General features: G+C 37.3%; 2 protein-coding genes across 5 annotated transcripts; one reads left to right on the forward strand and one right to left on the reverse strand.

Annotated features, from left to right (window-relative positions):
- The first annotated feature begins 4,037 nt into the window (after nt 1-4,037).
- Hpd (4-hydroxyphenylpyruvate dioxygenase) lies at nt 4,038-230,868 on the forward strand. Of its 3 annotated transcripts, XM_090373561.1 has the most exons (13): nt 4,038-4,079; nt 43,084-43,110; nt 87,828-87,890; nt 110,369-110,516; nt 136,653-136,735; nt 143,629-143,718; nt 143,830-143,933; nt 157,224-157,301; nt 161,779-161,941; nt 186,880-186,951; nt 197,470-197,586; nt 203,838-203,960; nt 230,794-230,868. In XM_090373561.1, the coding sequence occupies exons 1-13, from the start codon at nt 4,077-4,079 to the stop codon at nt 230,866-230,868; spliced, it is 1,146 nt and encodes a 381-aa protein (XP_090229687.1). In that variant the 5' UTR covers nt 4,038-4,076. The 3 variants fall into 3 exon arrangements, with proteins under 3 accessions (XP_090229687.1, XP_090229688.1, XP_090229689.1); XM_090373562.1 differs by lacking the exon at nt 87,828-87,890 and having other exon boundaries at nt 4,047-4,079; XM_090373563.1 differs by lacking the exons at nt 4,038-4,079; nt 43,084-43,110; nt 87,828-87,890 and adding an exon at nt 107,095-107,106.
- A 16,011-nt stretch (nt 230,869-246,879) lies between these two features.
- LOC150085900 (putative E3 ubiquitin-protein ligase UBR7) lies at nt 246,880-481,154 on the reverse strand. Of its 2 annotated transcripts, XM_090373564.1 has the most exons (11): nt 480,790-481,154; nt 467,177-467,310; nt 404,964-405,024; nt 361,546-361,641; nt 355,049-355,102; nt 348,057-348,162; nt 322,404-322,567; nt 310,376-310,507; nt 280,467-280,635; nt 258,653-258,714; nt 246,880-246,975 (listed from the first exon to the last, which is right to left on the reverse strand). In XM_090373564.1, exons 1-11 carry the CDS (start codon nt 480,946-480,948, stop codon nt 246,880-246,882), a joined length of 1,233 nt encoding a protein of 410 aa, XP_090229690.1. In that variant the 5' UTR covers nt 480,949-481,154. The 2 variants fall into 2 exon arrangements, with proteins under 2 accessions (XP_090229690.1, XP_090229691.1); XM_090373565.1 differs by lacking the exon at nt 355,049-355,102.
- Nucleotides 481,155-495,495: the final 14,341 nt, after the last annotated feature.

Here is a 495,495-nt window from a genome sequence, read left to right on the forward strand (position 1 = left end):
TGGCTCAACCCACCACCCACTTACAGCTCCCACCCTCTGAACCAGGATGGGCATCCTGTACCAGGAATCCCCTTACTGTCTCCCCTTTTAAATCAGACGGGTGCCTCAACTACTGCTCCCTCTGTTCTCTACCACTTTTATTCTATAATTGGATGGGAGGGATTTGTTACCCTTTTTAGAAACTGGCTGAATATGAACAAATTTCCAAGCAGAAGGAAAACCACCTTTGGAATAAGACGATGAAAAAAAGAGGTAAAGAACAGGAGTAAATTCAGGAACACAGGTTTTGAGAATAAGTGGAGAAATACCATCAGGACCTGCAGCTTTCTTAGCATCAAGATTCATCAAAATCCTTCTGACATCCTTTTGACGGAAGTGTTTTACCAAGATCATTAATACATGAGTTGGAAGAAAAACGGGATGCTAGCAGGTCAGCTTTATCCTTGGCTGAAGTGACAACAGAACCATATGGTTTTGACAGAGGTGGGAGCAGAGATGGGCAAAAATTGCGGCTAATAGCTTTGGCAAAAGACCAGAATGCTTGGCTACCATTAGGGCAATAAGCAAGTTTTCTAGTCTTACCCTATTCAAAATCTTGTTTGGGCTAATTAATAACTGCTTTACAATTGTTGCGAGCTCTGGAGTAGGCAGAAAATGAAACTGAATAATTGGAAACAAGTCAATTACAATATGCAACATTCTTCTCTTGAACAAACAGCCTTAGCATATTTATTGGAAAACCAAGATTTAGATAAAGGACGAGATTTTAAGGTGGAATGTGGAATAAAGGATTCCGTTCTTACAAGAATAATTTCACTGACACAATCTGAGCAAACGTTGACATCAGAAGGTCTGCAACAGTAATCTGACCAAGAAAAGAAAAAAAGACATCTCGCAGGTCATCCCATTTTGCATTCTTGTATGCCAAACAACACGAGGCTACGAACAGCAATGAGATAAATGTTCCATTGCAGAAGAGACTATCACCAAATTGTGATCTGAGGTGCCTAAAGGACCACTCACTTCGATCGTGTACTTAGAATGGCTGTTTGTGAGAAAAACGTCAAGCGTTTTGGCTGAATGGTTAGGATTGCCTGGTATTCTGCTAGGTAAATGAACAATCTATGTGAAGTCATTAGTAATTGCAAAAGCCTCAGCATCTCGAGTAGTTGGGTCCGTGCGACTAGAAAACGGAAGCCAGCTGCAGTTGTGAACATTAAAATCACCAAGGAAAATTACCTCAAGGGTAGGAAAGTTGAAGTGAAGGAAGTCAAGTTTCAAAGAGAGGAAGTCAAAGAGTTCTAAGTGATCATTGGAGTTGGGAGAAAGATACAGGCAACATGTGAATAGACAGAATGTGGTAGAGAGATTTTAAGCCAGAGAAGATCTAAAAGAGCAGATTTCAAATTACTAACTCTCTGACAGGGAATATCAGAACGGACATAAGCACAAGTCCCACCTTTGAAGTGAAAGGAATCGTACAGGGAATAATTCGGATATCTGAGATGAGCAGAGGTTGAATCAACCGATAACTGAGATTCTGTCAGAAAAAGTATATAGGATTTGGCAGACTGTAAGGTGAAATGGACATCATTGAGATTAGAATTGCGACGGCGTATATTTGTGTAATGAACTTGAAGTGTTTGGGAAGTTTAGATCTTTTCGCAGATAAGTTTGCTCTATTAGTTTGACAATTCATGGTATATTCAATAATAAGTGGGGTAGCATGCTGTATGAAGTAATGAAATTTTTTGATATGGCGTACACATGGTAAGAATATACCCAGATCCTTGGCATAACGTGGCCTCGACACTGCCTCCCAAATACACACTATTCCGACTCCTTCCAGTCACTATCTGGCAGATTAGAGGCAGCAAGATTATACACTTGCTGACCCGGAAGCCTCCTAAAGAGTTACCAATATTATTATTATTATGTCTAAGGTGGCACCTAGACTTCCGTCTATCTCCACCTGATAAACTGAATTTGTGCAGAACCTCTGTGAAACAGATCTGTATGGCAGGCCTCTTTGCCACCAGGGAGCAGCTGGCACCTGGAGAGCTGCTCCCTAATGGCCGCCCATAATCACTTGGTACTGGGCCTGGTCTACTATTTTAACAGTGCCTCATGCACAAAAATCTCGCACCCACCGGAAGTAGAGGTATACCGGTGGGTGCCAGAAATCCCGCTCCCAGGCTGCCCACACCTGAGAACCAGCAAAAAAATACACACACACACACACACACACACACACACATACAAGGGAGTTACCAATAGGTTCGGTCCGGTGTACTAACTAGCGTCCGGCCTGCAAATACCGTTTTAGATCTGTACCGTCGAAATGTAAGGAAGTTTGGCCTCGCCATGATGTTCATCATAACCTCAAAATACATCAATGATACTGCAAGATGGAGGAGATGGTGGAGGGTTGAATGGAACTTAGCTCTGGAGACTAAAGATGGGTTCCACCACTTCAAGCCTCCAATTTTTTTTTTTTTTTTTTTTTTGGTAGTTGTTGGCGCATTGGCTTCTGTGGCCATAGTGCACCTCCCAAGGTTTTTGCAGTACTTTGATCCAAGCCCGAGGCGGGATTCGAACCTGCGACCTTTGGGTTGCCAGGCAGGCACTTTACCCACCTGGCTAGCCCTGTCGGCTCAAGCCTCCAATAAGCAAAGTTGTGGTATTGCACCTTTTGATGAGAGTCATCTACCACCTAGTATTTCATGGTAAAACAGAGAGGCGGCATTCCTCCGTGTGATGTGGGCGCCACACCTCGACCCTTGCTTAAATTGGTTCACACCTTGGTGTTCACCCACAGTGCGCTTGCGCATGGGGATTTTACCCAGGATTACTAACAGTCCCGCCATCGTGAAGGTGCAAGCAGATAATTTAGCTGCAAAAGACCGTCCGGACTTCGCCGAAATTGGGTCCACTTGACTTGAGTGACACCCGAATATCAGTTCCATCAGCGTTTTAGACTCCCGGGTTTCAAGCACAACTTGTCTGGCATATCTGAGAGAATGTCTGCGACAGCCTCAAGGACCAAAGAAGCATGTGTGTTGTGTGTTGCACGTGTAGTTTACTTTTCTTCTATTGTTTGTGCTGGCTTCTTGGCCACAGGGCCCCCTAGTTGCTCGCCGCCGCCACCACCACATGGAGTTGAGCCAGGCTGTCCACAGTACTCTGGCTGCTCTCCATCAGGGGTCGCTGAGCTTCCTGACGGAGAACAAAAGGATGGGAGTAAAAAGAGGAGGAAGAACATAAGTGCGTTTCGACTGGTGTCTTTTACATAGAAAAGATTTGACTTACTCCGTCATACCTCTACATTTTACGTAGAAAAGCGTGGGGTTTGGCGAGCAAAGTCCCCTAATTATTATTATTTACCTTTCAAAGCTCATTTGCCGTTTTTTAAAACTCGAACAGTACAGCTCCTTCACCGTTCAAAATCGGCATATGTGTATTAAGTAAATTTTTTTTACCTATTTTCGCACGCAAAATTACCCTTATAATTTTGTGAGCGTAATTCAGAAACGTGTGTGTGTGTGTGTGAAGAGTTGATCTTAAAAAGCACCATGAAACTAAAAGCCTGGGTGTAAATAATTCTTCGTAATCGGGCACAGAATTACTGCGACTTTCTCTTCCGTCTATTTATCCACCACCAAGTACGATTTGCTGATTACTATCTTATCAAATAAACTGGAGTGGGTCAATGAAATATATATTTATGAAAAAATATTCAGCAGCGAAACTTTAGCTCTTACGGTAGCCAATATAAGAGAGCTTCATTTTGACCTACTCTTGTTGTGTATTAGTGTTAATCTGGTGTAATCTCACCACAAGGTCATAAGCCAGATTCTAAATCAATGCATTAATGTACGCCAAAAATCTGACGTATTTCGCTGAATAGTGGTCTTCTACGAAAATACGAAAATTGTTTCTGCAATAACATCATAGGGGATCAGCCAATAGGAACGTAATAAACAACACTCAGCTCTACAAAACCTTCTACAGTGAGCCTTTGATGTTCAGTGTTCGTCCAAGTGATTCTGCTGTGATATCGGAATACAGGCCCAACAATGGTAAGTAAAAGTTTATTTAATTTTTTTTTTTACTTTTTTTTGTGCGCTAAAAGAAGAGAAAACTAAAGTATAATGATAAAGCATTTCCCAAGAGCTTCATCAATCAAGAAATAAAGTACACAAATTAATTTTGGACACTGTACTGTAATGACATTGTAATGAAAATAATTACCTATTAACTTAAATTCTAACTTTTAATTTTTTATTTGAAAAATAAAACCGCGAGTTAACTGATAATGAGTGCAGGAGGAGAATTCCACAAGCGTGTTTGAACTTATAGTATTCACAAATATGCGATCCGTTGCAACAGCCGTAAATTAATCATTGTAGCTGCCGCAAGAAGTACATATTCTTCCAGGATTATAAACTCTAAATTGAGTAATTTGATTTTTTTTTTTTTTTTTTTTTTTTGCTCCTGTTGATGTTGCATATACAATGCAATGGTATCAGGTGAAAATTTAAACGTATCCGCCAATATCCTGTAAATTTCAACACTACTATACTAAGTACAACAGCGTTTTCTTGCAGCATTCTTTCTATCCTGCGAATTTCTCCGACCTTGCGATACCCACAAACTACAAACAAACGGAATATTTATTTACTTTCGCACCTGGTACACATACTCTATACTCTAGTTATGCTCTACTGTCTTTATTATAGAATAAATTCCAGGTTTCCCTCCCACTTGAATACCCCAGTAAGACTAGTGTACTTCCTGTGGAACCAAAGATATAACCCGTGTTCTCAGAGACTCAAATCTCGCCCAACAGCACACCAAGTTGTAATAGGTCGTCGCATTCCCTATATCTAGTATACAGAAACGAATCGCCATCAAGCCAGAGAAATTTCTGCTTTTTTTTTTTTTTTTTTTTTGTTGGCGCATCGGCTTCTGTGGCCATAATGCACCTCCCAAAGTTTTTGCATTTTACTGTGATCCAAGCCCGAGGCGGGATTCGAACCCGCGACCTTTGGATTACAAAAACATTACACACCACAATATCCATAACACTTCAAACCTCTGGCCTCTACAGTGTTCTGTATCACACCACAATGTATACTACGCGGGGATGGGAGGAACCCCTGGTGCCGTTAGACCCTAAACACACTATACACTACATACCTTTGGGTTGGCAGGCAGGCACTTGACCCAACTGGCTAGCCCGGTCGGCGAGAAATTTCTGCATGCATGGGACAGCGAGTACAACAAAAATGGCTGTAACTCACAGGTGAGCTGTCAGTCATGACATCCTATGACATGCTAAGTATACTTGTTTCTGCTGAAATCATAATTTAAGTAAAATTAAGATTTAAATAGTAAAAATATCAAAATAATCAAGTGGTGGGTTGCCCTTAAAGATTTCTCTCTCAAAAATTATCACAATAAGGCTTAAATTTAGTTTTGGTGTATAAGCACTTGATTCCTGTAGTGAAAGTTGCTTCCTTGCATCATTTGCCACTACTAATATAAGCTTTCCACTACTGAATATAAACTTTCTTATAAAAGTTAAATGATCTCACATAGTTTATACCGTATGAGCTCATATTGACATCTATTTTCAAAAAAAATTGTATGAAATGATTAAATGAAACTCGTAGCAAAACAGCAAACAACTTGTCTCTTCAATTTTCCGTATCACTTTATATTTTTCTTTCACACTTAATACTCTGATTTCCACTCATTGCAGCATGCTAACAAAGAATATTTGGCCATTTTTATCCTTTCTTGTGGCGAAGATTCCGTCTCAGAGGCAAAAAATTACTTACACACTACAACCATTTTAAAGTGAGTACACACTAAAGTGCAGTATATTGTCGAAATAACGGCACCCCAATAACGGAACATTCGAGCTAACGGCACATCAAGATCTGATGTTTACATGCAGCGCATCTGGCAGTGCCGAAAAAAGAAAACAGCAAGTCACGTGATTACTTTATTTCTTTACGTTCGCCATTTTGAAAGTGAATTATTATTATTATTATTATTATTAGCTATATGGTGCAAGGAAGCCTGAGGCTTATGCTGCACCAGCCAAAAGAGAGAGAGAGAGAGAGGGAGAGTCAAAAGTAGAAGGGAATTACCAAGAAAGAGAAGAATGATGATATCCAGCTCAGGACCCAGCAGAGATCACGGGGTTATACTGCTGTTTTACATTTATTTTAAATTAAAAACCCCTCACTACGCTCCAAAAGTTAATAAACCTGATACAGAGAAGAAAAGAAGAACAACATTAAAGTTTATTGCAAACTTGATATAATCCATACTATTATACTATGGTCACACAGAAGTTAAATCATATACTCATGCGTATTGTGCCTGTAAATTGCGTGTGTTCTTTGGTCGATTTGCCTGTTTTTCTAGACGAAAACTACCAGTTTCTGGGGGGGGGGGGGTTTAACCTTGCTATCTACGCCTGGGACCGACTAACTCAACCACGGAGTGAAAAAAGCCCATAAAAGTTCCTCGCGTCATCGACGGGATTCAAACCATTAAAACCCGGCGTGGATAAAACGGTGATGACACCACTGTAATGATGATACGGATGTAATAAATAAAATAGAACGGGGCGTAAGCAGAAATGTACTAATGGCAAAATATAACGGTGGATCGTCAATATGTTCATGTTTTTTATGTGCAGTTAATAAAATTGCAATCTTAATCTCTCTATTTTTTATTTAGCTTCATTATTTCTGCATAAAATATATTAAAAATAAAACTTTCTAGATAACGGAAAAATCGAAATAACGGCAACTTGAATCCCCGAAGGTGCCGTTATTCTGAAAGTCTAATATAAAACACAGTTGTCTATAATTTAGAGAAATTCTATTAATTCTACAAATTTAATTTATCAAATGGAAATCTGTGATTTATTGGGGGAATTTTTCTAAAGGCCATGGAATTGTCAATTGCTGCTGTAGGTGAGCAAGACTGGCGAAACAGTAATGAAAAGTTTCTCAGCCTTGCAGTTTTTCACATAACATTAAAATAAGGCAATTATTTCGCATGAAGCAATGGGGACTACGCTTAAGATTCACTACTGAACGGTCAGTGCTTTTGCAGCATGTTTTGCTCGTAGTGAACTGTTCAAGTCGATAATTGGCATCGTTGTATCTCATATGGTGAATCAACCTTCACAACGAGTTGCCAAGTAGTGGTGGTAGTAGTAGTAGTGGCATTTGATGCAAGAAAGCAGGTTTATGAGCTTATGCAGCATCAGCCAAAAAAAAAAAAAAAAAAAAAAAAAAAAAAACACACCATTCCCTCCAAATGCCTGTCCAGTTCCTCCTTAAATTTATTCAACCTATCAACTTTTTTTTTTTTTTTTTTTTATGAAAACCCCAAACACGAAAGGTATCAAAACCTATAGTACTTAGTACCGTGCATGGGTTGAAGGAGAAGTATGGGGGAGGGGGGTGCCGGAAACTTTGCTCTAGAGACTAAACATGGGTTTCACCACTTCAAGCCTCCAATAAGCAAAGTGGTGGTCGACAGATGGAAGTTTGATCCAGCAATTAACCACCCGCTGGCTAAAGGCAAATTTCCGCACATCTAATCTACATCTGTCTTTTCTTAATTTGAATTTATGCCCACTTAGGTTCGTAATCTGAACAAGTGGAAGGATCCCATCAAAATTCAGCGTGCTCAACCCATTCAAGGCCTTAGGTATTGCAGTGCTTTGAATAAGTAACGCTTCACCAGTGTAGAAGACTAATTAAATATTCAAAGCAGTGCAATACCTCGGTAACTCGTTGTGAAGGTTGATTCACAATATGAGATACAATTAAAACGATGCCAATTATCGACTTGAACAGTTCACTACGAGCAAAACATGGCGCAAAAGCACTGATCGTTCAATAACAATAGCATTTAAATGCACATCCTTCAGATTGTCCTATTTGCAAACAACATCAATACAGTTTATATCCACTTAAACTTGACAAGAAAAAAAAAAAATCAAAAACAAGAAGAAAAAAAAATCAAAGGCGCACTGTAATAAAATCATATCTTACTCAGACTTGTGGTTGGAAGTGGCTGTATTTCAACAACATTACTGAGATAAATTGGAGGGTACTACTGTGGATAAAAGGTTCGTTAAATGACAGGAGATAGAGGATGGTTATAAATTTATTAAATAGCTATTGCTCTGACTTGATCAGGGTGTTAAATGGAGTTACAGGGCTCAGCAGTTGTAGGGTTTTATGAGCATCGCGACTAAAGCCATATTGCTCGGTGTATACTGTCTGTGAACTGCATGTGTTCTGAGGTCGATTTTCTGTTTTACTAGACGAAAAACCGGAGTTCCCGAGAGAAAAAACCATGCTACCCTCGCCTGAGACCGACTAACTCAGCTACATTGCTAAAAAGACTCATAAAAATTCCTCTCGTCATTGACAGGAATCGAACTCGGGTCTTTTTTTTTTTTTTTTTTTTTTGCACCCAGTATGGGGAGGGCGGCGATCCTACCACTTGTGCTATCCACGAGGGCAGAAGGTTCAGTGCTGGGTTCCTTGCTGTTGTTGTAGGGTTTTAACCACATCATGGACTCAGATCACACCACACTGCGCCTTACATATATATATATTATGTCTGCAAATTGCGCGAGTTCTGTGTTTGATTTGCCTGTTTGCCAGACGAAAATACCGAATTTCCAGGAGGGGGAAACCATGCGACCATCGCTTGATACCGACTACTTCAGTTACACTGTGAAAAAATGCCCATAAAAATTCATGTCTTTCATCAGATTAGAACCCGGGCCTTTTCCACCTGGTGTGGAGAGAAAAAGGCCCGGTGCTTAATATGCACTATGATACCCACGAGAGCGTTCCTTGCTGTTTCTAATAACATTGGTCAAACATAACTGAAGCAGCTGACAACGAGAGAGAGAGAGAGAGAGAGAGAGAGAGAGAGAGAGAGAGAGAGAGAGAGAGAGAGAGAGAGAGAGAGAGAGAGAAATTGGACAGTGTTCGGAGTAACACTGTGCAATCCGACATGGGCAGACAAGTCGGATTGACATGCTGCTAAAAGAACTGCAGATGGTGTTTTATCTATGATGTACAGAAGTTGCTGATAGCGACAGAATAATTACTGCATTGTATAAACTTGCTTCGTTAAGCAACGTCTTCAGTACTATAACACAAGTTTGAACCTTTCAGGAAGGATCTGAAGTGGTTGGAAAATTGCAACAAAGAGCAGTAAGGTAGTAAGGCCTTACTGGGGCCAGATGTATCAAGACCTCAGACCAAATGTCTTCGTAAACTCGACAAGTGTTTAAGGCTTTTGAAAGGCATTTGTAAAGTATAAATGCCTTTCAAAAAAGGCATTTGTAAATGGTCGGGCCCTCGTGGGTAGTACAATTGGTAGGATCACCGTCCTCCCCGCACCGGGTGGAAAAGACCCGAGTTCGAATCCCGTCGATGACGGGAGAAATTTTTATGAGTCTTTTTCACAACGTGACTGAGTTAGTTGGTCTCAAGAGAAGGTAGCATGGTTTTTCTCCTGGAAACTCGGACTTGGGGCCTCCGTAGCCAGGTGGGAAGGAGCAGCAGTGCGTAGCACACGCTTCTGGATTAGACCGGGGTTCGAGCCCGTCACCACCAAATAAGGAGGATGCGGAAAGGTCAGGGAATGACCACCGCATATCCCGGAGCAATATGGCCTTAGCTGCTAATGCTCCTAAAAACCAAAACAACAACAACAACAAACTCGGACTTTTCGACCAGCAAACAGAAAATCGACCTCAGAACACATGCAATTTACAGACAATATACATGGAGCAACATGGCTTTTGTCGCCGATGTTCCTAAAACCCAACAACAAGAACAAGGGTCGGTTCGTAAGTAATGCCTCTTTGGCCATAAACATATAAAGACAACAAATACGACGTTGAAATATATTAAAAAAACACTGGAAAGCAAGTATGCATTATTCTATGTATCCATTTTGTTTATCAATACATTTTTGCCATCGTTCTTTACAACTCATAAATGCTCTGTGGTAGAAGAATGGACCCTTCTATTGATGTCAGCCTGTTTCAGCTTCTGATCACTCAAAAAGTGTTTTCCAAAAAGATATTTCTTCATATATCCAGTCCATATACAAGATGAAGTAAAACTCTTCACATGGGCAACGTGTTGCCTGGTATTACCATGATGTAATATGATTTGGTGTCTTGTTAAAGCCTTCCGTTTTGTTTTATATCCCTATTAAGCTTATCAAATGCCTGGAAAAATCTTTCCTTAGTCTGATCTTTCTCCAAAAAAAAAAAAAAAAAAAAAACCAACCAAAATGCGACTTCTGTCCCAAAACACTGGCGATAATCTATATACAGTGTATATACAAATATATATAAAACGCTTAGGTATCTGCCCAAATTTTCCAACTGCTAATTGTTGCCTTCACGCGGTTCACCTCGCATGACCACCATACACCAGGCATTCTTTATTAATTTTTGTGCTAACGTTTTTCGACTGAAGAAAGGCAATCTAATCCTGGAAGCTATCAATGTATATTTATTTTAACTGTTTATTTTATCTATCTTCAATTTTAATAAACCGTTCTAAGTTTTAAGAAGTGTAAAAATGGCTGAACAGTGTGCAAGAACTTTGAGAAAATGTAGAAGAAATGCTAATGAAACATTAGAGGAGAGATCCAATAGACTAAGAGACCGAAACGAGACTCTACAACTACGATAACGGACAAAAAAAATTGAAGAAAAAGAAGCAAAAAATAAGCAAAAGCAAGATTGGAAATGACAAGACGGGAGAAACGCCGTAGGAATAATCAAATAGAAGTACCGGTTGCGAATAATCAACAAGCTGTAATTAATGTGGAAGAGCATGACATAGGAAATGTGTTACAACTGTGAGTATTGCAATGCAAAATATTGGGGGGACATGAGTTAAACACATCGAATAAATACACTATATGCTGTCATGAAGAAAGGTTTCACTCGACTCACTGTCTGAGACACCTACTCTATTACGAGAGCTGCTTACAGGGGATACACGTGAAGCAAATAACTACAGAGAACATATGCGAGAGTACAACTCAGCAAATGGCGCTCGCATCAATGGGCGCAGAGATTAAATCACCGCCTAGAGATGATCCATACTGTTTTAGAATACACGGCTAGGTTTACCATTTGGCCTATATCCAAACGAGGCAAATTAGCCAGGATACGGACAACTTTATATTTTCGATTCTACTGAAACAACAACAAAACGGCTTGAAAAACAATCAAACCAAGGGTGTACGGCCGAAGTAATGCAACAATTGGACGAGATGCTGCGACAAGTGAACCCATTTGCTGAGTCATATAAACAAATGCATCAAATAACCCAGGCCAAGCCAACAATGAATGTGCGCATGGCATTTATAGAAGACCTGGACTTAGATAAGAGACAATATAATGCACCTACATCTAAAACGGAGGTTGCTACAATATTTGTTGGAGAAGACGGGGAACCACCTGCAAATAGAGCATGTGACTGCTATAGAATTATATCATCGTTAAACAAGAATGGGGAAGACTGAAGAATCTAGATAAAACTACTTACACCATAACCAAAAAGTTGGCTTATATTACGCCGGGTACAACTAGTTTTTTATGATTATCTGGTAATCCAGCATTTTTTCTTTTTTTTTTTACCTTTACGGATGCGCCCATTCCATAGACTGACATTTAGAATAAAGATCATAATGGAAGATCCAAGTCTCGATACCTGTTATCAGACCTTTAAAAATAAAAAAATCCTTAATTGCACTCTTGAAACATGTCTTGGCATATCTCTCTGCAGAATTTCATTTCTCTTGTTAACAGCTTGGGTACCCATTTACACCACATTTTACTATAATGTAATCATTATAAAATTGTAAATACACTTCTCTTTGAATATTCTAGTGCTTGCACCATTGCATGTGTGGATATTGCCCTGTCTTTTTTTTTTTTTTTTTTTTTAATCATTTCATCCAAAATCTTAGTGTTTCCTTCAGTGTACAGAGACTTTCGTTTTCTGCTGTTTGGCTGGCCACAAATGTCAATGATTCGGACATTGCTAACTTATATCAATTTTTCATGAATTTGGACAGCTGAGTTTTCTCCTGACCTGAAAAGAAATTCTATCATCAACCGTTGGGCAACGGACATTAATTTGACTGTTAATTCAGAACTGTAATAGATAGAAACCTTTATTTCAGCATGTTTAAGTCTTAACATGTATACTAACAATATAAGAAATTGCTAAATTTAAAAATATATGACGTTAACACAATTATAAAAAAATTTGCGCCCAAGAGGTATTACTTATCCTTGTATATAAGGAGGGCATCTTTTTCTTTCGCCGGTGGCACAACTACAGGACACTGCATTCAAATTATGTAAAGATATGTGTAAATTGGATATAAGAAAATTCGTTATCAGCTGCTGGAAATAAAATAACATGGGATTTTAAAGAACCAGAGAAGCGTATGTAAATTAAGAAAACGTTTGGGCAAATAGTTAATAAAACCATTTTTTTTATTATTTATTTATTTTTTAAGGCTGATGCTGAATAAGCCTGGCTTGCTTGCATCGATTTGCCTTTATTAATACAGTAGACTGTCGAAATAACAGCACCCCAATAACGGAACGTTCAAGCTAACGGCATACAGATCGGATGTTTACATACCGCGCAGATGTCTTGCGTGCCGAAAAAAAGAAAACAGTAAGTCACATGATTACTGTACAGTATTTCTTTACGTTCTCCAAAAGAGAATTCACTTTCTCTTTGAAAGTGAATTCTGGACAGATATTATTATTATTATTATTAGCTACATGGTGCAAGGAAGCCTGAAGCTGCACCAGCCAAAAAAAAATTCCCGAGTTACCCTGAGAGAGAGAGAGAGAGAGAGAGAGAGAGAGAGAGAGAGAGAGAGAGAGAGAGAGAGAGAGAGAGTGTCAAAGGAAATCACCAAGAAATAGAAGAACGATAATATCCAGCTCAGGACCTTGGGTGTGCCAAGCTCATACTCATCACGGATTATAGCGCTGTTTTACATTTATTTTAAATTAAAAATCCCTCACTATATCTCCTGAAGTTAATAAACCTCATACAGTGAAGAAACGAAGAACAACATTAAAGCTTAGTGACAAACTTGATATAATACAAACTATTACATTAGGGTTAGGAAAGTTAATTCATATACCCATTGTGTCTGTTCTCTGGTCAATTTGTCTGTTTTGCTGAACGAAAAACTCCAGTTTCTAGGGTTGCTATCTAACCTTTCTATCTACGCCTGAGACCAACGAAATCAGCCACGGAGTGAAAAAAGTCCACAGACGTTTCTCGTGTCATCGACGGAATTCGAACTAGGGGTCTTTTACACAAGGTGTGGGCAGGACAGTGACGATACCACTGTGCAACCCGCGCAGACTAAACTTAATACAATAAAGAAAATAGAACGGGGAGTATTTCCCGTTCTATTTCCACTGAAAGGACAGAATTCATGGATTACCTGGTTCCTAGGCAATGCGACGCTATCATTCCTCTCGCTGGTGGACGAACCGACTTCTCGGCAGGTCTTTGGTTACACTGCATTCACGTAGACGGTAATTCGATGTCAGTATGGATAAATGTCGTGAGTTAACTGACTTTCAAAGAGGGATGATAGCGGGTGCCGGTTGCATGGGTCACTATCGCGGAAGTGGTACAGAAATTGCACTGTCCCCGTTCGACAGTAGCAAGAGTGTATCGGGAATACGCCATTTCCGGAATAACATCTCATCGTGGACAGCGTTGTGGGCGGAGATAGCTAGTGGATGAACGTGGCCATCGATTTCTGTCTCACATTGTTTCAGCCAACCGGCGAGCAACATTGGCACAAACCACTGCCGACTTCAACGAGGGAGGTGCCAGAAACGTCTCCACCAAAACTATCAGACGATCATTAGCCGCAATAATAGGTTATGCGAGCCGCCCGCCCACCAGAGTTGTTAACACCACGACCCAGAACTCTACGCCTCAACTGCAGGACGAAAGAACGTCGGCACTGAACTTATGAGTCCTGTTTCAAGTTATTTCGAGCGGACGGGAGGGTGCGTATCTGGCAAAAACTGCATGAAGCTGTGCACCGGTCATGTCAACAACGAACTGTTCAGGCAGGTGTACGGTTGGTAATGGTCTGGGGCGTGTTCAACTGGCACATGTTAGGACCTCTGGTGTGTCTAGACGGATCTCTGAACTGTCCAGATTACGTGTCCATCCGCATCCCTTCATGGTCATCGTGCACCCACAGGGCAATGGACTCTTCCAGCAGGACAATGTGCCTCCCCACAGAGCCGTGGTGACTAAAACATGGTTCGAAGAGCATTCCGTAGATTTTACCACCATGGAATGGCCTCCCCATTCACTGGATATGAACCCTATGGAGCATCTTTGGGATGCTGTGGAAAGGTCCGTTCGAGCTTTTGATCCTCCAGGAATGCGAGGGAATTATGGACAGCGGTGCAGCAAGCATGGATGGAAATACCCGTGGAACGCTTTCATGAATTAGTGGACTCAATACCTTGCGTGTGGATGCCCTTATACTGGCGAAACTGGGTAGGTATACCATGTTCGTTCTGTCCACTCGTATTAATGGCAGAATATAACACTGGATTGTTAGCATGTTTATGTTTTTTAAGTGCAGTTAATAAAATTGCATTCTTAATCTCTGTTTCTTATTTAGCTTCATTATTTCTGCATTAAATATATTAAAAATAAAATTTTCTAGGTAACGTAAAAATCGAAATAACGGAACCTTGAATCCCCGAAGGTGCGTTATTCTGAAAGTCTACTGTACTAACACTGCTACTTCTATACCTTAGAAAATGGCCCTCTTTGGTAGCAGTTGGTATAATTGTTGTCCTCCCCAACGGGTGGAAGAGATCCCTGTCGATGAAAAAGAATTTTTAAGGGCCTTTTCACAAAGGGCGAGAGTCGCATGGTTTTTTCTCCCGGAAACTGTTTTTCGTCCACTAAACGGGAAAACCCACCAGTGTTCTGTGGTCGATTATAGTCACGCAATATGATTTAAGTCGCTGATGCGCTTTAAAAAAAATAAATGAGTTTATGAAAAAAAAAAAACTGAAAAACTATTTAAAGAAGAGAATAAGGTGGCAACCACGTTGCTAAATCGATAGCAGAAAAATGAGAGATCACTCACTGAGTAATATTTTAGGAAATGACTTCTGAAAATGTCTGGCGAGTTACTTTCTGAAAAACTATAAAAAAAGAAGAGAATAAGCTGGCAACCACGTTGCTAAATCGATAGTAGAAAAATTAGAGATCACTCATTGAATAATATTTTAGGAAATGACTGGCGAGTTACTTTCTGAAAAGACCAATTGCGTCAATAAATAAATAAATTTTCTGTTTATATTCCGGGACGACCAAACGGTCAGAGTAGTTCACGAGATAGACAAGAACCAGCACCATATTCAGCAGTCACGGGCTTGAACCCCGGTCACTCAAGGTACGTGTACTTGTGCACCGGCGCGCCTGACCACTAGGCTATGGAAGTCTATTATAAGGCACGTCATTCTGCCCAAACGTTACTAGCATAATCGATGACGGTTGAAACTTTCATCGGAACTTTAAAAAGAAAGGCTTAAGTAATTTTCATTAACACTTGAGAGCTCTATCGTGTGATACGACACAACTGCTTATATTAGGTTATCCATTTATCACGCAAATATTATCAATTGGGTTCCCCAGGAGTAATTATAGCAATACCGTATAGCACATGTCATTAAGTAAGTAGCGATATATTTATTCAGGTTGCAGACGGCTGTTTGTTTCGTTATGAAAGCAGTGGCACTTGAGAAAAAGTGTAACATTTATTAGAGAGGTGAGTAAAATCTCCCGCCTCCTCTCCCTAGAAAAACGTGTTTGGAACACACATGATTTTGTAACATTCTCTGTATGGGAACACTCAAGAATAAAGCTTCTGCAAACAACCCACATACTCTGAGCAATTTAAGCAAAACAGTGGAACTGCAATCGCACGACTGATGAACATATTCTTTATAAATGTGAATCAAACACTGAAAAGTGTGAATACTGTAAATATCTACACGAGTACTATTAGACAAGTCCAACACAAAACTTAAACTTATATATAACAGTTCTATATTATTTTATTTTTTTAAAATTTATATTATTCTAAATTCTATATTATTTTTAACAGAATTTTGTAATTCAATCTGGGTTGCATTTTAATTTAATAGCCTCATTTATACGAGAAATAGTCAACAGCGTCAAGTCACTGACGACAGAGTCAGAAATGGGGCCTATGTTCCGGGTGCCAGCTGAAGAAGGCGCCAAAGTCATAATTTGTTAAATGAATTTTTTTTTGTTGTTGTAATTTGTTAAGTGGAATTATTGGTACTAATACATAATATGTAATATTCATTCGAAGAGTGGGAAGGTGACAAAGGAGTCAATCGCAGATTTAGCTGAGGTAACAGCAAATACAATACAGTATAATGTGAACTGTAGTTTGCTGACAATGCAAGAGCACTTTTTCATTGGAGTGCAGTCACTCGTTCTGGTACTCACATAGGTAAACTAAATTAACGTAAGAATATGTTTACGTTATTTACCCCGATGGGTAAAAAAAAAAAAAAAAAGTTATAGCTAGGGTTGCCAGATGTCCTTTATTTCAAAGGACAATCCATTGAAACGAGAAAGGATGCAATTTGTCCCTTATTTTAATTTTTCAATGCTTGTGCCTCGTAATGGCAGTGGCGGATTTCCGCACAGGGGTACGCACGTGCTCCCAAATAAACAAAGAAAAAAAAGAAAAAAATACAATTTTCATTTCAAAGCTTTAACAGGGGATATGTTAAAAATCCCCTCAAATGCAAAATCTGAAAAATGAATCATAAAGAGATAATCAACCTATTCTAGCCTCACCCGTTCATATATGTAGTTTCACGAACACCATGCACTTACTTCATACTTCTCGATGAAATTATATTTTTTTGACAAAGCATAAAAACTTGCACCTGTGTGGCCATGATCTAATTTTCACGAAAATCGTGCGACTGGTAGATAGTTAATAAAATCATACGTATCGGAAAAATCACTTTTTAAAATATGGAGTTCAATGGATTTGTTTAAACTATTTTTCCTATAACCTTACAAAAAATTTGTCTATTTCATTTATACGGTTACAGGCACGTACCTATTTCATATTATATACAAACATATTTTGAAAACATTTTAATTTTTAGTCATCAAAAATGAAATTTCCCCCCAAAAAGAAGAGGCTTTGTTCTTATAACAAAAATTGGGAGCAAGAATACGAATGGCTAGCTTCAACGAGGCGAGATGTCTCCTATGCAGAAATGTATTTAAAGTTGGTTATATGGGAATCTTAGCAGTTTATTATTATTATTATTAGCCATATGGTGCAAGGAAGCCTGAGGCTTATGCTGCACCAGCCAAAAAAAAATTTCCAAGTTACCATGAGAGAGAGAAGAATGATGTTATCCAGCTGAGGACCGACCCTGGGTGTGCCAAGCCCATACTCACCAGATGTGAGTTACTCAGCATAACGACTCAAGATCATAAATCGGCAAATTCTTCAAATTTTCTCGATAGGTTTCTTATGAAAAACAATACGAAAAAAGAGGATTTAGTTACTGCAGCTGAAATAACTCATATTTATCATTCAATTAAGCATCATCATTCTTATAACGCATCAGATTGTAGAAAGAAATTAAACTCTAAACTTTACAATGATTCAAAAATTGCACAAAAAATATCACGTGGTAGAACTAAATCATGCTGCCATTGTTTGTAATGATTTAGGTAAAAAAGCATTGCAAATTTTGGATGATTTAAAACATTATGATCCACTATTATTTTTTTGTTTACAGATTGATGCTTCCAATAGAAAGAATATGAAAATTGTCAATTCAGTACGTCAACAAAGAATACGGTCCTACAAACTATTTAGTTGATTTTGTTGAAAATGGTGATGAAAGTGCAGATGGAATGTTTGAGTGCCTAAAAAATTCAATGAGTAATTTAGGATTGGATTGGCAAAGGGTATCTAGTTTCAGTGCAGACAATACAAATTGTAATTTTAGGAGTAATAAATTCTTATTCCAAAATATTAAGAAATTAAATGAAGACGTAATTAAAGCAAACTGCCATGCTCACATTATTCATAATTCGGTAATTTAGATACTGATATAGAAAATATTGTCTTGAAAATATATGGTCATTTTTCTGTTTCAGCTAAAAGAAGAGATAACCTTAAAGAATTTCATGAGTTTGCCGAAACTTTAAGGAAATTTTAAGGCACGTACCAACTAGATGGCTCCTCTTTACAACCATGTATAGAACGAATTTTGCTTCATGGAAGGCTTTGAGCCTTTATTTCGTAAGCAAATCAAAAGACTGCTCCAAACAGCTTTTTAAAATCCTTCAAATTAATGAAAATTCAACACAGGTCCCTATAATTATAGAATTATATTTTCTTTTCTCAATGTATGCAATCGAAATAATTTGCAAAGCAATAAAAGAGCTTGAAAAGAATCAAACGTGTGCCACTGATATTTTTTATATAATCTAAAAAATTCACCGAAGAATCTTCTTGATCGACAATTTTTTGAGTATCAAGTTCATTAGCATTTTCAGAAATCAGACTCTGTAGTTAAAAGCACAGTAATAAATGATTTCAAAGCATTTTATAATGCTGCATTGAAATATTTAGGAAAGAAATTTAATTTTATTGAAAATACCCCTTTTTTTGAAACTTAGCAAATTAAGCTTTAAAAATGGTTGTTTTAACTATGACTCATTTGTTGAAGTAGCAGAATATTTTAAATTAACAGAAAAACTAAAGTTGGATATGAATGATTTATTTGATGAGGCTTCAGTACTGAAGACAAATTATGAACTCTGTCAACCTCTGAAATTTTAAAACTTGTTCGAGTACTTCGAGTCAATGGCATTTAATTTTGAAAAGCGTTGATTTTAAGATTTCAAATATTTTCAAGGTCATTTCGTATGTCTTTTCAGTGCCGGGCACTTCGGCAAATTCAGAAAGGATTTTTAGTGTAATGAACTCGAAGTGGAGGGTTGGGCAAAATAGACGTTTGGTTTCACTCATAAAAATCGAACTAATTATCTACTTTAATTTTAAAGATAACTGTTTAGATTTTTCTGAGAAAATTAAAAATGATGCCAAAGTTCTTAAGGCTGCTCGAGTAGTAGTACAAAATATGTTCAATGTAGTAGTAGTAGCAGTGGCATGTGATGCAAGAAAGCAAGCGTATGAGCTTATGCAGCATCAGCCCTCTCCCCTCTAAATATTTGTCCAGTTCCTCCTTAAATTTATTTAACCTATCAACTTCCACAACGACAGATGGAAGTTTGTTCCAGCAATTAACCACCCGCGGGCTAAAGGCAAATTTCCCCACATCTATTCTACATCTGTCTTTCCTCAATTTAAATTTATGCCCACTTAGGTTCGTATTCTGAACAAGTGGAAGAATCCCATCAAAATTCAGCGTTCTCAACCCATTCAAGGCCTTATACACCTCAATCAGATCACCTCGCAGGTGCCTAGTCTCCAGCTGCTGGAATTTACAGAACTTAAGCCTCTCTTGATAAGAGGATCCCTTCATTCCCCTCACCAATCTTGTTGCACTTCTCTGTACACGCTCAAGCAAATCTATATCCTTCCTAAAATGAGGTCTCCAGACCTGCACGCAGTACTCAAGGCGTGGCCTGACCGTTGCCTTATACAGAGGGACAATCACCTCCTTTTCCCTGCTAACAAAATTCCTGTTTATCATTGACAAAACCCCATGACCTGCCCTGGCAGCCTGTCTGTACTGCTCAGAAAACTTCATATCTGACTGCACAATTACTCCCAGGTCTTTCTCATTTTCTACCTCCTTAAGTGCAGTACCACACAGTTGGTACGTTTCTCTGGGGTTACTTCTACCCATATGCCGTACTTTGCATTTTTCAATGTTAAACTTCAGTTGCCACTTCTCAGCCCATCTGCTCAAATTTTCTGGATCCTGTTGCAGTAACACACTGCCATTAATGTCATTAACAACCCTGCCAACCTTTGTATCATCTGCAAACTTCGATACTAAGCCTGATACACTGATTTATCAATGATATTATCAATAGCATTGATAAATATACAAAACAACAGTGGACCCAACACCGAACCCTGTGGGCCTCCACTAATAACATTAGTCCAAAAAGAGATTAATTACCACCCTCTGTCTTCTCCCACTCAACCATCCTTTAATCCATTGTAGCAACTAAACCTTAATACCTTTCTGCTCCAATTTGTACAGTAGTCTTCCATGCGCAAAAGTGTCAAAAGCTTTCCTGAAATCCAAGTATATAATATCAAAATTATTTTTTGCATCCAGTTCCTTTGTAACCACATCATAATAACCAATCAAATTTGTCAGACAAGACTTTCCCTTAACAAACCCATGCTGTGTCTGAATTATTGCTGCAGTCTTGTCTAGATGATCCTGCAATGCATCTTTAATCAATGACTCCATTATTTTACCCAGAACTGAAGTTAAACTAACTGGTCTGTAATTACTCGTGTCACCCTTCAATCCCCCTTTGTGAACTGGGAACACATTTGCGCATCTCCAGTCCGTGGGGACCTCTCCTGAGTCCAATAAATATGCTCTCATATTTATGGCTAATTGTTTGCTTAGTTCCTTTGCTGCCTCCTTTAATATAAGTGGATAGATCCCATCCACCCCAGGTGCATTTCTTATGTTTAACTTCAACGATTTCTCCTCCACTTTTCTCTCAGTTATTACAAAATCATTAAGCACCCTGCTGCAATTTGATAACCTTCTGGCATTTTGAAACCTTAATAACTCCTCATGTGTGAATGTAGATGCAAAATACTCATTCAGTTTGTTTGCTATCTGAGCAGGATCATCAACAGTCGAACCATCGATATCAAGTGGAGCAATCAGATTCATCCCCTTCCTTTTAGAGTTTATATAAGTAAAGAAATCCTTGCTGTTTTTCTAAGCATTCTTTGCCAAAGATTTCTCGTAATCTGCCTTCGCCTGCCTAACCTCCTCTGTGACTTGATTACAGACTAGCATATATATATATATATATCATAGGATTTTGTGTCGCCTGATAATTTATATGCATCCCATGCATTTTTCTTCTCTGCCACGAGTCTCATTAGTTCATTTGACAACCATTTAGGCCTAAACCTTCAACAATATTTCTTAATAGATATGAAACGTTAGTAGCTTCCACTATTAATTCCTTGAATGCTTTTCCACTTAGAATTTGCTGTTCGTAACATCATCAGTTGGTCCCATTGTACAGAATTTAAAAACTGTCTGAGACCACTATAGTCACCTTTACGGAAGCAAAAACCCCTTCCTTTACACTTGATGGTAATTATATCTTTAAGTAAATCCCACATCAGTACACTGTGATCACTGCCACCTAATGGTTCCTTTATGTGCAAATTCTTAATACACGAATGATCACTACTGATAACCAGATCGAGTATTACCCTCTCTGGTTGCTTCTCGAACATGCTGCTGCAGAAAACAATCATCCAATAAATCTATAAAAGTCTTACTAGTGTGCGAGTAACCAACCCATAAGTTCCAGTCTATATCTGGGAAGTTAAAATCCCCCATTATAAGACATTCTGATTTACTAGCCCACTATTTCTCTGTACAATTCACTGTACTCATTCGAGTCATGAGGCCTATAACACTCCTACTCTTATTTTTGCTTTCGCAGTGCTTATGTCACAACAAACTGACTCAACAATGCACTGTTCATCTATATCAACTGGATGCACTTCTTTTGATTTTATGTTTTTCTTAATTAACAGCATAACACCTCCTCCCTGTCTATCCTTTCTGTACACATTGAACTCCCCAAATTCCAGTTCTGCATTCCTTATATCTGTGTGACATCACGTCTCTGCTGTCCCAACAATATCCGCCTTTGATGTCTTGACCAACACTTCAAATTCATTTACTATACTTATAGCATTGGTATACATGTACCTGTTCTTATTATTAGTTACCCTAACACATCCCATATACCCACCTGTTTCACGATGACTGCCATCAGTCCCTAAAACACCCCCTCGCTCCTTATTCTAATAGAAGTAGTGCAAGAATCACCTTCACCTCTGGCTGCAGCTACATTTAACCTTTTAGTCTATGAATCCCCCCAAGCTAGTAGTTTTCCGATCCACCTAACACTGCCTCGATAGCATCAGCAAATATTCTTGAAGCCTTTCTATTTAAGTGTATCCCATATCAAGTGAAAATCTGCTGTACACCAATGGAAACAGTGAAAGGAATGAAGGTGGAGTTGGGTTTCTGGTCCATAAAGATTTTAAAAACAACATTTTGGAATTCAAAAGTACATCACCAAGAGTGTCAGGACTAATACTCAAGATTTCTAAGAGGTACAAGCTAAAGATTATAATGATTTATGTACCAACATCGAGCCATGATGATGAAGAGGTTGAAGACATGTACACCGAAATTGAGTCTTCTAGATGAGCAGAAAACCCACTACACTATTATTATGGAAGACTTCAATGCTAAGGTTGGAAAAAGACAAAACAGCGCGGAAAGGGGAACTATCGGTAATTTTGGAATTGGTGAAAGAAATGAAAGAGGTGAAAGACTTGTGGAATTTGCCGAATCTCAAGGACTGTCAGTAATGAACACTTTTTTTCAAGAAAAGGATGAACAGATAGTGGACATGGAAGAGTCCAAATGGATAAACTACTAATGAAATCGACTTCATCCTCACTAACAGAAGATATATTGTGAATGATGTTACCGTCCTGTAAGTTAAATGTTGGAAGTGATCACAGAATGGTAAGATGTACACTTGATATAGATGTAGGAAAGGAAAGGAAAAAACTGACTCGAGTAAATAATACAAAGGTCTTTCAGATAACAGAAGAGGAGAAAAAGCAGTATGTACTGGAACTTAAGAACAAGTTTGAGCTTCTTAGACTGCTGAGGACCAAGATATCGACGAGGAATATTACAACTTTTTGAAAGTGATAAAGCCTAAGAAACCTATAGGGAAAAAGAAATCCAAAGAAGAAAAAATTAGTCAAGAAACACTTGTCATGATGAACCGAAGACGACAAATGAAGAGCAAGAAAAACACTGACAGGGAGAAAATTGAGTATACTGAGTTATGCAAAGCCATTAGAAAGAGACTCAGAGAGGACATAAGAAGATTTAACACAAGAAAAGTAGAACAAGCATTAAGGGAAAACAAAGGATTTAAATCAGGAGCCATGAGCAGTAATACAGAAAGACAAATGATACTGAAACTGAAGAATAGCGATGATGCACTTATAAACAGCAGAGAAGGCATAATTCAAATAGCAGAAGACTATTATAGAGAATTATACAAGGTGCAGGGGAATGGTGCCAGCAGTGGGGAAGATGGATTGCAAAGTAGCAACACATACGACATACCCAATATTCTTCCTGATGAGGTAGAACATGCATTGAAGAAAATGAAGAATCAGAAAGCCCCGGGGGAAGATGAAGTTACTGTAGAGTTGTTAAAATTGGGAGGAAGAGACATAACACAAAAGCTGGCAAGGCTCTTCACAAAGTGCATTAGAAAAGGTGTGACGCCTAAGCAGTGGAATAATGCAATCATAGTTTTGCTGCATAAGAAAGGAGATAAATCAGAAATTGGAAATTATAGACCAATTAGCTTGTTACCCCACATCTACAAGTTGTTCACAAGGGTCATTACTAACAGATTAGAAAGAATACTTGATGAGAATCAACCGAAAGAGCAAGCTGGCTTTAGGACAGGATTCTCAACTATCGATCACCTTCACGTAATATCACAGGTAATGGAGAAAGCAAATGAATATAAAACACCATTATGCCTGGCATTTGTGGATTATGAAAAGGCATTTGACTCCATACACCATAAGGCAATGTTTCGGGTACTGGAAAGACAAGGCATTGATACCCCATATATTATGATTTTGAAGAAAATATATGAGAGTGCTACCTCCTTTATTAGACTAGACAAAGACAGTAGCAAATTTAAAATTGAGAAAGGAGTTCGACAAGGAGACACAATATCTCCGAAGCTGTTTACTGCTGCCCTTGAGGAAGCTTTCAGAAGATTAGACTGGTCGCAGAAAGGAGTCAATGTGAACGGAGAGTACCTAAACCATTTAAGATTTGCAGATGACATTGTGGTCATAAGCCACGATCCCAAAGAATTAGAGGAAAATCTTAATCAGTTATGCACAGCTAGTAAGGATTTTGGACTAAAGATGAATATGGCTAAAACAAAAGTAATGATGAACAAGTATGCCACAGAAAGGAAAATAATGATTGAAGGAGCAGTAATTGAAAATGTGGAGTCATATACTTATCTGGGACAAGTTATTAGCTGTAATAATGATAAATGGCTGGAAGTCAAGAGAAGAATAAATTTTGGATGGATAGCATTCAGGAAATATAGTCATATACTGAAGAGCAATATCCCAGTTTGTCTGAAACGTAAAATAATGAACCAATGTATACTCCCCACCATGACTTATGGAAGTGAAACTTGGGCACTCACCAAAAGAATGGAAGAGAAGCTGAGAACTACACAGCGAAGAATGGAACGAATCATATTGGGAATCAGACTGTTAGATAAGAAGAGAAACACATGGATTAGGCAACAAACTCAAGTAAAGGGCATTCTTATCAAAACTAATGAACTAAAATGGTCTTGGGCAGGACACATAGCTCGAAGACATGATGACAGATGGACTAAGAAAATAACAGAATGGTATCCACGAGGAGCTAGAAGAAAATCTGGAAGACAAAGGCGGAGATGGATAGATGAAATTCATGAGTGTGTAGGTAGTAAATGGATGGCCAGTGCTCAAAACAGAAGGAACTGGAAAGTTGCTGGAGAAGCCTTCATCCTGCAGTGGATTGAAAATGGCTAATGATGATGACACCACGAAGAAAGAGCGCTATTGTTGCTTTAAGTGAGGAAGGATGTTCTTCCCGTCATATTGCTTATAGAGTGTCTTGTAATCAGTCGATAGTGAGGAGATTTATTTCCAAACTCAATACTGGTTCTGCTGATAGGAAAAAAGGAACCGGACGCAAAAGAGTCTATGCCAAAACAGGACTGCGTTTTGAAGCGCTTATGCCTTAAAACCGTAAACCTTCTTCGTCTGAACTGAAAAGAGAATGGGAAGAACATACAGGAGTGGTAGCAAGTGCAGTAGCAGTCAGAAGACGCTTCTTCAAAGATGGACTTGTAGCCCGTCGTCCTAAGAAGCCCCTCCTCACACAAAAAATGAAAAAGGCCCGATTCATTTAGTGTAAGGAGCAAATCAAATGCCCCCCCCCCCCGACAATGGAAGTCAGTTATTTTCTGGGATGAGAAGAAATTCAACCTTCATGGCTCTGATAGGAGACAAACGATTCGCCATAGACGAGGTGAAGAATACCATCCAGACTGTATGCTGTCTACAGTCAAATTCCCTACCAGCCAAATGATATGGGGATGCATTACGTATCGCGGAGTAGGTCACCTGCAGTTTATAAAAGGTTCGTAAATGCTAATGGATACCTGGCTATATTGGAAGGCAAATGCTGCCAACCACTAGAGACCATTTCAACCTGCCAAGTAACTGCATCTTTGAGGACGACTCTGCTCCTTATCATCGGGCGAAAAGTGTAAGTAGGCACTTCTGTAGTTACTTTAGTTTCATTTCTGTATTAGAGGTTCGACAGTAATGTGTTTACATTTGTTACCGATGAAAAAATGGTTGGAGTAACGGTCCATTACAACTCTTAGCTGGTCAGGAAACAGCCCGGACTTGAATCCTGTAGAGAACTGTTGGCATCGTGTGGAATCTGCAGTTGCCAGAAAGAAACCAAAGACCCTTTGCGAATTCCAGGAAGCCATAATTCATGTTTAGAACCACGAACTATCAGTTGATTATCTTCAGAAATTGATCTTGTCAATGATCCACTTTCTGAAGATAATCTAATCTTGTCAGAGACGTTTCAACTAAATATTAGTTTGCACCTGGTGAACTTTTCATTTTGTTTTCCATTTAAAATGATAAACTAAAGCAAATTGAGGGCTTCGGATAAAATTTCAGCATAATTGTCGTGTTTACCAAAACTGTTGTATAAAGGTCGCAAATGCTCATTTTGGAATATTTTGAGAGCACATGTCAAATATTACTTAGCTTTGTCTTAACTATTAATAAATATCTTTTGTTTATATTTCTATTTGTGATGCTAGTCATTAATGTAACATACCATCGCGAAAAAGGTTAGAAATGTGAAATTCCTAGGTGATGCACTTTCTTTGAATACTAGTGTATGTACGTTTGGCTTTTAAGTAAGCAGCACAATTTGGATCCCTGACTGAGTGCTGATGAGTAGTCTTGCACTTCTGCAGTTGGAGCAAACAGCTGTCTGTTCCTTGTGTGGGCATGCACTGAATTCTTCGCCACTCTGAGCGCAATGACTAAATGTTGAATCCTGCTGATTACAAGTGTGTGGCGTATGGCCAAATTTAAGGCATCGGTATCATTCATGGACTGGTATATGTTCTCTAAACCTTTGGTAGGCCCCAACCAACAAAGACGCTTTCCGGCTGACTGAGAATCTGCCAGGCAGCAAGGGAAAGCTCAATGACCCCATTGACTGCAGTCAGGACTTCATTTTTGGTGGCGTATTTCGGGATCACGTGTGTCCCGAAATACACCACCAAAGGAGGTGGTCCCGAAATACGCCACCACAGGAGGACTTCCGTGACGTATGTCACGGAAGTCCTCCTTCCAAGAGGTGGTCACTGAGGTTTTTGAAACGGATCTCTTCCTTCAATTTTGTGAAAGTGGTAGCCTTTCTGATATCAAATAGTACAATAGATGGACCCTTGTTCTTGGGGGTCTCTGATTTTAAACCGACGGTAGCTATATGTGGATTTTGTAATATGGAGAGAACCTCCCCCTGGTGGAAGCATCAATAATGAGACCTAGCATCCTTGTTTTCCGCATGGTCTTAATTTTCAGTTGCTGTTAGGACATCCTTCACAGTGTCACTATTTTCGAACTTTGCTTTCTCTGTTGGTATCAGCATTACAACATGAGATTCAGGTATCTTTTTATCAGCCTTTTTTATTTCCTTCTTTTGCTCTGTGGTAGTAGTTTGTAAGTCAGATGGTTCGCTACTCAACTCTGCATAAGAATGGGGGCGTTGTGGCATTTCTTTTTCCTGTTCTTGAAACGTTTCTAGTTTGGCACTAAGCCTTTCATTTTCAGTGGGCAGGTGCAATACTATTCCCTCCATTTTAGACTAGATATCAATAATATCTAGTCCTAATAGCTGCTGAGATACAATTTTTTTTTTTTTTTTTTTTTTTTGCCACTTATTTTCCAGGGTTCTTCTGAGCTTTAAGAATCTGTCTATAGGCATTTCTTGTAACATTTCTTCTTGGTTGAGAGTGTCCTTTCTGAGTCGCTTTAATCATCTGTTTCTGGTCTGCTAGAATCTCTCTATGAGGGGGAGGGGACTCTGTTTCTGACCTAAGTACTGGTCTTCGTTTCTTTTTTCTATTTGTCTGTCTGTGTAACATTTCTTCTTGGTTGAGGGTGTCCTTTCTAAGTCGCTTGAATCATCTGTTTCTGGTTGTGCTAGAATCTCACTATGAGGGGGAGGGGGACTCTGTTTCTGACCCAAGTACTGGTCTTCGTTTCTTTTTTCTATTTGTCTGTCTCACATGAGTTTTCAAGGTGTCTGAGTACTTCACAGTGACTAGACGCATCAGAACTGTCTCGATCCATATATTCGATGTCAGAATCAAACATTTTCTACTGCCTGAAAGTAGCAGAATAATAGGTCACAAGTGACTGTCTCTAAGCTAAATATTATTATTATTATTATTATTATTATTATTATTATTATTATTAATAATAGGTCAGTTTATTGACCCAATATATATGGTCTGAACCCCTTACACGGCCATTCAGCCAGGAGGGCGAACCGTAATACAATTAATTATTTACATTCCATATAAACAAACAAGTTTACATTATATATGAAAAATATAAATCAGTTTTTACAATCAGTGGATCTATAAAGATCAAACTTACATACATAAATCACAGCCATAAATATGAAATATTTATAAATTTCAGTAGCCGATTTAACAATATACAAATTTAGGTACAGCTTTTCCGGTGGGAGTAAATGTTATAGTTCCATCCACGTGAGAGTTTCCTGTAGTTTTTCTTATCTGTATACTTTTGAGTGACGAAACTTGTCTAGATCAATCGCTAGTCTGTTGATAATTAGTATTAGTATTAGTAACAGCCGCATGGTGCAAGAAAGCCTATGGCTTATGCTGCACCAGCCAAAAAAAAAAAAAAAAAAATCCGAACAAAACAATGATAAAAACAAAAAAAAATAAATAAATAACTAAATAATAATAATTAATAAATAAAAAAAATAAAAAATAAATAAATAAAAAGGAAATTAAACCTATCATCCTATGCGCTTCCCTTACCCGAAAGTACTATCCAGATAACCTTTGAATTTCCCGAAACTGTCGGCCTCTACCACCCATGAAGGCAACTTATTCCAGTAATTTATAACGCGCTGGCTAAAATAAAACTTCCTGCAGTCCAATCTAAACATTGGCCCCCCCCCGTAACTTGAATTTATGTCCCCTAGTTCTAGCATCATTTATAATCTTGAAAATTTTGTCTTCATTCATTTTACTGATGCTCTTCAAAACTACTGGGAATAATACTTGACCCTAAGCTCACTTTCTCTCCGCATCTTGCACACCTCCACGCGAAAGTGAGAAACTACACTGCTCTCATCGCACGGGTGAGTCGTCGCGATTGGGGATTGAACCGACGCACCCTTAAGATTCTGTACAAATCAATCTTCCTTCCCTTCATAACGTATGGATCAGGGGTCTGGTTTCGCAGGGCAACTCTTTACAACAACAAACGTAAACTGGGAACCATCCAGCGCACCATCCTTCTTACTATTACAAGGGCATGCTGCACAGTTAGCAACCCAGCCCTTCAGGTTCTTGCGGGCGTCCTTCCGCTTGATCTGGAGGTTATTCGAAGGGGCCTCCACTACTGTCTATCCAGGGGTATACCAGCAACTATCCTTGGACACTCCATCAATAACCTGAATGAAATCAGGCAGGAAAAGAAAAAAATTGCCATCCTACTACTTCAGACCTGGCAGGACAGATGGACTGCTACCGACAAGGGCCCAATCACCAAGAAATTTATACCTTATGTGAATGCCGTATTTCCTAAATCTCCAACTTGGTTTTCTCCTGGTCTTCATACCACCTACCTCATCACTGGACACGGATCAATAAACCATAAATTAACATCCATGGGAATCATTGACAACCCCTACTGTGCATGTGGTGAAATAGAAGACTGGAACCATCTAGTATATACCTGCCAACACTATGAGGACCTCCGCAGCATCCTGTTTACTCGTATACAAGATAACCCTCAAGGAAATGAACACTTATTCATCACAGAAGAAAACTACTACTATGAGTTTACCAAGTTTGCACAAGCCCTCTTCACAAGACGGAGCACCTTATTGCCAACACAAAATAGGAACAACCCAAACATCTGATCCTAACCTAACTGGCCAACTGATCTTAACCTGGATAGGATCAACTGGCGTATGGACCACCTCATTCCTCAGTGGCAACTTGCACACGGCTCTCTTGCTGTCTTATTTATCGTCCTTCCCGGGTTCCCCTTTCAACTGATGGCGCTTATTGCTCCATTGATAACCTGGAGGATACCTTCGCCTACATCCTCCATATTTCTAGCTATACCCTCCTTTCTTGCGTACACTCTGTACTTCCCCGACTCTACCTTTTTTTTTTTTTTTTTTTTTTTTTTTGTCTCCGTCCAGGAAGCTCTGGCGACCCTGGCGGAGACAAGCCAGAGAATAATGGGCAGACTGGCTACCTCCTAGTGGTGTGTGCGGGCAACGTGGAGTCCCACTAGGGGCCCTGCGGCCAAATGCCAGGACACACAACAGAACCTAACGCAATATGTCATATACAACACACAACACTTTTCTGGCATTTACAGTAGTACTGTATTCCTTCACAGCGAACATATGGCGCAGATGTGGGAAACCACAGGTGGCGCCTGACCCTAATACTATGCACACTATGCACACTATGCCTCTCAGAGCCTTAAACACCTCAATCAAATCTCCTCTAAGGTGTCTAGTTTCCAAACTCTGCAACCCACATATTCGAAGTCTTTCTTCATAAGGACGCCCTTTTGCCGATCTCACCAGGCGAGTTACCCTTCTTTGCACCCTTTCAAGAAGCTCGATGTCTTTCTTTAGGTGCGGTCTCCATACTTGAACACAGTATTCCAAGTGTGGTCTAACATAAGCCTTATATAATGGGATTATCACGTCCCTATCTCTACTTGCAAAAGTTCGATAGATCATCGATAGGACACCATGGGCCTTCCTTGCAACCTGTTTACAATTCTCAGAGAATTTCATGTCTGACCGTATCGTAACACACAAGTCCCTTTCCTCCAGTACTGAGTTTAGTTGAACTCCACCAAGTGAATAAGTTTTTTTGGGATTACTGTTTCCCAAGTGTAATACCTTACACTTTGTTGGATTAAAGCCCAGCTGCCATTTTTCTGACCATTCCTGAAGTCTATCTAGGTCTCTCTGAAGAAGCTCAGCTTGACAGTGATCATTAACTACTCTACCAATTTTAACATCATCTGCAAATTTAGACATCACGCCCTCTATCCCTTCATCGATGTCGTTTATGAAAATTAAAAACAACAGTGGTCCTAATACTGATCCTTGGGGAACCCCACTTCTTACATCAACCCAATCTGAGGAATAGCCATTTATCACAACCCTCTGCCTCCTGCCCTGAAGCCATCCTTCTATCCATCTAAGGATTTTCCCAGTGATTCCAACCTGTTCCAGCTTATAAAGCAACCGCTCATGTGGGACTGAGTCAAAAGCTTTGCTGAAATCTAAATAAACAATGTCGAAATTATTCCCTAAATCCAGCTCGTGAGTAACCCTTTCGAAATAGCGAACCAGATTTGTTAAACATGATTTTCCCTTTACAAAACCATGCTGAGTATCCTTGAGAATTTCAGTTCGATCCAAATGATCCTGAATTCCACCCTTGATCATTGCCTCCATGATTTTCCCTACTACTGAAGTCAGACTGACAGGTCGATAATTTCGAACTTCACTTTTAGAGCCACCCTTATGTATGGGAGATACATTTGCACTTTTCCAATCCAAGGGAATCTCCCCAGAGTCTAGTGATGCTCGCATAATTAGCCTCAATGGTTCAATGCACTCGCTTGCCGCCTCTCTTAAGATTATAGGGTATATTCCATCAACTCCAGGAGCCTTACTGCTCTGTAGGCTCGAAAGTTTTTTCATTAAATAATCTTGCGAAATTTCAATATCATTAATTACATATTTTTTAACTTCGCTCCCACAATCTCCCATTGCCACAAAAGGCTTTTCATTTGTAAATATCGATGCAAAATAACTGTGAGTTCATCTGCAACGGCAGCTGGTGTATTTAATACTATCCCCTTTCCCTTACGTAAAGGTCCGATCTAGTTTGTCCTGCTCTTCTTGGCATTTATATATGTGAAGAATTCTTTATACCCCCCCCCCCTTTGCTCTGTTTGCTAGTGATTTCTCATAAACTGCCTTTGCCTGTCGAACCTTTTCTGTGGCTCTATTACACATCACCTTGTAGCTGTTATAGGCTTCAGTACTTTTTATTGCTCTGTAACCTTTCCATGACACCTTTTTCTGCTCAAGTAATGCGGCAACTTCACTATTCATCCAACTTGGAACACCCTTCTCGTGGAGTATTTTTTTAATGGTATATACGCATTCAAGGCATCTGTGATTAATGTTTTAAAAGCATACCACAGTTGAAATGTATTCATTCTCTGCGCGATATCTACCCAGTTAATAGAGGCCATGTAGTACCTTAAGGCATCGTAATTTCCTTTTCTGAAATTAAAACCAATTCCTTTGCCTTTTACTTCTGCTACCTCTCTCGTCATCATCCACCGTAGAACTCCGTGATCACTTCCTGCTACTGGTTCCTCTACTGTCAGCCCTGTTATGTCATCTGATTCATGGGTGATGATGAGGTCTAGGATATTCTTTTCTCTAGTACTTTCCCTGACATGTTGATATAAATAATAGTCATCTAGTTGATTTAAAAATTTTGTTCCCCATGTCGAGTTTCCTTCCCATCTACTCCAATCAATTAGAGGCAAATTGAAATCACCCATAATAAGACATTGATGCTTACTTGCCCATTCCATTTGCATGTAGAGGCTTTTGTTATAATCTGCACAATCACCTGGTCTGTAGATTACTCCTACTCGCATTATACCTTTGTTTCCAACTTTCTCACACCATACAGACTCTATACTAGCATGTGAAATGTCTGAATCCGGGAAAGCTATCGTCGCACTCAGGCTGCTTCTGATAAGAAGCATAACCCCACCACCCCTTCTATCTACCCTATCCTTCCTAAATACATTATACAAGCCGTACTGAAACTCATCATCCCCAATTTCTGGGTGGCACCACGTCTCTGTAAGCCCTATTATGTCCGCGTTACTTGTTTTAACCAGCAGTTCGAATTCGCTCATTTTATTGACGACACTTCTAACGTTACTGTATAAACAATTAAGATTTACTGTTCTTGTATATTTAACAACCCTTGAAGTTTTTTAGGCTCTCTTCCCTGATATTAGCTACCCGCTCACGTGAAATGTCTTTGCCCCCAGAACATTTAGATAATACGTCCAGTTGGGGTAACATATAAGAACTCTTAAGGTATGTGCAAGAGTTACATTGACCAATATTATCAGATAAACGCGTGTCAGTATTACCCACATCCCCCCTAACTAGCAGTTTCCCTGAACCTTTAAGGTATCCTCAATAATACTGGCAAAAACGTTTGCACCACCTTTGTTTAAGTGTATCCCGTCTCTACAAAATAAGCTGGATACTGTTTCCGTGGATAATACTTAGGCGACCCAGATTGTTTAGCCCTGCTTGAAGAGGAGGCCGAGAGTCCGCCTGGCGTTTCTGGGAGTCCTAACGATGTCGTCCATTGTGGGGGCATCTATGCGTCCGGTTATGAGTTTAGTGAATGTTAGAATATTTTGGACAATAATCTGATGTTTCCAAGGCATGACGTCTAAATTCGAGAAGAGCACTGATCTAGAGATGGTTTACTGTTTTCCTGCTATTTTATTAAACCATTTAAGGATCCAATACTCTAGTCCAAAAAATTCGATGAAGTGGATTTCAGAGACGGTGAGGACCAGATGATGGAGGAATATAATGGAATGGAATAAAGATAGCGTTGGACATATCAGATAATAAGCTGAGGACCATGTGTTCCTGTGAGCTCTTGGCGTAGCAGCTACATTGCTGCATATGTCTTCGTTTGGTAACGCTAAGGGCAGAAACACACTATCACCATCACGGGACTCTAATCATGTCCCTGTCACAGAGTAGTACTCTGTGGTCCCTGTTTAGTGTAAACAGCGAAGTTGGTCGGAGAAGAAGCGTCATCACTGTAACGTAGGGTGACCAGATTAAAAATTTGATCTCGGGGGGGGGGGGGGGTATTCATTCCTCGTTTAGGAGTACTCGCATTATCTCGCAAGAAAACCGAACAATTTTAAATAACAACCATTTTATTTCTATATTTTGTTGATTTTTACAAGTTCGTAGAATGCAAAATTAGTCAAATTTTAATAAAACTAACCGAAATAGCCTGTGCTTTAATTCGGAAAATTTTATTGCAAGAGTTATAAACACTAAAGCAAACTTTATAAATATTAACATCAAATGTTTTACATAATTGTTTATATAATACATATTCAATACATAAAATATGATTTATACTTTTCCGCTAATTATACTTTTGAGCGAATTTTCTTTAACAGTTTTTCATTTTTTAGTGCATTTCTGTAAAATTCTTTGCAAGACATATTGTGACTGGTTTGCGGCAACAGTTCTCCTTCAACATTCTTATTTCTATCCTTTTTCCTCGCGTTAAACATTGAGCTGAATACTCGCTCACTCATTGCATTTGAGGCAAAGCAAAAACAAAATTAATATTTTTTTCTGTATTACGTACTTCGTACGCATTTAAAATTTTTATCCGACGATCTGTGGTATTTTTGAGGTCTTTTGTCGCAATATTTCTACGGAATGATTTCAACAGAACATATTCTTCATACAGCAAACTGACATTGATACTGGGAATTTTAAATAAAAAATTTAAAAAAAAAGTTTGTTGCCTGAGCCTTAAAACATTACAATGAAATAAAAAAGAAGTCAAGTAGAATGTAAAAGGTTACAAAGTTAGCATAATATAAATATTCTGTAACCCCCTTTGTAAATAGGATAGAATGTTGTTTTTTTTTTGAGTCTTTAAGGGTCATTTCAACAACAACTTTATCGTCAGTTAATTCTTTCTTCCTAAATAATCACCTCAACAGGTTTTATGATTTCTGCTTTTTTAAAATTCTCCATTTCAAATGTTAAAAAGGTGTATCTTGGAAATTTTATTATAATTCCAAAAAGGGTACGTCTGGCACCTGTAACGTTTATATGTGTCATTCTCTTTGAGGAAAGCTGAAGCGAAATGAATTGCCACAGTTCATCCTCCTCTTCAGATTTTGAAAATGCATGCGCTTTTCCTATAGCCGAGAAAAGAGAGTACGCAATGGATACACGATACAAAAGAGAGTACGCAATGGATACACGATATAAACTGGAAGAGAACAGAAAAAGGCGAATTCCATCATTTACTGCAGGACTTAGAAGAAGATGAAAATCGTTTCAAGATGTACTTACGGATGAATAAAGAAGAATTTAATTTCCTATATAATCCAATTAAGGATGACATTCAAGGGCAAAATACGCAATTTCGAAATTCAATCAGCGCTAAGGAAAAAAACTAGTTGAAATACTGCAAGTTTAATTTTGAATAAGGAATTATTCTGTCAAAATACGAAACAAAAATTTTTTAATGAAATTTAACAACAACAAAAAACTACTTCTCAAACGTAAAAACTGAACTTGTAAGAAATTGTTTTGAGTTGTGCAAACTGAAGTGATCGACTTAATCCTCTAAATTTGTTAATTGTAATACTCTTGGTCTATTTTCCTCCTTTGACCAGTTTTGAGCATCTCTGTGATTGGACATTTGCAGTGAGTATGCCGAGTAGCTGGTCGAAGTGGAGGGTGCTTCGGAATAGGCACAGGTGCAACGTCTTTGATGTTGTTGTTATTTGTTTTCGGATATTCTTACTTGTGCGCTCAAAACAGATTTACTTCTAATTTAATTTTCTATTAGCATTTGCTCCATTTTCCTCTTGTCACGCCTAAAGAAATTTCTGTTCGAACAGAAAAATCTGAGTTCCTGACAATGTCATTCGGCCTTGAAACCCGACGTGTTATCTTGTGAACACAGCCAATCACAACAGTGTTCTCCGAGCAATACACTAATCGTTAAATATAGCTGCCCCCACATTTGACGTTAGACATGTATACACGTGAAGTCTCATGAAGTGATAACAGTGTGTTTCTGCCCTTAGATGCTGCTGAAATGTGAGGCCCTCATCCCACGTTAAGCCTAGGTCCTCATGTGAGATGACTTTTGCTACAGGTTCCTCTGCGATACACATTTATGTTGTTCCTTCACCTTTTGTATGTAAAGGCCATTTGAGCTGTTCTAGCAGGATTAATTTCTAGACTGATTGAACCTAGATACATTTCTAGTTGTATTTTTTAATTGGCCAGTCGATTGATGGTAGCTGCTTGATTAGGGTTAGATGATATTATGTAGAATTTAATGTCGTACGCATAAGACAGAAATTCCTGTTGTGATGTAAGGAAGGGTTCAGGGGCTGCAGCGAACAGTAAGATGGAAATGACCAATCCCTGTGGTACTCCTCTAGTGACCAGGCACCTATACTGATAGTTTTGATGAGTCGCTAGAAGCTGTCTAAGTTTCAGAATTGCTTGTAAAATTCGTAGAGCATTTTCAGTCACGTTGAAATAGCTCTCCAAGATATGTATTAATGCATCAATACTAATACTGACACGGTCATATGCTGCTTTTACATCGAAGACGACATCAAGTTGAGCTCGACCGCTGAAGGTTCTTTGTATTCTTGTGTGTCGAGCAGGTTGATACTAGTAGACCTAGCTTTGATTACTGTGTGGAGTTAGGAAGGCCTGTGTTTGCAGCAATGTGCTGTAAGTGCAGGGTTAATGGCCTTTTCGAAGGTTTCAAGAATCCACACCTGATGGCGATCAGACTGTGGTCCTTTCGGATAATTGGGTTGAATTATTGGGGGGGGGGGTGCAGTAGGGAAAAGCTAGCCAATTGTATAAGCATCCTATCAAGCGTGGATAAATTTTTGCAGGGTCTTTTCGATGTAGCTGAACTCAGTGGTGGTGTTAGTTTTGGGCTGAGAACAGTTTAAAAGCTGCAGCTCTTTCATGCGAAACTTATGGACATGAGAGGAGGGGGGAAGCAGAGCGTGTTGAAAACTGGAGAGATATATGTACACTCGTTAGCTGGAGCACGCTCAAGTATTCAAGGTCACATGGAAGGACGCCCAACCCCAGTCAAGGTCAGTCAGCAAGATTTGAGATGCGGTGACCGATAAATATAGCTGGTCGTCACTAAGGGGAGCTAGTGTTCTGTCTAGGCGGCCAGCATGGCCTGACCCGTAGAAAAAAACGCTAATTACATACAAAAATCACGCAGGAATCCCTTCACACAAAACATACACAGATGATTCCTTCTCTTACGCTGAATCTGTTGAGTCCAAAAGTAACACATCAATCGAAGATAATTCAAAAAAAAAGAACATTAATTTGCAGAGATAAAAAACGTGGACAGTCAGTTAAACAGCCCTAGACGGCACTCCTCCGTGGCCTCGCAGTGGGATACTACTTAGACTGCCAAATAACTGCTCAACACCATAATTTTGCTAGGTAGTACAGCAGGCCCCCGTTATAACGCGGTTCGCTATAACGCTGTTCTAATATTATTATTATTAATAGCCATATGGTGCAAGGAAGCCTGAGGCTTATGCTGCACTGGCCAAAAAAAAAAAAAATTCCCTATTACCCTGAGAGAGAGAAGTAGAAAGGAATCACCAAGAAAGAGAAAAATTATGATATCCAGCTCAAGACCCTGGGTGTGCCAAGCCCATACTCACCAGATGTGAGCCCCGTATCTGACTATAACTCTGTCACAGATCACTATAACGCTCTTTTACAGATTGCATTTTTGGCATATTTAACGAAATCGTTTCATTTGATGGAGTCGATAGCTTGAAAATGAATAGCAAAACAGAATTAAAACGTTTCCCACACCGACTTGAGAAATTTTCCCACGTCCGGTAAAATTTTCTCGCACGCTAATTAAATTGCAGTACAGTGACTTGTTACGTAGTTCCGAGATCAACATTTAAAAAAAAAATGATCAAGTATATTGCTTGTAATATTTGCGTTATATACATTTATCCGAAGTCTAGTCATCACTCAGTACAGTATCAAATATCGTGCGCAACGGACAGTTTACTTAAACATTGTATCATAATGCAACCAACGCAGTTACATTTTCGAAGAGCTAATTATAATGACAGATAGGAATGAAAAAGCAACAACGTCTGAGCGCAGTACGAAGACTATAAATGTAAGAAAAAGACTGAATTTGAAAATGAAATTAGACGTTTTGAAGCGAATCGATTCCGGTCAAAGACAAGCGGATGTGTGCCATAATTTAGGACTTAAATAGTAAGTTTAACTGTAAGAACAATTATAAAAAAAAATAAAGAATTAATTTTAGCAGCGGAAAAGACAGCTGTTCCACTGCAAGCAACTAGGGCTAGGCCGGCTATTAGGATTGAAATGGAAAGACTTTTAACTAATTTTATTGAAGATAATATCCAATGCAGAATTCAGTTAAGTTAAATATTATAAAAGAGAGAGAGAGAGAGAGAGAGAGAGAGAGAGAGATTAGCCAATATGATGATCTGAAGAAAACTTAACTGGAAAAAAAAAAAAAAAAATGTGGAACCATTTAAAACTAGTAAGGACTGGTTGAATAGATTTAAAATCCAGGGAAAAGCCGCAAGTGCAGAAGGAGCCGAAACTTTCAAAAAAAAGCTTGTTAAAATTATTGAAGAGGGATATTATGTATTATACTTCTCAACAAGTTTTTAACATAGATGAAGCAGGACTTTTGTGGAAACGAATGCTTAAAAGAAGTTTCATATTGAAAGAAGAAAAAACATGCCAGGTTTCAAAGCGGCGAAGGATCGGTTGATTTTATTGTTGGGCGCTAACGCTGCGGGGGATTTAAAATTAATATCCTTTTTAGTTTATTTGGAAGAGGGCCAAAGTTCAACCCAGAATCGACACATTTTTCATGATTAAATTCATTAATTAAATTAAATCAATTTAGATCAATTAAATTCATGATTTTAATTGGAATTAAGTTTAATTTCGATACGTAATAGTTACCACATAATTATATACGTATGTAATGCAGAATATTTTATATGTACAAATATTTGAATATTAAATATTTTGACCAACATTTGTGCATCTTTTCACTACCGTTTATTACTGATTAGGAAATACCCTATGGCACCGACCGCAACTCACAAATACATATGTTACCTTATGGGATTATGGCGCTCGCTTACCGCGGATTCACTTAGCGCTCTGTTTTTACGGAACGAATTATCAGCGTTAAGCGGGGGGTCACCTGTAGTTGGTCATGCGGGAACTATTTTCTTTTGTGGGCAGTTGAGAGTTGGGGGTCATCCTCTGACCTACAGAAAATTACTTAGATTTACTTTCTAGTTCTTGTGCAGTCTTTCTGGGAGGTGGAGAAGCTCGGCAGCCATCCCTTCTCTTAAGTGCACTTGTGTTAGGGGGGTTCAACTTCAGTGGTGGAGATGAATGAATCATGTTGACACCATCACAATACCAAAAGAAAGAGCTCCACGTCAAAGAAGAATCTGTAGTAATGTCCAGAAATTCTTCCTTGACGCGTCAGTTCTTATTTGTGTTTCGTCGATAACAAAAAAAAAAAAAAACTATTATTCAGACCTTCTGTCACGGGCTCGAACGATCCTAGTGTTAAATTTTGGTGGTCTGTTGAGACCATTGTTAAGAATATTACTTCGGTACACAGTGGTGGATTAAGGATAGTTGGGGGCCCTAGGCAAAATATATTTGGGGGTCCCCCAAAAAATAATAATAAAAAAAAAGAATAAAAAAAAAAATAAATAAAAGTTAGGTGGTAAATAAATGAAATTTTGTACTTTTGAATTTTTTGCTTAAATTTTCGCTTAAATTAATCAAGATTTTTATGATGTTTACTGAAAACAATCTACTTTAGAACACTATAGGAAAATGTCTTGGGGCCCCAAAAGCCTGGGGCCCCTAGGCACGTGCCTCATTGCCTTAATGGGTAATCCGCCACTGTCGGTACATACCCCTAAGGACATCAAAAAGTCTGCACAGGCGCGTGCACACAAAAAAAAAAGCAGCCTAACCAGACCAACCTTACTCCTCTTTTCTATAACTTATGGCAGTTGTTGCCCGCCCCCACTACAACATGCATGGACCAGGGAAGCTGAAAATAATATTAATTAAAAATTAAATTCAATAAAATATAATGAAAAACAAATTGTGCATTTCTGATATTTGACTACCAAAAAATCCTTGTTACGATACTGATTGAACTATTATAATGGTTATTTATAATGGATAATCTTAACGGATAGTTATTTATAACGGATTATCCAAAGGTCTCAGGTGTTTTCAAGAGATAGAAATGAAGCTCTTGTAAACTTTCTCAGGAAGTTTACAAGAGCGTTACGCAAAGTGATTACAAGTTTTGCGGAGCTCAGATGAACTTAGGTCTCACCCTGAGGAAGCAGTTCAAAATTACACCAGCTAAACGCTAATGTAGTTCGGACGCATTATGGCCATGTTGCCCTTGGACCATAAACCCCACAAACAAACAATCCAGTAGTAGTAGTAGTAGTAGTGGCACATGATGCAAGAAAGCAAGTGTAGGAGCTTATGCAGCATCAGCCAAAAAAAAAAATATATATCACACCATTCCCTCCAAATGCCTGTCCAGTTCCTCCTTAAATTTATTTAACCTATCAACTTCCACAACGACAGATGGAAGTTTGTTCCAGCAATTAACCACCCGCTGGCTAAAGGCAAATTTCCGCACATCTATTCTACATCTGTCCTTTCTTAATTTGAACTTATGTCCCCGTAGGTTCGTAATCTGAACAAGTGGAAGGATCCCATCAGAATTCAGCGTGCTCAACCCATTCGAGGCCTTATAGACCTCAATCAGATCACCGCGCAGGTGCCTAGTCTCCAGCCACTGCAATTTGCAGAACTTAAGCCTCTCTTGGTAAGAGTATCCCTTCATTCCCCTCACCAATCGTGTTGCTCTTCTCTGTACACGCTCAAGCAAATCTACATCCTTCCTAAAATGAGGCCTCCAGACCTGTACGCAGTACTCAAGGCGTGGCCTGACCATTGCCTTATACAGAGGGACAATCACCTCCTTTTCCCTGCTAGCAAAATTCCTATATATCATTGACAAAACCCCATGACCTGCCCTAGCAGCCTGTCTGCATTGCTCAGAAAACTTCATATCTGACTGCACAATTACTCCCAGGTCTTTTTCATTTTCTACCACCTTAAGTGTAGTACCACACAGTTGGTACGTTTCTCTGGGGTTACTTCTACCCATATGCAGTACTTTGCATTTGTCAAGGTTAAACTTCAGTTGCCACTTCTTAGCCCATCTGCCCAAATTATCTAGATCCTGTTGCAGTAGCTCACTGCCATTACTGTCATTAACAACCCTGACAACCTTTGTGTCATCTGCAAACTTCGACATTAAGCCTGATATACCTTCATCAATATCATTGATAAATACACAAAACAACAGTGGACCCAACACCGAACCCTGTGGGACTCCACTAATAACATTAGTCCACGAAGAGCAGCACCCATTGATTACCACCCTCTGTCTCCTCCCACTTAACCATCCTTTATTCCATTGTAGCAACTTCCCTTAATACCATTCTGCTCCAATTTGTACAGTAGTCTTCCATGCGCAACAGTGTCAAAAGCTTTCCTGAAATCCAAGTATATGATATCAAAATTATTTTTTGCATCCAGTTCCTTTGTGACCACATCATAATAACCAATCAAATTTGTCAGACAAGACTTTCCCTTAACAAACCCATGCTGTGTTTGAATTATTGCTGCAGTCTTGTCTAGATGATCCTGCAATGCATCTTTAACCAGTGACTCCATTATTTTACCCGGAACAGAAGTTAAACTAACTGGTCTGTAATTACTCGTGTCACCCTTCGATCCACCTTTGTGAATTGGGGACACATTTGCACATCTCCAGTCCGTGGGAACCTCCCCTGAGTCCAAGGATGCTCTCATAATTATGGCTAAGGGTTTGCTTAGTTGCTTTGCCGCCTCCTTTAAAATAACTGGATAGATCCCATCCACCCCAGGTGCCTTTCTTATGTTTAACTTCAACAATTTCTCCTCCACTTTGCTCTCAGTTATTACAAAATCATTAAGCACACTGCTACAATTTGATAACCCTCTTCCATTTTCAAATTGTAATAATTCCTCACGTGTGAATGTAGATGCAAAATACTCATTCAGTTTGTTTGCTATCTGAGCAGGATCATCAACAGTCGAACCATCGATGTCAAGTGGACCAATCAGATTCATCCCCTTCCTTTTAGAGTTTATATAAGTAAAAAAAATCCTTGCTGTTTTTCTTAGCATCTTTTGCCAAAGATTTCTCGTAATCCGCCTTCGCCTGCCGAACCTCCTTTGTGACCTGATTACAGACTAGCTTATATCTGCCACAGGCTTCTGCGTCACCTGATAATTTATATGCATCCCATGCATTTTTCTTCTCTTTCACGAGTCTCATTAGTTCATTTGATAACCATTTAGGCCTAAACCTTGAACGATATTTCTTAATCGGTATATAAAGTCTAGTAGCTTCCACGATTAATTCCTTGAATGCTTCCCACTTAGAATTTACTGTTGGTAACATCGTCAGTTGATCCCACCGTACAGAATTTAAAAACTGTCTGAGATCACTGTACTCCCCTTTACGGAAGCAAAAACCCTTTCCTTTACCCCTGACGGTAGTTACCTCTTTGAGTAAATTCCACTTCAGCACACTGTGATCACTGCCACCTAGTGGTTCCTTTATCTGCAAATTCTTAATACACGAATGATCACTGCTGATAACCAGATCAAGAGTGTTACTTTCTCTGGTTGCCTCTCGAACATGCTGCTGCAGAAAACAATCATCCAATAAATCCACAAAAGTCTGACTAGCGTGTGAGTGACCAACCCATGGTTTGATCGGTTTCTTCTTTCTTTCTGTATTCAAGAAAAAATAAATACTAATTTCATACCTGAAGTATTTGTTCATTTGATTACAGTTATGGATTTATAATGGTCTCATTAATAAAAAGAAACTGTGTACCTTATGTCTTCTAGATTACGAAACAGTAACAATAAAATACTAGTTAACATTAAATTTTAGTAGATGATGAAAAAATAAATGACTAATAAGACTTACATGATAAAGTTATACTAATCAATACCCAGGTAAATAATGCACCTTCCCTTTAAATTTATGGTTATGAATAAACAAACAGGATACTGAGACTGAAATAAAAAAAGTTTTAATACTGTAATACAAATGCAAGAAAACTAATTTTTTTCTTATTTCCTCCTAGACTACCTACACTGATAAAGGCCCCAAGGTAAGTAGGTGCTAATATTATATTTATATCGTAATGAAGTAATCGTATTTTTTAAGGTTGATTATCACATAAAAGTCAAAATAATGCAGTGAACACACAACTGAACTAGATAAAACTTTTAAGATAATATACACCGATGAGCCAAAACATTATGACCACCTACCTAATATGACGTTGGTCCTCCATGTGCAGCCAAAACAGTTCTTAACCGGCGAAGCATGAATGCTACAAGATTTCCAAATGTGTCTTGTGGTATCTGGTACCTACACGTAACCAGCAGATCCTTCAACTCCTGTAAAGTTCGTGGTTGAGGCGCCGCAGATCGGAGTTGCTGTTCCAACACAAACCACAGATGCTCAATGGGATTGATGTCTGGGGAATTTGAAGGCCAGGGCAATACTTGGAAGTCTTCCTCATGTTCCGCTAACCAGTCACGAACAATCCGGGCGGTGTGGCATGGCGCATTATCCTGCTGAAAGACGGCACCGCCAGAGGGAAAGACCGTTGCCATAAAAGGGTGTACCTGGTAGAAATCCCCGGAGACAGCTCCGGGGATTTCTCCCATCTCCGCTGATGTTTAGGTAAAAAAAAAAAAAAAAACTATTATTTTTAGGCCACTCGAATAATTAAATTCATCTGCCGTGCTGTGTGTTTTATGTCTGTTAATTGCGTGTGTTCTATGGTTGATTTGTCTGTTTTTCTGGACGAAAAACCCCAGTTTCTGGAGGGAAAATCTTGCTATCTACGCCTGAGATCGACTAACTCAGCCACGGAATCAAAAAAGCCCGTTAAAGTTCCTCGCGTCATCGACGGGATTCGAACCCGGGCATTTTCCACCCTGTGTGGGGAGGACGGTGACGCTACCACTCAGACACTGATGTTTAGGTAGGTGGCAGAAGTCACAGAGCCTGGCACATGGATGACTGGACCGTTATCCCAACAGAACATCGTCAAAAGAAAACCGCCGCCACTGGCTTGTGTTCGTCCCACGGTACATCCAGCCCCCACCTCAGGTAAACGACGCACACGCACCACCCGGCCATCCACATGGTGCAACAGAAAACGTGATTTATCGGACTAGACGACCTTCTTCCAATCACTCAAGGTCCAGTTTCGATGCTCGCGTGCTCATTATAGGCGCTGTCGTCGGTGAACTTTGGTTAGATGGGCACTCGGAGCGGCCTGCGGCTACGCAGCCCCATTTTAAGCAGGGTTCGATGTATTGTGTTGTGACACATTACTCCCGTCACCAGCATTCCAATTACCGGCGAGTTGTGCCACAGTCGCCCTTCTGTTTCCACGTATTGTCCGGGAGAGAGCCTTTGTTCCCCTCGAGTATCGAAGAGCCGTGGTCGTCTAACACCCCGCCGGCGGTTCGTGGGTGTTCCTTCCTCGGACCACTTCCGGTAGGTACTAACCACGGCTGACCGTGAGCATTCCACCAGCGGTGCCGTTTCGGATATGCTCTGACCGTCTGCGCGGTAGCACAGTGGTATCGTCACTGTCCTCCGCACACCGGGTGGAAAAGGCCCGGGTTCGAATCCTGTCGATGACGCGAGGAACTTTAATGGACTTTTTTCATTCCGTGGCTCAGTTAGTCGGTCTCAGGCGTAGATAGCAAGGTTTTCCCCCCAGAAACTGGTGTTTTTCGTCCAGCAAAACAGACAAATCCATCATGGAACGCACGCAATTAACAGACATAAGACACAGTAACGGCAGATGTATTGAATTATTCGGGTGGCCTAAAAATAAGTGTGTATTTTTTTTTTTTTTTTTTTTTTGATATGCTCTGACCCTGTCGTCTAGCCATTACAATTTGGCCTTTGTCAAACTCCCTTAAGTCCGCTGCCTTTACCATCTGAATAACAAGAGTAACACTGAATAACGGAGCTCAGTATCAGGTGTTTTTTATACCGAGTCCCGACCCGCGCACGCTCGTAGTTTACCTGCAGTTGCTTCGATTTGCGTAACGAATCGCTGGTCAATGTTTTGGCTCATCGGTGTATATGAGATATATAAAAGCAATACAGAGTATAGCTTGCTTTTATATTTGTCGAGTGCATTAAATCTGTGAATTAGATCAACACTATTTAAAGAGGAAACAATCGTTGGAAGCCCAGGTACAGCATGTAGAATTGGCGGAGAAGGAACTTCCGCAATCTCTAAGAGCAAAACTGCTTTATGGGACTTGTATATAAGAATATTGTCATGTAGAAGCAAGACAGCTCGTGCCAACTTTCCTCTTTCTATTCCATTATGACCCTCTTAAATTTCTGAGAACAGCGGCATAGGCACCCCAGTGATTGTTTCTTTATGGGGAGTGTAGTTTATCGAGGGTTATTCATGGAAGGAATAAAAAAAAAATCCTTCCATATCTCAAAAACACTGCCGACGAATTCCCTGAATTGATTTCGTCTAAAGGAAGACAAACAAATCCTTAGATTTTAAAAGGTGAGTAACAATGTATATTTGTGTACAAATATGTATGAAATAAATTATAAACATATTTTGATAATATACTGGTATTTATTCATGTCTTTCTAGCCCTAACTACGTGTTTGATTCAAGTTTCCGATTTTACATTCGGCGTAGAAGCCGAGCTTAAATTTTTAGACTATTGTTTAGTGCATCAAATGTCGACTTATACAATGGAATGTACGGTAATTTTCGTTACAAAATGACTTTTGTAGTTCATAATAATATGAATGCATACAACATTGTTATATCTGTTCGGAAATACAGATACATAAATTTAGTACGGCACTGCTAAATCTATGGGGAAATGTATCGAATGAGACTAGAACTGATAAACATAATCAGTAGTCCGTAACCTTGACTGTAATAAGAGATGTCCTCCGAATTTGCCAATATCAGTCTAAACAACATTACTTGCTTTCTCAACTTACTGTATTTTGTAATCAGTTTTGTCCAGAAATTGTACACTTCGATGAATCTGACCCATTATACAGCAGCAACACTGAATTTTTTTTTTTTTTTTTTTTTCGTTTAATCGCAGAAGGTACAGAATATCGAGATGGTCGCTATGCAAAGTTTTATCTAAAAATTGCAATCAAGTAAAATCTACACCAATTATGAGATTATGAAAAGAGTGAACCAGTTAGATGGCAATCTGCCTACAAAAATATAGCAAATTGTGTTGGAGGTGTACTGACAAGTTAAATGCCGTTACTGCATAGAAATTCGTTGCATCGATGATTCTTCACCAAAAAAAAAAACCAAAATGCTCCTAATATGACGTCCCTCTGTATAGCATCTCGAGCGTGAATAAATTTTATTTCAATGCTGCAATTAACAAGGCCAACCTGTTAGCCATTGACCCTATCAGTTGATCAGAAGGCATGGATTATCATTGCAGATTTATTAATTTTTTTGGTTTGAATTTACTCAAAATTCTGTGTTTATGAGCAGTTTTGTGCATGATGTGTGGGCTCATCCGTGGGCTCCCCCCCCACCCCAATCCCAGATATTTTGTTTCTGGGAATTGTCTTTTCGTGTGTTCTTTTAGTGACATTAATTATAGCCCGATTACTGCTACTTACTGTTTCTTACTAATCTAATATTAAAAATATCAAGAGATTCCTTTTATAATATTAGCATATGTTCTTTTAGGTAGTAAGGAATATGTGAAGTAAAATGATTGTTGTTTACGTAAGACGAAGTATGATAAAGATGGCATAATCAATAGGCAAGCATCAGTAATGGAATGACCATATTGCAAGATAGTGTTACAGCAACCATGAATAATACAATAATTAATACATAAGTTCAAGTGAAATTAAGGTATTTTTCATAGTAACTAAACACAAAATATAAATAAATAAATAATCTTTATTATTAGAGATGTACATAGTATTGATTACAATACATGACTAGTTTTGCTCATCATAGTTACAGACCAAGAGAATTACACTATCAATAAAGAACTTACGATTACTTGGATGGCTAAAGGTTATTCATAACCAAACATTATAAGTTACTTCAACCTATACTACAGGCTCCAATACGGTATTATGTACAGTATAGTACCTTGTATGGATTAAATAGTATGAACCAGAGCTGTTATGCTCAATAAAAAATTAAGAATAAAGATATTTGAACTTTAATAGCTGCACTGTAATTTTCACAAAATACAGAAGAAAGGTTATTTTAAACAGCAACAGTATAAGTAAATGAATAAAAATATTACTTCACTGAAATAGGAATTAAGTATGAACGGCAGTTGACTACGAGTAATTGATGCAGGTGTTTGGAGTGGTTTGGAAGAAAGAGTGGCAATACAGATGTGATACAGTCAGAAAACTAGAACCCACAGAAACGAACATAGAGCAGAAGCTGAACGATGAGCAATACAGTGAATTTGTAATAGAGTGGGAGATAGGTTAATAACACTATACATATAATGTGTGTGTGTGTGTGTGTGTGTGTGTGTGTGTGTGTGTGTGTGTGTGTGTGTGTGTGTGTGTGTGTGTGTTCAATAAACACACTACAGTGTTTATTGAACAGTATTCAAACTGTTCGATAAACACTAGTATATACTGTATTTTAAAGAACCGATGTAATGTTTAATCCAGAGGTTCCCAAACTTTCTTGGTTCACGGCGCCTTAGTGTCTCAGTAATTTTTTCACGGCGCTCCTAGGCCAAAAGAAATACCAAACAGTTCCGGTTATTAAGTAGTTAGATCCAAAAACTTAATAAGTAATGTTGAAACTGTCAACTACCTCAAGCCTAGTAATTCGCGCGGTGTCCGACAGATGTCGATTATCACTGTGTTTTCCTCGAAAATGTAAAATATCTGTAAAAATGTAAAAGTTTGGGAACCGTTGGTATAATCAATAATTTGATGGCATTAATCTGATCTGACTCTTTTCTATCTATTACTTATTTCATATATATATATATATATATATATATATATATATATATATATATATATATATACACACATATATCTCGAACGTTCTTTTGATTTTTTTATATATGGTCCTGTCCCAGAGACAGCGAAAGCAAGGGAACTTAAACCATATACCTAAAAGGAACCCTAGCATCTTGAAGCCCCCCCCCCCCACCACAGACATTCATTTATACTGGTCGTACTTGAACTTCTGAAACATATTTACCCTAGGGGCTCACATCTGGTGAGTATGGGCTTGGAATACCCAGGGTTCCTGAGCTGGAAATCATCATTCTTCTCTTTTCTTGGGGATTCTCTCTCTCTCTCTCTCTCTCTCTGAGTAACTAGGGAATTTTTTTTAGCTGGTGCAGCATAACCCTCAGGCTTCCTTGCACCATACACCTAATAATAATAAGCTTCACATTCCGTAATCTTCTTTACTATGGAAAGGGTGAGCAAAAGGAACCAATGGGTGTATATTCTCATTATGAGCAGCATAGCTTTCAATCATTTCTTCAACTTGTATATGAAAAGACGCCGCTCTTTTGTATGGTGATTAATACCAGTTTCTCTATAAAGACCAATCAAAAGAACAACAATGATAAGACCGTGGAGAGCTAACTCAGACGTTCACGACGAGCTCCCCCTCATTTGTATATGCGTTTCATGTGTCCACATGGAGATGTGAAGGTTAAAAAAGGAACAAGTCAATTCTAACGTATAATAAATCAAAGAAATAAAAATTTAATAAAACAAAAGAATTTTTACTAATTTAATTTGCAGAAGTTTTTACAACTATTAAAAATCAATTTAATTGCTTCAAAAATGTAAAATTAAGGACTTGGCTGGATCCCCCCCCCCGCCTTAAGAACTGGGTAGAGGTGCTGTATTCCTCCATTCCCCTCTCTTATCAGCCTGAACATAGGGGCCCTTCAACAGTTAAAAACAAGCATAAGTGATATACCCACTGGTGTGCAAAACTTAAAGACCAACACTATTTCTAAAGGTTACAACCACAAAATCTTAACTTAAGGTACTCTACTGGCGAGAGTAGATTCAGTCTCAGCAGCGATTCTGGACGTCAGCTAATCTAGCGGGAGTTTGGCACACGGTATTACCCCGCAAACATCACTGAAAGGGATCCATATGGCGGTCGACGTGTTCTCGTCTGGGGAGGCGTTATCTTGAATGGACGTACACAACTCCAAATACTGGAAGACGCTACTCTACTGAGGTAATCCTTCCCCGTGTGCGTCTGTTCCGAGGTGCCATTGGCCCGAGTTCGTGTTTATGGATGATAATGCCACACCACATCGAACTGCAGCTGTTGATATGCTTTTGGAAAGTGAGGACATTGTTCTTATTGATTGGCCTGCCCGTTACACCGATCTAAATCCCATCGAACACATATGGGACGCAAGAGAGACGCCTAGCGGCACGTTCACACCCACCAGAAAATGTTCACCAGCTGAAGATGGCACTGGCAAAGGAATGGACGATGTTACCGCAAGAACGTATCAACAATATTGTTCTAGGTATGGACAGGCGGTGCAAAGCCTGCATCGACATTAGGGGTGGCCATATCTCCTACTAAAGACTACCTCTTCCCTTTGTTCCATCTTTGGCAGTGATGTATCTGTATCATGGCATCCAGTGCTATGTTGCCATTTTTGAATAAAGTCCCTCTGTACAGTTTTGTTTCCGTTGTGTCGGTGTTGTTTCCTCTATCATTTCTGTACCTCACGAGGTTCCTTTGGTATGCTTTTCTCATATCCAGGCCACTCTTATGAGAAGCTACAAGTGAAAACCTGACTGATTCTTAAATTTTGCACACCAGTGTCTTTTTCAGTACGTGAAAGTCTTGCAGCTAGGATCCAGTAGATTCCACTCCAACACTAAGTCATCAAACTCTTGATGATTATGAAAATGTAGCGCGTTACTCGAACAGGCTTATGAGGTGTAATCCCAATTATCCTGTTCACCACATTCATCCAATTCTGAAGAAGGAACTCTGAGAAGTGGATTTGGGTCTTCACTGAGTGGCACCGAAGCAAAAGAGAATAATACACTACAGCTTTTCAATCAGCAGACTCTTTACACTTTGATATATCCACCATACAAAAGTCGTCATGATTGTTTGTAGGCTCTCTCCATATTCGAGGCAAAAGGCATACATTTACAACTACCTCGAAACTATCCCTCCAATTTTGACCTGAAACTGTCGTTGCGAAACTGAGATGCCTCACTTCTCTTGATAACCCGTACGCACAAATTAGGCTCATATGCACTGCAAAACTTGGTGCCACCAACAATGTTATGCTTCACTGGGTTCAGATCAATATTATGCTGTTCACATCAATATTATGCTTGGTGCCACCAACAATGTTATGCTTCACTGGGTTCAGATAAACATCAATGTTATGCTTCACTGGGCTCAGATTAAGAACCTGAGGGGGCACAGATTCAAATTGAGGAAAGACAGTTGTAGAACTGACGTGCGGAAATTTGCCTTTAGCCAGCGGGTAGTTGATTGGCGGAAAAGACTTCCAGCTTTTGTTGTCGAAGTTGATAGCCTAAATAAATTTAAGGCTAAGCTGGACAGGCATTTGGAACGAATGAAGGGTGAAATGGGAGGGGTTTTTTTTTTTTTTGGCTGATGCTGCATAAGCTTGCTTTCTTGTCGTATGCCTCTACTAATGCTAATAACATCCACAAACATAGTAAAACGAGTCTGGAGAAACTTACACCTTTTTTTGTAGCAAACTACAAATTAAAAAAAAATTATTATTTTTTAGGTAGGTATTCTATTTGGTATTCCTATTCTTAGGAATACCTACCTAATAGCGAGTAAGTCCCACTTTATCCCTCAGAACAGCCTAAATTTTTTGAGGCATGGACTCAGCGACGCTGGTCTATGCTGACTAAATTACTTCCGACATTTCTTGAAAATTGGATGGTTGCGGACTTCTATTCTGAAGAGCTCGTTCCACCACATTCAACGGGTACTCAATTGCAATGAGATTCTAGTGACTGAAAGAGCCCACCACAATAAGCTGAACTCATTTTTTCTGGAAACAGTTCTGTATATTTCCGTACTTGTGACATAGTGCATTGTGACATTGGAAGGACCCATTCACAGATTGATACATTTCAGCTATGGAGGAATGCGCCTGGTTAGAAACAATTTCCAGATAAATTGTGGTATCTAAATGTGTGTCGAGAGAAGAAATGTGCATCAAAAAAACACCTCCCACACCATTAAATTCCACTTGCATCGTGCACTGTTGATACCTGGCAGGAGTGACCCATGGACTCATACTGCTTTCGCCATATTTCGTCCTTCATCACCATCAGCGTGAAAGAGCAGGAAACACAATGGTCAGACTAAGCAACGTTTTTCTTTTTCCAATCATTCACTGTTCGGTGTTGTTGTTCCTGAGCACACACAGTAACCGTATCTTCTTGCTTTTTGTTGACAGGAGGAACCCGGTCCTGTCGTCGGCTTTGATACCCCATCGGTGATAAGGTACGAGTTGTGCATTCCTAAATGTCCCTTTGGTTACTATTGTTGTATTGGTTGTTCTTTGACTGATTTTTTGTAGCTTTTTTCCTTGCACACGTGTTATCAGCCTCCGTTAGTATCTCGCATTAACGAGCTATTTCCGACCACAGGATTGCTGTTACTTGGATGTTATTTCGCTATTGGCCCATCTCGATACACCAGAAACAATAGTACCTGAAAGCTCCAGCTTCCGAGACAATACTGTAATACCAGCGCAACTGACGCAGACTGCTATGCCAGGTTCAAAGTCACTTTAAATGTTTCTTCTTGCCGATTCTCGCACGATTTGTACACATGCAGCATCTACTCACCTGCTTTGTATCGCTTGGTACGAACACGTGATGCTGTTATTGAAGGAGTTATTTTTAGATTTCATGAAACGGATGGATGTATCTAATAAAGTCGCCAGTGAGTGCATCACAGTACCAATATTTAATACATAATGATAATTAATACATACAGTAGAACCCGGATAAGAAGTTTTCCAAGGGACTGGAGGTTTAGAACTTCTTACGAGGAAAAAAATTTCCTATAAATATTAACTACAAATAAAAATGAAAAAAAAAAAAAAAAAAATACACATACATAAGTTAGAGATGATTTTAAGTACTATTTACATTTTGCTCTGCCTATGAGAAACATTTTTAAACTGCGGATTTCTGATTGCTTAACATTCTGTTCATTGAACTCATTACTCAGTTGGAAGGACGAGCTCCTTTGGAGTTTCAACAGTAGCGTACCTACCATGTAGGCAGGCAAGGCAATTGCCTCTGGGCCCGGCGTATTTGGCTGTCTCCTGTTTTTGCAATTTTCATTAATTAAGTAGGGGCCCGAACATGTTCTTTGCCTCCGGGCCCGAAAAAGGGTAGCTACGGTACTGAGTTTCCAGGGAAAGCCAATATGGCCGTCTTACCGTGCAGACGTGTTTTAGTCAGCTCCGTAATTTTTGATTTTAAATGTGTTTTAAGTGTTATTTAACCCAAGAAAAGTATGCACACATGATTATAAAGAACAGAGGATCACGCTGGTGAATATTTTTGTCATTTACTTGGGAACATCGTCTGGTTGAAGCGTTATTTATTTGTATCCTTTGTTGTCAGACCGCATGGTCACCATGTGGCTGACGGCAGGGCTATAGAGAGGCTGCCAATATAACGCGGCGGCTACGTCTCAACCTGACACCTTGACTAGGGAGGTGCTATAGCGACTGTAACCTTGAACAGTGACTGGGTCCCAACCTTTCAACAAACTGAGTGATTTTATGAAGAAAGCTAATATGGGATATCGTGTATCCCCCCCCCTGCCATAAACTCTCCATGGTAAGGCGCGAACTATCTTCTCGACCACACTACTGTATTTTGAATACCGCCATTGTGTCGCCGCCCCCTAGAAATCCCCTAGAGAAGTAGTTCCACTCTTCTAGGGGTATTTTTGCATTCGGTTGTTGTCCCTCCTCCAAAGTGAAGTGGGGGATAGACAATATCTTTGAAAACTGTTTGTGCAGCAACAGATAAACCTACGAACTTGTGGTGGGTAACAACTTCCATCTTTTTAAAAGAGCTACCAGAATATACTGAAGCATTCCCGATTATCCGAACATACTCGGAAGCGCTGAGGGCTCCATTAACGAATGAAGCTCAATCGACCGCAGAGGGGCACCAGAGGAAGAGAGTCCTATTACCCACACCAAACCTAATGATCCTTAAACCTAAGGATGCAAGTAAAATCTCCACAAGCGAGGAGCTCAAAACAAAAGATAATCAACAACATGCGGGAGGACCTCAGGCACACGAGAATTAAAGGAATGCGAAAAATGAGAGACGTAGGGCAGGTGATAGAAACAGAAATCAGACAAGAAGCACAGAGTATAATAGAAAACCCTAAAATAGACTCCCTTGGTCTTATGGCCAAGCCACCCAAAAGGAAAGGACCATCGATATTAATCTTCAATGTAAACCCGGAAGTTACGGCCGCATAGCTCGTGGAAGAACTATACTAGAAAAACATACAAAAGGAAATACCAGATAAGAAACCGCATGATGTAATAACTCCAAAATTCCACGTAAAGGCAAGAGGCGGAATCAATAATAGTTGGAGCGTTGAATTCAGCCCAGAGGCATGGCAAATCTTAAAAGATAGGACAAGAGTATACATAGAATGGGGCAGGTATCGCTTTCGGGAACGAGCGGCAGTTCCCAAATGTTTTAGATGCTGCAAGTTCGGCCACTCCTCCCACGTATGCTCCCAAACGGTCCCAACGTGCAAACATTGCACCGAGAAGGGACATGGATTTAAGGATTGTCCGCACAAAGACAAAGAAGCTTCCTGCGCAAACTGCAAGTCCATGAAGCTGGATCATACCCACTCAATCAGGGACCCCAATTGCCCGACCTATCTCAAAGCCAAGAGCAACTACCAAAATAGAATCAACTATGGGGACAAGAACTAAAGAATATAATAAAACAATGATCAAAATAATGCAAATAAATGCACAGCGAGCCAAAGCAGTGGCAGGCCAAATCAGGGTCAAGGCTGACGAGGAAAATATAGACGTAATTATTCTGCAAGAGCCGTACGTCCACGCAGGGCGGGTAGCGAGGTACCCACTCCGATATAAGGTAATTCATAGTGAAGAGGACACCCCCCCTGGACAGCGGTTCTAATCAGAAACGCAAACATAACTGCAACCAAAATACCCCAACTCTGTATGGCCTGGGCTGCTTGTGCCCAGATTATCACAGCACTGGGCTCCCTTTATGTCGTGGCCCTCTACAGCAGGCCGGGACAGGAAATGGAGCCCACAATTAGCTACTTACGTCACCTCCAGAACGCCCTACCAAACGAAAAAATAATTATAGGAGTGGACGTCAACTGTCGCTCCCCGCTATGGCATAGCCCCACTGCTGACCGAAGGGGAACTGCAAACGGGCAACAGCTCGAGGATTTCATACTGGGTTCGCAGTTCACAGTATTGAACCAGCCACACCAGTTACCAACATACTGCGACACCCTCTGGGAGGCCACTATAGATATCTCCCTGGCAACTAGAAACCTGGCAAACCATGTGGCCGACTGGAGGGTGGAGGAAGCGTGGACCACCTCGGACCACCGAGTCATCACTGCAAAATAACTAGAACACTGACAAGGGAAAAAATAGTAAAGCAAATACGCCACAGATACGCTGTCGCCAAGGCAGACTGGCGGAAATACAAGGAGCTTTTAACTACAGCGATTCGTAACAAACCGTCGTCCCTGGATCCACGAAACAACCCACATGACCTACAGAAGGCAACCACGGAACTGATAATTGGCATAAGCAATCAAACCATAAGGAAAAAACACCCTCAAATGGGAGCGGTCCCTTGGTGGACTCGGAAGATTGCAGCCCTCCGGCGGAGAATGATGAAAGAAAGAAAAGACTTTCAGCGCCCGAAGAACATGGTCAGCAAATGAAGTCGAAGCATTAAGACAGAGATATAAACAAGCCAGAAACCAATATACCGAAGCCATCAAGAAAAGCAAAAGACAAGCTTGGGAGCTCCTAGTCTCCGGAAACACTGACCCCTGGGGAGTAGTCTATAAGGTAACTACCAATAAGCTGCCCAGGGGGGTGGTGACTGCTACCACCAGGACCCAGCATGGAAATCTTACCACCACTTGGGAGCAGTCGATAAATAACATCCTAGATGCAATATTCCTAAAACTAGAAATGCCAATCTTACCAGCAGAGCAACACATATGTGAAAACAACAACTACAACAGTCAAGAGATAGAACCTCCCCTTTACCTTGGATGAACTCGGGGAGGCTGCACATCGAATCAGAAACAAGAAATGCCCAGGCCTTGATCTCATTGAGCCCGAAATATTGAAGAAAACAGTGGAATTTCAGCCACAATTCCTCCTCACATTATACAATAGATGCTTAGAAACCGGCCTATTCCCAACTACATGGAAAATAGCTAACCCAAAATTAATACTAAAAAATCCTACAAAAAATCCAGAAAACCCCGAGGCCTATCGACCGATCGCACTGCTCCCAGTGGCCAGCAAGCTGTTTGAAAGATTGCTCCATAAAAGAATAACAAATCACTATGAAACAGCAGGCCTCCAATTCGCAAACCAGTATGGCTTCAGACCGGGGACCTCAACTGTGAATGCACTGGGGAACCTGCTCAAGATAGTGCAGGACTGCAGACAAGACTGCAGACAAAAGTACTTGCTGCTCATCTCCGTTGATTTTGCCGGGGCGTTTGACTCACTTTGGTGGCCAAGCATCCTGGCGAGGCTGAGGAAGGCCCGAGTGCTGATAAACTTGTATAAAGTCATCGAAAGTTATCTAACCCAAAGAAGAGTGGAGATAAACGTGCAGTACCAGAAACATACGAGAGAGGTGCACAGAGGATGTCCACAGGGGTCGGTTCTGAGGCCACTCCTGTGGAACATGGTCCTCGATGAGTTCCTAGAAATGGACCTAGAACCCGTGGGAGCGCATGCATTCGCAGATGACCTTACCTTGACAGTGGAGGCAGACTCCAGGGCCCAACTGGAGGTGTTAGCAAACCGGGCACTACAGCGGCTACAACAATGGGCGTCCAAAAACCAATTAAGAATTTCACCAGAAAAAACCTCATAAATCCTCCTCAGATGGAAACTACAATTGCGGCGGCCCCCGCAAATAAAAATTGAAAATGTCACCATAAAATTCGCGAGTGAGCTAAAGTACTTAGGCGTAATCCTGGGTGGTAATAACTTGTCATTCCAGCAGCACCTGAAATACATCCGGAGAAAAATCAGGGGCTACTCTGGGATGGTAGCAAGGATCACAAAGAAAGACTGGGGTCTCAAAAAGAGAACCCTGTCAATATACTACAAAACAACTTTCCTACCAGCAATCACCTATGCAGCAGCGGTGTAGTTTCCCAAAGCGGCACTGGTTGTGAACAGAAGAACACTTGAAACGATCCAAAGGACCATATTACTCACAACAACGCGAGCTTGCAGCACAGTAAGCACCCCAGCACTGCAGGTGCTTGCCGGAGTGCTCCCCATGGATCTGGAGGTTATCCAGGCAGGATTGCCGTTCCTACTGTCCAGGGGAGTGGCCGCCACACACCAGGGCTACACGACTGATCTGGCGAACAGCCTAAAGAATGAAAAAGTCAGGTTACAGACCCACTTCCTAAACCTTTGGCAGAGAAGGTGGACTGAGACCACCAAGGGAGAAGTGACAAAAAAATTCCTACCGGACATCCGCAAGATATATCCAAAACAACCGGTGTGGTACTTCCCAGGGTACCACATGATAACACTGTTAACAGGACATGGCCCCTACAATGAAAAGCTTTTCGGGCTGGGCCTCACCGACGATCCCAGCTGTTATTGTTATTTGGTTTTTAGGAGCATTAGCAACTAAGGCCATATTGCTCCGGGAATATGCGGTGATCATTCCCTGATCTTTCCGCATCCCCGTATTTGGTGGTGACGGGATCGAACCCCGGTCTAATCAAGAAGCGTGCGTTACGCACTGCTGCTCCTTCCCACCTGGCTACGGAGGCGCCATCCCAGCTGTACATGCGGGGAGAGCGAAAGCTGGAGCCACATAGCTTATGAATGTCCACAATATGAGGACCTCAGAGGGATTCTCATAACAAGAATCAGATACCTTCCGAAGGGATTGGAGTCCCACTTCCTGGACTCAGGAAGAATACAGGGCGCTCTCCCTCTTCGCGCAGGATCTATTCCCCAGGAGGAAAATGCTAATTGCAATCTACAGCAATCAACACAGAGACTGACAAGAAACGCTACCAGATGAAACAGAAAATCGAAATTCGCGGGATACCAGACTCGACCAAATGGAACGCTGACAACTGTAAGAGACGTTAGGACAGGAATTACCCCATGAGTGACATTGAAAACAGAGAAGAGACAAAAAGCAGCATAACTGCCAACAGACTGACGGCGACCTGAAGAGGGCACTCTAGCCCCCTTCACCTTTTATTCCCACATCCTTGGGGAGAGGGGAGGGGACGACCTTCGCTTCCTCCCCTTCACGCCACCCTACATCTTCTACTCTGGTGGGACATGGGTATGCCTCACTGAAAACTGGGGCTACCTACTCTATTGGTCCCATATTTCTGTCTCTCACCCCCAGTCTTCTGTCTCCCCCCCACTTCTATCTTTACACTAACGAAAGCCCCACACAACAAAAATTAACGTGCCAAAAATCCTTTGAGCCCAAATTCGGTATAACAACCTTAGCGATCATACCCCCACGCCAACGCATATGTGTATGTATACATGTGTATATATATGTGTGTGTGTGCATCGTCACTAAACCTAATGGATTTTTTTTTTAAAGGTCCTAGCCGCTGAAATTTCAGGAAAGTAAGCGGCAGGACCTGCCAGAGTAAAACTGGGTCTACTGGGTTCCTGGTCTGCCTCCACAGGGCGTAAGTGAGACAACGTTTGGCCTCAGCAGGGGTCTAGCGGCTAAATGACCAGATGAACAACGGTACACGACACTACACATGAACAAGTCCCTAATACTTTTAAATCTCTGGCATTTCCCAGCGAACTGGAACTGGTTCACCCACAATGAAAGCAACGCGGTAAAGTAAAGTATGTTATTGTCATACGGCACCAGGGTAAACCCCTGGTGCCGTATGACAATAACACACTTTACTTTACACTTTACTGAGTTTCAACGTATCTTAAAAGGTCACAATTACAACAAGCCTGAGCAACACTCAACTAATTCGGAACTGTTCACAATAATCAGAACTTAGTGGCAAATGTTTCACTGTGCTTCTACGTGGTCGAACGCTATCCAATTACGGATATCGATGAAAACAATTTCTATATGTCACCTCCGATGGTTACACTAAACAGGTTTTAGCGCTGAAGGCCTCCCTCAGATTACGTAAAATTCGCTAATCGAACAAGTTAGTGCTAAGCATCATTTTAGTTCGTAGTAAGTCACCGACAGAAGTAGGTGAAATGGCATCGTTTCTGTTATGTCTCACATTGTGAATGCCTTCACAACGAGTTGTCGTGATATATCAATATTTCTTCGAAACTGGATTCCCGGTTTTTTTTTTTTTTTTTTTTTGATTCCCGGTTAAGTTAATTATATATACGCCGAGAACAAGTAACATTAGTCTTCTCCACTGGCGAAGCGTTGCTTATTCGAAGTAGTTTTATTTCGAATGCATTTCTAGTCAGGATCCTTGGAGTTGACTTGCTAATAGCACCCGGCCTTGAGACTGACTAACTCAAGATACTGAGGAGGAAATCCACGACTACCGACAGCTGGTCTCTAACCCTGCACACTCCACTCAGTACAGCCTAGCGCTCTTGCTAACTAGGCCACCGGGGCTATTCGAGGTAGTGCAATATCAGGGCAACTCGTTGTTAAGGAATTCCATTCATAATACGAGATGTAACAAAAACGATGCGATTTTACCTACTTTGGTGATTTAGTACGAATTAAATGATACGTGGCACTAACTTGTTTGATTACCAAAACGTTTATATTGTTTTATATTTTTTTTAAATAAAAAACAATATAAAGAATTTCTATATTTAAAAAATGTATTAAGGGGGAAAAGGTCATTATAAATATACACTGTGTATTCTTGATCACGAACTTTTTATGCGGGAAAATTTTTTACCCGGGAAACTTCTTACGCAGGAAAATAATTCATTACAATATATAGAGTTGAAATTTGGAATTAAGAAACCAAACCTAGTACAGGAGGAAATTTCTTATGCGGGAATTTCTTATCCGAGTTCTACTGTATATATATTTCATAAAAACAAAATCTTCAATTGCAACAGAAATATTGACACTATAGAAAAACCAACGATAACGTTGAATTCCGAACATAAAATAAATATAAAATACAAACCTTTCCCCCCACAATCAGAAAAGGCCATAGACGAAGTAACATTTGTGACAGGTTTATGCTTATTAGTATTACCATACGGTGCGAAAAAACAAACCACTACGTGTGTGTGTGTGTGTGTGTGAGTGTGTGTGTTTCACCGATCTTTGAATTTTCTCTGGGTGTCAGCAAAGACTATCAAACAATCTCCCTTCTCATACTTTAATATACTGTACAGTACTTGTAAAATATAAATCTCACAATGATATGATGAACAGTTGATATCAACCTAAATTTAAATGAATTATGGGAAGTTATTTTATGCTCACTATCTTATGCCCTGTAATTTAAGGGTGTCTGCATAAAGGTAACCTTAATGTTTGCCCATCTGTGTATTTATAGGCCTATAAATACACTTTTTTTGGGAACTGTCGAACATTATCTGAAGACAAAGTCAGATATCAAATTTTGCAAGATTGTTTAGCGCTTTAAAGTACGAACAAGGTACTTGAAAATATATTCCTATTGTATCAAAACATTTAATCAGTAAAATTGCAAGCATCGGGTGTTAAAAAAAAATCCTAGTGATCTAAAAGACCTCACTGCTAACAAAAGAGAACAAAAAAAAATCGCATAATATTAAAGGATTTACCCTAATACTGTATTATGAAGGGCTCAACAATGGGCGCCGGAAAACTGTTCAGGTTGGCCATACGCATCTGCTCCCTGGAGAATAATCTAACTTAATAACATTATGTTGTGTGTATATATTTTCATATGTAAATTTGTAATCTTTTTCTCCAAATCCTACACTTGTATAATTAGTAATACTGTATATTGAGTTTTTATTTTTCCTCTCTCATATCAGCCTTTACCGTAAACCCCTGGCTTGAAGGGTATTAATAAATAAATAAATAAATTTTCTGTTTATACTCCGGGACGACCAAACGGTCAGAGGAGTTCACAAGATAGATAGAATACAAGAAACCGCACCGTATTCAGTAGTCACGGGCTTGAACCCCGGTCACTCAAGGCGCGTGTACTTATGCACCCGCGCGCCTGACCACTAGGCTACGGTATTGTGTGCCTTTTTGTATGGAATAAAGCAGCGTTTCCCAATTAAATTTAGCCACGGAACCCTTTTATATTTTGTAACATAATGGAACCTCTTAAATATTTTTAACGTGACACATAAAAAAATGTGCCGCAGACGAAAAATTTTCTTGATTCAAGGTCAAATACCTTTAAATTGAAAGTTACATTTTTCCGGGGTGTTCTACTACACGTTTTGTTCTTTATGTCCCATAAATAAATGCAGCCGCCCTGTATACATGCCTGTCGGGGAAAAAAATAAGGTTTTACTCTTACTTTTACTTGGTAGTATACAGTCGATCAATGTGCAGGATCTGAATTACGATTACAAAGGCAGTTTAGTACACACAGGCTGTGCAGTAAAAGCGACCTGACCCAAATATTGTCTCGTCCGCCAGATATAAACGTACCTACAATATTTTTAACTTTTAATATGTAAAATAAAATTTTTTTTTTTTTTTTTTTTTTTTCGCGGAACCCTTAATCTTACCTCACGAAACCCCATTTGGGAAACGCTGCAATAAAGAGTTCTTCTAATATTACCACGTATACTGTACATGTCTCCCTTCTGGCAAGCAGGAACTGTCCTTGAAGGAGTGGGGAGGGGAAGTTGAAGTGCGCGCAATGCATCCGAAACCCGAAGAAAAAAGGGTTTCTCATTCCAGGTAAGAATTTTTATTTTTCTTTTCCTTGCTGTATTAATCCTGGGATAGGTCCTGTCTGCACGTATTATCTTCATGAGCAATGAATTTCGTAAAATTTTCCATTTTCTATTTCCTTCTATATATGACTTTGGGAATTATTAATTTTATTGTTGTGTATAGTGAAACAATCGATAAATTCATTCAAGGATACCTTCAAAAGCTTCTTAAATCTAATCGCTAAAAAGGAAATTGGATACTTGAGACAACTTCACTGATAATAAATTATCTTATCACTGTGGATCAGTAAGGACATAAGGGTGAAGAAGGGGATGAGGACGACGTTATCGTGTTATTTATGACGGGATACGTTGCGAGCTTAGACAGTTTATGAAATTTCACCATATGCGAATGCACTATTAGTAATCCAAATCTTTCTAGACACACCAAAACTCTTTTCACTTAACGGTGATAAACGAGTCAGACGTTCGAAGCTCATCGGAAAGCTGTTTAATCCAGAGTTCAATTTTCTGATTAAAGCAACAATTAAAAATCAAAGAAACAAGTATGTACAGGCAACTCTCGGGTTACGAACATTCGCTATAACGAACGTCACAATCATTCAAAATTTCTTAAAGTCGCCAACAGATAGGGTTCCTTATAAAATGCTATTTGTTATTGTTATGTTGTTATTTAGGAGCATTAGTAACTAAGGCCATATTGCTCTGGGGATATGCGGTGGTCATTCCCTGACCTTTCCGCATCCTCCATATTTGGTGGTCAGGCTCGAACCTCGGTTTAATCAAGAAGCGTGTGCTACGCACTGCCGCTCCTGCCCACCTGGCTAAGGAGACGCCCTTATAAAAAGAAATGCCAAACGTATAGTGAACATGATTGTAAGATTTAAATAAATAAACTTTTAAAAAATGTATTTATTACAATAATTATCAGGAAACTGTTGAACTGGGCAATAAAATGGACCTCGACTTTGATGTGACTGACGTGAGAGAGCTTTTGAACTCGCATTTTGAGGAATTAACAACCGATGACATAACTGAAATAAAGATATAAATTCTGAAGTAACAGAAGAACCTGGTATTCCACAGCCTCCCAGAACATTTACAAGGCAGAAAATGGCTGCAGCTTTTAAATCAATTTCTGAGCGGTTGGCAATCATTGAAGAGTGTCTGTCTAGCATTATACAGTGAGATTTTTGAAGGGAAAAAAAAAAAAAAAAAAAATCTAACTGTGCAATCTTCTATAAAAACATATTTTAAAAAAGTGGAAACCCAGCTGTTTCTTCATTATCAGAAGCCTTTCCATCTACCTCATCTGCACCTAGTGTCACTTATGTGGAAAATATTGAACTCTGATGAAGATATTGGCGAATACAAGTTGAATACATAAGTATGTACAGTACATATATTATGTTATGTACTAATTTTCTTTATTTCTATTTTGTAACTCTACGTTTTTAATTAAAATTAAAAAGTACGATATCTTGTTTTTTTATTCTTTTCTTATTTTACGTTACATATCGTATATGTGCCTGATCTACATAGAGGAAATGAACAGGTACTATTATCTAATCCTGAGTATTTTCAGTTATTACAAGACTTTGCAAAAAGAGTTTTTCGGAAAAGGAGGCAATTAGCTACTTTGCTAATTCTGATTAGTTTATCCTTATATCAGTTGCTCCTGTACATTTTTATTTATTTATTTATTTTTATTTTATATGCAGTATATATATATATATATATATATTTTTTTTTTTTAACGTTCCCCCACATACTTTTTTTTTTTTTTTTGGTTGGCATCAGAGAATTTACTGATGCAGAATTATGTCTAGGGTTTGGGGGGGTCGGGGATTAGGTTTTTGTGTGTGTGTGTGTGTGTGTGTTCCCGCTTCAGGGTTTTTTTTTTTTTTTTGCATCAGAGTTGGCCGATGCGGGATTAGTCCCTCTTTGCGAGGAATAAGGGAATTTATTTTATTTTATTTATTATTTTTTCATTTTTATTTTTTTCTTATTTTTATTAATTAATTAATTTTTTAATTATTTTTATTTTATTACACATTTATTTATTTATTATTATTATTTATTTTATTACACATTTATTTATTTATTATTATTATTTATTTTATTACACATTTATTTATTTATTATTATTTTTTTCTTATTTTTATTAATTAATTATTTTTTTAATTATTTTTATTTTATTACACATTTATTTATTTATTATTATTATTTTATTTAAATACGCATTTATTTATTATTATTTTTATTTTTTATTCATTTATTTTTTTTTTTCACTTCCGGTGTGGGCAGGCAGGCAGGGGCTGGTGGCGACGGCCCCCAACTCTGCTCCATCCATTGGGAGCAGAGTTGGTGCTTGATGCACAGTTAGTAAAGCAGTAATGTTTGCCGCCTAGTTCCACGTCCCTGGGCTCTAATGAGCCTGTGGATGGCGTGCCAGGTGGCAAACATCCCCCTGTGGGTGTTTCCCCCCTGGTGGCAGAGTGATTTATTTTTTTTTTTAGATTTCATTTAATACAGGATATATGGTGGAGATGGTCTAGGTGCCACCATATGCAGTTATATACAATGTTCTTGGGTCAATGCAGCATGCTTGTTTCGATAAATATAGTCAAGAACGTTGATTTGCAGCAGCAGCTCTTGTCGCTTGAAATCATATCACAATTTTTCTGCTGATTTTTGGTTGATTTCGACTTGCGCCATTTCTTAAAAATTCTTATTACTGTTCTTTTTTTTTTTTTTTTTTTTTTTTTTTTTTTTTTTTGAATCGCCAGCAAATTGAACTACTTCTTTAACAAGATATCCTTTAGACTTGTCAAATGATATCACCCCTTTTTAAGATAACTGACATATTTTCTGCACCCCATTTTCGTGGAGAAAACCTTTGGTTCTTCAAGTCACAACTGATATACCTCAAATAGAGAAAACTAATACTCAAATGTTAGTGCTGTAATCAAACAAGAGTAGAAGATACACGTGTTTAACTGTTACATGCCTATTTATTTATTATTATTATTTTTTTTTTATCTGGTATCCTTATATCAATACCTGTAACGATATCCGAAAAACAAATTCAGAAAGCTGGTGAAAAACGTACACAAGTTGTTTTCACCTTAAACATAAACTGGATTTTTGTAGAAGCCTAGAAAAAGGTTAAAATCTTAACATATTAGAAGTTAATGAAAATAAGAAACCATTACACCACGTGAGAACTTGTTTTATGATGTTTATTGAAGTGCTATCATATCAAACTACATTTAATACAGTTTTCAAGGTTCTTCTGAACCCAGTCTTCAGGCCTCTAAATGGATATGGTCTGTTGGCACTGAACTGACAACCTCTATTTAACTTCTAAAAAAAAAAGCAAACCACGTATCTTCCCTAATTCGAACAATTAATCGTAATGTACTTCATCATCATCAGCCATTTTCAATCCACTGCAGGATGAAGGCTTCTCCAGCAACTTTCCAGTTCCTTCTGTTTTGAGCACTGGCCATCCATTTACTACCCACAAACTCATGAATTTCATCTATCCATCACCGCCTTTGTCTTCCAGGTTTTCTTCTAGCTCCTCTTGGGTACCATTCTGTTATTTTCTTAATCCATCTGTCATCATGTCTTCGAGCTATGTGTCCTGCCCAAGACCATTTTAGTTCTTTAGTTTTGACAAGAATGTCCTTTACTTGAGTTTTCTGCCCTAATCCATGTGTTTCTCTTCTTATCTAACAGTCTGACTCCCAATATGATTCGTTCCATTCTTCGCTGTGTCGTTCTCAGGCTTCTCTTCCATTCTTTTGGTGAGTGCCCAAGTTTCACTTCCATAAGTCATGGTGGGGAGTATGCATTGGTTCATTATTTTACGTTTCAGACAAACTGGGATATTGCTCTTCAGTATGTGACTATATTTCCTGAATGCTATCCATCCAAAATTTATTCTTCTCTTGACTTCCAGCCATTTATCATTATTACAGCTAATAACGTGTCCCAGATAAGTATATGACTCCACCTTTTCAATTACTGCTCCTTCAATCATTATTTCCCTTTCCGTGGCATACTTATTCATCATTACTTTTGTTTTAGCCATATTCATCTTTAGTCCAAAATCCTTACTAACTGTGCATAACTGATTAAGATTTTCCTCTAATTCTTTGGGATCGTGGCTTATGACCACAATGTCATCTGCAAATCGTAAATGGTTTAGGTACTCTCCGTTCACATTGACTCCTTTCTGCGACAAGTCTAATCTTCTGAAAGCTTCCTCAAGGGCAGCAGTAAACAGCTTCGGAAATATTGTCTCCTTGTCGAACTCCTTTCTCGATTTTAAATTTGCTACTCTCTTTGTCTAGTCTAATAAAGGAGGTAGCACTCTCATATATTTTCTTCAAAATCATAATATATGGGGTATCTATGCCTTGTCTTTCCAGTGCCCGTGCCTTATGCTGTATGGAGTCAAATGCCTTTTCATAATCCACAAAGTCCAGGCATAATGGTGTTTTGTATTCATTTGCTTTCTCCATTAGCTGTGATATTACGTGAAGGTGATCCATAGTTGAGAAACATGTCCTAAAGCCAGCTTGCTCTTTCGGTTGATTCTCATCAAGTATTCTTTCTAATCTGTTAGTAATGACCCTTGTGAACAACTTGTAGATGTGGGATAACAAGCTAATTGGTCTATAATTTTCAATTTCTGATTTATCTCCTTTCTTATGCAGCAAAACTATGATTGCATTATTCAACTGCTTAGGCGTCACACCCACATACAAGTAATGTACTTACTTGTATGTAAGGCAATTTTTGCCTTACATACAAGTTATACCCTTAATACCCTTACAATTTATGTAAGGGTATTTTTGTGATAAGTGTACATGATAAGTGTAAAAAGAAGTGTTATTATAAAACTAAGTCAGAGGAAATAAAATATATAAGTGCATATATACAGGCAACCCCCGTATAACAATGTTTCGCTCTAACACTATTTAGAAATTGCGGCGATTCTCGCACAACACGGTACTTATATAACACTATTTCGCTCTAACACGTTGTCTAAACTGCGGGAAACCGCGCATAACATGGGATTTTTGAACTTTTGTGTAGGAAAAACATGCTATTATGTTAGATATCATTTTTCAACATTTGCATTCTTTTTTGTGGATCACCGCTGTTAACTCGCTAGTCCTTGTGCTAAAATAAAATAATATCAAATAAATAAATATTGGAAAATCCCGTATTTTTATTTTGTTGGGAAATCCTTATGTTAGGTTCTGCGCTATTGAACTTGTGCTTGTTTGAGACCATAATTTGCGACTTCGAAGCGTGCAGTTCACGACTTTTAATTTAAGGTTTTTGTAAGGTTGTTTTGGTTTTCATTTGATCGTTTATAATTTTTTCGGGTATGTATTACTAAACTTTGTTCTTAAGAAATGTATTGGAATAATTTCTTTGTTGTGAATTAAATTCCAGCCCTAAATTATGCCTAAGGAAATTAGGCATAATTTGGGTAACTGCCAATTTATTTAAAGAATGGATTCTAAATTGTTTTGTGCCAGCTGTGGAAAACTATTTAAAGCGGAAAAATCTTTATTTCAGTTTTATTACTAACGTTATAATAAAACAAATTTTATTATAACGTGCCAGGTCATCCAGAAGATTTTAAGTCATCCAAAATGTTGAGGTAATGTTCCTACCACCTAATACTTCTTTAATACAGCCATTACATCAAGGCATTATCTACCTTTAAAACTCATTATATCAGAAAATCGTTACAGTAGATTTTGGAAAAAAATGATTCCGAATCTATTGAAGTGATGGAGGCATAGAAACATTTTTCAATTGTGGACTGTATCGGAATCATAGTTTTACCGCTCAAAGAAGTAAAACCATCAACACGTGCGTGTTGGAAAAATGTATGGCCAGAAACAGTTCATTCAGGAAATATGGTACAACCGGCAGAAAACAGAATCGGTGCGATAGTAGAACTTGCTAAGTCGGTAGGAGGCGAAGGTTTTGATGATATGACTACTAAACACGTTTACCAATTACTGGTAGAAAAAGAGGCTGGCAAAACGGATTTGATAGAAATGGCATCGGAGGTAAACCAAATCAATTCAGAGGATGATAACGCAGATGAAAATCTGAAGTTCCAAATTTTATACAGGAAGGCATAAACTTAGTGAAGCAATTAGAATCTTATTTTTTTAATGCAGATCTTTCGACTGAAAGGAGCACAAAGTTCAAAAGGGAGCTTCAAAAATGCTTTCCATACCATCAAACAAAAGGAAACAATCCCACAATACGGATATTTTAAAGAGAGCAGAAGATGCACGAAATCTAGATGCTGCAGAAGAAAGTTCAGAAGGCGAAGATATTCTGCAGCAGAGAAAACGTTCTCGTTTGATTGTGCTTAGCAGCAATGAAGAAGAAAATTAAATGAACGTACATTAACTGACATATCATATATATTATATATATATCTGATAATTAAAATAAATTAATTATCAGATATATTGGATGGAGTACCAGCAATGCTTGGAAATTCGCTCATTTTATTTAAAATAAAAAACATCAGCCAGTAGTACGGCAAAAATGCAGAGCGAAACGAAACGCAAAATAATATAAAATAAACAAACAGGGAGGGAAAGTAGAGATAATAAGACAAAAAGGTAGTCGATAATCCCCTGTATAATTTAGTCATTAAACCCAATTAATAAAAACGATGTAAATTTAAAATAATGCCAATTATATATAATTTAGCGGTACCCCCCTTGAAGGTACCAGTTCCAAACGACGTGAAATATCACCAAAAAGGGGTTAAAGAAACTACAAAAACTAAAATATCAAAATAATAGACTGACCATTATGCCCCATATCGACAGAGGACCACGAGGCCAATAATGGTCATGGAATCGCTGCATTTCAATCGTCATACAAATCATCGCAAAGGCGGAATCGAAGAACCAAACCACCCTTCCATTCTCCGATAGATCAACCAATGCAGAGGATTTGCATGGCGGTGGTCCTTATGCAGCGAGAAATAATCTATAGAACAGACATATATATATATATATATATATATATATATATATATATATATATCACAGTTTGTTTAGTTACTAATATTTTTAATAAAAATTAAGTTTCCGATAGTTATAAAAAAATGATGTATTTTTGTTAGCTTTTGGAACGTAATCCCTGTTTTTGCATTGGTTCTCAGTCCCGTATAACACGCTTTCTATAGGAACCTGAATACCGTGTTATACGAAGGTTACCTGTATTTTATATATGCAGTTTGTTTGTTATTTGGTTTTTAGGAGCATTAGCAACTAAGGCCATATTGCTCCGGGGATATGCGGTGGTCATTTCCTGACCTTTCCGCATCCTCCGTATTTGGTGGTCACGGTTCGAGCTAATCGAACTAATCAAGAAGTGTGTGCTACGCACTGATGCTCCTGCCCACGGAAGCACCTATATATGCAGTATACTGTATATAAAACAAGCAACACCAAGTTCGCGAGTCTTACATAACAATACACGTAAAGCATGCAAGGACTGTCTAAAGCAGTGGTTCTTAACTTGGAGTACGTTAAAGTCTTGCAGGGGATACGCAGGTCTCGATAAGTAAACATATGTAAAATACAATATTTCTTGAAATAAAAAAAAAAAAAACAATTCATCCCTTAAGAATAGAGAAGTTTAAAATTGAATATTTTAATTTCCGCCTATCCTCGCCATCGTAAGCCGGTGCGTGATTTTCCAAGAAACAATAACTCCGTTTATCAGAGGAGCCGGTAACTAATTTACTTTTGTCAGTAGGCGCCTCCGTAGCCAGGTGGGAAGGAGTAGCAGTGCATAGCACACGCTTCTTGATTAAACCGGGGTTCGAGCCCGTCACCACCAAATACGGAGGATGCGGAAAGGTCAGGGAATGACCACCGCATATCCCGGAGCAATATGGCCTGAGTTGCTAATGCTCCTAAAAATCAAATAACAAACTTTTGTCAGTTCCAACAATAATGCTGTCCTCCTTCCCCTAGTACAATAGCTTGGCAACACGAAAAAACAATAGTCTGCCATACCCCTGTTTCAGTTATTCATTTGCAGTTGTTTAACTTGTTTTGAGCTGCATAACGGGGTTAAAGATTTTGACGAAAATAAAAAGTAAGTAATAAAATGTTCTTAATTTGAATTTTTATTATCTTATTATTATTTTTTTTTTTTTTTTTTTTTTGACATTTGCCAAACCCAGGGTACTGAGCTGGATATGATCGTTCTTCTCTTTCTTGGCGATTCCTTTCTGCCTCTCTCTCTCTCTCTCTCTCTCTCTCTCTCTCTCTCTCTCTCTCTCTCTCTCTCTCTCAGGGCAATTTGGGAATTTTTTTGACTGGTGCAGCATAAGCCTCAGGCTTCCTTGCACCATATGACTAACAATAATATGTAATACTGAAAATACTATTTCTTGTTTAAATATTTCTTGTTTATTTTTGTATATTTCTTGTTTATTTTTAAATAAATTTTTTTCTTTTTTTTGGTTTTATGTACGTCTACTCCAGTTAGCAGCTAACTGGAGCAGACGTACATAAAACCGAACTATTAGCGAAGTTTACTGTTAGCTGGTTTTTTTGATAAAATTATAAGTCAATTTATTTCTCATTACTTCCAGAACCGACCCTCCAATGTCAAAGAAAAGAAAATATAACAAGTCATACTTTTATGCTTTGGTTTTACTTTTACTACTGAGTGTGATGGAACACAAAAATCACAGCTTCTTGTGCAGTAAAATTTTGGGGAACGGATCTATGAAACCTTCCAAATTAAAAGAACATCTCACTTCAGTACATCTCGAATATGTATCAGACAGTCCAGAGGCTTGTTTGTTTGTTTGTTTGTTTGTTTGTTATTTGGAGCATTAGCAACTAAGGCCATATTGCTCCGGGGATATGCGGTGGTCATTCCCTGACCTCTCCGTATTTGGTGATCAAAGGCTCAAACCCCGGTCTAATCAAGAAGCGTGTGCTACGCACTGCTGCTCCTGCCCACACTGGCTACGGAGGCGCCAGTCCAGAGGCAGAGGCTGATTTAACGGCGGACGCACCGGGCGCGCGCCTTGGGCCCCGACTTCTGAAGGGCCCCTCAAAACCCCAACTTTACACTTTTTTCTAATGACACCAAGTTTGGTTTCATATGTGCAATTTTAATTACGTTACAAGTTTACAATCGGCGGTAAAACCTGATAGTATGTTTCTATTCGGTTATTTTCATTATTTCATTACTACGCTGCATACTATACACATACTACGCTGCATAGGCCCCGCGCCGCTGCGCTACCGCTCATCAGAGGAATAGAATCGTATTTGCTCCTTTGTACTTACAAAGGTTCTCCTGCAGTGCGGACTTATGATATAAATCAACAATATACGTAAATACGCGTATATCGTAAATTGTTGAAATTATATTAAGATAAAATTAATTCCTGTTGTTACATCAGGGCCTGGATTTTCGTAGTTTATGAATAATTTTTGAATTTTAATTCATCATTAATTTATTGCACTATAACGAAAAATCATCTCTTCTCTAGTATTCTAATCATTCAGACTATTAAATTTTATATTTTTCTTTTCATTGAATGGTAGCTAGAAAAATGAAACGACATCTATCAGGGGCTGAAAAAAGACGCAAATATAATACATATATTATATTCAAATTTTATTGGAAATAAAACATGAACAGTACATAATATTTTTTATTTATTTTAAAAAATGGTTAACATGTATTTTTATTTTCCCTATGTCTCTTTTTTTTAAGGGGCCCAATATTTTCTTCTGCGCCCGGGGCCTCAACCGACCTTAATCCGCTTCTGGTCCAGAGCAATTTCGCACCAAGAAAGCTTGGTGTGAAAAATCAGGTACATTACAAAAATTTGGATTCACTCCTTCTGAGAAATCATGTCGTGAAGCATCTTATAAAGTTGCATATTGCATTTGTAAACAAAAAAAACCACACACAATCGGCGAAACCTTAGTAAAACCCTGTGCTTTGGAAATGGCTGAACTCGTATGTGGTTTAAATGAAAGAAACTTGAAGCATTATCTCTTTCGAATGATGTCATATCGTCCAAGATTAAAGACATGTCTGATAACGTTTTAAACCAGATAATGGAGGAATTAAGAGCGACAGCATAACCTCTCAGTATTCAATTTCATGAAACAACAGACATTTCTCAATGTAGTCAGCTTCTAGCTTTCGTTCGTTACCAACATATGAATATCATCAAAGAAGAATTTTTATTTTGCGAACCTCTCCAAGAAACTACGAAAGGCATTGACGTATTTAATATATTGAAAATTTTTTTTGGAAAACAACATTTTGACTGGAAATTAAAACTTGGCAGTATTTATACGGATGGAGTACCAGCAATGCTTGGAAATTCGCTCATTTTATTGTCGTCTATAAAATGAGCGAATTCGAACTGCTGGTTAAAACAAGTAAGGCGGACATAATTGGGCTTACGGAGTCGTGGTGCCACCCGGAAATTGGGGATGACGAGTTTCAGTACGGCTTGTATAATGTATTTAGGAAGAAGAGGGTAGATAGAAGGGGTGGTGGGGTAATGCTTCTTATCCAAAGCAGCCTGAGTGCGACGATAGCTTTCCCGGATTCAGACATTTCACATGCTAGTATAGAGTCTGTATGGTGTGAGATAGTTGGAAACAAAGGTATAATGCGAGTAGGAGTAATCTACAGACCAGGTGATTGTGCAGATTATAACAAAAGCCTCTACATGCAAATGGAATGGGCAAGTAAGCATCAATGTCTTATTATGGGTGATTTCAATTTGCCTCTAATTGATTGGAGTAGATGGGAAGGAAACTCGACATGGGGAACAAAATTTTTAAATCAACTAGATGACTGTTATTTGTATCAACATGTCAGGGAGAGTACTAGAGAAAAGAATATCCTAGACCTCATCATCACCCATGAATCAGATGACGTAACAGGGCTGACAGTAGAGGAACCAGTAGCAGGAAGTGATCACGGAGGATGATGACGAGAGAGGTAGCAGCAGTAAAAGGCAAAGGAACAGGTTTTAATTTCAGAAAAGGAAATTACGATGCCTTAAGGCACTACATGGCCTCTATTAACTGGGTAGATATCGCGCAGAGAATGAATACATTTGAACTGTGGTACGCTTTTAAAACATTAATCACAGATGCCTTGAATGCGTATATACCATTAAAGAAATACTCCACGAGGAGGGTTCCAAGTTGGATGAATAGTGAAGTTGCCACATTACTTGAGCAGAAAAAGGTGGCATGGAAAGGTTACAGAGCAATAAAAAGTACTGAAGCCTATAACAGCTACAAGGTGATGTGTAATAGAGCCACAGAAAAGGTTCGACAGGCAAAGGCAGTTTATGAGAAATTGCTAGCAAACAGAGCAAAGAGGGGAGGATAAAGAATTCTTCACATATAAATGCCAAGAAGAGCAGGACAAACCAGATCGGACCTTTACGTAAGGGAAAGGGGATAGTATTAAATACACCAGCTGCCGTTGCAGATGAACTCAACAGTTATTTTGCATCGATATTTACAAATGAAAAGCCTTTTGTGGCAATGGGAAATTGTGGGAGCGAAGTTAAAAAATATCTAATTAATGATATTGAAATTTCGCAAGATTATTTAATGAAAAAACTTTCGAGCCAACAGACCAGTAAGGCTCCTGGAGTTGATGGAATATACCCTATAATCTTAAGGGAGGCGGAAAATGAGTGAATTGAACCATTGAGGCTAATTATGCGAGCATCACTAGACTCTGGGGAGATTCCCTTGGATTGGAAAAGTGCAAATGTATCTCCCATACATAAGGGTGGCTCGAAAAGTGAAGCTGGAAATTATCGACCTGTCAGTCTGACTTCAGTGGTAGGGAAAATCATGGAGGCTCAAGGATACTCAGCATGGTTTTGTAAAGGGAAAATCATGTTTAACAAATCTGGTTCGCTATTTCGAAAGGGTCACTCACGAGCTGGATTTAGGGAATAATTTCGACATTGTTTATTTAGATTTCAGCAAAGCTTTTGACTCAGTCCCACATGAGCGGTTGCTTTATAAGCTGGAACAGGTTGGAATCACTGGGAAAATCCTTAGATGGATAGAAGGATGGCTTCAGGGTAGGAGGCAGAGTTTTGTGATAAATGGCAATTCCGCAGATTGGGTTGATGTAAGAAGTGGGGTTCCCCAAGGATCAGTATTAGGACCACTGTTGTTTTTAATTTTCATAAACGATATCGATGAAGGGATAGAGGGCGTGATGTCTAAATTTGCAGATGATGTTAAAATTGGTAGAGTAGTTAATGATCACTGTCAAGTTGAGCTTCTTCAGAGAGACCTAGATAGACTTCAGGAATGGTCAGAAAAATGGCAGCTATGCTTTAATCCAACAAAGTGTAAGGTATTACACCTGGGAAACAGTAATCCCAAAATAACTTATTCACTTTGTAGACAGGTTGCAAGGAAGGCCCATGGTGTCCTATCGATGATCGAACTTTTGCAAGTTGAGATAGGGACGTGATAATCCCATTATATAAGGCTTATGTTAGACCACACTTGGAATACTGTGTTCAAGTATGGAGACCGCACCTAAAGAAAGACATCGAGCTTCTTGAAAGGGTGCAAAGAAGGGTAACTCTCCTGGTGAGATCGGCAAAAGGGTGTCCATATGAAGAAAGACTTCGAATATGTGGGTTGCAGAGTTTGGAAACTAGACACCTTAGAGGAGATTTGATTGAGGTGTTTAAGGCTCTGAGAGGCATCAGTAAAATGAATGAGGACGAAATTTTCAAGATTATAAATGATGCTAGAACTAGGGGAAATAAATTAAAGTTACGGGGGGAAATGTTTAGATTGGACTGCAGGAAGTTTTATTTCAGCCAGCGAGTTATAAATTACTGGAATAAGTTGCCTTCATGGGTGGTAGAGGCCGACAGTTTGGGGAAATGCAAAGGTCATCTGGATAGTACCATCGGGTCAGGGAAGTGCATAGGATGATAGGTTTAATTTCCTTTTTTTTTTATTAATTATTATTATTTTTTTTATTTTTTGTTTTTATCATTGTTTTGTTCGGATTTTTTTTTTTTTTTTTTTTTGTTCTTGGCTAGTGCAGCATAAGCCATAGGCTTTCTTGCACCATTGGGCCATTACTAATACTTCTGGATTTGCTGGTTTAGTAAAAAAAGAAATTCCACAAACTGTCGTAACTCACTGTATGTTACATCGACATGCTTTAGCATCCAAGACTTTCTCTCTCTCTCTCGGGGTAATTCAGACATTTTTTTTTTTTAGCTGGTGCAGCATAAGCCTCAGGCTTCCTTGCACCATATGGCTAATGATGATAATAATAATAATAATAATAATAATAATAACTAAAATCAAGTCTTAAAGTAGTCTGTAGTAAAAGTCGTCAACTTTATCAGATCCTATGCTTAAATCACCGAATTTTCAAAAAATTATGTCAAGAAACTACGAAAGGCACTGACGTATTTAATATGTTGAAAATTTTTTTGGAAAACAACATTTTGACTAGAAATTAAAACTTGGCAGTATTTGTACGGATGGAGCACCAGCAATGCTTGGAAATACTTCTGGATTGGACAATTGGCGCCTCCGTAGCCAGGTGGGCAGGAGCAGCAGTGCGTAGCACATGCTTCTTGATTAGACCGGGGTTCGAGCCCGTGAGCCACCAAATACGGAGGATGCGGAAAGGTCAGGGAATGACCACCGCATATCCCCGGAGCAATATGGCCTTAGTTGCTAATGCTCCTAAAAACCAAACAACAACAACAACTTCTGGATTTGCTGGTTTAGTAAAAAAAAAGAAATTCCACAAACTGTCGTAACTCACTGTATGTCACATCGACATGCTTTAGCATCCAAAACTTAGCCACCTAAACTCAAATCAAGTCTTAAAAACTGTAGTAAAAGTCGTCAACTTTATCAGATCCTATGCTTTAAATCACCGAATTTTCAAAATATATTATGTCAAAAAATGGGAGCATAACATGAAATTCTTCGTTATCATACTGAAATACGCTGGCTTTCCAAAAGACAAGTATTAAAACGCTTATTCGAACTTCGTGCAGAAGTTTTATACTTTTTTAAAACAAAAAGAGAGTTTTCTTGCCCAGCAATTTGAAAAACAAGAATTTGAAATTAATTTGGCTTATTTAGCAGATATTTTTGGCCACATGAATGAAAAAAAAAAAAAAAAAAGATATAATTAAAGATATTTACTGGATTTACACTTATCTTATTTCATTATTTCACATGAATGAAATTAATCTTTCAATTCAAGAAACTGCGATTACTATCATTTGATGCCTCTGAAATATTAAAAGCGTTTTTATCATAGTTACCACTTTGGAAAAGAAGACTGGAGTCATCCAACTATGCAAATTTCAAATTTAGAATCAGCTTTAAAAAAAGGATCAAACAGTGACATGATCTTGCCCGTTTCTGTGCAGACAGATATTATTGTACATATGAACAAGCTACAAAGTTCTTTTGATAATTATAAATTAACAATGGCAACGTGGATCCGTAATCCTTTTATTATTATTAACATTGATGATATCAACGATGAGGAATCAATTAAGATGACCTTATCGATTTAAGATCAAAAGAATTACTAAAACAAAAATTTACTTCGACACGTTTAGAAGAATTTTGGTTTTCCTTAAAAGAAGCCTATCCTGCATTAGTAAGAAAAGCCATGAATCTTTTAATTCCATTTGTGCCAACTTATATGTAAAGCAGGATTTTCGACACTCGTTTCATTAAAAACAATGAAACGAAATAGGCTTCTTGTGGAACATGATATGCGTGTTTCTTTATCGAAGATGGTTCCCCAATTCACCGTTTTAACAATGAACAAACAGCAACAATGCTCACATTAAACTTTTGGTTTTATTTTTTCTATTTTCTTTATTTTATTTGTATACCTTATTTATGCTTGTTAAATATTTAAGATTATTAAAATATTGTACAAATAAGTAAATAAAGATATTTTATAATGGGGTACGCAATTGATATTAAATTTGAACAAGGGGTACTTAGGTAGAAAAAGGTTAAGAACCACTGGTCTAAAGCTAACGATACTACATTAAAACCTCGTTTAATCTATGATTCTATATGTATTTCTTTTTTTCCTTTTTTTTTTCATACAAATTATATGGAAAAGGAAATAATAATTAACGGATTTCTATTTGTCCGATTTATCCCAAATTAATAAAATTTGGGATGGTTAGGCAAATTTGTATAAAAGAACTAAATATAAAATTTCACGAAAATCCATGCACTGGAAATCGAATTGTTACATATAGACGGGCAGACAGGCGCACGTGTATGCGAATGAAAATAAATTTTCTATTTCACTACGGGATAACGAATGATCAAAGGAGTTCCCAAGGAGATAGAATAAAAAGGGAAAGAAACAGAACCATACTTAACAGCCTTTCAAAGCGTGTGTACTTATGCACCCTCGCGCGTGACCACTCGACTACAGCAAATCACTCCGGTCCTCCACCGCTACCAAATAACAATTCCTTTTCTAATTATTGTAAAGGAACAGTTTTATTTCAAAGAAGCCATTGAAAGAATATGCTAATAAATGCTTCTGAAGTGTTACATTTTGCTATTTTCATATCCACGAGTTCGACCTAAAAATACTAATACCGTTTTTATCATCAAAACGTGTTAAAAATTTAAACAGTTAAAATCAGTCATTTTAGGTCGACCCGTTTCTTGTGGTTTCTGAAGCGAGCATAAACCAGTGCAGTGCCCGTCACTGGAGGGGACAAATAATGCCGCCAAGGCAAGAGTAAAAAATATAACGCACAGAGGCGTTTATTATCAAATTCTTTTCCTTTCTACTCTCTTTACTCAAATTTAATTTATCTTTTCTTCGTATAAGATTCATAGAAGATTTCACAATGAATGCCCGCATAAACAAGCTGACCACTGGCGGACATTTTCCTGCTGGTAAAAACAGAAGGCAAAATAACAAAAAAATAAATATTTTTTTACAAAAATTACAAAATAAATAATTTCCAGCTAAAGTTGCAAAAATTCAAATAAACTCAAATATTTGAATTATTCGCCATTTCAATGCCGATGTGTTTTCTAAAGCAAGTTTACATATGTTCGTACGTTTTCTCCCTCTCTTTCCTTTTCTTATTTTTTTTCTAGTTGGTATGCCTTTTGAAATCATACGTAAACATGACGTCTTTCGTAATCTTGCTTATACACTTAAAACACGCGACATCGTCTGAGTGAGGCGATTACTTTCACCTTCGACCTGTTTGAACTAAGAAACTCAAAGGCACGTGGCAATGGCTATATTTTTTTTTTTTTTTTTTTTTTTTTGGTTTTTCCTGTTTCTTGATAATTGACTAATGCAGCATGATTAATAAATCACGCATAAGACACTGATGTCGCATATTAACAATATTTAATTGAAGCTTATATAATTTTGTATAGCATCAAGTCCCGTCGATGCTAATAAAATTAATATGAGAATAGTTTTATGTAAGAAGATTCTGACTAACACGAGTTAATAGCTTCCGTGTATATACGCCGAAAAAGAATTAATTAGATTTTGCCACAAACAACTTTTTTTTTTTTTTTTTTGCTTCTCTTTGATTATATCGGTGTTGTGTTACTAATGATTATTTGGTTAACGTTTGATAAACCGACAAGAAGTTGCAGTTGCTTTAGCAAAATCTTTTTATAATAAAGATTTTTTTTTTTTTTAAAAATGCCCCCAAATAGAGTGCTCAATTATTCGCAACGAGCAAATTTCTTTTCCATTTAAGATAACAGAAGATGGACTAAACTGAAAATAGAAAGCGTACCGACCTCCAGCTAGGCAGCAACAAATCATAACCTATGTATCGGTCAGTACTATCGTAATCCTCATGGGTCATAAAGCATAATTAAGCTTGAGGACATTATGTGGGTATACTAAGAATATTTAATGAATCACTTTTCCATGTGAAATATTCAATCAGTTTATTGGTACGTCAGGATAAATTGATAAAGTTACACTACCTTCTACTGTCTCCTTTCGTTGAAGGTAGTGTAACTTTATCACTTGTCAAAGTCCAATTAGACTATAGGATTAACGGTAAAAAGTGAAGATAATGGTTCAATTTGAATAAAGGATTAAATGTACCTCAATATGACAAGGGAACTGGCTCAATGTCAGTCTTCAGCATACGTGATTATTCTCTTGAGTGTTCATATACTTTTGTTTACACGCACTGACCCAAACTATCCAATAATTAGATAAAATTGGCTACGTTTCAGATTTCGATATTAACATCCGTCTTCAGGTTAGGGTAGTGGGTTTAGAAGAAGACAATTACTTGATCACAGTACTATCACTTTATCCTAGGAGAGAACCTTTCGGTACTAACAATCGGACGCAACGATTAATTACAAATGAGCTCGAACTTGCAATGGACAATAATCATCTTCGTTTTAGAAAACTTTTTTGAAGTTTAACAGCTAAAATAATTTGAGTTATTTTAAAAAGTATCAAACTTTCTTGTAAGGAATTCCAGCTCAATTCGAGCATTGATCGTGGGCTCCTCTTTCCAGCAGCAAATCCAGCCTGTATTATAACAGCTTCATCAGTGCATATACCTTAAAGCCCAAAATCTGATAAATACTTGGATTTACCAGTTTGCATAGGTAAAAGTCCGAAATATCAACTTTTTACTTTATTTTTATCTTTTACCACCTGATACTGCAGGTTCATTTTGGTAAAAGGATGATGAAGATGATTTTAAAAACCAGCAGCTTAAAATAAGTAAAGTAACTTTTTTTTTTTTTTTTTTTGAAAAATAGTTTTCACAAATTTTAGTTTATTACAGAAATATAAACAGTTATGATTTAATACATTATATGTAATATATTATTTTGTTATGTATAAGTATGCTTCCTGTTAAGTGACCTGCACAAACATTTCTTGCTAAAACATTTTCTCGTGCAGTTGCATATTTGGAATCTTTGTCCTTCAGACACGGGTATGCCTCAAGCTCCCCTTAAGTTGATTTCTTTGGATACTACATACTAATAAAAAAAAATAATAATAAATTCTCAGAAGACTGTTAGGAACAGTGCAAAAAGGGAAACAATAATTCCTGGTTCATTCGCTTTGGCAATTTTTAATCGAGGGCATAGGGGCGATATATCTGCTGTCCGCATTGCAGTCTATGTTACTTATTCTCTATATTCGGAATATAAAAAAAAAAAAAAAAAAAAAAAAAGGTAAACTGCAGCCATTATCAACCCACTGCAGGATGGAAGCCTCCTCAACAATTCATGTTGAGGGAAATGGCATAATCTGCCACGTTGGTCCAGTGCGGGTTGGCAGTTCGACCGTATTTAGCAGTCAGAAGCTTGAACCCCGGTCTACTCAAGGAGCGTGTGCTACTGCACTCCCGCTCCTAACCACTCGGCTACGGATTCTGAATATACTGAATATGTTACTCAACCAACCTTGCAAGGATAACGGATATATCCGCTCTATGTTCTTGTTCAAACATCGAAAAAATTATTGAAGTAGAAAATTATAATACACTGCTTCCCTTTTCCCAGTCCAATAATTTCTTTTTCGATTTTTAAACAACGGCATAGGGAGAGGATATTTCCACCATGCCTTTGTTTAAAAATCGGAAAAGAAATAATCGGACAATGCGTTCATGGAAGTAACACTAATTTCCTGCTTCATTTTCACTTTATGGATTATTTAACTAAAACATGGGGGTATATCTCCTATCCCCGAAACGTTGTTTGGAACATATCTTCACTCTAATCGGAGTGCCTAATATATACAGTACTAATATATTTAGTGCATAAAAGCGGCGACAGCGTGAAATCTATTTCGCTTTTATTTATTTTCCAAACTGGTAAATCCTATAATTTACCAGATTTTGGGCTTTTACAGTAACATATATAAATATGTTTGTTATTTATTCTACCATAATCTTTAAAAATAATTAAAATTAATAAAAGTAATTAATTAAATTATAGATAAGTAAATTAAAAAATAAGAAATTAAATTAAATTATAGCTGTTTTCGTTTTCAGATACGCGCACATTTTGTATAAGAACTAAGAAGAATATATATAACGTGAAAATAATTAAAATAAACTATAATTAAGCGCCAGCGAATGGCTCACAACTGAGTTATTAGGACCACTTCATAACAGTTAGGTAAAATATGTTTGTTTTTTAAAAACGTATAAAAATCTATTATAACTGTAAACAAATGTTTTAAAGTTTCCACACTGGCGCACTTGTGAGCCATGCGCAGGTCCTCAAAGAGTGAAGACCTTCGCTCTTTGATTAGTGTGTATACACTGAGTGATCACTGAATTATGACAACCGCTATGAAAACTGAATGCGACCCGTTGACCACGTGAGGTAGGAGAGTGCGGAGTTAGTCGACCTAAGTAGCATAGATAAGGTGTTAGTGGTTCAGTAAGTAGTAAAATTCCGAGCGTGACGGGTAAAAGGAAGCATTTATCGAACTTTGATAAAGGCCAGATTGTGGGTGTTCGACGAGCTGGTGCCTCGATTTCCTAAACGGCTGAACTGGTGGGGTGTCATCGGCGTAAAAGACTCATCTGGTGAAAAGAGCATGCAAGTTTGACGTTAGAAGACTGGAAGGTGTGCGCTGGTCACGTTATTTACTCCAACACCGTGGATGGTCGTGTACGGATTTGGCGTCAACAACATGAGGCTCTTCATCACTCATGCATGGTATCAAAAGTGCAGGCCGGTGGAGGCGGTTGTATGGTGTGGAGCATGTTTCACTGGCAGGAACTTAGACCCCTGGTGCATGTGGAACAACGTATCAGTGGTCTCCACTATTGTCAACTGCTTGCTGACTGTGTACACCCCGCTATGTTACGCTTTTTCGCGAATGACGATGGTGTCTTCCAAGATGACATGTGCCAAGCCATCGGTCACTTGTTGTGCAAGAATGGTTTGAGGAACACAGTGCCAACTTCCAACATATCGACTGGCCTCCGAACTTCACCGATATCAATCCCACAGAGCACTTGTGGGACACTATGGAAAGGCATATCAGGCGTCTGGATACACGAATCACCTCCATACCTGCATTGCTGACCGCATTACACACAGCTTGGTTGGCCATACCTCCGGAAAGGTTCTGGCATCTTGTTGAATCAATGCCACGTCGGATAGTTGTTGTACTGAGGGCAAAAGGAGCACCTACGAAGTATTAGGTAGGTGGTCATAATTCAGTGATCACTCAGTGTATATTACTACAGGCCCAAGCCCGGAAACGAATAAGAACTTCGAATGCACAACGAATGGCTACTGTGAAAGGAAATTTAACTAAGCAAATTGAAGTCAGTGAGCAACTGACAAGAAAGACGTAGAACTTGAATCCGCTGAACAATCCAGCGTTAGAAGAGAAGCGAATGCAGCTGGAAATTCTAATCAAATAGAATTAAATGAAGAGAAAAGAAATACAAATTTGAAGAACGAAATATTAAAAAAAAAAAAAAAAAAAAAAACGACTGTAGTCCAATAAAAACTATTTGAGAGTTTTGAAATTCAAGAATTGATTTCAAGAAAGACCTAGAAACAAAAAATTCAGTAGTTGTTGATGCAAAAGAAAATTAAAATCGGAATTCAAACGAGTATTTGTAGATTTTCTTTGTGAAGTAATGTTAAATCCAAGTTCTCCACATTATCAAAATTTCCCAGAAAACATTAGAACAATGAAACACCATTGTTCTAATGGTGTTCAAACACAGACCTTATACCATGTGCCATTTTCTCCAAACTAAAATGATGATGTGTCATTACAAGAGAAATATGCATTTAGTCAAAGCTTAATAAAGAGATGGCACTCATCTCAATAATCCGTTGTGGTTATATGAATCATAAAACAGTAATGTGAGAAATCATTGGTTAAACTAAAAACGGTGTTTAAAAATCGAGATAAGGAAGCGTGGTTTAAAAAGAGTAACTGAAAAACTTAGAATAGAGGAGGAGGGGTGCACCATACCGTCCTCTACTTGTCGGAAATTATCTGAAATTAAAATTAAAAAAGGATTAAGGCCAATAGTCGAGAACGACGGACTTTCGATGGTTCAACTTCAGTTGGCGATTTTAAACACAGTTTTTAGTTTAACCAATTATTTCTCACACTACTGTTTTATGATTCACATAACCACAACGGATTATTGAGGTGAGTGCCGTCTCTTTATTAAGCTTTGACTAAATGCATATTTCTTGTCATGAACTTCGGCATCTTAAGCCTTTGCTAACTCTTTTATGATGTCATTAAGTGATCACAGCGCTATAAGAACTAAGTAGTATAACAAGTAGATAAATTTCAAAAACTTGACCGAAAAATTTGTAATTTATATATTTATTTAAAGAAAATATAAAATAGTTTATTACAGGACTTTTTTTTTTTTTTTTTGTCTTTTATTGTTGCGCCATCCCAGATAATTTGTCAACGTCAGTTTGTAATTTTGTTCTTGTTGTTCTTGCAAGAATCACTTAGTTTTCAAGATTACCACCCAGGTTTTGACTCGTTTCGTTGAAGAAAGACTCGTTCCCAGGTATGAGCACAATGGACACCACTTATTGTGATCACTTCGGGATTCATTTAAAGTGATAACGACAACCGAAGAAATAAGAAGGCAACTGTTCGGCGATGTTTATTGATGCAGAGCGGAAATATGTACATAAAAAGATGGAAGCGGACAGAAAGAAAACATTAAAATCAAGCAATATAAAACAATTTACTTTCATCGTCCACTATTTCGGGAATGCGTTGGTTCAAGGGAGAACTTCTTAATGCAGTTTTACTAGGAATCAGGTTACCTATTATTACGAGAAATCTCTGGCAAAGACTTATGTAAACAGTAAAAGGAAGGAGTTGAATTACACTGGTCTACTAGATATGAACGTATTAACTGCTGATGATCCTGCTCAGGTTGCTGAAAATCTGAATGGGTATTCTAGATCAACATTCACACGAGGGATTTTTTTTTTTTTTTTTTTTTTTACAGAGGGGCATGCCAGAAGTAAGTTAAGTTGTGATGGGGAGCTGAGAGTAGAATGATTTTGTGATAATTAAGAGAAAAGTGGAGCAGAAATTACTGAAGCGAAAGTTAAAAAGGGCACCTGGGAGGGATAGTGTCCATCCAGTTATATTAAAGGAGGCAAAGATATAACCTAAAACGATGCCACCTTAAAAATTTTCTGTTTATTCAGAAATGGCTGTGTATTATGATGCTAAGCACTTTATATACATAGTCTAAATTTGTTCGCAGCTTGAGGCTCTAGCCCTAAATGCGCCTTAGTCTAAATACATCATACACCATCAGGCATCTCTCATATTGTGGAGTTATACTTCATAACTGTTTTTGCCATCATTGCATCACTTGGGTACCTACCCACTCACTGACGAAGGGCCAAATAGCCCTGAAACAGTGCTGCTAGGGGGAGCTTGATGATGTCCGGAGTTTCCGAGAATAGGTAACAACAGCCTTCTCCACTGGGGAAGCGTTGCCTATTCGAGGAGTTTATGAGTTTTTGAGTGGTGTGAGTTGAAGGAGTTACTGTCCCTTTCATTCTTCTACACTGTTTCTTTTCCTCTTCCACTCCTACTATAACTTTCCCTCTACCTTTTTTGCTTTTCTAAGTCTAATAGGGACAAGTGGATATTCGAGTAGATATTCACATTACATACACAAATAGCCCTGAAACAGTGCTGTCTGGGTGGTGGTACCTATCTGAGAATAAGTAACACTAGTCTTCTCCTTAGGTGAAGCGTTACTTATTCGAAGTAGTGCAATATCATGGCAACTCGTTGTGAAGGCATTCACAATATGAGATATAACCTAAAACGATGCCACCTTAAAAAAATTTTCTGTTTATTCAGAAATGGCTGTGTATTATGATGCTAAGCACTTTATATACATAGATTAATGGAGGCAGTAAAAGAGATAAGCAAACTTTTAGCCATGATTGTAAGAGCATCCTGGATTCAGAGGAAGTCCATATGGACTGGAGAGTGAAAATGTATCTCCAATTCACAGAAGGACGGGGGAGATTTAAGGGTGACATGAGTAATTACAGACCTGTTAGCGTGACTGCTGTTCCAGGGAAAATATTGGCGTCACTAGTTAAAGAAGTAATGCAGGACCATCACAGCGCATGAATGGAATTAAATGGAAATTGCAGCATGGAGATTAAAGCATTTGTCATGGAGCTATCTTGTCTTTGTTACTGTGTCAGTGTTCAATCGGAATAGCTGAGAGCGAAAAGAGAGTGGTTATCAATGGTAGAGTCCTGTACGTTTTAGTGCTGAGCCCATTGTTTTCTATATTTATTACTGATAAAGGCATAATGTCTAAGTTACAGATGATACGAAGGTTGGCGGGGTAGTTAATGACAGTAATCATGGCATGCTGTCGCAACAAGATCTAGACAAATTAGGCAAAAGGTAGTACTCAATAACAAATTGAGTACAGTACTACATTTTTGTAGTACTCAATTTGTTACAGTGCCAAAGACCCTACATAACCGCCTAGCAGCAATAAATCTCCCTGCAAACACCTACGAGGAACTCCAGAAAGTCGCAATCCTGTACACCTGCAGGGTAGTAGAGTTCTTCGACAAAGAGTAACACTAGACATAACAACAACCACCCTGTGTACTTGATAGCAATACCCGTCACGAAGTGCAATCCGGTCAGGGAGAAATAATATAAGAACAACAATAATAATTTCTTCGAGAAAGTCATCAATAAAAGTGAAACTGTCAATGTCTCTGTAAATCCATACAAATCATCAAAAACATAAATTAAAATAAATAAAATGTTAAATACATGTGTAAATAATTAGAGAAGAGTTAATATTGTACTGTAAAACAGATCAGTACGGGTACAGATACATTACTTTCTTTCACGCAGTAACGATAACCATACGAACTGTTCGAAACAAAATCAGTAGCTAGCCACACATTGGCGGAGTTCAAGAACAGGGATGTTACGTAATCACTTCCACAAAGAAGGTAAAAATGCGCTAAGGTAACCCGAAGCGCTGATTACAATAAACTGCGTTTTTGCTATGTATTAGTTAGTGTAAGCCTGGTTGGGATTTCATAAAAGTGACATCACAAAACGATATATCGCCTGCACAAATTTTCTGAAATTCGCAAAATTTGTTCAGCGATATCTCGTTTTGCAGGCATAGTTCAGTGTAGATTTTCCACTTCTAAAACTGGATAAAGTCATTTTCTGTAGAAATTGATAATTTGACAAACCTTAGAATTACATTTCAATTAAATCAATTCCATTTGTATACTTACATCCAATATATTCTTACATTCAGACCGCACCTAAAGAAAGACATCGAGCTTCTTGAAAGGGTGCAAAGAAGGGTAACTCGCCTGGTGAGATCGGCAAAAGGGCGTCCTTATGAAGAAAGACTTCGAATATGTGGGTTGCAGAGTTTGGAAACTAGACACCTTAGAGGAGATTTGATTGAGGTGTTTAAGGCTCTGAGAGGCATCAGTAAAATGAATGAGGACGAAATTTTCAAGATTATAAATGATGCTAGAACTAGGGGACATAAATTCAAGTTACGCGGGGAAATGTTTAGATTGGACTGCAGGAAGTTTTATTTTAGCCAGCGAGTTATAAATTACTGGAATAAGTTGCCTTCATGGGTGGTAGAGGCCGACAGTTTGGGGAAATTCAAAGGTCATCTGGATAGTACTTTCGGGTAAGGGAAGCGCATAGGATGATAGGGTTAATTTCCTTTTTATTTAATTTCATTTTATTATTTTTATTTATTTATTAATTATTATTATTTATTTATTTAATTTTTGTTTTTATCATTGTTTTGTTCGGATTTTTTTTTTTTTTTTTTTTTTTTTGGCTGGTGCAGCATAAGCCATAGGCTTTCTTGCACCATGCGGCCGTTACTAATACTAATATCAGTTATCTCTTTAGATATAAAAAAATAATTGGTAAATAATGAGAGACTTTACTTTCTTCTGCTAAAAATGAGAATTAAATGCTTCTAGAAAAATGTCTATTTTGCTAATGTATTTAGAAAAGTTAATACTGTGTGATTTTCTTTATTTGAGTATACAAAACAATCTTAATTGCCTGTGGCATGATGATCACTTATTAAGTTGGTATATATAATTTATTGCCTTGTAATTCAACATAAAATGAACTTAGATGAGTAATTATACAGAATAAAAAGGCAAAGTCAGAAAGCCACTCCTGACCATGAAGAAGAATCTGTTCTCTGGTAATTCATTTTTCGCTTCCAAAAACACTCTTTCAGTTTCCGAAAATATTGCAGAATTCCTCTTTCGAAATCCGTCACATATCACAATGCCGTATCAATTCACGGTATTCTTCTCTCCAGTATTTTTTAATATTCTTCGAATTCTCCACGTGCTGTAATTTTATTCACACATTTTACTGCTGTATCTATAACATGACTGAGATTTAAAGATTTTCCGCAATGATTCCTGGTGAATACTGTAGTGATATTTGAGAAGCGGGAGATTTAAATATTTCTGTAATAATGCAGACATGCCAACTTTTTTTGCCAACAATAGCAGGAGCAGGAGCACCGTCGGTACTGAAACGGTCCAGTTTTTTCAAGTCTAAATTGTAATTCTCTAAGTGCTATTTTTAACTTTTCAAAATATCAGTACTTTTTTTTTTTTTTTTTTTTTTTTTGTGCTGTGTAATTTCTCGAGACCTAAAAGTTCGGTAATATTGAAATTTCCGTTAACTGCTCTAATAAAAATGCTTAACTAAACTCTTACGTCACATCAGTTGCCAGTTTTTGAATTCATCCGTCTCCCTTGCTCCATAAAAACCAAAATCAAATCAAAAATTCAATTAATCTCATTATAGCTGATCTTCATCAGTTGCCAGTTCTTCAATTCATCTTATTACAGCTGATCTAGAAAACGGAATTCCAAGAATTGTTTCAATTGTTTGGTTATTAAGAAGTTAGTTTATTTATTTATTATTATTTTTTTTTACTACCATTTCTAAACTCGGCTTCATTAACTCTTCATCATTATAAAATGCCCCTTTTTTTTTTGCAATTAATAACGAAATATCGTATGACCAGGCAGTCATAGCTAACAATTTTTCGGAATTCTACTGAAACCAGATTTTATATCTATTGCCGATGGTTTTTTTAATTATTATTATTATTTTAGATATATTTTTTCCGTAATTCTATTCGTCGCACCTTTCTTTTCTATTTTCTGGTTATGCTACTGTGTAAAATGACGATTGAAAGGTTCCGGACGCAGATATATCACAAATTTTCCACGCAATTTTTGAAAGTTGGAATTAGGACAACAGAGTACTTTTTCATTTCGACCACCACCACCACCACCACCACCTATAAAGCCATATAAATATTAATCAACATTTGTGAAAATAAACTTGTTTTATTTCTAATATATAAATTATTAATCCATTTAATCCATTCCCATTTCAGCCAGACTCTGGACGCTTTCTCCATTTTGACCACATAACAATATGGGTAGGAAATGCTAAACAGGTAATATCATTATTATTATTTTTAATTTATTGATTATTAAACTGTAGTAATTTATTGCTTTTTCTCTCTAATTAACAATTAAAACTTTCTTTTAATGAATTAAGAGTTTATATTTAAATTTTCGGTTTATACTCCGGCACGACAACCAAGTCAGTAGAGTTTACAATAAATCGTCAATACAAATATTTATCGTATTTAGTAGTCACGGGCTTGAACCCGGGTCCACTCAAGGAACGCGTGCTATGTACTCTCGCTCCTGACCACTGGGCTACGTCACAGGAAGACCTGGATTTACTAGGTAGTCGTGTTGCTGACCGCTATTTATACAGAAATCGAATGCTATTTTTCTGTGGCCAGAAGAGCATGTGTTCTTCAGACTTATTTTTTTGGAAAAATTAAAAGTATAAAAATTTCTTATAACTGCTTTCCATTCGTTATATTATTACAATTCGCCATTATAGTTCTCCGAGCAGTACAGACAGACAAAGGGCAAGGATGGCCCATACATCCTATCGATACTGCGAGCTTTCCATGCTGCCCATTTATCAAACGTTTGTTCATAGAGATAGAGAAGTCCATTTGTAAGAACGCAAACGGAATACTGCGTCCCAGTATTGAGACTGCACCAAAAAAAAAAAAAAAAAGACATTGATCTTCTTAAAAGGGTTCAGATACGGTCAACCTTCTCGGTGAGATTTAAAACGGGCCACTCGCATCAGGAAAAACCTGAGAGGAAATAGTAACATGAATGAAAGCGAAATTTCGCTGTTATGATTCCAGATTTAGGGACGATAAATTCAAATAAAAGGAAAGAAATTTAGATTGGATTATATGGATGAAATAGGCTTTATGTGAAACATCCTTCACGTTTCTTTTAGGTATTTTGATTTGTATATATTAATTACAAAATAAAAGAGCTTTTGGATTGTAAATATTTTATTGAACATTCGCAAATTTCCATTAATTTCAGCTGGAAGACAAATTACAATGGACTTATAACTAAAGTAAGAGACGTATATTTGCGAAATCAACGCATCTAAATGTCTCTAGAAAACAACGTCGATTGAGGTACCCGGTCTTGTAGTTGCAACTGAGGGAAAAGAAAATGCAAGACGAAAAAAGAAATTGCTGACAAATACTTGTATTGTTGCAATCATAGTATTCAACAAATGGCTACAATCAAATGGGTAATTAGGCTTGGATTTCGATAACCTCCTCCAAGCCAAGGATGTTTTCACATAAAACATCTTTCGAGCTTAAAAACCGCGTGTGTACACGCGGTTTTTCTTTCGTACGGAAGACTACAGTGGGGCCGACCGGGCTAGCCGGGTGGTAAAATGCCTGTCTGGCAACCCAAAAGGTCGCGGGTTCGAATCCCGCCTCGGGCTTGGATCAAAGGTGCATTATGGCCACAGAAGCCGATGCGCCAACAACTACCAAAAAAAAAAAAAAAAAAACCACACTACAGTGGTCTCAGACAGTTTTAAATTCTATGCAGTGGGACCAGCCGATGATATTATCAACAGCAAATTCTAAATGGAGAGCATTGAGGAAAGTAATCGTAGAAGCTTCAAGGCTCTTTATACCAAATAAGAGACTGTTCAAGGTTCACCAAGTGGCCGAGCAGTTGGCTGTCGGCTTGCACTGCGACGCCCAAGGCGTCGATTTGTGTGCGCGCCCCACACATGTTCAATCGGATATGTCTGCCGATCGTGCTGACCACGGCAGTCGTTGAATATCTTCAGTTTCAAGATATTCCTCTACCACTTAAGCTCTATGTGCAGTGGCATTGTCGTGCATGAAAATAAAATCTACTATACACACGGCCAAAAAAAAAAAAAATAATAATAAATAAATAAAATAAGAAACTTTGTTCAGTATAGAATCGGGCCGTGTTTATTTCGAATAACGGCAAGTGCGCAGCGTGACATGGATTCTATAAGGTGTTTTAGTAACCATTCTTCCAGCAAAATAGTGTTGCTGGGACAAAGTTCAAGGAAGACGCCTTCGTTGCCGAATAGCTCTTCTCACACATTCTCAATAGGATTGAGATCAGGTGAATGTGAGGGGGGGAGGAAGGAAGATGGTGGAAATCCGTGTCAAATTCTCCGAACTATTCTAGCACGATGCACTGTCATCCATAAAGTGGCCATCACCTTCGGGATAAAAGTGTAACACTGCAGGGCACATCAGATATAATACAAAATTCATGTACTCTCTGGATGATATTCGACTTTCCATTGGTATCAACGGACCCAGTCCGTGCCAACAAAGCATTCCCCCCCCCCATACCATAATACCACCTCCAGATGCTTGGGTTGTCTTAAGAGGGAAAACAGGGTCTTTCGTTTCGTGATGTTCTCGCCACACTCTACCTACCATCAGTGCAAAGTAAAGCGTATTGTAGTCAGTAGCGCTGCATTCCTATGTGCCGCCAGTAAGCAAAATAAGATTTGCCGCCATAAATGTTGAATACTGATATGGGTTAACCAGAAAACAATATCGAAAAAAATTTACGAGCCATCTTGAACTGCTGCCCGTAAGCGACGCTTACCCACTTGCGGCGGCCCTGGTTGTGGTTAAAAGAATGTGGCGAGAACATCACGAAGAGAAGGACCTTTACCACATGACTTTGCTCTCTCACACACACACAACGCACTGGTGCAATCACAATGTTCTCAGTACCAGTGCAAGAGGATTTTTCTGTTTTTCTCTGAAAAATAGCAACTGTCAGTACCTAATTTCTTCAATTCCCTGCACATGGTGCAGTTGAAATAGAGCGGTTCTGGGTTTGGTTGAATTCAGATTTTATTTGCTACACATTGGATGGCCTATTTTTCTGTACAGTAAGTCCTGCTTAGAGTATGATAGCTTCGCTCTTGAAGTACTGTTTTTGTGCCAAATGTACACTTTGAGATGGGAAAGAATCACTTGCATCCAGTCATTAAAAACCTCTAAGATGGATGTTTTTGAGAAATCAGTTGTCTTTCGTTTCTTGAATCGTGGCTTCTGCTGTTCTACATTAACACATGAGGAATTCTTTAGGGTAGGGGATGCCAGACGTTTATCAAACTCTAACGAGGAGCTATATGACTTTGTGATAACTGAAAGGAAAGCTGGGGTGAAATTATTGAAGTGAAATTGTTGAGGATAAAACAGGCACCTGCAGTGGAGAGGAAATCGCTGAGTATGAACATAAAAAAGGAACCTGGGGGGGGGGGGACTCTATCCAATTACAGTAGACTGGTTGGTTTGGACAAAACCATGAATCCTGAGGTTCAATCTTGACTCCAGGACAATAATGCGTTAACACGTTGTGGCAGCACATGGGGAAAGGCTCATTATTATTATTATTACTAGCCATGTAGTGCAAGGAAGCCTGAGGCTTATGCTGCACCAGCTTAAAAAAAATTTCCAGAGAAAGAGAGAGAAGTAGAAAGGAATCACCAAGAAGGGAAGAGAATGATGATATCCAGCTCAGGACCCTGGGTGTGCCAAGCCCATACTCACCAGATGTGAGCCCCTGGCTCAAATCAGTCCATTACACTGCTCGTGTAATGGACTGATTTGAGGGCTTGAGAGTCGAAAAGTTGGGCTGGGTAGCCCAGAGCTCTGACCTCAATCCTCTAGAAAACGTCTGGGATGAAATGGAATCGGATGCATGTGAGGAGAAACTGCCCAAAAAAAACCATCTAAGCTCGTCGCCGCTTTGAAGGAGACTGGCAAAAAAATACTGAAAGGCATTTACAAAAAAAAAAAAAAACCTGGTGAGGACTATTATAAAAGGTTAAAGGTTTCACATGGTATTAGTTTTCCTGTACATAAAGGTTATCTGTAGATATGTGGGTGTCCGTATAACAAAGGTGGAGCAATATTTATACACTGTTATAAAGTGGAAACTATCAAATCCGGGACTGGTCCTTGCATAATCTTGGATATATTTTTTTTTTTTTTTTTTTTCCCAGTATTTCGGGTGATCATGGAAAAACTACAAAAAAAAAAAAAAATAAATAAAAAAAACCATTTCTACACTACACTCATTTTCATAAAAAATCAGAGTGCTAGACAAATATAGCTACAGTACTTTTCTTTTTTTTTTTTTTCGCAAGAATAATGTAAAGTATTTATAAAAGTACAGAAAATATATAGTATATGAGGTGTGGCAATAAAGTTTCCCTACTTGGGATGTTGCGGCCACATTCAATGAGTTCGAAAATAAACGGAAATGGTATGTTGTAGTTTAAACTTCCTCCAACAGATGGTGGTATAGAGATTGTTCAGTAGGCTGACAGGTTGTAAGTAACCAGTTTTGTTAGTAGCGTTAACGTTCAATTTTGCAATGCAGCAACGAATGAATATAAAATTTTGTTTTAAACTGGGAAAATCTACAACAAAAACGCCATTTCACGTTTTTAAAAACTGTTTATGGTGATGAAAGGTTAAGTCGTACCAGTGCGTTTGAATGGTATAAGTGGTTCAACGACCGATGTGGATGTTCGCGAAAACCCAAGAAGTGCGCATCAGTCAACCTCTCGACATGAGATCAGAGTTGCAAAAGTTCGGGAAACTGTGGCAAGAGATCGTCGTTTGACCCTAAGAATGACAATTGACGAGTTGGATATGAAAAATATGGTTCGTCAAATTATGCATGAAGATTTAGGGAAAAGGAAGGTCTGTGCAAAATTTGTGCTAAGCAGCCTCACGGATGAGCAGAAGCAACGAAGAGTGTCATCATGTGAAGACTTCATCTAGACTTGTCAAGACAATGATAATTTCCTCGACTTGCCACTGGAGATGAGTGTTGGATGCTTCAGTACGACCCTGAGAAGAAACGAAACAGTTTACCTGCAGGATGGAACAGGATACACGACACAAACTCAGGATGACACGGGAACCAGGTGGCAAGCTAACGCCAATATTAATTTTTGGGCACTTATGGAAATTTAAAAGGATGTTAAAGGAAAAATAAGAACAATTTATGAATATTTCCAAGTTTCACTTTTCTTTAACTCGGGAGGACACGAGGTACCAAGTAGCAAGCGAACATAACGTGGACTAAGAAGCGATACGAATTTCCGTTTACCGTTGCAATGACGTTGGGTCACGTGACGCCCGCCTGAAACGAAGCGGAGGACACAATGAGTGGGCGGGGTCATAACCTGTCATTCACTACTTTCCCCCGCTTCTCGTCGCCATTTCGAAAGGGGTATCGCTAAGTGGAATATAGCCACTGGCCCTTTCCTCGCACCCTTGGGACCAGCTTCACCAGCGCACCCCCGATAAATTCGCCTTATTCTAAATATGTCAACCGTCAGAATGAAAAGTCTACAGAAACCAAAACGTGCATGCACGCCCTCATAACACTTCAGGAACTTAAACGAAATTGAGGTGTGTATTCCAAATATGTGACCTAACTTGTTTGTTTGTTTGTTTGTTATTTGGTTTTTAGGAGCATTAGCAACTAAGGCCATATTGCTCCGGGATATGCGGTGGTCATTCCCTGACCTTTCCGCATCCTCCGTATTTGGTGGTGACGGGCTCGAACCCCGGTTTAATCAAGAAGCGTGTGCTACGCACTGCTGCTCCTTCCCACCTGGCTACGGAGGCGCCTACCTAACTTGTTTGCTTCAAAAAGAAATGGGCGAAAAGAGTAGCGTTCTAATATAAACTCTTCGGTTTTAACAAACCGACAATTTCCGAGAGACTCGGCGCCTCCGTAGCCAGATGGGAAGGAGCAGCAATGCGTAGCACACGCTTCTTGATTAGACCGGGGTTGGAGCCCATCACCACCGAATACGGGGGATGCGGAAAGGTCATTCAGGGAATGACCACCGCATATCCCGGAGCAATATGGCCTTAGTTGCTAATGCTCCTAAAAACCAAATAACAAACAAACAATCAGAGAGACTCTTACTCTTGCCTATAGGTAAAAGAAGTTTAACCGACCCTAGTATTAAACAGTTTTGTAAGTTACATTTTAAGAAAAAATGTAATAATATCACAATCGCCTCAAAATGGAATAGAAATTATCTGTTTATTATTATTATTATTTTATTTATTTATTATTATTATTTTTTTTTTTTTTGGCATTTCTCCAGGTCATATCGCTCACTGGCTGAAATAGTTGCACAACTGAAAATTCTTAATTTTTGAGTAAATATAACGAATGAGATTGGGACAGTAGACTCTACATTTACGCAACAGCACTAAAGAGCTAGTTCAATATTTCTTCGCTCGCTAGCACAAGTGTCGTTTATGCCATTTGAGTTTTAACTGCATCGAGAAGCATCAACAGTGGCACTTCTTCACTGTGCCCACAAACTTGGGAGTGAATGGAGCGCGGTCAGTATGCAACAGTGGCCCTTTGAGTTGTGCCAGTATCGGAGTGTAATGAAATTCGTTCTTGTTTATAACATCAGCTGGAATTATTTTAGTTGAGCCGCTATTGTACTCAAAATTTATTATGACAACTGATTTGTATGCTGTGGCAAACTTTTGAATCAAAACCATTACACACAAATTTCTTGTTGTAGATCATACGCAAAACGAGGGCGACTGTGCACACTCATTAATATAGAAAAATATTAAAAGATCGCTAAAGTCTGGTTCTGTATTCGTCACTTCACAATACGTTACATTAGCTAGAACTGCCAGAAGGACAAGAAACCCTTTCAAGTGAGAGAGATAAGACATTACAATTTTTACGACCTGAAAGATTCGGCCCGAAGAACTTCTATGAAATTTAATGAAGCTGAGTTCAACTTCAATGACATGGCTATCTTTAAAGTAGAAAAGCAACAATTAGACTATTTCTTTTAAAAACATCATACAAACGATTATAAATCAGTTAATGTTAAAACTAGTAAAACAAGAAACCTTTGGAGTCACTTGTAGATTTCGAATTGAAAAAGCCTACAAGAGTTCGAATCCAATTTCGAAAAAGAACAGTGACCTCCAATGTTTGTTGAACAATAACACAATTCCCAAATGCCATGCCGGTTTTTTATAAGTCTAAAAGCTAATTTGTGGAAGGATTAAATTTTTCTAAGAATGACAATTCTTCTAAAATTTTTGCTTGTTTGTACACCAATAATTTCGTACTAACTTTTTCTTATTTATGCTTTACAATTATGTTCTCAAAGATTAAAATGTAGTTCTTACTAAACATTCCCGAGTTTATGAATATAAATAAAGTTCTTGTTTAATGTTTTTTTTTTTTTTTTTTTTTGTTCTTCATCCTAATTACCTTCGATCTTTAGGAGAATCAAGTCACAAATTGAGTGTTTGTTGGTGCAATAGTGGCACAATCAAAAGAGGGGTTCAATTTTCGAAATTCTGGTTACCCATAAGGGAACGTTGATCAAGCCAGCCTAATTTTGAGTACCACTGGAAACGATGGGATGAATCACAATATATTTCAACAATCACATAATTTCTTCAATTCTAAAGAAACAAATTTCTAAAGCTAAATTTTTCTCATCGATTATCTCAGAAGTACGATTTCTGAGTTATGGCACTATTGCAGCCAGTGAGCGATATAATAGTAGAAAAAAATAAATAAAATTTCCATTCCATTTTGAGGAGATTGGGATATTATTACGTTCTTTCTTAAAATAACTTACAAAACTGTTTAATACTTGGGTCGGTTAAACTTATTTTACCCATGAATTTTTGCGACAGAAATTGATGGCTATATTTAGCGTCCCCTGCTCTGCACTGGTTGGACGATCTATTCCTTCGCGTAATTTTGTTTCCCGATTTAAAACTAGTGGTAAGGGGAACCCTAAATCGTTTATTGGGAAACGAGTCCCCCCCCCTTGGAGCTAAGCTTATACATTGCTTCCTGTCGCGAAGATCCATGGGTAAAATTTTTCTAAAATTTAACCATTGGATCATATACCTGGAAATTAGAAATCTGTATCTATCTGGAATTAGAAATCTGTATAAGTAAATAATTACACAAGAAACTGTTGTTGTAATTTTTCCCTAGTTAATATATTTTTGGTTACAAAGTCATCTTAAAAATCTATTTTAGTCAAAAAAAAAAAATCAGTTGCTTTCACCCTCTCCCACCAAAAATCACATTCGAGTCGGAGATTTTGAAAATGTGGCAAATCTATTTGTGCTACACAGAAGGAAGAGGCCACTTTGAATCAGGGTAGTATAATAACACTTTAAAAGCTTGGAAACAAAAACATTGCTGTAACACTGCATCATTTTTCCCGTATCCCTCCACAGTATGAAAAAGATCGCCGGTAATACTGCATTAATTTTTCTGCCATTATAGTTAGAGCCTGAATTGCGAACGCATCCAGTCTTTCAGACTGACACAGCCCTGCTCTGAATATATTTTGAATGTATGTTGCAATTTTTGGAAAAATTAAAATAAACATTAACATGGACTATGAGATTGGTGAATTTTCGATCATCATATTTAAGATATGCCGAGGCCTACCTTGAGAACAGTCAAATCCAAATTCTTGGATGTCACCATAATTCCTTTCCTTGGTTATATGCCTGGGGCTCACCGACTACACAATCTGCAGTTCTTTTGACAAAAAATGTATATATATTTTAAAGTTTAAAATGGATGCAAATTTTAGTGCGCCACTAACAACTATTTTAGCATCATATTAAAACACGGCTGCAAGAAGCAACAAAAAAGTTTGTCGACTGAAAATAAAACTACCACTAGGGGAGCATTGAATAAATGGGTACGTATTAGTAAAAAAAAAAAAAAAAAAGGTTATAGGTAGCAAAAAAAAATACAACACTTAATTAGAAAAATGCTCCGAACAACTGCATAATATTGATTTAATATTGATTCATATTAAATATTTGAAAGGAATTTAGTTTAAATTCAATTGATCCACACCGCCTGACAATTTTATACACCTGCAACAACAACAAAAAATTAATAAACAGACTATTTGACATCCTCCTCACGGTATCTAACCAGTTGGGCTTTTAATTTACACAATCTGTCAGCCTCACCACCCATGGAGAAAATATTTCTTCCTATAATTAACAACTCTCTGGCTAAAAGTAAACTTCTTGTACTCCAGTCTAAACATCATCCCTGTAACTTGAATTTTTGGTCTTTAGTTCTGAACTATTTATAACAGGGGAAATTTCATCCTTGTTCAATTTACTTTCGCCACTCGGACCCACCTCAATCATATCTCTTCAACGGTGTCTAGTTTCCAAGCCCTGCAGCACACATATTCGAAGTCTTTCCTCATAGGGACACCTTTTTGCCGATCTCACCAGGCACTTTATCCGACTTTAAACCCCTCAAGAAGCTCCACACACACAGAATTAGAAGAAGAAGAGATCTTTATTATACAGTAAAGATATAATAATGTGCCCGCCACAGCCAGAAGGCCAGGGGTTTGACAAGGTTATGGGGTTATATAAAAACATGTACAGTATAAAAAAAAGATAACATAACATGAAATTAACTTAAAAACGTGGCATTAAACCATGTTATAGATATATCCAGATATATTGCTATAAGTATACAGGGTGATTCACTACCAGTGCGACAAACTTGGAGGAGGTGTAGGGGGCACAAAGAAGAATCGGAATCACATAGCATTGCAGGGTCCGAAATGCCTTCGCCATGCGGTAGAGGACGTTGAACGGGAGGTCGCGTGAACAGCGATCCCGCTGGAAGTCAGCATTTGCGAACCGGTTCCCGAGGCAGTAGGATGGACGAGTATTCAAACGTTGAACTGGCCGACATGCACCTCGCGTATGGAGCTGCGGACTGTAACGGTCACGCCGCTCGGCACTTGTACCAGGAACGTTTCCCGCACAGGCGTGCTCCTCATCATACGATTTTCGCACGTGTGCACAGAAGGTTACGTAAGACTGGTTGTTTCACGAGAAGTACCATGAATCGAGAGCGAACGATGAGGACGCCAGACAATGAGGAGAATGTCCTACGTCTTGCAGAAGGCAATCCGAGTACGAGTACTCGAGCGATAGGCCAACGATTCGGTATTTCCCAATCCACTGTATGGAGGATACTGTCAACAAACCAAATGAGTTCATACCATCTGCAACGCGTCCAATCATTGGAGCCTGCGGATTATCCACTCCGGAGGACTTTTGCTACTTGGTTTCTTCAACAGAAACGGTTCGCAAATGCTGACTTCCAGCGGGATCGCTGTTCACGCGACCTCCCTTTCAACGTCCTCTACCGCGTGACGAAGACATTTCGAACCCTGCAATGCTATGTGATTCCGATTCGTCTTTGTACCCCCACACCTCCTGCAAGTTTGTCGCACTGGTAGTGAATCACCCAAAGTATATGCACGTACAAAGCACAAATATGCTTATAAGACAGAATATTTCACAGGCGTGCATTAAGTTGTTTGGTATACGGTTTCGCATTTTCTTGTGAAACAGTTCGTCGGTGTACCTGCCACGTGCCGTCCTGTGCCGCATAGCAGATTGCAGGTAGGGATATTAGTATGAGTCGACATCAGGGGCCAAACAAAAGCGGAACAAGTTTGGCCAACGAGCGCCTGTAATTGCGATCCAAAGCGAATATCTGGAGGTCTTCTCCGATCATTAGCAGGGCTTGTACTGTAAAACGTACTTGGCCAAGTAGAAATCTGTCACTGATCTTCAGCCTATTCCACTGTAGCTGAAGAAGAGGGGTGGCTCTTAGGGAAGGAAGTGGAACATGGCACTGACATATATCTCAGAAGTCAGGGGAGTTGATCTTGCCAACCAGCATTTTGAAAGTGGTCACAGTTTTCCTCATGCGGATTATTTGAGGCAGCCGTGGGATTGGAAGGTGGTCGGCCATGCTGGTGGTTCTCTGTTGGGGGGGGGAAAGTCGATGTTTGCGGGTTGCCCACTTCAGTATCCAGTATTCGCTGGCGAGGATGGGCTTCATGAGAGAAGGTACCGCGGAGCCCCATATTTCAGAGGCATACAGAAAGGTAGGATACACAACGGTTTGCAGATAACTGATTGTAGTTCTTGCATCTGTGTTATGAAGAAGATGTTGACGGGCAATCCAAATGTTGACGGGCTGATCTTGCGTAGAACACATTCGATGTGACAGTTGAACAGAAGATTTGGGTCGAAGGTTACACTAAGATCTTTGTGTTTAGTTACACTTGGAATAAGTGCGCCCTCCAGTGAGGATTGTATGAATGTGGGACACTTCTTCAGAAAGAAAACCATAATAACGGATTTTTGGGGGTTCAGTTTAAGACCGAAATGGTTGAGATGGTTAGACAGAGCTGTGATCTTATTACAGATTTCCGATGTGATCACTCCCTTGTCGGTGGTATTTCCGATAGGAACTGTATATCGTCGGCGTAGGTAATAACGTCATCTCTGTTACACACAAACGGAATAAGGAGGGGGGTAAAAAGTAGTCCTGATAAAACGCCACCTTGCGGCAGACCTGCATTGATGGATCGGGTATAGGAGAGGTTGCGATGGGTGAGGTACACTGTTCTATTCCAGAGGAGTGATTGCAGAAAAGCGAAAACGTCTAAGTGTGGGCTCACAATTGATTTATATAGTGAATCAATTATGATTCACTATATAATCAAATATAATTGTGATTACCATTTCCCTATCTCTACAAGAAAATTCAATAAATCATCAAAAGGATACCATGGGAACCTCCTTGTCGCTTGTTTAAGAGGGGCGGTTGAAACGTTCTTGGCGTGACTATGAAGAGTTTACTTGAGGAGCCTGGTAACATGTTACTTTTCAACGTGTCTCCTTTGGAATCAAAGGAGTTTTGATTCCAATAATTTGATTCCAAATAATTGGAATCAAATTTGATTCCAATTATTTGGAATCAAAGCATCTCTGAGATGGCAGTTCTCCTGAAATTTTCATGCACCACAGTTTGAAGGGTGTATCGAGAATGGTGAAACGAACAGAAAACATCCTCTCAACGGCACTCTTGTGGAAGAAAATCACTTATTGATGAGAGAGGCAAGAAGAGGATGGCTAGAATTGTGCAAGCAAACAGACGGGCCACAATGTGGCACATCACGTCAGAATACAACCTTGGTGAACAGAAAAAAATATCGCAACGGACCACTAGTCGCACTTTGTCGCGAATGGGCTACAAAAGCCGACCGCCACATCGCGTACCTTTGTTATCAATGAAGAACAAGAGAGCACACATCCTCTGGGCACAGCAACACCAGCACTGGACTATCGAGGATTGGAAAACAGTTGCTTGGTCTGACGAGTCGAAGTTCCTCATGTTGATGGAAGGCTCAGAATTTGGCGAAAACAACATGAATCCACGGACCCGTCATGGCTGACGATTACTGTGCAAGGTGGTTGGGACAATGTTATGGTGTGGGGAATGTTTTCGTGGCACACGTTGGATCCAATTATACCCATAGATTCACATCCGAATGCCAATCGTACCTAAACATCGTTGCTGACCAAGTGCATCCGTTCATGTTGACAGTTTATCCTCAGTCAGATGGTTACTTCCAGCAGGATAATGCGCCAGTGCACAAAGCCCGAATCACCATGGAATGGTTCCAGGAACATGACAACGACTTTTCTTTGCTGCAGTGACCTGCTCAATCCTGTTGAACATCTTTGGGATGAGCTGGAAAGGACTGTTTGCTGCAGGCCTACACTCCGTCGAATCTCAAGGAACTGCGTGACACACTGATGTCATGGTACTCCATTCCTGCACAACGTTTTTCGCATCTTGTTCAATCCATGCCCAGATGAATTCAGGCTGTTTTAAAGGCTAAAGGAGGCTCAACACGCTACTAGGTAGGTGTACCTAATAAAGTGGCAGCACAGTTTATATATATATATATATATATATATATATATATATATATTTTTTTTTTTTTTTTTTTGCCTAGGAAATAGGCTAAAGTCCAAAGGTGCTAGATCTGCTAATATGAGGATAGTATAAGATTTCAAAGTCTCACTCATGCAGTTCAGCCAAAGACAATGAGACGTGAGCATGCGCGTTGTCGTCGTGGAAGAAGACTACTTTTCTCAGTTTTTCACGGCGTTTTTCTTTAATATTTTTATGAAAGAGCCTCGCAAGGTCTCCGTAATGGGCCCCTGTGACCATCTGGCCTTTGTGAAGATGATCCACTACCTCTATTAGCATCCCAAAAAGTCGAAACCATTGCTTTGCCAGCAGAAAGAATCGACTTGGCTTTCTTTGCAGGGGATGAGCAGTTGTGTTTCTCCTGTTTGGACTGCTCCTCTGTCTCTGACTGAAATTAATGGACCCACGTCCTATCCATAATTACAAATCATGCAAGGAAATTGCTGGATCTGCTTGAAAACAACACAAATGTTCAACTGATTTCACAAATCCTCTGCGTTTTTGATCTGCCGTCAACAGCTTTGGGAACGATCGTGCTGACACGTTTTTCATAGCGAGCAGTTCTGTTATTATGTGTGCACATGTTCAGATGAAATGACTAAGACTCTGGCAATGTACCAAAATGTCACTCGTCGATCATTCATCAGCAGATCAGGCATACTATCAATAACTTCTGGGTGATAGGCGTTGCAGACCTTCCACATTGTTAGTCATCTCCAGGCTTTTCCTCCCTTGTTTAAATTCTGCTACACACTCCTAAACCGTGGAGTAGCAAGGTACATCTTTCCCCAGTGCTGTAACCATATCCTCATGAATTTTTATTGGCGTTAGTCCCTTTTTCCCAAATATTGGATCACTGCAAGGTGACTGATTTTGTCACTTTGCAGTCACATTCACACAACTTTGTTGACTTCAGAAACTATAATTAAAAAAAAAACAGACCTTACTGAAACTGCGTGAAACTTGCTGGGTTAATATGTGAAGGTAGACACTGTGCTGCCACTTTATTAGATACACCTACTTAGTAGCGTGTTGAGCCTCCTTCAAAACAGCCTGAATTCGTCTAGGCATGTATTGAACAAGATGCTAAAAACGTTGTGCAGGAAAGGAGTACCATGCAAACATGAGTGTGTCACGCAGTTCCTTGAGATTCGACAGAGGTGTAGGCCTGCATCGAACCACCCTTTCCAGCTCATCTCAAAGATGTTCAAAGAGGATTAAGATCCGGGGGCCTGAGCGGGCCACTGCAGCAAAGAAAAGTCGTTGTCATGTTCCTGGAACCATTCCATAGTGATTCGGGCTATGTGCACTGGCGCATTATCCTGCTGGAAGTAACCATCTGACTGAGGATAAACTGTCAACATGAACGGATGCACTTGGTCAGCAACGATGTTTAGGTACGATTGGTATTCGGATGTGTATCTATGGATATCAATGGACCCAACGTGTGCCAAGAAAACATTCCCCACACCATAACACTGCCCCCACCACCTTGCACAGTAATCGTCAGACATGACGGGTCCATGGATTCATGTTGTTTTCGCCAAATTCTGAGCTTTCCACCAATATGATGCACCAGGAACTTCGACTCGTCAGACCAAGCAACTGTTTTCCAATCCTCGATAGTCCAGTGCTGGTGTTGTTGTGCCCACAGGAGGCGTGCTCTCTTGTTCTTCATTGATAACAAAGGTACGCGTGTGGCCATTGGCTGTTGTAGCCCATTCGTGACAAAGTGCGACTAGTGGTCCGTTGAGATAATTTGTTCTGCGCTCCAAGGTTGTATTCTGACGTGATATGCGACATTGTGGCACGTCTGTTTGCTTGCATAATTCTAGCCATCCTCTTCTGACCTCTCTCATCAGCAAGCATTACGCGGAGATGGGGAAACCCCTAGTGCCGTTAGACACTAAACACTTCTCATCAAGAAGCGATTTTTTTCCACAGGAGTGCAGTTGAGATGATGTTTTCTCTTAGTTGCACCATTCTCGATACACCCTTGAAACTGTGGTGCGTGAAAATTTCAGGAGATTGATCCTGTAAAACACTCAACAATCTATAATTATCCCACATCCATTATTGAAGGTTTCGACCTGATTAGCATATACATAAGAGAACAACTCCCTTGTTTCGTTCTTTGCACTCTCAGTCAGCGAATTCTAGTACCTTCATGAAGGGGAGGATGATGTAGGATTTCGCGGTTTTCAAATTGACTGCAGGTGCAAATTTAACAGATGTTAGAGCAGGGAGGACAACTATAGGTCGTCGAGCGTTCAGAGAATAGTTGCCAGTGGAAGAAATTTAAAAATGGAAAATCTTTAAATCTAAGTGAAGCGACGCGAATGCTGACGAAAATGTAAGGTGATGGTGTGAGGTACTTGATGTCTGGGGTACATTATCAAGGATAATCGTCACCAAAAAAAGGAGCAATTAACCTGTGCATTTAATATCGAAAAATTACGAAGCATCAGTATTTGTATTGCGTAAAGAACTATAAGAACTGTATTAAGAGATTTAGGGGATCTTCACAGAACCACTGATCTCGGACACCAACCAGAAAATAGTGATGCATTGGTACTGGGAATGGACGAACTCAGGACAGTTGAAGATAATCATATTATTTGAAGGATGAGTGTGCACATATGGGAGAAATAACACAAATCAGTGTAAACATGTATCTCCGACAGTACAGGCTGCTGGAGTAGGTATAATGGTATTGAGCATGTTTTCGTGGCATACTCTTATCTCGCTGGTGGGCACCGTGAGCAAAAGATCATATTTAATAGAATATCGTTGAGAATCAGATTCCCCTAGAAATATCGCATGTTTGCCTCTTATGGACAGGGACGCCTTTAACATTAAAATACCCTGTAAAGTATCAATGACAATGCAACTGCTCCAAATGAGTGAAAGGACTGGAAACTAGCATAAGCATTAACGTTAGTAGAGGCTGTTGTTGTTGTTGTTGTTGTTGTTGTTCAAGTAGGGTTTTAGAAGCATCAGTGACTAAGGCCATATTACTCCTTGTATATTGTCTATAAATTGCGTGTGTTCTTAGGTTGAATTTTTGTTTTCTGAACAAAAAAACCAGAGTTTCCAGGGGAAAAAAAAAACCACGCTACCCTTGCCTGAGACCGATTAACTCACTCACGTTGTGAAAAAGACCCATAAAAATTTCTCCCGTCATCGACGGGATATGAACTCGTATATTTTCCAGCCGGTGTGGGGAGGACCGCGATTCTACCAACTATGCTACCCACGAAGGCATTATAATGTACAAATTAGAGGTATATGACGCAAAAAGGCAAGCTTATACAGCATCCGCCAAAAAAAAAAAACCTTCCCATTTCACTCACACATTCGCTCCAAAAGTTTGTCGACTTCATCCTTGAATTTATTTAAGCTATCAACTTCCACAACGACAGATGGAAGTTTGTTGCCATAATCAACTACCCACTGGCGAAAGACAAATTTCTGCACATCTATTCGACAACAGTATTTCCTCAATTTCAGTTTATGCTCTCTCAGGTTTGTAATCTAAGAAAGAGGAAGCATCCCATTACCATTGAACCTGCTCAATCCATTCAAGGCCTTATACACCGAAATCAGATCACCTCGCAGCTACCTAGTCTCCAGAAGCTGCAATTTGTGGAACTTAAGCCTTTCTTGGTTTCCCTTCGTTCCCCTCACCAATCTTGTTGCCCTTCTCTCTACTCCCTGAAGCAACTCTACATCATTCCTAAAATGAAGCCTCCAGATCTGTACGCAGTACTCAAGGTGTGTCCTGACCATTGCCTTATACAGAGGGATAATAACCTCCTTTTCTCTACTAGCAAAATTCCTGTATATCATCGACCTGCTCTGGCAGCCTGTCTGCACTGCTCAGAAAACTTTATATCTGACTGCACAATTACTCCCAGGTCTTTTTCATTTTCTACCACCCTAAGTGTAGTACTGTACAACACAGTAGGTACGTTACTCTGGCGTTACTTCTACACATATGCAGTACTTAGCATTTGTCAATGTTAAACTTCAGTTGCACTTCTCAGCCTATCTGCCCAACTTCTCTTGACAGTTCACTTCAAAACTCGTATGGATAAGTGAAGGTTTCAACACCTCCCCAAGTTTAAATTTTGGGATTTTTCTAAGCAGTGCAAGTCAGTGTTTCGTGTTCCAGCTTCTCGTTCAACTTCCGATCTGTGATCGGCCGCAATTTAAAATCATTTTAACGAAATCAGACTATTACACTAGTTAAATGCTCAACGGGCAAAATCGGTTACCGACGAGGTTCGCCGTTTAGTAGATGAATCGTCTTTTGACCTGAATTGCCTACAGCAACCATTTCATTATAGGACCCGTGGTAAAATTATAGGATACCCCAAGACCTCAAGAATAATTCAACCCGATCATGAGGATCCAAAGTCTGAAATAATTATCTTCAATAAAAACCTTGATATAGTCAGTTTCCAGTCTTTGTACACAATTTGCAACGTGCATTAATGTTACTACAGCAACACTTTCATTTTATATTATTTCCCTGTATTGCCAGCCAGCTACAATATTTCTCCTCACCTTCATTACTTAGACTCGGCGCTTCACGCTATTAACCCAGAGCCTCAGCTAATTTTAATGGATGCAAATTCTAAATCTTCTCTGTGGTACAGCAAATCCACAAATACATAAGAGGACGTCTTTTAGAGGACCTCATTTTATCTCATCTACTGGATGTCATTAACCATCTGGGCCAGCCTTATACCTTTTCCAACTCTTCAGGACAATCAAATATAGGCATTACATTGGTAACTAACAACTTACTCTAATTTATTCCTAACTGCAGGTAAACACTCATCTCACTACATCTGATCATAAGGTCATCCCTTTCCTATTAGAAAAAACAGATAAAGTTTTAAGGCAACTTCCAAGAGACCTTGTGAGATATTCGCTTCTTAATATTCATTGGAGCAACTTTGAAAAATCAAAAATCCAGAAATTTCCTTCAGATGATATTAAAGCTATTTCTGACTATAATCCTGAAGAATTAATACTTCTCATTCAAAAGACGGTTCAGAAAGCCATTTCCAGATCAACAAGGAAGAAGTTATTGACCACCAAAACTACACCTTTGTGGTCACAGAAACCCACGATACTAAGACTTTACGTTCATCGAGCTAGAAAAATCTTTCAAAAAGCCATAAGAAACAAGAATATCTTACCATCAAAACTCTCAAGACTACACCAAGAATTTAAAAATTCTAAGAATTTATATATCAAAACCATCAAAAAATATATAAGCTGGAATCCTGGCAAAATTTGATAAAAACTGCTGGTAAAGAAAATCCATGGGGTTTGATTTACAAAATCTGCAGAAACAAAATAAATCCAGGAGATATCCTTAAAACAGTTATAATAAATACTGAAGACTCTTTAAACTGGAACAATACTGTCAATAAAATACTAGACAAACTCTTCCCGCAGAACGATCCAACTCTTGACTGCCCTGTGCAGGCTGAAATCAGAAATCTAAATGAATCATATTTCACCCCACTTCAACGTTGCCATTCTCACTGGACGAATTAAAATCTGCAGTTAATTCAATTAAAAAGGACAAATGTCCTGGACTAGATCTACTGGAATGTATTTTTCTTAAACGCTTCTAGGGGCTACGACCAAATCACATGATTTTCCTCTTTAATAAATGCTTAGATTTTAGTACCTTTCCTGTTATCTGGAAGTCAACTTTACTGAAAATTTTACCAAAACCAGGAAAACCTCAGCACGACCCAAAATCTTACAGGCCAATTGCATTGCTTTCCCACTTAGGTAAACTACTTGAACGTTTAATCAGTCCCAGAATTAATTCACTGCTTGCGGAGGCCAATTTAAATTCATCCCTTCGATATAGCTTTACACCAGGCCGGGACTGGCTGTGAAGATGCACTGTTTCAAATAAAAAAGCTCATAGATGAATCTACATTTAAATATACACTAATTTTATTTATAGATTTCGGTGCTTTCGATACACTATGGTGGGGGAGTGTCCTTCGTTGTCTTATAGATGCCAATTTCCTCAGTTATTATATCTTCTCATAAAGAACTATTTTAGTAATCGCTCTATCTTGATACAAACTAAATACCAGTCTGTATCCAGACATACTACACGAGGCTGCCCCCAAGGGTCTATTCTTGGACTCCTAGTGTGAAATTTTGTCCTAAAAGGTTTCTCCTCAATGATGATCTGACAAATATAAATACAAATAGCTTACGCCGATGACTTATCCATTCTTGTCCATGGAAATTCCAGAAGACATCTAGAAACTTCTACAAATAATATTCTCTCCAGACTGACTGGGCCACTCAAAACAAGCTCACCGTTTTAGTGACAAAAACAAAAATGATGATCTTCAAGGGAAGGGTAAATTATGGTAGGCCTCCAGTAATAAAATATCAAGGGGATTCGCTTCCTCTAGTGCCTACACACAAACACCTTGGTGTTCTCCTAAATGACCGTCTATCCTTCTCTTTGTACTTACAGCATCTCTCTAAAAAGATTAAGAATACGTCATGGTCTTCAGAATTTCTAGGAAAGAATGGGGATTAAAAAACAATACTCCGTACCTTGTATCGCACCGTCTTTATCCCAATTCTATCATATGCCTCCTGTATTTGGTTTCAAAGGGCCAGCCTTCTTACTGTAAAATCTCAACTGGAAACTATACAAAGGTCTTTTCTCTTGGCACTGCTTCGAATATGCCATACAATCTCCACACCGGCGCTACAATCTATCGCAGGAACTTTACCCGCTGACCTTCATGTTATTTATAAAGGTCTCTGCTATTATATTAGGAAAAGAATACCTATTACCTGCCTAAACGTCTGCGCGGGTAGCACAGTGGTATCGTCACCGTCCTCCCCACACCGGGTGGAAAAGGCCTGGGTTCGAATCCCGTCGATGACGCGAGGAACTTTAATGGACTTTTTTCACTCCGTGGCTGAGTTAGTTGGTCTCAGGCGTAGATAGCAAGGTTTTTCTCCCCAGTAACTGGGGTTACTGGTTACTGGGAAGAAAAACCTTGCAGCAAAACAGGCAAATCAACCATAGAACATACGCAATTTACAGACACAAATACGGGTTAATGTATTTAATTACGGGCAACCCTAAAATAATAATAATAATAATAATAAATTACCTGCCTAAATATTACTGTCGATCCAACTGCTGACCCAAAGAAAGAAAAAGAGAAATGCTGGAATCTTCTCACCAACTGTTAGCAATCCGGGTGGTCCTTGTCTACTAAAGGTATTGTAACCAAGTCGTTTATACCTGATATTTCATTTACCTCTTCCAACATTGTATAGAAATGTTCTTCCCCAGTTTCTGCGCATCATACTTAATAAGGTTATGGATCAATGAATGCGAAGCTCTTACAGATTCTTGCTTATGCGGTGGCATCGAGGACTGGCAACATGTAATCGAGTCCTGCCCAATTTACCAAGCCCTTCGGCAACAGATCTTAACTACATCTCATCAATTTGTTCCTGGAAATGAACACGATTTAATTGCAAATAAGAAAATTTTTGAAATCTTCCAAGAATTTGCAAAAGAAATTTTTAACAGACGGTGCCAACTAACCGGTTTTCCTTTATATTTCCTCTATTTTCCCTCTCTTCGTGTTATTCAGGCATCAATTCCATTGAGTTTTCTGTTCTGTCATGTGTCGTCCTGGCCAAGTCTACCTGAAATTTAATTATGCAACAATGGGGGGGGGGGCTACCAGACTTTACCTACTGATTTCTCCAACGACTCGACTACTGCTTATTGCCACCGGATCACTAAGCTACATGACGACTGCTGAATTCATTATTCTTGGCGGCTTTTTTTTAATGTATTTATTGGTTTAATTTATTACTTTTATTTAATTATTTATTTTTATTTTATTTTATTTATTTAATTTTTTTCTGACAATTTGATTTTTTTGTTTACAATCACTGCTTTTTTATTTTTATTTATTTATTTATTTATTTTATTTATTTTTTTATTTTATTATTTATTTTATTTTATTTATTTTTTCATTTTATTATTTTGTTTTATTTTATTTTAGTATTATTATTTATTATTTTGTTTTATTTTATTATTATTATTTATTATTTTGTTTTATTTTATTTTATTATTATTATTTTTTTTTATTTGCTGGCACCACCGGTTTGGGCTCCCAGTGGTAAAATGTAATCGATGTCTAATAGCCCCAGGGGGAGTACCAAGAGGGTTCCCCCATCTCCGCGTTGTGCACTCTGTGTATCCCAGAACTCTGTGAAGGCCAGAGGATTAAAAAGTGTTACGTGTGTTGGCGTTGTGTAATGTTGTTCTTCTGACCATTTAGCCGTTGGGACCACCCCGTTGCCCACACTTAGCCCAGAGGAGGCAGTAGAGGGTTCGCTTAAGTACTTGGCAAGCCCTGCCACCTAATTTCCGAAGATTTCAGTGGCAAGGGCCTAAAAAAATAAAATAATAATAAAATAATAATAATAATAATAATAAATAATAAAATAATAATAATAATAATAATAAAATAATAATAATAATAAAATAATAATAAATAAACAAAAATAATAATAAATAAAAATAATAATAAAAAAATAAAAATAAATAAATAAAGTAAAAAAATGTGACAAGTTAGAGTCTGAAGGAGGGGGGGGATGACAGGTAAAAACATGGGGATGATAGGGAAGACACAGAAGATTAGCAAATACTGATCTAAAGCATTACCAATAGGTTCGGTCTCACTAGTAGTCATCCTCAGAAACCGTTTTTGTTGATGCTCTTGTAGTAGTAGGCTTCTAGGAGCATCGGTGACGAAGGCCATATTGCTCCATGTGTATTGCCTGTAAATTGCGTGTGTTCTGAGGTCGATTTTCTGTATTGCTGGACCAAAAATCCGAGTTTCCGGGTGAAAAAATCATGCTAACCTCTCCTGATGAGACCGACTAACCCAGCCACGTAGTGAAAAATGCCCATAAAAATTCCTGCCGTCATCGAACTGTGGTCTTTTCCACCTGATGTTGGGAGAACTGTGATCCTACTAACTGTGCTATCCACGAGGGCGTTTTAAAGATGTACCGTAAAATTGAAAGGAATATTAGACCACACCATGAGGGCTCATCACAACCTCAAAAGACATGACTTAATATCGGATGACAGAAGAGATAAGGTACGGGCTCAAAGCCTGTCTCTGGATGCCAAACATTTTTCGTCACTTTAACCCACCATTAAACAAACTGATTTGTTTAATGGTTGGGTGAAGTGACGATATTCCAATAACACCGTTTAATGGAGATGATAATTAGCGGATGATATTAGTAGCACCAGGCCACAACCAGGTTTAGTGTCACGACAGCTCGGTATAACAGAATATCTTTTTCTTCTTCCCTAGATGTTTTATATGTAGGGAAGAAGATGGTACACCTTGAATAACATCAAAAACTCTTAAACGACTGAGGTGGCGGGAATATGATCATTGATTCGTTTAAATGATAACCACTTACCATTTTGATGTCAATAAATAGGTCATTTATAGTTTATCTATTTGTTTTGTTTGGCTGCTTTATAACACTGCTTTATTTTTACTAGGCCGCTTCATATTACTGCACTAGGATGGGATTTGAACCATTGGCTTACAAAGGGCTAGAGACTGGTTCTCGTGAAGTGGTAGCGCATGTCGTCAAACAGAACAGAATTATCTTTGTTTTTATGTCAGCATTGAATCCGGGGAATACAGGTACAACGTTTCTATGTATTATTTCTCACTAATTATTATTAAAACACTTTAAACAAACTGTTGGGATTACATTACAGAGATAATACATATAGTAATATTGGATGAACTTCTCCGAAACACTTAAGTGTGTTCAGAAAGCTTTTGTTACCATAGTGATGTTTTCATTTTAATTATTTTGAATTTGATTCTTTTTCCTAAATTTTTTCCCCCTTCCGAGGCGACGGCATAATTCGCCTAAATCGATGGAACCACTCGAACATGGCACTCTAGGCGATGGCCTGGGTCGCTCATATATGCACATGCCGCCCCTGGTTTTACTGTATGAGTAGCTGTGTATCAGTTATAGCAAAACATTTAACAGTTAACAATTTTTTTTTTGAGGCAACGTATGGGTTCGATCTCGCAATTACTATGATTACTATGGATTATAGTGTAATTGGAAATTTAGATATATAGTACATAAAGTCGTTATTAGTGTTGTTTTCGTTTAGTTATTACTAGAGTTGTATGTCTCCAACTTTATTTAATATATATGTAGAAAAAAGGGTTAATCAGGAGTTGGCAGAGGAAGTATGTTTGAGAGAGAATATGGAATATGGGTTGAAGGTGGGATGGGGTAAGATTATTGAGGGTGTTAGATTTGCAGATGATATATGGCATTTGGTGGCAAATTCTGAGGGACTGCAGAAATTGGTTGAGGAACTAAAGGAAAGGCGGGAAGTTTACAATAAATATTAAGAACACAAAGGATTATGAGGGTGGGAAGAAAAAGGTGTGGATTGATTCTTGAAATTGTAGGAGAGAAAATAGAACAAAAGAGCAAGTATAGGAATTTATTGAAATTAAGAGAAGTTATCCAAAACAGTTTTTTCAAAACGACACCATGATAACGAATTACTTGCCTCCAGTATGTATAGCAAACTTTCGATTTATGTGGTCAGCATTTTGTGTACAGTACAGTATTGGTAATCCATTACTTGAGCATTTCACCTTCACAGAGCTTCAGTTCCAACCTGAGACAAAAAAAAAAAAAAAAAAAAAAAACCCTCAAACTATTATATTAAGGGCACCCATTATTTCTAAACATACCCATACAGTGGCGGACAAAAAAACTGCATCACTTGTGAATTTTGAAAATAATGTGTTTTGCTCTGTATTGTGGATTGAGACAACGTATGGGTTCGATCTCGCAATTACTATGATTACTATGGGATATATATCTCTGTGAATGAAATCCAATAAAAAGATTACGCCTGATACACCTAACTGCCATAAATATCTTCCCCAAAGGGTAAAATGCGTAATTAATGGAAATATGAGAAATCGTGCAAATGTAAATCACGACAACCAAACATACATTTTATTGCATTTACGTGTACAAACTGAAATGACAAGTTAACGTAATAGTATTATATATTGTAAATCAGCAAAATAAGTCCTCAATATTTTGTTGCTCCTCCTCGAGCAGCAATTACAGCCTTGCAACGATCTGGCATAGAGTTAATCACCCCAGGGGCTCACGTCTGGTGAGTATGAGCTTGGCACACCCAGGGTCCTGAGCTGGATATCACCGTTCTTCTATTTCTTGGTGATTCCCTTCTACTTCTCTCTCTCTCTCTCTCTCAGGGTAACTAGGGAATTTTTTTTTTTTTTTTTTTGGGCTGTTGCAGCATAAGCCTCAGGCTTCCTTGCACCATATAGCTAATAATAATAATAATAACTTTCAATAGGGTTCAAAAATCTGCACTGTTGCCAGGCCAGTCCAACACTGTAATGCCAGCATTTCTGAGGTATGACTTAAGGGGTTATGTTATGTTATTTGGTTTTTAGGAGCATTAGCAACTAAGGCCATATTGCTCCGGGATATGCGGTGGTCATTTCGTGACCTTTCCGCATCCTCCGTATTTGGTGGTGACGGGCTCGAACCCCGGTCTAATCAAGAAGCGTGTGCTACGCACTGCTGCTCCTTCCCACCTGGCTACGGAGGCGCTATATGACTTAAGGGGAAAAAAAAGAGGGAAAACATTGGTGTAAGTATGTTTTAAGCCTTGTGAGACAAGAAGACAAAACTCATTAAATCTAAATAGCATAAAATTTACCAATTTTTGCTGTGTCGCAAAGTGCTAAGTCCTGCTGAAAAATGCAATTTTGGACGTCTGTGTGGTGATCCCTAATAACGGATTTCACGCACTCCTCCAAGATAGTATGTAGGTTTCTACATTCACCGTTCCGTTAATAAACTTAATTAGCCCCACCCCTTTGCTTGTTATGCATCCCCAGACCGGTGGGGAACTTTACAGTCGGCATTATGCAGTCAGGATGGTATGTGTTATACTGGAGGGAGGTTATACTTCTTTCTTTACTATTTTCGTTCGGACTTCTTTGGACGACACATCTGTATGGCGGGACGTTTTCCTTCCTTAGTCACTTGTTCTGTCATAACCCCAGTATACTCATGTGACTGTCTAGTGGGTTTTTTATATTAGGACAATGGTCTCGGCCCTCGGTAACCCTATTCAACGGAAGGGAATAGGGACTGCAGCTTCGACCAGGGCGTTGTGATAATACTCAAACTCTTTCCAATTATAGGTAGAAATTCGAGTACCCGCGGTAACAGTTCTATTCAAATCCTGAATCTAATCTAATCCTGAATATCTACTGCTCGTCGTGTGAATAGAGGATAGGTCTGAGGCATATTTTTAAACAAAACATAGTTTAATACAATCTACTATAGAACTAATACATGTATAATAACTACTGCCCTAGTGGCAATGACAAGCAAATCCTAAAACATCTAATATAACTGCTTTCATGGATTTAAGAGTTTTTAGCATTATTGATCTTTGGAAGTTAATGGGCTCCTCACATAGGTGTTCTTCGTGTGGGTACTTCATCTCAGGCAAGGACTAGCATATGACATAATGGTTGTACAAACATGATGGGGGTCAATACTAAAAATACCGCACTATTTAGGATAGCATGCTTAAGATACATCATTTACCTATTGTTAATTTGTGAAACTGACAATCTAAGTGATGCGCTATTTAAGATAGCAGTATTAGGACATTTTACAATTTATCAATGCTAACATAATTAATTATATTATTGAGGAGTAAGGTTTATGTATAGCTGTTGGGATAACTTACCTAAATAAGGATGACTCATTCTACGGGGGGGCGGAACTCGGCGAGGGGATTCCGTGCTTTCGCAGTCTTCCTTCGGGTTCTGCTATCTTCGCTCGCTCATTCTGTATCTTCTTGCGCTGTTCTTCAAGCTTCTCTCTGTACAGTCATTCTGTAACGTAATTCCCGTTTCCAAAACTTTACTGTATTTTCTCACTCTCTCTCATACAGACTAACTAACCGACTGCTTCTGCCAAAACCACCACAAAACAACCCTCTTTCGCTCATCGTCCACCAGGGTATATCCTCCTTATCGCATGAACTTTCGCCTCACACCGAGCTTGAACTAGGGTGGGGCACTTTTCTCACGCGGTCAACATCAGACACACTGACCAGTATTTGTCAGGGAGAGCGAAGCTCTTATTTTCGTGGACTTGTGAACTTACTTCTGCGTAGCGACTGTTATCTTCAGTTAGGAAAATAATGGCAAAGGGAATTTATAACTGAGAAAGCGACCAAGTCGAATTTAACCATTCTATATTTGACAAGAAACTGATAGCGGTTACTCATGTACGATTGGCATTTATATCCTCCGCTGAAACGGCCAAAACAACTCCCTAGCAAGAAGGGGCACAGCAAAGGGGGGGAGGGAAATGCATGGGAAATATCTGTAAATTAATATGAAAAATGTGGGCATTTTACACTCCTCGCCACTACCGCTGAGGATTTCAGTCGGGGTACACAACTAAGACTGAAATTCTCGACGTCCTCCCTACTGGGGCTTTAACTTTTTGTCAGGGGGGGACAACATAAACATTCCTCCTCTTACAGTATGTAAAAGAAACTTAACTACTAACATATTATATGGCTATAATCAAATAAAATACAAGACAAACAAAAAGCGTATAGCACTTAGTTCATGGTGTGGTCTCATTACATTTACCCATCTCAACGCTGTTCACACTCCGTACGGAGGCCATTGTTCGCACTCATCCGTTGAGAGATCGTTTTTTTTTTTTTTTTTTTTACACACCACTAAAGTCCGTGCTTCAGTTAGCAGTTCCCTGGTTTAAATAAGTGAGCATTTTGAAGCACAACAGAAAACAGATTTGGACTTCGAGGCTGAGGTTGTCAGGTGGTAAAAAAGGAAATGTCCTTCCACAGTCTATGATTTGGCGAAGTTATTCTTCAGCAGGCTGGAGACACACAAAGGGAGCTTATCCCTCCAAGGAATGATCTGGGCACTGCTTTTGTTCATAGTTCTCACTTGGCTCACAGGCACGACATAAAACAAAAATAATCACTAAATTAGTAACTGTCCTCAAGTCATGGACACAAAGCATCTGAAGTTAATCAAGTAAGTACATTATAATTGTATACATGTATCTAAACATCACAATAATATAAACATGAACTAATGAACTAATAACTAAAATGGATCACTGCAACATACACAAAAGAAATATCATATATGTAAGGTTGACAAGAATACTAAATTTAGGTCTATTTTTGACTATTGTAGACATTAGCAGTATCCTTACACAGAAATGAATGGAATTGCAATCTCTTCTGTCTCCACGCTTCATGTTTTTTTTTTTCTTATGTTTGGTCTAGTCTTCCTTGGCTGTTACCACACGGCCTGGTGGTAAACCACTTTCACATTTCAGTTCTGAGGAAGAGCTTTTCTTTCCTTTACTAGGCCGATGAATTCCAGCCACTGGGTGCAAAGGTTCACTGTGCGGACTGCACAGTGGTCCGCCGGGTGGTTCCAGGGACAATGAAAGGGATTGTTTCTTGCATCAGGCAAGAATTCTGGATCGGGACAGGAGAAGACTTTAACATCCACCACAGTCCGGAAGGGAAGGGTCTTTTCCAGGCTTCGTGCCTTTCTTTCTCCTATAGCTATCACTGTTTGGTATGGCTTTGTAAGGATGCTTAACCATGATCCGAAATGCCGAGACGCAAATGCTCCTGCCTTTGGGGTTGATGCAATATACTGATGGTCCCAACTTACTAGGGCAATCTCTTCTACTTTGAGCGCACTTTCTTGGTTTCCTTGCATACCTTTCCGAAGACGAACCACTCAATTCATTCGCAAAATCAAACATGCCATGCATGGAAAAATAATAAGATCCTCATCAGAAAAAAAAACTTTAGAAATCATTCTCTTATTTTGAAAATAGCCCTTGATTCTCCTGATTAGCACAATGTTTCATTTATCAGCAGTCTGGATTTTTGAAGGCACGAACATGAGTACACTACTTCAGCAATCTTGTTTCTGTTTTTTTTTTTTTTTTTTTTTTAAATAGTCAATATTACCTATGTGTTTATTCTATATTGACCTTCTTACATTAATGCAATATCAATTACTCCCTACTTTCATACATGATGAAGTTCTCATTAGTAGGTAAACTTTATTCAAAGAAATTATTGATGGAATTAGAATTCTGATTAATATTGCTTTGAGGATTTCTTTCCACAGTGAAGTTGTTTTTTTTTCTTTTTTTTTTCAAATATTATTTATATAGATATGTAGTACAAGAAGATGGATCCCAAGTCTAGATCTTGAAGTTCAGAAGTTACCTCCTATTCACTTACATTTTTTTTTTTTTTTTTTTTTTTTTTTCAGGAAAATGCTAAAACAAGTAGTAACTGGGTGGAACCAGCCGTTCCCAGGACAATTGTCTCACCTTGTTCCCAAAATAAAAAGACCAAATATGATTATTTTTTTTTTCCGTTCCGAATCCATTTTCTTGAACTTAAATTTTTGTTATGCAATGAGGGAGAGGAAACAAAAAAGAAACTAGGGGGTGCACCCATGAGGCCCTAGCCCCATCTGTATCCTTCCTCTCTGCATTATTTTATAAACTCCAGATATATTTGTGTGTGGAAAGTATTTGCTTTAATAATATTAGCTCAATGGTTATAGAATTCTGGTACTAAATCACTGGGTTTTTTTTTTTTTCCCAAGATTCATTAAAGTGATTCGTGCTTCTGCATGAGATTCATAAAGATAAATTAATTCTATTTTCCTACTTGTGCCATTTCGCAACCTGCATTCATTTAGCCAACCATTTATCCAGCTGCTGATAAAACACTGCCAGAATCCTACAAAACTGATCAATTTTTTTTTTCACCTCTGTGGTCACGTTCTTTGATCCTTTGCTTACCATAACTTCGCTTATCCCCTCTCTCTTTCTCTTGAAATAACACAAAAGTTTTTATTTTTTTTTTTCACATTAGTACAGGAAGATGATCTTCCTATCTAAAATCTTGATCTCCTGATGTCATAAATTTTTTTTTGTACTGGTAAAGTGATATGTAAATTAAAAAGAAACCTTTTCTCAATGGTCCTACCACAGTTTAAGCAGAAATGCAAATTAAATTCTCAATCATTCCTAATTCTCTCCTCAAAAAAAAAAGACTTGTGCTTGCTCTTCACATCTGCTCCTATAGTTCTAAGTATTCTCTGTCCCTTTCATCTCATGCATTATTATGCAGGGGATGTGTATACAGGTGTATATCCCTTCCTCCTTCTCCGATTTAGCTATTTGATACAGATTCGGAATCGAACCTTTTGTACATTGAATGCCTTACAAGAATGCTAAAAAGATTTTTTTTTTCCCTTTTTTTTTCATATCTTCTCTCTTCTGTGTTTCCACCTGTGCCATTTACACTTCTCAATCCTTTTTCCCGCTTCCACTCTCTGTCACCAATCTTATTATTTTTTTTTATTTTTGAATTTACTGGTACTGGTTCTGAAACTGGTCGTTCGGTGTACACAACTGCCTTGCCAAAGCATTCACTTTGCTAGTAACTGTAATTATGGCTTGTTTCTCCTTGAAATTGATACACTTCACTATCCTCACTTTAGTCTCTCCAGGCATCTCTCAGAATACCTGCCAGATCAGAACTACTGCCATCGCTTGGTCGAAGGTATCTCTCAGCAAGATGTGGACCCAATATCCACTGAACTGCTCTTTCTATCCTATCTGGTGGCTCGCTTTGGCTTGTGTTTGCTTGAGTGTTGTTACTCTGATCTGGGGTGACACCTCTTTCTGCTTCGGCTACATTGCTGGGAGTGTCAACCACTGTATCTGCTCTTTCCACTGAAGCTGTCTCTGGTACTAATTCCTCAGTTTGTGACTGGGACACCACAATTTCCTTTGGTGGGGCATGAATTACTCGGTCGCGACTACGTAAATTATATCCATGGGTCTGAGTAGGTACTTGCTCAGCTCCCTCAGGTCTCACTGAATGCTCTGTCCTTGGTTGGCCCTCCTGATTTCTTGGCGGGAGGGATGACAACGGGATTGATACGGGTAAGCTGGTCGGCCTGGTCATTGTTGGACGGGGAATTATAGGCGGGATAAGATCACAATCCTCCACAAAAGGTTCATCAAAGATCCATGTCTCTTTGGGCACTGATGTAGTGCTTGTTTGGTCTGGTGAATTTCTATCTTCTGATTCCTCTGACTCCTCTACTCTCAGTTCGGGAAACACTTTCCTGTCAATAACCTTTGTCAGTCTGTCCACGTGCACAATTTGTTTATCTTTTGGGTTGTACAGGTGCTGTATTTCATAATTCACTAATGATGGCTGACTGATCACACGGTAGGGACCTGTGCTCAAACGCGCCAATTTCTTTGTAGTGCCCGGTTTTATTTTAGGGGTAAAAAGATAAACAAGGCTTCCTACATGGATGTTTTTGTCCACTGCAACAGATGCTCTACGATCCTCTTGTCTCTGCACTGCCTCTTCCAAGTGTTGGGAGACGATTTCATAGGATCTGCGAAGGCGTGCACACAATAGTTCTGCATAGTTTTCCAAAGACGCATATGAATGTCTCTCTTTGGAATGCCATAAGTCAGAAGGCAACACCAAATCTCTGCCATACATTAAAAAGTTTGGCGATTCCTGTGTGGAACTATGAGTTGCCGCATGGTATGCAGCGATTGCTAGTGGGGCCATGACATCCCAGTCCGTTTGAGACTCGTTCACCACATGAGACAGGATGTTTGCCAAGGTGCGGTTTAAGCGCTCGACCTTTTGCATTGGCCTGGGGGTGAAAGGAGCTCGTATGAAGCTGATGAATATCTAGCTTTTTACACACCTGTCGTAACAGTGATGACATGAAGTTAGTGCCCTGATCTGTTAGGATGTATTTAGGAATCCCATGTCTCGAGATCACATTGCTTATGAAAGCTGTGGCAACTTCCTCAGCCTTTTGGGTATGAAGTGAGATTACTTCTGCGTAACGTGTAAAATTGTCTATTGCCATCAGTAGATACTTGTGTCCTTTCAAAGTCATTGGAAGGGGTCCCAAAATGTCCAAGGACACTCGGACCCAAGGTGAGTTCTCATTAGGAACTCTCATCAGGGCTGCTTTTGCCTTAGGGTTATACCCTCTACGCTCTAAACATGATGGACAAGACTCCACATAATTCTTGACGTCGCCAAAAAGGCCTAGCCAGAAAAAATGTTTTCTGACCTTCTCTAACGTCTTGTGTAGGGCCAGGTGGCCCCCGCTGAGAAAACCATCATGACAGGACTTCAACACTTCTGCTTTCAAGCTGGTTGGAACTACTAACTGTTCACAGGGCTCTGAGCGAGTAGCTCCATGGTCAGGTAAAGTGTAGTGATACAGTATCCTGTCCTCACTCAGATAGAAGGAATCTGGGATTTTACTTGTTGCCTGTAGTGCTCCTTCTAATTGCTCAATTAACCCCTGCAAATTAGGGTCCTCTCTTTGGAGATTCCTAATCAAAGTTCTAGTTTGTTGTTGCGGCATGATCAGTGACTCTATGGTGGGATTTGCTGCTATAGGAGCAACTAATTCAGCAGTTTTGGATTTCTTAAGCCCCTTTTGTCTTTCCTCTTGGAAGATGCCTTTTGGAAGATGCAGTGGTTCCGCTGTTAAATTGGCGACGAGCACAGATATTTTCCCACTTTCGTCTACCTGGTCTATCGAATATTTCACTGCTAAATCATCCCGGCTTAAGTTTGAATTTGGCCCTGCTAATACTAGTTGTTTGGGAGGAGCAGCAAGCTGGTCACAAGATACTATTACCACCTGTTCTGTGCTTGCTGGGAGCACATGTTTACATGTAAGCTTAGCAACTGTGGGTGTGAAATCCACCAATTGTTGCCGAATATCCTCTTCCCTCAGGCAAATCCCTAATGGAACTGATCGTATGATCCCTTTACCTAAGTCTAGGCTGAATGAAAACTTCCTTAATATGTTCAAACCGAGGATGATATCATATTTGCCACTAAAATTTTTTGAAGTAACCAGAACTTTCTCCCTAAAAGTTGCATTATCTAATTTAATATTAGCAGTTACTGTAGTGTGTATTGGCACAATATTTCCCGAAACTCCGGTTACAGTTAATTCTGGAGGTCTGAAATCTAACGATTTATCATTTTTAATTTTATTAAATAAATCTGCACTCATTAAACTAACGCTAGCACCAGTGTCTAAAAGAAATCTAGTTTTAATGTTTTGTACAGATCCCAATACCACAGGTAATTTAGTATTATCCTCCAGAATGTAAATGCCATGTTGTGTTGTGATGTCCCTGACTTCTGGCCTACTAACTTTACTAAAGTTAGGGGTTGGCAAAGGAGTTTTATTACATCGCGGATCCTTCCTACTAAGTTTAGAACCCCTTTTTAGTCATAAATTTCTATCTCTATCTCGCCTGTAGCTTCCAGTATTTGTATAATTATTTTGTCTGCCCTGAAATGATTTTGGCCGAATTTGCCCCTGAATATGCTCATTCCTATATGTTCCTCTCCTTATCCTAGCATAAGAGTCCATATTACTCCTATTATAATCATCATAATACATCCTACTGGCAACTTGATCCCGATTTTCATTAAAGTTACAATATCGGTGGTTAGCATAGGACGTCCTAACTTTTGGGGATGCAGTGTACATGTCCGTTTCGTAATTCGTACACGGGCGGCTGCGGAAAAGTTGAGTGGGTTGATGGAAGCTCGGACGGCCGTCAAAAATGCGTCTTTCCCTTCGTTCGCGATTGTTTACCATATTTCTGGCTGCCTGCTGCTGGCCGTAGTATGGCAAGATTATGCGTCTTACCGGGCGGTCAACGACCTCTGGTCTGAAGGTCACGTTAGCGTCGGTTAGCGGATCTACTGCGCTGTCCGAGTGGAGGTAGGTAGCGCCTAATGCTGTCTGACCGTGGGGAGGGGAAAATTTGCCCACCTTCATAGTTTGCATCTGCTGACTCAGGGCGGCTATCTGTGTCTCTAAATTGTTGATTGTTGCGTGATTTACTGATAATGAACTTAATGATTGTTGTAAGTCGCGTATTTGATCTTGAATGGGTTCAAGAATGTGTTTGGGATTATTTTCCTGTCGCTGCCGTTCACTCTCGGCCCTTACAGGACTATTAATAACATGTACAGGGACAGTTTTTGTGTGAGTAAGTTGGTCATTAATTTCCTCTCTTTTCGAAATCTCAATTGCCTGTGAAAAAGTTAAAGGATTGTGTGTGAGCACCATTTTTCTAATTTTTCCCGATATGCCCCTAAGGAATTGGGCCAGCATTGCCTGGTCTAAAATGTTTAATACTTCAGGTGTCTCTCCCTGAATTTTGAAAGCTGCCCTTGCCAAATTCCTCACGCGCGCGCTATAACTCGCAATGGTTTCCGAAGGTTCTTGCACAGCACTGGCGAACTGCTGGAGGGAAGTGATAATTGGTTCCGTTTTTTCGAACTGAGCTAAAAAAGCATTCTTAAATATGTTGTAATTCTTTTCCCCGCGTAACTCAAAGGATTGGGCTAAAAAGTCCACTGCCGAAGCGCGAAGTTTAGATTTCGAGACTGCCAAAAGTTCTCTGTGTCCCCAGGGTGCTAATTCTCCAACACTCTCCAAAGTTTCGAAAAACAATTGGACTGAAGGGCCTTCATCATTTTTGCCAAAGAATAATGGCACAAGATTTAAAAATCCTGCAATATTCGCTGAATGCAGTCTGTCTGGTTCTGGGGTGAGTGGTGGCTGTTGTGTTTGAGGTAGGGGGGATGATGTTCCTGTTGTTTGAGGAATCTGATCCTCCATTTTTTTAATTTACTAGGAATTGGGAAGTTTAATTGCTAATTTTGGGCCCCTGTCTTCCAAAATAATGTGACTTACCTGTTGCTGAAACAAAATTATGATGTTAGTAATCACTTATTTAAAACAAGAGTGTGTTATAGCATGTAGTCATTTGTTTATTAAATCTAATTATAAGAATAGCAATAATTTATTAATTAGTGTAGATGTCCTGTGTTGTTGCAAAGGGGTAATGCCTCCTACCTATTCTCTTAAAGCACGAAATCAACAATCTTACTACTTATCAGTAATCCGTTTAGATTCTTTCTCTTTGCGACTTCTTCTTCTGTGTAGACAGTTTTTCATCCCGCAAAATATTTAATCCTGGTCACGGCACCAGTGTTATACTGGAGGGGGGTTATACTTCTTTCTTACTTTACTATTTTCGTTCGGACTTCTTTGGACGACACATCTGTATGGCGGGACGTTTTCCTTCCTTAGTCACTTGTTCTGTCATAACCCCAGTATACTCATGTGACTGTCTAGTGGGTTTTTTATATTAGGACAATGGTCTCGGCCCTCGGTAACCCTATTCAACGGAAGGGAATAGGGACTGCAGCTTCGACCAGGGCGTTGTGATAATACTCAAACTCTTTCCAATTATAGGTAGAAATTCGAGTACCCGCGGTAACAGTTCCATTCAAATCCTGAATCTAATCTAATCCTGAATATCTACTGCTCGTCGTGTGAATAGAGGATAGGTCTGAGGCATATTTTTAAACAAAACATAGTTTAATACAATCTACTATAGAACTAATACATGTATAATAACTACTGCCCTAGTGGCAATGACAAGCAAATCCTAAAACATCTAATATAACTGCTTTCATGGATTTAAGAGTTTTTAGCATTATTGATCTTTGGAAGTTAATGGGCTCCTCACATAGGTGTTCTTCGTGTGGGTACTTCATCTCAGGCAAGGACTAGCATATGACATAATGGTTGTACAAACATGATGGGGGTCAATACTAAAAATACCGCACTATTTAGGATAGCATGCTTAAGATACATCATTTACCTATTGTTAATTTGTGAAACTGACAATCTAAGTGATGCGCTATTTAAGATAGCAGTATTAGGACATTTTACAATTTATCAATGCTAACATAATTAATTATATTATTGAGGAGTAAGGTTTATGTATAGCTGTTGGGATAACTTACCTAAATAAGGATGACTCATTCTACGGGGGGCGGAACTCGGCGAGGGGATTCCGTGCTTTCGCAGTCTTCCTTCGGGTTCTGCTATCTTCGCTCGCTCATTCTGTATCTTCTTGCGCTGTTCTTCAAGCTTCTCTCTGTACAGTCATTCTGTAACGTAATTCCCGTTTCCAAAACTTTACTGTATTTTCTCACTCTCTCTCATACAGACTAACTAACCGACTGCTTCTGCCAAAACCACCACAAAACAACCCTCTTTCGCTCATCGTCCACCAGGGTATATCCTCCTTATCGCATGAACTTTCGCCTCACACCGAGCTTGAACTAGGGTGGGGCACTTTTCTCACGCGGTCAACATCAGACACACTGACCAGTATTTGTCAGGGAGAGCGAAGCTCTTATTTTCGTGGACTTGTGAACTTACTTCTGCGTAGCGACTGTTATCTTCAGTTAGGAAAATAATGGCAAAGGGAATTTATAACTGAGAAAGCGACCAAGTCGAATTTAACCATTCTATATTTGACAAGAAACTGATAGCGGTTACTCATGTACGATTGGCATTTATATCCTCCGCTGAAACGGCCAAAACAACTCCCTAGCAAGAAGGGGCACAGCAAAGGGGGGGAGGGAAATGCATGGGAAATATCTGTAAATTAATATGAAAAATGTGGGCATTTTACATATGCCTCCAATTTTAGTCTTCTGACATATCGCTTCCCATCCGAGCCATGCAGGTTGAATTTCGATTCGCCAGAAAAGATGGCAGTGTCCCATTGCTCTTTTGTCCATGAAACATGCATTTTAGCCCAAGCAAGTCGCTTCTTCATTTGTTGGGTCAACAAAGGCTTCTTCTTAGGCCGATAGGCATACAGACCACATTCCGAAAGCCGTCTTTTAATAGTTCGTGCACTTGTTTCAACACCAGAAGCCATCTCAAAGTCCAGTTTTAGATCAGGAGCACTAGCATGGCGATTACAAAGGCACAGCCGTTTCAAATATCGATCTTGGGAAGACGTAGTCATTCTTTAGGGCCTGATCCAGGTCTACTTTTCACAACACCGGTTTCACGCTTTAATTTCAGCACCCGGGACACTGTTGACTAGTGACAGCCTCTTTTATCAGCGATAGCACGCATAGAAAGCCCTTCCTGGGATAACAACAGCTACACTTTTTTTTCTTAGTGTCAACTGAACATATCGAGCCATGCTCACACGTCCGAAAAACAGGATACTAATGAGCGTGTATACCCTTCCAACGCCATATTTATAGAAACGGCTGATGGAATACCTTGCAATTATTCTCTGGTCAATAGAAATGTTACATGACGTAATACCTTTGCTTTGCGACAAACAAAATGACTGTTTATCGACAAACAAAATGACTGTATGCGACTACGCTTCAAACAATGTCTTTTACGTTTCACTACAAATGTTACTTTTTTAAATGTGATGCTGTTTTTTTGTCCGCCACTATATATGTATTTTGTCTGTAAATTGCATTATTATTATTATTATTATTATCATCAGTTTATTCCCATAAGGAAACCACCCCTGGACGGCAAAGTGCCAGGAGGGCATGTTCTCTGGTCAGTTTGCCTGTTTTGCTGAACGAACAAACCCCACTTTCTGGTGGAAAAAACCTTGTTATCTACGCCTTGGACCGACTAATTCAGCCACGTAGTGAAAAAAGCTCATTAAAGTACTTCGCGTCATCGACGGGATTAGAACCCGGGACTTTTGTACCTGGTGTGGGGAATACGGTGACGATACCACTGTGCTACCGCGCAGACTACAACCTGGGACTGAACCAGTAATTCCAACTGTTATTTTGATGGAGTATGCGTGTTGCTCACTCTATTTAGCAAATGGAGCATTCAAACATCAGAAACGCCAGGCTGTCTGATTTTATTTGAAGTTTACTGGATTCATTACCTGGCAGGTGGCCTCTACATGGGTTCCGCTTATCGGGTGATGCTATGCGATTTAAAAGGATATTGGTGATTTAGCCTGAAACGTGAATAACGTATTTGTCTAAAGTGTACAGTAATTGATCTTTTGTGGGAACGGAACGTCTGCCGCAATCAGCTAACTCGGTGCGCTTAGCATATGCTTGTATTTATTTATTTAAATTCTACCTTAAATATCCCCGCAAACTATATACAAGAAACAATAAAATTATCAAAAATTTTATATTTTATTTTTTAATCGAAAAACCTTTGTCAGCTTATAAATGGGACTGGGACACGGGCGCGTGCCTTTTCAGCCGGTTATGGTTTCATGTGCCGCCATAGCCTAGTGGTCAGGCACGCGGGTGCATAAGTACATGTGCGTTGAGTGAGTGACCGGGGTTCAAGCCCGTGACTGCTGAATACGGTGCTGTATTCAGCACCGTATTCTGTCTATTTTGTGAACTCCTCTGATCATTTGGTCGTCCCGGAGTATAAACAGAAAATTTATTTTATTATATCATGAAATGCATACGTTTATACAGGGTGATTCACTACCAGTGCGACAAACTTTGGAGTTTTAAAAAAAAATTGCCATAAACAAAATCGAAAATAATAAAGAAAGAATTTTTCAACACAGCATTGAGTTGTGTTAAAAAATGGACAACATTACTTAAAAAATAGAATACCTTGAACAAAAGAGCGAGTTTATTAGATTATGCTCATATTTATTTGCAATTCAGGGTCATAACGCCAGCTGCCAGCGAATATTTTCTTTAATGGAAATACAATGGGCTGATGAGCGTAATAGGTTAGAGATAAGTACAGTTAATGCAATTATTACCTGCGTTTTTAATTTGAGGGACTTAAACTGCACAGATTTTAAGAATAAAATTAAAAATAACAAAGATCTGTTAAATGCCGTGAAAAGTTTCTGCTAAATACACGTATATTAATAAAAAATAGTTTTCATATTTATTGCATAAATTTTGTTGTTCAGATTTAAGAACTGTATTCAGTTTTTGCTAATTCTACATTTTGAAAATAAAAATGGAAGAAAAAAAAGTCTTTTAAAACAAAACAAAAAGTTTTAAAACAAAATTTTGCACATTTTTTATTGGGGAGAAGATACTCCCCCCCCCCCCGATAACAACGCCATAAGATAAGTGTCCCGGTTTTGTGTTCTTCCAAAATGGACATTCTAGCATTACGTGAACTTCGCGAAAATAAAGCGTAACATTCAGAGGCTGACAAAGGAGATACAGTGGTAATACTGAATAAACCTGATTATATTTAATTAATAAGTTAAGAGTCAGTTGTATCAGATACCTCCACTTATCTTGAAGTAAACCCGGCACTATTTACCAATTTGGTCGATCAATACAATAAAATGTTAACCACGTACCGAAAAAATTATTACATTACTATGGCTCAGTTAAAAGGAACTGAAGGCCAGAACATACAATATTCCCAGTGGCGGATTTCCGCACAGGCGCACGAGGCGCGCGCCTGGGGCCTCTTAAATCGAGGGGGGCCTCAAATCTCAGGTTTCAAAAAAAAAAAAGTTTCATTTTAAATGTTTACACTCATATTTATTACCGTTACTGAATAAAACTATAATTTAAGATGAAAAGTTAGTAAACTCTTATGCGAATATCCCTACATATTATGAAATATCTAGCGAACTAAGTGAATCTGAAGTAGAATACATATTATCATTAATGCTTAAATTAAACACTTTCAGTTTTTTTCCTAGTGGAGGTAATTCCACGTGTGAAGAACCCTGTGACGATATTGCTCAAGAAACGATATTAGATTTGTTCGCGGAGGCAGTTCAAAACTATTCGCAACTAATCCCGATTAGTAAGCAAGAGCAGTAGTCTTCTAAACCTCTGAAATCACTACTGCGCTGGCTCACATGTAACGGAGCATCGTTTTTTTTTTTTTTAAATAGCTTTCGGAACTAACATTTCGCTCACGAATCTGTTACAAATTACTAGTTTGGTGTTTTAGTATAGGAGTATTTTTGTTTTGTTATCAAGTAAGTATCTGTAATATCTTATGTATTGTTTATGTATTTATCAAAACTGAATTGTTTGACGAGGCGTGACATTTATAGTAAGTGATAATTGGGAATTAATTTTTTAATTCCCAATTAATAAAATATGTATGAAAGAATTGCGCAACCAAAATGATTAAAACTGCAACACCAAATCTAGAGCGCGTGCTATAGTAAAAATGTGCAAGTAGAATGCACACTGTGGTGGTACCGAAAATATTTAGGGGAGGGGGCTAAAAATTGAATTGCGCCTGGGGTCTCTCAAGTGCTAAATTCGGCACTGAATATTCCTGCACTTTTCGGTCAGGTAAAATTACATAAGACCAGCTTTCCTATGCGGCCTATTGTTTCCTACGGAAACTCGGCATTTTCATCCTTGGCTACACATGTATATAGCATTATAAAACCCTTTAGACGGGCGATAAAATTTGGGATTAAAAACTACGATACACTATTTAATAACCTTAAGGGCTGTAGACTTGGCGGTAATGATAATTTATTCTCACTAGATGTTACCTCGTTATATACGGATTGTAAACGTTGAATACACATTAGATGAGTCTGGGTGCGAGGTTAGCCTGTGCGGGCATTGTACCGTAAAGCTCTTCAAACAGAGAAGTTTTTCCTGATTTATTTCCTGCTTTATTAGTTTAAATTGTCATATTAACTTATTTTCTAGAGTAGCTTTATATTCCTAGTTACGATACTTAGTTTAAAGTTTAACTTAGACAGAGATTTTGTAGATATTACTTAGTATCGGTAACGGTATCAAATCCACGTGTCACAAACCAAATTTTTTTTTAACCAAATTTAGTCGATTTATTAACCAACTGTTATATCAAATTATCTTCTATAAGTAGATTATAGACCTAGTCAGGATCCTTAGTTTATTCTAAATTGAGATAGCGAGATTTGGAAGCTAATCAATACTTACGAGTCCGTAGAAATACCGTTCGTGAATTCCCGCCATTTTTACACGATAGCATAAGCTTAGTATCGTATAGTGCATAATATAATATTGTCAATTAATCAGTAAATCTATTAATCTTGATAAACTTTATTGTCAATTAAATTTTACTTTTAACTCTATATATATATATATATATATATATATATATATAACGACATAATCGTAACAAATAATTAATACATAACTATAGTGGTGCACGTGATACGGAAGTTGTATAAAGGGAACTCGTAGAAAACACTAGATACCGAAAAAAATATATATATAACATAACTGTTTTGGGATATAACTTAAGGATTTAATTTTTGTTTTGAATTTTATTGAATTAAATCGGAATCATGACTCTGACCAGAGCAGCAAAGCAAAAGGCTCAAGCTAATGGGAGTGCTGTGGTTCAGGGGAGAACTGAGGGGGGGGGGGTAGTTGCCCTCTGAATCACAGTCTATTAAAATGCACTGTTTGCTTGATGTTTGCGGAGCAGTCGGGTACGGGACATGATACTGCCAAGGGGGATGTCTTTGTGTATGCACGATGTAAGGAGTGCAAGGAAATCAGGCGACAACTCAGCGTTGTTATGGGCCTTTATGAGAGCTTGAAGGACAGGGTGGATGCCCTCGAAGGTAATAAATTGAGGGGCCCATCAAGCTCTCAGCTGCCCACATCAACGCCAGAGCTTGCACTTGGTCATCAGGCAACACAGAAGCAGCCCCCTAGGCAGAATGCGCTGGTCCCACAGGAACTAGTAGTTGTTGGTGACTCTATTGTCAGGGAAACGGGGAACATACTTTGTAAAAAGGAGTAATAGGACCAGGGTATGTCTGCCAGGGGCAAAGGTTGATGACGTTGTAGAGCGGATATCATCTTTTAAGGGCACAAAAGGTGATAAAGTTGTACACATTGGCACTAATGATATTAGGAGTAGGAGACCGGCGGAATTACTTAGCAAGTACAGGTCACTGTTGAAAAAAAGCCGTGAATTAGGGTTGAACTTGAAAGTGTCTGCAACTCTGCCCAGACACGATAGGAGGGAGTATATGATGAGAGCCTTGTCGATCAATTCTGCCCTGGAGGGATTGTGCAAGGCTCAAGGGGTAGAATTTTTTTCAGCCTGGACTGTACTTGTTAACAGGAGAGATTGCTTCTACAGGGATGGGATACACTTAAATAGAAAGGGTGCAAGAATTTTTGCTGATGCTGTCGAGGCAGTGTTAGGTGGGTCGGAAAACTGCTAGTTGGGGGGGGGATACAAGGACTAATAGATTAACAGTAGCCAGTGGCAGAGGTGGAAGTGATTCTTGCACTGCTTCTATTGAAATGAGCAGAAGTCTGAAAAACAAGATGCAGGATATTTCAGAGACTGCTGGTAGTCATTGCGGTACAAGTAAACACATGGGTTGTGTTAGAGTAGCTAAGAATAGAAACAGGTGCATGTATACCTGCGTGTACACCAATGCTAGGAGTTTGGTAAATAAATTTGATGAATTTGAGGTATTGCTCAAAACATCAAAGGCAGATATTGTTGGGATATCAGAGACGTGGTGTCACACAGATATAAGTAATGCGGAACTGGAATTTGGGGAATACAATGTGTATAGAAAGGATAGACAGGACAGGAGGGGAGGAGGGGTTATGCTATTAATTAAGAAACACATAAAGTCCAAGGAAGTGAAGCCAGTCGACATCGATGGACAGGGCAGTGTCGAGTCAGTTTGGTGTGACATAAGCATAGGGAAATCAAAATTGAGAGTAGGAGTGTGCTATAGGCCTAATGACTCTGATGAGTATAATAAGATATTGTACAGGGAAATAGAGTGGGCCAGTAAATCAGAGAGTCTTATAATGGGGGACTTTAATTTCCCAGATATTGACTGGAGTTTGTGGGTTGGTCACTCGCACACTAGCAAGGCTTTTGTGGATTTATTGGATGATTGTTTTCTACATCAGCATGTTCGTGAGGCAACAAGAGGGAGCAATACTCTTGATCTGATTATCAGTAGTGATTCTTCATGCATTAAGAACCTGCAGATAAATGAACCACTAGGTGGCAGTGATCACAGTGTGTTGAAGTGGGATTTACTCAAAGAGGTAACTACCATCAGAGGTAAAGGGAAGGGTTTTTGTTTTCGTAAAGGCGACTATGATGGTCTGATCTGAGACAGTATTTAAATTCTATACAGTGGGACCAACTGATGATGTTACCAACAGCAAACTCAAAATGGGAAGCATTCAAGGAACTAATCTTGGAGGCTACCAGGCTTTACATACCAACTAAGAAATATTGTTCAAGGTTTAGGCCTAAATGGTTGTCAGATGAACTAATGAGACATGTGGCAGAGAAGAAAAATGCATGGGATACATACAAATTAATGGGTGACATGGAAGCCTATGATAGATATAAGTTGGTCTGTAACCAAGTCACAAAGGAGATTAGGCAGGCAAAGGCAGACTATGAAAAATCCTTGGCAAAGGATGCAAAGAAAAACAGAAAAGAGTTCTTTACATACTTGAACTCGAAAAGGAAAAGGATGAATCAGATTGGTCCACTGGATATTGATGGTTCAACAGTTGAGGATCCTGCTCAGGTGGCTAACAATCTAAACGAGTATTTTGCATCTACATTCACGCATGAGGAGTTATTCAGGAAGGAGAATGATGTAGGTAAAGTAAACATTGGCAGTGAGCTGGATGATTTTGTAATAACTGAGAGGAAAGTGGAGGAGAGATTGTTGAGGATAAACATAAAAAAGGCACCTGGGGTGGATGGGATCTATCCAGTTATATTAAAGGAGGCAGCAAAGGAAGTATGCAAACCCCTAGCATAATTATGAGAGCTTCTTTGGACTCAGGGGAGGTACCCATAGACTGGAGATGTGCAAATGTAACCCCAATTCACAAAGGAGGATCAAAGGCTGACACAAGTAATTATAGACCTGTTAGTTTAACTTCTGTTCCAGGTAAATTAATGGAGGCACTGGTTAAAGAAGCACTGCAGGATCATCTAGACAAGAATTCAGTTATAGCTCAGATGCAGCATGGTTTTGTTAAGGGCAGGTCTTGCCTGACCAATTTGATTGGATACTATGATGTAGTCACAAAAGAACTGGATGCAGGGAATAACTTTGATATTATACATTTGGATCTTAGAAAGGCTTTTGATACTGTTGCACATGGAAGACTGCTGCACAAATTGGAGCAGTGTGGCATTGGAGGCAAATTGCTGCTATGGATAAGGGGATGGTTGAGTGGCAGAAGACAGAGAGTGGTAATCAATGGACACTGCTCAACGTGGACTAATGTTATTAGTGGAGTTCCTCAAGGTTCAGTGTTGGGTCCGTTGTTGTTTTCGGTGTTTATGAATGATATTGATGATGGGATATCAAGTTTAATGTCCAATTTTGCAGATGATACAAAGGTTGGCAGGGTCGTTAAGGACAATACTGACGCTATGCTGCTGCAACAGGATCTAGAAAGGTTGAACAGATGGGCTGAGAGGTGGCAAATGAGGTTTAACATCGACAAATGTAAAGTGCTGCATATGGGAAACAGTAACCCCAGAGCAACGTATCAACTCTGCGGTACTACACTGACAGTGGTGGAGAATGAAAAGGACCTGGGGGTAATTGTGCAGGCAGATATGAAGTTCTCTGAGCAGTGCAGACGAGCTGCAAGAGTAGCTCATGGTGTCTTGTCAATGATATACAGGAATTTTTCTAGCAGGGATAAGGAGGTGATTATTCCCTTGTATAAGGCAATGGTAAGGCCACATCTTGAGTACTGTATACAGGTCTGGAGGCCTCATTTCAAGAAGGATGTAGAGCTGCTGGAACGGGTACAGAGAAGGGCAACAAGATTAGTAAATGGAACAAAGGGTTGCTCTTACGAAGAAAGGCTTATGTTTTGCAAATTACAGAGTTTGGAGACTAGGCACCGGCGAGGTGATCTGATAGAAGTGTAGAAGGCTTTGAATGGTTTGAGCATGCTCAATGCCAATGGGATTCTTCATCTTTCTCAGAATAATCACCTCAGAGGGCATAAATTCAAATTGAGAAAGGACGGATGTCGGATAGATGTGCGGAAATTTGCCTTTGGCCAGCGGGTGGTTGGTTGGTGGAACCGACTTCCATCACTTGTTGTTGAAGTTGATAGCCTAAACAAATTTAAAGCTCAACTGGACAGGTATTTCGAACGAACAAAGGGGTGAAATGGGAGTGGTTTTTTTTTTTTTTTTTTTGGCTGATGCTGAATAAGCTTGCTTTCTTGCATCATATGCTAATGCTAATATTCTTTGGGATATGTTAAATAATAACTCGATACCTATTAATTATACGAAGCTTCCTATTAAGGAAATTTTTCACTTAATTAAACTCTTAGTTGAAGCCAACTATACCACTTTTAGAGACAAACAAATTTTTGGTTTGCCAATGGGATTAAGCCTGAGCGGCCTAATATCGGAGATCTATCTTTCAACGATTGAACGTATACATTTGATGCCTTTTCTACCCCGTATCACATACTATGGGAGGTATTTAGTCGATGTTCTAGTCATTACGGATAGTAGCACTATCCAAGACATTTTACATTCGTTTTACATAATTTACATTTGAGAGGGAGAATACGGATAATCTACAAAGACCGGTACGCTTCTGCATTATTGCAGCTATCACCCGTTCACCTACAAAAGATCGATTATCTTTAATCAGTTTCTCAATGCTTATAAATATTCAAAGACGAAATCTGCTTTGGGTTCAGAAATACAAATATTAACCAGTAGATTCTTAATAATTTGTTTCATTAAGTCATCATAGTAGGAAACTAAACGGATTTGCGATATAAAAAATTGCCATTGTAATCTTCCGAAATTCCTTCCCGATGACCGCGAAATGCTAAAGAATTTTTAGCCAACGTAAGCGTTATCCGAAATAACCGTTCTAGTACCATTTTCCAAAATGAGGATCTGTATCTTACTTGTTCCTCAAGATCTTTATCAATCGTTGCGTTCTTTGCCACATTTCATGTATAGCACATGCCTCAATATGATGTTGAGAAATACTGAGTTTTTTTATCTGAAAACATAGATTTTTCAAATCTCGTAGTCGGGAGTAGCACAGCCACAAATGAGGAACTGGACCACAAGTTATTATTATTATTATTATTATTATTATTATTAGCCATATGGTGCAAGGAAGCCTGAGGCTTATGCTGCACTAGCTAAAAAAATTAAATTCTGTACCCTGAGAAAGAAAGAAAGAGAGAGAGAGAGAGAGAGAGAGAGAGAGAGAGAGAGAGAGAGAGAAAAGAAGAATCAGAAGTAGAAGGGAATCACCAAGAAAGAGAAGGATGATGATATCCAGCTCAGGACCCTGGGTGTGCCAAGCCCATACTCACCAGATGTGAGCCCCTGGGGGTAGTTGAAGTAGAATAGTAGTATGTGTCACTAAACTTCTATTTTGTTGTTCAGAATCCCCTGGAAATGGTCCTTTAAGTCTCTGAGGTGACAAATTCATAATGTTTCTTTTTGTTTCATCGGAAATGTTGATGTTCACGTATTCTCCAAGATCTTGAGGGAATAAACGGTGCAGTGTGTTCAACACTAATTTCCGACAAAGGCATATCTATTATTATTGAATTGTTTTCATCTGATGACCCTGCTTGATTTAAATGATCCACAGATATATTTACTCCAGCATCATTCTTTTTTGCGGCGCCTCCGTAGCCAGGTGGGCAGGAGCAGCAGTGCATAGCACATGCTTCTTGATTAGACCAGGGTCGAGCCCATGACCACCAAATACGGAGGGTGCAGAAAGGTCAGGGAATGACCACCGCATATCCCCGGACATGGCCTTAATTGCTAATGCTCCTAAAAACAAAATAACAAACAAACAATTATTTTCTGCATTTTCCAATTCAGTACTGGTCTTTTCTTTGCCTTCTTCTGGACATAATTCATTACTGTGTTTTGTGAAGAAATGATCTGATTTAGGTATTTATTGACTGCTTGTTCTTTTGCTTTCTTCATTGTTCTTTTTTGGGCTCCACTCTTTCTCTTTTTATTTTCATCCATTTTTAACCAAAAAATTTATTAATTTAATTTTAAACTTTATATTTTAAATACAAATAGCAGTAATAAACAAATACATTTTTATAATGACTTGAACTTGAACAAACTTGAATTGAAATTAATCAACTAACAACTTTTGACCACCGTATATGGCTAAATGTTCGTGGGGCCTATCCTCCCTGTCAAGTTGGGGAATCCAGAACACCATGTGATTTCACACATACAATTACAATAACTGAATGGGTGTCTGATCGCTATACAAAGTTGCATTTGTAAAAGCAAAATAAAGATTGCCGCCGCCTGGATTTGTTATGTTTTGGCGATAAGATATAAGAATTCCTTCCTTATTCTAGATGTATAACGTTGTTGAGGGGCTCAGTGAGAAAAATATTTTCATCACACGTCTGTCTATAGGCCCTAGCATAGTAGGGGCGGCCCCTACTTGCATCTGTTTATGGGCCCTGGTGAAGTAGGGCCCCCTAGGCTTTGCCTACTTTTGCTATATGGTAGCTATGCCCCTGACTCAGGAGAAGTCTCCATATGACTATCAATGGCTAGTAATAATAATAATAATAATAATAATAATAATAATAATAATAATAATAATAATAATGTGACTTAGGTGATCGAGAGCAAAAATTAATTGCATAATTTAACATTATATGCTCCTGTCGCATTGACCTCGATTGCATAGTGTGTATGTTCGAATTAATATTTATCGAGATCAGCAAGAATCACTTTTAGTCGGGTGGTCATTCTCTGGGTGGTGCGCCCATTTGATAGGTCCTGGGGAGAATACTGTACGTTATATAATATCTGAAACACAGACTTAATAATTTATATAATACAAAAAAAATTTATTTTCACCTTAATAGCTTATAAATTAAATTAATTATTTTAAAATTTATTTCTTAGTTACTGTAAAATTTGAAAAAATAAAAGATTGAAAATCACTATTTCAAAAACACCCTGTATAAGTTTTGCACAGAACCCCATGGCCCACAAGTAATTTTTGAATAGGGCCCGCAAATTTTTGGATTGGCCCTGTCTTCACAGTCTTGGAATCAAACCTCTGTAGTATGGTTCACTTACTCCTTGAATTTGTGCCTCATTCCCAAAGCTTTCCAGAGATATTTCAAGCTGAAGACTATAGCTATTGTTGAGATGGATAAGGTTTTAACTTAGAAGTAGTGGTTTAGGATATCACTGAATTGCTGGCATCTGATTCAGAACTTTAATGAAAACCTGCAGCTGGAAGAGCAGAAAGCTGTTGATAAAGATTTTCAAAGTGTTGAAGAGCCTGTTTCTGTCAAAATGTTGACAAAAAACAGGGCCAAATGGAAAATTTTATGAAACAGAACCCTAATTATCATGTACATGCTTCATTATTAAAATAAGATAGCTTATTAATGAACATTCAGTTTCATAAAATTTTCAGTTTTGACCCTTGATTCCATTGCATTTCTGTTAGGTTTTGATGATTCTATTGTCTTCACCATGCTGGTGTATATATATAACAAGTAGTGTACATGCAACAATTTGACTCATAGTAAATGGATTTTCATGAAATTTATATTCTGTTCTTTTGGAAAGATTTGTCAACCCATCCAGAATTTCATTGAAATCAGATTAATTTTCTCCCCATAAAATTGTAGTCATGTATTGTAGTCTGAGCAAGAGTCAGAATGCCATCAGTAGTGAGCTTGCTCAATTCATTCAAAGCCTTAAACACCTGAATTAGATCACCTCACTGATACCTATTCTCCAGATGTTGCAATTTAGGGTTGTCTTACCAAAAAGGGAAGCCTTTTTTGGTAAGCCTACCCTTTCACTCCCTTCTCCAATCTCATTGGCTTTCTGTACAACCATTCCAGTAGATCTGAATTTGTTTAAAATGAGGCCTTCAGACTTGTATGCAATACTCAAGATGTGGTCTAACCACTGAATTGTTCAGTGGTTAGACCACATCTTGACAAATAGGAACTAGCAAAGTTCCTATATGTCATTGAATGAGTTATCCTAGTAGCCTGTCTGTATTGCTCAGAAAACTTTGTCTGATTGCACAAATTACCCCTGGTCTTTTTCATTTTTCCCTATCCTGACTGTGGTACCACACAGCAGGTATGTTAATCTGGGATTACTGCCACCCATATGCTATACCTTGCATTTGTCACTCTTAAAAAAGACTGGACCAAGTCAGGGTTAAACTTCAGCTGTTTTTTCTCAGCCCATCTGCCTAATTATTTTAGGTCTTGTTGCAGTAGCATACCTTGAGTAATGTCATTAATCACCCTACCAACCTTTATATCATCTGCAAACTTAGACATTAAGTCTGATTTACCTTCATCAATATTATTACTAAATAAAGAAAATAAAAATGGGCCCAGTACTGAACTCTGGGGGACTCTACTAATAACATTAGTCTATGACGAACAGTGTCCATTAATAACTACTTTGTCTTTTCCCACTCAACCATTCTATTATCCAGAGCAGTAACTTGTTTTAATGATACACTGCTCCATTTGTGCAGTAGTATTGTACACAGATTACTTTCAATCTTTAGTTTGAAAGTAATCTGTGTAACAAAAATCATTGAGATCAGAGATTTTGAATATGTGGCAGTTCTGATAAAAATTGTGTTTTATATATTTTAATAAAATCTGTATTTGCTTATCTAGAATTACATAACAAGCTACCTTGAATTTCTAGAAATGGGAGCCCATCTAGTTACTCATGGAGATGGTGTGAAGGACATTGCTTTCAGTGTTCAGGATCTTGATGCTATCATGAAAGTATGTTTCTGTTATTTATTATAGTACATTGTGTGAATGAATGTATGAGTGATTTTAGTCACCTTAATATTTGTTAAGTCATAAATAATTTCTTTAAATTATAATTTACTTGATTTTACGGGCTATGTTTTTATTTCTTTGGATAAATCAATCATTGTTTAAACATTAACTAATTAGCTAACTAATTTCATTGTTGAGTTCGTTGTTTGTTTGTTATTTGGTTTTTAGGAGCATTAGAAACTGAGGCCATATTGCTCTGCGGATATGAAGTGGTCATTCCCTGACCTTTCCGCATCCTCTGTATTTGGTGGTCATGGGCTCGAACCCTGGTCTAATCAAGAAGCATGTGCTACGCTCTGCTGCTCCTGCCCACCTGGCTACAGAGGCGCCTCGTCGTTGAGAACGTAACTCTTGTTTTTAACATTATGTCTATGGGAATAAATTTCCACTTTACAAGTTTTTGCTTTATAAGCGTGCACTAGGAACGAATTAAATCATAAAGTCGGGAACTACCCATATATATATATATAGTATAAATTTTATTATAAAGATTTTTATTGTCTAAAGTTAAATTACATGTCACCCTGTGTAAATTTAAGAACTGGTACTAATGCTTCTATTGAATACTGACTTTCCTCTGTGCACAACTGCATACATAACATGCTATTCATAGTGATGGATGTATTGAAGATATTGTAATGCAGTGTTATTCACTTTCTTGCAGTGGAGGCATCTCTTGATCGAAAATTTAGCAGCATGTGGAAAAGATGTACTTGGCAACTGTATGTCATGGTCACAGGAGTATGAATGGGTAAATTGGGTAAATTTTTACTGTAAAGAAAGAAAAACTCTGGAGGAAAAATTGTTATTCAATTAAAAAAAAAAAAAAAAAAATCCTTTGAAATTTTGACACAGTTGCCACTAAAGAAGATGTCTTTGTAGCAGGATTTGAAATTGAAAATTTTACAAATATCATTATCTTTATAATTATAATTAATATCATTATCTTTATAATTAATATCATATTAATAATTAATAATATATTATTAATCCTGTAAGGTATTAGTAATGGCCGCATGGTGCAAGAAAGCCTATGGCTTATGCTGTACCAGCCAAAAAAAAAAAAAAAAAAAAAAAAAACCCCGAATAAAACAATGATAAAAAAAACAAACAAACAAATAATTAATAAAAGAAAAGGAAATTAAACCTATCATCCTATGCATTTCCCTCACCCGAAGGTACTATCCAGATGATCTTTGAATTTCTCCAAACTGTCAGCCTCTACCACCCATGTAGGCAACTTATTCCAGTAATTAATAATTGATCTGGTAATAATTAATCTTATTTTTAATAATAAGTAGGTACATGACATTGCCAGTGTATATGATGAACTGTTTGTTTTTCTCTGGTCCATCCTGAGCCCTGATGACAGACATTGTCAAAGAAAACTAGTGTATGGCAGTTTGACAATGTGACCATGGAACTAGACATCAGTTACCTTCTTCTTTTACCAACAATCATGATTTTACATTTTTGGTGACTAGAAATGATCTGGTAGGATGTCAATTCTTCACAGACTGTGATGTGAAGGAAGCAGTGAAATATTGCTGCCAAAAGCAACCAAAAGACTTGTGAGCAGAGTATAAAGTATCTGGTGTAGAGATGGGATAAATGCCTAAATTGCAGTGGAGACATTTTTCAATACTAGTACTAGTTATTGGTAAAAAAAATAAATAAAATTATTGTTTTCATTTGACCCACCTTTATAGTACGTATCTAACTAAAAACTGATGACATATCAGAATTCAGATTTTACTGTGACTGTCTAGATACTGTGTTACAAAAACTTTGTATGCAATAAATTCACACATTCAAAAATTATTATATTCAAAAAATTTATTAACTGTTAAAAGGGTTCACTCAGAAAGTTTTATTATTTGGGATTCATAAAGAGAAAAGACTGGAGGCCCATTGGTTTATCTCAACCTTCAAGCCCCTTTTTGAGTGCATAAAATTGATCAAGCAATAACACCTTACCTTCTTTGTTTGAAATTTTTAAGTTTTTAATTTATGATGGCACTTCACAACCTCTCCTGGGAATCGTGCAAGCCAGAAGTAAATTTTTGTTTATCGTAATGAAAAGATGAAGTGGAACAGCATAGATCTCAGTTCATGAACTTGCATTTACAGATTTTAACAATATCATCTCGTACCTTATGTTTGCGGAGCAGTCAGGAACGGGACATGATATTTCCATCACGCACATACAAAGACATGATATGTCTTTGTGTGTGCGCGATGTAAGGAGTATGAGGAAATCAGGCACCAACTCAGTCTTGTTATGGGCATATATGAGAGCTTGAAGGACAGGGTGGATGCCCTCAAATGATTTAAATTGAGGGGCTCATCAAGCTCTCAGCTGCCCACATCAATTCCGGAGCTTGCACTTGAACATCAGGCAAACAGTGGCAACCCCCAAGGCAGAATGCGCTGGTCCCAAAAGAACTAGTTGTTGTCTGTGGCTCTATTGTCAGGGAAACAGGGAACATATTGTGCAAAAAGGTTAGGTGGAACAGGACAACAGTATGTCTGCCAGGAGCAAAGGTTGATGACATTGTAGTGCAGATATCATCTTTTAAGGGCACAAAAGGTTGTACGCTTTGGCACTAATGATATTAAGACTAGGAGACTGGCGGAATTACTTAAAAAATACAGGTCAAATGTTGAAAAAAAGCTGTGAGTTAGGGTTGAATTTGAAAGTGTCTGCAATTCTGCCCAGACATGATAGGAGGGAGTATATGATGAGAGCCTTGTCGATCAATTCAGCCCGGGAGAGATTGTGCAAGGCTCAAGGAGTAGAATTTTTCTCAGCCTAGTCTGTGCATGTTAAAAGATACTGCTTTTACAGTGATGGGATACACTTAAATAGAAAGGGGGCAAGAATATTTGCTGATGCTATCGAGGCAGAGTTAGGTGAAACTCTGCCTCTATAACTGCTAGCTTGGGGGGAATACATGGACTAATAGATTAACAGTAGCCGCTATCAGAGGTGAAAGTGATTCTTGCACTGCTTCTATTGAAATGCAATTGAGCAGCAGCCTGGAAAGTAAGGCAGTGGGGATTTCTAAGACTGCTGGGAGTCATAGTGGAACAAGTAAATACATGGGCTGTGTTAGGGTAACTAAGAGTAGAAACAGGTGCATGTATACTTGCATGTACACCAATGCTAGGAGTATAGTTAATAAATTTGATGAGCTTGAAATGCTAGTCAAGACATCAAAAGCAGATATTGTTGGGATATCAGAGATGTGGTGTCACACAGACATAAGCAGTGCAGAATTAGAATTTGGGGAGAACAATGTGTACAGAAAGGATAGACAGGACAGGAAGGGAGGAGGGATTATGCTGTTAGTTAAGAAACACATAAAATCTAAGGAAGTGCATCCAATTGATTTTGGTGGACAATGCAATGTTGAGTTTGTTTGGTGTGACATAAGCTGTTGTTATTTGGTTTTTAGGAGCATTAGCAACTAAGGCCATATTGCTCCGGATATGCGGTGGTCATTCCCTGACCTTTCTGCATCCTCCGTATTTGGTGGTCACGGGTTCGAACCCCGGGGTAATCAAGAAGTGTGTGTGCTATGCACTGCTGCTCCTGCCCACCTGGCTACGTAGGTGCCCTTGTGTATGTGACATTAGCACTGGAAAAGGAAAAATGAGAGTAGGTGTATGGGAGAATAGGACTAATGAATCTGATGAGTATAATGAGCAATTGTGCAGAGAAATAGAGTGGGCCAGTAAACCAAGAGTGTCTTATAATGGGGGATTTTAATTTTCCAGAGATTGACTGGAATTAGTGGATTGGTCACTCACACACTAGCAAGGCTTTTATGGATTTATTGGATGGTTGTTTTCTACAGCAGCATGTTTGGGAGGCAAATAGAGGGAGTAATACTCTTGATCTGATTATCTGTAGTAATTCTTCATGCAGTAGGAATCTGCAGATAAAGGATCTACTAGGTGGCGGTGATCACAATGTGCTGAAGTGGGATTTACTCAAAGAGGTAACTACCATCAGGGGTAAAGGAAAGTGTTTTTGCTTTCGTAAAGGTGGCTAGAGTGGTCTGAGACAGTATTTAAATTCTATAAGGTGGGACCAACTGAAGATGTTGCCAACAGAAAATTCAAAATGGGAAGCATTCAAAGAATTAATCTTGGAATCTACTAGGCTTTTCATACCAACTGAGAAATATTGTTCAAGATTTAGTCCTAAATGGATGTCAGATGAACTAATTAGACATGTTGTTGTTGTTGTTGTTATTTGTTTTTTAGAGCATTAGCAACTAAGGCCATATTGCTCCAGGAGATATGCGATGATCATTCCCTGACATTTCCATAATTGGTGGTCACGGGCTCTAACCCCAGTCTAATCAAGAAGCGTGTGAATTAGACATGTGGCAGAGAAGAAAAATGCATGTGATACATATAAATTAACAGGTGACACAGAAGCCTATGATAGATATAAGCTGGTCTGTAACCAAGTCACAAAGGAGGTTAGGCAGGCAAAGGCAGATTACGAGAAATCTTTGGCAAAGGATGCAAAGAAAAACAGCAAAGAGTTTTTTACTTAAAATAAACTGTAGAAGGAAGGAGATGAATCAGATTGGTCTACTTGATATCGATGGTTAAAATGTTGATGATCCTGCTCAGGTAGCTAACAAACTAAATGAATATTTTGCATCTTAGCCCTAATTATAAGAGCTTCCTTGGACTCAGGGGAGGTACACATGGACTGGAGATGTGCAAATGTGACCCCAATCCACAAAGGAGACACAGGTAATTACACACCTGTTAGTTTAACTTCTGTTCCAGAGAAATTAATGGAGGTACTGGTTAAAGAAGCATTGCGGGATCATCTACACGACTTCAGTTATAGCTCGGACATAGCATGGATTTGTTAAGGGGAAGTCTTGTCTGACCAATTTGATTGGATACTATGATGTAGTCACAAAGGAACTGGATGCAAAGAATAACTTTGATATCATATATTTGGATCTTAGAAAGGCTTTTGATCCTGTTGCACATGGAAAACTGCTGCACAAATTGGAGCAGTGTGGCATTGGAGGCAAATTGCTGCTATGGATAAGGGGATGGTTGAGTGGGAGAAGACAGACAGTGTTAATCAATGGACACTGCTCTTCATGGACTAATGTTATTAGTGGAGTCCCTCAGGGTTCAGTGTTGGGTCCATTGTTGTTTTCTGTATTCATTAATGATATTGATGATCGTATATCAGGCTTAATGTCCAAGTTTGCAGATGATACAAAGATCCGCAGCGTTGTTAATGACACTAATGACAGTACGCTGCTGCAACAGGATCTAGAAAAGTTGAGCAAATGAGCTGAGAGGTGGCAACTGAAGATTAACATTGACAAATGTAAAGTACTGCATATGGGAAGCAGTAACCTCAGAGTAACATATCAACTGTGTGGTACTACGCTGACAATGGTAGAGAGTGAAAAGGACCTGGGGGTTATTGTGCAGGCAGATATGAAGTTTTCTGAGCAGTGCAGACAGGCTGCAAGAGTAGCTCATGGTGTCTTGTCAATGATATACAGGAAGTTTTGTAGCAGGGATAAGGAGGTGATTATCCCCTTGTATAAGGCAATGGTCAGGCCACACCTTGAGTACTGTATACAGGTCTGGAGGCCTCATTTTAAGAATGATGTAGAGCTGCTGGAACGAGTACAGAGAAGGGCAACAAGATTAGTGAATGGAACAAAGGGTTGCTCCTACGAAGAAAGGCTTAAGTTTTGCAAATTACAGTGTCTGGAGACTAGGCACGTGCGAGGTGATCTGATTGAGGTGTATAAAGCCTGAATGGTTTGAGCATGCTCAATGCGGATGGGAGTCTTCCTCTTGCTCAGAATAATCGCCTGAGAGGGCATAAATTCAAATTAAGAAAGACGGTTGTAGGATAGATGTGCTGAAGTTTGCCTTTAGCCAGCGGGTGGTTGATTGCTGGAACAAACTTCCATCTGTCATTGTAGAAGTTGATAGCTTAAACAGATTCAAGGCAGAACTAGACAAACATTTGGAGCGAGTGGATGGGTGAAATGAGACAGGTGTTTTTTTTTTTTTTTTTGGCTGATGCTATATAATCTTGCTTTCTTGCATCATGTGCCCTTGCTAATGCCAATGCTAATACCCCCCCTCCCAATTCTACGTGAATTTTATTAGTTATAATAATCACTGATGCATGAACTAGTAGAATTCGGGTATTTTTAAAATTGTGCCATTTGAGCTGTCAACTTTGGTTCAGTTCCAGAAGTATTTCCTTATAGCAACTGTGATATTGTATTTGCATTTTATTTTTCTGATCACCTGTTCCATTAGTTTTTTTTTTTTTATGTATCTTTCAGAGTGTGTGAGAGGAGGGTGCATATCACCTGTTGAAAGACTAATTTTGTATGTTTGAAGTAATACTGAAAATGATCCAATTTTTCAAAGATTATTCCCAAATAGTATTACATTACCTGCTCCTCTTTGAATGGTTTTTGCTTTTCATAAGAAGGTGACCATGCATTGCAGTTTGTGTACATAGCAAGCAGAACATAGTGCAGGCTCTTTAACCATGAACAACAGACTTAATAATATGCAGTATATGTAAACCATATTATTTGCAGAGCTTGGAATGGACTGGAACACACCAGAATTCTGTTCTGGTTCATCACATACTTCAGTAATGTCCTGTACATACTTGATTATTAAAAATAAGATAATTTATTAGCGAGTGGTTCTTAAAATTTTTCATTTTTATCCCAGATTCTGTGACAGTATTTATTCTTTATTTGTTTCATTGCTTTCATTGTTATTCACTGCTTAATTTTCAGAGAGCCAAACAGAGAGGGGCTCACATTGTGAGAGACATCAAGGAAGAGAGAGATGATTGTGGAACCGTACGATTTGCAACTATTCAAACGGTAAGGGACAATTCTGGCCATTTCTATATAAGCCTTGTAGCCTGAAATTTTTCTGAAATAATGTAAAGATAATATAATAACCACTTTTATTCCTCTATTTGTATCCTTTAGTTTGGTGACACAACTCATACATTCATTGAAAGGGGTCATTACAATGGACTTTTCCTTCCCGGATTCAAGCAGCCTATACATAGTGACAGCCTTTTATCAAAATTGTGAGTATTCTTGAAATGTTCGAAATCAAAAATATTTTTAAGCCATTTTTTTTAACGAGCATGGAAATAATGAGATCAAGTAATGAGCAAAAAGCCGTAATAATTTTAATTTACACGTATTCCCATACAATCGCTCACAGTTATAATGAGCAGACTACACGGATATACCTATACCAAACAAATTTTGGTAACTATGCAAACATTTTTAATTGCTCGGGTAGTCGGAAAAACCCATTTCTTGGAGTAGATGAAAATGAAAAGAGTGACTTAGCTTTATGACCACTTGCATCAGATTAGCAGCCAGTTTATGACGTCCTCTGGGAATGGAGGCTATACAATACTGCATTGGCTTTCTGTTTGTCACATTACTCTGTTTACAGATTGTCTTCTATTCACTGAACCATAAATTTATTTCGGGACTTCTAAGAACATTGAATGGATTTCTTGACTTCTAAAATTTGTATGCATTTTGGGACTTTTAAGAACATTGTATGCATTGTGGGACATCTTAGAACTTTGTATGCAGATCACTTTATCATTCTTAAAGTAAAATCAGTTAGAAATGAACCCTTCCTTCGAAAACATGTCTACTAACAAAAGAAAGTGTCTCTCGATTCACAAAAAAGTGGAAATCATTTGTGAGTTAGAATGTGGTGCAAAAAATGTTGAAGTGTGTAAAAAGTTTTCTTTGTCCCCTTCAAGTGTATCAACAATGTGGAAGAATAAAGATGTTTACATATTGGCACTGGAAAAGAACATAACCGAAAAAAAAAAAAAAATTAGAAAGTGCGAGTTTACAGATATCAGTGAAGCATTACTTCAATGGTTCCCTACTCAAAGAAGTGCTGGATTTTCAATAGACGGTCCGATCTTGAAGGCAAAAAATTTGCTAAACAATTTGGACGCGAGGATATTGTATGTAACAGCTGTTGCTGGATCGATTTAAAAACTGACATAACATCGTTTATGCAAAAATTAGTGGTGAATCTCGATCTGCAGATCCAATAATGACAAATGAATGGATTGACCGTGTTTGGGCAGAAATCAGGAAAGATTTCAATGACGAAGACATCTACAATGCCGACGAAACAGGATTGTTTTATAATTTGACACCTGACAATACATTTAAATTCAAAGGGGAACAATGTTTTGGTGGAAAAAAATCAAAGGCTCGCTTGATGGTACTCATATGCATAAATATGACAGGAACTGATAAAAAAAACTGTTCGTTATTGGAAAATCGTTAAAACCTTGGTGTTTCAAAAACGTAGGGAAATTTCCTGTGGATTACACTGCGAACAAAAAAGCTTGGATGACTTTGGATATTTTTCGACAATACATAAATGATTGGAATAAGGAGCTGTTCAAAAAGAAGAAAAATATTTTATTGTTAGTTGATAACTGTCCTGCACATCCCCAGATTCAAAATTTGTTCAATATTAAGCTAGTATTTCTGCCTCCCAATGTGACATCAGTTTTACAACCAATGGACATAGGTGTAATCAAGAGTTTGAAAGGATTTTATAAAAGTTTTTTGTAGTTCTACATCTGATCAGTCAAAGAGAATAGAAACTTACAAAGTCTATATCAATATTGGATGCTATAAATTTATTGAATGATGTGTGGAAATCTTCGACAACCATATTGAATTGCTTCAAGAAATCGAAATTAAATTCGAATGAAATTTCAATTGTAGATTAAAATGATGGAAATGAAGAAAATAACTTACCATTATCCGAATGATTGCTACTTAACAACGTTGTAGGTTTTAATACAGATAACATTGATGAATTTGTACTAGTCGATGACAACTTGTTAACTAGTGGTCTCCCTACAGAGAGTGACATTGTAGATGCTGTGCTCAACAATGATGATAACGACGATGATTGTGATGATGATTTGATGACAAGTGAATCAAAATCAGTGCCGACAATCTCACAAGCTCGTGGTGCAATGGACACATTAGTCAATTTTTTTGAAGGAACTAAGGAAAGTAATGAGACTTTTAACACGTTGAGTGTTTTAAGGGGAAACTTAAGAAATATCAAAGTGAAATCTTTAAAACAAACATCAATTTTAAGATTCATAAATAAAGACTAATTGAAATTGTTTATTATTAATTAGTATTGTTTTTAATTACAGAGAAATAAATTGTGCTTAGTATTATTGTGCTTAGTATTGAGTTCAAAAAATCAGAGATGGTCTCCTGAGGAAGACAGTGGAGCGAGTGGCGCCGTCCCCTGTATGGCTACCACAAGAGAAGGGCAAGACCATCCAGTCCCACCAACTGGAAGTGTTTCCTGTGCAACTGCACTAGTGACCACCCAGGATGGAAGAAAATGCCAACGCATGAAGTGGAGCATCAAAATGAATACGTACATCATTCAAGCATACTATGAAATAACAAAGCTAGTGACTGATATGACAACTTACAGGGTGAGACTACATACCAAGTGGCTGGAACGATTCCCGGATATTCAGGTCAGCGAATAGCAGATCAGAGAAGGATCATCGTCATGAAGAACCTGATAGCTCCTGCAATGTTGGAAAAAATCAAGCAGGACATGAGTGATCAACTACAAAGGTTAAAGAATACAGAACCAGAGGAGGAAGAACATACCGCCACCGAACCAGAGGAGGAAGAGCAAGAAGAAATACAACCCACAGCAGCTGAAGTGGAAAGAGATGAGGTCATGATATCCAAAATAGAGGATGAGTGGAAGAAGGCCCTAACAGAATTCGAAGGAATGGACCCCACAAAGACTCAAGTGATACTGAAGCAGAGGCCGAATAGAACCCTGTGGAGAGTCACAGACCACCTGAATTGCCATAACACTGCATTACCTGAACAGCAATGGTGCAACACTGGAGGCCATCCGCATAGCTGTGTATTGTGCTGCAGTAGAAGCCACGAGGATTAACAGAAGAGAAGCGAGAGACCAGCAGCAGAAGAACCGAAAACAGAAGGAACCACCAGCTTGAGAAAGAAGACTTCAGCAGAAGATAGAAGAATTACGAGTCAAGATAGGCCAATTGACCCAGTACCAATGGGGCAATAGGAGTAAGAAATTAATTGGAAAAGTGAAGAGCATCCTCAAGAGAGACAGCGTCCACAGCAAAAATAAACCAAAAAAACAGAGAATAGGAGAGTACTTGGACACATTGAAGCAGAACCTTCTTGCACTCAGCAAGAGACTATGCTGATACAAAGAGAGCTCCCAGAGGAAAATAAACAACAGAATCTTTGATGAGGGCCAAAGACACTTCTACAGGACTCTTGGAGAAGATGGGAAAGAAGGGAATGGACCACCCGAAAAGAAGACAGTCGAGGAGTTCTGGGGAAACATATGGAGCAGGGAAGTAAGACATAACAGCTGAGCCATCTGGATAGAACTAGAACGCAAGAAAATGAAGGACGTACAAGAAATGAGAGGGTGGGAGATTCGGGAAGAAGAAGAACTCTCACGACTGACGAACTCCAGGAATAGATAACGTCCACAACTACTGGTACAAGAAGCTCACTTGCACACACAAGCACCTGGCAGAGCAGTTCACCCGACTGTTAAGGCACCCAGAGACAATCCCTAAGTTTCTCACTCAAGGAATCACATATCTGAAGCCTAAAGACAAAGATACAAGAAACCCGGTGAAATATAGGCCAATCACCTGCCTCCCAACAATGTACAAGATTCTGACCAGCTGCATAACCAGGAAGATATCAGACCACTTAGAGAGTCAGAACATAATGGCTGAACAGCAGAAAGGATGCAAGTGGCCGAGCAAAGGATTCAAGGAGCAATTAACCATAGATGCCGTAGTTATGGAGCAAGCCTACAAGAAGCGTCGCAACATGTACACAGCCTACATCGATTACCGCAAGGCCTTCGACTCCATGCCTCATAGCTGGCTAATAGAGGTGCTGAACATCTACAAAGTTAATCCAATAATGACAAACTTCCTAGGAGAAATGATGTCAAAATGGAGTACCACCATTAAGGTCGAAAACATCACAACCAGACCAATTGCCATTATGAGAGGAATCTTTCAGGGAGATGCCCTAAGCCCATTGTGGTTCTATCTAGCACTTAACCCACTATCAACCATGCTCAACAGTAGCAAGTACCTCAAAGAAGGAAGAAAGAACCTCTACACCCTCACCCACCTGATGTACATGGATGACATCAAGCTCTACGCATGGACCAAGAAGCATCTCCAGCAACTACTCCAGATCACCGAAGAATTCAGCAATGATAATAGGATGTTATTATTATTATTATTATTAGTTATAAGGTGCAAGGAAACCTGAGGCTTATGCCGCACCAGCCAAAAAAAAAAAAAAAATCCTGTGTTACCCTGAGAGAGAGAGAGAGAGAGAGAGAGAGAGGAAGAAGAAGAAGAAGGAGGAAGTGTTGTACATGGTCCTTCCGTTTTAACGTGTGTGCTTGCCTAAACAACGTTCTCTATGAATCACTCGGCTTCTGACAAGGCTGCACATTAATATGTGTTTTCAGAAGACCTGGGTTTCAAATGATATTCTAGTAGTTGGATTAGGGCAGAAAATCTTGCACCCTCAAGCCCACTCAGACTTAATTAAGAGTAAGCCCGCAGCATCAAGATCGTGTTATGATTAACTCAAAGGTTCTCCTTAAGTTGAACCTTGAGCCTGCATAACTCCAACTCAAAATCTACTCAATAATTATATAAATTATGTATATCAGAGAATGGTCACAAGGCAAAATGATCAACATAACAAGATTTATTAAACTTATAAGTCATATACATGTGTATAATTGAACTGGTCAAAAATTAGAATAATTGGTATGTGATTTATCTTGCTGATAGCAGTATTACAGTTTTGTAATGTTCTTCATGTGGCTTTTCCACTAATTCTCTAACATTGATTCACAATCGCTGATGACAGTTATGTCATACAATTGTTCCATTAATTGAATACGAATACATCTGTCAACATAACAATTAGTATTAAAACAACTAATTGGACAATTCGTGCTTACTGTTAACTTCTAACTATAAAAAATAGACATACATTTGTCAGAATGAATTTAATGAGAAGAGAGGTCGGTGTGTGTGAATTAAAGGCAATGGGTAAATATGATTAACTTCGAGTGATTAGGTTATGTTGTTGAAGAAAAACTCACTTACTGACAATTAGTCATTTGTCCCCGGCACTTCTTAGTCCTTCTCTTCTATCCATTCGTGCGATTCTGGGCTAGCTTCTTTAACTTTCTCTCTCTGCCGACTTAATCTTTTGCCTAGCTTCTTGAATCCGCTCTCTAACTTTTTTAACCTGGCAAAAACTCCGTAACCTACCGTAAGACTGTCCAAAGATAAAGAATCCTTTTCTTTCCTCTGGTTTTCCCCACCTTAATTTGCCCTGATCTGTTCTGACATCACAGGTCAAAAATGCTGGGCAAAGAACTTCATTTGCGGACTGTCAACTTTGGGAATTGGCACCACTAAAAATGAAATATTGTGAGAGCAAAGGAAATCCCATGTTTGTGCAAGGCAGTTTCTTTTGTTTTAAAATCACGGTCATTGAACATAAATCGATATGCTTTTATGAACGGAATTTTAGCATGACAGTCCTTGTGTTTATTAGATTCGATTTCGTAAGGGATTATGTCTCATGTTCTGATTTCTCACGCTCTTCTGTCAAAGTCGCAATCTGCTCCTTTCGTTCCTGAGCAATTAAGCATACGTGGACTGGACTGCCCATTGCCATCGGGGTGAGGGGTGACTGATGTCATTTGATTGCTCTGGACACTAAATGCGGTGTATCGTTTCAACAACAACTTCCCCCTAGGGCGGCGACTGACTGCCGTTACGAAACCGAAAGTTAAACGGCGTTCATTCCGTCAGATTAGTTGTATAGACCGTGTAAAAAGTATAGGACGCTTTGAAGTATAAATGCTCCTTAAAAATAGGTGAAAGAGATAAAAAATTATGGCATTTTTTTAACACTTTAACAGAAGAATGATGATATCCAGCTCAGGACCCTGGGTTTGCCAAGCCCATAATCACCAGATGTGAGCCCCTGGGGTAGATGTAATTTGGTCTAGACAAATGCAAGACTTACGGATTGCACCAGGAAAAATTAGTCAGCCAAAACTACCAGCTGCAGACTGGTAAAGAGATCGAAGCCATGGCAGATGGAGAGGCCTACAAATACTTGGGGATGATGCAGGCTCTGCAGTTACAGCACAAGGAAATTAAGGCCTGCCTGACTGAAAAATACCATTAGAAGCCTGCTGAAAGCAAAACTAAATGGAGGGAAGACAGTTAAAGCCATAAACACCTACGCAGTCCCAGTGCTAATATACTCCTTCGGGGTCATAGATTGGACTAACACCGAGCTGGAATATATCATGAGAAAGACAAGGACAATGATGACAGAGCCACCAACACCAGCCAAGATCTGCCGTGGAGAGAGACTGACAATTGCCCGGGAAGGAGGAGGAAGGGATCTGATAGACCTCATTGAGCAACAGAAGACAGCGATAGTTAACCTGAAGGATTACTTCCAGAAACACATGGCAGCACTCCACCAGGCATAAGCAAGATAGACAAGTGGGGTATATTATTATTATTATGTCTAAGGTGCACCTAGACTTCCAATCTCCACCTGATAAACTGACTTTGTGCAGAACCTCTGCAAAATAGACCCGTATGGAAGGTTTCTTCACCACCAGGGATCAGCTGGCACCTGCACAGCCGTGCTCCCTGGTGGCGAAGAGACCCTAATGGCCGCCCATATTCACTTGATACTGGGCCTGGTCTACTATTTTAAGTGCTTCATGCACAAAAATCCCGCACCCACCGGAAGTAGTGCTATACCGGTGGGTGCCAGCAATCCCGCTCCCAGGCTGCCCACACCTGAGAGCCAGCTGGCGCACTATGGCCATAGACGCCCATGCGCCAAAAAAATCCCCAAACGAACAAACAAACCTGAGAGCCAGCAAAAAAAAAAAATAAATAAAATTATATACATATATATACACACACACACATATAATATAAACAAACTAAAAATAAAAAAAACAGATAAAATGTATATAACCAAATCTTAATTAGTAATCATTAGATTATTCCAATGTCTTCTCCGTTGAAAAACATTTACACAGAACTCTTGCAGTGCTTCAGATTTATCCTGACTAGCAATAAGATCACTTTCACAGTCTCTAACTAAATTACCAATCTTCACTTTTAGCCTTTCTCTAAGTTGAACATACAAACTACAATCATATAATAAATGACTCCAAGTCTCAGGTTGACTGCAAGTACATAAAGGAGAGCTGACTAGACCAAAGTAATGTAGTTTAAAATTCAATGACCCATGGCCAGTTAAAATAAACAATGTTACCACAGAAGGAAAAAAACATTTGTTGTTACTATCATAAGTAAATGTAACTGTTGGAATGAACAATCTAGTCACCTCCCCAGTTACACTAAGATCCCATCTCTGTTGCCACATACCAATCAACTGTGTTAGAACATTTTTCTTAGCTTTAGCTATCTCTATAGTGACATCTGATGTAATATTCATGAAAGAAACAACTATGCCTTTTTTTAAATAATAACAAAGGGCCCGATACACAATGTACAAGTCTAGAGGCAAATGCCCGGCCAAAACCTGCATAGCATTCGTTGAGACTGTTCTGCACAAACTAGAAATAACTTTTTTTTTTTTTTTTGGTAGTTATTGGCGCATCGGCTTCTGTGGCCATAGTGCACCTCCCAAGGTTTTTTGCAGTACTTTGATCCAAGCCCGAGGCGGATTCGAACCCGCAACATTTGGGTTGCCAGGCAGCTAGAAATAACATAAAGCATTGAGCACTGAATCGATAATAATTTCTGTTTAAATTTAACGTTAGTAACTCTGAAGTACCATCAATATACTGATGCTCCATACGAAACTATGGGTAAGAAGACTGCCTTGTAGTATAAATTTAAAACTTTCCTTTTCAACCCCCAATCTGACCTAGTTAATCAAATTATTGCTGCACTAAATTTTTTAACTTTTTCGTGTAAGTAATTTAAATGTGGGAAAAACGATAATCTATCATCAATTCTTATACCTAGATATTTCACCTCAGATACTAGGGGAATCTGCCTCCCCTTAATTACAGCTTTTGGCGGTCGTGCATAATTTATTTCCCCTTAAGAAGCATCATAACAGTTTTAGTTGTAGATATCAATAGTTTATGGAGATCATATGCCCATGACACTAGACTTTCTAATACATGGGTCACTCTTATTTCAAGCAGAGACCTGGATTTAACCAGTAACACATAAAACCAAATCATCTGCATAAGCAATCTTATGCAGATTTTCAACTGATTGTTCTAGCTATAAATTAAGTACTAAGTTTCAAAAAAGTGGGCCCAACCCCTGAGGACACCCTCTCGAAAAATTCCTATTAAACTGTAGATGCTTAGCTTTCAGTATAATTTTCCTACCATACAAATAACTCTGTATTGTCCTATACAATAAGTCTGGATATTGCATACTCCTTAATGCAGACAGAATACTCTCATGCCACACCATGTTAAAAGCTCCAGTAAAATCTATAAAGATGGCTAACACATACTTATCCTCTACCTGGTTGGTGAAATTCATGAGATCATTAATGGCATCCTCTGTAGAATGCCCTCTCTTGAAACCATACTGATAAGGCAGGGTCAAACCATTATTATCCATGACTTGGTTCAATCTTAAAAATAACAACCTTTCAAAAACTTTGCCAAGATTGGCCAATAACGAAATTGGTCTATACCCTCTTGGGTCATTTGGTTTTTTACCCGGCTTAACTAACAGCTTGATCAAATCAACTTTCCAGATCCCAGGAAAGATACCTTGAAGTAAGCATTTATTATATAAGTTTAACAAGATGTTAGGATAAAGCTCAATCACTTTAAGAACAGTGATATTCTCTACTAAATCGATCCCCCGAGCTTTGGAAATGTTAATTTTCTTAGAAACGGCTCTCAATTCCTCTAAAGTAAATAAGCTAATATCAACAGACCCAAGGTATGTTACATTAGAGTCCTTGATACCTTCTTGCTCTGTTGTCTCCCCCACTTCTTCCTCATGAGGAAACAACTCCGATGTTATTGCCTGCATTGTTGTAATCCAATCAGTTGTTTCCACACCATTGACGATTACGGTATTCATTATCTCTCCAGGTCTTACTTTATTCATACTTAGTTTATAAATTAATCCCCAAGGATCTGAATTGCCCACACTAGTAACTAGATTTCTCCAAGCCTTTAATTTACTTTAATTTACTAGTAGGTATAAATAGCCCTATAATAAAATTTCTTTTTATTCCTGTAACATGCATGATAAAATTGAGCCTTGCTACATAAAAATACTTCTTTCCTTAACCTGGATAATTCCGCATTCCACCAATTAACAACTTGCCTCTTAGCTCGTTGTCTTCTTGAGGCACAACTGAGGGCTCTAAGCAATGAAGACTGAATGAAAGCAGCATACTCACAAGCATTTAAAAAATTCAAATTAACCATATTGTCTCCTGAAAAACTAAAGCCACCGACCGTGCAAAACTAGACCAGTTAATCTTCTTATGAGTAAATCTAGTTAATTCAAAATTATCAAAATCTAAAGTAGTATTTAAATCAGCCAAATTAATATGAAAAACCAAAGATCTATGATCACTATTCATATAGTCTGTTTTCACAAGCCAATGACAGATTCGTCTGGATAACCCCTGAGTAACTAAAGTCAAATCAATGTTTGACCTGCCATGAACATTATTAAAAGTATAAGGCTGACCTGATATATTGACTACACACAAATTATTAATTAAAATAAAGTCCTCCATTAAGTGACCTCTCTGATCAGTCATGCCGCTAAACCATAAGTTAGACTTTGCATTGGAATCCAATGCAATAATTAAATTACTACAACCAATTTCACTGAAAACTGTTTCCATATAATGGATAGAATTAACAATTTCGTGACTTGGAGGACAATAAAGAGATATTAAATTAAAAGACAGCCTAGGAGTACTAATGTTCACACATGTTGAGTTCTGATTACACAGCCCAGAGAGGACAGTTATCTGCAATAACTTATTAAAGACCACAATTAGTTGAGCGGTATGCCCCGCTCAACCTAAGCGATGAGTCTTCCCCCAACCAGTAGGTACAAACGAAGCTAGGAAGATGGGCAGAGAAGACACTCCATGGCAGACACTACAATGATCTCCATCAAGATCACATAGATACAATTGCTTCCAATGCATGGCTCACCAGCGGGACGCTCTTCCCTGAGACTGAAGGATTCATGCTCACCATCCAAGACCAGGTAATCAACACCAGGAAACTATAGAAAATACATCGCCAAGGAGCCTGGAGTGTTCGATGGCACATGTCGACGATGCCACCTGGTCTCAGAAACGGTCCAACACAACATCACCACAGGGTGCAAGGTGATCACCCAGACCGAGTACACTCATAGACACGACCAGGTAGCCAAGATAATACATCAGAAGCTAGCAAGGAAATACCAGTTAATTGAAGAAAGTGTACCATACTACAAGTACAAACCCCAGGAAGTACTAGAGACCCCAACCCACAAGCATACTGGGACTGGGCCATAATAACGGATAGGACAATCCTGCACAACAGACCGGACATAATCCTTGTGGACAAGAAGGAAACGGCTACCTATCTGATTGACATAGCAGTACCCAACACTGGCAAAGAGATCGAAGGATCTCTTTTTCCCCATGGGTTTTCTGCAGAAAACCCATGGGGAAAAAATCAGGAAGTGCACAAACCTAAGACAGGAGATCAAAGAGATGTGGCATATGCAAGTAACGACCATCCCAATCATCATGTCAGCCACAGGTATGGTGCCAAAGACCCTACATAACAGCCTACCAGCAATAGGTCTCCCAGCGAACACCTACAAGGAACTCCAGAAAGTCGCAATCCTTGAACACCTGTAGGATAGCCAGAGAGTTCCTCGACTAACTGTAACACCAGAAATAACAACAACCACCCTGTCTACTTGGTATCAGTACCTGTCACGAGATGGAACCCCCAATCAGGGAGAAATTATATAAAAGATAGCAGTAATAATAATTGCCAAATCTTACAATTGCCTTGTACAGTGGGATGATGACTTCCTATTTATGCAAGAAAATGTTCATTATATCATTGATGAGACACCACAGGCCTTCCTTGCTGCCCCTCTGCATGACTCAGAGAACTTCCTGTCTTAGTGTATTGCAACTCTTAAATCCCTTTCTTCTTATACTGTTTTTAATTCTACCCAACCAACTATATAAGTTTTTATGGGATTGCTAATCCCTAAGTGTAAGTGACCTTGCATTTTATTGTATTAAAACATAACTGCCACTTTTCTGACCATCCCTGAAGTCTATCACAGTCTTCCTGAAGAAATTCTGCCGATCATTAATTACTCTACTGATCTTGACATCAAATGCATATTTTGATATCATGGCTTCTATCTCTTTGTCGATATCATTTAGAAGGATTAAGAAAATCAAAATTTTTAATTTAAAATATTTATTAACAATATTGATGAAGACATTAAGTTTAATATCTAAGTTTGTTGATAATACAAATGTCAGCAGAGTGGTTATTGACAGAAATCAGGGTATGCTATTCCAAAAAGACCCAGATTAATTAGGCAGATGGGCTGAAAAGTGGCAATTGAGATTTTACAATGATAAATGCAAATTACATTTAGGTAGAAAGGTACTTTTGGAATTGCATACCAATTGTATGGTACCGCACTCAAGGTAGTGCAGAAGGAAAAAGAAATCTGAGCGATAGTACAGTCTGATATGAAGTTTTTTCAGCAGTGAAGATAAGCAGCTAAGAGAGTTGATGGGGTTCTGTCAATGATATATAGGAATTTTACGAACAGAAACAAAGAGATGATTATCTTGTTATATGAGACAATGGATTAATGGCTGCACCTTGAGTACTGCATACACATTTGGAAACCTCATTTTAGGAAGGATATAGATCTGATGGAATGGATGGATGCAGAGAAGAGCAATAAGATTGTTTTTAGGCACAAAAGGGTAATTTTACCAAGAAAGGTTCCAGTTCTGTAAATTGCAGTATTTGCTTCAGAGAAGAAAGACTTCAGTTCTGTAAACACAGCATATGCACCTGAGATGAGACCAGATCGAAGTGTTTAAGGCTTTAAATGGATTGAGTAAAATAACTGCTAATGACATTCTTACTCAATCCATTTAGAGAATTAAATATATATATATTGGAAGAGGATAGTTGCAGGTAGAAGTGTGAAAATTTGATTTTAACCAGGAAGTAAATCTAGTTTCAATTGATTGTTGGAACAAATTTCCATCTGATATTGCAAAAGTGGATAGTTTGAATAAATTTAAAGGAGGGTTGAATAAATTGTTAGTGTTTTCATTTTTTTTTCCATGAGTAACTGACACTCATGATTTCGGGAAATTCACTGAACTCTGGATTGGTACCTAATGGTGTGGTAGAGGGCTTGTGGAAGAGGGAAAGAGGTTTTTTTTTTTTTTTTTTTTCCTTTTTTTTTTTTGCTGATGAAACAAAAGCTTCTTGCTTGTTTTCCTTGTATTGTATGGTCAATATTCACACCATAGGAGGTGTGAATATGGTCAATATTCACACCTCCTATTACTTCCATAACACATTGGAAGTAATAGGAGGAATAGTGACTGCTTTTAAACATATAAATTAAGATAGATAAATACTAAATAAAATGAATAGAATATCAAAAGCAGTAAAAATACACAGGGCAATGCTTTCATGGTAAAATACTTCTTTGTCAACTCAAAATGCATGGTGTTCCAACAACTAACAACAAAAGTTTCATATGACCTATATGACTAGCACAGAAACCATGGTCAAAAAGGATGAGGGGAAAATGCTTCTTGATTAGACCAGGGTTTGAGCCCGTCACCACCAAATACGGAGGATGCGGAAAGGTCAGGGAATGACCACCGCATATTCCCAGAGCAATATGGCCTTAGTTGCTAATGCTCCTAAAAACCAAATAACAACAACAACGAGGGGAAAGAAGAGGAAAAAAGCAGTCAAATATCTCAATGTATGAATGGATTTTAAATATTAAGTGGGCGTGATAAAATATTACGATTAAAAGTTGATTACATAAGACTAATTAGTAAATTAAGCAAATAAGTAATATAATATTTAATATTAAATAACATTTAATTTCATTTAATGTAATGTTTTGGGATTTTTTTTGAAGGCCAGAGGTTGAACTGAAGTTTATAGATCATTGTGTTGGAAACCAGCCAGACAGTATGATGGTTCCTGTAAGTGACTGGTAAGTTAGAAATAATGTTTCTTTTTGAGTTTTGTAACAAAATTGATTTTACTTATGAAAAAGAGAATATAAGCTGTTAACAAAAAATTTGTCCACTCTTGACTACACTAATTTGAAACTGGGTTAACATTTCAATCAAGGAGTTAGTACTACTAATGCTACACCTCTTCTCAAAGTATTTTCAAGTAAAATTTACACTGCAGTTTTCTGAATTACTAATACAAGATAAAATAAAATTTAAGAATAAATAATAAAAAAAATAAATTAAAGCAGCAGTAATAAAAACTGTTTTCAGTTGAGTTAAGACTCAATCACACTGATTTAAAAAAAAAAAAAAAAAAAAGGAAAATTAGTCAGGTGTCTCATGCAACCTGGTAAACAGATGGTTCCAAACAAGCCATGCTAATCCTTCTTTAGTGCAAAAATAGTTAATAGAGAATCTTTTCATACAATTAACCCTGGGGGCTCACATCTGGAGAGTATGGGCTTGGAAACCCAGGGTCCTGAGCTGGATATCATCATTCTTCTCTTTCTTGGCGATTCCTTTCTACTTCTCTGAGGCTCCTCCATAGCCAGGTGGGAAGGAGCAGTAGTGCGTAGCACACGCTTCTTGATTAGACCAGGGTTCGAGCCCGTGACCACCAAATACGGAGGATGCAGAAAGGTCAGGGAATGACCACCGCATATCCCAGAGCAATATGGCCTTAGTTGCTAATGCTCCTAAAAACCAAAATAACGACAATAACAATCTACTTCTCTGTCTCTCTCTCTCTCAGGGTAACTCGGGAATTTTTTTTTTTTTTTTTGGCTGGTGCAGCATAAGCCTCAGGCTTCCTTGTACCATATGTCTAATAATAAATAATAATGTTGATTGTCTAAAAGGAAACTACATTTTATGATCAACTGACCAGATCTACTTTCTCACCACTTTCAGTTCAAAATCTGAATCACTTATTAACATATTGCATATTTAAAACATGAGGGTATTTAAAATGAAAATGAGAATTATTTTTTTTATCAGTAACTATAGTATGACCATTGAGAATTGAGTGATGTGCAGAAACCACTTCTGGATGGGCTAGTGGGTATGGCTATGAGCAGTTGATTCTGTGAACATCAGTGTAACAATTAAATTGTTTTATAAGTATGCTTTGTTTTAATGTATTTAATTAACTTATAGGAAATTATCTGTAAAATGATTAAAATATTCATTTAGTAATTTAGTGCCACCTGCTGATTTAATAATTTAGTATTATGTTCCGATGTCACTGTATTTAGGAATAACATTTTATATAGCTATTTCTGAGTGAAAACATCATTTCTGCCCAATGTGCAGTTTTAAAAATCAGCAAGAAATAATTCAAAAATTTCACTTTTTGATGTCAGCTTTATTTTCAATATTTTATGCACACAACTGTGAAAAATGCATTTTTGTATTAAAAATGTATATTTTCAATTATTTAATGAAAATAAAATCACTTCTGCCATGATTTAGACTGTTGGCAAGCAAAACATAAATTAAAAGCTTGGGCATTTCAACAGTTGGATATGCCAGCCAGTTAAGAATATGGAAGCATCAGAAAGTGTAACAGTTGAAGCCGCTGCACAGAGCCATGCCGAGGGTGAGGCGAATGAGGCTCTTGCCTCAGGTTAAAAGCTGAAAGGGGTGCCAAAAGAAATTTAATAATTTATCCATTTCAAAAATTAAATAATTTTTATATATACTTAACCCATAGTTATGTATACAGAAATTTGTCGTCCTTTTATTTTTATTAAAACGTGTGCCAGAAATTTATTTTAAATAAGTCATATTTTTTAATAAAATTTTTTTCCTTTAATATTTTAGGGGAGGGCACAATTTTTCATTCTTGCCTCAGGTACTAAAATGGCTCGGCACGATCCTGCCACTGCACATACTTCAACCATTGAGCATTCCAGACACTTCAATATCACAAAGCTAGAGTGTAACTATTAGAGGTGCTATGATCTATTATTAAGCTAGTGCACTTTAATAATTGTACACAAGACATGCTGTTCAATACAGGCATATAATTAAGCTTAACTCGAAACTGCAGTTTTCCTGTTTACATTATAACTGACAGAAATCAAAAAACTTTTGTTGGCAGCCTATTGGGAGTTTCAGTTGTGTGGACTGAGTAGATAATGAGCACAACATTGCTGAAATCATGCTGGACACCTGTTATCTCCATGTGCCTCATGGAGTTAAAAAATATGAGTAAAATCGGTTGCGGTCATGAACTGTGTTGCCAAGCGATGGAAGTGGTACTGAATGTTGTACAGTATTTTGAGAACAACGTGATATCCTATGTGAAAGAATCAAGCCTTGCCATGGGAATCTTCATAGCAAAGATAGGCTGTTTAATCAAGTAACAGGGAAATTGTGTAAAAAGAATTGCCTAAAGTCTAAAAACTGGATTATCATAGATGATAAAAAAGATTATTATAGATGATTTTGGAAAATGCCATTTAGAAAATACAATATTTATGTGCTACAAAACAGACGTGCTGTATACTCCAGTGCATATAGGACAGCCAATATGGTCAAATGTTTAGTAGAAGCATTAATACCAGTTCCTAAAATTAAACTTATGGCAGTGAATAATTTAAATTCAGACACAACTGAAATGTCATTTTCATTTGATCAACCCTAGACAGTACAGGCATTCTTCACACCTGTGTTTTTATTTGCAGTAGCTCCATGTTTTACAACTTCAGTTTTTTGTTATGCTAAAAAGAAAGGCTTCCATAGCTGAGTGGTCAGGACCGGGAGTGCAGTAGCACACACTCTATTTACACTTAATTAAATAATATATACCAATCATTAGAAAATTGCTTCCACTTCTAAAACAATATCAATAAATACTTATATAAACAGAATTTATTACTGAAATAAAATATATGCGAGTATTGAATCTTGGAATTTCCACATATTTCATTGTGTGTGTGATGGGATCTCCACCCGCCCGTGCAGTAATAGACACAACCACAGGTGCATGAACTTGCTAAACTTCCACTAGTCAAACGGTATTTTAAGAACTTATCCCATCTGTACACCAGATTTTTTATACTTTGCTTATAAAAGTTTTTTGTTTGCTGTTGTCATCACTATTTGACAGCTTCCTTCACTTCATCATTCATGTGGAATCAATGTCTTGCCAGATCATTTTTCAGCCTTCCTAAAGCATTAAAATCATGGATAATAGTGTAAGCTGACCCTCCAGCTTCTGGCCACATCACCTGTCTTACACTGATCCAACCAGATGACCATCTGTTCAATCTTTAAAGCTTTAAAATTTTGATATGTTTCAGATTATTTCTAACTGGACTTGTTACTAGTAGCATTCTTAAAGTAAGTAAAACTTTTTGGATTTTTGGCTTTCACTTAGACTAGTCCACATGGAATTTACCACATCGCCATGTGGTCATTCAATTCCTGTCAACGAGAACGAAAAAAACTTTCTTAAATGGCTGAAGCATTTTAGAAAAAATCATCTACTGATTTCAGCATTAGTATTAGTAAAGGCACATGATGCAAGATAGCAAGCTTATATAGCATCAGTCAAAAAAAAACCTTCTCATTTCACCCATCCACTTGCTCCAGATATGTTTGTCTCGTTCTGCCTTGAATCTGTTTAAACTATCAACTTCTACAATGACAGATGAAAGTTTGTTCCAGCAATCAACCATCCCCTGGCTAAAGGTAAACTTCTGAACATCTATCCTACAACTGTCTTTCCTCAATTTGAATTTATGCCCTCTCAGGCGATTATTCTAAGCATGAGGAAGAATCCCATCAGCATTGAGCATGCTCAAACCATTCAAGGCTTTATACACCTCAATCAGATCACCTCTCAGGTGCCTAGTCTCCACACACTGTAATTTGCAAAATTTAAGCCTTTCTTCATAAGAGCAATCCTTTGTTCCATTCACTAATCTTGTTGGCCTTCTCTTTACTCATTCCAGCATCTCTACATCCCTCTTAAAATAAAGCCTCTAGACCTGTATACAGTATTCGAGGTGTGGCCTGACCATTGCCTTATACAAGGGGATAATTACTTCCTTATCCCTACTAGAAAAATTCTTGTATATCATTGACAAGACACCATGAGCTACTCTTGCAGACCATCTGCACTGCTCAGAAAAATTTATTATTTCTAACTGGACTTGTTACTAGTAGCATTCTTAAAGTAAGTAAAAATTTTTGGCTTCCACTTAGCCTAGTCCACATGGAATTTACCACCTTTGCCACGTGATCATTCAGTTCCTATCAATGAGAATGAAGACAACTTTCTTAAATGGCTGAAGCATTTTCGAAAAAAAATCATCTACTGATTTTTATCAGTGAATGATTTTTGAAAGTTAAGTAGGTATGTAAAATAAAAATGCATTTAAAAGAAAAAACATAACTAACACCCTAATAGTGCAAAAATAGCATTCACAAGTTTCTTAATTTCAGGTATCAGAAGAACCTCATGTTTCATAGGTTTTGGTCTGTAGATGATAGCCAGATTCATACTCAGTACTCAGCTCTGAGGTCTATAGTTGTGACTAATTATGAGGAAACCATAAAAATGCCTATAAATGAGCCTGCTCCTGGAAAAAAAAAATCACAGATACAGGTATGAACAATTCCTTCTTTTTTTAATTTAGACTGTACTTTAGAATAAAAACTTAGAAATATAACTACAGCAGGTCTGATTTTAAATTTTGTATGTACTGTAGAATACAATTACTTTCAAAGAATGGCACAGGATGTTGAGTGTCATTTTTGAAGGCGAGTATAATAGCATGCAAGTACATTTTAAAAACTTCAGTTGACAATAGAGCAATAAGTACTTATTTGTGTTGCTAATACCAACAACCCTTCTTTCAGGCTACCTGAATTTTTTGCTTTTACATTTTATTATATATATAAAGCTCTAAAAACTAATGATACTAATTATTCCCTACCTATAAGGCGAACAGAAATGTATTTTGGGATGGAAAACTTATTAAATGGTTATTAATAAAGTCATTACAAAAAAAAATGAGAAAAGGAAAGTCAATGATTTTAGTTTATTTTGTATAAAATCAGATATCTGGTTTGTATAAAATATTAACCAAATAAATTATATTAGCATTGGAAGTACTGAAACAGTCCGTTATGGTTATATTTTAAAAAATTAATTTTTTTTAATAAAAATAAATGGATAAAAATAACATTCAATTTATAGGACTAGTGCACAGTCCTCGCAAACTTTCTTGGTTTTGGTCAGAATCATCTCAACTGCAGTCAGGGTTATCTGTGTACATTGTATTCCAATTTGATGATTCTGGTTGAGAATCCATTTTTGCCGTCAATAAAATGGCAAAAAAGATCACAGAAAATACAAATTTAAAAAAAGCACAAAACTTAACATAAATGCCTATGTAAATTATATGACTGACACTTGTGTAATTTATATTACACTGCAAAAAATGATCTGACTCAAACTAGCCAATAAAGAGCAAGAACATTAAAAAAAAAAAAATTGTAGTCATCTCCCAATGTCCATCTGGCTGATTCATAATTCAAGAATAAGCAATAATGTACTAAGCCGCTGAGATTAGCCTTACATTTAGTGATACTATATTTAGTGCTAATATAAATAGATTATATTTAGTGATACTATTCTCAATTCAAGAATAAAATCGCTACTGTGACCTCTAGAATATCAGTTCTGACTTCTCAGTCACTCTCAACCCATGGAACACAAATCAATAATTGACTACTTTTGAATGGATGCACATCATTCTCTGTGTGATATTGTAAAATATTGTACACACAGTATTAAAGATTTGGCAGGGATCACCTAGTACAATTTAAAAAAAAAAAAAAAAAAAAAAAAGTGTTCATCTCACAGATGAGTAGTCTGTACCCAGAGGCAAAACTAAATCCTCCCCACGAGATTTCTGCATGGCCTCCATGTGATCTTAAAAGATCATACCAATCCATTGTCAGGCCCCCACCACAGTTGTAGAGACCTGGCAGTATGCCAGTTTTGCCACTGTCTGTGTTTAAAGATTAAATAAAATGAATCAGAAACATAAATACAGATGAAAATTTCAAAATACTCTTGATTCACTTGTTTCTGTGGAAATACATCTCTAGCAGCGATGAACATTTCTGAAAATATTTTTCCTTTTTTTTTTTTGAGAAAAAAATTAAAGAAAAAAAGTTTTTACATGGAATTTTTCATATACACCGGCAGAAAATTTCCAATAGACAAGATATGTCATACAATCATTAACTACAAAAAGAACGAATATCTGTACAACAAAATCCATTCTTCACCCTGTAACAACTTGGATAATCTTCAGAGATGATCAGGTAAGTGACAACTTTATTTTATGCTGTAGAATAACAATCCAAAATAACTTATACACTTGGTAGGGTTGAATAAGAAACAATAGAGAAAAACAATTCGGAGTTATCATACAGGTGACAGGAGGGGCTCATAGCATCCTGTTGATTTGCTTGTGGAGATAAAGAGGTTATAATTCCAACATTATGCCACTGTAGGATTGCACTTGGAATTACTTTATCCAGATATAGAGAACACCTGAAAGAAAAAAAGACATTGAACTTCTTGATAAGGCCCAAAGGTGGGCAGCATACCTGGTGAGATTGGCAAAAGTGTAACTATATGAGAAGAGAATTTAAATATTCATTTCCCAATGTGAAGAACAGTGTGTGTCATATGTGGGGAACAGTACTTGGTAACTAGATTCCTCAGAACAGTTTTGAATGATGATTATGATGTGTCAAGAGGGGATAGAAATACAGTCAAACCACTTTATAGAACCCTTGGGGGAATGAGAAAAAAGTTATTACATTGAAAGGACATTATACTGATTAGTTCATATAAAATTAAATTAGCAAAAGACCAAAGAAAAGTTTGACCATTTAATGATGGTCAAACTTTTCTTGATTTATTTCTTGATAATATAGTATAATTTAATTCTTATAACCTGTATAATGAGATTGGAAGAATAATTACAGATGAAGAAATAAGGAGAAGGTGGAAAGACTATTTTAGAAGGCAATTGAATATCACAGGAAAAGGAAATACAATAGAAAAAGAGGCAGGGAAGAGAGGGAGGGATATCAAAAAGTGAAGTAGTGGCAGCAGTGGAAAAGATGGAGGTAAATTGTCGGCAGGGATGATGAAGGGACTATAGAAATGGTAAGATGTACTGGAAAAACAGGGCTGCAATAGATACATGGAGTAATGAAAATAGTATGGATGATGAAAAGGATACCAAGAGACTGGAAGGAGTATTGATTGCCCTATATAAAAAGAATAAGAATGAGAACCTATATAAAAAGGAGATAGGAAAAAGTGTGAGAATTATAGAGGGATCACCCTGACTAATCACATAGGAAAACTGTATAATTTTCCTATGTGTATAATTGAAAATTTTATAATTGCATATTTCTCTCTCCACTATTTGTATAAATAGTGGAGAGAGAAATATGAGAAATGGTTCAAAGTAGGATGAGGGAAGAGCAGAGTGGCTTCAGAAAAGGTAGATAAACTACGGATCTAATTTTGGCTGTGAGACAAATGATGGAAAAACTTTGAGTAAGGAAAGGAACTGTGCATCGCTTTTTTGGATATTGGAAAGGCATATGATAACACAGAGAAAAGAAAGGTATTGGGAAGTGTTAAGGAAACTGGGAGTAGGAAAGATGTTGACAAAGAGCATTAAAAGTCTATACAGAGGGACTGAAAGCTGTGTGGAAACAATGGTTGGAAACACGGCTGATTTGAAATTAATAACGAACTGAGACAGTGTAGGTGCACTCTCACTTCTACTATTCATACTAGTAATGGATGATATAGCAAATGCTGTGTAGAAAAGGATTGGGACAGAAAAAAATTAAAGTAATGATGTTTTCTGATGATTTCTTGATTTATGGGACTGAGAAGGAGAAGGTACAGAAGCAGGTTTAAAGTTTAGTGATACTAAGAGTAACACCATGAAAATGACAAGGAAGCAGGAAGAGGAGGGGAATAACATCTTTATTGAGGAAGAAAAGGTTAGAAGAAGTGGACAGTTTCAGATATTTAGGTAGTACGGTATATAAAGAATTAATAAGGAGATATGTAGAAGAGAATACCAAGGAAGAATGGTTTATAACTGTGTAAAAGATGTAATTTGGTGAAAGGAGGTACTTGAGAAGTGCAAGATGGTACTCAATAGCACTTATTGTGTACCATTAATAACCTATGGATCAGAATCATAGGTAATGTAGGAGAATCATGGGTAATGTAGGAAAAGAGCAGGAGACTGGTGGAATTACTTAAAGAGTACAGGTCACTGTTGAAAAAAACCGTGAATTAGGGTTGAATTTGAAATATCATATATACTCCCATCATTAGGGTTGAATATGAAAGTGTCTGTACTTTCATATTTGTCTGCAATTGATGGGATTCATATTTGATGGGAGTATCTCATCATATACTCCCTCCTATTCTGCCCAGACACAATAGGAGAGAGTATATGATGAGAGCCTTGTCAAACAATTCGGCCCTGGAAAGACTGTGCAAGGCTCAAGGGGTAGAATTTTTTTCAGCCTGGTCTGTACTTGTTAACAGGAGAGATTGCTTCTACAGGGATGGGATACACTTAAATAGAAAGGGTGCAAGAATATTTGCTGAGGCTATCGAGGCAGTGTTAGGTGGGTCAGAAAAATGCTAGCTTGGGGGGAATACAAGGACTAATAGATTAACAGTAGCCACTGGCAGAGGTAAAAGTGGTTCTTGCACTGCTTCTATTGGAATGAGCAGCAGCCTGGAAAACAAGATGCAGGGTATTTCAGAGACTGCTGGGAGTCATTGCAGTACAAGTAAACCCATGGGTTCTGTTAGGGTAGCTAAGAATAGGAACAGGTGCATGTATACTTGCGTGTACACCAATGCTAGGAGTTTGGTAAATAAATTTGATGAATTTGAGGTATTGCTCAAAACATCAAAGGCAGATATTTTTGGGATATCAGAGACGTGGTGTCACACAAATATAAGGAATGCAGAACTGGAATTTGGGGAGTACAATGTGTACAGAAAGGATAGACAGGATAGGAAGGGGGAGGAGGGGTTATGCTATTAGTTAAGAAACACATAAAATCCAAGGAAGTGAAGCCAGTCGACATCGCTGGACAGTGCAGTGTTGAGGCGGTTTGGTGTGACGTAAGCATTGGTAGATCAAAATTGAGAGTAGGAGTGTGTTATAGGCCTAATGACACTGAGGAGTATAACAAGAAACTGTACAGGGAAATAGAATGGGCCAGTAAATCAGAGAGTCTTATAATGAGGGATTTTAATTTCCCAGATATTGACTGGAATTTGTGGGTTGGTCACTCACACACCAGCTAAGCTTTTGTGGATTTATTGGTTGATTGTTTTCTACATCAGCATGTTCGGGGAGCAATTAGAGGGAGTAATACTCTTGATCTGATTATCAATAGTGATTCTTCAGGCATTAAGAATCTGCAGATAAAGGAACCACTAGGCGTCAGTGATCACAGTGTGCTGAAATGGGATTTACTCAAAGAGGTAACTACCATCAGGGGTAAAGGGAAGGATTTTTGCTTTTGTAAAGGCGACTATGGTGGTCTGAGACAGTATTTAAATTCTATATGGTGGGACCAACTGACAATTTTACCAACAGGAAATTCAAAATGGAAAGTATTCAAAGAATTTATCTTGGAAGCTACTGGGCTTTACATACCAACTAAGAAATATTGTTAAAGATTTAGGCCTAATGGATGTCAGATGAACTAATGAGACATATGGCAGAGAAGAAAAATGCATGGGATACATATAGATTAATGGGCGACATGGAAGCCTATGATAGATATAAGCTGGTCTGTGACCAAGTCACAAAGGAGATTAGGCAGGCAAAGGCAGATTATGAGAAATATTTGGCAAAGGATGCAAAGAAAAACAGCAAAGAGTTCTTTACCTATGTAAACTCTAGAAGGAAGGGGATGAATCAGATTGTTCCACTGGATATTGATGGATCAACTGTTGATGATCCTGCTCAGGTGGCTAACAAACTAAATGAGTATTTTGCATCTACATTCACACATGAGGAGTTATTCGGGGATGGGAATGCCAGTGGTGAATTAAACTCTGGCAGTGAGCTATATGATTTTGTAATAACTGAGAGCAAAGTGGAGGAGAAATCGTTGAAGATAAACATAAAAAATGGCACCCGGGGAGGATGGGATCTATCCAGTTATATTAAAGGAGGAGGTAAGCAAACCCTTAGCCATAATTATGAGAGTTTCTTTGGACTAAGGGGAAGTACCCATGGACTGGAGATGTGCAAGTGTGACCCCAATTCACAAAGGAGGATCAAAGGGCGCCACAAGTTATTATAGACCTGTTAGTTTAACTTCTGTTCCAGGAAAATTAATGGAGGCAGTGGTTAAAGAAGCACTGCAGGATCAGCTAGACAAGACTTCAGTTACAGTTCGGACACAGCATGGTTCTGTTAAGGGAAAGTCTTGCCTGACCAATTTGACTGGATGCTATGATGTGGTCACAAAGGAACTGGATGCAGGGAATAACTTTGATATCATATATTTGTATCTTAGAAAGGCTTTTGATACTGTTGCGCATGGAAGACTGCTGAACACATTGGAGCAGTGTGGCATTGGAGGCAAATTGCTACTATGGATAAAGGGATGGTTGAGTGGGAGAAGACAGAGAGTGGTAATCAATGGACACTGCTCTTCTTGGACTAATGTTATTAGTGGAGTCCCTCAGGGTTCAGTGTTGGGTCCATTGTTGTTTTCTGTATTTATAAATGATATTGATGATGGTATATCAGCTTAATGTCCAAGTTTGCAGACGATACGAAGTTTGGCAGGGATGTTAATGACACTAAAGACAGTACGCTGCTGCAACAGGATCTAGAAAAGTTGAGCAGATGGGCTGAGAGGTGGCAAATGAAGTTTGACATTGACAAATGTAAAGTACTACATATGGGAAGCAGTAACCCCAGAGTGATGTGTCAACTCTGTGGTACTACCCTGACAGTGGTAGAGAACGAAAAGGACCTGGGGTAATTGTGCAGGCAGATATGAAGTTTTCTGAGCAGCGCAGATGGTCTGCAAGAGTAGCTCACAGTGTTTTGACAATGATATACAGGAATTTTTCTAGCAGGGATAAGGAAGTGATTATCCCCTTGTATAAGGCAATGGTCAAGCCACACCTTGAGTACTGTGTACAAGTCTGGAGGCCTCATTTTAAGAAGGATGTACAGCTGTTGGAACCAATAAACAGAGAAGGGCAACAAGATTAGTGAATGGAACAAAGGGTTGCTCTTATGAAGAAAGGCTTAAATTTTGCAAATTACAGTGTCTGGAGACTAGGCACCTGCGAGGTGATCTGACTGAGGTGTATAAAGCCTTGAATGTTTTGAGCATGCTCAATGCTGATGGGATTCTTCCTCTTGCTCAGAATAATCATCTGAAGAGGGTATAAATTCAAATTGAGGAAAGACAGTTGTAGGATAGATGTGCGGAAGTTTGCCTTTAGCCAGCGGGTAGTTGGTTGGGGGAACAGACTTCCATCCTTTGTTGTGGAAGTTGATAGCCTAAAAAAAATTTAAGGCTGAGCTGGACAGGTATTTGGAACGAATGGAGGGGTGAAATGGGAGCGGTTTTTTTTTTTTTTTTTTTTTTGGCTGATGCTGCATAAGCTTGCTTTCCTGCATCATATGCCTCTACTAATGCTAATATTATCAGAAAGCAAGTTTTGTGAGTGGTGTTTGTGAAAAGACCAGAAGTGGAGTAAGAAATGAGGTCATTCATGAGAAATTGGGAGAAGAACAATGACAAGAAAAGATTGAAAGGAACAGACTGAGTGGGTTTGGTCTTGTAAAAAGAATGGAGGATAAGAGGATGTTAGAAATAAAAATGGAAGGTAAAAGAACAAGAGGAAGGCTGAAAGGAAGATGGCATGAAGAGTAATGTGGAGTGAAGAGGAGTTAGCTGGGAGGAGCTGAAGAGAAAGGAATTGTGGAAAGATAGAGCTGAATGGAGAAGAATGATTTCCTTATTGACTTGGCAAGAAGCTGGAACTACAACAGATAAGTAAAGTATAATCTAATCCAGAACATGTACCACAGAATAAACAAGAAAATGAAGATTGTACATTTTGGATTGATTGTGTAGTAAGATTAATTTGTTACCTTACATATGTACAAAAATTACTATATACATTAGTATATATATATATATATATATATATATATATATATATATATATATATGTTGAATGGAATAACAATAAAGTGGAAATAGGAAGATATAAAAATTTGAAATAAGAAGGTAGAAAAATAGGTAAGTAGTTTTTTTTTCTCTCTTGCTTTGTGTGTGTGTGTGTGTGTAATAACAATAGAGGCAGCAGAATGGTTACTGATTTATAAATGGGGTATTTATGATGATATGAAAATTGATTGTGGATAAGGGATATTGCTAAACTTAGCAGAAAGGACCAAATGACCATAATAGAATGTAGATAAGTATAATGTAGTAAAGAGAGAGGAGAGACAGACTAATGAAACCAGAAGTTGAAACTATGAAGAAATGCTTAGGTACCTGTAAAATAATATATTAAAAGAAGTTATGCTGTCTGTCCGATGATTTTAACGTCTTTGTCAAGGGTCAGACTTCAAAACCAAAGGAGAGACAGCAAGAAGGCCTCTGTTTTTAACATGAAATATACATAGCACATGGTTGAAACAATGTAACCATGTTGCAGTTTGAAGTTTTTATGGTAGCAGTAAGATTGTGGAAAGCTAATGTATATTTCATGGCTGACCCAACAGAGGCAGAGATAGGGAAAAGAAAAGGAAGATAAAAATAATAATAAATGAAAATATATAAAAAATCAACGCAGAAGGACAAAGATACAACTGCATCATAGCCAATCTCTCTATCTGTACTGGTTTGAAACTTCCTTACCATCAGAACTATGTATGTATAGATACATAGAATACTTATTTGTTATAAAAGGACCTGGGGGTAATTGTGCAGGCAGATATGAAGTTCTCTGAGCAGTGCAGACGAGCTGCAAGAGTAGCGCATGGTGTCTTGTCAATGATATACAGGAATTTTTCTAGCAGGGATAAGGAGGTGATTATTCCCTTGTATAAGGCAATGGTAAGGCCACATCTTGAGTACTGTATACAGGTCTGGAGGCCTCATTTCAAGAAGGATGTAGAGCTGCTGGAACGGGTACAGAGAAGGGCAACAAGATTAGTAAATGGAACAAAGGGTTGCTCTTACGAAGAAAGGCTTAAGTTTTGCAAATTACAGAGTCTGGAGACTAGGCACCGGCGAGGTGATCTGATAGAGGTGTATAAGGCTTTGAATGGTTTGAGCATGCTCAATGCCAATGGGATTCTTCATCTTTCTCAGAATAATCACCTCAGAGGGCATAAATTCAAATTGAGGAAGGACGGATGTCGGATAGATGTGCGGAAATTTGCCTTTGGCCAGCGGGTGGTTGGTTGGTGGAACCGACTTCCATCACTTGTTGTTGAAGTTGATAGCCTAAACAAATTTAAAGCTCAACTGGACAGGTATTTCGAACGAACGGAGGGGTGAAATGGGAGTGGTGTGTTTTTTTTTTTTTTTTTTTTTTTGGCTGATGCTGAATAAGCTTGCTTTCTTGCATCATATGCCTCTGCTAATGCTAATGCTAATGCTAATGCTAAACTGCCCCAGTTTTCTACATGACTTTGCTAATATTTATCCTCCAGAACTTGCACTAGAAAGAACCATTAGCAATAACCTTACAACCAATTACTTCGAGCTGGACATTGATATCAATAGCTCACATAGTACTATAAATACAGGCTGGCCTCGATTAACGCAATTAATTCATCCTGCGAGCGCATCGCGTAAAATGGAAACGCGTTAATCGAATATAATAATCAATAGGAAAAATTTTTGTCCTTGACCTTTTCGAATGTCCATAAAGAATTTTAAAAATACCTTTTAAATAACTTTTTAACTGTATACAATGTAATGAAAATAATTATGGAATTAAATGTTTATTGCATAAAACAGCGGTTCCCAAACTGTGCGCCGCGGAATATTTTAAACTTTCGAACGAAACACAGCGATACTCGACATCTGTCGGACACTGCGCAAACTACTAGCTCGAGGTAGTTCACAGTTTCAGCATTTCTTATTAAGTTGTTTGGTCCTAACTACTAAACGGAACTGTTAGGTATTTCTTTTGGTCTGGGTGCACCTTGAAAAAATTACTGAGACACTAAGGGCGCCATGAACCAAGAAAGTTTGGGAACCTCTGACATAAAATACACAATGAAGAAATGACTGTTGCGGAAATATTTGAACAGTGTTGACTTTCTCTTCTCATCAATCAATTTCCGATAGCCGACAACAGTCTTCTCTGGGCCCTGGCGAAATAAATATCGCAGAGAACATCAAACTTTTTGTTTGAGGTTCTATGCGATACGAAAGATTTCATCTAATTCTTTTACTGTTATCTCCTTCGCGGTAACATTTTCATCTGGCTCATTTAAAAATTTGAATTTTTATGCAAGTGTGCATTGACTTTATTAGCTGGAGACAAACAAGTCTTCTTCCGATGGGTGATGGAACACACCGAGGTGGGCAGCAGGCAAACGTTTGTTTATTGCCCGTACGACTCGCTGTAAGCTTAACGCGCGATTCAAATCTTTTTCAACTATCGCATAAAAAAAAAAAATCGCGTTAACTGGAAATTTGCATCATGTAAAGTGAAAAGTGATATAATTTTTCAAATAGTGTTAACCGAAAATCGCGTTAATCGAACTTGCGTTATGCGAGGCCTAGCTGTATTTACAACAAAAGAGATGCCTTTAACTTTAATGTGGTCAGCTTCATTCACTGGCACTCTTACATCTTATAAAAAGTACACTCCTGTATCATTCTTTCCCAGTGCATCAGGATAGCCACCATACAATATCAAAAGTTTGATTATACACAATATCAAAAGTTTGATTATACACAATATCAAAAGTTTGATTATACACAATATCAAAATTCTCTACTATAAACTACCGGATAATAAGTTTCCTCCAGCCTACCTTTATTATTATTTCTATAAAGCATCCCATATATTGAAACACAAAAAGTTGCTTAACTACCTTTCTGATATCAATGGTATGATACCTAACTGACATCCTCTTTACTTTCAGGCTGTGTACGTAATGTACAGGTAATACCCCCAGCCTCTTTGGTGTCTGACAATACCCACTTGGCTACCAAGGGGGTATTGATATTAGTATTATCTCTCTATACATTAAAAAAGTTTTCCTCCTAGTGATATTTATTTGAGCCAATGGGAGAAGAGAGCGAGGCAATTATGTCGCTACAAATGCAATTAATTATTGACAACTGCCTCCATAATATTCACCGAACTCGTGCTTCACTGTCTAACATTTGATGTTCCATTGTAAGTTTTTATATATTAATGAATATTGTATATTTGTAAATACAGTTGTTTAGTATTTTGTAAATATTTTAAATATTTGTATAGTTTATAAATATTTCAGTTAAATATTTTAGTCCTGCTCTTTGGGATTCAACAATATTCCTCATGCATTATGAAGCCCAAAGCAAAAGGCCTTTTCCTAAGTGACCTATGTAAATGCGGGTAAATAATTACATAGTGATTGAATGCCGTGCACTACAAATGCACAGGTAAATAATTACGCAGTTTATTTCCTGATTAGATATCAGTCGTAGTGACATAGTGTTTTTTGTCTGGCTGCACCGGGGATCTCCCCCAACTCTGTGTAGAATACAGTACTCTGCATAAGGCCAGGGTGCGTATCAGCGTGTGCTTTGTGAAGTATGGGTTGTGTTGGTTGTGTTGTTCCTCTGGCCACTTAGCCTGGGTGCCTGTGGAGAGCCACTAATACCCGCAGTTTCCATCACTGCCCCGGATAGTCGGGCGAGAACACATTAGGAAAGAAGAAGCTCTGGTGGGGTAGGCATCCAAGGAGAGCTAAAAAAAAAATCTACATTGGCTCCATGGAGCCAAAGGTGGATCCATGATTAACATCATGTGAAATAAAAAAATACAATTTAAGCTTAATAAAATCAGTTTTATTTTATTCGGTATTTTCATTTACAATCAACAATAAAGGTTTGTGGTAATTAAAGTAGGATACATAGTTGAAACAATTATTATTATTATTATTATTATTATTAGCTATATGGTGCAAGGAAGCCTGAGGCTTATGCTGCACCAGCCAAAAAAAAAAAAATTCCCGAGTTACCCTGAGAGAGAGAGAGAGAGAGAAAGAGAGAAAGAGAGAAAGGAATCACCAAGAAAGAGAAGAATAATGATATCCGGCTCAGGACCCTGGGTGTGCCAAGCCCATACTCACCAGATGTGAGCCCCCGGGGTGAAATTCAAACTGTTAACATTGCGATTGAAACCAAATCGATACGTGATTAATTACGTGTAGTAGATTTTGTAGGATCTGATGAGAGTTTAAGATCGAATGTTCTTAATTGAACATTAAAATGCGAAGTAACTGAACGAAGTACACTCAGTCCTCGTATAGCACGATAGTTGCATTCCTAGAAACCCTCGTGCAATGCAAAATCGTGCAATATAAACAACAGGCCCTATGGGAAAAATGGGGTTAGGTGCCGACTACCCAAGATTGAACACACATTTGTAACCAAAACATTACCAAATACAATAAATAATCGTAATAAAATACTTACACATTTTATTACGACTATTATGTAATAAAATATTGCTAATGCTTTTACTTCTGTCGTAAGCAAACTTGTTTTTTGTTTGATTTTCTATCCAAACAGATGACAGGCGTTCCATCTCTTCCAATTCTTTGTGTCTTAATCTAATGAATTTTAATTACACTTTGAGTTGTTTTTATTTTCTCTGCATTCTTTCTAATTCTCGGCGTTGCCTCATTTAGGTCTGTAGCATGTGCAATATCACATGGTCTTTCATTTTGCTCAAAGCGTTTCACAATTCATGTTTTTTCTCTATCGACAGAGGCGGACTGGCCATAAGCCTTACCGGGGGAAACTCCGGTGGGCCGGAGGCCGGTGTGATTTTGGCCATAAACCATAGTATGAGGCCAGTATAAATTTTCCCAGGTAAGAATTTTTGACCCAGACTGCCTCTGTTTATCGATATTGCTTTTCTTTTTCCTCTCTGAATCTGCAGTATCTTCACCAGGATGCTTCCTTTTCACACCTTTTAAGTATTTTACTCATTTTTAGGGAATAAAGCACAATTACAAAACGAGGAGGCACGCTTGATACACATAAACAAAACTGCGCGCGTGTATCAACTGAATAAACAACACCGTAAAGGCAGAGATACACTATTAACACCTCACATTTTACTAAAGCACATTTCTAGGGGTTACTACCATAAAACAATAAAAACAATTTCCAGTTGCGTTTCTGCTAGTGGAATCTGTTATAAACTGGTAGTAAACTCGATCTAATTGCGTTTGCGATAATACCGATAGCTGGAATTTTATGTTATTATGGTGAAATGTGTTTCCCCTTCACTGATATAAAAAACAAATACATTTTCAGAATCTTCTCTTCATTCCTATCGTGTTGCGTTCGGTTTGGGTGATTCTGCGTTCGACTGCCATTTCTTGTAAACACAAGGCGAATCATGCATAAGCAAATTCGGTTCGTGTTATATAAGATATCGTAACCCTATTTATAAATCGTGTATGATCGAATTCGTGTAGTGTAAACACGTGTTATACAAGGACTGACTGTAGTTACTTTAACGAGTTGTTCAACTCTCGAAAACTAAAAACCCAATTTGAAATCTAGTTATATATCCTTGTAGAGCTCTCAAAGGGCAACAATTTTGTTGCTAAATTGTACACTTGTTGCGTACAATTGAATTTATTTGGGTGCATGCATTGTATTTGTTGCATCACTGCATGAAACAAGTACAATGCATGGCAGAATCTACAGCCCAGCATTTTAAGTTATATTGTGAAAGAAAGAAAGGGAAATTGGACAGAAATGGGAATCTAGATGACTTTCTCTCTTGCGTTCAGCCTCCAACTTTGGTGCTTGCTTTTCAACGTTAGATTTGCGATTTTGTGTGATTTTGTCGAAATCGTTGAACACGTTTAGTTGATGTAACTTTCGGCTTTGTCACAACTTAACTAAATGAAACACAACCGCACTGTTCGACAAATGCGAAGTAGTTACTTTAACGAGTTGTTCAACTCTTGAAAACTAAAACCCTCATTGTAGAGCTTTCAAAAGGCAACAATTTTGTTGCTCACTGTTTTGTCTAACGTTTATAGTTTTCAAGATATTGCAAAAACAAACTTGAAAATGCTCTAATTTTTCAAATCTCTCAAATTTGCATTGCTATTACTCGGGAACCAAAAGAGCTACATCTAAAATATTTATAGATTGTAAAAGCTACGTTTCCTACTGAACAATTTTGTCACTTACTGATTATGTCTATCTATCATTGTTTAGAAGTTATTGAAAGTGAAAGTAACCAAGGTGCAACCGCAAATGACCAAAATGTGAACTTTTTAGTTTTTTTGCAAAAAAAGATTTTGTTGTCACAGACATTCTTTCAGATATGCCAGATATGCTGTACTTGCTATCTAGGAGTCTAAAACGCTGATGGAACTGATATTTGGGTGACATTCAAGTAAAGTGGACCCAATTTCGGCAAAGTCCAGACGGTCTGTGACAGCCAGATCCTCTGCTTGCACCTTCACGATGGTGGGATTGTTAGTAATATTCAGTATAACCTCCATGCACAAGCACACTGTGGGTGGTGACCACCCAGGTGTGAACCAATGCAAGCAGAGGTTGAGGTGTGGTGCCCACACTACGTGGAGGAATGCCACCCCTCTGTGTTACCAGGCAATACTAGGTGGTAGATGACTCTCATCAACCAGGGAAATACCACCACTTTGCTTATTGGAGACTTGAAGTGGTGGAACCCATGTTTAGTCTCCAGAGCTAAGTTCCGGTCAACCCTTCCCCATCTCTTCCTTCATGCAGTATGATTGATGACTTTTGAGGTTATGATGAACATCATTGTGAGAACCAAACTTCCTTACATTTCGAGGGTACAGCTCTAAAACGGTGTTTGCAGGCTGGCTGCTAGTTAGTACACCAGACTGAACCTATTGGTAACTCTCTCTTTAGGAGGCCTCTGGATCAGCTAGTGTATAATTTTGCTACCTCTACTCTGCCAGATAGTGACTGGAGGGAGTCCGAGTAGTGTGTATGCGGGGGGGGGGGGGCATTGTCGAGGCCACGTTATGACAAGGATCTGGGTATATTCTTACCATGTGTACGCCATATCCAAAAATTTCATTACTTCAAGCAGCATGTCCTCCCGTCTTTTTCTTACTATTGAATACGCCATGAATAGTCAAACTAATAGAGTAAGCTTATCTGTGACAAGATCTAAACCTCCCAAACACTTCCTAGTTCATTTCACAAATATATGTGTTCTCAATTCTAATCTCAACAATGTCCATTTCCATTTGCAGTCTGCCAAACCCCATGTACTTTTTCTGACAGAATCTCAGTTATCGGTTGATTCAATTACTGCTCATCTCAGTCGCCCAAATTATTCGCTGTATGATTCCTTTCGCCTCAAAGGTGGCACTTGTACATATGTCCATTCTGATATTCCCTGTCAGAGACTTGGTAATTTGGAATCTCCTCTTTTTGATCTTCTCTAGCTTAAAATCTCTTTACCTCATTCTGTCAAATTCATCTGTTGTCTCTATCGTTCTCCCAACTCCACTAATCACTTGGAGCTCTTAGACAACTTGACTTTCTCCAGTCCAACTTTCCTAACAGTGAGGTAATTTTCCTTGGTGATTTTAAAGTTCACAACTCCAGCTGGCTTCTGTTTTCTAGTCACACCGACCGTGCTGGTTGAGATGCTGAGGCTTTTGCAATTACTAATGATCTTGCATAGATTGTTCATTTACCTACAAGAATACCAGACAATCCTAATCATACAGCAAACATGCTTGATCTTCTCACAAGCAACCCTTCTAAGTACACGGTCGAAGCGAGTGGTCCTTTAGGCACCTCAGATCACTTGTTTTCTGTATTTATAAATGATATTGATGATGGTATATCAGGCTTAATGTCCAGGTTTGCAGATGATACGAAGGTAAGCAGGGTTGTTAATGACAGTTACACTGTTGCAACAGGATCTAGAAAAGTTGAGCAGATGGACTGAGAGGTGGCAACTGAAGTTTAACATTGACAAATGTAAAGTACTGCATGAGGCCTCCAGACCTGTATACAGGTCTCAAGGCCTCATTTTAAGAAGGATGTAGAGCTGCTGGAATGAGTACAGAGAAGGGCAACAAGACTGGTCAGGGGAACAAATGGGTGCTCTTACCAAGAAAGGCTTAAGCTTTGCATATTACAGTGTCTGGAGACTAGGCACCTGCGAGGTGCCTAGTCTCTTTTTGGCTGGTGCAGCATAAGCTTTAGTCTTCCTTGCACAATACAGCTAATAATAATAATAACAATATAAAACAAAGACTCGTACATTAATCATCATATCTGCAAGGATGCGTGCAGAAGAAAATAGTGAAAATATGGTTACGGTATTTGGTAAATTCACATTTGTATAAATTCTACGGCATAAAAGTGAGTGACTATTTCTTGGGGACAAATTATGATAATCAACAGGAACATTCAGATGAAATTGTGGAGCTGTCAACAATGATGATGAACTATTGTTAATTCAACAACAAACATTATTACGGTCTGAAGATAAATATTTATGTATAGCACTGGGTCAGAAATCATCTCCAAGTTTCATATTTGATATACTTGCAGAATTTTCTTTTCCATCTATATATTTGGGACATGCAAAAAAATTTAAAAATGGATTGAAAATTACTCCCTTTATGATGCCATAGAGTGAAATTTGTAGATCAGATTGTCATGGAGTAACTCCCCAACATTTGCTATATATGGCGATGAAAATTATGTGAATGTGTACCGTAGAAAATTTGCAAATTGCATTTAAATCAGTAGGAATAACAGCTAACATTACTTGTTCTATATTGGAATCGAAAGAATTTATAAACAAGTCATTAGAGATTGCTCCAGAATTGTGGCATTCACTACAATTTCATGAATTAGCACTAGTTGTTCGACAGTCCGATAGTACATTTTCTAAAATTCTTACAAAAATAGGCAATGGAGAAGCATTATTACCAGATGAACTTAAAATTATAGAATCAAGATTTGTTACCAAAGAAGATGCTACTAATTTATGTCCACAAGGGATTCGGAATAAAATTCATAAAATGTCAGCAACTGAAACTGCAGGGCTTCTATACATTCTACCATTATTGAAAGGAAAACTGTACATGATTAATATAAATATAGATGTGGTCAATGGATTGGTAAACTGTGCAATCGGTACTTCAGTATATTTCTGATTTGAGGATGATGAAACAGTTAAACGAGTGTGGATGAAATTTCCTCAGTTAAAAATAGGACATAACCTTCAATCTCGTTATAAACAATATGGGAAAGATAAACAATTAGTCAATCCGTACCTATTATAAAACAATCAACTATGATTCCATTCAAGAACAATAGGAAATTAACATGTAGACATACACAATTTCCTTTAGTATGTGCTTGTGCTTTGACTATACATAAATCTCAAGGTGGTTTCATAATTATGAAAAGGTCATCAACAGAAACTTGTATGCTTGGCGTTATCTCGAGTGACCTCATTGCAAGGTTTATATATTACAAATCCCCATGACGATTTTACTACGGCAAAGCTACTAGTAATAGAACTTCTTGCTGAACTAGATCGCTTGAAAAATAATAAGCTACCGTCTCTACAGGATGAACTGCAAAATTTCATGCAAAGTGGTATATCTATATCGTCAATGAACATACAAAGTTTATGGGCCCATGTTTGTACAGTCTTACAGCATTCCAAAATATTGATATTAATTAAGCAAAACGTGGTTGGATAATGATGAACATATATTACTTAAACCATTCCAATGTGTGACTCAATTTAAAAGGTCGGATGTTCGTAGTGATGGTGTTGTGATATATCAACTTGATGGTTCAACTATCATCGGTACATCACATATCTTTGCACAACATAATAGTAGCAATGCGACAGCAATATCAGATGAAATTGGAGACATTTTTGGATCTTTGTGCAAATTCAATAGTGAATCTATTTTCATCGTTGCCGTATACATCACTCCAGGGATGTCATTAGATATAATTCAAAAATTCATAAACAAGAATTTGATGCCATATTCCATTGAAGGTGCAAAATTATTGGAAGAACCACTGGATCGTATAGCTATAGTTCTCGCTGGTGATTTCAATCTAGAATTAAATTCTGAGGCTGGAAAGAAGTTTTGTAAATTTATGAAAGATGTCTTCAATTTAGATATTAAGTCAAATACTTTAGTAAATACTACACGTAATGGAATGAAAATTGATGGAATATTCACTCGGAAATTAAAATTATTTGAGTGTCAAAATTATACATCTTATTTCAGTTACCATAGACCAATAATTTTAGTGTTATTATAATATATTTTATACAAATTATTTCATTGTATACTAGTACAATAAAAAATTCCATTCATTGTACTGAAATTATTTTTTTAATGAAAATAATGCAGCAGTACTTTTTTTTTATTTATTTTACCGTGCCAGTTTCATAATGAGTTCCTGCAATAAAGTCGTTTTTTTCTGCACTAAAAACCTTTATGTACCTGTTACATAATTGTTTATTTATTATTATTATTTTTTTTTTGCTGATGCTATATAAGCATGCTTTCTTGCATCATGTGCCTTTACTAATGCTAATTATTTTTATTTTACAGGTATCTAAGCATTTTTCCATAGTTTCGGCTTCTGGTTTTGATATATAGATATATATATATATATATATATATATATAATGCATATTTTAAAAGAGAATTATGCTATTAATATAGTGAATTAATATAGCTATTAATTCACTTTCGCACTTAGACTGCACTTAAAAAAAATTAAAAAAAAACACACAAGCATGGACGCCGGCTTGTATGGTGCATACAAGCATGGTGCAAATGCACCACTTTGCACTACCTTTGGGTGCAGAAAGTAATAAACAATTTTTAATGTTCTCATTAATTTATTGAAACATTCAAACAATACAAATTCTACAAAAAAAACCTAAAATAGTAATTAAAATAAAACAAAATTAAAATAACTCTTGCAAAACAGAATTAGACCCCATTCATTTTATCATTATCTTTAAATAAAAATTGCGATCTTCTCGGCTTCTCTGCGAATATAGTTTGATATAGTACGTTTGCAAAATCTTCATTGTCAATGATGAATTTTTGCACATTTTTGTTTTTCACTCTGCCCGAACGTGCTCACAGTCTGCACAGTACTTTTTCCCACTGATTGCAAAATGTTGTTGCTCCATATACCAAAGTAAGTGGTATTTTTTGTTGATAAAAGGGTTGTTGATTATTGGAATAAGGTTTCCTGGATGGGGCCACCTACCTCCTTGTGGTGGGTGGGAGATGCCGTCACTGCCGTGAGGCCAAAGGTCATTGCTTCCAAAGTTATTTCTTTTATTGTGTGAATTTAGACTAACCAATAAAGGTTATTTTGCAGTTGAAGATGAGCACAATGGCATATGGGTGAGAGCCCAGGTGGCCATTTGATAAAGTCCATACAAATGACAAATGCCCAAATGCGTTCAGTCTGTGTAGTACTTTCTCCCACCAATCACGAAATGTTGGCTCAGCTGTACATGTAAATCAGTCAAACTTGACTTAATTAAGATATCACATGTATTCGAAATTTTGTTGAACAAACCATTTATTCCCACATGCACTACCATTCAGTCTGCACGTGTAGAATCAAAAATTCGACTATATTACATTGGGTTCACCTGGTAAGTTATTACATATACTCACGTGTATTGTGTCTTTAAATTGCGTGTGTTCTCTAGTCGATTTTCCTGTTTTGCTGGATGAAAAATCCTTACTATCTACACCTGAGACTGACTAACTCAGTTCCTTGTATCAATGACGGGTATTGTCACCGTCCTCCCCACATCAATGACGGGTATTGTCACCATCCTCCCCACACCAAGTGGGGTTCCTTGTATCAATGATGGGTATTGTCACCGTCTTCCCCACACCAAGTGGGGAGGATGGTGACAATACCCGTCATTGATACAAGGAACTGAGTTAGTCAGTCTCAGGTGTAGATAGTAAGGATTTTTCATCCAGCAAAACAGGAAAATCGACTAGAGAACACATGCAATTTAAAGACACAATACACGTGAGTATATGTAATAACTTACCAGGTGAACCCAATGTAATATAGTAGAATTTCGATTATCAGAACCAATTATGAGTAAGGTTGATTCAGTTAATCACCCAGTTTATAAAAAAAAGTAATTAGGCTTACAATTAAATTATTGTACGTAAGTTTATTGCTACTGTATTCTGGAATATGAAGTATTATAAAAAATAATTGATTTAGGAAATGTTTTGTAAATAATAACCAAAACGTTTTGAAGAAATTATGTATATTATATATATTACATTTATTTTGAACTTACCTAATTGTTTTACCTGGTTTCAACTATAAATCACACTTTTTATAAACAGAAATACACATAAATAAGAGTATAATGAATCTTGGGAAAGTTTTATTTTTTAAAATATGTAATCTTGAATTTTTCTTTGAACCGTGTGAGATTGTCTTTTTTTAATGGCAAGGTCTCTCATCGTCTTTAATAGTAATATTTCTGTAAAACTGCATTCAGACAGTTGCTCACACCATGCCATTGCAGTTTCTAGCCAGTGAAGGCCCGCTCCCTCTTCTTCTTTGTCATCAGAATCACCTTGGTTAAAGTCAGCACATTCTTCATCCTGAACTAATACAACAATTTCTTCTTCGATTAAAATATGGATAAACAGGATCATCAGCATCGTTGTTTAACCATACCTCTGCAACATCTTGCCCGCACTTGGAAAACCTGGGTATCCCTTGAAATAAAGTTATAATCTCATCTACATTCAAATTTTGCAAGTGTGGCCGTCTTTTTGGCAGCACCCCAAAGTTTGTCATGCCTTTTTCAGATTTCTTTCTGACAGCATGTTCCAGGCATCTGTTAACATGTAGCAACAATCCTTAATGTTGCTCTTCTTTGAAAACTCAACCACGCCTTCTTCATCTCCTTCTGGTAGCAGCAAGCAACACAAGACTTGTTTTTTGTATGTCGTTTTTAGTTTCTCTACAACACCTTGATCCATTGGCTGCAGCAGGGCTGTAACACTTGGTGGTAAAAACCTGACAATGAAGTTCTCGTCAATTGAATTCATTTTTTCAAGAGGAGGGTGGGATGATTCTTTATCAGTAATAAACAAAACTTTACCAGCTTTACCCTCATTTTCTCGATGCCTCTTCACACTTGGAATAAAATCTTGGCTAAACGAATCCAAAAAAAACGTTGGAATTCATCCAAGTGTTTTTCTGTCCTTTATATCATACTGGTAGGCACTTTACACCTTTAAAACATCTTGGATTTCCCAATCACCAACAATGGTAAAACATGCTGTCCACTTTCATTTGCACACACCATAACTGTAAAATGCTGTTTGTTAGCTTTGAAACGAGGAGCAGCCATTTTGCTTCATGATGCAAATGATTTATGAGGGAGTGACTTCCAATTAAGACCAGTTTCATCTGCATTATAAACGTCGTCCTTGGAAAACCCTCTTTCTCCGTCATTTTCATAAAAGACTCTTTAAAAAGGACCTGGGGGTGGTTGTGCAGGTTGTGTATATGAAGTTCTCTGAGCAGTGCAGACGGGCTGCAAGAGTAGCTCATGGTGTATTGTCAATGATATATAGGAATTTTTCTAGCAGGGATAAGGAGGTGATTATTCCCTTGTATAAGGCAATGGTCAGGCCACACCTAGAGTACTGTACACAGGTCTGGAGGCCTCATTTCAAGAAGGATGTAGAGATGCTGGAACGAGTACAGAGAAGGGCAACAAGATTAGTGAATGGAACAAAGGGGTGCTCTTACGAAGAAAAGCTTACGTTTTGCAAATTACAGTGTCTGGAGACTAGGCACCAGCGAGGTGATATCTGATAGAGGTGTATAAAGCCTTGAATGGTTTGAGCATGCTCAATGCTGATGGGATTCTCCCTCTTGCTCAGAATTTATGCACCTGAGAGGGCATAAATTCAGATTGAGGAAAGACAGATGTAGGATAGACGTGCGGAAATTTGCCTTTAGCCAGCGGGGTGGTTGGTTGGTGGAACAGACTTCCATCCCTTGTCGTGGAAGTTGATAGCCTAAATAAGTTTAAGGCTCAGCTGGACAGGTATTTCGAACAAACAGAGGGGTGAAGTGGAAGTGGTTATTTATTTATTTTTTATTTATTTATTTATTTTATTTTATATTATTTTTTTTTTTTGGCTGATGCTGCATAAGCTTGCTTTCTTGCATCAAATGACTCTACTAATGCTAAAAGCTTCTGTTTCCAGGACATCACCTGATAAAGCTTCTCCTTGAATTTCAAGGTGAGATTTGAAAATTTTCAGCCATCCTGTACTCCCTTTAAATTCAGATGGGCTTTTAAAATTTTGATTCAATTGTAATGCTTTTTCGCATAACAGAGGTCCAGAGAGGTGTAGAAATCATAAATAAACAGTCTTCTAATTTCTCATCACTAGCTTTTTTCATAGTTTTCCTTTTCTTAGAGCCATGTTCATTGTTAAACTTTGAAGTAAACTTCAAAATTTCATTTTTTTCTGCTCTTTTATTATTATTATTAGCCATATAGTGCAAGGAAGCTAGAGGCTTATGCTGCACCAGCCAAAAGAAATTTCCAAGTAACCCCGAGAGAGAGAGGAATCACCAAGAAAGAGGAGAATGATGATATAGAGTTCAGGATCCTGGATGTTCCAAGCCCATACTCACCAGATGTGAGTCCCTGGGTTGCTTTACCAATGTTAAAAATCTTAGCAAGTGATACACCGGTTTCACCCTTTTCCAGTCTATTAATAATTGTTATCTTGTTTTCTGTTGACAGCATATTGCAAAAGAAACCGAAATATGCTATTAACAGCATATTGCAGTTTCTTTTGCCTGTTGATGCCATTATTAACACAAAGGGGCAGCATTATTAAAATTAAAAAGCAAAATGACACAATATTTCACTTTGAAATAGCCATGAACAAAAATTCAAACAATGAGGGATTAGAAACAAAATTCCTGAAATAACCTCGCACTGCAGTGGCTCGCAGCAGACTGAGTGAAAGCTAACCGCCCCACCATACTCACAACGTATAACAGTATAACAGACAATGATGCAACAAATCACTAGAGACTATCCTGGGTCCACACAGTAGAAAGCCAACAATCGATTTTTAACTCCTGTAATGACAAATTAAGACTACTTCTATGCTATACTGCACATATATTCAAATAAATAATCGGAAACGAATACATCAAGCGGCAGGAGTAATATTTCAGCATAACAACCAGTGCACTAAAAGTAATTACTGGAATTTTTTTTTTTTTTTTTTTGGTGAAGCAGTGGTTCAGTTAATCAACGTTCTACTGTATTGTTTTTTTTTTTTTTTTTTTTTTTTTTGCACTACCTTTCAAAATATCCTGCTGGTGCCCATATATACAAGTTCTAATCCTTGATCAATGTCTTTCAACGAAACTTCTTGTTCAACCACAGTAGGTTCCACTTCGTGACTACAAATTTCAGGTTCCATTACAGCTGCAATGAGTTCCTCTTTATTTATGCATATCCTGAAAAATGTAATGCCTGCATCCACTTCAGCATAGTCTCTCTCTAAGTTTTGTTGATGATGCATATTCCCCAATTTTTTTCACTATTATTGGACGACTGTTTTTTGTGATTAATGGAGGAAGAAGTGTGCAAAGCTTCTTTCATTGCATCATTCAAGGAGACAAAATCCAGCATATCTGAAGCATTTGGAGATCATTCTTTCATCGACCTCATCCTATGTTGAACACATAAATACATTGCCTCCAGCACATCTATTTCACATTGTGTTTTGTTTTTGAGTCACAGCACAGTTTTGTTTAATAGCATTCTTCGACACTTTTTTTATAGTACTGGATTATACTACAATCAAATATGTGAAGAATGGATGTCATATTAGTTGGCAGGTACTCAACAGTGATTACATGTAGACTATTCACTTGACAATGAGGAAGATGCATATATATGCAAATTTTTTTAATTTTCCCTGCTCATCTTGCAATACAAATCTCTGATCCATTCTTCTTAGATTTATTATGTCAAGCAAACCTCAATACATAGTAGGCAATGTCTGCAAACCTTTAAAGCAGTCAGGGCCTCTGAGATTTCCTGATGATTAAGAAAGGTTTGCTGTTAGGAGAACATTTAAAGATTTCTCACCTTTAAATGTAAGCATTTTATCCAGTAGCAAAGTAAAGTAAAAATAAGTCCAGTTTCTTCAGCACTGAAGATGTAATTCTGGTTGTGTCATCAGTAAAACCATTTTTTAAGCAATTCTCCTTCTGTTCCTTTGTAACATCAGTGTTGATGGCTGAACTTGTGCAATACACTATTTTTGAAAGATAGTCCACAACAAATCTTGAATTTCTGGAGCCATCCAGAAGACTTAATGCTCAATATTTATCTGATGCTCAAACAATTCAGCCTTAGTTTTTAAAAAATTTTCATCTGTAGTAATGTTTTTTGCATGCATCATCATTAGCCATTCTAAGAATACCGTTTCAAATCCAGATACTTCACCTTTTGTGCTCTGATCCTACCCAGGGCACCATTCTGAAAAATCAAATTTTTTTTGATTTTTCAGAACGGTGTCAGAATATACTCTTAGGAATTCTGAACTGTTTAGTGATGTCAGTCCTAGAACATAAGCCATTATCTACAGTTCGTAAAAGTCTTTCTTATTTTCTTACTCTTCCATAATAACATACGTTTCTCTTTTCTTTCTGCATTTTTTTATAAGCACCTCTAGAGATTAATGTGTGGTTCTGTCGTGACTTGCAATGGGGATTAAGTGTGAGGGGAATGAAGTGATATTTTATTTATGGCTTTTAATTATTACTTACTTATAATAAAACTAATTTTAAATATGAATAATAAGGATCCATATTTATAAATATACATAAGGTAAGTTATTTTGATATTTCAAATGTTTAACCATAATTATTAGTTAAAATTTTAACTAAATGTTTAGCTAAATAATGCCATGTTAACTCCACTAAAGATAATGAAATATTAAACAATTGATTTGTACTACAAAAGCTTCAATAAAACTTGCACTTATAAGTGATAATCATATGAACTAAAAAATTATGCACTTAGAAAAAATAATGTTCGGTGAATTGTAATTGTTCTAGTACTGATACGTTTATTTTCATCAGGAATATGTGGATTATTATGGTGGCCCAGGTATTCAGCACATTGCCCTCAACACTGATGATATTATTAATGCAGTAAGTATATCTATTTGTTTACCACTGCAAGTTTGAGTAGAATGATTAATAATTTACATTGTTTTTGCTTCTGTAATATACTCATATTCTAAAAAAGTATTAAACAATTCCTAAATATATGCCATATGTTTTTCTAATATTAATGGCTTTGTTTATGTCCAAAATTCCTTAGTCATTAATGACAGAAATCTGTACCAATACCAGATATTGTTTCACCGAATGATAATGTTACATTGCTGCGTATTCAAAATTTATTACAACAGGAAAATAAACGACATCATAAATGAAAACTAAATATATTTCTCTTGAAGTTTCTAGCTTTTGTGACTGGATGCTACAGAGAACTACACCGATGAGCAAAATGTTATGACCACCTACCTAATATGATGTTGGTCCTCCACGTGCAGCCAAAGCAGCTTGTACCCAGTGAAACATGGACACTACAAGATTTCTAAATGTGTCTTGTGGTATCTGGTACCAACATGTAACCAGCAGATTCTTTAACTCCTGTTAGGTCCATGGTTGAGATGCTGCAGATCGGGGTTACTGTTCCAATACAAACCACAGATGCTTGATGGAATTGATGTCTGGGGAATTTGGAGGTTAGGGCATTATTATTATTGTTGCTCTTATATTATTTCTCCCTGATTGGGGGGTTCCACTCCATGACAGATACTGCTACCAAGTACACAGGGTGGTTGTAATGTTTGGTGTTACTGTCGGTCGAGGAAATCTCTGACTGTCCTACAGGTGTTCAGGATTGTGACTTTCTGGAGTTCCTTATAGGTGTTCTCTGGGAGACCTATTGCTGTTAGGCTGCTATATAGAGTCTTTGGTACCATACCGGTGGTTGACACAATGATTGGGATGGTTGATACTTCTTGTATATGCCACATCTCCTTGATTTCGTGTCTCAGGTTTGTGTACTTCCTAATTTTTTCCTTGTGGGTTTTCTGGACATTGCTAGTGTTTGGCACCACTACGTCGATCAGGTAGGTAGCCTTTTCCATCTTGTCCACAAGGGTTATGTCCGGTCTGTTGTGCGGGATGGTCTTATTCGTTATTATGGCACAATCCCAGTACAGCTTGTGGGTTCGGGTCTCTAGTACTGCCTGGGGTTTGTACTTGTAGTATGGTACACTTTCTTTGGTCAACTGGTATTTCCTCGCTAGCTTCTGATGTATTATCCTGGCTCGTGTCTATGAGAGTACTCAGTCTGGGTGATCACCTTGCACCCCGCAGTGATGTGTTGGATCGTTTCTGAGGCCAGGTGGCATCGTCGACATGTGTCATCTGACATTCCTTCTATTTTCTATTTGAAGGAATAGAATTACAGATGCCAATTCAGAATGTACAATTTATATACTGTATATAATATGTATAAAGCCCTTGGAAATATTTGTAGAAAAGGCATCCAGCAGAAATTAAATGTCTGTGAGATACAGAAATGGAGTCAGTTTGTAAGAGATGGATAATTAACTAACCAGACTGCTCTGTTGGAAGTCTACGAGTATTAAGTGAGGCTCTGAGGGAAGGAGGAGTGGATGCCATCCCAGATATGGGGATGATATTCCATGCCATGGCAGATTTGTGATTTATACAAAGTAAGCAGCTATTTAGAACAAATGATTTGATTTGTAACTAAATATGGTTAGGGAAGGATGTTACATGGTTTCTATCCATTTAAATTATAATAAATCTAAATTACCACTCTAATACCATGTGGAGTTTTTAATATATTTTATTTAGGTGTTACCTAAACAAATATACATTGAGTAATGTTTCAGGTTTCTTTCCAATACCCATCATCAAACTTTGCTGTTGGGAGACAAAACTAACTTATATTTTTTACATTGAGCAGATCCAAATAACAATCAACTAAGATGTATTTACATATGATCAATTCTAATTTACAGAAAATAGATGAAAAGTTCTAGGTTTATAATAACAAATTAGCAATAAGCATATCTAAGTTATGATTACGATCTAGAGGAACAATTTTGTGTTACAGTTATGTTACAATGAGCTATTTTCAGTTGCATTACGGTTAACGTATTTTTAATTAAATAAATAAACTTCTTATCTGCTGGCTGAATCCTCCTGCTGGATGCTCAGACCTATTGGCTAACTATATGAACTCTTCTTCTTCTACATCCTTCTTGAAATGAGGCCTCCAGACCTGTATACAGTACTCAAGGTGTGGCCTGACCATTCCCTTATACAAGGGAATCACCTCCTTATCCCTGTTAGAAAAATTCTTGTATATCATTGACAAGACACCATGAACTACTCTTGCAACCCGTCTGCACTGCTCAGTGAACTTCATATCTGCCTGCACAATTATCCCCAGGTCTTTTCATTCTCTACCACTGTCAGTGTAGTACCACAGAGTTGATACGTTGCCTCTGGGGTTGCTGTTTCCCCATATGTAGTACTTTACATTTGTCAATGTTAAACTTCATTTGCCACCTCTCAGCCCATCTGCTCAACCTTTCCAGATCCTGTAGCAGCATAGCATCAGTAACACCCCTGCCAACCTTTGTATCGTCTGCAGACTTGGACATTAGGCTTGATATACCATCATCAATATTATTTATAAATACAGAAAACAATAATGGACCCAACACTGAACCCTGAGGGACTCCACTAATAACATTAGTCCACAATGAGCAGTGTCCATTGATTACCACTCTGTCTTCTCCCCCTTAACCACCCCCTTTATTCAGAGCAGCAATTTGCCTCAAATGCCACATTGCTCCAATTTGTGCAGCAGTCTTCCATGTGCAACAGTATCAAAAGCCTTTCTAAGATGCAAGTATATAATATCAAAGTTATTCCCTGCATCCAGTTCTTTTGTGACTGCATCATAGTATCCAATCAGATTGGTCAGGCAAGACTTTCCCTTAACAAAACCATGCTGTGTCCGAGCTATAACTGAAGTGTTGTCTAGATGATCCTGCAGTGCTTCTTTAACCAGTGCCCCTATTCATTTTCCTGGAACAGAAGTTAAACTCACAGGTCTATAATTACTTGTGTTAGCCTTTAATCCTCCTTTGTGAATTGGGGTCACATTTGCACATCTCCTGTCTATGGGTACCTCCCCTGAGTCCAAGGAAGCTCTCATAATTATGGCTAAGGGTTTGCTTACTTCCTTTGCTACCTCCTTTAATATAACTGGATAGATCTCATCCACCCCCAGGTGCCTTTCTTGTGTTTATCTTCAACAATTTCTCCTCCACTTTACTCAGTTATTAGAAGATTATCTAGCTTACTGATAGAGTTGAATACACCTCTGGCATTCCTCTCGCTGAATAACTCCTCGTGTGTGAATATCGATGTAAAATATTCATTTAGTTTGTTAGCTACCTGAGCAGGATCATCAACAGTCGAACCATCGATATCAAGTGGACCAATCCGATTCAACCCTTTCCTTCTAGAGTTTACATAAGTAAAGAACTCTTTGCATCCCTTGCCAAAGATTTCTCGTAATCTGCCTTTGCATGATTAATCTCCTTTGTAAAGATCAACTTATATCTATCATAGGCTTCTGTGTGACATGTTAATTTATATGTATCCCATGCATTTTTCTTCTCTGCCATATGTCTCATTAGTTCATCTGACATCCATTTGGGCCTAAATCTTGAACAATATTTCTTAGTTGGTATGTAAAGCCTATTAGCTTCCAAGATAAGTTCTTTGAATGCTTCCCATTTTGAATTTGCTTTTGGTAACATCATCGGTTGGTCCCTCTGTATAGAATTTAAATACTGTCTCAGGCCATCGTAGTCGCCTTTATGAAAGCAGTAACCCTTCCCTTTACCCCTTATTGTAGTTACCTCTTTGAGTAAATCCCACTTCAGCACACTGTGATCACTGCCACCTAGTGGTTCCTTTATTTCCAGATTCTTAATGCATGAAGAATCACTACTGATAATCAAATCAAGAGTATTACCCCATCTAGTTGCCTCCCAAACATGTTGATGTAGAAAACAATCATCCAATAAATCCACAAAAGCCTTGCTAGTATGTGAGTGACCAACCCACAAATTCCAGTCAATATTGGGAAATCAAAATCCCCCATTATAAGACTCTCTGATTTACTGGCCTACTCTATTTCCCTGTACAGTTTCTTATTATACTCATCAGAGTCATTAGGCCTATAGCACACTCCTACTCTCAATTTTGATCTCCCAATGCTTATGTCACACCAAACTGACTCGACACTGCAGTGTCCAGCAATGTCGATTGGCTTCACTTCCTTGGATTTTATGTGTTTCTTAACTAATAGCATAACCCCTCCTCCCTTCCTATCCTGTCTATCCTTTCTGTAGATGTTGTACTCTCCAAATTCCAGTTCTGCATTCATTATATGTGTGTGACACTATGTCTCTGATATCCCAACAATATCCGCCTTTGATGCTTGGAGCAATAACTCAAATTCATCAAATTTATTTACCAAACTCCTAGCATTGGTTTACATTCAAGTATATATGCACCTGTTCCTATTCTTAGCTACCCTAACACAACTCATGTGTTTACTTGTACCGCAGTGACTCCCAGCAGTCTCTGAAATATCCTGCATCTTGTTTTCCAGGCTTCTGCTAATTTCAATAGAAGCAGTGCAAGAATCACTTTCACCTCTGCCAGTGGCTACTGTTAATCTATTAGTCCTTGTATCCCCCCAAGCTAGCAGTTTTCCGACCCACTTAACACTGCCTCGAGAGCATCAGCAAATATTCTTGCACCCCTTCTATTTAAGTGTATCCAATCCCTGTAGAAGCAGTCTCTCCTGTTAACAAGTACGGACCAGGCTGAAAAAAATTCTACCCCTTGAGCCTTTTCACAATCTTTCCAGGGCCGAAATGATCGACAAGGCTCTCATCATATACTCCCTCCTATCGTGTCTTTGCAGAATTGCAGACACTTTCAAATTCAACCCTAATTCACGGCTTTTTTTCAACAGTGACCTGTACTTGTCCAACCAACACTTAATGTAATTCAGTGTTGGTTGGAACTTTTGTCTTAAGGACTTAGTTACATCATACATCTTTTTAGTGTTGTTTCGTTTGTTGTAGTATTTTATTTCTTTACACTTTCGATCGATATAATTCTGTTTGTCCTGGCTTAAACAGTGCTTGATGACTTTGCTTAGTTCCTGATACTCTTCGTTTCCTTGTACACCCTGGGCTTTTGCAGTTCTTCTCTGTTCAATAAATTTAAAAGTGACTTCTGTAATCCAAGGCTTCCTGATCTTTGACCTTTCTCTAATGTGTCTATTTGCTGAATCCTTAATAATCCTTTTTGTAATTTCCCACATTTCCTCAGGCAGCATATTGTCATCTAGTTCTAATAGAGCTGGAAAACTATTGCCTGTTTCAAGCATGTAATTGTTTGGAATAGTTTCTACATCCAATCGTCTAGGGAACCCTTATTCATGATCTTTTTCAGCTTCAGCTTGAGAACAATGTTGAGTAGTTGATGATTACTGCCACAATCTTCCCCAAGAAGTGTTTTTTTTGCTGTGATTACACTGGAATGCCACGTTTGCTGCATAAGGATATAATCAATCTGATTCCTTGTTTTATGATCAGGAGATTTCCATGTGTAGAGGCTTCTCGGGTGCTGCTGAAAGCAGGTGTTACATATGACAAGACTATTCAGATGAGAAAAAAATTCAATTAAACTTTCACCCTGCTCATTTCTAGTGCCAAGGCCAAACCTACCACATTCCCGTCTAGAAGAAACCGTCTTGCCTACTTTTGCATTAAAATCACCCATGAGTATCAAAACATCCTTTTTTGGGACAAGATCAAGAGCTGACTGGAGATTTTCATAATAAACGTCCATATCTTTGTCTGTGGATGTTGATGTCGGTGCATATGCAACTAAAACTGTGAGATTTAGTGACTGGCTCTGAAGTCTAACCGTCATCATTCTACTATTAATAGGATTGTATCCAAGAAGAAACCTTGAACATTCCTTATTCAAAATGACAGTGACACCGTGTTCTTTTACTTGGCCACTTCCAGAAAACACAACCAAAAACCCATTTCCAGTTTTGAAATGACCTTGTCCTGTCCACATGACTTCAGTTACTCCTAAAATGTCAATTTTATACCTATCCATTTCATTAATGACCATATCCATCTTGCCTTCTTTTAAACTTTTTACATTCCATTTGGCCCCATTTACCCTCTTCTTTCTTAAATTTAATTTTGCAGGGCACACAGTGGCATCTGGGATCTGTTTAACAGTAGTTTTTGTTGTGGTCTCTGTGGCATCAGATAATATGGTGGTATGCCATTGCCTACCACATGGCCTGTTTTGAAAGGGGCCGGCTTTAATCATAGAGTCATCATGTATCTCACAAGATGATCGGGAAGAGAAAGTTGACTACAGCAGAGCCCTGACTGAGCCTCTTACCTATCTAGGTTTGAGCGTTCGGCAGGAGGATTCGATCAGCAGGTAAGAAGTTTATTTATTTAATTTAAAATAGGTTAACCGTAATGCAACTGAAAATAGCTCATTGTAACATAACTGTAACACAGAATTGTTCCTCTAGATCGTAATCATAACTTAGATATGCTAATTGCTAATTTGTTATTGTAACTTAGAACTTTTCATCTATTTTCTGTAAATTAGAATTGATCATATGTAAATATATCTTAGTTGATTGTTATTTTGATCTGCTCAATGTCAAAAAAAAAAAAAAAAAAAAAAAAGATATATATAAGTTATTTTTGTCTCCCAACAGCAAGGTCTGATGATGGGTATTGGCAAGATACTTGATGTATTAGTTTAGGTAGCACCTAAATAAAATATATTAAAAACTCCATGTGGTATAAGAGTGGTAACTTAGATATATTATAATTTAAATTGTAACCAAATCATTTCTTTAAATAAAAAATCAATTTCTTTGGTATTAATAGTTAATGCCAAAGAAAACCAGAATTTTAAATGCAGCAGAAACATTATTTGTGATATGCTTGTGCCAAGAAAGGTTAGAAGACAGGTTTATCCCACATAAAGAGATGAATTCTTGTCTAGAAATCTAAGTTAATATTGAAGATGAACATGGAAGCAGTAGGCTTTTTTCTGAGAAATACAACAGAATTGGGTTTCAGAAGGATTTGAAGGTATGTATAATCAAGAGGTTCAAATTGGAAAGGGGATGTAGTACACCACACTGTAATTCCTTTCCAGTTTGACAGTAAAATTATGGATAGGATTTTGGGTCAATAGGAAAAGACCATTAATATACAAGAGGAAAAGAATAAGTAGAAGAACAGAACCTTGGGCAACTCCAGTTTAGAAATTAGAACACAGAAAGCCAGGTACTTACACATGCATCAGCAATCAAAGAGAAAAATGGCTTCACAATTGCAAAAATTTGATGAGAGCCCATAAGATGAAATCCTGCCAAACATGATTGAAGGCCTTGGAAATGTATTAAACTCAAGCAGTTGACAACAACTGCTTAGGTTTATCCACACTTTTCCATAGAATTTGGCCTAAAATCAAGCAAGTGGATCAGTATTAACAGAATCAACATTAGCGATAATAAATCAAATTGAAGATATCAAGATAATATAAGAGTTTGAGTTCTCCATTACTGTGGAAAGTTAAATGCAGTAAGTATGATAAATGGAAAGGCAGAGGAAGATCACTTTTTTAGGAATTTGCTGGAAATGAGCAAATTTGATGCAGAAGCAACAACATAACTTTGGAGCACAAGCTTTAAAAACAAGAAATGCAATCTGGAGGGCTATTTTGCTAATTATCATTATCATTAGCTATATGGTGCAAGGAAGCCTGAGGCTTTTGCTGCACCAACCAAAAAAACAATTTCTGAGTTACCCTGAGAGAGAGAGAGAGAGAGAGAGAGAGAGAGAGAACAAGAATCAGAATTAGAAAGGAATCACCAAGGAAGAGAAGAATGATGATACAGAGCTCAGTGCCCTGGGTGTGCCAAGGCCACACTCACCAGATGTGAGCCCCTGGGGACTAATGTTGCTGCTTGGCTGGAAGAATTGATCAGTATGGTACCATGGTGAACTGAATGTGATGAGGATGCTAGGAGATTTACCAAGGTCATCAATAAAAAAGTTAGAAGAAAAGTGGTATGCTAATAGGCTTATTTCTAGATGAGAATGCAAAAGTGTCATTAGATTTAACCACTGTAGTGGTATGGATAAACAGAAGTTGCAGCCATTAGCTTTGGCAAAGGGCCAAAATGCTCAAATATTGCAAACTTTAGTACAGGTAATAAATGAAGCTGGATATTTTGATATCCAATTGTTATATGCATTCGAGTTCCAAAGAAAGAAAGTCAAAGTTGTGAATGTGTTGAGTTTGGGGAACAACTGAACCAGTAACTGGATATGGCATAATCAGGTAAAGAGGTTTTAGCCCAATAAAATCAAAAGAGAAGAGATTCCAGATTTGGAAATTTGACAAAGAATATTGGAGCTAACATCAGCACAAGGAATCATAGAGCAAGTAATTAGGAAAAATGAGATGATGGTGCAGTATCGCCTAAGATCTTAATGCACCACAAAACTAACAACTAAAACAAAATGAGTTGAAAGGTGGTCAAATTATTTGACGGCTCAGATTTTCACAGAAAAAGGAAGTGGAGTTTAGAAGACTGTACAGGTGACCCCCCACTTAACGCTGATCATTCGTTCCGGAAAAACAGAGCGCTAAGTGAATCAGCGCTAAGCGAGCGCCGCTTTCCCATAAGGTAACATATGTATTTATGAGCTGGGGATCGGTGTCATAGGTATTTCCTAATCAATAATAAATAGTAATGAAAAGATGCACAAATGTCGGTCAAAATATTTAATATTCAAATATTCTGCATTACATACGTATAATTATGTGGTAACTACTTGCGTATCAAAAGTATACTTAAAATTCGAAGTAAAATAATGAATTTAATTGATTTAATTTAATGGATGAATTTAATTGTGAAAAATGTGTGGATTTTGAGTTGAACTTTGGCCCTCTTCCAAATAAACTAAAAGGGGTATTAATTTTAAATGGCCTGCAGTTTAATTACCACCCAACAATAAAGTCAACTGATCCTTTGCCGCTTTGAAACTTGGCATGTTTTTTCTTCTTTCAATATGAAACTTCTTTTAGGCATTTGTTTCCACAAAAGTCATGCTTCATCTATGTTAAAAACTTGTTGAGAAGTATAACACATAATACCCCTCTTCAATAATTTTAACAAGTTCTTTTTTGAAAGTTTCGGCTCCTTGATCTGCACTAGGCTTCTCCCTGGATTTTAAATCTATTCTACCAGCCCTTACCAGTTTTAAATGGTTCTACATTTTTTTTTTTTTTAGGCGAGTTTTCTTCAGATCATCATATCGGCTAATCTCTTTCTCTCTCTTTTTTTTTTTTTTTTTTAATATTTAACTTAACTGAATTCTGCATTGGAATATTATCTTCAATAAAATTAAAGTCTTTCCATTTCAATCCTAATAGTCGGCCTAGCCCTAGTTGCTTGCAGTGGAACAGCTATCTTTCCCGCTGCTAAAATTAATTCTTTATTTTTTTTTTTTATAATTGTTCTTACAGTTAAAGTTGCAAGTCCTAAATTATGGCACACATCCGCTTGTCGTTGACAGGAATCGATTCACTTCAAAACGTCTAATTTAATTTTCAAATTCAGGCTTTTTCTTACATTTATAGTCTTCTTACTGCGCCCAGACGTTGTTGCTTTTTCATTCCTATCGGTCATTATTAGCTCTTCGAAAATGTAACTGCGTTGGTTGAATTAATTATGATACAATGTTCAAGTAAACTTTCCGTTACGCACGATGTCTAATACTGTACTGAGTGATGACTAGACTTCGGATAAATGCATATAACGCAAATATTACAAGCAATATATTTGATCATTTCTTAAAATGTTGATCTCAGAACTACGTAACAAGTCACTTACTGCAATTAAATTTCACTGAGCATGGGAAAATTTCTCAAGTCAGCATGGGAAACGTTTTAATCCTGTTTTGCTATTCATTTTCAAGCTATCGACTCCATCAAATGAAACGATATCGTTAAATATGTCAAAAATGTAATCTGTAAAAGAGCGTTATAGTGATCTGTGACAGCGTTATAGTCAGATACGGGTTATAATATAAAAGCAGCGTTATAGCAAATCAGCGTAAAGCGAACCGCGTTATAACGAGGGCCTGCTGTAGATAGAAATGGATACCATCCAGTTTAGATTTGAGGCTATGCATGTTTGTGAAATGAATTTATAAAGTTAACAAAATGGTCTTGGGCATTGGGAAGCATATAACATAAGTATTTTGTAATAGCTGACTAATGAAGAAAATATATATTCTAAAATAAAATAAATAATTGATAAATAAAAATAAACAGAAAATCCCTTGTGATTTTGTAGACCTACATAACAACAACAACAGTGCACATCAACTCCGATCTGAGGGAATCTCTTACATTAAAAAAGTACCATGTAACAGCATTTTTCATTTTTTCACATAGATCAAAAACCTTAGAGCAAGAGGAATGGAATTTCTGACAGTTCCAGATACATATTATCAGACCCTTAGGGAAAATCTGAGAGATGCCAAAATTAAAATAGAAGAAGATATGAATGTTGTAAGTATAGTTCTATTGCTTACTTTATATGAGATAAGATTAAAATATTTCAGGGTGAATTTTAATTAAAAAAAAAAAAAAAGAGATGCACTTTTATATGTTTATATTGTGAAGTAATCAGCAAGCCTATAATCATATAAAACACACCAATCATTAAAAAACTCTTAAAGATTGATTAAAATTGATGTGGGAAAGTATTTCACTCTTTTGCCTCCAGGGATGATATTGTTATGAAAATGGTGACTCCACAATAAAAGCCATCCTACAGTTTGCAAATACAAACTGTGTGACAGTGGTGCAATGGATGTTCCATATACACATTTTGGAATTGATCCAACAGCAAAGCAATATTTATTGTTGGTATAAGCAATTTGAAGAAGACAGTTGTATCTGCAAAAGGAAAAGTGCTGGTCATCTTTGTCTATCAGAAGAGAATATTGACCAAATTTGATAAGCTTCCAGTGAAGTTCACAGAAATCGATGTACTGTACACTGGCTTTTCATTCAGTTGAGAAAGGCTTGGCTGTTTTCCATCAGGATGGTGCTCTGCATTTCCAGTGTGAAGTCCACCATTATCTCAATGATATTCTTCCACACTCTTCCACATTGGACTGGGCTACTGACATGTCCTGTAATTTGCCTCCCAGGTCTCTTCTTTCTTTATGGGGGGGGTATATGAAGTATACCATCTGTAGACCACCCCTGCTGCATGATATTCAGAATTAAGACAACAGATCATTGCAGCAGTAACAGCCTTAAACAGGGACATGTTGGAGAAAGTATGGCAGGAATTTGATTATTGATTGACGTGTACTGTGTGACATGGAGTATCACATTGAAAGTTCATAACTTTAAGGTATGAAACTTCGAGATTTTCTAATGATTTGTGCATGTTACATGATTGTGGGCTCACTGGTTACTTTAATAAACATCATTCATATGAAAGTGTATCATTCTTTTAGAATTGCACTGTATAATATTTACAAATAATTACATAATGAAAATTTCAATATAATAGCTAAGCCTCAGGCTTCCTTGCACTATATGGCTAGTAATAATAATAATAATGATGAATGCAGGAATACCTCGCATAGCGCGGTTAATTCATGCCAAAATAATACCGCGCTATGCGAAACCGCGCTGATCGAGGTATTATTAGTATGTATTTTAATGTAATGCTTTTCGACAATTTGATTATATGGGTCGAGTTGCAAAAATATATAGGTGTTTATTTACTATAAATTGATGGACACGAAGTTCTTGCAAAGAAAGAAATTAAAATGATAAAAATGAAAAATACTAGTAAGTACAGTACAAAAGATTTTTATTGCAGTATGTACATACCAAAAAAATATAAGTGAAGTATGTATGTACTGTATTTTTATTTTGAAAAATAACTGATCAGCTTAGTTTGCACAGTTTTTTTTCTTCTTTTTATATGCATACATCTCTTTATAACATCGAATGTCATTTTGCAACGCCTGCCTTACTTTCATACCTCGTTCGATGTTTGGATCTAGACTCAGCGGCATTACATTTCTTCTTTCCACTTGTATTTGCATATAAAGGTATAACATTTTTAAAAAATAACCTTTAATAAAAATACACAGCGAAAAATATTTGTACAGCTTACGCACAATCAACCACCTCACCACACGGAATCTAGAGTGTTTACTAATGTATGAATGCTAGCAGAGTCCGTATATAATGGGAGTTTTGACAATAGTCAGAATGGCCTTGAATCCATAATGCATTGGCCTACGTTCTGGTATTATAATACATACATACATATCAAATGTATTGGTGCGTAACGCAGTTAATTTTTTTTTCAATTTGTAAACAGTGCTATAGCAAAACCCACACTGTTTGAAACCGCGCTATGCGAGGTATTCCTGTACTTTATCTTCATCAGGAATATTGTTGGATATATTACACTGATCAACAAGGTTTTGCTAACATGGGTGAAACTAATCATTTTTTTGTTAATTTGTATGTGGTGATTATGAATATGACAATAAAAAGTTTCTATCACGGCACATTTTTCAGAAAAATGCAAAAATAGTTTTTAAAAAATGTAAAATGGCTTCAAAATCAATGAAATCATCCAACATTGCACTCTGTACCTTTCCCATTTTGAATTATTGTAACAGAAGAAACATATGTGTTGTTTAATGATATACTAGTTTTATGGCCATGAGGAGTGGCCGCTCTGAGTTATATTGCTATAATCTTAATTATGCGGTAGCATATTTGGATTCTACAATATTTTCGGCAGCCAGGTTCCTCTGTGAAAGACAACTTGTTTACAAGCTGTCTTTAGTCCTTAAATGTACATTTTTGGGATTAGTTTCAATTTGTAAGATCTAGTGGTAGGTTGTGGTATTTTAAAGTTCTATTTTGGTCTTTTGAAAATTTGTGAAATGGAGCAAAAACAGTGTGCGTGCGTGTGTTAATTCACCAAACAGTTTTTGCTATGTTTGTGGACAATTTACGGTGAAGTCTCAATTTCAGTCAATCACAGACAAGGTGAAACAATCTTGTTTTTATATTGGTTGTCATGTGGGTGACCAGGATAAAAGGTGGGCACTGCATATGTGCTGTATAACATGCTATGTAAATCTGGCTGAATGGATGAAGGTGAACAATTCTAAAATGCCTTTTGCTGTTCCGATGATCTGGCGAGAACCAACAAGTCACCTTGAAGATTGTTATTTCTGCCTCACAAATACTAAGGGATTTTCAAGGAAAAATAGTTGACCCAACCTTGCATCCGCAATAAGACCAGTGCCACACACACACCGGAACTCCCTATTCCTCCACCTAGTTGTGAAGAAATCACTATTCCGGAAGAAGAGCAAGAGTCACCAACCCCCCCTCCCCAACATTTGCCAATTCTAGTTACAATCCTGAAAATGACAAAACTCCATACCTAATTGAGCAAAGTGAACTTAATGATTTGGTTGGGATTTAAATCTTTCAACATGAGAGGCTGAGCTTATTAGGATCTAGATTGCAACAGTGGAATTTGCTGGAAAAAACCATGAGGATTTCTGTGTTTAGAAACTGAAATGGAAAGTTTGCGGGTTATTATCAAATGGAAGGTTCTCTTTTTGTCTGCAAAAATTAAACAGATTGATGGATGAAGTAGGGGTTTGAACACAATCCTGAAGAATGGAGATTATTCATTGATTCTTCTAAACTCAATTTAAAAGCAGTTTTGCTACACAATCATTGGTCTCAGTGGCTATGAAAGAAACCTATGATAGCATATCATTGCTATTAAATTTGTCATTGTCATCATTGCCTTAAACTATAAAAAATATTGTTGGAAAATCTGTGGTGATTTAAAAGTAATCACTTTGCTCAGTGTTGTAACTAGCTTTTCATGTACCCTGTGCAAGGTTTTAGTTTTGGGCCCCTTAATTTTTTTTTTTTTTTGGGAAAAATAATAATAAAACAAATACAATATAACAATTGTTTATAAATAATTTTTGTGTACACAAGAAATATACAAGATCATTCACATGTATTTATAAATAAAAATAATTATTTTAATTGCAATTTTCTGGCTTTCATTTCAGAAAATTCATTGATTACATCATCATAATTAATATCTTTAATGATATTATATTCAATCGAAATTACGGAAAGATTAGATAATCGTTCTTGTCTGATAGTCAATCTTAAATAATTCTTAATTAATTTTAACTTGCTAAAACTTCTCTCACATGAAGGTAGAAACGGGAAGAGTGAGAAATATTTGGAGAGCAACACTGATATTCGGATATGACTCAATTAATCCAAAGTCATGAACAGCTTTATCTCTATATCCATTGTTTCAGTCAAATTTTTTGCTTCTAGGAAATTTTGTTAGAAACCTGTTTGTCTTAGTCCTTGTAAAGTACCACATAGCCCATCAATTAATTTTGTTGCACGGTCTATCGATACATCTTTTCGTTGTAATGCTTTATTTGTTCATTCAATGAATTATAGAATTTTAAAATTTGAAAATATTATTATATTTGACAATTGTTTTTTGTCAGTTCCATTTCAGGGCCCTCTTTGTCCTGGGCCTGTGCACCTGCCTAGTTATGGCACTAGCTTTGCTGCTTGGACTACAGGGTAGTCCAAGCAGCAAAGGGATAGAGCAGTAGAACATCATTATATTGTGAAGAACTGACCCATCAGAGAAGAATACATTCCCGGGAAACTCAACATCAAATGCATCTGAAATGGTGCTGCTTCTGCTTTTGCACATTAAGTTGGGTCTCATGAAAAATTTTGTAAAAGCTCTGGACAAAAATAGTGGTTTCGAGTACTTAAAAAGCCAGTTTCCAAAAATTTGTAATGCAAAGTTGAAGGTGAGTATATTCATAAGCTCACAAATTAGCTGGCTTTTAAAGGATGAAATCTTTGAAACTAAACTTAACGCCACTGAATTGGCTGCATGGAAATCCTTCAGAGCTGTTGTTAGCTGGTTTTTAGGGAATAAAAAAGTAGAAAAGTATAAATGAAATGCACAGCGTTTAATTTGAGTATTCATCCAAATTGTAACTTTTAATCCCTTTAATTTTAATAGTTTTTAATCTTTTTAATTGTGATTTTAATTATTTATTATCAGAAATAGTTTTAACTATTCATTCTGACACAATGTCTTCTCGCACTCATGGTCTTGCTGCGGTGGTTTGATGTGTTTCGGGGTCGAGTTGGGGCTCTCGGCTTTCTATTCCGTTGTGCATCGGATTTGGTCATATCTCTATGAGTGAGGGAATTCATTAATTCATTTTTTTCACCTTTTTCATCTTATTTTATTTGTCACATATGGGAGAGAATTGACTGGAAGCATTCCATGAAAAAGATTGAGGTAATCTCTTACTTTTTAATATATTAAACAATCGTGGAAGTTATTGAGCCCTGTAGCTCTGAATTTTTTTACTAATTGACATGCAATGTAATTTAAGCATGAAAGAACAGTTTCAAGTTAGTTTGGCAGACTTTTATAAGAATATGTGTCAAAAGAAAGATACCCTTGTATTTTTAATCATGGTCTTTTCGTGAGTTTACTCTTCAGCAGTACATATATCTGTGAGCAAGTGTTTTCTAGGATGAACATTAGGTGTTCAATACAAGATCCCTTATATTACTGATGCTGTCTTGAGAGTTCATTCCAAGTTGCTACATCTTCAATTACCCCTGATATAGACTATCTTCTTTGTGAAAAGCAAGTATCAAGTTTCACATTGACTTGAATATATCATGTTTTGTATATTCAAGTCATTTCCTTTTTCTGTATTGCTTTCCTTTGATTTATATTCCTCAATACTTAAAAATGTTATTAGTGTCATATAACAATAGTGAAAGATTTCTGAATTTGATTATTGAAAACCTTAAATCGTAAGTCTAAATATTGATAAAAAAAAATAAAATCCTATTTTGACAATTGCATAAATTAGTAGCAAGAAACTGTTTTCCCCCCAATCTTCATAATTTTTTTTTTTTTTTAGAATTTAGCCAAAAAAAATTGAATGCTCTTGGTCTCAAGGAAATAGACTTGCATATTTTCTGTAATATATACATAGGCACAAAAAATATGCAATTCTTGTTTCCTGTAGAATACTGTTTAGCCACTGATGAAGATCCATAAGGTTGCAATCTATGGCCTTTTCCTAAATTTATCTTTCCCCCCCCCTCTAAATTCAAAATTTTGTTTGTTAATGTAACCCCCCCCAGAGCAATTGACAAAAATTATATTTGATTTTCATGTGCAGTAGTATTTATTGTTCCAGTTAAATCAATCTTCATCATGTCCTTCACTAGTTATATTAGAAATGCTTTAAACATGTTTTGTACAGTTGGTTCAATCAATCTAAACTAGTAATGAACAGAAGTTGTTGGTTTTACAGTGCAGTTTAACTCTTCATGCTGTACCATCTGTAAAACTCAAAATCCTACTCCTTCCACCTGGCTACAGTTTTATCGAAGAGTCCTTTATGAATTTTTTCAGTCTCTGATGGGATTCAAACCTGGACCTCTCGAACCAAGTGAAAAGTGGTTGTGCCACTTGTCACGGTAGACAGTTAACAAAAGAAAAAAATTGATATTGATTTTATATAAAGATTTTATTCAAAATCAATATTGAGATTTTAGAGATTACTGTTTTTTTTTAAGATACTCACACTTTTTACTCACTTCCTGATTTTAGTATAGATATATAATATTTCCAGATATATAATATTTTTCATCTTTCATAGCTTCAGAAGTTAAAGATTCTTGTGGATTATGATGACAAAGGCTATCTCCTTCAAATCTTCACAAAGCCAATGCAAGACAGACCTACTTTGTTTCTAGAAGTAATCCAGAGACACAACCATAGTGTAAGTATATCTTTAGCCTTAATATTAAAATTCCAGAATGATGCAAAGAAGCAAAGCTTATTTAGCAACTACTATAAATAAGACTTGGTTTAATATTTTGTCTACTTCTAAGTATACAAGGTGTGGCAATAAAGTTCCCAGACTAATGCAATAAAAAAACACGAACTTAAGGAGCTCAAAAATGGTTTTATTTTTATTCAATATAATCACCACCTGATTGAATGCACATATCGCCATTCTAAAAATTTCTGAAAAGAATTAATGAAGGCATCCAAAGAGATGACATTCAATTTGGCAGGTACATTTTTTTTTGTCCTCAGCATACTGAAATCTCTTTCCTTTGAGGGCAGTTTTCACCTTGGGAAAGAGGAAGAAGTCTGCTGGTGCTAGATTGGAAAAATAGGGTGGATGATTGATCCCTACTGTGCGATGTTTCATCAGTAATGTCTTCACAACAAATGCAGAATGGGTGGAGCCATCCTCGTGCAACAAGAACCAGCTGCCTTTTTCCCAAAATTGTGGCCTCACCTGGAAAATGCACTTCAATATTCTTTAAAGCACCTGTATATAGAATGCAGCATTAATTTTCTCTCCTTCCTTGTAAATCACACTGTGTTTGTCAAAAAACATGATAAGCATTGTCTAGATTTTGGACTTCTGATTTGGTGATGATTTTGAAGTCTACTCATGCTCTGGTGCTTCATTCGCTTGGTAGTACTGAAACACCCAAACCTCATCTTTGATAATACAGTTGAGGAAATTAGGATTGTCTGGATGAAGTCTTTGCATGACGACACTTTTCGTTGCTTCTGCTCATCTGTGAGGCACACATTTTGTGCAGACCTTCCTTTTATCTAAATCTTCACGTAGAATTTGACAAATCATCTCCTTATTCATATCCAACTCATCAGCCATCATTCTGAGGGCCAAACAATGATCTCTTGTCACAATTTCCTGAAATTTTGCAACTCTGACCTCATTTTGAGAGGTTGACAGATGCCCACTTCTTTGGTCATTGCAAACATCCTCACATCTGTCTTTCAACCACTTATACCATTCAAACACACTGGTATGACTTAACATTTCAGCACCATAAACAGTTTTTAACACATTGAACATTTCTGTTGCAGATTTTCTCTGTTTAAAGCAAAATTTTATATTTGTTCATTGCTCCACTGCAAAATCTTAACATGGAATTTTAATGCTACTAAACAAATTGTTTATTACTTGCAACCTGTCAGTATACTGGAAAATCTCTGTACCACCATCTGTTGGAGGAAGTTTGAACTACAGTATGCCACTTCCATTTATTTTCAAACTGATCAAAAGTGACTGCAACAGCACCAGTCTGGGAACTTTATTGCCACTCCTCATATATCCACTCCCTCCTTAAATCTATATAGGCTCCTTGATTTTACAAGGCTAGTTAGCTGCTTGTCCAAAAGCTTCCATTTCTGTGATTAAAAGCAAGTATTCTTGCATTTGATCTGCAGTTATCTTTCCCTAATTTCAAACTATCATGTATTCAGTCTACATTTATCTTTCCTTAATTTCAAACTATCATGTATTCAGTCTGCATTTATCTTTCCTTAATTTCAAACTATCATGTATTCAGTTTGCATTTATCTTTCCTTAATTTCAAACTATCTCCTTATTTGTGTCATCCCAGAAAGAGAAAATATGTTCTGAAAATTTAGTTTGCTCAATAAAGCTTTAATCACCTCAATCAGATTTATTTACATTTCCTAATTCCCAGCATTGAAGTTTACAAAACTTAGAAAATCTTCTTGTGTAAAAGTATCGTTTTACATCTACAACTAGTCTTGTTACCCTTCTTTATACAGTTTAAAGCAAGTCTATATCTTTCTTCAGATAATGTTTCAAGACTGTTTATGTATTCAAGGTAACATTTTTAATCTGACAAAGTTCCATACACTGTCCTAGCAGCCATACTGAAATGTGAGGGAACTTCATGTTTGGTTGTACTACTACCTGCAGATCCCTTTCATTTTAGACCACACATTGAGTGTATAAACTGACCTAGATAACAATTTAACCCGGGACTACTGTTACCCAGGACATCATTAGAGTGTTATTGAAGTGTTACATAAGCTTTTTCTATTTCATTTATCTAACATTAAAGCTCAGTTAACATTTCCTAAACTAGTTATGTAATTTATTTAAGTCTTAGTTAATAACATACCCTGGTTATTGTAACAACACTGCCTACCTTGATCCTTGAGCTGGCATATCCAAAATATATACAAGGGAGCATGGTTTGTATTCTGCACTTTAATAATTTAAAATTATGCACTCTGTAATGATGTTCTTTATTTTAACATTATAACAAATAATATATATTTTTAAAAGTGAAAATGTAAACACCTGGTTGTGACTGGTGATGTGGGGAAATGGGTGATTTTAAAAACTCAATTAAATAAAGAATTTGTATTTGCCAAATTAAAAATATGCCATCTTAAAGTACAAAGCATGCCATTTATTATTTGAAGATGGTATCCTTGAGGTGACCTCTGTCTCTGTGCAGGCATTCTTCTTCTTCCATGCATGTTTTGCATGATGCAGCATAACATCTCCAAAGGAATTCCAGCAATTTCTTCACAAATTCTTTCTTTCTTTCATCTCTTCAATATTGTGTGGATGATGTTTCTGTTTTTTTAAGTACCCCCATAAAAAAAAGTCACATGCTGACAAGTCTGGAGGACCTCTGAGGCCAAGAAATGGAGATACCATTACTGGCAAAATGTAGTATGAAGAAAGTTGTACAGTACCCATTGACACCCTGGCAGTATGAGACTTGCTCATCTTATTAGAACCAACTGGCCCCATTAATTGGAGATTGCCTAGTAGCTAGTTTATCAGTCAAAAAAGTTATGTTGTAACCTTTTCATTTATCATATTCAAAAAAAAAAGGGGGGGGGCAATAATAACGTGAGATGAAATCACACCACACTGTTACCCAGTTTGCAGGGTTTACTGATGGGATTGAAGAGGGTGTTCTTCCAATCAATAATGAAAGTTTTGTTTATTCACAAAACCATTTAGGGGAATGTGAGCTTCATCAGACATCCCTAGATTGTGAATACTTGTCACCGTGATCCATTTGAGTTAATGTTTTTTGATAAAAGAAACAGCTTTTTCTTTGGGTATGTGAGATTGTGAAGTTTTAATTCTTGAAATACCTATATCTTGTAAGGATGGATTAAGTCCTGGTGCAATATTTGTTGTATACTCCTATGGGATAAGTTCAACAACAGTGCATGCTAATGTGCTGACAGCTGTGATGTTTTCTTTCTTATGTCATAAATAAAAATAAAAAGGGTGCTTCTTATTCCAAACTTTTTATTTTTATAGTAGCATGGTTTGGTTCTTTTTGGGGCTAGGTTCGGATTTCCTTAGGAATTCAAGGCAAACAGCCTGATTTTTGCTATGAGATTTAATTAGCATTAGCAGGGCATGTGATGCAAGAAAGCAAGCTTATGTAGCATCAGCCAAAAAAAAAAAAAAAAAAACCCTGCTCTTCCAATTTCACCCATCCATTCACTCCAAATGTTTGTCTAGTTCTGCCTTGAACTTATTTAAGTTGCTGACCTCCACTACACAACAGATGGATTTTTGTTTCAACTATAAACCACCTGCTGGCTAAAGGTGAATTTCTGCACATCTATTCTACAATTGCCTTTCCTCAATTTGAATTTATGCCTCCTCAGGTGAGTAATCTGAGCAAGAGGAAGAATCCCATTAGCATTGAGCTTGCTCAGTCCATTCAAGGCCTTATACACCTCAATTAGATCACCGTGCAGGCACCTAGTCTCCAGAAGCTGCAATTTGCATAACTTAAGCCTTTCTTGGTAACTCCAACTTTTTGTTCCACTTGCCAATCTCGTTGCCCTTCTCTGTACTCGTTCCAGCAGCTCTACATTCTTCCTAGAATGAGGCCTCCAGACCTGTATGCAGTACCCAAGGCATTGTCTGACCATTGCTTTATACAAGAGTACAATCACTTCCTTATCCCAGCTAGCATAATTCCTGTATATCATTGATAAGACACCATGAGCTACTCTTTCAGCCTTTTTGCACTGCTCAGAAAACTTCATATCTGACTACACAATTACCCCCAGGTCCTTTTCATTCCTACTACCCTGGGTGTAGTACCACCAGTTGATACATTACTCTGGGGTTACTGCTACCCATATGCAGTACTTTACATTTAGGCGCCTCCGTAGCCAGGTGGGAAGGAGCAGCAGTGCGTAGCACACGCTTCTTGATCACACCAGGGTTCGAGCCCGTCAGCACCAAATATGGAGGATGTGGAAAGGTCAGGGAATGACCACCGCATATTCACGGAGCAATATGGCCTTAGTTGCTAATGCTCCTAAAAACCAAATAACAAACAAACTTTACATTTGTTAATGTTAAACTTCAGTTGCCACCTCTTAGCCCATCTACTTAACTTTTCCAGATCCTGTTACAGTAGCGTACTATCATTACTGTCATTAACAACCCTGCCAACCTTCGTATCATCTGTAAACTTAGACATTAACCCTGATATACCTTCATCAATGTTATTGATAAATACTGAAAACAACCATGGGCCCAACACTGAACCCTGGGGGACTCCGCTAATAACATTAGTCCATGAAATGAAGAGCAGTGTCCATTGATAACCACTCTCTGTCTTCTCCCCTCAGCCATCCTTTTATCCATTGTAGCAACTTACCCTCAATGCCATACTGCTCCAATTTATACAGTAGTCTTCCATGTGCCACAGTGTCAAAAGCTTTCCTAAAATCCAAGTATATGATATAAAAATTATTCTTTGCATCCAATTCTTTTTGTGACCACATCATAGTCATTGTCTGAACTATAACTGCAGTCTTGTCTAGATGATCCTGGATTGCTTCCTTAACCAGTGACTCCATTATTTTCCCTGGAACAGAAGTTAGACTACCAGGTCTGTAATTACCCATGTCACCCTTTGTGAATTGGGGACACATTTGCACATCTCCAGTCAATGGGGGACTCAGGGGAGGCCCCATTGACTGGAGATGGGGGTTTCCCCAGAGTCCAAGGAAGCTTTCATAATTATGGCTAAGGGTTTGCTTACTTTAATGCAAGCGCGGTACTAAGTACTATAGGTTCTAATACCTCTCGTGTTTGGGGTTTACATAAAAAAAACAAAAAAAAACTTCCTTTGCTGCCTCCTTTAATATAACTGGATTGTTATATTAATTCATAATACTTTGTTCATATTTGTCTGCATCTTACAAATACACATAGCTTATGCTCTGATGGTTTAAGTAAATGGTGTATAAAAGAAGCAGATGTGATAGGTATAGTATACACAAGTGAGACTAGAGTTTTTGTCTGATTTTTCTATGGACACTTCTCTAATTCTAAGACAATCATAATGTGTATTAAAAGTGAAAATGATACGAGAGGAATGCCACAATTTATATTGACTTCATTTTAATATATGCTATCCTACCAAAAGTATTCAGATGCCATCTTGTTTGGAAAACATGAGTTTTAACAAACAAATTAATCTGTGTAGATTTTTACCCTACTGACAACACTGATCTGTCTTGTAACACGTGTAACACTCTTGACCGGTTCCTTGTAGCAAGACAGAAGGAATTTGAGTCCATTCCTGTTGCCAGCTCATCTGTAAAAAGGATGAATTAGTTGCACGTGGATTTGTGAGCTGGCCCGGCAAGTTAATTTTCCTCAAACCAGTCTTTTATAATGCTTACTGTATGGCAGTGTTTCCCAAAATGTGGTACGCATACTCCCATGGGTATGTAAAAGGGTTTTAAAGGGTATACGGCAGAATTTTTTATTTTACTATATCATAGTTTTTTCGCTGCAGAAAACAATTCATTAAAATCTAATACAGTGGGTTCCACTGTATCACAGGAATCACTGATTAATTGAATCAGCCACTTTATTGAATCAAAACTTGGAACCTAAACTCTTTATATGTTGCATTGTGTAAAACCTTTCTCTTGTTAGAAACACAATTTCAGTTTATTGAATCATAAAAGATGATAGAGCAACACAATCTGTGATTTTTCAGGTTCCCCCCCCCGCTTTTGTCAAATGTTATTGGACCACACTCTTAAATGATTCGGTATATGTGTATTACTCTGTGTGTTTACACATAATTATTTAAGCAATGCTTTACCGGATACCTGTGGGAAGTAATCACTTGATAATTACACCATTTGTTTACTGCTTGTTGTCTCCCCTTTCTGCGAATGAACTCTACTGTGTTGTATGTATGAACAGTAATTGGGTTAATTTTAGAATTCCAGTGACATTAATCTTTTCAAAAAGCACATTTCATTAAATTTTGACTAATCCTTTATTACTCAGTGTATGTTGTCAGTTATGTAAAACTTAAAAAAAAAAAAAAAAAATTACTCAGTGTATGTTGTCAGTTATGTCAAACTTAAAAAAAAAAAGGTTCTTGGAAAATATCAATTTAAACTTAAATTTATACATTTTACGTATAGACTTTTAAATGTTGAAGCAAAGCCAATGAAAGAATTTAACTGTGGCTGGAAAATATGTTGCATTATTGACTCAACCATGTTCTCAGCGAAAAGCTTCCACGAGAATGGGCATATCATGAACTATTTTGTGATCAAAGAAAACATGATTCTTTCAATTTTAAATAGCTTCTTAACAGACAAGACTAAATAACTTAGTCTTCTGAAGCTGCTGCAAATGGATAAGTTTTGTTAGAAATTTTATCATATTTTGGTTAGTCAACTGTATTACATTCCCACACTCCACTTTAAAATCTCGTCCTTTATCTAAACCTTGGTTTTCCAATAAATGTGCTAAGGCTGTTGAAGAGAAGAATGTTGCATATCGTAATTGGCTTGTTTCTAATTCTTCAGTTTCATTTTCTGCCTACACCAAAGCTTGCAACAATTGTAAAGCAGTTATTAATCAGTCCAAACTAGAGTTTGAACAGGCTAAGAGTAGAAAACTTGCTTCTTGCCCTAATGGTAGCTGAGCATTCTGGTCTCTTGCCAAAGCTATTGGCTGCAACTTTTACCCATCTCTACTCCCACCTCTGTCCAAACCAGATGGTTCTGTTGTGACTTCAGCCAAGGATAAAGCTGACCTGTTAGCATCCCATTTTTCTTCCAACTCATGTATTAATGATCTTGGTAAAACACCTCCCACCATTCCCAACACGCTCCATTCAGTGCCTCCTGTGGTCTTCCGTCAAAAGGATGTCAGAAGGATTTTTACAAATCTTGATGCTAAGAAAGCTCCAGGTCCCGATGGTATTTCTCAACTTGTTCTCAAAACCTGTGCTCCTGAACTTACTCCTATTCTTTTCCGCCTTTTTTCACTTTCTTATTCCAAAGGTGTTTTTCCTTCTGCTTGGAAATTTGCTCATATCCAGCCAGTTCTTAAAAAGGGTGACAAATCTCTCCCATCCAATTATCATCCCATTGCAATTACTTCTACTCTTTCTAAAGTAATGGAGAAATCAATTAACCGCCAACTCTTAAACTACATAGAAACCTTCCATCTGATCAACGATCGCCAGTATGGATTCCGTCAGTGTCGATCCAGTGGTGATATTCTGGCTTATGTTACCCGTTTATGGACTAATTCAATGGAAAGGTTCGGTGAAACACAAGTAGTTGCTCTTGACATCTCACAGGCTTTCGATCGTGTTTGGCATAAAGGTCTTCTAAACAAGCTTCCATCTTATGGTTTGCCAACTGTTTTTAGTAATTGGTTATCCAGTTTTTTCTCTGATCGCTCACTGAGGGTGATGGTAGATGGCTCTCTGTCTTCTAACTTCTCCACTAATGCCAGTGTCCCCCAAGGTTCAGTTCTTTCCCCCACTCTATTCCTCTTGTATATTAATGACCTTCTTCCATTGACTGGAAATCCTATCCATAGTTTTGCCGATGATAACACATTGCATTCCACTTTCCATTTTGAGAAACCTTGTCGTGCTCAATCAGCTTCAACTTCTCGAAAATCTGCTACCAATTCCTTAAATGCTGATCTTCAGGTAATTTTCCAGTGGGGCAAAGAAAACTTAGTTGATTTCAACCCTTCTAAAACTCAGTCTTGTCTTATATCTTGAAAAAAAAAAAAAAAAAGATTCTTCTGCTCCTGTGCTTATCTTTAGTGATCTGATTTCTAGGCAAAATGATATATCTCTTTTGGGAATTATCCTGACTTCTAATCTCTCTTGGCACAAGCACATTACAAATATTGCTTCTTCTGCATCTAAAAAACTTGGTTTTCTCTTTCGCTCTCGGCGTTACCTTTCTTCCAAACAGCTGCTCACTCTGTATAAATCGCAAATCCGCTCTGCCATGGAATATTGTTCCCACATCTGGGGTGGTGCCCCCAAAACCTCTCTCAGGCTGCTTGATTCCATTCAGAAGAGGGCAATTAGGTTAATTAATGATTCATCTCTAACAGAATCTCTCCACTCTCTGTCTCATAGATGTACTGTTTCTGCTGCATGCCTCTTCTACAGATACTTCCATGGGCACTGTTCTGAATTGGCTTCTATAATTCCGCTCTCTTTCAAAACAGTCCGAACCTGTGCCGCCACCAGCCAACAACCATTTACTGTCCAACTTCAAACTCACAGAACTAACTTTTTATCTTCCTCGTTTATTCATTCAACTGCTGTTTTCTGGAACAACCTTCCTTCATACGTATTTCCTGAAAATTACAGTCTACAGAAGTTCAAGTCCAATGTCAACAAATCTTCTTTCGTGTTCTCAACCTCCAACCCAAGCACAGTACTAAGTACTATAAGTTCTAATACCTCTCGTGTTTGGGGTTTACATAAAAAAAAAAATAAATAAAAAAATAATTTGTATTTTACAAATAGATTAAATAGGCTTAGTAGCATTCGTTAGCTTATTTTTTGAGTTTGGCTAGTGATTTTGTAAGCATTAGCATTAGCAACTAAGGCCATATTGCTCCGGGAATATGCAGTGGTCATTCCCTGACCTTTCCACATCCTCTGTATTTGGTGGTGATGGGCTCGAACCCCGGTTTAATCAAGAAGTGTGTGCTACGCACTGCTGCTCCTTCCACCTGGCTATGGAGGCGGAAGCTACTAGGCTTTTCATACCAACTAAGAAATACTGATCAGGGTTCAGGCCTAAATGGATGTCTGAAGTTAATGCATTGGATGCATATAAATTATCAGGAGACAGATGCCTGTGGTAGATATAAGATAGTCTCTAATCAAGTCACAAAGGACGTTAGGCAAGCAAAGGCTGATTACGAGAAATCTTTGGTAAAGGATGCAAAGAAAAACAGTAAAAACTTCTTTACTTATGTAAGCTCTAGAAGTTTATGAATCAGATTGGTCCACTTGATATCGATGGTTCGATTGTTGAGGGTTCTGCTCAGGTAGTTGACAAACTAAATGAGTATTTTGCATCTACATTCACAAATGAGGAATTCTGTTGGGAAGTGGAGGCCAGAAGCTTATCAAACTCTAACAGGGAGTTAAATTATTTTGTAATAACTGAGCAAAGTAGAGGAGAAATCACTGAAGTTAAATATAAGGAAGGCATCTGGGGTGGATGGGATCTATCTAGTTATATTAAAAGAGGCAGCAAAGGAAGTAAGCAGGCCCTTAGTCATGATGATGATGATAGTATCCATGGAATCAGGGGAGGTCCCCCATGGACTGGAGATGTGCAAATATATCCCCAATTCACAAAGAAGGATTGAAAGGTGACATGAGTAATCACATACCTGTTAGTTTAACTTTTGTTCTGGGGAAAATAATGTAGTCACTGGTTAAAGAAGCACTGCAGGATCATCTAGACAAGACTACAGTTATAGTTCAGACACAGCATGGGCTTGTTAAGGGGAAGTCTTGTGTTACCAATTTGATTGGATACTATGATGTGATTACAAAGAAACTAGATGTAAAAAAATTATTTTGATGTCATATACTTGGATTTTAGGAAAGCTTTTGATACCTGTTGTACATGGAAGACTACTGTACAAGTTGGAGCAGTATGGCATTAAGGACAAGTTGCTACAATGGATAAAAGGATGGTTGAGTGGGAGAAGACAGAGTGGTAATCAATGGATACTGTTCTTCACGAACTAATGTTATTAGTGGAGTTCCCTTGGGATCCATGTTGAGCCCATTGTTGTTTTCTGTATTTATCAATGATATTGATGAAGGTATATCAGTTTTAATGTCCAAGATTGCAGACAATATGAAGGTTGGTAGGGTTGTTAATGACAGTAAAGATTCCTGTCGCAGTAGTGTAAAGATGGTACACTACTGCGACAGGATCTAGAAAAGTTGAGCAGATGAGCTGAGAAATGACAAATGCAAAGTACTGCATATGGGGAGCAGTAACCCCAGAGTAACATAAAACTGTTTAGTACTACACTCAGGTTAGTGTAGAATGAAAAAGACCTGGGGATAATTGTTGTCAGATATGAAGTTTTCTGAGCAGTGGAGACAGGCTGCAAGAGTAGCCCATGGGGGTCTTGTCAATAATATATAGGAATTTTGCTAGCAGGGTTAAGGAGCTGATTGTTCCCCCCTTGTATAAGGAAATGGTCAGACCACACCTTGAGTACTGCATACAGGTCTGGAAACCTCATTTTTGGAAAGATGTAGAGCTACCAGAACGAGTACAGAGAAGGACAACGAGATTAGTGAGCAGAACAAAGGGTTGCTGTTACCAAGATAGGCTTAAATTCTGCAAATTACGGCATGTGGAGATTAGGCATCTGCGAGGTGATCTTATTGAGGTGTATAGGTCCTTGAATGGTTTTTTAGCAAGCTGAATGCTGATGGATTTCTTCCTCTTGCTCAGATTCCGCACCCCTGAGGGATTTAAATTCAAATTGAGGAAAGGTTGTTGTAGAATTGATGTGTGGAAATTTGCCTTTAGCCAGCAAGTGGTTGATTGCTGAAACAAGCTTCCCCTTGTCATTGTCGAAGTTGACAGCTTAAATAAATTCAAGGCCGAATTGGAGGAAAGTGGAGGCCAGAAGTTATCAAACTCTAACAGGGAGCAGTGGCGGCTCGTGACTCTGATGTATGGGGGTGCTGCTTCTTAAACTTACATTAAATTGTCTTGGTTATAAGACATGTAGACATAGATAGTAATAATAATCATTAACTGGACACTTACCATTAACAGATGTGGGTAAATTCGAAATTTCATTTAAAAATAAAATCCATTCTTCAGTTTTTATTTGCTGAAAATAGATTAATAATGTTTTCATTTAAGTTTGGTGCACTGTTCAAACTGGCACTACTCGCTCCACAGTTCCTTTGATTCATTTTATCACCTCTAAAAAATGCACATTGGCAACTTGCCAACTAGGCATTGACTCAACCACTGGGGCCAAAATGTGGACTGTGTTGTGCACTGTTCCACCTATGGTTAAACTTCAAAGTTGAAAACGATTTCTTGTTTTTATTTGTTTATAATTGAAATGATTATTGGAAATAGAGGATGAGTATACTACATATGTGGACCAGTTTATTCATTGCATTGCACTGCATTGTTCTTCACAAAATTTCACATAACTCCACTGACTGTATATTTAGATTTAAAAAGCTGGGGTGCTGCAGTTTTGCATTGCCTACCAATAAGCCACCCCTGACAGGGAGTTAAATGATTTTGTAATAACTGAGCAAAGTGAAGGAGAAATTGTTGAAGTTAAATATAAGGAAGGCACCTAGGGTGGATGGGATCTATCTAGTTATATTAAAAGAGGCAGCAAAGGAAGTAAGCAGGACCTTAGCCATGATTATGATGAACTAGACAAACTTTTGGAGTGAATGGATGTGTGAAATGGGAAGTGTTTTTTTTTTTTTTTTTTTTTTGGCTGATGCTGCATAAGCTTGCATCATATTTTTACTAATGTTAATGCTAACTTAGACACTATTAGGGATTAACTAAGTTTAAGGACTCCTTATGTGCTGTGTTATAACGACTAAACATATTAAAGTAGCACTCACTTAATTTTCCGCACTCACCTCTTGACGAATCCACTTGGATGTGATGAGATTATAGAAGACACAGTTAATAAGAATGAGAGACTTAATTGTACTAAAACATTACTGAAATCTGCATTTCTGGTCAAAACCATTTCACCTCTCATGAGGTTTTTCAAATTTTGAGTATGTAAAACCAAACAAGCGCATGAACATATCTATTCCATTACCATTTCAGACAGTGACATTCTTGCATCCCTTGACGTATCTTTATACACGAACGTACACATAGAAGGTGCTTTGCAAGCCTTAAGGGAATTATTAACTGCAGATGACACCTTGATTAAACGGACTAACTTAAATATTAGTAGTATTTTGGAACTCATGTCGTTCTTACTTAAAGCAAAATAATTTTAGTTTCAGGACAAAATTTACGAACAGGTATACGGTCTCCCTATGGGTCTAGGCATATCAGCCCCGTTGTCAGAAATTCATGTGGCTTCCATCGAACAAAAAGTGCTTCAACTGTTTCCCTCTAATCTTAGACTTTACATGAGATATGCGGATGACATTCTTCTAATTGGTAATAAGGAAATTATTGATGTATTGTTTAACACATTCAACATAATACACGCAAGACTAAAGTTTACCCTCGAAACAGAAATTGATAATTCAATCAATTTCTTAAAGCTTGCCATTTATAAAGTGGGCACAAGGTTAGGTACCAGGATTTACAGGAAAAAAACACATGGGTAAATTTCTACATTTTCATTCGCATCATCCTCTATACATTAAAGAAGTGGTTCTTTTTAATCAGATCCATAATGCCATTAAATATAGTTATACACAGGATGATTTTGGTGTTGAACTTCAATACCTCACGGAAAAATTCTTAGATAGGAAGAGTATCCACTATGGTTGATAAATGATACCATTGTCAAGGTTAATAACAGAATTAATAACCCATGTCAATGCAACAATCATCATGATGGGAAACCAGGAACCAAAGTCGTTCTCCCTTACCACAGACAATTTGTGAAACGCCTTCGACAAGTCTTTGCAAACACAAATATAACCATAGTTTTTTCATCGTATAATAGGTTCCAAATTCAATACATATAGAACAACACACAAATACACTACACAGGATTATATATCTAATTCAATGCCAAATTGACTGTAATGTCTGTTATATTGGAAGCATTACAACTAAATTCGGTACTTCCAAAATCTCTAATACATGCACATATTATCATTTTAATAGTTTTAAGTCTAACCTATCTAGTACAGAGTTAACACAGCATGTCCGTTCCCACAATCATAATCCAGTTTGATTCAGCTATTACTATAATTAAATTGGAATCTAATTATTAAATTCTCCAAAATGAAGCTTTAGTTATTGAGTGGTTTCGTTGACATACGTCATTGAATGTATTAAACACAAAACTCCCAATCAACCTCTCCCCTATTTGGGACTTGGCACAAATAAAGTTCCCACGTACTCTGAATTGCATCTCGAGTAATATCTCTTCTTTTTAATAACGTTCGCGTTCCTCTTCTCACAAAGATAACTGAAGACAATTATCGAAAGTTGCTCGTGCACAACTATTGGCTTTTCATTAATAATTAATCTATTCAAGGTTATTACCACGACTCAATAATGTTTAATACAAGTAAGTCTCTCATTCTTATTAACTATGTGTCTTCAATGATCTCATCACATCCAAGTGGATTTGTCAAGAGGCGAGTGCTGAAAATTAAGTGGTGCTACACTCTTAGAGAATAAGTAACATTAATCTTCTCCATTGGTGAAGTGTTGCTTATTCGAGGTAGTGCAATATGAGGGCAACTCATGATGGTTTTCACAATATGAGATATAACCAAAACAATGCCATTTCATCTACTTTGATGGTTCACCATGTACTAATATGATGCAATGGCACTAATTTGCCCATTTAGTGAATCTTTCCATAGTTTGAGGCTCTAGCCAAAAAAATTGTCTATCTATAGTTTTTTGGTTAATTAATCTTTAAAAAAAAATAAATAACTGAATAAACTGGTTAATTGAATCGTTTCCCAATGTAATTCCAATAAGTGTAACCCTCTGTATAATGAGAATAGTGTACAATTGAAATATACACACATTTACATTATAAGCAATTTATACGATAACATGTTCAGATTTGTTTGTTTACATGGTAAGTGCAAACAGTGAGCGATGCATTCCTACAGTATGGGCGATACACGTGCCTGTATAGCAGATGTGTAACAATTAAACTGATGGTACTAGTGAATCTTGAAGTGCAGCGTATTAATTAACATTTTTCTTTGGTTTCTGTTTAAACACTTTTAATACGGATCAAAATGGGATATTTGAAATGTACAAAATGAAATGCGAGATGCTAGTGATAATTGTGAGGGAAAGTATACCTGCATCGCACATCTGTGATGACAAAATAAGTGACGAGTGTGAAACATCTGTAAATTTATTAAAAGTATCAGCTGCAAAAAAATGAAAAAAGTCCACAAATATGACAAATTAAAACTTCGTCATATTTGTATATTGTAAAACTGGGATTTTCATGGATGATGAGATAGAGCCTCGTCCACTATGTGTGATTTGTTTCAAGACCACAAATGCAAGTATGAAACCATTCAACCTCAAATGCCATTTCAATACAAAACAAATACCAGGGAAAGTCTGTGGAATGAGTTGACAGTAGGCACAAGTCTCCAAAACTCCCAGAAAATAATTTGCAGGGGTGAAAATATGAATGCTTTTAAAGCTTCACATAGTGTGGTGTACGCAAAATCCAGAAGTGATTGGCAAGACATTGGTAAAACCTGCAGCCAAAGTAATGGTACAAGTGATTACAGACAAAGCAAGCAAAGCTATAGATCATGTTCCTCTCTCAAATAATACTGATCATCATAGAATCATAGCTGTGGCCAAAAACATAAGGCAAGATATTATTGTCAGAAGTTTGGCAGAGCCCTTACTGTGCACTGCAAGCTGATGAAGCCACTGATATTGTGGATTTTGTTAATCTTTTATTGTTTGTTCGATATCAGCTAAATAATGAAGTCCACAATGATATTTTGTTCTGCCGATCAATGCGAACACATACAACTGGGGAAGCTATTTTTAAAGTTATTGATTACTTTATCAAAGACAGTGACTTGGATTGGAATTGCTGTGTTGGAATAAGCACGGATGCCACAAGAGCTATGATTGGTTCGAAGAAAGGAGTTGTTGCATGTATTCAAGCTATTGTGCCAGATGCAAAATCAAGGAATTGTTGTATACACAAAGAAGCACTTCTCACCCAGAACACGCATGCAGATCTAAAAAAAAGTTCTTGCTGAAACTTATCAATTTTATGAAAGGCCATCTTCTAAATGCTTGGCTTTTTTCTCAGATTAGTGATGAAATAGGCAGTGACTACACACAACTTCTATTGCACACTGAAGTGTGATAGCTTTTGCATAGAAAAGTCCTCTATCACCTGTTTGAGCTGCAAGAGGAACTTCAAATTTTTTTTAGACAAAACCTTTGACCTATGAGACAATATGCATGACTGTAAATGGTTATTCAAATTATCATACATTGCAGATATCTTTGCTCACTTAAACACTCAAACTAACCTTGCAAGGGAAACATATCTATATTCCATGTTCAAGACAAAGTAAACGCCATGATCACAAACTTGCAACTGTGGCATAAATGTTTTAGTCGTGGTGAATTAGATTCCTTTCTATCTCTTCTAATAAATTCGGCTAACGAACTTGGTGATGTGTCATGAATTATGAAGCAACATTCAGAAAAATCTTTGTATTTCCTTGAATCAGATAGCACCTTTGAATGGATAAGGAACCCTTTTATTATGTGTTGAAATGTTGCCAAATAACATCTGATTCAGAAGAATACTTTGGAAGTGGCTTCATATAGTGTGTAGGGCTTTCTGAAAATAAAATTTGAGCAAAACACACTATCATTTTAATTGGGTGTTACTTCTGAATATCCAGCTCTACAGGACAAAGCTGTTAAGTATCTTCTGCCCCTTCCCATTTCGTATCTGTGCAAAGTCATTCTCTGTAAGTTGGCATCAAGAGATTGATGTGGAGCCCCCATCTTCGTCCAAAAATGACAAACATTGGCCCAGATCCCTGTACTGGTGTCTGATCACAAGCAGTTACCCTCACATTAAGCACTTTGTTATTGAAAATTTCAATACCGAAATAGTATTAAAAATGTGCTTTCTTCACTAGCTAACATGCGTACTTTAATTTCATCATCATCATCATCATCATCAGCCATTTTCAATCCACTGCAGGATGAAGGCCTCTCCAGCAACTTTCCAGTTCTTTCTGTTTTGAGCACTGGCCATCCATTTACTACTCAAAAACTCATGGATTTCATCTATCCATCTCCGCCTTTGTCTTCCAGGTTTTCTTCTAGCTCCTCTTGGGTACCATTCTGTTATTTTCTTAGTCCATCTGTCATCATGTCTTCGAGCTATGTGTCCTGCCCAAGACCATTTTAGTTCTTTAGTTTTGATAAGAATGTCCTTTACTTGAGTTTGCTGCCTAATCCATGTGTTTCTCTTCTTATCTAACAGTCTGATTCCCAATATAATTCGTTCCATTCTTCGCTGTGCAGTTCTTAGCTTCTCTTCCATTCTTTTGGTGAGTGCCCAAGTTTCACTTCCATAAGTCATGGTGGGGAGTATACATTGATTCATTATTTTACGTTTCAGACAAACTGGGATATTGCTCTTCAGTATGTGACTATATTTCCTGAATGCTATCCATCCAAAATTTATTCTTCTCTTGACTTCCAGCCATTTATCATTATTACAGCTAATAACTTGTCCCAGATAAGTATATGACTCCACCTTTTCAATTACTGCTCCTTCAATCATTATTTCCCTTTCCGTGGCATACTTGTTCATCATTACTTTTGTTTTAGCCATATTCATCTTTAGTCCAAAATCCTTACTAACTGTGCATAACTGATTAAGATTTTCCTCTAATTCTTTGGGATCGTGGCTTATGACCACAATGTCATCTGCAAATCGTAAATGGTTTAGGTACTCTCCGTTCACATTGACTCCTTTCTGCAACCAGTCTAATCTTCTGAAAGCTTCCTCAAGGGCAGCAGTAAACAGCTTCGGAGATATTGTGTCTCCTTGTCGAACTCCTTTCTCGATTTTAAATTTGCTACTGTCTTTGTCTAGTCTAATAAAGGATGTAGCACTCTCATATATTTTCTTCAAAATCATAATATATGGAGTATCTATGCCTTGTCTTTCCAGTGCCTGAAACATTGCCTTATGCTGTATAGAGTCAAATGCCTTTTCATAATCCACAAATGCCAGGCATAATTTTTAACTGCTGGTTAAAACAAGTAACGCGGACATAATAGGGCTTACAGAGACGTGGTGCGACCCGGAAATTGGGGATGATGAGTTTCAGTACGGCTTGTATAATGTATTTAGGAAGGATAGGTTAGATAGAAGGGGTGGTGGGGTAATGCTTCTTATCAGAAGCAGCCTGAGTGCGACGATAGCTTTCCCGGATTCAGACGTTTCACATGCTAGTACAGAGTCTGTATGGTGTGAGATAGTTGGAAACAAAGGTATAATGCGAGTAGGAGTAATCTACAGACCAGGTGATTGTGAAGATTATGACAAAAGCCTCTACATGCAAATGGAATGGGCAAGTAAGCGTCAATGCCTTATTATGGGTGATTTCAATCTGCCTCTAATTGATTGGAGTAAATGGGAAGGAAACTCGACATGGGGAACAAAATTTTTAAATCAACTAGATGACTGTTATTTGTATCAACATGTCAGGGAAAGTACTAGAGAAAAGAATATCCTAGACCTCATCATCACACATGAATCAGATGACATAACAGGGCTGACAGTAGAGGAACCAGTAGCAGGAAGTGATCACGGAGTTCTACGGTGGATGATGACGAGAGAGGAAGCAGAAGTAAAAGGCAAAGGAATGGGTTTTAATTTCAGAAAAGGAAATTACGATGCCTTAAGGTACTACATGGCCTCTATTAACTGGGTAGATATCGCGCAGAGAATGAATACAATTGAACTGTGGTACGCTTTTAAAACATTAATCACAGATGCCTTGAATGCGTATATACCATTAAAAAAATACTCCACGAGAAGGGTTCCAAGTTGGATGAATAGTGAAGTTGCCACATTACTTGAGCAGAAAAAGGTGGCATGGAAAAGTTACAGAGCAATAAAAAGTACTGAAGCCTATAACAGCTACAAGGTGATGTGTAATAGAGCCACAGAAAAGGTTCGACAGGCAAAGGCAGTTTATGAGAAATCACTAGCAAACAGAGCAAAGAGGGGGGATAAAGAATTCTTCACATATATAAATGCCAAGAAGAGCAGGACAAACCAGATCGGACCTTTATGTAAGGGAAAGGGGATAGTAATAAATACACCAGCTGCCGTTGCAGATGAACTCAACAGTTATTTTGCATCGATATTTACAAATGAAAAGCCTTTTGTGGCAAAGGGAAATTGTGGGAGCGAAGTTAAAAAATATGTAATTAATGATATTGAAATTTCGCAAGATTATTTAATGAAAAAACTTTCGAGCCTACAGACCAGTAAGGCTCCTGGAGTTGATGGAATATACCCTATAATCTTAAGAGAGGCGGCAAGCGAGTGCATTGAACCATTGAGGCTAATTATGCGAGCATCATTAGACTCTGGGGAGATTCCCTTGGATTGGAAAAGTGCAAATGTATCTCCCATACATAAGGGTGGCTCTAAAAGTGAAGTTGGAAATTATCGACCTGTCAGTCTGACTTCAGTAGTAGGGAAAATCATGGAGGCAATGATCAAGGGTGGAATTCAGGATCATTTGGATCGAATTGAAATTCTCAAGGATACTCAGCATGGTTTCGTAAAGGGAAAATCATGTTTAACAAATCTGGTTCGCTATTTCGAAAGGGTCACTCACGAGCTGGATTTAGGGAATAATTTCGACATTGTTTATTTAGATTTCAGCAAAGCTTTTGACTCAGTCCCACATGAGCGGTTGCTTTATAAGCTGGAACAGGTTGGAATCACTGGGAAAATCCTTAGATGGATAGAAGGATGGCTTCAGGGCAGGAGGCAGAGGGTTGTGATAAATGGCTATTCCTCAGATTGGGTTGATGTAAGAAGTGGGGTTCCCCAAGGATCAGTATTAGGACCACTGTTGTTTTTAATTTTCATAAACGACATTGATGAAGGGATAGAGGGCGTGATGTCTAAATTTGCAGATGATGTTAAAATTGGTAGAGTAGTTAATGATCACTGTCAAGCTGAGCTTCTTCAGAGAGACCTAGATAGACTTCAGGAATGGTCAGAAAAATGGCAGCTGTGCTTTAATCCAACAAAGTGTAAGGTATTACACCTGGGAAACAGTAATCCCAAAATAACTTATTCACTTGGTGGAGTTCAACTAAAGCCAGTACTGGAGGAAAGGGACTTGGGTGTTACGATACGGTCAGACATGAAATTCTCTGAGCATTGTAAACAGGTTGCAAGGAAGGCCCATGGTGTCCTATCAATGATCTATCGAACTTTTGCAAGTAGAGATAGGGACGTGATAATCCCATTATATAAGGCTTATGTTAGACCACACTTGGAATACTGTGTTCAAGTATGGAGACCGCACCTGAAGAAAGACATCGAGCTTCTTGAAAGGGTGCAAAGAAGGGTAACTCGCCTGGTGAGATCGGCAAAAGGGCGTCCTTATGAAGAAAGACTTCGAATATGTGGGTTGCAGAGTTTGGAAACTAGACACCTTAGAGGAGATTTGATTGAGGTGTTTAAGGCTCTGAGAGGCATCAGTAAAATGAATGAGGACAAAATTTTCAAGATTACAAATGATGCTAGAACTAGGGGACATAAATTCAAGTTACGGGGGGAAATGTTTAGATTGGATTGCAAGAAGTTCTATTTTAGCCAGCGAGTTATAAATTACTGGAATAAGTTGCCTTCATGGGTGGTAGAGGCCGACAGTTTGGGGAAATTCAAAGGTCATCTGGATAGTACTTTCGGGTAAGGGAAGCACATAGGATGATAGGTTTAATTTCCTTTTTATTTATTTTTTATTTTATTAATTATTATTATTTAGTTATTTATTTATTTATTTATTTATTTTTTTGTTTTTATCATTGTTTTGTTCGGATTTATATATTTTTTTATTTTATTTTATTTTATTTGTGTTTTTTTTTTTTTTGGCTGGTGCAGCATAAGCCATAGGCTTTCTTGCACCATGCGGCCGTTACTAATACTAATACTAATAATGGTGTTTTATATTCATTTGCTTTCTCCATTAGCTGTGATATTACGTGAAGGTGATCCATAGTTGAGAATCCTGTCCTAAAGCCAGCTTGCTCTTTCGGTTGATTCTCATCAAGTATTCTTTCTAATCTGTTAGTAATGACCCTTGTGAACAACTTGTAGATATGGGATAACAAGCTAATTGGTCTATAATTTCCAATTTCTGATTTATCTCCTTTCTTATGCAGCAAAACTATGATTGCATTATTCCACTGCTTAGGCATCACACCTTTTCTAATGCACTTTGTGAAGGGCCTTGCCAGTTTTTGTGTTATGTCTCTTCCTCCCAATTTTAACAACTCTACAGTAACTTCATCTTCCCCCGGGGCTTTCCGATTCTTCATTTTCTTCAATGCATGTTCTACCTCATCAGGAAGAATATCGGGTATGTCGTATGTGTTGCTACTTTGCAATCCATCTTCCCCACTGCTGGTATCATTCCCTCGCTCCTTGTATAATTCTCTATAGTAGTCTTCTGCTATTTGAATTATGCCTTCTCTGCTATTTATAAGTACACCATCGCTATTCTTCAGTTTCAGTATCATTTGTCTTTCTGTATTACTGCTCATGGCTGCTGATTTAAATCCTTTGTTTTCCCTTAATGCTTGTTCTACTTTTCTTGTGTTAAATCTTCTTATGTCCTCTCTGAGTCTCTTTCTAATGGCTTTGCATAACTCAGTATACTCAATTTTCTCCCTGTCAGTGTTTTTCTTGCTCTTCATTTGTCGTCTTTGGTTCATCATGACAAGTATTTCTTGACTAATTTTTTCTTCTTTGGATTTCTGTTTCCCTATAGGTTTCTTGGGCTTTATCACTTTCAGAAAGTTGTAATATTCCTCGTCGATATCTTGGTCCTGAGCAGTCTGCAGAAGCTCAAACTTGTTCTTAAGTTCCAGTACATACTGCTTTTTCTCCTCCTCTGTTATTTCAAAGACCTTTGTATTATTTACTCGAGTCAGTTTTTTCCTTTCCTTTCCTACATCTATATCAAGTGTACATCTTACCATTCTGTGATCACTTCCAACATTTACCTTATTCAGGACGGTAACATCATTCACAATATATCTTCTGTTAGTGAGGATGAAGTCGATTTCATTAGTTGTTAATCCATTTGGACTCTTCCATGTCCACTTTCTGTTCACCCTTTTCTTGAAAAAAGTGTTCATTACTGACATTCCTTGAGATTCTGCAAATTCCACCAATTCCAAAATTTCCTATAGTTCCTCTTTCTGCGCTGTTTTGCCTTTTTCCAACCTTAGCATTGAAGTCCCCCATAATAATAGTGTAATGGGTTTTCTGCTCATCTAGAAGACTGTCTTTAATTTCAGACTGGTATAAATCCACCATATACCGTATTTCCCCATGTATAAGACGCACCTTCATTTTGGGGCCCAAAATTTGAAAAAAAAAAAAAAAAAAAAAAAAAAAAAAAAAATGTATTACATAAAGTTATTAACTCAAGTTTTGTTCATCATAAAATTCATACAGCTCATCACTGTCAAAACTCCCATCCATTAACTTGTCCTCATCTGTGTCTGATGACAAATCACTGTCTTCATATATTGCCTTGTCCTCAGTTCCATCTATGGCATTTGAAATGCCACACTTCTTAAATGACTTGACAACGATCTCAATCTTGATATTATCCCAGGATCTTTTCACCCAGGTACAAACTTCTCCTATAGTTGTTTTCTTCACTCTTCCTGCTGGTGTCATTGTCCCCAGAAGACTTCATCCATTGGTTCCATTTGTCTCTCATGGCAGCTTTGAAAGGTTTATTAATGCTGACATCAAGTGGTTGGAGCTGGGATGTCAAGCCTCCAGGTATAACGGCAAGTTTTGTTTTTTGCTCTGCAGCAATCTTCTTTGTGCTTTTTGTTATGTGTGCCCTGAACTGATCAAGCACCAATAGGGCAGGTTTGCGTAAGAGCCCACCTGGTCTCCTGCTCCAAACTTTCTCAAACCAGATCTTCATTCCATCCAACCCTTGTCATGAATGTGGATAATCACTCCTCGAGGAATGTCTTCTTTTAGCATTGTTTTGCATTTGAAAATCAGCATACAAGGCAGCTTGGTTCCGTCGGCACAACAAGCTAGAACAACTGTATAATGACTCTTTTCATGTCCACTTGTCCTGTATAATGGCTCTTTTCATGTCCAGTTACAGTTTTCACCCCCTTCTTATCAACAGTTCTGTTACTTGGGACATCAAATTGAAGGGGGACTTCGTCCATATTTGCAATCTGTCCCAATTCAAACTGATGTATCTTCCGACATTGAATGACAAAATGATGAAATTCAAGGACCTTCTGCTTATAGCTTTCAGGCATCTTTTGGGCAAGTCTGGTGCGTGTACGCATGCTTAGTCCATTCCGTTTCATGAACCTGAAGCACCAATTGTGTCCTCCTTTGAAATCAGTAACTTCTTTTTCATCAGCAATTCTTCTTGCCTCATGCTGAACCGTCTTTGTGGACACAGGAATTCCAATTGCCCTTTGCTGACTTGCCTCTCATGGCCTTCTTCTGCCGTGGCATTTTCAGTAGGGTTTCTTCTTCCCGTAGCCAGTCTTGGGTTGTTTTCTCAGTTGGAGGAGGACCAAACTTACATTCAGCAGCACGATTTCCATTCACTTTTGCAAACTGGATCACTTTTAACTTGAATTCAGCACTGTATGAAAATCTTTTCTGAGCCATTTCTGGGTAGAACGTGGCAAAACATAACCTAATATACCAGTAACAATGCAAAACAATGAGCGCAAAGACAACAAGCGGGAAATGCAAGTAAAAAAATGTACAACCACTGTATAAGACGCACCCAGTTTTTAGACCCCAAATTTTTCGAAAAAGGGTGCGTCTTATACATGGGGAAATACGGTATATCTTATGCTGTCCTGTCAGAATATTTGTTGATTTTGATTATTACTTTCATTATTTTAAATTATTTCTATATATATATATATATAGTATATTTTATAATTTTTATTATATATTAATAAATTAATACCATATATCATAATGTATTTGCTCTAGTCTAGATAAAATAGTATTATTAAAACTACCCCAAATTATCTTTGTCCAAGAAGGAGTATGCTGGTAAGACTAAACTCTCAAAAAAGGGTGATAGAATAAAAATAATGCAAGCTATATTTTTACCATTTACTTTTAAGCTACATTTTTACCATTTACTTTTAAGCTACATTTTTACCTTGCAATACCTATCTGTCTATCTACACACACACACATACCTGTAAACTGTGTTGAGACATTTTACCACCGTGAAGTACAGTAACTCCCTGAATTACGTAAGGGTTGTGTTCCACGGAACTCTAAGTAAGTTGGAATTTCCCTAAATTTAGGGAAATTCCCTAAATTTCCCTAAAATTCCAATTTGTTGAAGCAAAAAAAAAAAGAAAAAGAAAAGAAAAAAAAAAAAAAGAAAAAGAAAAGAAAAAAAAAAAAAGAAATGTTCGATGAACATGTAAATAAAATTTATTAAATTTTTTTTTATCCCATGCGCAGGAAAAATTACAAAAGTATCCAAAATTACAAAAATTTCAAAATTATAAAATTACAAAAAGAGAGGAGACAGGCATAATGTCAGCAAGTTTTACCTTTGTTTGAGCATCGTTGCCAGAATTAGCTCTCCAGCTGATAAGCATGCTGCTGTGGAAGTTGAGGGCTGTGGAGATTTAGAAGGGTTTTTTTTCACACATCACAAAATTTCTCTGCAGCTGCAGAATTGGCACTGGTGACTTCACCGCATAATGTTTTGGAAACCAGTGCAATGCTTGAACCTATTAAACCACCTGTTGCTTGCCACGAACTTGGCTTGGGGTTCACCGTATTTACCCTTAATGTCTTCATAAATATTTCTTGTTTTTGCTTGAATGGCCATTGGACACAGGGGCACTTGCTTCTGAATCTGATTTTCCATCCATTTTACAAAGGGTACTAGGAAAGTTTTGCAATATGATGCAACAATGAATCACAGGAAGCTGCTTGTTGCTGCATGTTGAGACATGTTCATACGTGCATAGTAGCCGCCGCGCCAAGTCGATGGGCTCAGTTATTCATTAGTAGTGAGTGTAAAGTGCTTGCGATGGCATCGTGGTCACGAAATGAGATAAGGACAGTTTTGCGGTATAATTTCGTGCATGGTTTAACCATATACCAGTGCTTAGAAGAAATGACTCTTGCACTAGATGATGATTATCCACATCGTACAACGATATTCAGGTGGTATAGAGAATTCCAAAGGGGAAATTTCACTCTGGAGGATTCTGAGAGGCCGGGAAGGCCACGAACGTCAGTTACGGAGGAAAACGTTACTGCTGTGAGGAAAATGCTTGACGAAAACAGGCGAGTGACCTACCGACAGATAGAGGATACTTTGGGCCTAAATGCACCAGCAATTCGTTCGATTCTGCAAGATCATTTGCACGTGAAGAAACTGTTCTCTATGGGTGCCGCATCAACTGACTGAAGAGCAGATGACACGACGTGTGACTTGGTGCCGGGAGATGTTAAAAAAGTTTGATAAGGGACAATCTCGGTATGTGAACAACATCGTGACAGGTGACGAGACTTGGCTGTACTATTACGATCTGCCGACCAAGGCTCAAAACAAAGTTTGGGTCTTTGATGATGACAACACACCTGTAATTGTCAGAAAATCCCTATCTGTAAAGAAGAAAATGATAGCTGTATTTTTCAAATCGAGTGGAATTGTAGAACGTGTCGTTTTGGACACGCAGAAGACAGTCACAGCTAAGTGGTATACTGAACAATGCCTGCCTAGTCATTGGATCTATGAAGAACCTGCGGCCAAAGTCAAGAATGGACACCTGGTACCTCCATCACGATAATGCTCCAGCTCACCGCGCCAAAGCCTGCACCGAATATTTGACCACGACAAGACTGAAACTTCTCGAGCACCCTCCCTACAGTCCAGACCTTGCTTCCTGCGACTTTGCACTGTTCCCGCATGTGAAAATGAAGCTAAAAGGGAGGCGGCTTTCCAGTGATGAGGACCTTCTACGGGCTTAGGACAACGAGTGTGCTTTACTCCCTAGTGAAACTTTGCAGAACTGGTTTAAAGATTGGTTTCGGAGGATGGAGAGGTGTATTGAATGTAGAGGAAATTACTTTGAAAAAATTAAATAAACAAAGCTGTATTGCAAAACTTTCCTAGTACCCTTTGTATTAATAGCTTTTCCATTTTCGATATACCACCTGAACACTGTTTTGTGATCACTGTTGATCTTAAATACTTGATTCTTTAATATGTTCTTTTATACACTCTGTCCCTTAAAATAGTATTTACCGTTGAAGCAGCAAGACCTAATTCCGTGCAACAGATGACAAACTTTGTCCTGCGTCGTAATTCTTAATTAATCATCTAAATCAATTTTGTTTCGTTTGCCAGCACTTGCACTTTGTGTTGGTCCCTTTCCCTTCACCATTGTAATAAGTAAATATGAACAAAGCGAATATTCTGAAAATTTGTTTTTTATATGATTGAAGATTTCAACGGAAGGGAACTTATTTCGCCATAACACCATAATGTAAAAACCCACAGAATTTCAATTATCGGTATTATCGCAAATGCAATAAGATAGAGTTTACTACCCATTTATAGATTGTGCTAACAAAAAAGCCCAATAAACTGGAAAGTGCAAATTGTTTTTATTGTTTTATGGTAGTGACCTCCAGAAATGTGTTTTCGAAAAATATCACAAAGGCATTCAAAATTGATTCTTATAACAGAACATATGATAATGATAAGTGTAGGGCAATTTCTATTATAAAAATGACGTTTTACAGAGATAGTTTAGTTATATAGTGAAAATTAACTTCCGAGGTCTTGGAATGAATTACCAAAAAAACAATGTGTTACTGAGTTCACATTACGATATTTTCACGATACCTCCATTTATTCCTATGGGATGCAAAATACGTTTTCACGATTTTTTTAAGTTTGCACCAGCTGGCAAAAACTTGTGTAAAGTTGAATCTCCATAAGTCAAGTATTACGTAAGCCGGGGAGTGACTGCAATGGTCAAATTCAGAGGTCACGTGACAAACAGATGTCAGTACCAGTTAAGTAAGATATATACTTCAAGAATAGGCTACTATAATTAATCATGCAGCTTCTTGAAAGCTAAATCTGTCTTCCAGTAGTGCATGTCATTGCCTATCCTGGTGCAGGGATATACACAGAGAACTCCCTAATGCTTTAGCTCATTCCCTGTAGATATTTTCCCCACAGAGGGTAATTGATAACCATTAAAGCCCATGGGAGGCAGACTTGCTATTAAAAAATATTTTTTCTACCCAGTTGGTTTTTCATTCAGTGTCCCAATATATGTTGAAGGATAGTGTGTAATGTGTAGCAATTATGTTTAATTAAAAATGTCTATAAATAATAATGAATTTTTTTTTTTTTTCCTTAAAGGGATTTGGTGCTGGAAACTTTAAAGCTCTGTTTGAGGCTATTGAAATCGATCAAGATAAACGAGGAAATCTGTGATTTAATGTTTGTTTTTTATTCTTAACTAATATTTTCCTTTGATGCAAATGAAAACACTGCTTGGGCTATAAAAATAAAGTTCTTTGAACATTATAAATGTATCCCTCAAAATTCTTTTGTTCATATTTAGACCCAGAGCAGCTATGAATGGGAATAAAGTTGTTCATTTTACAGCTTTATTATAAATATGCTGAATTTCTTCATGATATATACTAGTTGAACATAAAAATCTATTATCATTACTTTGACTTTAAAGATATTACTGATTCAATTGAATGTATAATAATACTAGTTTTAAACTACAATTCAGACATTCTTTTTTTCTGTGAAAATTAAAAGGAAAAAAAAAAAGGGATATTCTTACATTAACTTCTTTCTATTAGTCAGCCACGTAATATTTAAAAATTAATGTTGTGTTGATGATTATGTATAAACTTATTTTAAATTATTAGGTACCATTTTAATTTTTAATGTCATTATGAGAAAACATTTGTATCATTTATGTCATAGTTCATGGAACACTGCAGTGCAGGCAGTATGCCTCTACTGCATACTGCAGTGTTCCAGACCATGTATTCTTTAACATAAAATGAATCTAAATGGCCTAGCAGACCTAAAATATGATTTTTGTTTAGCCTTTTTTTTTTTGGATAGGTCAGTAGATCATGGAGTATAATCACATTTTCAAAAAAAAAAAAAAAGGCCCCTAGGAACTTTATTATTATATAAGTAATATGTTAAAAAGTCAGAATTTCTATTAAGGAACGTCTCCCATTTATTATTACTATTTCATCCACAGGAAATAAATGATTTGGTGGAGATAAATTAAGTCTCATTCACTCCTGTATTATCACACTGTAAACCATAACACAGCCTGTCATTATCAGGAAAAATGCTAATGGAAGGACACTTTCCCTGCTTCTTTCTCAATACAGTAGCACTCTGATAGGACAACATTGTACAATAGTTTCAGATTTTCATTCCAGAAAAACAAAGTTAAACCATATTTTTCATGGTATTTTCCCTCATTCAGTATGAGTGATGTCTTTTTTTGGTGATAATGGGCATCATGACTACATCCAGTATCCCTTACATTTCAAATATAGCTCTAAAATAGTTTTCACTGGCTGGTCACTCTATATTCCATTGGACTGAACCTGCTGGTAATTCCCTAGGAGGTATCCAAATTTACAAATATATAATCATGCTACCATTACTGTGTCAGCCAGTTGACTGGAAGGGCATACAAGTAGTGCATGTGGGAGGCATTGGCAAGGCCACGTTATGTCAATGAACTGGATATACCCTTGTTGTGTATGTAACCACAACCCTCCCTACTTTTACTTTGTCTACTGAATACATCATAAATAGTCAAACAATTAGAATAAACTTATCTGTGAAAAGATCTAAATATCCCAAAAGCTTTCTCATTCATTTTATAAATATATGCATTCTCAGTTCCAATCACAATGATGTCCATTTCCATCTGCAATCTGGCAAACACCACTTATGTCTTCTGACATAAGTGGGGCTTGTGAGATTGCAATTATTGATTGCCTGGAGGAACCATATATCTCAAGTGCCCTAATTATTTTGCTCTATGATTTCTTTCACCTCAAAGGTGGTACTTGTGCATATGTCCACTCATATTCTTGTCAGGAACTTCCTCAACTGGAATCTCCTTTATCTTCTGAAGCTTAAAATCTCTCTACTTCATTCTCCCAACTCTACTAATCACTTGGAACTCTTTGAAACTTGACTTTCTCCAGTCTAACTTTCTTAAGAGTGAGGTAATTTTCCTTGATGATTTCAACATTCATAGTTCCAGCTGCCTTCAGATTTCTAGTTACATAGACCCAACTGGTCAAGATGCTGAGGCCTTGCAATTACTAACCATCTCACATAGCTTGCTCGACTATGTAAGCATACCAGATATCTTAACCATACACTCAACACCTTTGATCACTACCTTGCAAACGACCCTTCAGAAATACACAGTCAATGTTAGTGGTCACAACTTGGTGATGATCTCTTCTCCAGTGGAGCCTCTCTCTTTCATGGCCATCCTCTGCCTGGTGTCGTTTAGCAACGTGAGATGGGATGAACTGCATGATTTCTACTTTTCCTTGGATCAGTTTTAAATCTTCTGGTCCCAGTGGTTGCACAGATCATGCCAGGTGAAAGTATTCTTGTAGGGATGAATTCCACCCTAAAATCTCATCCTTTATCTAAATGTTGTGTTCCAAATGAATGTGCTGAGGCTATTAAAGATAAGAATGCAGCATTAGTTTATTTTGTTTAGTCTTGATCTATGTAAGTGCAAACATGTAATGATCAACTAACCCCATGGCACAGCAGTTATTGCCTTAGGAATATTTTTCTTCAGGCAAACCATATAGAAATGTTTTACACAGTCAAGTTTTTGTTGTTTGAGGGTACACCAAGAAATTAATACCATGATAAGACATAGAAAAAAAATTTTGGACAGAAATATATTCATTATTTTCCTATCTATTTTATTTAATGTACTTTGTAACTGTTCATCTATTATGCACATATTCTAGGAGTGATAAGAGATAGCCCTGTCATCAGTGTGCATATTGGCAGTGTGAGGTATACAACCGGTTATAGAATTAATTCTGATTGCAGGGTTTGGAAGGCTATTGAAAGAAAGTGTCTCAAAGACTCCCTCTTCTTGGTAAATGATAATTTGGAAAGTTCAACAATTCAATTGTGTATGAACAACAATTGGGTGAAAATCAGTGATGTGAAAGTTTTGGAAAAACTAAAAGAAATTTTTGCTATGTAGAAAGGAGGAATGTAGGAAGAGGGAGTTACCCCACTACAGCCTAAAAGCTTGCAGGACTTGGTCATTCCTATTGAATATTTGTAAACCTTTGATAGTGATAATTCTTTTATTATATGATTCTGGGGTGGCTGCTTATCATTTTTTAATATTTTAAATTCTATAAAATTTGGACATGTTGGATCATTCTGAGAACTGGTATACAGATGATATATTCAAATTGGCACCTGATTTGTTTACCAACTCTATATACTATTCATGTTTTTATTAACAGACAATGCATTACACACACACCTGATAATCATATTTTATTTCATTTTCTTCTAGTTTGTCAGTCATTTAGTTTCTTCTGTCTTCCCAACCAATCTATGCCACTAGAACAGCACATTGATAGCCTTCTAAAATAAATAAAAAAAAACAATCATCTTCATTTAATTTTCCTTTCTTCTAGTTAGCATTAGCATTAGTAGAGGCATATGATGCAAGAAAGCAAGCTTATGCAGCATCATCCAAAAAAAAAAAAAAAACCCACCCCCATTTCACCCCTCCATTTGTTCCAAATACCTGTCCAGCTCAGCCTTAAATTTATTTAGGCTATCAACTTCGACAACAAAGGATGGAAGTCTGTTCCACCAACCAACTACCTGCTGGCTAAAGGCAAACTTCCGCATATCTATCCTAGTTTGTGTCATTAAGCTTCTTCTGTCTTCCCAACTTGCAACCAAGCCATGCTACTTAGAAGTATGACTTGGTTGCGAGTTGGGAAGACACGGTTGGAGGAGGCTTCAGACCCCCACCCATAAAAAAACACAACAACAGAATTTTTTTTTATCTTCATACTAACAATGTCTCAGTAGCACAGTGGCTAGGTTAACTGTCCAAATACCATCATGATGGGAGGTATTTTTATGAATGGGTGCATCATTGTGGTGCACCAGATAATCAATTTTTTTTTTTTTTTTTAAATCAAGCATACAAAGCAAATTGACAACAGAATACATACAACTTATTTACAGTCAGTTTTTTCCTCTCGGGGAAAAAACACATACCGGGCCAGGGTGCCTTTCTTTGTAGGGAATACAGGGGAAGCCATCTATCTGTCTCCCCCTTGATGCTCCTGCCTTAATCCATCCATGATACTAGCCTACCCACTAACTTTTAAATGCTTTTAGCAAAAGAAGTATAATGTGGATTACAAAATGAGCATAATACGGACATGCATGGTCTAGGTCAGTATTCATTGATGATCTCCAATTTTGATCTTTGGAACAGAAGTGAAAGTAAAATGTGAATACATTCCCTCTTGTTTCCTAACCTCCCTCTCCATGGTAATTTTTTGGAAAATCATAAAAAAAAATAGAATGATTTAAAAAAAACAAACAAACATAGCACATTACCCACCATTTATTTATTATTTATTTCGTATGATGTGATCAATACACGAAGGAACCAGTTTTTTCTTGCTTCCTTCGTGTATCGTGGCCGGGATATCCAACCAACCAGTTGGTTCGGCACCATTGTGATATCCAGCCCGAGGCGGGAAACGAACCCGCGACCTTTGGGTTGCCAGGCAGGCACTTTACCTACCCGGCTAGCCCGGTTGACACCCACCATTAAAAATCAAAGATGGATAATGCATTCTATCAAGAACTACATAAACACTAAATTAACCACTTACACAGCATGGCATGTTAAAAGTTTTATTTTTAGCCTTGCCTGGCATACACCAAATTTATTGAATCATTGTGCTCACCAAACCGATGTTGACCCTGGGAAAAGGCATATATGAATACAAACTTAAAAGGCTCTATTACTTAAAAAATTTTGTATAAATTTGGTAAATGGCCTTGCAACTTAGAATGTATAAAATGCTTTCTCTCTGTCAAGAGAGAGAAACTTAAGTTCTCATTCCTAAGGAAGGCATTTTGAATATGTTTCAGCTTTTACCATTGTCTAGTGAGGACTTTATTTTCTGAAACCCATACTGATGTAGACTAAAAGAAGTCATTGGTTTCCAGAAACCAATCAATCTAGCATTAATAATTTTCTCCACTGTTTACCTAAGCAGTTTATAAGTGCAACAGGTTTATACTTGAGAGTACTTGGGTGAGCTTTCAGTGCTTGTGGAATACAAGGACAGTGAAAAGCCTCTAGCCATTAGAATAACAATTGTTTTTGTCTACTCTGTTGTACAGTTATAGAAAATTTGCTTGGATGCTCAATTATTACATAGTAAATTAAATCAGAACCTGCTGCAGAATGACTATTATACAAAATTGCACCATAACTAATCATTGTGTGAAGCATTAAAATTTACCCTTTTTTTTTTTTTTTTTGGCTAGTTTGTGTTTTTTGAAAGTTAGGTTCCTATGATGATGCCGTTAATTCTCCTTTACGGGAGGGGGTAGGAAGATTTAACAATGTCATGTGAATCAGTAATACCCTGTCCTGTCCATTCTACTCCATAATTACGTAGTTTTGCCAGTGCTTTATCAGATTTTATTTCAGAATGATTTAACTTCTATAGATCCAGGCAAATTTCCGCACATCTACTCTACAACTGTCTTTCCTCAATTTGAATTTATGCCCCCTCAAGATTGTAATGAGTAAGCAGAAGAATCCCATCAGAATTCAGCATGTTCAACCCATTCAAAGCCTTATACACCTCAATCAGATCACCTTGCAGATGCCTAGTCTCCAGCTGCTCCAATTTGCTGAACTTTAGCCTTTTTTGGTAAGAGGACCCTTCATTCTCCTCACTAGTCTTGTTGCCCTTCTCTGTACATGCTCAAACAACTCTACATCCTACCTAAAATGAGGTCTCCAGACCTGAACACAGTACTCAAGGCATGGCCTGACCATATACAAAGGGATAATCGCCTCCTTTTCCCTGCTAGCAAAATTCCTGTATATCATTGACGAATACTCCCATGACCTGCTCTGGCACCTGTCTGCATTGCTCAGAAAACTTTATATCTGACTGCACAATCACTCCCAGGTCTTTTTCATTTTCTATCACCCTAAGTGTAGTACCATTGTAGTACCACATGGGTAGAAGCAACTACAGAGGAACATACCAGTTGGTACGTTCCTCTGGGGTTGCTTCTACCCATATGCAGTACTTTGCATTTGTCAATGTTAAAATTCAGTTGCCACTTCTCAGCCGATCTGACCAAATTTTCTAGACCCTGTTGCAGTAGCACACTGTCATTACCAAACCTGCCAACTTTTGTATCATCTGCATACTTGGACATTAAGCCTGATGTACCTTCATCAATATCATTGATAAATAGACAAAACAACAGTGGGCCAACATCGAATCCTGCAGGACTCTGCTAGTAACGTAAGTCCACAAAGAGCAGCGTCCATTGATTACCACTCTGTCTTCTTCCACTCGACCACCCTTTTATCCATTGTAGAAACTCACCCTTAATACCATACTGCTCCAATTAGTACAGTAATCTTCCACGTGCAGTAGTGTCAAAAGATTTCCTGAAATCCAAGTAAATGATATGAAAATTATTTTTTGCATCTAGTTCCTTTGTAACCACATCATAGTATCCAATCAAATTTGTCAGAAAAGACTTTTCCTTAACAAACAGATGCTGTGTCTGAACTATAACTGAAGTCTTGTCTAGATGATCCTGCAGTGCTTCTTTGACCAGTGCCTCCATTATTTTACCTAGAACAGAAGTTAAAACTAACTGGTCTGTAATTACTCATGTCACCCTTAGTGAATTGGGGATACATTTACACATATCAAGCCTGTGGGGACTTCCCTCTGAGTCCAAAGATGCTCTCATAATTATGGCTAAGGGTTTGCTTAATTCCTTTGCTGCCTCCTTTAATATAACTGGATAGAGCCCATCAACCCCAGTTGCCTTTCTTATGTTTAACTTCAACAATTTCTCCTCCACTTTGCTCTCTGTTATTACAAAATCATTAAGCACCCTGTTACAGTATGATAAACTTCTGGCATTTTCCTCCCTTAATAACTCTATGTGTGAATGTAGATGCAAAATACTCATTCAGTTTGTCAGTTATCTAAGCAGGATTATCTAACAGTCGAACCATAGATATAAAATGGACCAATCTGGTTCATCCCCCCTCCTTTTAGAGTTTATATACGTAAAGTCCTTGCTGTTTTTCTTAGTATCCTTTGCCAGAGATTTCTAATAGTTTGCTTTCACTTGCCTAATCTCCTTTGTGACTTGATTACAGACTAGCTTATATCTGCCATAGCAGATATAAGCTTATTGACTAGCTTATATCTGCATTTTCATTCTCTGCCACGAGCCTCATTAGTTCATCTGAAATCCATTTACACATAAACCTTGAACAATATTTCTTAATCGGTATGAAAAGCCTAGTAGTTTTCACGATTAATTCTTTGAATGCTTCCCACGTAGAATTTGTTGGTAACATCATCAGTTGTTCCTACTGTACTGTATGGAATTTAAAAACTGTCTGAGACCACTGTAAAGCAAAAACTGTTCCCTTTACCTCTGATGGTAATTATATCTATAAGTAAATCCCACGTCGGTACACTGTGATCACTGCCACCTAGTGGTTCTTTTATCTGCAAATTCTTAATGCACAAATAATCACTGTTGTAACTAGATCAAGAGTATTACCCTCTGTGGTTGCATCTTGGACATGCTGCTGCAGAAAGCCGTCGTCCAATAAATCCACAAAAGTGTTGCTAGTGTGTGAGTGACCAACCCACAAGTTCAAGTCAATATCTGGGAAGTTAAAATCTCCCATTATAACATAATCTGATTTACTGACCCATTCTATTTCTCTGTACAATTGTTCGTTATACTCATTAGTCATTAGGCCTATAATACACTCTTACTCTCATTTTTGCTTTCCCAGTGCTTATGTCACACCAAACTGACTCAACATTGCACTGTCCATCTATGTCAACTGGATGCACTTCCTTAGATTTTTATGTTTTTCTTAATTAATATGACCCTTCCCTCCTGTCTATCCTTTCTATACATATTGTATTCCCCAAATTCCAATTGATGTCTTGACCAGTGCTTCAAATTCATCAAATTTATTTACTATACTTCTAGCATTGGTGTACATGCACCTATTCTTATTCTTAGTTACCCTAACACAGCCCATGTATTTATTTGTTTCATGATGACTCCCATTAGTTCCTGAAACCCCCAGCACTCCCCCTCCAGGCCGCTGCTCATTCTAATGGAAGTAGTGCAAGAAATCACCTTCACCTCTGCCTGCAGCTTACTTTAAACCTTTTATTCTGTGAATCCCTCCAAGCTAGCAGTTTTCCAATCCACCTAATGCTCTTGCACTCTTATTTAAGTCTATCCCATCCCTGTCTAGAAGCAGTCTCTCCTGTTAACAAGGAGATTTAAATATTGCAGTTTCAGCCACATACATTTTTTACTTTGCTTTTTGACATAAGTCACTTTGGAGTCTGTCAGAGAATGAATAGCATTTCATTGAGAAATGCACATATTCGATACCAACTCTACTTGGCATCCTTGAATCTCCATGTAATTCTGTTTTGCGTTGTATAGGTGTATCAGGGAACATCTAGAACAGCAGTTCCCAGCTGAGCGCCATGAATCTCCATTGGTATGTGAAAAAATAGATGATAATAATATACATCTAAAAATTATATAAAAGTAACTTAAAAAGTATTTATGATAAAAAGTAAATTTCCTTATGTTCTATATAAGTAGTAGCTATATTGGCCCTTTTCATTTATTGTAGCCCACATGTAGGCACCCGGTGCTTGGCTCATTAGCAAGACTGGTAGAAACCAGATGGCACTTTCCTCACCCCCTTCCCAGGTTCTCTGCTAACCCAGGGATGGAAAGGGAATATGTTTCACACTGAAACCAAGGGGCACAGTGACTGAAAAAGGTTGGGAACTGCTGATCAAGAACTAATCTTGGTGGGGGTGGGGAGTATAAATTTGAAAGGCCAAGTGGTTAGCTTGTCCTTGTGGGGGAGGTGTATAAGAATGTTAAAATCTGCTGTTATGAAGAAGTCTTTCTATCTGGTGTCCTCACTTATCTAGATGTAGTGAGGCTTGTAAGTGGATGATTCCTTTTAATATCTCCTAGAATACAGAGATGCATGAGTAGATGAACTAGGTCATCAATTTCAGAAGAAAGCACATCTCTGATTTTGGTGGAAGGTATAATCATATATATTGTGTGAAAGCAAACAACATGGATTGTAACAGTTTGTAATGAACTTTATGATATAATGCTTTATACATAGTGTAATTTAGGAAATGAGATTTGTTTCCTGCAGGAAAATGCTTACAGGATTGTATTGCTGAAGAATACAGCTAACATCGTCAAAATTGCTGCCATGTTATAGAATTGCTATGTAGACCTTGGCAATTCCATCCAGTTATTGTGTGCATTGTTTAGATTTGGTGGAAGCTTCTCCTTGTTTGTAGATGCAGCTGATATGCCTGTCCATTTTTGGGAAATGTTTGCCTTAAGTTTATATCATTTTCTGTACAAATTTCCAAAATCACATCACCTCGATACTATAAATATGTATGTCTATCCATAATTCATATGTAAAGTATCTTTCTTTTTCACCCTTTCAGGTGATGTACTGGTCTTATGTTATTGAGTGATTAATTGTATCTGTGAAAGAACAGTACGTGCCCACTTCGTTATACATATATCCAGTTAGAGAGAAACATGTCTGGATCACCGTTGTACAGTGTCTTTTACTAACTGATGCAGGCTTTGGACACTGATAGATGTATCTGTTATACTTTTGGAAAAAAGAGAACGAAATAACATTTCATTCTCTCTTTTTTTCCAATACTTGCATTCTTTTGAGTAGACAGGTCAGGTGAGTACATCACAATTTCTGGACATTCTGATTTCACAGAGCAGTCTGTACTGTTATGTTCATAGACCCACATGAGACACATGCATCAACTTCCCTTTAGACTTTAAGAGTGACTAAAATTTTTGGAACTTGAAGTATCTGATTAAATTTGAATATATAGTATAGTTTTACAGTTAAAGTACCTTGCTTTGACAAAAAACGGAAGATTTAGTTACCAAAAGTGAGAATTATGGCATTTGTGGGAACATGTACCCTATCTCTTTTAGTAATTACCATGTTTGTCGGCTTACAAGACACTGCAGCGTGAAAGGCGCACCCTAATTTTGGAATGGTAAATTTAAGAAAAAAATTTATTAATACAATGGAAATTTAAAATTCAATAAAAATAAAACCCAAAAGCCAATAAAGAAAGGTATAGGATTATTACTCTTATTATTTTAGTATTATTCAACTTCAAAATCACTGACTTGATCATCATTATCCTCAACATCATCAGTGTGATGTTGAGTTTCAATGGCAGGCGCATCTTGATGTGCCTGCCATTGATTAGGGCTTAATTAAATGTATAACTGAAATTCACTTGTTACTCTAACAGCAGCCTGGTAATTACTGAAAAGTATACTGACCGTGATTGCGATATAAACTATCAGTTAACTACATTTTGTCACTTGCTGACTTTAGTTTTAAGCATGTGCTGTATTGCCACTTTCAGCTTCTAAGACGCAGGGCTATTTTTTAAGGTATTTATAAGGAAAAAAATTGTCTTATAAGCCAACAAATACAGTACAGTCAGTCCTCGTATAGCACGATAGTTGTGTTCCTAGAAACCCTCGTGCAATATAAACAACAGGCCCTATGGGAAAAATAGGGTTAGGTGCCGACCACCCAAGATCGAACATACATTTTTAACCAAAACATTACCAAACACAATAAATAATCGTAATAAAATATTGCTAATGTTTTTGCTTCTATCGTAAGCAAACTTGTTTTTTGTTTGATTTTCTATCCAAACAGATGACAGCCGTTCCATCTCTTCCAATTCTTTGTGTCTTAATCTAATGGATTTTAATTACACTTTGAGTTGTTCCTGCAATGAAAGTTGTTTTTATTTTCTCTGCATTCTTTCTAATTCTTAGCGTTGCCTCATTTAGGCCTGTAGCACGTGCAATATCACATGGTCTTTCATTTCGCTCAAAGCGTTTCACAATTTCATATTTTTTCTCTATTGACAGAGGCAGACTGGCCATAAGCTTTACCAGGGAAACCCCGGTGGGCCGATGTGATTTTGGCCATAAACACTAGTAGGAGGCCACTACAAATTTTCCTGGGTAAGAATTTTTGACCCAGTCCGCCTCTGTTTATCGATATTGCTTTTCTTTTTCTCTCTGAATCTGTAGTGTCTTCACCAATGCTTCCTTTTAAGTATTTTACTCATTTTTAGGGAATAAAGCACAATTACAAAATAAGGAGGCACGCTTGATACACATAAACAAAGCTGCGTGCGTGTAGCAGCTGAATAAACAACACCGTAAAGGCAGAGACACACTATTAACACCTCACATTTTACTAAAGCACATTTCCAGGGGTTACTACCATAAAACAATAAAAACAATTTCCAGTTGCGTTTCTGCTAGTGGAATCTGTTATAAACTGGTAGTAAACTCTACCTAATTGCATTTGCGATAATACAGAGAGCTGGAATTGTGTGGATTTTTATGTTATTAGGGTGAAATGTGTTTCCCCTTCACTGATATAAAAAACCTATACATATAAAAAACAGATACATTTTCAGAATCTTCTCTTCATTCCCATCTTGTTGCGTTCAGTTGGGGTGATTCCGCGTTTGACTTCCATTTCTTGTAAACACAAAGGCGAATCGTACATAAGCGAATTTGGTTTGTGTTATATACAATATCGTTACCTATTTATAAATCGTGTGTGATCGAATTTGTGTAGTGTAAACACGTGTTATACGAGGACTGACTGTACTTATTTTTTTTTTACTTGGATTATATTTTGATCTTGAAGCTCATGTTTTATTTCTTCTTCAGTGACATGCAGTAAGTTACATTTGGCTATTTACACCTTCAGATGTATTCAAAGTGGTATAGGGTGTGACTCTAGTGGGGATTTCATGAAAAGCAGAAATTTTCATCAGCTGTTCTGAATGTCACTAATGAAAGTTTGCACAGCAGCAAGTAGATTACCTGCTTGTAGTTGTGTAATGATCTGAAGAGGGCTAGCAACATTTTACATAAAGAGGGGCGATAACTTGCTCAAAACATCATTTGTTAATGCATGTAGAATGAGGAAAAAATACAACTCTGTTGATAGTGTCTGTTTTCAGCTTTGGATGGGCACACGGTATCATATTTTGTTTTTTTTTGTTCACGAGATTCATGTGGTACGAACTAGAATTATTCATGATTGTTCCTTTTAGTCAAAGGGGCTAAATATACCTTTGGTATCCAGCCCTGTCATGAGGGTGGCACGAGCAATGCTACTGAGTGACTAAGCAAGGAGAAAAATAAATAGCCAGTACACTGCAAGCAGAACTTCTCAAGTAATAAGAGATAAAACTTTATCTGTACCATAAACCATACCATAAAAAGTCTGAAATTACAGGAAAAATGTGATTGTGTCTTTTCTATTCATTGTAGTTTGCTGCAAGTCATAATGGCTTTGAATAAGGAAGAATATATTCAGGTTATATCCCTTGTTGTGGCTGAAGTCAGAGAAGGTTGTGGTAGAATTCAACAGATAGAATCCTGAACATCTACCCATTACATAAAATAGCATCAGCAGACTGGTGGTATTACAGTATGGAAGTAAATCACATGAAGTTTAAACAGGTTCTGTATCAGATAAGGAATTCAGTGGATCTTGAAGGCACTGCACTGACGAAGAAATATTCACCAAAGTGTATGCCTGGTTTGCAGTCAGCCAAAGGTCTCTTTAACAGATCTACTGAAATAAATGTGTTAAAAGGTGGCATCCACTACATTCTGGAAACAAAGGTGGTGCCCTTATAAGCTGCAAAAACTTGGTGATGATTACCCAGCATGAGGATCTCAATTTTGTGAATGGACTTTGGATAAATTTCAGCAATATCCTGAAATTGATGAACCAGGTTTTTATTTCTGTGGGGAAGTGAATCAGCATTACATGACATACTGGTTTGAGAACAGCCCACAATAGTTCTACCATTGCAAACAGCAAGGTACAGATTGACAGCAATGTCCATTCCCTGGACACCGAATAGGATGCTGTTGTTATTTGGTTTTTTTAGGAGCATTAGTAACTAAGGCCATATTGCTCCGGGAATATGCAGTGGTCATTCCCTGACCTTTCCGCATCCTCCGTATTTGGTGGTGACGGGCTCGACCTCCGGTCTAATCAAGAAGCGTGTGCTACGCACTGCTGCTCCTTCCCACCTGGCTACAGAGGCGCCCTAATAGGATGCTGTGGTGTCTATGGATGATCCATGAAACACTGACACCCCCCATTGCCGACTTATATGTTCAGATCTGTAATTTGTTTTTTACTCCACCATTTGGAGTGACTTGAAAGTGACAGTATATGCTGAGACAATTCACAGTGTTATGCATCTCAGATATCACATTACCAATGCACACTGTCAGATCAGTCTGATAGTCATTGGTGTGTCCTTCTGGAATGAAAGATATGCCTGCATTCATGTATTAGAATGCACAGTAAGCATACTGTGCAAACTATATATCATTGCTTGGTTTCCCTCCTATGATGTCAGACTTATGGGACAGCTTGTATAAAATACTATAAAAGTCACTGTAGAAAATGGTTGATCACAACTGTGGAGCTTGCATTATTTGCATATCTTGGAATAAGATGTTATTGTATTACATTATGAACATTCATGACAAATATTAAGCTGATATTTGAATTTGCCTCTGCACATTCAGATCCCATTTGTTCTCTGACATAAAATCAAGTGGAATCCCACAGTATTCTACAAAACAAAACAGTTACTGGAATTTAAAATCCAGTAAACATTTTGCTGATTTCCATTTTGAAATGAAGGCTGATGTTTGCATATACACTGAAAGGACAAAATTCACGGGATACTTGGTTCTTGGGCAATGTGATGCTGTTACTGCTCTCGCTAGTGGACGAACCCACTGCTTGATAGGTATATAGGTACACTGCATTCACATAGATGGAATTCTATGTCAATATGGATAAATGTCATGAGTTAACAGACTTTGACAGTGGGATGATAGTGGGTGCCTGACACATGGGTCACTCTATTGTGGAGGTGGTACAGAAATTGCACTATCCCTGTTTGACAGTATCATGAGTGTATTGGGAATACACCATTTCTGGAATAACATCTCATCGTGGACAGCACTGTGGGCAGAGAAAAGTGGTGGATGAATATTTTCGCCGACATCTGTCTCGCATTGTTTCAGTCAATTGGAGAGCAAGAGTGGCACAAATCACCGCTGACTTCAACGAGGGAGGTGCCAGAAACATCTCCACCACCACCACGCGATCATTAGCCGCAATTGGTTATGGGGACCTACAGACCCACCAGTGTTCCATTGCAAACACATAGGACTCTACACATCAACTGGGCAAAAGAACATGGCCTTGGATGAATGGAGATGGATCTCCTGGTCTGATGAGTCCCTTTTCTGGTTATTTTGAGTGGATGGGAGGGTGCATATCTGGTGGAAGCCGCATGAAGCTATGCACCCATCATGTTAACAAGCAACTGTTCAGGCAGGTGGACGGTTGGTAATGGTCTGGGGTGTGTTCAACTGACACACGTTGGGACCTCTGGTACATCTAGATGCATCTCTGAACTCTCTAGGTTACGCTTTTCCTTGCATACCATCTGCATCCCTTCATGGTCATCATTCACCCACAGGGAAATGGAGTCTTCCAGCAGGACAATGCACTTCCCCACAGAGCCGTGGTGACTAGAACACGGTTCACAGATTTTACCACCATGGAATGGCCTTCCCATTCACCAAACGTGAAGGAGAATCTTTAGGATGCTCCTTTCCATCTGGTAGAGGATCCATAGCTGGAAGGTCCATTCGAGCTATGGATCCTCTACCCAGGAATGCAACAGAATTATGGACAGCGATGCAGCAAGCACGGATGGAAATACCTGTGGAATGCTTTTGTAAACTACTGGTCTCAACGTGCGACTGCCCTTATCTGGGTGAAAGGTTTCCTACCTACTAGGCGGGTATCCAGTGATTTCTGTCCACTCAGTGTACTATGCCTCACTTATTACTAATGAAGTGAGTATGTGATTTTTGTCCACTCAGTGTACTATGCCTCACTTATTACTAATGAAGTGAGTATGTGCTTTATCTATGAAGTACCAGTTTATCATTTTCAGTAAGAAATACAGACAGTTCCCGCTTTATGAGTTTTTTTTTTTTTTTTTTTCAAGTATCAACAAAATCGAAAATATGAACATTAATTGCAATAAATAAATGCTAAACATTCATAAATACGGCATTTCAAACCTTACCTTGCATGTAGCTATACAATACAGCACTACTCTGCATGCATTTTGTCTGTTCAGGCAGACAAGAGTGTCTCGTCTGCCTAAACTCACATAACATAAAACAGTTACCACACTGATGTTACATGATGCTATTGTGAAATTTATAAAGAAAAGAGAAGATTGTCTTGGAAACAAATGACTCATTTCTAAAGACGACAACTCCAACAAGTGCTGAGACAATAATGAGTAATGAACCATCAACGAGTGTGAATTTAGTCAATGATGAAGAATAAACATTCTTTACCATTTGTATGACATAAATAATTTCTTTATTATTATAAGTTGCTTAATTTCTTTGGATAAATAAATCATTGTTTAAGCATAAACTATTGTTTTGTTGACCTTTATTTAACATTACTATGGCCAAATTTCATTGTTGAGAACATAAGCCCTGTTTTTAACATTACGTCTATGGGAAATAAATTCCCACTTTACAAGCACGGACTAGGAACAAATTAACTCCTAAAGTTGGGAACTATCTGTATAGAAATTTGTTATGTGTACTGCATACAAGGATTAGTACCTTTGGGTGACAAAATACTTCAGCTAAACTAAATGTAATTTTACATTTTTGGTGAACTTGGCTGCAGTAAAGAAATTGTAAAATGTTAAACCATTGAGGAAGAATAAAGAAAGACATCATTACTAATGAATAAGATAATCAGTTCAAACATGAGAAGCAACTAACAGTAAGACAAATTTATTGAATGTTTTGTGAAAATCTAAGCAATGAGAAATAAAATGGGAATACCATTTCTTCTGTTATAAAGTTTACTGCAGTTATTAATTAACGACAAAAATGTGGAACGTGATTTTCAACTCTCTGTCGTTTTCGAGACTGCATCTGACTAAAGAATTCTCTGATGTCTTCTTCACGAACAATCTAAAAAGCAATATTAACTGGTAATCAATAATGTAAAGGGAACAAAATAATATCCTTAACTCATTAAATTATTGAAACAAATATTTTTGACACTCCACCAAACTTTTTATCTACCTGAAAATAAAGATTTTTTGGTGGCATAAATAAAAGTTTATATACTGGTTATCATAGTATTCTAGCTGCATTATGAATACATTTTTTTTTTCATTCAATACATCAGTAATTTGATAAGGTAAAATTCCTAATCATATGAAGAAAATTTTCCCTCCTGCTTCCCACAGAATACTTACCCACTTACAAATCTATTGTATATGCAACCTCGAACTGTTCTTATGAAGGATAAGACAACATCAGACTACTGAAATTGTATTCTTTAAAAACTAATATTTCATAAATATGGCACTACATGGGTTAGAAAAGTCCTATCCTTCACTGCACAGCAAACCTTGACCATTCTCTTTCATTTCTCTAATATTAATTTGTCAAATGGCAAATTAATATTAGAGAAATGACATCTGTGTCATTTCTCTAATATTAGAGAACTGACACAGACATCTGTATTCTGTATCCCCCATCCCCATAGTTTAAATTGTGCTTGTTCAAACTGGTTTAGGACCTGGTATTTGAATATCTTATGTATTTATCGATATAATTATGCAAGTGATTCTTGCACTGTGTCTTTCGGAATGAGCAGAAGCCCAGAAAGCAAGGTATTGGGGTTTCAAGGACTGGTGGGAGCCATCATAGAACAAGTAAATACATGGACTATGTTAGAGAAACCAAGAGTAAGAACAGGTGCATGTATATTTGCACATACACTGATGTTAGGATTACAGTAAACAAATTTGATGAATTTGTAGTGCTGGTCAAGATATCAAAGGCAGATATTGTTGGGATATCAGAGATGTGGTGTCACACAGATATAATGAATACAGAATTGGAATTTGGGGAGTACAATGTGTACAGAAAGGATAGGAAGGGAGGAGGGGTTATGCTGTTAGTTAAGAAGGATATAAAATCTAAGGAAGTGCATCCAGCTGACATGGGTGGATAGTGCAATGTTGAGTCAGTTTGGTATGACATAAGCACTGGGAAAAGCAAAATTGAGAGTAGGAGTGTGCTATAGGCCTAATGACTCTGATGAGTACAATGAACAACTGTACAGAGAAACAGAATGGGCCAGTAAATCAGATTGCCTTTTACTTCCCAGATATTAACCAGAACTTGTGAGTTGGTCACTCCCACACTAGCAAGGCTTTTGTGGATTTATTGGATGATTGTTTTCTATAGCAGCATGTTTGAGAGGCAACTACAGGAAGTAATATTCGAGTAATATTCTTGATCTGATTATCAGCAGTGATTCTTCATGCATTAAGAATCCACTAGGTGGCAGTGATCAGTGTGCTGATGTGGGATTTACTACAAGATGTAACCAGTGGGATATCCAGGTATCATCATAAGGGGGGGCACAGTGACCAAGCTATTGGGGTGTTTTTTGTTTTTTTTTTTCAGAATGACTCCTGCATTCTTTCTCTTTAATTTCTAATTTTTGGTTAACGGTGGGCATATGCCCCTCTGGACACCCCTGGGTGTAATTACCATCGGGGGTACAGGGAAGGGTTTTTGCTTTCGTAAAGGTGACACAGTGGTCTCAGACAGTTTTTAAATTCTATACAATGGGACCAACTGATGATGATGTTACCAACAGCAAGCAAATTCTAAATGTGAAGCATTCAAGGAAGTAATCTTTGAAGCTACTAGACTTTTTGTCCCAAATAAGAAATACTGTTCAAGGTTTAGGCCTAAATTGAAGGAAGATCAACTAATGAGACCCATGGCATACATCAAAATTATCAGGTGATACAGAAGACTATGGTAAATATAAGCAGTCTGTAATCAAGTTACAAAGGAGGTTAGGCAAGTAAAGGTATATTATGAGAAATATTTGGCAAAGGATGCAAAGAAAAACAGAAAAGAGTTCTTTACTTATGTAAACTCCAGAAGGAAGCAGTTGAATCAGATTGGTCCACTTGATATTGATGGTTCGATTGTTGATTATCCTGCTGAGGTAGCTGACAAACTGAATGAGTATTTTGCTTTTACATTCCCACATGAGAAAGTCTGTAGGTAACTGGAGGCCAGAAGCTTATCAAACTTTAGCAGAGAGCTAAATGATTTTGTAATAATTGAGAGCAAAGTGGAGAAGAAATTGTTGAGGTTGAACATAAGAAATGCACCTGGGGTGGATGGGATCTATCCAATTATATTAAAGGCAGCAGCAAAGGAAGTAAGCAACCTTAGCTATAATTATGAAAGCTTCCTTGGACTCGGGGGAGGTCCCTATGGACTAGAGATGTGCAGATGTATCCCCAATTCACAAAGGGGAAATCAATGGGTAACACAAGTAATTACAGACCTATTAGTTTAGCTTCTGTTCCAGGGAAAATAATGGAGTAACTGGTTAAAGAAGCACTGCAGGATCATCTAGACAAGACTGCAGTTATAGTACACACAGCATGGGTTTGTTAAGGGGAAGTCTTGTCTGACAAATATGACTGGATACCATGATGTGGTCACAAAGGAACTGGATGCAAAAAATAATTTTGATATCATATGTTTGGATTTTAGGAAAGTTTTTTTGATACTGTTGCGTTTGGAAGACTACTGTATAAATTGAAGCAGGACAGCATTAAGTGCAAGTTGCTACAATGGATAAAAGGTGGTTGAGTCGGAGAAGACAGAGAGTAGTAATCAATGGACGCTACTCTTCGTGGACTAATGTTATTAGGGGATTCCCCCAGGGTTTGGTGGGGTCCTTTTTGTTTTCTGTATTTATCAATGGTATTGATATAGGTATATCAGGGTTAATGTCCAAGTTTGCAGACGATACGAAGATTGGCAGGTTTATTAATGACAGTACGGCTACGTAACCGCGTAGCTGTACTGTCAGCTACGTAATTGGTATTCGCGGCATTTCTCAGGAATGTAACCCCCCGCGAATAGTGGGGGTTACGTTCCTGAGAAATGCTGTGAATACTGAATTATGGCTCCCATAGTAATAAAGGGGTTACTTCCAAAGTATGAAATATATAAGAAAAACTAGTCTAAAATTTTGTCTATGTATGCATTATATGTACCTTCATAATATGACTATGTACATAGACAGTACATAGTGAAATGCAAGCATATGGCATTGAAATCAAAATAAGAAACAATTTAATATTAAATATAATATTTATTAGAAATTTCAAACCAGCGCCTTTGCTAGCTAATAAACTTATCCCGCCAGTTCTATCACCAGTTTCGCTAAAGTGTTGATAAAGGTGTTTTGCCTTTTCACGAATGATGAGTGAACTTAACAGAATTTTATTTTGACGGTCTTCTATCCACAGATTTAAAGCCTTTTCCATTTTTTTCTAATTTAACATCACAAGTTACAGAGCAAATTTTTGAAGCAATTAGCGCGTTTTCACGGACACTACAGCGGATTTTTTCTTCCGATTTCTTGATTGATGGTACCATTGACTCATTGATTTTATAATGTTTTGCCACTGAGGAGACATTTTCACCATTAGAAATTTTATCTAATAACTCAATTTTATTCACTAATGTCATCACCTTCTTTGATATTTTCACATTTCACATTCCCTTGTTATTCGTAGCCATATTTTTGTATGGGTTAGAAAGAACTTGTCCAAAAAAAGTCACTTTCTTCCGTTAACACACTCGAAGAAGTCTGTTTTTACATTGTAAAACGGTAGATTTATAACTTTTGTAAGCATATCAATTTATAAATTGATAAATTTATTCAATTTATAAGCATATAAATTAAAAACAAACGACAAAACCTTCCATGGCAAGCTCATAACACATACTGAACAAGGACTAGCAAGAAACATCCACGCTCGCGATTTTGTCACCCCTCTCCCCCCACTCACTGAGCGCTGTTTTGACTGGGAAAGGTAATTTTAGCCACGCCCATGTTTTTTTATGGCAGAAAATGTTCACGGCGCTTTAAAATTCACTTTTTTAGATTTCATTTTATATTAAATCAGCGGCCGCGAATATCGGGGGTTTACTGTACTATATTGCAACAGGATCTAGAAAAGTTGAACAGATGGGTCGAGAGGTGGCAAATGAAGTTTAACATTGACAAATGTAAAGTACTGCATATGGGTAGCAGTAACCACAGAGTAATGTACCAACTGTGTGACTACACTCAAGGTAGTGGAGAGTGAAAAGTGGAGAGTGAAAGTGAGACTAGGCACTTGTGAGGTGATCTAATTAAGGTGTATAAGGCCTTGGTTTGAGCAAGCTCAATGGTGATGGGATTCTTCCTCTTGCTCTTATTACTCACCTGAGGGGGTATAAATTCGAATTGATGAAAAACAATTGCAGAATAGATGTGTGGAAATTTGCCTTTAGCCAGCAGATAGTTGGAACAAACTTCCATCTGTCGTAGTGGAGGTCAACAACCTCAATAAGTTCAAGCAGAATTAGACAAGCATTTGGAGTGAATGGATGGGTGAAATGGGATGGTTTTTTATTTATTATTTTTATTTGGCTGATGCTATCTTGCATCATATGTCTCTACTAATGCTAATAATTAAATAAGATCATATCCAAGATTAAGATTTACAAATCAAAATAGAACCAAACTAAAATTACTAACAATTGACATATATAACAGTTAATTTTATGATAAAAACTAACACTGTGTACCACAATAGGAATGGAGATTTATCCTAACAATTATCAAAATGCAAAACACATTACAGAACAGACCAGACCAAAAACATATTAATGACTATAAAGACTATACAAGTGGGGGAAATTACGCATCAATGGTTTCAGGGGTTTGCATGTTTGCATTAACCTGAATAAGTTAATGCAAAAGTTCAACAGGGAAGGGTACGTGAAGATTTCAGTTATTATTTTAGTTGCATAGTGCATAGGTAAATAGAAATGAAGGACACTGAAAACACAGGACAATATTACACCATCAACTTCACTCACATGAGTGTGAAGTTATTAGGCTGCAATTTAATCACTATGGGTAATATCATGAAACGTTGGAGGATAATCTGTATTCCTTTAAGAAATTAAAGATTACATCCAACGTAGGTTGCAGTTAGTGTTTAGATTTTCATCATTCTCCATGTGAAGATTATGAAAATAAATATTTTTGTGTAGAAGGATGCAAAAGAAAGAAAAAATAAAAATAAAAATGACGTGGGGCAACTAAAAGTGTTTTTCCCAAACTAATCATTGCTTCAGTATTGAAAAACATAGAGGGCACAATTTATGAATTCATAAACTTTATGAACTATCTGAAAGTAGACAGGTGTGTACTTTCCTCCATATATGGGGATAGCCATATAAGGAGATATATCTAGTTTTCAGATATTCAAGAATACATAGCGTCATTTGACTTTGAGCTATTTAAACCTATCTACTTTCAAACAGTTTAATTTCAGCCCATTTATTTATAATAAAGGGTAATGACATTTTTTTACATAGCTGTAAAATTGAGGGCAAACAAAGTTTGAATAACAGGCATCATATATTTCACCTTGAATCCTCTTACATTTGCTTGATTCTTGCATATTAAATAAGTAACTATTCATTTCCCAAACTGGAATTATACTACTATTTGCTTTCAGATGGTACTATCATCCAGACAATATCACTGATCAAGAAAGATCAAGGTAGTTGAAATAGAGCTAGTTGCCTCCTTATCAGTTCCTGGGTAGGCATCCTGAGTGTAAGAGCTCAGGATACCTGAGTTTGCATAATAGCAAAGGAGAGCGTTGATATTGCATTACCTTCATTATATATTCTTCCACTTTCTTCTCAGTTATTGCAAATCATTTAGCTCCCAGTTATAGCTTGGTATCTCCATCCCTAAAAACATTTTCATGCATGAATGTAGATGGCAAAATATTTACTCAGTTTGTTAGCAACCTGAATAGGATCATCAGCAGCTACACAATTCATATCTAGTGGGTCAATGTGAATCATCCTTTTCCTTCTAATACAAAGAAAGAATTTTATGCTACTTTTTTTTTTTTTTTTTTTTGCATTGTTAATCAAATACTTCTCATAAGTTGTCTTACCATGTTGGACAGACAACTTGTGTGACCAAGACCCGCTAATATTCGTAAAATCAGACAAATGCTAGTGATTTTCTCTTGTAGAGAATTTGTGTCCTCATTTTGAATTTAACCAAATAAAAATAGAATAAATATAATAAATAGGCTATTAAGAAATATTAAAATTTTGAAATCTTATATTTTTTAAGTCAGGAAATCTCTTACCTGAGATATTTTTCATGAATAACTGCATCCACATAAGATGTAATCTGAATAGATGGATATTATTTCAAAGATCTGCTTAAAGATGGAAGAACCTTGCAACAAGACGAAGGAATAAAAACAAGCTTTTACCCTAAATCTATGCATGGCAAATAATTGAAAGTATAATGGGAGAGGATTACCCGAAGCTTGATAGGGTAATCAGAAGATTACTCAAAGGTTAATCTTCTCCCATTACACTTTCAATTATTTGCCACGCTATGGATTTAGGGTAAAAGTTTTTTTTTTTTTTTATTCCGCTGTCTTGTTGCAAGGTTCTTCCATTTTTAAGCAGGCCTTTGAAATAATATCCATATATTCTGATTACATCTTATGTGGATGCAATTCAGGGCCAGCTTAAGGCATGATTGAGCGGTTCCCCCCCCCCGAACAGGGCATCAAAATTTAGGGGCACAAAATGCCCCAAAAATTCACTGATTTGCTGTAAATTTCAAGTCAGAGGGCACACCAAAAAAAAATCTCGCACAGGGTGCTGATAGACCTGAGGCCGCTTCTGATGCAGTTATTCATGAAAAATATCTCTCGTAAGAGATTTCACGACAAAAAATATATTTCTTATTTATTGCCTATTTATTATTCTATTTTTCTTTGGTTAAATTCAAAACATTGATTTAAATTCAAAATGAGGACACAGATTCTCTACAAGAGAAAAATCACAATAATTTAGCATTTGTCCGATTTTACGAATATTAGCGGGTCTCAATCACACAAGTTGTCTGTCCAACATGTCTAGTAAAATTTCAAAACAACAGTATTCCCATAATGTTTTTTATACAATGTCAAGTTGTCTTACCTTTCCCAATCCCCTTTGTGAACTTGACTGCAGATTTGTTTATACATAACGTAAGTTTCTGCATTCACTGATAATTTGTAATTATCCCCATGCATTTTATTTCTCTCCTACAAGTCTCATCAGTTCACCTGACATCCATTTAGGTGTAAATCCTCACCAATATTTCTTGGTATAAAAATCTTAGCTTCTATGATTTACATCCCAGAACGTGTCCCATTTAGAATTTGCAGGTGGTAACATCATCAGTTAGCCACACTGAACAGAATTTAAAAACTGCCTGAGAGCACTGTAGTCACCTTTACAAAAGCAAACTCCCTTCCCTTTATTCTTGACAGTAGTTACGTCTTTAAGTAAATGCCAATCAATACATTATGATCACTGCCACCTAGTGATTCTTTCTTTTATCTGCAGATTCTAATGCTTGAAGAGTCACTGCTGATAATCAGATCAAGAGTTTTGATTTCTCTTCTTGCCTCTCAAACATGGTGTAGAAAACATAACATCCAATAAATCTTGTTATTGTGTTAAAAAGTCTTGTTATTGTGTTAGTGAACAAACCACAAGATCCAACCAATATCTGCAAAGTTAAAATCTCCCATTATAAGACATTCTGATCTACTGGACCACTCTATTTGTCTGTATAACTATTTGTTATACTCATCACACTCCTAATCTCAATTTTTTCTCAATGCATACGTTACACCAAGCTGACTCAATATTGTACTGGCCATCCATATAAAATGGGTGCACTGCATTAGATTATATTGTGCTTCTTGACTAAGAGCATAACTCCTCCCTCCCCTGTTCTGTCTGCTTCCTGTATAAATTGTGCCAACCATATATTGCATCTGTTATGTCTGAGTGGTACCACGTTTCTGATATCCTCACAATGCCCATGTTTGATGATTAAATTAATGCTTTGAAAATCCATCAAATTTGTTTACTATACTCCTAGCTTGTATACTTGCGTATACCAGTGTATACGCAAGTATACAAGCACTCTGTTTACTCTTAGTAACCATAACAAAGCCTATGTATTTGTCTGCTTCCCTCATAAGAACCCCTTGTAATTCCCCAAACCTTACTTTCCAGGCTGCTGTGTGGCCCAATCGAAGCAATGCAAGCATCATTTTTAATATACAGGGGATATACAATATTAATAATATTGTATATCCCCTTCCCCAAAGCTAGCAGTTTTCCAACCCACCTAACACTGGCTCGAATGCATCTGCAAATATTCTTGTACCCCCCTTCAATTTAAGTGCATCAAATCCCTATAAAAGACTCCCCTGTTGGCAAGCACAGAACATACCCCATAAGCCATGCACAATCACTCCAAGGTTGAATTAATTAACAAGGCTCTCATCACATACTTTTTCCTATCTGGGGGAAAAAAACCAAAAACTTCCAAATTAGTATTAGTATTAGTAACGGCCACATGGTGCAAGAAAGCCTATGGCTTATGCTGCACCAGCCAAAAAAAAAAAAAAAAAAAAAAAAATCCGAACAAAACAATGATAAAAAAAAAAAAAAAAAAGTAAATTAAACCTATCATCCTATGCGCTTCCCTTACCCGAAAGTACTATCCAGATGACCTTTGAATTTCCCCAAACTGTCGGCCTCTACCACCCATGAAGACAACTTATTCCAGTAATTTATAACTCGCTGGCTAAAATAAAACTTCCTGCAGTCCAATCTAAACATTTCCCCTCGTAACTTGAATTTATGTCCCCTAGTTCTAGCATCATTTATAATCTTCAAAATTTTGTCCTCATTCATTTTACTGATGCCTCTCAGAGCCTCAAACACCTCAATCAAATCTCTAAAGTGTCTAGTTTCCAAACTCTGCAGCCCACATATTCGAAGTCTTTCTTCATAAGGACGCCCTTTTGCCGATCTCACTAGGCGAGTTACAATTCTTTGTACCCTTTCGAGAAGCTCGATGTCTTTCTTTAGGTGCGGTCTCCGTACTTGAATGCAGTATTCCAAGTGTGGTCTAACATAAGCCTTATATAATGGGATTATCACATCCCTATCTCTACTTGCAAAAGTTCGATAGATCATCGATAAGACACCATGGGCCTTCCTTGCAACCTGTTTACAATGCTCAGAGAATTTCATGTCTGACCGTATCGTAACACCCAAGTCCCTTTCCTCCAGTACTGGGTTTAGTTGAACTCCACTAAGTGAATAAGTTTTTTTGGGATTACTGTTTCCCAGGTGTAATACTTTACACTTTGTTGGAATAAAGCACAGCTGCCATTTTTCTGACCATTCCTGAAGTCTATCTAGGTCTCTCTGAAGAAGCTCAGCTTGACAGTGATCATTAACTACTCTACCAATTTTAACATCATCTGCAAATTTAGACATCATGCCCTCTATCCCTTCATCAATGTCGTTTATGAAAATTAAAAACAACAGTGGTCCTAATACTGATCCTTGGGGAACCCCACTTCTTATATCAACCCAATCTGAGGAATAGCCATTTATCACAACCCTCTGCCTCCTGCCCTGAAGCCATCCTTCTATCCATATAAGGATTTTCCCAGTGATTCCAACCTGTTCCAGCTTATAAAGCAACTGCTCATGTGGGACTGAGTCAAAAGCTTTGCTGAAATCTAAATAAACAATGTCGAAATTATTCCCTAAATCCAGCTCGTGAGTGACCCTTTCGAAATAGCGAACCAGATTTGTTAAACATGATTTTCCCTTTACAAAACCATGCTGAGTATCCTTGAGAATTTCAATTCGATCCAAATGATCCTGAATTCCACCCTTGATCATTGCCTCCATGATTTTCCCTACTACTGAAGTCAGACTGACAGGTCGATAATTTCCAACTTCACTTTTAGAGCCACCCTTATGTATGGGAGATACACTTGCACTTTTCCAATCCAAGGGAATCTCCCCAGAGTCTAGTGATGCTCACATAATTAGCCTCAATGGTTCAATGCACTCGCTTGCCACCTCTCTTAAGATTATAGGGTATATTCCATCAACTCCAGGAGCCTTACTGGTCTGTAGGCTCGAAAGTTTTTTCATTAAATAATCTTGCGAAATTTCAATATAATTAATTACATATTTTTTAACTTCGCTCCCACAATTTCCCATTGCCACAAAAGGCTTTTCATTTGTAAATATCGATGCAAAATAACTGTTGAGTTCCTAACTTGCAGCTTTTTCTTGACATTGCCCTATACCTATTAAGTATTTCCTCATTCTCCTATTCTGAATATCATTATTACAGGTCAACCATCACTAATCTGGCAACGTTGGGACCTGTGGGGTGCGGGATTAGTGAGTTTGCCGGATCACCGGTGGTTATTTTAGCATATATATTTTACCCAACAGCTAACCACCTCCTTTTACCTTTAACATGTTGACTGCCAAGCTAGTTTAAGAAAAAAATTCACCAGGGGCCAAAAATATTTAAGAAATAATTTGATTAGTAATTCTAAAATAAATATTGTAATGTCAGTGTTGTCGTTTTTTCGCATAAAATATATTTTAAAAAAAGTATTTTTTTATGTCGCATATATGTGGCCACATATGTGTGACTCTATTATGGCATGCATATGAAGGTCGTTTGTGTTTAGTTTATTGCCCGCGCAGCGAGCACTGAAATAAAACTAATTATGATAAAATAAACTCTCAAACAGCGCAGTAAGTTTGTCAGTATTGTTAGAGATTTTGTGAAAACAAGTTCGTTAGCGCGCTGTATTATCCATCTTACTGTGTTGTGTTTTTCCACAAGTTTGTATAAGTGTGTTGTAAAAAAAAAAAATAAATAAATAAATAAAAAGAAATATTTAAAAGAAAATTACCAAGATAAGAGGAACTGAGAGAAATTGCTGGAATTTACAATTAAGCAGAGTTAAACTTCTCACAGACACACTGCTGTCGAATTTTTTCAGAAGTTCAACTTTATCTGTTATGGACAATGTACGGTGTTTGGCTTTACACCACGAGAGGCACTTCCTTTATGCATTGGAACCATGGCTAGGGCTACATGTGAGCAAGTTATAATAATAAATGCAGAAAAACAAGTGGGAATTACAAGTTCATGCCAACAGCTGATGCTGCAACCAACGCCACCAAAACAGTAGCGGCAGATTGGTGCGCCGACCCGGGAAATTTGAAATTATGTCCGAATTAGTGGTAGAACCGGATTAGTGATGGTCAACCTGTACCAACTTGTAAAACAATAACTTTTTCCCCTTAAAGACGACAATTCTACATCATTAAATTTTGCCTATTCCACCTATCCTTTTTGTTTAATCCCCACACACTCTTTGCAATGAAAACACACAAAGGCATCATCCCAGTTATATCATGTCCCCCTCATGCATGGCTTTTCAAACCATGGAATATTTATGGAGCAGGAAAACATAGATCAGCTATATACTGATCAATATTTCAAATGAAGTATGAAGTGTATTTATTTAATTAATTTTTATATGATTCAACTTTTCTTTTATTTCTGGGAAGAGAACGGACTGAATGCGCTTACTTTTTTGGAGTCAACGAACTTCTTCAGGTACTCCTTTAGTTCACTTTTCATGAGATTATATTCTATATAAAATAAACCAAAATATAATACAGTTGAAAATATAGTACAACTAGCATTTAATAAGATAAAAATACATCAAAGAATTTTGAAAGAATGTTATTTGCAAAATAACATGTAATTCATTGTATTACATATGGATTCTATGGCCAATTGCAAATTATAATTTTACACACACACACACACACACACACACACACACACACACACACACACACACACACACACACACACACACACACACACACACAGTGTGTATCCTGTATGCACAAAAGATGTTTTATTTTATGTGAACACATCCTTAGGAAACATACTATACATATACAGGGTGATTCACTACCAGTGCGACAAACTTGCAGGAGGTGTAGGGGGCACAAAGACGAATCGGAATCACATAGCATTGCAGGGTCCGAAATGCCTTCGTCATGCGGTAGAGGACGTTGAACGGGAAGTCGCGTGAACAGCGATCCCGCTGGAAGTCAGCATTTGCGAACCGGTTCCCGAGGCAGTAGGATGGATGAGTATTCAAACGTTGAACTGGCCGACAAGCATCTTGCATATGGAGCTGCAGACTGTAAGGGGCGCACCGCTCTGCGCTTGTACCAGGAACGTTTCCCGCACAGGCGTGCTCCTCACCATACGATTTTTGCATGTGTACACAGAAGGTTATGTGAGACTGGCTGTTTCACGAGAGGTACCATGAATCGAGAGCGAACGACAAGGACGCCAGATAACGAGGAGAATGTCCTACGTCTTGCAGAAGGCAATCCGAGTACGAGCGATAGGCCAACGATTGGGTATTTCCCAATCCACTGTATGGAGGATACTGTCAACAAACCAAATGAGTTCATACCATCTGCAACGTGTCCAATCATTGGAGCCTGCGGATTATCCACTCCGGAGGACTTTTGCTACTTGGTTTCTTCAACAGAAACGGTTTGCAAATGCTGACTTCCAGCGGGATTGCTGTTCACGCGACCTCCTGTTCAACGTCCTCTACCGCATGACGACGGCATTTCAGACCCTACAATGCTATGTGATTCCGATTCGTCTTTATGCCCCATACACCTCCTGCAAGTTTGTCGCACTGGTAGTGAATCACCCTGTATACTACTATAGGAAACACTGTATTTTCAACACTTTTTCACAATTTGATAGTAAACAATGAAAGAAAATCAAAACTGTTTAAATTTTTAAAATCTAACAGCTAGAACAAAGTTATGAATGATGTAACGTTTTATGCTCATACCTGCTACTTACTCTACTGAATCAACGCCAGTGACTGAGTTAGTGTCATTAGCATCAATTAGGAAGTGATGCCATTTTCAGTCTGAAATATTTAGTATGAACAATGTAACATTTTATGCTTACACTCGCTACTTACTCTACCGAATCAACATTGGTGATTGAGTTAGCATCATCTAGGAAGTGACGTCATTTGTGTCATTTCCGCATTTTCATTACCTATTGGTTTTACTTCAGTCCAAAAAATTTAGTAGGTGGCCCATTGATGTTTTCACATCAAAAGTTGCAAGGAATGATGTTATTATTTTTGTTTTTTCCTTAAATAGACCATAACTATATTATCCCAGTTCCTTTTACAAGTACTGTATGTGTTTATAGGCTAATTTGCATGTGTTGCTAGCCAAAAAACATGTACACAGAATAAACCTTACACTCTGCCCATGGCTGGCTAGCTACAGCCCCAACTAAAGAGGCCTTTAAGAATTCCTCTGAGAGTCAGAGGATGTGAATTCCAATCTCTCCAGGAGTGAGAAGTGATAAAGCCATTAAACTGTCATGAAGAATACGGCTTCAAGATCTCTTTATACAAGCTAATAAAACTTCATTGTTTACAGGGAATTGTTGTTGTTATTATTTTGATTTTAAGGAGCATTAGCAACTAGGGCCACATTGCTCCGGGAATATGCGGTGGTCATTTCCTGACTTTTCCGCATCCTCCGTATTTGGTGGTGACGGGCTCAAACCCCGGTCTAATCAAGAAGCGTGTGCCATGAACTGCAGCTCCTTCCCACCTGGCTATGGAGGCGCCTTACAGGGAATGCTAAAAACAAGTAATAACACATTTAAGAATACTACTACATAATATCTTGGTATTATCACAGATCAATAAGTCTTTCAAAACATCATATATGGTATACAGGTCATATATTGACATATGAATTGCTATACAAAGTCCTAGCATTCAGTTCACTGACTGCTGGAAGTTCACAGTTCTCCCACTACATGTGCAGCAAGAGTTAATTCATTATGACAAAATATAGTGAATGTGAACATGCATACTGTTGCTCTCTATTTGATGAAACATGTTCAATGACCATTTAGCTATTGCTTACATATGAGATTTGTAAAACAGCCTCCCAGTAGAATGGCCATAGGCAACATACACAATTAACACACACACACACACACACTGAGTGTGCTATTCCTCACAATCCCAGCAAACAAATGAAATGGCATGTGAAACTGTCATTCACATACAGAAGTCAATGCCATTTCTAGCTCAGACTAGTTGGGAGCTCCAGTTTCATAGAAGCACAGTCCTCAAGGTGCTCAGGAAGTAGTTTAAAGTTAAGTCATACAGGATTTAACTTCTGAAAATTTGTCAGAGGATGATAAACACGGAGGGCATGACTTCTGACATTTTCATCCATACTGAGAGACATTACTCAATATGTAGGAAGATGAAACTTCTTTGGGAAATTCATCTTTAGTGAAGAAGCAATATTTCAGTTAAGTGGGAAGGTCATAATGTCAAGATATGGGGAGCAGAACTACCTTGAATATGTGTGTGGCTCTCCAAATAACTGTTGCTGTGAGTGCTGCAAAGTTGACAGTGATATCCCATATCTAAATATACTAGAACTATTCAAGGTACACCAACTGCAGCAAGATAGTAGACATTTTCTTCCAACAGGATGGTGCTCCACCACATTATCACCAAAACAACACATCATCTCTTGATAAAATTTCCCAACAAGTCAAGGGTGAACCTATTGGGCGGAAGCCATGGTTATGTTAACCAATCTTACAACCTCTTTTTCAGTTCTAACACTACATCAAGAAGATGGTTTATATTCCTCCTCTGACACAGTCTGTTTGTTGTTGTTTGTTATTTGGTTTTTAGGAGCATTAGTAACTAAGGCCATATTGTTCTGGGGATATGCAGTGGTCATTCCCTGACCTTTCCGCATCCTCTGTATTTGGTGGTCACGGGCTCAAACCCCGGTCTAATCAAGAAGCGTGGGCTACGCATTAGTGCTCCTGGCTACGGAGGCGCCCTGACACAGTCCTCCTTAGACAAAAAGTGAGACAGAATCTGTCATGCAGTAACAAGCATAGATCAAGATAGGCTGTGTAGAGTGTGGGACAAGACTGTTTCAGATTGGATGTGTGCTGCATCACATGCGAAAGCCGGTGAGCATTTATGAACAAAACTTGACAAATGCAAAGTACTGCATATGGGTAGAAGTAACCCAAGAGAAACGTACCAACTGTGTGGTACTACACTTAAGGTAGTAGAAAATGAAAAAGACCTGGGAGTAATTGTGCAGTCAGATATGAAGTTTTCTGAGCAATGCAGACAGGCTGCCAGGGCAGGTCATGGGGTTTTGTCAATGATATATAGGAATTTTGCTAGCAGGGAGAAGGTGATTGTCCCTCTGTATAAGGCAATGGTCAGGCCACGCCTTGAGTACTGCGTACAGGTCTGGAGGCCTCATTTTAGAAAGGATGTAGATTTACTTGAGCGTGTACAGAGAAGGGCAACAAGATTGGTGAGGGGAATGAAGGGATCCTCTTACCAAGAGAGGCTTAAGTTCTGCAAATTGCAGTGGCTGGAGACTAGGCACCTGCACGGTGATCTGATTGAGGTGTATAAGGCCTTGAATGGGTTGAGCACGCTGAATTCTGATGGGATCCTTCCACTTGTTCAGATTACGAACCTAAGGGGGCATAAATTCAAATTAAGAAAAGACAGATGTAAAATAGATGTGCGGAAATTTGCCTTTAGCCAGCGGGTGGTTAATTGCTGGAACAAACTTCCATCTGTCGTTGTGGAAGTTGATAGGTTGAATAAATTTAAGGAGGAACTGGACAGGCATTTGGAAGGAATGGTGTGATTTTTTTTTTTTTTTTTGGCTGATGCTGCATAAGCTCATACACTTGCTTTCTTGCATCACATGCCACCACTACTACTACTACTTGTTAGGCTAATTTTGTGCAGCAATTTTTTTGTCAATATAGGACCTGAATAAAAAGTTATATGCATTTAAAATTCACTCTAATTTAGAGACACCCTATAATAAACAAAGTATTACAAATTCCAGGTGCCAGGTCACCACAGTGCATAAGAAATCCATGTTCGTCCCCAGTTTTTTTTCCTGCAACAGGTCTTCATAAGCAGTTTCAGAAAACTTTGCCACTGTTCAAGTGTAATTAGTCAATTACATTATTTATGAAACTGCTTGACATACAAACATAAAAATGGAAGAAGTAACTTCTGCATGCATTTCTTTACTTCTAATGCAACATAAATTATTTATAAAGCAAAATAAAGGTTTTCTAATGATTCAGAAACATAATGCAACCATAATTAAAAAATCAATGACAGCTGAGCAGAGTGATACAATTTGATTATTGCACCAACTGTGATCAATGAATAGCAAAGAGTTTCCAGAGGCTTCTTATGGAGACCATTATTATGTGGTGTAAACTTTTGTAGTGATTCACGGCAGTTACTGAGACCATTTTTAGAGAAAAAATTATTTATTTATTATTTTTTTTATTAAGAAATTACAAAGTTTCAGTCTTCACTGAAGAATTTCTTTGCTATCACAGTGAAAAGTAAAGAATTGGAATCTGTTGTTTATTTGAAAGTAGTTGAAACGGTAGAAGCACAAGTAAAAACAAAGCAAATGCTACTGGAGCTGTTTGTTTTTCTGTGCATATTAAATAAAGATTCTAGAATATACATAGTGTATCCTAGAATTCGTATCCACCAACCCAACCATACTATTCCTAACAAAATTTTAAGTTGGAAATATTCTTTGCCAAAATTTCGCCTGATGCACCATTTCCTCAGAAAACAATACAGATACAGAACTATGGGATGGCAACACCGTGTGTTATCCTCAACAAAAACTAGTAAATAATAATATGCAGTATGCAAAAACAACCATAAATAAGCAAAAGAAATCAAAACATATGCTAAACTAAACAAGCACCAATAAAAACACTCAAACATAAAGAACATATTATTACTTTAGCCTTCCCAACGTTCAGCATTGTCACACTGTCTCAACTTTAAATATGTTTTTTAAGGAAATGGTGTGTCAGATGAAACTTTGACAAAAAAATGTTTGACTGGATGCCTGGCAGGCAGTCATGCTGCATTGTAGCGAACGGTTTTTTCTGAGGTGGAAACTGCAAAGAACCAGTTAACTGAAATTATGAAAAAATAGGATGTGGAATGTTAATCAAGCTCCATTACTTCCACTCCCACCTGGATTTTTATAAACCAAATCTGGCTGATGTTAGTGAAATGCATAGAGAGAGATTTCACCAGGACAAAATCAATGGTGAAGAGGTACCAAGGAGATGGGGGGAATCAAGCTGTGATAGGTGGCTATATCTGGTTCTTGGTTCTGAATGATCACAACGACCAAAAAACAAATACAGGAACTCCCCGACTTACATAATACTCGACTTCCGCAAATTCGACTTTAAGTAAGTTTCTGCTGGCCGGTGCAAACTTTAAAAAAAAAACCTGTGGAAACGTATTTTGCACGCTGTAGGAATAAATGGAGGTATTGTGAAAATATCGTAATATATGAACCCAATAACACATTGTTTTTTTTTTTTTTTTTTTTTGGTAATTCAGTCCAAGACCTCGGAAGCTGAAATTTTTGCTATATAACTAAGCTATTTATCTCTCTAAAAGGTAATTTTTAATATGGAAATTGCGCTTCACTTTCATAGTTATCATATATTCCTTTATAAGAATCAATTTTGAATGCCTTTGTGATATTTTTCTAAAACACATTTCTGGAGGTCACTACCAAAAAACCATAAAAACAATTTGCACTTTCCGGTTTATTAGGCTTTTCTGTTAACACAATCTATTATAAACGGGTAGTAAACTTGATCTTATTGCATTTGCAATAATCCCGATAACTGGAATTCTGTGCGTTTTTACTTTATTACCGTGAAATGTGTTTCCCCCTTCACTGAAATCTTCAATCATATAAAAACAAAAATAAATTTTCAGAATCTTCTCTTCATTCCTATTTACTTATTACAATGGTGAAGGTAAAGCGACCAATGGAAAGTGCAAGCACTGTCAGTGCTAGGAAACAAAATTGATTTAGAAATGAAGATAATTAAGAAGTACAAAGCAGAACAAAGTTTGTCATCTATTGCACGGAATTAGGTCTCACTGCTTCAACAGTGAATACTATTTTAAGGGAGAGTGAGCATATAAAAGAACATGTTCAAGGATCAACGTATTTCACACCGGGACCAGTTCACCCCAACAGTGATCACAAAACAGTGTTCAGGTGCTATATCGAAGATGGAAAAGCTATTAATAATATGGATGGAAAATCAGATTCAGAAGCAAGTGCCCCTGAGTGCAATGGCCATTCAACAAAAGCAACAAGTATTTATGAAGATATTAAGGATAAGTACGGTGAACCCCAAGCCAAGTTCGTGGCAAACAACAGGTGGTTTAATAGGTTCAAGCATCGCGCTGGTTTCCAAAACATTAAAGTATGTGGTGAAGTCGCAAGTGGCGATTCTGCAGCTGCAGAGAAATTTTGTGATGTGTTGGAAAAAACCCTTCTAAATCTCCACAGCCCTGAACTTACTCAGTGGCGTGCTTATCATCTGGAGAGTTCATTTTAGCAACGATGCTCAAAAGGTAAAACTTGCTGACGTTATGCCTGTCTCCTCTCTCTTTTCAAAATTTTATAATTTTGAAATTTTTGTAATTTTTCCTGCACACGAAATAAAAAAAAATTGTAATTCTATTTACATGTTCGTCGAACATTTTTTTTTTGCTTCTATCAAATTCAGCATGCATAGTTGTGGGTGTGGAATTTCCCTAAATGCTTATTTAGGAAAATTTCGACTTATATAACATAACGTTCTGAGGAACGCAGCCCTTATGTAAGACGGGAAGTTGCTTGTTTTTAGTTCAAATAAATATTTTTAAGGAAATTTTTATTTGAGGAGGGTTTCTACACTTTATTTTGTGAATTTTTAGCTTGTTGTTGTTTACTTGTAGCAAAGATTAATACTCTGTTCTGTACAGAAGTTAAATATCATTAATGAATCTTATTTAGCATTATTGCACATGTCCTTTTCTTTCATTTCTGGGCAAACCTTTGATGCTATACAAAAACTAAGGTCATATTTGGAATTTCTATTTAAAAACCCTATCCCCAGTAGAGGTACTGCTGTGGATAGAACATCTAATAATTTCATTTCAAACCTCAAATATAAAAGACAGTAACAACTAAAATATAAATTTATCAACATAATATAACTTATTTTTCTATTCACACATTTTTATTTAATTTCTACAACTTTACTGTAAAAGGAAGGAGGTTTTCTTTGGGTTATCAAATCACTATGTTCTTCCATTGCTCACTGGAGCGCCTTCTAGCTTTCCCCTAAAAGATGGGGCATTAGAAGCCAAATTTTATCCTACATTTTCTCAAGTATATTTTTGATATCCTTACTTTATATAATTTGCAATCTCAATTTCCACTCCATTAAGTTACTTCTTTTCAAAATTCATTTCAGTTTGTAAGGGCCAGTAAAGGGGAAAATTCTGAAAATTCTCTGTCAGCTACATAAAGTTTGTCATCTATTGCACGGAATTAGGTCTCACTGCTTCAACAGTGAATACTATTTTAAGGGAGAGTGAGCATATAAAAGAACATGTTCAAGGATCAACGTATTTCACACCGGGACCAGTTCACCCCAACAGTGATCACAAAACAGTGTTCAGGTGCTATATCGAAGATGGAAAAGCTATTAATAATATGGATGGAAAATCAGATTCAGAAGCAAGTGCCCCTGAGTGCAATGGCCATTCAACAAAAGCAACAAGTATTTATGAAGATATTAAGGATAAGTACGGTGAACCCCAAGCCAAGTTCGTGGCAAACAACAGGTGGTTTAATAGGTTCAAGCATCGCGCTGGTTTCCAAAACATTAAAGTATGTGGTGAAGTCGCAAGTGGCGATTCTGCAGCTGCAGAGAAATTTTGTGATGTGTTGGAAAAAACCCTTCTAAATCTCCACAGCCCTGAACTTACTCAGTGGCGTGCTTATCATCTGGAGAGTTCATTTTAGCAACGATGCTCAAAAGGTAAAACTTGCTGACGTTATGCCTGTCTCCTCTCTCTTTTCAAAATTTTATAATTTTGAAATTTTTGTAATTTTTCCTGCACACGAAATAAAAAAAAATTGTAATTCTATTTACATGTTCGTCGAACATTTTTTTTTTGCTTCTATCAAATTCAGCATGCATAGTTGTGGGTGTGGAATTTCCCTAAATGCTTATTTAGGAAAATTTCGACTTATATAACATAACGTTCTGAGGAACGCAGCCCTTATGTAAGACGGGAAGTTGCTTGTTTTTAGTTCAAATAAATATTTTTAAGGAAATTTTTATTTGAGGAGGGTTTCTACACTTTATTTTGTGAATTTTTAGCTTGTTGTTGTTTACTTGTAGCAAAGATTAATACTCTGTTCTGTACAGAAGTTAAATATCATTAATGAATCTTATTTAGCATTATTGCACATGTCCTTTTCTTTCATTTCTGGGCAAACCTTTGATGCTATACAAAAACTAAGGTCATATTTGGAATTTCTATTTAAAAACCCTATCCCCAGTAGAGGTACTGCTGTGGATAGAACATCTAATAATTTCATTTCAAACCTCAAATATAAAAGACAGTAACAACTAAAATATAAATTTATCAACATAATATAACTTATTTTTCTATTCACACATTTTTATTTAATTTCTACAACTTTACTGTAAAAGGAAGGAGGTTTTCTTTGGGTTATCAAATCACTATGTTCTTCCATTGCTCACTGGAGCGCCTTCTAGCTTTCCCCTAAAAGATGGGGCATTAGAAGCCAAATTTTATCCTACATTTTCTCAAGTATATTTTTGATATCCTTACTTTATATAATTTGCAATCTCAATTTCCACTCCATTAAGTTACTTCTTTTCAAAATTCATTTCAGTTTGTAAGGGCCAGTAAAGGGGAAAATTCTGAAAATTCTCTGTCAGCTACATAATTTATTTAGGATAAATTTACTTCTGAAAGGAAACTTACCTTCTCACTGCCATTTTATAGTTATCCTTGTTTCTCCAACCACTTCATTCATATACAGTGGTGAACTTTATATATTTCCTTAAAATTTAAATAAAATTTCCAATCCCCTTCTCCACTTGATTGGTGACTACTAGAATATTACGTATTTAACTTGGTTATAAAAAGTGGCATATCCATTTCTGATTTTCATACTGTTAGAAAGTAAAAATGCAAAATATTGTTCCCTAAAACAATTACAGTAAAGCAAAGTGTTTTTTTTTTTTTTTTTTTTAAATCAAACGAGCACTGTGTGTTATCAGTTTTATGCCAGTTCCTCCCCCCCAACCCCACATTTCTACTGTAGCTTCTGATAGATAAATTTCCTTGATTTTGTTATTAGATACAATATATATTGAAGAAAGGAAATACGATATTTTTGTTTTTCAAAACCAATTCATTGCAATTCTTTCATACAATAATTACGTAAAGCAATAAAGCAAAATATTGTAACAGAGCTATAATGCAAAATACTGTTCAAAAGTAATGATGCTCAAGAAAGTTGTTACATTTTTATTTTTATTTACATTTTTTGACAGTTAAGATAGTATTGTAGATGTGAAGGATAAAAACCACTGCCACATGAAATAATTTCATGTAGTAAGCGTTTTCATGTCATTTTTATATGATACTTAAAAGTTTTACAAAATAACAGAATTGCAATATACAACTATACAAGGAATAACAGGAAAATTTTTAAAATAAGGAATTAAAGTTGTTACATGAAATGATCTGGATGGGGGAAAGGAGGAGAGATATTTATTAACCTGACATTTCAGAAGCTACCATTCTTCTCAGGCTGTAGAAGGTGCCTCTTGGCATTTTTCAGAACTGAAAAATGCTGACACAGCACGTTTCAGTTAGCATTAGCTGAGGCATACGATGCAAGAAAGCACACTTATGCAGCATCAACAAAAAAAAAAAAAAAAAAAAAAAAAACCCCTCCCATTTCACCCATCCATTCACTCCAAATGTCTGTCTAACTTAGCCTTAGATTTATTCAAGCTGTCAACTTCCACAACAAGAGATGGAAGTCTCTTCCAGCAATCAACTACATCAGTACACTTTGATCACTGTCACCCAGTGGTTCTTTTATCTGCAGATTCTTAATGCATGAATAATCACTGCTGATAATCAGATCAAGAATATTACTCCCTCTGGTTGCCTCTCGAAGATGTTGCTATAAAAAACAGTCATCCAATAAATCCACAAAAGTCTTGCTAGTGTGCGAGTGACCAAACCCACAAGTTCCAGTCAATATCTGGAAAGTTAAAATCCCCCATTATAAGACATTGTAATTTACTGGCCCTCTCTATTTCTCTGCACAGCTGCTCATTATACTCATCAGAGTCATTAGACCTTACTCTCATTTTCTCTTTCTCAGTGCTTATGTCACACCACACTGACTCAACATTGCATTGCCCACCAATGTCAATTGGATGCACTTCCTTACATTTAATATGTTTCTTAACTAGCAGCATAACCCCTCCTCCCTTCCTGCCCTGTCTATCTTTTCTGTACACATTATACTTCCAAAATTACAATTCTGCACTGCTTATATCTGTGTGACACCACATCTCTGATATCCCAACAATATCCACTTTTGATGGCCTTACCAGCACTCCAAACTCATCAAATTTATTAACTATACTTCTAGAATTGGTGTACATGCAAGTATATATGCACCTGTTACTACTCTTAGTTTCTCCCATCATTCTCTACATTGTCTTGTGTTTTCTTTATCTATCTCCAGTGTAATACATATACTACTCTCCAAAAAATATCTATATACCACTTCAAATATCTATATGGACCTTCCCAGATAAACAAGTGTTCTAGACCAACATATAAGATAGTTGTGTGAGTCACACAAGTTGGTTGTTCTAGTTATGCATGTAGAGCTGAAGTGACTAATTTTGAAAGAGTGTCAATGTTGGTCATTTAAATAGTGGCTTGTTGATTTATACAACTGCCTACAACATTCAAAGTTGACTGGTGGAGATGCTATGAAATAGAAGTGTGGTGGTAACACCATCCAACAATGCACAGGAAGACCACAGAAGCTTGTAACAAGAGGAAGAGTAGCATATATATTCGTGCAAAACATTAGCTAGGAGTTTGTTATTTGTTTTTTAGGAGCATTAGCAACTAAGGCCATATTGCTCCGGGAATATGCGGTGGTCATTCCCTGACCTTTCAGCATCCTCCATATTTGGTGGTGACGGGCTCGAACCCCGGTCTAATCAAGAAGCGTGTGCTACGCACTGCTGCTCCTTCCCACCTGGCTACGGAGGTGCCATTAGCTAGGAGATTAAGGCTTCCAAAGGCTTTGAGATCTGTAGTAACATACTACATATACAGGAACTCTACAGTCTGTTTCATGAGAACAGTGGTGCATAACAAAATATCACTAACTACAATCAGCAGTTCTGCTTCACTTGGTGCAACAAATGCTGTAATTGGACCACAAAGCAATGGAAATATGGTCTATTCAGTGAGACAAGTTTTTTACATCCTATTTTGGTCAGATGGAAAGATATGAGTGTGGAGGATGCCTGTAGACATCTGCTGTTGGAGTACATTGCAACAACGAAGATGTTTGGATGAGGTGGGATTATGGTGTGTGCTATTTCTTGTGGTATGGCCTAGCACTTTTGGCGGTTATGCAGGAAGTGATGAATGCCAATGCCTATCTTAAAATTTTGGATAGTTTCATGCTCCTACAATGTGACAGTTCACTGGTGCAGACATATGTTCGTTTCACAGGATAATGTCCCATGACATACTACTGGTGTTGTCTGACAATGGTTCCTGGATGTGAATGTACAAAAGTTGGAATGGTTGGTGCAGTCTTGATTTGAACCCTATGAGATGAACTGGAACATCAGGTCATGGCCAGATCAACACATCCCACATCAATATTTCAACTTGATCACTGTTTTTCAGGCGGAATGGAGAGCTACACTACAAAAGCATTGTTCATTGGTGCAAAGCCAAAGCAGGAGGATGGAGCATGCCATAGCAGTCAAAGGGGACAGATGTGCTAGTGAAGTGAGAGGCAGTAATGTCAATATGAAACTAGATACTTTTAATATTAGTAGTGGCAAATGATGTAAGCTTATACAGCTGCAGCAAAAAAAAAAAAAAAAAATCTGTTCTACTAATTTGTCTAATCCTTTCTTAAATTTATTCAAACTACTCACTTCCATAACATATATTCCAAAAATCAATTAATCCATGGCTGAAAGCAAATTTTCACACTTCTATCCTGCAACCACCCTTTCTCATTTTATATTTGTGTTCTCTTATGCCACATTCCAAGAGATCTAGATCCTGCAAAAAATGAGGCTTCCTTTTTGGAAGGGCAGTGTACAATGGTTCACATGAAGTTCATGTAATATATTTTCAATTGCAAGTGGTTTAAGTGCCAGGACTGGGTTCACTGTAAGCATTATGCAATTTGCTGTGACATCTGATTTTTGTGACTGCTTCTCTCTACAAAGTCAATTTTGTAGAGAGAAGCAGTCACAATTCTTTCCTTTCGCAATCCAATAAATGCTGTAATTGGACCGCAAAGAGCGAAAATTAAATTTTGCTTCAAATTAGGAAAAAGTGCAACCAAAACTAACAAATTGTTAAACCATGTTTTTCACTGTTTTGTAAGACTTTCTGATGGCTGCAAGGGGTTGAAAAATAACGAATGATGTGGATGTCCAACAACACTTTGAACTCCAGAAATGCTCGAAAAAGTTAGATATGCACTAGGTGGCTAAGGTAAAGAAAAGCCAACACAAGAACTATGGCAAAATTCAGGAAACTTACCGGAAAAACTGGTTTGCCACTATCGGTTTCTCCCTGCATTCTCAGTAAACAGACAGTGCATGTTATCAGTAGTGGCAATAGAAGTCGAGAACAATGTATTGATTGACACGTAGGTGTGACAGATGATGTAATTAGTTTTTTCTCATTAAAAGATTATTGGAGTTCATGAGTGTTTTCACTATTAAAAAACCATATTACTGTTTTCTCACCTATCCTTAAAGGATAGGTTAGAAAAAAAAGAAACGGTTTCTTTATTTTTCATTACATTTCAAAACCTGACCTTAAATGTTAGGTTAGGAACTAATAGGAAAAAGGTTTCCTTACTTAACTTTAAAGGTTAGGTTAGGAAATAATACAAAAAGAAAGAAAGATTCTTTATATATATACACACACGTATCATAACGTCAATCAATCACTTAATGCTGTGATGTTATCGTCTATCATACTTATGCGTCAATTAATATATCCTTCTCAACTTCTACTGCTGCTACCGATAACATGCAACGTCTGTTTACCGAGAATGTGGTAGAGGCAAACCAGTTTGTCTGGTAAGTTTCCCGTAGTTTGTTGCCGTGATCCTTGTGTTGGCTTTCTTTACCTTTGCTCACTTGGTTTGTTCTACACTGTTTGACTGACAAACAAAAAGCTCAGATAGACCAAAACCATGCATAGAACTCACTCAAGCTGTTGATGATGATCACTCCTTGCTCAATTTTATTGTAACAGGTGATAAGTTGTGAGGTTTGCGAATATGATTCACAAACAAAAGACAAAACATGGAATAGTGATCAACCACTCTCTAAGACGACAAAAATTTAATTTTAAAAAACCAAAGATCAAGTTCTTTGCTAGTAAGGGAATCATTCACAAGGACATTATTCCTCCAGGTAAGACAGTGATTAAAGAATATCATGCATAAGCATTCGATCATTTGGTTTTGTTACAAAAAGAAAAAGGCTTATGAATAAACAGGGAGCTGGTTTCTGTTAAATGACCAGGTTGTATTCTGCACTAATTATGAGGGAGTTTCTAGCAAAGCATGGAATTGTGGAGTTAAACTGATCCTCACTTCCCTATTTATTCTTCCCACACTATTACTTGTTCCCAAAAATAAAATCCACAATGAAAGAACAAAAATCTGATGATATACAGGATATTACAATAAACATGACACACAAATTGGTGATAGTCAGTTCAAAAAATGTTTCAACAGCTCTATGCATAACCTCATAAGTGTGTAACTGCACAAAGCAATTACTTTGAAAAATAGTAAAAGCTTTTTTTCATTCTAACATCTCATTTTCTTTAAGACTGAGTAATGGAACTTAAATGTTATGGCTTGTAAATTTTATTTGAGAGCCTTAAACTGTTCTGTAATAATACCGATTCGTTTATTCCATATCAGTATCTCTGATATTTTATATAACAATAAGCTAATTCCGATCATGCTAGAATGATTATTAAATACATGGCGGAGGAGAATGTAACAAGGTCCTATGCCGGGGTGAAGAAAACACTAACTCATATATTACTGGTTCTTGAATGAACTGGCAATAGGTTGTAACTGTTTAAATTTTCAGAAGAAAAAAATATATTTTATCTTAAATTCATTATTTCTCTAGAGAATTTGATAAAATTTTATGATACTATTTAGGCCTAGTGATATCCAATTTGCTCCTACATTAAACTATAGAGAATTAATAATATCACTTGTGGGATCAAGAAGAAATTGCTGTTTATTTGTTTAATTCTCAGAATTGGGAGGGGGGGGGTAGGATATGAAGTATCAGGTAAAATGTCATGATGCATTATGAGAGAGAGTGCAATGTTATGTACCGTATTTTCCAGCTTATAAGATGCGGTTTTTTCCGCGAAGAAATACTGGGAAAATCACCCTGCGTCTTATATGGTCAATGTCAGATTAGGCCTAAAGACTACTGGCAATGCATTTTCGATGACGCAGTGCCGGTAAACTGAGTTCTGAAAACTTCCCTTTGAAATTCACACCAATTTTACTTAAGATTTATCTGTTGAAATATATTTTTAACAATTATCAGTGGTTACAATCTATGGCAACAATATATACCAGTAATCTTTTTTTCGTGGAAAATTTGTTGAAATCTGCGTGATATGAATCTCACAATGAGACGTAAGTAAAAACTTGTTTCATTTTCCCACATGTTTGCTTCCTCTATAATATGATCTCGCGCTTTGATGGTATTTCTCTATGATCTCGCACTTTTATGGTATGGCGGGCTAATTAGACTGGATCAGGATTTTTCAATTCCAGCCGTCTTTTACGAAGAGAAAGTGACGCCCGTATTTGTCTTAGGGTAAGTAAGAATTTCTGTTACGTTACTTCTGTCAGCTTTTTTCAGAAACAAACATTCATTATTGGCTGAACATTTACCCAAGCATATACCATTATTTTGAGAAAAATATATTACCATATTTCATTTTATTATTATTATTTTCTCCAAATTATTATTTTTATTATTTTGGAGAAATATTTATTTTTTTATTTTTTTTTTACAAAATATGTGGCCAAAACTAGGGCACATCTTGTATGCCTGTGCATCTTATAAGTTTTAAGTTACAAATATAAGTTAAAATTTTATGGGGGGGGGGGATTAGCTAAAAATTCATGTTATGTAATGTGTGAATGGTCTCTAAAAGAATTTTAAACAACTATTGAAGTTGTTTATATGATTAAGAAGTACTCTGAATAACAAATGGGAGCCATGATAATGACTGTGTATGTATTCATTTTTGTTTTATTTTCTTTTACTTATCTACAACATTTTATTATTTATATATTACCTATATCATACCATTTAATGATACTACTTGACGTCTTTAACTAATTTTATATTTGGGGAAGCAGAAGGGCTCTCTATGTTTGAACCAAATCCTCTAGATTATCTTTAGGGGGTCTACACAAAATAAGTAAATATAAACAAAATGCAGTAAGCTTAAAGACATTAAAAATGATTACACAATCTAATTCTTGGATAACCTCAATGTGCGTGTGTTTCAGATTATGTAAATTACAACTGGAGACAGAAGATGAATGCTCCTCTTTAAAATTGTAATATTACTACTTCATTAAAAAGATACTTCCATTCATTTTTTTTTTTTTTTTTGTACAATCTTTTTAAAAAAAAAAAAATTTGGCAAAACCTTTGTTTACCATCATCATCATCAGCCATTTTCAATCCACTGCAGGATGAAGGCCTCTCCAGCCACTTTCCAGTTCCTTCTGTTTTGAGCACTGGCCATCCATTTACTACCCACAAACTCATGAATTTCATCTATCCATCTCCGCCTTTGTCTTCCAGGTTTTCTTCTAGCTCCTCTTGGATACCATTCTGTTATTTTCTTAGTCCATCTGTCATCATGTCTTCGAGCTATGTGTCCTGCCCAGGCCCATTTTAGTTCTTTAGTTTTGATAAGAATGTCCTTTACTTGAGTTTGTTGCCTAATCCATGTGTTTCTCTTCTTATCTAACAGTCTGATTCCCAATATGATTCGTTCCATTCTTCGCTGTGTAGTTCTCAGCTTCTCTTCCATTCTTTTGGTGAGTGCCCAAGTTTCACTTCCATAAGTCATGGTGGGGAGTATACATTGGTTCATTATTTTACGTTTCAGACAAACTGGGATATTGCTCTTCAGTATGTGACTATATTTCCTGAATGCTATCCATCCAAAATTTATTCTTCTCTTGACTTCCAGCCATTTATCATTATTACAACTAATAACTTGTCCCAGATAAGTATATGACTCCACATTTTCAATTACTGCTCCTTCAATCTTTATTTCCCTTTCTGTGGCATACTTGTTCATCATTACTTTTGTTTTAGCCATATTCATCTTTAGTCCAAAATCCTTACTAGCTGTGCATAACTGATTAAGATTTTCCTCTAATTCGTTGGGATCGTGGCTAATGACCACAATGTCATCTGCAAATCGTAAATGGTTTAGGTACTCTCCGTTCACATTGACTCCTTTCTGCGACCAGTCTAATCTTCTGAAAGCTTCCTCAAGGGCAGCAGTAAACAGCTTCGGAGATATTGTGTCTCCTTGTCGAACTCCTTTCTCAATTTTAAATTTCCTACTGTCTTTATCTAGTCTAATAAAGGAGGTAGCACTCTCATATATTTTCTTCAAAATCATAATATATGGGGTATCAATGCCTTGTCTTTCCAGTGCCCGAAACATTGCCTTATGCTGTATGGAGTCAAATGCCTTTTCATAATCCACAAATGCCAGGCATAATGGTGTTTTATATTCATTTGCTTTCTCCATTAGCTGTGATATTACATGAAGGTGATCCATAGTTGAGAATCCTGTCCTAAAGCCAGCTTGCTCTTTCGGTTGATTCTCATCAAGTATTCTGTCTAATCTGTTAGTAATGACCCTTGTGAACAACTTGTAGATGTGGGATAGCAAGCTAATTGGTCTATAATTTCCAATTTCTGATTTATCTCCTTTCTTATGCAGCAAAACTATGATTGCATTATTCCACTGCTTAGGTGTCACACCTTTTCTAATGCACTTTGTGAAGAGCCTTGCCAGTTTTTGTGTTATGTCTCTTCCTCCCAATTTTAACAACTCTACAGTAACTTCATCTTCCCCCGGGGCTTTCTGATTCTTCATTTTCTTCAATGCATGTTCTACCTCATCAGGAAGAATATTGGGTATGTCGTATGTGTTGCTACTTTGCAATCCATCTTCCCCACTGCTGGCATCATTCCCCTGCTCCTTGTATAATTCTCTATAGTAGTCTTCTGCTATTTGAATTATGCCTTCTCTGCTGTTTATAAGTACACCCTCGCTATTCTTCAGTTTCAGTATCATTTGTCTTTCTGTATTACTGCTCATGGCTGCTGATTTAATTCCTTTGTTTTCCCTTAATGCTTGTTCTACTTTTCTTGCGTTAAATCTTCTTATGTCCTCTCTGAGTCTCTTTCTAATGGCTTTGCATAACTCAGTATACTAAATTTTCTCCCTGTCAGTGTTTTTCTTGCTTTTCATTTGTCGTCTTCGGTTCGTCGTCTTTTGTCGTCTTTCATTTGTCGTCTTTGTTTACCACAGGGAAATATTTCTTTTTTAAAATTAAATCTCATCATCGGCCATGTTTGAATACATTACACCTAACATATCAACAAAAAATTTTCTGAACAAAGAATATTGGAAAAAAGAAAGAAAGAAAGACAAGAAAAACCACAAAAAAAAAAAAAAAATCTATGTGCTTATTTCATTGTGAGGTTATTTATTGGATTACATGAGAGCAAGGGTTGACAGTAATGTGCAATGTAAGTTGTTTGTATCCAGTTTGTTTTGTGGCAACAATAAGTAACTCAAGAAGCAGAGTTTTGTCTCTTATTGAAAAAAATGCATAATTGAATCCTTAGAACAGAGTATCAACATTAAATTTTCTGCAAAACTGAAAAGCAGTTGTAGCATTTACAAAATGCTAAAATTTTATAAAGATATACACAGTATGGGTTTTTGTGTAGGTTAAGAGATTTAAAGGAGGAAGAAAACAGAAAGAGCGGAAATCGATACCACTAGAAAGCAAGATTTGCTTTCTAGCGGTATTGATTTAAATAAGCAAAAAGTAAGAAAAGAAACTTGGTAAGAAAAGATCTTTGATTAATTGTTAGATAAACTCAGACCAAAGCTATTAAAAAAAAAAAAAAAAAAAAAAAAAAAGAAAGAAAGAAAGATATGTGCTGAGGTAGTGTAAAAAATCTCAATTATAAAAATAAATCAGTTTGGACAACTCAGAAAACATTTCAGAAGAACCTTGGAATAATTTGTCACTGATGACAAGACTGGAGTTTTGCAATATGCAACTCAGAAGTGCCGACTAGGCTAGCCAGGTTCCTCTGGGTCCATACTATGATGTGGTCACAAAGGAACTGAATGCCAAAAATAATTTGGTATCATATACTTGGATTTCAGGAAAGCTTTTGATACTGTTACACACGAAAGACTGCTGTACAAATTGGAGAGGTATGGCATTAAGGGTAAGTTGCTACAATGGATAAAGGGATGGTTGAGTGGGAGATGACAGAGAGTGGTAATCAATGGACACTGCTCTTTGTGGACAAATGTTATTAGTGGAGTTCCCCAGGGTTTGGTGTTGGGCCCATTGTTGTTTTGTATATTTATCAATGCTATTGATGAAGGTATATCCAAGTTTGCAAATGATACAAAGATTGGCAGGATTGTTAACGACAGTAAAGACAGTATGCTACTACAACAGGATCTAGATATGTTGGGAAAATGGGCTGAGAAGTGAAGTTTAACATTGACAAATGCAAAGTACTACATATGGGTAGCAATAACCGAACTCAGGGAAGTGGAAAGTGAAAAAGACCTGGGGGTAATTGTGCAGTCAAATATGAAGTTCGCTGAGAAGTGCAAATGGGCTGTCAGGGAAGGCCATGGAGTCTTGTCAATGATATATAGGAATTTTGCTAGCAGGGACAGGGAGGTGATTATCCTGTTATACAAGGCAATGGTCAAGCCACACCTAGAGTACAGGTCTGGAGGCTTCATTTTAGGAAGGATGTAGAGTTGCTAGAATGAGTACAAAGAAGGGCAACAAGATTGGTGAGGGGAATAAAGGGGTGCTCTTACCAAGAAAGGCTAAGTTCTGCAAATTGCAATGCCTGGAAAGTAAGCACCTGCGAGGTGGTCTGATTGAGGTGTATAAGGCCTTCAATGGCCAATCAAGCTGAATGCTGATGGGATTCTTCCACTTGCTCAGCCTAAGAACCTGAGGGGGCACAGTTTCAAACTTAGGAAAGATAGTTGTAGAATAGATGTGTGGAAATTTGCCTTTAGCCAGCAAGTAGTTGATTGGTGGAACAGGCTTCCATCTTTTGTTGTGGAAGCTAATAGCCTAAACAAATTTAAGGCTGAGGTGGAAAGGAATTTGGAACAAATGGAGGGGGTTTTTTTTGGCTGATGCTGCATAAGCTTGTTTTCTTGCATCGTATGCCTCTATTAATGCTAATGCTAAAGTGTTCTACCTTTATGTATTGGAGTGGTACTACAATCCTAAAGAAAAAAAAAAAAAAAAAAAAAAATCTTTAGCAAGACTAGTGGATTTGCATAATGAAAACACACCTTCCAACACAGTTGTTTTTAGTATGGCAATTTAGGGAGAGGGGATACCACTGCACTGATATATCTTGTAACTCTTTATAATGTTCCAAAAAACTAAAAAAAAAAAAAAAACCTTTGAAAGTATATCATTTGGAAAAATTTTAAAAAAGTTTTCAGGCATGGCAGAAACATTGGATATGTGTGTGCATAAAGTATAAAGGAGAGTACAGGTACAGATACGTTAAACTAAATTTTTAATTTACTTGATAAATTTTGTAAGAAAAACAACTATTATGTAATTAAAAAGGTAATAATAATGTACACAGCCATAATAAACACCAACAAAAACTTAGCCATCAAGCAAATTTTGTTCTACAGGTTTATTTCTCAATTGTGCAATTTGTTCAAGGAAGATAACCTCCCTCATTTTAGAGAGCAATGGAGATTTATTTTTAAAATAAATATAAGTGTAAGGAATGCAAACTCTAACATGTTGCTAAAATTTATAATGAGCCAAAACACTACCCACTCCTGTCAGAAACAACTAAAGAGAGAAGAACACTGAGATACATCATGAATATAACAGAGAATAGAGGTTGATTAAATAAGAGGAATTTGTAATATTGTGATGGTTTAATATTACAAATTTCCACATAATTTGCAACAAATATTGTAATTTTTATTACAATATTCATGGCAAACTAACTGTAACTGTTTATATACACTAGTTACAGCCATGTTCATATATATATAAAAAAAAAAAAGAAAAATAAAAAAAGAAAAAAGAAGCAAACTTGATCTAACAAAGACAATAAAGTTGGCCATTAACAGAGAAATCTCTCATTGAATATACTAAAAATCTCTATCTGATCAGCCAAACAAAAAAAAAAAAAAATAATAAAAAAATAAAAAAATATAAATAAAATAAAACAAAAAGAGACTATCATGTTTTTCTCAATAAATAAGAGTTTATATCATTTTATTATTTCATGTATTTTTTGTGGCAGCATACAGGCTCAATATACAATCTGCATCCATGTATGTTACTCACAGACTGCAGTATGCCCATTCTTAATGCAGTTGTGTCATCAAGGTGGCTGTAAGCTGATCTGATCCAATGAAGTACTAAAACTTAATACCAAAAATAGAAATACGGCCTGGCAGATGGCAGGATTTCTATTATGAGTTAGAAAGACTATATAATATTTAACTTAACTGGATTTTAAACATTCTACCTCCACTTAGAAAGTGATCACCCACTGAAGTTTATTAATAAAAGTTTTTTTTTTTTTTTTTTTTACATACAGAATTAAAGTTTTGATTGTGTATTTTGGTTATAAATTTGGTTGTTTTATTATCAGATCTCATTTAAATGAAAAAGATTATCAAAAGGAAAATGTTTACCATGAATTGCTTCCATTTGCCGTACCCTGTCTAACCGCTGAAGTGCAGACAATCCTTGATCATACTGTGACTTATCTCCACCCACCTTTGTTTTACCTCGCTCTTCATAAGCCTGGATTGTGTCTTGATCATCCAAAAGAAACAAGCAGTCGTTCAGTCTATACATTTCCTGTACAACGGAATTATACAAACAATGCTTAAGTGGTTTAAACTAAAATATTGACAAAATATATAGATCATGACAAGTCAAAACAAATATATTTTTTAATGTACTTTGGGAAAGGAAGATGGATATATTATTAGGCTATTTAACAGTACATAGCAGAATAATTGGTGCTCAATGTTCTACGTTGATATCAATATTTGTAGAAGAATAAGAGAAATTTACCTCAATATGATACACAGAACAATTCCGTATGCATATGATAAGGAAGGAAAATAGTTTTTCAAAATTTATTTTGGCAAAACTTTTTAAATTGTTTTTTGATGTTGTTATTTGGTTTTTAGGAGCATTAGCAACTAAGGCCATATTGCTCCGGGGATATGCAGTGGTCATTCCCTGACCTCTCCGCATCCTCCGTATTTGGTGGTCATGGGCTCGAACCCCAGTCTAATCAAGAAGCGTGTGCTATGCACTGCTGCTCCAGCCCACCTGGCTATGGAGGCGTGATTGTTTTTTGAATTTTAATGTAATCATTTTGCGTTAATCTTTTATTCGTTTTAATTTCTGGAGAGTATCGTACGATAGTGTTCTACATATCATATTGAGGTAAATTTCTCTTATTCTTCTACAATTATTATGATGCAATACAATATGCAAAATGCCTGTCATTTCATCAACATTCATGAGATAGGTAACATAAACTTTAAACTATCATTCAACCAACTTATTTTGATGCTAATTAGTATTAATAGTGGCAAAATGGTACAAGGAAAAAATTTGATTGCTCATTCCTTCCTAATAATTTCACCAATACAATTCTTTAAATTTATTCAAACTACCTACTTCCACAACACCAGATGGAAATTGCTTTTAACCATCAATTAATCTCAGGATGAAAGCAACACATTTATCCTGCAATCATCCTTTCCCAATATAAATTTATATAACTTTGATTCTGCTGTCTGAGAAAGAGTACACTCAAATAGAAAGGGTGCAAAAACATTTGCTGATGCTATCAAGGCAATGTTAGGTGGATCGGAAAACTACTGTTAATCTTTTAGTCTGTGGGATTCACAGACTAAAAGATTAACAGTAGTCGCAGGCAGAGGCGAAAGTGATTTTTGCACTGCTTCTATTATAATGAGCAGCAGCCTAGAGAGCAAGTTGCTGGGGATTTCAAGAGCTGCTGGGAGTCATCATGGACCAAGTAAACACATGGGGGGGGGGTAGTAGTAGTGGCATGTGATGCAAGAAAGCAAATGTATGAGCTTATGCAACATCAGCCAAAAAAAAAACAAAAAAAACATTCCCTCCAAATGCCTGTCCAGTTCCTCCTTAAATTTATTCAACCTATCAACTTCCACAACGACAGATGGAAGTTTGTTCCAGCAATTAACCACCCGCTGGCTAAAGGCAAATTTCCGCACATCTATTCTACATCTGTCCTTTCTTAATTTGAATTTATGCCTGCCCCCTTAGGTTCGTAATCTGAACAAGTGGAAGGATACCATCAGAATTCAGCGTGCTCAACCCATTCAAGGCCTTATACACTTCAATCAGATCACCGCGCAGGTGCCTAGTCTCCAGCCACTGCAATTTGCAGAACTTAAGCCTCTCTTGATAAGAGGATCCCTTCACTCCCCTCACCAATCTTGTTGCCCTTCTCTGTACACACTCAAGTAAATCTACATCCTTCCTAAAATGAGGCCTCCAGACCTGTACGCAGTACTCAAGGCGTGGCCTGACCATTGCCTTATACTGAGGGATAATCACCTCCTTTTCCCTGCTAGCAAAATTCCTATATATCATTGACAAAACCCCATGACCTGCCCTTGCAACCTCTCTGCATTGCTCAGAAAACTTCATATCTGCCTGCACAATTACTCCCAGGTCTTTTTCATTTTCTACCACCTTAAGTGTAGTACCACACAGTTGGTATGTTTCTCTGGGGTTACTTCTACCCATATGCAGTACTTTGCATTTGTCAAGGTTAAACTTCAGTTACCACTTCTTAGCCCATCTGCTCAAATTATCTAGATCCTCTTGCAGTAGCACACTGCCATTACTGTCATTAACAACCCTGCCAACCTTTGTATCATCTGCAAACTTCGACACTAAGCCTGATATACCTTCATCAGTATCATTGATAAATATACAAAACACCAGTGGACCCAACACCGAACCCTGTGGGACTTCACTAATAACATTAGTTCAAGAAGAGCAGCACCCATTGATTACCACCCTCTGTCTTCTCGCACTTAACAGCAGCATTTTTTTTGGGACAGTATGCAACGGTATGGCGTACAGGCACCTTTATTAACAGTGACGTGTGACATTTGGATGCAGCACACTTCGAAATTTGTAATATTCTGTAAATTTTTTTCACATGTTTACCTACTATTCAAATAAGCTTAAAATTATTTAACTAAATTTGCATTTTTTTACTGTCTATTGTTAAGATATTTACGATATAAAACTGTATAACCATTTTTATAATTCTAAATTACTCGGTTGGACCTCTGTTTAACGAAGTCCTTTTATAGCGAATTGTTTTGAATTCATCTTGGAAGTTACATTTAAAATAGTTTCCGTTGAGTGAAGAAAATTTTCATATAGCGAACGGATCAGGAGAGATTTAACTAGGTACGCACTTCTGACCTTCAGGCAATTTAGGTAAATAGTGCTACTGTGCGAATTAAGAGAGCTAAAGGGATTACCATTCTACAACTTAGTGGTACCTGGTGAAACCTATCCCACCACCTGTCCCACGTATGGAGAAGTCACGCTAGTCGAGAGTGAGCAGATCAAGGTTTATTCCCAATGGGCTCTGGCTCACCTTCTAATGCAGTGGTGTCCAACCCTTTTCCCGTACAGGGGCCATATTCAAAAAAAATTCAAAGTTAGATTTGTTTAGTGTGTTACATTTTTCATATCTTGTTGCATGTAAAAGTAAAATTGAAAATATTCAAAAATTTTATTAAGTACATTTACTGAACAAAACATTTAATGAGAATTTTGTTGATAATTAGCAAAATTTAAAATGCTGTTTTAGTTCACTTTCCTTGCGGACCGTACGTTCGACACCTCTGTGAATCAACTGTAAGCACGCCCCGTTTGAGAATTAGAAAAGTGATTTTCTTTTACCCCGACAAATAGTGATCTGTTATTTCGCGGAAGTGTGTTATCCACATTTTTCTGTAAATTTTTCCTATCTCTGTTTACATGGCCATGTAGCTGAATATCCGAATGACACTGACATTTTGGACAGTTCAAAAAAAAAAAAAAAAAAAAAATCAAATTTAAGAACTAGTGACAATACCAATGATGAGAGAAGGAAAATAAGAAGGTTTCGGAAGAATTGAAGTATTTGATGAATGCTTCGAGTATGATACCAATTTCATCGAGAAAATGTGAACGAGGATTTTCACAAATGAATCTGATTGCCAGCCCAACCAGCGCTTCGTTGACGACAAAACAGTTTCTTCACTACTGTTTTTTAAAACTGTAGGCCCACCGCTAACCAGCTTCGATCCAGGCAAAATATGTCGATTCATGGCTGCTTCGGAAACGTCATTGAGCAAGAGACACACAAAGAGGAAGAAAAGAAGTCGGCATAGGGTGTCCGATGAGAACTTAATGAAAATTTGGAATATTCTACAAAAACTTTATTACGAAATTATTTTTACTTATGTTATTATTTTTTACTTATTTTTTTATATACTTGAATAATAAATTTATGCTTAATAAACTGTGTTAATATACTTAACTTGTTGTTCTTATTCTAAAAACATTACTACTAAAGTAACAATATCAGAATAAAAAAATTTTAGAGTACTTTTCATATCCTTTTAATTTTCAATTTTTCCTGATAGCAAAGAATCAGTACTGGCACCTATTTTTTTTTTATAAAAAAAAAAAGCACTGACTAAGAGTAAGAACAGGTGTATGTATACTTGCATGTACACTAATGCTAGAAGTATAGTATATAAATTTTATGAAATAAGTGCTGATCAAGACATCAAAGGCAGATATTGTTGAGATATCAGAGACATGGTGTCACATAGATATAAGCAGTGCAGAATTGGAATTAGGGGAGTACAATGTTTACAGAAAGGATAGACAGGGTAGGAAGGGAGGAGGGTATTAGTTAAGAAACAAATAAAATCTAAGGAAGTGCATCCAGTTGACATGGGTGAACAGTGCAATGTTGAGTCAGTTTGGTGGGACATACACTGGGAAAGGGAAAATGAGAGCAGGAGTGTGTTATAGGCCTAATGACTCTGATGAGCACAATGAACAATTGTGCAGAGAAATAGAGTGGAACAGTATATCAGAATGTCTTGTAATAGGAGATTTTAACTTTCCAGATATTGACTGAAACTTGTGGATTGATCACTCACACACTAGCAAGATTTTTGTGGATTTATTGGAGGATTCTTTTCTACACAACATGTTTGAGGGGCAACCAGAGAGAGCAATACTCTTGATCTGATTATTAGCAGTGATTATTCATGCATTAAGAATTTGCCGATAAAGGAATCACTGGGTGACAGTGATCATAGTGTAATCATGTGGGATTCACTTAAAGATGTAACTACCATCAAGAATAAAGGGACGAGTTTTTGTTTTCGTAAAGGTGACTACAGTGGTAGTAGAAGTGGCATGTGATGCAAGAAAGCAGTGTATGAGCTTATGCAGCATCAGCCAAAAAAAAAAAAAAAAAAAAAACCTGGTCTAAGACAGTTTTTAAATTCTATACAGTGGGATCAACTGATGATGCTACCAACGGTGAATTCTAAATGGGAAGCCTTCAGGGACTTGATCTTTGGCATTACAATTTTCATACCAACTAAGAAATACTGTTCAAGGTTTTAGACTAAATTGAGGTCAAATGAGGCTAGTGGCAGAGAAGAAAAATGAGTGGGATGCATATAAATTATCAGGCGACACAGAAACCTATGGCAGATATAAGCTAGTCTGTAATCAAGTCACAAAGGAGGTTAGGCAGGCGAAGGTAGATTACAAGAAATCTTTGTCAAAAAAACAGCAAAGAGTTCTTCACTTATGTAAACTCTAAAAGGAAGGGAATGAATCAGATTGGCCCACTTAACATAGATGGTTTGACCATTGATGATCCTGCTCAAGTAGCTGATAAATTGAATGAGTATTTTGCATCTACATTCACACATGAGGAGTTATTCAAGGAGGGGAATGCCAAAGGTTTATCAAACTCTAACAGGGAGCAAAGTGATTTTGTGATAACTGAGAGCAAAGTGGAGGAGAAATTGTTGAAGTTAAACCTAAAAAAGGCACCTGGGGCGGATAGAATCTATCCAGTTATAATGAAGGAGGCAGCAAGGGAAGTAAGCAAACCCTTAGCCATAATTATGAGAGCATCCTTAGAGTCAGATGAGGTCCCCATGGACTGGAGATGTGCAAATGTATCCACAATTCACAAAGGGGGTTCAAAGGAGACACAAATAATTATAGACCTGTTAGTTTAACTTCTGTTCCAGGGAAAACAATGGAGTCACTGGTTAAAGAGGTGATACAGGATCACCTAGACAAGACAACAGCAATAGTTCAGACATAGCATGGGTTTGTTAAGGGGAAGTCTTGTCTGATCAATTTGATTGGATACTACGATGTGGTAACAAAGGAACTGGATGCAATAAATAATTTTGATATCATATACTTGGATTTCAGGAAAGCTTTTAATAGTGTTGCACATGGAACAGTGCTGTACAAATTGGAGTGGTAGGGCATTAAGGGCAAATTACTGCAATGGATAAATGGATGGTTGAGTGGGAGACAGCAGAGAGTTGTAATAAATGGACACTGCTCTTCATGGACTAATGTTATTAGCAGAGTCCCCAGGGTTCGGTGCTGGGCCCATTGTTGTTTTGTGTATTTATCAATGATATCAATGAAGGTGTATCAAGGCTTAATGTCCAAGTTTGCAGGGTTGTTAATGACACTAAAGACAGTATGCTACTGCAACGGGATCTAGAAAAGTTAGGCAGATGGGCTGAGAAGTGGCAACTGAAGTTTAACATTGACAAATGCAAAGTACTGCATATGTGTAGCAGCAACCCAAGACAAACGTACCAACTGTGTGGTACTACACACAGGGAGGTGGAAAATGAAAACCACCTGGGGGTAATTGTGCAGTCAGATATGAAGTTCTCTGAGCAGGTCATGGAGTTTTGTCAATGATATATAGGAATTTTGCTAGCAGGGATAGAGAGGTGATTATCCCGATGGTCAGGCCACACCTAGAGTGTGTACAGGTCTGGAGGCCTCATTTTAGGAAGGATGTAGATTTGCTAGAACAAGTACAAAGAAGGGCAACAAGGTTGGTGGGAGGAACAAAGGGTGCTCTTACCAAGAGAGGCTTAAGTTCTGCAAACTGCAGCATCTGGATACTAAGTACCTGCAAGTTGATCTGATTGAGGTGTATAAGGCCTTGAATGGTTTGGGCTGGCTCAATGCTGATGGGATACTTCTGCTTGCTCAGATGAAGAACCTGACAGGGGGCATAAATTCAAATTGAGGAAAGACAGTTGTAGAATAGATGTGCAGAAGTTTGCTTTTTTCCAGCAGGTAGTTGATTGCAGGAACAGACTTCCATCCGTTGTTGTGGAAGTTGATAGCTTAAATAAATTTAAGGCTGAACTAGACAAACATTTGGAGTCACTGGATGGGTGAAATGGAAAGGTTCCCCCCCATCTATTTTGGCTGATGCTGTGTAAACATCAATTAATGTTAATTAATGCTAATGCTGTCATTAACCACCTCACCTTCGTGTTATCTGCGAACCCAGACATTAAACTCAATATGCCCACATCAATATCATTAATGGATAATATTAAGAACAAAAAGAGGAACCCAACACTAGGATTTGAGGAATCCTACTCATAATACTAGTTCATGAAGATCAGTGGCAATTAATAACCACTCTCTGTTTCTTGTCACCGAACCATCCCTTTATCCACAGCAATCACTTGCTCGCAAAAAAGCGTCACTGTTGCAATGTCAATCACGTGGAACAGTATCAAAAGCTTTATTGAAATCTAAATATATGACAGCAAAATAATTTTGCTGTCACATATTTAGCTGTTATATGTCCTTTTGACACTGTATTTGTCATATGCTTATATTATGTCTGATAGAACATTCAATTTATACTGTTCCTGTTGTTTGTTTGTTTGGTTGGTTTTTAGGAGCATTAACAACTAAGGCCATATTGCTCCAGGGGTATGTGGTGGTCATTCCCTGACCCTTCCACATCTTCCGTATTTGGTGGTCACGGCCTCGAACCCCGGTCTAATCAAGAAGCGTGTGCTACGCACTGCTGCTCCTGCCCACCTGGCTACGGAGGTGCCACTGTTCCTGTAGAACAGAATTATAAAAAGTTCCAAATAATAAAGAATATTGAAGAATACTTCATAGCAAATAATCAGATTGGTAAGACTATACTCTCCTCCCCACTATCTTAACAAATCCATGCTACGATTTACATATAACTTTCAATATATAGTAGTGGTAGTAATTTCTCATATGTGTAATCTCAGCAAGTGGAAGACATTCATTAACCATTAACATTCAGCTTACTCAATCCATTCAAGGCTTTAAAACACTCCAATCAGATCTCCCCACAGGTGCATGGTCTTGAAACGCTCCAAATTTGCAGAACTGAAGCCTTTCTAAGTAGGAGCAGTCTTTTGTTCCTTTCATCAATCTTGCTGCCTTCTCTACACCCATTCCAGCAGATCTACAACCTTCTTAAAGTGGGCCTCCAGACCTGTATACTATACTCAAGATTCGGCCTAAACATGACCTCAGAAGTGGCCCTAGGCGTATCAGTGCCCTGTGTGAGATTTTTTGGTGCACCCTCCCTGACTTGAAATTTATAGCAAATCAGTGAATTTTCAGGGCATTTTGAGGCCCCTAAATTTTGGCACCCTGTTTGGTGGAACCACTCGACACTTGATTGTGCCTTGATCAGCCCCGCATGGCCTTATGCAAAGGGATAATCACCTCCTTACCCCTGCTAGCTACATTTCTGTATATCATTGACAAAACCCCACGAGTTGCCGTAAAATAATTTATTCATCCAATAAAACAACGACAATACCCCAGAAAAGCCAAGCTAGAAGGGATTTACATAAAAATTAAGTGATAATAATAACGTATGAAATAGGCAAATGTGGCATTAACAAAGAAATAAAATAAAATAAAAATGTAACAAGCTCAATGAAACTGAAGATAGCAAGTCTGCAAAAGTTAAAAGTTTGATATGAGTGAATCTAAAATACTTTTTATGCACACATTGTTATGAATCCAGACTTCAGGGTCAAGATTGAAGCAGGTGGCTAACCTGACAGTGTTGTTGATGAATGAAGAATCAAATCTGTTTATACTGGAGAGTTTAGAATGAAGAGACAGAGTGGCTTTGGCTGCCTTGGGTGGAATATCTGCCTCTGAAGAAAGTGCCAGATGTTAAGGAGATCAGCAGATGTTAAGGATTCAGCATTTTGTAACTCTGACCACTTTGAGCAGTGGTCAGTTACAAAATGCTGAATCACTTTGTATTGTCAACAAACAGTAACAGGCACTATTTCAATTTATTGGTATAGTTGATGTCAAGTTGACACAATAGGATACCCAAGTTTGGCATTTAACTACAGAAAATATGATGAGAAAATATTCGGCCGAAATGATAAGCTAAAGGGCAGATTTAAAGATGATGAAAGAAGAGATTAGTGATGCATAGAGGAAGTAGGAAAATATTATAAGTGAGAAGTATGGAAATATTTTGCCATTAAGATATAATATCAAAATACATGGACTGAGTAGAGAAGGTTGGAATCCGCATGTACTAAAAATTTAATCTGGTTTATGGGGGAGGGGATTAATTTAGATTGGAATCTAACTTGTAGGAAAGAGGATACTGTCAAAGAAGCAAATATTAGACTCTTGGTCTTTGAGGGATTTAATATGCAAACCAAAATGTTCAATATAATCCAGGAAGTTGTCAATCAGTCGTTGAGCCCTACACAATGAATTGACCACTCTTAACCACTTTCTAGGAAAATCTACCTAGAAAGTGGTTAAGAGAATTTTGTCTAAAAGCTTTAGTAAAGGTGAATAAATAGAGATAGGCCTGAAGCTGTTTTGCACATTTTGGGACATGAGTAACTCTGTAGCATTTCCAGTCTGGAAGTACCTGATTGGGATCAGCATGTCATGAAGAGTCCTTAAACATGAACATTGCATCAGTTGATACACCAAATCAGACAACATAATCTGTCCAGTTCTCTAGATGGAAGTCTTGAGGTACGATACAGATTTTTGTGAAAAGATCCGCTTTCCTTGTTTGAGATGAAGCAGTGATAAATTCAATTAGAGTTGCATCCTTAGCAGTATTAAACAGAGAAGGGTGAGCTGAGAAATCAGCATGTTTTGTGACAGGTGGTCTGAGTCAAAGTAACCTGGTAGATTTTTGGTGAAAACAGCAACTTGGGTATTAGAAAAAATTCTGTCTAACCGAGCAGCACTGCTAGTAGGTGGGAAAGCAGTTTGCATATAGCTGAGAATACAAGCTGGCTAGTAAAGTGAGTGGCAATGTGCTGAGAAGTGCATCATATAGATTAGAGTCACTAATACAAATTATGATGTTATTTGTATTATTAGTAGTAGTAGTGGCATATGATTCGAGGAAGCAAGATTATGAAGCATCAACCCCAAAAAAAAAAAAAAAAAACACTACACACCTCCATCAGACGGTTTAGCAGAGATTAACTAGGAGCTTAAATCATCAAACTGATGGGTATAGGTGGGGCACAATACACCACAAAAATGATAATTGGGGCACAAATGTGGCTGTGGATGGCTTTAGCTTTAAGTTGAGAAGGCTGATACTCATGGATGAGCATAACAGAACTATGCAGATGAAGAGGCACACACCACCACCCCATCAATTTTCATAAGGTGTAGCCTGAAAATTAAAGTTAAAATTGGCAGCAAAGAGTGTCGAAGTCACTTTCAGATATAAGCCAGATCTCAGGAATCACAATAAAACTGGAGCTGTCAACGGCAAGCTGATCCAGAAAAATATGCTGACCACCTTTCAGATTTGTAGACAATAGATGACGAAAAGGGCTGAGCGGTGAGATGGACTGATAACTAATGTGGAGAGGAATTAACTACAACTAACGTGGAGAGGCAAGTCACAGTTAGAATGAATAATCTCAAACAGTTCACCATGAGAAGCTTGTTTTTTTTTTTTTTTTTTTTTTATCTACCCAATAACATTGTTTTCTTGCACTAGCTTTCTTGTCACATGGTGAACAGAACAGCTACAACTTAGCTAGTACCTAATGTCAGATTGAAGCCAGTAGGCTCTAAGCATAATGGGCATAAGTTTTATAATAACTAAAATGGCAACATTGTCTTATTAAACTTCAGGGACTGAAAGGAAATTAATACAGATACGACAACATCACATACATAGAAAGTGGGTAGAGTGCCTAGGTGGTAGATAACTCTCAACTGGTGCAATACCACCACTTTGCTTATTGGAGGCTTGAAGTGGTGGAACCCATGTTTAGTCTCCAGAGCTAAATTCCGGTCAAACCTTTCCCCATCTCTTCCATCATGCAGTATGACTGATAACTTTTGAGGTTATGATGGACATCATGGCGAAATCCAATTTCTTTACATTTTGAGGGTAAAGCTCTAAAATGGTGTATGCAGGCTGGTCGCAAGTTAGTATACCGGACCAGTGTACTAACTATTGTTAACTCTCTAGGAGGATTCTGGATCAGTTAGTGTATATAATCTTGGTACTTCTACTCTGCCAGATAGTAACTGGAGGGATTCCATGTAGTGTGTATGCGGGAGGGGGGCATTGTTGAGGCCACATTATGTCAAGGATCTGGGTATATTCTTACCACGTGTATGCCATTACCAAAAAATTCATTACTTCGTAAAGCATGTCTCCCCCAACTTTTCCTTACTATTGAATACACCATGAACTGTCAAACTAATAGAGTAAGCTTATCTGCAAAAAGATCTAAACCTCCCAAACATTTCCTAGTTAATTTCACAAATATACATGGTCTCAGTTCTAATCTCAACGATGTCCATTTTCACCTGCAGTCTGCCAAACCCCATGTACTTTTTTCTGACAGAATCTCAGTTATCAGTTGATTCAACTACTACTCATTTCAGTTGCCCAAATTATTCACTATATGATTCTTTTCGACTCAAAGGTGGTATTTGTGCACATGTCCATTCCGATATTCCCTGTCAGAGGGAATTCCCTGACAGTAATTTGGAATCTCCTGTTTTCGATCTTCTCTGGCTTAAAATCTCTCTACCTCATTCTGTCAAATTCATCTGTTGTCTCTACTGTGCTCCTAAATCCACTAATCACTTGGAGCTCTTTGATTTCCTCTCTTTGCATCGTGACTTTCTCAAGTCCAACTTTCCAAATAGAGAGTTAATTTTCCTTGGTGATTTTAATGTTGACAACTCCAGCTGGCTTCAAATTTCTAGTCACACTGACACAGCTGGTCAAGATGCTGAGGCTTTTGCAATTACTAATGACCTCACATAGACTGTTCATTTACCTACCAGAATACCAGACAATCATAATCATACAGCCAACATGCTTGATCTTTTTCTCAGAAACAACCGTTCTAAGTACACGGTCGAATTGAGTGGTCCTTTAGTCACCTCAGATCACAACTTGGTGATTGTCTCTTCTACAATGGGGCCTTTATCTCATGGCTATTCCCAACCTCGTGTTGTTTGGCATTACAAGAATGCAAAATGAGATAATGTGCGAGATTTCTTTTCTTCTTTTGATTGGTCGGATTACTGTTTCGAAACTTCTGATGTAAACGTTTGCTCAGATCATGTCAGTGAAATGATCCTTGTAGGAATGGAATCCTTTATTCCACACTCCACTTTAAAATCTCGTCCTTTATCTAAACCTTGGCTTTCCAATAAATGTGTTAAGGCTGTTCAAGAGAAGAACGTTGCATATCGTAATTGGCTTGTTTCCAATTCTTCAGTTTAATTTTCTGCCTACACCAAAGCTCGCAACAATTATAAAGCATTTATTAATCAGTCCAAACTAGATTTTGAACAGGCTTTTGCCCGCAACTTTTGCCCATCTCTGCTCTCACCTCTGTCAAAATCAGATGGTTCTGTTGTCACTTCAGCGAAGGATAAAGCTGACCTATTAGCATTACATATTTCTTCCAACTCACGTATTAATGATCTTGGTAAAACACCTCCCACCATCCCCAACATGCTCCATTTAATGCTTCCTGTGGTCTTCCATCAAAAGGATGTCAGAAGGATTTTGATGAAACTTGATGCTCAGAAAGTTCCGGGTCCTGATGGTAATTCTGCACTTGTTCTCAAAACCTGTGCTCCTGAACTTACTCCTGTTCTTTGCAACCTTTTTTCAATTTCATATTCCAAAGGTGTTTTTCCTTCTGCTTGGAAATTTGCTCATATCCAGCCAGTTTCTAAAAAGGATGACAAAGAGTAGAAGTAATCCCACTGCGATTACTTCTACTCTTTCTAAAGTAATGGAGAAATCAATTAACCGCCAACTCTTAAACTACATAGAAACCTTCTGTCTGATCAATGATCACCAGTATTTATTCCATCAGTTTCGATCCACTGGTGATATTCTGGCTTATGTTACCCATTTATGGACATATTCAATGGAAAAGCTTGGTGAAACACAAGCAGTTGCTCTTTACATCTCCAATGCTTTCGATCGTGTTTGGCATAAATATCTCGTGAACAAGCTTCCATCTTATGGTTTGCAAACTGTTTTTTGTAATTGGTTATCCAGTTTTCTCTCTGATCGCTCACTGAGGATAATGGTAGATGGCTCTCTGTCTTGGTATGTTGTTTTATGGCACAATGGCTACTAAGACCATAAGCCTGGCTCTTGGTCTTCTAACTTCTCCACTTCCACTAATGCTGGTGTCCACCAAGGTTCACTTCTTTCCCCCACGCTTTTCCTCTTGTATATTAATGACCTTCTTCCATTCACTTGAAATCCTATCCATAGTTTTGCCAATGATAGCACACTGCATTCCACTTTCCAGTTTGAGAAACCTTGCCCTGCTCAATCAGCTCCAACTTCTTTCGATCGTGTTTGGCATAACGGTCTTCTAAACAAGCTTTCATCTTATGGTTTGCCAACTGTTTTTTTGTGATTGGTCAACCAGTTTTCCCTCTGATCGCTCACTGAGGGTGATGGTAGATGGCTCTCTGTCTTCTAACTTCTCCAACTAATGCTGGCGTCCCCCAAGGTTCAGTTCTTTCCCTCACTTTTTTCTTCACTTTGTATATCAATGACCTTCTTTCATTGACTGGAAATCCTATCCATAGTTTTGCCGATGATAGCACATTGCATTCAACTTTCCATTTTGAGAAACCTTGTCCAGCTCAATCAACTTCAACTTCTCGAATATCTGATACCAATTCCTTAAATGCCGATCTCCAGGTAATTCTCCAGTGAGGGTAAAGGTAACTTAGTTGATTTCAATCCTTCTAAAACTCAGTCTTGTCTTATATCTCACAAAAAGGATTCTTCTGCTCCTATTCTTATCTTTGGTTATACTCCGATTTCTAGGTAAGATGGTACAACTCTCTTGGGGATTACCCTGACTTCTAATCTCTCTTGTCACAAGCACATTATAAATATTGCTTCCTGTGCATTTAAAAAATTTGGTTTTCTCTTTTGCTCTCGGTGTTATTTTTCTTCCAAACAGCTGTTCACTCTGTACAAATCTCCGCCCTACCATGGAATACTGTTCCCACATCTGTGGGAACAGTATTCCATGACTTCTCTCAGGTTTCTAGATTCCATTCAGAAGAGGGCAGTTAGGTTAATTAATGACTCATCTCTAACAGAGTCTCTCCATTCGCTGTCTCATAGACGTACTGTTTCTGTTGCATGCCTTTTCTACAGATACTTCCATGGGCACTGTTCTTCTGAATTGGCTTCTATTATTCTCGCTCTCTCTCTTTCAAAACAATCCGAACACGTGCCATCACCAGCCAACATCCATTAGTTCATTGTCAAATGAACTAATGAGACTCGTGGCAGAGAAGAAAAATGCATGGGATGCATATAAATTATCAGGTGACACAGAAGCCTATGGCACATATAAGCTAGTCTGTTATCGAGTCACAAAGGAGGTTAGGCAGGCGAAGGCAGATTACAAGAAATCTTTGGCAAAGGATGCTAAGAAAAACAGCAAGGATTTCTTTACTTATATAAACTCTAAAAGGAAGAGGATGAATCTGATTGGTCCATTTGATATCGATGGTTCGACTGTTGATGATCCTGCTCAGATAGCAAACAAACTGAATGAGTATTTTGCATCTACATTCACACATGAGGAGTTATTAAGGTTTGAAAATGCCAGAAGGTTATCAAATTGCAGCAGGGTGCTTAATGATTTTGTAATAACTGAGAGAAAAGTGGAGGAGAAATCGTTGAAGTTAAACATAAGAAAGGCACCTGGGGTAGTAGTAGTAGTGGCATGTGATGCAAGAAAGCAAATGTATGAGCTTATGCAGCATCAGCCAAAAAAAAAAAAAAAAATCACACCATTCCTTCCAGTCCAGTTCCTCCTTAAATTTATTCAACCTATCAACTTCCACAACGACAGATGGAAGTTTGTTCCAGCAATTAACCACCCGCTGGCTAAAGGAAAATTTCCGCACATCTATTCTACATCTGTCCTTTCTTAATTTGAATTTATGCCCCCTTAGGTTCGTAATCTGAACAAGTGGAAGGATACCATCAGAATTCAGCGTGCTCAACCCATTCAAGGCCTTATATACCTCAATCAGATCACCGCGCAGGTGCCTAGTCTTCAGCCACTGCAATTTGCAGAACTTAAGCCTCTCTTGGTAAGAGGATCCCTTCATTCCCCTCACCAATCTTGTTGCCCTTCTCTGTACACGCTCAAGTAAATCTACATCCTTCCTAAAATGAGGCCTCCAGACCTGTACGCAGTACTCAAGCCGTGGCCTGACCATTGCCTTATACAGAGGGATAATCACCTTTTCCCTGCTAGCAAAATTCCTATATATCATTGACAAAACCCCATGACTTGCCCTGGCAGCCTGTCTGCATTGCTCAGAAAACTTCATATCTGCCTGCACAATTACTCCCAGGTCTTTTTCATTTTCTACCACCTTAAGTGTAGTACCACACAGTTGGTACGTTTCTTTGGGGTTACTTCTACCCATATGTAGTACTTTGCATTTGTCAAGGTTAAACTTCAGTTGCCACTTCTTAGCCCATCTGCCCAAATTATCTAGATCCTGTTGCAGTAGCACACTGCCATTACTGTCATTAACAACCCTGCCAACCTTTGTATCATCTGCAAACTTCGACATTAAGCCTGATATACCTTCATCAATATCATTGATATATATACAAAACAACAGTGGACCTAACACCGAACCCTGTGGGACTCCACTAATAACATTAGTCCAAGAAGAGCAGCACCCATTGATTACCACCCTCTGTCTTCTAGCACTTAACCATCCTTTTATCCATTGTAGCAACTTACCCTTAATACCATTCTGCTCCAATTTGTACAATAGTCTTCCATGCGCAATAGTGTCAAAAGCTTTCCTGAAATCCAAATATATGATATCAAAATTTTTTGCTTCCAGTTCCTTTGTAACCACATCATAATATAATATCAAATTTGTCAGACAAGACTTTCCCTTAACAAACCCATGCTGTGTCTTAATTATTGCTGCAGTCTTGTCTAGATGATCCTGCAATGCATCTTTAACCAGTGACTCCATTATTTTATCCGGAACAGAAGTTAAACTAACTGGTCCGTATTTACTCGTGTCACCCTTCGATCCCCATTTGTGAATTGGGGATACATTTGCACATCTCCAGTCCGTGGGAATCTCCCCTGAGTCCAAGGATGCTCTCATAATTATGGCTAAGGGTTTGCTTAGTTGCTTTGCCGCCTCCTTTAATATAACTGGATAGATTCCATCCACCCCAGGTGCTTTTCTTACGTTTAACTTCAACAATTTCTCTTCCACTTTGCTCTCAGTTATTACAAAATCATTAAGTATCTTGCTACAATTTCATAACCTTCTGCCATTTTCAAACCTTAATAATTCCTCACGTGTGAATGTAGATGCAAAATACTCATTCAGTTTGTTTGCTATCTGAGCAGGATCTTCAACAGTCGAACCATCGATGTCAAGTGCACCAATCAGATTCTTCCCCTTCCTTTTAGAGTTTATATAAGTAAAGAAATCCTTGCTGTTTTTCTTAGCATCTTTTGCCAAGGATTTCTCGTAATCTGCCTTCGCCTGCCGAACCTCCTTTGTGACCCGATTACAGATTAACTTATATCTGCCATAGGCTTCTGTGTCACCTGATAATTTATATGCATCCCATGCATTTTTCTTCTCTGTTAGTCTCATTAGTTCATTTGACAACCATTTAGGCCTAAACCTTGAACAATATTTCTTAATAGGTATGAACCTTTTAGTAGCTTCCATGATTAATTCCTTGAATGCTTCCCACTTAGAATTTACTGTTGGTAACATCGTCAGTTGATCCCACTGTACAGAATTTAAAAACTGTCGGAGACCACTGTACTCGCCTTTACGGAAGCAAAAACCCTTTCCTTTACCCCTGATGGTAATTAAATCTTTAAGTAAATCCCACGTCAGTACACTGTGATCACTGCCACCTAGTGGTTCTTTTATCTGCAAATTCCTAATAAATGAATGATCACTACTGATAACCAAATCAAGAGTATTACTTTCTCTGGTTGCCTCTTGAACATGCTGCTGCAGAAAACAATCATCCAATAAATCCACAAAAGTCTGACTAGTGTGCGAGTGCCCAAACCACAAGTTCCAGTCAATATCTGGGAAGTTAAAATCCCCCATTATAAGACATTCCGATTTACTAGCCCACTCTATTTCTCTGTACAATTGTTCATTGTACTCATTCAAGTCATTAGGCCTATAACATACTCCTACTCTTATTTTTGCTTTCGCAGTGCTTATGTCACACCAAATTGACTCAACAGTGCACTGTTCATCTATATCAACTGGATGCACTTCTTTTGATTTTATGTTTTTCTTTATTAACAGCATAACACCTCCTCCCTTCCTATCCTGTCTATCCTTTCTGTACACACTGTACTCCCCAAATTCCAGTTCGGCATTCCTTATATCTGTGTGACACCACGTCTCTGCTATCCCAACAATATCCGCCTTTGATGTCTTGACCAACACTTCAAATTCATCAAATTTATTTACTATACTTCTAGCATTGGTATACATGCAACTATTCTTATTCTTAATTACTCTTACACATCCCATATACCCACCTGTTTCACGATGACTGCCATCCGTCCCTGAAACCCCCAACACCCCTCGCTCCAGGTCACTACTTATTCTAATAGAAGTTGTGCAAGAATCACCTTCACCTCTGCCTACAGCTGCTGTTAAACTATTAGTCCTCGTATCCCCCCAAGCTATCAGTTTTCTGACCCACCTAACACTGCCTCGATAGCATCAGCAAATATTCTTGCACCCTTTCTATTTAAGTGTATCCCATCCCTGTAGAAGCAGTCTCTCCTGTTAACAAGTACGGTCCAGGCTGAAAAAAATTCTATCCCTTGAGCCTTGCACAATCTTTCCAGGGCCGAATTGATCAACAAGGCTCTCATCATATACTCCCTCCTATCGTGTCTGGGCAGAATTGCAGACACTTTCAACTTCAACCCTAATTCACGGCTTTTTTCATCAGTGACCTGTACTTGTTAAGTAATTCTGCCAGTCTCCTACTCTTAATATCATTAGTGCCAACGTGTACAACTATATCACCTTTTGTGCCCTTAAAAGATGATATCTGCTCTACAAAGTCATCAACCTTTGCCCCTGGCAGACATACCCTGGTCCTGTTCCACCTATCCTTTTTACAAAGGATATTCCCCGTTTCCCTGACAATAGAGTCACCAACAACTACTAGTTCCTTTGGGACCAGCGCAATCTGCCTTGGGGGTTGCCGCTGTGTTGCGTGATGACCAAGTGCAAGCTCTGGCGTTGATGTGGGCAGCTGAGAGCCTGATGGGCCCCTCAATTTAGATCTTTCGAGGGCATCCACCCTGTTCTTCAAACTCTCATATAGGCCCATAACAACGCTGAGTTGTCGCCTGATTTCCTTACACTCCTTACATCGCGTACACACAAAGACATCCCCCAAGGCAATATCATGTTCCGTTCCAGATAGTTCGGCAAACATTTCACAAGTTGCACATTTTTTAAGGCTGTGATGCGTTAGAGAATCGTCCCCCTCAGTTCACCCCCGAGTCACAGCCTTCCTGCCACTTTGTGCCCGTTGCTTTGCTGCTCTAGTTTGGGGCATGATATTTTAAATTAATAGGATCAATAAATTAAATTAAATTAAATGTCAATACTACGCTATCTAATAGAAACAATGAAGCGTATTACTGTTTCTATAATTATACGTTAGAGCTACCTAGCTACCTCAATTAAAAATTTAAATTCCCTATCACTATATACAAAAAACAATGTCTGCAAGATTCGAACGGACTAACGGTTTTATAAAGTATTACGTATATCTACAAAAACTGTTTATATAAATTAAAATAAAAATAACCAGCATAATTAGAACTATAAGACTACGTATTAAGTACAATATAAAATAACAATTATGTAAATAAAAAGCAAACACTTATCATTTTTTTCAGAGGGTGGATGGGATCTATCCAGTTATATTAAAGGAGGCAGCAAAGGTACTAAGCAAACAATTAGCCATAAATATGAGAGCATCCTTGGACTCGGGGGAGGTCCCCACGGACTGGAATTGTGCAAATCTATCCCCAATTCACAAAGGGTGATCAAAGGGTGACATGAGTAATTACAGACCAGTTAGTTTAACTTTTGTTCCGGGTAAAATAATGGAATCACTGGTAAAAAAATGCATTGCAGGATCATCTAGACAAGACTACAGCAATAATTGAGACACAGTATGAGTTTGTTAAGGGAAAGTCTTGCCTGACAATTTGATATCATATTCTTGTATCTCAGGAAAGCTTTTGATACTGTTGCACATGGAGACTACTGTACAAATTGGAGCAGAATGGTATTAAGAGTAAGTTGCTACAATGGATAAAAGGATGGTTGAGTGGGTGCTCCTCTTCATGGACTAATGTTATTAGTGGAGTCCAACAGGGTTTGGTGTTGGGTCCACTGTTGTTTTGTATATTTATCAATGATATTGATGAAGGTATATCAGGCTTAGTATCGAAATTAGCAGATGATACAAAGGTTGGCAGGGTTGTTAATGACAGTAATGGCAGTGTGCTACTGCAACAGGATCTAGAAAATTTGGGCAGATGGGCTGAGAAGTAGCAACTGAAGTTTAACCTTAACAAATGGGTAGAAGTAAGCCCAGAGAAATATACCAACTGTATGGTACAACACTTAAGGTGGCAGAAAATGAAAAAGACCTGGGAGTAATTGTGCAGGCAGATATGGAGTTTTCTGAGCAATGCAGACAGGCTGCCAGGGCAGGTCATGGGGTTTTGTCAATGATATATAGGAATTTTGCTAGCAGTGAAAAGGAGGTGATTGTCCCTCTGTATAAGGCAATGGTCAGGCCACGCCTTGAGTACTGCATACAAGTCTGGAGGCCTCATTTTTAGGAAGGATGTAGATTTGCTTGAGCATGTACAGAGAAGGGCAACAAGATTGGTGAGGGGAATGAAGGGATTCTCTTACCAAGAGAGGCTTATGTTCTGCAAATTGCAGCGGCTGGAGACTAGGCACCAGCAAGGTGATCTGATTGAGGTGTATAAGGCATTGAATGGGTTGAGCACGCTGAATTCTGATGGGATTCTTCCACTTGTTCAGACTATGAACCTAAGGGGGCATAAATTCAAATGGAGGAAAGACATGTAGAATAGATGTGCAGAAATTTGCCTTCAGCCAGCGGGTGGTTAATTGCTGGAACAAACTTCCATCTCTCGTTGTGGAAGTTGATAGGTTAAATAATTTAAGGAGGAACTGGACAAACATGTAGAGGGAATTGGTTTGTAATTTTTTTTTTTTTTGGCTGATGCTGCATAAGCTCATACACTTGCTTTCTTGCATCACATGCTACTACTACTACTACTACTACTACTGTCCAACTTCAAACTCACAGAACCAACTTTTCATCTTCCTCGTTTATTAATTCAATTGCCGTTTTCTGGAACGACCCTCCTTCATATGTATTTCTTGAAAATTACAGTCTTCAGAAGTTCAAGTCTAATGTTAACAAATATCTTCTTTCGTCTTCTCAACCTTCAACCGAAGCACGGTAGTAAGTGCTATAGGTTCTAATACCTCTTGTGTTTCGGGTTTTCTTAAAAAAAAAAAAAAAAAAAAAGAAAAGAAAAAGAGTACACTGTCACAGTGTACTCTTTCAGCACAGTTAGCATGATATGTGGTAAACTGCAAATCTGTAAAACTGTGGCTGGATATTCATACTAGCTTAAAACAAGCAGACTTGAAGCAGCTTGTGAATTATTAGGCTTAGCACAACGTAATGCATACAGGTTTGGAGCATGTGGATCTGCTGGAATGGGTGCAGAGGAGGGCAGTGAGAGTAAAAAAGCGTACTCTTACCAGGCAGAGGGTTCAGTTCTGTCAACTGCAGCACACGAAAACAAGGAACCTGTGAGGAGATATTGAATGGACTGAGTAAGCCCAAGGTTGATGGAATCTTTCTTGATGTTCAGACTACACACGTGATTGGGGCATAAAATCAAACAAAGGAGGAAGGATAGTTACAGTGCAGATGTGCTGAAATTTGCCTTCAGCCAGGGGGTGGCTGATTGTTGGAACAAATTTCTATGTGGTATTGTAGAGGTGGATAATTTGAATAAATTCAAGGAAGAACTAGAACTGTTAGGAAGAATGGGCAAGAGATATGGGAAGATTCGGATTTTTTTTTTTTTTTTTTTTGGCTCAACCAACATGCTGTATAAGCTTGCCATCTTCCATCATTTGCCACTATTAATACTAATAACATATCACAAAAACTAGTAATTAAGATTGTTGCAAGTTCATAAAAAACAAGTTCATGTATCATAAAAAACACACAATGGAACAAAATTCAAGTGATTTGAGGGTGTATTACATACAAATGATCTATAATAAAAGTTGTGTCTCCTTGTTGAATTCCTTTCTCAATTTTAAATTTGCTGCTGTCTTTGTCTAGTCTAATAAAAAGGAGGTAGCGTTCTCATATATTTTCTTCAAAATCATAATATATGCGGTTTCTATGCCTTGTCTTTCCATTCCCTTATGCTGTATGGAGTCAAATGCCTTTTCATAATTCACAAATGTCAGGCATAATGGTGTTTTTTATTCATTTGCTTTCTCCATTAGCTGTGATATTACTTGAAGGTGATCCATAGTTAAGAATTCTGTCCTAAAGCCAGCTTGCTCTTTCGGCTGATTCTCATCAAGTATTCTTTCTAATCTGTTAGTAATGGCCCTTGTGAACAACTTGTAGATGTGGGATAACAAGCTAATTGGTCTATAATTTCCAATTTCTGATTTATCTCCTTTCTTATGCAGCAAAACTATGATTGCATAATTCCACTCTTTAGGCATCACACCTTTTCTAATGCATTTTGTGAAGAGCCTTGCCAGTTTTTGTGTTATGTCCCTTCCTCCCAATTTTAACAACTCTACAGTAACTTCATCTTCCCCCGGGGCTTTCTGATTCATTTTCTTCAATGCATGTTCCACCTCATCAGGAAGGATATAGTCTATAGGCTGTACATAGGACTAAAAAAAATTACCCAATCAGGGACTGATTTGGCTACTTTATATGTCACCTCACTTCCTTTGATTCAGTAGTAGTAGTAATGGCAAATGAAGCAAGAAAGGTTACATAGCATCAGGAAAAAAAAAAAAAAATGCCACAGCTCACCCATCTGTACTCTCCAAGAATTTGTCTCATTCTTCCTTGAATTTATTCAATCTCTCCCCTTCCACAACAACAGATAGAAGCCCGTTCTGACTATCAACCATGCCACTGGCTGAAGGCAAACTTCCACACATCTATCTTGCAACCATCCTTCCTCAACTTGAATTTATGCCACCTCATGTGTGTGTAGAATGAGCAAGTGAAAGAATACCATTAACATCATTCAGCTTACTCAATCCATTCAAGGTTTTAAACACCTCATGCAGATCTCCCCGCATGTGCCTGGTCTTGAGATGCTGCAATTTGCAGAACTGAAGCCTTAGGTAAGGGCACCTTTTTTTTCCCGTCACCCGTTCCAGCAGATCCACATCCTTTCTTAAACTCCAGACCTGTATACAGTAATCAAGATGTGGCCTAAGCATGGCCTTATATAAAGGGATAATTGCCTTCTTATCTCTGCTAGCAAAGTTTTTTTGTATATCACTGACAACCCCATGAGCTGTCTTGGCAGTATGTCTGCACTCCTCAGAGAATTTCATGAGTGACTGCACAATTATCCCCAGTGTTTTTCCATTTTCCACTACCCTGAGTGTAGTACAATTGTAAGTTACTCTGGGGTTACTGTTACCCATGTGCAGTACCTTGCATTTGTCAATGTTAAACTTCAACTGCCATTTCTCAGCCCATCAACCCAATTTCCCTAGATTTTTTTTGCAGTAGCTCACCTTGATGACTGTCATTAATCACCCTGCCAACCTTTGTATCATTTGAAAACTTAGACATTAAGTCTGATATACCCTCATCAATATCATTGATAATTATTCAAAACAACAATGAACCCAGCAATGAACCCTGGTGAACTCCACTAATAACATTAGAGCAGTGCCCATTGATGGCCACTCTCTGTCTTCTTCCACTGAACCATCCCTTTATCCATAGCAATAACTAGCCTTTAATGCCACATTGCTCTAGTTTGTATAGCAGTCTTTTTTTTGTTTTATTTAGTTGTTGGCGCATCGGCTTCTGTGGCCATAATGCACCTCCCAAGGTTTTTGCAGTACTGTGATCCAGGCCCGAGGCGGGATTCAAACCCGCAACCTTTGGGTTGCCAGGCAGGCACTTCACCCACCCGGCTAGCCCGGTCGGCAGCAGTCTTATGTGCAACAGTATCAAAAGCCTTCCTGAAATCCAACTATATGAAGACAAAATTATTTTTCTTAGGAACTGCCTCATAGTGACCTATCGGATTGGTTAGACAAGACAGCCCCTTGACAAATCAATTCTGTGATTTCAGTATAATTGCATGCCTTTACTTCTTTAACCAGTGATTCCATTATTTTCCATGGAATAGACAAGGCTGCTCCATGTACCAATAGTAGCAATGCAAGAATCACTTTGACGTCTACCTGCAGTTCTAGTTAAACTATTAGTCTGTGTATCTCCCCAAGCTTGCAGGTCTGTAATTACTCGTGTTGCCTTTTGATTCCCCTTTATAAATTGGAGATATATTCACACTTCTTTAGTCCATAGGGACCTCCACTAAATTCAAGGATGCTCTCATAATTATGGTTAAGGTTTGCTTACCTCCTTTGCTGCCTCTCTTAATATAATTGGATAGATTCCATCCACCCCAGGTGCCTTTTTATTGTCCGTCCTCAACAATTTCTCCTCCACTTTCCTTTCAGTTATCACAAAGACATTTAGCTCCTTGTTAGTTCGATAAACTTCTGGCATTCCCTTCCCTAAACAATTCCTCATTTGTGAATACAGACACAAAATACCAATTCAATTTGTGCATAACCTGAGCAGGGTCATCAACAGTTAACTCATAGACATAAAGTGATCCAATGTGATTAAACCCCTTCCTTCTATTGTTAATATAAGCATAAAAGTTTTTGCTATTTTTCTTTGCATTCTTTGCTAGAGACTTCTCATAATCTGCCTTAGCTTCCCTAACTTCCTTTGTGACTTGATTACAGACTAATTTATATGAATGCCATGTACTTTTCTTCTCTGGCACGGGTCTCAATAGTTCATTTGACATCCATTTCGGTGTAAGGCTTGAACATTATTTCTTTGCTGGTATGAAAAGCCTAGCAGTTTCTTTGATTACTTCCCTTGATCCTTCTCAATTAGAATTTGCTGTTGGTAACGTTATCAATTTAAAAACTGTCTGAGACCTCTGCAGTCACCCTTACAAAAGCAAAAGCCTTTCCCTTTACCCTTAACAGTAGTTATGTCTTAAATTAAATTCTACATTAGTACACTGTGATTGCTGCCAACCAGTAGGTCTTTTACCTGCAGATTCTTAATGTATGAAGAATCATTGCTGATAACCAGGTCAAGATGCCTCTTGTTGCCTCTCAAAAATGCTGCTGTAGAAAAGTCATCCAAGAAATCCACAAAAGTCTTGCCAGTGTGAGTTGGTGAGTGACCAACCCACAAATTCCAGTCAACATCAGGAAAGTTAAAATCACCCATTATGAAACATTCTGATTTGCTGGCCCACTCTATTTCTGTGTATAGCTGTTTGTTATACTCATCACAGTTGTTAGGCCTATAACACACTCCTACTCTCAATTTTGTTTTCCCAGTGCTTATATCACACCAAACTGACTGTGCATTGCACTTGTCACACAAGTCAACTGGATGCATCACCTTAGATTTAATATTCTTCTTAACTAAGATCACAACTCCACCACCACTTCTGTTTTTTTTGTTTTTTTTAAAATTTTTAGGAGCATTAGCAACTAAGGCCATATTGCTCCGGGAATATGCGGTGCTCATTCCCTGACCTTTCCGCATCCTCCGTATTTGGTGGTGACGGGCTCGAACCCCGGTCTAATCAAGAAGCGTGTGCTACGCACTGTTGCTCCTTCCCACCACCACCACCACTTCTGTCCTGTCCCGTCTGTCCTTCCTGTACATCGTACTCTCCATATTCAAATTCAGCATCATTTATGTCTCCGCTATTTCTACAATGTCTGCATTCGACGACTTAATCACTACTTCAAATTTATCAAATTTATTTACAATGCTACTAGCATTAGTGTACCTGCAAGTATACATGCACGTGTTCTTACTCTTGTTACCCTAACACAGCCCATGTCTTCATTTGTTCCAGGACAAACAGCAGGGCCTGAAACCCCAGTACTTTGCTTTTCAGGCTGCTCCATGTACCAATAGTAGCAATGCAAGAATCACTTTGACCTCTACCTGCACTTCTAGTTAAACTATTAGTCTGTGTATCTCCCCAAGCTTCCAGTTTTCCGACACACCTATCACTGCCTCGATAGCATCAGCATATATTCTTGCACCTCTTCTATTCAAGTGTATCCCATCCCTGTAAAAAGTCTCTCTCTCTGAAGAAAAATTTTACCTCATGAGCATTGCACATTCTCTCCAGGGCTGAACTAACTGGAAAGGCTCTTGACATATACTTCCTCCTATTGTGTCTGGGAAGACACTTTCAAATTCAATCCTAACTCGCAACATTTCACCAATATTGCCCTGTACTTGATAATGGGTACAACAATATCACATTTCGTGCCCTCAAAAGATATCTGCTCTACATCATCTACTTTTGCCCATGTCAGGCATACCCTGGTCCTATTCTGCCTATCTGTTTTGCACAACACATTTCCAAATGCACAAGTGTGAGCTCTGGTGCTTAATTTTTTTTTTTTTTTTTTTATGAAACCCCAAACACGAGAGGTATTAGAACCTATAAGTACTTAGTACCGTGCTTGGGTTGGAGGTTGAGAGGACGAAAGAAGATATTTGTTGACATTCAACTTGAACTTCTGTAGACCGTAATTTTCATGAAATACGTATGAAGGAAGGTTGATCCAGAAAACGGCAGTTGAATGAATAAACGAGGAAGATGAAAAGTTGGTTTTGTGAGTTTGAAGTTGGACAGGAAATGGATGTTGGTTGGTGGCAGCACATGTTCGGATTGTTTTGAAAGAGAGAGAGAGAGCAGGAATTATAGAAGCCAATTCAGAAGAACAGTGCCCTTGGAAGTATCTGTAGAAAAGGCATGCAGCAGAAACAGTACGTCTATGAGACAGAGAGTGGAGACTGTTACAGATTTGTCATTAATTAACCTAACTGCCCTCTTCTGAACGGAATCTAGAAGCCTGAGAGAGGTTTTCGGGTCACCTCCCTTAGATGTGGAACAATATTCCATGGTAGGGCGGATTTGCGATTTGTACAGAGTGGAAAAGCTGTTTGGAAGAAAAGTAACATTGGGAGCAAAAGAGAAAACCAAGTTTTTTAGATGCAGAGAGAGCAATATTTGTAATGTGCTTGTGCCAAGAGAGATTAGAAGTCAGGGGAATCCCCAAAAGAGATATATCGTCTTGCCTAGAAATTGGAGTGTCACCAAAGATAAGCATAGGAGCAGAAGAATCCTTTTTGTGAGATATAAGACAAGACTGAGTTTTAGAAGAATTGAAATCAACTAAGTTGTCTTTGCCCCACTGGAGATTGGCATTTAAGGAATTGGTAGCGGATATTTGAGAAGTTGAAGTTGATTGAGCAGGGTAAGGTTTCTCAAACTGGAAAGCGGAATATAATGTGCCATCATTGGAAAAACTATGGATAGGATTTCCAGTCAATGGAAGATGGTCATTAATATAAAAGAGAAAAAGAGTGGGGGAAAGAACTGAACCTTGGGGAACACCAGCATTAGCAGAGAAGTTAGAAGATAGAGAGCCATCAACCATCACCCTCAGTGAAACGTCAGAGAGAAAACTGGATAACAAATTACAAAAAACAGTTGGTAAACCATAAGATGGAAGCTTGTTTAAAAGACCTTTATGCCAAAAACGACCGAAAGCCTTTGAGATTTGAAAAGCAACTGCTTATGTTTCACTGAACTTTCCATTGAATTCGTCCATAAATTTGCTACATAAGCCAGAATATCACCTGTGGATTGACACTAACGGAATCCATACTGGCAATCAATGGTCAGATGGATGGTTTCCAGATAGTTTAAGAATTGGCAGTTAATTGATTTCTCTATTATTTTAGAAAGAGAAGAAGTAACTGCAATGGGATGATAATTGGATGGGAGGGATTTGTCACCCTTTTTAGGAACTGGCTGGATATGAGCAAATTTCCAAGCAGAAGGAAAAGTACCTTTGGAATATGAAAGTGAAAAAAGGCGGCAAATAACAGGAGTAAATTGAGGAGCACAAGTTTTGAGAACAAGTGTAGAATTACCATCAGGACCTGGAACTTTCTGAGCATCAAGTTTTGTCCAAATCCTTCTGACAGAAGACCACAGGAGGCATTGAATGGAGTGTGTTGGAAATGGTGGGAGGTGTTTTACCAAGATCATTAATACATGAGTTGGAAGAAAAAAATTGGATGCTAGCAGGTCAGCTTTATCATTGGCTGAAGTGACAACAGAACCATCTGGCTTTGACAGAGGTGGGAGCAGAGATGGGCAAAAGTTGTGGCCAATAGCTTTGGCAATTTACCAGAATTCTCGATTACCATTAGGGCAAGAAGCAAGTTTTCTACTCTTAGCCTGTTCAAAATCTAGTTTCTACTGATTAATAACTACAATTGTTAGGAGCTCTGGTGTCAGAAAATGAAACTGAAGAATTGGAAACAAGCCAATTACGATATGCAACATTCTTTTCTTGAACAGCCTTAGTATATTTATTGGAAAACCATGGTTTAGATAAAGAATGAGATTTTAAGGTGGTGTGTGGAATAAAGAATTCCATTCCTACAAAAAGAATATCACTGACACAGTCTGAGCAAACATTGACATCAGAAGTTTTGAAACAGTAATCCGACCAATGAAAAAAAGAAAAGTAATCACGCAGGTCATCCCATTTTGCATTCTTGTAATGCCAAACAACACGAGGTTGGGAATAGCCATGAGATAAAGGTTCCATTGGAGAAGAGAAAATCACCAAGTTGTGATCTGAGGTGCCTAAAGCACCACTCACTTCAACCGCGTACTTAGAAGGATTGTTTGTGAGAAAAAGATCAAACATGTTGGCTGTATTGTTAGGATTGTCCGGTATTCTGATAGGTAAATGAATAATCTGTGCGAGGTTTCTAGTCACACCGACCCAGCTGGGTCGGTGTGACTAGAAAACAGAAGCCAGCTGGAGTTGTGAACATTAAAATTACCAAGGAAAATTACCTCACTGTTAGGAAAGTTGGACTAGAGAAATTCAAGTTTCAAAGAGAGGAAGTCAAAGAGTTCCAAATGATTAGTGGATTTGGGAGAACGGTAGAGGCAACAGATGAATTTGACAGAATGAGGTAGAGAGCTTTTAAGCCAGAGAAGATCGAAAAGAGGAGATTCCAAATTACCAAGTCTCTGACAGGGACTATCGGAACGGACATATGCACAAGTACCACCTTCAAGGCGAAAGGAATCATAGAGCGAATAATTTGGGCAACTGATATGAGCAGTAGTTGAATCAACTGATAACTGAGATTCTATCAGAAAAAGTACATGGGGTTTGGCAGACTAGAATTACAAATAGATATCATTGAGATTAGAACTGAGGCCACATATATTTGTGAAATGAACAAGGAAGTGTTTAGGAGGTTTAGATCTTTTCACAGATAACTTTGCTCTATTAGTTTGACAATTCATGGTGTATTGAATAGTAAGAAAAAAGTGGGCGGGACATGCTGTACAAAGCAATGAAATTTTTGGATATGACGTACACATGGGAAGAATATACCCAGATCCTTGACATAAGGTGGCCTCGACAACACCCCAGCATACACGCTACTTGGATTCCATCTAGTCACTATCTGGCAGAGTAGAGGTAGCAAGATTATACACTAGCTGATCCGGAAGCCTCCTAGAGAGTTACCAATAGGTCTGGTTCGGTGGACTGTCTAACAGCTAGCCTTCAAACACCGTTTTAGAGCTGTACCCTTGAAATGTAAGGAAGATTGGATCTCGCCAAGGTGTTCATCATAAACTGGAAGGACATCAATCATACTGTATGATGGAAGAGATGGGGGAGAGTTGACTGGAACTTTGCTCTGGAGACTAAACACGCGTTGCACCACTTCAAGCCTCCAATAAGAAAAGTGGTGGTATTGCACCAGTTGATTAGTCATCTACCACCTAGTACTGCCTGGTAACACAGAGGAGCAGCATTCCTCTGTGTGGTGTGGGTGCCACGCCTCGAACCCTGCTTACGTTAGTTCACACTCGGGTGGTCATACAAAGTGCACTTGCGCATGGGGGTTATACCCAGGATTACTAACAGTCTCACCATCGTGAAGGTGAAAGCAGAGGATTTGGCTGTCACAGACCATCCACACTTCGCCGAAATTAGGTCCACTTGACTTGAGTGTCACCTGAATATCAGTACCATCAGCGTTTTAGACTCCTGGGTAGCAAGCACAGCTTGTCTGGCATATCTCAGAGACTGCATGTGACAGTCTCAAGTACCATCATGTAATACCTTACATGCCAACAACTTTAGACATTACAATTACCAAAACTTTAAGACCATGGAGTGTTTGCTATGCAGAACTAGGTTTAATATACACAAAATTATAAGTTTACAAAGTTGTAAAGCTGATTTTAAATTATCCCATATATTCAGTAACCTGGCAACAGTATTTATAAATCTGAAATATACATTTGCAAATAAACAGTCTCATCAAGATAAAAGGGTAAAAGAAGACTGAAGAACTTACCTTACACTCTAAACAGTTGCAGAGCCGACGCCTCCAACCTTCTGGCAAAAATATTGGTCCATTTTTTGGAGGCATGTTGAGTGCCTTTAATGTCTTTAAAAAGCAACTTTCTCCTGAAGTTTCTTCTGACTTCTAAAAGGTAAAAGATTTTCTTAAAAATTTATTGAAATTGAAATATAAAATGAAAATCAAACACTGATATCTTTAATGAAGAGAAAATATACTAGAGAATTTTTAAGCCAATTATAATTTTTCTGATGAAATTTTGTTAAAGTAGTAGTAGTAATAGTAGTGGCATGTGATTCAAGAAAGCAAGTGTATGAACTTATGCAGCATCAGCCAAAAAAAAAAAAAAAAAAAAAATTACAAAACAATTCCCTCTAAATGTTTGTCCAGCTCCTCAAATTTATTTAACCTATCAACTTCCACAATGACAAATGGAAGTTTGTTCCAGCAATTAACCACCCACTGGCTAAAGGCAAATTTCCGAACTTCTGTCTTTCCTTAATTTGAATTTATGTTCCCTTAGGTTCGTAATCCGAACAAGTGGAAGAATCCCTTCAGAATTCAGAACGCTCAACCCATTCAATGCCTTATACACCCCAATCAGATCACCGCGCAGGTGCCTAGACTCCAGCCATTACAATTTGCAGAACTTAAGCCTCTCTTGGTAAGAGGATCCCTTTATTCCCTCACCAATCTTGTTGCCCTTCTCAGTAGACGCGGGCGCCTCCATAGCCAAGTGGGCAGGAGCAGCAGTGCGCAGCACACGCTTCTTGATAAGACTCAGGGTTTGAGCCTGTAACCCAAATACGGAGGATGCGGAAAGGTCAGGGAATGACTACCGCATATTCCCGGTGCAATATGGCCTTAGATGCTAATGCTCCTAAAAACCAAATAACAACATCTGTACACGCACAAGCAAATCTCCATCCTTCCTAAAATGAGGCCGTTGTTTTGGTTTTTAGGAGCATTAGCAACTAAGGCCATATTGCTCGGGGGATATGCGGTGGTCATTCCCTGACCTTTCCACATTTCCCATATTTGGTGGTGACGGGCTCGAACCCCGGTCTAATCAAGAAGCATGTGATACGCACTACTGCTTCTTCCCACCTGGTTACGGAGGCACCCAAAACGAGGCCTCCAGACCAGTATGCAGTACTCAAGGCGTGGCCTGACCATTGCCTTAAACAGAGGGACAATCACCTCCTTTTCACTGCTAGCAAAATTCCTATATATCATTGACAAAACCCCATGACCTGCCCTGGCAGCCTGTCTGCATTGCTCAGAAAACTTCATATCTGCCTGCACAATTACTCCCAGGTCTTTTTCATTTTCTACCACCTTAAGTGTAGTACCACACAGTTGGTACGTTTCTTTGGGGTTACTTCTACCCATATGTAGTACTTTGCATTTGTCAAGGTTAAACTTCAGTTGCCACTTCTTAGCCCATCTGCCCATATTATCTAGATCCTGTTGCAGTAGCACACTACCATTACTGTCATTAACAACCCTGCCAACCTTTGTATCATCTGCAAACTTTGACATTAAGCCTGATATACCTTCATCAATATCATTGATAAATATACAAAACAACAGTGGACCTAACACTGAACCCTGTGGGACTCCACTAATAACATTAGTCCAAGAAGAGCAGCACCCATTGATTACCACCCTCTGTCTTCTAGCACTTAACCATCCTTTTATCCATTGTAGCAACTTACCCTTAATACCATTCTGCTCCAATTTGTACAGTAGTCTTCCATGCGCAACAGTGTCAAAAGCTTTCCTGAAATCCAAGTATATGATATCAAAATTTTTTGCATCCAGTTCCTTTGTAACCACATCATAATATCCTATCAAATTTGTCAGAAAAGACTTTCCCTTAACAAACCCATGCTGTGTCTGAATTATTGCTGCAGTCTTGTCTAGATGATCCTGCAATGCATCTTTAACCAGTGACTCCATTATTTTACCAGAAACAGAAGTTAAATTAACTGCTCTGTAATTACTAGTGTCACCCTTCGATCCCCCTTTGTAAATTGGGGATACATTTGCACATCTCCAGTCCATGGGGACATCCCCTGAGTCCAAGGATGCTCTCATAATTATGGCTAAGGGTTTGTTTACTTCCTTTGCCACCTCCTTTAATATAACTGGATAGATCCCATCCACCACCCCAGGTGTCTTTCTTATGTTTAACTTCTACAATTTCTCCTCCACTTTGCTCTCAGTTATTACAAAATCATTAAGCACCCTGCTACAATTTGATAATCTTCTGGCATTTTCAAACCTTAATAACTCCTCATGTATGAATGTAGATGCAAAATACTCATTCAGTTTGTTTACTATCTGAGCAGGATCATCAACAGTTGAACCATCGATATCAAGTGGACAAATCAGATTCATCCCCTTCCTTTTAGAGTTTATATAAGTAAAGAAATCCATGCTGTTTTTTCTTAGCATGCTTTGCGAAAGATTTCTCGTAATCTGTCTTCGCCTGCCTAACCTCCTTTGTGATTTGATTACAGACTAGCTTATATCTGCCATAGGCTTCCGTGTCACCGGATAATTTCGCCAGATAATTTATATGCATTTTTTTCCTTCTCTGTCACGAGTCTCGTGTTCATTTGATAACCATTTAGGTCTAAACTTTGAACAATATTTCTTAATAGGTATGAAACGTTTAGTAGCTTTCACGATTAATTCCTTGAATTCTTCCGACTTAGAATTTGCTTGTTGGTAACATCATCAGTTGATCCCACTGTACAGAATTTAAAAACTGTCTGAGACCACAGCATTCACCTTTATGGAAACAAAAACCATTTCCTTTACCTCTGATGGTAATTATATCTTTAAGTAAATCCCACATCAGTACCCTGTGATCACTGTCACCTAGTGGTTCCTTTATCTGCAAATTCTTAATGAAGAGAAAATATACTAGAGTATTTTTAAGCCAATTAAAATTTTTCCAATTAGTAATATATTAAATAATGCATGCAGAGATAATACTATGATAAGCTGTGAGCCACTCTAATGACATAAGGTGAAATGGTAGAAAACTCATAATATATTATTTAAGGTCATTGTTAATTATGATGCATTGTTTGTAACATACTGCAGGCTAATTGGTTAAAATAATTACCTTCACTCTATACTCTGGAATCATTACTAGTGACTTACTTTGTCCATCACAATAATGGTTCCAGCACCGTGTTGATAACACTAGTTCAAGCAGGAAGAAGGGAAAAAAAAAACACCCACCAACAAGAAAAGTGGAGGCTGGAGAGATATAAAGAAATATTAGTGTATTAGTGGGCATTTAAATATTGAGTAAAGTGATTCAGAAAGCTGTAAAATCTTTCAACTGTGTCATGAGTTATTATGTTAGACGAGAGAGAGAGAGAGAGAGAGAGAGAGAGAGAGAGAGAGAGAGAGAGAGAGAGAGAGAGAGAGAGAGAGAGAGAGAGAGAGAGAGAGAGATAGATAGATAGATAGATAGACAGAGAGATTTAACAATATGAACGGCAATCTGATGAGCATTAATATTTTATTGAAGTAGTTTAAATGGCATTTTTTCATTTGGTAACTAGAAATAGCAAGCAGTATGGTCGTTCGTGAAAAATAATGATCATTCTTTATTGAACAGCCCTCTGTGTCTTGAACAGTTTCTGTGTCTATATTTTTTAGACACAGAAACTGATTTATACTGTACTATTTTCACAAGTATTAAGACAAATGCAGTCACCCAGAACCTGAATTTATGGAAAACTGTTTTTTTGCACTTGTATGACAAAGATAAGAAATATATATATATATAAATACACAACATTTGTAAATAATAAGAGAAGTTTACATCAATATAATATGAACACTTCCGTATGATACTCTCCAGAAATTAAAACGAAATAATCGTTTTAATACGGTCGAAAAGCATTATCAGCATCAGGAAGGAAAATCGTTTTACAATTTTTTTTGTTAAATTCTTTTAATTAATTTTTTAAATTATTTGTTACTCTAATGTAAGTTTTTTGAATTTTCGTTTTAATTTCTGGAGAGTATCATACGGAAGTGTTCTATGTACTATATTGAGGTAAACTTCTCTTATTATTTTACAAATATTGTTATCAACGTAGAACGTATTCAGCATTACAGCTCTGGTTCATACTATATAAATACACAACAACAACATGCATCTTTACAGCACAATATGAAGGATACTTGGGGAATCACAAAGTTTGTTCTGCTGTGGAGATGAAGATCATTCCATTTACTAGGCAGTTTTAATTTTGATAGTCAAACAAAGTTACAAGAAAGGATGGCAGAGTCTTTGTACTTGTCATATCAAGGAATACATTTCCATCAGCTCAGACTGACCTTTTTCCTCAAGAGGAAAATGATCAGACTAAACTTATGGAAATCTTTGTACTTGTCCCACCAATACAAAATATCCTACATAAAAATGAGTATCAAGTAATTGATAATTCTGCCATGACCGAATTATCAACAGAACTCTAAATAACCACAATCCTCAACCCAATTCAGTTTGTTATATGGCTAGGCAGAATTCAGACAAACAATAAAACAGACAGCACATAATTTAATATATCCCCAGTCTCAGCAAGGAGATAGTGAGGACTGCTAGGGAAAAAACAACATGAGAACAACTTATCACTGACAAATCAGTTCCCCGGGGACTGACTTAATAATATAATTACAATCAATATCACTTTGTTAGTGAGGGAAGGAAGAGGAGAGGAGAGGAAACCAAGAGAAAGGGAGGGAAAGATACTGCTCACTTTTTATCAACATTGTATGTGCCAGATTAGTAGCCACAATTTGGTGCAGTTGGCTCTCGTGCTGCTAAAAGAATACTGTGTTTGATTAAATTTGAAGACATTATTTGGAGTGCTGCTAAGCAAGAAAGATTCAATAAAGACACTTTTTCAAGTGAAGTATTTTAATTGGTTTATTGGTATTCAATGGACAATTGGTACAATTAGACCCCCCAAACAATCTCAATAACTAAATAAAACTGTAAAACAGTAATTCTAACTGGAGGAACTCAACTTCAAGATAAAGGTCTTTAGTGTCGTATAATTTGGTCTCCTGCAGTGAGATTTTAGAACTCTTCCCAAATCCAAAAATCCAGGCTTAAAGATGGATTTCCAAAATGAAATCTGAAACACAGCTAATCTTATTTGGTTACTGGGGTTGTATTTGAGGTCTAATTGTACCAAAAGTCTTTGCACACCAATAAACTAATTAAAATACTTCTTGTGGAAAGTGTCTTTATTAAATTTTTCTTACTTAATGCTGTGTTTCTTTTTGTTTCATTCTTGACATTAATTACATATTATTTTTATGAGTGTTCATAACTTTAAACAATATACTTATTATATAGCCTTAAGACTATTTTTATAATTTGAATTTTATTTCTTGATGAATAACACGACTACAAAATTGTATGATGGCCCTTTTTACCTCTAAGTGGAATGTTCTGAAACTTTTCTATATTTCCTGTTAACCCTGTAATTTGTTTATTTTTGAGAAGAAATCGATATTTTAACAGAACCTTGAGATACCAGTTAGAAGACAAAAACCAATCTATCATTGCATACAGTGAGCAGTCAAAGAGGTAAGTGACTATATTGCCAAAATCAGAAGGCAGACCTTGATGGAAACTTGCTTAGAAGGTATTTATAACAAGCCTGATTGAATCTCTCCCAATTTTTTCAAGGGTTCTGTCCATGAATGAGTGACACAAGCCAAGATATCATTATGGATCAGCAATGACAGAATCCCTATTGGTAATCATTAAGTTGAAATAGGGACAACTGGTGATAAATCAATGAAACGGTGTTCTCCCTCCCTCCCGTCTCAGGAACTGGCTAGGTACAAGCTAATTTCCACGAAGAAGGAAAAACGCAAAAGTATTTTTTATCTGAAGCATATTCATTGTTATTCTTTCTTGTATAATTCAACACGTACATGCAGTGGTTTAAAAGGAAGGCATACAGCACTCGCTTGAAATTGCCTATTTTTGTATTGTTAATGAACAGTGTATTTTGATTTTAGTGGTGTGAGCAAAATGGATTATATGAACATGCACCACGATGCAAGTTAGAGGTAAAGTAATTCCTCACAAACTTTGTAAGGGTTGGGGGGGGGGGATGTTCCTGAAAAATACCCCTTTTGGAAAACTATGGGTGTCAAAACAGAGATCCTATATGAAATAGAAGGTTGGGAGAAAAAACATATCCATTATTGTCAGTACAGTATGAAAAAAGATAAGAATAAGCTGATGGAACAAGATACACATACATGGAGACACACTAAATGTTGACTATCCTCCTGGTCTCACTTTCGTTTTATGTGGTGAAACATGGTAATCTTCAAGACATTATGAAAACAAGTCTAAAGAATGTAAATTTTAGTCATAAACATAATCCTATAGAAAGGTAGTGACATGTATGGCCTCCGTACTCAGGAGCGGGAGTGCAGTAGCACACGCTTTATGAGTAGAGCGTGTGCTACTGCCGGGGTTCAAGCCTCTGACTGCTAAATATGGTCGATCTGCCAATCCGCACTGGACCGGCGTGGCAGATTATGGTCCATTTCCCTCTGAATTGTTGAGGAGGCTTCCATCCTGCAGTGGGTTGATAATGGCTGCAGTTTAATGTTCACATGCAATACTGCACTGATGAGTGCACTGAGCACATAAGTTTATGAATGAATGCAGAAAAGTTGTCAGGATCCAGATGCTTTGTGGCATCAAGGTTATTCAGGATTCTTTTAATACCTTTCTGTCAGAAATGAGGAAGGAATTGGGTGGGACATGTTTGGCATGGAAAAGGAAGGTTTAATGAGTTCACCTGTGAAGAGGTTAAATGGCGCTTTCCAAACTTTTTGATGCTGATGTTGCAACTGTTTTCAGCACTTATGTACATGCGAAAAACAATGCAACACCATACAATATATGCACCCTAAAATGAATCTCCATTGATTAACAACTTGTCACAAAAAAAAAAAAAAAAAAAAAAAAAAAGATACTGGAATCTAATATGCTATAATTTATGACCTGTGACATTGCTGATCTCATTTTCTCCAATATGTGACATGACTAACTAAATGCCACAACCTATCATTAATAGACATGTACCATGGAATGATGCAATAATTTTGAATACCTACTTCAAATTGGTTTCTAACACAACTATGAACGCTTTATAACTGCTTTATATCAGGCTATCAATAATGCACAGCTGCTGACTTTTGAAATGAAGGAGATTGAGTAACTGTAAGCAGGGATTTTTACAGCACAATATGCTTTTTAAATTAGTTTACCTAGGATTTTTTTTGTCTGCAAATTTCTGTTTGGGTTGTCTATTAGACATCAGCTGATTAGGAGTACTACAAGATGTTACAAACTCTGCCCTCTACAGAAATGAGAAGCCAAAAATTTTTTTTTTTTTTTTTTTTTTTTTTATGAAAACCCCAAACATGAGAGGTATTAGAACCTACAATACTTAGTACCGTGCTCGGGTTTGAGGCTGAGAAGACGAAAGAAGATATTTGTCGATATTATACTTGAATTTCTGTAGACTGTAATTTTCAGGAAATAAGTATGAAGGTTGTTCCAGAAAATGGCAGTTGAATGAATAAACGAAGAAGATGAAAAGTTGGTTCTGTGGGTTTGAAGTTGGACAGTAAATGGATGTTGGTGGTGGCAGAACATGTTCGGACTGTTTTGAAAGAGAGAGCGGGAATTATAGAAGCCAATTCAGATGAACAGTGCCCATGGAAGTATCTGTAGAAAAGGCATGCAGCAGAAACAGTGCGTCTATGAGACAACAAGTGGAGAGACTCTGTTAGAGATGAGTCATTAATTAACCTAACTGTCCTCTTCTGAATGGAATCTAGAAGCCTGAGAGAGATTTTGGGGGCACCACCCAAGATGTGGGAACAATATTCCATGGTAGGGCGGATTTGCGATTTGTACAGAGTGGAAAAGCTGTTTGGAAGAAAAGTAATGCTGAGAGAAAAAGAGAAAACCAAGTTTTTTAGATGCAGAGAGAGAGAGAGAGAGAGAGAGAGAGAGAGAGAGAGAGAGAGAGAGAGAGAGAGAGAGAGCAATATTTGTAATGTGCTTGTGCCAAGAGAGATTAGAAGTCAGGGTAATCCCCAAAAGAGATATATTGTTTTGCCTCAAAATCGGAGTGTCACCAAAGATAAGCATAGGAGCAGAAGAATCCTTTTTGCGAGATATAAGACAAGACTGAGTTTTAGAAGGATTGAAATCAATTAAGTTGTCTTTGCCCTACTGGAGAATTCCTGGAAATCGGCATTTAAGGAATTGGTAGCGGATATTCAAGAAGTTAAAGCTGATTGAGCAGGGCAGAATTTCTCAAAATAGAAAGTGGAATGCAATGTGCTATCATCGGCAAAACTATGGATAGGATTTCCAGTGAATGGAAGGTCATTAATATACAAGAGGAAATGATTGGGGGAACACCAGCATGAGTGGAGAAGTTAGAAGACAGAGAGCCATCTACCATCACCCTCAGAGTGAACAATAAGAGAGAAAACTGGATAACCAATTACAAAAAACCATTGGTAAACCATAAGATGGATGCTTGCTTAGAAGACCTTTATGCCAAACACGATCAAAAGCCTTTGAGATGTCATGAGCAACTGCTTGTGTTTCACCAAACTTTTCCATTCAATTTGTCCATAATTAGGTAACATAAGCCAGAATATCACCAGTGGATTGACACTGACGGAATCCATACTGGCGATTGTTGATCAGACAGAACGTTTCATGTATAACAATGTCACTGTTGTTTATACTTGGATGTCAAGAGCATTTCCAAAGCTCACCAGAAACAAAGGATCTAAAATCAGTCTTCCCACCACATGGTGGAATATTCTCTCCCGCTGAGCACTCACTGCTATGAAAAATTGTTAAAATGCCAAGCATGGTTTGCGATAATTTGTTATATTTCAAGCACTTCATTTTGCACTGTCAGTTCCCCAACCAAGGACCACTGTATTTCGATTCATTTTTCTTTTGAAATAGTATGGTAGGTTCTCACACTGATATTACCAACTATCAACTCCTTTATTTTCAATGATATTTAGAAGTATAGGGAGAAACGTGTTTTTTTTTATTTTTTATTTTTTGCAAAAATGAATCACTTGAATTTTGTTAAAAAAAAAAAAAAAAAGTTCTCAGTGTAGTGCTACTGGTTCTCAAAATGCAATTATATTTAATTTAACTAATATTTAGTTTACAAAAACACACTGGTAGCCTGCTATTTATAAATCATATCTGGAACCAGCGGACTTGACTGTCAAAACGAAACACACACTTTGGTCATAGGAATTTATGATTAAAAATTCAGTTGGAACCAAACTAAGTTTGCGATTTACCAAATTTATTTATAAAATCATACAGCCTTTGCTATGGATTTATTAAATATTTCAACTATGAAATATATTAATAAAATGTGTGCTGATAATACCTAATCATTTAAATATTAATTGCATTGTATCAGCACAAAAATCACCTCAATGGAACAATTTTGGTAGAAATACACTAACTAATGATTTATTTCTTTTTTTTTTTTTTTTTTACTGTATGAATAAAAGACTTATGGCAAAGGGCACCACAAATATTTTGTGGCATATTATTAATACAGGCACTCCCAATTTACATAAATTCAACTTTACGTAAGTTTTTGCTGGCCAGTGCAAATTGAAAAAAATATATGGAAACGTATTTTGCATCCCATAGGAATAAATGGAGGTATTGTGAAAATAGTGTAATCTGAACCAAATAAGACATTATTTATTTATTATTTTTTTTATTTATTTATTTATTATAAGTTGGCATACTTCTGGTATTCCGATCCTTAAAAACTTCTTCACACATGGATGTAGATGCAAAATATTTATTTAGTTGGTCAGCAACCTGAACAGGATCATCAATAGTTATGATATTCGTATCTAGTTGGCCAATGTTGTTCACACTTTCCCTTCTACTTTCACACAAACAAAGAATTCTTTGCTACTTTCCTTTGTATTCTTAGGCAGGGAATTCTCATAATCTGTCTTTGCTTGCCTAGACCCCCTTAATGACCTGATTGCAGACCAGTTTGTATCTGCTGTATAATTCTATGCTGTATAACTAATGCTAAATTATATCATCCCATGCATTTTCTTCTCTGTCACTGGTCTCATCAGTTCATCTGACACCCATTTAGGTTTAAACTTTAAACTATATCTCTTAGTTGATATTATTGATGATATCTGTCAAACATCAAACTGTTTTGATTTTCACGATGCTGTACTCATCTCTCACTGGTCTTTTACGATTGTGGCCTTTTCTAATTGACTGATAGGAGAGGAAAGTGTTTTGGCTAACATTTCTAGACTCTATCAGCAATGAAGTTAGAGCAGTTTTCATCCTGTACATTTATATTTTTTTTGAAAATAAAATCTTTTATGACATTAGCTTCATAAAGTTTAAGTTCTTTAATTAATCTTTATTAATTAAAGAATGAGAGATTTTTTTTTTTTTTTTTTTTTTTTTTGATTTGGTAGTTGTTGGCGCATCGGCTTCTGTGGCCATAATGCACCTCCCAAGGTTTTTGCAGTACTTTGATCCAAGCCCGAGGCGGGAATCGAACCCGTGACCTTTGGGTTGCCGGGCAGGTACTTTACCCACTCGGCTAGCCCGGTCGGCAGAATGAGAGAGAGAGAGAGAGAGAGAGAGATTCCTGGGCCATATAGCATGTGATGTGCTGAAAAAAAAAAAAAACCCTGCAAAATAAAGTTTTTTTTGTAGTAGTAGTAGTAGTAGTGGTGGTGGTGGCACGTGATGCAAGAAAGCATGTGTATGAGCTTATGCAGAATCAGCCAAAAAAAAAAAAAAAAAAAATCACACCATTCCCTCCAAATGCCTGTCCAGTTCCTCCTTAAATTTATTCAACCTATCAACTTCCACAATGACAGATGGAAGTTTGTTCCAGCAATTAACCACCTGCTGGCTAAAGGCAAATTTCCACACATCTATTCTACATCTGTCCTTTCTTAATTTGAATTTATGCCCTCTTAGGTTCATAATCTGAACAAGTGAAAGAATCCCATCAGAATTCAGCGTGCTCAACCCATTCAAGGCCTTATACACCTCAATCAGATCACCTCGCAGGTTCCTACGTCTCCAGCTGCTGCAATTTGCAGAACTCAAGCCTCTCCTGGTAAGAGGATCCCTTCATTCCCCTCACCAATCTTGTTGCCCTTCTCTGTACATGCTCAAGCAAATCTACATCCTTCCTAAAATGAGGCCTCCAGACCTGTACGCAGTACTCGAGGCGTGGCCTGACCATTGCCTTATACAGAGGGATAATCACCTCCTTTTCCCTGCTAGCAAAATTCCTATATATCATTGACAAAAACCCCATGACCTGCCCTGGCAGCCTGTCTGCATTGCTCAGAAAACTTCATATCTGACTGCACAATTACTCCCAGGTCTTTTTCATTTTCTACCACCTTAAGTGTAGTAACCCCAGAGAAACATACCACACAGTTGGTACGTTTCTCTGGGGTTACTTCTACCCATATGCAGTACTTTGCATTTGTCAAAGTTAAACTTCAGTTGCCACTTCTTAGCCCATCTGCCCAAATTATCTAGATCCTGTTGCAGTAGCACACTGTCATTACTGTCATTAACACCCTGCCAACCTTTGTATCATCTGCAAACTTCGACACTAAGCCTGTTTTTTTTTTTATGGCCTCAACAACTATGGAAAACTATTCCCAAGCATTTATTATGGCAAATTTTCAATGCAAATAAAATTTTACTATTTTTCTGCAAAAAAGAAAATACAGAGAAAATGTTATAATGATTTTATGGAGAAGGGATCAAAATGAGTCAAAAAGATGGATTCTCCATTGTAAATCTGGAGAGTTGGCAGCTATGATGATGTATATTAATATAACTAGTAATCTGATTTTCAAAACCTACTACAGTGATTGAGGATACTGTAACCACATCTGAATGTAGTGGAATTTCATTATGCCTTTCACACTTTATGGATACATCATGATTGTTTAAGGCATGGACTTTAGGATAGTTTTCTTCTTTTTCAACTAAATGTGTCTTCTTTTCTTCAACAGCAGAATTCAAATCTGGGAAGAAAAAATTTTTTTAAATATATTATATTATGTATAAAATAAAATATTATTTTTAATTTCTCATTCATACTGCAAACAAAATATATAGCAATGATTAACTCCATATCAAGTATGTGTAATCCAGGTAGGGCTGATGATTGAAATGTAGTATAATCAGCACAATTAGCATAATCAACTTATAAATATAATTAAATATAAATATAAATATAAATAAATATAATTAAAGTATTGGTTTATATACTGTTTTGGAATTCATTTCAGAATCCTTTTATCATACCAAAAAATAATAAATAAAAAAGGAGGTTTTATGGAATTCTAAATTGGAATGGCCATAGTCATCAGTTTAAGTGGTTCCCTGTGTATCATGTCTGCATAAATATGCATAAAAGGAGAGATTAGAAACATCCTCAATGACAGTATAGTGGTTTTGCCACTTGTTACTCATTTGCAGTTTTCTTATCAAGTTCCATAAATGCCTGGAGGAATTTCTGAAGGAATGCAGTTATACTCTATTCTTTTAGAAAACTAGAGGAATGGAGTTATACTGCAGCCACAGCTTGGATTTGTTAAGGAGCAATCTTGGCTGACCAATATGATTGGATACTATGATGTAGTAACAAAGGAACTAGATGCACAAAATAATTTTTGATATTATATATTTGTATTTCAGGAAAGCTTTTGATACTGTTGCACATAAAAGATTGCTGTAAAAATTGGAGCAGTGTGGAATTAGCAGCAAGTTACTGCTATGGGTAAACAGATGGTTGAGTGGGAAAAGTCAGAGGTGATTATTATTGGACACTGCTCTTTGTGTAATAATACTATTAGTAGTAGTAGTAGTGGCACATGATGCAAGAAAGCAAGTGTAGGAGCTTATGCAGCATCAGCCAAAAAAAAAAAAAAAAAAAAAAAAAAAACCCCACACCATTCCCTCCAAATGCCTGTCCAGTTCCTCCTTAAATTTATTTAACCTATCAACTTCCACAACGACAGATGGAAGTTTGTTCCAGCAATTAACCACCCGCTGGCTAAAGGCAAATTTCCACACATCTATTCTACATCTGTCCTTTCTTAATTTGAACTTATATCCCCGTAGGTTCGTAATCTGAACAAGTGGAAGGATCCCATCAGAATTCAGCGTGCTCAACCCATTCAAGGCCTTATAGACCTCAATCAGATCACCGCGCAGGTGCCTAGTCTCCAGCCACTGCAATTTGCAGAACTTAAGCCTCTCTTGGTAAGAGAATCCCTTCATTCCCCTCACCAATCGTGTTGCTCTTCTCTGTACACGCTCAAGCAAATCTACATCCTTCCTAAAATGAGGCCTCCAGACCTGTACGCAGTACTCAAGGCGTGGCCTGACCATTGCCTTATACAGAGGGACAATCACCTCCTTTTCCCTGCTAGCAAAATTCCTATATATCATTGACAAAACCCCATGACCCGCCCTAGCAGCCTGTCTGCACTGCTCAGAAAACTTCATATCTGACTGCACAATTACTCCCAGGTCTTTTTCATTTTCTACCACCTTAAGTGTAGTACCACACAGTTGGTACGTTTCTCTGGGGTTACTTCTACCCATATGCAGTACTTTGCATTTGTCAAGGTTGAACTTCAGTTGCCACTTCTTAGCCCATCTGCCCAAATTATCTAGATCCTGTTGCAGTAGCACACTGCCATTACTGTCATTAACAACCCTGCCAACCTTTGTGTCATCTGCAAACTTCGACATTAAGCCTGATATACCTTCATCAATATCACTGATAAATACACAAAACAACAGTGGACCCAACATCGAACCCTGTGGGACTCCACTAATAACATTAGTCCACGAAGAGCAGCACCCATTGATTACCACCCTCTGTCTTCTCCCACTTAACCATCCTTTTATCCATTGTAGCAACTTACCCTTAATACCATTCTGCTCCAATTTGTACAGTAGTCTTCCATGCGCAACAGTGTCAAAAGCTTTCCTGAAATCCAAGTATATGATATCAAAATTATTTTTTGCATCCAGTTCCTTTGTGACCACATCATAATAACCAATCAAATTTGTCAGACAAGACTTTCCCTTAACAAACCCATGCTGTGTTTGAATTATTGCTGCAGTCTTGTCTAGATGATCCTGCAATGCATCTTTAACCAGTGACTCCATTATTTTACCCGGAACAGAAGTTAAACTAACTGGTCTGTAATTACTCGTGTCACCCTTCGATCCACCTTTGTGAATTGGGGACACATTTGCACATCTCCAGTCCGTGGGAACCTCCCCTGAGTCCAAGGATGCTCTCATAATTATGGCTAAGGGTTTGCTTAGTATTAACAGAGTCCCCCATGATTCAGGTAATTGACGTAAAGGCTTTAAATGGAAGTATGAACTGGTGATTGTTGTTGTTATGGGGGTTTAATGGCGCATAAGCTACTATAGCTAAAATGCACCTATGAAGTGGGGAAATCCATGTTCAGCTTCCAAAGCAAAGTTCTGGGAACGAATCCCTCATTTCTTCAAAAGACAATTGATGTCTTTTGAGGTTATGATGAACACTGTGGTGAGATCCAATCTTCCTTACATTTTGAGGGCACAGCTGTGCCCTCAAAATGTAAGGAAGGCTTATGAACAGCAGGCCTAGGGACAGTAATGGTGTTCATAGGCCTGCTGCTAGATAATCCAGTATGCTGAACCTATTGTAACTATTAAGAAGGCATTTGAATCAGCTAGCATATAATCTCACTGCCTCTACTCTGCAAGATAGTGAACAGAAGGAGTTCAAGTAGTGTGTATGCATGGGGCATTCACGAGGCCTCATTATGTCAAAGAGTTGGGTTTATTCTTCCTGTGTGTACACCATATTCAAAAATTTCATTACTTCATACAGCATGTCCTCACCACATTTTCTTACTTCTGAATACATCAGAATTGTCAAAATAATAGAACACACTTATCTGCAAAAAGATCTAAATCTCCCAAATTCTCATTCCAAATCTCTTAAACCCTTATTCGTGATCTCTGTTCCAATCTCAATGATGCCCATTTCCACTTATGGTCTGCCAAGCCCCACTTACTTTTTCTGAAAAAATTACAATTATCAGTTGATTCAAACACTGCTCACTTCAGTTGTCCTAATTATTTACTGTCAGATTCCTTTTGCTTCAAAGATGATACTTTGCATATGTCTGCTCTGATATTCCTTATCAGAGACTTGATTTGGAATTGCCGCTTTTCGATCTTCTCTGGCTTAAAATCTCTCTATCCCATTCTGTCAAATTCATCTGTTGCCTCTAGTGATCTCCCAGTTCTACTAATCATTTGGAAATCTGACTTCCTCCCTTTGAAGCTTGACTTTCTCCAGTCCAACTTTGCTAACAGAGAGATAATTTTCCTTAGCAATTAAATTTAATGGTCACAACTCCAGCTAGCTCCAGTTTTCTAGTCACACAGACGCAGCTTGCCGAAATGGTGACACAATTGCAATTACTAATAACCTAGCACAGATTGTTCATTTATCTACCAGAATACAGTCGGTCCTCGTATAACACGTGTTTGCATTACACGAATTCGATCATACACGATTTATAAATAGGGGAACGTTATCTTATATAACACGAACCGAATTCGCTTATACACGATTCGCCTTTGTGTTTACAAGAAATGGCAGTCGAATGCGGAATCACCCCAACTGAATGCAACACGATAGGAACGAAGAAGATTCTGAAAATGTATTTATGTGTTTTATATCAGTGAAGGGGAAACACATTTCACCATAATAACGTAAAAACCAACACAATTCCAGCTATCGATATAATCGCAAATGCAATTAGATGGAGTTTGCTACCAGTTTATAACAGATTCCACTAGCAGAAACGCAACTGGAAATTGGTTTTATTGTTTTATGGTAGTAACCCCCAGAAATGTGCTTTAGTAAAATGTGAGGTGTTAATAGTGTATCTCGGCCTTTACGGTGTTGTTTATTCAGTTGCTACACGCGCGCAGCTTTGTTTCTGTGTATCAAACGTGCCACCTCGTTTGATACACAGAAACAAAATTAACCATTCCCTAAAAATTAGTAAAATACTTAAAAGGTGTGAAAAGGAAGCGTCCTGGCTAAGACACTGTAGATTCAGAGAGAAAAAAGAAGAAGCAATATCGATAAACAGAGGCGGACTGGGTCAAAAATTCTTACCCGGGAAAATTTGTAGTGGCCTCATACTACGGTTTATGGCCAAAATCACACCGGCCTCCGGCCCACCGTGGTTTCCCCTGTAAGGCTTATGGCCATTCCGCTTCTGTCGATAGAGAAAAAATATGAAATTGTGAAACGCTTTGAGCGAAATGAAAGACCATGTGATATTGCACGTGCTACAGACCTAAATGAGGCAACGCGGAGAATTACAAAGAATGCAGAGAAAATAAAAACAACTTTCATAGCGGGAACAACTCAAAGTGTAATTAAAATCCATTAGATTAAGACACACAGAATTGGAAGGGATGGAACGGCTGTCATCTCTTTGGATAGAAAATCAAACAAAAAGCAAGTTTGCTTACGATAGAAGCAAAAGCATTAGCAATATTTTATTACGATTTACGTATTATAATTTATACAGTACTTACGTATTATAAAATACGTAAGTATTTTATTACGACTATTTTATTTAATATAATAAATATTTTACGAATAAAATACGTATTTTATCCATAAAAATACTTTTTTAGTATTAAAAAATACTAAAAATACTTTTTTATAATATAATATTATTTTTATTACGTATTTTAATCGTTATAAAATACGTAAGTATTTTATAACGATTAAAATTACCCGATTATTTATTGTGTTTGGTAATGTTTTGGTTCCAAATGTGTGTTCAATCTTGGGTGGTCGGCACCTAACCCTATTTTTCCCATAGGGCCTGTTGTTTATATTGCACGATTTTGCATAGCACGAGGGTTTCTAGGAACGCAACTATCGTGCTATACGAGGACAGACTGTACTAGACAATCTTAACTGCACAGCCAATACTCTAGATCTTTTTCTCACAAACAATCCTTCTAAGTACACAGTTGGGGTGAGTAGTCCTCTAGGCACCTCAGATCACAATTGCCGATGGTCTCTTCTACTAAGGAGCCTTTCTCTTGTGGCCATTCTCAACCTCGTATTATCTGACATTAAAAGAATGCATAATGGGATGATCTGCGAGATTTCTATTCTTTATCTTGGTTGGATTACTGTTTTATATATTCGGATGTCAACGTTTGCTCAGATTGTGTCAGAGAAATTATTCATGTAGGGATGAAATCCTTTATTTCACACTTCACCTTAAAATCTCATCCTTTATCTAAACTTTGGTTTTCCAATAAATGTGCTAAGACTGTTCAAGATAAGAATGTTGCATACTGCAATTGGTTTGCATCCAAACATCTAGATTCATTTCCTACATGAAAGCTCACAACAATTGTAGAGCAGTTATTAATCAGTCCAAACTAGATTTTGAAGAGGGTAAGAGAGTAGAAAACTTTTCCTCTTATCCAAAAGGTATCGAGCACATTCTGATTTCTTGCCAAAGCTATTGGCCACAAGTTTTATTCATCTGTATGCTCAGCTCTGTTAAAACCTAATGGTTCTATTGGCACCTCAGCTGAAAATAAAACTGGCCTGCTAGCATCCTACTTTTCTTCTAACTCTTGTATTGATAATCTTGGTAAACAACCTCCTACCATTCCCAGAGCATTCCATTCAATGCCTCCTTTGGTCTTCCATCAAAAGGATGTAAGAAGAATTTTGAACAGTCTTCATGTTCGAAAGCACCAGATCCTGATGATATTTCTCCACTTGTTATCAAAACCTGTGATCCTGAGTTTACTCCTATTCTGTGCCACCTTTTTAAACTTTCTTATTTCACTGCTGTTTTTTTTTTTGCTTATAAATTTCGTGTCATTAGAAAGACTTCTGCTCTTTCTAAATAATGGAAAAATCTATTAACTGCCAGCTCCTAAACTATCTAGAAACCTTCCATCTGAACAATGATCAGAATATGGATTCTGTCAATGTCAATGCACTGGTGTTTTCCTGGATATGTTACCCATCTCTGGACAAAGAGAAAAATTTGGTGAAATTCAAGCATTTGCTCTTGACATTTCAAAGGCTTTTGATCGTGTTTGGCATAAAGGTCTTCTAAATAAGCTTCCATATTATGGTTTGCCAACTGTTTTAAATGGGCATCTAGTTTTCTCTTTGACTGCTCGCTGTGGGGTGATGGCTGATGCCACTCTGTCGTCTAACTTCTCCACTAATGCAGGTGTTCCCCAAGTTGTTCTTTCTCCCACTCTTTTTCCTCTTATATATTAATGGCCTTCTTCCACTGACGCAAAATCCTCTCCATAGTTTTGCTGATGACAGCACATTGCATTACACCTTCCAGTTTGATAAATCTTGCTGCGCACAAACAGGTTCAACTTCTTGAATATCCACTACTAATTCCTTAAATGCTGATCTCCAGGTAGTTCTTCAGAGGGGCACAGATAACTTGGTTAATTTCAATCCTTCTGCTTTTATACTTATCTTCAATGACACTCAGATTTCTAGACAAGATCACATATCTCTATTAGGAAGTTCTCTGGCTTTTAATCTCTCTTGGCATAAGAAACTAGGTTCTCTTTCACTCTTCATTTTACTTTTCTTCAAATAACTTCTCACTCTGTACAAATCTCAAATCCATCACACCAAGGAATATTATTCCCATGTCTGGGGCAGTGCATCCAGAACCTCTCTCTCTCTCTCTCTCTCTCTCTCTCTCTCTCTCTCTCTCTCTCTCTCTCTCTCTCTCTCAAGCTTCTAAACTCAATTCAAAAGAAGGCAGTTAGGTTAATTAATGACCCATCTGTTACAAAGTGTCTCCACTCTCTGTCTCATAGACATTCCATAAAAACAGTCTAATACTGAAGCATCCATGTTGTCCGCTTCCCAAAAGCTCCATCTTGCTTTGCCAGATGTCAAGGTGATAGCATCAGTTTTTTAAGGTATCATCATGATCGACTACTTGGAAAAGGGCACCACTGTCACTGGTACATACTAAAGTAACTTTGTGAAGCCATCAAGGTAAAGCATGGAACATTGTGAAAAAGTGTCTTGTTCCCTCACAGCAATGCACCCAGTCACACCTCCCAAATGCAATGACCACCATACAGACTGCAGGATTTCAGTTGCTTCAGCACCCACCCTATTTTTCAGATCCCGCCCCTAATATGAACAAATAAAAGTCACATAAGTGAATTTTATTTGTTCCCCAAGTTGAATGAGATATGCCTCCAAATCTGAAGTGGTTGCAGCTGTGGGTGCATGGTTTGAGGACCAAGATGAAGAATTTTTTTCCAATATGATCAAGGTACTAGAACATCAGTGGGAGAAATGCATTACAGTGGCCAGGGACTATGTTGAAAAATAAAAAGGGAATCATAATGGTACAGCTTTCCTATATGTGTTAGAATACAAATTTGAACAACCCTCATAACTAAAAACCACTTTAAAACAATACTGAAGGGGACCTAATTTTTGACAGTTTGTTGTAAGATGGCTCTCTGAATAGAGGTTGGTCAAGCAGAAGTTGCTGGTCAATTGCAAAAACATACAATAAAATCAGAGTAATTTGGATTAACAGGAAGGGGACAGTCTGAATTATAAATTGTAAGTAAATATTTTCAGGTCATAGTCCATAAAACAATCAAATTTATTTTCAATCCAGCAACATCATTCAAATTATCCAATCACCCTCCATTTTACTAAGCAAGGGAATTTAACTTGGCTGAAACCATGCACAGTGTGAATTTTGCAAATGTGATTTCTATTGCAAAATTTGCAAAGCAATGCATCATTACAACCCAAGACCCTCTACACAAACAGCCGTGGAAGGTGGACAAATCACTGAAGAATATCCTGTAAATAAATTGCATTAAAATCTCAAAATAGCAGACAACCTCAATTCCATTCAGAAAACAAACCAAAATTTAAATAGAAAGCTAAACCATCTTAAACTCCGAAACAAGATACAGATGTTGTTACTGTCTCAGCTGACAAAGGACACAAAAACAGTAGTTATGAATCATGTAGATTACAACAGTAAGGCCCTAGAGCTGCTCAACAATAATAATACATAAAAAGTGATCAGATGCAGTCTTTTAGAAGGTTCGGAACCAAGGTAAGTTCTTTAAGTACATGAGAAGAAAATCAAGAAAGAAGTGCACTGGAAGTTACATGCTTCAGAATGCCAATTAAAAGAGTTTTATGGACTTTCATTTCATTTAAGTGCACTTACACCTAGCTACCCTCTATTAGCCATATGCAGCTAGTTCTCTCATGTTTATAACAACCAACAGTTCTAGTAAGTTAGTTAAGTAAACAAATCAAAAACAGACTTCCAACCAGATCAACTTAAATGAAAATATGTACACAAGATTCTTAGCAAAGACCATTTGGTCTCATGGCAGGGACAGGTTATTACATCCCACACCATGAGTTATCATCTCCACCACAAAGAGGTAGTTTTCTAGTATCCAAATTCTACTCTGCATTCAAAGACACCTTATAAAGTGACTTAATTCCCATAAAATTCCTGACATTCAAAGTGTTCATATACAGTATCATCGTAAAGAGTGAGAGTCGCTCGCTCCAACGCACACCCAAGTCAGTATAAAGCCGACAAAGCAGCATAATGCGGAGGCCAGTTTCTGGCTCTCACAAGAGCAGAGGTCTAAAGTGTTAAGCCCAGCTGAAAGAGCCTAGACCTCAAGCCATGTCCAGTAGAGATGCAAGCAGTCAGCCCAGACTGTAGTCATGGCCTAAGCCTCTAGCTAATGGTAAGAATGGAGGGAGGGATTGTTTGTTTGTTTGTTTGTTTCGGGATTTATTGGGTGCATCGGCAACTATGACCATAGTGTGCCAGGAGGGAGGGAAAGCAAACATCTGTTGAACTAAAGCAGCAGTTCTAAAACCTTTTGGTCTCAGGACCCCTTTATACTCTTGAAAATTATTGAGGACCCCAAAGTCTTAGTCTTAGTATAGCGTCTTAGTATTAATATGAAAATAGTTTTGACCTCGAGGATCCCTAGGCCACACTTCAAGAACCGCTGAACTAAAGTATTGGGGGTAATATTTGACAATAAACTGTCACTCTACCCCCATCTCACTTATCTGGCCCCAAAAAAATCAGAAATCGCACAGCTATGACTGCCTGTGTCAGTCACTCTCACTGAGACCTCAAGAAGAAAACTATCACTAATATAGAAAGCAGTCTTCTTCCCTGTAATTATCTATGGTGCTGGCATCTGGTTCCTCAGAGCAGACAGTCAGAAATCAGGAATAAACAAAAAATAGACACCATCCACAGAATCCTACTGCTAACAATAACCTGAGCATGCTGTACTGTGAGCACTTCTACTCTGCAAGTATTGGCCAGTACCCTACTGGATCCTCTTGTGATAGTTCGTGTGGGTGTGGTTGTGCTGGCCATGGGCACTTGCAGGAATTTAAATTAGAAGTAAAACTCCTTGTGTAATAGAAAATATTACAGTGCATTGGATGTAGCCTGCATTTTTTTTTAAAACACCCTCCTCCTGCCTTCCCCTGTCTTGTCTGGGGAGGGGGGTTACTCTAAAATAACCTCAAAATTCTAGCAATTAAACCTGACCAAATAGGTGTAGCAGGGTGTGAGGAACCTTGATGTCCCTCTCAATGGCATATTGATCCAAATACTAAAAGAACTATGTATATATGTATTGGTAGTTCTCGCCCATTAATTTAACCATCTCTCACCGCTGCTCCATTCTCTGGTTCCTAGTCTCTCCCTGGTGCCTATAACTAGCCAGGTATGTTTGTTCAGGGCAAGCGATCATGAGTGAGATTCTGTGAAAGGGATTTTGCACAGGCGAGGATTCCCCCCAAGTGTGACAGTAAATGGTGTTCTTAACCTGCAAAAAAAACAAGTGTGTGCTGCCTATATTCAGAACGTTATAATGAGTGAATATTCATTGTGAGAGACTACCTGAGAATATGCTAACTATTTGTTTTGACTGTTCCACTCTGAATATGTGTATATTTATTTAAAAAAAAAAAAAAAATGATACTCCTTTGCAGGTTATGCTGTGTAACTGTGGTATGAATGTTTTTGCCATGTGTGTGAACTGTGCGATGGCTGAATAACTGCTTGTGTTCTGGGAGGAAAAAAATAGAATCCCCCATTTGCTCGTCTAATGACAGATGCACGACTGAAGTTTGCTGTGTAATTTACTGGTTAATAGCAACCCCAACCTCCCAAAAAAACATGACTGTGGTTGGGAGGATATACCCAAACTGGTTGTTTTCCTCATTGCCTCTGCTAATGCCAAGCTCACCCCCATGGACTGCACAGTGTGGGATTTGCTGACACTGGCCAGTGTGAAATTACATTGCATCAATAGCCTGACAGTGACCTCCACTTCTACATAAGGTACTCTAACCATATGAACCTAGATTATCAATGGTTTTTCCACATCCATTACTTAAATCCACTTTCATTTGCTCTTTTCTTCTTTGTATTTACATATTTGTAAAATTCCTTGTCCCCTTTTTTCTTCTCTTAGCTAGTGATTGCTTATTTTCAGCCTTTGCCAGTTTAACTATTCTTGTGATACTATTACATTCTTTGAAGCTTTTCATCATTTTACAAAAATCCCATACTATTTTTTTCCCTATTATACCTAATCAATTCCCCTGTATGTGCTGTCCACACTGTCTTCTCAATTAATAGAGACCATGCAGTATCTTAGAGTGTCTCAGCAGTCCTCTTCATTGGAACTGAGACCCCTGAACTTAATAAGCCTCACTCATGAACATCCTCTTTATCACTCCATGATACAATACCTGCATTATCTCTTATTTTCTTTTCCTTCTGCTTTCTTCAGACTTGATAGTAAAGCCCATGATGGGACTCATAAATCTGGATATTTGGCACTTATTTTGTACTCACCATTTATTAGGAACCAATAAACCATAACTTTTTTCTGTTTATAACATGGAGTTAAATATTTTTTACAAGTAAAGGATAGCGAAAGCTTAAAAAGCGGTACTCACCTTGAATTAATCTGCGATGGCTTACTTAGGCATCGTGGTTAATATTTAGGTTGATTTGGAACCTTCCCCAATTTGGAACCTCTCGCGATTCAAGTTCCCACATGTCAAAAAAGGCATCACGAGAGTATAATTTTTTATTCTTAAATACCATGTGCGTTCTCTCCCCACACATTGCCAACTGAAGACGTTTTAACTAACAAAAGTCCTCGTAGCGACTATTGGCTTCACTATATTCACCTATTTAGTTTTCAATTATTCGTTTGCTTCTTTACTTCAATGACTACCAAGGATTGGATGTGTATGCTTCTGTCTCCTTGTGCCTATTTTAACTCAGTCAGTACTTACCTACTTCCTCCCTTTTAATTTTATTGAATTTAACAATTCAACCTAAATATTAACCACGATGCCTAAGTAAGCCATCGCAGATTAATTCAAGGTGAGTACCGCGTTTTAAGCTTTTGCTATCCTTTACTAGTCTATTAACACGGTACATGAAGATCTCTAAAAAATTTCATATTGTATTTTTTACAACTATAATTTCCATTATCTATCCACATCATGCCTTTCATGCAAGATCCTAAGGCAGGATATGATTCAGTTATTTAAATTAATTAAATGAGTAATCACCAGGAAGTCACTTGCTTCCATAGCAAAAAAAAAAAAAAAAAAACCTTGCTAAACACAAATAAAAGTTACCCACAAAGTCAATTGAAATACCAAATTAAACAGTAGTATATACACACACAGTTTATACAAATACTAAAAATCTACTAATGCGAGGTAACTATACTTGCAAAATTACTATGGTAGGAAGCATTATCTACAGTAAAAGAAATTACAACAAAAATATTACAAGGATCACCAATATGAATTCATGCTATTAAAACATTATAATTCTTAACAACAAAATGAAACAAAAAATAGTGATTAATGAAAAATGAAAATAGTTGATTAAATTATACAGCATAATTCTAAATGAAATAGCATCAAAAGGTAGGTAAGATTAACAACTGGTTATTAACTTTATACCTTAATTACTAAAGCTGTAATTTTTAAATGTCATTTATAAAGTGTTCTGCAATTCTTAAATGTCATTTACAAACTGTTCTGTGATTCTTATGTTTAGTCAGTATATTATTAAAATTGGCATATGGCCCATATTGTATAATATACACTGCTTGACAAAATTAACAAAACGCATAGAAAATGTAGTGTAACTCATGCAGCCTGTGATGAATCAGGACAAAATTTGGTATGGTGATGTACCATAGAATAATAACGAAATGAGGAGACAGCAAGAAATTTCAGACAGGTATGAGTAGGACTGCCAGATTTCTATGACTGGATTAAAGGACGCTCAAAAATAATTAATGTTACCACTCTCCAACTCTCACTCCACCCTCTCTCACCCCAAAAAAGGAAAATTGAATGATTTTTTAGTTAATAATTAAACATTTTGTTTATATTTTTTAGATTTTGGTTTAAAAATTATAGTTTTCATATTGAATATAAATGTTTGCAAATTTTAGTTTTAAGTTAAAATATTTAATGGTAAACCATGGCTTTCCATGGGGAAGGATATGGATTGATATACAAGGATAATGAATGACATGGATAATATAAAAAGCATGAATTGATCCAAATATTTTAATACAAGTTTAGTGCATTAATTGACATCAAGCTAAATTTTAGGTAGGTGAAAAAAAAAAAAAAAAAAAAAAAAGTACTGATTTAATAGCTAGAAATCAGTCACACTGAACATATTTTGTACTACTTCGAGCAGCCTTAAGAACTCCGGCATCATTTTAAATTTTATCATAAAAATCTAAACTTTTAACTGTATCTTTAAATCTTTAAATTATTCTCTAAATTAACTTAAAAATTGAAGTAGATAATTAGTTCACTTTTTATGAGTGAAACTGAACATTCAATCCCAGGGGCTCATATATGGTGAATACAGGCTTGGCACACCCAGTGTCCTGAGCTGGATATCATCATTCTTCTCTCTTCTCTTCTCTTTCTTGGTGATTGCCCCCCCCCCTCTCTCTCTCTCTCTCTCTCTCAGGGTAACTCACAATTTTTTTTTTTTGCCTGGTGCAACAAAAGCCTTAGGCTTCCTTGCACCATACAGCTAATAGTGATAATCTATTTCACCCATCCCACCACTTCGAGTTCATTAGGCTAAAAATCCTTTCTGAATTTGCTGAAGTCCCCAGCACTGAAAAAACATATGAAATGACCTTGAAAATATCTGAAAGCTTTAAATCAACAATTTTCAAAATTAAATGCCATTGACTCGAAGTACTCGAACAAATTTTAAAGTTTTTGAAGGCTGACACAGTTTCATAATTTGTTTTCAGTACTGAATCTGATCAAATAAATCATTCATATCCAACTTTAGTTTTTCTATTAATTTAAAATATTCTGCTACTTCAACAAATGAGTCATAGTTAAAACAACCATTTTTAAAGCTTAATTTGTTGACTTTCAAAAAAAGGGTATTTTCATTAAAATTAAATTTCTTTCCTAAATATTTCAATGCAGCATTATAAAATGCTTTGAAATCATTTATTACTGTGCTTTTAACTATAGGGTCTAATTTCTGAAAATGCTGATGAACTTGATACCCAAAAAATTCTTGATCAAGACAATTCTTTAGTGAATTTTTTTGATCATTCATTATATAAAAAATATCATTGGCACATGCTTGAAAAGAATGTTTCGTTATTTTCAAGCTTTTTTATTGCTTTGCAAATCATTTTGATTGCATACATCGGGAAAAGAAAATATAATTTTATAATTATACGGACCTCTGTTGAATTTTAATTAATTTGAAGGATTTTAAAAAGCTGTTTGTAACAGTCTTTTGGTTTGCTTACGAAATAAAGACTCAAAACTTTCCGTGAAAGCAAAATTTGTTTTATAGATGGTTGTAAAGAAAGTCATCTAGTTGGCACGTGCCATAAAATCTGTTTCGGCAAATTCATGAAATTCCTTTTAAGGTTATCCCTTCTTTTAGAAGAAACAGAAAAATGACCATATATTTTTAAGACAATACTTTCTATATCAACATCTAAATTACCAAAAGAATATTTAGCTAAATTATGAATAATGTGAGCATGGCAGTTTGCTTTAATTTCTTCTTCATTTAATTTCTTAATATTATGGAATAAGGATTTATCACTCCCAAAATTACAATTTGAATTGTCTGCACTGAAACTAAATACCCTTTGCCAATCCAATCCTAAATTACTCATTGAAATTTTTAGGCACTCAAACATTTCATCTCCACTTTCATCACCATTTTCAAAAAGATCAACTAAATAGTTTGTAGGACCATATTCTTTATTGAAGTACTGAATTGACAAAGGAAACATTTTCATATTCTTTTTATTAGAAGCATCAATCTGTGAACAAAAAAATAATGGTGGATCATGATGTTTTAAATCATTCAAAACAATTTGCAATGCTTTTTTACCTAAAACATTACAAACAATGGCAGCAAATTTAGTTCTTCCACATATTTTTGGTGCAATTTTTGAATCATTGTAAAGTTTAAGAGTTCAATTTCATGCTACAATCTAATGAGTTATAAGAATGGTGATACTTAATTGAATGATAAATATGAGTTATTTCGGCTGCAATAACTAAATCCTCTTCTTTTGTATTCTTTTTCACAAGAAACCTATCAAGAAGATTTGAAGAATTTGCTGATTTCGAGCCAATTTATGAGCTTGTGAGTCTTTATGCTGAGTAACTGCTAAGATGCCCATATAGCCAACTTAAAATACAATTTTGCATAGGAGACATCTCACCTCATGAGGATCATTTGTTGAAGCTCGCCATTCGTATTCTTGCTCCCAATTTTTGTTATAAGAACGAAGCCTCTTCTTCTTTTTTGGGGAAAGTTCCATTTTTGATGGTTAAAAAATAAAATATGTTTGTATATAACATGAAATGTATATATGGTTATAGGTGCCTATAACCATATAAATGAAATAGATAAATGTTTCTTTGTAAATTTATAGGAAAAATAGTTTAAAAAAAGCCACTGAACTCCATATTATAAAAAGTGATTTTTCTGATACCTATGATTTTATTAATTATCTACCAGTCGCACAATTTTCGTGAAAATTAGATCATGGCTGCACAGGTGCAAATTTTTATGCTTTGTCAAAAAAATATAATTTCATTGAGCAGTATGAAGTTAAGTGTGTGGTGTTGGTGAAACTACACATATGAGCTGGAGAGGCTAGAATAGGTTAAGATTATCGCTTTATGATTCATTACTCAGTGGCAGATTTTACTGAGGGGTTTTTAACATATCCCCTGTTAAAGCTTTGAAATGAAATTGTAATTTTTTGTCGGTTTGGGGGCCCTGCACATGGGGGGGTCCAAAGCATACGCCTGTGCGGAATCTGCCACTGCCATTACGAGGCACAGGCATTGAAAAATGAAAATAAAGGACAAATTGTGTCCTTTCTCATTTCAATAAAGGACGTCTGGCAACCCTAGATAGGTACGGGGGACATTTATAGGGGTTATATAAGAATTACCAAAAAGGTCGATACAAGATGCTTGAAAATATTGACACATGATGTCAATGCATATGATCCCCTCCAATGGCTAAACAGGCCAGACAGTGGTGAACCATGTTCAATATAAGGATGTCTATATGATTCTGTGGCAACAAATCCCATTCTTCCACCAGCATAGACCTTAGCTCCCCAAATGACTGAGGAGGTGGCTGTTGGCATGCAATTCAATGCCCAAGGGCATCCCACACATGTTCAATTGCATTTAAATCTGCTGATCATGCTGGCCACGGCAGTCATTGGATATCTTCAGTTTCAAGATATTTCTCCACCACTTGAGCTCTACGTGCATGAAATGAAAATCTGGGCTAACTGCACCCTAAAAAGTCACACATGGGGTTCGAGAATCTGTTCTCGGTACCCCTAAAAAAACGTGAAGATGGGTGCAGTCATTGATCATTATTCTGCCCCACATGAGAACACTACTAAACACACCACAAGTGTCCCTTTCTCTGATGTTGGAGATATGATACTGCATTCCTCATTGTATCCCATGAAATAATGTCTAGTTTGAAATCAGTTTGCAGGCTAAAATGAGACTCATCAGAGAACAGAACTGTACTCCATTGGTCAGCGCTTCTAGTCACATGTTCATGTTACCAGTTTCAATAAATTCTGTGGTGGTTTGGGGTTAATGGGTTACAAACCGCTGGTTTCCTTGTAAAGAGTCCATTTGAACTGAGCCTTCTTAAAACAGTCTGGTTAGAAATGTTTTCACCTGTGATTGCAGAAACCTCAAGAGACAGTTGATGACAGGACATCATAAGGTTCTGTTTTGCTGTTAGAGTCAGATAGCGGTCTGTTCTGGTTGACTCGGGCAATCTTGGCCAGCTCTTCTTATAATGGTTCCTGTCTCCTGAAACTTCTTCCATAGTGACGAGACAATGCTGCCAGACACATTAAGCCAAAATGCCACCTCTGCCTGTGACTGCTCCGCTTCAAGTCATCCAAAGATTTGCTATCTGAAAGAATCGCCTAAACCAGTGTTTCTCAACTGGTGGCACATGTACCACTGGTGGCACGTGGAAAAAGATTCAGTGGTACGTGAATAATGGACAACTGAATTTTTTAAATTTATGAAATTATGAAAAATAAAACATTGAAAATTTCCCCCTCTAAAGATAAATAATTACATGTTTTTATCTATCTTTTTTTCAATCTAATTGGAGTTCACAAATTGTGTTGATTTTCAAATATTTTGTTTTTCGACCTCAGAGCTATACATTTCTCGGAAAGCTTAAAATCATTTTTAAAAACAAACGTTGGCAGAATTTAATACCCGAGAGTCTTATCTAGCATTGTTTTCTATTTCTTCCTGGAAATATTCTTTTACATAGCAGTGTTGTTGTCATTATGCATTGTTGCTTTAGTAAATGACTGTGCAGCGTTGAGGATTTAGTAAAGGTCTGCATCAATTGGAGTAACATGTGTCCTGCACACCTGCTCAAGTAATTTAATATCACATCAATGTTTCCTTTCATTTAGCTTCTTCTAATTTCTGTCACTACAATGTTACGATTACATTTTCTGATGAAAATTTAGTCATAAATTTCGATTCATTGCAACAAACATTTCCGGAATTAGAGATGATAAAATTGTTATCCTACTTCCATTTATCGTGTCTTTCTCCAGAAGCGTGGGTCCTCTTTGTTTTTGCAAAGCAATCATACTTCACAGATGCAGTGGATTCTGCAAATATGATACAGTTTGTTGAAATCTCACAATATTTGAACTTTTAGTTGAGAGGTGTCAATCGTGCATGCGATGTGTTTGTAAGTCTTTGCTGCTGCTCTGTGTTATAGCAACAGCAGCCTACCTGTTCTCACCACAATGTCCTACGAGCATTAAATTCGGCCAACGTTTGTTTTTAAAAAGACATGAAGAAAAGTTATTTCTTTCATGCGATTAAAATACTTGTAAACTAAAATATTACAATTGTTTTTATTAAATTCTGAAATTCATTTTTTTATTTTTACAGGAAATAAATCTTTTTCAAAATGGAAAGATGACTAGGAAAGCTATTTCTTTGATGAATTATGGTTGGCTAGATTAGCATAATTAGCTGATATTTTTGGAAGAGTTAATGATCTGAATTTAACTTTACAAAGACCAAATGTGATTCTTTTCACTGTTAGTGACATCCAAGACATACTGCAGGAACATGAACACTTGTTCATTACAGAAGAATGGTACTATCATGAGTTCACCAAATTTGCCCAAGATCTGTTCTCAAGACGGAAGACCCTACTGCCTACTCATACTGGGAACCATGATGATGCCCAGACTTGAGCCAGCTGAATACCATATGGTTCAAAGGCTGTACACTGCCGAATATATCTGCTAACCCTTATCGGGGTAGGATTTGCTAACCCTGTCTTTGTACAGAGTAGGATTGAACACTCAGCTCCCTTGCTGTGTGACTTTCTTCCTTTTCCTGGGACTTGTTCCCTTCCCCTTTTCTTCACCTGGTGGACCTTGCTCTCCTGAACTTGGGCGGCTGTCTTCTCTACAGCCGCTACACTTTCTCCCAGCTTTACTCCCTTCTTGCACTATACCCCTGCTCTACTATAAAAAAATTTTTTATTTTTATTTTTTCTTTATTATTTTTTGTTTATTTATTTTATTTTTTTCTATTATTTATTTTTTCATTAGTTTTTTTCTTTTTTCTATTTATTTTTTATTAATTTTTTTATTATTATTATTTATTTATTTATTATTATTATTTTTTTTTTACTTGGTCTCCGCTCAGGAAACTCAGGCAACCCTTACAGAGACCAGCCAGAGAAAAATGGGCAGCCTGGCTACCTCCTAGTGGTGTGTGTGTGCGGGCAACGTGAGGTCCACTGGGGGGGGGCCCTGCGGCCAAATACCAGGACACACAATAGAACCCAACACAAAACTACACATTCAACCCACAATACCTTTCTGGCATTTACAGGAGTACTGTATCTCTTCATAGCGTACATATGGTGCAGATGTGGGAAACCACATGTGGCACCTGACCCTAACACTATGCACTTTATGTTAGTGACAAATTAAATGCACAATAAAAAAAAACTTGAGTTAATCATCAAAGACTTGGATAAAAAAAGGTCTTAAGTTTCCTACAAACTTCAGAAAATTTTCTTGGAGAAAATATTTAACATTGAGACATAAATCAGTATCAAATATAAAAAAGTCATTGTTTTCAGTTAATACATAATTTCAAATTGTATTTCCCACAAGATTATGAAAAAGAAAACTGGATCAGGAATCCATTTTCTTCAGATTATATACCAGAATATCTTTCTTCTGAAGAAAAAGAGCAACTTTTAGAAATTTCTTGTGACAGAAATTTAATGGATGATTTCAAAAACAACACTTTAATCAACTTTTGGATTAAGCATAAGAAAAACATTTTAAAGAAATTTCAGAAAGAGCAATAAAATTTTTAATGCCATTTTGTTTAACATATTTATGTGAAACAGCTTTTCTTTCATGCTGTATTTAAAAAACAAATGTAGAACAAGACTCACTTTGGAGCCAAATTTACATTTGAAATTAAGTAAAATAGAACCAGATATAAAGAAACCAATTACTGTCAAACAAGCTCAAGTGTCACATTAAGTCAATTAGTTTTGTTAAATATTTGTTCAAGTTCTCCCAATTTATTGCATTTAATTGTTATTGATTACAATTAGATCACCATGTTAATCAAGTATTTTAGTTTATTTTGTATTGTTTTGTTTAATATTTGTTATTTAGTTTGTTCAATTTTTGTATTAAAAATGAAATAGAAATATATATAATTTATAACATAGTCTTATTATGCAAATATTCTTGACTTTTCCTCTTAATACAAATACATATTTTAATGAGTGGTACTGAAATTTTTCAATTTTGGTTTTTGTGGTACAAGTTTAAAAAAGGTGGAGAATCGCTTGTCTAAACGATGACTTGCCATCCTGAGTACTGATGTAGCTATCCCACTGAGCAAGCCAAAAAACGGGACTGAAGTGATGTGGTTGCAACCTGTGTTTTTACAGGCATGGATAATTTGCATAATGTGCGACTCTGTAAGGTGGTAGATCAATTTCTATTGAATACTCAGAATCTGCATGCCAGGATGCTTATTATATCAAATATTTGCCTTCGGCAACACTGTTCACAACAAAATATTCATGAAAAACATTGTTCTGTTAATTTTGTCAAGCAGTGTATATGTAATATGTGGTAGGCCACAGGTCAGTTTACTGAGAAATACAGGTAGTTCTTTAAGAGTTAATTCGTTCCTAGCGCGTGCTCGTAAAGCAAAAACTCGTAAAGTGGGAATTTATTTCCCATAGACATAAGGTTAAAAATAGGGGTTACGTTCTCAACAATGATTGATTTATCAAAATAAATGCAAACGTAACCTGTAAAATCAAGCAAATTATAATAATAGAGAAATTATTTACGACTTACAAATGTTAAAGAATGGTTATTCTTCATTATCATCGATTAAATGCGCACTCGTTGATCACTCATTACTGGCTCAGCACTCGTTGGTTTGTTGCACAAGGAGTCGTCTTCTTCAGAAATGTTTCAAGAGGCATTTCTTTCCAAGATAATCTTCTCTTTTAATTATAAATTTCACAATTGCATGCATAAGCATTTTTTAACAGCACACACAAATTGCAACTAACACGATTTGCGTGGAGTAACAAGCTTACGAAGGCTTAAAAAAAAAGGAATGAAGAGAAGATTCTGAAAATTTATTTATGTTTTTTATATGATTGAAGATTCCAGCAAAGGGGAAACACATTTCATCATAATAATGTAAAAATCCACACAATTCCAGCTATCGGTATTTTCGCTAATGCAAGAAGATCGAGTTTACTACCCATTTATAATTGCTTGCAGAAAAGCCCAATAAACCGGAAAGTGCAAACTGTTTTATGGTCGTGACCTCCAGAAATGTGATTTAGAAAAATATCACAAAGAAGTTTAAAATTGATTCTTATAATGGAACATATGATAACGATGAAAGTGTAGTGCATTTTAATGATTTGAATTGGTAACTAATACAATTTACAAACCACGCTCATGACCTTTTATACAGCCTTAAGCTCACGCTCGTGACCTTAAAAATGGCATTTTAGAGAGATAAATACCTTTGTTATACAGCGAAAATTTCAACTTCTGAGATCTTGAAATGAATTACCAAAAAATGTGTTATTGGGTTCACATTACAATATTTTAACGATACGATAGTGTCTCTGGAACTGATTAATATCGTAAAGCAGGGTACACTGTATTGTATAGCTATGCATGTGGTTTGGAATGCGGTATTTACGAATGTTTAACATTCATTTTTTGCAATTAATGTTCATATTTTCGATTTTGTTGATTCTTGATACTTGGGGAGAAAAAACTTTTAAAGCCTGTAATTTGTACAATTTAAATCTCAAAGTCGATTTCATGCCCATATTACTTTATCATTGTTATTTGCAATATTTAAATGAAATTTCACTTTTCTAAGTAATTTACACCTCAGTAAATTGTTTCTTTCCTTGGTAAACTGACATATAGTCTATCCTGCATGCACACATGAGCATGTGTATACAGTGGATTCCGGTTATTTGGACCACCGGTTAATCGGGCCAGCCGTTGATTTGGGACAAATCTTAAAGAACAGAACCAATTGAGAAAATAGCCAGGTTTACTAGTTTATTTCGCTTAATTAGGACAACATGCCGTTTAATCGGGGCAGGAGACCACAGCACTCAAGATTACCCTACGATTGTCTCCAACCATACAACGTGGTTCGGTCAGATTTCTGGAGGTCACAACCATAAAACAATTAGCAGTCTCCTGCTTCAATCATATAAAAAAAAAAAATTTTCAGAATCTGCTCTTCATTCCTATTTTTGAAACTTCGTTCTCACTTGCACGTATCATGTTATTTGCAATTTGTGTATGCCATGTTCTTTGTTATTGATTGCTTATCTTTTTTACTGTTTTAATTTTTAACCCCCACCCACAAATGTCAGTGAACAGAAATGTCAACTAGTCAGTATGTACATATTACATACGTATTAATTAAGCTATGCACATAAGCGTAAATTTATTTTATTTTGCTAACCTGTGGAAAATATTCTTCCAATTTTCACGTATCATTCAGTTTATTAATTGGTAACGTAATAAAGCATAAATTACAATATATCTTTATTTTTATAGCCTGTGGATAATATTCCTCCTATTTTTGCTAATTAGAATCGCTGTTTAATAGAATTAAACTTTAATTCACAAACGTGATCACAATGACTGGCGCTTACTACATATCGGATAGTGAACGGTACTTTACTATGGTGAGTCCATTGTAATGCGATTTGATCGTACAGAAAATCAATCGTAAAGCTTCGCATAATTGGAACAGCTGCTTAATCAGGCCAAAATGCACTAGTCCCAATGTGTCCCAAATAACTGGAATCGACTGTATACATATATATCTCATACAGTACATCCTTGTTAATTACATAGATTATTCTTCAAAATGTATTTTAAAGTAACTACCATTACCTGACTAATAATATTGGGTTTTATATGCATTTTGATACAGATAAATCCAAATATATCTATAATGAAATTAGAGGCCTGAATTGAGTTCCATGACTTGTGAATAGCTTGTCTAATTTAAAATGACTGCTGAAACTGACAATAGGCAAACATTGTTATAACGAAACTGAATGGAGCTATAATGAATATTTTCTAATGTTACTGTTAAACAGCATATGGCACCTTTAAATTTTATCTTTCTATCCACATCCTCAAGAATTGTATGCAGAATCACAGGGAAATAACATTGAGTAATCTCTCTCTCTCTCTCCAACCATGGATTTAAGATACTGTGGTTTTATATCTGTATACCAAAATTTTATAGTCCACATTTTTTTTTTTTTTTTTTGAAATTGACACAGTCCAGTCTCTTTAAAATGCAAGTTATTGCTCCTGCCTTCTGTGGGTCGTGGGAGTGGGTCTAGTGGATAGCACAAAGAGGGAGTGGATTTGTTTGAACTAAACTTGGAGTTAAAAGATGCTGCACTTTTGCCACATCTAAATTGTGATTGCCACTGAACTCAACTAAGTTTTTTTTATAATCTCTTGGCATACTTTAAGAAGTGTCTTTGCATACAGTTTGTGAACTATTTTAGAGTACCCTCCCACCCAATGCACTCATCAGTGCAGTATTGCATGTGGACATAAAACTGCAGCCATTATTAACCCACTGCACGATGGAAGCCTCCTCAACAATTCAGAGGGAAATGGACCATAATCTGTCACGCTGGTCCAGTGCGGGTTGGCAGATCGACCATATTTAGCAGTCAGAGGCTTAAACCCCGGTCTACTCAAAGAGCCTGTGCTACTGCATTCCCACTCCTGACCACTTGGCTACGGAGGCTGTACATGTCACTATCTTTCTATAAGAAGATAGTGATGACTAACATGTTAGTTAGTTTATGACTAACATTTACATTCTTTAGACCTGTTTTCATGTCTTGAAGATTACCATGTTTCACCACATAAAACGAAACTGAGACCAGGAGGATAGTCAACATTTAGTGTGTCTCCATATATGTGTATCTTGTTCCATCACCTTATTCTTATCTTTTTTCATACTGTACTGACAATAATGGATATGTTTTTTCTCCCAACCTTCTACTTCATATAGGATCTCTGTCTTGACACCCATAGTTTGCCAAAAGTGGTATTTTTCAGGAACATACCCCTCAATCCACACAAAGTTTTTGAGGAATTACTTTACCTCTAACTTGCATCATGGTGCATGTACATATAATCCATTTTGCTCACACCACTAAAATCAAAATACACTGTTCATTAACAATACAAAAATAGGCAATTTCAAGCGAGTGCTGTATTCCTTCCTTTTAAGCCACTGCACTTATTGAATTATACAAGAAATGGTGAATTATACAAGAAAGAATAACAATGAATATGCTTCAGATAAAAAAATACTTTTGCTTTGGAGGATAAATAAAAATGAAGTATTCTTCATCTTCTTAAGGAAATCAGAATGAAGTATGTGAAATCTTTTTCAATTTCCCTCATGTAATTACAAAAATTAGTGAGTTTCATTTTTGTCATATCAGTCATGCAGCTCCAATGTATATGAGCTGTATATCAAAACAATATATGTGTCATTTATTATGTACAATTGTACATACCTGCTAAAGAGAAGAAGTAACCATATTTTGGGATATTATTAGCTGTTTAATATTTGTAATCCATGAAAAAAGGACGTTCCTCTCTTTTAGCACTGTCATCGACATAACAAACTTTGTAAGCAATGTTTGGTTTTTTTTTTTTTTTTTTTTTTTTTGGAGCATTAGCAACTAAGGCCATATGGCTCCATAGATATGCGGTGGTCATTCCTGACCTTTCCGCATCCTCCGTATTTGGTGGTCACGGGCTCGAACCCCGGTCTGATCAAGGAGCGTGTGCTACGCACTTCTGCTCCTGCCCACCTGGCTACAGAGGCACCCCAAACTTTGTAAGTTGGTTAGAGAGCAGTGTATGAACCAGTCACCAGTTTGATGTTACTTTAGAACAGCTGAGAGCAAAGAGAGATAGAAAATGTCCATTGTGTGGGTACAGCTGAAAAAATGTATGTTTGATAACAACTGTGTCATTAAAAAAACATTTTACCTTGGCTGTGTGGAATTAAATTATTTTTTGCACATATAAGTTAATTTGGTATTTAAGAAGAGATTAAATGGAACCTACTTCAGGAGCTTTCTTCTTGTTTTCGATGCTGCTTGGCTAAGCCAAGTTAAAAGAAAGATATAATATTTTTTAGATATAATAACAATAATCTGTATGTATGTATATCTATTTTAGGTTATGCTTTATTTATTTCAGTATATAGTTGAATGCAATATTTTTCTTCTGAGCAGCTCCCATGGTTAATTTTGTCTTTAAATAGTAACTTATTTATGCAAACAAAGAAAACAGATTTAATTCCAAACATCCAAGGTAAAATTTCGAAACTGTAATCAAACAAATTTTTCCAGCTGTTCTAAATTGATACCAAACTGGCCACTGGTTCTTGCTATATCATCAGTATATGTTAGTTTCAATTGGGAAGAGTAGGACATGCTAATATATGAAGTTTACTTAATAAGTACAGTGTTAAAAGAGAAGAATGTTACTCTTTTGCATGGGTTACAAACAAGTATTAACAGCAATAATATCCCAAAATACAGATATTCTCTCTTTAGTAGTTATACTCAATAAACAACAGAGTGCTTATTTTAGCATACAACTTCCACACTCTTAAGTTGTATGATTAGCAAAATAAGCAAAAATGAAACTTGACAATTTTTGTTATTACACATGAAAAACTAATAAAATTCCTCCATGGCATAATTGTTATCTTTCTCAATCTTACCAAATTGATGTGTTAATCAATTTGGTAAGATTGAGAAAGTTCACAAACATCTACTGCAATGAAACTAAAAGCATCTTAACACATTAAATGTAATTGCAAAAATTCTGTACAGTATTAACGAGCGTGTCTGACTAAAAAATTCTTTTGATTATAATACTGATGTTTGTATCTTATACAGATACTTCAAATCTGTTTAAATCAAACTGGAGATGTACTTTGGTCCTCTGGGCTACAAATTAATTAGATTTTACTATATGTGCAAATCTATTGTAATAATAATAATAAAAATAATAAGATAAGTTCCATATACATTTTATGAATATGATTATTTTTTAGTAATATATATTAATTCTACACAATTTTACCTGAGAGAAAATAGAAGTACAAATACAGGAAAGAGTGCAATTCCATGCATTTATGACAGATCATTTCACTATAGTTTTTGTCCTCTGGAATTGTACCACCTAAATGCTGAATAAAAAAATAAATTTCAAAAATTTATTCAGGTTGAAAAATACAGTTAAATTTAATGCGTTTTAATAAAAGGACTGAGGTGATTATTAGGCTAGAATTTTATATTTATTTGATATTTTCAAAAGTAACAATGAATAATTAAAAATAAATGAAACAAGATACAATAGGTGCAATTTTTAATAAACAAACAAATTTTTATTTATACTATGTACAGCTGAGGTCAGAGGAGTTTACAACTCTTTCTTGTTTTCCTGGAGCTAATATACCAATGCTATGTATTTTACCGCCAAGACAACAGCTATCTATGGTGTCCATCTATGAAAAGTTTATGCACAACTTCAGTTCAAACAAATCTGATGAAATAATTTAAGAGCTGAAATTTAGAATTCTTTTGAATAGCCTAGTGGTTGGTTGGTTATTATCTTTTAGAGTATGTGAAAAATCTTGGATATATGTGCCAGAAATTTTATGTTGTATTTACTGAAAAACATCTTTAATTAGCATCACACTATATAAGTATGATGAAATTGTCACATTACACAGAAAATGCTGTTGTCCCACATTTCTATTTTGCAGCATTAGCAAAATAGAGAGCTAATTTATTAAAGAAAATAAGCAGAATGCAGAATTCTTTTTTAAAATTCTGATTTTAATGTAGCTTTTCTGTTTTGAGGAAAGAAAAAAAAAATGGAGACTATCTGTTATGATGGTGAAATAAAGAAGGGATCATACTGAGTTCAAAAAAATAGATTCTCCATTGAAACCCAAGAGAATTGACAGCTATGTGAATGGATTATTATTACAGTTTAATCTCGTTAATACAAAGTTCAAGGGAACTAAATTTTCACGTTTTATAATAACGAGGTTTGTAGTAATGAGGTCCCTCAAAAGTGTCAAAATTTTATCCTTTTTTTTTTTTTGTACATACTATATATCTATGAATAATAAATAATAATATCAAAAATAAATGAAAAATAAATTAATTTAAATTAATAAAATAAAATATAATAAAAACAAAAGCCTTGTCTAACAATACAATAATAGGAACAACACATTTTTTTAAAGATTTTATTTTATTTGTAAGGTAAACTAAGAGAAAAGCAATTAACGGAAATGAAAATATTGTACAGTATATATTTTGATATTACAATATTTTAGTATCACAATAAAAAGAATTACAATCTTAATGTAAAACGAAACATAAAAACCATTAACTTTTTAATAAATTAATCTAATTTAAAGAAAGAATCCAATATTGTTTGCACAGTTTTTGTCTTATATGCATTTTTAACTACAGCGCAGACATTATTCAAATGCAATAGTTGTCTCTTTATCAACATTACTGTAGACCAACATATTCTCTATTATGCTCAATGCATTTAGGGCATCTTTTTCAGTCAGCAGTGTTTGTGCTTCTTCACTTTCACTGTTGCTGGTAACAAAAACATCGTCATTTTGCTTGGTGCTCAACAGCTCTTCTGATGGCATTGCTGTGGTAGCAACTTCGTCATCCATCACCACAAACTCTTCAAATTTGCAAACAAAATCTGTATGCTCCTTCAAATTCCTCCATTCCTCAATGCTATCACATCCCTCTGCTGGACCATGTTTTTCAATGATATTCTCTCCAAAGCCACTCTTTTTGAAGTGGTTGATTATTACACTTGATGCAATACTGTCCCAAGCAATAACAAGATTACGGATAGCATCCAAGACATTCCAATTTGGCTGAAAATTGTTCCTTCCTACTATGTTTTGGATCAAGTACCTTATCAGGCAGGTGCTATATGCTCTCTGGAAGTTATAAATAATGCCTTGATTCAGTGGCTGCATAAAACTGGTGGTATTGGCTTTTCAGTATTGTAAGAACAACAGTCTTATATTTGTTAACGTAAATGTCTCAGCAAAATGTGCTGTACAACAATCTAGAATCATCAAAATGTTCCTTTTTTCTGAAGCCATTCTTCTGTCCACTTTTGATAATTGAGACTGAAATATTTTGACAGTAAGCCAAGCACATCTATTGGCTTCATAATCACAGGGAAGTTGGTTAACTTCTTAAAAACATCTTGGCTTGGAAAACTTACCAATCACAAGTGGGCATCATTTTGTACTGCCATTTGAATTCCAGCATAACAGAACAGTGAGTCTTTGTTTACTTAATTTTCCACCATGACAAGACTCTCCCCAAACAGCTAATGTTTTGTTTGGCAGCAAATTCGAGATTAAAAATATCCTTTGCCTCATATTTTTCAAGAATGGACTGTACAGAACATGACCATTTTCTTTTCAGTAGCATTTTCTTTGTCAACTAATCCAGACTCACCGCAAAACATTTCACGAAACCAAGTTATTCCTATTTTTAAATATTTGGAACCAGCTGCTACTGCATTGGAAGTCTCTAATTCCATGTTGCTGAGCTAGATAATTTGTCTTTTCTTGCAAAATTGGACATGTTATTGACAAATTAGATGCATGCATTTTTTGGTACCATTCAAAAAGTTTTGTTTCAGAATGCATTTACATTGTAGATACCATAAACTGGTTTTGTTTACACGAAAGTAATTTCTAACAAGTTAGTGCCATCTTTCGGGAAGTAGGGAACCGGGTGGTCAGAGGCAATAATAGGGGCAACAATTGGACAGCTGTGCCAAGATTTGTATTAAACATACAAAATAACAATATTTATTTCTCACAGGGTGAAAACAAACTTTGTAATACATGTTAACCAAATTTTGTAATAAATGAATATATTTAGATAGAAAAGCCTATCCTTTTGCAGGGAATGGATGTGCTTCTTATAAATGAGTACTTTGTATAAAACAAGTTTGTATTAACGAAATTTTACTGTACTTTCATTATCTTCTACAGCAATCATGGAAAATAGTTATGTCACACAATGTCTCAGAGTCTGAAAATACCAAAGCATTATTAGTAGTCAATACCTTTTCTCAAGTTTCAAATATAATGACAACTGGAAAAGCATGGATGATACCAAAATTTAAGTGACGTGAACTTGACATGTGCAGATTTTATTAAAACATTCAGATTGGTAAGTATAGGGAAAAAAAAAAAAAAAAAATGAAAGTACAGCAGACTCTCGATTTACTGGGATCAGATTAACCGGGACACTTCAAGATTCCAAATAAAAAAAAAATAATAATAAAAAAAAAATCAACTAGAAATCATAAAATTCAAGTAATAAATAGAATAGGTATAAACAGATGTTTTGCAGGTCATAAATAAGCGACAAGAAGCGGCATTATAAGCAGTCATTAGGAGATTAGTGTGCCTATTATCTTGCAATCCCCAATGTCTTCACACCTGCCACTCAAAAAAAAAAAAAAAAAAAAAAAGACCAAATGTTTAGTTTGTTTTAGTGTGTCGTGTCGATTGTTGTGTTCCATCACACTGCAAAAGGACAAATTTTGTTTTGTTATGCACATCAGGGATGTTGGAATTTTTTTTTTTTTTTTTTGTTTAGAAATCGCGAAAATGATGGGCAAACGCAAGAGTGCTTTTATTTAAACAAAAACTTGAAATTATTCAAAAGTTTGAAAACGGTGCATTGATTAAATCTCTAAAGAACTATTATAATGTTGGTGACCAAACCATATGCGACATTGTAAAAAGTAAAGGGAAGCATCGTGTTGGACATGCGAGTAGTGTGTGGTAAGCTCTTTATCTATCGCCATACTTTTTACGTAGGTTGCTGAACATTTTTTGATACAGCAAGTCCCCGACTTACATTAGGTTATTTATAATTTTTTTATATGACTGAAGATTTCAAGTGAAGGGGGCACACATTTCACCATAATGTAACAAACTCATAGAATTCCAGCTATCGGTGTTATCGCAAATGCAATAAGATCGAGCTTACTACCCGAAAAGTGGTTTAGTAAAATGTAAGCTCGCGTCGAGTGATAATAGTGAGTTTTCGCCTTACCCCTGCGAAGTTCTTTTCAGAAAATTTCATTTTGACCGTTATCGTGGTGCTGACTAAGAGAATAAGTGACAGCAGTACTAGTAAGTCTATCAAGAAAAGGAAAGCGATCGAGTTGGATCAGAAAAATTAAAATAATAAGGATGTATGAAAATGTCCAAACATTAACAAGTATCACGCAGAATTCAGATTTGTCAGTTGTTGTTATTGTTATTTTGGATTTTTAGGAGCATTAGCAACTAAGGCCACCTTGCTCTGGGGTATGAGGTGGTCATTCCCTGACCTTTCGCATCCTCCGTATTTGGTGGATCACGGGCTAGAACCCTGGTCTAATCAAGAAGCGTGTGCTATGCACTGCTGCTCCTGCCCATCTGGCTATGGAGGCACAATACAGATTTGTCAGTGGCGACAGTGAACACAATAAGGAGAATACGAGAAGTGGTCGGCACCAATGAAGGTTAACTATAATAATAACCAAGGCTAAGAAACACATATCAGTTTTTACAGTACAATAACATGAGTTTTTCCTTCCTTTTATGTTTTCTTTTCTTATGTGCCACTCCGGCTACTTCAATGCTGTCCCCAGGTAAAGTTTTTAATTGAACTAATTAAAAATATATAACTATTTTTCTTCATTCTTCTAAGTATATTATGTGGTTTTTGTAATTTTGGCATATCAGGGATATAGCAGCAATATTTCATTAGTCATTCCCGAGTTATGCAAATCACGACTTAAGTAAGAAGTCCTGGAATGTATCTTTTACATATGTCGAGGCCTTACTGTATTTTTGGATTAACAGGGAAATCGATTATCCAGGAATAATTTTTTACCATCTATCCTGGAAAATCGAGAGCTTACTGGATTTCATATTCAATTAAGAAAAAGACATTGCAGTGAACAGCAAAAATGTCTACAGCTAGTCAAAAAAGACATTATACAAGTTGACATGGCTACAATAAAAAATCTAAATCAAATGAATAATCAAAGGATTACAACTGACCAATTTAACTGAATGGAAGAAGAATGTTGGAAAAGTAATTGAAAGGTGACTTGAGAAGTAATACTTAAAAATGATAAAAAAAAAGTACTTGGCCAAAATTCTAACTGTCAAGGGTGGGAGCACAATCTAAGTTTCATCTAATGTGGTGTCTTTCTACATCCAGCCATTAGCCCATACTATCACCTGCACTCACAACACTTGTGAAAAAGACCTATGCTACAGGCCCAGAAGATACGACATTCTAGCCTTATGTTTCAAAGCATCACTAGCTTATAGATGCATTCCACAGCTATGGAAGATCTATTATACAGCCCTAACAGTTCAACTTATACAAATAAATTACATAGCCGAGTGGTCAGAGTGCGAGTGCAGTAGCACACGCTCTTTGAGTTCAAGCCAATGACTGCTAAATACAATTAACATTTGTTAATCCTGGTGGTCATGCCAAAGTATAAACAAGAACATTATGTGGCATATATCACAGAATGCCATCTTTACAACTGCATGCAAACTGTAACAAAATCCCATCATCAGAAACCTCTTAAGCAACAGATACAGTATTGCAGATATCTTTCTTTTCTTAAAAGCTTTTAATGAATGAATTCACCTTGTGTTTGCTGCTTGAATATACAACATAAAAAAAAAATAATAATAAAAAAAACAACCAATCCCAACTGTTTAACAAATTGTTAATATAATTTGTAAAGGGATTACAAATTTTGTTAAATATCTAGAAATTATTTAATTACCAGATTAAAAAAAAATTAAATTACATGTTTATTATTACCAAGGTAAAAAAAAAGTAAATGGAAATTACGCTATTTTATCCAAAAAAATTTATCTCAAAATACTTCAGCAGGAACTATCCAGTAAAGTATACATCCTTTCATAAAGATAACAGAGAAAGGTCTTATCCTTTTCAAAAATTGCATATAAAAATTAATTTGTATAATATTGTATTTCTCTATGTATATGTTATCCCAAAGTTCTATAAATATATACATACATATAATTCTAAGAATAAACTCTTAAAAAGTTAAGAGTTCATTCTTGGAATTTTCTCTAACATTTTAAAAGACACATGAATGATAAACAATAATACTCCCATCTTAAAATTTCATAATAATCTAACACTATTTTTGACTCAATCCCCTCACCAACATTCCACTAGATATCATCCACCATAATATTTTGATAAATTTATAACTAAACTTCAATCAACAGCTACTTAAATATGAAATTAGCCAGATCACCTTTTTAATTCCAAAGCTAATAAAACTCAGTTATCTCATCTTTTAGATAATTTTTCTACATAATCCTAACCTCATTTTCTGGGGAAAAAGCATATCACATCTATATGCTAACTTGGCATCCAAACTATAGGTTCACTCTTTTGCAATAAATGCGATATTGAGACATTAAAATTGCATCTTAAAATTAGCCTTGTACAAATCAAAAATCTGCTTAATGACATAACACTCCTCCGACACTTGGAATGGTACTCCCATAATCTTCCTAAATCTCCTAAAATAAGAAAAATTATTAGGTTAACCAATGATCCCTCTAACAAAAACTTACAGTGTAGTACCACACAGTTGGAACGTTACTCTGGGGTTACTGCTACCCATATGTAGTACTTTACATTTGTCAATGTTAAACTTCAGTGGCCACCTCTCAGCCCATCTGCTCAATACATCTTGATCCATTAGCTTTGCAAGTATAAGTTGAACTGGTAATTCAACTTATACCCTATATTTCATTAACTACTAAATGGAGTGTTAATGAAATATACATGGGGTATGGGTTGAAGCTGTAGTTCAACCCATACAACCTTGGTGTTAATGAAAAAATGCAACTGGAACTAAAGCATCTTTTCCGGGATGCAAACAACATAACTCAAAAAATGTTTGTGCACAAGCATACACTCGTTAAAACTTACTCTTCCATGATACCAGTCTTCACAGAACATGCACTGTATCATTTCATCAGGAACCTGAAAGGATTTATGAAAAAATATAAATAAAATAATAATAAATGATAACAAAGACCTTTTACTACACAAGTTAACAATAACTTAAAGTCAGCTAGTCTGTTAGTCATTTAACAATTCATAGTCTAAATAAATTTATTGTGCCTTAGCAACAGATGTAGAAAATAATTTGCTTAAAACAAAATGTTTCTTAACCTGTGACTGAAAGGGTCTCAATGGGATGAGTCATGAATTTTTATAAATTTTACAGAAAATACATTTTACTAATGAAGTTCAAGAAACTAAAAACACGAGGCATTTAAGCACTTTACACAAGGGTACCATGCCATGTTGTATAAATTAGAGCACTGTGTTAGAGCACTGTGACATTAAGGGCAAATTACTGCAATGGACAAAGAGACAACTTTTGCAGATGACAGAAAGGTTGGCAGGATCAATGCCAACATTTATGTTAATGACAGTAATCAAGGTATGATACCGCAACAAAATCTAAAAAAATAGGCAGATGGGCTGAGAAATGTCAATCAAAGCTTAACTTGGACAAATGTAAGATACTGTACATAGGTAGCAGTAATCTCAGATTAACATATCAACTGTGTGGTACTATAATCAGAGTACTGGAAAATAAAAATACAGGAACTCCCTGACTTATGTAAGGGTTGCATTCCGGGGAACGCTACGTAAGTTGGATTTTACGTGTTGGAATTTCCCTAAATGCTTATTTAGGGAAATTCTGCACTCGCAACTATGTGCGCTGAATTTGATAGAAGCAAAAAAGAAATGTTCGACAAACATGTAAATAGAATTATTCAATTTTTTTTATCTTATGTTATAAAAATTATAAAAGTGTACAAAATTGCAAAAATTTCAAAATTATAAAATTACAAAAAGAGAGGAGACAGGCATAATGTTAGCAAGTTTTACCTTTTGAGTATTGTTGACAGAATTAACTCTCCAGATGATAAGCACGCCGCTGAGGAAGTTGAGGACTGTGGAGATTTAGAAGGGGTTTTTTTCCAGCACATCACAAAATTTCTCTGCAGTTGCAGAATCGGCACAGGCGACTTCATCACATACTTTAATGTTTTGGAAACCAGCGCGATGCTTGAACCTATTAAACCACCTGTTGCTTGCCATGAACTTGGCTTGGGGTTTGCCATACTTATCCTTAATATCTTCATAAATATTTCTTGCTTTTGCTTGAATGGCCATTGGACTCAGGGGCACTTGTTTCTCAATTTGATTTTCCATCCATATTATTAATAGCTTTTCCATCTTCGATATAGCACCTGAACACTGTTTTGTGATCACTGTTGGGGTGAACTGCCCCGGTGTGAAATATGCTGATCCTTGAACATGTTCTTTTATATGCGCACTGTCCCTTAAAATAGTATTCACTGTTGAAGCAGTGAGATCTAATTCCGTGCAATAGATGACAAACTTTGTCCTGCTTCGTACTTCTTAATTAATTATCTTCATTTCTAAATCAATTTTGTTTTGTTTTGTTTCCTAGCATTGCAAGCGCTTGCACTTTCCATTGGTCACTTTCCCTTCACCATTGTAATAAGTAAATAGGAATGAAGAGAAGATTCTGAAAATTTATTTATGTTTTTATATGATTGAAGATTTCAGTGAAGGAGGAACACATTTCACCCCTGTGGGTTTTTACATAAAAACCCACAGAATTCCAGTTATCGGGATTATTGCAAATGCAATCAGATCGAGTTTACTACCCATTTATAATAGATTGTGTTAACAGAAAAGCCCAATAAACCGGAAGGTGCAAATTGTTTTTATGGATTTTTGGTAGTGACCTCCAGAAATGCGTTTTAGAAAAATATCACAAAGGCATTCAAAATTGATTCTTATAACAGAACATACGATAACTATGAAAGTGTAGCGCAATTTCCATTATAAAAATTACCTTTTAGAGAGATAAATAGTTTAGTTATATAGCAAAAATTTCAGCTTCCGAGGTCTTGGACTGAATTACCAAAAAAAAAAAAAAACAATGTGTTATTGGGTTCACATTATGATATTTTCATATCTCAATTTATTCCTACAATTTGTTTAAGTTTGCACCGGCCAGCAAAAACTTACGGAAAGTCAAATTTGCATAAGTCGCATAATACGTAAGTCAGAGAGTTCCTGTATAATTCTACAGTTAAATATGAAGTTCTATGAGCAGTGCAAACAGGCTGTCAGGACAGTTGATGTGCTGTCAATGATATACAAGAATTTTGCTAGCAGGGATAAGAAGAAGATTAACTCTTTTTAAAAGAGAATGGTGTTAGGTCTCACCTTGAGTAAAGCATACAGGTCTGGAATCCTTATTTTGGGAAGGATGTGGATCTGTTGGAACAGGTGCAGAGAAGAGCAATGAGATTGGGGATGGGAATAATAAAATGACATTGGGGATGGGAACAAGAAAGGCTTCAGTTCTGCAAATCGCAGTGCATGGGGATTAGGACTTGCAAGGAGATCCGATTTAGGTGTATAAGGCTTTGAATGGATTAAGTAAGCTCAATGCTGACTTGTTTGAACTAAACATGAGGAGCATAGATTCAAACTGAGAAAGGATGATTGCAGGACAGATGTGTGTAAATTTGCCTTCAGGTAGCTGGTATTGTCGGAACAAATTTTCATCTGCTTTCATGTAAGTGGGTAGTTTAAATAAATTCAAGGTAGAACTAGACAGACAACTGGAGGGGATGGATAGGTGATGTAGGTTTTCATCATCATCATGAACTTGGTCCAGCTTATGTCTTTTAAGACCTGTTCCACTGTAGCTCTTGGCAGTGGTCTTGGTCAACCCACATCTCTCTTGCCTATAGGTTTGTAGTTAAAGGTTAATTTTGGGATCCGGTCTGGGTTCATTCTTTCTAGGTGGCTGATCCATTTTTTCTGATACCGTTTTATGTCATTTACTATGTTATCTACTTTCAATTTCTTGTGGATATCTAAATTTCTTTGGTGGTCTAGTCTGGTAAACCTAATAATGGTCTTAAAAATCTCATTTGTGCTGCTTCTAGTTTGTGTGCATCTTTCTTATTTATGACCCAAGTCTCACAGCTGTAGAAGAGGGCTGATTTTGAAGTGATGTTGTGCAGTCATAATTTTGTTTCAGTTGTCATTTGTTTTCCGAAATGGCATTTAATAGTTCCATTCATTTTATTATATTTTTGTAGTTTAGTATGGATGTCTTTCCCAAATAGGTGAAGTCAGATATTTGTTCTATTATTTTGTCATCAATAACAATTTTGACTCTTTGTGTTTTTTCCACATAATCCCAATGATTTTGTTTTTGAGGTGGAGATTTTCATCTCATACTTTTTCCCTATTTTATTCAGTTCACCTGCTGCTATCTGTAGTTCATCTTCGGATTTTGCAATTATAACTTGATCATCAGCATATAATATAGTTTGGATTTTATTCCTGTTGTTCAACTGTATTCTGTTGTTAATTATTTGTTTCCATTCTTTAATAATTTTATTGATGTAGATATTAAATAAATTTGGTGATAGTCCATATCCTTGTTTGACTCCGTTATTGGTGTTAATTGGGTCCGAGAGTTGACCATTAAAATATTTTATGCAGACTTTTGAGTTTTTATATGGGCTTTGCATCACTTTCTGGAGTTGGGTTGGAATATTTTCTTCACTTAGAATCTGCCAAAGTTTTTCCCAGTTTACATTGTCATATGCTTTTTCATAATCAATAAACAGTAGAAATGTTGGTAGATTGAATTCTCTTCTTTTCTCCAAAATTTGTTGTAATGAGAAAATGGCATCTATTGTGCTTCTCCCTTTTCTGAACCCAAATTGTTCTTCTTCTAAGAATTGTTCACTGTATTTATTAAGTTTATTCTTTAGTATATTAGAGTATAGCTTTGAAGCAGTTGATAGCAGTGTTATCCCTCTGTAGTTGTTGGCGTTATTTCTGGAGCCTTTTTTGTGTCAATTGATTACTATTCCTGTTTCCCAATCTTCGGGTATCTGTTGCTTATACCATATAATGTTAAATAATTTTAGTAGTGCATTTTTTTAGTAAGGTGCCACCATATTTAAATAGTTCTAAATTCAAATTGTCTATGCCTGGGCTTTTTCGATTTTTTGATTTTTGTAAAATTAACTCTAGTTCTTCCATTGTTATATTTTCTTCATCTTCGGTCACCACAGATTCATCTTCCAATTCCCTAGTGCCAAGGTTACACCATAGTTTGGAATAGTGTTGCTTCCATTCTGCTTGGGAGATGGGGTTGGTTTTTATTTGATCATTTGTGTCTAGTTGTAATTTCTTAAAAATTTTAAAACCTCTTCTCTGTGGGCCCGTGATATCACGTTCTAAAGATTTAACAAATTTATTCCAGTCACCTTGTCAGATTCTTCTGGTTAGTTTTCTAACTTCTGCTCTAAGCTTTTTATATTTTATGTGTATATGTAGGTCTTTAGTTTGTAGGAGAAGTTTACAGGTCTTTTTTTTTTCTCATTGATTGTTTGTTTCAATTCTTCATTCCAAGTTCTTGGCCAGTTTTTATTTTTTATAGGTTTATATCCAAGACTTTCTTCAGCAACTCCCAGAATTGATTTTTTCATGTTTGACCAGATTTCCTCAACATTGTCACTTTCATTTGATTTGAGTTTATCTTTCAATCAACTTTCATAAGGAATTTAGTGCTTTCATCTTCCAACAAATGTATTTTTAATTTCTCAGTTTTTGTTGGTATTTTCTTCTTTTTATTAAGATAATTTCTTTTTAATTTCAAAGTGCTTTCTACTAGGTAGTGATCACTGTCAATTTCACTGCCTCTAATTTTGTCATTTAAATTTTCATTAATGATAATATAATCTATTATAGACTTTGTGTTTCTTGCTTCCCATGTGAATTTATGGATATTCTTGTGTCTGAAAAAAGTATTTGTAATTTTAAGTTTATTAAAAATGCAGAAGTCTATCAAGCATCTTCCATTATTGTTGGCATTGTTGTTGGCAAATGTATAGGATCAGGGTTCGCCTTCTGATCCTATACATTTGTCTACTGATTGAGCACCAACCCTTGCATTAAAATCTCCTGCTAATATGAGGTATTCGTTTTTGTTAGTTTGGTCTATGATCTCTTTAATTCATCATAAAATTCTGCGGTTTCATCAATGTTGTCTTCTACTGGTGCATAGATGCCAATTATTGTTATTGTATAAGATAGAATTTTTAATCTTAATTTCAATATTCTGAAATTAAGACTAAAAATGATAACCAAGAGTAGTCTAATATTTTGTTTTCCCATTCTTTATTTATTATAACAGCAACTCCCGATGATGCTCACATTTCACTTGGTACGCCTCAGCATATCATTATGAAGTTACCTATTTCTTTGGATCCTTTGTTCTTTTTTGTTTTGGTAATGACTGCTATGTCAATATTTCTATTTTCTAGTTCCATGATCAATTCATCTAATTTGTGATTTATTCTCCTAACGTTCCAAGTTGCTACTTTAATGTCCTCAATCGTAGTCCTATATCCATTGCATAGGTCGTTATCCTTGAGATCCGTCCAGTTTTCTCCCTTGAGCTTATTTCGAGTATTTAGAATGTTCCCCAGATAGGTTACCAGCCTTTCGCAGGGTAAGTCTAGTGGTGGGGCTGCCACCTTATAGCCTCTAGAGAGGCTTCAGGTACAGCATTTTCTCTGTGTATGGTGCCTCCGTAGCCAGGTGGGAAGGAGCAGCAGTGCGTAGCACATGCTTCTTGATTAGAACGGGGTTCGAGCCCGTCACCACCAAATACGGACGATGCGGAAAGTTCAGGGAATGACCACCACATATCCCGGAGCAATATGGCCTTAGTTGCTAATGCTCCTAAAAACCAAATAACAAACAACAAACATTTCCTCTGTGTGTGATGGAACAGTTATACCACTGTAACTCAGTCGCCAGAGCCTCATCTGTGGAAACGGGTCAGTTTGCCTCGAGAAGGTGAGAATGACATGATGTAGGTTTTTATTTTGCTAATACTGTATAAACTTGTTTTCTTGCATGATTTGTCAGTAAGTACTAATAAATTTAAGGAATAATTAGATATCTTAGAGGGGGGTATTTATTTATTGTTATTTTATTTTATTTATTTATTTTTTTTGCTTTTTGGCTGATGCTTATCAGCTAGCTTCCTTGCATAATTTGCCACTACTATTACTTATAATAATAATAATATTCATTCCAATTGTGAAAGTGATGTGAAGTGAAGAAATGGTTACCATTCCCATCAGGACTGTATTTAATAAAAGGTTAAAAAACTAAAAAATCTAAAATCTTTTGTGAATTACTATAAAATATCATACTTGCATGTATGTGGCTTGTAACTGCATGTGCACTATTCTTATCATTTGCATATATTCTTATATAAACATATTTATATGCTCCTATTTAGTAAGAGCAGATAAAATAGCACTTACATCATCATCGGCATCTGGATATGGTCTTTCACAAGTGCAGTATTTACCTCGAAAATTGTGGTTATATTTATTCTTGATATTCACAGGATCTTTGATCTAAAAATAGAATTTATATTCTGTTAAATTCATACACTGTTGTTTTGTATTTTATAAGCTGTCAGTAAATTTTTAAACACAAGAATGATTTAGATGAAAACCACAAATTTGCCATAAATTATAGCAATTGCAAAAAGCAAAATTCTCACAGCATGCTATCCCCTTGAAGTTTGTTGGTGACACCAAATACTTGTGCTGTTCTGCTCATTGACACTGTCAGTAAACACAGTGTGCAAGAAAGTAATTCCACTACATCTATATCAGAAAACTGAACTGAGATTAGACCCATAATTCATTTTTTAAGCAAAGAAGCTGTAAAATCAGGTAATATTATTATAAAGCATTGTTTTCAGATGCTGAAACGTGAATGTGTCAATGTCTATAAGTGAGTGAATTAATTTAAAATGGCCATCCTATATCCTCTCGACATACTCATGGTGCACTATAGCCATATTTACTGGTGTGCCAATATAACTATAATTAAATAATCAGAACTGTATCAAATGTAGCAAAGATTCTTTGCAATTTGAGCAAGCAAGTCATGCAGTGATGGAGAATATTAGCACTGCATGCGCATAAAGTGTAATTCATGGACAGTTATAGTTTTGAAAAACATAAGCACAATAGATTCTTCAGTGTTTAACATAGAACTAAAGCAATGGAAAGTTGATGCATGTTCTGTGTATCATGAAGTTTGTGTAAGAGGAGAGGCTTTCTTAGAACACACAGTTATTCATGATAAATCTTGAATTCACCACTTCATACTAAAAAGTAAATGCAGAAAATGTGTTACATTCTGATACCATAAAGGAACTGCAGTATACCACACAAATGAAGAAACTGTGATGAGTATAAACATACTGCAGTTCTTGGAAAAAACCTAAAGCAAGCAATTAAGAACAACTGACATCATGTTATCCAGAGGTGATGCCTGTAAGAGATTAAATGTTCAAAAGTATATCTAGCAATTTTGACACCTAAGGCCAAATATCAAAAATTGTGCCTTTATAAGAATAATTAAATAATAAAACATAATTATTACCCATGAGTTGGTACTTTCATAAAAAGAGAAAGGCTTTTATAATGATACTTATAATAAAAATCATCACTTTTTTAGTTATTTCAGTTATTCTATCTGTTGCCAAGCCATACTCACAACACCCTAGTTACACCTCTCTGTTATCTCACCTTCCATGATTGCTGCACTTAAACAGGTAAAAATCATTTGGCTAAATGATTTTCATCTTTTCTGGTTAGTGAAAGAGGTACTCTGAGAATATATCCTTGCAAAGAATAAACAGTAGTGGCCATAAAAATTGCATCATAGAGGATGATGAAATTGCATTCAGGTGACATTTCACATGTATGGAATGATACTAATTAAGATGATAAGTTCATTATTATCTTAATTTTTTTTTTTTTTTTTTTATGAAAACCCCAAACACGATTGGTATCATACTATACATGTGAAATGTCACCTGAATGCAATTTCATCATCCTCTATCATTATAAGGTTATTGAATCATGTTGAATGCTTCTCTTTTGCAAACTGTGTTAACAGATGCATATACTCAGTTTCTATTCAGCAGTGATGTCATACAAGCAGTTACAGTAAGAAAGGCAACTGGAGGCTCACGGTCATTCACTTGGTCTGCCCACTCCATACTCACATTATGGAAGGAGTGAGGAAAGGAAAACCTAATGAGTGACCTTTAGCTATCAAATGCTTTTCTTCTTACTATAACTCTGAGGAAGAAAGTGTAATTATTGTTCTTGACAGGTAGAACTTTTCTAGTTATACAATTTCAGAAAGCTGGCTATAATCAGTTTTCTATGTCAAAAAATCTTAAAAAGAAATGCGAAACTGGAAATATTATATATATATAGAACAGGGCTGAAGCATATTAGCATTCCAGCACAGGATAGATTTTTAAAATGCATCAGTCAACGTGTAAGTTCCACAGACCTAAAAGCCACGTGAGAGAAACACACTGGCATAAAAGCAAGTAATAGAACTATCAGATAAAGATTTGTCCAAATGCTATATTGGACAAACCTTAAGTATGAGACCTGGTAAAACAGAAATACTATAAAACTATGATACGAAAGGATGACTATAAAAGCCCTTCTTCAGACAGCTAGCTGTTTAGGTAATTCATGTTGCCTCAACAGTAAAGAGCTAAGTGAAAACAGAAAGATCTAAACCATGTCCTTTTATCCATCTTGGGCACAAACATTTAACTGAAGGTAAATCAGAAACTTGACTGATATAACAGAGAGGAGGATGTACTTAAGGTTTATCCACTATTTCATTATTTGTGAATTATTCCAAGGTCTTCTGTAAAATGCAGGAGCTTTTCTAACCGATTGCAAAATTAAAAATAAAACCAAAACCGCTAATTCCCAGTAAGAGGTATGCCAAGATAAAATCTTCAAGTCAGTTAAAGCGATACCAGCACAGACAGAGAGATCTGTGTTAATATTGTTGATAACAACATAAGTGTGGAAAAGACTTCCAATGGTACACATGAAACAATAATAATGTTTAACTTGAAAAACTTCTCCTTTTCTTGAAAAGGAGAAGTTTCTCAAGTTAAAAGTGGGCCAAAAATTGCTGCAAAGTAGCTGCTAAGCAAGATAACACCACATGAAACCATGATTTGTGTCTGGTACTTTGGCTAAAAAAGTGTAGAATTTGAATTATGGAAGATATATTTGCAGTGATAAAAAATAATTTATTCTTTAAAGTCACTTTTAATATAAACAGAAATAAGAAAAAAAGTACAGCCACTCCCTGACTTACGTAAGGGTTGCGTTCTGCGGAACTCTACGTAAGTCAGAATTTTACGTGTCAGAATTTCCCTAAATGCACTCGCAAATTTGATTGAATGTGATTGAAGCAAAAAATAAATGTTCTACATGTAAATAGAATTATTTATTCAATTTTTTTATCTCATGCGCAGGAAAAAAGACAAAAGTGTACAATATTATAAAAATTTCAAAATTATAAAATTACAAAAAGAGAGAAGAGACAGGCATAACGTTAGCAAGTTTTACCTTTCAGCATCGTTGCCAGAATTAACTCTCCAGCTGATAAGCATGCCGCTGAGGAAGTTGAGGGCTGTGGAGATTTCGAAGGGGTTTTTTCCAACACATCACAAAATTTCTCTGCTGCTGCTGCAGAATCGGCACTGGTGATTTCACTGCGTACTTTAATGTTTTGCAAACCAGTGAGATGCTTGAGGCACCTCCGTAGCCAGGTGGGAAGGAGCAGCAGTGCGTAGCACATGCTTCTGGATTAGACCGGGGTTCAAGCCCGTCACCACCAAATACGGAGGATGCAGAAAGGTCAGGGAATGACCACTGCATATCCCGGAGCAATATGGCCTTAGTTGCTAATGCTCTTAAAAACCAAATAACAAACAAACAAACAAGATGCTTGAACCTATTAAACCTCCTATTGCTTGCCACGAACTTGGCTTGGGGTTCGCCGTACTTATCCTTAATATCTTCATAAATACTTCTTGCTTTTGCTTGAATGGCCATTGGACTCAGGGGGGGGGGGGACTTGCTGCTGAATCTCATTTTCCATCCATATTATTAATAGCTTTTCCATCTTTGATATAGCACCTGAACGCTGTTTTGTGATCACTGTTGATCTTAAATGCATTGATCCTTTAACATGTTCTTTTATATGTGCACTGTCCCTTAAAATAGTATTCACTGTTGAAAAAGTGAGACCTAATTCCGTGCAATAGATGACAAACTTTGTCCTGCTTCGTAATTCTTAATTGATCATCTTCATTTCTAAATCAATTTTGTTTTGTTTCCTAGCACTGCCAGAACTTGCACTTTCCATTGGTCCCTGTCCCTTCACCATTGTAATAAGTAAATAGGAATGAAGAGTTCAGTGAAGGAGGAACACATTTCACCCCTGTGGGTTTTTACGTAAAAACCCACAGAATTCCAGTTATCGGGATTATTGCAAATGCAATAAGATCGAGTTTACTATCCGTTTATAATAGATTGTGTTAACAGAAAAACCCAATAAACCGGAAAGTGCAAATTGTTTTTATTGTTTTATCATAGTGACCTCCAGAAATGTGTTTTAGAAAAATATCACAAAGGCGTTCAAGAATTGATTCTTATAACGGAACATATGATAACGTTAAAAGTGTAGTACAATTTCCATTATAAAAATGACCTTTCAGAGAGATAAATAGCTTAGTTATACAGAAAAAATTTCAACTTCCGAGGACTTGGAATGAATTACCAAAAAACAATGTGTTATTGGGTTCACAATACGATATTTTCATGATACCGCCATTTATTCCTACGGGATGCAAAATACGTTTCCAAGATTTTTTTAAGTTTGCACCAGCTGGCAAAAACTTACATAAAGTCGAATTTCTGTAAGTAGAGAATTACATAAGCTGGGGAGTGGTTGTAATTACAAAAAAGTAATGCAAGTAAGTACAAATAAAACCTTTTTCCAAGACTTCCTTAGAGAAGAAGAAGGGTATTCCAAAGTCATCCACAATGGATGACCTAGAATTCTTAAATCAGTATTAGTATTGAAAATCTGATGTACTCCCTTGCATGTTTTTTGTCAAATTAAGAAAGGTTTACTCATACTTGCTTTGTCTGACATGGCAATCTTTTCCTCAAAAATATCAGACTCCAAAAATAGATTTTTGAAGTATTAACTTCCATATGAATACTGTTCAAAGTGAAAACTGTATTTGTAAAGTATATCTTATCATAGTAAAATTACAAGTCAGAAAACTCATAAATCAAATATAAATAATTTTAAGCAATAAATGAACTCTTCAAATGATCTATCAGAAATGTATGGAAAAAAATCACCTGGCTGTACAGCAAGAGCCTGGGGCTTCCTTGCATCATACAGCTAATACTAATACTAAGTCACTTATGAAGTAGAAATGGCAGTAAACACAATCAGGATCTGTCATCTTCAGTTGCACTGACCACATTCAAGGAAGCATTCCATGAAAATGCATAACAAGAAGCCACAGGACTTGTTCAATCATATTACAGTATTAGGCTTATGTTGGCTTCAGCCACCATGCTGAAGCTGATATTGAAAGCCAATCCTGCCAAAGTCTGTACCTCAAACAGCACAACATATGAAATCTAATCCTTCAAAGAATAATTTTCAGAATCTCTGGTACTGATCAGGGAACAAGTATCAAGCCAGACAACATGAGCAAACATCCTTAATGTAAGGACATCAGGTCATCTACTGTGGATACTGGTAGACATTTGGAGGATCCTTTTTCTGTAGTGGAAGTCTTGGACAACGGTTTTATTTGTGTTTTGTATTACTTTTGTTTCTGTTTTTGCATTCCAAGTGACATATTTTAAAAAATATATTTTTTTTTGCATAATTTTTACATTTTCTTTTCTTTTTGGCCAAAGTAAGAAAGGCGATGCTATCTATGTAATCTATTAAGTTTTAATCAGACATGAGAAGTAATGAGTTAAAGTTGATAATTAAGTTACAAGTTATTATGTTTGTTAACTTTTAACTTAACTGTTCCCCCCCCCTCCAAGTAATGTAATAAGCTGGAAAAAAAAATCTTGTAAAAGTAAAGAATTCACTAAGATTATTACTATATTTAATACAACTCTTATACCATGTGAAATTAATAATATAGTTAAGCTATTTGCCTAAACTGTTATACATTAAGGTGACGTTTCAGGTATCTTACCAATACTCATCACCAGACCAAAAAATAGAACTTTGTATGTGGGATTGTGAGGGGTTGTGTGTGGGCTATTCCAGGAGTAGCCCACATAACCCCTTACAAACCTGATGTCCAGAGTATGAGAGCAAAAGTCATCTCAGGCTTCAAATTCACAATAACCCTGGATCCAGGATAGAAAATCTGAAATTGGCTATTAGAATTAATCCCTCACCTATAAATTAACTGCTGGCAGCAACCCTTACCTGGAAGCACATCCCGTTTCTGGGAACATCGGCAAGAGGAGTCTCGGCAGGTAAGAATTTAATCTCTTTGTATTTATCTACGATTTACTTCTTTTTTTTTATTAATGGTATAGTGATCATGTTTGCAACTTGAATTTTGATTCTAATAAGCAAAAGATAGAGTTTACTACCTTTATAACAGATTGCACAAACAAAAATCCCAATAAACCGAACACTGCAAATTGTTTTTATTGTTTTATGGTTGTAACCTCTAGAATTCTATGTGACCTTCAGAAATGTGCTGCAGAAAATATCACAGAGACTACTTGGTTTTCTCATAAACCATGAGTGAATTTCGGATTAGTTTAGCTCCAGATTTGGTAAGAATAATATCGGCCCAAAACTGTGCGATTTATTATTTTTCTCATTTTTTTTATGGTAAAATGTAAACGAAAAGAAAACGCGTACTTTTAACACTGCAACGAAAAACGGAAATTATTAATAGAATTAGAAAAAGTGAAAATTTAGGAAATCTCTCCAAAGAGTTTAATGTGGGGACTTCAACAATTTACGACATCAAGAAAAATTCCAATGGTATAACAGAATTTGTGTTGATTATGGATAGTGAAGGAGGATCTAGCAGGAAAAAGATGATGTCGAAACCTGGAAATGCCACTTTAGAGAGTGCACTTTATTTGTGGTTTCTTCAGAAGCAAAGTTTAGGTGAACCAGTGTCTGGCCCAATGTTTTTTTTTTTTTTAGGAGCATTAGCAACTAAGGCCATATTGCTCCGGGGATATGCAGTGGTCATTCCCTGACCTTTCCGCATCCTCCGTATTTGGTGGCCACGGGCTTGAACCCCGGTCTAATCAAGAAGCGTGTGCTACGCACTGCTGCTCCTGCCCACCTGGCTACGGAGGCACCGCCCAATGTTGTGTGAAAAGGCGTAGGATTTTAATTGAAAATTAATAGATAATGAAGATTTTAAGGCAAGCACAGGATGGCTGAAAAACTTTAAACTGAGACAGTATATGTGAACTAGATATTCAAGGTGAGAAACTTTCTGCAGAAGAATTGGCAGCAATATCCTTAGAAAAGTAAGTTTGCTTCAGTGACAGCAAATTACAAGAAAGAAAGAAAACATTTATAATGTTGATAAGATGGGCTTATTATGGAAAGCATTACCGAGAAAACCCTAGCCACTAAAATAAAAATGCCTGCACCAAGTTTTAAGATGAGAAAATAGCGAGTTACAATTGCTGTATGTGCAAATGCCATTGGGATGCACAGATTGTCCGTGCTTGTTATCTGTAAGTGGAAAAACTGACAGCATTAGTCCTGTTTTGTATAAAAATCATAAAATTGCCTTGATGGATGTTTCTGCTTTCCGAGACTGGTTTATAATTTTTTTTATTTAATTAATCTTAATTATTTAATTTAATTGTAAGGTAAGATTAAATTTATTTAATCTTACCTTATGTTTGATTATCCAGAAAATTTGGCCATCCGGAAGAGGTATGACATCAATTATTCCGAATAACTGACGCTCTACTGTATATTCAAATTTGTAACCCTTTATATTTTTTGTTTTCCCAACAGCATGGTCTGATGATGGGTATTGGTAAGATACATGAAACGTCACCTTAATATATAGTAGTTTAGTTGAATAGTTTAATAAACTATATTATTAATTTCACGTGGTATTAAATACAGTAATAATCTTAATGGAAAACAATCACGTAGGATCCTTCCCTAACTATAAAGAATTCACATTATGTATAGTACCTTTCATGCAGCTACTGTTATATATTTAAAGACCTAGCCATGATGCTTTTGCACTAAACTTCCTTGGGTTGCATAATATTTAACCCATCCACAGGTGGGAAAAGGATTATTCTTCCTCCAATCACATGGGGGTCACACTTAGCCTAACATGTCTACATTTACAACTGTGAAAATTCAATTTTTTTATATTAAAAGCATATATTTTTAATTAATTTTTGAAATTAAAACTAATGCAAATTTAAAACCCAAATGCTTCAACAATAGGACAACAACAACTGGACATCAGTCACTAAGAGGAGCATCTACTGCATGAAACATGAAGTGTGTACATCAACAGTTTGATTCCAGACAATGCTTCAATGTCAAAAAACTAGAGAGCATTACTGATTGGATTGAAGGGAAACATGCAGCACTAAACACAACTTGCAATTAATAACTAAAAGTGACTCATGCCATCAACACATACATATAATTAGGTTTAACTTAATTTATGAATTTTTCTTAATTGTGTGATAATAAACAGAGATTTCTGGAATTTCAGTGGAGAAATCAAAGAAAACATTTTCAAAAACAGTTGAGGAGCACAAATTGCTGAAATATTGTCTTGGATTGAATCGAACTCATGTGGCTAACACGGGTTAAAAAAAAATTAAGGCTTTTTTTTTTTTTTTTTTTTTTAATTATAGCTTTTAAACCAAAGCTTCCTTTGTGGTGTAAGATTTAAAATAAAATAAAAATAATAATAATAACTACTAAAAGTAAGTTAGTTACTTTCAGTTGTTCCCTGGAAATGGATGATTGGTGGACATATAGAAATAATTTTTTCAAGTAGTTATGCTCTTTATTTAAAATGCATAAGTATCATCCATATTTTAATAATGTTCAATAGCATAAATTTCATGAGGCTTTTACCCTAAACTTCCTTGGGCAGTGTAAGATTTATAAAAAAATAAAGAAAGTAACTTAGTTACTTTCATTAAATAACTTAAAAGTTAATCAAAGAAAAAAGTAAGCTAATTAAACTTAAGTATTTTTGTTTAAGTTAAAGAGAACACATTAACTGCAGAGAACACATCAGCAAAATGATTTTTACTCATTTTTACTCTATTGGTAGTAGATTTTAAAGGATACACAGGTGAAGTGGCAACAAAGTGGTGTCACAACTTTATTAGCAGGAAAACTGATCCTAGTAACAGAATAACCCAACCCATAATCAGGGATGACAACTTGAAAATTACAATTTGTTAAGCATGCTGTAGGAATTGAAGGGAATTTCATACACAATGCAGGTAACAACAAAGCAGAAGGCTCTGAAAGCAAATACCATTCAGTCTGACATATAAACTAAAATTAACACATGGTTGAAGCACTCCTGAAAATTTTGCCATATAAGAAAGGCTGAAAACTAGTACAACACTAAATATATAGTGCTCATGGAGAGTTTTACAAATAAATTTTTCTTATATAGAAAATTTTTTAGCAGTAGCATTATTATACATAATTATACATTATCTTTTCTTTTGGAACCTTCTATTCTACAATTTGTTAACTGAAGTGAAATGTTCATTTCATATGGAAGCACTCACAAAGAATATACAAAATTTACAGTCATATTATAGGGACATCTTAGGCACTTAGTTACCTTAATGTAACAAAAAAAAAAAAAAAAAAACACACACACAACCCAAAATCCTCCAAATGAATCACTGCAAATTCCTTTCTTTTCTACTTCAAAGTAGTTTGCCAAGTCTCTATATGTGCCAAAGAACCATTATTATTTATTATTGGGTTATTAATATTTTCTTCCACTAGATGTCTTTAAAAAAGGAAGAAAATATGATTGAATACCAATATAATTACAGCACATCCTGCTATAGTGTACAACATACCTGCAAAAAAAAAACAGTATGTAGCAGAAATGCATGCTATGGCATGCACATTTTCATATGAGAGAGAGAGATAAAAGCTATGAACTGCCAATACTTAACTTATTTTTTATAAAAATGGCTATATTTTTTAATAAATGAATATAAGGTCAGTTGCCTAGTTTGTTTGTTTTTCTCTCTGCTAAAAAAAAAATCTGCAATTGCTCATCAGATCATCCAATTTTCTTTTGAGTGTGCAGTGCCTGTTGATTGTCTGGATCCATGTCAGAAACCATTTTTTCTAAACAATCAGCTGTTTTTTGAAAGCAAATTGACAATGCCTTTATAGAAATTGTTTTCAGTTAAATTTATGTTTGTTCATTGTCAGCATCACTGGGTGCCAAATTGTGCATTTCTATTAATGCCTTCAACTGTTAGCTCTCTTCCATGGCTTGACAAAGTTCACTGATGCTATCTGTTTCAATTTCATTAAAATCTGCATTTTGGGCCAACTGTACAATCTCTTACGTGGTGAAATTGTCTATAAATTGACTGACAGTTTCAGGCCAAAGTTTGCCCCAAACTCCATTCATACTGGATATTGTCAATGGGATTCTTTATGTTAAAATCTTTCTAGAACTGAACACTAAATCTAACTCCAGCTGTTGCATCTACAAGTTGCTCCACTATTTTTTTGCAGATAGTAACCTGTAAATATTGCTATGATACCTTGTAAAAGCATCACTGTATTATGAGGGAAACATTATTTTTATGCATGAATGTGACACATTCAGATTTTTGTGTCCAGGAGCATTGTCAAAATGAGCAGAAATTTGTTGAATGGAGTATTTTCTTTGTTGTAATTTTCCACAAATGACAAAGTAGTTACTAAATCATTCTGTAAAGGTATTTCTCATCATCCATACATTCTTATTACTTTGCTAAACAAGAAGTATTCTTGTTTTTAAAATTCTTGGATTATTAGCACAATATGCCAATAATAGTTTTAATTTCATATCACCACTGGCATTACAGCCAAGCAATAAAGTCAAACCCCAAATCCTTTTTTTTTATCTTCTTGTGATTTATGTCATCATCCCACCTTATCTGCACTAGTAACTTCTCTTGCAGATGTGCAATTCTTAAGTTAAACCTTAAGTAATCTGTAGCTGAACTTGAGCCATGTTTGAATTTTAGTCCTTCATATATCAACTTTGTTTTTGTTTGAATTAAAGCAATGCTAAATTGTGCACCCTTCTGCTTTTGGTTGAATATCCATGTATATAAAAGTTTCTCCATATTATGCATTAACAAAGTTTGAGGAGGAGAGTTAGTCCAGTGCATATCACCGGAAAGTGGTCACTGCTACGAGAGTTATCAGTAACTGTCCAGTCTCTAAGCAGAAACAAGATTGGAAAGCATATTGAAAGGTCATATACAGAAACTGGTTTTGAGGAGAGATGAATATATGTGTGACTGCCATAAATTGTGCTTTACAAGAAATTTTTCAATTAATTGTCCTCACTTATTAAGATGGAAAACCCCAAAAGGTTTGTGTAATTCCAACTACCCAAGATACAAAAGGAGTTAGTACCTGAGTAATTAAATAATGCAAATCAGCAATAGTGCAAGGATGATTGGGCAATGGGTATAGAAACTACTTGTACGGATATCCTCCCATAATGCAAGCGGCAACTACTTCTAAAGGTGTTTGCAGAGGGGTAGGTCTAGAAGGTATTTTGGAGTTTACTAGCAAATGCTAGTAAATATTTCTCCTCCATGAGCTATATTAGAGTCATTCCTATCCTTTCTATATATTATGTGATGTTTTACTGTCATAGATATGAGGGATTAGATTTGTTTCCTACAGACAAAGAACAATAGGCTTATATTCGCCAATTAGATCATATATATCACTAAGTTTGCTTGTAGTCTACAACACATCCACTGAACGAATGGGTGCATTATTTGGGTTTAGTAGTCTGCTGATGTCCATGTCCTCTTCTGCATGAATTTCGGAAATGAATCATCCTCATGTGATTTTTCATCCAATCTATGGTAGTGGTACTGGATTTTTGCTTATCTCTTTCAGAGTTTCCTGTTTGTTCTACTGAGTGCCGCATTGTGTTTGTAACTGGCAGTACTATTAACGGCACATTCACCGAATCAGTTGCATGCTGTTTGATGGACTGGTCTTTTAATGAGAACAGGACTGACTTCCAGATTTCAATATTTGACTTGCTCAGTCAGAGTGAAATATTTGGAGGAATTGAACAGTTGGTCTGTACTGTTAAGGAGCAGTGCTTTTGGACAAGGAGAGTTTTCGAAACAGTAAAATCTGTTTATCTGCTTCTTGGTATGACACCTTGTGCTCAGCTGTGTACTCTTGATTCTTTCTTTCTTTTCTTTTCTTTTTGCCACTGAATGCACTCCTTTGAGTATGCCAAATGATTTTCCTGACAGTTCGGACAGTACAGCCAGTACTTGTATAGCACATTAGTTGTGTTCCTAGAAACCCTCATGCAATGCAAAATCGTGCAATATAAATAACAGGTCTTATTGAAAAAATAAGGTTAGGTGTCGACCACCCCCCCATACATAATAAAATATTGCTAATGCTTTTGTTTCTATCGTAAGCAAACTTGTTCCTGATCTCTTCTTTGTTTGATCTTCTATCCAAACAGATAACAGACATTCCATCTCTTACACTTCTTTGTATCTTCATCTAATGGATTTTGTTACACTTTCAGTTGTTCTTGCTATGAAATTTGCTTTTATTTTCTCTGCATTCTTTCTAATTGTTCTCTGCATTACCTCATTTAGGCCTGTAGCATGCACAATATCACAAGTTCTTTCATTTCGCTCAAAGTGTTTCACAATTTCGTATTTTTCCTTTATCCATATTGCTTTTCGTCTTCTCTCTGTGTAGTATCTTCACCATGATGCTTCCTTTTCAATCTTTTTTTTCAAGTATTTTACTCATTTTTAGGGAATAAAGCACAATTACAGTATCAAAAGAACAAGAGGAGACACACTTGATATACATAAACAAAGCAGCATGCATGTAGCAACTGAATAAACAACGCAGTAAAGGCAGAAAAACACTATTATCAACCTCACATTTTACTAAAGCACATTTCTGGAGGTCACTACCATAAAACAATAAAAACAATTTGCAGTTTCCAGTTTACTGGGCTTTTGTTAGTACAAATTATTATAAATGGGTAGTAAAGTCAACATTTGCAATAATATTGATAGTTGGAATTCTGTGGGTTTTTATGTTATTATGGTGAAATGTAGTAGTAGTAGTAGTGGCACATGATGCAAGAAAGCAAGTGTAGGAGCTTATGCAGCATCAGCCAAAAAAAAAAAAAAAAAAAATCACACCATTCCCTCCAAATGCCTGTCCAGTTCCTCCTTAAATTTATTTAACCTATCAACTTCTACAACGACAGATGGAAGTTTGTTCCAGCAATTAACCACCCGCTGGCTAAAGGCAAATTTCCGCACATCTATTCTACATCTGTCCTTTCTTAATTTGAACTTATGTCCCTGTAGGTTCGTAATCTGAACAAGTGGAAGGATCCCATCAGAATTCAGCGTGCTCAACCCATTCAAGGCCTTATAGACCTCAATCAGATCACCGTGCAGGTGCCTAGTCTCCAGCCACTGCAATTTGCAGAACTTAAGCCTCTCTTGGTAAGAGAATCCCTTCATTCCCCTCACCAATCGTGTTGCTCTTCTCTGTACACGCTCAAGCAAATCTACATCCTTCCTAAAATGAGGCCTCCAGACCTGTACGCAGTACTCAAGGCGTGGCCTGACCATTGCCTTATACAGAGGGACAATCACCTCCTTTTCCCTGCTAGCAAAATTCCTATATATCATTGACAAAACCCCATGACCCGCCCTAGCAGCCTGTCTGCACTGCTCAGAAAACTTCATATCTGACTGCACAATTACTCCCAGGTCTTTTTCATTTTCTACCACCTTAAGTGTAGTACCACACAGTTGGTACGTTTCTCTGGGATTACTTCTACCCATATGCAGTACTTTGCATTTGTCAAGGTTGAACTTCAGTTGCCACTTCTTAGCCCATCTGCCCAAATTATCTAGATCCTGTTGCAGTAGCACACTGCCATTACTGTCATTAACAACCCTGCCAACCTTTGTGTCATCTGCAAACTTCGACATTAAGCCTGATATACCTTCATCAATATCATTGATAAATACACAAAACAACAGTGGACCCAACACCGAACCCTGTGGGACTCCACTAATAACATTAGTCCACGAAGAGCAGCACCCATTGATTACCACCCTCTGTCTTCTCCCACTTAACCATCCTTTTATCCATTGTAGCAACTTACCCTTAATACCATTCTGCTCCAATTTGTACAGTAGTCTTCCATGCGCAACAGTGTCAAAAGCTTTCCTGAAATCCAAGTATATGATATCAAAATTATTTTTTGCATCCAGTTCCTTTGTGACCACATCATAATAAGCAATCAAATTTGTCAGACAAGACTTTCCCTTAACAAACCCATGCTGTGTTTGAATTATTGCTGCAGTCTTGTCTAGATGATCCTGCAATGCATCTTTAACCAGCGACTCCATTATTTTACCTGGAACAGAAGTTAAACTAACTGGTCTGTAATTACTCGTGTCACCCTTCGATCCACCTTTGTGAATTGGGGACACATTTGCACATCTCCAGTCCGTGGGAACCTCCCCTGAGTCCCATCCACCCCAGGTGCCTTTCTTATGTTTAACTTCAACAATTTCTCCTCCACTTTTCTCTCAGTTATTACAAAATCATTAAGCACACTGCTACAATTTGATAACCTTCTTCCATTTTCAAATTGTAATAATTCCTCACGTGTGAATGTAGATGCAAAATACTCATTCAGTTTGTTTGCTATCTGAGCAGGATCATCAACAGTCGAACCATCGATGTCAAGTGGACCAATCATATTCATGTGTTTCCCCTTCCGTGAAATCTTCAATCATATAAAAAACATAAATAAATTTTCAGAATCTTCTCTTCATTCCTATTGTGTTGCATTCATTTGGCATGATTCCCATGTTCGACTGCCATTTATTGTAAACACAAAGGTGAATCATGTGTAAGCAAATTCAGTTCATGTTATGTACGACATCGTTCCCCTATTTATAAATCGTGTATGATTGAATTTGTGTAGTGTAAACACATGTTATACAAGGACTGACTTACTGCATTTCAGTAGTGCAGTTTCTATGAATATGTTCTTTCAAATCACAAGAAGCACAAGTGATCGCACCTCTTCAGACTGCTTGAGACTAACCAAATTTTTGCCACTTAAAACACCAGACGGGTTGGGAATGCAAAATCGAATTTTGCATCTTAGATATCAGGGTGGCATTCAGAGTAACCTTTGTGGAAATTCCACTGAATGGCGATATTTTTAACACTTTGAGTGGTTATACTCATTTATTTCTACTAGAAGATCCCAGGCTAGCCTTCATTTGAGGGCCAGCCACATTTTTTAAAACATTTCTGAATTAAAAATGGGGACAGCTTACTCAGTGAATAGGCTGCCAAGGGGTGCAATATCAGAAAAAGGAAAGTACGATTTTCGGTTCTTTCTTCTGTCTCTTTGCATTAGATGAATTTATTTCATTGCTGTTTGATGAACTACGACATTGAAATATTTTGAGCTCCTGGGAATGGATAATTGTTGTTGAAAAATTCTGCTGTTTTATTGATCTAATTAGCATATTAAATAGTATTCTATAAATAGCTTTATAGCTTAGTCACATTCGTTAGTTTATTTTTAAATTTATCTAGAGATTTTGTAACCTATGGCTAAATATACATACAACCTTTGTATTGGTGATTAGGCATGAATATTGCATCTTGTAACTTGTATTGTAATGCATAACAGTAGTAGAGGTATACAATGCAAGAAAGCAAGCTTATGTAGCATCAGCCAAAAAAAAAAAAAAAAAACCATTTAACACATCCATTCCCTCTAAAAGTTTGTCCAATTCCTTCCCTAGTAGGAGAGTTCTAGTGCTTTAATTATGGTAAATAGCCATCTGGAAATTTTGAATAATATAGGCCGGCTTTAACAGATCATTTTATTATCTATTATAATTAATTTATAACTTTACAAGCATAACGGTATAGTGTATTGAGTTTACATTATCGAGTTTATGCTGTGTGTACACAGCATAAACTCGATAATGTAAACTCAATATCGCAATATATATATTTAATAACATAAACTTGGTAGCGTAATACATATTATTGCTGCATAATCAGTGCACAGTGTTATTATTGCATTTAAATATGTGAGTTTAGACTATGTATAGTATGTGAGTTTAGACTATGTATAGTATGTGAGTTTAGTGTGTAATATTCACAATTAAATTGAATCTGAACAAAAATCATGCCTCAGACTAGAGCAGCAAAGCAAGGGGCTAGAAAAGTAACAGGAGTGCTCTGACTCGGGAGAGATGAGGGGAGCAGCTGTCCTCTGAATCACAACCTTGCAAAATGTACTAATTCCTGTCTAATGTTTTCAGTTTTATCTGGAACGGGACATGATACAGCCAAGAGAGATGTCGTTTTGTGTATTTCAAAGTAAAGAGCATGAGGATATTAAGCATGACCCCTTCTTCTAACGGGCATTTATGAGAGCTTGACGAACAGGGTGGATGCCCTTGAAGGAATTAAACTGGGAGGCTAATCAATCTCAGCTGCCCACTCAATGCCACAGCTTGCACTTACTCACCATGCAATACAGCGGCAACCTCAATAAATGTGCTAGTTCCATAGGAGGTAGCCATTGTTGGTGACCCTACTATCAAGGAAAGAAAATATATTGTGCAAAAAGGATAGGTGGAATAGGACCAGGGTACGTTTGCAGGAGCAAAAGTTAACGACACTGTAGAGCAGATATCATCTTTTAAGCAAACAAAAGGTGATAACATTGTACATGTTGCGATTAATGAAATAAAGAACAGGAGATCTGAGGATTTACTTAAAAAGTATATGGCAATATAGAGAAAAAAAAAAATAAAAAAAAATCACTGCATGTGTACCCTGTACACATGAAAGATGTTTTATGTGTAAACATCTTTGACGACACCTACTAAATTTTAAACAGCTAGAACCAAAACCATGAGTGATGTAATTTATGCTCACGCCCACTACTTACTCTACCGAATCAATGTTAGTGATAAATAGGATACACATACTGGTTGATGATTCTACCGAATCAACGTTTGGAAGAGGTTAGGCCAATAGCCTAATTACCCATTTGATTGCAGCCATTTGTTGAATAGTATGATTGCAACAATACAAGTATTTGTATTGTTACAATCATACTGTCATGATGGATCATGTTACTCTGTCATGTTTTGTTGCAAATTACACAGGCAGCGCTACGAAATCTGCAAGAAACGACAGTATCCATGCATAATATGCTATCGAAAATATGACTTGGCTCAGGATCTCAACGAGTACAAGCACAAGATGGTAATGCTAGACATTCCATTCCACAATGAAGAAACAGAGATGAAATATGTCAAGATCTACGATGACAATGAAGAGCTCATACTAGATCGTAAATTGTATGAATCGAATTTGGGTATTTGCAAAATGACTGAAATATGTAAGATAACAAGGACTAATAGATTAACAGTAGCCACTGGCACAGGTGAAAGTGATCCTTGCACTGCTTCTATTGGAATGAGCAGCAGCCTGGAAAACAAGATGCAGGGTATTTCAGACACTGCTGGGAGTCATTGTGGTACAAGTAAACATATGGGTTGTGTTATGGTAGCTAAGAATGGGAACAGGTGCATGTACACCAATGCTAGGAGTTTGGTAAATAAATTTGATGAATTTGAGGTATTGCTCAAAACATCAAAGGCAGATATTGTTGGGATATCAGAGACATGGTGTCACACAGATATAAGGAATGCATAACTGGAATTTGGGAGGTACAATGTGTACAGAAAGGATAGACAGGATAGGAAGGGAGGAGGGGTTATGCTATTAGTTAAGAAACACATAAAATCCAAGGAAGTGAAGCCAGTCGACATTGCTGGACAGTGCAGTGTTGAGGCAGTTTGGTGTGACGTAAGCATTGGGAGATCAAAATTGAGATTAGGAGTGTGTTATAGGCCTAATGACTCTGAGGACTATAATAAGAAACTGTACAGGGAAATAGAGTTAGAGTGGGCCAGTAAATCAGAGAGTCTTATAATGGGGGATTTTAATTTCCCGGATATTGACTGGAATTTCTGGGTTGGTCACTCACACACTAGCAAGGCTTTTGTTGATTTATTGGATGATTCTTTTCTAAATCAGCCTGTTCGGGAGGCAACTAGAGGGAGTAATACTCTTGATCTGATTATCAGTAGTGATTCTTCATGCATTAAGAATTTGCAGATAAAGGAACCACTAGGTGGCAGTGATCACAGTGTGCTGAAGTGGGATTTACTCAAAGAGGTAACTACCATCGGGGTAAAGGGAAGGGTTTTTGCTTTCGTAAAGGTGACTACGGTGGTCTGAGACAATATTTAAATTCTATACGCCAAATGATGATGTTACTAACAGCAAATTCAAAATGGGAAGCATTCAAAGAATTTATCTTGGAAGCCACTAGGCTTTACATACCAACTAAGGTGTTCAAGGTTTAGGCCTAAATGGTTGTCAGATGAACTAATGAGACATATGGCAGAGAAGAAAAATGCATGGGATACATATAAATTAATGGGCGACATGGAAGCCTATGATAGATATAAGCTGGTCTGTAAGCAAGTCACAGAGGAGATTAGGCAGGCAAAGGCAGATTATGAGAAATCCTTAGAAAAGGATGCAAAGAAAAACAACAAAGAGTTCTTTACCTATGTAAACTCTATTGATGATCCTGCTCATTTAGTTTGTTAGCCAGGTGGCTAACAAACTAAATGAGTATTTTGCATCTACATTCATACATGAGGAGTTATTCAGGGAGGGAAATGCCAGAGGTGAGTTAAACTCTAGTAGTGAGCTAGATGATTTTGTAATAACTGAGAGGAACGTGGAGGAGAAATTGTTGAAGTTAAACATAAAAAAGGCACTCGGGGTTGGATGGGATCTATCCAGTTATATTAGAGGAGGCAGCAAAGAAAGTAAGCAAACCCTTAGCCATAATTATGAGAGCTTCTTTGGACTCAGGGGAGGTACCCATAGACTGGAGATGTGCAAATGTGACCCCAATTCACAAAGGAGGATCAATGGGCGACACAAGTAATTATAGACGTGTTAGTTTAACTTCTGTTCCAGGGAAATTTATGGAGGCATTGGTTAAAGAAGCACTGCAGGATCATCTAGACAAGATTTCAGTTATAGCTCGGACACAGCATGGTTGTGTTAAGGGAAAGTCTTGCCTAACCGATTTGATTGGATACTATGATGTGGTCACAAAGGAACTGGATGCAGGGAATAACATTGATATCATATATTTGGATCTTAGAAAGGCTGTTCATACTGCTGCACATGGAAGACGGCTGAACAAATTGGAGCAGTGTGGCATTGGAGGCAAATTGCTGCTATGGATAAAGGGATGGTGGGAGAAGACAGAGTGGTAATCAATGGACACTGCTCATCGTGGACTCAACACATCGTGTTGGGTCCATTGTTGTTTTCTGTATTTATAAATGATATTGATAATGGTATATCAAGATTAATGTCCAAGTTTGCAGAGGATACGAAGGTTGGCAGGGTTGTTAGGGAGACTAATGACAGTACGCTGCTGCAACAGGATCTAGAAAAGTTGAGCAGATGGGCTGAGAGGTGGCAAATGAAGTTTAACATTGACAAATGTAAAATACTACATATGGGAAACAGTAACCCCAGAGTGATGTATCAACTCTGTGGTACTACACTGACAGTGGTAGAGAATGAAAAGGACCTGGGGGTAATTGTGCAGGCAGATATGAAGTTTTCTGAGCAGTGTAGACAGTCTGCAAGAGTAGCTCAAAGTGTCTTGTCAATGATATACAGGAATTTTTCTAGCAGGGATAAGGAGGTGATTATTCCCTTGTATAAGGCAATGGTCAGGACACACCTTGAGTACTGTATACGGGTCTGGATGGCTCATTTTAAAAAGGATGTAGAGCTGTTGGAACGAGTAAGAGAAGAGCAAGATTAGTGAATGGAACAAAGGGTTGCTCTTACGAAGAAAGGCTTAAATTTTGCAAATTACAGTATGTGGAGACTAGGCACCTGAGAGGTGATCTGATTGAGGTGTATAAAGCCTTGAATGGTTTGAGCATGCTGATGGGATTCTTCCTCTTGCTCAGTATAATCACCTGAGAGGGCATAAATTCAAATTGAAGAAAGACAGATGTAGGATAGATGTGTGTATGTTTGCCTTTAGCCGGGCGGTAGTTGGTTGGTGGAACAGCCTTCCATCTTTTGTTGTGGAAGTTTATAGCCTAAATAAATTTAAGGCTGATCTGGACAGGTATTTGGAATGAAAGGAGGGAGTGAAATGGGAGCGGTTTTTTTTTTTTTTTTGGCTGATGCTGCATAAGCTTGCTTTCTTGCATCATATGCCTCTACTAATGCTAATGATATCTGACGTAGCCCAGTGGTCAGGAGCGAGAGTGCATAGCATGCGTTCCTTGAGTAGACCGGGGTTCAAGTCCGTGACTACTAAATACGATAAATATTTGTATTGACGATTTATTGTAAACTCTACTGACTTCATTGTCGTGGCGGAGTATAAACAGAAAAAAAAAATTTATTTATGTGTCAAGATAACGATGACCCTTATGAAGCATGCGGTAATGACCAGCAGAGCCTTGTAATGCGACTGCGAGAAGACCCCCCTCTCAAATCTTTTACAATCATCCAAACAGTGAGATGAACGAGAATCTAGCGCTCGCCACGCTCAACCGACTAGGTTCAATTGCAAAGAAAAGCAAAAACTTGATTACTGATGAGGCCTTCTGCAACTTAATGAGAATGGCCAATGACAAGCAAAAGATTCTACTCATGTGTAGAATTTGGAGTCGGTTATCTCCCAATCGCAAACTGATTCAAATATCCTTGACTGGCCCAGCTGGTTGCAGAAAAATGTTTATGATTCACCTTTGATGGAAATATACAACCGCTTCAGTAATAGAGAGGTACTGTAATATCTACATTTCATGCACTTCAACTTGTAAGGCTAAAGTGCATGTAATGTAATGATCTTGGATGTGCTCAGAGCTGGTTTATGCCAGCTCTGAGAGAAATTCCAAGATCACTGCCCTCAAGATATCCATTTCTCTTGTTACCAAAAGGTTTCTGCCATCGGTGGCAATGGTTAGCCCAAAACCACCTAAGTTGTATACTCCGAATCATAAACATTTTTCCGCAACCAGCTGGTTTATGCCAGCTCTGAGCATATCCAAGATCACCTCCCACGATCCTTTGAGTGATCTACTCTCCCGACTCCATTTTTGTTTGTTATGAAAGGGAAATGATGTCATTTCTGTTTCATAAACAAATTCATTTTACTACCATCCAACAATCATCACCTCCCACGATCCTTTGCACGATCTACTCTCCCGACTCAGTTTTTCTTTGTTATGAAACGGAAATGATGTCATTTCCGTGTCGCAAAATCATGACAAATTGATTTTACTACCGTCTGAAATTTAGTAGGTGCCTCCAAAGATGTTTACACATTAAAAAGGTAAGAATCAGAGTTAAATTTTAAAATGACTGTAATTCTGCCTAGGATGATGAGAACCTTGTCATGCATTTTGGCTCTAGAGAAACTGTGCAAAGCTCATGGGGTTGAATTTTTCTCAGCGTGGTCTGTGCTTGTTAACAGAAGAGACTGATTCCACGGGGATGGGATACACTTAAACAGAAAAGGTGCAAGAAAATCTGTTCATACTATTCAGGCGGTGTTAGGTGAGCCAGAAAACTACTACTTGGCAGGCTAATAGATAAACAATAGCCGCAGGCAGAGGTGAAAGTGATTCTTGCACTGCTTCTATTGGAATACGCAGAAGTACTGAAATCATACCAAGAATCTCAAGGCAGTGGGTCATCTTGAAACCATGAAATACATGGACTGTGTTACGGTAACTAAGAGTAAGAAAAGGTGCATGTACACAAATGCTAGGTACATAGTAAATAAATTTGATGAATTTGAAGTGATGGTCAAGTCATCAAATGCAGACACTATGGGGAATGTCAGAGATGTGGTGTCACTCAAATATAAGGAATGCAGATTTTGAATATGAGGAGTACAATATATACAATGTATAATCAGTTGACTGTGACATAAGCACTGGGAAACAAAAAATGAGAGTAGGAATGTTATAAGCTTAATGACTGTGATGAGTACAATGAATAACTACACAGAAAATCAGAATATCTTATAATGGAGGATTTTAAATTTCCAGATACTGACTGGAACTTGTGGGGTTGGTCACTGAAACACTAGCAAGACTTTGTGGACTAAATGGATGACTGTTTTCTGCAGCAGCAGCATGTTAGAGGCAACAAGAGAGCAACATTCCTGATCTGATTATCAAGCAGTTATTCTTCATGCATTAACAATCTGCAGATAAAAAGAACCAACTAGGTGGCAGTGATAACAATATACAGGGTGTTTTAAAAATGAAGGTCAATAATTTAAAGATGAAAAGTACAAACTAAAATAAGCAAAAAAGTCCCAGTGAACATTGGGCCGTAAATGAACCGTTTTGGAGATAACACATTTTCTGTTAAGATCTGCCACTGATTATGGGAGCACTCTGGGAGGGTAGTCTGTATTGCTGAGACCTTGTACCCTCTGGATATGGTAGGGGTACAGTAATTAGCGATGTAAAATATACCATACACTGCTATGACTCAACACATGCTCTTGCAGAGCAACCCTCCTTGTCCAAATTCCTGGATTTTGTTCTTTCTTTCTAACACCCTTTTCTCAACATATATCCCCAATCCACAAAGGGGGATCAAAAGGTGATATGAGTAATTACAGACCTGTTAGCTTAGCTTCTGTTCAAAGGAAAATAATGGAGGCACTAGTTAAAGAAGTCATGCAGGATAATCTAGACAGAATTGCAGTTATTTCTTCAGTCACAGCATTGGTTCTTTAAAGGGAGATCTTGTTTGACTAATCTTTTTTTTTTTTTTTTTTTTTTTTATGAGAACCCCAAACACGAGAGGTTTTAGAACCTATAGTACTTAGTACCGTGCTTGGGTTGGAGGTTGAGAAGACGAAAGAAGATATTTGTTGATATTGGACGTGAACTTCTGTAGATTGTAATTTTCAGGAAATACGTATGAAGGAAGGTTGTTCCAGAAAACGGCAGTTGAATGAATAAATGAGGAAGATGAAAAGTTGGTTCTGTGGGTTTGAAGTTGGACAGTAAATGGATGTTGGCTGGTGACAGCACGTGTTCGGACTGTTTTGAAAGAGAGAGCGGGAATTATAGAAGCCAATTCAGAAGAACAGTGCCCATGGAAGTATCTGTGGAAGAGGCATGCAGCAGAAACAGTGCATCTATGAGAAAGCGAGTGGAGAGACTCTGTTAGAGATGAATCATTAATTAACCTAACTGCCCTCTTCTGAATGGAATCAAGAAGCCTGAGAGAGGTTTGGGGGCACCACCCCAGATGTGGGAACAATATTCCATGGCAGGGCGGATTTGCGATTTATACAGAGTGAGCAGCTGTTTGGAAGAAAAGTAACGCCGAGAGTGAAAGAGAAAACCAAGTTTTTTAGATGCAGAGGAAGCAATATTTGTAATGTGCTTGTTAAATTTTAAAATGACTGTAATTCTGCCTAGGATGATGAGAACCTTGTCATGCATTTTGGCTCTAGAGAAACTGTGCAAAGCTCATGGGGTTGAATTTTTCTCAGCGTGGTCTCAAGAGAGATTAGAAGTCAGGGTAATCCCCAAAAGAGATATATCATTTTGCCTAGAAATCGGAGTGTCACTAAAGATAAGCATAGGAGCAGAATAATCCTTTTTGCGAGATATAAGACAAGACTGAGTTTTAGAAGGGTTCAAATCAACTAAGTTGTCTTTGCACCACTGGAGAATTACCTGAAGATCGGCATTTAAGAAATTGGCAGCAGATTTTCAAGAACTTGAAGCTGATTGAGCTGGACAAGGTTTCTCAAAATGGAAAGTTTAATGCAATGTGTTATCATCGGCAAAACTATGGATAGGATTTCCAGTCAATGGAAGAAGGTCATTGATATACAAGAGGAAAAGAGTGGGGGAAAGAACTGAACCTTGGGGGACACCGGCATTAGTGGAGAAGTTAGAAGACAGAGAGCCATCTACCATCACCCTCAGTGAGCGATCAGAGAGAAAACTTGATAACCAATTACTAAAAACAGTTGGGAAACCATAAGATGGAAGCTTGTTTAGAAGACCTTTATGCCAAACACGATCAAAAGCCTTGAGACGTCAAGAGCAACTACTTGTGTTTCACCAAACCTTTCCATTGAATTAGTCCATAAATGGGTAACATAAGCCAGAATATCACCAGTGGATCGACACTGACGGAATCCATACTGGCGATCGTTGATCAGATAGAAGGTTTCTAGGTAGTTTAAGAGTTGGCGGTTAATTGATTTCTCCATTACTTTAGAAAGAGTAGAAGTAATTGCAATGGGACGGTAATTGGATGGGAGGGATTTGTCACCCTTTTTAGGAACTGGCTGGATATGAGCAAATTTCCAAGCAGAAGGAAAAACACCTTTGGAATAAGAAAGTGAAAAAAGGCGGCAAAGAATAGGAGTAAGTTCAGGAGCACAGGTTTTGAGAACAAGTGGAGAAATACCATCAGGACCTGGAGCTTTCTTAGCATCAAGATTCATCAAAATCCTTCTGATATCCTTTTGACGGAAGACCACAGGAGGCATTGAATGGAGCGTGTTAGGAATGGTGGGAGGTGTTTTACCAAGGTCATTAATACATGAGCTGGAAGAAAAATGGGATGCTAGCAGGTCAGCTTTATCCTTGGCTGAAGTGACAACAGAACCATCTGGTTTGGACAGAGGTGGGAGCAGAGATGGGCAAAAGTTGCGGCCAATAGCTTTGGCAAGAGACCAGAATGCTCACCTACCATTAGGGCAAGAAGCAAGTTTTCTACTCTTAGCCTGTTCAAACTCTAGTTTGGACTGATTAATAACTGCTTTACAATTGTTGCGAGCTTTGGTGTAGGCAGAAAATGAAACTGAAGAATTAGAAACAAGCCAATTACGATATGCAACATTCTTCTCTTGGACAGCCTTAGCACATTTATTGGAAAACCAAGGTTTAGATAAAGGACGAGATTTTAAAGTGGAGTGTGGGATAAAGGATTCCATTCCTGCAAGAATAATTTCACTGACACGATCTGAGCAAACGTTGACATCAGAAGTTTTGAAACAGTAATCAGACCAAGGAAAAGAAGAAAAGAAGTCTCGCAGGTCATCCCATTTTGCATTCTTGTAATGCCAAACAACACGAGGTTGGGAATAGCCATGAGATAAAGGTTCCATTGGAGAAGAGACAATCATCAAGTTGTGATCTGAAGTGCCTAAAGGACCTCTCACTTCAACCTTGTACTTAGAAGGGTTGTTTGTGAGAAAAAGATCAAGTGTATTGGCTGTATGATTAGGATTGTCCGGTATTCTTGTAGGTAAATGAACAATCTGTGCTAGGTCATTAGTAATTGCAAAAGCCTCAGCATCTCGACTTGCTGGGTCGGTGTGACTAGAAAACGGAAGCCAGCTGGAGTTGTGAACGTTAAAATCACCAAGGAAAATTACCTCACTGTTAGGAAAGTTGGACTGGAGAAAGTCAAGTTGCAAAGAGAGGAAGTCAAAGAGCTCCAAGTGATTGGTGGAATTGGGAGAACGGTAGAGACAACAGATGAATTTTACACAATGAGGTAGAGAGAAATTTTAAGTCAGAGAAGATCAAAGAGAGGAGATTCCAAATTGCCAAGTCTCTGACAGGGAATATCAGAACGGACATATGCACAAGTACCACCTTTGAGGCGAAAGGAATCATACAGCAAATAATATGGACATCTGAGATGAGCAGTAGTTGAATCAACTGATAACTGAGATTCAGACAGAAAAAGTACATGGGGTTTGGAAGACAGCAAGTGGAAATGGACATCGTTGAGATTGGAATTGAGACCACGTATATTTGTGAAATGAATTAGGAAGTCCTTGGGAGGTTTAGATCTTTTCGCAGATAAGCTTGCTCTATTATTTTGACAATTCATGGTGTATGCAATAGTAAGAAAAAGTGGGGGTGGGACATGCTGTATGAAGTAATGAAATTTTTGGATATGGCGTACATGTGGTAAGAATATACCCAGATCCTTGACATAACGTGGCCTCGACAATGCTCCCCGCATACACACTACTCGGACTCCCTCCAGTCACTATCTGGCAGAGTACAGGTAGCAAGATTATACACTAACTGATCCGGAAGCCTCCTAGAGAGTTACCAATAGGTTTGGTCCGGTGTACTATCTAGCGGCCGGCCTGCGAACACCGTTTTAGAGCTGTACCCTCGAAATGTAAGGAATATTGGATCTCGCCACGACAATTATCATAACCTCAAAAATCATCTATCATACTGCATGATGGAAGAGATAGAGAAGGGTTGGCCGGAACTTAGCTCTAGAGACTAAACATGGGTTCCACCACTTCAAGCCTCCAATAAGCAAAGTGGTGGTATTTCACCGGTTGATGAGAGTCATCTACCACCTAGTACTGCCTGGTAACATAGAGGAGCGCGTTCCTCTATGTGGTGTGGGCGCCACACCTCGACCCCTGCTTACGATGGTTCACACCTGGGTGGTCACCCACCATGTACTTGTGCATGAAGGTTATACCCAGGATTACTAGCAGTCCCACCATCGTGAAGGTGCAAGCAGAGGATCTGGCTGTCAAAGACCGTCCGGACTTCGCCGAAATTGGGTCCTCTTGACTTGAGTGTCACCCAAATATCAGTTCCATCAGCGTTTTAGACTCCCAGGTAGCAAGAACAGCTTGTCTGGCATATCTGAGAGAATGTCTGTGACAACCTCAAGGACCAAATCTGACTGGATATTATGATGCAGTGACAAAGGAAATGGATGCAAAAAATAATTTTTATATTATATACTTGATTTCAGGAAAGCTTTTGATACTGTTGCATATAAGACTGTTATATAAATTGGGGCAATGTGGCAATAAGGGCATGTTACTGCTAGGGATAAAGGGATGTTTGAGTGGAAGAAGAGAGAGAAAGGTTGTCAATGGGCACTACTCTTCATGGACTAATTTTAAAAGTAGAGTTCCACAGGGTTCGGTGCTGGGCACATTGTTGTTTTTGATATTTATATTAATGATATTGATGAGGGTAAGTCATACTTTATGTCTAAGTTTGCATTCATATAAAGGTTGGCAGAGTAGTTAATGACAGTAATGCAGATATGCTGCTGCAAAAAGATATATAAAAATTAGGTGGATGGGCTGAGAAATAGAAATTTAAGTTTAACATTGACAAATGGAAGATACAGCATATGGGTAGCAATAATCACAGAGTAGTGGAAAATGAAAAGGACCTAGCAGTAATTGAGCAGTCTGATATGAAGTTCTCTGATAGTGCAGACAGGTTGCTAGGACATCTCATGGTTTTTCAATGATATCCAGAAAATTCGCTAGCAGGAAAAAGCAGGTGATTATCCCATTGTATAAGCCAATGGTCGGGCTACATCACGAATACAGTATACTGGTCTGGAGACCTCATTTTAGGAAGGATGTAGAGCTGCTCTAATGGGTACAGAGAAAGGCAATGAGATTGGTGATGGAAATAAAGGTGAGCTCTTACCAAGAAAGGCTTCAGTTCTGCAAACTGCAGTATCTGGAGCCTAGGTGCATGCAAGATTTGATATAGGTGTTTAAGGCTTTGAATGACTTGAGCAAACTCAATGCTGATAGCTTTCTTCCTCTTCTCAAGTGAGGGAATATAAATCAAAATTAAGGAAGGATGGTTGCAGAATAAATGTGTGGAAGTTTTGCCTTCCACCAATGTGTGGTTGATTGCTGGAACAAGCTTTCATCCATTGTTGTGGAAGTGGATAGTTTCAACAAATTCACAGAACTAGACAAACTAACTGAGAGTACAGACAAGTGAAATGAGATTTTTTTTTTTTTTTTTTTTTTGGGCTGATGCTGTATAATCTTGCTTTCTTGCAAAATATGCCACTGCACCTTTTAGCACTGGAAGAGGGATTTTCTTCTCTCAGTAATCTCAGGTTTCAAGCCCTACCATGTGGATGCAGGACCAGTGACTAACAGTTTTTAAAGTTAGTTGAACTAGTCAGTAAAATTAACAAATATATACAATGAAAAAAAAAAAAAAAAAAAAAAAAAACAGGTTCATTTCTGGGTTCTTAATTTAAAACTTGAAGTGCAGAACCACTTCAAGTATGTAAATGAAAGAAAAAATAGCACTAGAAAAGGTATTGAACTACATCAACTTGGAAACAGCACCAGAAACACAAAATATACAAATAAGAAATGAATATGCAAATATGCTATTAATTAAGTATATTATACAGAGTGTCTCAAAAATATCGGTACAAACGTTTAGGGGAGGTAGGTAACATCTAAAGGAATGTGAATCGCATAGGAACCCATAACCGGAAACGTCAGGGGAAAATAATAGCAGAGGCACAAGAAGCAGAAATGACACAAGACAGTAATTAGTGGCAAACATTTATTTGACATAATATTAACAATGAAGTACGAGACGGATGCATTTCATGATGTGACAACAGATGCTCGAAGATTCCACCATGAGACGCAATGCATGCGTGACACGGAAGTAGCATGGATTGGCGGACACGGTCAAACACACCTGGAGTTTCTTTGACAGTAGCAGCAGTGCAGACGAGTCTCGCCACGAGATCCATTTCGGTCTCCACAGGCGATTCATACACGATAGATTTGAAGGCCCCCCCCACAGAAAGAAATCAAGGCTCGATAAATCAGGTGAGCGTAGGGGCCAGGCAACAGATCCACCATGGCCAATCCATCGACGCCCAAAACGGCTGTTCAAATGGTCACGAACACACCTTCCATAATGGGCAGGTGCCCCATCATGTTGAAACCAAATGTTGTCTCACATTTGCTGGAACATCGTCAAGTAACCCTGGTAGAACTTGATCAAGAAAGATCTGATATTTAGCGAAGTTCATGCGGGATGGTAACAGGTATGGGCCGACTAAGCAGTCACTGACCATACCTGCCCACACATTTATTGCGAAGCGATGTTGTGCCGCATGGGGGGCGCACACCGTGTGGGTTGTCGTCAGCCCACACATGAGCATTGTGCTGATTGAATAAGCCTTCCCAAGTGAAATAAGCCTCATCTGTGAACAAAACATAGGTTGGAAAATTCAAGTCTTGAACACTTTCATGGAGAAACCACTGCACAAAAGCCACACATGCAGGATGATCTTGGGGGAGCAGTAACTGAACCCTTTGGAGATGAAAGGGGTGTGAGGAATCATTGTGCCAGACATGCTGTACACTGCAACGAGACACTCCTAAGGCAGAGGCAACAGCACGTGTGTTGGTAGTAGGATTATTCAGGACAGCATTCAACACACTTTCTTCCATGGCGGGAGTTCGAGTCGAACGTGGTCTGTACTACTCCTGTTACCTCTAAATGACCCATAATCGCACAAATTTTGATGCACACGTGCAAACAAACGGTGGTCCGGTACATGTCTGTCTGGGAAGCGTTCTCCATAAATTCGTTGAGTGACTCGTCCATTGCCCTCTGCTAATCCATACACTAGGTGCATGTCTGCCGGTGCCTCCGTAGCCAAGTGGGAAGGAGCAGCAGTGCGTAGCACACGCTTCTTGATTAGACCGGGGTTCGAGCCCTTCACCACCAAATACGGAGGATGCGGAAAGGTTAAGGAATGACCACCGCATATCCTGGAGCAATATGGCCTTAGTTGCTAATGCTCCTAAAAACCAAACAACAACAACAACATGTCTGCCAGCTCACAGTTCGTATATTGATGCATGCTCTTTGTGTGGCGACTACTGCTTGAATGAGTAAACCAGAAATTTTCCCTCTCGTGAACTGACGAACAGCACCATGTACCGACTTACGGTGACGTTTCCGGTTATGGGTTCCTATGTGATTCACATTCCTTTAGATGTTACCTACCTCCCCTAAACATTTGTACCAATATTTTTGAGACACCCTGTATATATAATATCAGTTAGTAATCAGAGTTGTACTACTCAATATGTTCTACGTTGATAATAATATTAGTAAAATAATAAGAGGAGTTTACCTCAATATAGTGCGTAGAACACTTCCGTATGATACCCTCCAGAAATTAAAACGGAAAAAACGAAAAAATCGACAACTTACCGGAGTAAAATATAAATAATTAAATAATCAATTTGATTGATTATTTAATTATCTGATAAATTGATTATTTAATTATTTATATTTTACTCTAATGTACCGGTAAGTTGTCGATTTTTTCATTTTTTCTGTTTTAATTTCTGGAGGGTATCATACGGAAGTGTTCTACGCACTATATTGAGGTAAACTCCTCTTATTATTTTACTAATATAATATCAGTGTAGATACACCGTATTATTTTTATGCATAAATTAAACTATGTGCATAGTGTGAAGGCATCGTTTTTAATTATATCTCATGTTGTGGCTACCTTCACAACGAGATACCAGGTATTGCACTACTTTGAATAAGTAAAGCTTCTCTAGCAGAGAAGACTACTGTTAATTATTCTCAGTGGATACCACCACCCAGACGGTCACCATTTCAAAGCTGTTGGCCTACCATCGGTGGGTGGGCAGGTACCATGATAATGTAAACATGCCATCACAGTTGCAAAATGGTTCCACAATATGAAAGATGCCAAATGGTGTACAGAATGATACAATATTGAAGATTCAAATATTGAATCTTCAATATTTGAAGATTCAATTCAAGGCATAATATGATATGTGTTTAAATTAACTATATAATATTGGTGTAGATACACCATAGATTACCCATAAATTAAACTATGTATACGTAGTAGTGTGAAGGCATCATTTTTAATTGTATCTCATGTTGTGGCTACCTTCACAATAAGATACCAGATACTGCACTACTTTGAATAAGTAACACTTCTCTAGCTATTAATTAAGAGGTACTTTATATATTTATCCAAACAGACTGTGTTGAGAATGTGCTCCATTTTCAAACAGGTACATATGTATGTGGCAAATACATTTTCTGTAGCACTGAGAACATCTTCAGGAACAGATTTAGAAAATATTGAAAGTGTCTGCAATTCTGCCCAGACATGTTAGAAGGGAGTATATTATGAGAGCATCATCAATCAATCAATTCAGACCTGGAGAAAATGTATAAGTCTCAGTAAAATTTTTCTTAGTGTAGTCTGTGCTCATTAACAAGATACAGTTTTTACAAGAATGGGATATATTTAAATAGAAGGAGTGAAAGAATATTTGCTGTACTATTGAGGCAGTGTTAGGTGGGTTAGAAAACTGGTAATGTGGAGGGATGCAGAGACTAATAGATTAACAGTGCAGGCAGAGGTGAAAGGGATTCTTATACTGCTTGGAAAACAGGGTGCTGGTGTTCTCATTAGAGGTGTATTTGGACCGGAATGACATTCCAGTACTTTTTTCTAAATGTCATAATAGAAAATCATTAAATTTATACACCTAATATTATGAAACAATGGCATAATCAAAAGGGAGGGAAAAATATCTATTTTACCCATTACTACTAAAAATATATATTAATAGTAATCTTTAAAAATTTATTTAAAAACAAAAATATAAATTTTGCAATGAAACTGGAACGTTTCTTACTAAAGTACAATGTGTTAGATAAAGAGATCCAATGAATGAGATATACTGTGATGCATGTGAACGCTGCATTTTCATTTGCCATGAGCTGAAGGCTAGAACTGGTTGTTCTACGAACTGTGAGTCTGAAGTCTGATTCAGTTAATTCAGTTACTGTACAGTCGATGTGGCATTACCATGTAGTCTTCTGGAGAACGAACGTTCCGGTACTATTTTTTTTAGCAATACACCTCTGGTCCTCACGGAACAAGCCAATACATGGTTTGTGCAATGGTTACAAAGAGTAAAAATAATTGCATGACCACAAATAGTAGGAGCATTATAACCACTGAAGAAGCAGAGGAGAAAACATTGGTTAAATCTATGATTTACTCTATTAGTAATAAATAGATTCCAAACTTTACACAGGTGAAGTGGTTCTATTTCAAGTATTTTGGCCAAAATCCTAAATTATACTATCAGCTACAATATTTTAAAAATGTCTCCAGAGAAATAAAAATAATGTTCAACGAGTTTAGACATTTATAAACTTTCATTTACCATTCAATCAAAAGTTTTCCTTTGAACAAACTGCTTGGCTGTTCATTTTTCTCAATGTATTAGTCATTGTTGAACAATAGAATGCTAAATGAGATCACCTGCTTTGAAGAGTAAGACCAGTATGTTGCAAAACAGGCTGTCATGGTGGTGCTTTAGAGTTTTTAAAGAAACAGCAAATTTACCTCTTCTAATATTAATCAATTTGAAAACAATGTTAGTAATTTTGGTTTGAGTTTTATTGGTGCATTAGCAACTAAGGCTATAATGCACCAAGACTAAGTAATTTTGGTCAACTGGTAGATAACAACGTTGATTTTAAAGTGAGTATAAACCCAAGCCTCGGCATTGTCATTGGAGGGGAAAAAAGCATCCCCAATACAAATCAATAAATCAACTGTACATACAGGGCTCTGTCACTATCAAATCATAGCTTGTTTATATTTCCATATACAATGAACATTTCCTTATGAAGCAGTATTATTGTCACAATTAGATAAAGAAAATGAATCACTCCCTTATTAGACTTCAATTAGTCATATCTAATACCATATTTTTTCATGTATCCCACATACTTTTTTCCTAAAGAAAATAGAACCCAAATTTTGCCATTTGTTTGCAAATCTAAAGCTTGATATTTTTTCTAAATCTATGGCCAGATGGATGAATAAAAATGTCACTTTTTTATTCACCTGTCTGGCTGAGCTTAAAAAAAGTATTTTGTTTATTATTAGTATTTATTGAAATGCAAATTAGAATGTTCCATTACATAAAAATTTAGATTTTTCTCTTGGAAGTGTGTCTTCTTTCCTAGCAAATGCATACAGTTCATTTAATGCAGCTCAAGATTCTCTAAGTTTGGCACCCTTTAGAGATCAGATTTCGAATGTAATCTGCAAGGAATTGTGTATACACAATGCAGAAAAAAAAATAATGAAACTGAATTCAAATAAGGCAAAATATGGATAAGGAAAATATTTTCTTAGTCATTTCCCTCAAAATAGTTCCCAAGGGTTCAAAACATGCAGCACAACATTCATGCAAGCATTGGAAAGACTTGGGAAAACTAGTTTGCTGTGATGGTATTTAGTTCTGCTGTTACATTCTTCTGAATGTCATAAACACTATCAAATTGTGTCCTTTTTATCTGAATTAGGAAACAGAAAACAGCACTCCAACCTGCTTGTGAGCCATAAACATCTGTATGTTGACTGCTGTGTGGACAGTGCATTGTCATTCAACATCCATCAACCAGACTATTCCAAATCTGGTTTAGATGCTTGATTCTTGCCAACAAACATTTCAATACCAACAAGTAGCAATCACTGCTAACAATCCTTCCTTCTGGACTGAATTCCATATGGATTATCCCTATGTGACTGAAGAATGCTATCAGAATGGTCTTGATACACAATTTCTGGAAATGAATCTTTTTTTGTCTTAGTGTGCTTTGTGATTGCCATTCTGCACTTTGTCTTTTGATCTCAGGTTCAAGCTGGAAGCACTAACTCTCATTCACAGTAATAATACCAATCATTTGTATTTTTCCTTATCACTCAAGCAGTGTGGAACAAACTCTACACAAAAATGTTTATTCTTCTCAAGCCTGTGGTAACTGAGGATCTTATCAATCTTTATTCACAATTAAACTCATTTGTTACCATTCTCAGTTTTAATCTGCAGTCACTTGCCAGTAAGTTGTGCATTCTATCCAACAATTCAGGAAAGCAAGTTGTTTTCAGTCATCCACTTCAAGGACTATTTGCTACAACCTCTCTGCCCTCTTTAAAATGCGCAAACAATAAAAATGTTTGTGCTCAGGACAAAGCCTCATCCTCATAAGATGTTCATAACATTTTTTGTTTCAGTGGGACTTTTCCCCAGCTTTACAAAAGACTTGACAAAGATCCATTGTTCAATTCTTTGGTTTGTAATGATAATGCTACACATGGCGTACAAAGAATGTTCATACAAAAAAAAGTAAATCAAGGTCAACTGGTTTGGATTGATGGGACTGCCAAGGTTGCTTCTATGCTTCTCTGTTGCTGAAGAAGAATCTATCCCTGCTGCTGTTGAAGAATACCATCGGCGCTTTCCTACACATGGAATTCCGGATGATAGAGTGTTTTCTAAAGTTTTCAACACATTGTGTGGAAGTGGTATGCTTCCCAGTGCTCATGTTTCATCTGAACAAGGATGTCAAGAAAGTGTGCAGGAACGGGAATACATTCTGAACATGGTTCAGCATAGTACTACAATTAGCACGCGAAGACTTTCTGCACATCTCAGTGTTTCACTAACATGTGTATAGCGAACACTACACGAAGAGAGCTTGTACTCATTTCACCCACAACGTGTACAAAATCTTCACATAGGGAACAGTGCCACACGTCTTGAATTTTGTCATTGGTTAAAATGCCAATTGTGAAGTGCTTCCATTAATACTATTTACTGATGAAGCCACATTTACCCGGAATGAATCAACAACACACGTAACAATCATCAATGGTCGCACAAGAATCCACATGGTGCAGTGGAAACAAATTTCCAAGTTTGTTTCTCAATGTGTGGTGCGGTATGATTGATAACCTGTTGATAGGTCCTGTTATTTTAGAACATTGAATGACAGGACACAATTACAGGTATACCTCGGTTAACGTTACCTCTGATAACGAAGCCTCGATATAACAAAGTCGGCAATTTCAAGCCCCATTTAATATAAAAAAATATTCCAATTTAAGACCAACGCCCGACAATCATTCGATTGGTGACTGACGGCGACTCGTTACGTATTCCCGAGTGCTCCTGAGCTGCGGGCGTGTCTGTTATAAAAGTTTTGCGCGTCAATCGCATAATTTAGTTGTTGTTTACATGATTGACGTTGTTTCAGTGTGGCGCATTGCAATAATCGACGTAGGTTCTTTGTAGCATTACATAACGTAGATTTTGTAAATTTTAATAGAAATATTTTTGTTTTAATTAATTAAAATGTCAGAATCAAAGAAAAGAAAAGCAATTTCTTTGGAAACTAAACTAAATATCGTACGACGTGTTGAAAGCGGCGAAAGAAAATCCGATGTGGCACATTCTTTAGGATTAGTGGAATCAACTTTAACAACCATACTAAGTCAATCAGAAAAAATAAAACAGTCTGCTCAGAATTGTACAGATGTTACAGCTGCAAAATTAACTCGCTTAAGGAATCCAATTTTAGAAAAAATGGAGAAAATGTTAAGTTTGTGGATAGATGATATGTCACAACGTCATATGCCTTTAAGTCAAATGGTGATTCAAAAAAAATTTTTGTTTAATCACCTGAAATCTAAACAAACTGAAGAAATTACGGAAACCTTTAGGGCTTCTCGTGGTTGGTTAGAGAAATTTAAAAAAAGGGGCCAGGATTCATAGTGTAAAATTAACAGGAGAAGCTGCAAATAAGTTTCCAGAAAGACTAAAGGAAATAATTGAACGTGAAAAATTTCCACCAAATTTGGTGTTCAATGTTGACGAAAGCGGTTTGTTCTGGAAACGGCTACCAACAAAAAGCTTCATTTCTATTGAAGAAAAATCAGCTGCTGGGTTCAAAGCAGCCAAAGACCGTTTAACATTACTCTTTGGATCAAATGCCTCTGGCGATTATAAATTAAAATTGTTATTAGTTTACCATTCAGAAAATCCGAGGGCGTTAAAAGGTAACATAAAAATGAATTTACCTGTAATATGGAAAGCAAACAGAAAAGCGTGGGTTACCAAGGAGTTATTTACTGATTGGTTTGTTAACCACTTTTGTCCTGGAGTAAAACGGTATTGTCAAAAAAAACAACTTTGAAGAAAAAGCTCTTTTGTTGTTAGACAATGCTCCTGGACATCCTACTGATCTTAACACGTTGGACACATGCATTCCTGTCAAAGTTGTGTTTCTTCCAGCAAACACAACTTTCCTGATTCAACCATTGGATCAGGGAGTAATAGCATCATTTAAAGCTTATTATCTGCATCTAATTTTAAGCAATTTACCTGAATTAGAGGATAAAGAGGAAATGACAGTTAAAACTTTTTGGAAAAACTACACCATTAAAAACGCAATTGAAAACATTGATAGTTCTTGGAAAGAAGTCACTAAGAAATGCTTAATGGAGTTTGGCGCAAAATATGGCCAGAAGTTGTACTAGAAGAAGAAAATAACATCCAAGAAGTTAGAAATGAAGTTATCCAGATGGCTCAATCAATAGGTTTCGAAAATGTCGATGAAGAGGATGTTAGAAATTTATTGAATGCAGAAGATATGGTTTTTCAGTGGAAGATTTAGAAAACCTTGTTAGCAACGAAGACAAAGATAATGAAGGCGAAGTTAAAGAAGTTCCTGCCGAAAAAGTGTTAACAACCAAAGATTTAAAAAGGTGCTTAAATGACATTGAAAACGTTTTAAATTTTTTTAGTGAAAATGATCCTGATTTAGGAAGAAGTGTTATAGTTAAGCGATCAGTGTTAAATGCAATAACTCCGTATAGGCAATTGTTAAATGAAAGAGAAAAAAAGCATAAACAATCAACTTGAACCTCATATTTTAAAATGTGATTTCACTTTGTATGTAAGTTGACTGTTTATTTAATAAAACTTTTCTTTGTTCGAAAAAAAGCTTTTCATTTTCTTTACGTAGGAACGTATCCCTATTCTGGCCATAGTATTTTTACCTCTGAAAACGAAGTAATTTCGTGGAACGCATCCTATTCGTTAATCGAGGTATGCCTGTACTTTCAATTTTTGCAAAATACATGAGGTGAACAACTAGAGGACGTTCCTTTGGCCACACAGTGTGTTATTTACTTTCAGCATGACGGGGCCCCTTTCCATTCTACCAGAAGTGTGAAGCAACATCTGGACTGAATTTTCCCTAATCGGTGGATTGGTCATGGTTGTGCCATTAACTGGCCACCAAGATCTCCAGACCTAATCCCACTAGATTTTTGTTTATGGGGTTGGATGAAGAGCGAAGTGTACAGAAGAAAGGTGGATACAAGAGATGATCTGCTAGCTTGCATAATGGACACTGTTGCCCATATAAAGGAATGTGAAGATACACTTAGACGAGCAACACGCCACGTTCTCATGAGAATAGAAAAGTGCACTGAAGTTGATGGTGGCATTTTTGAAAATTTATTTTAAATTGTTCCAAATTTGTCACTTGAAAAATAAATATTCAAATGCCTCTAACTCGGAAACCATCCGGAATGGGGCACATGTTTATATGAACTTTTTTGCTTAAAATGACCTATCCTTTCACCTCCTGGAATATTGACCTTTCCTCCAGGGACACCCTGTATATATAGAAAAAACATGAATTGCACCTGAATGCACAAAGCTGCAAAAACAGGATACAAAAGTATTTGGATGAAATTAGAAGAATTAATAGAAAATACAAAAAGATGGAGAAGTATTTAACACAAGGTGCCGATCCTAATAGAAGAAAAATAAGAAAAAGAAAAGAATGAGAAATATAAAGAAAAATAATATTAAGAACCTACAAAAAAAAAAATAAAATAAAATAAAATAGACAGTGAAAAGACATAAATATCACTCTAACCTATATTTATGCTTTTTTACTCTCTAAGTTTATTTTCTTTATTACTTTTAATAATCATTTAAAATCGTAACGGCATTTTATTTTCTTCTTATCATCTATGGCATGTTGCTCTTTCACATTTCAGAATTTTTCTCCAGCCAGCCTTAATATACACACTATTAGTTTCACATTCATTTTTATTTCTTTTCGATAGCTCAACTTACTCAGTTCTATTTTAAAGCTTATAGAGGGCACTGCTGCTTTTTTTTACTCGGCTTTCTACTGAGCAACTCCACAGCTGTCATAGCGCTTCTTCTGTTCATATTCCATTTATACTTATCTTGATAAAATATTTATGCCTTTTTTATTAATACATTTTTTCCTACCTTGATGTACCATAACTTAACAAATACCAGGTATTTAATGGTTCTCTATTATTCACCGTTTTTACTTTATTAAATTCTTATTTTTTGGCATTTTAAAATATAACACAGGCTAGTGGTATTAGTTTATACTTCAACTAACACTCTCTCAGCCAAGGTCCTCTCTAAGAGGATGGGTATTTACACACCTAGCTTGCCCAGTATCCTTTAAACTCTTTTCTTTTTATCTTTCTACTTTCTATTCTTCTTTCTTCCTTCCGTTAAACTATTAGTGTAATACGAGAGCGATTCGGACATTCTTACTTTTCTTATTCTCTCCTATTTTTGCCTCCTTTTTATCTTTATTACTTTTATCCTTTCCTTGCCCTGCTTTATTTCCCATTTCTATACCACTGCCTGTCACACTTAATACAATTATGATCTCCAAATTCACTTTTTCATCTCTCATTTTCACAATGTTTTTACACACTCAGCTCTATTTTTTTTTTCTTTCTTTGAGCGATTCAGAATTTTCACCTCTTTAATTTTTACTACTTTTTCATTTCCCTCCGCCTTTACATTACATTATATATTCTCAAGTTATATTCATAAAATCAAGGCATTTATTATTCTTTTTTAATTCATTTATACTTTAATTTGTTTAATTTAATTCTCTTAACTTAATTACATACGCTGCACTGGGGCTACCTTACTTATGTTTTTGGAGGTTCTATCATTTTCTCCCTCCTTTTAATCTTTCTTCCATTAACATAAGTTTGTACAGAAACGCAGTGGTTTGGTACATGATCAGGTGTAGTCTCCTGATGAAATAGTTTGATCGGCTCATTGATTCAGCCTTTAATTTTATAATACGAAATTTTTAGAAATCTTCAAGTACCGTGTTAATGGACTAGAAAGGAATAGCGAAAGCTTAAAAAGCGGTACTCACCTTGAAATTAATCTGCGATGGTTTACTTAGGAAGCGTGGTTAATGTTTAAGTTGAATTGTTGAATTGAAAATTAAAAGGGAGGGAAGTAGATAAAAGTTGACTGAGTTAAATAGGCGCAAGGAAATAGAAGTGTACACATCCAATCCTTGGTTGTCATCGAAATAAAGAGAAGAAGGAATGATTAAAAACTATGTAAGTGAATCCGATGAAGCCAATAGTCTTTACGAGGACTTTCGTTAGTTAGAGAACGTCTTCAGTTGGCAATGTGTGGGGAGAGAACGCGCGTGATATTTTAAGAATAAAAAATTATACTCTCGTGATGCCTTTTTTGACATGTGGGAACTTTAATCTCGAGAGGTTCCAAATTGGGGAAAGATTGAAGGGGAGTTTAGAATTTAGAATTTTGAGGTTAGAGTGGTGCTTGTACCATTCAATAACTAGGGCTTCATATTGGAGTATTCTGTAACTGGATTTTAGTTTAATGATTGAAATGGCAGAGTCGATGAGCGGGTTGTGGTTGTGAGTCTGGGCATGAGTTGTAAGTTCTGTGACAGATTGGTTGGACATGAGACTATGAAAATGGTAGTATGCACGGGTATTGGATGTTTTTGATGAGCCAAATTTAGTAGTGGTACTTCCGATATAACATGTGTTGCAGTTTGGTTGACAATTGATGAGGTATATAATATTATTAAGGTCGTTTGTAGGATATTTGTATGAGTCTTTATAGGTGCTGAAGAAGGATCCTAATTTGTTGTAGGTGGAAAAAACAAGGGAGATATCAGTGTTGTTAAATAGGCGTCGGAACTGTCCTGCTAGTTCATTGTGGTAAGGGAGGACTATGCGGATGTTTGTTTTATTTTTGTCTTTGGTTGGGGTGTTAGATTTAATTTTATTTTTAGCGTTAAGGATTGTATTTAAAATAAGTTGGTGGGGGTAACCTCTGGATATAAATTTGTCGGTGATATACTGTATTTCATTGTGAAGGTCAGTGGGTAAGGAACTGTACTTTAGTGCATTGTGAATTTGGTTATATAAAACTGCCTTTTTAGTGTTTAGAGGGTGATGAGAAGCAAAATGTAAGTATTTACCGGTGTTTGTATTTTTCCTGAAAATTTTCGTATTTAATTTTGTGCCTGTTATATAGATAGTAAGATTAAGGAAATTAATCTGATTATTTTGTCCAATTTCAAGGGTGAATTTAAGTCTATCGTGTACAGAGTTAAGTTTTATGAAGAGGTTATCAATAATGGATCTGTTGCCTATTACAAGAATGTCGTCGGCATAGCGCATGTATAGTTTTAGTTCAGGGGGAAAGGGGTGTAGAATTTGGCTTTCAATGGCGGCTAGGTAGATTTCAGATAATGGGGCTGAAATCCCTAGTCCCATTGGTAAGCCAAATATTTGTTGAAAGATTTTTTTGTTGAATCTAAAAAATCTTGCTTCTAATAGAAGGGTGGTGAGTTCAAGGATATGGTCTATAGAAAGGGAGGTACGTTTTGTTAAGGTATCGTCTGTTTCTAAGAATTTGCGTAGGGCTTGTAAAGTAAATGGGATATGGACATTCGTGTAAAGAGAAGTAACGTCATAGGAAGCTAGGATGTCTGTATCGGATATTGTGATATTATTAATTTTTTGAAAAGCTTGATTGGTGTTATTGATCTTGAATGTGGAAAATTTAGTAAGGGGGGTTATGATTTTAACCAGGAAGGAGGATAAATTAGCGAAAGCTGAATTGCTGTATGATACAATTGGTCTTAAAGGGTGGTCAGCTTTGTGTAACTTGATAATCCCAAACATGTGGGGGAGGATGTTATTGCGAATTCCAATTTGCTGTAGTGTGGAAAGGTTGATTTCCTTATTTTGCCTGAGTTTCCTGAGAATTATATCGAGTTTATTTTTGAGTCTTGTGATGTTATGGTTATTAACATTTATGTATGTGTTTGGGTCTGCTAAGATGGATTCTAATTTTTCGGTGTAGATGTCTTTATCTATTATAACGATCGTATCACCTTTATCAGCTTTTTGAATAATAACGTTAGAATTTTTACTGAGTTTGTGTAAATCCATAAGCTGTTGTTTTTTTATATTAGAGCAGGAAGAAAGTTTGGTATTAATAATACTATTTGTTTGGTGCATTAGGCGCCATTTATCGGGATGATGTTCGAGTTTGGACTGGAGTTCAACGATGCAGTCTTTTATAGGGTAATGTTGATTTTTGATGGCAAAATTAAAGCCATATTCCAGGCCAGAAAGTTCAGCGGGTGTAAAGGATTTGGAAGAGAGGTTAACAGTGGTGATTTTTGTGGGGGAACGAGTCGTAAGGGAATTCCATTTTTTATTATGTCTTTGTGTTATTTCTTGGTTGGTAGCATTAATACGTATATTGTTTTTGTTGGTGAACTCGATCCAGGCATGAGGGGTCATTTCTTTTTTAAGGTAAAATCTGAGTTGGTGTATACTATTTAAAAGGCTATATTTTTTGTTATATCTCTTCCTGATTTCTTCACGGATGATCATAATAGATGTGCGGTGTATGATATGGGGATATTTTTTGCAATTATTTTTAGGAAAAATGCGGGCAAATTTAGGGATGATATTGTGGTGGAGGCATTTTTGTAAAAAGGCAATGTGTAACTTATTGGAAAAATATTTGATGAGTATACTGGTTAATTGAGTTTTTTTATGATTATTAGACATGTCTAAAGGCATCAGAGAGAATAAAGAATGTGAAAAAATTAAAATTGGATTTTGCTTCTCATCACCCTCTAAACACTAAAAAGGCAGTTTTATATAACCAAATTCACAATGCACTAAAGTACAGTTCCTTACCCACTGACCTTCACAATGAAATACAGTATATCACCGACAAATTTATATCCAGAGGTTACCCCCACCAACTTATTTTAAATACAATCCTTAACGCTAAAAATAAAATTAAATCTAACACCCCAACCAAAGACAAAAATAAAACAAACATCCGCATAGTCCTCCCTTACCACAATGAACTAGCAGGACAGTTCCGACGCCTATTTAACAACACTGATATCTCCCTTGTTTTTTCCACCTACAACAAATTAGGATCCTTCTTCAGCACCTATAAAGACTCATACAAATATCCTACAAACGACCTTAATAATATTATATACCTCATCAATTGTCAACCAAACTGCAACACATGTTATATCGGAAGTACCACTACTAAATTTGGCTCATCAAAAACATCCAATACCCGTGCATACTACCATTTTCATAGTCTCATGTCCAACCAATCTGTCACAGAACTTACAACTCATGCCCAGACTCACAACCACAACCCGCTCATCGACTCTGCCATTTCAATCATTAAACTAAAATCCAGTTACAGAATACTCCAATATGAAGCCCTAGTTATTGAATGGTACAAGCACCACTCTAACCTCAAAATTCTAAATTCTAAACTCCCCTTCAATCTTTCCCCAATTTGGAACCTCTCGAGATTAAAGTTCCCACATGTCAAAAAAGGCATCACGAGAGTATAATTTTTTATTCTTAAAATATCACGCGCGTTCTCTCCCCACACATTGCCAACTGAAGACGTTCTCTAACTAACGAAAGTCCTCGTAAAGACTATTGGCTTCATCGGATTCACTTACATAGTTTTTAATCATTCCTTCTTCTCTTTATTTCGATGACAACCAAGGATTGGATGTGTACACTTCTATTTCCTTGCGCCTATTTAACTCAGTCAACTTTTATCTACTTCCCTCCCTTTTAATTTTCAATTCAACAATTCAACTTAAACATTAACCACGCTTCCTAAGTAAACCATCGCAGATTAATTTCAAGGTGAGTACCGCTTTTTAAGCTTTCGCTATTCCTTTCTAGTCCTTTAATTTTATATAATTTTACAATTTTTTTATTTGTTGGTTCTTAATATTCTTTTTCTTTATATTTCTCATTCTTTTCTTTTTCTTACTTGTGTTAAATAGTTCTCCATCTTTTTGTATTTTCTATTAATTCTTTCTAATTTCATCTATGTGCATGTATATGTACATATAATATATATATATATATATATTTTTTTTTTTATTCAGTTTCATTACTTTTTTTTGCCACTCTGTTTATTGTGAAAAAAACGTGAGTACTAAAGGCATGCAGTTTCATAATTTGTAAAAAACTATAAATAATTCAAAAGGCAGAAAAATCAGAACTCGTGCAGCTGGTAGGAAATAAATTTTTCTACCCTTTTTCATTGCTTAAAAAATGGTATTCAAGAAAATATTTGATTAGAAGTGTCAAAAGAGAAAAGTTTGATTATAGCAAAAAAAAAAAAAAAAAAATATTTATATATATTATTCACTACAAAATTATGGGCTAAACTGAAATTAAGTTATGTACTTACAAAATATAAGTGGCATCGATTTTGAGGAAATTTTGAATTACCACAATCACATCGGAAATCTCTGCAAAGAAAATACTGAAAACTTAATTATTCAGTATATGTACTGTAATACTGAATTATAACAATATATACTGAATAAGTGAAAAATGCCTGGTAATAAAAAAAAAATGATGAAAATAATAATTAAGGCAAAACAAATCCCTCGTACCAGGTCACCTAAAATTTGCATGGAGCTGCCTAGTATTTTATGCAGTATTATTCACATATGAATTTTTTGAAAATTATGCCTTGTAGTTCTTTCTTTTTTTTTTTTTTTTTTTTGATTTGGTAGTTGTTGGCGCATCGGCTTCTGAGGCCATATTGCACCTCCCAAGATTTTTTTGCAGTACTTTGATCCAAGCCCGAGGCGGGAATCGAACCCGCGACCTTTGGGTTGCCGGGCAGGTACTTTACCCACTCGGCTAGCCCGGTCGGCCTTGTAGTTCTGACTACTTACTTCTGATGAGAATTAATGGCAAACCAATACTCATTGATCAGAGGATTTGCCATGTGTGAAAAAAAGAAATGTCTTTTCTACAACTAATGAAATTCAGATTTTGTTGCAGAAGAATGAAAACAAAACTGTTATGCAAAGATGTACAAATAATCTTTCCTAGGTATTTAAAAACTTGCTATTTGTAAATTCACAAATCACAAATTTTCTCTAAATCACAATATCTCACAAAGTATAAATTTCACTTTTGGATATTTTATGCAAACGAAAGTTAACTGTACACAGAGCTACAAAATTATAAAAGGGGAATGCTATTTGGGTTTGCTTAAATTATAAGAAACATATCTGTTCATGTTTTTTTGACCAAGCAGGATTTAAACTGCTTACTTAATGGAATGGTGTTATCATTCACAGCAGAGCAAATTTTACCTTCATAAGAAGTTCCCTCATATTGAACTATTTTCAAATGAATGGCAATGCCAAAATGTTAACTGCCATTTACTTAAAACAGCATTTCCCAAACTGTGTTCTGTGAAAAATCGTAATTAATAATTAAAAAAGTAAAATAAAATATATACATTTTGCATATTTGTAGCATACACCACTTTTTTATCGTTATAATTTTTAATTTTATTATTATTATTATTTTTTCAATTATTAATATACTGGCATAGACTAATAATCATATAGACCGTGGAACACTTTATTTTGGCAGGCTTTTGCATAGAGAAGTATGCACAGAGGTAATGACATCTAAGAAAAAGTAGCAATGTAGTGATCTAATGTCATTCGAATGCGATTTAGCCTGGAATACACGGGTTGAATGAGAGGGGGGGAAGCGAACCAAAATCATAACAAAACTATTAAACTCACTTCCTTTATATATTTTTTTTGATAATTATGAGTTTTTTGAAATATTAGTATTAAAATAAATGACCATGGGTTTGTGGTTGAAAAATTTAACTTTAAAACGAGAAGCAAGTACTTCTAGTAGTGCAACTGTGGTCGATGAAAACAAACACAATATTATCTCACTTCAAAGTGAGGATGAACAATTGCAGCCTTTTGTTCACCAAAAATCCGAAGTGAAAAAACAGGAACCAACTAATAAAAGACCAAAACGAAAGTATGATGGCAGTTATTTGAATTTCGGCTTTACATGTTATGAAATCAAGATGCTCTGATGACAGTGCTTCATATGTAATAAAATATTAGTAAACAGGTATTTGACTCCCGCTAAACTTTTGTTTCGAAGTGTTCTATAAATATATTGTGAGATCAAAATTATTCCGCGACTAAAACAGTTTATGAAACGCTGATTTAAAAGATGAAACACTATCATAACAGCCTGTTTCGGGGCTTTACTGGTCTCTCATTGGTAGGGCAGTAAACTTTTTGTAGATTGTGCAAAAGTTGTAGCTTCCACAAATTAAGACACTTTCTTCAAGATTCCATGAACTTGGCTGTTTTTCTAAATTCCTTTGCTTTATTTTTTACTTTTGGATATTCTATAAAGTTAACTATTGACAGTTAGAGCCAAATAATTACAAAACAGTTAATGCTATTTTGTGAAAAGTGATGCATGATCAAGCTCAGCTGACTTTTGCTGTTGTAACCAACAATTCTCTCGTAATTTAGCCATAATTATGAAAGCTTCCTTGGACTCAGGGGAGATCTCCATGGACTGGAGGTGTGCAAATGTATCACCAATTCACAAAGGGGAGGTTCAAAAGGTGACACAAGTAACTACAGACCTATTAGTTTAACTTGTGTTCTGGGGAAAATAATGGAATCACTGGTTAAAGAAGCATTGCAGGATCATCTAGACAAGGCTGCAGTAATAGTTAAGACACAGCATGGGTTTGTTAGAGGGAGGTCTTGTCTGACCAATTTGATTAGATCTTATGATGTCGTCACAAAGGAACTGAATGCCAAAAATAATTTTGATATCATACTTGGATTTCAGGAAAGCTTTTGATACTGTTGCACATGGAAGACTGCTGTACAAATTGGAGAGGTATGGCATTATGGGTAAGTTGCTACAATGGATAAAGGGATGGTTGAGTGGGAGACGACAGAGAGTGGTAATCAATGGAAACTGCTCCTCGTGGACAAATGTTATTAGTGGAGTTCCCCAGGGTTCGGTGTTGGGCCCATCATTGTTTTGTATATTTATCAGTGATATTGATGAAGGTATATCAGGTTTAATGTCCAAGATTTCAGATGATACAAAGGTTGGCAGGGTTGTTAACGACATTAAAGACAGTATGCTACTCCAACTGGATCTAGATAAGTTGAGAAAATGGACTGAGAAGTGGCAACTGAAGTTTAACATTGACAAATGCAAAGTACTGCATATGGGTAGCAATAATCGAAGATAAGCGTACCAACTGTGTGGTACTACACTCAGGGAAGTGGAAAGTGAAAAATACCTGGGGGGGGGGGTAATTGTGCAGTCAAATATAAAGTTTGCAGAGCAGTGCAGAGGGGTTGCCGGGGCAGGTCATGGAGTCTTGTCAATGATATAGGAATTTTGCTTGACGCTTTCTAGGTGTGGCCTGACACTTTCGAACGAAAGGATCAGGCCACACCTAGAGTACTGTGTACAGGTCTGGAGGCCTCATTTTAGGAACGATTTAGAGTTGCTAGAACAAGTACAAAGAAGGGCAACAAGATTGGTGAGGGGAACAAAGGGGTGCTCTTACCAAGAAAGGCTTAAGTTCTGCATATTGCAGCACCTGGAGAGTAGGCACCTGCGAGGTGATCTGATTGAGGTGTATAAGTCTTTGAATGGGTTGAGCAAGCTGAATGCTGATGGGATTGTTCCTCTTCCTCAGACTAGTTTATTTTATATTTTATCTATGTTTTAGCATTTTATGTATATATTATTTATTTATTTATTTCAATAAATTTATTTTAACTCAGTTTGTCGATCATCGCTATAAAATTGGATGGTAGCATTAATTTTATGAAATAAAAGTTAATTCTTTAGTGAAATTATAAGAAATTGGAAGGACCATCTTATCCTTTCATGTGCTTTTGTGACCAAGCACTCTTTTATATACTTTTTTTTTGTCTAAAATTTTAAGACTTCAATTCGTTTTAAATTTTCCTGCTGTTTTAAATATGTGGATCACAGAAACCCATTATACCACATGTATTTTATTAAACATGTAAATTAAATGCAGTATGATCAGCTTGCAAGATTTATCCATAGAATATACTGTAAACAAATTTAATTGTTGATGTTAACCAATGTTTCTAGTCGATTTTTAGGGATTATTTTTCTGCATAACAATATCAGACCATTTAAAGCTTTAAATATAAATTTTAAATGCATAAATTATGCAATAAAATATAAATACAGTATATATTCAATAAAATTCAAGAAATCCTACCTTAAAATTATGGAATCTTATATACAGTGTATTTCAGTGTTCACCAATGCAGTGACCATGGGCATCACTGCATACACTGTGGGAAGAAGTTATAATGAATGATGGGGGCTGTAATGTGAGTAGGGAATGTATGTAAGGTACTCACAAGGTATGTCAATGCTATTCATGTGCTAAGGCATATCAGAGAGTTTATAAGCAGTAGTTTACTTCTTGGAGGGATGCTACTATCATGCAATGTGCATTACGCAGGTAGTAAGTGAATATTGCTTAATATTAGTTACCAGTAAGCTTGTGAAAACACAGTGTGACTGTGCATAGACTGTGAGCTGTACTACCATGATGGACCTGCTTTCTCTCACATTGGCTGTGCTACTTTTTTGCCCCAAATTGAGTGATTCGTGTATACCACTCTCTCAAAAACTTGAAATATACCTGTAGGCAATAACAGTTTGATAGTGTTTATTTTCAAATCACTCAAAATCACTAAATGGTGAAAATCAAGCACTCATCAGAATGTGGTCTTTTTATATGTCTAATTTAGTTTCCAACAAAGTTTAGTTCATAGCTTTTCCACTTTGTATTAGTAGCAATTGCTAACTCGGTTGATCCCGTTGAGGCCATTAAAAAAAAAGGGGGGGGGGGTTGAAACTACCTACACAAACTGTACACAAAAAAATATGTAAACCAAAACTAAACTGGAAACAGCACTGTGCAGCTCAGAACAACTCCATGTCAGGAAACAATATTTCCTAAAAAAGTTTTGAATTTTTCAGTAAAATTCAGCTAATTAGTACCACCCAAGCAGGTACCCCTTTTTCAATAACACTGCTGGGCAAGATGATGCATAAAATGTATATTTGTATAATAAGCAAGAAATGGTGCGGTAATTGCTTTGATATATTTTTCATGTATAGCATTGAATGCATTAGCATTAGTAAGCATATAATGCAAAAACGCAAGCTTATGCAGCATCAGCCAAAAAACCCACTCCCATTTCACCCCTCCGTTAGTTCCAAATACCCGTCCAGCTCAGCCTTAAATTTATTTAGGCTATCAACTTCCACAATAAAAGATTGAAGTCTGTTCCACCAACCAACTACCTGCTGGCTAAAGGCGAACTTCTGCACATCTATCCTACAACTGTCTTTCCTCAATTTGTGATTATTATGAGCAAGAGCAAGAATCCCATCAGCATTGAGCATGCTCAAACCATTCAAGCCTTTATACACCTCAATCAGGTCACCTCGCAGGTGCCTAGTCTCCAGGCACTGTAATTTGCAAAACTTAAGCCTTTCTTTATAAGAGCAAACCTTCGTTCCCTTCACTAATCTTGCTGGCCTTCTCTGTACTCGTTCCAACAGCTCTACATCCTTCTTAAAATAAGGCCTCCAGACCTGTATATAGTACTCAAGGTGTGGCCTGACCATTGCCTTATACAATGGAATAATCACCTCCTTATCCCTGCTAGAAAAATTTCTATATATCATTGACAAAACCCCATGACCTACCCTGACAGCCTGTCTGCATTGCTCAGAAAACTTCTTATCTGACTACACAATTACTCCCAGATCTTTTTCGTTTTCTAACAACTTATGTGTACTACCACACAGTTGGTACGTTTCTCTGGGGTTACTTCTACCGATATGTAGTACTTTACATTTGTCAATGTTAACCTTCCTTTGCCACCTCTCAGCCCATCTGCTCAACTTTTCTAGAACCTGTTGCAGCAGCCTACTGTCATTAATCTCCATAACAACCCTGCCAACCTTCGTATCGTCTACAAACTTGGACATTAAGCTTGATATACCATCATCAATATCATTTATAAATAGAGAAAACAACAATGGACCCAACACTGAACCCTGAGGGCCTCCACTAATAACATTAGTCCACGATGAGCAGTGTCCATTGATTACCACTCTCTGTCTTCTCCCCTCAACTATCCCTTTATCCATAGCAGCAATTTGCCCCCAATGCCACACTGCTCCATTTGTATAGCAGTCTTCCATGTGCAACAGTATCAAAGTCTTTTCTAAGATCCAAATATATGATATCAAAGTTATTCTTTGCATCCAGTTCCTTTGTGACTACATCATAGTATCCAATCAGTTTAGTCCGACAAGACTTCCCCTTAACAAAACCATGCTGTATCTGAGCTATAACTGAAGTCTTGTCTAGATGATCCTGCAGTGCTTCTTTAACCAGTGCCTCCATTAATTTTCCTGGAACAGACGTTAAACTAACAGGTCTATAATTACTTGTGTCGCCCATTTATCCTCCTTTGTGAATTGGGGTCACATTTGCACATCTCCAGTCCATGGGTACCTCCCCTGAGTCCAAAGAAGCTCTCATAATTATGGCTACGGGTTTGTTTACTTCCTTTGCTGCCTCCTTTAATATAACTGGATAAATCCCGTCCACCCCCGGGTGCCTTTTTTATGTTTATCTTCAACAATTTCTCCTCCACTTTCCTCTCAGTTATTACAAAATCATCTAGCTGACTGCCAAAGTTTAATTCACCTCCGGCATTCCCCTCCCTGAATAACTCATGTATGAATGTAGATGCAAAATACTCATTTAGTTTGTTAGCCATCTGAGCAGGATCGTCAACAGTTGAACCATCAATATCCAGTGGATCAATCTGATTCATCCCTTTTCTTCTAGAGTTTACATAGGTAAAGAAATCTTTGTTGTGTTTCTTTGCATCCTTTTCCAAAGATTTCTCACAATCTGCCTTTGCCTGCCTAATCTCCTTTGTGACTTGGTTACAGACCAGTTTATATTGGCACCTCCGTAGCCAGGTGTGAAGGAGCAGCAGTGCGTAGCACACGCTTCTTGATTAGACCGGGGTTCGAGCCCGTCACCACCAAATACGGAGGATGCGGAAAGGGGGAATGACCACCGCATATTCCCAGAGCAATATGGGCTTAGTTGCTAATGCTCCTAAATAACAAACAACAACAACAATCCAGCTTATATCTATCAGAGGCTTCCATGTCACCATTAATTTATATTTATCCCATGCATTTTTCTTCTCTGCCATATGTCTCATTAGTTCATCTGACATCCATTTAGGCCTAAACCTTAAACAATATTTCTTAGTTGGTATGTAAAGCCTAGTAGCTTCCAAGATAAATTCTTTGAATGCCTCTCATTTTGAATTTGCAGTCGGTAACATCATCAGTTGGTCCCACCATATAGTGCCCGAAACATTGCCTTATGCTGTATGGAGTCAAATGCCTTCATAATCCACAAATGACAGGCATAATGGTGTTTTACATTCATTTGCTTTCTCCATTAGCTGTGATATTAACCCCGGGGGCTCACATCTGGTGAGTATGGGCTTGGCAAACCCAGGGTCCTGAGCTAGATATCATCATTCTTCTCTTTCTTGGTGATGCCTTTCTACTTCTCTCTCTCTCTCTCTCTCTCTCTCTCACACACAGGGGGCAACTCGGGGAATTTTTTTTTTTTTTTTTTTTGGCTGGTGCAGCATAAGCCTCAGGCTTCCTTGTACCATATGGCTAATAATAATAAATAATAATAATAATAATATTACGTGAAGGTGATCCATATTTGAGATTCCTGTACTAAAGCCAGCTTGCTCTTTAGGTCGATTCTCATCAAGTATTCTTTCTAATCTGTTAGTTTTGAACATCTTGTAGATGTGGGATAACAAGCTAATTGGTCTATAATTTCCAATTTCTGATTTATCTCCTTTCTTATGCAGCAAAACTATGATTGCATAATTCCACTCCTTAGGCGTCACGCCTTTTCTAATGCATTTTGTGAAGAGCCTTGCCAGTTTTTGTGTTATGTCTCTTCCTCCCAATTTTAACAACTCTAACAATTTGCATTTGCATCAAAGCCCCGGGGGAAGATGTAACTTCATCTTCCCCCGGGGCTTTGATTCTTCATTTTCTTCAATGCATGTTCTACCTCATCAGGAAGAATATCGGGTATGTCGTATGTGTTACTAATTTGCAATCCATCTTCCCTACTGCTGGCATCATTCCCTCGCTCCTTGTATAATTCTCTATAGTAGTCTTCTGCTATTTGAATTACGCCTTCTCTGCTATTTATAAGTATATCATCGCTATTCTTCAGTTTCATTTGTCTTTCTGTGTTACTGCTCATTTAAGTCCTTTGTTTTCCCTTAATGCTTGTTCTACTTTTCTTGTGTTAAATCTGCTTATGTCCTCTCCGAGTCTCTTTCTAATGGCTTTGCGTAACTCATACTCAATTTTCTCCTTGTCAGTGTTATCTTGCTCTTCATTTGTCGCCTTCGGTTCATCATAACAAGTGTTTCTTGACTAATTTTTTCTTCTTTGGATTTCTTTTTCCCTATAGGTTTCTTGTGCTTTATCACTTTCAGAAAGTTGTAATATTCCTCATCGATATCTTGGTCCTGAAAAGTCTGCAGAAGCTCAAACTTGTTCTTAAGTTCCAGTACATACTGCTTTTTCTCCTCTTCTGTTATCTCAAAGACCTTCGTATTATTTACTCGAGTCAGTTTTTTCCTTTTTTTTCCTACATCTATATCAAGTGTGCATCTTACCATTCTGCAATCACTTCCAACACTTACTTTATTCAGGACGGTAACATCATTCACGATGTATCTTCTGTTAGTGAGGATGAAGTCGATTTCATTAGTTGTTAATCCATTTGGACTCTTCCATGTCCACCCTTTTCTTGAAAAAAGTGTTCATTACTGATAATCCTTAAGATTTCGTAAATTCCAGAAGTCTTTCACCTCTTTCATTTCTTTCACCAATTCCAAAATTTCCTATAGTTCCCCTTACTGTGCTGTTTTGTCTTTTTCCAACCTTAGCATTGAAGTCCCCCATAATAATAGTGTAGTGGGTTTTCTGCTCATCTAGAAGACTTTCAATTTCGGTGTACATTTCTTTAACCTCTTCACTGTCATGGCTCGATGTTGGTGCATAAATCATAACCTTTAGCTTGTACCTCTTAGAAATCTTGAGTATTAGTCTTGACACCCTTGGTGATGTACTTTTAAATTCCAAAACGTTGTTTTTTATATCTTTTTGGACCAAAAAGCCAACTCCACCTTTGCTCCTTTCACTGTTTCCATTTGTGTACAGCAGATTTCCACTTGATAAACTTATAAATGATTCATTTCTTCTTGTTGTTTCAGCCAAACCAATGATATTCCGATTCACATTTTCTAATTCCTTTTCCAGCTCTAATATCCTGTCTTCACTGATGAGCGATCTTACGTTGTAACAGGCCAAGTTCAGTTTCTGTGCATGGTAGAATGGTCGTACCCAGAGATTCTTAGCACCCTCTGCTTCCACTCTGATCCTCTCGTTGCCCTAAGATGGGGAGTGAAAGCCGCTGGGGACTGAGGACCATTTGTTTCGTCATGCTGTCATGTGCTGGAGGGTTTGGTCTTTTCCTCTTCACGCTGACCAGGCGTCTTAAAGAGAACCACTCTACACATTCGTTGCCACCTAAGTGACGTAACAGGGCTTACCATCGAGAAGGTGTGCATGAGTGGATTTTAGGGAAGCAGGCCAACCAGACTTCTCCTAAATCTTCTGTAATAGAAAGATATTGGATCCATCAGTGTTTTAGACCGAGTGTCCGATAACACACAGAATACATGTTCCCCCTCTAAGTCCAGTACAGTTTCTTATTATACTTATCAGTCATTAGGCCTTTAACACACTCCTACTCTCAATTTTGATCTCCCAATGCTTATGTCACACCAAATTGACTCGATGTCCAGCGATGTTGACTGGCTGCACTTCCTTGGATTTTATGTGTTTAAGTAATAGCATAACCCCTCCTCCCTCCCTTCCTGTACACATTGTACTCTCCAAATTCCAGTTCTACATTCCTTATTACGTCTCTGATATCCCAACAATATCTGCCTTTGATGTTTTGAGCAACACCTCAAATTTATTTACCAAACTCCTAGCATTGGTACAAATTTTGTATATATGTTACCGGCAAAGTGTGAAAAGCACTATGCCACACTTTCTATACAATGCCTTATGTTTTTAGGCAAAGTATGAAATATCTGTTTTATTTTAATATTTTACATACTTTCCCTAGGAATTGTATAGAATACCTAGGCATTATATAGAATGACAAATACTATTTGGGCAAAGTATGAAAAAAGCTTTTATTGAAAAGATGCATGTGAAAATGTAAGATACGGGATTTATTAGAAATTTCAAACAAATCTTTCAAACCAGCGCCTTTGCTAGCAAAAAAAAAAACTTATCCCGCCAGTGCTACACCAGTTTCGCTAGTGTTGATAAAGGAGTTTTGCTTTTTCACGAATGATGAGTGAACTTAATGGAATTTTTAATGGAAACCAGCGCCTTTGCTAGCAAAAAAAAACTTATCCCGCCAGTGCTACACCAGTTTCGCTAGTGTTGATAAAGGAGTTTTGCTTTTTCACGAATGATGAGTGAACTTAATGGAATTTTATTTTGAGTTCGGTCTTCTATCCACAGATTTAAAGTAGAGAAGAAAACAATTAGCATGTTTATGGCGGATTTTTTCTTCAGATTTCTTGATTGATCGTACCGTTGACTCATTGATTTTATAATGTTTTGCCACCAAGAAGACACTTTCACCATTAGAAATTTTATCTAATAACTCAATTTTATTCTCTAATGTCATCGCCTTCTTTGATCTTTTCACATTTCCCTTGTTATTCATAGCCATATTTTTGTACCGGTTAGAAAGAACTTGTCAACAATAAAGTCATTTTCTTGTATTAACACACTCGAAAAAGTCTGTTTTACACTGCAAAACGGTAGATTTATCACTTTTGTAAGCATATGAATTTATAAATTGATAAATTTATTCAATTTATAAGCATATAAATTAAAAGCAAACGACAAAATCTTCCATGACAAGTGCATAACACATACTGAACAAGGATTAGCGAGAAACATCCACGCTCGCGATTTTGCCACCCCTCTCCTCCCCCACCCACTAAGCGCTGTTTTGACAGGGAAAGATAATTTTAGCCACGCCCATGTTTTTTATGGCTGAAAATGTTCACGGTGCTTTAAAATTCACATTTTTAGGTTTCATTTTATATTAAATCAGCGACCGCGAATACGGATCAACGAAATAAATCAATGAATTAAATCAACGAAACAACGAATACAGATACCGCGAATAGCGGGGGTTTACTGTATATAATAACAACTTTATGTATCATCAATTTGCTATACACAGAACGAATAATATTAGCATTAGCATTAGTAGAGGCATATGATGCAAGAAAGCAAGCTTATTCAGCATCAGCCAAAAAAAAAAAAAAAAAAAAAAACCACTCCCATTTCACCCCTCCGTTCGTTCAAAATACATGTCCAGTTGAGCTTTAAATTTGTTTAGGCTATCAACTTCAACAACAAGTGATGGAAGTCGGTTCCACCGACCAACCACCCGCTGGCCAAAGGCAAATTTCCGCACATCTATCCGACATCCGTCCTTCCTCAATTTGAATTTATGCCCTCTGAGGTGATTATTCTGAGCAAGATGAAGAATCCCATTGGCATTGAGCATGCTCAAACCATTCAAAGCCTTATACACCTCTATCAGATCACCTCGCCGGTGCCTAGTCTCCAGACTCTGTAATTTGCAAAACTTAAGCCTTTCTTCGTAAGAGCAACCCTTTGTTCCATTCACTAATCTTGTTGCCCTTCTCTGTACCCATTCCAGCAGCTCTACATCCTTCTTGAAATGAGGCCTCCAGACATGTATACAGTACTCAAGATGTGGCCTAACCATTGCCTTATACAAGGGAATAATCACCTCCTTATCGCTGCTAGAAAAATTCCTGTATATCATTGACAAGACACCATGAGCTACTCTTGCAGCTCGTCTGCACTGCTCAGAGAACTTCATATCTGCCTGCACAATTACTCCCAGATCCTTTTCATTCTCCACCACTGTCAGTTTAGTACCGCAGAGTTGATACGTTGCTCTAGGGTTACTGTTTCCCATATGTAGTACTTTACATTTGTCAATGTTAAACTTCATTTGCCACCTCTCAGCCCATCTGTTCAACCTTTCCAGATCCTGTTGCAGCAGCATAGCGTCAGTAGTGTCCTTAACAACCCTGCCAACCTTTGTATCATCTGCAAACTTGGACATTAAACTTGATATCCCATCATCAATATCATTCATAAACACCGAAAACAACAACGGACCCAACACTGAACCCTGAGGAACTCCACTAATAACATTAGTCCACGTTGAGCAGTGTCCATTGATTACCACTCTCTGTCTTCTGCCACTCAACCATCCCCTTATCCATAGCAGCAATTTGCCTCCAATGCCACACTGTTCCAATTTGTGCAGCAGTCTTCCATGTGCAACAGTATCAAAAGCCTTTCTAAGATCCAAATATATAATATCAAAGTTATGCCCTGCATCCAGTTCTTTTGTGACTACATCATAGTATCCAATCAAATTGGTCAGGCAAGACCTGCCCTTAACAAAACCGTGCTGCGTCTGAGCTATAACTGAATTCTTGTCTAGATGATCCTGCAGTGCTTCTTTAACCAGTGCCTCCATTAATTTTCCTGGAACAGAAGTTAAACTAACAGGTCTATAATTACTTGTGTCAGCCTTTGATCCTCCTTTGTGAATTGGGGTTACATTTGCACATCTCCAGTCTATGGGTACCTCCCCTGAGTCCAAAGAAGCTCTCATAATTATGGCTAGGGGTTTGCTTACTTCCTTTGCTGCCTCCTTTAATATAACTGGATAGATCCCATCCACCCCAGGTGCCTTTTTTATGTTTATCCTCAACAATCTCTCCTCCACTTTCCTCTCAGTTATTACAAAATCATCCAGCTCACTGCCAATGTTTACTTTACCTACATCATTCTCCTTCCTGAATAACTCCTCATGCTTGAATGTAGATGCAAAATACTCGTTTAGATTGTTAGCCACCTGAGCAGGATCCTCAACTGTTGAACCATCAATATCCAGTGGACCAATCTGATTCATCCCTTTCCTTCTCGAGTTTAAATATGTAAAGAACTCTTTTCTGTTTTTCTTTGCATCCTTTGCCAAGGATTTTTTGTAGTCTGCCTTTGCCTGCCTAATCTCCTTTGTGACTTGGTTACAGACCAACTTATATCTACCATAGGCTTCCATGTCACCCATTAATTTGTATGTATCCCATGCATTTTTCTTCTCTGCCACATGTCTCATTAGTTCATCTGACAACCATTTAGGCCTAAACCTTGAACAATATTTCTTAGTTGGTATGTAAAGCCTGGTAGCCTCCAAGGTTAGTTCCTTGAATGCTTCCCATTTTGAGTTTGCTGTTGGTAACATCATCAGTTGGTCCCACTGTATAGAATTTAAATACTGTCTCAGACCATCATAGTCGCCTTTACGAAAACAAAAACCCTTCCCTTTACCTCTGATGGTAGTTACCTCCTTGAGTAAATCCCACTTCAACACACTGTGATTACTGCCACCTAGTGGTTCATTTATCTGCAGATTCTTAATGCATGAAAAATCACTACTGATAATCAGATCAGGAGTATTGCTCCCTCTTGTTGCCTCACATACATGCTGATATAGAAAACAATCATCCAATAAATTCACAAAAGCTTTGCTAGTGTGCGAGTGACCAACCCACAAATTCCAGTCAATATCTGGGAAATTAAAATCCCCCATTATAAGACTCTCTGATTTACTGGCCCACTCTATTTCCCTGTACAATATCTTATTATACTCATCAGAGTCATTAGGCCTATAGCACACTCCTACTCTCAATTTTGATTTCTCTATGCTTATGTCACACCAAACTGACTCGACACTGCCCTGTCCATCGATGTCGACTGGCTTCACTTCCTTGGACTTTGTGTTTCTTAATTAATAGCATAACCCCTCCTCCCCTCCTGTCCTGTCTATCCTTTCTATACACATTGTATTCCCCAAATTCCAGTTCCGCATTACTTATATCTGTGTGACACCACGTCTCTGATATCCCAACAATATCTGCCTTTGATGTTTTGAGCAATACCTCAAATTCATCAGACAAATATGACCAGTTTCAGAGGGTCTGTTTCACAGAACCTCTGGAAGTGGTTTACGGACCCCAGTTTGGGAAATGCCGATTTATAACAATGAAAATTTCACTGTTGTTCATTTTACTTACGCTGGTCAGAGCCTTATACACCTCAATTAAATCTCCTCTAAAGTATCTAGTTTCTAAGCTCTACAGCCCACATATTTGAAGTCTTTCCTCACATAGGTGCCCTTTTGCCAATCTCACCAGGTGCACTGCCTGTCTAAAGATCCTTTCAAGAAGCTTGATGTCTTTTTAGGTACTGTCTCTATACTTGGACACAGTATTCCAAGTGCAGTCCCACAATTACCTTATCAGTGGTATTATGACTTCCCTATCTCTACAAGCAAATGTTTTACAAATCATCGAAAGGACATCACAGGTTGCTATTGCCTTTTCATTGGCCGTCTACACTGCTTGGAGAACTTCATGTCTGACTGTATCGTAACTCGCAAATCTCTTTCTTCCTCTACAGTTTTTACCCAAAAATAACTTAACTGTGTAAGTTATTTTGGGGTTGCTATTCCCAAGTGCTTTTTTGACCCTGCTTTTTGCTGCATTAAAAGATAGCTGCCACTTTTCTGACCATCTCTGAAATCTATCTAAGGTGCCCTAAAGACATTTAGCTTGGCAGTGAAACAATCACTAACTGTTCTACTGACCTTTATATCATCTGCAAATTCTGATATCATGCCCTTAGGTTGAATAAAAGTGATAAGGAACAAGCAAAATCCATAAAATCTCCTGTCACTTCCACATTTTTTCTTCTTCTTTTTTTCACAATACATAGCTTATTCTTATTTCTTATTACTATAGATATTTTTTGTTATAAAGTGTTTATAAAGTTGAAGAGCAAATTAAGTTTGAAATGTATATTAAATTATTCTAGTTAATTATCAAAACCATTTTACACACAATAAACACTTGCTTTAATAGAATTTATATACACAACTCATATACAAATAATACAGATACATATATTATTCATATATCAATATATCCACTTTTGTTGTTGAATTTTAGGAACATCAGCAGCTCAGACCATAGTGCATTGTTGTGTAATGTTTATACAAGTGTGTGTCCATGGAACAATAACAATTTGCATTGTATAGGCAGAAAAACCCAAGATAATTCATGGAAAAATCCTACTTGCTCTGCTCTGCTTGAGATTGGTTAATTGCAGCATGGATTGAAGAAGCCTTCAGAATCCACTTCAAATAAGTTAGAAGTATATCTACTTTTGGATTAAAAAAGTGACTATAAAAACTATGAAAAGGAGAAGCCATTTTAAATGGTTTTAGTTACAACCAAATGCAAAAAAGCCTAAACCATTTTCAAAGGTTTAGAACATTGAAAGATATGGAACAATTTCAGTTTTTATTTTTTGCTTTGAAAGAAACATTATTGCCATCAAGATGGATACCAACAACAGACTCTAACTTCCCTGTTCTTCCCAATAAATTTAGAGCACTTAGTATCTCAGAAATGAAGACGATTAAGCTAGATCAGTGGTTTCAATCTTTTTTGCCGAGGTACTCCTCCGATCCTTGGAAGTTTGGCAAGGTCCTCAGGTACCCCTTACGATTATCATAGGCATAAAATACTTAAGAAAGGGGCATTTTTCAGTTTTTTGCATGTGTATTATAGTGGAACCAAAAAAAATAACCATTACTCTTAAAATTTTAAACTAAAAAAAAAAAAAAAAAAAACCAAAAGTAACTATTGTTAAGATATCAAATTAAAAAATTAAAAATAGGCTTAATCAGTGAATCTAATGAGACCTGCAGTGACAGATATTCAGTGAATGCCTGCTGAAGCATCAAGTCTGTTTCTCCTTTTTGATTTTCTATCACAATATTTGGCAAACCCACATTCAAATAAATAAGTCTGCTTTGTCTGCTATAATAGGGAAGAGTCCAAAAAACTAGCCCAGAACAAGACAGTTTAACATTAAAAAACTTTTCCTGGAGTGACATTTCACAAGAGCTATCAATCAGTTTTTCTTCTTTTTTGGAGAGGCCAGAAATGTTTTGGTTTATCAAGAAAGGTTAGCTATTCATCTTAAATTTTCTTTGACAGGAAAACATTCTTCAAAAGAGATCAACAGCTGAGTGAAGTGGTCAATTATTGTGTTCTGTAAGTCTGACTCTGCGGAGATATTTTTTTCAACAAGACATGTAGTAGTAACAGTATCAAAGGTATCATATTATCCTACTTCAGCTCTCTTTCTCCAAAGAATAATTTTATCTTGGAATGCTGAGATTTTATCATTAGCCACTCAAAGTGTCATGGATAAAGTGCATTCAGTTTGTCAAATATATTATCATGGTATGCAAACCCTTGTGAAATTTGGGGCTGTCACAGACATTCTCTCAGATATGTCAAACTGTGCTTGCTAGCTAGGAGTCTCCAACGCTGATGGAACTGATATTTGGATGACACTCAAGTCAAGCGGACCTAATTTCGGCAAAGTCCAGTTCATCTGTGACAAACAGATCCTCTGCTTGCACTTTCACGATGGCGGGACTGATTATATTTGCCAGTATTATTGAGGATACCCTAAAGGTTCAGGGAAACTGCTAGTTAGGGGGGATGTGGGTAATACTGACACGCGTTTATCTGATAATATTGGTCAAAGTAACTCTTGCACATACCTCAAGAGTCTTATCTGTTACCCCAACTGGACGTATTATCTAGATGTTCTGGGGGCAGAACGTTTCACGTGAGCGGGTAGCTAATATCAGGGAAGAGAGCCTAAAAAACTTCAAGGGTTGTGTTAGGGTTGTTAAATATACAAGAACAGTAAATCTTAATTGTTTATACAGTAACGTTAGAAGTGTCGTCAATAAAATGAGCGAATTCGAACTGCTGGTTAAAACAAGTAACGCGGACATAATAGGGCTTACAGAGATGTGGTGGCACCCAGAAATTGGGGATGATGAGTTTCAGTACGGCTTGTATAATGTATTTAGGAAGGATAGGTTAGATAGAAGGGGTGGTGGGGTAATGCTTCTTATCAGAAGCAGCCTGAGTGCGATGATAGCTTTCCCGGATTCAGACATTTCACATGCTAGTATAGAGTCTGTATGGTGTGAGATAGTTGGAAACAAAGGTATAATGCGAGTAGGAGTAATCTACAGACCAGGTGATTGTGAAGATTATGACAAAAGCCTCTACATGCAAATGGAATGGGCAAGTAAGCGTCAATGCCTTATTATGGGTGATTTCAATTTGCCTCTAATTGATTGGAGTAAATGGGAAGGAAACTCGACATGGGGAACAAAATTTTTAAATCAACTAGATGCCTGTTATTTGTATCAACATGTCAGGGAAAATACTAGAGAAAAGAATATCCTAGACCTCATCATCACACATGAATCAGATGACATAACAGGGCTGACAGTAGAGGAACCAGTAGCAGGAAGTGATCACGGAGTTCTACGGTGGATGATGACGAGAGAGGTAGCAGAAGTAAAAGGCAAAGGAATGGGTTTTAATTTCAGAAAAGGAAATTACGATGCCTTAAGGTACTACATGGCCTCTATTAACTGGGTAGATAACGTCCAAAAAATGAATACATTTGAACTGTGGTACGCTTTTAAAACATTAATCACAGATGCATTGAATGCATATATACCATTAAAAAAATACTCCACGAGGAGGGTTCCAAGTTGGATGAATAGTGAAGTTGCCACATTACTTGAGCAGAAAAAGGTGGCGTGGAAAGGTTACAGGGCAATAAAAAGTACTGAAGCCTATAACAGTTACAAGGTGATGTGTAATATAGCCACAGAAAAGGTTCGACAGGCAAAGGCAGTTTATGAGAAATCACTAGCAAACAGAGCAAAGAGGGGGGATAAAGAATTCTTCACATATATAAATGCCAAGAAGAGCAGGACAAACCAGATCGGACCTTTACGTAAGGGAAAGGGGATAGTATTAAATACACCAGCTGCCGTTGCAGATGAACTCAACAGTTATTTTGCATCGATATTTACAAATGAAAAACCTTTTGTGGCAATGGGAAATTGTGGGAGCGAAGTTAAAAAATATGTAATTAATGATATTGAAATTTCGCAAGATTATTTAATGAAAAAACTTTCAAGCCTACAGACCAGTAAGGCTCCTGGAGTTGATGGAATATACCCTATAATCTTAAGGGAGGGGGCAAGCGAATGCATTGAGCCATTGAGGCTAATTATGCGAGCATCACTAGACTCTGGGGAGATTCCCTTGGATTGGAAAAGTGCAAATGTATCTCCCATACGTAAGGGTGGCTCTAAAAGTGAAGTTGGAAATTATCGACCTGTCAGACTGACTTCAGTAGTAGGGAAAATCATGGAGGCAATGATCAAGGGTGGAATTCAGGATCATTTGGATCGAATTGAAATTCTCAAGGATACTCAGCATGGTTTTGTAAAGGGAAAATCATGTTTAACAAATCTGGTTCGCTATTTCGAAAGGGTCACTCAAGAGCTGGATTTAGGGAATAATTTCGACATTGTTTATTTAGATTTCAGCAAAGCTTTTGACTCAGTCCCACATGAGCGGTTGCTTTATAAGCTGGAACAGGTTGGAATCACTGGGAAAATCCTTAGATTATTCATGGGTGGGTGGCAGAGGGTTGTGATAAATGGCTATTCCTCAGATTGGGTTGATGTAAGAAGTGGGGTTCCCCAAGGATCAGTATTAGGACCACTGTTGTTTTTAATTTTCATAAACGACATTGATGAAGGGATAGAGGGCACGATGTCTAAATTTGCAGATTCTTCAGAGAGACCTAGATAGACTTCAGGAATGGTCGGGAAAATGGCAGCTATGCTTTAATCCAACAGTAATCCCAATATAACTTATTCACTTGCTGGGGTTCAACTAAACCCAGTACTGGAGGAAAGGGACTTGGGTGTTACGATACGGTCGGACATGAAATTCTCTGAGCATTGTAAACAGGTTGCAAGGAAGGCCCATGGTATCCTATCGATGATCTATCGAACTTTTGCAAGTAGAGATAGGGACGTGATAATCCCATTATATAAGGCTTATGTTAGACCACACTTGGAATACTGTGTTCAAGTATGGAGACCGCACCTAAAGAAAGACATTGAGCTTCTTGAAAGGGTGCAAAGATGGGTAACTCCCCTGGTGAGATCGGCAAAAGGGCGTCCTTATGAAGAAAGACTTCGAATATGTGGGTTGCAGAGTTTGGAAACTAGACACCTTAGAGATTTGATTGAGGTGTTTAAGGCTCTGAGAGGCATCAGTAAAATGAATGAGGATGAAATTTTGAAGATTATAAATGATGCTAGAACTAGGGGACATAAATTCAAGTTACGAGGGGAAATGTTTAGATTGGACTGCAGGAAGTTTTATTTTAGCCAGCGAGTTATAAATTACTGGAATAAGTTGCCTTCATGGGTGGTAGAGGCCGACAGTTTGGGGAAATTCAAAGGTCATCTGGATAGTACTTTCGGGTAAGGGAAGCGCATAGGATGATAAGCCGTAGGCTTTCTTGCACCATGCGGCCATTACTAATACTAATAACCCTGGGTATAACCTCCATGTGCAAGTCCTGAAATACAGCACCTAGCATATTGGAGGTGATCACTCAGGAGCGAACCAATGTAAGCAGGATTTGAGGTGTGGTACCCAAACTACACGGAGGAATGCTGCCCACTCTGTGTTACCAGACAATATTAGACGGTAGACAATTCTCATCAACTGATGCAATACCACCACTTTGCTTATTGAAGGCTTATTAAATTTAGTCTCCACAGCAAAGCTCCAACCACTCCATCTCTTCTATCATTCAGTTTGATTGACATATTTTGAGGTTATAATGGACATCATGGCAAAATCCAATCTTCTTTACATTTCGAGGGTACGGCTCTAAAACAGAATTCTCCTAGAGTTACCAAATCCATTGTTAACTCTCTAGAAGAATTCCAGATCAGCTATTGTATAATCTCACACCCTCTACTCTGTCAGATAGTGACTGAAGGGAGTCCAAGTATTGTGTATGCAGGAGGCATTGTCACTCAAGGAGCTGGGTATATTCTTACCATGTGTACGCCATATCCAAAAATTTCATTACTCCCTACAGCATATCCTCACCTCCTTTTCTCACTTTCAATTACACTATAAATTGTCAAAATAATAAAACAAACTTATCTGCAAAAAGATTAAACCTCCCAAAAACTTGCTCATTAATTTCACAAATATACGTGGTCTCAGTTCTAATCTCAACGATGTCCATTTCCACTTGCAGTCTGCCAAACCCCATGTACTTTTTCTGACAGAATCCCAGATATCGGCTGATTCAACCACTGCTCATGTCAGTTGTCCGAATTATTCACTATGTGATTCCTTTCACATCAAAAGTGGTACTTGTGCATATGCACGTTCTGATATTCCCTGTCAGAGATTTAGTAATCTGGAATCTCCTCTGGCTTAAAATCTCTATACCACATTCTGTAAAATTCGTCTGTTGCTACTATCGTTCTCCCAAATTCACTAATCATTTGGAACTCTTTCACTTCCTCTCTTTGAAACTTGAGTTACTCCACTTCAACTTTCCTAACAGTGAGGTAATTTTCATTGGTGATTTTAATGTTCACAACTCCATCTAGCTTCCGTTTTTCAGTCACACAAATCCAGCTGGTTGATATGCTGAGGCTTTTGCAATTGCTAATGACCACAAATTGATTGTTGATTTAACTACCAGAGTACCAGAAATCTTAACTACACAGCCAATATGCTTCATCTTTTTCACACAAACGCTTCTAAGTAAATGGTCGAAGTGAGTGGTTCTCTAGGCACCTCATATCAAAACTTGGATGGCCTTCTCCAATGGAGCCTTTCTCTCGTGGCCATTCTCAATCTCGTGTTGTTTGACATCACGAAAATGCAAAATGGGATTATCCGCAAGATTTCTTTCTTCTTTTCCTTCTTTTCAAATCTTCTGACATCAACATTTGCTCAGATCATTTGTGAAATTATTGTTGTAGGGATAGAATCCTTTATTCCACAATGCACCTTAAAATCTTGTCCTTTATCTAAACCTTAGTTTTCCAATAAATGTGCTAAGGCTGTTCAAGAGAAGAATTTTGCATATCATAATCGGCTTGTATTCCAAATATTCAAGTTCATTTTCTGCCAATACAAAAGCTCACAATAATTGTAAAGCAATTATTAATCAGTCCAAACCAAATTTCGAACAGGCAAAAAGTAGAAAACTTGCTTCTTGTCCAAATGAAAGTTGAGCATTCTGGTCTCTTGCCAAACATATTGGCCACAACTTCTGACCATCTCTGTTAAAATAAGATGGTTCTATTGTTACTTCAGCCAAACATAAAACTAACCTGCTAGTCCTATTTTTATTCCAATTTGTGTATTGATGACTTTGGTAAACTACTTCCCACCATTCCCAGTACACCCCATTCAATGAATCCTGTGGTCTTCATTCAAAAGGAGGTCAGAAGGATTTTGAACTGTCTCATACTAAGAAAGTTCCAGGTCCCGATGATATTCCTCCACTTGTTCCTGAACTTACTCCTGTTCTGTGCCACCTTTTTTCACTTTCTTATTCCAAAGGTATTTTCCCTTCTGCTTGGAAATTTGCTCATATCCAGCCAGTTCCTAAAAAGAGTGACAAATCCTTCACATCCAATTATTGTCCCATTGAACTTACTCGTATCTATCTAAAGTAATAGAGAAATCAATTAACTGCCAATGCTTAACCTATCTAGAAACCTACCTGATCAATGATCGCCAGTATGGAATTTGTCAGTGTTGATCCACTGGTGATATTCTGGCTTATGTTACCCATCTAAGGGCAAATTCAAAGTAAAATTTTGGTGGAACCCAAAAAGTTGCTCTTGATGTTTCAGAAGCTTCTGATTGTGTTTGGCATAAAGGTCTTCTAAATAAACTTCCATCTTATGGTCTGCCAACTGTTAGCTGTAATTGGGTATCCAGTTTCCTCTCCGACTATTCACTACAGGTAATGGTAGATGACTTTCTGTTTTCTGACTTCTCCACTAATGCTAGTGTTCCCCAAGGTTCAGTTCTTGGTCCCTGAGGTTATCACAGAAATTCAATCAGATATGCCAGACAAGCTGTACTTGCTACCTGGGAGTCTAAAATGCTGATGGAACTGATATTTGGACTACATTCAAGTAAAGTGGACCCAATTTCGGCAAAGTCTGGATGGTCTGTCCCTCTGCTTACACCTTCACGATGGTGAGATTGTTAGTAATCCTGGGTATAACCCCATTACGCAGCACATTGTGGATGACCACTCAGGTGTGAATCAACATAAGCAGGGGTGGAGTGTGCCGCCCACACCACATGGAGGAATGCTGCCCCTCTGTGTTACCAGGTAATACTAGGTGGTAAATGACTCTCATCAACCGGTGCAATACCACCACTTTGCTTATTTGGAGGCTTGAAGTGGTGGAACTCATGTTTAGTCTACAGAGCTAAGTTGCAGTGAATCCTTCTCCATCTCTTCCATCATGCAGTATGACTGATGACTTTTGAGGTTATGATGGACATCATGGCAAGATCCAATCTTCCTTACATTTTGAGAGCACAGCCCTAAAATGGTATTTGCAGACTGGCCGCTAGTTAGTACAATGGACGAACCTATTGGTAACTCTCTAGGAGGCCACGTTATGTCAAGGATCTGGGTATATTCTTACCATGTGTCTGCCATATCTAAAAATTTCATTACTTCATACAGCATGTCCTCCTCCCACTATTTTCTTACTATTCAATACACCATGAATTGTCAAAATAACAGAGTAAGCTTATCTGCGAAAAGATCTAAGCCTCTCAAACACTTCCTAGTTCACTTCACAAATATACATGGTCGCAGTTCTAATCTCAACAATGTCCATTTCCACCTGCAGTCTGCCAACCCACATGTACTTCTTCTGACAGAATCATTTATCAGTTAATTCAACTACTGCTACTGCTCAGTTGTCCAAATTATTTGCTGTATGATTCCTTTCGCCTCAGAGGTGGTACTTGTGCATACGTCCGTTCCAATATTCCCTGTCAGAGATTTGATAATTTGGAATCTCCTCTTTTCGACCTTCTCTGGCTTAAAATCTCTTTACTTCATTCTGCCAAATTCATCTGTTGTCTCTGCCGTTCTCCCAACTCCACTAATCACTTGGAGCTCTTTGACTTCCTCTCTTTGCAACTTTACTTTCCCCGGTCCAACTTTCCTAACAGTAAGGTAATTTTCCTTGGGGATTTTAATGTTCACAACTCAAGCTGGCTTCCATTTTCTAGTCACACCTACCCAGCTGGTTTGATGCTGAGGCTTTTGCAATTACTAATGACCTCGCAAAGATTGATCATTTACCAACCAGAATACCAGACAATCCTAACCATACAGCCAACACGCTTGATCTTTTTCTCACAAACAACCCTTCTAAATACACAGTTGAAGTGAGTGGTCCTTTAGACACCTCAGATCACAACTTGGTGATTGTCTCTTCCCCAATGGAGCCTTTATCTCATGGCTATTCCCAACCTCGTATTGTTTGGCATTACAAGAATGCAAAATGGGATGACCTGCAAGATTTCTTTTCTTTGGTCAGATTACTGTTTCAAAATATCTGCTCAGATCATGTCAGTGAAATTATTCTTCTAGGAATGGAATCCTTTATTCTACACTCCACTTTAAAATCTCGTCCTTTATCTAAACCTTGGTTTTCAACAAATGTGCTAAGGCTATTCAAGAGAACAATGCTGTATATGTAATTGGCGTGTTTTCAATTCTTCAGTTTCATTTTCTGCGTACATCAACGCTCGCAACAAATGTAAATCAGTTATTAATCAGTCCAAGAGTAGAAAACTTGCTTCTTGCCCTAATGGTAGCACAGCATTCTGGTCTCTTGCCAGAGCTATTGGTTGAAACTTTTGCCTATCTCTGCTCCCACCTCTGTCAAAACCTGATGCTTCTGTTGTCACTTCAGCCAAGGATAAAGCTGACCTGCTAGCATCCTATTTTTCGTCCAACTCATGTATTAATTATCTTGGTAAAACACCTCCCACCATTCCTAACACACTCCATTCAATGCCTCCTATGGTTTTACGTCAAAAGGATGTCAGAAAGATTTTGATGAAACTTGATGCTCAGGTAGTTCCAGGTCCTGATGGTATTTCTCCACTTGTTTTCAAAACCTGTGCTCCTAAACTTACTCCTGTTTTTTGCCACCTTTTTTCACTTTCTCATTACAAAGGTCTTTTTCCTTCTGCTTGGAAATTTTCTCATATCCAGCCAGTTCCTAAAAAGGGTGACAAATCCCTCCCATCGAATTATCGTACCATTGCAATTACTTCTACTCTTTCTAAAGTAATGGAGAAATCAATTAACCGATCGCCAGTATGGATTCCATCGGTGTCGATCCACTGGTGATATTTTGGCTTATGTTACCCATTTATGGACAAATTCAATGGAAAAGTTTAGTGAAACAAGCAGTTGTTCTTGACATCTCAAAAGCTTTCGATCGTGTTTGGCATAACGGTCTTCTAAACAAGCTTTCATCTTATGGTTTGCCAACTGTTTTTTGTGATTGGTTAACCAGTTTTCTCTCTGATCGCTCACTGAGTGTGATGGTTGATGGCTCTCTGTCTTCTAACTTCTCCACTAATGCTGGTGTCCCCCAAGGTTCAGTTCTTTCCTCCACTCTTTTCCTCTTGTATATTAATTACCTTCTTCCATTGACTGAAATCCTATTCATAGTTCTGCTGGTGATAGCACATTGCATTCCACTTTCTATTTTGAGAAATCTTGCCCTGCTCAATTAGCTTCAACTTTCCGAATATCTGATACCAATTCCTTAAATGCCGATCTCCAGGTAATTCTCCAGTGAGGCAAAGGCAACTTAGTTGATTTCAATCTTTCTAACACTCAGTCTTGTCTTATATCTCACAAAAAGGATTCTTCTGCTCCTATTCTTATCTTTGGTGATACTCCGATTTCCAGGTAAGATAATATATCTCTCTTGGGGATTACCCTGACTTCTAATCTCTCTTGGCACAAGCACATTATAAATATTGCTTCCTGTGCATTTAAAAAATTTGGTTTTCTCTTTTGCTCTCGGTGTTACTTTTCTTCCAAACAGCTGTTCACTCTGTACAAATCACAAATCCGCCCTACCATGGAATACTGTTCCCACATCTGGGGCGGTGCCCCCAAAACTTCTCTCAGGTTTCTAGATTCCATTCAGAAGAGGGCAGTTAGGTTAATTAATGACTCATCTCTAACAGAGTCTTTCCACTTGCTGTCTCATAGACTTACTGTTTCTGCTGCATGCCTTTTCTACAGGTACTTCCATGGGCACTGTTCTTCTGAATTGGCTTCTATAATTTCCACTCACTCTTTCAAAACAGTCTGAACACATGCCACCACCGGCCAACATCCATTTACTGTCAGACTTCAAACTCACAGAACCACCCTTTCATCTTCCTTGTGTATTCATTCAACTGTGCTTTTCTGGAACAACCTTCCTTCATACATATTTCCTTAAAATTATAGTCTACAGAAGTTCAAGTCTAATGTCAAGAAATATCGTCTTTCGTCTTCTCAACCTCCAACCCAAGCACGGTACTAAGTACTATAGGTTCTAATACCTCTCGTGTTTGGGGTTTTCACATAAAAAAAAAAAAAATTAAAAAAAGAAAAAAAAAAAAAAAAGCGGTTTTAGCAGAGTAACTGCTAAACACATGAGAAGCTGCAAGGTGCCACTGCTATGAAGTTTCAAATTTTGTGCTTTTTTCTAGTTCAAAACCTAGTGGTTTTACTCTCCCACTAGGTCTATAATTAGTTACAGTCTCACAAGGGTTGTTTTTGAAGTCACTATTCTTTTTGCAAAATAAAGAATTTATTTTATGTTGGTAATTGTTTTATGCTATTCTTCTTGCACAATAAACACTATTTATATTCACTCTTAATAGGTAGACATTAATGTGTGATTTTCAAATTCTGTATGCTTCACATACCAAATCTGAAATAAGGTTTGAAAAAAATTTTAAAACTGAAGTGTCTAATAGCATCTAAGATATATACTGGATGTTCGATTAAAAGGCACCGGGATCTATCTCAGTTATTTGTAGATTTAGGCTATTTGTTGTACATTTTGCCCATATATTTGGACTATAATTTTTGAATCTTATGTTAAAAGTAGACTGAGTCTTATTATTTAAATTTTATGATTTCTAAATTAAAATTTTGCCTAATCAACTGCTTTTTTCTCAATCAATGAAAAAGTTGTTCCCATCTGTGGTTTAGTCTAAAACTATCATCTAATTCTGTACTTTAGTAAACTGATTTTATTTGAAAAAAAAAAATAATAAATAAAATAATAAATAAATAATAATAATAAAAACAAAAGCAAATACACAGACAGTGTGAAGAGATGTGGTACAACAGCACTCGTAGTTGCAACTATATGCACATACTAAAGAGTGAACACACAGAACCGCAGTATTGTTTGATTTGTTATTTTTTTCTTATTCAAATAAAATATCACTTTACATTTGTTTAAAAAGTACAGAGATGAAATTTTTAGACCTAAACCAAAAGGGACAACTTTAATATTAAGAACATCGAAATTGACGAGGCAAAATTTTAATTCAGAAATCATAAATCTAAATGGTATCATGGTCCAGTTTTAACATCAAATGCAAAAATTTCGGCCCAAATATACCAATTAAAGTCCAAATTTCCTAAACATAAAGATTAGCACGGTAGACCCAGGTGCATTTTAACTGAAACATCTCACATACAGGGTGGTTATAAAATCCTTTCCCACTTTTAAAAATTAATAATTCAAATTATGTCATATTAAAAAATAGTTGTTTCCACTGTAATCAGTATACCTGAAACTTTTTAAATAGTAAAAATATTAGTTTGAAATTTAACAACCAGGGACTAAGTAATTTATTCACCCCAATAAACAAATTCTTCAAAACAAAACAAACAAAAGCTTTTGCATTCATTAAAAAACAAAGGAATGATCCTAGGATCTCAGATGTCAATGTTTTCTTGTCGTGGTCATATTCTTCATTATCAAGATAAAAAAGCATGAAGCAGTAGTTCCAACTTAAGACTGTCCAGTCAAGTTTGTTTTGAAATGATGCCTAAGGAAAAAGTACTTTTAATTAAATTTTATTACAAGAATGGAAATGGTGTTATTGCAACCCTTGGAGCATATCAAAGACAGAAAAATGTCTCAAGGCCTCCTTGTTTGAGATGAACTGTATTAATGATGCAGAATAGTTATTTAACATTTTGTGGATGGATGATGCATACTTTCACTCTGATGGATCTATCATAAATAGTCAAAAATAGTCATAGGCACAAACAGTTGAATTTGGACTAGAGAAAGCCCAAATCATTTGCACAATGAGGAATCTCCGCCCATTAAATGTGAATGGCATAAATTCACAGCAGCATGGTGTGAATTTATAGCACATGCTATTATTAGTCACTTTGTCTTTGAAACCATTAACAAATGAGGACATTTAAGACATGCAATTAATAGCACACGATATCTTAGTATATTGAAGACAAATTATTCTAGAGATTAATGAAATAGTTTACATGAAAGCATAATTTTTTATGCAGGATGGTGTTATACTCCATACTGAAAATAAATTCAAACAGCCCTATGACAAAGCTTCACAGAAAAGTGAATTTTTAGTCACCATAGTTCGCATCTCCCTGGCCTGTTAGATCACTCGATCTAACTCCAGTAGACTTAGCTATGGGCATAGTTCCCTCTAATTTTTAAACTTAGTGTTCAGAATGAATTATTACTTTTGCACACTTACCTATAATGTTGTGGTTGTCATACAAAAATAACAATTATAATCATTAATGATTATAATTACACACGAATTGGAAAATAAACAATTTAATAACAGATAATCATAATTATTAGATTAAACAGTTTTTTTTACAAATATAAAATTAGCTTTATGATTGTTGTTGTTTGGTTTTTAGGAGCATTAGCAACTAAGGCCATATTGCTCCGGGGATGTGCGGTGGTCATTTTCTGACCTTTCCGCATCCTCCGTATTTAGTGGTGACGGGCTCGAACCCCGGTCTAATCAAGAAGCATGTGCTACGCACTGCACTCCTTCCCACCTGGCTATGGAGGCGCCTTAGCTTTATGAAACCATTCTGAACAGTTTTAACAAATTTTGTAAACTACAGTGAACATTCAGAAAATAATCCTTATACACCTCCTATAACATCCTTTACAACAGCAAGGCATGTGATCTCTTCTTTGGGAGCTGTTGTTGTTGTTATTTGGTGTTTAGGAGCATTAGCAACTAAGGCCATATTGCTCCAGGAATACGCGGTGGTCATTTCCTGGCCTTTCCGCGTCCTCTGTATTTGGTGGTGACGGGCTCGAACCCCGGTCTAATCAAGAAGCATGTGCTACGCACTGCTGCTCCTTCCCACCTGCCTACGGAGGCGCCCTTCTTTGGGAGCATATTACCAGGTACATTTTCCTCGAAAAATTATTTCTTTGAATTGTTTGTGCTGTTTTTGTTTTTTGTTTCAAGTTTTTGTGCATGGTTCCTAACAGATGTAAAGCATGATTTTTATTATGCTTTAGATCGTAACTTTAGATTTAATCAATAGAAATAATTGAATAAGCATGAGGAGTCCATGACATGCTGAGGCCTGGTTGCAACCCACTCTAATTGCATTCTGTAGTGTGTGGCACTTCCAAAACTGCTGCGTTGCCACACAGACATGCGGCTTAGTGGGAACTGTAATTGTGAAGATATCTAAAACAATGTGTTTATAGGGGTTTCCCTTTAGCACTATCAGATTTGAAGGACAATCTGCCGGGGTGCAGAAGTAGTTAATGTTCAATAGCAAATTTGAACTCAGCAATGAAGACGAGACATTGTGAAGAACACACAATGTCTTGTCTTCATTGCTTATTAGAAAATAATGGCAGATATGTGATGATTTGATTGTCAACAAAGACTGGCAAAAATTAACAGTTGTGTTATTTTTCTGACTTAATTACTCTGCATGTCCCTAGTGAACACATTTAAAATTAATATTTTTAATGTTTAAAAAAATCCCACATATATTAATTACAACTGAAATTGTTTTTGAGTTATTAATATGGAAAGGGATAAAACCACCTTACATATGTTAATTTTTTAAAAAAATTTATATAAAATTAGCAGAAATATGTAATATGTGTGCAATACTATTGTTTTTGTTATGATTTGTGGCATTGCCACTTGGGAACTTTTGCAGATTCACCAAAAGGACTCTCTTATATGTTTTATCAGTGGCACAAGAATAAGACCATTCCTCTTGCTTTCAGATTGTTTACATGATTTTTCAAAAATAATTCTAGCCCAGCATGAATTGCCAAAATAAATGGCAAAATCCAAGTTGGCAAAAAAAAAAAAAAAAAAAAAAGTGTCAGCAGCTCAGCTGCCTACTTTTTTTCAGTTTTTCCCATTTGAAAATGACAACACATTAAAATACACAGAATTGCATTTACCATATAAAATATTTTACCAACAAGATTCCCCTGCATACAAAAATAAAAATGGGTTTTTTTCGTTTTTTTTTAAATTTAATTTTTTTTATTTATTTTTTTTAATAAAACAGTATGTTCTATTAAGAAATAGAACATACTGTATGTTCTATTTCTTAACTATCATATTCTGTAAAACTCGTTTCCTACAACTTTGCAGTCAGATAAAATCTCTAGGGCTAAATCTCACTACACCCTTTTCAAATTAAAAAGAACTACAAAAAGGCATTTTTTTAAATCTATTTTGTCCCTCTGTGGTTGATCTTTGGTTCCTCGTGCACATTTTCACAGATCCAGTTACCTAAATAATTCTGTTGGTTGAATTTTTGTATGGTTTTTGACTTATAACTAAGAAATAAAGACAGTTTTCAGAAAAGTAAATCATTTCAGTGCATCTTCTTTATCAAATATTTGCAGTTCTATAATCCATATGTGAGATCACAAAAATAATTGATACCTAAAGTTCTCAATAATATTCTTCAACAACTAAGTATTCAACAAATCATCATTACCTAAACACATAATAAAAAGGAAGGAGCGATGTCTGTGTAAAGCTAAGGCAAAGCAGTACCTCTTATCTTAAATAACATTTTGTAACATATATAGATTCTTATATCATTATTTATAACAGGGGTCTCCAAACTTTTAGAAAAGCGGGCCACATGAATTTTTGGAATATTTGGCAGGCCAGAGAAAATTCCTAATAACTGTAAACTACATTCTCTGCATAACATTAAAGTTATGCAGAGAAACAAATTTTATACCTACCCATATCTACAGATTCAAAAGTAAATTGCTGGATATATAATATAAAATATACCAGTTTATATCAAATTTTAATTATTACTTATTTATTGTACTAATCACAAAAATAAAGCTAATAATACAACAAAATTAATTACAGTAGGCCCTCGATTTAACAGACTTCGGATTTAAGGACTTTGGATTTAACAGACAAAAAATTTCTCTCCTAGAGAAAAATTTAGAACCTTTTTTATTCGCAAATAGCATGGACCTAAAATTTTAGGGGAGTAATGAATGGCTGTGGAGTCTTTAAAAGTGCCATGGCATTGTTAATAAAAGAACTTGTGGTGAATTTTTAGGTGCAGATGAAGAACAAGTTGAAGCTTTCAGAAAATATCTAAATGACCTCATTAAAAATGAGAGCCTCATTTTATCACAGCTTTATAATGCTGACGAGACTGGGCTTTTTTATCATGCTGTTCCTGAAAATACCCAGGCTTACAAGCATGAAACAAGGACCCCTGCTCGTAAGCCAAAAAGGAGCAAATTTCAGTTTTATTTTGTGCAAATGCTGATGGCTTGCATCGGCTTAAGCCTACGGTAGTTGGTGAGGCAAAAAACCTCATGCTTTAAAGGAATTAATGAATCAGTTACCGGTATATATTCCCACTCAAAAAATGCCTGGTTTAATGGATATTTTCTGTGACTGGTTCTTTAACCATTTTATTCCTAATGTGTGATGCTATCAGAGAGATGTGCTGAAAATTCCTTCTTGTGAAATAAAGGTGCTGGATAATGCACCTCTCACCCTAATACTGGGAGGTTAGTTAGCAGGGATGGGAGAATTAAATGAGTTTTTCTGCCTCCTAACACTACTTCACTAATACAGCCGATGGATCAGGGTATAATTGTTGCATGTACGAGGTTGTATAAGAAAAAGTTTTTGTAACAGGTGATGGTTGTTTTGGAAGAAACAGAAGATGTAGAAGAAGATACAAGAGGCATCAGGACACTGCAAAATTTACATGCATACAACATCAGATCTGCTATAGCAGCTGCATGGAAAGATATGAAGATTACTACCTTGGCCAATGCTTGGAAGAAGTTGTTGTACAGCCTAGAACCTGAAATGGATTTTGGAGTTGAGGCATCTAATTTTCGGGACACTTCTGAAGGCCAGCAACAAAAATGCAACTGAAAATGATGTGCAACAGTGGCTCGAAAATGATGAAGGTGATCTGGGCCTATCAAATTTTTTCTGAGGTAGAGATTGCGGAAAATGTTCTTCAGGAAGAACAAGAGGACAATGATGATGACAAAGAATCAGTTGCACCTCATCCTAAATAGTCTGTTATAAAACAGCATATGGATGACATCATACATTATACTGAATCATCATCAGATGGTAATGTGCTTCCTTATTATGAATATTTTAGAGAATTTTGATCTACAGGTAATAAGGAAGCAGCACCAAAGTGTAAGGCAACTGAAGCTTGATGATTTCTTCATGACCACTTCATCAACTGGACCTGTTTCGGCAGAACACTCTACCAGCAAGGAATTAAGACCTCTCCCTCTGTATGACAATTGTTTCTGACTCTGAAAATTGCGATTCTTTCACAATTAAGTTAATATTAATATTGAATATTATGTATCTTTTTAAACATTTTTTTGTATGTTTTTAATTCAATGGAGTTTAAGAATTTTAAAGTATTTTTACCCTCTAAAATAGATGTAAATGAAAAAACTAATGTTCACATTGAAAACAAATTTGTGTGAGCTTTAAGAAAAAAAAATTTTAAAAAGTGGCGGAAACACTCCATCAGTTACATTGCTGTTTGACGGGTTTAATTAAAATAAAGTTTTTGACCTATTTAATTAAAATAAAGTTTGGTTCCTGCCGTAAATTTATTTTTATATTTTTAACAGATGTTTTAGTGGTGTGTATAAATTACTCAATGTACATTATGATAATATTTTATTTATACTTATACATTATAATAACATTTTAATACATCCTGTACATTGTAAGTTTGTTATTAATATATGTTTTTAAAATACATTTGATTTAACGGCCTTTTCGCAATAGTAGACACCCCTTCCCCCAATTAGTCCGTTAAGTTGAGGGCCTACTGTTCAGTTTATTAGGCTGTTTGCCTAATAAACTGCATTATTATAATATAGTTTAATAAAGTGAAGTTTCAGGTATCTTACCGATACCCATCATCAGACCATGCTGTGGGGAGAATAGAATGGGCTACAAATCTGAATATTTTAGGATATTACAGTTACAATTACCAATAATACAACTGCAATTACCAATATTACAATTAGCAAATTATGATTCTAAAGTATTAAGTTTTGAATTGTTGTTACAATAGAAAACAGGAAATCTACAGTAATACAAAGAGATTAAATTCACACCTGCCAACAGCCTCCTCTTGCTGATGCTACGAGAAACTTTATGTGCATACAGGCTGCCAGCAGTTAATTTATTGGTTAACTTCATTAACCAATAGGACAGTGTCATGTTTTTATCCTGGATATGGGGTTCTTGTATAGTAGAAGCCAGGGGTGACCTTTTCTTCCCCCATACTCTGAACATCAGGGTTCATGTGCAGGCTGGTTCAGGATCTTACCGATACCAATCATCAGACCATGCTGCTGGTGCCAGGTTTTATCCTGGATCCGGGATTCTTGTGTAGTGGAAGCGTAGGATGACCTCTGCTCCCATACTCTGGACATCAGGGTTGGCGTGCAGGCTGGCAAGGGATTAGGAAATCCCTAATTACTGTCTCTAACTCCTATTGTTATTTAATGACAGTGTCAAGATTAATGAATTATTTTAATGATGTTTCAAAAAATAGCTTTGAGTGGAAATAAGAGAATTAATATCTAACAAGACTAAGCTGACGACACAGATGTGGCGCATTATAGCCTTAATTGCTAGTGCGCCAATAAAACCCAACAACCAACCAACACAGAGGTGTCAACACTATTAATCAACCGACAAATGTTAAAATAATCTGTAAAATGTGATTTCATAAATTTTATTGCGATCTAATATAAACATTAATTTTGACGATCTAATTGAAATTTCCATGGACTGGATCCGGCCCATAGTTTGGGGATTCCTGATTTAGATCATTTATCAAAAACCACATTTTCATTTATAACAGTCTCTTTAACCTCTGTCTTTTATCTTCTTTAGATGCCAATTCCTTGACAATAAAAAAAAATATATAAAAGTATTCTACCTACTATGTATAATTAATAAGCTGGAAATATTTATTTATTCCTCTTTAAATGATCATACATTTATTACTGTCTATTTAGAACATTCAAAATTAAATATTCTAATCCTTCTTCAATGCTGCATTTACCCTTGATTTGCCATTTTGTAAATTCTGATTTTCTGAACCACAAAGACATTTAATATTCAAGACAACACTCACTATCAGTTTTGCTAATTGTATATAAATATTTTTAATTCTACTCCATTTTATTCTTTCCTCTCTTTCTCTAGCACCCTTAGTGGCCCCCATGTAATGGGTGTATACCAGCTGCTATCAATTGTGCAGTAGCACGATTTCATGCTACTGTTAATCAGAGCATGAAAAATGAACATTCCATTTATTAAAAAATTTGCAACAATATAGATTAAATAACAAAGCTATTTTTACAGTAACAGGTAAATTATCACAAAGAGATTTAACAGTTTAAGAAAATATAAAAAGTATAAATGCAATGCAATTAAAGCTTTCAGTCTGTATTACAAACTATCAGCAATTCTAAAACTTAAAAATACACATAAACAGTTAAGAGGAGTTGTTACTCCACAGATTTATTTTCTGTGAAAACAAATCTTTATTGCTTTATAACTTGAGGAAGAGTATCATCCCTGGGCCACATCGTGTGTGTGTGTGTGTGTGTGTGTGTGTGTGTGTGTGTGTGTGTGTGTGTGTGTGTGTGTGTGTGTGTGTGTGTGTGTGTGTGTGTGTGTGTGTGTGTGTGTGTGTGTGTGTGTCTTGCATTTGAAATGGGGAAAACCCAATAAAGTTTGCTTGATAACTAAATGAACAATAACAGAAAACTTTTCCTAGGTGTTTATACAGTATGTTTGTTACTTTGTCATTTTAATAACAAACTACATAGCTGTTTAATACACTCTCAGCAGAAGCTGTACAGCTTTAGAAATAAATCTAGTTCCTGGGTGTGGACTTAGAGCTTTGGTGGCCAAGAGACTATCTACCTTGAGTCCATTAGACCATAGCATAGATGCTAACTTCCGACTTTTGAAAAGCTGTAGATTAGGTATTTGTAGGCAGGTGAAAAACAGGAGTTTTTGGTCAAAACAGCAAAAAAAAAAAAAAAAAAAAAAAAAAAAAAAAGCATTTTTGAAAAATGCAGAAGTTTATAGAAGATTTTTTGGAAAAAGCAGGAGGTTTTTTTATCCATGTTGCAATTAAATTTCACTGACAACACACATCTGGTATTAAAATACAGCCATTGGATTGTTTACCAGTACATTATTCCAAAAATTAGCTGAAATGGGATTTTTCTGCTTATAAAGTTTCTTTTTGAATTATCTATCAGATATAAACTGATTATGATTGTTTCAAGAAAGATACTGTAGCAGACTTTGCACATTTTAAGTAATGATGAGTCAGTTTTGTTTACAACAATGCTCAGACTTATTTATCAAGAGCATTTCCAAAACTACACCAGAAAGAGATCTGAATTCAGTTTTGCTTTTTTTTTTTCACCTGGTTGAATATTCTCTGACAGTCAGCATTGCTATGAGGAATTATTAAAATAACAAGAATTACTTGAGGATAACTTGCTATATTTCATGCTTCCTCATGCACTTGGTCAGTTCTCTAAACAAGGACCATTATACATCAGTTCTTTCTTCTTTCATGATAATATTTAGTATGTTCTCACACTGAAACTGACAGAACTGATCAACAAATTATCTGTTTATTTACCTTCAATGATACTGAGAAATATTGGAAACTGCAAGGTTTTTTTGCGAAATCCATTCATTTCAATTTGGTTCAAAATAGTTAGATTCCAAACAGCATTGCTGAGTGGCAAATTGGTTCTCCAAATATAATTACATTTAAATAAATAATAGTTAACACTTCCAATAACCAGTTGAGCAACCTGTTACATACAAAATCTATCTGAAGCTAGCAGTGTTTCAAATGAAGAAACTCATGACAGAAAGTTGATAGCCCCAAAACCAAGTCTGCAATTTACCAAATTTATTCTCTGTCATACAGCTTCTGCTATAAGTGCATTAAATATTTGAAGCAATACTTCACTGGATCGTATCAGCATACAAACCATCTTGACAACACAACATGCTGAATGTTAAAGCAGGTTGACATAGTTTTGCTATATCAACCTGCTTTGATATTGAACATGTGTTGTCTCTGCATGTCTCTCTCACTGGTTGTTTGAAATTGCAACTGACAAGGACAGCTGCCATTACTAATTTATTGACAGGTGTGGGTGGAGTTTGGGCTCGCATTTCTACTGGCAAAGCAGGAGTTGAAAACAATTTATTTTTTTTAAAAATAAATCTTTAATTATATTCGCTTTTAATAAACTACGTTCTTTTGTTAAGCTTTAATGCTTTCTAAATTGAGTGAGAATATCATCCCTAGGCCATACCACATACGTCGCATTGGAAATGAAAACCTGCAGAATTTTTTTTTTTTTTTTAATGGCTAATTGAATAATTATGCAAATTACTCTCAGGTTAACAATACTGTTAACAATATTAACTTAATATATTATCAGTTAACAATATTAAGAAAAAATTATGATTTTAATATTAGAAATTTTATTATTTTTTATGAAAAGAGACAAACTTTATGGTACAAACCCTTTTATGATAATGGGATGGAGAATGGATCATAGAGTCAAAAAGACATTTTCTGTAACATAAATCAAGAGAGCTGGTGCTATGTCACAGCATTTTTATGGCATTCAAAGTCTACTGACCACCAAATAGGCAGGATACATAATAGAGAAGCAGACTACAAACGAAGTTTTCTTAAGTTAAATATTACACTACAGTATGGTCTCTATAATTCGTCACTGGCTGGATCCAACGAATGTGATGAATTAACAAACATAACAAATTAAAGCAGTATGTGCAGTACATACCATATACAGTACTGTCTCTACCATCTATTGTATTCTAGACTACAAAAAATTTAAAAAATATATAAATTCTGAAAAGAGAATAAATTTTTAAATCAAATCTTATTCAATGAAAACACAGTGTACTGATATGATTTGTATGCAGTATTTAAATAAAATTATTATCTGTTCTTTTTCTGAACACTTATTGTTCAATTCTATTTTTTTCCCAATCAGACATTATTTCAAGTTACTAAATAATATCTAATTCTTTTGAGTGCATTAAGGTCTAAGTCTGCAGATGATACAAAGGTTGGCAGGGTGGTTAATGAGTAATCAGGTTGAGCTACAACAAGATCTAGGAAAATTGGGTTGATGGGCTGAGAAATGGCAGTTGAAGTTTAACTCTGACAAGGTACTGCATATGAGTAGCAATAATCTCAGAGTAACTTATCAACTGTATGGTACTACATACTACACTCAGGATGGTCAAAAATGAAAAATACCTGGGGGTAATTGCCCAGTCAGATATGAAATTCTCTGAGCAGTGCAGATATGCTGCCAGGATAGCTCACAGGGTTTTGTCAATGATATACAGAAACTCTGCTAGCAGGGACAAGGAGGTGATTATCCTTTTGTACAAGGCCATATCTTGAGTATGGTATATGGGTCTGGAGGTCTCACTTTAGGAAGGATGAGGTCAAAGAGATTGGTGAAGAGAACAAAAGGGTGATCTTACCAAGAAAAACTTCAGTTCTGCAAATTGAAGCATGTGGAGACTAGGTACCTGTGAGGAGATCTGACTGAAGTGTTTAAGGCCTTGAATGGATTGAGTAAGCTCAATGATGACTACATTTTCCCTCTTGCTCAGATTACACACACGAGGAGGTATAAATTCAAATTGAGGAAGGATGGTCGTGAATAAATGTGCAGAAGTTTGTCTTTAGCCAGCAGGTGGGTGATTGCTGTAACAAAATTCCATCTGTTGTTGTGGAAGTTGATAGCTTAAATATATTCAAGAAAGAATTAGGCAGACTATTGGAGGGAATGAATAGGTGATGTAGGAAGGATTTTTTGTTTTTTTTTTATATGGGTGATGCTTTCTAAGCTTGCTTTCTTGAATCATTTGCCACTACTAATGCTAACTGTATAATTTTTCGCAGCTGATTCCATCTGTTTTTGTCTTTTCTCTCTTCTGATTAAACATTCTGCAAATCAGAAGTTTCACTTATGCCATCGACGGTCATGTGAGATGAGATAATGACATCACTGTCTACACATTCTTAACACTTGCACTTTCTCACCAGGACTGTATCCATTTTGATTCAATGCTTAAAATAAATCCCTAAATGTTTTATTTTCTTCATCAATCTTCATACAGACTTGTTTCATTATCCTGTTCCAAAATAACATGTTTAAATCCACTCCTGAAACAATTTGCAATCACTTCACACATCACTTGATTCCAACTTTTGTGGATGTAGTGAATAGAATCAAGCAGTCCTCAAAAGTTGTTTGGTTTTTCACAGCAGCTATTAGATCTTCAAATAACTGCTTGTGGTATAAGCATTTAAAATCTGTAAAACTCCTTGATGTAGTGGCTGTAAAGCAGCTGTCCTATTTGCTGGAAAATTAAACACAATGTAATGTTTTATGCCAGAAGCGCAAATTTTGTAATTTCAATTTTTTTCCCTATCAATAAACTAACTGAAATAAGATTCAAGTGGTAAAGTGTTATTTCTAAAAAACTTTGTAGTTTGTCCATGTAATGCCCTTCTCTAACTCAATTATATTCATATAATTTAATATAACACCCAATGATTAAGCCTAAATTATGTACCACAACTGGAAAGTAAGAAACTTTTCATGATTTCTGGTTTGAAAAGGTACTCTATATTAAAAACTTTTTGATTTTTGGAAGTTGATAAGTCTGTATACTTATGAATAAGAGTAAGGACCCATATACATATGATTTCTTTAGCCATTTGCATGACTAAGTAATAAAGTTTTAACACACTAGATGTTCTGCAACTGCATGACTCTTAATCCTCTACCACTTGTGCCCTAAATGGAACAAATAGCTCACATGGCATCTATGAGATACCTTTTTTGTTTTAATTGCAAAAAATTAATTTTTAACTTTTTTTGCTGAATTGAAAATTGTGTCCTATTAAACCTGCACATGTGGTACACCTAAATGTTACAAACATGGTGGCACTACAACTGAAGGTGTAAACTTTCTTTTTAATTTCTGAAAAAAGCCCAAGTTTATGGGTTTTTTTGAATTCTGCTTGGAGTATTCCAGTGGTGTCCAACCTTTTGGGTACAAGGGCCCTATTGAAAGTTAGATTTGTTTTGCAGGGCGCACTGAGTGATTCAAGAAAAATTTCTTTTATTAGTGGAAAATCTTCAGATGGGAGAGCCTTGTAGAATTCAAGTAGTTTATTTTCGCAGTCCATCTACTTATTTTTGGACCATGTTTTGGCTTGAAGATCAATAAGTTCAAATTGCAAGCTGGGATTGTAGTTTTCAGCCATAGAAGTAAATGGATTCTCAAACAAGCTTATGTCATGAGATCTCGTATCAGCAAATCGACTTTCAAACTCGTCAAAAACTAATTGTAATAATGAGAGGCAATGGTTCTTTGGAAATATGTGTTTTTCTGTTAGCTCGATACAACATTCAAATTGAACTAAATTGCCTTGCTCAATTTGGGATTTAAATAATAACAACGTATTCTGAAATGATTTGATGTCACCATACAAATCAGAGACCAATTTCCTTTCCCTTGTAGTTTAAACTAAGAGCATTTAAAGGACTAGAAATGTCTGTAAGAATTGCAAGATCAAACAGCCACTCCATATTTGATAGTTGTTTTTTTGCCGGTTTCCCTTTTTCTGTCATAAATATATCAATTTCATAATGCAGTTTAAAGAAACGATATAACACTTTGCCACGACTAAGCTATCACACTGCACTGTGTAAAATTACATCTTCGTATTTAGCTTCAATTTCTAACTGTTGAAACATTCGGTGATTAAGGCCATGTGATCTTATAAAATTTACAGTTAAAATAAACCACATTCATAATGTGTTGGAGATCCAATACATTCTCACACAGACTTCTTGACGCACAATGAAGTGAATTAATCAATCTGAGGTTCAGCTCTGATATCTATCATTTTCTTGGTTATTCTACCCTGTCCAATGTTTTTACCAATCATATATTTTTTTACCATCAGCCGTGTAGATTAGCTCTGTAGATTAGCTAAATCTTCAATTGGTACAAAATTATCATTAATTCCACGTATGAAGATAAGGAGTTGGGCTGTGTCCTTTACATTAATATTGTCACCTAGAGATACACTAAAATATTTCATTTGTTTTATGCTTTCCAAAAGTTGTTGGAACAAATTCTTTCCAATATCTTCTACTCTTTAACTGTTTGTCGAGACAAACTAATGTCTTGTATCATTGCTCATTTCGCCGGAAAAATTTCTTCCATAGCTTTTAAAAATGTTTAACAAATTCACCATCACTGAATGGTTTGTTGTTGTTGTTGTTGTTAGGTTTGTTGGTGCATCAGCAACTGTGGCTATAATGCACTGATTTCTGACTAGTATATCTTTGCTGTTGATGCTGATTCTGATAAAAATTTAAACAAGGTGATATTTATCAATTGATTTTAGGAAAGCAAAAACGTCATCCATATCTTGACGATCTTCCAGAATATTACGTAGTGTTAATTGATTGCAATTTTTGGAAAGTAAGGAGAAAGCAGTTTTTCGTTCTCTTAGATATAGCGGGCAATCAATAACTATATGCTTTACAGTGAGTGGACATGAACAGTTACTGCATTGTGGGGCATCTTCCTTTCTTAATAGATAACTGTGAGTGAGGTATGTGTGACCTATGCGCAGTCGTGCTAGTACAGTTTCTTCTTTTCTATTTCCTCTCAGCCTGGAGCGCCACTGTTTGGGTTCTTTCTTTATTTCAAAAAGTTTGTTATGTAATTCTTTTTCCCATATATGTTTCCACTGTTCTTTAGAGGTCTGCGTATAATGGATTTATAGTCAACATAAGGTGTCTTGAAATTGTAAGAAATAGGATTTGAAGCATTTTTGGCAGCTAAATCTGCCTGTTCATTTCCTGGGATTCCAGAGTGACCAGGAATCCAACAAAAAATAATGCGGTGACCACGTGCATGAATTGCCATTAACTGAGTCCAGATTTGTTGTACCAGAGGATGACTGTTGGGGCGTTTACTTTGCATACAATTGACGGCACTTAATGAATCGGTATAGATTATGGATTGAGTATATGAGGCTTCTTTTATTTTCTCCAGGGCTAGTAAAATACCATACAACTCAGCAGTATAATTACTACATTCTGAGGGAAGCTGTTCAGCGATGACAGCATCCGGCAGGACTACAGCTGTACCAACCTTACTGGCAGTCTTGGATCCATCTGTATATATCTGCATATAACTCCTAAACTGAATTGAGTGGGCCAGATGTAATTGTCTGATGTTAATATCTGGAAGATTATTCTTCCCCCATTTCTGAAAATATCTGTCAACGTATATTGTGGGTATTTGCCATGGCTGGATTTGCATGCTAGTATCCTGCATTATGTTATTCATGCTGATTCCCCAGCTAGTGTTTAGAGCTTGAAGCCTAATGCCAGATGGTTTGTTGAGACGTGATTTAGTACGATAGAGGTTTTCCCATTTTGGTCTGAAGAGATATTGCCATATAGGGTGATGTGGAAAGCTGCTGATTTTTGCGGCATAGTTTAGGAGAAGAATTTGTCGCCGAAGGTCTAGCGGCGGTTCATTGGCTTCCGTATATAGACTTAAAATGGGAGATGTACGAAAGGCACCCAGTGCTATTCGAAGTGCGCTATGATGAATGGGATCAAGCCATTTCAGTACACTTGGCCTGGCTGAGGCGTATGCAGGAGATGCATAGTCTAAGCGGGATCTAATTAATGAGCGGTATAAATGTAGCAACATGTACCGATCTGCACCCCATGACATAGAGGAGATTACTCTGAGAATATTTAGTTTCTTAAGACAGCTGGTACGAATATATTTTATATGTTCAAGGAAGTTTAATTTTTTATCAAGTATTATACCAAGAAAACGAGTGCTTGGTTGAAATGTAATACAATGGGAGTCTAACTGGAGGTTTGGATCAGGATGTAATGTACGTTTACGACAGAAGTGTACTGCAGTTGTTTTCGGTTTAGAAATTCTGTAGCCATTGTTTTTGGCCCAAGAGACTATTCTATTAATGGTGACTTGTAGTTGTCTCTCAATAAGTCGCATATTTTGAGAATGACATGAGATGGCAAGGTCATCAGCATACAGGTATGCATCAACTGTGTTAGGTATACTATTAGTTATAGAATCGATCCTGATGGCAAAAAGTGTTGCACTCAGCACTGAGCCCTGGGGAATTCCCTCTTCTTGAACATATGTGCCAGAAAGTGACGAGTGGTAGAGGACTTGGAAGGATCTGTTAGATAGGAAGTTCTGAATGAATTTCGGGAGATGACCCCGAAGACCAGATTTATGTAAGTCCCAAAGAATCCCATAACGCCAAGTTGTATCAAATGCTTTCTCGATGTCAATGCATATCATAACAAAGTGCTCATTTCTTAGAAAGGCGTTCCGAATATTTGCTTCTGCTTTGATAATGAGATCGAGCGTCGATCTACTTCTCCGAAAACCATATTGGCTTGGACTCAGAATGTTTTGAGTCTCCAAATACCACGTTAGTCGGGTGTTAAGCATTTTTTCCATTGTTTTTCCCAAGCTACTTGTTAAGGAGATAGGTCGATAGTTTGCTGGGTCTGTGTGGTCTTTTCCTGGTTTCGGGAAGGCTAGCACATAAGAATGGCACCAGCTGGTGGGGTAATATTCCTCTAAGAAAATTCTATTATAGAGTAGTAAGAGAGCACTTAATGATCTTTCACTTAAATGGGAAATCATTGAGTAATAAATTCCATCAGGACCTGGAGCACTGTGTTTCACTTTTGTGAGCGCATTAAGCAATTCAGTCATGGTCAACGGCAGATTGTATGAATGTTGGAGAGCGGAATTAAAATTCAGTTTATACTTTTCTGTATTGCGTTTTAGCATCTGAAAGGCTGGTTCATAGGCGGAGACAGCTGAGAGTGATTCAAAAGACGAGCCAAATGCATTAGCAAGTTCTTCGGGTTCAGAAATTTCGTTTCCTTTCAGAAATAGAATTGGGGAAGTAACAAGTGGGTATTTGCCATTGATACGTTTGATTTTTTTCCAGACTGTAGCAGTATCTGTGAATCTGTTTATTGTGGCAGCATAGCGTGACCATGCTTCTTTTTTACTCGTTCGTCTTATATAACGAGCCTTAGCCCTTGCTCTTTTAAACTGTAGGAGGTTGGCTGTGGTTGGATGTTTTCTAAACTGATTCCAGGACTTATTTCTTTCTCTTTTAGCAATGCTACATGCTTCGTTCCACCACATTTTTGGATGGAGTCGGATTTTAAATGATGATTTTGGGATAGCGGATTCAGCGGCTGTCATTATTCGTTCTGTGATATAGCTTACTGCAGAATCTATCTTGTCAGTAGCAATGTTAGTGGAATCTAAATGAGCTATTTCTTGATATTTAGCCCAGTTGGCCTTGTCAAATTTCCAAATTGTTCTAATTCTGTTGATCGGAGGAGAACTTGTACAGAAATTACAGATGATTGGAAAGTGATCACTACCAAGAGGATTGTCAGTAACTGTCCAGTCAATGAGAGGAAATATTGTTGGAGAACATACTGTTAGGTCAATGGCAGAGCTTGAGCCAGATGGTACATGAACATATGTGTGATCACCTGTGTTTAAAATAGTTAGATTGTGTTTATCCAGGAATTTCTCAATTATTTTCCCTCTGCAGTCAAGTTGTTGAGAACCCCATAGAGGGTTATGGCCATTCCAGTCACCCAGAATACAGAAAGGAGCGGGTATTTGTCCTACTAGGTCATCTAAATCAGCAAGGGTGTAAGCGTGGTTTGGTGACAGATACAATGAGACTAAGGTTATTGTTATGCCTATGGTGATACGGGCTGCAATTGCCTCCAACGGTGTTTGCAAGGGAACAGGTCTGGAGGGAATTGAAGAGTTTACTAACAGCGCCACTCCTCCGTGTGCTGTATTAGAGCAGTTTCTATCTTTTCTGTACATGGTGAAGTGTTTAACTGTTATAGATACTGCATTCGTCAGGTTTGTTTCTTGTATGCATGCTGCGACGGGCTTATATTCACTTAGGAGATCGTAGAGGTCATCGATATTAGCACGAAATCCACGACAATTCCATTGAATTACTGTGTGCATTGTTTGGTTTTAAAAGGAGGGTTTGGTTTCTTAGGGCGGATTTTTTTGTTTGCGCTTGTCTACTTTTGCTTTTTCTTTTTTTGGGAAGACTGGCCTACCCGTGTCAATGTCATCCTCTGGATGAATCTCAAGAATTGAATCATCTTCATCTATCTTTTCATCAATATCCATGGTATCGGGTATAAATTTAGTAGTGTTGCTTCTTTCAGGAGTCTTGGCTCGTTCATTTGGTTGCTCATTAGGCTTCTTATCTGGAGGTATTGTTACAGGAGTATTTGCTTCTCGAGTAGCATATTTAGGAGTAGGTTTTTCCTTTGATGAGGAGAGGAGCGATTTAGCCCAACCAGATATTGAGATATTTGGAGGGACTGAGCAGTCTGTCTGAGTTTCTACTGAGCGTAGCCGTTGGGTAACTGAAGCATATGTAGGTGACTTAGCAGGTGCTGCAAAATGTTTTTTAGCTTCTTGATAGGATACTTTCTGCTCTATCTTATATTTTTGAATATTCTTTTCTCTTTTCCATTGAGGGCATTCCTTAGAGAAGGCAGAGTGGTTACCATGGCAGTTAGGACAAATTTGCACTTCAGTGTTACAGTTTGTGTGTGTATGCTCTTTTGATCCGCAGTTAGCACAAGTGGCTACACTTCTGCAGACAGCTTGGGAATGACCAAATTTTTGGCACTTAAAGCACCGGACTGGATTTGGGATGTATGGTCTTACTTGGCATCTAAGATAACCAGCTTTAATAGAAGTAGGCAGATTTGGTGTTTTGAATGTTAGGATCACCGTGCGTGTGGGAGCAGGTTCTCCATCTCTTTTAATCACAATTCTTTTGGCTTGTACTACGTTTTGATCTCTTAGTTCATGCACAAGTTCATCCTCTGATATGTTTAATAAATCCCACTCTGATATTACCCCTTTAGAGGAGTTTAAGGTGGCATGTGGGGTAACCTTCGTGGGAATTCCACCGAAAGTAGAAATTTTCAATAGCCTCTCAGCATGTCGATGTTCGGTCATTTCAATCAATAAATCTCCGGATCTTAATCGCCGAACCATTTTTGGAGGGCCAGCCACATTTTCGAGACATTTCTGTATCAAAAATGGGGACAGCTTACTCAGTGGTTGGTCTGTGGAGGAGTGTAGTATTAGAAAGAGTGGTGTGATCTTATCCATTCCTTCTTTTTTTTGTCTCTTAGCATGGGATACATTTGTGTCGTCATGATCTGGATTATGTTTGTCCAGTTCTGAATCATAAGATCCACACGAGGACTGTTTATTTTTGTCCATCGTTGCTCCTTTTAGTCCTGGGAGAGTGGATTTCTTCTCCCAGACTTCCAGCCCCGCCACGTGGAGGCAGGAGCAGTGCCACCTAGTGGCCAAGCGGTTGGAGAGGTTAGTTTGTTAGTGCGAAAATTAATAAATATACTAGGAAAAGAAAGGTAATTTTCCTTTCTGGGTTCTTACTTAGGACCTGTTAAGTACAGAACCACTTATAAAGAAATAAGGATGAGAAAAGCACTGGAAAGAAAATATAACGAAATCACTTAGAGAGAGCACTATATATCACTTAGGAAAATCGCTTGGACACTATCGCTTGGCACCCGGGGCCACTGAATGGTTTACTTTCAAAAGCGATCATATGTACAACTTGAAAACTGGCACTTACAGCAGATAAATTTCTTGACCAATACGTTTTCAGCGTGTTTTGTTGTTTTCTTAATTCCAATATCTTCTATTCTTCACATAATTGTTTTTCGAGACAAACTACAGTAGGTTCTTTAAAAAGTGATACAGTATCCTTGCACAACAAACATACTGCTTTTTCGTCGTACTCAATGAAGAAATAGTCTTCAGTCCACCTTTGATTAAAAACACAACAAGTGAAATCAATGTTCCTCTTTCGGAACAAATTCAATACAAATTAATAATAATTCAATAAAATGAACAAGTTATATCAAAATAGTAGAATTTCACAACATGAAAAGATTGATGCGTACATTACTGTATTTAGTGTACATATGACTGCACTGGACAACATGTACATGTTTGATACAGTCGAGCTCGATGCTTGCATGCCTGTACACACAGTGGCGCGACTCTCTAAAATGGTGTTTTAGTTCACTTTCTGGGTGGGGCGTAGGTTGGACACCACTGGAGTATACTAATATTTTATTTTTTCTTAATATTAAAATGTCTTAATGTTTTTCTTAATGTTAAATGTGTTTTTATGTCTTTCATTTAAAAAAAAAATTAATTCTGTTTCTGTTGGAAATTTAAAAAAATTACAGGCATAAAATATGAAGATCTATTCCATTTTACAGTTTAACAGAGTGTTAAATGCACAAAATTTAAAACATGCGCATTTTAAATCTTCTCTTCCCAGACTGTGGCAGAGCTGTACCTACTGGCAGTGCCACCCACAAGCATGTTCAACTGGTTTTGTTGAACAGGGCCCCTGTGCTCAAATGGTCAAAACAATATTGTTGATTAATGTATTAAATATTATTCGTAATTAAAATTTTTGTTCAGTATAATATAAAAGTATTTAATTATTTCTTAGTTACTGTAAAATTTGAAAATTAAAAAAATACTATTAAAAAAAACACCCTGTATAAGTTTTGCAGAGGACCCCAAGGGCCCCCACAAGTAATTCTTGAACAGGGCCCCACAAATTTTGTGGCTGGCACTGCCTACTGGGGTGCACAAAATGGATAATTCTGGGAAAATGATAAATAAAAATTCAAAAATCATATCAAATAAAAATTTGTTTATATTTCACAATAGAATCAAGATTAATCATGATAAATAGATAAAATTATAATAGATTTTTATCTCCAACCAACAATCAAGGGGCTTTACCTGTGAAAGTGCAACCTTCACAGGTATAGCCCTGGCATTGCAGGCTTAATTATGATTTGCTGAAGTCAATTACAAAATACTGTACAAAAATAAATTAGAGAAATCAGTAATAATGTTTTTTTATTGTATTTCTCAGAATTTAAGGTTACTCGTCTTCCCTAATTGAAACACAGATTCCACCCAAATGTCTTGTGTTTTGTCAACCAGTTGCATTTTGTTTTTGTGATATCAGCAAAACTAAAGCTCTACAGCAAGAGTAAACAGCTCTCGCTGGCTTCTCAGAGATGCCACATAAGTATGGGAGCTGAGTACAAAAAAACAGGTAAATACTATCACTGTTAAATGCCAAAACAAAAAAAAAAAAAAAATATCATAATTCATAGTACAGTAGAACGTCCGTTATCAGGAATAATTTGAAAGGCTGATTTTTCTCCTTTTTTTTATTATTATTAATGGTAGTATAATAATTTGAAATGCAGATTTTCTTCTTCTTCTTTTTTTTTTTTTTTTTTTTAAATGGTAGTACTTGAGACAAATGTTTGTCATGCTACGAGAGTATTTCTGTCTGTTTTTTTTTATGTCGTATATCTGGTGAAATGTTGGATTAGGACTCAGAAACCATGATAGTTTAGTCATTCACTTCCATGAACCCAATTTTCCATGACATATTTTGTTCTCTTCATTTCATATTATGTTTAGTTTAGCTCCAGATTCGATAAGAATAATATTGGCCTGAAAATGTGTGATTTATTTTTCTCTGTTTTTTACGGTAAAATGTCAATGAAAAGAAACATCACTGAAATAGGTAGAAAACCAGGAAGAATGCAATATAATCAAATTGATATTATTGATATTAAGAAACTTGAGAGATTTCACAGGAAAAAAAAAAAAAAAGACAACAAATAAAACAAAAAATGATAGAATATTATTTTAAAAAATTACTTTAAATTTTTTTTAAATTTACATATGTAAATGTATGAATTTTTATGTACAAGTTATTATTATTTTTTTTAAATTAAATAAATTCGGTTTTTTACACTATTTAAAGTCTTTTCTTTTACCTTAATACATTATAACAGAATTAATTTAATTTTACCTTACATTCGATTATCCGGAAAATTCTGCTATCCATAAGAGGTCTGACATTAATTATTCCGGATAACTGATGCTCTATTGTATATTGAAATGAACACAGAAAATACTGTATAATAATTTAGAGAATACAAGGTGAAGAAAGGAATAGAGGGGAATTTATTTTATTTCAAAAAAAAAAAAAAAAAAAAAAAGCAGAAAAACTTTAAAAGTTACACTGGTCACATGCCGTATTAGCAGCGAGAGATAATTGAGCCATGCAACTGTAGAACCTCTATACAGTGAAAAATATATTGCAACCATACACATTACATAAAATTTATCCCATGCTTGAACCAAATTTCTAATTAAATGAGTATAATCTAGAAAAACTTCACTTGTAAAAGTTATCACTTAAGACTATTAAAGAATTTGTCAAAATAATCTTTCTAAAAACAAAAAATAAAATAATAGCACATATAGAAAGTGCTTTATATGTTGAAGGAAGGAGAAACATGCAGGAAAACTTGTAATTAACTATGACTGCCTACTGAACACATACTAAAATTTTATGATGAAAGTAAGACTAATGCATGTTGAGATTTTGCCAAAGTATCTGCCATGTGTAATTTAGAAAACAGAATTAAAATAAAATATTATCAATATCTTTAATAGAATAAATGATATAAAACTCATAATTGAAAGATTTAAATGAACCAATGAGGTAAAAAAATAAAGAGGTTGTTCCATTGATGTACTCAGAAAAAACAAATCAACTAATCTATCTGAAAACCTTTAGAGGCTATAAGATATTAATTTTTACAATGCACTATAATTGTGCTTTTAGCTTTTAGGAAAAAAAAAAAAAGCAGTACAGGCAACCCCCGTATAACACTGTACTTTTACAACACAGTTTTGCTCTAACACGATTGATAAATTGCAGCAGTCTATGCACAACACGGTACTTATATAACAGGTTTTGCTCTAACATGGTTTGAGAATTGTGGGAAATCTCACATAACATGGTATTTTTGAGCTTTTGTGCTAGGAAAAGCCTGCTATTATGTTAAATGTAATTTTCAACGTTTCCATTCCTTTTTGTGAATACCTGCTGTTGACTCACTAGTCATTATCGCTTCGTGATATTTTTCCAAAGCACATTGCTAGAGCTCACTATCATATAACAATAAAAACAATTTGCAGTTTCCTGTTTATTGGTCTTTTCTGTTAATGTAATGAAGAGGCTCACATCTGGTGAGTATGGGCTTGGCACACCCAGGGTCCTGAGCTGGATATCATCATTCCTCTCTCTCTCTCTCTCTCTCTCTCTCTCTCTCTCTCTCTCTCTCTCTCTCTCTCTCTCTTTCTCTCTCTCTCTCTTTCCTTGCACCATATGGCTAATAATAATAATTATTATTATTATAAACAGATAGTAAACTCAATCTTATTGCATTTGCGATAGTTCCGATAGCTGGACTTCTGTGGGTTTTACGTTATTATGGTAAAATGTTTCCCTCCCATGAAATATTCAATCATATAAAAAACATAAATTTTCAAAAACTCATTACTCCATATCTTACTTGTGCATGCTGTGTTCTGTGTTATTAACTGCTTATCATTTTTACTGTTTTAAATTTTACAACCAAAAAAAAAAAAGTCAGTGAACAGAGATATCAATTAGTTAGTATATACATATTACGATACATATTAATTAAGCTATATACGTAACTATAAATTTATTTTTATTTTGCTAACTGGAAAATATTCTTCCAATTTTCACGTTTCATTTAACTTTGCTAATCGGTAAGGTAATAAAGTTAAATTTGTGCTTTATATCTTTAAAGTGGGGGTCCACTGTATTTTGTTGGGAGATTAGGTTCTGTGCTATTGAACTGGTGCTTTTGAGACCAAAAAAAAAATTGTGACTTCGAAACATGCAGTTCATGACTTTTAAAGAGAGCAGAAGGTACATGAAATTTAGATACTGCAGAAGAGATTGTGCTTAGCAGTGATGAAGAGGGAGAAAATTAAATGAACATACATTATCTGACATATAAGTATCACAGTTTGTAAGGTAAGACGTTTGTTCAGTTATTACTATTATAAAAATAAAGTTAAAATATTAAGTTATTACTACTATAAAAATTAAGTTTCCGATAGTTATAAAAAAATGGTGTATTTTGTTAGCTTTTGGAACATAACCCCTTTTTGTACTTGTTCTTAGTCCCATATATGCTTTGTTGTTGTTGTTGTTGTTGTTTGGTTTTTAGGAGCATTAGCAACTAAGGCCATATTGCTCTGGGAGCAATCCGGTGGTCAGTCCCTGACCTTTCCGCATCCTCCGTATTTGGTGGTGACGGGCTCGAACCCCGGTCTAATCAAGAAGCGTGTGCTGCGCACTGCTGCTCCTTCCCACCTGGCTACGGAGGCGCCTATATATGCTTTCTGAGATGATTATCTCCACTGCCAGCTGAAGTATTTATTTATTTTTTTTTACATGTTGATATCGGGAGGCTGTAAACCCCTGGCTTTTTGGCCGTGAAGGGCAATAAAGATTATCTCTCTCTCTCTCTCTCTCTCTCTCTCAAATGAAAATATCTCATCAGAAATAATTTCATTTCAATATTTCTAATTTAAGTTTCCATCAAGAGGTGTTACTGAGAGATACATAAAGGTTTATTTCATAGCTTTCATTTAGTTTGATTTTCAGGTTATCCAAGTAGGTATTTCACAAATCATGTTGTCATAGCATTAGGCCACAATCTTCAAAATCCTTTATAAACTAGAAATGTAGTACTATATATAAAAAATAAAAAAACATTTTAAATTTATATATCCTGAGTTTATGATCTTTCAACTACCTAGACCTCTACATATTATTTGTGTAGAAACTTAATGAACTATGAATTCTGTCCTTCTAAACAGATTGCTCCTAAAAGTGCCCCACAAATTGCAATCCACAACCGGTCATGGGTATTTACACCATTGAATATATATGCAGAAATAAAATTAGTTATTATAATCCAATGAATAATAATAAATTCATTATAATTATTATAATGTTTTCATCATTAAGAAATTATGAAAACATTAAATCACAGAGAAAAGATGTGGAAAAACAAAGATGAGAAGGCTGGAAAAGAAGGAAAAGCCCCATTATTGCTATGATTTCTTTTTCTTTATAATTTAATGATTTTATAATTTTTTTACCTTTTACTCACTGTTTAGAAGTAAAAGAGCTGTTTGTAGCCATTCAGGCAGCTTTTCCATCATCTTTTAATCCCTTCACTGCCTGAAAACGTGAATTTGCACAAAAATGAATTTTTTGTGATGTACTTATGCATCCATTCAATTGCAATTGATAAATGAGCACTGTAAAAGTAATGAAATGAACAACTGAGCAATACATGAAATGAACAACTGAGCAACATCGACATACTCACTGAACCATGGGCTATTTGCATTAAGGCTAGAATTTTGCTTAAGAACAATTGCACTGTTCAACAATTGAACAATTGCAAAAGCTGTATACTTGGTTCACAGTTTCATATGTTCTTTGCTTATGCTTAAGTTATTTTATCTAGTTTAGTATTTTCCACAAGAAGAAAAGGTAAAATTTTTTGAAGATTATGCTTGCTGAATTTTAATTCTTTGGTTTGTGAAAAAAAAAAAAAAAAAAAAACACTATCCTTAGCGTGTACAAAGTATTTTCGTATGAAATTTTAACCTAAAGGTTGATATAATGGGTCCAGTCTAAGACATCAGGACTGAAAAGGAACAGGAATGGACAATGACATTGAATCAGCAATTTATCAGTGTTCTCCTGAGAAAATTTTGCCAGTTGGGTGGCATTATGAAGTGCTATTAACCAGCTACTTTGATTTAATGGTAAGCTCTTTACTTTTCTATGTCGTACTGGTGAAAAATCTTAAATAATTTTAAAAATGTTCCAGAGAACATTTTAGATTACTGCTTTTTACTTGCATATAGTATTTGCAATTGTTTGTAAAAATTATATTACATTTTAGTTTGTTTATTGAAGAACCTTCATTTAAATTTATTAACTTTTATTTTGTTACTGTACTGAATTTTTTTGTGGATTTATTTTATAAATTTGAAATTGTCATACATTAATTAATTTCAATATTATTGTATAATTCTGTCAAAATGCATTTTACAATGTCTCTGTTTTTGTTAACTGGTCAAACTTTTCAAAAAGTACCTACCTTGAAATAATGGTTGGAAATGTGAAAAGAAAACTGAGTGGCTGATAGAACAAAAAAAAATAATAATAATAAATTTAAAAAAATGAGCAGAATGAAAAACAGCCAAAAGCTATGGATTGCTTTATATTGGGGAAAATTTATACAAAAAATAAAACTTCTTGTGAAACATGTTCCCCCTTCATCATCAACTTCTCCATTGCATACTTGCAAGAATAAAGAAAACAAATCTCCAATATGTTGTGTGCAAGATGTGCAGAAAAAGATGTATTGGCAATTATTAATAGTGTTACTACTCAAATTTAAAATTTCTAACTCAAGTATCCAATGATACATTTTTGTGGCCAAATGTTTTAAATAATAATATTAGGCAACTTATTGTAAAAAAAAAAGCCCTGTGAAAGTGTCTGATTCAGATTTTAAGTTCCCTCAAAGTTAAGACTCAGTTATAAAAATTTGTTTTCAACAAATTTTTATAAAAGAGTCTTAAGTAATAATGAAGTGGTTAAAAGATTTTGGCTTGTTTACTCCATAACAAAAGATGCAGCTTATTGTTTTTGTTGTAAACTATTTTCCTCCAACAGGTGTGTTTGGCCAAGCAAAGGCTTTTCAACATGGAAAAATCTAGGTCACACATTAGAAATGCACAAAAAAAAAAAAAAATAAAGAATGTAGCAAATATTTTAAAATTTGGAAAAAATGAGTGTTGCATCTTAGAACAGAAAAAACTATAGATTGTGAAAACCACAGATTGGTTGGTGTTGAAAAAAGGCACTGGCGTGGTGTTTCAGAGAGACTAATTAGTGTTGGGCAATTTTTGGCAGGTCAATCACTAGTATTTCATGGAAAATCAGATAAATAATTCCATCATGATAATTGGGACTTTTTAAAATTAGTGGAAATTATGGGAAAATTTGATAGCATGACATGAAAACATTTACTAAAAATAAAAGACAATACCACATGTACTCATTATCTTTAGTAAAGACATACAAAATGAACTAATTAATTTATTGGCTAAATCGGTGCATACTAAAATCTTAAAAATGGTATTCAAAGCTAAATATTACTCAATTATTTTAGATTACTGAACTATTATTATTAGGTTTGTTATTTTAAATAAAGGAAGTAATAAACTGAAATTAGGCAGCATTTTTTGGGTTTTATACCGATACCACAGGTTTGAGACTAGGGGGAATGATATTAAAACAATCAGAAAGTTTTGGTTTACTTCTGGGTGATCTACGCTGGCAAGAATATGATAAAAAATTTAGGTGTACAGCAGCAAATATTAAATTTAAAATCAACCTGTATTTTTCGTTCCTTGTGCAAATCATTCATTAAATTTAGTGATTAATGATTCTGTATCAACCTCAACAGAAGGAATAGCTTTATTTAATACCATTCAAGAGCTTTACGTATATTTTTCAGGTTCTAATTCCAGGTGGGCTGCATTATTAATCAAGTTCCCTCATTAACTTTAAAACCTCTTTCTGAAACACGTTGGTCAAGTCACAGAGATGCTCTTAAACCACTACAATATCATTTAGAGGGTATATATGATGTGCTGTTGGAGTTGTCGGAAAATAATAAAAAAGATGCCATGTCTCATCATTTAACAGAGTTACTAGCAAGAAAAATAATAACATTTACATGTTCAGTTGTGATATGGCATGATATCCTAAAAAATTTAATGTGGTTTGCAAGATTTTGCAGAACCCATGTTTCAATCTTATAGAATGTTTAAGACTCCTTAAAGAAGCTAAAGATATTTTAGTATTTATTAGATTCTTTTAAGTAGGAAAATGTTCTGATGCAGGGTTTGAAGAAATGACACAAATTTCTAGCAAACTTGCAAATGCTTTAAATGTAGAAGCTACATTTAAAGATACTGCACCCGTAAGAGCTCGAAAAATAAAGAAAAATTTCAATTATGAATCGCGCACTAAATATATTCAGTACCCCACACTCTAATTTTTTTTTTATGAAAACTCCAAACACGATATGCATTAGAACCTATAGTACTTAGTACAGTGCATGGGAGGTTGAGAAGATGAAAGAAGATATTTGTTGACATTAGACTTGAACTTCAGTAGATTGTAATTATCAGGAAATAGATATGAGGGAAGGTTGTTCCAGAAAACAGAAATTGAATGAATAAATGAGGAAAAAGAAAAGTTGGTTCTGTGAGTTTGAAGTTGGACAATAAAAGGATGTTGAATGGTAACGGCACATATTCGGACTGCTTTGAAAGGGAAAGCAAGAATTTCAGAAGAACAGTGCAAATGGAAGTATTTATAGAAAAGGCTGTTGTTATTTGATTTTTAGGAGCATTAGCAACTAAGGCCATATTGCTCCGGGATATGCGGTGGTCATCCCCTGACCTTTCCGCATCCTCCGTATTTGGTGGTCACGGGCTTGAACCCCGGTCTAATCAAGAAGCGTGTGCTACGCACTGCTACTCCTTCCCACCTAGCTACGGAGGCACCTTATAGAAAAGGCATGCAGCAGAAAGAGAATATCAATGCAGCACAGTGGAGAGACTCTGTTAGAGATGACTCATTAATTAACCTAACTGTCCTCTTTTGAATGGAATCTAACTTCCCAGATACTGAATGGAACTTGTGGGTTGGTCACTTGCACACTAGCAAGACTTTTGTGGATTTATTGGATGATTGAAAAATTGTTTCAAAAATTGGAAGGATTGTTTTCTGCAGCAACATATTTGAAATGCAATCAGAGAGGATAATAATCTTTATCTGGTTATCAGCAGTGATTATTCGTGCATTAAGAATTTGCACCACTAGGTAGTAGTGATCACAATGTACTGATATAAGATTTACTTAAAGATATAATTACCACCAGGGTAAAGGGAAGGGTTTTTGCTTCCGTAAAGATGACTACAGTGGTATCAGACAGTTTGTATAGTCTGTACAGTTGGACCAACTGATGATGGACCGACAAATTCTAAATGGGAAGCATTCAAGGAATTAGTCATGGAAGCTACCAGGCTTTTCATGCCAATTAATAAATATTGTTTAAGGTTTAGGCCTAAATGGATGTCAGATGAACTAATGAGCCTCATGGCAGAGAAGAAAAATGCATATGAATTAACACGTGGCACAGAAGCCTATGGCATATATAAGCTAGTCTGTAATCAAGTCAAAAAGGAGATTATGCAAGAGAAGGCAAATTAAGAAATCTTTGGCAAAGGATGCTAAAAAAACCAGCAAGGACTCCTTTACTTACATAAACTCTAGAAGGAAGGGGATGAATCCAATTGGTCCACTTAATATCGATGGTTTGACTGTTGATGATCCTGCTCAGATAGCTGACAAACTGAATGAGTATTTTACATCTACATTTACACATAGGTCTGTAGGGAAGTGAAGGACAGAAGCTTATTAAACTCTAACAGGAAGCTTAATGATTTTGTAATAAGTGAGAGCAAAGTGGAGGAGAAATTATTAAAGTTAAACAGGGGAAAGGTACGTGGGGGTGGATGGGATCTATCCAGTTACATTAAAGGAGGCGGCAAAGGAAGTAAGCAAATCCTTAGCCATAATTATGAGAGCATTCTGACTCAGGAGAAGTCCCCTTGGACTGAAGATGTTCAAATGTAAGCCCAATCCACAAAAGGGGATCAAAAGGTGACACAAGTAATTACAGACCTGTTAGTTGAACTTCTGTTCCAGGGAAAATAATGGAGTCAGGTTAAAGAAGCATTGCAGGATTATCTAGACAAGACTGAAGTAACAATTCAGACACAGCATGGGTTTGATAAGGAAAGTCTTGTCTGACCAATTTGATTGGATACTATGATGGGGTTTTTTTTTTTTTTTATGTGAACCCCAAACACGAGAGGTATTAGAACCTATAGTACTTAGCACCGTGCTTGGGTTGGAGGTTGAGAAGACGAAAGAAGATATTTGTTGACATTGGACTTGAACTTCTGTAGATTGTAATTTTCAGGAAATACGTATGAAGGAAGGTTGTTCCAGAAAACGGCAGTTGAATGAATAAATGAGGAAGATGAAAGTTGGTTCTGTGTGTTTGAAGTTGGACAGTAAATGGATGTTGGCTGGTGGCAGCAATCAGTCGTGTTCCGACTGTTTTGAAAGAGAGAGCAGGAATTATAGAAGCCAATTCAGAAGAACATTGCCCATGGAAGTATCTGTAGAAGAGGCATGCAGCAGAAACAGTGCATCTATGAGACATCGAGTGGAGAGACTCTGTCAGAGATGAATCATTAATAAACCTAACTGCCCTCTTCTGAATGGAATCAAGAAGCCTGAGAGAGGTTTTGGGGGCACCACCCAGATGTGGGAACAATATTCCATGGCAGGGCGGATTTGCGATTTATACAGAGTGAGCAGCTGTTTGGAAGAAAAGTAACGCCGAGAGTGAAAGAGAAAACCAAGTTTTTTAGATGCAGAGGAAGCAATATTTGTAATGTGCTTGTGCCAAGAGAGATTAGAAGTCAGGGTAAACCCCAAAAGAGATATATCCTTTTGCCTAGAAATCAGAGTGTCACTAAAGATAAGCATAGGAGCAGAAGAATCCTTTTTTCAAGATATAAGACAAGACTGAGTTTTAGAAGGGTTGAAATCAACTAAGTTGTCTTTGCCCCACTGGAGAATTATCTGAAGATCGGCATTTAAGGAGTTGGTAGCAGATTTTCGAGAAGTTGAAGCTGATTGAGCAGGACAAGGTTTCTCTAAATGGAAAGTTGAATGCAATGTGCTATCATCGGCAAAACTATGGATAAGATTTCCAGTCAATGGAAGAAGGTCATTGATATACAAGAGGAAAAGTGTGGGGGAAAGAACTGAACCTTGGGGGACACCGGCATTAGTGGAGAAGTTAGAAGACAGAGAGCCATCTACCATCACCCTCAGTGAGCGATCAGAGAGAAAACTGGATTACCAATTACTAAAAACAGTTGGCAAACCATAAGATGGAAGCTTGTTTAGAAGACCTTTATGCCAAACACGATCAAAAGCCTTTGAGATGTCAAGAGCAACTACTTGTGTTTCACCGAACCTTTCCATTGAATTAGTCCATAAATGGGTAACATAAGCCAGAATATCACCAGTGGATCGACACTGATGGAATTCATACTGGTGATCGTTGATCAGACGGAAGGTTTCTAGGTAGTTTAAGAGTTGGCGGTTAATTGATTTCTCCATTACTTTAGAAAGAGTAGAAGTAATTGCAATGGGACGATAATTGGATGGGAGGGATTTGTCACCCTTTTTAGGAACTGGCTGGATATGAGCAAATTTCAAAGCAGAAGGAAAAACCCTTTGGAAAAAGAAAGTGAAAAAAGGCGGCAAAGAATAGGAGTAAGTTCAGGAGCACAGGTTTTGAGAACAAGTGGAGAAATACCATCAGGACCTGATGCTTTCTTAGCATCAAGTTTCATCAAAATCCTTCTGATATCCTTTTGACGGAAGACCACAGGAGGCATTGAATGGAGCGTGTTAGCATTAGCATTAGTAGAGGCATTTGATGCAAGAAAGCAAGCTTATGCAGCATCAGCCAAAAAAAAAAAAAGTAACACAAATAAATAAAAAATAACCACTTCCACTTCACCCCTCTGTTCGTTCGAAATACCTGTCCAGCTGAGCCTTAAACTTATTTAGGCTATCAACTTCCACGACAAGGGATGGAAGTCTGTTCCACCTACCAACCACCCGCTGGCTAAAGGCAAATTTCCGCACATCTATCCTACATCTGTCTTTCCTCAATTTGAATTTATGCCCTCTCAGGTGATTATTCTGAGCAAGAGGAAGAATCCCATCAGCATTGAGCATGTTCAAACCATTCAAGGCTTTGTACACCTCTATCAGATCACCTCGCTGGTGCCTAGTTTCCAGACACTGTAATTCGCAAAACTTAAGCCTTTCTTCGTAAGAGCACCCCTTTGTCCCATTCACCAATCTTGTTGCCCTTCTCTGTACTCGTTCCAGAAACTCTACATCCTTCTTGAAATGAGGCCTCCAGGCCTGTATACAGTACTCTAGGTGTGGCCTGACCATTGCCTTATACAAGGGATTAATCACCTCCTTATCCCTGCTAGAAAAATTCCTATATATCATTGACAATACACCATGAGCTACTCTTGCCGCCTGTCTGCACTGCTCAGAGAACTTCATATCTGCCTGCACAACCACCCCCAGGTCCCTTTCATTCTCTACCACTGTCAGTGTAGTACCACAGAGTTGATACGCTGCACTGGGGTTGCTGTTTCCCCATATGTAGTACTTTATATTTGTCAATGTTAAACTTCATTTGCAACCTCGAAGCCCATCTGCTTAACCTTTCCAAATCCTGTTGCAGCAGCATAGTGTCGGTAGTGTCCTTGACAACCCTGCCAACCTTCGTATCGTCTGCAAACTTGGACATTAAGCCTGATATACCATCATCAATATCATTTATAAATACAGAAAACAATAAAGGACCCAATACTGAACCCTGAGGGACTCCACTAATAACATTAGTCCACGATGAGCAGTGTCCATTGATTACCACTCTCTGTCTTCTCCCCCTCAACCACCCCTTTATCCATAGCAGCAATTTGCCTCCAATGTCACAGCAATTTGCCTCCAATTTGTGCAGCAGTCTTCCATGTGCAACAGTATCAAAAGCCTTTCTAAGATCCAAGTATATAATATCAAAGTTATTCCCTGCATCCAGTTCTTTTGTGACTGCATCATAGTATCCAATCAAAATGTTGGGAATGGTGGGAGGTGTTTTACCAAGATCATTAATACATGAGCTGGAAGAAAAATGGGATGCTAGCAGGTCAGCTTTATCCTTGGCTGAAGTGACAACAGAACCATCTGGTTTGGACAGAGGTGGAAGCAGAGATGGGCAAAAGTTGCGGCCAATAGCTTTGGCAAGAGACCAGAATGCTCAGCTACCATTAGGACAAGAAGCAAGTTTTCTACTCTTAGCCTGTTCAAATTCTAGTTTGGACTGATTTATAACTGCTTTACAATTGTTGCGAGCTTTGGTGTAGGCAGAAAATGAAACTGAAGAATTAGAAACAAGCCAATTACAATATGCAACATTCTTCTCTTGGACAGCCTTAGCACATTTATTGGAAAACCAAGGTTTAGATAAAGGACGAGATTTTAAAGTGGAGTGTGGGATAAAGGATTCCATTCCTGCAAGAATAATTTCACTGACACGATCTGAGCAAACGTTGACATCAGAAGTTTTGAAACAATAATCTGACCAAGGAAAAGAAGAAAAGAAGTCTCGCAGGTCATCCCATTTTGCATTCTTGTAATGCCAAACAACACGAGGTTGGGAATAGCCATGAGATAAAGGTTCCATTGGAGAAGAGACAATAACCAAGTTGTGATCTGAAGTACCTAAAGGACCTCTCACTTCGACCGTGTACTTAGAAGGGTTGTTTGTGAGAAAAAGATCAAGCGTGTTGGCTGTATGATTAGGATTGTCCGGTATTCTTGTAGGTAAATGAACAATCTGTGCTAAGTCATTAGTAATTGCAAAAGCCTCAGCATTTCGACCTGCTGGGTCGGTGTGACTAGAAAACGGAAGCCAGCTGGAGTTGTGAACGTTAAAATCACCAAGGAAAATTACCTCACTGTTAGGAAAGTTGGACTGGAGAAAGTCAAGTTGCAAAGAGAGGAAGTCAAAGAGCTCCAAGTGATTGGTGGAATTGGGAGAACGGTAGAGACAACAGATGAATTTGACACAATGAGGTAGAGAGATTTTAAGCCAGAGAAGATCAAAGAGAGGAGATTCCAAATTGCCAAGTCTCTGACAGGGAAGATCAGAACAGACATATGTACAAGTACAACCTTTGAGGCAAAAGGAATCATACAGCGAATAATTTGGGCATCTGAGATGAGCAGTAGTTGAATCAACCGATAACTGAAATTCTGTCAGAAAAAGTACATGGGGTTTGGCAGACTGCAAGTGGAAATGGACATCGTTGAGATTAGAATTGAGACCACATATATTTGAGAAATGAATTAGGAAGTCCTTGGGAGGTTTAGATCTTTTCGCAGATAAGCTTGCTCTATTAGTTTGACAATTCATGGTGTGTTCAATAGTAAGAAAAAGTGGGTGGGACATGCTGTATGAAGTAATGAAATTTTTGGATATGGCATACATGTGGTAAGAATATACCCAGATCCTTGACATAACGTGGCCTCGACAATGCTCCCCGCATACACACTACTCGGACTCCCTCCAGTCACTATCTGGCAGAGTAGAGGTAGCAAGATTATACACTAGCTGATCCGGAAGCCTCCTAGAGAGTTACCAATAGGTTCGGTCCAGTGTACTAACTAGCGGCCGGCCTGCGAACACCGTTTAAGAGCTGTGCCCTGGAAATGTAAGGAATATTGGATCTCGCCACGACGTTCATCATAACCTCAAAAGTCATCAATCATACTGCATTATGGAAGAGATAGGGAAGGGTTGACCGGAACTTAGCTCTAGAGACTAAACCTGGGTTCCACCACTTCAAGCCTCCAATAAGCAAAGTGGTGGTATTTCACTGGTTGATGAGAGTCATCTACCACCTAGTATTGCCTGGTAACATAGAGGGGCAGCATTCCTCCATGTGGTGTGAGCACCACACCTCGACCCCTGCTTACATTGGTTCACACCTGGGTAGTCACCCACCATGAACTTGTGCATGGAGGTTATACCCAGGATTACTAACAGTCTCACCATCGTGAAGGTGCAAGCAGAGGATTTGGCTGTCACAGACCGTCCGGACTTGGCCGAAATTGGGTCCACTTGACTTGAGTGTCACCCGAATATCAGTTCCCTCAGTGTTTTAGACTCCCAGGTAGCAAGTACAGCTTGTCTGGCATATCTGAGAGAATGTCTGTGACAACCTCAAGGACCAAAGGAACTGGATGCAAAAAATAATTTTGATATCATATACATGGATTTCAGGAAACTTTTGATACTGTTGCATATGCAAGGCTACTGTATAAATAAGAGCAGTATGGTATTAAGAGCAAGTTGCTACAATGGATAAAAGGGTAGTTGAGTGGGAGACCACAGAGAGTGGTAATCAAAGGACGTTACTCTTCATGGACTAATGTTATTACTGGAGTCCCCCTAGGTTCGGTGTTGGGCCCACTGTTGTTTAATATATTTATCAATGATATTGATGAAGGTACATCAGGCTTAATGTCCAAGTATGAAGATGATACAAAGGATGGCATGGTTGTTAATGACAGTAATAGCAGTGTGCTACTGCAACGTGATCTAGAAAAGTTTGGCAGATGGGCTGAGAAGTGATAACTGAAGTGTAACATTGACAAATGCAAAATACTGCATATGGGTAGAAGTAACCCCAGAGAAACATACCAACTTTGTGGTACTACACTTAGGGTGGTAGAAAAAGACCTGGGAGTAGTGCAGTCAGATTATATAATTTTTCTGAACAATGCAGACAAGCTGCCAGAGCAGGTCATGGGGTATTGTCAATGATATACAGGAATTTTGCTAGTAGGGAAAAGGAGGTGATTATCCCTTTGTATAAGGTAATAGTCACACAACAACACAACAGTATGCCTTGAGTACTGTGTACAGGTCTGTAGGCCTCATTTTAGGAAGGATGTAGAGTTGCTTGGGTGCATAAAGAGAAGGGCAACAAGATTGGTGAAGGGAATGAAGGGATCCTTTTACCAAGAAATGCTTAAGTTCTGCAAATTGCAGTGTCTGGAGACGAGGCACCTGCAAAGTGTTCTGACTGAGGTGTATAACGCCTTGAATGGACTGAGCATGCTGAATTCTTATGGGATTTGCTCAGCTTACAAACCTTAGGGGCATAAATTGAAATTGAGGAAAGACAGTTGTAAAATAGATGTGTGGAAATTTGCCTTTAGCCAGCAGGTAGTTGATTGCTGGAACAAACTTCCATCTGTCATTGAGGAAGTTGACAGCATAAAGAAATTCAAGGAGGAACTGGACAAACTTTTAGAGGGAATGGATATTTCGAAATTGTTTTTTTTTGGCTGCTGCTACATAAGCTCACATGCCTCTACTAGTACTACTAACCAACTTCTGTTGTTAATATCTTTGGCCTTTTTATTTTAATTTCATTACTTATTACTATTTTATTATTTTTATTAACCTTGCTTTCATCATAAAACTTTAGTCTATGCACACACAGAAGTCATATTTAAATATAAAAAATGTGAATGCTTTAATTTTAAAATTTAAATTACCGTTTTGTGTAAAGCTCATATAATTCATGACCTTCATGACAAGCATAACTGCATGCTAAACAAATCCCAGCAGGTTCCATATCTGGAGTAATACATGTAGCACATGCATATAATGCTTGTCGCTTGTTATAGCCCTAAAATGAAATATACATAACATTAACAAGGTTTATTAAGAAAATAGCCAAGAAGTAAAATTTAACAAAAAACAGAACTGGTATTTACTGTTTCTTTAGTCACTAAAAATTAAAGAAGTTACCTTCTATTTAAGATTAAATAAATAAGGAAAATAATCCATAATGACAAAAACAGTTGCAAAGCAATCTTATTTCATTATTAGTTTCATTTTATCTCCAACATGCTTTATTTCATTATCCATTTCACTCATATATAACCCAATTAGATCAAATTACCTCATGTAGATGCACGAGGTCATTTTGATCCCCCAGGTGAAACCTGTTGGTTTCACTTGGGGGATCAAAATGGTTTCACCATCCAGAGAGTAGGTTTGGATGGTGAAACGTGTTGGTTTCACCATCCAAAACTACTCTCTTCACTAATAACTCAAAGTACCTTTCGAACTGAATTTTTTCCTCATTTCTAAATTAAAAATATGAAAAATGTCTCTTCATAAAGGTCAAAAAGACCTCCAGGAAACAGGTTTTCGATCAAGCCTTCCTGTGGACTTGCGAAAAAGTTGATATATCTGAATTATAAAATTTTTAATTTTATAATTTAGAATTATTAACTTGTATTGGTATTAAAGGTTCAGAAATATATGCTAAAAATTACTGAATTCACTAAATGAAAAATTTTTAGGAAATTTATAACCTTTTATAGACAAAATTAAATTATAAGCAACATGGTGTTTGAAACTCATAATGCAGGATATTGTACTTGTCAATGATTCACAATTACTCTATATTAAAAATCAAACTAAATATATAAAAACTACTTACAAACAGCTTAATTTTTAATATTTCAACTGAACATTATTAATAGCCATAATCTGTAACTCACACAAATATATTTATAGCAATATTAATTAATAATAAATAATAATAAAAATAATAAAATAATAATAAAAAAAAAAATGTGGACAATGTATTATTATTTTGTATGAAGTGAAAACTAATTTAAAAAAATACAGTCATCACTCAATTTATGCAGGGGTTACATTCAGGGAAAACACTGCAATGTGAAATGCAGTTTATATGAAATAAAGGGGTTCCATTAATGTACCTAAAAAAATTAAATTGAGAGAAAAAAAAAAAAAAAAAAGACTTTATTCACAAAAAAAATTTTAGCATTTAACAATTGTTCTCATTTACAAAAAAAAATACAAACAAGTCCAAAAAATTATGCATGGTAGTCCATCTAGACTTGTATAATTCTTCATAAGGAGTTAAAGCTAATGATAAATGTCTACAAACTTTTACACTCCTTGCCAAATTAGGATTCACATTCAGAGCCTCTTGGCAAAGCTGTTTTGCAAGTTTTAAAAACTCAGCTAATCTTTTCAGGGTCAACATTTTGTGTGTCTGCATCTACCCTGTTTTTGTTTGTTTCATCATTTTTGTTATCTTCTTCACATTGTGAAAAAATATTGTCCACTGATAATTTTTCTCTATGGACTCCTAAAATATCTACTGGTTCCAGGTCTTCGAATCCCCCTTCACTAATCATTTTCCCAATTCTCACAATCTCAACCACCTCTGGCATTTTGACCATGGCTTCTGCAACACAGCTTTCTGGCCACAATTTTTCTAGGCTGCTTTTATTATTGAGTTCATCTCAGGAGAACTTAATATTTTTTATACCATCCAATGTTATCCCCTGGACCTATTGAATGGGTGCACCGCACAGGTAAAATTTAGATTCTCGTGGTACCGTATGGTACTGCTCACGGATCTCAATCAATATTAATTCAAACATACTATGCAACCAAAGTAAATGCAACAGGAGCATACATTGTTAAATTATGCAATTAATTTTTGCGTTTGGATCGCTTAAATCGCATTTATAAATAACAGAAAATCTTATAATATTGCAAAGTATTACACTTCCCCACACGGCTACTTTATAATGCCAACAATCTGGCAAAATTTTCTGAGGAGAACACTGCCATCAAAAATGTTATAATTGCACCAATAATCATGAAATGAAGAACTGTTTGTTCCATCAGTAGCTTTCACCAATTGCGAAAAAGATATTCTTAGGTAATAGTTTAAAGACGGCTATAATACCTTGATCTATCTACTGAATTAACAAACTTGTATTCGTTGGGAGAAAGGTAACTTTCACATTTGGGTGCAGATTAGATAAAAGTACAGGATGATTATGCATACTGTCAACAATAAGTAAAATTTTGAATGCTATATTTCTCTTCAGACAATATTTTTCTGCTTCGATGCAAAAGTTATTTAAAAACCAATCCTCAAAGATTTTATGTGTCATCCAGCCTTTTTTTCTTGGTTTCCAGTGTAATTAGCAGTTTGAACTTATGAACAACCATCCTTCAATTTGAATTTGTGATCCCTATGTGTGTGGTCTGAGCAAGAAGAAGAAGAATCCCAACAGCACTGAGCCACTTTGAATGGATTTAGACTCAATCCATTCAAAGCCTTAAACACCTCAATCAGATCACCTTGCAGGTGCCTATTCTCTAGATGCTGCAATTTTCAAAATTGAAGTCATTCTTGGTAAGAGCACCAATTTGTTCTGCTCACCAATCTCATCTCGTTGCATTTCTCTGTATTTTAGCATTAGCATTAGTAGAGACATATGATGCAAGAAAGCAAGCTTACATAGCATTAGACAAAAAAAAAAAAAAAAAACCCCTCTGATTTCACCAATCCATTCACTACAAATGTTTGTCTATTTCTGCCTTAAACTTCAGTTGCTGACCTCCACAACAGATAGAAGTTTGTTCCAACTATCAACCACACACTGACTAAAGGCAAATTTCAGCACCAATTCTACAATTTGAATTTGTGTCCACTCTGGAGAGTAATCTGAGCAAGAGTTAGAATCCCATCATCACTGAGCTTGCTCAAACCATTCAAGGCCTTATACAGTTCAATTAGATCACCTCCAAGATGCTTAGTATCCAGATGCTGCAATTTGCAGAACTTAAGCCTTTCTTGAAAACATCAACCCTTTGTTCCTCTCACCAATCTTGTTGCCCTTCTCTGTACTCGTTCTAGCAACTCTGCATCCTTCCTAAAATAAGGCCTCCAGACTTGAATGCATTACTCAAGGTGTGGCCTGACTATTGCCTTATACAAGAGGACAATCAACCCTCTTATCCCTGCTAGCAAAATTTCTGTATATCATTGACAAGACACCATGGACTACTCTTGCAGCTGGTCTGCACTGCTCAGAAAAATTCATAGCTGACTGCACAATTATGTCCAGGTCCTTTTCATTCTCCACTACTCTGAGCGTATTACCACCCAGTTGAGACATTACTCTGGGATTACTGCTACCCATATGCAATACTTTATACATTTGTCAATGTTAAACTTCAATTCCTGTATATCATTGAGAAAACCCCATGGGCTGTCCTGACAGCCCATCTACGCAACTTTTCTGGAGCCTGATGCAGTAGCATACTATCATTACTGCCATTAACAAACCTGCCAACCTTTGTATCGTCTTTAAACTTAGACATTAACCTTGATATACCTTCAGTAATATCACTGATAAATACCAAAAACAATAATGCACCCAACACCGAACCCTGGGGTACTCCACTTTAACATTAGTCAATGAAGAGCAGTTATTTTATTTTATTATTTTATTTTTTTAAGGAGCATTAGCAACTAAGGTCATATTGCTCCGGGAACATGCAGTGGTCATTCCCTGACCTTTCCGCATCCTCCGCATTTGGTGGTGATGGGCACAAAGAGTAGTATCCATTGATAACCATTCTCTGACTTTCATTGTAGCAAATTGCCCTTAATGCCATACAGCTCCAATTTGTGGAGTAGTCTTCCATGTGCTACATTGTGATCAGTATATTGTGATCACTGCCACCTAGTGGTTCCTTTCCTAAAATCCAAGTATATGATATCAAAATTATTTTTTTGCATCCAGTTCCTTTGTGACCACATCACAGTATCCAATCAAATTTATCAGACAAGACTTCCCCTTAACAAACCCATGCTGTGTCTGAACTATAACTGCAGCCTTGTCTAGATGATCCTGAATCACTTCCTTAACCAGGGACTCCATTGTTTTCCCTAGAACAGAAGTTAGACTAACAGGTCTGTAATTACTTGTGTCACCCTTTGATCCTCATTTGTGAATTGGGATCACGTGCACATCTCCAGTCCATGGGGACCTTCCCTGAGTCCAAGGAAGCTTTCATAATTATGGCTAACGATTTGCTTACTTCCTTTGCCGCTTCCTTTAAAAATATCCACCCCAAGTGCTTTTTTATGTTCAATTCAACAATTTCTCCTCCACTTTACTCTGAGTTATTACAAAATCATTTAGCTCACTGCCAGTTTGATAAGCTTGTGGCCTCCACTTCCCTAAAAACCTCCTTATGTGTAAATGTAGATGCAAAATACTCATTCAGTTTGTCAGCTACCTCAGCAGGTTCATCAACGGCGATGTCAAGTGTACCAATCTGATTCACCCCTTCCTTCTAGAGTTTACATAAGTAAAGAAGTCTTTACTGTTTTCTTTGCACTGTTTGCCAAAGATTTCTCGTAATCTGCCTTTGGTTCCCTAATGTCCTTTGTGAACTTATTAAAAATTATCTTATATCTACCATAGGCATGTATCTCCTGATAATTTATACACATCCCATGCATTTTTCTTCTCTGCCATGAGTCTCATTAGATCATCTGAGTAACTTCCAAGATTAATTCCTTGAATGCTTCCCATTTAGAATTTGCTGTTGGTAACATCATCAGTTGGTCCCACTGTATAAAATTTAAAAAATCTCTGAGACCACTGTAGTCACCTTTACGAAAGCAAAAACCCTTCCCTTTACCCCTGGTGGTAATTATATCTTTAAGTAAATCCTATATCAGTATATTGTGATCACTGCCACCTAGTGGTTCCTTTATCTGCAGATTCTTAATGCATGAAGAATCACTGCTGAAAATCAGATCAAAAGTATTACTCCCTCTGGGTGCCTCTCGAACATGCTGCTGTTGTAGAAAACAATCATCCAATAAATCGGCAAAAGTCTTGCTAGTGTGCGAGTGACCAACCTACAAGTTCCGGTCTATATATGGGAAGTTAAAATCACCCATTATAAGGCAATGTGATTTACTGGCCTGCTATTTCCCTGTGCAGTTGTTCGCTGTACTCATCACAGTCTTTAGGCCTATAACGCACGCTACTCTCAACTTGTTTTTCCCAGTGCTTATATTACACCAAACTGACCACCCATGTCAACTGGATGCACTTCCCTAGATTTTGTTTCTTAAATAACAGTATTACCCCTCCTCCCCTTCTATCATATCTATTCTTTCTATACACATTGTACTCCCCAAATTCCAATTCTGCATTCCTTTTCTCTGTATGACACAATGCCTCTGATATCCCAATAACATTGGCCTTTGATCCAACTTACTTGTTGCAGCAGCTCCACGTACTTCCTAAAACGAGACCATCAAACCTGTATGCAGCAATCAAGATGTGACCTGATCATTGTCCTATACAATGAGATAATCAACTCCTTATCCCTGCTAACAAAATTCCTGTATAACATTGAGAAAACCCCATGGGCTGTCCTGACAGCCTATCTGCATTGCTCAGAGAACTTCATATGACTGCAATTACCCAAGGTCTTTTTCATTTCTCACCACCCTGAGTTTAGTACCACACAGTTGGAACATTACTACCCATATGCAGTACTTTGCATTTATCAATGTTAAACTTCAACTGCCATTTCTCAGCCCATTTGCTTAACTTTTCTAGATAATGTTACAATAGCATACTGTCATTAACCACACTGTCAACCTTTGTATCATCTGCAAACTTGGACAATTAGCCTGATATACCTTCATCAATACAGTAATAGTATTTGCCATATAGTGTAAGGAAGTAACAGACTTTTGCTGCACTGCAAAAAAAAAAAAAACCAAGTAGATAAGAAAACACAAATTATATGCTTCCCTCCTCACACAAGTGAGTATACAGTAGACCTTTGAATTTGTTCAAATTGTCAGCCTCAACTACCTGCAAGAGCAACTTGTTCAAGCTATCAATGCCTCACTTGCTAAAACTTCCTACAATCTAATCTAAACCTCAAGCTCTGTAATTTGAATTTATGACCATTGATAAATATAGAAAACAACAATGACCACAACACCAAACCCTGTGGAATCCCACTAATAACATTAGTCCATGAAGGGCAATGTCCATTGATCACCACTCTGTCTTCTCCCACTCAAACGTCCCCTTATCCACAGAAGCAACTTATCCTTAATGCCACACTGCACCAGCTTGTGCAGCAGTGTTTTTATGTGCAAGAGTATCAAAAGCTTTTCTGAAATCCAGATACATGACATCAAAATTAGGCAAGCTACGGCAGAATATAAGAAGTCTTTGGCAAAGGATGCAAAGATTTTTATTTAGGTAAACACTAGATAGAAGGGGGATGAAGAGATTAATATCTGGTCCACAAGATATGAATGGTTTTGCTCAGGTTGCTCAAAAGCTGAATAGACATTTTGCATCTACAATCACAGGAAGAATTTGTGAGATAAATGATCTTGTGATAACCTAGAAAGTTGGAAGAGAAATTGTTGAAGCTAAACATAAAAAAAGCACTTGGGATGGATGGGATCTATCCAATTACATTAAGTGAGATAGCAAAGGAGGTATGCAAACCTACTCTCATAATTAAGACAACATTGCTCTATTCACGATCAAGTCCCTATGGACTAGAGATGAGCAAAGGTATCTCCAATTCAAAAAAGCATATCAAAGGGTGACATTAGTAATTACAGACCTAGTAGTTGATTTCTGTTCCACGGAAAATAATGGAGTCACTGGTTAAAGAATTAATGCAGGATGATCTAGACATGAGTACAATTAAATTGCAGTCACTGGATGGATTTGTTAATCAGTAATATTGTCTGAATACAATTATGCAGTAACAAAGAAACTGCATGTCAAAAATAATTTGGATATTACTTGGATTTCAGAACAGCTTCTGATACTGTTGCACATAAAAGGCTGTAATACAAATTGGAGCAGTGTGACATTAAGGGCAAGTTTCTGTTCTGAATAAGGGGTTGGTTGAGTAGCAGAAGACAGAGTGGTTATCAATGGGCACTGCTCTTCACGGACTAGATATATTAGTGGAGTCCCCAAGAGTTCTGCAATGAGTCCCCTGTTGTTTTCTATATTTATTAATGATACTGATGATAAGACAATACATAAGTTAGCAGGGTGGTTAATGACATTAATCAAGATGACGTAGCTGAGTGGTCAAGAGCAGGAGTGCTGTAGCGCACGCTCTTTGAGTGGACCAGGGTTCAAGCCCGTGACTGCTAAATATGATTAACATTTATATTGATTGATTTATTATAAACTCCACTGGACTGGTGGTCATGCTGGAGTGTAAACAAGAACATTTTTTTTTTATGCTACAGCAACAAAATCTAAAAAAAATTAGGAAGATGAGCTGAGAAATGGCAATTGCAAAGTACTGCATATGGATAGCAGTAATGTGAGATTAATGTACCAACTTTGTGGTACTAGAGTTAGGGTAGCAGGAAATGATATAGACCCGGAGGTAACAGTGCAGCCAGATTTTAAGTTCTCTGAGCAGTGCAGACAGGCTGCTAGGACAGCTCATGGAGTTTTGTTAATGATATATAGAAATTTTGCTAGCAGGGATAGGGTGGTGACTATCCCATTGTATAAGACAATGGTTTTGATGCATCTTGAGTACTGCATACAGGTCCAGATGCCTTATTTTAGGAAAGATGCACCAAAACCATAGATACAAAACTGGATATAAAACTCTCCATATCTGTTGGAACGGGTGCAGAGAAGGCAATGAGATTGGTGAGAGGAACAAAGGGATGCTCTTACTGAGAGACGCTTCAGTTCTGCACCTGTGAGATGATCTGATTAATATGTTTAAGGCTTTGAATGGATTGGGCAAACTCAATGCCAATGGCATTCTTTTTTTTTTTTTCTAAAACTACACAAATGAAGAGGCATAAATTCAAATTGAGCTTGATGTTGTAAGCAACTTCCATCTGTTGTTGTGGATGTGGGTAATTTGAATATATTCAAGGAATCATGGAATCACAAGATAAACTATTGAACGCAATGGAAAGGTGCTGTGGGAATTTTTTTTTTTTTTTTGGCATTTGGATGCAAAAGAAAACTATCCTACTGGAAATTTCCAGTAAAAAATTCTTTGCATTCTTGCTAGAGACTTCTGGTAATCTGCCTATCCTAGCCTCCTTTGTTACTTCATTGCAGACAGTTTATATCCACATAGGTCCCTTCTATATCATTTAATAATTTATATGCATCCCATGCATTTTTTCTTCTCTACCACAAGTCTCATCTGACATCCATTTAGGTCTGTTCATCTGATAATCATTGTTCTACTAACATCAGTTGGTACCACTGTATAAAATTTAAAAACTGATCTTTCATACATTCAGTGGAACCAACTTTGGTTTTGTAAAATTGACTACCTTCAACCTTGATAGTAGTTACATCTTTAAATAAAACCCATATCAATACACTGATCACTGTCACCAAGTGATTCTGTTATCTTCAAATTCTTAATGCATGAATAAACACTGCCGGTAATCAGATCAAGAGTATTACTTTCTTGTGTTCCCCTCTAACATGCTGATGTAGAAAACAGTTATCCAATAAATCCGGAAAAGTCTTGCTACTGTGTGAGTGATCAAACCACACATTCCAGTCATTATCTGGAATGTGTAGGTTAATTTCCACTCCCATTATAAGACATTCCAATTTACTGGCCCATTCAATTTCTCTGTATGGCTGTTTGTAACACTCATCACAGTCATTAGGCCTATAGCAGACACCTATTCAATTTTTTGGTTTCTCAGTGCTTGTGTCACATAAAACTTGTTCAACATTGCACTGGCCAGCCATGTTGGCTGGATGCACTGCCTTAGATTTTATATGCCTCCTAAGTAAGAGCAAGAATAACCCCCCCCCACACCCTCCTGTCCTGCTACCCTTTCTGTACACACCATGCTCTCCATATTCAAATTCTGCATCACTTAGATCTGAGTGAATCATATCTTCAATATCCCTAAAATGTTTGCATTAGATCGACTACTACTCCAAATTCATCAAATTTATTTACTAGGTTCCCAGCATTAGTATACAGACAAGTATACATGCACTGTTTTAACTCTCAGTATTAACACTGCTCATGTATTTGCTTGTTTCAGGAGGACACCTTGCAGGCCTTAAAATTTCCAACACCCTTGCTTTCCAGTATGCTGAATGTTCCAATTGAAGCAAGTACAATCACTTACACCTCTTCCTGCGGCTGCTGCAACTGCCCTAAACTAGCAGTTGCCATTCCACCTCCACCTGACATTGACGCAATGTATGTATGTATTTATTTATCTTGGGCGGCACCTGGAACGTTAGTTCATCTCCGCCTCGTTAACTTATACAACTATACAAAGATTAAATACTGTACAAAAGAAAACCTCAACAGATTGAGGTACACACAGATAATTTCAAAGTAAACAATGAAAGTAATCTTATGCACATTAACATAAAAAAAAAAAAAAAAAAAGTTCAAAGAAAATAATTAAGGATAACAGTACCATTCAACCGACAAAACTTTACACAATCCCAGAAACAGGCACAAACCTTATAAACAGTTGAGGTTAAATCCAGTAAGTCCTGCAGTCATTAGTAGCAAAGTCACAGTCAATCACCAATAACAAAATCACAGTCAGTTAACAAACATCCAAGCAAAGGAGCACAGGAATTTTCATCGCCTAATTGAGTTATAGTTGTAGGACACTTGTAGAGTTAAAAAAAAAAAAAAAAAACCACAACACACACAGAGCACAAGTCCAGAGTTGTAGATCTTGTTGAGAAAATGGACGTCATTGCAGTGAAGGTGAAGAGTCTTGAGCTGAATTTGAAACATTCGCATGTGTAGTCGTTGCAGAAAGGATTGCGAGCCTTTTATTGAAGGTTGCCTTAGCAAAATCCTGAAGAGCGCGGTAACTCGTGGCATTTGATACAAAATTAGGTTCCAATCCTGATGAAAAGTTGGGAATTGCATTCTGCAGAATTACTCGAAATTCATTGTATGAGAGACAAGAGTACAACACGTGCTGCCAATCTTCCACACCGCCGCAATGGCAGAGTTCCGTAGGAGACAAGCGAAATTTAAACAATTTCTTATTTAATGATCCGTGTCCTGATATCAAATAGGAGGTAAACAAGTCGAGGCTATACCAGACTGTAGATTTTTTTATCCGTACGAGAGTCAACTTCAGGAAAAAACTTACGCGTTACACTGCCCAGTGTTGTGCCATCCCACCTACTCTGCCACAAGTTGATCAACTCTTGCCAAATTCTTTGTCGTTCGGCTTTAACATCGACTTGAGTGTTAATAGAAATACCAAGGATCAGTGGGAATCTGACGTTTCAGGCGATAACATAAGCCTCTGAAAATTACGTAGAGATCGAGTGGTAACGTCCCGGCTAAAACCTGTAAAGCAGGTGTTGAAACTGTTCGACAAATCTTCAAAATACAAAGTAACATTGTACGCTGGATTGACATCAATTTTGATTGAAATTGTACAGTCCGCACCCTATGGAACCAAGCGCCAACAGCATAGGTAACCATAGAGAAAAACACAGAGTTATAGTAGATTCTTAAACATCTAGAAAGACCCCACTCAGTTCTAGAAACTCTGACAAGAGCGCCGGTGAAATTTCTGATCTTAATTCGCAGATTGGATAAATGAGGGAGAAAGTTTAACTTGCGGTCAATAGTTATTCCCAAAAGTTTAATTTCCGTTATTAGAGGTATTTGTCTGTTGTTTATTTTAACTCTTGGCGGTCGACGAACATCCAATTTAGAGCCAAGGATCATAATTTTTGTCTTGGTAGAACTAATTTTTAGCTTATTTTCAACTGTCCACTGTTGAAGATCAGATAGAACTTTCTCAGTGGATATTTCAATAGAAGACCTTGAATTTCCACCAACAAGGACTGTCAAATCATCCGCATATGCCATGATCTTCACGTTGTCAAAAGTTCGGGTAATCCACCCTTGCAGGACAAAGTTCCTGAAAAGTGGTCCCAAAATGGAGCCTTGAGGACACCCTCGAAAGACCTGACGCAAAATTTGTCTGTACTTAGATCTGGCGGTGATAAATCTGTTAGAGAAATAGCTTTTAATTAGAAGATAAAGTTGCTGGGAACATTCGGCATGACGTAAACGTTCGAGGGCACTTTCCCACCAAAGGGAATCAAAAGCACCCTCGAAGTCAATAAAGATAGCAAGAGTATACTTGAAACTGGAGTGTTCAACAGAAGAAACGAAGTCTACAAGGGCGTCCTCGCAGGACCTTCCAGGAGTGAATCCGTATTGATTAGGCGCAATTAATTCCCGTTCCAATAACAAGTTGTTTAATCGCAGGGCAATTAAACGTTCTAATAGCTTACCAAGGTTGGCCAATAAAGCTATAGGCCGATAAGACCTCGGTTCCTGGGGGGGGCTTGTCAGGTTTCCTAATCAGCTTGATAAGGGCTGTCTTCCACAGATCTGGGAAAGTTCCAGCATCTAAACATTTATTGAAAAGTTGTAGAAGTATACTGGGCTTAATCTTGGCGAGCCGTACTATAAAGGTACTCTCCAGCATTTCCATCCCTGGGCATTTCTTAACTTTCACTTGTTTGACCGCTGTGTCCAGCTCGATGGCACTAAAAGGCTCAGTCTTAATTGAAGAAACATATAGAGAATTGGCAGAACGAATATTAGTGTGGAAATCAGTGTCGCAGCTCACATTGTCCTGTAGAAAAAGATTATCTAGAATAATGTTTACAGAATCCGTCCAGTTAGTGGTCTCCAGACCATTGTATATGATCGATCCATACACTTCTTGTGTAAATAATTTATTTCTTACAATTTTATAAAGTAGCCCCCACGGGTCTGCATTACCAGAGTTGTGCACAAATTCTGTCCAAGTTTCCTTCTTCCTGGTAGCAATTGCCTTCACATAACGTTTCTTGAGATCATTGACGCAATAGCACAATCAAATATTCTTGTACCCTTTCTATTTAAAAGTATCTCATCCTGTAAAAACCGTCTCCTGTTAACAAGCACAGACCACACTGAGAAAAATTCTACTCAATGAGCCTTGCATAATCTCTCTAATACTGAACTGATTCACAAGGTTCTCATCATGTAGTGCATCCTATTCTGGCTGGACAGAATTACAGGCACTTTCAATTTCAGTCTAAACTCGAGAACTTTTCTCAATATTGTCCTATTTTTTTCAGATCTCTTATTCTTAACATATAGCCCCAGGGGCTCACATGCGGTGAGTATGGGCTTGGCACACCCAGGGTCTTGAGCTGGATATCATCATTCTTCTCTTTCTTGGTGATTCCTTTCTACTGCTGTCAATCTCCCTCTCAGGGTAACTTGAGAATTTTTTTTGGCTGGTGCAGCATAAGCCTTAGGCTTCCTTGCACCATATGGCTAATAATAATAATAATAATAATCATTAGTACTGATGTGTACAACAATATCACTTTTTGTGCCTTTAAAAGATGATAACTGCTTTATCATGAACTTTAGCCCCCCCCTGGCAGATATACTGTATTCCTATTCCACCTGTGCTTTTCACAATGTATATCTATTTCCCTCACAATCAAGTTACCAACTATGGCTGCTTGTTGTGGGACCAAGGATTTTTAGTGTGCATGATGTCGTTGCATCGCGTTTAGCTCGAATATAACTCGGTTTTAACCAGCTTTTATATAATATATATACACACACACACACACACACACACATAACAGGCATAATTACAATATAATAACTATCATAAAACTCAGTATTTGAACCAATTCACTTACCCACGCCAGGGCAAGGGTGTCCTCCTGGATTAATCACCGAACCACCACGGGTATTTTTCTTTTTCTGTTTGTTTGTTTATTTGTTGCTGTTTTGTGGAAGTTACCCACCAAGTTGATTAGACCAGTTTTATGATGTGGCCATATCAATCAATGTGTGTTTTCTGAGGATTTCGTGAGTGTATTTTGTCTCCACCCGCTCCCCCACCTAGCATTTCTTCAATCTTTTAGTAACAATATAAAATACAAATTGCTGGGAGAGGCAAGAGTGGACACTGAAATTTATAATAACTAGGCAAAAAACATTTTTACTCCTGATTCTACATATATCAATTTGTAATAATAATATCTGTTAATAAAATGTGAACAAAATCCTGAAACCAAATATCGTCCGTATGTTTGGTTTTAACATACAATGGAAGAATTTCCCGCTTTTGTGTATAAATGCCATACTTTCGAATTCGAAAGTACAGAAATCGGCAACAGCTCTCTGTACGGAAAAATAAACACAAAAAATGTCTCACCTGTGAATATGTACAGTTTTGATCATCACTGTCTCCTAACACAGCATTAGCATCATCTTCTAATTCCTGTTCTTCTTCTAAAACGTCAAGCATTGTTAACTCATTGCAAACACCATTTGCAGCATCATCGGAACAATTTTCTTTTCGATTATCTGACATTTCAAAGTACTAAAACAGGCACACTGATTTTAAACTGAACTACCTTACCACATCGGACTAATTACAGAAACTAACTTAGAAACTAGCGCCAATGACGAAACATCTCTACGTCGTTGATAATGGAATAAATAAAAATATAAAGCTCAACACACCACTCGCTACCGAAGCATGGCTTCAGTAATGATAGTTGACAAAACCGGCACAAGATTCTAACTACTGTACATTCGGCTGCTGTACAAAAAACAACAACAACAAAAAAAAAAAAAAAAAAGAAAAAGAAAAGAAAGGAAAGGAAAAAAGTGTTAAAGTTAAAAACGATATCATAACATTTCTTCGACGTTTAATTTTGAAATTTTCCCCCTTAATTCTTCATGTCATTATTTTGTATGATTATCTGGTAAAAAAACTGACTAGTGAAAAAAGTGAATAAGATACAACTACTATTACAAAAACTTTCTTGATACGCTTTAGATATGTTTTTCAATAAAATAAACACGTGTGCTAAGATATTTTTTATTTTCTGCATTCAGCTTTTTTTTTTCTTTATTTCGATTATTTTCTTTTCTTTTATTCTTTCCCATTTGCTCCTTTTTACCCCCCCCCCTTTTCGAAATTATTTTATTTGTTTGGTTCCCGTATTTATATTAGCGACAAAATAAAATGCATGTTTAAACTAAGATGAAAACATTTTTAGGGTTCAACAATTGGAAAAGTCCAACATGACAACCATGTGATAATAAAATAGAATTAAGTAGGCAGAGGCGGATTTAACAACGGGAGCATCGGGCGCACGCCCTGGGCCCCGACTTCTGAAGGGCCCACGCAAAACACTAACTTTATACGCAAAACCCCAACAAATTAGTTGAACTAATATGTTCAACTATTAGTTCAAAACTTTCTGATTATTATTATGCTATTATTAATTATATTATACATATATTATATTCAAATTTTATTGGAATTAAAACATTATAGTACATAATATTTTTTATTTATTGAAAAAAATGGTTAACATGTATTTTTATTTTCCCTGTTTCTCACTTTTTTTTAAGGGGCCCAATATTTTCTTCTGCGCCCGGGGCCTCAACCGACCTTAATCCGCTACTGTAAGTAGGAAAGATTTAATAAAGACACTTCTTCACGTGAAGTTATTTAGACAATTATTTGACAAGCATGTTCACTTACTATAGCAAGTAATTATATAGCGAAGTGTGGAGAGCTGTTAGCGTTGAGATAGACAGAGCATACAAGCTCTATCCTCTCCAGGCGATGTGCCGGCCCTATTCTCGCGCCCCGTTTACTAAGAATATATTTATATATATAATTTATAAAATTTGGTGGCCGTTACAGAGTAACAACATGACCCAGTTCATCGGTCTCCGGGGAGGGGGGGAGGGTTGCATTCTTTTGTATCCAAGATATCGTCATTTTAATTCAACAAATGGGCAAATCGACTACAAGCTTCATGTAGTCAATTTCCGCTATTAAAATTATTTACTCGCACTATTTACACACAATTTATAGACATAATATATAGGGGCAATATGGGACAAAGTCATTGATGAGCCTAAAACCCCTATAATAATATTTTGTTTGTTATAGTTATAGATTTTTACAAATATGTTAACACGACAATATTATTATTATTATTATTATTATTATTATTCCCTGATTGGGGGGTTCCACCTCGTGACGTGTATTGCTACCAAGTACCCAGGGTAGTTGTGTTGTTATGTCTGGTGTTACTCTTGGTTGAGGAACTCTCTGACTATACTACAGGTGTTCAAGATTGCGACTTTCTGGAGTTCCTTGTAGGTGTTCTCTGGAAGACCTATTGCTGCAAGGCTGCTATATAGAGTCTTTGGTACTATACCGGTGGTTGACACGATGATCGGGATGGTTGATACTTCTTCCATATGCCACATCTCCGTGATCTCATGTCTCAGCTCCATGTATTTCATAATTTTTTCATCATGGGTTTTCTGGACATTGCTAGTGCTGGGCACTGCTTTGTCAATCAGATAGGTAGATTTTTCCTTCTTGTCCACAAAGGTTATGTCCGGACTGTTGTGTGGGACTGTCCTATTCGTTATTATGCTGCGGTCTCCGTACAGCTTGTGGGTTGGGGGTCACTAGTATTGTCTGGGATTCGTACTCGTAGTAGGGTACACTTGCCTCCGTAGCCGAGTGGTCAGAAGCGGGAGTGCAGTAGCACACGCTCCTTGAGTAGATCGGGGTTCAAGCCCCTGATTGCTGAATACGGTCGATCTGCCAACCCGCACTGGACCAGCGTGGCAGATTATGGTCCATTTCCCTCAGCATAAATTATTGAGGAGGCTTCCATCCTGCAGTGGGTTGATAATGGCTGCACTTTACTTTACTTTTTTTTACACTTTCTTCGATCGACTAGTATTTCCTTGCTAGCTTCTGATGTATTATCCTGGCTACCTGATCATGAATATGAGTGTACTCAGTCTGGGTGATCACCTTGCATCCCGCAGTGATGTATTGGTCGGATCGTTTCTCAGGCCAGGTGGCATAGTCGACGTGTGTCATCGAACACACCCCGGGATCCCTGGCGATGTATTTACTGTATATCCTGGTGTTGATTACCTAGTCTTGGATGGCGAGCATGAATTCTTCTGTCTCGGGGAAGAGCGTCCCGCTCGTGAGCCATGCATTAGAAGCAATTTTATCTATGTGATCTTGATGGAGATCACTGTAGTGTCTGCCATGGAGTGTCTTCTCTGCCGATTTTTCTAGCTTCATTTGTACCTCCTGGTTGGGGGGGGGGATTCCTCGCTTAGGTTGAATGGGATATATCGCTTGCCTATCTTACTTATGGCCTGGTGGAGTGCTGCAGTGTGTTTCTGGAAGTAATCCTTCCGGTTAACTATCGCTGACTTCTCTTGCTCAATGAGGACTACTGGCCCCTTCTCCTTCTTCCTAGGCAATTGTCAGTCTCTCCATGGCAGATTTCTGGTGGGGTTCGCGGCTCTTGGTCATCATTGTCCTTGTCTTTCTCATGATATCCTCCAGCTCGGTGTTAGTCCAATGTATGACCCCAAAAGAGTAAGTTAGCACTGGGACTGCATAGGTGTTTAGGGCTTTAACTGTATTCCCTCCGTTCAGCTTTGCTTTCAGCAGGCTTCTGAGTCTCTCATGGTATTTTTCATTAGCATTAGCATTAGCATTAGTAGAGGCATTTGATGCAAGAAAGCAAGCTTATGCAGCATCAGCCAAAAAAAAAAAAAAAAACTCACTTCCACTTCACCCCTCTGTTCGTTCAAAATACCTGTCCAGCTGAGCCTTAAACTTATTTAGGCTATCAACCTCCACCACAAGGGATGGAAGTCTGTTCCACCAACCAACCACCCGCTGGCTAAAGGCAAATTTCCGCACGTCTATCCTACATCTGTCTTTCCTCAATTTGAATTTATGCCCTCTCAGGTGATTTTTCTGAGCTAGAGGAAGAATCCCGTCAGCATTGAGCATGCTTAAACCATTCAAGGCTTTATACACCTCTATCAGATCACCTCGCTGGTGCCTAGTCTCCAGACACTGTAATTTGCAAAACTTAAGCCTTTCTTCGTAAGAGCACCCCTTTGTTCCATTCACTAATCTTGTTGCCCTTCTCTGTACTCGTTCCAGCAGCTCTACATCCTTCTTGAAATGACACCTCCAGACCTGTATACATTACTCTAGGTGTGGCCTGACCATCGCCTTATACAATGGAATAATCACCTCCTTATCCCTGCTGGAAAAATTCCTGTATATCATTGACAATACTCCATGAGCTACTCTTGCAGCCCGTCTGCACTGCTCAGAGAACTTCATATCTGCCTGCACAACCACCCCCAAGTCCCTTTCATTCTCTACCACTGTCAGTGTAGTACCACAGAGTTGATACGTTGCTCTGGGGTTGCTGTTTCCCATGTGTAGTACTTTACATTTGTCAATGTTAAACTTCATTTGCCACCTCTCAGCCCATCTGCTCAACCTTTCCAGATCCTGTTGCAGCAGCATAGTGTCAGTAGTGTCCTTGACAACCCTGCCAACCTTTGTATCGTCTGCAAACTTGGACATTAAGCCCGATATACCATCATCAATATCATTTATAAATACAGAAAACAATAATGGACCCAACACTGAGCCCTGAGGGACTCCACTAATAACATCAGTCCACGATGAGCAGTGTCCATTGATTACCACTCTCTGTCTTCTCCCCCTCAACCACCCCTTTATCCATAGCAGCAATTTGCCTCCAATGTCACGCTGCTCCAATTTGTGTAGCAGTCTTCCATGTGCAACAGTATCAAAAGCCTTTCTAAGATCCAAGTATATAATATCAAAGTTATTCCCTGCATCCAGTTCTTTTGTGACTGCATCATAGTATCCAATCAAGTTGGTCAGGCAAGACTTCCCCTTAACAAAACCATGCTGTGTCTGAGCTATAACTGAAGTCTTGTCTAAATGATCCTGCAGTGCTTCTTTAACCAGTGCCTCCATTAATTTTCCTGGAACAGAAGTTAAGCTCACAGGTCTATAATTACTTGTGTCAGCCTTTGATCCTCCTTTGTGAATTGTGGTCACATTTGCACATTTCCAGTCTATGGGTACCTCCCCTGAGTCCAAGGAAGCTCTCATAATTATGGCTTTTTGGTCAGGCAGACCTTAATTTTCTTGTGCTGCAATCGCTAAGCCTGCATCATTCCCAAGTATATGTAGGCCTCTCCCTCTGCCATAGCTTTGACCCCTTTACCACTCTGCAGCTGGTACTTTCGGTTGACTAATTTTCCCTGACGCTATTCGTGGGTCATGCATTTGTCTAGACCAAATTTCATCCTAATATCATTGCTGAATTTTTCGGTGATCTGGAGTAGTTGCTGGAGATGTTTCTCGGTCCCTGCGTAGAGCTTGATGTCATCCATGTACGTCAGGTGGGTGAGGGTGTAGAGATTCTTTCTTCCTTCTTTGAGGTTATATCCGTACTTGCTACTGTTGAGCATGGTTGATAGCGGGTTAAGTGCTAGACAGAACCAAAATGGGCTCAGGGCCTGAAAGATTCCTCTCCTGATTGGAATTGGCCTGGTTGTGATGTTTTCGACCATAATGGTGGTACTCCATTTCGCCATTGTTTGTCCTAGGAAGCTTGTCACGATCGCATTGACTTTTTAGATGTTCAGCGCCTCTATTAGCCAGCTATGAAGCACGGAGTCGAAGGCCTTGCGGTAATCGATGTAGGCTGTGTATACGTTGCTGCGCTTCTTGTAGGCTTGCTCCATAACCACAGCATCTATGATTAATTGCTCCTTGCATCCTTTGCACACCCGTTTGCATCCTTTCTGCTCCTCGGCCATTATGTTCTGGCTCTCCAAGTGGTCTGATATCTTCATGGTTATGCAGCTAGTCAGGATCTTGTACATTGTTGGGAGGCAGGTGATTGGCCTATATTTCCAGATTTTCTTGTATCTTCGTCTTTAGGTTTCAGATATGTGATTCCTTGAGTGAGAAACTTCGGGATTGCTTCAAGTTGCTTTATCTTTCGGGTGAACTGCTCTGCCAGGTGCTTATGTGTGCAAGTGAGCTTCTTGTACCACTGGTTGTGGACGTTATCTATTCCTGGAGTTCGCCAGTTGTGAGAGTTTTTGGTCTTCTGTTTTACTTCTTCTTCCCGAATCTTCTATCCCCCTCATTTCTTGTACATCATTGGTTTTCTTGCGTTCTAGTTCTATCCAGGTGCCTTGTCTGTTATGTCTTACTTCTCTGCTCCATATGTTTCCCCAGAACTCCTTAATCCAATTATTTTCGGGTGGTTCGTTCCCTTCTTTACCGTCTTCACCGAGATTCCTGTAGAAGCATCTTTGGTCCTCATGGAAGATTCGATTGTTTATTTTCCTCTGGGAGTTCTCTTTATATCGGCGTTGTCTCTTGCTGAGTGCAAGGGTGTTCTATTTCAATGTGTCCGAGTACTCTTCTAATCTCTGAGTTTTTGTGTCATATTTTCTGTGGACCCTAAGTTTGGGTAGCTGTGGGTACGGGATTTGCTGGCACCCACTGGAACAGCACTATCTCCACTGGGTGCGGGACTTCGCCCTCTTCAGGGCAGACAAAGATTGTAATGGTCTATCTCCACTTGGCTAAGGACATATCTAGTTGTGGCCCACCTACTCGTGGTGTAGACGGCCGTCGGACACGCTTTTCAGGAGATCGCCTGCCCGGTGGCAATGGGGCCAGAAACAACTAAACAACACAACAACGCATATTATACACAAACATAACACTACACGTTTCTGGCCGCTCTACAGAGTTTTGTATCACCACAGAGTAACAGGGCGGAGATGAATTTATGTTTCTGGAGCCGCTATACAGAAGATACTATACATGTCTACGTCTATATGTGGACACTCGGCGTTCTCGGCATCACAGAGGACCCAACATGTAAGCGGGGGGGGGGGGCGTTGAGCTGGCATCGCCTTGTGTACGACTGCCATCTATATGAGGACCTTCGTTGTACCTTCATTACGAAGATCAGATATATTCAAACGGATCAAGAATCTCACCTCTTAGGCACCTAGGATGAATACAGTGCCTTCTCTTGCTATGAAAAGGATCTCTTCACAAGACGAAGTACCCTCCTGGCACAACAAAGGTAGACTTGAAAAAGATTATCCACCATAGAGAAAGATATATCCGCCGAACCAAGATGCCCATTAGTAAAACAGAACTGTAAGAAGGATAATTCTTGACCCCCTCCAGACAAACCTGCTGAAATCGACAACCACTAATTTGAACTTTACCAACTGAAATGACAACACCAAAGGCCTTTTGGCAACATACACCAGTGCTCCCTTGCATGGTACCTTCTTTACCACTTACCGGGAGGAGATAGTTCCCGTCTCTCACCTCCTCACTCTTCCTTCTGATGGGACATGGGTAGGTTCCACTGTTAATTTCAGGGGTCAATCTCTCTCTAACGACCCTTTACTTCCAACTTCTACCCCCAAGTCTTCAGTCTCTCCACCCACCCTGACTACTTCTCATAGCGTATGCCCCACACAGTCGAAACTTAAAAAGTACGAAAGTTGTGTGTCGCCCAATTTTTCGGCTTTTTACACATTTCTGCGTATAACCGCTACAAACTTGTCATTTTTTTTCCTTTTTTTATTATATTTATTATTTTTTTTTTTTAGGCCCTTGCCATTGAAATCCCAGGAAATTAAGTGGCAGGGCCTGCCAGAGTTCAAATTATGTGCTGGTGTACCTGGTCTGCCTCCACGGGGAAAAGTGTGGGCAACTTTGCATTCATTAGGAGTTCAGCGGCTAAATGACCAGACGAACAACGGTGCACAACACCACACTGTACAATATCCATACACTTTTAAATCTCGGGCATTTACAGTGTACCGTATCACACGACAATGTAAAGTCGCGGTGATGGAGAAACCCCTGGTACCGTTTAACCCTCAACACACTGAAAACTGTGGACGGTCCTGGCTGGTGCTTTACCTCTCGACCTCGACGTCCTTAGGACTGGTCTACTGTACTACCTTTCTAAGGGAAACCCACAAACTTTCCTCAACTTTACAATTAATCCAGCAACTGAAAAATATCGCCTCCGAAACATATCTGCAGCATCAATGGCAAACCAAGTGGTCAAACTCGACCAAGGGAGAGATCATCAGAAAATTCATACCAGATGTCAATAGAACCTTCCGCAGACCCCTACCATTGTTCTTGCCAGGCCTATACACAACGTTATTACTTACTGGTCACGATTCTATAAATGCTAAACTCGCCTCTCTCAGCATCACAGAGGACACAACATGTACCTGCGGGGGGGGGGGCTTGAGAGTTCGCATCACCTTGTCTCCGACTGCCATCTATATGAAGACCTTCGTTGTACCCTCATTAGGAAGATGAGATATATTCCAAAGGATCAAGAATTTCACCTCTTAGACACCCAGGATGAATACAGTGCCTTCCCTTGCTTTGCAAAGGATCTCTTCACAAGACGAAGAACCCTCCTGGCACAGCAAAGGCAGACTTGAACAAGAATATCCACAATGGCAAAAGATATATCTCCACCGAATCAAGATGCCCATTAGTAAAAACAGAACATTTAATAACAGAACTGTAAGAAGGACAATTGTTGACCCCCTCCAGACAAACTTGCTGAAATCGAAAACCACTAATTTGGAATTTACCAACTGGAATGACAACACCAAAGGCCTTTTGGCAACCAACACCAGTGCTCCCTTGCACAGTGCTTTCTTTACCACTTACCGGGAGACAGTCCCTGTCCCTCCCCTCCTTGCCTCCCCACTCTTCCTTCTGGTGAGCCTGTCCCACTATTAATTTCAGGTGTCAATCTCTCTATCGACCCCTTACTTCCAACTTCTACCCTCAGTCTTCAGTCTCCCCACCCACCCTGTCTACTTCTCACAGCTTATGCCCCACAGAGTCGAAACTTAAAAAGTACTAAAATTCTGTTCGCCCAATTTTTCGGCTTTATACACCTTTCTGCGTATAACCCCTACAGAGTCGTTATTTTTTCATTTGTGTTATTTTTTTTATTATTATTTATTTAGGCCCTTGCCATTGAAATCCCAGGAAATTAGGTGACAATGCTTGCCAGAGTTCAAATTATGTGCTGGTGTACTTGGTCTGCCTCCACCGGGCAAAATGGGTAATGTTGGGTCTCACTAGGGACTCAGTGGTTAAATGACCAGATGAACAACGGTACACAACACTACAATGTGCAATATCCACACACTTTTAAATCTCTGGCATTTACAGTGTATCACACGAGAATGTAAACTGCTGGTGATGGGACAAACCCCTGGTACCGATTGACCCTGAACACACTGAGCACTGAACACTATGGACGCTATCTCTCCTGAGGACGCTCTTCACTTTTCCAATTAAATTCTGACTCCTATTGCCCCGTTGGTACTGGGTCAATTGGCCTATCTTGACTCTTAATTCTTCTATCTTCTGCCGAAGTCTTCTTTCCAAAGCTAGTGGTTCCTTCTGTCTCTTCACTATCTCTTCCTGGAATAGGGAAGAGATAGTGTTTTTTTCGTCTCTGATTTTTCGGACCGACCCCACTGCCTAAGGCCTGAACGCGAGTGACTTTATCTTGAGCCACACTCGATGCAGCATGATTAATATTTCTCTGTGACATCATCCATCTATGGTTGGTGAAGGCTAAGACAGATTGTGGCTCCAGATGGCGCCATAATCCGCCATAGCCGCCATACCAACTTTGGGGTGGGTTCCTTGGACCAACTTTCACGAAGTTTTTATTTATTAATTTTTATTACTATGAATTTATTTGTTATTATTATTATTATTCTAATTTATTACTATTACTGTATATTATACTGGTCTACCAGCGTGTTAGAGCCGGGTACGCTTCCGCCAAGGCACTACTTGAATCTGTATCCATAAGGCTGGTAGTCCAGTTTCCTAATCACTGGGCCATCGCGCCCCTATTTTTATTCTTATTATTATTGCTCATATATTATTTCTCCCTGATTGGGTGATTCCACTCCTTGACGGGTACTGCTACCAATACACAGGGTGGTTGTAATGTCTGGTGTTACTGTTGGTCGAGGAAATCTTTTACTGTCCTACAGGTGTTCAGGATTGCGACTTTCTGGAGTTCCTTGTAGGTGTTCTCTGGGAGACCTATTGCTGCAAGGCTGCTATTTAGAGTCTTTGGTACTATACCGGTGGTTGACACAATGATCGGGATGGTTGATACTTCATGCATATGCCACATCTTGATCTCATGCCTCAGCTTCGTCTACTTCCTAATTTTTTCATCATGGTTTTTCTGGACGTTGCTAGTGTTGGGCACCGCTATGTCAATCAGGTAATTAGCCTTTTCCATCTTGTCCACAAGAGTTATGTCTAGTCTGTTGTGCGGGATGGTCTTATCCGTTATTATGGCACGGTCCCAGTACAGCTTGTGGGTTCATACGTGTAGTAGGGTACACTTTCTTTGGTCAACTGGTATTTCCTCGCTAGCTTCTGATGTATTATCCTTCAGATGATTATCCTACATTGGCTACCTGGTCTTGCTGTGAGAGTACTCAGTCTGAGTGATCACCTTGCACCCCGTGGTGATGTGTTGGATCGTGTCTGAGCCAGGTGACTTCGTCGGCATGTGTCATTGGACATTCCCGGCTCCTTTGCGATGTATTTTCTATAGTTTCTCATATTGACTACCTGGTCTTCGATGGCTAGCATGAATCCTTCAGTCTCGGGGAAGAGCATTCCGCTTGTGACCCATGCATTGGAAGCAGTGTTATCGATGTGATTTTGATGGAGATCATTGTAGTGGCTGCCATAGAGTGTCTTCTTTGCCCATCTTTCTAACTTCGTTTCTTGTACCGTGTTGTCGGGAAGGGTTTCCTTGCTTAGGTTGAGTGAGGTATACCTCTTATCTATCATCCTTATAACCTGGTGGAGTGGTGCTGTGTTGTTCTCGAAGTCATCCTTCAAGTTAACTATCGTTGTTTTCTGCTGTACTATCAGGTATATCAGGCCCATTCCTCCCTCTTTCGGAGGTGTTGTTATTCTCTCCACTGCTGACTTCGAGTGGTGTTGGCGACTATTGGTCATCATTGTCCTTGTCGTTCGGAAGTTATCTTCTAGCTCGGTGTTAGCCCAATCTATGACTCCGAATGTGTATGTTAGTACTGGAGCTACATAAGTGTTTATGGCTTTAATTGTGTTCCCTACGTTCAATTTTGCTTTCAGCAGGCTTCTGAGTCTCTGATGATATTTTTAGGTCAGGCATTTCTTGATTTCCTTGTGTTCTAACTGCTCAGCCTGCATCATCCCTAGATATTTAGTATTAGCATTAGCATTAGTAGAGGCATTTGATGCAAGAAAGCAAGCTTATGCAGCATCAGCCAAAAAAAAAAAAAAAAAAAAAAACCACTTCCACTTCACCCCTCTGTTCGTTCAAAATACCTGTCCAGCTGAGCCTTAAACTTATTTAGGCTATCAACCTCCACCACAAGGGATGGAAGTCTGTTCCACCAACCAACCACCCGCTGGCTAAAGGCAAATTTCCGCACGTCTATCCTACATCTGTCTTTCCTCAATTTGAATTTATGCCCTCTCAGGTGATTTTTCTGAGCTACAGGAAGAATCCCATCAGCATTGAGCATGCTTAAACCATTCAAGGCTTTATACACCTCTATCAGATCACCTCGCTGGTGCCTAGTCACCAGCGAGGTGATCTGATAGAGATCAGATCACCTCCAGACACTGTAATTTGCAAAACTTAAGCCTTTCTTCGTAAGAGCACCCCTTTGTTCCATTCACTAATCTTGTTGCCCTTCTCTGTACTCGTTCCAGCAGCTCTACATCCTTCTTGAAATAAGGCCTCCAGACCTGTATACAGTACTCTAGGTGTGGCCTGACCATCGCCTTATGCAATGGAATAATCACCTCCTTATCCCTGCTGGAAAAATTCCTGTATATCATTGACAATACTCCATGAGCTACTCTTGCAGCCCGTCTGCACTGCTCAGAGAACTTCATTTCTGCCTGCACAACCACCCCCAAGTCCCTTTCATTCTCTACCACTGTCAGTGTTGTACCACAGAGTTGATACGTTGCTCTGGGGTTGCTGTTTCCCATGTGTAGTACTTTACATTTGTCAATGTTAAACTTCATTTGCCACCTCTCAGCCCATCTGCTCAACCTTTCCAGATCCTGTTGCAGCAGCATAGTGTCAGTAGTGTCCTTGACAACCCTGCCAACCTTTGTATCGTCTGCAAACTTGGACATTAAGCCCGATATACCATCATCAATATCATTTATAAATACAGAAAACAATAATGGACCCAACACTGAGCCCTGAGGGACTCCACTAATAACATCAGTCCACGATGAGCAGTGTCCATTGATTACCACTCTCTGTCTTCTCCCCCTCAACCACCCCTTTATCCATAGCAGCAATTTGCCTCCAATGTCACGCTGCTCCAATTTGTGTAGCAGTCTTCCATGTGCAACAGTATCAAAAGCCTTTCTAAGATCCAAGTATATAATATCAAAGTTATTCCCTGCATCCAGTTCTTTTGTGACTGCATCATAGTATCCAATCAAGTTGGTCAGGCAAGACTTCCCCTTAACAAAACCATGCTGTGTCTGAGCTATAACTGAAGTCTTGTCTAAATGATCCTGCAGTGCTTCTTTAACCAGTGCCTCCATTAATTTTCCTGGAACAGAAGTTAAGCTCACAGGTCTATAATTACTTGTGTCAGCCTTTGATCCTCCTTTGTGAATTGGGGTCACATTTGCACATTTCCAGTCTATGGGTACCTCCCCTCAGTCCAAGGAAGCTCTCATAATTATGGCTAAGGGTTTGCTTACTTCCTTTGCTGCCTCCTTTAATATAACTGTATAGATCCCATCCACCCCGGGTGCCTTTCTTGTGTTTATCTTCCACAGTTTCTCCTCCACTTTACTCCCAGTTATTTCATGATTCTGTAGCTTACTGCTAGAGTTGAATACACCTCTGGCATTCCCCTCGCTGAATAACTCCTCATGTGTGAATGTCGATGGAAAATATTCATTTAGTTTGTTAGCTACCTGAGCAGGATCATCAACACTTGACCCATCAATATCAAGTGGACCAATCTGATTCATCCCCTTCCTTCTAGAGTTTACATAAGTAAAGAACTCTTTGCTGTTTTTCTTGCATCCCTTGCCAAGGATTTCTCGTAATCTGCCTTCGACTGCCTAACCTCCTTTGTAACTTGGTTGCATATCAACTTGTATCTATCATAGGCTTTTGTGTCATGTGTTAATTTGTATGTATCCCATGCATTTTTCTTCTCTGCCATATGCCTCATTAGTTCATCTGACATCCATTTTGGCCTAAACCTTGAACAATATTTCTTAGTTGGTATGTAAAGCCTAGTAGCTTCCAAGATAAGTTCTTTGAATGCTTCCCATTTTGAATTTGCTGTTGGTAACATCATCAGTTGGTCCCACTGTATAGAATTTAAATACTGTCTCAGTCCATCGTAGTCGCCTTTACGGAAGCAATAACCCTTCCCTTTACCCCTAATGGTAGTTACCTCTTTCAGTAAATCCCACTTCAGCACACTGTGATCACTGCCACCTAGTGGTTCATTTATCTGCAGATTCTTAATGCATGAAGAATCACTGCTGATAATCAAATCAAGAGTATTACTCCCTCTAGTTGCCTCCCGAACATGCTGATTTAGAAAACAATCATCCAATAAATCCACAAAAGCCCTGCTAGTGTGTGAGTAACCAGCCCCCAAAATCCAGTCAATATCTGGGAAATTAAAATCTCCCATTATAAGACACTCTGATTTACTGGCCCACTCTATTTCCCTGTACAGTTCCTTATTATACTCATCAGAGTCATTAGGCCTATAGCACACTCCTACTCTCAATTTTGATCTCGCAATGTTTATGTCACACCAAACTGACTCCACACTGCACTGTCCAGCGATGTCGACTGGCTTCACTTCCTTGGTTTTTATGTGTTTCTTAACTAATAGCATAACACCTCCCCCCTTCCTATCCTGTCTATCCTTTCTGTAGACGTTGTACTCCCCAAATTGCAGTACCGCATCCCTTATATCTGTGTGACACCACGTCTCTGATATCCCAACAATATCTGCGTTCGATGTTTTGAGCAATACCTCAAATTCATCAAATTTATTTACTAAACTCCTAGCATTGGTGTACACGCAAGTATACCTGCACCTGTTTCTATTCTTAGCTACCCTAACACAACCCATGTGTTTACTTGTGCCGCAATGGCTCCCAGCAGTCTCTGAAATACCATGCATCTTGTTTTTCAGGCTTCTGCTCATTCTAATAGAAGCAGTGCAAGAATCTCTTTCACCTCTGCCAGTGGCTACTGTCAATCTATTGGTCTTTGTCTCCCCCCAAGCTAGCAGTTTTCCGACCCACCTAACACTGCCTCGATAGCATCAGCAAATATTCTTGCACCCTTTCTATTTAAGTGTATCCCATCCCTGTAGAAGCAATCTCTCCTGTTAACAAGTACAGTCCAGGCTGAAAAAAATTCTACCCCTTGAGCCTTGCACAATCTTTCCAGGGCCGAATTGATCGACAAGGCTCTCATCATATACTCCCTCCTATCGTGTCTGGGCAGAATTGCAGACACTTTCAAATTCAACCCTAATTCTCGGCTTTTGTTCAACAGTGACCTGTACTTGTTAAATAATTCTGCCGGTCTCCTACTCTTAATATTATTAGTGCCAACGTGTACAACTATATCACCTTTTGTGCCCTTAAAAGATGATATTCGCTCTACAACGTCATCAACCTTTGCCCCTGGCAGACATACCCTGGTCCTGTTCCGCCTATCTTTTTTACAAAGCATGTTCCCCGTTTCCCTGACAATAGAGTCACCAACAACTACTGTTCCTTCGGGACCAGCGCATTCTGCCTTGGGGGTTGTCTCTGTGTCACACGATGCCCAAGTGCAAGCTCTGGCGTTGATGTGGGCAGCTGAGA

This window comes from Mastigoproctus giganteus, chromosome 5 (assembly GCF_048544385.1).
Source record: "Mastigoproctus giganteus isolate SK-2022 chromosome 5, ASM4854438v1, whole genome shotgun sequence".
In the NCBI taxonomy this organism is placed as follows: Eukaryota; Metazoa; Arthropoda; class Arachnida; order Uropygi; family Thelyphonidae; genus Mastigoproctus; species Mastigoproctus giganteus.

Bases quoted from the DNA above. Each gene is read 5' to 3' on its own strand.
- Hpd (XM_090373561.1), top strand. The intron at 161,942-186,879 runs GTATGAACAATT...TATTTTCATCAG, and splicing joins AAAAAAAATCACAGATACAG to GAATATGTGGATTATTATGG. The intron at 197,587-203,837 runs GTAAGTATAGTT...CATCTTTCATAG, and splicing joins TAGAAGAAGATATGAATGTT to CTTCAGAAGTTAAAGATTCT.
- LOC150085900 (XM_090373564.1), bottom strand. From the start codon at position 480,948: ATGTCAGATAATCGAAAAGAAAATTGTTCCGATGATGCTGCAAATGGT. The intron at 405,025-467,176 runs GTAATTTAAATT...TTTTCTTTGCAG, and splicing joins TATGAGCTTTACACAAAACG to AGATTTCCGATGTGATTGTG. The intron at 322,568-348,056 runs GTAAAATTGTGT...TTTTCTTCCCAG, and splicing joins GTACTTCTATTTTCTCTCAG to ATTTGAATTCTGCTGTTGAA.